The sequence below is a fragment of the Pelodiscus sinensis genome, chromosome 2, assembly GCF_049634645.1.
Source record: "Pelodiscus sinensis isolate JC-2024 chromosome 2, ASM4963464v1, whole genome shotgun sequence".
Taxonomy (NCBI): domain Eukaryota; kingdom Metazoa; phylum Chordata; order Testudines; family Trionychidae; genus Pelodiscus; species Pelodiscus sinensis.
Genome location: NC_134712.1, coordinates 172,917,917 through 173,454,087, shown reverse-complemented (window position 1 = coordinate 173,454,087; position 536,171 = coordinate 172,917,917). Strand labels below are relative to the sequence as shown.

The 536,171-nt window shown below is 41.9% G+C and overlaps 5 protein-coding genes and 2 long non-coding RNA genes across 40 annotated transcripts; 2 read left to right on the top strand and 5 right to left on the bottom strand.

The window, feature by feature from the left end:
* Nucleotides 1-63,755: 63,755 nt before the first annotated feature.
* On the bottom strand, nucleotides 63,756-65,513 carry LOC142826813 (uncharacterized). The gene is made up of 2 exons (XR_012901065.1): nucleotides 65,140-65,513; nucleotides 63,756-64,145 (listed from the first exon to the last, which is right to left on the bottom strand). It is a non-coding gene; the product is annotated as an uncharacterized LOC142826813 (long non-coding RNA).
* A 23,768-nt stretch (nucleotides 65,514-89,281) lies between these two features.
* DCLK3 (doublecortin like kinase 3) lies at nucleotides 89,282-121,873 on the bottom strand. Of its 3 annotated transcripts, none has more exons than XM_075921802.1 (5): nucleotides 121,465-121,873; nucleotides 100,456-102,317; nucleotides 92,067-92,199; nucleotides 90,374-90,541; nucleotides 89,282-89,654 (listed from the first exon to the last, which is right to left on the bottom strand). In XM_075921802.1, exons 1-5 carry the CDS (start codon nucleotides 121,541-121,543, stop codon nucleotides 89,458-89,460), a joined length of 2,439 nt encoding a protein of 812 aa, XP_075777917.1. In that variant the 5' UTR covers nucleotides 121,544-121,873; the 3' UTR covers nucleotides 89,282-89,457. The 3 variants fall into 3 exon arrangements, with proteins under 3 accessions (XP_075777917.1, XP_075777919.1, XP_075777918.1); XM_075921804.1 differs by having other exon boundaries at nucleotides 89,282-89,651; nucleotides 121,465-121,872; XM_075921803.1 differs by having other exon boundaries at nucleotides 90,377-90,541; nucleotides 121,465-121,872.
* A 31,121-nt stretch (nucleotides 121,874-152,994) lies between these two features.
* On the bottom strand, nucleotides 152,995-226,286 carry TRANK1 (tetratricopeptide repeat and ankyrin repeat containing 1). 4 transcript variants are annotated; one of them, XM_075921799.1, is made up of 25 exons: nucleotides 226,084-226,274; nucleotides 221,238-221,356; nucleotides 209,365-209,503; nucleotides 206,823-206,949; nucleotides 204,204-204,354; nucleotides 200,572-200,690; nucleotides 198,928-199,011; nucleotides 193,235-193,373; nucleotides 191,738-191,869; nucleotides 189,620-189,790; nucleotides 187,396-187,554; nucleotides 182,453-182,707; nucleotides 181,088-181,264; nucleotides 176,214-179,144; nucleotides 175,435-175,634; nucleotides 173,916-174,053; nucleotides 171,956-172,099; nucleotides 171,018-171,174; nucleotides 167,629-167,717; nucleotides 165,332-165,435; nucleotides 165,035-165,167; nucleotides 163,782-163,927; nucleotides 159,267-162,337; nucleotides 155,765-155,869; nucleotides 152,995-154,229 (listed from the first exon to the last, which is right to left on the bottom strand). In XM_075921799.1, exons 3-25 carry the CDS (start codon nucleotides 209,496-209,498, stop codon nucleotides 154,120-154,122), a joined length of 8,976 nt encoding a protein of 2,991 aa, XP_075777914.1. In that variant the 5' UTR covers nucleotides 209,499-209,503; nucleotides 221,238-221,356; nucleotides 226,084-226,274; the 3' UTR covers nucleotides 152,995-154,119. The 4 variants fall into 4 exon arrangements, with proteins under 4 accessions (XP_075777914.1, XP_075777913.1, XP_075777915.1 ...); XM_075921798.1 differs by lacking the exon at nucleotides 221,238-221,356 and having other exon boundaries at nucleotides 226,084-226,286; XM_075921800.1 differs by lacking the exons at nucleotides 181,088-181,264; nucleotides 221,238-221,356 and having other exon boundaries at nucleotides 226,084-226,286.
* Nucleotides 226,287-247,923: 21,637 nt separating this feature from the next.
* Nucleotides 247,924-260,895, bottom strand: LOC112545971 (uncharacterized). The gene is made up of 4 exons (XR_003089556.2): nucleotides 260,771-260,895; nucleotides 254,325-254,474; nucleotides 252,156-252,205; nucleotides 247,924-250,499 (listed from the first exon to the last, which is right to left on the bottom strand). It is a non-coding gene; the product is annotated as an uncharacterized LOC112545971 (long non-coding RNA).
* MLH1 (mutL homolog 1) lies at nucleotides 260,865-308,057 on the top strand. Of its 3 annotated transcripts, none has more exons than XM_075921790.1 (19): nucleotides 260,865-261,130; nucleotides 262,040-262,130; nucleotides 262,277-262,375; nucleotides 265,002-265,075; nucleotides 267,318-267,390; nucleotides 270,325-270,416; nucleotides 272,226-272,268; nucleotides 273,946-274,034; nucleotides 275,872-275,984; nucleotides 278,186-278,279; nucleotides 280,120-280,273; nucleotides 289,408-289,769; nucleotides 292,718-292,863; nucleotides 300,095-300,203; nucleotides 301,028-301,091; nucleotides 302,965-303,129; nucleotides 303,731-303,823; nucleotides 304,948-305,061; nucleotides 307,786-308,057. In XM_075921790.1, exons 1-19 carry the CDS (start codon nucleotides 261,015-261,017, stop codon nucleotides 307,951-307,953), a joined length of 2,259 nt encoding a protein of 752 aa, XP_075777905.1. In that variant the 5' UTR covers nucleotides 260,865-261,014; the 3' UTR covers nucleotides 307,954-308,057. The 3 variants fall into 3 exon arrangements, with proteins under 3 accessions (XP_075777905.1, XP_075777906.1, XP_025040919.1); XM_075921791.1 differs by lacking the exon at nucleotides 260,865-261,130 and adding an exon at nucleotides 261,183-261,439; XM_025185134.2 differs by lacking the exons at nucleotides 260,865-261,130; nucleotides 265,002-265,075.
* A 905-nt stretch (nucleotides 308,058-308,962) lies between these two features.
* On the bottom strand, nucleotides 308,963-432,253 carry LRRFIP2 (LRR binding FLII interacting protein 2). Of its 23 annotated transcripts, XM_025185124.2 has the most exons (29): nucleotides 407,716-408,128; nucleotides 405,505-405,555; nucleotides 395,057-395,209; nucleotides 382,638-382,724; nucleotides 380,996-381,046; nucleotides 378,220-378,273; nucleotides 378,080-378,124; nucleotides 376,847-376,915; nucleotides 374,363-374,425; nucleotides 372,877-372,951; nucleotides 367,066-367,113; nucleotides 366,936-366,980; nucleotides 353,173-353,220; nucleotides 353,020-353,073; nucleotides 350,101-350,169; nucleotides 347,689-347,802; nucleotides 345,104-345,154; nucleotides 343,155-343,268; nucleotides 342,589-342,660; nucleotides 339,314-339,484; nucleotides 337,891-337,983; nucleotides 333,659-333,751; nucleotides 329,757-329,858; nucleotides 329,319-329,451; nucleotides 327,393-327,442; nucleotides 325,479-325,599; nucleotides 323,498-323,577; nucleotides 317,889-317,993; nucleotides 308,963-309,673 (listed from the first exon to the last, which is right to left on the bottom strand). In XM_025185124.2, the coding sequence occupies exons 3-29, from the start codon at nucleotides 395,144-395,146 to the stop codon at nucleotides 309,563-309,565; spliced, it is 2,208 nt and encodes a 735-aa protein (XP_025040909.2). In that variant the 5' UTR covers nucleotides 395,147-395,209; nucleotides 405,505-405,555; nucleotides 407,716-408,128; the 3' UTR covers nucleotides 308,963-309,562. The 23 variants fall into 23 exon arrangements, with proteins under 23 accessions (XP_025040909.2, XP_014429540.2, XP_014429539.2 ...); XM_014574054.3 differs by lacking the exons at nucleotides 405,505-405,555; nucleotides 407,716-408,128 and adding an exon at nucleotides 432,104-432,253; XM_014574053.2 differs by lacking the exon at nucleotides 405,505-405,555.
* Nucleotides 431,837-535,664, top strand: GOLGA4 (golgin A4). Of its 5 annotated transcripts, XM_075921789.1 has the most exons (27): nucleotides 432,484-432,793; nucleotides 443,134-443,232; nucleotides 454,770-454,865; nucleotides 460,400-460,465; nucleotides 461,796-462,110; nucleotides 464,739-464,786; nucleotides 466,236-466,292; nucleotides 474,075-474,149; nucleotides 476,335-476,433; nucleotides 476,990-477,128; nucleotides 479,044-479,231; nucleotides 481,493-481,576; nucleotides 482,323-482,470; nucleotides 490,525-490,703; nucleotides 491,916-492,047; nucleotides 493,697-493,852; nucleotides 494,838-499,144; nucleotides 501,146-501,267; nucleotides 503,661-503,791; nucleotides 513,231-513,344; nucleotides 519,243-519,263; nucleotides 519,478-519,546; nucleotides 521,321-521,396; nucleotides 526,331-526,434; nucleotides 530,604-530,690; nucleotides 532,370-532,433; nucleotides 534,929-535,664. In XM_075921789.1, the coding sequence occupies exons 1-26, from the start codon at nucleotides 432,710-432,712 to the stop codon at nucleotides 532,397-532,399; spliced, it is 7,026 nt and encodes a 2,341-aa protein (XP_075777904.1). In that variant the 5' UTR covers nucleotides 432,484-432,709; the 3' UTR covers nucleotides 532,400-532,433; nucleotides 534,929-535,664. The 5 variants fall into 5 exon arrangements, with proteins under 5 accessions (XP_075777903.1, XP_075777904.1, XP_025040908.2 ...); XM_075921788.1 differs by lacking the exons at nucleotides 432,484-432,793; nucleotides 474,075-474,149 and adding an exon at nucleotides 431,837-432,133; XM_025185123.2 differs by lacking the exon at nucleotides 474,075-474,149.
* Nucleotides 535,665-536,171: the final 507 nt, after the last annotated feature.

Sequence of the window (536,171 nt, the reverse complement as noted above, 5' to 3'; positions counted from 1 at the left end):
AGAAACTTGTACATAAGAGCATAAAAACAGCCATACTTGGTCAGACAAAAGGTCCATATAGCCCAGTACCTTGTCTTCCAACAGCTGGCCAATAGCAGGTGCTTCCAGACAGAAAGAACAGAACAGGTAATCATCCAATAATCCCGCTGTGGACCTCTGTAGAATAGGAAGAAGGTAGTATTAGGATTTTTTCCCTAAATGAGCCAGTCCCACTGAGTCAGTGGGTGGAAGATGCAGTTTACTTTCACTAGGCCTTTGCAGGCACTCTCTCCTGCATTGTATTTCTGGATTAGAACCCCAGCTTCTTTGCCTATTATGTCTTTTGTTCCTTAAAGGGGAAAAATCACATGTCAAACTCATACAGTAAGGTTCTAAATAACGATATTTACTAAATATCAACAAAAATGTAAAGCCTGTCCATAGCTATAGTTGTTTTCTGCAAGTATCTAACACAGAAAATGTCAGCTCACAGGGCCATGGCCAAACAGGATTACGGATTCGCTTCACTAGAGTCAGTTAGGGATAGTTGCTTTTATTAATCTCACTATGTGACTATTATTACAGGGTTAATACTGCCAAATGGTTACATAAATATTGCAAAGTGACACATCAATGAGCACAGGCAGAGCAATGCATAAAAAAGTAACAGGTACTTAGACATGCTTATGCCCCTTCAGTCTGGGTATGTCTACACTACAAAGTTAATTCAAACTAACAGATGTTAGTTCGAATTAACTTTGATAGGCGCTACACATGCAAACCGCTAGTTCAAACTTAATTCGAACTAGCGGAGCGCTTAATTCGAACTAGGTAAACCTCATTCTACGAGGACTAATGCCTAGTTCGACTTAAGTAGTTCGAATTAAGGGCTGTGTGGCCACTTGATTCAAACTAGTGGGAGGCTAGCCCTCCCCAGCTTTCCCTGGTGGCCACTCTGGGCACCACCAGGGAAACTCGTATGCCCCCCTCCCAGCCCCGGAGCCTTTAAAGGGGCATGGGCTGGCTACGGTGCCCGTGCCAGGTGCAAGCCTGCCAGCACCCAGCCAGCAGACCCTGCACCTGGCACGGCCCAAGCCAGCCAGCCGCTGCCACCCAGCCCTCTGCCACTTCCCGGGACCAGGCTGGCGGCTCCCAGGAGCCTGCCCAGGGCCACAAGAGGCGGGCACCCGCCTGGTCTAGTGCGGAGATCGTGGACCTCATCCACGACGTCTGCAGTAGGCACAGGAAAGTGGCCATCTAGGTCAGGATAGCTGCCAGCCTGGCCACCCAGGAGCAGGTTGGCATGAAAATCAGGATGGTCCAGTGAGACCCCCGACCCTGAGCCCTGAGCTTAGAACATAAGAACATAAGAATGGCCGTACTGGGTCAGACCAAAGGTCCATCTAGCCCAGTAGCCTGTCTGCCGAGAGCGGCCAACACTAGATATCTGGAGGGGATGGACCAAAGACAATGACCAAGCCATTTGTCTCGTGCCATCCATCTCCAGCCTTCCACAAACAGAGGCCAGGGACACCATTTCTACCCCCTGGCTAATAACACTCCATGGACCCAACCTCCATGACTTTATCTCACTTCTCTTTAAACTCTGTTCTAGTTCTAGCCTTCACAGCCTCCTGCAGAAAGGAGTTCCACAGGTTGACTATTTGCTTTGTGAAGAACAACTTTCTGTTATTAGTTTGAAGCCTGCTACCCATTCATTTCATTTGGTGTCCTTTAGTCCTTCTATTATAGGAACTAATGAAGAACTTTTCTTTATGCACCCTCTCCACAGCACTCATGCTTTTATAGATCTCTATCATATCCCCCCTCAGTCTCCTCTTTTCTAAGCTGAAAAGTCCCAGTCTCTTTAGCTTCTCTTCATATGGGACCTGTTCCAAACCCCTGATCATTTTAGTTGCCCTTTTCTGAACCTTTTCCAAGGCCAAAATATCTTTTCTGGGGTGAGGAGATCACATCTGTACACAGTACTGAAGATATGGCATACCATAGTTTGATACTTCCCCTCCTCCTTCTTCTCCTGGCTTCCCCCTTCCAGCTCCCTCCTCCCAGGTTTCCTCCTCCCCTCTCCTACCCTCTCTCTTCCCCTCTCCTACCTCTTTTCCCAGTCTCCCCGAGTTTTGTTCAATAAAGAGAGTTTCCATTTTTGAACACACGTGTCCTTTATTTTGTATATCAGGAAGGGGGACTAGGAAGGGGTAAGTAGAAAGAGGTGAGGGAGGAATGGGGTACAAGCCCTCAATGGGGAGGACTGGGGTGGCTCTGCGGGCTCCTCGGTGTGGAAGCTCTTCTGCAGCCCCCCGATTGACTCCCCCCCCTCCGGATGGCAGCCTGCGGCAAGTGCAGCCGGGCTGATGGCTGAGTGCTGTGATGTGCCGAGTGTGGGCATTCAGGACACTCCAAACCAGGACTGCTTTGCTGTCCCTCATCAAGTTAGACAAGCGAGCGGGGAACCCCTGAGAACTGTCTGTCCGGGAAGGGGTCGGGTCCCTTTAACCACAGCCCTCGGCTAGCCTGAGACAGCAGGTCCACGCTCTAAGTCCTAATCTGATGCCCTGCCGGCACTGCTTCCGGCCAGCCTTAACCTCGGTTCAGGGTCCACTCAATGTGGACATGCTAGTTCAAATTAGCAAAATGCTAATTCGAACTAGTTTTTAGGTCTAGATGCACTAGTTCGAATTAGCTTAGTTCGAATTAACTAATTCGAATTAAGTTAGTTCGAATTAGTGCTGTAGTGTAGACATACCCTCTGTGAGGAGTTCCATTCCTGTCAGTGGACCACAGTGGATGTGGTTCCAGCAGGGGGAATCCAGAGTACCCTCCGAAGTCTAGGTCCCTGGTGAGACTCACCGGTCACGGGACTCCCTAAACTAGTTATACTAATGTTGTTTACCAGGTATGCACATACTGGCTCAATGCCATTCTTATGAGCTGAGACCGAGGTCAAACTTGTTTACTGCTTAGTAGTTTCTCAGCTCAAGTGCATGGGTTAAAGCTGATGAGGGCCAGTTGCTGTTTGTGCTTGCAGGGTCCCAGGCTATGTACTCCAAGGATGGAAACTTCCATTCCAGCCTGCTAAGCTGCAGGCCCCACATTTTGGTTTTAATGTGACACACCAGAAAAAGACTCATACACTATTTAAAAGGATTCCACACTCTATCAATATACTACCACCTTGTCACACTAAGGTTAGGGGGGACTATGGTACACTTTGGCCTAGACTGTACCTTCTCCTCCTTGGCAGATGCCTCTATATGTCCTTGTTGAGACTACCTAGATTTTACCTAGATTGCAGTCTAATGCAAAGAAGAGAGAGCTCCTGCCCTCTTAATATTCTCCATACGGTGAAGTGGGTAAAATGTGGCTGTTCGGAGCACCTGAATGAGGAGTGTGGGAGAACTAATTGCTTGTACAGCCTAACACTAAGTCAAAACACTTGGGAGCAAGGAGGATGAAGGAGCAAAATTGTGCCTCAGAAAGATGTGTCCTCGAGTCTCAGTACCTCTCAGGGCTACTCTTATACTTTAGATGTGTGGGGTGAGGAAAAGAATCTACACCTGGGTACTAAATCTGCTGCCTCTCTGTGCACAGAACTTCCATTCACTTCACTCAGCATTCAGCACAATGAGCAGCTACAAAACATGGCCTATTAGAAGCTGCAATTTGAAATATATTTTCAGATCTGCAGGTCTTGATTTTAGCCATGAGACTTGCAGATAAATTCCCGGCCCCCCTTCTGCCCCCAACAAAGCACTTTTACACAGTCTAAAGAGTATGCTTGCAAACCTGGAGAGAGAAAATACCGTTCACCTCCCAGTCCTGACAAGTGATCCCTGCTCAATGTGTGTGACACTTTCAGATATGCCTTTTCTTTTTACAATTTCTGTTAAATAAGGCCAATTTCAATACATCTTTTTTGCATTCTAATCATAGTTCAATATTTGAGGCAATAATTTTTTGTATAATTATGCTACTAGGTGTTATCTGGAGCACACATAGCTGGGAAGCATCGTGAGAAGGGTTCATAATAAACTCACTCTCCTATTTGCAATGCAAAATTAAACAACACCATTTCTGCGTGACTTGGTTCAGGCCAAACCCCAGAGCACCGACATCATCTAGAGTTGCTTATCAATTAAGGTACATCTATACTGCACACTTATTTCAAAATAAGCTATTCCGGAATAGTTATATTGAAATAGCTTATTTCAAAATAGAACGTCTACACTGCAGGGAAGCCTCAAAATTAGTCGAGGAAGGCTTCCCTAACGTAGATGTGCTATCTCAGTTTAGAGCCCCAGGAAGCACTGAGGAGGAATAATATCAGAATGGCCCTGATGAGGGGCTTTTTCGAAATAGCAGCAGTGGAATGTCTTCACATGCCTTATTTCAAATTAACGATTTCTGAATGAGGTTAACAGATTTCAGAATAAGCTGTCCATTATTTAAAAATTATTTTGAAATAATGTAATGGCAGTGTAGACTCTAGTTATCTCAAAATAACGGTGCAGTGAAGACGCACCCTTAGTGATTAGTTTGGATGCTGGCTGTCATTTAGTAGGCACTGAACCAATTACAATCCTGCAGGCCTCAGAGAAAATGTATTGCATCATTCAAAATACCCAATCTCCTATAGCGATGTGCGCTTAAAGTACATCTCTGAAGATGGCTACCACATTAAAATAAGGAATGCACTGCTGCAATGGGGCAAAATCAACTTTCAGAAAATGATGTCTTGTTCAGATATGCCACCCTATAATATTACATTCATATGTGATATTTGTACAGCATATGGAATATGACTCGTGATATGTCACATACAAATTACTAGCTAAAGTAATTTGAACTTCAGAGAACTTAAGGTTAAAAAGAAAGAAGACAGTTTTCAGAAATCATTAACATAGTACGCAGACAGACCTGTCCAGATTTAGTAGGTACAGTATTTTCCCTCGCCCATTTTGTTTCTGGGTTGTCAAGACGGGAAGCATTCAGGTTTGCTACCACAATGCACAGATCTGTAGGCATCCAGTCGCCAATGTGGTTCAAACCATTGGGCACATTACACTGGCTTTTTGATACTCTCAGAATGTGGTATAATAAGAACAAAAGAGCCAATATCTGCTGAACAGTACACTTTAGCTAGTTACATTTCAGTATGAAACTGCTAAGGATGACCATGAAAAAGCATGGATTAAAATACCAATAGCACACAAAAAGTCACCCAACCCCACAGCATCTGTACATCAGTTGGACAATGAGTAACTTGCTCTAGCTAGCTCCTAGAAAGACTAAGCTAAAGGCATTCGCCCTCAGCTCATTAAAACAGTTTGCGGCTCTAGTGTCCACCTGGACTCCTTATGGTTTCTATATATACACAGATAGCCACGGACTGTAAGTGTCCTTTTCCATCTGTCACCTGTAAGAAGCAGCCGCTCTTGTCAGAGTCAAATCTAAACACAGGATCCATATGTAAATGGGTTGTTGGCTCCTTATTGATACTTATTATGGGGGTAGGAATTGGCCCTCTCCTAATACCAGGAGAAAGGTGAAGGAATGAAGGGAAGTCAGGCTCCAGGGACTGATAGGTCCCTTGGGCCAATAAGGAGAGGGCTGCACTCCAACTCAGGAAGATTGACAAGGAAAATAGGCCAGAGAGGAAGCCAAGGGCCCAGGGCTAACCCTCCTCTTGCACAGTGGCTGACAGAGCAGAGCTGGGGAGAGTGCGACAACACAAGCAGCATTGCACAGCTAAAGCAGGGGTGGGCAAATACCAGCTCACGTGCTGGATCTGGTCCACCAGGATTATCCCTTGAAGGGCCCCCACCACTATTTTTACCTGCACAAGCGCAGCAATTGCAGCTCCTGTTGGCCACAGGTCACCGATCCTGGCCAATGGGAGCTGCAGGAAGTTGTGTCCCAGTCTGCACTGCTTCCCACCGCTCCCATTGGCCAGAAACAGCGATCCGCAACCAACGGGAGCTGCAATCGCTGGTACCTGCAGCCTTGCAAGTAAATATGGTGGTGGCGGCCACCAGGGGCCAATCCTGGTGGACCACCACCGTGATATTGCCCACTCCTGAACTAGAGCCAGAGAAGCAATCGAGAGATAGTGGTGAGGGGCTGTCCCCCATTCTCACAGCAAGTCTGTGTGCGCTGGTCTAGGGAAAGATGGGCCTCTTGCCCAAAAGACTATCAAGAGGGCATTAAGTGCTGGAGCCAGAGGGGCACGTGGCCTGAGAAGAAGGCCAGAACCAAAGGTGGAGAATGGATTCTGTCACACAGAACCCAGACCTATCCTAGGGCAGTGTCACACCAACAGTTTCACAGCACCACATCCAGGTCCAAGAAGAAGACACCGGATCTGCCAATTTGTTGCAACCGTAATAGTTTATTGCACTTTCAGGCCTCCTGCATTGACCCTGACCCAAGCTATTTCCTCTCATTGCTTATGCTGTGAAGTGTTCTTTGATCTGTAAAGAAACAGTTCTGGAGTAAATAAATTGTAAGTGAATTACAGTGATCACAGGTTAAAAGGGTAACAAATAAGTTAGGTATATCCTGCAGTAGGTATATCACCTTCGTCTCTGCCCAGCATTGGCCTCAGAAAGATAGAAGTAAACACCCAGGAACCCCTGGGCTCAGTCCCCCCATGTGATGCAAGCCCTGTTCACAAAAGGCTGGGAGGGAAAGTCAAGATGGGCAGATACTGGGGTGAAGTGAATCAGGGTGGGGCTCAGATCCTTTAATCATTTATTTCAGCCAGGGTACCATGCACATATAGAAATTCCCCTATTATGATAGGAGAAACTCCCCATTTATATGTATATTCATGAAATCACTGATCCTTTGAAAGCCATGGTTGATTCATGACACAACAGCCTATCTTCTCTGTTAATACAGACCCCTGAAAATACGTTAGTCCAGTGCTCCATTCTCTTCACTAGTCCTCTGTCAAATATGGGATTAAATTCACGATTTTATGCCTAAACTTCAAAGCCCACCGTCAGACTCACCTAAATTATCTGAGGCACTGCCGCACACTTCAGAATTGCAACATCCAATGAAGACCTTGATCCTATTTCTGCCTCTGCCATTGACTCGCTTTGGTCAGTCTCTTTATCCATGCCTCAATTTTCTCATCTCTTATATGAGAACAATGATACCACCTTTGTAAAGTGCTATATAAGAAGTAAAGTGCCACATAAGAACAATATTTCCACACTTTTCTGACTTCATTTTTAACTTATTTTACTTTCTGACCACTTCTGATTTTCAAACATGACTTCTACCATTAATTTTGAATTTCACTTCTTTCAAGTGTTTTCTCTTACAATTATATATAATGCCAAAAGTTGCTGACAGTTAATAGATCTCTATTTATAAAGTTATCTCTGCTTGAAGTGTGTCAATTCTATTGTTTTATACACACACATACATATGCAAATACACAGTGTGTATATATAAATAATGATTTTTTCCAACTACATTGTCTTTCAGTGGTATACAGCGAAAGGTTATTATTTTAAAAGTAGTGGATAGTCTGAATTTAAATTCATAAGAGAAAAGAGTTCGATAATGGACTTTCAGAACACAGAAATCCACCCAATATCCTTTCAGAAGAATAAGGTTTGCTAATCTGATCTTATGTCTCTTTTTATCAAGTACGACATTACTCTTTTTTACACCAAAACACCCATCAGTGAACAAACAAGCCTTCTAACTAATGAACACAATAATGCAACAAAAAATGGATTAATATATACTGCTTTCCCTTCATGTTTTCTTAGTTATGAGGGGGCCATGCAGAGAAGCACTTCTGTTCTGCCATGACAGAGCCTTTTGTTTCCCCAAGGTCAAAGCTGTTATTGAATTGCATCTCAAAAAAGACCTGAAGATTTTATGTGCCTATGAAAGGCACTTTTGTACTGGCACACCTCCACTTCCTCCCACTTGGTATATATATTTCATTAAAGCAGAACCATAGCAAAGCTGAGTATAAAGGCTACTGCTTTATTTATATAGACAAAAACAGAGCCCAGGCATTGATCACCAACATCATCTACGAAACCGAGGGGAACATAACAATATTGGCACTAGTTTATGATTTGCCCAGAATATATTGCAAAATCTCAACTAAATATATATGCATAAAGGAATCAAACTAATATGATTCCATATTTTATTAATTATTTCCCAATCCTGCAATTAGCTGCACATGGAACAGAGTCCCAATGAGATCAGTGGAGCTTTGCTTGAGCAGAGGGGTCCTCCTACAAAGAGCTTACTGCAGGATCAGGGCCTTGTTTTATAAGCCCCAATCAAGCTCTGATTAAAGTCCATTGAAAGATTCACATTGTGAATTGATTCAGGACTACAATACATGCAGTCCATAGAACAGAGTCCAAAAATAATAATTGAGGAAATAATTAGGGGTATGTCTACACTACAGCGCTAATTCGAACTAAATTAGTTCGAATTAGTTAATTCGAACTAAGCTAATTCGAACTAACGCATCCAGACTAAAAAACTAGTTCAAATTAGCGTTTTGCTAATTCGAACTAGCATGTCCACATTAAGTGGACCCTGAACCGGGGTTAAGGATGGCTGGAAGCAGTGCCGGCAGGGCATCAGATGAGGACTTAGAGCATGGAGCTGCTGCCTCAGGCTACCTGAGGGCTGTGCTTAAAGGGACCCGACCCTCACCCCGGAAAGACAGTTCTCAGGGGTGCCCTGCTTGCAAAGCAGACCTGGCTTGGAGTGCCCTGAGTGCCCACACTGGGCACATCACAGCACTCGGCCATCAGACCGGCTGCACTTGCCGCAGGCTGCCATCTGGGGAGAGGGGGCAATTGGGGGGCTGCAGGAGAACTTCCACCCCCAGAAGCCCGCAGAGCCAGCACAGTCCTCCCCATCAGGGCCTCGTACCCCATTCCTCCCTCACCTCCTTCCACTTACCCTTCCCTAGCCCCCCTTCCTGATGTACAAAATAAAGAAAACGTGTGGTCAAAAATAGAATCTCTCTTTACTGAACAAAACTCGGGGAGACTGGGAAAAGGAAGTGGGAGAGGGGAAGAGAGAGTGTGGTAGAGGGGAGGGGAACTACAATGATCAGAGATTTGGAAGAGGTCCCATATGAAGAGAGGCTAAAGAGACTGGGACTTTTCAGTTTAGAAAAGAGGAGAGTGAGGGGGGATATGATAGAGGTCTATAAAAGCATGAGTGGGGTGGAGAGGGTGCATCAAGAAAAATTCTTCATTAGTTCCCATAATAGAAGGACTAGAGGACACCAAAGGAAATGAATGGGTAGCAGGCTTCAAACTAGTAACAGAAAGTTGTTCTTCACAAACCAAAGAGTCAACCTATGGAATTCCTTGCTGCAGGAGGATGTGAAGGCTAGAACTAGAACAGAGTTTAAAGGGAAGTGAGATCAAGTCATGGAAGTTGGGTCCATGGAGTGGTATTAGCCAGGAGGTAGGAGTGGTGTCCCTGCCCAAGGTTTGTGGCAGGCTGGAGAGGGATGGCACGAGACAAATGGCTTGGTCACTGTCTTCGGTCCATCCCCTCCAGGTTTCTTAGGGTTGGCCGCTGTCGGCAGACAGGCTACTGGGCTAGATGGACCTTTGGTCTGACCCAGTACGGCCATTCTAAGCTCAGGGCTCAAGGTCGGGGGTCTCAGTGGACCACCTTGATTTTCATGCACACCTGTTCCTGGGTGGCCAGGCTGGCAGCTCTCCTTCCCTAGACAGCCACTTTCCTGTGCCTAGTGCGGAGGTCGTGGATAAGGTCCACGATGTCCGCACTAGACCAGGCGGGTGCCCACCTCTTGCGGTCCCGGGCAAGCTTCCAGGAGCTGCCAGCCTGGTCCCGGGAAGAAAGGGAGGGCTGGGGAGCATCGGGTGGCTGGTTCGAGCCATGCCAGGTGCATGGTCTGCTAGCTAGGTGCTGGCAGGCTTGCACCTGGCACGGGCACCGTAGCCAGCCAGTGCCCCTTTAAGAGGTCCGGGGCCAGGAGGGGGACATACGAGTTTCCCTGGTGTTAGCCAGAGTGGCCACCAGGGAAAGCTGGGGAGGGCTAGCCTCCCACTAGTTCGAATTAAGGGGCTACACACCCCTTAATTCGAACTAGTAAGTTCAAACTAGGCTTAGTCCTCGTAGAATGAGGTTTACCTAGTTCGAATTAAGCGCTCCACTAGTTCGAATTAAGTTCGAACTAGCGGAGCGCTAGTGTAGCGCCTATCAAAGTTAATTCGAACTAACGTCCGTTAGTTCGAATTAACTTTGTAGTGTAGATATACCCTAAGGAAAGAGAAAAGTAAGATGGATTGGGAAGAAAGAAACGATGTGATAGAAGAAAGAAGAAGAGAGATTGAACTGAATGGAAAAGAATCTGACAACATCTAGAGACTTAGGGGGGAAATTCCTGGACAGATCTTAAAATTTAGTGCCTATAACTGAATAATACAAAAGAAAGAGGGTTCTATCACAGGGACACCAACATGTCTACATTTCTTAACTTCAGTTTTCAGTAGCACTAAGATGTAGATCAGGAGTTGGCAATTCCCGGCATGTGAGCCGATTTCCCGTGGCATGCAGGGGGGGAGCTCAGTGCCTCTCTATCCTTCCTTCTGCCCCCTCCCCCCCAGCGCAGTGGGGAGCTTGTGCTGCGGCTCCAGCCTCAGCCACAGAGCTGGAGGCTGGAACACTCGCTCTGGCTTCCTCCCGGGGGGGAGGGGAGAGGAGATGTGCGTCCCTGGGGTTGCCCCTACTTGCCCCCCCCCCCCCCCCGCAGCTCCTGGGAACTAAGGGGTTAACCACACACACACACACACACACACACCCACCCCTTGGCCGCAGACTCTGCCTCCTGCTTCAAGAGAGAGTAGGTCATGGCCTGCTCTGCAGAGCTAGGACTGAGTGGCTGGCACACATGGCAGGCCAGGGCCCAGGCTGCTCCCCATGGGCTGTGTGTGGGGGTGGGAAGCCCCAGGCTCTGCCTGCCCCAGCCACAGAGCCACAACCTGCAGGCAAAGGGCTGGGCCAGGCAGAGAAGAGACTCTGCCCTCCCCGCCATCTCTCCTCACCCTATCGCTGATGCCCTGCTGGTGAGTGTGCTGGGGGCACAAGGATATGGGGGCAGGAGAAAGGGTGAAGAAGGATGCAGGAGCAGGATAGGAGGCAACAGGGGGTGCACTGAGGGGCATGGGACGATGCAGGGAATCATGCTGGGGGAATCATGGGGCTGAGGGGAACATGGCCGGAGCAAAGGGAAGATGTGAGGGGGGATACGATGTTACTTTCCAGAAGCTGCACTTTCCTTTACTCCCATATTCTTTTTTGTCTCCCTCCCCAACTAGCTATTTGGCTGCATCTCACCTTCTCATCTTTTCTGCATTACTCCCCCAACTCCCTCTCATGCCCCCACCCCACACCCTTTCCTGACGCCAAACTCCCTTCCAGACCCTGCCCTCCTCACTCCATCCTGCATCCCTATCCCACACACTGGCAGCCCTGTCCCATGCATTGAACCCCTCACTTTTGTTCCCACCCCAGAAAAATCCACTAACTCTTGAAACCCAGAAAGTTAATCTGGCCTATAGGAAGCCCAGAACCTCAGTCCTCCCTGTCCTTTCCTTTCACCCCATGGGGCTGGAGTGCCAGAGGAGTGAGGTGTCTCGGTTGGGGGCCACATCTGAGAGGGTTGGGGGTTTTGGAGGAGTTCTTTTGTTTCTCACTTGTGTGGTCCCCAACTGATTTTTCTGTGGGTCAGTAACCCCCAACCCAAAAAAGATTCCTCAATCTGTCATAAATAAAAAAAACATTGAAACCTTGTGTTGGACATAATATTTTACTTTATTTAAAATGAAGTTTGATAAACTAACATGTGAAAGTTAAATTACTTGATCTGTTTAATAAGCTAAATTCAACTGTTCTCCCCTGCTGCAGCACTAGCAAAATGGCTCAGGCATAATTATGTAATTAATAGTGAGTTTCCATTAGCAACTGGTAGTCCACGGAAAGGTTTGCATTGACCCAGGTGGTCCACCGGGCACGTGGTGGAGAGAGCTCCTCCCCTCCTCCTGAGAGAGCGGCATGGCTCAAGGCAAGAGGGTTAAATCTTGGCATGACACTTCAAAAAGGTTGCTGACCCCTGAATTAGATATTTTACTGATAGGAGGAGGAGGATGTTGCAGTACAGTGGTCAACCAGGTATTAATTAAGTGACTTGGAGTATTATGGATTGGAGCCATTCTCCACCAGTTCCTAACTCACTTTTTAGTTAGTGGGAGGAGAGGGGGTCCCCACACTCTGTTTGTTAGGCAGTTGAATAAAGCAGCATGTTCCCAACCTACTCTACTGTAAGATGAGTATGCTCTTGTCAACAGAGCAGTCCCTTTACAAATGGTACATGGCTGGGGAGTGGTGGAGGAGCATCGTATTTGAGAAGTGGGGAGCAGATGAGGTGGAGAATGATGGACACAAAGGGCCTAATCCAAAGATCATTGATGTTAATGGGTGTTGGAGCAGATCTTAACTGCTTGCTTCCTTGCCTTTTGCAGTTTGTGTGATCTAGTAGTATTATATCAAAGTCAAAGACTTTTAAGAGTTTTAAACACACACACAGTTATACACAGATATATACATTTTCTTTCTTCAAAAGTTATTTGAGGCTCTTCCCCCTCTCCATTACTCAAAGAAAAGATCCAAAATGACAAAGGCTTCAAGGCATCTTTCTGAGTACTCCTCTGATATGAAAGTTAAACTGTGGCTGAAAAGCATTGCTATTGACTTGAAAAATAAAAAGGATTAAAAATCTTTGGGAAACTTCTCATTACAAGGCCCTATGTACTAATATTACCAAGCATACAGAGAAACAAAAGGGAGCAATTGTGCTATCCAGGAATAGGGGGTGGAAATGTTTCCTAGCTATTGAAGTGGCATTTATTTTTTTTTAAATTGTCAGAGCCTTTGTTAGTTGCAGTTTTCAATTGTCTAAACAAAATTAATTATAACCTTGAAACCCATTATTAGTCAGCCAGACTATGGCGGCCAGATTCAGATCTCACAGTGATGTAAATCATGAGTCATGCCTCTAAAATCAATGGAATTACCCTTAGACATTAGTTCATCCTGTGCTTCTGATACATTGAGCAGTCCAATTCCCCCACCGTTATGGTCACTCATGTGTTGATATGTGCTGTTCTAACATGTGCTGTTCTGTCAGATCCCTTCCTCTTGCATTTATTATTTCATCTTTCCACGAAATGTGTAGTCTCTGCCTAAGCCAGGTGTGATGTGCAGATCTCATCTGGTCTCATTTTGTTAGCCACAGATAATGGCCAAGTGGAATTACACTAGAGAAAAGAACCCTGTGAAAGCAGAATCAGCCCCCAGGGAATCATATCGGTGTCAAAGTGCTCGTTATAAAAGGAAGCCTCATAGGAAAACATAATCCCATGGAAAATTTGGATAAAAAACGAGAAGGGGGGGATGACTGTGCAACAGTCAGTGCAAGGGATGCTCACAGCAAGGACATGTGAAATCAATAAGAAAGGTGTGGCAGGGGTAACAAATCCTGCCACTGTCTGTGTCCTTGAGCAACCTATGTTTGCATCTTTGCACAAAAGGGAAGAATTGGTGCGATGTGGGCAAAACCCACTATAAACAAGAGCAAACTTCCTGATATCGAATCCTGGGGCCCCAACTCTGGTCCCCAGCCACCGTTTTCATAAAAATTCTACTATGCCTACATCCTGAAAAGGGTAACTGGAACTCTGGACCAGTAAGCAGGGTCTGAACCAATGCTTCCATTACAGCCAGCTGGAATGAAGGAAAAACCCTGAATCTGGTTATGTAAATACAGTTCACTCCATTTGCTTAGGCCTGCTAGATATTCAACTGTTAGAATGGTGTTTTGCCCATTGTAACCAATTTGGCTGATGTGGAGTCACAAACTGTGTTAACCCTAAATGCAGGAATTGCAAGAGATGATCACCAATGCTTGCAGCTATTGAGAATGCAGAAAAGTCAGACTGTGTTTAACTCGGTTCAAAGGAGAGAATCTGTCAGTGTAAAGAATCTTGCATGGACTGAGGCTTGACTTCCATGGTGTGTCTAAACTACATGGCTCCATTGATGGAGCCATGTAGATTAAGCAGATCGACAGAGGGAAATGAAGCCGTGATTTAAATAATCGTGGCTTCATTTAAATTTAAATGGCTGCCGCGCTCTGCCTACCAGCTGATGATCAGCTGTTTGTCAGCAGATCGGGGCAGTCTGGATGCACTGCGGTCGACAAGGAAACCTTTGTCGACCAGCGCAGGTAAACCTAGTTTCACGAGGCATACCTGCGCTGTCGACAAAGGCTTCCTTGTCGACCACGGCGCGTCCAGACTGCTCCAATCTGCCGACAAACAAGCTGATCATCAGCTGGTCAGTAGAGCGCGGCAGCCATTAAATGAAGCCATGATTATTTAAATCGCAGCTTCATTTCCCTCTGTTGATCTGCTTAATCTATATGGCTCCATCGATGGAGCCATGTAGTTTAGACACACCCCCAGAGTCCTATAGATTAAGCTGGGGAGGGAGTTGAGTCAGCAAGCTGCATGCCCTCCAGGTATGAGCTGTAAGTCTGGTTTTACCTGTTTCTCAACATTGTTTCAATAATAGAGTTAAATAAAGGATCCACACAGAGACTCTTTTGTATGTACTGGAATCTCTTGTGGCTGGACTGTGTTTTGGGCTAAGAGCTGAGATCACTAGGTCTGGCCCAGAGTCAAATCCACCACAAGCCAGCGGAAGATATGACAAGCAGCATGAACAGCCAGAAGAGCGGCAATGGAGAAGCATGAGGAGCAGCCAGCAGAGCAGCAACAGCAAGGCATGATGAATTGCCAGCAGGATGGCGCCAGAAAGCAGCGAGCAGGTGGCTGAGAAGCAGAGTGGGTGAGATGCCTCCAACCTCCTCCTACTCAGTATGTGAGGTAAACTCTGCAGATGAACCTCTGAACTCTGGTTTGGCCTGACCAAGGGCAGCAATTGTGAGTGGGGTGGAGAGAAAGATTGGGCATGTGAAGGGGACATTTACATGCTGCACCTGAGAGCCTGAGAGCAAAAGGATATTGCCCGAGCTATTTGAGCTGGGACATTTACTTCTCCCCCTTTGCATTAAAAGTTTATTTTCTACACTCAGACTCTGTGCTTGCTTGTGCTTGCATTGCCTCTCAGAGGCGCTGAGGGAGTTCTGTGAATTTGCCACGTTACTGGGTGGGAGCTGAAGCCAGTTCTGTGTTAGATGGATGGAGAGGAACCCCTAGATATTGAACCCGGCCCTGACTACTGCTAGAGCTACCTGGCAGAAGGGTTACAGACTGAAAGAAACAAGTACCAAACAAGATGCAGAGTAAAGATGAAGTGATCAGCATATGTGCCTTTCCCACTCCCATTCTTTGCTGACTTCAGGGTTGGGCCCTGCATGGATATTCCAGACAGGGGGAATGGCACAATATCATCAATTTATTTCCTTCACAATTTTCTCTCATTGTAAATGAAGGGAATTTATTTTTAAAAATAGTGTATAATTCAAAACAAAGAGCATACAGGGCCACCAGTATTCCTACTAAACACCTTCAATGACTCAGATTTATTTCCCCCATTATTTTTTATTCCTTCTGGGAAACCACAACACTAACCACCTAGCCCAGAAGACTAAGGCTACATCTTCACTTGCTACACTAGAGATCCATTTTCTGGCATTTGATTTAGCAGGTCTAGTTAAAACCCACTAAATCAAAAGCTGAGGGTTACCCTAGTCTGCAGCAGTACTCCTCTCTGACTACGTCTAGACTGCAGGCTTCTTTCAGAAGAAGCTTTTCCTGAAGAGATCTCCTGGAAAACCTTCTTCTGAAAGAGAGCATCCACACTGCCAAAGCGCATTGAAAAAGCAATTTGCTTTTTTGAAAGATAGCATCCACATTGATTGGGCAAATAATTTGTGTGCACTGTCTCTTGTCTCTTGTGCATGCAAAAGACTATTTATGTGCATGTAACTTGTGAGCAAATTGGTTTTGTACAGATACATTCTATTATTTATATTTACCAAAATTAACATATACATCATTTGCAAGTTGGCTAGATTTTGAAAATATGGCCTCAAATATAAAGAACATTTTTGTGTCCTTATTAGGGATGTAAGTGACTAGTCGACTATCAGATAAGCAAATGCTTATCAGTCAACTAGTGACTTGACTAGTCGCTCCCCCTCCCTTGTTGCCTCTATCAGAGAGGCAGTGGGGGGAGGGGAAAAGGAGCCAGTGTTGGGGGAGCTGGCTTAAAAGTAAGTTTCTCCCCGCCCCCCCAGCATCATCTCCACGGGAGGCAGAGGCATGTGGGGACTGCGTGGAAGCTGAGAATCAGCTGATTCCGGGCTCACACCGGGTCCCCCCGCTGTGCTTGTGCCTTTTAAATGTGCCAACAGGCTCTTAATCCATTTAAAAGGCAGAGCCACAGCCCAGTTAGTTCCCAGGGCCAGGAGCTAACCCCACTGCAGCTCCAAGTTTTCTCTGCTCATCGACTAGTCAATTAGTTGATTAAACTCAATGTAACATCCCTAGTCCTTACATGCTGATGATTAGATTTTCAGTTTTAAAAAACATTTGTGCCACCATAACATGGGACAATTTTCCACATACACATAGGACAACAGAGCAAGATCTTCTCTTCTCTCCAGCATTGTGTACTCTCAGTGCCTCATTTCCTACCTCCAGTAAACTCTCCCTTTTGTTCCCCTAAGTCTCATATTCAAACACCTGTCATTGTGATCTGCTGCATAACACTAAAGAAATATAAGCTGAACGTGGCCCTTTTTCATTGTGATAAGCAATTGCATCCCTGGATGCTTAAGTGTCTTGACAGCCTCATATAATAATCATCAGTGCTACAGCCTGTTAAAAACATAAATGAAACCATCCAAGGGGTAAGGTCACATGAAATCCAAGACATTCCTTGATGCAACAACTTAATTTTCATCCATCAATAAACAGCATGCAAGTATGTAGTATGTTTCTGTTCTGAAAAGAGAGTGTATTCGTAACATGACATTTGTATAGTACAGTATGTACTCATACTAGCAATCCAGGCATGACAGAAATCTAACATTTCATATTCAGCTATTGAAAAGCAAGATTATCTTCCCCTTTTCTAATTTTCAACTATTTACAAATAGAATGCTCAATTAGTAGACGTCTTTTGTTCCTTTGTCACTACCCAATCCACCTCATGGAAAACATGAGTCAGGCCTTTTTGTGACCTTTTCTTTAGGCTCTTCTACGCAAAAGAAAGAGAAAGGGATACAGAGGGAAATGAAAAATTAATGCAGCTAAAATGAGATTGCAAATGACCAACTATTCACAAAATGCAAAGCCAACAACTCAGTTTGAACGTGTCCCAAGTGTCTGAGACAGTGGATTCTTTCAGAGAACCGAACTCAGTCTCTTACTATTTAGTACAACAATATTGTCTTTTACAGCTTAGTGGCAGGAGTCACACTGCTAAGTGCATTTTCAGTTGTTTAGAATTATAATGGAGGTTCTTCTGGGCTTAGTCTTGACATACAAATATCAGGAACATGGCCCTCTAAGCATAAGTACTGATGAGAGGGAAGGGATGCTTGACCTCCCTCCATCCATCCCAGGCCTCCCATTCACTTCCACACCACCCCACTCCCTTTTGGAAGCAGCTCCTATCCCTCCCTACACACAGTGCTGGAATGCTGCTGCTTTCCATGATCTGATGTGAACCCAACAGAAATCGGGGGGGGGGGGAGGGACTATTGCTCTGTGTGCCCTCCGTGTTGCCTTGAGAAGATGTGGTACCAGGTACCAGGAGAGGCGGGTCTGGCCTAGGGGCCGAGCCAGGCATGGAGAGTGGAGAGCACGAGGCAGGGAGGTTTGGGTCAGGTTTAGTCAGTCACCCCTCTTTCCGCATGAGAGAGAGGTGTGTGTGTGTGTGTGTGTGTGTGTGTCACCTCTCCCTGTGCAAACCTTAAAGATAAGAAGGTAAATAAAAAGACTCCAGCTATGCAGTATTTCTTTTTAACAGGGGCTCCATCAATTTTATATTAATTTGTATATTTGTGCCTCATAATTCTGATTGATTGCCACTGAACTTGAATATGAGTAATTGTACCAGGTGTGCCATATTCAGCATAGGAAAACATGATCACCCTATCCAGAAAAGTCCTGCACACTTCAAAAGAGCTGTTCACATTTGGAGGAAGGCATTGCTTAGCGGGACCACCAGGAGGCAAGAGACCCTAGAGCAGGGGGGAAGAGAGAGGAGCTTGACTGCCTAAGGCATGGGGTTATAGTTCTTTTGCACAAACATTCCATACTTTTAATTGATTATTTTAAGTCATTCCATAACAGGTTGAACCTCTCTAGTCCAGAACTCTCTGGTCTGGAAGTATCCATGGTCTGGAATAATTTTAGTTAGCTGGTTGTCCACTTTTCATGGGTGTGGCCAAGTTTCCCGCGGTCCCATAAAGTTTATTTATAGCCACCTGGCTCTCAGTGTTCTGTGACGTTATTTAGCTCTCATTTACCCCTAAATATCCTGTAAAAGCCCAGGAAGCAGTGGAAGTGTTGGTAATGCTGCTAGACAATATTGACCTCCCGTTAGGGTTATTGACCTCCCGTGGTCAAAAAAATTCTCTGGTTCGGAACTGGTCAGGTCTCGAGGGTGCCAGACTAGAGAGGTTTAACTTGTACTATAGGTCCTATTCCCATAGACTTTGCTGCAGTTACTTACCTGGTCTCAATTGGTTTCCATTGATCATTTCTGAGACACCATTCTCCCCTACCACAAGACAAAAGTAACTCCTCTTTGCTTTTGGAAAAATTCCTCATAACTTCATCTAGGAAAATATGTTACCTGGCTTCTTTGGAACTTTCTTAGCTCTTGCTCATTTCTGTTGGATTCCAATTAAGGCCCAGTGACCTCATGAACATGCAGAACAAGAGATCCATGTGATATTCGAAATCTAGTAACCAACAGGAATCAAATTAAAAGATTGTACATGATATTTCCAAGCAGCCAGAGAGCCAAGGTCTTAATGAGCACGAAGAGAGAACTCGCACCCTCAAATTCATCTTTCCAAGTCAGTATGGTAGATCAGGAGGGCAAGTTTATATCTCCACACCCCACACTGAACCCCTCCGATGGATACATTAAGAAGCTCATTCTGCAGCATTGTCAAGCTCATAGTTTTCAACAGCAGTATAATTCTTTCAATGGTGTTTAAAATAATAATACCTACAATGGAAAATTTCCCCATTGGTACTCTTCAGAAGCATTTGTACTTTTTATTGGATAAATAATAGGCCAAAATAACCCTGACTGAAATTAATGGAATTACACCAGCTATGAGTTTGGTCCAGTGCAACTTAAAAAACTGAAGACACTGTTGTATAGGGTCCAATTCCAAAGCCCATCACTGTTGGCTCCCAGAGGAACTTGGCTCAAGAAAGGAACTGCAGAACTGTCACTATAACAAGAACACCAAATTCTGTGTCATTAAGGGCCATGCTGGCAACTAGTCAGGGCCCTATTTGCATATATATTTACACATTTTTAGAACTCAAAAGTAAATGCACAAAACTAGATGAGGTGTTTAGTATCAGAGGGGTAGCTGTGTTAGTCTGAATTTGCAAAAGCGACGAGGAGTCCTGCGGCACCTTATAGACTAACAGGTTTATTGGAGCATAAACCTGTTAGTCTCTAAGGTGCCACGGGACTCCTCAACGCTTATGAGGTGTTTGTATTTGTACTATACTTCCCATGGCAGAATAATTTCAATTACTCATAGGCACAGGATAGCTGAGCAGGTGGGAGAAAAGGGCTTCACGACATATTTTAGGACCGCCTAACTTCATGAGACCTTTGACTAATTGTTTTAAGTAGTATCAATTAGATGACTATCCAGCATTCTGCCTTTATCATCTTCTCCAAATTCATCTTGCTTAGTAATATTGAATTTTGTCATAACTAAGGTTCACTACTCTGTACACTAAAACCCAATCCTGAAACACAGTTTATGGATGTAACTGGGCATTGGGAATTGTTCTCTTGGTATACTTTTTCTGTCCTGGCCACTCTACAACTCCTCCTGAAATTTGCACTGTTTTCTAATATATCATTTACTCCTCTTCCTAAATCTATAATTATCTACTTACCCAGCTTACTGGCTCCTCTCAAGACAGCCCAGTACCTGAGTTCCTAACATCTCATCTAACATGGATGATGGTGGTACCTCCTTAGACACGCCCCCTCCCAGCTTCATATACCGCCTGTTGTCATTAGCCTTTGTTGATGGCCAGGTTTTAGTCTATGTGACAGTGTTCACATCCAAAGCAATTTGAATGAATTTTGAGAGTAATGGTCCCCAGACAGAAGAACTGATGCAATTCCGCTTTATAAAGAGAATGCAGAACTGGGGAGTTGGACCCAGTGATGTGTCTGCATAACAACTTGCAAAGAGCAGGGCATAGCACAGGACCACCTGATGTACTAATCCTCTGGTCCTCTCCTACACGGGAAGTGCCATTATGCATTGAGTTTGAGTGTTGCCTGTGCAAGAGAAGACACTTGCAAACACATACACACACTGTGTTCTCACATAGAACCTTTACTTCTATTCTCTCATGTTCTGTTGGCTTCCACTAAAGCAAAGGAAAAGTAATTCAGCCAGAGAGGACATGACTGCTCTTTTTGTCTACAGACATGCTTAATAAATAGAAAGAAGCATTATGGCTCTTCTCTAGACTGGTCACAGAATGTGGTAGCATGGGAGGGAAAATTATAATAGGATCTCTGCTTTTAGCAGTGTTCATAATTTAATAGGATTATTTTTGAAATGTCCCAAGTTAGTTGGAGCTTGCAGTAAACACAAGACTGCAGCTTTGTCAGCTTCTGTGATTTTTAACATTTATGAGCAGAGTCGTAATTCAGGTGCTATCCAAATCCTGCGGTGTCACAGTGTGACAAGTTGTCTCCTTTCCCTCCCATTTTCCCAATTAATGCGCTCTTAAACTGAGGAGCAATGTCATGGAATCAAGTCCATTTATCCTAATGGGTTTGGATTACCATTGAGGCTTTTTGAGCATGCTTGGACCACCTCAGATTCAAAACACCATCCTGGAGCTCCTGCTTCCTCCACAGTCAAACTGATATGGGAGGAGGGGGGGGGGGCGGGGTAGCTCCAACCTTTTGCTTTCTGAGATGATGGCAAGTAATGCACAGCAGAAAATAATCTTTCCCCAGTGCTCTTTCATTTGTGAAAAAAAATGAAATTACTTTTCAGGGACACTCTCTCAGGCATTCTGATCAATTTGACTTCAATGCATTTGCTAACTGCACTTCATGCCTGCCAAGTAAAATACTCCATGGTAACAACAACAAGCAAATTAATAAATGAGAAAACCCTGTTTTCACAGACGGCAACCGTGGCCACAAAGGACCGAAAACCCAACAAAGTCGGACACAGGAGATACGGCTCAAAGGAGAACAGAGCTGTACAGCTCATTTGTGTCTCCAGATAAGAACGCCAGAGGCATGGCGATGCAGTGGGAAGCAAATCTAATGCCTTCACAGCCTTTTTCCCTCCTGCCTCCCAGCAGCAGCAGAAAAAAACAAAACAAAACAAAAACTGAAGCAGACAAAATGCAAAATCAGAGTCACATACAAGAACTCAGAAGTTCCCATGTTTTGATATCAGTATGCTGGCATAATACCTGACCCAAAATCCTGTCTTTGTTCGTTATAGACTCTTTTTTGCAGGAACCTTTGACATAAAATTAAAATGACTACACAGTGAGGTGGATCTCTTGATTATTCAGAATGAAAATTCTATGTTACTCTAACAGGAAAGCGAATGTATATTCCCCATACAGTCTCCATACAAACATGTACTTCTTTTTCCTATGGCCAGCTTCTCACTCAACAGTAACACATGCAAATTTCTCAGAAAGGAGGACTTTTTCCCCCAGCAAAATACAATTACACAGGCCAACAGTCCTTCTAATCAGAACAGAAATTGACCTCCATCCATTGTTCAAGAAGAAACTTTCTCCTTTTATAATATATTTAAAGACCAGATAAATTCAATCCTCATGAGGTTTATACTTTCCTCTGATGCAACCAGAAGCGGTCACTTTCAGAGACAGGAAACTGAATTATCTGGACCACTGGTCTGTTCTGGAATGTAAATTCCTCTCTTCTGCATCTAGTACTTTAGAAATCTTTTTTACAAATCCAGCAAGGGATAAGAGAAATTTTACACTTGATTGAGTTAAAGTTATTTTCTTTTCCTAGTGAGAAATCAAATTGCAGAAAGTTTTCAATTTTGGAAGAGGAGATTATTATACGCAAACTGTGAAAGTCTAAAATATGTACTGAAAGCATACAAATTGACTTCACACAATCTTTTTTGCATCGAAGAATGTGATTACATAGACAAAGTGACAGTTTTGTTTCAGGGCATTTACGAAAAAGTTGAAACTATGAATCTATAGTAACTTTAAGCAGGTCAGAGGAATCAGTGACAAGATGCATACAAGTTATTAATTATTATGATTATTTATTTGTTTTACAATATCACCTGGAAATCCCAATCTTAGACCAGGACTCCTGAGAATCAATATCTTACTCCGTTTGGGGGTTGTTTCTCATTTGGTACACCACTTCTTCATTGACATAACATTGTAACTCCAACAGGCAGAACCAAACCTTCAACCTCTGGAGCTTCCTGCATGAGCCTCTACAGCTGGTTCTCAGCTAAGGCTGTAGAGTAAGCTCTCTCTATTAGTTGTCTAAGTGCCACTACATGGGATAGTGAACTACACCCAGCAGGTGTGTAGGTTACACCATCACAAGTCCTCTGTTGTGCATTCTTGTGTTGTTCCTCTGGTGATCTCCAGCATGCATTTATGAAAGCTTTGATAACTAAGAAGGGTTATTGCACCCATACCAATGTCTAGCCTTTCTCCAGGGCGAAAGTCTAAAGGCTCAGGAGGACACAACTAATCTCATAGGGTATGTCTACACTACCCCGCTAGTTCGAACTAGCGGGGGTAATGTAGTCATCCGCACTTGCAAATGAAGCCCGGGATTTGAATTTCCCGGGCTTCATTTGCATGAAGCCGTCCGGCGCCATTTTTAAATGCCGGCTAGTTCGGACTCCGTGCCATGCAGCTACACGTGGCACGGACTAGCTAGTTCGGATTAGGCTTCCTAATCCGAACTAGCTGTTCCCCTCTCTCTCTCTCACACACACATGGACACTGTCATACACACTCACATGCATGTGTGCACACACCACCACCGCCTTACACAGGTTATGTCTACACTACGTGATTATTTATTTTTAAATAATAACCCCTGAAATAACAATTTTGAAATAGGTGTTATTCCTCATGAGAAGCAGGGGTTATTATTTCAAAATAACAAGCCCATTATTTCAAAATAATTTTAAAATAACAGGCTTGCTATGTGTTATTTTGAAATAACTCCCCAGTGTAGACATACCCACATACTGGCGCTCTCGCTCTCTCTCACACACACACACACATACAAACAAACATGCATGTACACACACATACTTGTTTTGTTACTGTTGTTACTACTGCTTGGTACTTCCTGTCAAAATGCTAGTGATGAGGCAGGAGTGGCTAGGGGCTGCCGGAGGGCTGTGAGCTCTGGCAAGATTTAGTCTCCATGTGACTTTGTGGTGCCAGAAGCCACCACAGCAGCACAGAAGTGTAGCAATGTATTACATACCATGCCACCCTCACTTCTGCATTTCTACTGACAGTAGCCTAGGGATTTGCTAGTTGTAGCAGTTACTCATTGGGGCTGTGTCTAGACTGGCAAGTTTTTCTGCAAAATCATCTGATTTTGTGGAAAAACTTACCAGCTGTCTACACTGGCCGCTTGAATTTCCACAAGAACACTGACATTCTCATGTAAGATCGTCAGTGTTCTTGCAGAAATACTGTGCTGCTCCCGTTCAGGCAAAAGCCCTCTTGCGCAAATCATTTGCGCAAGAGGGCTAGTGTAAACAGCACAGTACTGTTTTGCGCAAAAAAGCCCTGATGGCTAAAATGGCGATCGGGGCTTTTTTGCGCAAAACCGCGTCTACATTGGCCACGGACGCTTTTCCGCAAAAAGTGCTTTTGCGGAAAAGCATCCTGCCAATCTAGATGAGCTTTTCCGAAAATGCTTTTAATGGAAAACTTTTCTGTTAAAAGCATTTCCAGAAAATCATGCCAGTGTAGACGTAGCCTGTGACTTACTTTGATCAAAACATGCCCATATAGATCATTGTTTTAACCACTGTTATATGTTGCAACAAACCTTGTACAATGTGTGGCATGTAAGATATCTATGAAAAGGATTTTGTTTACTGAATAGGATTATGCTATTTGTATGCATGTATCATTTTTGCATTTGAAGTTATGAATACTGACTCTATACCTGTATTTCAAATGTTTGCTCCTGAGGCATAAGGTGGTTAGCCAGCAGATCTTGAAGGGACTAGTCAAATTAAGTAACTCATCAAGGGATACTTATTGCATAATGGACTATGGGAGATGCCCATCTACATAGAATGGACTTTCCTGTGGACCTTTCATATGAAGTATAGGTAATGGCCCAGAGGTGATGGGGATGCCCAGGAACCCACAGGAGCTGGAGTAATGGTGGGAGGGGGCAGAATGATGCCAAAATACAAGTTCACCCAGGTCACCATTTTCAGAGGCCAGCCCTGTCTCTATATTCACGTTTTTTAAAAGACACCATGCACAATGCTGATGCTACAAAAATAATACTTTCCCCTTATCAAGAATTGTTTTGTCTAGTGCTCATTTTTAGGTGGGGTTTCTGAGTGACAGAGAAAATTCATGCTTTAATCTTTGTATCTAAAGCACCAAAAGCACAGGCACTATAGAAATGGGACACATATAGAAATATATGATAAAGTGAACATGTGATCAAGTAAATCCCTATGCATAAAAATAGAAGGGGCGTAGGGGATTCTCTTGTAGAAGGGGCTCACAACGGTACACAGATGAAATCATACCTGACTACTAATCTGCTCAGTGAAAACTTAACTGTCAGGTTTATCCAGCCAAGACTACTAAATCTGACAAAGCAACCAAAGACAGGACAATAAAACAAAATGAACAATAATCCAATTTTATGCATCATCCCATAAAAACAAATGCAAGAACACTCTTGCTCTTCATACTATGGAAAGACTGAAATGTCTGCCTCATAGCTCACAGCAAGAAAACATATTGCAGGTTTTTCCTATCATTTCACTAGCACATATAATTCTATCCGGCATCTGAGTGTCCAGCTGCATGCCAGTCAGAAGAGAGGTAGCTGAGAGCTGTCAGCAGTGACAATATTTCTCTCTTTCCCTCGCTTCACTAGTGACCTTTGCAGAACCTCAGCTAACAAACTGGAAAGTATATCTGCCAGAGAACTGGTGGCACTCACCTCATCAACATAGCAAAACAGTGAGGCTGCTGAGCAGCAGAGAGGGAGCCAGCGTGATGAATGAGAGATGGGGTCAAAGGAACAGCTTAGCAGCTGGCAGCTCTACCTGCTTCTGGAATGGGGAAAGAGGAGAAAACTTAATGCATATAGCAGTATACATAAGGATTTTACAAGGCTGTTGCCTCCATGGGGATAAGCAACAGAATAAAGACAAGACTGATGGACGTGAAGTAGATGCCATCAATCAATGACTGTAAAAAGAAAGAAAGCAGCAAAAGCTCTATTTTAATATTGAAGTAACTGCATGTGACCTTAGGAAGAAGTTGCTTTTTGTAGTTGTTACTTTAATATCATTTGTTAATGAATGTGCTTTGCTTGCAATATTTAGGCCCCAAATAAATAGACACAAATCAGATATCAAGAAAGGTAACATACAAAAACCCATAGGGGAACACTTGAACCTTCCTAGATACTTAGGGTACGTCTAAACTACATGGCTCCGTCGATGGAGCCATGTAGATTTGTTTGTTTGGCAAAGGGAAATGAAGCCGCGATTTAAATAATCGCAGCTTCATTTAAATTTACATGGCTGCCGCGCTGAGCCGACAAACAGCTCAGCTGTTTGTCGTCTCAGCGCGCTAGTCTGGACGCTCCCCTGTAGAAATGAAAGGCTTTTATCGACATCCCCAGTAAACCTCATCCTACGAGGCATAAGGGGGATGTCGATAAAAGGCTTTCAGGTCGGCGTGGAGCGTCCAGACTAGCGTGCTGAGCCGACAAACAGCTGATCAGCTGTTTGTCGGCTCAGCGCGGCAGCCATGTAAATTTAAATGAAGCCACAATTATTTAAATCGCGGCTTCATTTCCCTTTGCCTATCTGTCTAATCTACATGCCTCCATCAACGGAGGCATGTAGTCTAGATACACCTTAGTAACAGGTTTAAAAGTAGTCATACTTAAAACAAAAACAAAAAAACCTTCAAAACCAGACTATGAAGAGAAACTGCAGAGCTGCAATTCATTTGCATATTTAACACAATCAAATTAGGACTGAATAAGGACTTGGAATGGTTCTCTCACTTCAATGGCAAATTTTCCTTTTCTTGGTATTCACACTTTCCCATCAACTGTTCAGAGTAAGCCACATCCACCCTGACTGAATTGGTCTTGTTAACACTAGTCCTACTCTTGATAAGTAACTCCCTTCTTTTGATATGCTTGTACATATATATATTATATTCCTTCTTCTGTGATTTCCACTCCATGCGTCTGACAAAGTGGGTTTTAACCCATAAAAACTTATGCCCAAATAAATCTGTTAGTCTTTAAAGTGTCCTCATTGTTTTTACAGATACAGATGAACACAGCTACCCCTCTGAGAATAATAATGGAAATATTCAACTTTATCATCTACTTAGTTCAACAGGTCTGTTAGTCACAAAACTGTGTGCATTCTTTATCTGTTACGTTCAAAGTGAATTTTGTTTAAAAAGTTAAAAATAAAAGAACCAAAACTGGGTCTGCTCCTGTAAATGTTTCCTTTAGAGTCTTGATGCAGCAAGAGAACTGACACTAAAATATCAGAGATGCTCACCAGCCTACAATGGTATTTCCCAAAAGCCACATTGCCCGTCAACCTGCTGGAGGGTTACCGACCGTTCTTCTTCAGCATTACTTGGGAAGTTCTAGAATGCAGTATCCTCAAGGATGGTATAGTCCTTGGAATGACAATGGTGATGTAACTATGTGAGCCGTATTCAATAAGAGTGAATTCCTTTGCTCTAACAGAGGCCCTGCACACATCAAGAGGTTTGACATGTTGAGTAGCACTCATCAGTTATGCTCTACTTTCAGGGAAATAAAATCTCATCAGCCAGAGGTGTAGTTTTCTCATGTCCAGACTGCAGATTGTTGGCAGATATGATCATGCTTCACGTGCGTGCCTTACAAATAAGGTAGGGATAGTAACTTAATTTAATCCCTAGAGACAAAAAGATTTGGTGTGATTACTGTTACCATAACATAGCTCATTATGAACTATATTCAGTCTGATATCATATTGGAGTTTATTTAGATGAGCAACATCTTTATTGTCAAATGAGCTTGAATTTCATCAATTATCAGGAAGTAAAATCTACAGACATTGTTCAAGGCCATTCTTCATATTGACAAATATCTTCATTGTTCCAGCTAGTCCCTCTGATAGACATGGATCTGTAATATCCAACTAGAGGGATAATCTATTTTAGCAGTTTGCACCTGGTAATTCCAGAGTAGGCATTCTCCTCCATGCGGTTGCTCTGAGGGCTATAGTCTAGAGTTGTTTCACTACAATTGCAGCAGCTCTTACACTTGTTACGTGCATGGTGAAGTAAAGGGGGGGGGGGAGAGAGAAGAGCCGCATATCATTAGTCTGCATGTTAGGAAGCATGATGTGCCTTCCCTCCTCCCTCGCAGCTGACTGGCACAGATGCTACGGCACATCACATATGCTAACTAAGGGTGTATCCTCAAAATTATCTGCAAAGGACAACTCCAACACATTCCATCCTGCATCATTCAATCCTGACCTGCAAGATTCATATAGCAAAGGATGCATCTACCTGCTCCCTCTGGAGAGTGCTAGCTAGCTCAGGATTTGTCCCTAGATCTAGGAAAGTCTCACCACTGAAAAATATGTGGCAATTGTATCACAGTAATATAGCACAACAACTGTAATTGTTGTAGTTGTGGACAATTCTTTGGGCCAGAAAGTAGAGAAGAAATTGCACCCAGTTGAAACTATGGGGAAAATGTAAAAATAGATCAGATGTTATGGAAAAAAACATGCAAATGTTATGCTCTAAGCACACTAACTTATAAGACCTACTGTTATAAAAGAAGGTACAACACAAGTCATTACAAAATACAGTTTGACAGTCTTTAACAGATTTGTGGCAAGACCTATTCATTCTCGAAGCCCCAGAAAGAATCTTAAAAGTAATAAATAATAATATGTGCTCTTTTATATTCCTACCATTTCAGAATAATAGCAACTAATTATAGCAATCACTTAAAGGCAGTAGCTATAGTTAACAGCTATCCTTATTCACAATGAATACCACCTATTCCTCAAGTGGTCCTACTGAAATGCATTAAATATTTCTAGGGAAATTCTGTGCCCATTCATACAAAATGCATGACCTCCACAGGGGTTTTTTCTTTGCAGAAAATGAATTCTGCTGGGCAGGTGCTGCAGTTATGCTTTTCTGCCACCAAGGGCCGCCAGAACAGAGCATAGCAGCCAGCTGCAGATAGGGCAAGAGCGGAGGCAGCTTCTCTTACAGCAACATACCTGTGGGGGCAGCTGAGTAGTGATGGTACTTGAGGGGGGAGGAGATGGACTGAACAGAGTATGGGTATGTCTAACTACAGATGTTTTTTCGGAAAAATAGCGTTTTTTCAAAAAAAAAATCTCACATCCACACTGCAGTCGCATTCTTTTGAAAAAAAAAAAATCAAAAGAACAGAGGGATTTTTCTGACATTGGTAAACCTCTTTTCTATGAGAAAGAAGCTTTTTTCCAAAAGAGCTCTTTCAGAAAAAAGCATGTGTGGATGGGAAAGGGGGAGTTCTGTCAATGGAAGAGGAGCGAAGAAAAAGCACAGGTGCCCTGGTAGCCACTCTACCCATAGTAATCATGGCTTAAATGCGAGATAGCGTCCATTCAGTCTGGACACTATCTGTCAAAAAAGCAGATTGCTTTTTCGATGTGCTTTGGCAATGTGGACGCTCTCTTTTGGAAGAAATTTTTGTGGAAGATCTCCTCTGGAAAAGCTTCTTCCGAAAGAAGCCTGCAGTCTAGACATAGCCTCCATGGGGCTGCTGCAGGGATCACATAGACTGGAGGTCAGAAGAGCTAGTGGAGGGACAGACAGTTTGGAGCTCATTGGGAGTAAAGTTGCAGGGACACTGAGGGGTGCACAGGGTGCAGGGCCACATAAAGATGGAGGGCAGGGATGGCTGAGTCAGAGGTTCAGGGACACAATGATGGGGGATGTTGGGATATCTGTGGATGGAGGTGGCTGAGTGGAGTGCAGGGAAAAATGGAGAGGTGCAGATGCATTTAAGTGAAAGAGAGAATGGGGATCAGCCAGGATCTGTATGGGAGAGGCTCCCCAATTCCCTAATAAATCCCTCCCCCACAAGAAAAAACTCTATTCTATATTTCTCCCACCACCACCCAATCATTCTTTAAGTTCATTACCAGGCTGTTCCCTAGCAATTGTTTCACTTTTCCTCAGCAATGGCCTAATTGGCTATGTGGAGGAATCACAATGTATCTTGAGAAAGGCTTTGCGGAAGGCTGTATTGCCTAGTGGACAGTGCCTAGAACTGGGTCTCAGGAGACATGAGTTCTAGTCCTGGTTGTGTTACCTCAGCCATGTCATTTCAGCTCCATGCCTCTGTTTCCTCATAATATAGAAATGATACTGACCTCACTTATAAAACACTTTGACAGCTATTGCAAAAGAATACTATATAACAACTAGATATCATTTTTTATTATTGTTGTTGTTAAGTAGAGTAGCTATCACCTTACTATAAATCCAACGTTTACTCCATTGAATTGTGATGGGCATTTGTAACACCTCTTCATTATGAAAAAAGGACATGCCTATGACAGAAACAGCAGCATGTTTCCTATAGGACATTGCTAGGAAAGAGAAGCGTCGCCGTGTTACAAACATGAACGTTGTTTTTCACAATGTGAAATGGCTGAGAAATTTTGCAGAATTAATATTCAGGGACTAGTTACTGAGAATAAGAATGTCCACTGCACTTCAAAAACCACAGCATCACTGGACTTACTTCCATCAAAAGAGCTACCATGTATGCAAAGGAGAGAGTTAAAGCTCTAAAGTAGAGACTGATAAAATGAGCAAGTAAGTGTATTTTAGTATGTTACACACCCAGGCCTGTACACAGGAATTTCTGGGGGGGAGGGACACGGGGCTGGTGGCTGTCCCACCCCCAGCCTCACATTTGAGGGAAGCAGGGGGAATGAATCAGCCTAGCTGGCCCGAGGGAGGCTGGGGCAACACATCGTCCCAGCCTCACACTTACTTGGAGGACCATGGGGGGCAGGGTACATTTGCACACTTCACACACACACCCTGCATACGGGCCTGACACTAGTGCAGTAACTAGACCTAGCATATCCCTCTCTTCAGGTAAAGTGAGGAGTAATACGTTCATGAATTATTAGTGACACTACCATTCCAAAGGTTAAAAGAAGAATTTACTTATCTGTAATGATTTATGGAACTGACAAGTTGGTATAGAAATGTGACTAGGAAATGTATAACAGGAGACAGAACAGCTTAGAAGCAAATCGTTTTGTCGGGGCATGGAACAGATAGATCCTTTCTGTAATGTAAAAAAAGTGCTCCAGTTCATAAATCAAGTTTGTCAAGAAAAAATAAAAAGACAAAACCGAGTCAAAGTAGGTATAGGCAGTCCCCGGGTTACGTACAAGATAGGGACTGTAGGTTTGTTCTTAAGTTGAATTTGTATGTAAGTCGGAACTGGTACATATTACAGGGGAAACTCTAGCCAAACATTTCTGCAGAGCTCAGTTTTATTCTCCCACACCTCACTTCCCTCAGTCCTTTATTCTCAAGCTGAGGTGTCTGCTGAGAAAAGCTGCTCCGCGTCGCCTTGGTTTGCTGCAGGGGGGCGCTAGCTTCGCGTCTCCCTGGTCTGCTGGGGGGAAGCAGCTAGTGCAGGGTTGCCTCACCCCGTTTGTAAGTAGGGAGCCGATGTAAGTTGGATCCATGTAACCTGGGGACTGCCTGTACTTTCTTTATCAGGCATTGGGTAGAAGTTCTCCCCCCTCACACACAAAAGGCAAGCAGCTTATGTCTCCAGCTTATGGCTACGCAATGCTTTTTATCCTTGTGAAATAATATGTGCTGTATATCATCAGTATTTCCTGCCTGTGCCTGGATCACTGTTGTCAGTTAAGTGCTGTTTAAAACCCAAGTCACAGAAGAGCAAATGGGCAATGCAAATCAGAAAACTGGACATCGCAGTAAAATTTGTCACTTGGTTTAACTGCCCAGGCCTTTGAGAGGATGTTTGTCAAGGTTGTTGAAGCAATCCATTAATACTTTTTTCCCTAGGTGAGCAATCTGAGGCTTCCTGCAAGTGAGATTGCCATGTTTATTGGGCTAGCAAATCTACCAACATAAATAGGCCCAAGCAATTTCCCAAAGTGTACTAAACAATATAGATCTAGTGATGTGCATTGCAGGGCATATCCATTCTTTTGAACCTAAATAAATATAGCTTTGTTGGGCATGTTTAAATTTCTTGGAAATACTCAGACTTACTACATGCAGTAGGTTATAATGTGGGGTACTCTCAAATCTACATTGGTGGTAACATAATTTGAGCATCTTTTCCTACACCGGCATTAAGCCAATTACATCCCACATAGCACCATTCTCAAATCAGGGCTGGTTCTTCCATTTAGGAAGAAGGAGTTATTACCTACCACCAGGAAAAGGCATAAAGATGTTCAGAAACTATTTACTACAAAAAAGTAACGGTAGGCTTGAGGGGTGAATATATTCTAATTTGCCTATGACAGCATGTGCTCTGGAACCTCTGTTTCAAACAACAAGTTCCCAGGACTACCTTTAAACAACTGCTGAAGCTTTATAATGATTAAATTAGCCCCTGCAGGGACCAGTAGCTCAGACCCACTGTCAGAGCCAATACAGTGAAATTTCTATTGATGTCTATGAACTTTTTCCTTTTATTTCATTTTACAGAGGTTGAAACTTATCTCCTGAGCAGAGCCTGCATGAAGGAAATGCACAACATAACTCCCATTTAAACACTGTGGTAAGGGACTAAGGTAGTGTTATTAATGAGGCTGCCCGGTAGCTTATGCCAACCTCTTAAGATACCAGTAGTGTGCCAGGGATACCAGGGCTTAGAGGCAAGCACTGTTGGTGCTTCAGCACCTAGGCTTGATAAGTCCCCATAATCAGATGCATGGCTCAGAGAAAGGCAGGGAAGAGAAAGGCTACAGCTCTCCTAGGTACAGAGTCTTAAATACTCATTTCTGTGAGAGCCACAGAAGTTCTTGTTTGCATCCCTAGTGCGGTCCAGTCAAGAGACAGGGCTCTTCAGACCTAGTGCTTGGGGTGCCCTTCCCAGTCCAGTCTCTAATCCAGCTAGAAATATGGGCTTGCAGGTTTCCAGGCCAGGATCAGTTGGTGTCCCTCATTAGGGCTCCACTGCACTTTGTCCCACCCAGCCCTCTGAAGTCCCACACAGCCTGGCACCTAGTTGTGATGTCTCCACCTGTTCCACACACGTCTCTGCATATGGCCGCTGGGGAATCTGCTCTGAATTCAGCTTCTCTTCAGCTCCCTGCTTGCCATGCAGCTGCTTCACCTTCCCAACTGCTCCTGGCTTGTCATGCAGCCACTGCTTCTCAAACAGAGACCAACTATGTCATGGTTCTGGATCTTACCCCTTGACTGTACAGGAGGAATGGGATATACTGTAGGGAGGGGGCTGATAGGAATTGTAGTCTGCTGCTTGCCAGATCCATCACATGAGATTTAGGGCTTAATAAAGATTTTCTCCACAGGGGAGTATTTCACCCAAGTAGAGCAGGAGTTGCATGCTGTGTCAAATCATTATCCATAAGCATAAATGGCATTGTGGTGATCTCTTCTCTTGCCATTCTGACTCCAAACAGCACAGTAATGGGTGCTGAGAAATGGTGTCATAATAGGAAAGCATGCCTGATAAAGAAAAAAAAATTACCATCATGCAGAGGCCTTGGTTTGAGAGATACAAAGGATCGTAAGCGGAGATATTAAAAATGTTTTGTATTAGTATCGGAGATGGGACAGTCATCTAGGGAGAGGCAAGGAAAAATGTCACTGAACATGAAAGTCAGTTTCCTGGCAGGAAAACAATTATGTCAAATGAAAACAAGGATGGACAATTCTAAACAGAGAGGCAGACGTATACTTCTGCCAAATCTTACAGCAATAATCCTTACTCTTACTTGTAGCCCCTTGTGTCTTCATGAAACTTCTTCTGAGTAAGGTCTGTTTACACATTTGGATAAAAAAAATGTCAAGATGACTCAAAGAATGACAGGTCTCCATTACACCTACATCTCCCCTGCTTCCCTCACTTCTATACCTCAGCCTATCCTTCCCTATAGCTTTATCTCTTCTACTTTATTACTGTTATCCCCAGCCTAACATGCCATGTCTGTCTAGCTTTGTCTAATTTTGTATTGTCTGGTCTTGCAGCTTTGACAAGTTGCATAACTGCATTATTCTTCTGGAGTATGCATTATTCTTCGCAATAAGTATGCAATATTTGGCAATATCCACAAGCCGTAAAGTCTTTTACCTTTTTGTACTTTTCATTATCTGTTTCTTTATGCTTGTTTTTAAAGATAGGGCTTATTTAGGAGAGGAAAGTGTGCAGGATTGGGCCCAGGATGCATAGGTTCTTACATAAGAAGAAATAGATAAGGTACAGTTGGGACCTGACCAAAGATCACTGAAATCAGTGGAAAAATTATTATCTTCTGAGAGCTTTGGATGAGGTTCATGATTGGAGTCCAGACAATCAGAATAGGCCATAACCTCAGCAATCCATTTTCTGCCTGAGATTCAGCATGGGCTGAGCAAAGGACTGGCTTTGTACAGTGCATGATTTGGAAAACAAGGGGCACATGGTGATTCGAATTCAGCCATAGCAGCTAAAGAGGAATAGCATGAAAGATTGGCATTTTTACAAGTCAGTCATTACCAGACAGAAGAGAATGATTCTCTGCAGGGAGGTGGTAACATCCTTCACCTAGGAAAAGGACAGTGTCCCTAGTTCATCATAAATAAAATGACAAGTCTCTGCGTGCACTTACTTTGCTTCCTTAGATAGGGGTCACTCACAGTTCAGAGACCCTCTTGTGATGTTGACATGGACGATTTACTGAGCTGTTGGCAGCATATCAACACTTGCATTAGAGCGGTCAGTGTAGAAGGAGTCCTAATCTAAGGCCAGATCTACCATCAGCATGCCTGGCACTGAGCCTGTATTAAATGTGTATGAGCAAATGAGGAAAGTAAAGCCCTCATTCCTACCCCTCTATTTCAGAAAAGCCATCAGTCGATATGCAGTTAGCAACATATCTGAACAATGACAAGCACTAATGCTGGGAAAGCTGACAGGCTTTTAGTAGATCATGTGCTGGGACACTTGCATGGAGCCCTGTCACAGAAGTGTCACTTTGGGGTTTTTTTGGATGAGAGCTAATGAGCTGATAACATTTTCAACTATTCTAATAAACTTCCCATTCCTTCTCCCAGATTGACAGACCAGATGTAGAGAGACGTTATGCATCATTCATTTGCTTACCATTGATCACAGTTCTTATTCTGATAGAGGACAGATCCACAGCTAATTTAAATCAGTTATTGGCTCAGCTGGTTTACACCACCTGAGGATCTGCCCCCAGAGGAAATGTTGCTATGACAGCTGTGCATTTACTTTGCATTTCAGTGCACATGCTAAGTTGCTTTGAAAAATAAAGTGTTGTCAACCCCTGAGCTATAATATCAACTATTCGAGTTTGGGGACTCTAGCTTGACAACAGTCCTTTACACAGCTATTGCACCTTCCGTCTGGGCACCTCAAACTGCCTAACAAACATCAATCAATTAACACTCACTCTCCGCTGTGGTATCCAGGAGACAGAGTTGTTTCACCCAAGTGATCGGTTCTGGCTGGTGTTGGGTTACAAATCACTTGAATGCCAAGGAAATGAATGTTGTTACTCTCATCATAGGAGTAAATGGCAACAGAACTGTACTTAGCCTGTGCTGACTGATGACATCCCAGTTAAGAGAGAGGGAGGGGCAAGTGCTTTACTTGATGGGCTGCCTGAGTCGCAAGTACTGTTTAAAGCAGGGATAAGCAATTTGCAGCCCATGGCTTGCCTTGAACCAGCCTCCTCCTGCCCAGACTCTGCACTCTCGTCCCCTTCTGCACTCCTCTCCCATCTAGACACTGCACCCCCACCTTTTTCCTACACCCCCTTCCCACCCAGAGCCTCACCCTACTCCAGCAGCAGGACTGATGGAGTGAACAGTAGCACAACAGTGGCCAAAGAGAGCAGTTAACTGATGGAGAAACAAGCGAAGTGCTTTCCCCCCCACACACACACCTAGGAGGTGAACTCACTTGAAAGCACCTCTGAACTTTAAGTCTACACTGACTGAGGACAACACCGACAAGCAGGGTGCAGCGGAGGAAAAAGTGAGGGGCATGTTAAAGAAACAGGTGTTTGTTGCACTATACTTTAGTGACTTTGCTCCAGAATGCTTGATTTGTGGCTGGGAATGGAAACTTATATAAACATGTTTCCTAGTAGGCCAGGATTTTTAAAATGCATTAGTTGCCAAGGTCATCATCTCACATCATTGCTATCTTGAGAGGTCATTATGTTGGAGAGTTTCTGAACTAAACATGTTATATTAATTATAATAATAAAAATAAGAATGGCCATACTAGGTCAGACCAAAGGTCCATCTAGCCCAGTGTTTCTCAAAGTGGGCCACAGTCCCACCCTGAGAAAGCTGCTAACAGGCCACTCCGGTTTGGTTATTTACTGGCTCCACAGCCACAGACCCTCATGGTTCTCATTGGCTGCAAATGGCCAACTATAGCCAAGGGGAGTCACGGGAAGCAGTGGCCAGAGCAACTTTCCTTTTGTTTTTTTAAGACGTGCTGCTTATTGATTTCATTGGCCCCTATTTCTGTGTTCTGTGAAGGGTTAAATAACATTTCCTTATTCGCTTTCTTCAGACTGATCAAAATGTTATCGATGTCTATCCATACCCCCGTTTAGTTTGGAAATGGAAGAATCCCTGTCATCTTAAGGAAAAGAACACGTTAAAAAAGGGGGGGGTAGAGGGGTTGAACTAAATTTTCAAAAAGGTATTTTGCTCAGAGGCAATGCACATTATTCCCAGAGTTGATTCAAGAGCTCAGTCCTGCAGAACAGAAAGCATGGCCGAACCAGAGCAGAAGGAAGATTAATACAACACGCTAACAGAGGAATGCAAAATTGAACACATTGAAAAATACAGTCACCTTGGACGGCTGCCCTGGACTACGAGAGGAGACAAAAGGAAAATCCATTTTGTCTGAGGATCATGAAAGGAAGTAAAAAGTTATAGTGATGGGCAATCTCCCGCAGTCAGATGAGGGATGTCTGTCCCTCACTCCTTGAGTCTCATTTAGCCAATAGTTCAGAGAAATTATCTAGCTCTGGTACTCAATATTTCCAAAATGAGTGAAATGTTGAGGGCTGATTAAAGCATAGCATCTGGTTATTGTGTATAGATCATTAATTCCCCAAAAATTTCTTCTTAAATTGTATTGCAATGCCAATATAAAAATTAATACCTCTGTCAAGTATTGTTTTCCATCTGCGTCTTGGTATAAAAATAGATATGATAGGGCTCTGGGATCTTGTTAAGTTATTGGTATTAGTGGTAGCAAATCAGGTCACCAACTCCTCCTATCTAGCCAAGAAAGTGCCTTGAACCCTAATCTTTGTTTAAGGACATGTTTGTGATTTTAATCCATTGCCCGCTTAGTCCTAGTCTATACTTGGGCTTTATTTAGAAATAACCCCTCCTAGGTTGAATTAATGAGCAAAACATCCATACTGCCAAGCCCGTTATTTCAAAATAATGGGCCGCTTATTTTGAAATCTGTAATCCTGATTTACTTGAGGAATAACACTAATTTCAAAATAGTTATTTAGAAATAACAGTAGTGTGGCTGCTTCAGTGTGGCTATTTTGAAATAACTACTCCCAAGAGTAATTCTAATTAATTACTCACCAGTGCATTCTGAGGCTCAAAGTTGAGGTAGCTCATCCACATTAACAGAACCTGCCTCAGACTAATTTTGAGGCTTCCCCATAACGAGGAGACATTATCTTAATGTTGTTAAATTGGGAGTTAAGTTGATTTAAGTAACTTTGAAATAGTTTCCTAATGTGGACATGCCTTAGAGAATCAACAGCCACTCTTGGGATTAGAATCTCTCAGCTCTTGTGCACAAGAAGGTGAAGAGGTAGAACTGGTCCCAGCCCCTTCAGTTGCACGAAGTTGGAAGGAAACGATTTTTTTAATCTCTCTTCCCCTTGTGTATCCCCAAAATCCAGGACTTAATATATGGTGCTTCTCATAACACCTGCCACCACAGCTAGCAGTGAGCATCATTTAAGTGCAACAATAACTTATCACTATCTTAGCCACTTACGTCCATTCAGAAAAGAACGGTCTGAATGCCTTATTTAACAGCTAATGCAATAGGTTTCCCTGCCTTCGCTAATTTCTACTGTATAGTATGAAGATTCCACTGGGATTTCATTTAGTGTACTACCACATGACACTTGTATGAACACTGGATCTAGTTTTCCTTGGAAATGTTAATCTCAGCTATGAAATTTTGCAGTGAAAAGGCATCAAAAGTTCTTGAAAACTCTTTTTACATGTTGGGTCTTTATTGATGCTGGTTAACAGGTTAGGTCAGGATTTGGTAGACAGTACTTCACGCCACTGGAATCAATGAAATTACCCATCTCAGATGTAACTTACTACTCAGCATGAATAAGAGTTGCAGCTCATAATACTATCTACATTTTTGTTAGTCTCTAAGGTGCTACAGGATTATTCACTGGGTTTTTTTTCAGTTACAGACTAACACAGCTATCCCTCTGACTTTTGAATGTTGGAACCGTAGCTATTATTGATACATCAAGTGAGGAAACATTTTAAAGTTCCCCAGAGAAGCAATTAAAACCCAGGAGCAACTTCAATGTCATACAGTTTATGAGATGAGGGCCCCACTGTCTATAAAGGTTCTATTTATAAATAGCTTATAAATGATTAGTAAATGATATAAACATGTTACAATGATGAACTAGTTTATTTTAAAGATGATTTTAAGCACATCAACAGAAGGTGTTTTTTATATTTGATGTAAGAAGCGAAAGATACTGCTGCCTGCATGGACAAAGGGAAAGTGGATCCTTAAGATCAAATTGTTAAAATTAAAAAACAACTGCTGAGATAATCTGGCAAAGAGGAAAGAATTTATGGGAAATCCATAGTGGGTTTTTTTTATGCAGGAATATTCTAAAAGAATATTTTCATGGAATAAATCATTTCAGCTGAGGTCAGAAAGATTATCTAATGAGTCCAAAAAATATCAGTGAATCTGAACTGGTGTTAAATAAGTCATGCATTGGAATGCTGGAGGAAACTATATAAATGAATGAGCTGTACAGTGGATTAGAAAAGAGAACTCTCAGTTATGATTTTGAACAGTGATGCTGTCATCTCTTTTTTTCTAAGAAACTAAGATGTTAGTATTTCAATGTCTTTCTAGCTTTTAGTATACATCAGCACCAATTAAAAATGAAGTGGCAGTTAATACTTAATGTTACTTCCAGTGTCCAGTGGCTGTATTTACATGGATTCCTATGGAGAAGCAGAAGCCATCAGACAAAACAAAAAAAGATTATTTTCTGTTGAACTTGGGCAGTCCATCCAGGGCATAAGGCCTGCCCTTAAAGTGACAGTCTCTCACTGCCTAAACCACAACTACGATAATTGCAGTGTTGTTGTAACCATGTTGGTCCCAAGAGGAGATACACACAAGGTGGAGGAGGTGCTCTCTTTTACTGGAACAACTTCCATTGATGGAAAGGACAACATTTTGAGCTTCACAGAGCTCTTCCTCAGGTCTGGGAAAGGCAAGCCAATAACAAATTCTGCCATCTGAACTGGAAACTCCACAACCTGAAGAAAAAGGAAGCCAAACTTAACAGCAACAGCTATTCTAGGCCCACTGATTACCATATTTGAGCTTTGGAAGGAATTTCCCCCCATATCAGACTGGCTCTGGCTGTCTTCCTCCATAGCATAGGGCACTTCCTGGTTTGAATGGTGGATTCTCTGTAATATGAAGTCTTTAAACCAAGATTCAAGCACTTCAGTCGCACAGCCAGAGGTGATGGGCCAAATTACAGGAGTGGCTGGGCAAGGTTCAGTGGCCTGCAATGTGAAGAAGGGCAATTTAGATGATCATGATGGTCCCTTCTGGCCTTAAGATTTATAAATCGGTAAATCTACTTCCTGTGCAAATGCAAGAAACAAAGCATTAGCCCCAAAGGACTCACCATATATAACCCTCTGACTACAACATACAACTCTAAAGATGCCGAACAGCTCTGCAGCAGGTCTTTAGAAAAAACAAGGAACCCCCCACCTGAACCATAACTCTGTAAGACACAAAATCAGGGACTCCACAGAAACATTGTTTTCATGGCTCTTTACCACAATATGTAACCACCTAGCCAGCCCCTTTTGTCCTGTGACTGAAAAGACATTAATTGCCCAATCTGTCACCAGGCCCTCCCCCCCCATTCAGCACAGTTCCCTCAGTCTCCTGAGGTTACCTGGGCTTCAGCCTTGCTGAGACCGGGGACAAGACACCAGCCTTCCTGGAGCCGGGGAAGCTAGGACTAGGTACCACCTGCACTCAGGCCAGTAGGGTCATGGCAACTACACATCCTGTGCTCCCAAGGCTGAAGGCAGCTGGGGTCACACACCTCTCACTGTGAGGGGTGTTGGCCGGCCCCTACACAGGTGGAGGCTTGGCTCTCAGGGGGTCCTGGCTGGCAGGAGCAGGGGTCTCAGGTGGAAAGGACGGAGCTGGAGTCATCGTCGTCTCTACACCCCCCAGGTCTAGGTTCAGCCACCACCCATGAGTGGAAGCCTGAAATGTCTTAACTCCTTATGCTTAATCTGTCCCACCTTGTATTTAACTAAGATTTCATTTTACATCATGTATGTGTAAATGCCTTGCAACTTAAAAGGGTTTTGGAGCCACGTACACTGCATCATAAAAAAGGAGCCATTTTTCTGGTGGAGGCACTTTGCATAGCTGAGACAGAGGCTGAAAGGAATCTTAGGGCAAACTATTACTCTTGTGAAAAGCACCATAGGACTGAAGACTTCAGCTTTTCAAAACCCATACCCAGGCACTGAGGCTAGGTCTACACTACAGAGTTTTGCACAAAATCAGCCGTATTTGCACAAAATCTCAGAGCAACCATACCTCAAGCGCATTTTTACACAAGTAAAATGAAAGAACAAAGGTTTTTTTCCAGTGTAGGTATTCCTCTTTCTATAAGGAATAACTCCTTTATGCGCAAGAACTCTTGTGCAAAAAGGTGTGTGGGGACAGGGAACAGGGGGTTTTGCACAAAAAGAGGCAATCAAAAAAAGCCCAGGTGCCTCGGTGACCATTCTGTAAATAGCAATCAGAGTTTCCTTTCGAGAGAGAGTCCATGCAGTCTGGACACTTTCACAAAAGCGCTTCGCTTTTTTGTTGCGCAAGAAGTTTTTGCAGAAGATCTCTTCTGCAAAAAGCATCTTGAGCAAGAAGCCTGTAGCGTAGACATAGCCTGAGTATAGCTGACTGAAAAGTATGAAGGGCTGGAGCAACTCTGCCAACGTTTGAAATTCTAAATTCAGTTGTAATTCAGTCTTTCCTCTCTTCCCCATCTAGTGCCCAACCCTCCTTCTTCATCTGACTCAGATACCAGGATCTTTAGACTTGAGGGGGAAATCCCAGCATCTGCACTCCTTCACCTATAAGTCCACCCCTGCTTCATCACTCCTACCCACAGGCCTGAAGGGAGGCATTTGCATGAAGATCTTCACACTGATCTCTCAGCCCTTTGATCTGCGTTCTCCCACTCTCCTTGCTTTGAAGCCACCATTGCCAACTTTCAATTTTATTTTTATTTTTATTTTTTATTTTTTTTTTTTTACACAAGTGACATGAATTGGGCCTGGAGCCAGTCTGGTGAGGACACAACAAGCTCCAACTGCAGTGAATTTGAGCCTGCTAATTGGCTGCCTGTCCATTTGCCTGCCTTCTGGGGCAGAATGACTAAGCAGCATTGCTGCAGGCAGAACTCCTTCCCCTCAGCAAGCCAAAGTCATTCCTACAAGGCACAGAGGCGGGGGGGATGGACTCAGAGAAGCTCCATTCGCTCATCCCCTTCTGTGAGCAAAGGGATAGTGCCTTTGCTCTTCCCACCCAACATCGCCACTGCAGTACCCAGCCTGGAAAGGGGCAGAGAAGAGTGAATAGCCCATAATCCTCTTATCAATACATCTGGGAGGAGAATGGGCAACCCTAGTTGTTACACTGATGGTACTGGGCAGAGAGTATTAAAAAAGGTAAACCAGAAAAACCCACAATAATCTTTAAGTGCCGTGTTTGGGGCCAAAATCATGAATTTGGGGAAATGGGTCTTGTGATTTTTTTTATTTCTTGAGCATGGCAATACTGTGACACAGCAGGGAGAAGAGCAAGGCACACACTTCAAAGGAAACCCTGGGATATAAATGCTGATTTTTTTAAAGAGAAGAAACAGCAAGAAACTATCCTAGCCTTCCCACTGTTACGGTTACAGCCCATCGTGCTCCTTACGTATCAGAGCCAGTAGTGGAATTACTTTTTATAGAAAACCAAGAGTTGACTAGCTAGGAAACAACATCTGAAAAACTTGCCTTGGTAACAAAAAATATGCCCTGAGCTTTTAGACAAACATTTTAGAGAGATTTTGTTGCTAAAAGTACAGCTTTAGTGTTTCAAAATATATAATCCCTTGCCAAGTACAATATGTCCATTGTTAGACATAAATTGGGGGCTTTTGCATTTCTGCTTTGGTTTTTTTTTTCCTGTGTTTGTTCAGATAATGAACAAGGTTATAGTCCTTAAAATACCCTCACACAGAAACATTGACGAATCATTCCCCAAATGAAAGAGAATGAGTATTATACACAAAGCCTTCGCAAACTTGCCATCATTCCAATAATTTAGCAGCTGCCTCCTTTATACATAAACACACACAGATCGAGAGCGAGCGTCAGAAAGTAAAACAACAGAGTAATCTTCAAATTATGAAGACCAAAGGTCAGAGAGTCCAGTTTTCAGAAGAGACAAAAGGTTCATCGACACGGCAAGCAGAAACCTGCAGCTGCAAGTCTCATACCCTGGGTCTGCAGGTGCTGAAATTAGCTGTGCAGATGGTCAGGGTCTGGCTGAAACCCAAGCTCTGAAGCCACCCCTATTCTCCAGGCTTCAGACCCTGCACTCAGTGTCCAAACAGCTACACAGCCATTTTTAATGCTGTAGCACAAGCCCGTCTGTAGTCTTGAGTTCTGAAACTTGCTGAAGTGGATTTCTGGTTACTGTGTAGATATACCCTAAATGATTTAGAAGCCTACAGCCCATTTTCAAAAGTCTCCCAAGTCTAAGTTCCACTGACATTCAATGAGACCTAGGAGTCTAAGTCACTTAGGCATTTTTAAATGTTTCCGATAGATGCTAGATCCTGCATAACAACAACTGGTGTCCCATGTTCATTGCTGCTTCAGTGCAGCCGCATCCCTATCTAAGAACCCAACTCCAGGGCACAAGTGTTTGGGTTGGGACCTGAGCAGTGCTCTGTGTTCCTTCGTTCGGGCTCATTTCTCTCAGAGGAAGAAAAGTCCATTCCAGTGGTAATAGTGGATGACAGTGAAAGAGAGGGGACGAGAAAACAGCAAAGAGGAAGGTCTGAGCTGAAAGCAACCCTATTTACTTAATAGGTTCTGTCAGTAATTCTTGTGTCATCCCTATGCCCCTCCAATCTTCTGCCACAGGGAACTTCAACACCTATATTAACACAGGTCATCCAGACAAAGTCCTGTAGTTATGCGTCTGTCCCGTGTCAAGTGCTGGAAATATTCCTGGAATTCTGACGTATTTTGCAGGCAGTAACCTGAGCTTTATAATGCTGTACTGGACTGAATGTCATTCCTAGCCCAGATCTGAACCTTGGTGTGCACAGTTGCTGTATGTACATCCCCACCTAACACACATAATGCAGATATGGGGAAATAGTCTATAATCTCTAAGACTACTCTTTCAACGGTTTGGAGCCATCAGGCTGTGCAGCAGCTAACCTGCAACATGGAATCACTTGAACTCATCATTCCTCCATCTCCTTCACATCTAGTGTTGGTCACACCCATCTTGTTTTAAATCATAGTGCAACCTCTTCAGAGCTGGGACCCTAGTTACTTATTTATTTGTACAGCACCCAACATAGTGGAGGCCTTGATCCTGATCACTTGGGCATTAGAGGGTGTCCCCACTATAAGTTGTCCTGGTATACATCTGTTCCGCACTAAAGTCATTGATGCTTGTAGGAACTGATGCATTCTAAGTCCTTCCATTCCCCACTATTAAGTCGCGCAAAAAAAAACAAAAACAAAAAAAAATTTGCACAATTGGAAGTCAGCCATGGAAAAAAATTCCCCATTTTAAGTTGTTCGGCTATAAGTCCAAGATTTTTGGAACTATCTTGGACTTATAGCAAGGACGGCCCATATCACAATACAAATAATAGACTCTCCTTTAGTATCTCATTTGAAGACAGGTACCGCATTTGTCACCCTTCATATAGTACCTTCAATCTGAGTTACCATTCAAAAGAGGCCTTGGGAATAATGTCAGCGGACATGGAGCAAATTTTTGGGACCTGCCATTGTCCCAGGCACCAGAATGTTAAAGAGCACATGTTCGCACATGTGCACATTATTTTGATGGGGCATGCCCCAGTGATGGGCTGCTCATTTTTTAAACAAGGGGATCGCACTAAAGTTTCTCCCTTCAGCAAGCTGCTCGCATTACCGAGGTGCATGTACTTGCAAAGAGAAGGGGAAGGGCACAGAAGGTCCCTTCACAAAACCTCCACAACCATTGAGGGAGAAAGAAACACCGCTTGGTAAAGAAGCTGACCTCAAGTTGTACTTCTAATAAAAAGGATTTAGGGCCAATCTTGCAAGGGAAGCTGCAAATAGGGGCCTCGTGGGATCTACAACCTGCCCAAGCATGTTCAATGCCTAACTCACCTTGTCTCTTTTGAAAATCCCACTCCCTGCATCTTTAGTGCCTTTGAGCCCAGAGCAAGGTCAATACAATGCAATAGAGATTTCACTGTCCTGTGTCAGGGCAAGGAGGTTCTTTCAAGCAGCCCTCATGGGCCCTCTTGACAAATATGTAGGGCATGGCAATAGGGCAGCACAGTGTTCAGCTGGCATCACTTGAAATGGGAGGCAAGGGGCCTTTGGGCTGGATCCACCATTGCCTTGTACAATGCTGCCATTTTGACCTAAGCACATTTTGCACCCACTCTGCAGCAATTTAGAGGATTACACTAGGTGCAGGGCAGTGGTGAATTACGCCTTTGGTAGGAAGGTCCAATAGTATCTTCCCTCACAAGCATTTTTTTTTTTAAAGTACCTATCAGATGCTATCTGACACTTGCCGCAGGCCTAAACAATTGCTTTCAAATACTTTTATGAGCCCTGAGATAGGATTTAACAAGGAGGATCTCCTTGCCAGAGATAGCCTAACAGTATCCGCGCATGAACCATAAGGGACTCTCTCAAGCTCCTGATTGCCAGAACTGAGTTGTGGTATATGAAGGAGAATTTCAGCTTTCAAATTCTGGCAATCTTCTCTAACTAGCATGGGGGAGTGGGTTTCCTCAAGATGGATGAAGGGGGAAAGCAAACGTTTTCCTGGTACTTATCCTTGCAAAAAAGGCAGCCTTGAAAATGTAAGTCGATCACTAAGCAACAAGGGGCTAGATGGGCTCCAGTTCTACCTCAGAAATCTGGGAGAGGAGCTTAAAAATAAACACAAATGTCTTTAATATAAAATGAGTCAGTTAAGTGTAGGATGTACCTCCCTAATCCTTATGTCTGACTTCAGCACAGCAGTGTAATGATGGTGGTCAGGAATCTATTACATGCAGGGAATTGTTTGACAGACCCTGCCAGTAAAAATTTTAAAAGAACGCATTTGGTCAAAATTTGGGGGTTTCAAAGCAATTATGTTTTAATACCACCTGATCTTTTTTTTACTTTTTTAAATGCCAAAAACATTCTGAAATTTCATTTTCACTTTTAGACAGACAACGGAAGAGTTTTCACAGAAGCTTTGACACCCCCCCCAAAAAAACCCCTCAAGGCAAACCCAACCCAGAAACATCACTTTTTCCAGTTTTCCATAAAAATAAATTAATTTGTATTTTCTGTCCATCTCTAGCTCTACACACATTTATATCTACTGCTGTGAGGAGCACTCACCTCTTGACTCACCCACAAGCTCTCCTATGGGAGACACCACATAAATCCTCCAATTATACACACCTTCCCGCCAATGACTCAAGCAGTTAGTTCATGAGGAGACAAAGCCAAACTGGAACTACACTGAATGAAAGTCCTGCGCCTTCCCAAGTTCACTGCTCACCCCGCTAGTCGCTGTCCAGCACTTGCCTACAGTCTGAAGAACAGATACTGAGAGGAATCCTAAAATCTATGCTAACCTCACCATCAGGAGACCCATTCACCAAACTACCCCCTTCATCCATCTTGAGGAAACCCACTCCCAAATGCTAGTTAGAGAAGATTGCCAGAAATTAGGGAAAACCTTCTCACCTCATGAACCCTACTTACACTGCCTAGCTAGAGACAACAGGCAAATCGGCCTGCTGCTGCTGCTGCTGAGAGAAACAAGTAAAGAATGCAGTGAGATACATTGCAGAGGACAGATGTGTGGTGGCTTGAGAGAGTGTGGTGGCTGGATGTGGAGGCATTGATTAGTTTAGTGTCAAGGGGATGATACTGTAACCGATAGATTTTCTGAGATGGGCAGGAAAAGGGAGCTTTCCCCAGAGAATATCACCAGTGTTCCCTGTAAACTGGGTGCTTGTGCAGCTGCTCAGGAAAGATTGAAAATGCCACCCAGCTGATTAGCAGAGATTGTGTTTCTATTGGTGGTGCCCATTCACATATGCCACAGTGCACATACAAAAATTATTCTGCATATGGGTGTTTGGAAAAGATTAGAGGAAATATTGAATATCACATGGCTCAATCACCGGCTGAGAAAGGAAAGTTGAGAAATCTACTTGTTACCATTTTTTCAGCACAATATGGTAGCATCTGGAAAGGGGCAAAGCCATATCCAAGGCAAAAATGTTATCCCAACCCTCCCGTCCTTCCACTTAGGGCCATAAGTACAAGGCGTCCACTTGTGTCCCTTGTAGCAAAGCACAGGCTCACACTGCAGCAATAGATTCTCTCCGACGCCACCATCTTCAGAATTCAAGTATTTACTTTATCTATACTACAGTAAACTAGACCCCAGCAGGAGGAAATGGCCCAAAGGACGTTACATTTACCTGAGGTAGTCAGTTCTGTGTAGGGAATAGGTACACATTGGCCCCTTAGTCATTGATTCAAAATGGTTATAGAAAAGTGGCACTGCACCAAGATGCACAGCACAAGAGCAGGGAACAACAGTGAAGATAATCCTTGAAGGAAGAAATGGGTCTCACTAGAATAAGAACAAGACTCCTGTCTGTAAGGGTACGTCAACACAGCAGTGTCATTGCGGAATAACTGATGAGCTGGAGGACTTCTTATTCCTACTCCTGTAACCCTCATTTCATGAGAAGTAAAGGAAGTCGGAGGAAGAGTGCTTTAACTTGGACATCCTGCTGTGCAGACAAAAGCCAAGTTAAGCTATTTCGACTTATGCTATGTAATTGATGTAGCTCAAGTTTCACAGCTTATTTCGGCTTTAGCTCTGCTGTGGATACATGCCCTAAGTTTTACAGCTTCTCCAAGCAGAGCAAGAGGGGTTCCTTTGGCAAACTCTTCAGATGCACTGAAGTCAAAGTGTTTCTCCTGCCAGAGGGCTAAACCTGTCCGCATGTACAATCTCTCATCTGCCTCACTAAAACATGCACTTTGCCTTCAGCTGCAGAGACAGATGTCACTAGTAACTCTGGAGATTATTCTCTCTCTCCCCTTCCCCAAGTGGGCTGGTATGTTTTTGAATAAACAGACAAGTCAGACTATGAAACCTCAGATTTTGTTACAACTCAGAGGGAAAAACTTTTATCTGGCACTCCACCCTAACCCACTCCACAAGACAAAACTGAGTTTGACTTCTGGTAACACAAGGCAAAGTGGCAGTTCCCAAGTACCCCAAAGGTGTATTATGAAATAACAATTCTGGCCCAGCAGGACAAAGTATTAGTACAATAGCAAGCAGGATGCTGGGGAAAAGTAAGGAGAATATTCCAAATAACCGAAGGAAGAAAGGTGATGGCTAGTCACCCCCTAAGGTCATCGGGCTGGCATTATGTACCTGCTCACTATGTAGCGAGATCTCAAAGTTAGTCTAGCCCATTGAAAGTAACAAAGGAGGAGTTTTCAAAGTAAAGTAACTATGCCTTCCCTGGACATCTCACGCTCAGTTTAGTCTCTACCTAGAATGAGGCTACCCCATTTCTTGTTTTTCTAAAGGCTGTGCTGAGGAAGGCCAGTTGCCTCACTGCCTACCATTTTAGGAACTACTACATTGTTTACATGAATCATTACACTACAGCAGACCTTTTCCTCCCACCAGACTTAAATAATTGTCATCCATGTTTTCATTGAGTGAATTTCATTTTTCTGACATTCCTAAAGCATGGAATCATAGGCAGCAACAGTGTTTCACTAATTTGACTAGGCTTTGAACTGGATGCCTCACATGAATGATAAAGAGTCATAGAATGACTGAAGATTAGGATTGGAAGAGACCTCAGGAGGTCATCTATTCCAACCTTCTGCTCAAAGTAGGACCAATCCCAACTAAGTCATCCCAGCCAGGGCCCTGTCAAGGCTTAAAAACATCTAAGGATCAAGATTCCACCACCTCCCTAAGTAAGCAATTCCACCCTCCTAGCCAAGTAGTTTTTCCAACTTAGACATCCCCCACTGCAACTTGGGACCATTGCTTCTTGTTATGTCCTCTTCTACCACCAGCCTCTTTGGAACCCCCCTTCAGGTACTTGAAGGCTGTTATTAAATCCCCCCTCATTCTTCTCCTCTGCAGACTAAATGAGCCCATATCCCTCAGCCTCTCCGCATAAGTCATGTGCCTCAATCCCCTAATCATTTTCATTGCCCTCCAGTGGACTCTCTCCAATTTGTCCACATCCCTTCTGCAGTGGGAGTCCCAGAACTGAATACTCCAGATGTAGCCTCACCACTGCCAATTAGAGGGGAATAATCACTTCCTTCAATCTGCTGATAATGCTCCTACTAATGAAACCCAGTGTGCCATTAGCCTTATTGGCAACAAAGGAACGCTGGATATGAATCAACAGTTTCTTTTCCACTATAATCCCCTGGCCGTTTTCTGCAAAACTGCCACTTAGCCAGTCGGTCCACAGCCTGCAGCAGCATATGGTATTCTTCTGTCCTAAGTGCAGGATTGTGTACTTGTCCTTATTCAATCTTCCAATTTATCTAGGTCACTCTGGACCCTATCCCTACCGTCCAGCATATCTACCTCTTCCCCAAGCTTAGTGTCATCTGCAAACTTGCTGAGGGTGCAATTCATCCCTCAGGTTAACTCAAGACTGGTCTCTACTAGAAAAGTTGTATTCTGATAAGACTAAAATGATTTAAAAACTGGTCCAGTTACACTAGTGCCACCTCACCATATAAACACACTTAAACCAGTTTTGCTAATTTGGGAATTAATCTAAGCTGAATTAAGCACCTCTTGAAATAGTTTAAGTGTGTCTGTGTTAAGAACTTGAACTTGTGTAACTAAACATTTAAAATCAATTTAATGCATCCTTTTTAAAATAGACCAGCTTACAGTTTCCATGATCTCTCACTCTGGTGATGGGTTCTGTGTTTGGCTCAATACTGGATTCTCCACTGCCCTGCAACTATACCTGGGTAACGTGAGTATGAAATACTACCACCTGAGACAGGCAATGTCATACATGCAGGTGTAAATATCTACAAAAATACAATGATAAGGATTAAAGCCTAGAAATCTGTCTAAAGTCAAAAGCTTAGTTCAAATGCATGACTGAAGAGCCATCTGATGATGATCACTTTTGATCGCTACAGGACAGGATGGATTTGTACTGGAGACTCAGAGGTGGAAAAACTTCATGGATTATCAGCAATTTCCAAAGTACCCAATCACACCTGTCGGGGAGGTTTGAAGTGATTTCCTCCAGACACTTGTTTCAACACATTATGTAACACTAAAAGGTTTTTTTGCCTTCACAGCCCATTTGTTCATGCTGTTTGAAACTGTATTCAAATAATAAAGCTGGGTTGTGACATCAGAATTATTTCCTGGACAACAGTGGGGCAGTACAAGCAGTTTGTGCTTGACTAAGCAGAAAGATTAAACAATTAACAATAATACAGTAACAATACTGCTCAAGATGCCAGCATGAACACAGACGTAAAAAAGTTCTTATTCCATTTACACACATTTGTAATATCTAAAGAACCCCCACCAAAAATGACCTCTTGCAGTTCTTGTTTTCCCTTGTGGCAATGCAAAAATAGACACACTTTGCAAAATACTTCTACATGTTTCCAAGAGATTGGTGGGGGGTGAGATCCTACAAACACACATTCAAGTAACTTTAGCTAGGATTATTTTCTCTTTGGAATTAATGAGTCTACTCACCTCATGAAGTTACTCGTGTGAGCAAATATTTACCAGTTCTGGCCAAAATGCAGTTGTTTCAGTCCACCAAAAAACGATTTTTGCCCAACTGTTCCTTTACTTTAGCAAACCTTTTCCTCAATCACAAAAGAATTAGTAATCGGAAAATAAATGATAAGTGAATACAAAAAACAAATGCCACTGCTGAACAGTGGCAACAGATTCATCAAAGCTTAAAAGGGGCACATTGCAATTACTTTACAGAGATCACATCACTAAACTTAACCTTATCTGTTATGACTCCTTTCTGTCAGTCTCTGCTAATGAGATTCTCATCTGTGGTTGATGACTAACTCATGAGAGTCTGTGGCTATAAATGCAGCATCTTACTGATGTGTATGGTAATACAGTTTGACTTCTAGCCTAACGACCCCAAATCTGAAGAAATGCCAACTGAAGAACTAAAGCCTAATTTACCTTTCGGCTCTTTTATTTTCCCTCTCCCTTTCACCATTTCACCACCCAAGTGATTTTATTGGTTTAGAATCTGATCTGATGATTCTGCAAATATCTCAACAGATCTAAGTTTTCGTATTTCACCTCTAGTAAGACAGAGCTATTTAAAGCAGTGTATTTTTCTATAACCTACCTTGTGAGGAAGGAACAATTTGACTGGAGAAGTGAAAAATTGCACCAGTGATTCTTCTTGCCAACTAGTGGGAATTTCTGAAATAGCTACAAGGCATCATTTTTAGTTATTTCTTACCCCCTGCCGCACCACACTTTAGTACTATAGATAGCAGCTAACGGCCCAATTCAGGGAATCATCGTTGTTCAGGAAAGCATTTAAGTATGTGCTTTAGCACTCCTCTGAACAGAGATCTAAGCACATTGCAGACAGGAGCAGTGTATTCCACTTCTTCTGTCTCAAAAGCGCTACCAGTTATAGCGATCTCAGGTGGCTAGAATGGCAAATTTCTCTTGCCAAGACAGCAGCTCTGCCTCCAACAACAAGAGGATGATGTAACTCACTGATGGACTGACTGCCAACCACAGCAAGTAGCATTAATGCCTTGCCTAGGATTTAGTCTTTTCACCAGTACGCCACTCATCACTATAAATAAAAGTATGACGTTAGGATAGTCTTCACCCACACGGCAACAGAAAAAAATCACAACAACAGGCCTTACAACTTGTTAGGTAATGAGCCCAGAGGATCTGATTTTCCCCCCAGTGGAGACTACAACTGGGCACAGTTATGCAAACATGTGGCAGCAAAAGCTACATGTGAGCATAAACTGACTTTGATTCACATTAAACTGTTCACTGCCTTCTCCAGAAGAGATTGCTAATGTGTATTTCACTGCAGCCTGTCTCTTCCATCAGAGACAGAGTTATACTTCATCCAGCTGTGCAGGTTACACAGAAGTTAAGACAACAAGCACCCAAAACTGTGGGAGCTGAGTACTGTCAACTCCCATTCACCACAATGGGCACTGAGGGTGCTCAGTATCTCTGAAAACTGGGCTTCTCAGGCCTGACCCAACCCATAGTAGGAGCATTGCCAGCAGATCTAGGGAAGTGATTACTCCCCTCTATTCAGCACTGGTGAGGCCACGTCAGGAATATTACATGCAATTTTGGGGGCCTCGCTACAGAAAGGATGTGGACGCATTGGAGAGGGTTCAGTGGAGGGCAACCGAAATGATGAGGGGGTGGAGCACATGACTTATAAGGAGAGGCTGAGGTATTTGGGCTTATTTAGTCTACAGAAGAGAAGAGTATGGCGGGGGGGGAGGGAGGATTTGATAGCAGCCTTCAACTACCTGAAGGGGGGTTCCAAAGAGGATGGAGTGAGGCTCCTGTCAATTGTGACAGATGGCAGAACAAGGAGCAATTGGCTCATGTTGTAATGGGGGAGGTCTAGGTTGGATATTAGGAAAAACTATTTCACTAGGAAGGTGGTGAAGTACTGGAATGGGTTACCTAGGGAGATGGTGGAATTTCCATCCCTAGAGGTTTTTTAATCCCAGTTTGACAAAGCCTTGGCTGGGATGATTTAGTTAGGATTGGTCTTGCTTTTAGTAAGGAGGTTGGACCCAGTGACCTCTTGAGATTTCTCCCAACCCTGTGATTCTGTGATTCATACCAATATCGCAGAGTGCCTTTCTATTGACTAGCAGGTTTTGAACCATGCCCCAAATGAGTTATCATGGATCCAGTCCTGCAAGGTTCAGTGGTGGCCCCATTAACAACATTCAGGAGGAATTGAAGGCACAAAGAACCTTGCAAGATCATGTCCAGTATGAGCATAGATACTGTGATATGGGGAACCTAGTAATTCTATAACTTTGACAAACTCATTTACCAACTGTAGACAAATAAATGAGACAATAGACAGATTAGTTGGTGAAAGGGACTGAGAGGCCTCCACATCTTTATGTAGCTTCTTGTGAATAATGTTACTAGCATTTACAGAGCCATCATTATTTCCCTGAAATGAGACAAGAGCCTTGAACAATGATTAAGCTGTGATAGGGAAAGTTCTTATTATTAGAAACCCAGTTAAGTGTATTGCATATCTCAGAAAACATCAGCAGGAGAAAAAGCAATTCACATGACAAGATATAGAAAGAGACACAAGATGCAGTTTGGCAGATGACCACTGATTAGAGACATTGCCCTGTCCTTCAAAAGCTGCAGCAACTTCCAAAAAAGAGAAATGATGTTTTCAAATGATTCTCAAACTCCAAAGTATGTAGACGACAATATACAACATGATATTCATATCCAGACCCAAGCAGCCAGGGAGGAAGGTTTTTATCATTGTTTCTGGCTTAAATGATTAGGTAAACAGGCTGGTTATCTCATTTCTGAGATGGGGCTAAATTAAAAACCTTAGTAACTAATCACCTTAATAGGATAAGGACATCAATATAAAACATGCCAAATATCCCGTTATCCACAAAAGGGATTTTATTTTGTGGACTTCAAAGCACTCCCTTCTGTGATTCTGCATGACTGGAATATAATGTACAAAGGGACACATTGTAATGAGTTGCAATTTGTAGCAGTGAGAATTCACCAGTTTAAACAATTGACAAAATAGAGATGTTCCTGATTGTAAAAATGCTTTTACCTACCGGTACAATGCTGCCTTCTTGACAGGCAAGAGTGCTCTCTAAGGCTGTGTCTACACTAAAGAGTTTTGTCGGAAAAACAGCCACTTAAAAAAAATTTTTTTTAAATTGAAAAAACAGAGGGGTTTTCCAAGCGTAGGTACTCTTCATTCTACGAGGAAGAATGCCTTTTTGTGAAAGAGCTCTTTCGCAAAAAGGTGTGTGTGTGGATGGGGAAAAGGGGGGGTTGCGCAAAAAAAAGAGAAAAGAGGAAAAAGCACAGGTGCCTTAGTGGCCATTCTGTGCATACCAATCAGAGCTTACTTTTGAGAGAGTGTCCATGTAGTCTGGATGCTCTTTCATAAAAGCACATCGCTTTTTTGATGCACTTTTGCAGTGTTGATGCTCTCTTGCTCAAGAAGTTTTTGCAGAAGATCTCTTCCAAAAAAAGCTTCTTGTGCAAGAAGCCTGCAGTCTAGATGTAGCCTAAGAACTAGTGGACCTTGGGAGTCAGGAATTCAGCTAGATTTAGCAAACCATTCCAAATGGATGTTTAGCTGATCTAGTTGCCTAAATTCGTCACAGGGAGTTGAGAAGTCCTTGGGAGTCAAGAAGTCCCAGGTTTTTTCCACTTATTTTATTGGTAACTTTATGCAGATCACTTAACCTCTCTGTTCTTTGGTTTCTCCCAGGAAAGAAAAAGCTCAGACAGCACTCACTGACCTACATCATAGGGCTGTTGTGAGGGGTAATTAGCTGAAAAGATCAATTCATCTGCACTGCCAACATGGAAAGGAACGTTGGAAGTCACAAGTTGCACCACTCTGCTCCATTCTGGCCCTTTCACCCTGCAAGAGGGATTCACTCAATTGGAAGACTTACAGCATATCCTTTCTGAGGAGATGAGCTTTAAGCTCCTTCAGAGGCTGCAACAGGGATGTAGTGAATCAGCAAGTCCCCCCAGCCTGCCGTTGATATACCACTTCCCAAGCCACTTTTGCAAACTCCAGGGAACATGCTGTGGAGTGTTCCCTTTGCACAGTCCCAGCCTCCTGCTTCACCTTCCTAATTGACTTTCCTCACCTGTTGGCTCCTCTAGGGCCATCCGCACCAGTGAAAGCTGTTATGTTTCACAGCATGCATACAAGAAGTGAGAATGCTCTTACTAGGATACACAGCACTACTTTATTTCTTAGAATTCAGAATGACAACACACAAGAATCCCAGGAGAGAGACAGAGACAGAGACAGAGACAGAGAAGGCTGGTCTTTAAAACAGAGAGACACAGGAATTAGGGACGTTTCGGAAAAGGCTTTATTTTCCGAAAGACTCCCATCTAGACTGGCACTTTTGTCCAGCAAAGCCCAGAGCCAGAAAAAAGCGGCCGCCATGTTTATACAAATGAAGTGGGGAAAATTTAAATCCCTGCTTCATTTGCAATTGCAGCTTGTCTAATCTGCATCTCTTTTCCAGAAAAGGGGTGCAGTGTAGACACAGCCATTCTGCCTATCACAGTGTAGGAAGGCAACTGTTCAGCCTGGAAATATCACTCAGGTTATGTCTAGACTGCAAGCTTCTTTCAGAAGAAGCTTTTCCAGAAGAGATCTTCCAGAAAAACTTTTCAAAAGAGAGCATCCACACAGCAGAAGTGCATCGAAAAAGCAATCTGCTTCTTCAAAAGGTAGTGTCCACATTGATTGCGTCTCGCATTTAAGTTGTGATTACTATGGACTAAGTGGTCACTAAGGCACCTGTGCTTTTTCCTGGAGGTCTTCTTTTGAAAAAAATCTTCCCCGTCTTCTTTTGAAAAAAAAAAAAAAAAAAAAAAAAACACACACAATCTTCCCCGTCCACACATGCCTTTTTCCAAAAAAGCTTTTTTGGAAAAAGGCTTCTTCCTTGAAGAAAGAGGTTTACTGCTGTCGGAAAACCCCGAGTTCTTACAACTTTCTGTCAAAAGAATGCAATTGTTATGTGGATGTAAGTGTAGTTTCTGGAAAAACGGCTCTTTTTCCAGAAAAACTCTGCAGTGTAAACATACTCTCAGAAGGGAGAGAGATATAGGTCCTTACCCAAGAGAGAGGACAACTGATGAACCAGGAGCCTAAAGTGAGTGCCTTTGCTGCACCACAAAGGACAAATACAGTTGTTGTTGCCCTGAACTGTGACAAATAACCCTTCCCTCCTTGCAGGAGTGTTATGATGAAAAATAAATTCAAGACTATGAGGTGTTCTGATTTCATATGGTCCCATCACTCTAGTATCTTAGATAAATGTGAAAAAGTACTTACAAAGCTAATCTGTAAATTGTCTATTTAACACAAACTAAAACCAGATAATTGTTTTGGAGGGCTTTTTATTTACAAGTTATGGCTCGTTCTATTAATTTTCCATCCTATACTTATTGATTTGCTAACACATTTTCTCCTTAGAAGACATTTCTGCAACAGGATTAGCAGTTATGCAAGAGGAACAGCACCAATCATTGCCTTATATTATACCATATTTCTTCCCTTCGCCTATATTTAATTTTAGCATGAACAACTAACAATTGGGTATGCAAACATCATTTAGCAGTTCAGTATTACTACTGCATTGAGCTTTAATTGTGCAGATCACCAGAGAGCTGAAAACAGAGAAATTATTCCATTTCCAGTGTGTGCCCAGATTTTCCTCCCTGCCTTAATTGTTTTAAGCCACCAACAAGTATAATAAGCACTTGCCCAATTTGTGCTCTTCTTCCTTCACTTCTGGGTCCTATAGCTGGCTCTACCACTGATTCAGTTTGTGGGCTTGGACAAATTACTTAACTCTGTGCTTCAGTTTTCACAGCTGTAAGAGAACAATGCAACTCCCTACTTTTGAAAAGAGCTTTAAGATCTAGAGGTGAGAAGCACTATGTAGATTATAAATATTAAGTTAATACTCTACCAGGGTAGAAAGGCCATGACACAAAATTACCTAAATACTTTCTATGTAACCTTCAGATTTGACCTAGTGAAGACACCTGGACACAGATCCAGCAGTCAGCTGATTGAGCACCAAAAGTTGAATAAAATAAAGCTACCTTTGCCTATGGAAGGATATTGTTACCAATAGGAGGAAGATTGCACACCATAGCATATGCATGCCTACATCCATGAAGGCTCCCGTACTTAGCAATATCACTGGCATCATATCTTAGCCTGCACAACAACAAATCAGTATGAAGAAGGAAAGTAGCACAAGTCACAGGGGAGCACCACAAAACTAAGACAGGTCAACCGGACCTGTGGGCTTTGAGGTTTTTCCATTCACTCCAGGTTCTCTTCAATTGGAAGTTATTTGACTGAGCTTTACCTTTCATAACCATTGAACAGTTATCAAAAGGATAAATATACCTGTGTTACACAGATCTGTGGGGATTGGTGGGGGGGGGAAGAGAATAAGGAAGTACATCATTATGTCATGCACTGAATTTCAATGAAGGATTTGCTCAGATGGACAAAAATCAAAGAGGCTCTATGTAAAACAGTTTAGAAAAACTTGCTTTTAGTTCAGTAATTAACACCTGGATGCATATTTATTGCTGGAGCTCCTGTTCCTGTGAGTACAGGCTGCAATTGGCAAGTTGGATGAGTGCCTGTGTCTAAAGGGTAGGATATTAATAATGTATGTTTAATAGTTATCCCTTTATGAACTTTCTAGACCTGAAACAGACTTCCAGGTGCTCACACAAGGTGATCAGATACACAGGCAATAGTTTTGTATTTCTGGCTGATGTCCTCTGCAATTTGCATTTGAAAGGAAATTGGGTCTTTTACTCTGTTCGGGTTTTTTTTTCATATTCTTCTGAAGTCAAAAACTAAAATGCCTTCCCCATTAAGACCTTTTGCAACTCTTAGAAAAATTCAGGCTTAAATTCACACACGACTGGTTTCCTTAGGTGTTGACTCCTCTTTTAAAGGTACATTAGAAGTGGAAACTTGTATAGGGAGCCACTTTGCTACCTGGCATCTAAATCTGTCTCCCTGGTTCAATAATGCCTATGCAATTAAGGCGTGTGTTTTCATGAGGAAGCTGTCCAACTAGCACAGCCTCAGCTGCATCACAGTCAATGCAGACAAAGGAGCTTCAGGGGGTAGCCAGGTTAGTCTGTTATAGGGGAAAAAAAACAGCAAGCAAATGGTCTGGTAGCACTTTATAGACTAACACAACATGAGCCTTCTCACACACTTCCCACTTCTTCATGCACAGCCCACTTCTTCAGATGACTAGGGGATAAGAAAACTCAAAATAAATAGAAGGGAACGGGGGAGGGCGGGGAAGAGAAGAGAAAGATGCTCTGTCACCCACCCTCCTACCTCTATACATAAAGTATGAGAAAGGGTGCTAAACCTGAGTAGATAAAGATCAAAGTCAGTGGATAGTTTGGTAAGGTGCCCATGAAAGCTCATGATACCATCTACATGTTTTGTTAGTCTATAAAGTGCTACCAGACCATTTGAATCCAAATAAAGTTAGCCTTGTAATTGGGCCAAGGTGGGGAATCCATCCCTTCTGGAAATTTAACCAAGACCCTCATGTCTAAAAGGAGCAGCTCTTCCATTTGAATATCCCTAGTCACTTTTAGTAATATCGATATCTTCTCTCCAACTCCACAGTGAGATTTTATATAGTATATATGCACACACCCTTCTGCTGGATAAGCAGCAGCCAGAGGGGATGGGTTTGGGAGATTTAAACATTAGGTTTCAAATAACTCCATTGGCTAAAGCCAGAGGTTTGTGTCCTGGCTGACTTAATTCCTTCTGAGGCAAATAGAGTTATTTGCATTCACTTGCATGAGGGTCTTTCAGATAAAGGCAAGATTGGTCTACCCACAGTGTATCTTAAAGTTCTCATGACACTTTTCAGTAGCATTTTTGCCCTGGTGTCTTAGGAAAAATGCCTGTATGATGGATTCTTCTCAGCGTACCACCTGGAATCAGAATACCATTGAGCTCTGACCCACCAGAGAGAGGGATTCCCTCTCACATTGTGCTGCTGTGACAAGCTGCAGACATGCACCCAGTCCTACACTTCTACAAGCATTAATCGTCAGGGAGACACACAACTGTAGTTACATCAAGCTCTCTGACCACCCACTGCATGTCAACCAACAATAGAAAGGCTACAGCCAAAATACCTACCAGATTCTCAGCCCAGGATCCCAGAGCAGTATTGTCCCACTCTGGCCTGAACCCCAACCACTTTGAAATTATCCAGTTTGCCTCCCTTTCAATGTGGAGAAGAATATACAACAGCCTTTACCCCTTGAGCTATGATTTCCCATGCATTTCACTCCAACCACTGGTTTAGATCATGCAAAACCAAGTCAGTAAACCACAAAAGATAGATTTTGAGTGATTAGAAAACAGATCAAGCACTTTACCTAGCAAATAAACAAAAATACAAATTAAGCATCCTAGAAAGAGAGAATGTGAATTAGCCAATTCCCCACTGGCTGGGTCCAGCAACTCCTTTAAGTCAGTCTTTGTTCCTCAGGTGTTTCCTTGAATATTCTTGCTTGGGGAGTGCAGCTACTCCCTGCCTTTATATAGCAACATTTGTTTCAAAATGTGGTTCCCAGAACAGTTTTTGGAAAAATACTGACATCCCAAAATAAGAGTCCTGAGTCATGTGGTCTGGTCATAAACCCTTGCAGTATAGTGGCCATTACTTACAGACTAATCAAAATCCCCACAGGAAGGTTAAGCTATTCACAGATCATTGTCTTTGGTGATGGTTCATCAGCCCCACCTGGCTTCTTCGTTGTTTACCTGAAACCTCTGCTGTGGGTGTTTTCAAGCATAAACCTATTTGAAATATGGAGCCCTAGTCAATATTCATAACGTCAGGTACAAAAATAATATATGCTTACAAATAAGATAATTATATTCAACAAATCATAACTTTTCTAATGACACTTCACATGATCCATCTTGTACAAAATGCATCACAATTATGCCATAATTATATCATAATAATATCACTATGAAGAATATGGGGTACAGTGTCAGTCTCCTCAACCCTTCATGTTGCTCAGTGTACTAGTTAGCTGCTCTCCTCAACCCCTTAAGTAGACATATTGCAGGACTATAAGAAGTATTTGGGTAAAATTTTCTAAAACACTCAAGTGACTTAGGTCCCTAAGTCCCATTTCAAAAGTGACAACCATCGTCTTTTACCATGTACCTAATCACAAAGGAGCTTCTGAAATTGTTACTTCAAACTTTGCTTTCCTTTATATCTATATAAATTTGCTCATGAATTATTCAGTTGAAGTCAGTGGAGTTTCTGGTGTAAATGAGAGGAGAATCAAGCACATGGGTCCAAATCCTGAAGCTTGTACTCACCAAAGTGACAGAGCATTAATTCCATTATTTTCAGAGTATTTTAGATTAAAGATGAAAACTATTTCATGTGTGACATTCCTTCTGGCAGAGGATAATCAGAGTTATACACTGCATAACACATTACAACTGTGTCTCATTGAGCAGCCACAAAGAGGTCAAGTCCTTATCCAGCAAGCTATACAGACAGAAGAAAAACAGGTAACAGCTAAAGGATTTTTAAACATTACATTTGACTCTTTAAAACTTTTTTTAAAAAATAGAAAAAGAAATAAAAGAAACTGGGTGAGTTGTTTAGCTTCAGGTGCTTTGTCAAACAGAAGCAAATAACCTCAGAGCTCAGCATTTAAAACCTACATAAACCTCAGGGTTTTTTTACAATTTCAAGCTGAACCAAATTGTCATTTTTTGTTCCATTCAAGGCAAGACAGCTGCAAGCCTGAAACCAAATAGGTAGATAATAAAGATTGCTATAGCCATGCCTTTTCTGAACCAGTGCAATAGGTTGATTTCCTGGTAGCACGGAGATGCCCTACTAACACTTTTGAAGCCAGTTTATAAATATAAATTACGGGCTTAGTCCTGCAGCCCTTACTAAGCACTCCTTATTTCTGTGAGCACAGTCTTCAATGAGACAACATAGATGAGCAGGAGTTTTCAGCACAGCCCCTAATTTTGTATTGTCTTTGATACAAAGTATCCCCCCGAGATATTTTTCTGATATTTTTATTTCATCTTTATAGAGAGAATTCATTACATGTAGGCCAGGAAATAGAGAGACATTTTCAGCTGAAACTTGAAATGAGATGGGAGTCTTCTGTGTAGAAAGCACAAGATGGCCAGAGATGGCTATATGGATGGCCAGAGATGAAGCCAGTGTTAGAGATTAAGGTTTCTCTTGGGCACCCTCCTTTCCTCACACCAGTTGGTTTTCACTTCATAGATGCCTGTGGAGTCTATATGTTAGCATCTAGAGTATATGCCCCAAATATATCCAGTGCTTTCTTCTGATTCTGATGGAAACAAGTAGCTGGCATAGGAAATGCTGTTATCCCCATGTTATTGGTAGGGATCTGAGGCACAGAGAAACTCAAGTGTTGATCCTACTCAACTGAAGTCAATGGCAAATCTCCGTTCAGTTAATGGTGCAGGATGAGGGCCTTAGTGAATTTGAAGAGCAGGAAAATGAGCACAGATCTCCTAAGTGCCAGGCTAACATCTTAATCAGTGGAGACCCCTGGACAATTCCTGAGTCTCTTCAACTACTATGGACTTGAATGCGCTCAACAGTTAGCAACAGGTGACCAGCCCTCCCTACAAAATCAGACCCTCGGAGGAGCAATCAGTGTTTGGTTGTCAGTCCTCAAGTTCTGAGTTTGGACTTGACCACTGCTCACACCAATGCTTTTTAACCTATAGCTTTGGAATTATATATGACTCTTCAGAGGATAAATCAAAAAACAGGACTATGTAGCACTTTAAAGACTTGGTATATATGGTTGTGCCAATTTTCTTCCACTATTTGATCTGAGGAAGTGGGTCTGGCCCACAAAAGCTCATCAACTAATAAACCATCTTGTTAGTCTTTAAAGTGCTACATAGTCCTGTTTTTTTGCTTCAGCTACACCAGACTAACATGGCTACATTTCTATCACTACAGAGGATAAATGTGAGACTCCCCTCATTCCACTTGAGGAGAAAGTGGAAAAATAGATAGGGAAAGCAGATGGAATAAATCTGTCATCTGCTGCCAGGAGAATAGGGTTCCTCATGGACAAGATTCATTCTAAGCAAGAATCCTGCCCTGTAGGTAACACCACAGGGGTCAATGGGACTTTCTGTAGAGTACATACATGAAGAAAAACCCCTACCTTGAATCTAAATCCAATTTAGGCTGGACATTAGGAAAAATCTTCCTAACTGGAAGTTAAACATTGAATAAATTGCCTAGGGAGGCTGTCAAATCACCACACTAGAGATATCTAATAGCAGGTTAGAAAAACATCTATCAGGGATGATCTAGATGGGGCTTGGTCCTGCCGTGAGGGCAGGGGACTGGATTTGATGACCTCTTGAGGTCCCTTCAAGTTCTAGTGTTCTATGATTCTATTATTCTAAAATGAGGGGGGAAAGACAGGATATTGGAGGAGAGAACATCAGGCAAAAGTGTAGGTGCTAAGTGCTAGGAGCCAGGATTACAGCCTTCTTTCAGCATAGTGCCAGTATGTGATACACTTAGGCCCAACTCCTGCTATTCTTACACATAGTTCTGGTAAAGCTTCCATTGACTTCAGAAAACTGTATGATTTAATCCCTAAGGATTAGACAGTGCCTGAAGGGTTGAAAACATGCCAATCCCTAATGGGAAGTTTAAAAAATACCCTATTTTACTTGCAATCATAATAGCATTTCCCCCTCACTTGCTCTCCCTTTGTGCCTTTTTTCCCCTCAAAACACTTGCTTAAGAACAAGATCTTTGTTTGTGAAGAATTCATCTGCTCCTGCAGCTTGTTGCCCACTAGACAGCATAATCCTCTGCCGGTGCTAATCACTTCCACAGCAACCTAATGTGATGCTTGCCAGCATGGTAAAGGGCCAAGCCAACTGATTGTTCAGAGGCAAAGATCCTCTTTTCATGCAAGTGTCCTTAGTAACAAAGAATTAAGGAGACAACTACAGAAAATATTAGGTCTATATGCAAAGTCATTTACAAATAGAATTAGGTGATGTAGAGGGAGTATACCAGCATAGTTACGCTGACATAGCCACCTAGGCATAACCCCATTGTTTAGACACACCCTACTTCAATGCAAGAACTTTTTCCATCCATTTGTAACACCACATCCTCAAACTACAGCATCTATATTGACAGAAGCATTTCTTATTGACATAGCTTCATTTACTTGGAGAAATAGGTCAACATAACTATGTTGACAAGTCTCAGGTGCATCAACACTTCAGGGCTTAATTCGAAATAAGCTATGCATATTGAGCTATGTCAACTGCTTCTTTCAAAATAGCTTTTTCAAAATAGGGAGTGTCTACACTGCACTTATTTCAAAATAGAGCACTCTTCCTCCAACTGCCCTTACTCCTCGTACAATAAGGGTTACAGGAGTCAGAGTAAAAAGTCCTCCACCTTGACAGTATTTCGACATTATTTCGAAGTAACTGCCTGCTGTGTGGATGCAGATTATGTTATTTCAAAATAACGCTAGTAATTTCAGAATAATGTTGCTGTGTAGACATACCCTCAGAAAGGTAGCCGTGTTAGTCTGTAACTTTAAAGATTAAGTGGTCTGGATGTGTCCCATTCATAGCTTTTTTAAAGCCCAGCCCACTTAATTAGCCTCATTAACATGGGTCCTACAATTGACATGCACTACTTCTACTGTTATATTATATAGCTTGGTTTCTGTTATTTCCACTCCAAATCAGCTGATTAACTGGGTTTTACCTACGAAAGCTAGATTTTTGTTAGTCTCTAAGGTACCACAAGACTACTCATTTTTATAGTTATGTTGATTTGAGGTATTTTTTCAGACCCTTGACTGATGTAGCTACGCAGACATCACCTTTAAATGTATACCAGGCATTAGTTTCATTGCTTGGGAGATGCCAGCAACATGCATGCTCTGTTTTCTGTCCCACATAGATTTAAGACAGACTGGAATCCCTAAATTCTTCAGTTGCAAGTGAACGCTTCATACAGTCACTAAAATTAGGAAAGATTGTACAGATCACGTAGCCCATTCCCTGTCAATATAGAATTATTCTTTACTGTACACATTTTAGTACATTACCCAATCTAGTTTTAAACCTAAAGGCAAATATATTTATCCTGAGATTTCCTGGATTAGTGGTAGGCACTGTCATCGTGCATATAATCTGGAGGCATTTTAATTAACTATAAACACAAACTAACAGGTTTCCATCCACCTGGAGTTCAAAGTTGTCTCCCTTTTTTACCAGGAACCCCATAAAGCACACACTGACATCTAGTGGATGAGTAGTTTACTCAGAACAAACAGCAATTACAGCAGCCAGTCTGGAGAGTGCTGAAATGAAGGACTCTTCTCCTTGACTCTTTCCTTCTCTCTCCACCAGACTTTTCTACTTCCTTTAACTCCCCATCCAAGTTGAAAAAGCTCCCTTTTCCTACCACCTCACATTAGCCACTGGTGCAGTGGTGACAAGGAAGCAGCAGGGGTCCCAGAGCTAAGGGACATCCACATGGGACTTCCGCACAGGTGGGTTGTACCATTAGGAGAGCCATCAAGTTTGTGGGGCTGACACACAGGCTTCTTCTATAGAAGGTCCCATCTCGCTCATCTGATAGACAAATCTGAAGCAAGACAAATCTCAGTTTTTCTTGTCTGGTCCCCTCCTGTAACACATTCCATGAGAGGAAACCATCTGAACCAACAACAAATACTTAGAGCCTTTTCCAAAGCCCACTGCAGTCAAGACAAACACACCCAGGCTACATCTACACTGGCATGATTTTGCGCAAATACTTTAATGCAAGAGTTCTTGCATTAAAGTATTTGCATAAGAGAGCGTCTACACTGGCATATGCTTTTGCGCAAGAGATGTGCTTTTGTACAAAAGCATCCGTGCCAGTGTAGGCACTCTCTTGTGCAAGAAAGCTCCGATGGCCATTTTAGCCATCTGGCTTTCTTGCACAAGAAATTAACGTTGCCTGTCTATACTGGCCTCTTGCAGAAGAACAGTTGTGCAAGAGGGCTTATCCCTGAGCAGGAGCATCATAGTTCTTGTGCAAGAAGCACTGATTTCACACATTAGAACATCAGTGTTCTTACGCAAGAACTCCCCGCCAGTGTAGACAGGTAGCATGTTTTTGCACAAAAGCAGTCACTTTTGGTCAAAATCATGCCAATGTAGACACAGCCCCATTGACTTCAATGGGGGTTGGATCAGACCAACATGTACTCACTACATAAGAACGGCCGTACTGGGTCAGACCAAAGGTCCATCTAGCCCAGTATCCTGTCTGCCGACAGTGACCAGCACCAGGTGCCCCAGAAGATTAGAAGACTTAGCCAGCATTGCTCAGGTCCTTCATGGGAGGGTGCTAGAGGCTCAGGGGCACAGGTGTCAGGGCCAGGAGCAATCAGGGGTGGGATGGGCTGTGCAATCTGCAGTGGCATAGCATATGGGCGGGGTGGGGGGAGTTGCCCCCCGGCATTACACTAGAGGGGCACCAATTTAGTTCCCCTCCACTCCCCTGTCAACCCTCAGCTCGCCTGCTCCTCCTCTGCCCACTGCCACTGGCTGAAGCCTCCTTCCCACCCCCAGCCCGACCCTCCTCCATCTCTGCCAGAGGGTTAGTACATGCAGTGTGTGAGGAGGTCACTCACCACCGTAGCGGGGGGTCCGTCGTCTGTCCCCGGAATCAGTCCATTCCGCCCGCACAGGCCTCCGCTCACATGGCGTTTCCCCTCTGGAATCTTCCGGTCACATTGCTCTCTTCGCCACACTGCCCTCCGGCAGTGCCCAAGTCACTCACTCTGAGCCCCCCCTTCCGGGGGTTTGGTGTCTCTCCAGCAGGCCTGTCCGCAGGCCTAGCAGGCTGGCCGAGCGCCCTGGCCCAGCCTAACTCTCTAGCCCTGCCCTAGCTCCAGAGAGCATCCTGCTCCCTCGGCAGCCAAGCTCACAGCCTTGCCGCAGGCCTAGCAGGCTGGCCGAGTGCCCTGGCCCAGCCTGACTCTCTAGCCCTGCCCTAGCTCCCGAGAGCGTCCTGCTCCCTCGGCAGCCAGGCTCACACTGTCTTGGCTGAAGCAGCCCTTCCCCTTTATAGCCCCCAGCTGGGCCTTAATTGGCCAACGCCGCCCAGCTGGGCTGAACTCCCCGGGCCTGCTCCAGGCTGGGGTTTGGCTCTTAAAGGGCCAGTACAGGGCAGCTGCCCTGTTACACAGTGAACAGCCCCAAACTGGAGGGGGTGGGGGAAGACACGGATACAAGGTCCCCAGCGGGTCGGGCTCAGCTGTGAGCCAGGTTCGGGGCCCTGCTGCATGGTGGCGATGGGAGGGGGGGCCTCAAATTTTGCCTTTGCCCCTGGGCACATAACACCCTTGGCTGGCTTCTGGCAGTCTGGCCACAGACTTCTCCCCAGGGCTGATCTGGGTTGGCATGGACCACACTGCCTTCCTGCCAGCTTCTCCCTGGGGCTGGGGGCTGTGCAGCGCACTCACAGGGACCGCGAAGACTTAGTGGAGGAACCATACAGGCTACCCTCCATCTTTTCCTCAGGCCTGGTCTGGGGCAGGAGAGGGTAGCCCAGGCTGCCCACCAGCTTCTTCTTAGGACCAACCCAGGAGCAATGGGAGCTGCACAGTACAGTCAACAGCTGGTCCCCAAGACAGGCCAGGGTGAGGAGGACTATGCTGCTGCAGTGGCCACTCCCTAAAGCAAGGGCACTTGCTCCCTGCTGTTGTCACGCATGAGCATAACACCCCTCCCTTTCTGTTTGATGCGAAACAATCACATTCCATGTACATCCCATTGTCCTGATACAAACAAACCCTGACCTTGCTTTAAGCATGTATTTAACAAAGGAGCTTCTTTGTACACAATGTGAGAGTAAACTAATGCACATTGCTTTGGTGTTTGCACAATCAGGGCTGCAAGCAGGTTATGCTTATGCAGTATACATTCTGGCCTTATTAAAATTTAATTTTATAGACAAGCAATAACTTTTGACCAGCTCTAAAAAAGTCTAACCCCTCTGAGAGATACTCATACAACTGATTCTAGTAAATTGAGTGACACGGTAGAATTAGATGAACTGTCTAAATAATATTACCCAGGCTATTTGATGTGAGTGGAAGAAAAATAAAATACCTCTAGAAGAAGATAGAGAGGAGATATGTTTGACTCTTCTTCACCCATGAAAATGTAGAACCAAGCCATTAATTTTATTTGTTTTTAACTCTTCGCTCTATATGGGTATGTCTAGACAATGGGGCTATTTCGGGATATCGGAGGTATCCCAAAATAGCTACCCCGCATCTTTGAACTGCACCTGTTATTTCAAAATATTTTTCAAAATAACAGTCACACTATTCCAGCATCCCTATAACCCTTGTTCCGTGAGAGTTAAGGGATGTCTCGAAATAGCACGTGATTTTGAAATTTGGCGCTGTGTAGACACATCAAATTTCAAAGTAAGCTATTTTGAGATACAATTGAAAGAAGACACGCAAGCTGCATAGTGCAAATTGCATATCTTATTTTGAGTTTAGAGTGCTGTGTAGATGCACCCTTACTGTTCTAAAAGCAATGAAATGCAGGTTGAACCTCTGTAACCTGGGACTCCTTGGTTCAGCAACTTCCGTTATCCGGCAGGACCATGGAAGTTCCAGAAACAGAGCGTTGTGGTGAAGGGCTGGCGGCTGGGCTCCCCACTGCAGGGCTGATTGGTGCACCACAACTGGGCAGCCAGGCACAACCCAGTGGGGCTGCCTCATGGAGCCAGGAGCTTAGCGCTCTGCAGTGGGGCTGCCCCATGGGGACCAGGAGCCCAGAGCAGGGAGCTGGTCTGCCCAGCATAGCGTGGAAGGAGGTGGGGGGGACCAGCAGGGCAGCGAGGCTGGTGGCAAACGGGAGCCAGACAAGAGGCTGGCGACTGGTCAAAGACTGGGGGAAGCAGGTAGCAGGGGAACCAGATATGATCTCCCCTGGCCCAGCAAAATCTCTCATCCGGGACCGGTCAGGTCCCGAGGGTGCTGGACCAAGGAGGTCCAACCTGTACTAATTTCAATTCTGAGGTCAGCAATAGTTCTATGTAAAGTGGAAACACTTTATATAGAGAAACTAGGGGGCTGTGCCCCCTGCTCACTGTGCTCACCAGCCCCCCCTCTTTCATGGGATAGGCAATCCCAACTTCCCCTCCCCCACAGCCTTCCCTCCCAACCACTGGGGAGGGCCAGGCCACAGCCACAGCCGCCCCAGCCCTTTCTCTCCCCTAACCCTACCTCAGCCCCAAATGCTTTCTCGCCTCCTCCCCAAGCCATTCTCATGTCAGCTCAGGCCATTTCTCTCTCCCACCCTAGCCACGGCCACAATAGGCTACACCCACTCCAGCCCTCCCCCACCCGGCCTAACCTTAACTCTCCCCTCCTGCTGCTCAACTGAGGCCAGGCCAGGCCAAGCTCTGGCCCCAGTGGCCAGGGAAGACAGAGGCCATGGCTTGCCAGCCCCAACCCCAGATCTCCACGGGGCTGCCGGAGAGCACAGGATTGGCAGTGAGTGAGGCTTGGCTCCAGGGACAAAGGGGAGGGGTTGGGCTTTACCTTCCCATGCCTACCCCCCAGCCTGTGAACACTGTGACATGATGACATCACTCATCACCCCACAGGAAAAAAAAATTGTATAGGAAGAGAGGTTTTGTATAACTGGATTATTTTCACAGCAAAGGGACTTATGTGCATTCTGAATAAAAACAACTGTTTGTGGCAGACACCAATTAAAAATTAATGTTGTCCTAGTTAAAACAAAAACTTTAAACAAAATTAATCCAGAAAAAGTATATAATGTAATCAAGATTTTCCTATCATTTTTGTGCCAAGATCACCACCTGGTGGTTATTCCTTGAAAGTGATGTTTTCCAATGCAGTAGAAGGTCAAGGGAGGGAAATATTTTAAGGATAGGACAAGTCAGAAACTTGGGGATCCATGAGAATTAGGTTGACATTAAAAGTTTATTATAAAAGAAGATAGTGATTTCTATGCTTTGCTGGTTTCTGTTTGATCCACTAACTGCTAAGTAAAATGTCATTACAGAGGCTGCTTCAAGCAGCATCACCCAAGAAAAAGGAGTAACAAATACCCTGCCTCCTCTTTAACAACTGATTTCAAATAAGAAAATTATTGGTGTTTCAGCATCTTTAGCTTTTACAGAGTAACACTGACATTTAACAACCTATCACATTTCAGCACTTACCATCTTAAAGATCACACATCAGAAATTGATTGTTTAATCTCACATGATAGTGTTGGGTTCCTTCATAAATCATCAGGTTTCAGGAATTCTCATTGATTTGACTTGTCTTCTAGGCAACTCTCTCTCACCACTAAATCTCAGCTATAGTGCAGCACTGCCTACAGGACCTCTGTTGGGTTAGGTCTTGTACAAACCCATTGGAAGCCATTCAGAGGTATCCCAAAATAGCTACCCATGTCATAACCACCACCCGTTATTTCAAAATAACAGGTGTGGTATTTTGGTATCCCTGCAACCCTCATTCCATGAGGGTTAAAGGATGTCTCAAAATAGAACATTATTTTGAAATCTGGCACTGCGTAGACATGCCAAATTTCAAAATAAGGTATTTTGAAATAGAATCAAAATAAGATGCGCAAATTGCATAGAGTAAATTGTGTATCTTATTTTGACTTGAGTGCTGTGGAGACACACCCTTACAGATTTATTTGGACATAAGCTTTCATGGGTAAAAACTACTTTGTTAGATGTATGGAGAAAGTCTTCATGCATCTGACAAAGTGGGTTTTACCCACAAAAGTTTATGCCCAAATAAATCAGTTAGGCCATGTCTACACAGCAGCATTATTTTGGATTAACAGTCTGCGTCTACACTACAAGCAGTTATTTCACCATGTCAAAATAATGTCAAGCTGGAGGGCTTCTTACTCCAACTCCTGTAACCCTCATTTTACAAGGAGTAAGGGAAGTCAGAGGAAGAGTGCTCTCTCTCAGACACCCTGCTGTGTAGACAGCACCAAAAGCCGAAATAAGCTATTTTGACTTAAGCTACACAACTGACATAGCTCAAGTTGCATGGCTTATTTTGGCTTTAGTCCTGCTGTGTAGATGTACCCCTAGTCTTTAAGGGTAGGTCTACACTTGCTCCCTAGTTCAAGCTAGGGTTGCAAATGTAGCCGACTGAAATTGCTAATGAAGCGGGGATTTAAATATACTGCGCTTCATTAGCATAATCTTGCCTGTGCGTTATTCCGCTTGACAGCTGATTCGAACCAGGAAGTGCGCTCCAGGACATGTTCGTTTAAATCAAACCCCTTGGTTCGAACTAATGTTACTCCTCAAAAAAGATACTCCCATTTTTTGAAGAGTAACATTCGTTTGAACCAAGTCGTTTGATTCGAACTAACGCATCCCGGAGTACACTTCCTGGTTCGAATCAGCTGTTGAGTGGAATAACGCGCAGGCGAGATTATGCTAATGAAGCATGGGATATTTAAATCCCTGCTTCATTAGCAATTTTGGTCGACTACATTTGCATCCCTAGCTCAAACTAGGGAGCAAGTGTAGACGTACCCTAATGTACCACCGGACTCCTCATTGTAATTTAACCTGGGTGTTATTGAACATTAAAGTTTTAAGAACACATTATATTTAGCTCTCTCTGCTCCTTCTTTCTTTCCCTGCTTTAAAATATTTTTCACTTATTTTAACCTTGGGATCCCACATTTTGGCTGTAACATTACTTCCCTCTTTCACTCTTGTCTTCCAGATGCCAGCCCTTCCCATTCCCCACCTGACCAGTGTTAGTGATCACAATCACCAGTCACTTTGCAACAGGGATCATTACATTGATAGCATCAACCTAAGGCATTGCCAGGAGAAGGAACTCCCTAGAGCTATAAATTGAGGGAAGGTGTTCTAGTCTCTGTTCCTACTGACTGTTAGGAAGTGTCTGTACATTCACACTATCCCTGCCTCCGTGTTTAATGTTTACCATCTCAGCGGGCCAGCCAGCTAAAAGGTGGGAAGGAAAACAGAAGCACAGAGAATTGACTTAAATAGGGTCACACAGCACAGATGTAGCACAGCCAGGAATGGAACTGAGGTCTCTTCCTCCTACCATGCTGTGTTGGCCACTAGATCAGCATTTCTCAAATGTTGCCATCACAATTTTTTTTGTGACGGTGGCCTCCTGGACTGTGATGGGCAGGGCAAAGTAGCAGCCCCTACCCATTGCCTCTCCTATCACAGCCTTTTCTCATGGCCACAACCTCCTGGGCTGTGATGGGCGGGGCAAACTAGAAGCCCCTTCCCTATTGTTCCTGGATGCATCAGCTTTGTCCTGGTTGCTGGGATCAGCAGCAAGGATTGGTCCTCTCCCCTTCTGGAGACACCTGGAACATATTGCTGGAGGAGTGGACAGCCTGTGAGGACTTTAACAGGGTTCAAAAAAAGAGCTAGATAGATTCATGGCAGTTAGGTCCATCAATGTCTATTAGACAGGATGGGTAGGATGGTGTCCCTAGCCTCTGTTTCTCTGGAGGTGGTTGACAGGGGAGAGATCACGAGGATTGCCCTAGTGTGTTCCCTCTCTCTGGGGCATCAGGTATTGGCCGCTGTTGGTAGACAGGACACTGGGATGGATGGACCATTGGTCTGACCCAGTATAGCCGTTCTTATATGCTACTTACCTTCTCAAGATGGTTGTGCTCAGCTTTGGGCTCCATCCACAGGCCCCATCCCCCAGCCACATGGCTTCAGGCTCTAGACTACAGGATCTCAGTCTTCAGCTCTTCACTGCCTCCCTTGATCCTCCCATCCAGGCTTGCCAGGGATGAGTAACTCTACTGTGAAAAGTGATGTTTGTCTATGTCACTTTTCACAGCTGACTTACTCGCCAGCAATACCTAAATTACAATAATTTGAGTGTGTATCTGTGCACGCTTATTTGTTTTTCCTAAAGCTCATTAACTATTTTGGGTAAAACAAAATACAGGACTATGTAGCACTTTAAAGACTAACAGGATGGTTTATTAGATGATGAGCTTTCATGGGCATGACCCACTTCCTCAGATCAAATAGTGGAAGAAAATAGTCACAACCATATATACCAAAGAATACAATTTAAAAAAAGTGAACACATATGAAAAGGACAAATCACATTTCAGAACAGAAGAGGGATGCGAGGGAGAGTGAGGGAAGGAAGGTAAATGTCTGTGAGCTAATGGTATTAGAGGTGATAATTGGGGAAGCTATCTTTGTAATGGGTAAGATAGTTAGTGTCTTTGTTGAGACCGACACGTAGAGTGTCGAATTTTAGCATGAATGACAGTTCAGAGGATTCCCTTTCAAGTGCAGATTCAAAAGGCTTCTGGAGCAGGATGCAGGTAATTAAGTCATTGAGACAGTGTCCTTTCTGGTTGAAATGGCAAGAAACTGTTTTTTCTTTGTGATCCTTTCCTTTGTGATCTAATATCTGTTTTGTGGGCATTGATCCTTTGGCGAAGTGTCTGAGACGTTTGTCCAATGTACAAAGCAGATGGACACTTTTGGCACATGATAGCATAAATTATATTTTTGGATGAGCAGTAATATGTGTTCTTGATCTTATAACTCACTTGGTTAGGCCCAATAATGGTATCAGCAGAGTGAATATGTGGACAAAGCTGGCAACGGGGTTTGTTGCAAGGGAAGGTACCAGGGTTGGTATTAGTGTGGCATGTCCTGTGGTTGTTGGTAAGAATCATCTTGAGGTTAGGTGGTTGTCTATAGGAGACTATGGGTCTGTCTCCCAGAGCTTCTTGGAGTTTAGTATCCTGTTCCAGTATAGGCTGTAGTTTATTGATAATGTGTTGGACAGGTTTAAGTTGGGGGCTGTAGGTGATGACACCACTGCTTTGTACATTGGACAAATGTCTCAGACACTTCGCCAAAGGATCAATGCCCACAAAACAGATATTAGACAGGATCACAAAGAAAAAACAGTTTCTTGCCATTTCAACCAGAAAGGACACTGTCTCAACGACTTAATTACCTGCATCCTGCTCCAGAAGCCTTTTAAATCTGCACTTGAAAGGGAATCCTCTGAACTGTCATTCATGCTAAAATTCAACACTCTACGTGGCGATCTCAACAAAGACACTAACTATCTTACCCATTACAAAGATAGCTTCCCCAATTATCACCTCTAATACCATTAGCTCACAGATATTTACCTTCCTTTCGTCCCCCTTCCCCCCCCCCCACACCCCCCCCCGCATTCCCCTTCTGTTCTGAAATGTGATTTGTCCTTTTCATATGTGTTCACTTTTTTTTTTAATTGTATCCTTTGGTATATATGGTTGTGACTATTTTCTTCCACTATTTGATCTGAGGAAGTGGGTCTGGCCCACGAAAGCTCATCACCTAATAAACCATCTTGTTAGTCTTTAAAGTGCTACATAGTCCTGTATTTTGTTTCAGCTACACCAGACTAACACGGCTACATTTCTATCACTATTTTGGGTAAAAGTGTGAGAGCAGCCACCAGCAAGGGGTAGTAGCCACACTCTAAGACTCCCAAAAATTTATCCTGAGAGCCCCTGTAATAAACCACACTATTCCTCTGGTGCCTTCGAATTCCTGCTCACTGTGATCCGGCCCTCACACCTTCCTCTGCACTTGCAATTATTTGTGTGCTGCACTCAAGCTATCGCTGGTGTTTCAGTCATTGCTCTCCCTTGGGTCCAATAAAGAACTTGGTCCTGTAGGATCTCTGTGTGTTCTTGAGCTGCCTGCAGCAGAAATACATTAAACAATTCACAGTGAGCTAGGGGAGACATCTTTGTGGGATATCATTTATCCATATATATGAGTGCTTAATGGAAATCTGAATGGGGAAAAATGTGTATGTCTATTGAGGGGGAAAAAAGAACATGACTTTTTCATAGGAAACTCCCACGGGCTCTGCCGTGTCACAGATGAGCAAAGGCAGAGAAAATGGTGATGTATTAAGTACAAAACTCAACTTTGGGATATTTTCATGGAAATTAAACGAGGCTAAGGGGGAATCCCAATTGTTGTGTTTGTCAATGTCACTTTGCATAACCAATTTACTAGCCAAAAGTCTCCCGGGAATGTGGTCCACCCTGTCCCTTAAACCTTTTTCTATCTTGAGAGCCAGCAAACTCATACATCCAAAAGTCCAGGGCTTCTTTTAACAGGCAAATTACTTCTAATGGGGTAAATCCCTACCACAAACACAACCATTAAAGAGAAAAAAAACTCACAGCAAGATAATTTTGGAGCAATTTACTTACATTTAACTTCCTCAGAGAGCCAAGAAAACCATCATAGCTCACTGGGAACAGCACATGTAGACTGACAATACAATACAAGCCTAGGTGAGCCACATAGGGTCGTATAATGCTTTGGTATATAATGGTGGGTTAACAGATTGGTAGAAACATACCTTTAGAGGTCAAATAGGCTCTTTAGTTCTCCCTCTCTCTCTCATCTCCATTCTCATTTTCTTCACTTAGGGCTTATATCCTCTGCAGATGGGTTAACTGGTAGGATGTAGTCATAAGCATGATACATTATGTCGATGTATGGTAAGCATCAGAGGGGTAGCCGTGTTAGTCTGAATCTGCAAAAGCAGCAAGGAGTCCTGTGGCACTAACAGTTCTGTTAGTCTACAAGGTGCCACAGGACTCCTCGCCCCTATGGTAAGCATGTGTCAAATACCAGTGCAGTTTATTATGTGTCTCTCCAATTAATCACAAAAATATTACATCTTCATACATTGCAAACTTTTAGCAAGAAGCACATGATGGTTGAGAGAATCTTTTTCATTTACAACACTAAGCACTTCCTGAAAGAGCCTTAAATTGAAGAAATGATGTTTACTGGTGATATGAGCTGATCCTTTGAATTATATGAATCTTTGACAGAATAGACATCAAATTTCAGCCACAATTATCAAGTGAGATTGAATCTGGGCATTTTAGCTTCAAAAGCTGCAACTATTTGAGTTAAAGGACAATGTCTTCACCTGTGAATTAAGATGGATGCTAGACAGTTGCTGGGACCAGCCAAGAGAGACACATACACTGTCATAGTGTATATTATTCACATTCATGTCACTATCACAAAGCAATCTCATGTTTTCTTTTCTAAAATTTTTTTCAAAAGCCCCAATTTAGACAAAACACATTCCATTTCAATGGTTACATCATTATTATTCCAACATATTTTTCCCAGCTGTATAATGCCATAAAGCATGTCTTACAAATTTTACCATGGTAAATGTAAAATGGGAGGGACCCTAACCCTATCTAATTTTTAAGTTCTTCTGGGAAGTTGATTTGATTGTTTAAAAATCCTATGTGAATCATCTATATGAAAAAGAAATTAGTGATCTCTAAAGTAAAGTCTGTTTATTCTAAAACATGATAATATTACTTGGCTTTTTGTTGACAAATTATATACTGTCACAATATGAAAAGCAGTATTTTCTTTTATGCAAACAGGGCTTTCCTAACAGCAATCCTTACTAAACAAATTCTTTCATTATGTCATGTTTTCAAGATGTGTTTGGCAATGTGAAACTTGTCAGATAGAGATGGCTGTACATTCAGTTTTTAATGGAATGTTTACAGGTTCTACCATAAAAAAAAGGGTTTACCTGAAGCAACAGAATGAGTATCATATGCTTCTCACTTTCAGTATGAATTTTCAAATCATAAATATGCCCTGCAGTTTTCAGTACCGATGTCTCTGGAGAAGAAATTAGAAGTCTTCCGTTTGTAAGCTATCATTTACTATGTTTGTACAACTCCCAGTCCAATCTGGTTGTCATATAGATGCTATCACAAGACTGACACTGAAAAATGTTTATTTTTTAAAAAAAGACCTGACAACCAATTTCCCTGACTTTTTCCTGCACTACTAAAAGTCAGGAACCAGGATTCAACTCCCCACTTCATCATAGACTTACTCCGGATCTTAGGTAAGTCACTTAATTGCTCTCTGCCTCATTTTCTCAGTCTTTAACATGGGAATCATCATGCTTATTCACCTAAGCACTTTGAGATCCTCAGATGACATTGCCATAGAAGTGCTAATACCACGAAGGTGTATTATTCCTCAATACAGAAGCCACTTTTTAGAAAGCTCTATGCTGCTCCACAGTGTGATGCAGGGTAGGAGTGGCACAAGAGGATCCATTCAGTCAGACAGTAAGTGTCTACCTGGAAAATGAATCTACCTTAACTCTGATGACATAGCAAGAAACATACATTTGTGCCCAAATGTCAATCCCATGCGTGTTTGCCCATGTCAGTCTCAGGATATTATAGAGATAAGGTGAATGAAGTAACCTGTGGTCCAATAAAAGCTATTACCTCTCCCACCTGGACACTTCATTATCATTTGTAATACTCTAGTGTCTTGCTGGGGATGTTACAGTGTAATCCAAAGAGCCAGGCAGTCATAAAACTCCAGTCAGGAGGAAAGGAGATACGTGTGTACAGATCAGCTGACTCTGGACCTCCACCTCTCCCCAAATGGCCACCAAAGCTTGCATATTGTTAAGAACTATGACAAAGCACAACACTACATATTTGGAGTGCTCTCTACTGGCACTTTATCTATTAACTAATAATGTACATCAACAGAAAGCTCTCAACGTCAAGTCAACTGGTAGTACACTTGTATGATGGCCTTCTTCTATGAAGCATAAAAATTTGAACTGTTTTTGTCTTATAATGTAGGGCCAAATGATCAGAACAGAATCTGTGGGCCTTCATTTTAGGACAAGGCACACTCTTACAATCCCCTTCCCTTGGTAATAGCTCTCTCTAGCTTTCCTTGCTACAAGCAAGTGTAAAAGCATAAATAGCCAGGCCAAAAAAGAATGTGAAGACCAATTTGCAAAAGACACAAAAACAGAAAAAAAAACCCAACCCAGAAGTACGAAGTCTGCAAGACAATCAGCGAGGCCAATACATGATCAAGGTATCTGCCTTGAATGCTCCGTTAGTAAGGCCATTGCTGCTCCTGGGAGAATTCTGCACACAAAAAATAAAAATTCTGCACATGCTATTTACAATTCTATTTGTCAAAATAACACAATACAATTGTGCCCATTTCAATTATTTTGGTCATTTATTTCAAAATACCTGTCAACAAGTATGTCTGTAACAATACCGAAAATAAAAAAGATTCAGGCTATATTTTTTGACAGATTTCTTACTAGGCATATTAAGATAGAACTTGAAGTGATAATTCATTTAAACTGCAACACAGAAGAATATTTCCCCTACCCCTCAGAAACAGTGCAAAAGTTTGGGGGAGTCAGGGGTAATGGAGGAGGTGAGGAAGAGGGAAGCAATTGCAAGGAAGAAGCATGGGAGTGAACCTGGTTATTGGGGGGGGGAAGTATGAAATGAGGGTTTTTGGGGGGAGAAAAGATAGTTAGGGAGTTGGGGAGCCTCCCCCATGCAGACCCTTGATGATCCCTAGTCTCTTTCGTTCAGCAGGCACATCTGCAAATATCCTCTTGTAGCCTTTCACCTCCACTCTCCCCATCCTCATATGTCTCTACAAGCTCACTCAGCCAGCATAGCTATCCCTGTCCATGTATCTGTGCACTCTCCTCCCTCCCATCCCCATGTATTCCTGTACCCCCACTCGGCCACCCCATCTTCCCTCCACCCTGTATATCCCTACACCTCCACTCTCCCCCTGTGGCCCAGCACCCCTATTCCACTACTGGTTCAAACCTGTCAACCCACTAGCTCCTGCGCCCCATCCCAATCTGTCCTTCTGAACCCAGTCTGACACCCCTCAGCAGCCATGTCTGGCCCGTTTTGTTCATCTGCCCCCAGCCTATGCCTACTCACCTGCCCTCCAAGTAGGGCATTGTAGGAAAGCAGTATCTCCCTGTCTGTGGCTGGCTGCTCCAGCCGTGTGCTCTCTTCCGACACAACCTGGTGGGTGAAAGATGTAATTACAGCTTCCCTTTGCCTCTCCATGAGAATCAATTATTCTGAGGAGGAAGGAATCTTGTGTAGTGGCACAGAATTCCCACAGAAGTACGTTGTGGAGAAGCTAAGTGAATTCTCTGCATCAGTCTTCACTGCAAAGAAGGTGAGGGAGATTCCCACACCTGAATCATTCTTTTTAGGTGACATATCTGAGGAACTGTTCCAAACTGAGGTTTCAGAACAAATGGATAAAGTAACAAATGGATAGTCTCCAGGACCAAATGGGATTCATCCAAGAATTTTGAAGGAACTCCAATATGAAATTGCAGAACCCCTTAACTTGTTTTAAATATGAAATCGCAAAATGACTTAAGTTGTTTTATATCAGCCTCTACCAGATGATTGCAGGATAGCTAATGTAACACCAATTTTTTAAAAAAGAAAAGCTCCAGAAAAGAGACTGGTGATTACAGACCCATAACCCTGATGTCAATACCAGGCAAAATTAGTTGAAACTATAGTAAACAACAGAATTATCAGACACAGATGGACACAATATGGGAGAAAAGAGGAAAGGTCCTCTCATCAGTAACTAACTGTTTGCATAGGGAACAAAAGGGGAGGAATAAATATCTGTCTTCTCCATGGAAAATGGTAAATAGCAGGCGCCCCAAGGATCTGAACAGGGACCAGTGATGTTCAATATTCATAAATGACCAGAAACTAGAGTAAATACTGAGGTGACCCAGTATGTAACTGAAATTAAAGTATTCAAGATAGTTAAGATTAGAGTATGCTATGAAGATTTACAAAGGGAATTCACAAAACGGAGTGACCGAGCAACAAAATGGCAGATGAAAGTCAATGTTGATAAATGCAAAGTAATACACATTGGGCAACAGAGTCCCAACTACATATTCAAAATGATGGGTTCTAAACTGGTCATTAGTACTCAAGAAAAAGATCTTGAAGGCATCATGGATAGTTCTCTGAAAACATCTGCTCAGCGTGCAGTGGCAGTCAAAAAAAACTAACAGACTGTTATGAACCATAGGAAAGCAACAGATAATAAGAGAAAATATAATAATGCCTCCATATAACTCTATGGTGCGCTCACACCTTGAATACTGCATGCAGTTCCAGTCACCGCAGATCTATAAAGAAACATTAGACCTGGAAAAAATACATAAAAAAGCAACAAAAAGTATAAGGGTCATGGAACAACTTACAATATGAAAGATTTAAAGACCAGGACTGTCTTTTTTTTAATCCAGTTACACTTTTAGCCTTCATAACATCCATGGCAATGAGTGCCACAGGTTGATTGTACATTGCATGAAGTACTTCCTTTTGTTTTAAAACAGTGCTACTTCACTGTTTCCCCTTTTCCCCAAACATTTATGAATATATCGAACAGCACAGATACCAGTATAGATCCTTGGTATTCAAACCTCTAGTTGGCCTAGAAGATGCCATCCTAAATGTTCAAGCTGTGTCATTGCATAAAATTAGGATCAGCTACATAATGGTATGACAGTTTTTAAAAATAGAAGTCTGTGATTTATTCTCCTGCCTTCACTGGTTTTGTCTGTATTGCTTTGTTCAATTTTTCCTCTAATTTCCTGCATCCCTTCTACAGTTATTTATTAGAATAAAAAGAAGAACTAGAGGACACCAAATGAAATTAATGGGTAGCAGGTTTAAAACGAATAAAAGAAAGTTCTTCTTCACACAGCGTGTAGTCAACCTGTGAAACTCCTTGCCAGAGGAGGCTGTGAAAGCTAGGACTATAATAGATTTTAAAAAGAAGCTAGATAATTTCATGGAGGTTAGGTCCATAAAAGGCTATTAGCCAGGGGATAAAATGGTGTCCTTGGCCTCTGTTTGTCAGAGGCTGGAGAGGGATGGCAGGAGACAAATCATTCGATCGTTGTCTTTGGTCCACCCTCTTTGGGGCACCTGGTGCTGGCCACTGTCGGCAGACAGGATACTGGGCTAGATGGACCTTTGGTCTGACCCAGTACAGCCGTTCTTATGTTCTACAGTTCAGCATGGTATCTGGATGCTGGATTCAGCACATTTTTGTTTTACAACCTTCCCACCCCTTTTTCATAAACTCATGTGTTTTGTCTTTCTTGAGGGACTGTTACTACATTTTAGTGCTTTTGGAGTATTGCCTGCAAGAGTTATGAAGACATTTAAAATTTATTTCAATTAAACTCTTACTTGTTTGAATCACTATTCAGACTTATTTACATGGTGGAGAGATTTCAATTTTATTTATTTTTAAGGACTCATTCCCAACCCCCAGTTCTGTTGGTCAGGAATGATGACCCAGATGAGAGGATATTAGGGTACATACTCAAAACCACTTTTCCCCAGACACACATAGAAATAACAGGGGAACAATCACTGGAATGTTACACACAACAAAAACACATGTTTTTATTTTACTCATTAAAGATTTGTTTGACTTATATACAGCATTGATTTACTTCAAGAAAATAAAGACATCTTGGAAAAAGTGAAGCATTTATTTGCATTTTCATCCCTCATGCTCGCCTATTTTCCTGTTCCCCTTTTCTTTTGTTTAGCTGTTACTTCACAAGGGCCACAATTTTAAAACTAGGTACATGGTGCACACCAACAGGATTACTGCAGATGTGGTGAGTTTCTACATGTGCAACATGCATGTATTTGTTTTTGCAGGCATACCACTGCATCTGTGTTTGAAAGTTGGTCCACAACATATCCTACCTTCATCAATATTTACACATTAACATATCATATTAGGTTCTGTCTCCAGTACTGGCCAATATCAGATTACACAGAAGACCATAAACAAAAGTAATATAATTGACCAGTTCAGTGCCTTACATAAAATGGGTGCAAGGCTGGGTTTTATATAATCCCAGCAGGTAATAAACTTATGCTTTGTATTTAATTAAAGTTATCAACATCTCAAACCCTGAATCTACAAATGTTTATCATAGATAAACTATACATTACTTTTAACAATCCCCCCGCAATAGAATTTGCTTGATAATGGGGTGCTGTAATGAATTCCACAGACTGCTGATTCACGCTGTAATTACAAGTCTCTACAGAAAAAAACTGTATTTGTTACTGAAACCTTAAAGAGTTTTTGGAAAATTTTGTGCTGAAATCCTTCTAGAGACATGTCTTCAGAATGGACACCTCTAAGAGACATCACTGCCTCTCGGACCAATAATAATACAACCATTTTCCATTTAAAACATGACACTCCTACAGCAATCAAATCTAGCATCCAATGTACCTTATTCTCAACAGCTATACACAAAAGGCTACAAAGAATTTAGAAAATAGTTTATAATAGATGTTTCTCCCAATCAGTATAGACTGGTTGTATTTTTCCATTGGGCAGATATTCCCACCACTTTGCAGTACTGCAGAAGCATTTTTATTTCTAAATTAAGCTGTACTGATCTAATTTGGTATTTAGAGATAACCTTAATGATCCAGATTTTAGTTTTTTGCTTCCATCCCTATTTATCACAATTTAGAATCAGCCCTGAGTGCAGCACACTATGTACTTATTTTTCCTGTTCTGAACCATTTCCCTTTTAACTGGGGAATTAATTGATGTGCATTAACATCTGCAATTAACTAATGGAAGGATTAACACGTTAATTTTTTAACACGTTAATCGCAAGGATTAATGCTGCACTGCCCCTTTGAAGCCCCATTCCTGAGCTTCAAAGGGGCAGCGCATTAGGAGCCAGGTATCAGCTGGAGTGCTCAGCTGATCCCCGACTCCTAATGCACTGCCCTTTTGAGGCGCAGGACAGCGTTTCCAAGGGGCAGCGAGGCACGGAGCTGGGGTCAGCTGGGGACTCCAGCTGATCCCAGGCTCCCACTATGGTGCCCTTTTGAAATGCTGCTGCTGCATTTCAAAGGGGCAGCTGCACTCAGCCTGGGGTCAGCTGAGGACTCCAACTGATCACAGGCTTCTGTAGTGATGCCCCTCTGATTTTTTAATTGCTTGACAGCCCTACTTTTAATTATTAAAACTGTCTTTCTGCACTATCCAAGCAATTTCTGAAGTGCCAATGCAGCTTTTTTTTGTATCTAAATAACATTTCTGTTTTGTAATTGAAATCTGGTACAGTGACCCAGTAGATGGGATGTTACAAGATGGGATATTACAAGAAATTACCTCTTCCCTTCCCAAAAAATAGAATCTAGTTGTGACAACTTTAAAAGCATATGTCGGTAAAATATTGCCAGACTGTGACTTTACTAGAACACAGAAAACATATTTATATCCAGATGTTAATATCAAAGCATTAAATTACAATCTTAATTAGCCCTCTGTATATACCACGAAAATGCCACGCTGCCGTGATATAAATTAGGGTTATTTCTATAAATAAAAGGTCAGTATTTGCTAACAAATACCACCTGGTAATTTTTTGCTGAATCATAGGAATGCTGTGGTATCATAAGTAGCATGTTATGGAACATGTGGACACATATTGATTTTAAATGGCAACCACTTTATGACAGTCATTCAGTAACTACAGAGAAAGTATTTAACTGCTGTAACTTCTTAGTATGCCATCAATATATTATATGCACTTCTATTTATGCAATTGCAGGTAAAAGAGCACTGAGGTTAAAGATGTACAGGAAAACAGTACCTTTCAATGTCAGAACTGAAATATACCTAACCTCCCTGTGGAAAAAGTTTTGTAATAATTGAGAAGGAGTTTTGTTATAATTGTCAATTTTGCTTATAACTGCTTGTTTTCTCAAGCAAAGCAAATCCGTTATTAAATAGATAAATTAGAATTTCAGGAAATGACATTTCAATGCATCGCCATGTGCATGTGGTTTTAATGGAAACAGCTTCAATCATCCTGCTAGCTTGGAGGAATAAAATGTTCAATGGACATGATTAGTTGTGGCACTCAAATGAGGACAATATTGGAACTAATTTAGGCCTCTATCCTGAAAACACATACACCTCTGCTTTGCCTTACTCCTAAGAGTAGCCTCCATTGAAATCAATGAGGTCACTGTAGTGAGGTTAGGCAGGCGTGTGTATGACCAGGTCAGGGCCCTAGTATGGAGCTCTCCAAGTGAAAATGAAGACACACATTGCACCTGGACAGTGCTAGCATCAGACTTTTTAAACATATGTTCCCAAAATCAAATGTTCCCTCTATTCTTTCCCATCCATTTTTTCCATCCATTTGTGGAATACATTTTTTATGTGCACCAAGGCATGTGCTAATAGAAACACAAAACCTAGCTGTGAGTGATCTGCTAATCAGCTGGGTGGCATTTGAATTTCTCCTGAGTGGCTGCACAAGTGCACAGCTCACAGGGAACACTGCCCAAAACTGATTTTAAAAAATGTTTAAAAAATCCACACACTTACAGTCAATACTCATAATATAGAAAATTAGAAAATATGATATATTCTCATGCTGAAATGAATAACCCAATGTCAGTTGGAATAATAGTACAATTTCATCCTACCTGTAAAATAGTTTTATTATAGGATCAACAAATAGATAACAAACCATTGTGATGGCTCATACTCCTCTGAGAAGGTCATGACAAAACACTATAGAATTCTACTGCTGGACTTGCAGAGGAGAAAAAAAGGACATGTCTAGAAATCTGACATCAAAAGAAGTTTCAGCAGAAATCTCGGAGGCAAGGGAAAGGAAGTCAAGGAGGGCGGAGAGGATGTAGATTGGTGGATTCATGCTTTTGAGAAGATCACATTTCCAGGCAGATTGCATCTACCAATATGAATTCTGGACACTGAGAAAAGGCTTGCAGTAGGCAATTTTCCCTCTCAGTGGAACCACACCAGAGTTTGGAGGGTGATTGCTGCAGTTTAAGCCCATAATGTCTGATGAAGGCTTTGAAGATGTCTGATTATGACTCTGCTCTGAGCTACCCATAAAATAGCTATATATCTAATAACCCTCACATGAGGAAAGATAACCCAATTGTGAGGGCAAAGTCTGGGATTTAGGAGAAGTAGGTTCAAGACCCTGTTATGCTCCATACTTCCCGGAGTGCGTTCTACAAAATCACATTTGTAAAGTTATTTAGGTTCCTAACTCCATTGATTTCAAGGAAGTTAGATGCCTAGGCACTTTCCTGCTAGGTTCCTATCTGCATCTTTAGTCTCTCTGTGCCTCAGCTCCCCATCTGTAAAGTACAGATGACAGCATTTCTTTACTTCATAAGGTATTGTGAAAATAAATACATTAAAGATTGTGAGATAATGAGATAGTACAGTAATGGAGACCATGAAACTATTTAAGATAGATGAGAGGACTAGGACTTCAGTAAGGCAATAGTATGTTTTTGTTAAGGTGGAAGAGAGAATTGCCCTTTGTGGCCAAAGAGAGAAGAAGTTCTGGGGGGAACTTAATTAAGTAAGAATTTAATCAACGAAGAGAATAGTACCAATGAAAGGCTTGTGAGCTCATAAGTCTATGAGTTATGGTAACAGCCACCAAAAGTGAAGTTTTAGCTTTAACATAAGCTTAAAAGGGGAGAAAAGTGTATCAGTCATATCAGCCTAAAGGAAAGAAACATTTTTTCCTATCATGCTCTTGAACTCGGTAAAGTTATCTAGCACACTCCATTACTAGATTATTTTCCCTTTTAGGGAGATATCCTTGCTTTCCACAAAATTTACAATTCAAAATCCTATTCACTTTTAACTTTTCTTTTCAGGATTTTGCCCTTTTAATGTTCAGAATAATAAGTACATTGATAATTAGTTTTAATTTTCGGTCTAGTGGTATAGCCTGGCAGTATGAGAATCCAAAGCCAAGGCAGACCAGGGAGGAAAGAAATATTTCACCCTCCTCAGGACAATTAAGAGAAAAAGTGAGAATGAGCTCTCAATCCAGACTCTCATCTTCTTTTGCTTTTAGCTATTTTCCTGTGTAATGTATAGAGGGTGAGGTTTTTGTTTGTTTTGTATTTTTGCTTTGCTGAGGCAAAGAAACTGGTTCGCAAGAGTCCAAACTTCAGGGGAAGGTGACTCAGGGAAAAGGAATGATGGGAGGAGGTTGCTGAAAGAGGAAAAAAGATCAAACATAAGACAGATGCAAGTGGGGGAAAGCTCCCGCCAATGAACATCTCCAAATAGAGGAAAATGTAGGATCTATATACCGTAAAGACTTGGTCTGGGTACGAAGGTCTTGGAATAGGAAGGGGAGCACCTGGGAAGACATAGTATTGGATGGGGGCGGGGCTCTCACAGATTCCCTTCCTTTGCTAGCTTTCTTTAGCTGAATCCCATTCAACCTTGTTAAATGTCAGCATAGGCAGAGGATTCTTCATGGTACCGGGCAAGCTAAACACTCTGGTCCCCTGCACACTCATTGCTTCAGGCTCTTGAATTGGACTCCGCTAGACTTCTAAATCCCTTAGGGTATGTCTATACTGCCACCCTAGTTCGAACTAGGGTGGCTAATGTAGGCTTTCGAAGTTGCAAATGAAGTCCGGGATTTAAATATCCCAGGCTTCATTTGCATCTTGCCGGGTGCCGCCATTTTTAAATCCCCATTAGTGCGGACTCCGTGCCCACGGCTATACGAGGTGTACCAGTAGTTCGAATTAGAGGGCCTAATTCGAACTACCTACTCCGTGCCGCGTGTAGCCGCGGGCACGGAGTCCGCACTAATGGGGATTTAAAAATGGCGGCACCCGGCAAGATGCAAATGAAGCCTGGGATATTTAAATCCCGGACTTCATTTGCAACTTCGAAAGCCTACATTAGCCACCCTAGTTCGAACTAGGGTGGCAGTGTAGACATACCCTTAGAGTGTCCAGTATACAGCTACAGAGCCTCAGCCCTGGAAGCAAGGAAGAAAAGAAGAGGACAGCAAAAAAGAGAAGAAAAGAAAAAGGTGAAAGCCAAGAGGAAGTGCACTCAGATGTATCCTAAACATCTCAGTTGAGGCAGATGACTGGAGTCCATTGCTGAGTGTTTCTTTCTTTTGTCCTGTGCAAGACCAATGGTAAAATTCTTCAGTGTTGCCTTCACGATGTAGCATATTTAGCAGTCCCTTCCACGGTTGCACAGTCCAAGGCCAGGACTGAAGGAGACGGCACAGTGATTTAGGCAGTACAGACTGGGTTTAGTCAGGCCTCAACCTAGAGAGCCAGAGAGAATGGCAACAAACTGTTCTTGCAGCAGCTGAAATAAAGAAGCTGTTTTATATGAATTACTAATCGGTCCTGTCTCTTCTATACAATAAAGCTCTTACTCACAATTTTTTACAAGTGAGCAGACAACCCAGAAACCTTAAATCCAGACTGGCAGATTCACTGTACCTAAAAATGTGCTTTAGTCACCCATATTCTATTCATACATTAAAATATGAAGTAAATGAAGAGAATTGCAGTATTTAATATTGCAAGTTAGAAGTTCTGTTTTCCAATAGCTTTCTGTCAAAGACAGAATTCATAAATCTACAGAGGTTAAACTATTACTTATTAAGGATGATAAATATCGACTGACTGACTAATGATGGGGACACTGAGCTCCCCATGGCGTTTCAAAGTGGCAGTGCCGCACAGGGGAGTCCCCAGCTGATCCTGGGCTCCATGTGCTGCGTGCAGCCTGGGAACACCCTCGCTGACCCCAGGCTGCACACAGCGTTTCAAAGAGGCAGCGTCATGTGAAGCCCAGGGTGTAGCCCCAGGCTTCAAGCGGCGCTGCTGCTTTGAAGTACCTCCTTCTCTTCCCCCACCCCATGCATCCTCTTTCTGATAGAGGCAGCAAGGGGGGGAGGTGATTAGTTGACTAGTCTGTCGACTATCCGATAAGCATTTGTTTATTGGATAGTTGACTAGTCCTTCACATCCCTATTACTTATACGCAGCTACCACACAAGGCCTCTGGAATACTGGGGCTCTTTATGGCCCTGACTCAGAAAGGTACTTACACACATGCTTACCCTCCATCCTTGACCAGGAAATCACTTGAGGCCATGCTTTACTTCTTTCCTGAAAAGGGATACTCTCCTTAATCAGGGCCAAGACACAAATGGACAGTATATTAAATATAATCACTAGCACAGATTAAAGGTCAGAGCTTAGCATTTGAATTCCACAGCAACCTTTAATTCAATATGTATTAAACATCAACCAATTCAATTTGTACATAAGCACTGAAGGCACAATTCTCCCTTCTGTGCAGCTTAGCAGATCTCAACTGCACAGACCTATGGTGTAACATTTTTCAGTTTTCTGACTGTCCCATCAGTTTAAACTTTCAGTTTGAAAAAAAAATCTGGTCCTTATAAAATTATTAAAAGATCCTTCTGATTTTAAAATGATATTATGTCCTTGTATCTACAGATAAAAGTACTGAAACAAAAGCTCTGAGCATACTCCCCTTCATACCAATGAGCTTTTAACTCAACGCTAATATTAATAACTATTCTAAATGTCAATATTGTGAACTACCACATGTGAGCTGTTGGACATTTTACCAGAAAGAGATAGCAAACATGCTTGTTGATTATGGTTGGATAACAAATAACTCAGAGATACAAAAGAGATAATTAGATTATACCCATTCTTAGGACTGGACTTTTCCCTACAGATTGTTTTCCCCTTTTCCTGTCCAGTTTTAAATAACTCAAGAACTAAAGCTTCTACCACTTCCTTCGAGAAACTTTCCCATAGAACAATAGGAACTATTTTCCTGAGTTTAGTTTTTCTTTAATTTCATCCCATTATTCATATATATCTATATATAGACTAGAGAGTAAGACACCAGGGAAGGGGAGCACAGGCCACCAAGAAAAGGTGGTCAGAGGAAGGCCAGCAACGGACACCAGAAGAGTCAAAAGATGTTTAAGCAGCTACCACACTGACAGCAGGGAAACAGTCAGGGAAGTGGCTAAAGAAAACTTAAAAGAGTTCTACATTTTCCCTTCTTGCAGCACATGAGAATACTGGGATCCAGAATCATTTGTATGGATCTGAGAGGAGAAATCTGATCTTGAAAAAAACTGAATAACTGTTTTTCCATGCCACTCTTCACTAAAAAAGAGAGCCAGAATTCCCACAGAAATTGCTCTCCCTCCCAGATTTTGTTCCCAGAGAAGGAAATAAAGAGACTCCCCAGTAGCATATAGCAAAGTATTACAACAGGTTTGCAAAGCTGCCATGAAAATTTACCAGCCATGACATCCTTCCTCTCAAGAACCAATGCAGAAATATAGGAATTGCATACCATAAAAGACCAATAGCCCACTCTACCGTTCTCTCTCTGAGAATGACCAAGAAGGGATACTTCCTAATACCATAAAATAACTAATTAACTACTTTTGTAAGACTGCAAGAATATTTATTCCCTCATATATACTGATGTGTTCATGAGAAGCTAAATCACAGAGGCTTGAACTGATCTTATAATATAGCACCCCACTGCTGAAAAAGAGGGGCTCAAATTTCTCTCTACCTGGATCAACTCACCACTATTTATACTGAATACAAGTAGCTTGCATCATAGTTAATGTAACCTATAGATAATGGATATATTTGTTTATATTTTGTTTACTTAGCATTTCTGTCACTAGCAGTAATTGGTATGAAGTCTCAATCTGGAGCAGCCGTTTTCAAACTTCAGTACATTGAGTACAGGGAGTTGGGGCCAGGCTGAGGTGTTCAGGGTGTGAGAGGGGACTCTGGGCTGGGCCCAGTGGCTGAGATGCAGGAGGGATATGAAGACTCTGGCTGGGGTGTGTGGGGGGTGTGGTAGAGCTGGGGATGAGAGGTTTGGTGAGCAGGTGAGGGCTCTGGGGCTAGGGCAGAGGGTTGGGGTAGGGAATGTAAGCTCCAGAAGGGAGTTTGGGTATGGGAGGGGACTCTGGGTTTGGGTAGGGGGTGGATTCAGGATCCCAAAGTAACTTACCACGGCTCTTAGGAGTAGCTGCTAGATCCCTGACAGCTCCTAGGTGCATGGGCAGCCCTCATGCCCACAGGCGTTGCCCCGACAGCTCCCATTGGTCATGGTTCCCAGGCAATGGGAGATATGAAGGGATACAGGTGGGAGCAAAACTTAGAGCCTCCTTGGTTGCTCCTGTGGCTACAGGCCACCACAGGGACCTGGCGTTTGCTTCCATGAGGAACCAGGGAATGTAAGGAGCCTGCCACAGGAGGCACTGGGAGAGAATGAGAGGAGTTGATCAGCAGGGCCCACAAAACCCCTGAAGTTCCCTCACAGAACCCCAGGGGTCCTCAGACCCCAGTTTGGGAAATGCTGGTCTAGAGCAGAGATTCTCAAAGTGCAGTCTGTGGACCACCAGTGGTATGCAAGCTCCATTCAGGTGGTTTGTAGATAGATCCCTCTAAGGTGCATACCTGGGTGGTCACACATGAGAGAATGAAGGGCTGCCCACCTAATCAGTGGCTTGCAGGGGTGGCTCCACTAATTAGGCACCTGGACCCTCATATGGAAGTTGAGGTGGTGGCTGTGGAAGGAATAGGGGGTCAGCAATTTTCAAACAGTCCACGAAAAAAACATTTGAGAACAACTGGTCTAGAGGTTAAGTGCAGTGTGTGTATGTATGCATACGTATTACCAAAACAAGGTGCCATAAACACAAAACTTCTGGCAACTACTGTACAAAGTTAGTACAGGAAACACTCCATAATCATCACTGAAGTTGGCTGCAAAAAGAAATACTTTTAATCTATAAAAGAGAAAAAGTTTGTAATATATTGGCCCAGATCAGTGTTTTAAAATAAAAAGACACATGTAGACTTATCCAGTGCACACAAAAGTCAGAGGAAAGATTTAATCACTTCAGTGAGAGCTAGACCAAGACTTAGATTTCCAGCACTTTCCCAGATTCCCAAAATCTAAAAAAGGTGAAGCACAATAACAACACAAGCTATGGGCCGAGTTCATTTAGGAAAGGAAAACATGAAGAGAATAAGAAGGGGTTTCATGTGTTGTCATCTACAAGTCCCTTCCTGCGCTGGCTCCGAAAGTGGCGCTCAATATTTATTGTCACTTCCCTCTGCAGGTTTCTGCTGTTGGTTTTTCCAGCTGTTCTGATCCAGGGATGCTGAAGAACTTGTTGAGCTGTGTAGCGCTTTTGAGGATCTATCACCAACAGCCTGGTTATCAGATCTTTTGCTGCTATTACATGCCAAAAAAGGGGGGAGGGGGAAAAAAGGACAGTGTGATGATTGTGGTGGTCTGATGTTCAGTTACAACAAATAAAACAATCTCCATTTTCAATATGTATGGCTATCACTGAGTCAGTGCAGTGATCAGAATCAGAATTTAATGCCCTGAGGTGACAAATCCCTAATTGTCTTTTGGCATCATCATCCCTATGAGAAGCCAGGAGGACAGAGACAAACAGGCCAATCTCTAAGGCAGGGAATTTAATCTGCAGGGCAGCAGAGGAGCAGAAGCACTTTGGAGAGCATCTGGTGCCAGTCTGGGTACTTGGTGCCAGGCCCGTGGAAGAACAGAATTCTACATACATGCTTAAGACTAAAGGTACCACTAAACAAGGGTTTTCAAAAGAAATACTGCAGACACTAAACTGGACAAGGAACCCCATTGACTTCAATGGGGCCATGGCGTCACCCTTGGGCATTATCCTTGTGTGTCTTTTTACACAGACCTTCACACTCTAACATAATCAAATGCACTGCTTTGAAGCCTTCTTTGTAGACACAAGTTTAGCCAAACTGTAGAAACACCACTTGCTCTTCTTTCAGAAAAGAAATTATACCTAATTTAAAGGTATCAGATCTGATTTTCATATACATAGCTACTGATATTATCTTTTAAAAAATACTGCAACAGTCTGTAAGCTCCTGAGATAGGATATAAGTGATTCTTACCACCTGAAATACTGTCCCAGTATGGTGAAAGGAATTCATAGTGACCCAGCTGTATGATCTGAAACAGTTCTTCCTGATCTCGCTCCTGACTTCGGAAAGGAGGGAAGCCACAAAGCAAAATATAAAGTATCACACCAGTAGCCCACATGTCTACTTCCAGTCCATAACCTAGGGAAAAGAAAGTTAAGTATCATTTTTCAGGTCACAGGTTAAATGCTTCTTTTAGAGATGAAACTCATATTGCAAAGAACTTGTGGTTTCATATTGCATTCTTTAAGAAACACTGTAGGTCTACAGCTTTCCCTGCTGCTCAGAAACTACATTTTCTCATGAAGAGTGGTGAATGAAAGAAGTGGCCAAGGCACCTCTTGATAAACTGTGTACTGCACTGTCATATCATCTTATAATAGCCCATACATAAGCACCTTTCCTCTTCAAAACACTTTACAAACATCAGCAGCTTCACAACACCAGTGTCAGCAGATTCATTGAAAAAAATGCAGCATAAATTTAAAAAATACTGTTGTAAAGCGACTCTATTTAGGTTCTTATTCTCTTCCTCAGACAGTAAGGAAATCCCAAGTTTCCTTTGTAATTCTGTATATCTACAGAAGGGTGAGTCTGCTCTATGAAATGGCACGCTCATGCCCTGAGCCAAACTGAGTCCAAAACCCTTTTCAGGTTTGACTTTATCTTCCTTCTCTCTCTTGATCTTCCAATGTGTCAGATTATTGTCTAGTGTAACCATTCAGATGCATTGCCTTCTCTTGCACTGCTAGGACTTTAAGTTTATAGGGGCTTCAACCACAAGGTAAAAGAAAACAGGAAATCTTTAGTGCATAACACCAAATCAATTCTTCTTTCTTAACTGTTAAACATAATCTATGCTATTCTGATACAGGCAGTCCCCGGGTTACGTACAAGATAGGGACTATAGGTTTGTTCTTAAGTTGAATTTGTATGTAAGTCGGAACTGGCTCCAGATTCAGCTGCTGCCACTGATACTGACCAGGGGCTGACTTCAGGAAGCCGGAGGCAGAGTTGCTCTGCCCCCAGCTTCCTGGAATCAGCCTGATCAATTTCAACAGCTGCTGAATCTGGAGCCTGGGACAGAATAGCTGGGGCGCTGCCCGGCAGGTTCCCACAGGACCAACCCGGCAGCACCCCAGCTGCTCTACCCGAGGCGTCCCGCAACAAAAGCCTGGTCTGCTGGGGGGGGCGCACTAGCTGCGCCCCTCCCCCCCAGCAGACCAGGGACACCCGAGCAAAGCCGCCCAGGCGGCGGGGGTCCCGCTGCCTGGGCGGCTTTGCTCCTGGGCAAACGAGCAAAGCCGCCCAGGTGGCGGCTTTGCTCGGGTGTCCCTGGTCTGCTGGGGGGGTCCAGTGGCTTTGCTGGACCCCCCCCCAGCAGACCAGGGAGACCGGGAGAAGCTTTTCTCGCCCCGGAGGACACAGGTGGGGAACCGCCGCCCTTGAGCTCCGGGGCGAGAAAAGCCCCGTTCGTAAGTGCGGATCCGACGTTAAGTCAGATCCGCGTAAGTCGGGGACTGCCTGTACTTGCCAAATTAGAGTATAAATTTTAGTAATAAAACATTAATAAGAAAATTAGCTGGGGTTTTTAGTGACAAGCAATGAACAGAAGTACATTATGAACAGAAAAATCAGAGTCATTATTTGATTTTTTTATATTCACCCTTCTCGGCAAGTATTTCAGGGGCAACGTATGTTGGTGTTCCACACACAGTGAAGATGGGTTTTGTAACCTTCTTTGCCAGGCCAAAATCTGCTAGTTTCAACGTGGTCGATTTATCTGCATTATGCTGAACCTGTACCAAAACAAACACAAAACAGATCTTTATTCCAATGGTGTTTGAGAGATAGAAGCAAATCAACAGATGAAATTCAGAATTGGGATTATCAGAGAAGATCAATTCTTGAGCCTAACAGTAACAAATTCAAGTTAGCCAAAATTAAGTAAAATCAACATACCAATAAACAATATTCAGACAGCAGTCTATACATTCAGAAATTCAAAAAGACAATGAACATTTTCACACAGAAAGGCTATTAATGAAAAAGAAAACTCACTCTTTTATAAATCATGTTATTCAGCAACTTCCAAGAAAAAAAAATGTAGTGGAAAGGGAATGAATAAAAGAAGAATTTTTTTTCAGATTATTTCTATTAGGGATGTTAAAATGAGTGTAACTGATTAACTGTGTAACTGCTGAAAATTTCAGCAGTTACACACGGGGTAGCAGCCAGCTTCCTAGGAGCTGGTGCGTGCCGGGAGCTGGCTTCTAAACTGGCTCCCGGTGTGCACCCGCTTCCACCTGCCAGCCTGCTCCCAGGGACCTGGCTGCTGCTGTGGGCTGCTGCCTTTGATACAGAGGCAGCAGCACATGGTTGCAGATGGCTTCCAGGAGTCGGTATGTGTGGGGAGCTGGCTTTTAAGCCGATTCCCCGCATATACCAGCTCCTCCCTGCTCTCCCTTTCCCACGCAGCAGCATGGGGCAGCACGCAGCTCCTCGGGAGCCAGACTGAGAGCCATGTGTAACCATTTGGGTAACCAATAAGCTCATCCATATCAGTTTTCCGTTTAAACAGCTACATTCTTACAACCCTAATTTCAATATTAATTTTTATCCACCATCACCACCACCTTTGAAAACCACGTTTCACAAAGAAAGAAGCTGAGAGTTTTATCACTTTAGTAACATTTCTAGTCACACTAGTGTTGTACAAATATTTCAGATTCCTTCTTAGGATCTCTGTAAGGTGCCCTCAACTATATGGAATGATTAACGATTTTTGAAACCCTGAAATTTGTACATGTTTCTGTCCAAATATGTACTCTACATTCTGTTATGGAAATGGATATTGGTGGGGTTGAATAGAGAGATAATATGGAATGGTTAGGAGGGAGGGACCCTGACTCTAAAGCATTCTTCTCAACACTATCCATCATTGGCTGAGAACTTCTCTTGAAAATACTCAAAATGTACCTTCCATTTTAGTTTTATTAGTACAGATTTTAAATATTTTTAAAAAAGCATAATTAAACATTACATTTGAGACAACAAAGTTCTAGAGAGCCCAGAAATGCAAAAATATATACTAAAACTCTTAATATTACTACTCAGCATTTTTCTTAAAAATTTAAAAGAAAACTAAACATAACTTTGCTTTGAAAAGAGAAAGCATTAGCCTCTATCAAATAGGAAACAAAGAAATATGGCTAACTTTTCTACAAGAAATCCAGCAAAGTCCAGTGAAATCTGGATTTGAATGGGATAAGCGAGAATATGAGATGCCAAGCACACCTCAAACTATAATGCCCCACACCAATGTTCCCTCTGATTTTTTCCATCCATGTGCAGAATAAATTTTATGTGCACTAAGGCATGTGAAGATGTGTACCACCACTAGAAACAAATGCTACTTGCTATGGGCATTGAGAGCCATCTGCTGATCAGCGGGGTGGGTTTAAATCTCTCCTGGGTGGCTGCTCAAGTGCTCACCTTACAGAGAACACTGCCCCACACTCTGTAATCACAGCTTAAATTGGCCAAAAATTCAAAATGGTTCTTGTAATAAAAACTTTGAGAGCTCAGATGGGATGAGGTGCACTATCCCATAGGCACTACCCAGTCAAAATACATTTGTATTCACTTCAAACATTATAAACATAGCAATGCTCACCGGATCCATTGAGCAAAACATTTTTAAAAGGCATTTTCAATTCAAAAAAGAAAATAAAACATATTTTCTAATATGTTATATTAACTAATAATATAGTTAATAAAAAATCCATACTACTTGTTAACAATGCACACCCACACATGGTGGAAGGGTTTTGAGAGGGGGTTTTAGAATTACTCAACTTCCCTGATGACATTTTATATTCTGATTTCTCAGCAGCACAGCTAACAAAATGCAAAAAAGTATTATGTTTACAAAGGTAACATCCACAGTGTTCTAAAACACTATCTATACAGAGAGGGAAAGTCAATACAGGTTACCCAATAGAACTCTCACTCTAAAGGTGTGTCTAGACTACAGGGTTTTTTCTAAAAAACTTCACCTGCATCTAGACTGCAGCCACATTCTTTCAAAAGTAAATTGAAAGAACGCGGCAGTTTTTTCAAATGCAGTAAACCTCATTTTATGAGGAATAATGCCTTTTTTCGAAAGTACTCTTTCGAAAAAAGGCACTATTGAATGCAAACTGTGCTTTTTCAAAAGAGAGTGTCTAGACACTCTTTCGAAAAAGCGGCTCGCTTTTTCGAAAAATCTACTTAGACGCTCTCTTTCAAAATAGGATTTTTCTAAGGATTCTTTTGAAAAAGCCTCTTTCGAAAGAGGCTTGTAGTCTAGACGTCCCCTAAGAGTACAAGCAACAACCTGAGAAGGATACAATTGAAATACATGAAGTTTTTATGTACACCGTGTATGCACATGTTGCTTAGATCTAAATATCTGTGTATACCTATGTATCCACAGAACCTTCTGCAAATATTTAATGAACGCATAACAAATAAACCCTGCCACTCAAATCCTGCAAATTAGCTTATTAAGAGATAAATAAAGATGAAATTCTCAAATCCATATTTACAAATGTTAGGACTATGCCCCCAGTCCTGCAATGAGCTCCATGCAGCCAGGTTGCTCCTGTGCAGAACCACATTGAATGGGTATGAGGGTCCACCCATGCTGCATGAGATAATATACAGGTTGAACCTCTCTAGTCCCCCACTCTCCGGTCCAGCAAGATTGTAGTTAGCTGGATGTCCACTTATCATGGACATGATCAAGTTTCCTTCGGTTCCAGAAAGTTTCTTTAGAACCACCAGAGTCCTGGCTCTCAGTGTTCTTTGCTGTTATTTAACTCTAATTTATTTTTAAATGTCTTCTAAGAGCCCAGTAAGCTGCGGAAGTGTTGATGATAATGATAGACAATATTGACCTCCTGTGGTTTGGCAAATTCTCGAGTTCGGCACTGGTCAGGTCCCCAGGATTCCAGACTACAGAGGTTCAACCTGTATCTTTGTTTTTATCAACTGGTGTTCTACTCTAGTCTCTCATTACAACACAAGATGGCGATCGAGCACCATCTGTTATTTCTGAACACCACCAATTTGTTTTCCTTTTACATAGCAGCAAAATAGGTAAGAATAAGAAACATGTTTGAAATATTAGTCTGTATAACAAATGCACCTTTCAAAGAAACTACTGTAAATTGTCAGGATGCCTGGAGGCCCCAATCACATAGTGATCAGCTACCTTATTGTGTCTGGAAACAATTTTAAAGATAGCTCAGATGGGGTAGCTATCATTGCTCCCTACAGTCTTTTTATCCCTGTATTTATAATCTCTTTCTCTTTCCCCCTCCCCTCCATAAAACCTTTCATCAGGCAGCAGAAAAGCAAGCAGCCTTCCCCAACAAAAATGTATATGCACTCGGGAGGAATAAACTGCTTTTTACATCTGCTTTTCCTTCTGAGATCAAAGTACAAAATCTCAGTGATGTGACAGAAATCCACAGCCTATTGAGCTGAAAACTAATTGTCTCTCCCAAGCCTAAAGTGTACGTTCCATGGAACAGAGCGCAATACTGCCAATAAAACAAAGTGGCTAGTGCTGCCAGCACTACAGTTAGGGATTTCTAATGCATCCATTGCTGTACACCCATATGATTTCTATTATCAAGCCACTATCTGACTTCGAAGGAAGAGCAATTGTAGCAGCGGATCCTCTTTTGCCTCTTCCCTACCCTGACCCAAGCTACTTCTACTCCTTTTCTCTGGCCATGTCTGCATCATGGAGCCATGTTTAACAGGTGTCAAATACTGCTCCTCTTCAAGTGGCATTAAACAAGAGTCTTGCCAATTCTCTTCCAGAATTTGATCTGAGGAAGTGGGTCTGGCCCACGAAAGCTCATCACCTAATAAACCATCTTGTTAGTTTTAAAGTGCTGCATAGTCCTCTCTTTTGCTTTTGTAAGACAGAGTCAACCACACACATCTACAATAGCAAAGTTTGCTTGTTCAACATTGAAGTTTAGCTTTGCGAGCTCCATTAGTTGCTGGTAGGGAGACAGAGCAGCTTCATTCACACCCACTGTTGAGTATATTTTGTTTCCTAGTGCAGCCACAGTCCTTTTGGCACCTTGTACTGCTGCACTGAGTGTGAAGGACCTAGCAAACACAACGAGAGCAAATGTCTATAGCTAAAGTTGCCACTCATAGAAAGAGGGCAACACTAGACAGGGGGGAAATTAGTTTCGCTCTCATTCATTCTCCATCTTCTGGGAACTGTCATGAAATCCAGTATGAGGACAGGCACTGACAGAAGAGAAAATGGAAACACTGTAGGGCTCCAATAACAATAGCAGCATCCTTTGTTTAAATTGATGAGAGTCCCCTCCCCCAGGACCCATTCCACACCCCATTGCCTTCCAAATGCACACGACAATGGACACATTAGCTTATGTCTGACTTTTGCCATTAATAGTCTTCAATTAACAGCACGGTGGGAGAAGTTCCACCTAATTCTAGGTTATTTTTTCAGTGTGTCTGAAGACTTGGGGAAAGGATACTATAAAAGGTCAGAAAGTTAAAAACTACTTCTTGAATTTATTGTATTTATCAAGGTGTTCATTGTCCAGCCTTACACAAATCACCATCACTAAGCACAATTGAAACTAAAGATCAATCAGTCACGATCAAAGCATGTGTCCTGATGGCATATCCAAGACCCCAGAGACAAGCTACCCACCAAAGAATAAAAAGACAGTTCCCAGTTAACATGAAGAATGGGGAAAAAAAGGAGTTTAACCACTTAAAAAGAAGAAAAGGAAAACAACAAAATAACAGCTGACATTTGGCAGAACCTTACAGTTTGATAACTAAGTTTAAACTCCTTGGTCAAGCTCAGCAATAGCACAGTTTCCAGGCATTTATGCATGAAAGGACAGTCCCTTATGCTCATTCAGACTTTATCCTCTCTGCCAAGACTGCCACCAAGGGGACTAATTAACACCAGTTGTGGTTGCAGTTTTTGAGATGTGAAGCATAAATCCATTTCCTGCAAACTGACAAGCCCCCATCACTGTAACTATAAAAGATTTAAAACTATATACTTAAAAATAGTCATGACCTTCATTTCAGTTCCTTCCATAACACCCAATGTGTTAATACTTCTTTCAACACTAAGTTTTAAAATACTGTGGCAATTATGGATCTGTTTGATAACTTGTTTAAAAGGAAATTTTCCTCGCATGCCTTTCACAAATATGAGAACTTCAAACAGCTTTTCACAGCAGTATCTACAAATACACAAAATAATATTGGAGGTTCCTAAACTCATTTGTACGAATAGCCCATTCAACCTCTTGAATAGGATATGATTGATATACTTAGTAACAGCCAGTGGAGGTGTTTTTCTATAAACAGTATCTATTGTAGTTATTCAGCCAAGTAACTGTAAGAGGCCTCTGAAACACAAATTTGTAAACAGCTATTTCTCATTAGCTTTAAGTATCCAGGCTCTAATATAGGCAAATATCTGCTGAACTTTGGGCACATTTCTCATCATAAAATTTTCCGTACCCCACAGTACCTTATCTGTATGCAGGCAGGGAGGCTAACACAAGCACATTAATAACTGTAAATAGGGTTGCCAGATGGTTTTGACAAAAATACCGGACATGCTTGATCTCAGATGCGGGGGAGAACTGGCCAGCAGGGAGCAGGGCTGGCCGGGAGGAGGTCAGGGGGAACCGGACGGCAGGGAGCAGGGCTGGCTAAGAGGAGGTCGGGGGGAGTGGGGCTGGCAGGGAAGATCAGGAGGAACCGGCTGGTGGGGAGCAGGGCTTTTCGGGAGGAGATCAGGGGAGCGGTGCTGGCCAGGGGGGGGGGGAAACCGGACAGCAGGGAGCGGGGCTGGCCCAGGCACACACAGATCCCGGGGCGCTGCCCGTCTCGCTCACAGTCCTGGCGGAGCACATGGGCCCCGGGGATTCCATCCCGTCCCAGCCCCGCCCTCCCCTCTACTGCGTAGTTGCGTACTGATACTCATGATAATAATTTTCTAATCAAGTAAGTTTTATTTTCTCAATTTGTTTCCTGAACAGAAAGCTCAAAAACCGGACTGTCCAGTTCAAAACCGGACACCTGGCAACCCTAATTGTAAATCTTTACAGAGATCCAGATTCTCCATTGCTTTGCACATAAGCGACTGGTGCCTGTGGTGGAGGGAAGTGCAGGGAGGGGTAGTCCATCTCCCAAGTGCTACCACAAGTCACCTATGGCTTTGCACCTTGTGAAGTCATTTATACCAGTACAAAGTGGCTCTAACATGACAGGAAATCTTTGAATTGGTATAAGTAACTTTACACAAAGAGAAACGGAGAATCAAGCCTAAGGTACTTCAACTAGGATTGATTTAATTTTGGTAAAAATTTGGAGGAAGAATAAAAACCTGGTCCACAACACGGAACTAGCTTCAGAAAGCGTGCATCTGAAATCTGAATCTTTCATACAAAAAACAACAGGGTTTGCATGCCCAGTTCAAGGGAGAGTGCAGAAATACACTTGTCCGCACACGCGGCTGCTTCAATCCACACCACGTTTTCCATATGATTCTTAGGCAGACCAGATCCCAAGGAATCCTCCTGAGACTGCCCAATACTCACCAGGAACCAGTCCACACGCTGTCAGCAAAAAAGACACATCCATGTTCCAGAGTAAGCCCTCCTTGTCTATCTTTGTTCATTCTCTGTCTGTCCACAGGCTACTTCCTCCTTTTTCAGACTGGACTTATTCTAGCTAGTCCTGAGAAGCATATGTTCCTTTAGGGCTCTGGCTTGCCAGGAATCCAGGTTTTTTTTTTCCTATATCCCTTTGCTAGCAGATGGAATTATAATTGTTCAAGACATGCAAATACAGCTGCTCCCCGAGTTACGAACAAGTTACGGACCAACACTTGGTCCGTAACTTGAAGTGTTCGTAACTCAGATCCCATAGAGTTACATGGCGACCGCGCTGTTCGTAAGTGCGGATCACCGTTCGTAACTCGGATCCGCATAAGTGCGGATGGTTGTAAGTGGAGGTGGTCGTAATTCGGGGAGTGGCTGTACAGCCCTCTGGTCAGAAGTTTAGAATATTGGAGCAGAGTACAAGATGCATGACCAGCAAGGTGGAATAATTCGCTTTTACCACTTTGCACAGGGCACATCCCAAAGCTCTGATGCTGTCAATATTTATATGCATGGTTACATGCTTACGTGTAATGATGAGTCATTCCATCAACTTCAATGGAACTACTCACATGCTTGAGTTTAACAATGTGTGTGTGTGTTTTCAACTTCAGGAGCCAAGTTAGAATTGTGTCCATTGGGGAGGAGCTAAATATTTTAGCTAACTTCACTAACATATTTCTCTGGGACTTCAATATTTTCATTTTAGGAGACTTATCAATAAGCAAGTAAATTCCAGGAGCATAAAGAAAACAAATATGTCATGCACTTATCAGTAACAGACATAATCCTTACCAAGCTAGAATTCACCATGCAATCTCCGCTAGAGGACTGGAGTTGCAGACTGAGTGATACAGCTACAATAGAGAAAGCAACCTTCAAATTAACAGGCTGAATGCAGGTTATATAATAATTTTTGGTTCACATGTGAAATGTTTTAGGATTCAAAGTACATGTTAGGCAAAATGGCTGAGCTTCTGTGCCTGAAAATAGGTCCCTAAATAAGAGGCCTGCTTTTTCAGAAAAACTGAAAGCCAGGGCCTTAACTTAGGTTATAAATGCAGGCATTCATACTACATACGAGGATTTCTGTTTTATGCTGGGGCTAAAGAAATTGTAAGGCTGATTTCTCTTCACCTTTTTGTACATTTAGTTCTCTGAAAATGATAACAGTGCACTGTATATCTTTTGCCTACTAATACTAGTGGATCTTCTCTTTTCTGTACTGGTATAAAAGTAAAAACAAAAAAACCCACAACCCTCCACCAAAATAAACCCCAATAATTTCTGGACAGATGCAACATGCTACACATTACTACTTACCAGAAGATTTTCTGGTTTCAGATCTCTGTGGACAATGTTCTTGCCATGAATATAAACTAGAGCTTCACACAGATCAGTTATCATGAGAGCAGCATCGTGTTCAGTGAACTTCACACTCTCTATGATTGCATCAAACAGGTCCCCTCCTGGGACATACTCTAGGATTAGATAAATCTCAGCCTCAGTTTCATACACATCAATTAAGCTCACTATGTTGGGATGAGAAAGTCTCTTAATAATCAAAATCTCATTTTCCATCATGTCCTCCTTCCCCTTCAGCTTGGACTTATCAACAATTTTCATGGCATAGTTCTGATGAGTGTTGCAGCGTCGGCATTCCTTCACGACAGCAAAGTTCCCGTCCCCAATGGTTCTCCCTATCTCATAATAGCTCTCCACATCAGCTCTAGTACGGACATTTTGCTTCAGCCTCGTTCTTTCAAATTCTTGTGGTTTGTTTTCTTCTTTGTTGACTTTACATTCTCCCATCTTTTTCATCCTTGTTGACTCATTCTCTCCACGCACAACATCCTCTTCCCCTCCAGCACCTTCCTCTTTTGCCTTCCGCACTTCTTGGCCTTCCCCCTTTGTTTTTATAGGTTTCTTTGTATCTCCCTGACAGTCCTTTATTAACCAACAACTTTGATTAATTCTGGAATTGCATCTATTTTCTTTCTTTGGTTCAGGAGTGACCTGCAGAGCATCTACGGTATTTTTCTTTATCTTTACTAACTCTTTGTCAGGATTCTCATGTCTTTCTGGATCAATTTCTTTCTCAAAACTCCTTTTTTCATTTTCCAGCTCTTCATTAACATTCCTTTGTAAGGGTCTCCAGCTCCTTCTACAGCCAGTATCCTTCCATTCAACTTCCTCACCTTCCATAGAGTTTCCTGAAGACTTCCTGCAATTTCTCATTTTTACATTCCTTTCTAAATTATATCTCTGACACATTCCCACATTCAGGTCTCTGCTCTCAAATGAGATATCAGCCTGCCTTTCCCTTTGTAGTTTTTGCCTGAGTTGTCTCTCTCTTTGACACTTCTCACATCTTATCTCATCTGAACTCTTTTCTGTTTCATTCTCAAGACTTTTTTCTTTGTTAAAGTATCTTTCTCCTTCTCTGGCTTTTCTAGAGGGCTTCACATCATGATCTCTGCCCCATTTTTTTTTGGCCTTTACCTTTTCCTCTTGCCTGGTCTTAGGCTGAGTTTTTTCTTCATGCCTGGCTACTAGTTGGGGAGATGCGACATCATTGCAGTTTTTGGCAGTCTCCGTCTCATCAAAACCACTATCCCCAGCTTTGTCACACAGTCTACTTTTAAGTTTTTGTGACTGTTCCAAGTTTTGTTGAATTATACTGAAAGCATAGGTGCTATTGGGATAAAGTTCTTGTATTACCAGTTCAAGATTCTTCAAAGTCAACTGCTCCCTTCCCATAGCAATGAATGCATCACCTTCTCTAAAGAAATCAGAAACACTTCTTATTTCTCTGCCTTTCAGGTTGTAAAGTTTTCTCACACGATCATTTTTCCAGCGTGGAAATCCCAGAGCTTCTGAGATATCAGCCATCAGCTGTTCAAAAGTCTGGACAGAGCGCCTGTTCAGAAGCAATGTGATCTTCCTGAGCGTGTGTCCAGTTGGTTTTACCACTGTAACAATCCTTGGCTTTACAGGGCTATTCTCTGAATGGATAGTGTGAAAACCATTCTGTGGGTTTAAAAATGGGGAACTGTAACTGTTTGCACCCAAGAAAGGTTTTCCAAAATTTCCACGACCGATGGGTGGACAAGTCCCTTGTAGTCTCCTTTGTGTTATCCTTGAGCTAATGCTGTTTAAAGTGTGGTCAAATAGGCCTCTGTGTCCTGCAACAAATAAACAAAAAGCAGATTATTCATTTTCCATCAGAAGGCATTTTCAATTAACAATTTTCTACACATCAGTATATATAACTTTTGGAAGTAAAGTTAAATACATGAAATATTGTTGAAGAGTTTTGAGGTCCTTTGATAAAACATAATATAAACTTGTATCTTCAACAATATTGCCATTATTGTGGTAAAGGTTTTCCCATACTCACACATTCATCATTCCAACGCAGGGGTGGGCAGTAAGCCAAAGGCGATTCACCAGGGTTAGCCACTGGCAAGCTGCTGGCATTTTATTTACCTGCACATTTGCAGGTATGGCCCCTTTCAGCCTCCCCTTGACCACGTATCACCCCTCCCAGCCAATGGGAGCAGTGGGAAGCAGTCATGCGGATAAATAAAACACCAGCAGTCCCACCGGGGCTAACCCTAGCATCTGGTCCACGGACTGTTTATTACCCACCCTTGTTATAACAAGAATGGCAAACTGGAATTTCCTTTTGTAATGTATTGAAACTAACTGGAATTTTCATTCTGCTCTTCTATAAACAGTCTTTTGTACTAATTGTTTGTTAAACTACGGTAATATAACATTATTTTGTCGTTCTAAATAACATCAATGCTAATAAAAATAATTACATTTTATCATCTGAATTCACCATATCATAACATATAACAATCATGTAACATTTATACTCTATCATATCTCTGAGAAATACATCAAAAATTCATAAAAATAAGAACCCAGAATAATCACAACCTTGTTCTTCTTGCACTTACAACAATTATCTTCTTAAATGTTTGCCTATGTTTCATATTCATCTGCCTCAACTGAAATGTAAACATTTCAGAGCAAAGATCTTATTTTTATATGGTTATATATATGGTTTTATATGGTTATAAAGTTGCTATGTACAGTCATTCATAAAGACATAATTACAATAATGAAGACCCTATAAATACCAACATAGACTCAATGTAGAGGACTCCATTAAAAAATAAAATCATTAGTAATAATTTTTACTTTTTTTTTTTTAAGACAAGCAACCATAACTCACTATGTCCTTGATTTCTAATATCAGTCTGGTTGGATTTTTTTTTTTTTACTTTAAAATTCATGAAAGACACCTTATTTACTGAAAACCATGATTACCAAACTTGAAAGTTTTCCATGTAGGATTTCAGCATACTGTGAGTATACCCCCATCTGGAAGAGGCCTTCAGAACCATGCTAGAGGCCAATCAACCAAGGAAACATTCCACTCGTGTTAGGAAATTTGTGGTATCTTTTCATATGATTTCCTAAAGACAGGAATGAATGAATGAACACCATGTTTATATGTGGTGATGACTAATCCATGTTACAGCAGGATTTATTCTTACATGTGTAGATAGCAAAATAATACAACCCTCTTAGAGAACCATGTTTTAGTCTTTATATCCATCAGGATTCAAATACATTTCCCTTACGTGATTATAATGCAGTTCTTTCTATCCACACAGACAAGAATCATTTTAATGTGGTTATATGTTACAAGATCTGTTTAAATATGTCTAGTTTTAAAAGTATACTTGTAGTCTGTGATGAGATATATAAACCCCACATTGGCCTCAAAGAAGCTAAAAAGCAATATTGAGCCCAAGTAGCCTCGTCCCTCTGGGGCTACATCTAGACTGCAGGCTTCTTTCGGAAGAAGCTTTTCCAGAAGAGATCTTCCAAAAAAAACTTCCGAAAGAGAGTGTCAACACTGCCAAAGCACATTGAAAAAGCAATCTGCTTTTTCGAAAGATAGTGTCCACACTGAATGTACACTGTCTTTCATGTAAGCTGTGATTACTATGGACGGAGTGGCCACTGGGGCACTTGTGTTTTTTCCTCTTTCCTCTTCTTTTGAAAGAGCTCCCTCTTCCCTGTCCCCACATGCTTGAAAGAGCTCTTTCAGAAAAAGGCTTCTTCCTCGTAGAAAGAGGTTTACCAATGTTGGAAAAAACCTCAGTTCTTTCGATTTTTTTCGAAAGAACACGATTGCAGTGTGGACGTAAGTGACTTTTTTTGGAAAAACAGTCTTTTTTTTTTTAAAAAACCCTCTTTAGTATAGACATAGCCTGGGCCTGCCATGCATGCTCCAACTGGAAAAGCAGGTAAATAGGAATCCAGGAGGCTAGGCAAAGCATGGTGGACCAGCTGCAGTAGAGAGGAACCATTCTTTAAAAAGCCAGACAGAAAGCTGAGCCTGAGAAGGGACCAAAGAGCAGGTAAGGCCCTGGCAGTTCCTTCTCCCACCACCATCTCCTTTGAGAGCCTGCAGAACCTGTTCCTTTGGACAGTTTTTTTTTTAATGATTTATAGGACCACATTTCTAATTAAACAGAAGTAACCCAGAGTACTAGATTTAGATTCTCTGCAAGGAGAACCCAGCTGGTGTTGCTTCCGACAGGGTCCTGGGGTGGGGCCCAGTGGAGAAGGAAGGCCTGGATCCTTCTACCAAGCACTTTTAAGGGCTGAGACCCAAATGCAGGTGGAGAACAAAAGATTCCCAGCTTAGGTCAGGAACAGGCATCTCTACCACTCTGACAGAGAAGCCAGAAGTGCACACTACCGAGCCTTCTGAGCACCCAATCATATGGCCAAATGGTCATATTTGCAGACAAGAGGATCAGACATGAAATGGTAGCTAATGAGCTAGAACAATTACTGGACAGTGATAATGAAAAATCCTGTATTCAATTTTTTTCAAAAACAACAAGAAGTCCTGTGGCACCTGTCATGAACAGGAGGAGTGCTGACCAGTACTCAGTGACTAAGGAGTTAACTCAGGTAACTAGCAAAAGTGTCTTCCAGGGGCCTGGGAGAACCAATTGAGATAGAGGGTTGAAATCTGAATTGGATATAGGTTCCCTGCCTGCTTTCTTTGTGTGGGAGAGATAAACCAGGAGCGGAGACACACAGAATGCTTTCAACCCAGGCAGGACTACCAGGCCTCCCCATGGAATTCAGGGCATGGGAGTAGACTGAACAAAGAGAACATTCGAAGTGAATACCAGGGAAATGTGAATCCAATCATGTTGAGGGTAATTTTTATTTATTTTGTGGTTTGTTTTGAACTGCTGGGTGTGAATCTATGCCTCCCCTTCACATTTACTACCATCTAAGCCAGGGTTTCCCAACCTATGGGTCAGGACCCAAATATGGATCACCATTACATTTCAAAAGGGTCACCAAGTGTCTCCCCAGGGCTCTGCCCTCCCTCCTCCCCCTGTTTTTTAATTGCCTTGGGTCACCAAGCCTTCCTGAATTGTCAAAATGGGTCCCATCTGGAAAAAGTTGGGAACAGCTGATGAGCATTGTACCAGACTTTTTTTTCTCTGTTTTGTTTTCCTTAGTTGCTCTGTAACATCTAGCAACCAAGTATGCTTTATCAAGTATATCTTTTGTTTTGTAATAAAAATCACTTCTTGTAAGGTGATGATTTGATTATTGTGTCCTGGAAAGTCTGCCTGTGTGTATCTGCATGCCTCTGACTGAGGGGTCAGCTACCAGAGACAGCAGCTTGTTTTTCTCTTTTATTTTTTGCAAGCTCTTTTGCGGCAAAATAGCTTGGGGTACCCCTGGGTGTGATTTAAGTGTTCACCCCTGGTTTTAGGAAAAAAGCACTTGATGGTGACAGCAGTTCCCCAAAATCTGGACATTGGGATTCTACAGGGAAATTTTTGAGCGGTGAGCAGGACAGTTCAGGGCACACGCAGATCCTAAATAAAAATGTAAAAGCAGTGCCTTTTAAATATCCCCACTGCTGACAGTGAGGTTTAAAGGCACTACAATGTGTCAGAATGGAGAGAACCTGGTGCATTCACCAGCCGGAATGAGAATATGGATAAAAAATTCCAAAGATGGTGTCAGCTTTCTGAAAATAAATGAGCCCCTTTTCAATACATGATGTGGTGGTGCAGAGTTTTATTGGATTACAGTCCATTTTTCCAATCCATATTCCCTTAACTTGCTGGTAAGAATATTGTGGGTGACCGTATCAAAAGCTTTGCTAAAGCTGCCTCTGGGGGCTTTGGGAGGACCAAAACCACCGTATTTGCATATTTGTAATTTGCTTAATGAATATGCAAATAAATGTTACCGGTCCTCTGAAAGCTCGCAAATGGATTTACTGGTCCTTGAGTCAAAAAGTTTGGGAACCCCTGGTCTAGATGATGCTTGGTCCTGCCATGAGGGCAGGGGACTGGACTTGACGACTTCTCAAGGTCCCTTCCAGTTCAAGTGTTCTATGAGTTCATGATTTTGGCATGAGCTTTCATGGGAAAAGACCTACTTCGCCCAATGCATATCTTTAGTCACAATACTTCAAACATTTTTCTCTACAACCTCAATTTTCTTATGAAGTATTCATTCTTTCTTATGAAGCATTCTGACCCCATCCAACAAAGCACTTCAACCTGTGTCTCAGTGCAGAGGAGTAGCCCCATTAACTTCAACAGGTTAACATGAGAGTGCTTAGAACCATGCAGATTTCAAGGCTATCGTGTTTTGCTTTTCATCTCCATGAACAACTTTAGCATATGAAACTACATATCTTTGCTTATTCCTTTCATTACCTCTGAGTAAGTGAAGAAGAACATGTCGTCTCCTTTCCTAAACCTTGGATAAAAGAGAAAGCCATTCTTACATGCATAGTATTTCAGCATCTTTCCTTTTCCCTAAAACAGCCCATCTGAGGGGGGGCAATGTGATGAGAAAGACAGAAAGAAGCTCCTCAGCTATAATCGTGGAGCAGCAGCAGATTGTTTTGTGTATCCTTCAGCAAGTCACTTAATGTTCTGTCTCACTTTCTCCATCTGTAAAATGAGAGAGGCTACTTCTGCGCAGCAGGAGTGTTGTGAAAAAGTACTAATATCTCTTCAAGCTGCCTAAAGTGTTATGTAAGTGCTACGCATTACTCATCCCCAATGATATACGGGAGAGAGTTATTTTTGTCTTTATTTTATACGCATGATGATGTCCTGGTTATTGAAAGGTCAATTCTTCAGCCACATGTATTTATATTTTACCCAGAATGGAAGCCTATTGTGAATGGATGTAATTCAGATAATATTTTAGTTCTCGGACAACGTTCACAAAGAGAACTGAAGTTCTCCAATAAATGAAGTCCAAACAGGGGCGGCCCATGCCAAAAGGCAAACTAGGCAGCCGCCTCGGGCACCAAGTTGCATGGGGCGTCTGGAGCATGGCTACCCTGCGGCCAGGAGGGGGGGTAAGTCCTGGGAGAGGCAGCGCACGGGGGGGGTTTCCCCTGTGCGTGGGGGGGGGAGTCGGCCCCAGGGGAGGAGGAACGTGGGGGGGTTACCCAGCGGGGGGGAGGGTTGGCCCCAGGAGAGAAGGAACGCAGGGGGTTTCCCCTACCCTGCAGGGGGGAGGTTGCCTCGGGGGAGGAGGAGCAAGGGAGGGTTGCCCTGGGGGGGGAGGGTTGGCCCCGGGGGAGAAGGAATGCAGGGGGGGTTCCCCCGCCCTGCGGGAGGGGGGAGGGTCATCCCCGAGGGAGAAGGAACACGGGGGGATTGCCCCCGGGGGAGGAGGAATGCGGGGGGGTTCCCCTGCACTGCGGGGGGGGGTTGGCCCCGAGGGAGGAGGAGAAATGCGGGGGGGGTTCCCCTGCTCCGCGGGGGGATAGTCGCCCCGGGAGAGGCGCATGCCGGCTTCTCTCTGGGGGGGGTGGGATCTTGGGAGGAGGCGGGTACAGGGGAATCTCTCCCCCGACTGGCACCCTGTTCCCTCTCCCCGGCCCCCAGCCCCCGAACTCCATTCCCAGCCCCCCTCTCCCCAGCACAGAACCAAAACCCTCAGTCGATATCTGCCCTTGGGTTTGGCGGGGGGGGGGGCGATTGCATGGTTCGCCTAGGGCGCCAGTTGCTGGCAGCTAGTCTAGGGCCGCCCCTGAGTCCATACCATGCCAATTTCTATGAACTGATAAAGTTTTGAATTTCATGCACATCTATGTATGTCCACACTTCCTGTACCTACAGGCATCCACCACTGCCAAAAATGCCACTTCACTGTATGGAAACAATGCAAGACAAAGGTGATAAAGCACATTATTCTCTTGCAACTATGAACACAATGCTTCTCTATAGATCATTTTGGCTTCCTACCAGTGCTACTGCAAGAATCTGAAAAAAAACCCTATTTATTTAAAAACTCCTGGTTATGTTGATGAATAGGTGGTATTTTAACAGAGACATTCCATTATCAACGCCCACCAAGATGAAGAGAGTCATTTTTAGGGGATAATTTATAGATACAATATTTTTAAATGGAAGTTTCCAAGTTTATGCCACACATTTGCTAACATTTATTACATTAAATATCACATATCAACATCACGACAACTTCATAGGGCCTCTTGCTCCCTCTCTGTTGGCAAATATCCTGTTGGCAACTTTGGCACTGGTTTTTATTCCTTTCCTCCTCTTCAACTAATATTATTCCTAATGCCTACTGTTTTTTTCTCTTCGCAACATCGATCCGTTCCTTATGGCAAAACTCTCCTCCAGATCTGGTTCCTGCTCTTTGCCTACTGTAAACTCCCCTTTTTAGGATCTCCTTGACTCTTTTCTTACTCCTTCACATTCCAACCAGAATGCAGCTGGGAAACCTTTCTGACATTCCCTTCACTGGGATGATGCCCAGCCCCCTTCAGATACTTTCACTAGCTTCTGCTCACATTTTATATTCAACTCAGTTCCTTATTCTCACTTTCAAGGCCCCACACAAATCAGCTCTCTTCACACACTACCTCCTGCCCCACCCTTCATTCCTTCCCAGCAGCTTCCCACACCACAATCTGGAGATGTTAAATTTCAATTAATCAGCTAATTGAGTAGTAGATGGAATTTCCATTGACTACTCCATTAGTCAATGGGGGAGTGTGCTCGCTATCCTGGCTATCCCAGCTGTGCCTCTGCCTTTTAAATGTAGTAAGAGCCACCTAAAGTGCAGAGTCGGAACCTGGGACAAACGGAGACTCAAGCAGATACCACTCACATCATGTCCCAACCGAGGTGTAGCAGTCAGAACCCAGAGCGAGCGGGGACTGCTTGAGTCCACTCTCGCCCTGGGTTCCCCACTGCGCCTCTACCTTTTAAAGGTCAGAGGCGCAGCAGTCGAGACTCCATGCACGTCTGCAGAGATGGTGCTGAGGGTAACCAACTTTTAAGCTGGCTCCTTCCAGCACCGGCTCCTGCTCCCCCAGAGGCAGCAAGGGTGGGGGGGGGAGGAAGTGACTAGTCGAGTAGTGATCTGGCTACCCAATAAGCCTAGGTTTATCAGTAGCTGACTAGTCACTTACATCCCTACCACAATCTCCTTTTTCTTTTCCCACTCTCTAGGCCAGTGGTGGGTAACCTGTGGCCCAGGGCCACATGACACCCATTGGTGTACTATACGTGGCCCATGAGACATTTTGTTTACTGTTGGGTGACACACAATGTTGCCAGACTCTGCTGCTTTTTGTCTGTATAGTTTTTTTCCTACCAGTATTACAAAAGTGACATGCATTTAGAGTATGAGTACATGAGGTACGAGAAGTGAGGTGCATGCTGACTGCACACACCATTGTGAGAGTTTTGCGTTCCCTCTGCCTCCAATTAAAGAGCTGTTATGGTTCCATCAGCACACCCCTAGGAACGTAAGCTCAGTTAGCAAAACTACCTGAACCCAGGTGACAGTCTTGTTTAGGACAATCTTGTGGTCCACTGAGATGAAGGAGGGCCTCTCATGTGGCCCACTCACTAGCTTAGGTTACCCTTCACTGCTCTAGACCTTCTTTAAGGCAATAACCCATGTCCATAATCCTCTTTTTGACTCTCTAATATGGTTCCACCTTCTCCTCCATCCATCATGTCTCTTTTTCAAGCATGCTTCTTGGAAGCTGCTTACATTGTCCATTTTACCCAGTTACACACTTCTTTTTTTGAGGGGGGCGAGGGGCGAGAAGGGGGTTCATCACAAACTGGAATAGCATATGTAGATTCCTAAGCTTTTGATAAGTTTGACAGAGTTCCCAGCCTAGTGCCAAAAATGTGCATAGGATTCTACAGACAAAAGTTCAATGTCTTTGTCTTGAGGATCTTGCAAGAATACATAGAGGGATAAGAGAACATGCCTTATGGGTGCTTTAGGTTAGTGATGGGTTTTGAAGGTTTTATTGTTATTATTTTAAGTCTACTGATTTTGAGGGAAGATTAGCATGGAAGTTCCTGAAGCTGGTACCACTAAAATAAATGTTTTGAGCAATGTCACAGCACAACATGTATGCACTCTAGTGTGAGTATGCAGAAGAGAACAAAGAGCTGAACAATATGTGAAGTGTTAAAATCATTAAATCCAGAATTTAAACTCATTCTTGTCTGTATATCTGTGCAAGATGTAAAGAAAAAAGTTTGGAGTAAGCATCCAAACCACTTTTGTGGGAGATATGTTGAAGTCATGGAGAGCCAATGAAGCATTTCTTCTTTCAATATTCTTCTTGTGACCTACTGTGGCAGGGGCAGAGACCTGGTCCTGGTACATGCTAACATGAATCTATCTTTTTATATGTAATACCATGGGTATAAAACAAATGTCAATACAGATTGGACCTCCCTGATCAGGCACCCTCGGGACATGATTAGTCCCGGATAAGGGATTGTGCCAGATCAGGGGAGGTCATTTCTGTCCCCCCTGCCATGGGCTTTCCCCACCCTGGCTCAGCCCATTGGCCTCCTGGCCAGCTCCCTACCTGCTGCCAGCCCCACTGCCCTGCCAACTCTGCCAGGCAGTCATGTGCCAGAGCTCTGGGCCACCACTAGGCAGCTGTGCTGCCACATGCTGGAGGCCCTGGTGGCAGCTCGCTGCAGGCAGCCCACTGACTTGCCAGTCCCACGGGGCTGCCTGCTGTTGGCTCTCCACCAAGACTCTCTGGTCTTTCAACGTCCATGCTGGACCACAGATGTTGCCAGACCAGAGAATCCTGATTTAGAGAGTTTTAACCTGTTCTTATCCACATGTCAAAGCTGAATGTGTCAGGGATTTTGAGGACTTGGTAGGTGACAGGAAGATGTTGAATGAGGTTGTTGGCAAACATAAGAAGGAAGCAAAGCTAGGGAGAGTCAGTATTGGGGTAAGCCAAGCTGAGTACAGGGGGCCATGAAGTTATGCAAAGAGACATTTAAAGAGTATCCATTTCTATTGGGGAGGGAGCAGACCTGGGGGATAGCAGAGCCCTATGGAAGCAGGGTAGGGAGGATATGTAGAAATACATAGGAAGAAAAATACATAAGAACAGTAGTGACTATCCAAATAACTAACTAACAACATGAATAACTATCAATAAGGATATAACCGGGGAAGACTGATTAAAATCCAAGTGATTTACTTCACCAATTTTAATTGTGATTTAAATTGGCAAACAGGAAATACTTTAAATTTTGGTTTCCATTTGTACTTTTTAGTTAATCTCAAATAAACATTTTTTTCTTATAGGTTGGTAATCATTAACCAATTTTGATGTGCAACTAAATATGGGCTTTATGCTATCTATATTCAGTACTACTTTTTCTTAATCTGGAGAACATTGTATCAGTTCACATGTATTTAAGTAATTCCGTAGCTTAACATAATTTTAATTTTTCTGTTACAAAATGGTGAATGATGAATTTTTCTTGTCTAAAAGATTATTACTTTTTTTTTAACCAAGGAAAACACAAGTAGTCCTGTAGCACCTTAGTGACTAACAAATATATATACATATACAGGGCTCGACAATTAATGTAATCTACTCGCCCGTGGAGAGTAGATTTTAGCCAGGCACAGCCACGCAGCGCATGTGCAGCACAGTCTGTGCATGCACAGCACAGTCTGCACATGCGCAGGGTGCGGTTCCGCGCGGCTGGCTAGCAGGGCTCGCCGCTGCTTGGCAAGCCCTGTACATATACATACATATATATATATTATATATATATATATTATATATATATAGTATCATGAGCTTTCGTGGGCAAAACCCACTTCCTCAGACTAACACGACTAATCCTCTGAGACTTTTTTACTTAAGATTTGTGCTGAATTCTATTTGGATGGATGGAAATTGACATTCAACTGAAAAAGCACAAAAATATTGTTTCAGTATCTGCCCTCAACTAACACACACACACACACACACACACACACACACACAGTTTTCCTCACCAGCTCCTAGTACCAGTCACCACCTTGTTTCTCAGTCTTCAAGGCCAACTAGTTCTAGCCTCTCACCTTGTCCCCTAACTGCCGTGTCAGTATCCCCAGCAAACCCACTTCCAGCATCCCCTCTCTTCCAGTCCCAACCTGTAATCAATATCTGGCTTTTAAGAGTAATCTTTGCAACTGAAATGCTATATATTTGAACAAAAACTATTCCAAACCCAGACTAACAGGCTAGTGTTTCCAGCTGTAGTGACTGTGTAAACAATACCTATGTAAAATTTACTTACTGTAAAAGGATGCCTGTGATCACGTTTTATTTCCATCTAATTTAATACGTTCAGGAGACTTGTTATATTGTGTCCTTCCCCCTCTGCTCCCCTTTCCTACTCTCTCTTGTACACATACAGAGTATACTAGCATTGCAAGAGTTAATAATTTACAGTAAGGAACAGGAGATCAGGGCAGAATAATTCTGCAAGATTCTGATTACATCCTACAGATAACAGCTGATGCACATTGGTAACCTGTGTGAATTACTTAAAGAAACCAGGACATGTAAAGGACTGTTCTGAATTGAGTGCAGATCAAGTATGCATACTTAAGAGATGATCTCTGCCATCAGTTGTTTTCAGATAACCATATCTGCAGTGACCTGTTTCACCCATGGAACTATGTAGTCCTTCAAATACTTTAGTCTAGTACTATTGAAACCACTGTTCTATCATCTTCTGAAATAAAAGAGCTGAAGTCCTTTACTTTTAGGGTATGTCTAAACTACACCCCTCTTTCAAAAGAGGGATGTAAATTAGAAAGATCGAAATTGCAAATGAAGCCGGGATTTGAATTTCCTACGCTTCATTTGCAAAATGGCGGCCACATAGTCTTTCGAAAAAGGGCTTTTCAAAAGTAAAATCGCTGCCTAGATGGGGTTCTTTTGAAAAAAAAAATCCTTTTTCAAAAGATCCCATACTCTTTCAAAAGTACAGCATAACATACAAATAAAGAATAGAAAAAACAGTACAAATAAAATGAGAACAATAACCCCTCCTACAGCTATACCCTCCAAAGATACTTTAGAACAATTTGTGGAGTTATCAGTTATACCTATATAATACTCACATCAAGATGGATAGAAACATTGTTTAGATTCAGAGAGATATTCTTTTCTTTATGTCTTTCCTTTTGGATTTTTCATTGCAACTTATGACCGGTGTTCCCCTTTCGGAGCTTAACGAGCGGCAGCAAGATTCAGCACTGGGGAGGGAACCCTGGTTGATTAGACCAAGAGCGAACGGGTCGCGAATCCGAAAAAGTCAGGTCTGATCAACCAGAGCTCCCTTCCCGGCGCTGAATCTTGCAGCCACTCGTAAGCTCCTCTGCAGAGCCTGAGGAATAAATGAGTTCCTCCCACTCCTGGTGCAGAATATGAACATGAGATGTCATGATAGTTTGTGCACAAAGTGTGGAGAAACCCACAAAGTAAACAAAGTGCAAAAGGGAAAATATTTTTCTCTCTAATCTCTTCAAGCTTTCTAATTTTAAGTACCTGAGGATGGGCTACGGGATGTCTATAGTGCATGGCCCATGAACTCATGCTCCCGATAGGTCAGGCTAAGCCCAAGATTGTCAAATCTACTGGGAACAGTGTAGGTGTAGCATGACCCCAGTCTCTTAAGTGTAGCATTTACAAGTGGGTTAACACAAGCTGGTGTAGGCCCCAAAATGATAACACAGATGAGAGCTCAAACAAAATAACAGCTAATTATTGCTGGAAGGGATTACAGAGAAAGCTCCCCTCCTGCTGCTGACCGAAAAACATGTTTAGCTTCTACTGCCTGAAACATGGGTCCTTCTTATCTGGGAGGAGCCTCAACCTCAAGGGGCTGTCTGTGATGTGCCACACACACTGGAGACCCCGCAAGCATAGTAACTGTTATGGTATCAAAACCCCATTTATTGATTCAGGCTTTTGTCCCAGTGGTATGACAAAATTGGGCAAAGGGAGTCTATCTACAGAGTTTGGTTTCCTGTTTTGGTTTTTGAACTCGATGTTTTGATTGAGTTTAGGTAGGTAGAGATTTATGCAAACTAGGGATGTTTACTAACTTGTAATTGTGTAAACGCTGGATTTTTTTTAGTGGTTACATGTATGCACGTGGGAGGAGAAATGGGAGCCAGCTCCCCATGAGCACCAGCTCCTGACTCCCTTGCTTCTGATAAAGAGGCAGCAGCGTGGGGGGCAGGAAGCTGTGTGGGCCAATACATACAGGGAGCAGCTTGAAAGCTTCTTCGCATGTCTACCAGATCCTGCCTGTCCCATCCCCTGTGCTGCTGCCTCTCTATAAAGGCACCAGTGCAAAGGGAGCACTGGCTCCTGCCTCTATGGAAGTCAGCAGCATAGAGGGGGGGCAGGCAGTTCGGTGGGAGCTGATATGCATGGGGAGCCGGCCTGAAAGCCAGGTTCCTGCATGTACCATCTCCTACCTTTCCCCCTCCCCCAATCCTCCACGCTGCTTCCTCTCTATCAAAGGAGGGGCAGGCAGTTCTGCGGGAGCAGGCTTCCCACAGGCACCAGCTCCTACCTCTCCTCCCTTTTGCTGCCTCTGATACAGAGGCAGCAAGGGAGGAGTGGGGGTGTAGTCATTAGAATTAACCTGTAATCCCACGCTTATCAGTTAATCGTGCAAATGATTAAACGTTAACATCCCTAATGCAAACAATCCATAGTCCATCAGGCAATTTCTCTTCCCAGTTATTTAAAAAAACAATGAACAGTGCCAGACCATAGATGCACATAGAGCTTGTGAGGCAAGTGCATTATTTGAGTAAAATATGAGCTACCATTTAAAATAAAAACACAAAAATAAGTGAGCAGTTGCAGAATGTTCTTTTTAATATTTTATGCAAAGTCAGAACTTAATAGCTTTGAACTTCACTTGTCTCCAAATGACTGTTATTTATTTTGCGGTGCATCACATCTATGCAAAATATAAGCCAGTTAAATTTTTAAAGAGGTTTTCTAATGCTTCTTTTTTAGACTACAACACCTCAAAATGTCAAAAATAAATTAAAATAAAGCACTACACTAAAGCAAGGTTTTAAAATGGCACTTCTGAATCATCGGATCTGCTCTCCAGATGTTCATAAATGTTACGCTCCTGGTAGCCAACACAGCTATGGGAGAAGGAGCTCGATTCTACTTCTTCTTTATTGAATTCCTAAATTCCACCTAGAGAATGATTCAGTTACTCTTGAGCAAATTCAATTTAAAAAAGAGTACCCACAGGTGTCAACTGAAGGCATAATTAGGCCTGCAGAACCTTTATTACTTGTGGTGATGTTGCTTAAGGAAATAAAGGCCCAGCTTGACTATCAGATCCCATCTTTAGTTTGCAGAATTGGCAATTAGATAAATGATTATTTTATTTGTAAACTAAGCAAACCTGATAGTCACTCAGAGCTAATGTATACTACACAGGATTCGCTTATACAACTATTCAATATACCAGCATTGAATACAACTATTCAATATACCTAATGTAGACTTAGCATATGCCAACAAACAGAGATTTTTTTTGCCAACATTAGCTCAGTCAATAAAAATCACTCTTTGACAGCACAGTTGCACAAACACGATTAGCCATCTCGGTGAAGCTAGGTGGGCTTTTTTCAAACCACAACTGAAATAGCTCTGCCAAAAAAGTTCTGTAGTGGATAAGTAGCCTCAAGACACAAAACATGGGCTGCCCTCAAACTTAGTATTATACCATTTCTTTTTACGAATAGAACCACATAAAGAATGGCATGACCATTTAAAAAAACTGCTTTGGAACAACTGTGCAAGAACAAATGTGAACCAGTGCTAATTATATTTAAAAGTATAATGACGGAGTTAAAAAAAAAAATCAAGATTTTTCAAGCCATTAATTTCTAAATATTTTTATTAACTTCATTGTTTAGGATGGCATGAAAATGACAAATTTCAATTTTTTTTCAAGCAGGCAAATACTAATTGAGTAGGAGATCGTGTTTTCAAAATGATTACTGAAAGCTTCTTGGACTACTTAACACAGTTAATTGCTTTGCATTCTTGCAATAATTAAACTGAGTAAATTACATTAGAAACAGAGAGAAGCTTGAAAATGTACCTGATTTTTATTTGCAATGAAGGCAAATTACTTCTAGGTAAGTTAACAACTGCCAAGTATCATGGACATCTCAAGTGCATACTGGAATCAATCACATAAGTAATTTCCCTTTTTCATTTTTTCTTAAGCGGGTAGAAGATATTTTCCCTTAGGATAGCCCACCTATCCAAGAGCAGCAGTGGCAGGCTTGTCCTCACTAAAGCTTTAGTTCAGGAGTGGGGAACCTCTTTGGGGCGGGGCCGCTGACACACAGAAAAATGAATTGTGGGACCACACACAAGTGAGAAGGAAAATATTAATAAATACAAAATAAACCCTCAGTGACGTGGCCCCTGATTGAGGAGAAATTCCCCTTGCACACCAGAGCCTAGGGGGCCCAGGCTGGTAGATTATGTGTGCTACAGCCCTGTGATGAGGAAGCGAGGGGGGTGGGGGGGAGGCTGGAGCACCAGCATGGGTTCCCCAATGCTGGGGGGGGGGAGAAATCCCTGAGCCTGGAGGGCCCGATCCAGGCCAGCTGGGAGCTGGGCCTGAGGTTCCTCACCCCTGCTTCAGTTCTTTAATAGGCTGATCCAAGGAGCACAATAATAATACTCTAAATTAAATTTCACAGTACTGCCCAGATGCTAAATACATTTTTGAGAGTACATAGACAGACTTCGAATGTTTTCAAGTATTTCAGTGACAATCGAGACAAAGCACAGGGGGTAACAACAGTAGCAGCATCCCAACCAATCAGACCTAAAACTGTTGAAAGATAAGGAAAGACACCCACTGAAGTATGATTATTCACTTTTTCCACACATGTTTGTCCCTGTGGAAAGCCAAACAGCTAATGCTTACAATGTTAGACTAAATGGAATGAGGACAGAACAAGGGAAATTGATTTATCTCTAGCAATGTGGATATTCCCTTGGATTCCTTGGAGCTGGTGAAGCAGCAATGTTGGAACACAGCTCACGGAAGCAATGCTAAAGAAAAGGCGCACTCCACTGATGACACAAGGAGACTAACCCAAGCATATCCTAACCTGATCTAACCCTCCCCCCCTCCAATCAGGAAATCCCTGTCTCTTACCCATCAACAGATCCAAATACCACCACACCCAGTCTACATCAGTCAGGAATTTGTCAGTTTCCTGACAAGAAAAGGAAAAGACAGCATCAACTGAATGGGTTAAGAGGGGAAATATAGAACAGCTGTTGAACAGATGACAGCTGCATTTTACAATTTAGTCCAGGAAGCCTTTTTGAGCATTTTATATCACTCGAAGGCTGTTTTTTATATTCTCATAAGTGTATTGCTCCCAATATGTCTAGGAATTAAACTTCATTCCAAGTGGGAGAGAAGGGAAAAAAAACCTGAAAAACAGAAAGGATGGGAAAGGATAGCTAGAAAAAAAGTAAGGGAGATGGGGGAAGGACATTGTGCTTTGATGCCCATGTCATTGACTTCAGAAAGGGAATATTACCCCAATATTTTTAATTTATTCTAGGACATTCACTTTCATGTTTACATTTTTCCAACTAAGCCTTCTTCTCCCCTACCTCCCGCCCCATCCTTTGCTGCCAGGAAGTATTTCCTTGGAAACCATCAGCGCATAGGAATTTTTTTTTATTTGCAAATACTTCTCCATGGTTCCCACTTATCTAGCTCCAGAAACAGAGAAAAACTTAAAATAACTTACCTGTGTCTCAATTACTTTGTTTTTACTTATTTTATGAATAATTTAATTCCTTTGATTTTTTTTCAGACTAATCTCCATGGAAAAAGAATGCATGAAACATACAATCAAAAATCACAGAAGGGCAGACAGAAAAGAATGTCAGAGCAGAAGCTGCAGTACAGCAAAACAATCATGAATTGGACAAGCGTCTCAGTAGGTGGCAAAAATACTCCAAACAAACAATTCTTGGTTCTAAGCCATACTGCAAATTCTGAAATAATCCACAATATAGTTGGCACTTCTGAAATTGAGTGATTTTTCCTAAGATAGGGTTTTATCATTTTGTTTTGTTTTTTTTAAGGAACCTTTTAGCATATTTGGACAAAATATCATTACTAGGGAGTTTTTCATGTGTTGTGATCAGAGAAGCAGAAAATTGCCCTACCACTTCAGACCAATGATCCATCCATCTATTCCGGTGTTCTCTCTCTCACAGGATATTGCACATTTTCTTGAGGAAACTTCAAGAAACCCCATAACACAAAAATGAAAGAACCACGTCCATATATAACTATTCATTTTTATAGTGTACAAATTTAACTCTGTTTTCGTAAGCTGAAATAACTAGGGGAATCAGAGGGGTTCAGTGCTAGAGTAAAGCCTTAAACTCTGTCCACATGTTTATTCATGTATCTCCACACCCTATGTCCAAGAATCTGCTTTTGACATGCATGGCATGTGACAGTGTTTCCACCTTTTGAATATGAGGGTTGCCCTGCTAGTTACTTCCAAGACAACTAAAAACTGAAGGCTAGTACACAATTCTTAAATATGTTATTGCACAATTGTATGTTCAACCTAAATCTCTGTACAGCAAGGCAATTAATTTTACAAAGCTTGTTTGCTCTTTATCGGTCCACTGGATTACATTCTTTTAATGCATATACTGCAAAGAGATTATACTACAAGAGGTTGAATGTTTCCAGACACAAGTAATTTCTACTCTTGGGCTCTTATTGTAACATAAAGGAACCCTGCTGATACCTGTCTGAACAATACAACATGAATTTTACCCTGTGAATTTAAAACTATCATATATCATTTATGACTTTTTAAATGGCCTTAGAGCCCGGGAAAAGGTAAATTTTCTGCAAGACACAGCAAAAAAAAAAAAATCAAGTGGTCTTTTTCACCATTTCCTGTGGACCCTGCAGTTAAATACCGTCACTGGCTTTTATTGTTTATCACATCACTTCTTTCTCTCTCTCTTTTTTTTTGGGGGGGGGGGTGGAGAAAAGATCCTTTAGTAATGAACATAGTATTAATTCTTCTTAGATGGACAGAGATAGCAGCTTCAGACAATTATTTTAAAAAGGCAAAATATTTATCATAGTTTGATTAGCTGGACACTCCTAAGTTTATGCCAATGTTTACCCCAATCTTTTATATAATATTCTATTATACGGTTTGAGCTGTTTAACCCACCATACATGGTGCAACTACTACTTTAATTATATATAACAAAATTTCATGAACAACAATGCTGGCTTTATAGCTATACGGAGATATCATCCAATTATAAATCAGAGAAGCAGGGATTTATCACAATACTCACAACCAGAAGAGAGATTCATAGATAAAATACTGTAGTATTTAGAAGCTTCAGAGAGTAGGGAATCATCTATAAAAAAAATTCTTCAAGTCTTGGGGAGAGGGAAGCAGCTGCGGAAGTAACTAGGAGAATAGTTCTGGTAGGGTGAGGAGGGAAGAACTAAAGAATGGCCATACTGATTCAGACCAACAATCCATCTAGCCCAGTATCTGCCTTCTGACAGTGTCCAGTACCAGACGCTTTAGAGCCATGGTGTCCAACATACTACCCAATAGCCACATGTGACTATTTGGCCAGTTGAATGTGGCTAGTTGGCTTGAACAATGTGGCTACTTGGCTAGTTGAGTGTGGCTAGTTCTCTATGATGTTCAAAACTGGCAGGACATCATGGCTTTAAAGGAAATTAACAGAACAGGGTGATTATCGAGTGATTCATCCCCTGTAGCCCAGTTCCAGTTTTTGACAGTCAGAGGCTTTAGAGACACCAAGAACCTGCAGTTGTGTCCCTGGCCAAATTAAATACAAGCACATCCTCTCCATGGCAGATACTCCCTTAAACTGCCCTAAAGGCTTGGCTTCACTGCAGTAGGGCAGCCATCAAGCACAACATGGATTTTCACAGAGTAACATAGCAGCTGCCATAAAAACAGATCCATGACTGATCCAGTTCTGTATCCTATTCTGAGGGTGGACTGTCCCACCTGCCTCAGAAGAGAGAACTGTGATAGGAAGTGATGGCTAAAGAAAGTTTCTTCTTAAATCAATGGTAATCAGGGATTGGCTTCTGTCCCAAAGTTTGGAAAAACAGGGAGAGGGTGTTTACATTCCTTCCAAAGCTCTTATTTAACTATAATGCCTTAAAGACTACCATATGATTTATTTGGTTTTGAGTAAACAATGCATGAGATGAACTGGGTTTTAAAAAGGAAGTGTATGCCCAAATAAATGTGCTAGTCTTTAAGGTGCCTCAGGACTCGTTTTTTGCAGATACGGATTAACATGACTATGCCTTTGAGACTTAATTGTAATATTTCCTCTTATATGGTTAATACGAATATCCCGTTCGCAATATCCGATCTCTTTTGAAACTTAATTAAGCCCTGGGCCACCACCACCCACCATCTTCTCCCCATCAAGGGTGCCCAACATGAGCTTTTTTTTTATTCCACTATTTGATCTGAGGAAGTGGCTCTGGCCCACGAAAGCTCATCACCTAATAAACCATCTTGTTAGTCTTTCAAGTGCTACGTGAGCTGGACAGCGTAGTGCTGATCCAAGACCCAGTTCCCCTGCCCCGCTGCGCGATGGGGACACGGTTCTTGACCTTTTGCTCCCCTTTGCAAAACAGAAGCATACAGCTCCCCGGGGACCGGCTAATGCACCAGAGAGGGGGCAGGACCCAGCGCAGGCAGGGGGTCCCTTGCCCTGAGGCGGGGGGCGGTCCTTGCCCAGGGGGCTGGATGGGCGATGGCGCTGCCGGGGTCACTTACCCGGGTGGTGGGCGTAGGGGCAGCACGAGCCCGCGGGCCCCACCGGAGGGTGCAGCGGGGGAGGCGCCGCGGCGGGCATGGTCCCGGGGCTCGCTCCGGCAGCTGCTGCGCTCGCTGCTGCTCTCGCCGCCTGGGCTCCCGGCAGCAGCGGCGGGCGGCGCCTCCTGCGTGGGGCGGGGCTGGCCCCGGGGAGGCGGCGCGAAAGACCCAGCCCGGACGGGAGGGGCGCGGCCCGGGCAGCCCTGGTGCCTCTCCCCGCCGCCAGACCCGCCCTGTCTCCCGCCTGCAGCCTCGCCTCCCCCCCGGCTCCTCTCCAGCGCAGGAACCTGCCGGGTCTCAGCAAATCCTCTTGCTCCCCAACTTCCTCCCCCCCCCCCCGGTCCCGGGTACCCCGAGAAGTGGGTGGGGGACACTTTGTCACTTGCTGCCTTCACATCAAGGCAGCACCGCCTGCTTTGCCTTTGCCCCAACCGGCCCTCGACTCGCCCTGCCCCACTGATTCCATCCCACCCCCCCTCACTCCCGTCCCTAGCGCTCCCCCCACACTCACTCGTCTTCACGGCGCTGGAGAGGGGTGGGGCTCAGATGAGGGGTTCAGGGAGGGTGCCTAAGCTGGGGGGTGGGAGGCGTGAGGGAGTTCTGAGCTGGGGGAGAGGCTAGGGCACAAGAGGGGGGTGTACTCAGGCTCTAGGATGGAGTTGGGTACAAGAGGGAGCTCAGGGTTGGGTCAAGAGGTTGGGGTGCAGGTTCTGGGAGGGGGATTGGGTGCAACCTCTGGGGCAGGAGGAGGGTGGAGTGCTAGACAGGGTTTGGGATGCAGGATCTGGCCAGGTGGCACTTGGCTCAGGCAGCTCCCAGGAAACAGTGACATGTACCTGAGTTGGAGGGGCCAGGAGCGCCATGCTTTTCCCTCTCATAGGCACTGCGCCCCACCTCTCCCCCTTCTATTGGCCATGGTTCCCAGCCACCAGGAGCTGCAGAGCCGGTGCTCATGGTGAGGCTAGTGTGCAGAAACCCATGGCTGTATCTCCTTAGGAACATGTTGCCATGTCTGGGGAAGCTGCATGGAGCCTGCCTTAGCCCTGCTGCCACTGACTAGACCTGGAACTGCCAGGGTCTCTTTTCAATCAGAACCGGACACCTGGCAACCCTACTTGTATGGAGAATGTTATTTAGCCATACCCAAACAAAAGTATACAAGGGTAACAGGATAATATATAGTGGCATGTGATATACATAAGGTCAAAGTAGGTGATGTAATGGTCCTTTCTTCTGTTAAAAGGTCTTTAAACCTTTGGATCAAACCACAGTGTTAAAATGTGCCAAGTTAATGCTCCACTAGCCTGATGTTGCTAATATAAAAAAAACCCTTTCACTTATATAAATTGTGTTCTTCAAACGCTTTCTCACCCACCTATAATTAACATAGGTGTTAAAAATGGGGGAGGGGAGAGGAATTTAGAAAAAAATTATTAGATTGTCTGAGCCCTCAATTTAAAACACCATTTATCATAAACTCACCTCAAATGTTCTAACCTTGCTTTCCCTCACTCTTCAAACCTTTAATGTCCACTCTCCAAAATATCATCTTCTTCTCTCTTTGTTCTACAATACCTCTCACACCTAATGGCTACGTCTACACTGGCCCCTTTTCCGGAAGGGGCATGTAAATTTCACTAGTCGTCGTAGGGAAATCCGCGGGGGATTTAAATATCCCCCGCGGCATTTAAATAAAAATGTCCGCCGCTTTTTTCCGGCTTTTAAAAAAGCCGGAAAAGAGCGTCTAGACTGGCCCCGATCCTCCGGAAAAAGCGCCCTTTGAAGTAGGAATAAGAGCCTCCGGAAAAGGGCACTTTTTCCGGAGGATCGGGGCCAGTCTAGACGCTCTTTTCCGGCTTTTTTAAAAGCCGGAAAAAAGCGGCGGACATTTTTATTTAAATGCCGCGGGGGATATTTAAATCCCCCGCGGATTTCCCTACGACGACTAGTGAAATTTACATGCCCCTTCCGGAAAAGGGGCCAGTGTAGACGTAGCCAATCTGTTTCACAGGAGCTGGCATTATGTACCACATAGTCATTTGAATTTCAGGACTCACTGGTTCATCTTGTAAAGCATTCTATTTAGATCTGATTGTGTTTGATAGCGCATTTCCTTAATTTCTCGGTTCACATTATTATTGCTTAGGGTCATCAGCATGAAAATAAAATCTACATTTTGAATTTTAACCATTCCTGCTCTACTCCTGATGTTATCATGTTTTGTTTGTGACAGTACAATTGATTGCTGGGAAAATTGTGTCAGATCAGTTATATTACTGTAGTCCAGAAATAAGTAGCAGGAGCAGATGAACTCATAAATCAAATATATTTACTCTGTTTGTCTTTATGTACTTTGCTTAAAATATACAACTGTCCCTGGATACAAAATGCTGCTTTAAAGTTAATCTGTTTATTTCTGCATCTGCTGGTAATTGCCATCTGCCTTCCTGATGCCCAGAAGTCTGACCCATAGAACTGTACAAATAAAGATAGGAATGAGGGTTTCATAACTTGACAGTAAACTCATGGGTGGTAGGTGAACCTCCAGCTGGGAAAGGCAAGCCTCTAGGCCTGCCCCTTCAGTGAACCTTTCCCCCCTCTTTGGAGCTAAGTCTGTCCACCACGTAAGCAGCCAACCCCTGGCCCAGGCTAGTGGCCCCAGCCCAGAGCAATCCCAGGTGCCCTAGCCTCATCCCAATGGATAGCGTGGCCCCAGCCCTTCCAGCCAGCCAAAGAGCTGGTCAGCCCTAGCCTTCCTGGCTCTGGAGCACCATGCAGCCCCAACCCTCCTAGATGGCTGGAGCACCAGTTGGCCCCAGCCTTCCCAGCCCTGGAGTGCTGGGGGAGAGGGAGCTGGGAAGCTATGTGACAGCAGTTTTCCCAGACCTGGAACACTGGGGAGCTGTGAAACACAGACCACACTGCCAGATCTGACCTCCAGGTACCTCCCCGTACCCTCCAGCCATCAGGCCAAGAGCAGAGTGCTGCTTACAGGATGGAGGAGGCCTGGGGCAGAGCATGAATGGCGCCACCCCTGTCTTTTTGGGAAGGCAATGCTTTCCTTTGCCTTCATTGCTTGCTGCTCATGAGTAAACTCATCTGAGAAAGTATTGATTTCTTGATTTGTGTACATGTAGTAGTAGTATTCATGCAAGACTATTTCACAACTTGCTACTCGCCGTTGTTGTGCCATATTAGGTTTCACATTTTAATACTAGCACTATACAGGCAGTCCCCGACTTACGCGGATCCGACTTAAGTCGGATCCGCACTTACGAACGGGGCTTTCTCGCCCCGGAGGTCGAGGTGGCGGATTTCTACCTGCGAGCGCCGGGGCGAGAAAGCCCCGTTTGTAAGCTGCTCCGGTGCCCCTGGTCTGCTGGAGACCGTCTCCAGCAGACCAGGGGCACCGGGCGGGTTCCCGCACTTCTGAGGCTTTGCCAGAGCAAAGCCTCAGAAGCGCGGGGAACCGCCGCTGCTGCCGCTTCAGTCCCGGTGCCTGTGGTCTGCTGGGGACGGTCCCCAGCAGACCACAGGCACCGGGACTGAAGCGGCAGCCACGGGGGGGTCCCGCGCCTCTGAGGCTTTGCCAGAGCAAAGCCTCAGAGGCGCGGCACCCCGCTGCCGCTGCAGCTCTGCTCCCCGTGTCCCTGGTCTGCTGGGGGGGGGGGGGGGGGCAGCTAGTGTGCCCCCCCCCCCCCAGCAGACCAGGCTTTTGTTTTGGACCCTGGGGCAGAGCAGATGGGGTGCTGCTGGGTTGGTCCAGCAGCACCCCAGCTGCTCTGCCCCAGGCATCCCCAAGTCAGCTTCTGCTGAAACTGACCAGCGCCGACTACAGGAAGCCCGAGGCAGAGTTACTCTGCCCCGGGCTTCCTGGAATCAGCTGCAGATCAGTTTCAGCAGCAGCTGACTTGGGGACGCCTGGGGTTCTTAAGTTGATTCTGTATGTAAGTCAGAACTGGCGGTCAGTTTCAGCAGCGGCTGAATCTGGACGCCAGTTCCAACTTACATACAGATTCAACTTAAGAACAAACCTGCAGTCCCTATCTTGTACGTAACCCGGGGACTGCCTGTAATACAGACTAAGGCCCTCTGCAAACATTTGCCAATATTTTTGTTACCGTTAGTTCAATATCACCAATAGTGGGAATCCTAATGCAAATAATTAACTAGTTGCCAGACATTTTAAGAATCGTGTCATGTAAGTGTATTCAGAACAGATATGATCAACATGATTCTTAAAACATAGGCATCTATCTATATTAGGTAACTAATATTGCTATCACTAGATCTTCGGTGGCAACATTTCCCACAGTTGCTAAACTATCCTTATTGTAGATGTACAATTGCAATTAATCTAAATGGCTCAAAAGATGTATTTCAAACCACTTCCCATAAAATAACCAAGAAACAGAAAATTAATCTTTATTGAAGAATAAAAAGACTAAAATTACAAGTCTTAACTGAATCCCCCAAATCCATATATTTAAAGTTCAGTGAAAGTAAACTCTACAGCTTGATTGCATAACATGCAATTGCTATAAAGCCAAAGAAATATAATCTGAATAAAATGGTTTAGAACTCAGAGACAAAATCTTAAAACCTGTTCAGTAAGATACCAAGTAGTCTGTGTTAAAATCTACAAGATGACACAAGTTGCTTAAATCTGACTTGTAAAGGAAGGTATATTAATATATTGAGTAGATTACATTACATTTGAATCTTCTGAATAGATTTTTAACACAAATAATGAAAGGAGGATAATTTAATCTCAGAGAGCCAAATACACACACCTTCCATCAGATTTAGTTTAACATTAGAAAATTATTTGTTATCCCTTTATTTATTCCAGGGGATTTTCGTTGAAAATCAGAAGTGCTGAGTCAAAGACAAAACAGATGTGGTTATCTTATATGGGCCAGGGGAAACACAAATTGAAACACACACACACACAAAACCATATGGGTGTAATGTAGATTGTTAAAATCAAGGTACCAACACATTCAGATTATAAATGCTAGATAAAATGAATGGAACAATTCCAAAGGGACCAAAACGGGCATGCTGAGTTTAATCGAATCTGAACTGAGCAAGAGTTGTATTGTCCCAGAATAACCTTAATACAATACTATAGGTAACATAATTGAGTAAATTAAAAAGATCAAGGAAAAATGAGTATAGGAAACTGCCATGATCATAGTCAGCAATATAACTTAAATTAAGAGGCAAGGACTTTGAAAAATCATTACCATCCAGGGAGTAATAATGATAATGATATCATTCTGTACTTCTTGCCAACACTAACTTGTATTTTAAGACTGTGTTGCAGGGGAAGCTATACATCATATCCTTTTCTTTTTAAATAGATTTTTAAAATGTTAAATTTTTTACACCAAGATAATAAGGGTTTATATTATTACAGATGGGCCAAGGTAGCAATGTTCAGCTCTGGATTGGGATACCTGCAGTTGTAGAATTGGGTTGGAGTTCTGTTTTATTCTGAACCAGAACTATAGCTTCTGCATTAACAATGCCAAAAGCTCATTGGCTCAGTCTTCTCAGATTTCAGCGCCCACTGACAAAAATTTTGAGAGGTCATCTGTTCTGCATCCTCACCTCAAATTCCAGCTGCTGGAAGGATGGGAGTTGTTTAAATTTATCCTTCTTAGAGCCAGAGTAGCCTCCATGAAACTTGTGGATTCTTAGGAAATCAGAAAATAAAAGCCAAAAAAGTCTTAATGTAGGCAGGGCTGCAGCAGCTTCCTGAATCATTAATGTTATATTTATAAACTTACTAGGGCTCCTACTGACACTAACATCAGTTAAGCTGAACAAGTGGGAAATTTTCATAATATTCCTCAGTGAAGACAATGCGGACAGGTGCCACCCCTAGGATCTTGCAATGCTGCATGAGGCTCCAGAATCAGAGATTGAGTTTCAGTTTAGATTATTAACTCTAAACTATTATGATAAAATGGGAAAAAACGTATATGGCTTCCCACATTCAGCAATCGTGTGTAGATATGCTGTAAAATTGCTGAATCCACAACAGCAAGTCTGGCTGCATCCATTTTTATTTTGGAATGGCAAGTCATTGCATAAACGATGTCATTCATGTGGGATTTTTACTTATGGGGAGGAAATACAAAGCACTGTAGCGTGGACAAATTAGGTAGTGTTAGCTTCAAGTATCATCCTCTTAACAAATTGCCTTGTTTCAGTTTCTCAGTCACTGAGATAATTAATTAATGTCAAATCAGGATAATTAGAAGTTAAAATGTATTGGGGCTCTTCTCACAGAAATATTATAAATGGCAACGTTTTGAAGAGGCAGGAGAATTCTCTCTAATTAAGCTTTTAGAAATGTCTGTTACATTATTTTAGCAGATCCTCCTCAGAATAAAATGAACAGAAATTGTGATCACTTGACATTCTCTTCTTTTCCAGATTGTGTGCCTCGCATCACATGGCTTGTGTGTTGTAGTGCAACATACTGGTTTAGGACTGCTGTCTCCCTGGGAAACTCACAAAATGAGACATCTCCCTCAGGACAGATATCTCAGATAGGAAAAATATATAATAAAATAATAATACTTTGCATACAGTAGTACCTTTCATTCAAGAATGTCAGTGCTCATTATAAACATTTATTATTTAAGCTCACTATAAACATTTTTTATTACACAACAACTCTGAGGCGCTCAGATACTCAATGATGAGTGACCTTCAAAAATACCTCAAAATATATATTATCCCAGTTACAAACAAGTAAACTGAAGCATGAAGCGATTAAGTAACTCAAAGATACACAGCTAGTCACTGGCAGAATTGGGAATAGCACTCAGTAATTCTGACTTTCAATGTCTTTTAACGGCGAAGCTTCACTTTATTCCGAAGAAAAAGGTGTAATCCAATAAGCCATGCACAGACAGTCAGGAAGCCTTGTGTTCTAATTCTAGCTCTTAAGAGTGGCTTCCAATATGATTTGGAACAAGTAGTTTAATTGCCCTGTCTCTGTTTCCCCATCTGTCAGAGGATGATGATACTTACCAGTACAGTGCTGTTGGGAGTCTTCCTAGCATATGCACAACATCCCTCAGATATCACATGACCAAGATTCATCACTGAAATTGGTCTGCTATTTGGATCGTCAAATTCCCTGGCTTGTTCTGGGGATAGACAGGGCATGTGATATAAATGCTTGTATATGGCCCCCCGTTGGGAGACTTAATCTTGGCTATGTTGAGACTGCAGGCTTCTTTCGGAAGAAGCTTTTCTGGAAGAGATTTTCCTAAAAAGCTTCTTTTGAAAGAGAGCATCCACACAGCAAAAGCGCATCAAAAAAGCTTTTTGCTTTTTTGACAGATAGCATAAATATTCATTGGACGCTATCTCGCATTTAAGTTGTGATTACTGTGGACGGAGTGGCCACCAGGACACCTGTGCTATTTCCTGGAGGCCTCTTCTTTCGGAAGAAAACCCTCTTTCCCATCCACACACGCCTTTTTCTGAAAGAGGTCTTTCAAAAAAAGGCTTCTTCCTCGTAGAAAGAGGTTTACCACTATCGGAAAAACCCCTGCGTACTTTCGACTTTTTGTCAAAAGAATGCAATTGCAGTATGGATGTAAGTGTAGTTTTTCCAGAAAAACAGCAATTTTTACGGAAAAATTCTGAAATGTAGACATACCCCTTGTCAAAGCATTTGAAAATGAAAACTACTCTATGAGTACTTTTATTATATAAATAAAGCATTTATTGCCTTATTTATAAGGTGGCAGTGCATAGGTTCAGGACTCTGGGCAACCATATATGAAAACAGTCAGTGGTCCCATGAAATTTACAACACAACAATGATTTTGGATATTGGAGAAAGTGATGCTGGATAACATTAAAAGCATTGGGTTAGATTTTTAAAGGGATGTGAAAATTTTTACTTTCTGTAAAAGAGCGTTGTTTACTTCATGTTCTGATGTGACGAGGGAGCCTTAGGGGATGTCCTTAGGGGAAATAATATTTTCCATTGATACTAATGGCCACAGCAATAGAGAATTTACTTGCAAGAAGCACAAAAGTAATGTGATAACTGTTTTAAAAACGACAGTTTGTAGCGTGTACAGGAAGTCAGCCATGTAGGTTTCTTGTTATGGAGCCAGAGTATGATTTTTGTTTTAAATGAGAGAGCGAGAGAGACAGAAAAAGAGCTAGAGAGCCTTTCATCTCTACACCATTTAATCTATTGCAGGTCTATACAGATGAAGGGTTCTGACTCCTGTCAGCTGCCTCTGGTGCCTGATGAGGGAGGAAGGTTCCAGCAACAGGGGAGAGGGGAGGAAAATACGTTCCTTGTTTCCTGAGCATCTCTTCAGCAGCCGCAGCTTCTTTGTATTGCCTCAGTTCTGCCTTGTAGCTGTTGTTCTTTCTGGCTCCATTACATAATGTGTTCTCCCTCACCACATGCACAGAAGTCAGACATTGTGGGAAATCCAATTCTGTCTTCCCCAAAATAGGTTCCTTAAGAGAAGAAGCTGGAGCAGGAAGTGCATTTCTATTTACACAGGAAAGTGGGCTATGATCCTACTTGCCAACCCTCTGATGTTGCTCTGATTACTTCTGCCACATATTGTTATCAGAATAATGCCTCCCAACTCATCTCCAACCTGGCAGTAGAGCAAGGGCTACAAGGTGGCAGATTTGATCCAAGAAACATTCCAACTATCACTTTTAATTATAACACATATGCCCTGATTGGGAATTTTCTGTACCTTCCCTATCATTAGAATTGTGTGTTTTGGGCAAGATCTACTCTTGTTAATAGTGCTTAGGTTATAAATAGTGCCTTTTATCTTTAGATCTCAAAGCACTTTATAAATACTATCCCCCTTTTACTCCCATCTCTTAATTGATCCCCCAGTCTGTGTGTTATAGCCTTTCCCCCTACCCTTTGTCTTGTTTGCTTAGATGACATGCTGTTCAGGGTAGAGACTGTCTACCGTATTACCTAAGTTTGTACAGTGCCTAGCACAAATGAAGTCCCATTTTTGTTGGCCCCATAGGTACTAACATAATAAACATGACTAAGCATACTAATACTTTTACACATGGGGAAACTGAGGACTACAGAGATAATGGGTCTAATTGCCCCTTCCATGGGAAAAGACAAATGGGGCTGAATTTTCCTGGATGCTAATCTTGCAGAATTTTCTCTCAGTCACTCCAGGTGGGGTTTGCCAACATTCAGCACCGACTATGGAACTGCCCATTTAACAAGCTCTGCGAGTAGCCAGAACAATTCACACAGAAGCCTTAAGTCCCTGCACCAACACTTGGCCTTTACATCTCATCCACCTAACAAGAGAGCTCCATCATATTCAGTAGATTACAAGCTTTCCAATGTCTCACATGAGGTATTTTGCATAAAGCATATCCCAGTTGTGTCATATTCATCAGCAAATTTTTATATCATGTGGAATGCCCCATCACAACATTATTTCAGGGTCACAAGCGAGGGTCCCCTATTATGGCAGGCACTATGAAAACACATAATAAAAGATAGGTGCTATGCAAAGAGCAAGATTTAGACCCATAATCATTTAGAATGTGTCTTGATTAGAAAAAAAAAAGATGTTGAAATTAGGCTATGAATTAGCTAACCTGGACTTTTACCTTAATTAGATCCAGATTACATCTTAGATTCCATATGAACAGGCTAAACCAAGATAACTTGCATCCATACTACAGAAGCTATCCCCAGCCTAACAGCTCTTTTCCTAATTTAGACAAACTCTTAGGAAACCTTTTGATAAATGTACATTTTTTTTCCTCTGGATTATCCACAAAAAATATACTACAGTATAAGCTTTTGTCTTTGTCTCAGCCTCGGGCATGTGAACTGGAAATATGTGGACTGTTTCTGTTTGAATCCATTACAATATGGAACATTAGGTTTCATTTCACTGTGGTCTAGAGGAGAAAAAGTTGTTTTTAAAATCAAATTGTCTCTAACAAATTACAATTAGCACAAAAGTAATTTATTTTTTATTGTGTCCTTGACAGCATCATTCCATATCCAAAGTAACATGTATTCAGCTGTACACTTAGGAAGGAATTTGGAGTGGAGGAAACAAATATTAATCTGCAATTTATATATCATATGATAAAAAGACAAGTCCTCCAGAAAAGAAATTTACATTGTGGTGAAGAATGTGACAGAACCAAAGATATTTACACTACTCTAGCTGGGGCCAAAAACCCAGAATTAACATATCTTAAATGTTATAACATTTTTTAAAAAAGATACCAGAGCCTTTTCCACCTTCCTCCCCATTCACTGATGCATGTAGCTACATACCTCACTATGGACACAGCCTGCTTTTCACTTTGGCATCTCTCTACACGTACCCTATACCCCTCTACAAGTGTAGACAAGGCCCAAGTCAGGATTGCAGAGTGTGTTCTGTTCCTGTCCCAGGCACCCATTTGTTATGTGACCATGCAAAAGTCTCTTCTCTGTTCTGTCTCCACAACTCTTTCCACACTTTGTCTTATTCAACAGTAAGATTTGCCATGCATATCTACAAAGCCTACCACAATGGTTCCCTGCTCCATCTCTAATAGTTCTATTATGTTGCAAAGCCCCCCGCCCAAGTGATATAGAAAGGATGAAGCCTCACACCCACCAGCTGTTGTTTTTCTACAGGATTCAGATGGTGCTTCCATTACACGCGTGTTAAAGGACACTTACAGTGAATTATTACGGTTCACTATTTATACAATGCCATGAAGAATATTGTCATGGATTGGGTAAAACCCCTCTCATACTATGGGTTATGACACCAACCTTTAATTCTGATAGCTTTAGGAGACAGCTAAGCAATCCCCCATCTAAAACAAAGGCATATGTTAGTCCATCTAAAGCAGGCAAAGTGCTTTTGCTGGCCATTTTTTAGGTAGCAGAGTATGCATGACAGAAAAGCAAGTGACAGAGAAGCAGCCAGAAGCTAAGCAGAGAGTAACAGAAGGATTGGTAACACAATCTGGATAAAAAGTTTAGGGAATAAGCTCTGTTTGGCACTGAGGGCTAACTGGAAAGCCATGTTGGGAATAGCAAGCAAAGATGTTGTTTCCTACTGTTTGATTCCTATTGTGTTCAGAGAAACAGGACTTTAAATATAATCTTTGTAAATAAACAAGAAAATGCCTGACTGCACCATTAGTTTCTCCTCTTAACTGGAACGATCCACAACTTCTTAACTGGAACAATCCACAACACCCTCAAGTTGGCTAAAAGCCCATGTCCAAATGCTTAATAAAGAGCAAGCCATACAGTCTGTGTGGAATTTTCAAAATAAGAGGTCCCAATTTTGCCAACTCTCATGTATCTATCATTAATTTTTTGATATTTGATGCTTTTCTTGAGGTGTCAGCTCCAGAGTCCTGTGAATACCTGAGAATTTTAGTTTTCATTGAAAAAATAAAGTTTTTAGCCTCCCTGGTTATGGAGAAATACTAGGAAATATAGGAACCCCCCAGGACTCAAAAATAAAAATAATCCAACATTCATAATTTTTTTAATCTCATGATTTTTCTGGTAATGTCACAGCATTTGGGGGTCTGACTGAAGTGTTCTGAAAGCTTGCGGCAGGCAGTACGAGATCTATATACACTGTGAAAGGTATACAGGATGTTACAGTTGACATTAATTTTGATCCTTCAGAAAAATATGTTGCTACATCCTTTTTCTTGACAGTACTAGCACCTTCCTTCTTGTCCTGATTCAGTGTGGGGGTTTTTCCTGATGTTTTGTGCATTAACCTCACTACTCATCAGTCTTTTCACTCTTAATCTTGCATAGCATGAGTACTGAGTGATGCACACAACAGCAATGTGAAAACTGGTGAGGAAATAGGGCCTGATGCAAAGCCTATTTTGAAATCATGGCGAGTATTTCCATTGACTCCAGTGAATTTGGATGAGGTCCAGAGAGCACAGTAATGAAAGCACTGATGTATGGTTGCCAAGATACTCACATCTAGCTGAAGGAGAAAGGCCAAGGAGGACAGCCTGTAGCTAAATGCTTTCTTGGTTTGATGGAGGTTGTGCTCCTCAAATATGCCTATTTATCTGTTCATGCTAGGTCCCATTTCCCTAGTGTGGTTGCAAGTCAAAGAACCGGTGAACTTAGGACTGGGAGGAAAAGACAGGGTGGGGTCTGTAATAAATATGATTGTTCAGTGAGAAGAAGACTGTAACTATGCTTGTGCCTACTAGTGTCCTCCATAAACGTCATGCTGGCACATGCAGGGTCAAGAGCTTATTATTTTGTTAATCTCTTCTCCACCTGCTCCTCTATCTCATCAGTGCAGGTCTGTTCTTCACAGTATATTCTTCAAAGCTTTGGCTAGTCTAATTTTAAAGGGCCTAAATTTTCATGTTTAGACTCAAATTTGCATCCCTATTTTATGTGTACAGTCCCAGAGGTGAATTAGCCAGTCTTCTGCAGTGAATATGCAATTTCCCTGCACATGGTCTTTATTCCTTCTTATTTTACTGCACTGTCAGCCTTTTAATCTGCTTTTGGGCATTCCTGAGGTGCATAGGCACTCCACACAGGATTTGACCAAGAACTGTACCCTCTGTGAAATGGGGATAAGAATAATTACCTTTTTCCTATGTTCCAATATTTGTCCCATTTTCCTTTGCACCTCTGTTTCCTCCATCAATAGAACCAGACAACCAGGGAAGACTGGACTTGACACTTCTACAATTAGAAAAATAAAACAAAAAAACAACCAGACAATCTTTGTTCACTTATAGAAGTTTAGACCTTCTCTTTGAATCATAGAGGAGCAATAAAAGGGCACAAAACCAAGGGTTTCTTTTAAATGGCGGGTCACCTTAAAAACATTCCACTGGCCTCTATATTATATAAAGGACCAGATCTTCAGCTAGACTTGACTGGCCTTGCACCACCGATATTCAGTGATGCCAGAACTATTTTTGCGATGAGGGTGCTGAGCTGCACACATACCCCCCCCCTTTAGACCCGCACCACCCCAAGCTGGGACCATAGCTGTGGGTAGCTGCAGAGCCCTGGGCCGGTGGCGGGATCCTAGGGTGGGTGGGGCCAGTGGGCTATGGAACCCATGGCAGGGCCAGTAGACCCCGAGGTGCGGGTGGGACTCTAGGAGGGCCAGCAAAGCCTGTGGCAGCAGGATCCTGGGGAGCTGGCAAAGCACGTGGGGCCAGTAGGACCTTGCAGGGGCTGCCCATAGGCCAGGACTTAGGGCTGGAGGAGCCAAAAGTGGGGCCAGCCCTAGGATATTGGAAAGCTGAATGCAAAACCTGGGGGTACTGCAGCACACCTCTGCACTCCTGCTTCCTGCACTTATTCTGATATTTGCTTTCAAAATGTACTCTCTTTCCATGCCAACTCTCAGGAAAGTTTCAGATCTCTTCATATTTTTTCCTGTGTGGCAAAGCAATGGTTTCCACTCCCTCTTGAATCAGAGAGCCAAACTGATCAAGCAAACAGCTTTTAATCCCTCTTCACTTGTTAGGAATAGGCCCACCGTGGAGTATTTGCTTTTAGACTGGGCGCCTGGGGACTATGTTTTGCTACCCAGGCAACTCATCTGCATCATCTGTAAAGAAGTGAGGATGGCCCGGGAGACCTACTCTGAATGAAAAATACAGAGTCAGTTCCTTCAAGTCATGTCATGAGTTATTTGTCGTCTAATAACAGAATGTGAATACATTCTGTATCTGACATTTTAAAAGGGGGGGGGGAGGTTTAAAATGAAAGAACACTGACTGAACACAGTACGCCTGTAACTAACTATAGAAATCACAGTTGGAAAAAAATATGATTAGATCACTCAATGTAGGGTTGTCTCCTACAGAATAGTCTGGAAAATCCCAGGCAAACAGGGTCCCACAATTTTTCTTGGAAACTTTAAAGAGAGCTGCTTTGCCTGTTTCACTCTCCACAGTAATCTCACCATGGGGCAATTTTACTTGAAAATCATGTTTGGAGCTAAAATTGGCTTTCATGAGAGCAGCACCTTGGGAAGAAGAGCTCACACACCTATATTTCCAGTCTGCTGTTTGAAGAGTCAACAAAAACAAACGGTTTTAGTTATGAATTTTTTTAAAAACTCTTGAAGAAGTCAAATTTCTCTGAAGCAACAGTCATGACACCCTGGCTGAAAGGGCTTTCCTCAATATTAAAAAGAGAAGCTTACTGCCTCAGCAGTTCCATTATACTATATGTCTTGAGTCTGTGTACACTACATTATGCATAAGGCTTTGAAATGATTAGTACTTGGAGTTCTTTTCTGTTTTCAGTAAGTGCTTTGATGGAGCATAATTTAGGAGATTTTGCTGCTGCAAACTACTAAAAGCTTCTGATAAGAAAAGAGCTTTATGCTGATTGGATTGCCATCTGAGCTTGGGCATTCCTGTCCCTGATTGCAGGGCAAGAATATCATAATGGCCTATTTGACAGAAAGTGAGTGGCTGCATATATAGCAAGTCATGGTTAAAGACAAGACTTCACGTATGCTGTGGATGATTGTACTCCAATTGCAATCCCCTTTAAACTACCCTCTACAAACTTTCAAAGTAACACTTTATAAAATCAAAAGGAAATAAGTAGCATAAACAATCTGACAAAATAATGACACAGCCCTTTCAGCTCTCAGCTCCATCGAAACAGCTTAATCCCAACTAAGTGTCTGCTTTGAACGGAAAATTAGAAAAACCAGCTTAGAGCTACAAGGAGTCACTTATTCACTATTATTAGACTGATGTCAGGAAACCAAGACAGGCAGCTAAATTCAGCAATACTGAAATCAGACCATGCACACAGAAGAGTAGGTGATCCCAAGTAAAGAGGAAGCTATAGCAAACGAGCAATTTAGCAAGACAAAGCAATCCTACCACAATGGTATCTGTATCTAGGTCATTATTTGTAACCCTGCCTTACAGGAAATATTAAGCAAAAAAAGTGGTCCAGGCTACCTCTGGCCTGATAAATATTTGTTTATTTTCTTCCTCTGAGATTCTGGACCATAGGGGCATCTAAACAGCATGAAACTTAAACCGGTAATTTATTTAAAATCCACTCCTTCACTCTTCAGTAAAATTGGCCAGACTCTTAACACTTTTCTGCAGAACACACATCTTTCTGCCCTATAAAAGAGCTGGAGATCCTTCTGTCTTTGCTTTAAAAACTGTTTTTGCTCAAGGCTCTTCCTGTCAATCAGTTAAGACCCAACTGTGGAATAGAAAGTAGGACAGAGATCCCCAAAGAGGAGGGGGGGGAGACATCAGAAGCCTAAGAGATTATAGGCATAAAGTCTTTTGGCATAAGAACATTGTTTTAGGAGGACATAAATATTTACAATAAAAAGCGAGAAAATAATGCCCCACACTCTATAGAACGTTATTTAATTACAACTACCTCTTATCACAGTGAATAGAAATGGGCATAGGGAGGCAAAGTGATTTGCCCTTGGTTACAAAACCAATCAATCAATGATAGAACAGGAAATAGAATCCAAGTTTCCTGACTCCTGATCAAGGTCCTACCCAGTGGATCTCATTACTCTTCCGTAGCATCCTGTTTGTGTAGGAGAGGTACATGTGGGTCTAAACTAAATAATGCTCTCCATAAAGAAAGATAGTTAAGGAGTATATAATTCCAGTAACACTTACCACTAAGAAAGACCCCTACCCCATCTCACTTTTTCCACCTAAAGAAAGAAGCACTTCTTAGAATTTCATAAAAGAAGAAACTGGCCTGTTGGCCCAAATTATTCAACAGCATAAGCATGCACATTTTCACCTAATTTTACAGTGCTGTGGTTTGCATTATTCAGGAAACCACTTTCAGATTCTTGACCAAGATTTTGGTACAACCAAAGAAAAGACTGTTTCTAGTATGTACTGAGTCAGGAACTGAGCACCCAATTCTGATCTTGTTTGCCCCACTTTTATGCTATGTAATTACATTGAGTTCTGTGGATTTCCTTTTGCTTTTACACTAATGTGATCTCAGAACCTAGCCTAGAAAGAGAGAGTCTGTGGCTGTTCATGATTAACACAGCTTACAGCATTTGAATCCCAGGGCCAGTGTTTTAATGTAATGATTTCCCAAAAGCCTGGAACATGAAAAACTGTATTTTGTCAGTAGTGAATTTGGCCCCAAGTCTTTACAACGGCAGCTCTTTGTGAAGGAACTGTGGAAAATTATTTAATCTACACTGCAATACATTATCAGAGACATTTTTTCTCCCTGAAGGCAAATGCCGAGGGGGAGAATAATCTTTTTGTACATGCACCCACTCAGTGTCATTTGGGATTGAAAAGGTAAATCATAGCCTGATCTGAATTGTGCTTTGTGCAGATGTCTATTTTCCATCTCTTGGTGAGCCTCTCACTGAAAACTATGCCCCAGTCTCCCCTTATCCTGAAGGAATTTCTCTAGTTTCATCTTCAGGATTAAAGTCTTCATTTCTAATAAAAGGGCCAAGTGATCTGCTCACAAATGGGAAATTTTAGAGATGGGTCCTTCCAGAGAAGACGGGAGCATAAAGATAAATCGATGTTAAAAGCAGGGAGCCAATTTGAATGTGAGCAATCTCACATGTGGAGTGTGGCCCCGTAGTTAGAGCACTTATAATAGGGCTTTGGATTCTATTCCTGGATTTGCCATTGAATAGCCCTATGTGATCTTAAACCCTATCACAATCTTTCTATTCCTGAGTTTCTCCATCTGCAAATTGGGGGCAATCAACACCCTCCCACTGGGATGACGCAATACTTAGTTCACTAATGTTTGCAAGGCATATTGAGAACCACGGATGAAAGCCTTTACGTATGTGTGGCGTGCTACATTTCATGATTGGATTTTAAAATTCACTCTTATTGACTAATATATATCATAAGCCCTCACTTGCAGCAGAAGCCATGAACAAAGAGAAGTTATAAGTTATACATTCCACCCACCCCCCCACCTCTCTTCCATCTGTTGCAGACAGAGGTTTTATTTCCTGTAAAAATGCTGTCTGGCTAAAAATGAGAGTGCTCTTTACAGGAGGATCCCACTCCCTCCTCCATACAAGTGCCTAATTTTAATCACGTCACCACATTTGTTTCTTGCTTAATACTCGCGTAAGAAAAAGGGGCCTACAGTGGATTCTATTAGAGGACAAACAAGGTCTGCTGGAAAATCTAGATGGCATTTATTAGCATCATCCTCCTTCCTTGGAGAGATAAAGAAGAGCAGGAGACAGCTTATAGCTAAGAATTCTTCCCTCGCCATTTCCCCACCTCTTACAAATAGTCCAGAATAGACAGAAGCTCAGTCTTGCTAAATTTCAAGGTTTAATCACAAGTGTGTGGTTTTTTATAGTCTCAGCTCATGGACGCAGGTAATTACTTGAGAATTTCCGTTTTGTTTAATTTTTCCCTCACAACCTTCATGACTGTGAAGAAAATTTTAGGAAAAATGTGACCTGAATGTAACTCTAACGACTCAAACACTTTAAAAAAATCTCCTGATTTTTAAGTCAGGATCTTACTTTCTCATGATTTTTGAATCCTTAGGTTGGTATTATTAGATCTGGGGAAACATGTGGCCATCGGGGTAGTTTACCCAACACAAATGATTAAAACTGAACTACAAGAGTCTGAATGCAAACAGCATTCAGATCTGAAGCTTGTGTTTCAGGATCATCTTTAAAGGAAAAGCAAAAGCACAAGCTAGAATAAAAGGAAAGACAAGATGAAGGACAACTACTGCTGAAAAAACTTAATTTGTCCCTACTCCTCTGAACACTGAGGCTACGTCTAGACTGCAAGCCTCTTTCAAAAGAGGCTTTTGGAAAAGAGCATCTAGACTATAAGCAGTACTTTTGAAAAAGCAAGCTACTTTTTCGAAAGAGAGCACCCAGGCAGTCTGGATGCTCTCTTTTGAAAAAGTCCTGTTTGCATTCAATAACCCCTTTTTTCGAAAGAGCACTTTCGAAAAAAAAGCATTCTTCCTCATAAAATGAAGTTTACCGCGGTCAAAAAACCCGCCGTGTTCTTTCGATTTAAGTTTAAAAGAACGCAGTGGCAGTCTAGATGCAGGTGAAATTTTTTTTGAAAAAAGGCCACTTTTTACGAAAAAAAAACCCCTGTAGTCTAGACACACACTGAGTGGAGAGACCTTAATGAACAAAGGAAGTTTTATTAAATTTGGAGTCTATCAGTCTGACCAGTCTTCTCTCACACTGATTGGCTCTTATCTCTGCAGTGGCTGTATTTTTAATGCAGCAAAGACTCATGTGAAAATAAACATTAATTAATAACAACCCTATATCTAGGCAATTGCATTTTATCTGTGGACTAAGTAGAAAGAAAAAAGTAGGAAACAAAACTATAGCTCTGATCCATGGGCAAGGGAAGTGGGGGGTTTTCTCCCACCCAGGAAAACTGTTGTTTGTTATTGTTAACTTGTATTTAATTCAAATGCATAAAAAACCGGGAGAATGTACTCCGGGGACTAACCTCTCATCAACCTAGAGTAAATGGGCTCTGCTCATCTCTGTGCTGTTCCTTGTCCTCCGTCAGAAGTATACATTTAAAGTTCTAGAAAAGACTGAATTCTTAGTAGTAGTAACCCATATTTTGTAATCATAAACTTGAGCTTTAACTGGAATTATGAGACTACGCCTAGCAGGGCCGGCCCACAACATTTTGGTACCTAAGGCGGGGAGCTCAAATGATGCCCCCATGCCTCCTTGCTTGGGCCAAAACTTTGAAAGGTCTCAATTCTGCCTTCTTCCTGTTCTACTCCTCTCATGGTACTGTTCTGCTACCTACATATGCACCAGCAGCAGACACAATTTTCTACACTCTGGGTCCTAGGGTACATCTACACTACATGGCTCCATCGACGGAGCCATGTAGATTTGTTTATTGGGCAAAGGGAAATGAAGCCGCGATTTAAATAATCACCGCTTCATTTAAATTTACATGGCTGCCGCGCTGAGCCGACAAACAACTGATCAGCTGTTTGTCAGCTCAGCGCGCTAGTCTGGACGCTCCCCTGCCACCATCAAAGCCCTTTGTCGGCAGCCCCGGTAAACCTCATCCCACGAGGAATAACGGGGCTGCCGACAAAGGGCTTTGATGTCGGCAGGGGAGCGTCCAGACTAGCGTGCTGAGCGGACAAACAGCTGATCAGCTGTTTGTCGGCTCAGCGCGGCAACCATGTAAATTTAAATGAAGCGGCGATTATTTAAATCGCCGCTTCATTTCCCTTTGCCTACAACCCTCATCTACATGGCTCCGTCGATGGAGCCATGTAGTCTAGACACAGCCCTAGTGGCGCTCTCCAGTCCCCCTCCGCCAGTCTGGCACCTGAGGCGGCCGCCTCAGTTCACCTCATGGTAGGGCTAGCCCTGATGCTTAGAGTCCATTTCCAGGGTGTGGAAAACTGAGAAAGGGTCAGGACTAAGCAGAAAATCTGTCACATATCAAGTTTCCTAGTCTGCGGTGGCAGATGTTCCATCAGCCCACTCTACATGCGTCCACTAAGGATTCCTGTAAATAAACTCTGATCCTAGAAATATGTACACCATTTGTAACAATTAAAGGTACATCTTATGTATATAAGGGCACATCTACTACTAGGACTATCGTACGTTCTATACCTTGGAAGTGTTTTCTGGTGGGCGAGTAAAAAAAAAAAAGAGTATGGCTAAGCCAAGATCAACTCTGACCTGTGTCTGATATTTGTACAGAGGCACAATCCAATTAGTCTGTATGATGGGTAAACATCAGAATGCAGAAAAGCCCTTTTGGGTTAAAAAGTAAATTCCCACCCTTTCGATCTGAGGGCTACGAGATCCCAACCCATGTCTCTGGGTTCTCTAATGGAGCTCGCCTGCAAAACAGGCAAGAGTTAATATTTCTAATCTAATAGCAGCCCCGCCCCCTTCACCTCCCACTGGGTATGTCTACACTGCAGAGTTTTTGTAGAAAAACCATCAGTTTCGAAAGAACACAGGGGTTTTTCTGACAGCGGTAAACCGCTTTCTATGAGGAAGAAGCCTTTTTCTGAAAAAGCTCTTTTGGAAAAAGGCATGTGTGGATTGGGAAGAGGGGTGGGGTTTTTTTTCCCCCCAAAAGAAGAGGCCCCCAGGAAAAAGCACAGGTGCCCTGGTGGCCTTTTCATCCACAGCAATACGAACTTACATGCGAGATAGCGTCCAATTAATGTGGATGCCATCTTTCGAAAAAGCACATCACTTTTTGTTGTGCTTTTGCTATATAGATGTTCTCTTTTGAAAGAAGTTTTTCCAAAAGATCTCTTCCAGAAAAGCTTCTTCCGAAAGAAGCCTGCAGTCTAGACATAGCCAAAAAGAAGAACTGACAAAAAATAGGCAACTTTTAACAAAAGCAGCAAAAAGGGGGGCACAACCCCCCCCATGTTTTTTAGCCCCTTTATATCACCTTCAAGAACATTTAACTGTTTTTAGTTCACAAAGCTAAGAATATCTCACATAAAGAACATACATCATCTTCTTTCCCATTACAGCAAGATTCCTACAGAACACAACTTATGAATTGCTGCTACTAATTCTTTGAGTTTGTGGGAAGGATGCTGATTATGTAACTTTGTCACCACACCACATTTTATTCTGGTTTTTAAATGAAAAACATCTCCTTTATGCAAGCTAGCAACAAAGTGCTGGCAATCTGGGACCCCAGCCTATTGGGAAATTCCTTCCTATTATCCCATATATAATCTTGTGGCTATCATCTTGAACAGCAGAGACAGATCCAGAGTGACAATGTCAAAATAAACCAATAAGATTTGCCCAGGGAAGTTATTTATAGAAACAGGCTGAGTGGCTGAAAGGTTAAGCCTTTTTCTTTACTTATGAATTTGCTTCTGCTTTATTCCCTCAGTTCTTTTTGCAGGCTTCCTTCCAAGGGATTCTGATAGGTACTTAGACTGGATCTTTCTGAAATATCACTGTGCTTTATCCTGGAACCATGGAAAAGAAATTCCACTCTGAATCACTAAGGCTGTGTCTACACCGCACCCCTTTTCCGGAAAAGGGATGCAGATGAGACAAGTCGGAATTGCAAATGAAGCGGGGATTTACATTTTCCCCGCTTCATTTGTATAAACATGGCTGCCGCTTTTTCCGGCTCGGGGCTTTGCCGGAAAGACGCGCCAGTCTAGACGGGGATCTTTCGGAAAATAAAGCCTTTTCCAAAAGGTCCCTTATAAATAAATAAGGCTTTTCCGGAAAAGGGGTGCAGTGTAGACACAGTCTAAGGGTATGTCTAAACAGCAAAGTTATTTTGAAATAACAGCCCTTATTTTGAAATAACTGTACAAGCGTCTACACAGGCCAACCGCTATTTTGAAATTAATTCGAAATAGCAGAGGGTTTATTTCAAAATTGGTAAACCTCATTCCACGAGGAATAGTGCCTATTTCGAAGTTGCCATTTCGAAATAAGCGCTGTATAGAGGCTTATTTCGAAATAGTAGGCCTCCAGCCCTTCCCAGGGTGCCCTGGTGGCCACTTAGGGCACAAACAGGAAAATTCCTCGCCTTCCTCCCCCTCCTGGAACCCTTAAAGGGGTAGAGACTGGCTACAGTCTTTTGTGGCTAGCACCAGGCCTGCCAGCCCAGAGCAACTCTGCTGCTGCCCCTGAGCCAGTCCGCAGCATGAGCCAAAAAGCCACTGGCAGCCAGCCCTCAACCGCTCCCCAGGACAAGTCTGGCAGCTCCCAGGAGCCTGCCAGGGGCCGGAAAAGGCAGGCACCTGTCTGGTCCAGTGTGGAGATCAGGGACCTCATTGAGGTTTGGGGGGAAGCCTGCAACATTCATGGTCTCCGCACTACATGGAGGAACGCGGCTGTCTACAGCCAGATGGCTGCTAGCCTGGCCACCAAAGGCCACATCCGAACCCAGGAGCAGGTTTGGATGAAAACCAAGGAGCTGCAGCAGGCGTATACCAAAGCCACGGGAGGCAGCTCCCAGGCAGGGGCAGACCTAGAGACCTGCCCCTATTTTGATGCCCTGGACTGCATCCTGGGGGGCGGGACAATCCATGCCCTCCAGCTGGTCATCGACCCTGGGGCAGAGGGCCCTGATCAGGGCACAAAAGAGGAGGGCCAGGAGCCTGGAGAGAGCATGTCGCGCAGCCAGGGCCTCCGAGCCGTCCCAGCGGACCTGTCGCTAGTGTTGTCCGAGGCCTGGGAGGCAACAACATGTGAGTGTCATCACTGTCACCTTATGCAGGGGCAGAAGGGGAGGGAGACCAGTTGGCCTTGGCTCACGCAGCAACCTGTGCATGTGCCGTGCCACCCCTGGGCATGTGGCCCCAGCTGGCTGCCACACAGGAGCCTTGGCCTGTTACCCACACACATGTATGTATGAAGGCAAATCACATGCTCCTGACCCCGGGGTGGGACACAGCAGGACGCCCTCCCTCCACAAGCCCCCTCTACACAAAGGCAGGGGACATCTCTCCCTCCCCACAGACCCACACCACATACGGCACAGGGGTATGGGCGCAATCCCGAGCCAGCTCACACTCCTGGGGATAGTAGGACATCCCGAACATGGCCTTTGTGCTAGCACATCGGCTCGGATGGCACCTGGGCACTCAGCAGGCTGCCACATAACCAGGAGTACCACCAGCAGCAGCACCTGGGGATACTGCGAGGCCTGCACCACACCCTGGACTACTGGGTACACGAAGACCTGCAGCTCTGGTGGGAGAGTGTGCGGGAGCTGTTTGCCCAGGGTCATGCCATCTGCAACCACCTAAAGACCCTGGTGCAGAGAGTGTTGCCTCCTGCCGCTCCAGCCCCTGCTGCCTCCCCAGCTATCGCTCCCCCTCCCACTTCTTCCTCTCATTCCTTCCCCCCCACCCTCCCGGTCCCTGCAGGGATGCCGAGGCCCCTACACCCACAGTGCTGGGAGACAGGTGGGCCAACAAGACCCCTAACCCTGAGCTTCTCCTCCCCCTTCCAGCTCCCTCCTCCCAGGTTTACCCCTCCCACCCTCTTGCCTCCCTTCTCCTGACTTCATTTCCCCCACACACCCCAGTTTTGTTCAATAAAGACAGTTTGTTTTCTTCAACACGTGTGTCTTTATTGTACATCAGGAAGCAGGGTTAGAGAGGGGTAAGTGGAAGGACATGAGGGTGGAATGAGGCACAAGCCCCCAGTGGGGCACACCAGGGACACTTTAGTCCTCCTCCAGGTGGAAGCTCTCCCGCAGGGCCTCCCAGATATGGACAGCCCGCCGATGGACCTCCCGGCTGGCAGCCATGTGGGGCTGCATGTACAGGCCAGCCAAGTGCTCGGCCTCTGCCATCCAGACTGGCAGGAAAGCCTCCGCCAAATTGTGCAGCACACAGCACGCCGCCACCACGTGTGGAATATTACACTCGGAGAGGTCCAGGAAGGTGAGTAGGCATCTAAAACAGGCCTTCAGGCGGCCTTAGGCACCCTCCACCACAATGTGGGCCCTGCTCAACCTGGCATTAAATGCCTGTCAGGGAGGGTTGAGGTGTCTCATGTAGGGCTTTATGAGCCAGGGTTGTCGGGGATAGGCCGCATCCGCCACCAGGCACACAGGCATGTCCACGTCCCCAATCCTGATATGGTGGTTGGGGAAGAAAGTCTCGGCGAGCAGCCTCTAGCAAATGGAGGAGTTGCAGTAAACCCGCACGTCATGTGCTTTGCCGGACCAGCCCACATTGATGTCCACAAAGTGGCTCCGGTGGTCAGACACAGCCTGCAGGATGATGGCAAAGTATCCCTTGCTGTTGATATATAGGGAGGCCTGGTGTTCCGGGGCACAGATGGGGATGTGTATCCCATCAATAGCTGCAGTTAGGGAAGCCCAGGGCGCCAAACCCCTCGATCACCGTGTCCACATCGGCAAAGCAGAGGACTCTGCGGAGCAGCACTCTATTGATTGCCTTGACCACCTGCAGAGGCACACACAAAACCGAGAGTCACTGAGGTGCCAGGGTGTCTGAGAGCGCTCCTTCCCTGCCACTGCCCCATGCCCCCACTCCTAAAGGAGCTACCCGCCTATGCAATCCTGGCCACCACAGGCAGTCCTTAGTGTGGGCGGGACAGAACAAACCCTCCTGTGGAGGGGACTTGAACCACCTCCCCCCCTTTTCCCTAGGGCAGTCCATCCCCTCCTTTTACCCTCCCTCCTGGCACAATGGCTGGAGACTGCCATGCCTGCACGAGCACTGCTCCGACGGTGGATCTCCCTACACCAAACTGGTTCCCTGCGGATCGGTAGCTATCCAGCGTGGAGAGCTTCCAGAGGGCGATGGCCACATACTTCTGGAGGGGAATGGCAAGCGTGTCCCTTCATTGCAGAGCAGGGGCGAGCAGAGCTCCATGAAGGCATCTTTCTTCATCCTAAATTTCTGTGTCCGTTGTTGGTCTCCCCAGTGCTCCAGGATGATGTGGTCCCACCAGTCGGTGCTGGTGTTCAGACACCAGATGTGGTGGGGCACGCTGGCATCCAGGAGCTGCAACTGTTTCTCCACAAACTCCAGGAGGGTCCAGATGATAGCCTGGGGATGGGCTGCAGCAGATGCTGCGAGGCAGCCTCCAGAAAGTGCTGCCAGGCTTGCAGCAACACATCCAAAAGAGGCACCAGAGTGCCAAGAGGAAGCTCCGGCTCCATGGTGCAGAGTGCTGTGGTGTCCCAAGTAAAGGCAACCAGAGCACGCAGAAAAAGAAAAATGCTTTGCTGTCCCTAAGTGAGGTAGGCAAGCAAGCAGGGAAACCTGAGAACCGACTCTTCTGGGGGGGGGGGGGGGGTCCCTTTAAGCTCAGGCCTCAAAGTAACTCCTGACCTGATGCCCTGCTGGAACTGGTTTAGCTGGCCTTAAATGCGATTCAGCGTCCAATCAGTGTGGACGTGCTATTTCGAAATGCATTTTGTGTGTAGATGCGTTTTTTTGAAATATCTTATTTTGAAATAACTATTTCGAAATTAGATATTTTGAAATAATGCTGTAGTGTAGACATACCCTAACAGAAGCAGTTAAATGTTTTGTCTTTGCATGGTAAACATAATACAAGTCAATATAACTCTGCAGCTAACATACCATATTGATTTAAGCATAAATTCGTTACTTTTCATTTGTTTGGTACCAATCATCCTGAAATTTCAACATTTTCATAAAAATTGAGTTATACCCAGAGCTTGACAATCTATTGAATCTACTCACCCGGGGTGAGTAGATTTCAGCCCGGCGCCCCGTTACCAGTGGCACACGCATGTGCAATGCAGCTCTTGCACATGCACAGTGTGGGGCTGGCGAGTGGCTATTGCAGAATTGCTATTTTAGGATGCAGGCAGTCCCCGGGTTACGTACAAGATAGGGACTGTAGGTTTGTTCTTAAGTTGAATCTGTATGTAAGTCGGAACTGGCGTCCAGATTCAGCCGCTGCTGAAACTGACCACCAGTTCTGACTTACATACAGATTCAACTTAAGAACCCCAAGCTTCCCCAAGTCAGCTGCTGCTGAAACTGATCAGCGCTGATTCCAGGAAGCCTGGGGCAGAGCAACTCTGCCTCGGGCTTCCTGTAGTCAGCGCTGGTCAGTTTCAGCAGCGGCTGACTTGGGGACGCCTGGAGCAGAGCAGCTGGGGAACTGCTGGGTTACTCCAGTAGCACTGCTCCTCGGCGCTACTGGACCAACCCAGCAGCACCCCAGCTGCTCTGCCCCAGGCGTCCTGATTCAGCCACTGCTGAAACTCACCAGCAGCGGCTGAATCAGGACCTGGGGCAGAGCAGCTGAGGTGCTGCCGGGTTGGTCCAATAGTGCCCAGAGCGGCACTGCAGGACCAATCGGCAGCGCCCCAGCTGCTCTGCTCCAGGGTCCAAAACAAAAGCCTGGTCTGCTGGGGGGGACACACTAGCTGCTGCCGCTCCAGTCCCGGTGCCTATGGTCTGCTGGGGACCGTCCCCAGCAGACCACAGGCACCGGGACTGAAGTGGCAGCCGCGGCGGGTTCCCGCACTTCTGAGGCTTTGCTCTGGCAAAGCCTCAGAAGCGCGGGAACCCGCCCGGTGCCCCTGGTCTGCTGGAGACGGTCTCCAGCAGACCGGGGGCACCAGAGCCCCGTTCGTAAGCTGCTTTCTCGCCCCGGAGCTCGCAGGTAGCAATCCGCTACCTCGACCTCCGGGGCGAGAAAGCCCCGTTCGTAAGTGCGGATCCAACATAAGTCGGATCCGCGTAAGTCGGGGACTGCCTGTACTTCTGGTATCCCGAAATAGCCCTGCTGTCTAGATGTAGCCGGAATTAGTAGACATGGATTTTATTCCTGGCTTCACCGTAACTAGTGGGAGAGTAGATTCTCCTCTCCCTATCTGAGGTTATGTCTACACTGCAGAGCTTTTCCGGGATTACAGAGTGACTGAAAGGTTACATCTTTTTCTTTACTTATGAATTCGCTTCTGCTTTATTCCCTCAGTTCTTTTTGCAGGCTTCCTTCCAAGGGATTCTGACAGGTATTTAGACTGGATCTTTCTGAAATATCACCCAGGAATGCATCCACTTTTTCGGAACAGTTTTCAAAAAAGCAGACGTGTTCCTTCGGCATCCCTGTATTCCTCTCAGTCAGAGGAATAAGGGATGTTCTGAAAGAGGAGTTTTTTCTGAAATTTAATTGCAGTTTGCAATTTGCATATCTTTTCCCCCACAGTGTAGACATAGCCTGATACACTGGCTTTCTTGTATGTTTAGTGTCTAAATTCTTTAGGACAGTACGTGGTTGGATGGGTACCTGACACTTACTGGGCCTTCTAGGCACTATTATATTTATATTTATGTTAAATGATTACTAAAACTGACAATGAATCAGGAACAAAACTCCCCCTCTGAAATCCTGTTGCCTAGACCTCAGCTTTAACCACATGACCACTATCACACCCACATAAAAGCACAGAAATGTGTTGTCTAATAACATTTAGAAGGCAATTTCAGAGACCTCTTCATGTTTTTTTCCCCCAGTATCACACACTATTCAAAGTAAAAAAAAAAAAAAAATTTTGATTTATGACCTTTATATTGCCTGCAGCATAGAACAGAATCTTGCAGAAGTGTTACCCAGCGGTCAAAACAGTCACCTCTATCTGATGTGTGTGCATTTCAGATAGAGGGTTTTTCTTCTCAGATCTCTCCCTCTCTATTTTCAGGAAAGCAGCCAAAGTTTAAATGGCTTGATACTTTGTGTGAACAACCACATGCCATCTCGATCTGACTTGGACGTTGAAAAATATATCTAGCATTGACTTTCAGAAAAATATCCCTCCTAGGACAAGAGAAGGTTATAATGACCAATTTGTGAAAAAGAAATGCTGAGCTGAGTATCCATGTCACACCTTCAGGAGAAATGCATTTATCAATGTTAAAAAGAATATATTAATTTACTTTTTGAAGGTTTAATAGAAAGCTGGTCATTGACACTAATGAAACCTTTTCTTGTGTAACAGTCTTGGGGCTAATCCAGTTCCTTCTAATCTTAGTTCCTTTTATAGTTTGTACACTAATTTACCAGAACTGGTTTAGAGGCAGATCTAAGCCTGATCTCAGCTATGTCGCTCAACCATGTGGAAAATCCACTCTCCTGAATGATAAAGTAAAGCAGACCTATCCTTTCAGCGTAGACAAGAGAATGATGGAAGAATTTACCACTTCTTGGGGAAATGGATTACTGACACCAACAGATGAACCTCTTGGCATAAGCAGTGTCTTCACAGCCATATGGCAGTGGTGTAGCTTTAGTGTTCAAGACAGGCAAGGCCTTAATTAACTCAGTGCAACTGTGTGTGTGGATATTCTTAAATCAATTTAAGGGGATCTAAACATGGTTTAGCTTACAGTGATCACAAACCAAACTAAGAGGGATGATGAATCACTTCTAGCACATCTCCATATGTACTCAGCTGGAACTTGTCTGGAGAAAGAATCGAACTAGCAGATCAAATTTGAGGATTATCACAAATCTCGACCAACTGGTCAAATAGGTTCCAGAGGATGATTTTCTAGTTACAGGTCCAGCTCTTATGGTCCTCTAGCTAAATGTTGAGGGGTTGTCTGCCACCAAGCAGGAACTTATTAGCTTGTGTGTGTGATATGAGGTGCAGAAGATCTACTAGTGTCAGACAGTAATTTATTTTGCAAAATCCAAGTGCAGATATGTAGATCCTTACAGTAAGACTAAAGCGGCAGATTACAACATCAGGTTTCAGCTACAGAGTGTCTCTTCCTGAAAGCTTTGTAGTGAAGAAAACTGTGCTTCAATATTGCTTTTGAACAAGTAACATCAAAGATTTACTAGCAGGGGTGAAGATTTACTTTATTGTTGTTTCCTCCTACCGACATTTTCAGTGAAGGTAAGCTGTATAAAAACAAAACAAAAAACCCCACCACACACCCTTCTTTTCACCCTGCTGATAATGCAATCAATATTACGATATAGGCTTTTGTTGGATACAATCTGCTTTCCTGAGTGTGGCTAACTGAAGCAGTCATCTTTTATATGGAGAATTAGATATTTGAAAGAGAAATCTTAAGAGGTCCATTACCACCTCTCCCTGTGACTGAACAAGCCATTTAACTTCTTGGGGCCTCAGTTTCCCCATCATAATATGGACACGATACTTGATAAAAATGAAAAAGCACGGAATAGAATTACTCAGACTTAAAATTAAGCACATGCTTTAACATTAAGCTAGCTTGGGGTCTATAAAAGCAAATTAGTAATATTTTTTAACAGAATCTGGGCTTGTCCACATGGAGACTTCATGTGCAGCAAGCCAAGGTAAGAACACAGAGCACTTTAGGAGTCTGTGTACATCCCGCTACCATGCAATGGAAGTTTCATAGTGTGCTTTGATACCCTGCTGTTTGAAACTGCAGTAGCAGGGTCCACATGGAAACATTGTCTGGAAGATTTACACTCCAGCTTGCTTGCATGAAGCAACTATACAATTTTTACTTGTGGGAGTGAAGAATGAGGAGTGTGTTAGAAGATAGTGTGAAGGCCATCACTGGTCCAGATGTTCTAGGCAGAAGCCAAAGGCAGACATAAAGGTGCCAGGAGATTACTGTATTCCTCTGTTGAGATGTGGATCAAGGGCAGATTGGCAACTCTAAAAGTTAAGACAAGCACATATCAATTGGGACACGATAGCTGTGACAGAACTTAAAAAAAAAAAGAACTCGCCAACAGCAATTGATTACAAAATGACGGTGTGAAACTTACTGATCCCAAGGAAGGAAAATGACTGTAAAAAAGGGGAGGCTGCTTTGCCATGGGGGATTTGATAGAGTACCAGTCCTCTCTTGCACTCACCCTAACTAGCCATGAAGGTGATGCAGGCAACAGACTGGTGACTATAACATCAACAATATAGGTGTGTGCATGATGTGTTACTTCATATTCTCAATAAACATAGGTTATTGCCTTTTCCCCTAAAAAGATTTCATGTGCTTCTAATAAGCCTAACAGTTGCACAGCTGTGAGCACTGATTCTCAGTCACCAAAGAGGATAGCCCAGACCCTGAGATGCAGACACATTACACCAAACCAAATAAACGCAAGAGATTTGAATGTATTGTAACTTCATTGCATTGATCAAACATTTGATAGTGTTAATGAGCAGAGGGATTTTTATTCAAAGAGGATATTAAGGGGGTAAGGGGAATTGATGCACACCAAAAATAGAGGCTCAAGCCGAGCATTGGGATTTGATTTACTTGTCTCGATTTGAGTAGAGCTGAACCAGATGAATTTGGACAGACACAGTGTGTGTATGTACACGAGAAGAGGGTGTTGAATTTTGATGTGAAGTCCAGAGACTTTAGGGAGGTGTTTCAATTCCGCTCACTGTTGAGAATGGATCCGAGTTCCTGGACAGAACCTAATCTGGAGCCTGACTTTTGGTTTCTATGAATTTGATTGCATTTATCTGCAGTTTTATGTGCAGTGATGTATCCACATAAGGAAGGAGAAGTCTCTGCACAAAGAAGTGTACCATGGATGAAGGCCTAGATTTGGCTTTGAAGTCTGTTTATTGCTAGAGTTGTTCAATTTTTTGATCTGTTATCGTAATTTCATGTTTTTAATACTTTCAATGGGAAGACACACCTGAATGGCTGACTTTTTCATTGACATGAAGACCACTACATATGTAATAAAACTATTGAAGTAAAGGGCTTTTCAAATGCAAAATGTAATTAAAATACAAAACCTGTCTGGCTAACAAAGTCAAGAATTTAAACAGTTGGAGTGAGCTTGGAGTAGGGTCAGCATGACCCTCCAGTATATTAATAGTTTACAATTAACAACAAAAAACTAATTCTTAAAATAGATAGTAAAAAAAAAAACTGTCTGAAATTTCAACATGCAAGGAAGTGGAAAATAGCCAAGAAAGTTACTGATAATCTTACTTTTCTTATTGACTCAAATTAAACACAGCATTTAAACACAGCACTGTATTATAGAAACACTGCAAATCCTATGTAAACATTCCTATCTGTTTGGCAGGGACAGGAGAACTAAGAAAACAAAAACATTTTTAAGGGCACTAGCTGTGCATTTGCACTAACCAGATTTACAGCCCTGAAAGCTAAAGAAAGAGTACAGAGTATGGGCTATGACAAACAGGTTTTTTTTCCCCAATTCTATTGCTGAGGTCTCCTCACCCCAGTGAATAGAACAGTTTTCATGACCATTCCCAAAATGCCAACTGTGAGGTGGACACCATCTTGGGGAAAGCCCCCCCAAATAAGACTAATCCTCTCATTTCATAGACCACATTTACAATGCCATTGGAGAATAATTTTTTCTTCCTGTAATGGATGGGACAGTTGATATTTGATGAATGGCTATTATTGCTGCCCATATTGCACAGGTCCACCTTGATGTTTTGCTTTTATCAGTGCAATGCATCCAAATTCCAAGGCAATGAGCCTAGGAGACCAGCAGAAAATTTCTTTGGTAAATACTAGGACAGACAATGGAGAAAGAGAAGGACAATTGGGCCCCGGAGAACAGCAGCTACACCCCTCCCAAAAAAAGCAAATATCTATGTAAACAAAGTGAAATGAGTGGGCTTTTGTGAACATGAAGTCTCAGGACCCCAAATTTCTCGATAAGTCTGGTAACTATTAAAACAATTTGATATGTGAAAACAAAATAGCAATCTTTTAAAAACGTAGCATCTCAGCCACTTAGTAAAACACTCATTAAAAATTAAAAAAAAAAGTCCTAAGAATATATAATGGAGATCTGAACATTCAAAGTGCTGTGGTTGTGAGTACATATTCAGTACTTGGGACCAAATCTCACAGCTCTTTTGCATGTGAGCACCCCTAAACAGCCCTTGCACAGTAATCTAAAAAAATGAGACCACACCGGGCTATAATATTAACCTTGTTGGCTTTATAAAATGTTAATCTACACAGCAAGATTTTTTTGGCAAGTTGAACCTACAAAACAAATAAAAAGTATAAACAGTCTGTCTAACTTTAAGGAAATATATTCTTTGATATGTACAGAGCATAATCACACCGAGAACAATTAGAAAAAGAGACTTCTTGTCTAGATCTACTTGAGATGTACACAGTGGTAATAATACACAAACATTAATGCATTTATAAAGCTTTGTATTCACCATTCCTGTCACTGGAATTAATAGAGGAGATACTGTGAGTACCCCCAAGGAGATTTAAGTTGCTCCAAACATAGGATTGCTCAGTAGCTGGCTAGTTCGTACTGGCTATTTGAAACCATGCCCCCCAGGGACAAGCTGTATTGACAGTCCAAAAAGTATTAAAATCCTCCAGAAGAAGAAAAAATAAAATCTTTCTCCCCATGAGTGTTCCAGCTCAGCAGGATGGTAGAGATGAAAATTAAAAGCAGGAAAAGGAATGTGTTGGGAAACACCCCTGAGTGGAGGCAGAAAAGTGCTAGTCTTTCCACTGGGCTCAGTTCAAATTAGTAAAGCCAAGTCTACGCTAGCACTTTTCTCGGTAGAACTTATGTTGCTCAGGAATATGGAATATATACCCCCTCAGAGCAGTGCAAGTTATGCTGACAGAAAAGTGTGGACAGCGGTATGTTGGTGGGAGATGCCTCCAACCAACATAGCTACTGCCGCTCATTGGAGGCGGTTTAGTTATGCTGACAGGACAGCTCTCTCCAGTTGGTATAGAGCCGCTGTAAGCTCACTAGTGTAGACATGGCCTAACTGACATGCTGGTGTTTGTCACATCTGAGTTCCCCACTTGGTTCTGCGTCAAGTTTGTCCTGTCACAATTTTTAAAATACATATATTTATAAAATAATTACAAGCAGGTAGATAATTGTTCCCCTACAATAAATGATTAAAAACAATTAATAGTAAAAATCTTTGCTGGTATTGTTTCCATATCCTCCCCATTGCTGACCCTATCCCATTATGTTTTTTTCTTTTGAAACTTAACAATTTTATTCCTAAATTACTGTGGCACAGGGTAGGGTAGCCATCTGCATATTTTCCAAATTATTATTTTCTGCGTTTTCCTTTTTTTCTTGAAGACTTTTTAGGGATTAACTCTTCAAAAGCTGCCAATTCATCCTCTCCTTCATTTTCAAAGTCTTTATCATCGGCAAAACCTATGTAAAGAACAACAAGTTACAGAAAAAGGGTATAAGATTGATATTTTCTTTTCCTAAAGGCATAACTCTTCCCCCCCCCAAAAAAGACTTATACCCCACACGCCTTTTCCTATTTGGGCCCCAGTTCAAAAATGTACTCAAGCAGAGTGTGGTACCAAACTTGAACAATGTGCTTAAGACCAACTGACTTCAATAATGCTGAAGTGCTTTGCAGAATAAGGACGAATTGATGATGAACTAGATGCAACCAAATAAACAAAAATCAAGTTTAATGAAATACCACTACTAAAGCAAAATATGGAGGGGAAGAAGGAAGTCAAAGTGTCTCTGAAATCAATAGTTTCTCAGGATGTTCCTCTTGAATATTTACATTTTTATAGCAAATTAAGAATAAAAACACCTTAACTGGAGTGTTAAAATAATTACTTTTCTTAAGTAGACCCGTTAGCTTTAACCAATGAACCTGTCACAAGTAATTTCTTTGTACTAACATTTCAGTCTCTCTGTGACTTGAAAGTACCTCTTGCATTGAAGACTTAAAATTAACAAGTTTTCAGCAAAAGTTATTATTCATTATTTCTTTTTAATAAAGTGATTTTCTTTTATTACATTTTGATCCGAACAAAAGAGCAAGCCTTAATGGCTAAATGTGCATGGTCAAAGTTTTTATTTCTCTCTTGGATTGCTCCTGCAAAATGTTTGACAGACACTCAGGACCCAATTTTACAACTGTTGGGCATCCGTAAGCATTTCGCCAGTGACTTTAATGCTGTTTGTAGAGCTAAAAGCTCGCTCACACACTATGTTTTTAACTATCTTTCTTTGTACTGAGAGAGGATAATGTGGTACATTATTGTGATCAAAATCACTTGTCTTTAAAACCACAGTTTTAGATTAGAAAAAACACAACATGCAATAAGCTTTTTTATTGGATATTGTGTCCTCTCTCAATATAATTATTATGGTCCTAATCAAACACTTAAATGCATGCTTCATGTTAAGCACCAAATACACCCAAGGAAGTTACTAGAAACACTTCCACACTTAACGTTAATCTTATGCTTAAATATTGTGATGGGTTAAGATACACACACAACATTTTAGAGAAAAAATATTTTACATGTAGGGATCTTTTTGTTTTCCTTTGACTTATCTTTCTTTTGCCTGTATCCAGATGAAAAGAGAATATGTTAAAAAAATTAAAAAGGTCACTTCTATTAAAAACCACTGGTCTAAAAACTTTGGGATACCAGACAAAAATGAACTGATGCTGTAAAGTTCTGAGAAATCAGTTCCTTAGTTTTTGGTGGAAAAGGTTTTATTTCCCTTCCCTTTTCCAAGTTATTTGCCTATTCTGTACAACACACTTGACTCTCAGCTATCTGCATATACAGCCGCCTCGGTCCTCTTTGGCTTTGCAATAATGGTAGACCTCAAAGAAACCCTATATGTTGCATATCTCACCATACAAATTAAAATATTACCATATAATTTCTGTGGATTAGAAAGACTTGCACAATTTGATGACATACCTTCTTCCTCCTTTACCATATGTGACTCAGTGTTCTTCAGCCACTTACGAGCATTATCAAGATTATCAGATAAACTATTTACAGGCTTGGCCATTATTTCTTCAGCTGAAAGAGATAATAACTGTTAAACATACTAAGATAATAAGCATAATCGGAGGACTGGAGAGGGACTTAGCAAGACAGCCACACTAAAGAAAAGGTGTCACAGAGCAAAGCTGCACTGAAAACTCTAGGAAGGATTTTGCCTGCATCAACAAGAATTTCTGGGGGCTTCCAGATGTACATGCTGCATGAGAGATACCATCATGTCAGAGGATATAGCATGCACTCTTCTCTGAATCAAACAACTCTGCTGGACAGAGGCAGATGGGGGAGGGGTGGGTCACAGACACCAGATCCCTTTCAAAAATGCCATGCACAGAGCTTGAACTCCCCACCAACATAATGGCTAGTTCTGTGCAGGGCACAAGAGAAGATTTCTTGAATACACTCCTCAATCACCTAAAACTCTAGGCTCAGTATAGTGCAGATGTATTGTTGTATTTTTTGAATGAACTGTAACATTGCAGACTTGACTTAAAAACATTTTAAAAGAAGACAAAAAACAACACAAAACAAAAGCTTCAGAAGCAAATTATAAACTTGTAAGTACAGTTTCTTCCAGGATGGAAAAACAAAGACAGCAAGCACGGAGATACTGAAGCTAAATCTACCATTAACAATTAAGTATGCAAATAATTAGCAGCATCATAATAATCTGAATGTTTAGGAACAAAAGTACTTTAGTTGGCAGATAACTTTAGACAAATAAAGGATAGGTTTGGCATATGTTCCCAAAAGCTGTGTTGATTTCAGTGGAGGTGACTTACACTAGCTGATGATGTGGCCTTCTGACTATTTAATTATGTTAAAACAGAAGTCATAATATGTTGGGGTCCACTAACCAACCAAGACTTTTGTACTTGAAATAAAGGACTCCCAAATTAAAGTGAAATCTTCAGCTTCCCTCTGGTTCTGTCTAATGCTTTCCTGCAAGGGAAAAATTCTTTGACATCTGTCAGCCAAAATCCGCAGCAGTGAGAGATGTTTGTATTTCCAATGCATAAGCAATTCATCTTTGCGCTATTGGGAAGACTGTGTATATTACGTTTAATATTTAGTAAATATAAAAAATACCCTTGAAACAGTGAACAATTTGTTCTAAATTAAAAGTCGGCAACTTGAGGCAAGCTGACGTGTATAATAAATTGACTTTATACACTTTACATCTTTGTCTGTATATAGAAATAAGGGATATAAAAAAAACCTAGTAAATCAGATAACTGGTTAAACATTAGGTTAATCTAAACCGACTGAGTGGGATCTAGAGATGTGAAGGACTAGTTGAATATCTGATAAGCAAATGCTTATTGGATAGCCTGTCGACTAATCGCTCCTCCCCTCTTGCTGCTTCTATCAGAAAGAGGCAGGGGGAGAGTGGAGGAGAAAAGGGTACTTCAAAGCAGCAGCACCTCCTGGAGCTTGAGGCCAGATCCTGGGCTCCATGTGGCGCTGCCACTTTGAAATGCTGTGTGCAGCCCGGGGCCAGCTGGGGTGTCCTTAGGCTGCATGCAGTGTTTCAAATGGCAGCACCACACGGAGCCCGGGATCCGCTGGGGTCTCCCCTGCTGACCCTATGTTCCATGCAGCACTACCACTTTGAAGCACTGCGTGCAGCCTGACGCCACTGCATTTCAAAGTGGCAGTGCTGCGTAGAGCCCAGGGTCAGTGGGGAAGTCCCCAGCTGACCCTGGGCTCCACACAGCTCTTTCACCTTTGAAGTGCAGTAACAGCCCTAGGACTATGGCTACATTTCAAAGGTGAAGGCGCCTTATCGACTAATCAAATAGTCAATGCAAATTGTAGAACATTTCCCTAGGAGGGGTAACATAATACTTATATAAAACACTGATGAACAAAGGCTTATGACACAGCCTTGCCAAATTCTATTCACCATAGCAAATAGGGAGGGTTTTTTTGGATGGGTGAGTGTAATTATCAATCACCTTAGGTAAGTGGATATTATAAAATGGTAGATGAACTGTCATGACACTTTTAAAGGGTAGTCTAAAGTTAATGGCAGCATTTGGTGTAGGTGCTAGCTTTTCCTAGGAGTAGTTAGCTCATTGTATTCTGTTCCTAGATCATCCACTCACTTTTTACAAATTTTTTTTTTCCTTGCCAGGTCGAAACACCAAATACATATGAAACAAAAAAGGAACAACTGTTGATACAAATGTTAAGATACGTAAATTAATTCAACTCCTGTTTGGCCACGGTTAGCATTATTTTTTTTTGCCTTGTCCACACAGAGGATCTTTAGTAATGCTCCTACCACTGGGTCCAGCACCAGTTTAGCGGCATCAATGCTAGCCATGTTGAGGGTGCAAGCGTAGACTAAGGCCAGGATTTTACTAAATCCAGAAAGTTGCCTTAAGGTACGCAACTCCAGCTATGTAAATAACATAGCTGGAATTGATGGATGCTACACTGAGCTTGGCACCACCTCCACAGCGGGAGGTCCATGGGAGCAAATGTGCTCATCTACTTCCCTTACTCCTCACAAATTGAAGAGTACTGGTGCTGGCGGGCGGTGCCCTCAGCATTCGATTTAGTGGGTCTTTACTAGACGCACTAAATCGAATGCTAGAAGAGTGAACGCCAACGTGGTAACTATAGATATGGTCTAACTGGCAGATGTTCTTACCCAATGCACAGTATAATCTGAACATTACCCTTACATCAGTGCTCCCATCTTGCTAGCACTAGGGGAGCTGAAGAATTCCTAAAACTTCTCAACAAGAAGTCCTGTAGCACCTTTTAGACTAACAGATTTATTAGAGCATAAGCATTCATGGGCAAAGACCCACTTCATCAGATGCATAGCAAAAGCTTATGCTCCAATAAATCTGTTTGTCTATAAGATGCCACAGGACTTCTCGCTGCTTATGCAGATTCAGACTAGCATGGCTACCTCTCTGATACTTAAAACTTCTCAGTGTAGACATAACATCTGAGAGGTGTTTCCAGGAGTACACTTCAGGCTAGTTAGAAAACGACACAGAAGTATGACAGTAGCACCTGACGCTCTATCTAAAATAGAAAAAAAAGACTAATAAAAGAGCTGAACGTGAGACCCTATTAGGCTGCTCATTTTTAAATATTTTTCTGTGTGTGTTCAATACAAAATTGAAACAAATAAAATATGATCATTAACAGCATCCTTAATTTTAATGCATTTTTGTGTGTCAAAAGCGGAGGCACAGAAATCAAGGCTTACATTATTACAGCTGCACAAAAGTACTCACAGACACTCCCACATTTATCCTTCATTGTTGAAGAACACATTTTCCTCAGTGACATGTCACATTATGCAAGTGATGGAGGAACCTAAAATACAAGACTATACAACCTACAAGCAACGATGAGATGGCATCACATGCAACATAACAAAAAGTCTTACCATCAGCCCAAGCCTTTCTCTTATAGACATCCTCTACTATATCAGAAATCTTCTTAATGTTCTCTTGAATTTTTTTTTGTACCACATTGGAATGTTCTTTAAATATCAAGTGACTTTTGATCCAAGCATTTTGTTCAATTGTGTCCACTATATCTAACCCTTCATGTATTTTTGGATCCACAACTTTTTTAAAAAATTCAAAATAATTCTGGTAGGCAGTGTATTTATTTCTATGCTCATCCAGGTTTTTGTGCTTTACATAAGTCTCATTCGCCACCACGGTTTCTCTCCTTTCCATACTCTCCTTTTCTCCCTGATCAGTCTCTGTTGGGGTCATGGCTTCAGAAGCTTCTCTCTCAAAGTCTTCTGTGTGGATAAAGTAGTTTTCAGGACCCTGAATAAATTTGACTCCACAGAGGTCACATTGTGTTTGGTCAATATCAGCTTTTTTAAAGATTCCGGATACCAATTCTTTCATTTCCATCCCAATGGGATCTCTTCGAGAACATGAGTTCCTCTTCCATATTATGCAACAATAGGCTAAAAGAAACAAACGCCGCAATTTCTGCTTAGCATGAGCTTTCTGCTGCTGTTTCTGCTGCTTCATGGATGCTATGGCTGTTAGAGGATCCTCTCTCTCTTCCACGTAGAAATCCATTTCACGTTCCATTTCTGGCTCCTCAAAATATTCCAAAGGTTCCAAATAGGACTCAAATCGGTCTAGGTTTACTTGCTCATAAAAGATGCCCCGTATACTTGCTCCTTTGGTATACATCGTTTCCCACTTCCAATGGCAGTCAACTAAGTACTCCTCATCCCGTTCAATCAGTAGCTCCTGCAGGCCTTCTGCTATTTTTCTTACATTTACAGCCTCGTTCACTCGTTCCACAATCTTAACCAGTCTCTCAGGCACTTTAGATGGACACTCTTTTTTCATATTTATCAACTTTGCCTTGATTTCAGGGAAGTGTTCATGCAGAAGGGATTTACATCTAGGTCGAAGCACCTGGTCAGCATTCACTATCATTACTAAGCACAGCACCACTGCACGCTCTGCTTCCCCTGAAGTAATGAAATCAGGGTCCTCAAAAGTATCAAGAAGAACATTGAAATTTCTGTTTTTAGCGCCGCACAAGACTTCTGCAACATAAAGGAGATGAAATTTGAACACCTTTATAGCCTCATTTGTGTCCTTCGATTTATACTCTTGTATAATGGAAAACGTATCTCTAACCTCTTTGTTCTGGCTTTTCCTGAACAAAAACTCCCAGTAATGAAAAAGAGCGATGTAACTTTTTGGAAGACACAGAGTAATGTTCTTGCAGAGGCGCATCAGGACAGCACAACAGAGAATATACTGGAATTCCAGCAACATCACTGTATTACCTATGCTAGGAATCAGAGGTTCAATGCATTTCTTCACAAGCACATTCATAAAACGGAAAAACATCCTTTTACAGTCTTCTGGGTTTCTGTAAACATAAAGGCAGTCTAGTGAATTTTCAAGAAGTCGAATGAAACACAAATGTGTGTTTTCGGCATTTTCAGAATTCTTGTGAGGTATCAACATGCCATATCTGCCATCTAGGCCTTTGTGTCTTCCTCCTCTGCCTCTTTCACTCTTTTCATACTTTTTAGTTTCTGATAACTTTAGTTCTTTGTTATAATCGTCTTCCTCCTTAGCAAGAAGCTTCTCAAATTCTTCAGGGTAACTGGAAGACAAGATGAAAACTTGCATTGCCCTGAGCCACAAGTCGGTTGATTCTCTTCTGTTGATGGCATTTTCACTTTTAAACTGAAATATGATGTACTCCTTCAACACCGTCCTGCAGGGCTTAGAAAACCGATAAATAAGTCCCAAGATATCTTTGCATGCCTTTGGGTTTTCGGACATCACTCTCAGATGGAAATGTTTAGGGAATACGAAATCTAGTAGGGATTTGCATAATGTGTACTTATCTGCAGTCAAAATTTCATCAATGTCCTTAAATTCATACAACAGCTCTTTAGGGAATACTCTTTTGGCCTCTAACAACAGTCCATTAATTGCAGCCAGATGCACTTTAGACTGAAGTATAGATTTTGCCTCATGACGTAACAAAGGTCTATGGAAGTCTTTACAAGCCTGATCCTCACACTTCAAGCCTACAATGAATTTCATACATATGTTAGGGTAACTTTGCTCAAGTATACTGCATGTAATTGAACACAGCCTGCTTAGGAAGTGCTTATTCAGTGCAGACTTCACCTCTTCCATGCCTACAGAGAAGTGATCTTTAGTTTTCTTCTCTTTCAGACTAGGATTATCTGGCAAGAATTGAAGAATACGTCCAGCTTCATTTTGGGACACCTGGCAAACACTGCTACCGTCTGTTCGCAAAATCCCAAAATATTCAAAACATGACCTGACCATTTCTTTCTCAGCATTGGTGGTTGCTTTTTGGAGAGCTCTGACCAGCTTCAGAAGGGCCTCTATGCCGCAAGGTGCCAGAAAAAAAATGTCCTGGCATTGTGGCTCACAGCGGGTTGATTCAAAGAGAGCTTCCACCACACCAGCAAAATGATTCAAAGGTGAGAACTTATAGAAGGCCTCTTCAAGCTTTTTAAAGTCTTTATTCAGAACTCCCTGTAGAAAAATTGCCTCAGCAATGCTGGATTTTTGATTTGTTTGCTTACAAAGCTCTAAGGCTTCTTCCAGGATGGTGTCCCTGTCTTCCAATTCTGAATAGCCAGATAAGCTAAAACGGACTGCAGCAAGCAGACATGATGCTCGAAATTCCTTTTTGGCAGTGAGCTTGGCTGCCTCCAACACAAACCCATGCTGTTTCATCAGCTTAGCAGCCTCTTCTTCTCGGCCCTCCCTCTTCAACAGGTCTGCTGCTTGGGCCAAGCATTTACGTGATTTTAAGAACACAAGCTGGTCCTCGGTGTCAAGATTGGAGAGGGCCGCCATCATTTCCTTGGTTTTGTTTTCACGCAAGTACTTTGCAGCTGCCTCCAAATAAAACTGATTGGCAGAGTATGAGAGTTTGGAAACTGGTTGCCTTTTCATCCTTAGTATCTTTTCATATCTGGAATAAAAATACATCAGCGTCATCTTATTATCCTATATAAAATAAAACAGATACAATAGAGCTTTTTTTTTTAAAGATTACACAATGTTGAATACTGTCTATGCCAGTCAGGTCCTCTCAAAACACACTTTAAATGTTGTACATAATGATGGAGAAGTCTCTGAGATATGGAAAAAAAAAATCACAACACTTTAAAAGATCCACAAAATGTTTCATCATCATTTAAAACTGCCTGAAATACAATGACTAAAATTTTAATTGAGAGTCAGATTAGAAACTCAGAACATCAGTGGGTCTTCCTAAATATTGCTTTAAAAATGATGAAATTAGATTAAAGTCATTCAAAACACGAGTGTATGAACTCTTAAGATACATAGGATAATTTTGAATCTGTTACATGAACAGTCAGAATTGTGGGACTAAGGGTGTGTCTAGACTACCTAGTTTTGTCGACAAAAGTGGACTTTTGTCGACAAAACTATACCAGCATCTACACTACTGCTGAGTTCTGTCGACATAACGTCGACAGAACTCAGCAGTTTTGTCGATGCTGGTATACCTCATTTTACGAGGCATAACACCTTCTGTCGACAGAACTCAGCAGTTTTGTCGATGCTGGTATACCTCATTTTACGAGGCATAACACCTTCTGTCGACAGAACTCTGTCGACAGAAGGTGTTATTGCCTGTAACACTGCGTCCAGACTACGGAGTTCTGTCGACAAAGCAGCTTGCTTTGTCGACAGAACTCAATGTGTCTGGACACTATCTGTCGACAAAACTTCCGTCGACAAAACGCGGTAGTCTAGACGTACCCTAAGACCCAGACCATATCAAATATTTTTCAGAATTCAAACTTGGTAACTATAGACAAAAGCTTACACTGATCATTTTATGATTAACAGAATAAAGATGTGTCATAGTATGGTAGATAAATCCCTCTCCTATTTGTTGCTTCTAAGTGGCAGATTAAGGTACCTTTTTTAACATTAGCTCTGACATTCAACTAATGGCTAATTACAGTTATATAATGTCAGTAATTAGTAAACTTGTTCCACAGCAAAACTTCAACCTCGCAAAAGTCTTCTCGCCCACTCACCTAGGGCAAAGTAATGTTTTTTGACAGGTAAGTAAATCATCATTGTCTTTTCATTATCTTTTTTTTGCATGGTAAGAGTGAAGGAACTGATTTTGTGCCTGGAACAGTAAAACCGCGTGGATGATTTCGCAAGGCTCATTTAAAACAAAGCAAAAATAATATTAATACTTCCAGTTTTGAACCAAAACTATTTCTAGATGTTTGGTAAATGCTATTCTTAAAAAAATCCCGTTCCCAAGTACAAGTGTTATTTCCAAAGTACATAACATAAGATTTCATGTTATGTCATGCAGAATATGAAAATAGACATTTTCCTCTGCAGAATCCCCTTTACGAACATACCTTTTCACTAAAATAGCTGCTTCCTCATACAGCTCCTCATGGCAACACATTTTAAGTGCAAGATCAAATTCCTGGATTTGTTCGTAACACCTGGATGCATCTCGGTAGCACTGGCTTCTTTTATAGAAAGTCGCAGCATCTTTTATCTACACCACAATAACTCTTATTAATAATGCAGTCATCTCAATATTTGAATACCAACAGAAATACATAGTATGTTTATCCATACTAGGGAAGAGAAACTGATGCAGCCCATTATCTATGACCTTCTATTCATAACTATTCCTATCCACATACTGTTAAATTAGATTTAGGGTTATAATTATAAATTGTATTAAAATAATTAACATTAGAATTATTAGGGCACCATAATCTTTTCAATGCTTAGGGCCTCTAAAGGACTTAATCCAGTCCTGCGTGCAGATGAGCACCACCAATAGAAACACATGTCAGGTTTGTTCACTGTGGGTGCCCTGCTAATCAACCGGGTAGCATTTGGATCTCTCCTGGGTGGCTGCCCAAGCGCTCAGCTTACAGGGAACACTGGCCACAATGCAGTTTTTTTAAAAATTACTGAGCTATCAGAATTGCAATCTGGTTTTCCTTTGGGTGTGCATTATTCCATCACACAATTTGAGTTGTTTCTGCACTTCTTCAGCAAATGGATGAGGCCAAATTTCAGAGTTTAAACTGTAAATGATAATCACTTGTATAAGTCTACATTATGAATACACTGTTATTGTTTAATCAGTTCAGGCAGAAAATGTCCACTTGGCACAATAATTGCTGAAGCCCACATCACCTGAATGACAGTGTCAAGTAATAATTTCAGTCTTAGTCAATTATTGAACAACACTAAATTCTTCTTCCTTCACTCACTTGACCATATGAAGCTAAAGGTTTCCAATTTAAAAACACCAATAAAAGCAAAGCAAGAATTACTGTTTGGCATTGGAGGAATGTTAGAGAAACCTAATCTGTTAATGCAGAGTCTGAGCCATCGCATCTTTCCTCCTCTTATTTCTGTAATGTATGTTCTTTAACAATCTACTTGAAAGAACCGTACATTACTGATGAGTATACCAGTGGTCCACTCAGCTTACCAATACTAAAATGATGCAACAAATACATGTTAAAACACTCTCTCTGGGATTATGTTTAAAATCCCCCCCCCCCACACACACCTAAAACCCCCATAAAAAGACAAACATCATTAAATGCTGAGTGTAGCAGTAGAAAGAGGATTTTAGTACCTTTCCTAATTTTTCACATAGTTCTGCACAAAGCTGAAATTCTTTTGCATAAATTAGACATTTCAGGGACAGTTTTGGCTCTCCACATTCCAAATAGGTCTTAGCCAGGTACATATAGTCCATCTGTTTTTCCCTATTTAAAACAAAAATCCAACAGGATCACATATGCACAATTAATCCAATTTTACAGTATTTCTCACAAGTCTGGAATACCAGCAGTTCCATCAACAAAACACTTTGTTCCCCATATTTTCCACGAAACACTACTAATAAATTCAGTTACATTTCATCACTCACTTGGGGCTACTTTTCTTTGATTGTACATTAAGTACTGCATCATGCGCCAAGGCTAATTTTTCCTTCTCAATTGCTCCTCCTTTTTGGTAACATTTGGCTGCCACCTGAAATTAGATAGCAAATTACATACACACATATGCATGCTTGCGTCCCTTAGAGCTTATCACACATTCATACAATTTATTTGGGGAAACAACTTGCTTGCTTAAAAAAAGTATTCTATTTCATTGTACGGTGACTTCAAAGGAAACATTACCATCAGCAAAGTAACTGGAGGAAGGGGAGGGATGGCATATGAGTACTTTAATTACTTCTAACTCTAAACGGTTAACTCGTATGTTACAAGGAACTAGCCCCATTAGTGAAGTCAGTAAATGTTTCCTTGCATATTTCCCTGCACCGTCATGGGTCAAAGTCAGAAGAATATTTTTAACAATAGGGATGTAAAAACTGAACATCACATGAAACAATGGGTTTTTCAAAACATATATGGGCAATATGTTCTGTTGGAGACTCGAAGCTGGTTCACCATCATTTAAAGTATGCACAAAGCAATTCAAACAAAGCTTTAGAAGGTATTGCCTAAAAACCCCCACTTATTTAATTATATCACTCTAGGATGAAAAAAAAAAAAAATCACAGAATGTGGACTGTTTGTCTCCATATACAGTTTCTATACCAATGATGTCCTAGGACAACAATGGGAAAATCTGAGAGGGAGATCCTTTGCTGAAGAATCAAGCTTAATTCTTGGCATGGATGGGCAAGCTTGTTAGTCTGTCTGGGTTTTCTTTCAGTTTGCTTAAAGTTTACAATGTGGTATGTCAAAGACTGTGTGGGAGTGTGTGCCAAAGGCCTCCTTAGCTGAGCGCTCACTTTGATCATCCTTGTGGTCACCATTCCTCTGCTTGTTAATGAAGGGGGAAGGCTGCCCTATGAGAGAAAGGCTTAAAAGCCAGATGCTAAGTGACTAAGGCGAGCTGCACAACCAGTGGGGGCAAACAAGAGAGAGATTTGTAGGCGGGAGAAAGTCACTGGCTCCCACCTCCCTCCTCCACTTGCTGCCTCAAACAGGATTATTGGTTAATCATTTAACTACACACTGACATCCATAATGCTTGTAGTATTTTGTTATAGATTTCAAAACTACATATTACTGCTCTAAACAGTTCTAAAATATGCAACTATATTAGAACACATACTTTGTTTCCACTTGTTTATTGTAGATTAAAACAACAATTTGTTGCCCAAAGATGCATGAAAAAGACATGCTTATAGAGTGGGGCCAAAAATATGAAGGTGTAGTATGGTTTATTCAAAACCAAAATTTGTTTTGTGTTACCTGGGCTTGTCGGTTAATCCTAAGGACTACATGCACCTCCCCTTGCTGCCTCTGTACCAGAGGCAGCAAAGAGGAGGGGGAAGAGAGGGAGTGCATACATGTGGATAGCCAGCTTTTAAGCTGACTCTCCATGCATGCTGGCTCCACAGAATTGCCTGACCCCCTTGCTGCCTCCTACAGAGGCAGCAGCATCAAGGGGGGTGGGTGGGGCATGAGTTCCGGCTTTCAAGCAGCCCCTTGCACAAGCTTGAGCATGCCCTGGGACACAGGGGGGGACTGTTTCTGACTACATAGGATTATATTCTTAACAGTTCTAAGTTACATGACCTAATTTATTATTATTATTGCCCCTTTAGAATATAATGTATCTAAACATTTAATTAGTAGTAGAAGTAGTAGTAGAAGTAGTAGAAGAAGAATTAATAATAAATCTAAACACTTTAATAAGTTGTGGGGAACAAATTATGGGGAGTCACTTCCATTTGGGGGAATCATTTTCAATACATTAATATGTTATCCCTACACCCGCACTCCCCATGCTGTTGCTTCAAGTACACAGTTACACTTTCACATCCCTAGTTCTGAGTGGAGGGGAGGGGGAGCTCAATCCTGGGGCTGAGGCCAAGGGTTGGGGCGTGAGGGCTCCAACTGGGCTGCAAGTGATAAGGTGGGGCTGGACTGAGGGATTTGGGGTGAAGAAAAGGCATCTTTCCCCATCATGCAGTTCTGGGCCAAGTGTGGCAAGACAGGCACCCCTCCCCCATCCTTGCAGGTCTGAGTCGGGGCTGGGGCCAAAATAGAATTTTAAATGGTTCATAGTCACAACTTCCAACTGACTAACTTTTGTCACTGTAAAACAACCAAGCGATTCTAAAGTGAGTGTTATGGGTACAAAGAGAACAGGGTCTCAGAACGGACACAACATAACCTCTCTCATACAAACATATGACTTTACCTTCCAACACTGATGTTTAGCATAGTATTCTCCTTGTGCAATCCATTCTTCTGAGGTTGAAGTTTTAACAAACATGCTATCATCCAGATCTGGATGGTGGTGAAGAGGGAAGAGAGTTATTTTAGGTTAGTAGTGTGATATAAGATACTTAATCCTTAGTTTTGAGATACTGTCAAAGGGTGATAATGTATCCAAAATCCCATGATTTATGATCAACTGATAACACAAAATTAGATTTTTTCTTTACATTAAAATTAGCAATTCAAGTTTTATTTTAAATGGCCTCTAAAAAATTTTATTACTACACAGGCAACAAAGATTGGAGTCACCTTATAAATAGATACCTTCATGTGCTAACAAGATTGATTTAATTGAGAAAGTTTTTCATAATCCACATTCATGGTGTTTATGGGTTAGTTCCACAGCTTCACACTCAAGGAAAATAATGTCTGAAACACTGCAGATATTTTAGAGATGAACTGAAACAAGCAAAACTCTCACTGAAGTCAAATGGAATGTGGAAGGACCAAGTAAAAACTCTTTTATTCTTAAAAGCACAACACTAAAGATAGGCAACCCCCCCATTCTTTATATTATTTTAATATTATAATTTAAAATCTAGAAATATTTGCTAAGGATATGGGGATATTAATACGTTTAAAAACAAACATAAGAACGGCCATACTGGGTCAGAGCAAAGGTCCATCTAGCCCAGTATCCTGTCTACTGGCAGTGGCCAATACCAGATGCCCCAGAGGGAAGAAGCACAACAGATAATCCTCACATGATTTCCCCCCCATCATCCACCTCCAGAGAAACAGAGGCTAGGGATACCATTCTGTAGAAGCTGTAGAAGCTATTTTATGTTTAGCTAGAAGCCATCTTGTATAACAGAAACCATTTCAGCTTTTTGTCTTTGCACGTAAGCCAGAGTGAACTTTCTATCACCCCATGCGCCAGGCCAAGACAGATGTGCTATTGGAATGTGTTAATTGGGCTGGTTCAGAGAGGAGAGGTACCCTTGTACTTGTCCGCCATCTTGTTGATAAGGCTTTTTTTCTCCTAGTTTAATTGATTATTTCTGTAATTGGATGCCCTGACGTCAGACTGTTTGGTTAAGGGTATAAAGATACTAGGATTGATTGTATTAAGCAGCTTTACTGGGCCCAACTTTGCTGGGACCACGTTTGGCTCACTTTGCTTTACTGATCAATAAAGCAATCAGTTGTTAGCCGCCTAAACAGAGAGGAATGTGTTTTTCCTGAGTATATTTGAAGCTTCTTAATTGAGATTCCTTTTGCCTTTTAAAAGTTTCTTCATACCATGGTAGATAGGCAGACCATTGCAGATCGGGAGTTTTCGCTCCACGACCCTCAAGAGTCTCCCTTAAATGTAAAATTTTAGTTACATCAAAAGTCCCTTTCAATGGGAATTGCAATTTAGAGTCAATTTGAGTATACAAATTCCACTTATTTAAAAACTTGCAAGTATTTTTCCCATAGCGGGTATACATAAAGAAAGCCGGACTGTCCTTAGAAGGCACTGGAATTCCTGTAGACTGGCCTACCCCCATTTTCTGCGCGCGCTTAAACAGATTCTGTAAGGCACCGAACTAAAAGTCCGCCTGCTTACACCTTCTGCGAGTCACCGAATTAAGAGAAATCCACCTGCTCGCACTGGTCCACCCCCCCTTTTGTTGCGGGGCACTGGACTCAAGGTCCACCTGCCTCGCAGGGGTTTCCGGCACCCGTCCCAGCCCGGCAGAACACCACGTCCTGGCGCCTGGAGACAGCCTGGCGGAATGGGGTACTATGGCCTGGGGTTAGCCTCAGAGGTCAGTACTACGCCCACAAATAACAGAGAGAGACAACAAAGCTTCCCCACAGTTCCGTGTGCCGAGAGAGTGTAATGGCACCACACCAGCTTTTAGCATCCGAACACAGAGGGTCCAGCGCATGGCTGCCTCACTAGAGAGACCGGTGTGCCCTTTTGGAACTGTGACACATAAGACAGGCCTAATAGACAAAGACAGACACAGACAAACAAAATGTTAGCCGCTCCACAAAATTGAATTCCGTAGCCCCCCTTACCCCAATGGCCGGCCGTCACTCCAAATCCCAAGCCCTTACCAGGAGATTTCGTAACAGGTTTCCCCTTTACCTTCTATTGAGCGCTCTGAGAGGTTTGGAAGCGGAGTGCCGGTACATCCATACAGGCAAGCGGCGCATTAGGAATCTCTGTGGAACCTCCAAATTGTCGAAGCAAAAACACGCTCCTCTCTGTTTAGGCGGCCAACAACTGATTGCTTTATTGATCAGTAAAGCAAAGTGAGCCAAACGTGGTCCCAGCAAAGTTGGGCCCAGTAAAGCTGCTTAATACAATCAATCCTAGTATCTTTATACCCTTAACCAAACAGTCTGACGTCAGGGCATCCAATTACAGAAATAATCAATTAAACTAGGAAAAACAAAGCCTTATCAACAAGATGGCGGACAGGTACAAGGGAGTACCTCTCCTCTCTGAACCAGCCCAATTAACACATTCCAATAGCACATCTGTCTTGGCCTGGCGCATGGGGTGATAGAAAGTTCACTCTGGCCTACGTGCAAAGACAAAAAGCTGAAATGGTTTCTGTTATACAAGATGGCTTCTAGCTAAACATAAAATAGCTTCTACAGCTTCTACAACTCCCCCCTTTTAGCCTTTTAAAGGCTAACCATGAAACCATTTTACATCTCCATTTCCATTAAAGTATTGATATACATTTCTTGTTCCTTTCTCTGCTCATCATATTTTAACATCATTACTTCCACATTCTCTTTAGTAAGGGTCTGGAGATCACCAGGTCCATCTAGCCCAGTGTCCTGTCTACCGGCAGCGGCCAGTACCAGATGCCCCAGAAGGAAGAAGCACAACAGATAATCCTCACATGATTTCCCCCCCATCATCCACCTCCAGAGAAACAGAGGCTAGGGATACCATTCCTACCCATCTTGGCTAATAGCCATTGATGGACCTAACCTCCATGAATGTATCTAGCTCTTTTTTAAACCCTGTTACAGTTCTAGCCTTCACCACATCCGCTGGCAAGGAATTCCACGGGTTGACTGTGCGCTGAATGACGAAAAACTTCCTTTTGTTTGTTTTAAACCTACTGCCTATTCATTTCATTTGGTGACCCCAAGTTCTTTTATTGTGGTAATAAGTAAATCACTTTTCCTTATTCACTTTTTCCATACCAGTCATGATTTTATAGACCTGTATCATATCCCCCTTTGGTCTCCTCTTTTCTAAGCTGAAAAGTCCTTTTAATCTCTCTTCAACCAACAAACATTAGTAGATTGTCTTGTTCTCAGACATTTCTCAAAAAGTTTTGATGTGGCTTTTACCTTTGTTTTCGTCTATTTTGACAACCTGAACAAACTCCCTTTTGATAAAATATTTAAAAGCTGGAGCCCGCTTGTCACTGTTTTCATCAAAGATCCAAAGATTGACTCTGGCTCTTGTAATGGCAGTATAAAGTTGCTTCAGCTCTCCGTTGAGCATCTAAATAAAGTGATTAATAACACAAATAACATGATATGTGCTGGAAATACGAGTATATTGGTAAAAGGACTGTTATAAATACATATATACTTAATTATTTAAACTAAAATATTTTAAAGAAAGCCATTGTAAACAATTATGCCAGCAAAAATCATGTGCAATTTTGCATTTAACTTGTGTGCATTTCCATATATGAAGTTTCACATACAAAGAGTCAGTTTCATGTCTAAAAAACATTTATAAATGAAGTCACTATTTTTTTTAAACTATCTATGTATGGATATTTCAAGTCAAATTAAACAGGCAATTTCTCTCACAATTTTGAAAAATATGGTATTTAAGGTTTTGGTTTACTACTGTACCCCTCATTTATGTTCTGGTCTGATACTAAAAGCAGTGAATTAGAGGTCAATTGGTCCCTAACTCTTAATTCATTTTTTAAGCCATAAGAACTCTTATTCTACAAATAAGAGTTAAATATTTAAGATCTTTACCCTCCCAACTGCAATATGTTCAAAAACATACTATCTTCTAAATCCTCTTAAGAACAAAGCAAATCAAAATTATATGTTCAGTAAGAGTCAGAAATTAAAAAAAGAAAAAATACTGATGGATCCATTGGGTAATGTTATTATACTGACTGGAAGGACAGTTACACATCATAATGCTAAATCAAAGTTTACTAGGAAGTCTCGAACTTTGAGATTTTGCTTATATAGTTTAATGTGTGTTTTCGATCTCCAAGCAATGTGTTACAAAAATAAAAAACAAAACATATCACCTTGTACATTTCTGGATTAAGCACAGGAGATCTACTTTGAATAGAAATATTTTTCTCTAAAGGTGTTTCAATCATCATCTTGTTCTCCTCTAGTGAATCAGAGGGCGGGGTAAAAGAAGAAATGATCTTCCACTCTTTGTAAGCCTATAATTTAAGAAACAAAGATTTCAGATTAGCTGAATCTACTGCATACCAGTGTCTACACACATACATATAGGGTACATCTATACAGCAGGGCTTAACTCAAAATAGCTATGCAAACTGAGCTACATCAATTGCGTAGCTTATTTCAAAATAGCTTATTTCGAAATTGGGAGCTTCTACACAGCACTTATTTTGAAATAGAGCACCCTTCCCTCTGAGTTCCCTTACTCCTCCTACAATGAGGATTACAGGAATTGAAGTAAGAAGTCCTCCAGCTTAACAGTATTTAAATATTTCAAAATAACTGCTTGTAATGTAGACACGGACTAAGCTATTTCGAAATAACACTAATTGTTTCAAAATAATGTTGCTGGACAGATGTACCAACATATATTTTAAAAAACACAAACACACAGCAATTTGAGTACATCAATCTACATTGTAAAAGTTGTGGATTGGCGTGTTAATTTGTACAAATATCATATATAATTCTCAACTAAAATCTTTAGTGAATTCCATCTTTTCCGTTACTTTTAAATTGTTGCATCCCTCATTAAATTAAAAATTGTTTTAATACTGTCAAAATTTGTGGCACAAAACTGAAAAAGTCAAGCAAACCGAGTTGAAAGAGATATACAGTCAACGAACTCATGTTTCCGTTGCAGTCACAGCTTTGAATAACCAAATTTACAAACCTTTAAGGGGGGGAAGGCGGGAGGAAGAGGTATTACTGAATTTCTTGCCAACTATAATTTTCAAATCAATCATTTTGTTCCCTGAGTGCAAAAAAGCCTCCTGGACAATTACTTTTTTTCCCCCCCATGATCATAACTCAAAACTGGAGACCTACTTGGAAAAGTCAGTTAATGAAACAGTGTTTCCCTGTGAACATCTGTATCCAAATTCTGCGTTGTTGAATAGGATGCATCCTAAACTTTGACTAGACTTTTGTGGTCAGAGCAAAGCGACCACATAGACAGTTGTCTGGTGTTTTTCTTAAAGAGAGAGAGTTGACTTATGGCTGCTAAAGATCCAGGGGCTGATTCTCCTCTCACTTATACTGTTTTAACTGTTGTAGTCAACAGCATTCCTCTTGATTCACAACAGTGGAAAAATGACAGCAAGATAACTCATCAAGACGGATGGATATTAGCAGAGCTATGTTAAAAAGCTCAAGCAGTGCACGGTATACCTAGCTTTAGCCCAGTGGTTCTCAACTTTTTTATACCCCAAATTACACTTTACTTAATGCCTTGCTTACAAAATCAAACATAAGCATGCTATTACTGAAAAATGGCTTACCTTCTCATTTTTACCATATAATTATAAAATAATCAATTGGAACAAATATCGTGCTTACATTTCAGTGCATAGTCTATAGAACAGTATAAACAAGTCATCGTCTGTATGAACTGTTCATTTGTTCTGACTCTGCTAGTGCTTTTTATGTAGCCTGTTAAAAATCTAGACAAATCTCCAAATAAGGTGACGCATCCCCTGGAAAACCTCAGTGTACCCCTGATTTAGAACCACTGCTCAGCTTATACTACTGACCACCATCACTTTCCTGAACCCAGCTCATATCATAAGAAAAATATTAAAATGAGTATAAACACATACCAGAAATAAGCCACAATAAAAGAAGATGCAAGCAACCCTTGTAGGGATGGAAGAGCAGCAGCTCAATCTGCTTACCCATGAGCCCTGAGTACTACTCTGCAGTGGAGCTGACTATCTCTACAGAAAACTGTGTATTCTACAACAGTTAGACCAACAGCGAAGAAGAAAAACCAGAAAACAAAATGCTATTAAATACCTCAGAATCTGTGAAAAAGTTGTAAAGGAGGACATCATCAAATTCCAAGCCCTTTGCTTCATAAATTGTTAGCACAAGTGCTAAACTAAGTTCCTCTGGAATCTTATCCTTCACCATTTCATTTGCTACTAATATCACCTGCCAGAACATTAATGCATTAGTGACACAGAAATAAAAAAGACAGAACATAATTCATTTAGAGTATGGAATATGAGCATTTAGTTATTGCAATGCAAAGTTCTCTCAGAGGTAAACTACAGTAGGTATCAATGCAGGACAGGTTGAATCTCCCTTGTCTGGCACACTTGGGACCTGAATGATCCTGAACCACAGAGTTTGCTGGACAAGGGGAGGTCAAGGCTTCCTAACCAGGCGCAGGGGCTCTGCTCCTGGCCCTGGCTACACTCCCTACTGCCTGCCGCTGCCTCCAGCCTCCTTCCCTCCCCTCCCCCGCCCCGCCAGCTCTGGCCAGGACTGCTTCCCCCACCACACCAGCCCGGACGGCAGGCCTAGCTGCCAGCCCTTCTGCCTCTAGCCCGAGTTGAGGCTGCGCCCCTTGTCACCAGTCCTGGCCATGGCTGTGCTCCCCACTGTGCCAGCTCTGGCTGCACTTCTGAAACTGGGCAGCTGGGGCTCTCTGGTCTAGCAGTATCCATGATCCTACCGGACCACAGATGTTGCCAGACCAGAGAGTCACAGATTTTAGAGGTTCAACCGGTATTAAGACTGTGCTAATTTCAGCACATTCCAGAAAAAAGGTTGCTGAACTGCTTTCTGGCTGCCAGAACAGTGACATGCTACCTATTGTTAGAAGACATATGGAGACTTGGCAGAGAAAAATCAGAATGAAAAGCGGGGCAGAACTGAACAGAAGTTTCAAGGAGAGAGTCAAATATACTATCTTTAAAACAGGTTCTGAGGCAGAAATGGGAAAGATAAACATACAGGCTGTGTCTACACTGACATGAATTTCCGGAACTGCTTAAAATGGAATACTATTCCGTTTTCAGTTTTTCCGGAAAAGGAGCGTCTACATTGGCAGGCTGCTTTTCCGGAAAAGCCCTTTTTCCGGAAAAGTGTCTGTGGCCAATGTAGACGCGCTTTTCCGGAAAAGACTACATGGCTGTCTACACTGGCCCTTTTCCCGAACAGTGTTCCGGAATAAGGAGTTATGCCCGAGCGGGAGCAGAATAGTTTTTCCGGAATAGCAGCTGATTTTGTACAGTAGAGCATCGTTGCTTTTCCAGAAATTCAAGGGCCAGTATAGACAGCTCGCAGCTTATTCCAGAAAAGCAGCTGTTTTTCCGGAATAAGTGGCCCAGTGTAGACACAGCCACAATGTATACATTCAGGAATTACCAGGGAGCAATATGAATACCAAAATAATATTGCAGGCAGCCAAGAAAAGTAGATTGTGCCATTACATTCAGCTACACAACAAAAAAATATCCACCCACCCCCAAAAAAGGAAATAAACACCCCTCTATACAAAATGCATACAGAAAAAAGAAAAACAAACCTGATGTGCTCCAAATTCAATTGGCTGCGTTTTTCTTTTGTTGCCTCTCAGTAAAATTGCCAGGTCACTAACACTACAAGACTCTAAGACAGTAGGTTTAGGTCCATCAAAGAGACCAGAATCCCTAGGAAGACGATCAAAAGATTCTGGGAAATAATATTGAAGTAAATCAACCACTCCAGAAGCCAGATGTAGAATTCCTATGATGATAAAAAATAAATACATTTGAAATGTACCTCACACAAACATTACTATAATAAAATGAATGTTGTTCAGATTGCACAGAATCTAAATAAGATAGATTAGGAGGAGACAGCAGCTTATGCGGAGTATCTTTGATTTGCAGGGCCACCACAAAAATCAAAACAGTCTCATAGCCTGAGAAAAGACTTTATGTAAAAAGCAGAAATTAAGCGCAGAAGTAGACCACTTGTCCTCAAAATTGTGAATTTGAAGCAGCAATTTAAGTCAAAAGTCTTATTTAAAATATCATCCTAAATATGTCAAATACAAACAAAACATGAAGGGAAAGATTTTCAAGAGCAACAAGATGCTTTATTTTTTAGGATACCTCTAAGAGAGATCAGATTTTCAGAAAGTGCTGAGCATCTGACATCTGAAAAATCGTTTCCCTTTAAAAGTATCTCATGCTAAGCCCTCACCTACTGCGACACCTACAATCCAGTAGGATGAGGGACCAGAGTGCCCAGGTGACCCCTGGGGCAGTGGAGCAACCTGTACCACCTTTATGTCCCCAAAACATATGGCAATTTCTCTACCTGAATGAGATCTGTAGTTCTGATAGAGCTGGTATATCCTTTTAGGTTTTCTAACAACATATTGCTTCTTGTCAACCGAGTTCTTGTTGGCATAGTGGAATAGTGACCTCAGATCACTAAAACGAAAAGCAACTCCCTTCATTATGCTTTGTGCAGTGTCACCAGTAAGGAACATTGCATTAGGGTCATTGATGCATTTCATTAGCAGCGCTAGCTCAGCTTGAGTGAAGTCTTGAATCTCATCACCATAAAGCTCATGGATGGACCATGGTAGTTCTTCAAGCTTAGAAAGTCTTTGAGATAAATTGTATAGGACATCTTCTTCATCAAAGTAGCCTCTCTGTGATCTTATTTGCTGGTAAAGACAAAAGAGACGATAGATTTCACTTCGGTCTTCCTTGAAGTTTGGTGATCTCTTCCGTCCTAGTTTTTTGTACTCTTCTTCTGTAAGCTTACCCTGGGGGCAACTTAGTGCTTCAAAAGACCCTTTCAAAAAGGATTTTATTTCTTTCCAAACCAATGCTGGGTTATAGATGTTTTTGCCTTTTGTCATTTTTGGCCACATTTCATTAGCAAACACATCATAAGTCACAAAAACTCGAGGATCATTTTCTCTTGAATGAGCTTCTCCAGGCTTTTCATCCTCACCATATTCTCCTTCAGTATTACAGTCTTCATCCTCCTCTTGCCAATTTGGTATTAGCAAATCCTCTTGAGTGGACCAGCCAATGATGGTTCTTTTAAGACTGCCATCTTCATTCCTAACAAAAAATGGATCAGGCATAGATGCATCGAGTAATAGTAACAACTGTTTTGAGGTGACATACAATGGGTAGTTTTCATCTTTAATATCTTGTAGCTTGTAAACATTTGACTCAAGTGGCTGGAAATGACTTGTTGACTTGGAAGATTTACTGAGCTCAATAAAATTCCTCTGGACCTCTTGGCACAGAACATGATTTTTAGTAACAAATATCTGATGCAAGTGTTCCAATCTGTCTGATTCTTCTGTGCTATGCTCTTCCTCTTCACAGTCACCTAATAAATTCAATTCAGTGTTAGCTGCACTTGAATTCTGTTCACTATCATCTTGTTCTTGTTCATCATCTAAGCTTTCCAACTCAATTGACTCATTGGAATCATTATTGCCTTGCTTTTCATCTTCCTCCTCCTCCTCTTCATCCTCTCTGCTTTCTTTTTCAGATGCAATTTCAAACTTTCTCCTCTGCCACATATGTCTAACCAGCAAAGGGGCTCCTGCCAACTGTGCTTTCTCCCAGTAAGAATGGAATTTCTTCCACAATCTATATAAGCAACAAGTAGTCTTTCCTGTTCCACTCCGTCCAATTAAGATTATTGGCTCCATGGGCTTGGGGTTGAGGTCAATCACTGCATACTCTAACTCACCAACTCTGAAGGGGTATTCAACAGCAGAATTCATATCACTTATGATGTTAAATGCCATGTTGGTACTGAAGCTGTGAAATTTCATTATATTATATTCTGTTTCCACTGCACTGGCTGGAGGGAAGTATTCAGGTATAATGTGTTCTTTTGTTTTTTCTGCCTCTATGTCTTCAACATAACAACGAGGAATGCGCTTTTGCAATTTTAAATTAGAAGACGGCTTGATTTTACTTATACCCTTGAGTTTTTTCCTCAAGATGCAGGACAAGCCACGGTTGTATGCTGTACATATGGTGCTGATAGCACGGTCAAGTTTGCAATGATCAAAAACAATGTCCCATATTCTAATGATTTCAGTGTAAACCCTTCCAGATTTTTCTAGAGGATGTACAGACTGTTCTGTCTCTATAATCTTTTCTGCAGCCTCACTGCAACGGGGAGAAAAGTCTATTGCAAGCTCCCATAACATCCTTGCTCCTTTGTCCAGTTTAGCTTCATATAGCTGAATATCAGCTTTCAAATGTTTTAGCCGCTTTTGGAGGCCCTGAGTCCATTCTCCATTTCCTAGCTGCTGAACTGCCAGTATAATTTTCTTTTTCATATAATGAGGTACTGCTTTGCTGCCTAGCTTCTTCAGCATATCAGAAGTGCATTCTATTTCCCAGGTCATGTTATCAAAGTCCTGAATATATGCCTCAATGTCTTGGATCTCCCCATTAATTTCCATTGTTTCTTCATCTACAGTATTAGGCATGAACACGTCAGACTTATCATGCTCCTCCTCAGTATCCTCCACTTTCTCAGAGTCAGCGCCATCTGTTTTACTGAGAGCCAAACTCTCATATCCACAGATTTGCTGGGGCTCATTCTTTTTACCTTCAATGCTGGTTAGTGCCAAAGGTGGGTTTGGAACCTGGGAATTTTCCTCTCTCAGGTTCTCACCCAATTGAAGACGCTGGATTAAATCTGTGATTGCTTTTACTAGGCTCTCTCGCGGAGTTAAGGACATAATTATTTCTCCAGGCTGTTGCTTTGTCAACTGGGCATCTTCTGCTTCTTCCCAGCGATCAGGAACCTGAGCTGTATTTTCAGTATTAGCAGGTACTGAGTTGCCAGGTGGTGCTCTCCAGACAGGTGCAGATGATGAATGCGCTGTGCTTTTTGGCTGTGATGCATTACAGACTGGCATGGATTTAGGCAGCCTTACTAGCTGTCCTACTGTATCTTGCCGGTGCTTCCTCTTCTCTGACACAGCTGTATTCCAGGTGACTAGCCGAGGATCACTTTTTTTTATTCTGTGCTTCACATCTTTTCCTAGTTTATTTTTCAAGTTGAAGTTAATGTCAAACTTTGCTAACAAATCCATTATTTTCTTAACTTGCTTTGACGGTGCTTTCTGAAATATAATATGCATCACTGTATTTCCATTCTTATCTTGGCTGTTTGGATTAAGGTGTGGGAAAGTGGATGGGTTTGAACCATAGAGATCCAGTAAATAGTTCAGGAAGCTCAAACCAATGTCATCTGAAAAAAATACAAGAACAAATCACTAACAATATACTTTCTCCAACAGAACCAGAAAATCCATAGTGCTGCTATTAACAGAAAGTAAGTGTCCTTTAAAATAAAGTGAATTTAGTATTTCTAAAAAATCTCATTGAGACCCTAAAACCTGAGGTTTTCTATTTATTCAGAAAAAAAACAGGCACAACAGCAATAAAGGGAACAGATAATTTGCCACATTCCCTACACTACTGTGCTGCTCTTCTCTTTTAACTTCTTGGGTCAGAGACTTTTTTAGTTTGTCTGCTCAATTAACAGCTTGTCTCCATGCAACTGCAAACAAAAGTGACAGCTCTTTTGATTTTTGCGACCTTGGACATTTGCCAGCTTGGTAATCAACTGAGATTACTATGCTCATTTCAATGTGTGACCCAACCCTGTCTGATCTTGGTAGCATTTGGTCATTATAAACTGGGTCCAACATTAAATCATCTTCCCAAAGCTGAAGTTTCCTGAGTCCCATCTATATGTTCTCCAAAAGATTAGATATTCTATAGCTTTTTTTTTTATTCTTAGTCATGTGGCAATTTGAGTATACAAGATTATGTTTCTAAATTGTAAACCCTGGATACACCTTGACAGAAATTTTTAATAATTCTTGCTATCTTAAAAATGTACACAGGTAGTAATAAAATCTTCAATAAAGACATTGCTTTAATTATTTTGATCTGCAAAACCATTTTTATACAAAACTTGAATTTTGAACCAGTTGATCTGAACATAAGGGGGGTTACGCTGCGTCAGACCAATGGTCTATCTAGCTAAGCGTCTTGTCATCCAACAATGACCAATGCCAGATGCGTTAGAGGAAATAAACAGAACAGGGTAATTGATTGATTGATCTACTCCTGGTTATCCAGTCCCAGCTTCTGACAGTCAAAGGTTTAGGGGTGACCAGAGTATGGTGTTGGTCATCCATGAACATATTGTAGCTGTTTCTAGTTTGTTTTTAAACCCAGAGATAGTATTCACCGTCACAACATTGTCTGGCAATGAGTTCGACAGAGACAAAGTGTGTGTGTGTGGGGGGGAGGGGGGGGGGTAGTATTTCCTTTTGTTCATTTTAAACCTGTTGCCTATTAATTTCAGTGGATGACCCCTGGTTTTTGTATTACATGAAAGAGTAAACACTCACTTTCTTCACACCAATCACAATTTTATAAACCTCTCTCATATTCCCTCTTTTTTATCTCTATTCCAAGCTGAAAAAGTCCCAGTCTTTTTAATTTCTCCTCATTTGGAAGCTGTTCCATTACCCTTAATCATTTTTGTTGCCATTCTCTGTACCTTTTCTAGTTCTAAGATATCTTTACAGAGATGGAATGACCAGAACCACAAACAATATTTAAGCTGTGAGTGCATGTACTTACATAGTGGCATGATAAGGTTTTCAGTTTTGTTATCGACCCTTTTTCTTAACACACTGCTATTTTTTTTTACTGCTGCTACACACTGATCAGATGTTTTCAGAGAACTATCCACAATGACTCCAAAAGCTCTTTCTTGAGTGGTAGCTTTTAATTTAGAAGCCATCACTTGGAATATACAGGTAGGATGTTTTCTATGTGAATTACTTAGCATTTATCAACACAGATTTTCATCGGCTATTTTTCTGCCCAGTTTTATGAAATCCCTTTGCAACTCTTCACAGTCTGCTTTGGACTTAACTATCTTAAGTAATTTTGCTTGTCTGCAATTTTGTCACGCCACAGTTTACCCCTTTTTTCAGATCATTTATGATTATGTTCAACAGCCCTACTCTCAGTACAGATCCATGGGGCACACCATTATTTACCTCTCTCCATTTGACTGTACAGGTGCAGAAGTAGAAATAATAAGTCTTCCTTCCAAAAATAACCTCAATAAATTAACAGTTAGACCTGAGCACCCAAACAAAGACTTACTTCTTTTATCTAAGCAGATGGAGACTGCAGCATGCAAAGGAGTATCGCCTTCGACAATAGAAACACTCCGAGGATCTGCACCACTGCTCAGCAGCAAATAAGCCAATTCAAAATCATTATTTTTAAAGCATATCTGCAGGGGGTTTTCAGGGATGGCTCCAGTCCCATCAGGTGAAGCTAGTGAAATAGATTGGACTATTTAAGATTAAATTTGATACACTAGATCTGTACACTAGATCTGTATACTCAAAAAGGACATAAAATTTTAAGACATAAGCTTCAACTATGAGAGTAGATGCTAAAAAAATATAGGCACTGGGTAACCAGATGATCATACATAAACAGAATATTAAAGAAATTGAAATATTATGCCAACCTCTTACGAATGCCCCCAAAACTAAGTCACGCTAAAAACAAACTTGTTTTTTCTTTTAGCTTCAGACATACACAAAGCAATATGGCTGCCTGTATACACCAACACTATTTTCCTCCCCTTTCAAAAATATTACATTTATCCCAACTGTATATCAGTATAGGAAAAATATAAAAGTCAAAGTAATCTTGATTTCCAGACTTATCAGGAACAAAGGACTAAAAGAGAACAGAGCCCAGAGTGTCACAACTAGTAACTGTCACAAGTTCTCTTCTCCAAAAGCTCTCGTATATGGTGACCCCACAATGGCTATTTCATCTTTTTTCTTTGTATCGGTCTCTTTTTTGAAAGCTTCAGAGTGTTCAGTTTAAGTAGCTAGAGAATGGAAGTTGTCATCCTTCCTGTAAAGCACCTCAAATACTATACAGGAAGGTTTGTATGTACAAAAACAATACATTTTGCCATGAATAACCTTAAGGAAAATAAAATGGGGATCCTTGGTGAAATTAACAATGCCTATTTACAGTTCTACTCACCCAAAGTGAGAAAAGCTAGAATTTCCTATTGAGATTTAAAGAGGAAACTTCAAAATGGGTAAGTGATAAAGTAAACATAACATACCAAGGCAATTATGTCAATTCTGCTCTTTTAACCAGGAAGAAACTGAGGAAGGGGAATGAATGAGAAAAAAATAAAAATAAATAAAAAACAAGCAAAGCTTAGGGCAAAAAATAATGCTTGATCATTTCCCTCCAAACACAAACCTATATCCATATCAGATCAGAGTCTGCCACGCTTACTCAAGCTGAGCAGTAGCTTACTCCACAATCAATATAAGAAACAGAATCAAGCCTTTAATAAAACAGTTATTGCATTTACACTGGGTCTGAGGAGTCAGGTTGTGATATTTCTAAAACACATATTTGATATTACAGTGAGCAAACAGAAGTTTCAAATCTTCTAGGACATTTTAAATATCTCTGAGTTTTCACCTCCTTTTTCTAGCAAGCATCTTACGAGATGCAGCCGGCGCTTATCCAGTTTGTCAACCTGTTTGATAACATTTCCAATGTTGAGGTCTGAAAGACTGCAGTGTCTGATCAGTCCCCCACATGATGGCATTTCCCCATTGGCTTTCCGTGTTAGCAATAGCAAAACTTCATGCCACATTTGCTTCTCCAACAAAAACTTGATGAAGACGCTAGCACAGGTGTCATCGATGTCACAAACCATTTCTTCAGGAATTTCTGCAAGGAAGCAAAGCAAAAGATAATTAAATAGAAGTAGGATAGCAATAAAATAATGACAAATGCAAACTGATTCCAGAATCACTGGCTGAGAAAATTACAAATCCCTATTAAAATACAGTATGTAACTGGCAGTCTTGCATTATTACTCTATATCTAGCACGGGTAGGATGGGGAGATTAAAAAAAAAATCAATGCCATGACACGCAAGCAAAAAGGTTCTGTTCTCAGATCAGCGTAAGAGGCGTAAAAAAATTCCTAGTAACCTTAATTTAAATAATGGAGCGTCTTAGATTCCTATATTTTTTAGACCAGAAAGGACTATGAACATCTGGTTTGAGGGCCTGAAAAAGGCCACCTTTAGAAGGCCATCAACTAAATGATAAAGCTGCCTTTTGACCACATTTTTTTCAAAGCAGATGATTTAAGACTCCATAAAGGACTTCACAAAATAGCAGTAAATGAGTTGCTGCTTTAGTACCTCAAGATAACAACAAGAAATCACTGGATAACCCAAAGCTATCAGTCAGACAAGGCCCATTCCTGGAAAACAGAAAAGCAGTAACTGAATTCTTATTCCCTGAATGGAAGCGAGCTTTAAGCCATAGAGACTTTCATTCTTTGGGAAAAGGCTTTGAGATATCTGGAGAGGACTCACAGGTCATGGTACAGACAAAGAATGAAAAAATCAGAGAGTCACTGTGTCCATTTGCCACATTAGTGCAAGATCCTGACGTCTGAAGAAAAAAACCCACAACTTTCAGGACACCATGAGTAGTTCTGAAATGGAAAAAGAGTCTTCATCAAGCACCAAATACACTACAGTGGAATCTTGACTGTTAAAAGATTAATTAATGTAGGAGCCTTTGGAGGAGGATAAAGGGTGCAGAGCAAAGAACTATTAAGCAGTCTCAATCTACATACAATGGTAATGAATATAGAGGGGGACTCCTCATATTGAGATCAGAAAGTAGGTAAAGACAGACAGAATTAGACTGGATTTAAATAACTCATCAACAAAGACTGGAACATTGACCAATAGAAGAATCAACAAAAAGAAACACAAGCAAAAAGCCAAAGACAGACACAGACTCTTCTGTTTCCAGATCAGAAGAGATGACCGATTATTGCTTTACAGAAAGAATGCTCTTGTGCTTAAAAATATGTACCATCACCAGCTGTTTGGTTCCCAAAGAGAAGTGACTGGGGGGTAGCCAAGTTAGTCTGTTACAGGAAAAACAACAACAAATAATGCTTTGGTAGCACCTTATAGACTAACAAAACATGTAGATGGTATCATGAGCTTTCGTGGGAAGTGGGCTGTGCCCATAAAAGCTCACGATACCATCTAAATGTTTTGTTAGTCTACAAGGTGTTACCAGACCATTTGTTGGGTGTGTTTTAAAAAAAAAAAGAGAAGTGAGTTGGTCTCCACCCACTTCCTAAAGGACAGGGTTACAGGCATCAGAACATACACCACCACAATTGTCACTAACTCACAACCAACAGAGGCTAAGGATTCAAAGGCATTCAGCTCTTAAGATGATGGTCTCCTGAAAAGGATGAGGCAAAGAGAAATCTGCAGTGCTGCTGCCTTTGCTACACCTCCATCTCTGGGGTTCTCTGTCTGGCAACCGTATCAAAAGGACTACATTCCTGGGAATAAAAGAGCTCTATTCTTCTGCTCTCGCTCCTTAATTTCCTGAAACTGCTGCACTCTTCTGGACCCTTCACTCCCTCCTGTCCTCAGGATATCAGTTCTCTTGCTGGCTTCTATGCTTCTCCCACTAGAAAGTGTGACTGTGCTAAAGACCACCAACTTTTCTTAGGGCAGGCTCATCACAGCTATGGTCAGAGGGACTGCCTTTATCTCTGAGATCAATTTACGTAGGGCAAACACCAGCCTCCAGCAGTGGAACTAGTGTGGTTCTGCTGAACAGAGGGTATGACCGACAAGGGGTATGCACTTGTAGCAGCAGCCTCACACCACTCAAACTCCCTGTGTAGCAGTGAGCAAGAAAAGGGTTCAAGTGAGTCAGAAAGTAAGGCCACTGCAGCAAACATATTCCTGACCTCTTCATTCCCATTGGCGCCAGGGAAAGTACTTCTATCATCCATACATCCGCTCAGCCTAGGACCCAGGTCTTGGATTTGGATCTTAATAGTTCTATCTTGAGGTATGACAGTAAACAACATAGCAGCATGGGATTCTCTATTTACCATCTATCAATTACCTCCAGATCAAAATTGGTGGGTTTATACAAATAAATATGTATTTCTCACTTCCAGCTCAGAAAGATCCAAATAAAAGTCTGCAAACTAAATTCTACTCTCAGTTTCAACTGTGCAACTCCATTGTCTTCAAGTTCTTTAATTGGATTTCTCTGGTGTAACAGGGGAGATTTTGTTTATACAATAGGAACGTAATTAATACATAGTTCTGCTATTGTGGGCAAGCCAGAACAAAACAGAACGAAACCCAGGGTTTTTTGTGCTCTGTTGGCTTTACAGTTCTAACAAAGGTAACATTTATTTTTGTTACTCGAGTCAGCACACACAACTCTGACACAGGGTGCAATTCTGCTGAATAAGAAAATGTCATCACCATTTTTATGCTCTTTACAAAGGAAAAAAAATCACTTGAATGTGTTCATAAATCTTGAAAGCCTTGCATTCTTTATGGAATTTATAAAAGGCTTTAGAAAGAACCTACTCAGCAGGAGACTAGGCACAATGGAAAGATTCTATTCTGTGTCTATAAAAACGAAAGGGTGAGTATCCTGTCTGTTTGTATGGGAGAAGATGTCTAGAGTAGAGACGCAGTGGCACAGTCTAGAGTGAAGCATGAAAGGTTCAACAGAGAGTAGACCAAGGATTACTCACCTATTCCTGATTACAACTGTTCAAGATGCCAGCTCCCTTACAGACATTCATGTTTATCACAATGCATTTCAAAACAGGTTTGGGGTTACAGTTGGAGATTAGCAGAGACTATGTACTGTTCATGTCACCCAATTCCCTTTCTGATCAGACTGACTACTTTCCAAGCAGTGCTCCCCCTCTCACATATCCAGCACACAACCATAGTCCACAGTACACATGCAGCTTTCTAAGCTCAAGACAGAAAATTATTTGATCAGTTTCTAGTTTTTGTAAAAATCTTTATATTGAAAAAACAATGATCCGACACCCACATGGTATCCCAGCATACCACCTGCTTGGTACAGAGTTCCAGTGTTTGGGAAATGCTGGAGAAAGGGCAAAAATTAAAATGTTTTTTATCTTTTAGAAAACAGCTCTTAGCCAAGTACCATGTTTCAGTGGGAAACACAATAGTACTTACAGGACTTACAAATCCATTTTTTTCTCTGCTCCTTAAGGAGGATTCTGAGACAGATGGCAAGAAGTTACTGGCAGCATCAGAAATAAGTTTGATACATTCCATCTCCAGACTCGGCTGGAATGCACCTCCAAGCCGGACATAAAAACTATCCCTTTGCAGAGGCACAGGTAAATATAGCAGCGGCCCACCAAGGACTAACTCTAGGGAACTGAATCCAGCACATGGTATTTGCCCATCACTGAGCTAACCTGTGTTAAAGCAGATTTAAAATAAACAAAAGGAAGTTTTTCTTCATGCAGTGTACAGTGAACCTGTGGAACTCCTTGACAGAGGATCTTGTGAAGACCAGGACTTTAACAGGGTTCAAAAAAAAAAAAACTAGATAAATTCATGGAAGTTAGCTATTGATAGACCTATTAGCCAAGATGGGTAGAAATGGTGTCCCTAGCCTCTGTTTATCAGAGACTGGAAATGGATGACAGGACAGGGGTCACATGAGGCTTGCCTGTTCTGTTCACTCCCTCGGAGGCATCTGGTATTGGCCACTGTTGGAAGACAGGATGCTGGGTTGGAGAGATCTTTGGTCTGACCCATTATGGTCATTCTTATGTTCTTATTCTGTCCTACCTATGTAATTTTTTCTTGCCAGAAACTACCATAAAAACCAGAATATAGGCAAAAGTCTTTCTACAGTTCTCAATACAAAGAATTACCCCTCTCCAAAGTTTGTATGTTGGAATTAGCAGAATAAAATTAAATCTTCCATCAAACCATGGAACAGGTACTAATGGGTCATTAACAGCAGTGTTTAGTAGGCAGAAAATGAACCGTTTTTTTTTAACTGAATAAAGTCAAAAAATTGAAAAAAATTGTCAAATGCAGCTTTGACTGAGGCAATTTAAACTGACGACAGAAGTAGTGGAAAATATACTAATATTTGTTGTCAGATACTTTAACACAGTTATGATGTAGCATAGTGCGAACATAATACAACACCTTTTATAGAATATATTTGAAAACCGTATACACAGGGTCATGCAATGGTCCTTTCTTCATGTCAAAATTAACAAAAAAGATTAACATGAGAATTAAAAAAATTAAAACAGCATTGCCATGGCATTATTACTGTATAAATTTAAATATATTTTAACTATACTGAAATTGTATGTGTTTCTATGTTCATCAATTAAAAAAAATGAAAACCCTCCAACAAGAATAGGAAGTATTTTTTCCTGCAGCTATTTTTGTTACAGATACTTGTGGAAAACACTTTGTATGTTAATATCAAATGCATTTTCACATCTATGAAGAAGTGTGAAGGAGAAAAAATGGGAATTCACTTTACCTTTTACATCAGGCAAAAGCTTCAGAAACCCCTGAACCCTCTCATGCTTCAAACTGTCATGGTGTGCGAAGTTTTCAGCATTGCAAAACATCAAGAACTGCTTAAAAGCATCCAGAAGAGAGCTAGTTTCATCAAATGAGTCTTTGCTTTTGCTCTTTCCTGAAAAAGAATCACAAATCTGTAACCCTGTTTGGTTTTTGGGGGGGGGGGGGTGTTAAAAATAAAAATATATAACATTAATTAGAAATTAATGGAATGCCAACATGGACAAAACATTCTTCTTTAAAATAAAAATCTAGTAATTTAATACAGTACCTGCTAATTAATCCCATACCCAGGATCACATACAATGATTGTGTGTTTTATATTATTTAACAAATGCCCTAAAAACAAAAGGCTAGGCTGAGCATGAGTTATTTAGCAGCTCTGAGAAATGTAACTGTCCAAGTAACAGCCCACATAAGAGAAACAGCTGGAGACAGCCTGAGGAAGCTAATCTTCCATGAGATCCCGAAGGAGTTCTGGCAGTTAGCCACCAAGCATCAACCAAATCTCTGCTCCCTACTCCTGCACTAAGCCCAGAAAACCTTGCACTTCAGAACCATGCCCTTTTGAAAGGGATGGAGATGTCAAAGAGCCAAAGCAAATGGAAGAGAAATGTTAGAGTGGAATAACCTGGGATCAAACAGTGGATCAGACAGGACCACACCACAGGAAATGTATGCCCACTCTCACTACAACCTAAGTTGGAGGAACTAAGCTGATCAACTTACAGCCAGGAAAAGGTAAAAACAGTACTGCAGCAAGAAAAAAAAAGTTAGGGACCACTTTCACATGCTTCTCCTCTATCTCTGGTTCATGGAAAAGTAAAACCCAGGGCATTATCTCTCTCCCTGTACATAAAAACCGTTTTCTGTGGGACAACAGAGCGATACCATCACACCACTTCCTCTGCCCTTAGCTGCTCTGTCTCCTGCCTCCCTCTCTGGTGCCACGAGCTGGGAGCCACATACCCTCCCCCCTCGCTGGGGTCCTGAACCCATGCAGCCTCCATCTTCGGGGGAGGGACGGACGGGACCCATGCAGCTTCCCCCCTTCTCAGCCAAGACCCCTGCACATCCAGCCCCCTCACTCCCAACCCTGCAGAAATCCTATATCCTTAACCCCCAGTCATAACCTTCCACCAAAACGCTTCATGCCCAGCCTTCTCCTGCACTCTCCCCACGGTACAGACAGCTGCCCCCAGCCCACTCCCTCTCTCCTGGCTAGACACCTTGCCCCCCAGTCTACTCCTGCCCCTCCCCAGACCAGACACCTACCCCCGGGGGGGGGGGGGGGGGTCAGTGAGCGTAGCGAGCAGGGGGTGCAGCCCTCTAGTTATCTCTGTATTAGTACTTAGTCTCTAGTCTTAGCTTCATCTTCCCAAAACCCATCATTTAACAACTGGCACAAAATTAAAAGCCATTGCATCTCATTCCTTTGCAATTTCCAGTCTATTAGAAATTGAAAGTTGTTATTATAGCCCTCAAATGTATGCTGGGCACTTATTATAAATACAAAGACATAATCCAAAAGAATGTTTACAATTTATGTGCATGTGTAACTAAGCAGATGAGCAATCCCACTGATGCTTGAAGTGAAGCCCACAAGTAAGCCTTTACAGGAATGGAATCTATTTTTTCACAGTAGGCAATGAGAGGAACTGACTAATGTTAAGGAGAAGGAACCCGAAAGGACAATTGTAGCAATAATTCCTTTTGGATGTGGACATCATGGTGGCAGATATTTTTTTTTTAAATAAGAATAATAATGGTTGGATTAATCACAAAGCAGCAAGACTGAAGAAGGAATCTGAATGAGGCTCCGGCAGTACTTCTGCAGATCAAGGATAAGAGGGCATACTGGGTAAGGGCAGTTTGAAAAAGCCACAGAGGTGTCTGTGGGGGATGCAGATAACACAGCATCAAAAAAGCATCACTGATAGAGCTGAGACTTTGGGAAGTTAGAAATATCAGCAGGGTGATTTTACAGGCCTTTGGAGACAAAGACAAGATGTTAAACTTGATGCAGATGACAAGAGGAAGCAGGGGAGCAACCATAGCAGCACACTGACATCTTTTCTGGTGGAAGTAACTCTATATAAGCCTTAACCTTACAAGCTATGAGACGTGTAACATTTCTGTAAATGAAAAATGTCATTTAACACAAGGAAAGCAATCAATACCTGCTGAGTCCTTAGAGGAAGAAGCATGTCTTGCTATGTGATTGTTGATTATATCTACTGCTTTGAAGTTTTTGCTTTTTTTCAAGATATCTGTGGCACTCCTTGCTTGTGCATCTGGAACTGTGGGATCCACACCAGCATTTAGGAGCATCTGCACATTTTCTGTCTGTCCTGAAACACAAAAAGAACACAGTAGGAAGGTAGCACAATCCTCTTATTCAAAATGAAAGGAAAATTACTGCCACGGCTTAAAAAAAAAAAAAAATCGATAAAACAAAACAGCTCAATTTTACAGAAGTAGTTATACTTGAAGTTAGTCATTACAGAAAACAAGGCATTTTGCCAATCTATATTTTGAGGAACTTGGGTGGGTGTGTTTTTTTTATGTTGGGTTTTTTGTTTTGGTTGGTGAAAGAGAAAAGCATGTTCAAAAATATCTAAGATACTTTATGTGAAACCATAGCTATCCACTAATTTTTGTCCATGTCAGGAGTGGCATAAAAATATGATTACCTAGTAACAAGCTGTGCAGAATACGTTATCTCCATTTTGATGAATGAGAGAACTACTATTCTCTTCAATTGAAACTAGTAGACAAACATAATTGCCTCTAAAACACTGCAAAATGAACACTATAGGCCAAACCCTAAAATATAAATTCTGATCTGAAGCTTGACATAGTATCTTTACTATATCTGTGTACTCCTGTCTCACTGTATCATATTACATTATGATGGGCATTGTGATACCCTGAGAAAAATGTACTAACTTTGCCTCAAACAGCTGAATGTGCTATAAATCAGATCAAAGGAACTGTAAGGAGAAGCATTACAGAGTGAAAGCATCAGCCAGGCAATAGAAAGGAGCATAAAAGATTGCTAGGTAAGATGCACAAGATTATTTCCATGTTCCTCAGACACAACTGCAAGGCTGACAACTTCAATCACTGTATGCATTAGGAATGCAAAATTCCATTTAATTAGTTAACCGGTTAAGCATTAAGTTTAACTACATAATTGATTAAATGGGAGCAAGCGGGGAATCTAGACTGGAGTGTCTGCAGATGGGGGCTACTCTGGCTGGGCTGGAGTCTTCTGCCTATGAAGCACCCAAGGCCAGGTTGGGCCTGCTGCAGATGAGGTCTGCTCTAGCCTCCACTGGTTAACTGTAACTGGTAAGCCATTAACATCCCTAGTATGTATCCCACTTACTAGCGTACCACGTAAAATTTGGAGAAAAGGTTGAGAAGAGAAACACTTCTGCCCATTCAACACTGTTCACTTACTTTTGTACATTTATGCCTTGCCATTTGTGTTATTTTAACGGAGTTTTGTCTCAGAAATATGGCTCTGAAATTTCTTCTGCTATCTGTTTTGCAAGAACTGTACTTATTGGGCAATTAATGGGTCAGCTAAGAGAAGAAATGTGAGTCTTCCACAGCAAACTAAAATAGACAGTATGAATAAGACTCACAAGGAAGGCACCAGAATGCAACTGTGTTTAATGAATCAAAAGCTATGGTAACTTAAGGACTGCTGCTTACTTCCTGTTGCCACCTAGTGGATTAATTAAGAAATGCAAATAAAAAACAAGCCAAGTTTTTATAGTTATAAGATAAAAGCATCCACAGAGAGGCATGGCTTTTTGACCCCCACAAGAAGACTAAAAGAAAGCAGCTCTCAAAGTTTACATGTCTAAGCCAAGATACAAAGCTACTGACATCAAGGGAAATTTTGAGACAGGCCTCAAAACTTGCCTGCAGTTTTGTTCCTTGCTTGTAGGGGAGAACTGACTTTTTTTTTTAATTTCTGAAAGTACCAATACATCAGTGGACCGAAATAAATAAATTACAGTGATTTGTGGCTAAATCTTAATCAACCAAAATGAAAAAACCAAACATAAAATAACTATGCAAAATGACAAAAATTGGCCACCAAAACCTATACTTTTTAAAGTTCTGATATATTTGCTACAGTTATAAAGGTACACAGAGCCTGTAAACTTTTTGTCACTCTCCTTTTGGCATGAAACAAATATTAATGTTTGAAGTCCCCCCCCCCCTTTGCCATAACACACAAAAATCTATACTCATGAAAAATTCAATATTTAAAGACATACGTTTCATAGGATATCCACTGGAATGAGAGGCCACAACATGCAGGACTGTGCAACCATCCTGGTCTTGCTGGTTGATACTCCCCTTTAAGTCAGGCATCTCATCTAGTAGCCGTGTGAAAAGACGGTTCCCTTCTGAAATGATTATAAATTAAAAGCACGTTATTAAACAGCACACTTGTCCTGTTAGGACAGGTTAGAAGTTTGTCTCATATGTAGTTTGTGGTCCATTCGGACATCTAGATCCCTTTCCAGTTACCTTCTTCTTAAGCCCTTGTACTCTGAGAAGAGCATAGGTCATCTACAAATCTCCTCCACTTCACTTTGTCATGAGACAAAACATCTAACTGACTCCAGGAGTACCCCAGTTGTTGTCCTTCAATCTCAGTAGATCTTCTCCACGTTGCCCGAGGTCCTCCTCTTCTGCGTTTTCCCTATGGGTTCCATGTAAGAGTTTCATGGACTATATTGGATGATGGTTTTCCGAAAATGTGGTCTAGCCATCCCCACTTTCTTCTCTTGATTTGAATATCAAGTGGTTCTTGTCCTGCTCTGTTCCAAAGCTCCTCATTTGTGACTAAGTCTTGCCATTTGATCTGAAGGATGTATCTCAGGCATCTGTTTATGAATGTCTGTAGCTTGTGATTTGAAGACTTTTTAGCGTGCCATGACTTTTTAGCATCCATACAAGAGCACACTCTTCACATTTGTGTTGAAGATTTGCAGTTTCATCTTTGCAGATATTATTTGTGAACTCCATATGGGACGAAGTGTCTTGAATGCAGCTGTTGCTTTCCCTATCCTAGCACTGATACCCTTGTCTGTTCGTCCGTCTCTGCCCATGATACTCCCCAAGTAGATGAACTGCTCCACATCTTCCCCTCCCAGTGTGCCTTTCCACAGTTCTCCTTCCTAAATAATCATTTCACATTTTGTATATGTGAAACTGATTGTTCCTTCCTAAGTGGAGGACTCTGCATTTGTCCTTAATGAATTTCACCCTGTTTACCTCAGACCATTTCTCCAATTTGTCCAGATCATTTGAATTATAATCCTAACCTTCAACGTACTTGCAACCGCTCCCAGCTTGGTATCATGTGCAAACTTTGTAAGTACACTCACCAGGGGCAGCCAAAGACTAGCTGCCAGCAACTGGCCTCTACCTCCAAACCCCTCAATGATATTGTGCCACCATTTGGCGCTCCATTTAACTTGGCACCCTAGGCGACTGCCTAGTTCACCTATATGGACGGGCCGCCCCAGCACTCACTATGCATTAAGATGAAAATATTGAACAGAATGGTTCCAAAACGGATCCCTGCGGAACCCCACTCATTACACCCTTTAAAAAACATAAAGCTAAGGAATTACTAGAGCTATGAAAGATTGTGTATTTTGGATTTGAGCTTACTTTGGATTGTTACATAGGAGTTGTATCTTTAAATTCTGTGGTTTGACTAGGGTTGCTTTTGTTTTATATTGACATGGGATGTCACTCACTTGCTTTGATACAAAGGTTGATTATTGCATGAAGTGGGTATGCGCCAATGCTCTCAACATTTACTCCAATGGTGATCAGCCACTCCACCAATTCTGGTACCCTTTCCATTCTCTCATAATGGCCAAACAGGACATATTTCTGATAACAAAGAAACCAAGAGATATATTATTGTACATATATGAAAGAAAAATCATCTTTTTAGACCAGGTGCCTTTTTGTTCCTGGAAAAGATTTTGACTTTAATAATCCAGTGTTACAAAGACAAAGTGAATGAATGAATATTGACCACTTGTCTCATTCAATATTAAATGTAATTACATACATTATTTATATTATAGTAGCGCTGAGAGCCACAGATCAGAGTCAGGGATCAGTTTCACTCCCTCTCTGCCCTCAAAGAGCTCTCAATCCAGAAGGTGTTTTTAATTTTTATATACAATACATATACAGTATACTTTGTGTGTATATTATGTTACGGAACGGGCCTGGGCACCGCTGAGGGCATCCACTCAGGGCAAATTGCTCAAAACCAGGGCTACTTATAGCCCTTGACTGGAGACCTTTCCCAAATAGGCCACAAATCAGTCACACAGAGCACTTCAGCTGCCAATCCAGCCGCCAATCCAGCCAGCAGGAAGCCTCACAAGCATAACCCCTCAGACATCCCAGCTCTCCCTGTGCCACAGTCAGCCCTGGACCTACACATAGGTGAGAGGTTACGGAACCCAATCTCACCTACCCCGAACAGATCCTCCCAGTCCCAAAGATTCCTGGTCAATTTATACTTTAGCTCTTACCCACAAGATCACTCTGGGCCAATCCTTTAGAATCTAAAATCTAAAGGTTTATTAACTAAAGAAAGAAAAGGTTGAGTGTAAGATTGTTAAGGAGAACACATTACAGACATCAATCACCAAGTTCTTGATGCAGGCTCTTAGAGATGTTACAAACTGCTAGCTTAAAAGTCCTCTGGTGTATATCCCTTGTCAGGATGGGTCAGTAGTCCTTCCCAGCTCTCTGTCCCTAGCAAGGCTGCATCCTGAAGGAGCAAGACTGAAGACAAGATGGAGATCCATTCCTGGTGTCTCCCAAGCTGGAGCTAGTCACAGGGTCAATTGACTTGTCTGTGTTTCACATGCCAGCAGTCATTATGCCCTGGCTGGTTTGCAGGTTTCTAGACACATTCCTCAGGTGTGTATTGGCCACCCTGAGAGCCACTGTTCCTGGAGCCGTGCTAATTAGCATAGTCATTCACTGGATATTCTTTCCTCATGACAGGCAGTCTAGGCCCATTGCTTGATCTAAAGCAGAGAACATTCGCAGTACCAGCACAGAGTCCACATTCATAACTCCACATACAGACATCACACAAGTACATGAGTAGCATACCTTTCGAAAGAGGCTTGCAGTCTAGACATAGCCTTAGAGACTAACAAAAATATATATAAATCCACTCAGACTAAAACTCACAATACACACACACACACACACACACACACACACACACACACACACACACACACTTTTCTTACCCTCTAAGGTGCCACAGGACAAGTCATTGTTTGCAATGTGGTTGAATAGCTTTACATTTTGTTTTTGTCTTCCCTTCTCTCTCAGGACTTCCCTTCCCTGCACTAGGGATGTTAAATATTGGTTAATTGAATAGTTGACTAACCCCATTAACTCGTATCAGTTAGTCAACTATTCTATAGCTGCCGGGGGCAGGGCTGGCAGCCTGCGTGCTCCAGCCCCACTCCCAAGGAACCTTCTGCCACCCCACACTGCTGCCTTTGCCTCAGAGTGCCAGGTGGAAGCTGGTCTGTGAGGGGAGCCAGTTTAAAAAACAGCTTGCGGACCGGCTGCCTGTCGCCCTGTGCTGCTGCCTCTAATAAAGAGGCAGCAGCGTGCAGGAGCAGCAGCCCCTGTCTGGGGGGTGGGGTCTGAGATCCTGGACTCAGTGTGAGCCAGAACTGAGCTAGCTGGCTGCCTGCCACCCAGCTCCTAATACACTTTAAATGCAGAGGTGCAGCAGGGGTAGGTCCCAGACCCATCACAAGCCAGGAGTGAGCCAGGCTGCTGGCCAGCCTGCTAAAAAATTTACTGGTGGGAGTGGGAATGTGTGTAGTCTATAGCATTAACCTATAAGCTTTTGCTTATCGGTTAATCGACTACACTATTACATACTATCCATGGAACAATTTTCTACAAATATGAGTACGAAACAGTCCCAGTTTCAAACATACATAGTAAAAAAAATACTAATTGTGCTGGAATTACAGGATGTGTTTCAATTAGGGATATAAATTGTTAACCAGTAAGCCTCACCCTTAATGGGTGAGACTTACTGGTTCTGGTTAACCTGCAGGGTCCAGCCACAAGCTCTGCAGTGTGCATAGAGCCGTAGTCACCAACCCGTCGATCGCGATCGACTGGTCAATCAGGAGGGCTTGACCAGTCAGTTACGAGGCATTCGGGGCCCCCCCCATTTCCTCTACTCCCATGAAGCCCCACCAACGCTACCTCCAGTGGAGGTAGCACTGGCTTCCTGTGGGGTGGATGGAACTCCCGCAGCTGCGTGCAACTTCCGGGATTTCAGGAAGTGTTCTGGCTGTTCCTCCTCCCCCAAACAGCCAGCACGGTACCTGAAAAGGCCAGGTCTGTGGCATGCCAGGGACTTTCTGCCCCCTTCCCCAGCACCCACTAGCACCCTTCCCCAGTATCATGTCCCCTGCCCCCACCAGCACAGTTGGGGCCACATTAGTGAGGCTTGGGGGTTTTTGGAGGCTTTTTTTTTTTTTTTTTTGCATCTCACTTGTGTGGCCCCAACTAACTCTTCTGTGGGTCAGTGACTCCTGACTCAAATCAGGTTCCCCGCCCCTCTCATAAATAAAGATAATGCTGAAACTCTGCGTGTTTGACAATTTTTTTTAAATGAAGTCTGGCCGCCAACCGCCATCTGGCAACAGCATTATAACATTCCTGTACTGCCCCAGACCCCAAATCTGAGCCTATTATATATTGGAATCTCATCTTGAGCCTCCCATATCCCCAGTCTTCTGCCACAACACTTCTGCACCATCCACACACCATTAATCTGTGTCCTGAGCCCATAATAATCCCAACCTCCCTTTCCTAAGCCCCTCACACAACCCAACACAAACTCCTGCACCCCCACATCCACAAGCCTGTGGATACCAGAGGTATCCCAGAAAAAGTCTTCCATGTCCAGAGATGCATTTGTTTTCCCGCCTTTTTAGCAGAAGAGCGAACATGCTCTCTTGGCAACTCCTGTATTCCTCGTTTCACGAGGAAAAAGGGGGCTTCCAAAAGAAGAGGCTTTTCCAACATTTGGTCCAGTGTAGACAGGCCAAATGTTGGAAAAACCTCTTCTTACAGAAAAATCAAGAAAAAAAAAGCAGCAGTGTAGCCGTACCTTGACAGTATATAAGGGCTGGGGATAGCAAGTGATGGAGAGGAGGAGAACAGAGAGGGCGGGGCTTCAAGGAAGGGGTGGAGTCTTGGAGGAAGAATGGGGTAGATCTTGGCTTGTTCTGACATTTTAAAAGTGATCTTGCGTGTAAAAAGGTTGGAGACCACTGGCATAGAGGCTCCAGTGAAGGGATGTTGGCTGCACTCCCAGGGAGGTTTCGCTGTGGGTTCTGCAGTATAAAGCTTATTTAGGCTTTATACTGCAGAGCCCGCAGCATGGGTAACAGCTAAGATTTTTGGCACTTACACAGTTACACTTTAAAAATGACTTTTTACATCCTTCATGGCAATCCCCATCACATTTCATCATATACAGAAGGTTTTAATCCTCTCTTAACAGCATATTTCACAATTTGCACACAACAGCTGTACGAGACATAAGTGATTGGATTTAGGTTAAAAACAAACAAAAAACCTATGGATGGCTAGTTTCATAGTTCAAAACAGCTTCTGTAGCCCCTACTTTGCCTTTGCAAGTCTAACTCATTGATTAGCATCTGTCATAAAAAAGGGGATGTTAAATTATGAGCGTGGCTTCATTGAAACCGAGTACTTATAGACAGGGCCAGTTGAAGACAATATGAAAGCTGTCACTAAAGTCAACAAAAGCAGGATCAGGACTGCAGTTTTATATAGGCAGAAATCCTGTTGAGTTAAAAGTTTTGAAAGGTACTAAATGCAGCAAAATATGTAGGATTTCACAAGGAAGGGAAGAACAAGTCTATGAAGATATTACATGAGGGTGAGGTCTCCAAACCCACTTTCTGGCACAGAGCAGTCATCTCTGGCTGAAGGATCATGGCCAGTGGATCTACGAATAGCCAATCTAGCTTGCCAAATCCCCTACACACAGAGTCAACAACTAAAGCTGCACCTTATTAGCGATGGCAATAGCTATACAGGCATTCAGCATCTTACCACTAGATGGGGAAAAGGAAGGGAGTAATTCCATTCTGATAGCCTGCATATATTTAAGTAAGGTTCTTTACTTGGATTTAGTAAAGGGGGCCAGGAATTGGCCCAGTGTGTATATAAAAAAGTACTGTCTAAACAAGGCAGAATTAGATTTTCATTCGTTTATAATTTTCCCACATAATATCAATGTTTATTTTAGGCATATTATTCATTTTTATTGATTTAAATGTTCACAGCTGTGAGCAAGGTTAGACGATTACTGTAGATTTCGCTATTCAAAAAGCTGAAGTATTAAAACAAAGACTGTCAACATTACATGCTGAAATATGCAAATAAAACATCTCTAAATAAAGCTCCAAGAAGTTCTCAAACTTTTTTTCCCTCTGTGTATCTGTAAAGTTTGATTATCTATAGCAATATTTTTTCCACTGGTTTGTGTGTGTACAGTGAAATCAACATTTATTGGTAAAACTCTAAGCCTTCCAAACTTGTATCCAATGCTACAGTAGACTTCCGATAATCCGGCACCTTTGAGACCTAGGTGGTGCCGGATTATCGGATATGCCGGAGTACCGGGAGGTACTATAAGGGGGCATACTCCCAACCCAATCCCCCTTCCCTCCCGTCCCCTCTCAAAGCCAAACACCTCCCCCTCCTTGCGCTAACCCAGTCCCCCTCCTCCCCTAACTGTATGTCCGGGTCCCAAGGCAGCTGCCTGTGCTCAGCGGCCAGCTGCCAGCAAGTGCAGGCTGGACGCTGTGTGCACTGGGGACCGTGAGCAGAACAGTGCGGGCTGGGAGCGCGCATGCGGCTCACAGCGGCCCGGCCGTGAGAGCGGCTGACCGGAGCACTTCCGGGTTTCAGTTGCTGCTGGACTATTGGGAGTGCCAGACAACTGGATCCTGGACATTTGGAGTTTTACTGTAATTATAAATAACATTAGTCAGTCATGAAATAGTGTCAATTTAACCTGGCTGCCACACTCTCAACAGATCTATCAATTTGATTTTATAATGAAGGTTTCCAGAGCCGCTACTAACAAGCCTCCTAATTATGTTATATTATGTATTATAGAGCTCACTGTAAATGTGAACATTTTTGAACCAAAAGGGGATAAATTTCAGAGAAAATGTTTTGACCGGTATTAATTACACTTATTTTCAAACTGATGTTTAATCTGTGCTCTCGCTAATTCACAGAATATTAAGTTGTTTAGTTGAAAAAAAATTAATAAAAGAAGAGATAGGCAGTTATATTGTGAAACAGAATACTCATGACAGCACTGTACCTCAAACAGATCCTTCAAGGATACATGAGTGACTCTCAGATGTCTCGGCAAATTGTGTCTCTCAGCTGCCAGCAACATCAAGGACTAGGAAAAAGAAATATTTATGAGCCTGCAAGGATTTAGATATTAAAGTTTAAATGTATCAACAAACATTAAAGGAAAAATGTGAGTAGTGCTCTCTATGGGATATAAATTTGTTCTACAGGCTGAAGCTCCGTGGTCTGGAACTCTGGTCTGGCAACATCCATGGTTTGGAAGGACTATGAAGGTTGTGGGACTATGGAGTCCCAGCAGAAGAGGTTGCCAGTGGCTTGGACCAGAGCCAGCCAGTGGGGCCAGCAGAGCACAGGGGGCAACACAACCCGCAGCCAGTGGGGGCAGGGAATCCAAGGATGGACTGGAGCTCTTGGGACAGTTGCGTTCGGAGCTGGCAGAGATGTCAGGAACTACAGCAGGGTGACAGGGCTGCTGCAACTCGCAGGGCCAGGAGCTCTGGCAGGGGTGCTATACCTTGGACCCCAGTGGGGAGGCTGGCACCCCCTTCCCAGACCTTGCCTGGTTTGGAAAACTCCCTTGTCCAGAACCAATCAGGTCCCGAGGGTGCCGGACTAGGGAGGTTGGACATGTACTGCCCATTATTTGTGATAACCGATCAGATTCTCAGAACACTAAAACTTCCTTTTTCTTCTCACACATAAATCTTTTACTTTGGCAAACACTTTTTCCCGACCTGAGCTTCTCATCAGGCACAAGTCACTATGGGGCTACAGCATTTGCCATTATGTTTATACTCCTGCATCATCAGTGACAGGCAGCATGTGTGTGTTTGGGATTCAGCTGGTGCTCTGAAGAAGGACCACTATAAACTAAGGCCGCTATAAACTAAGCAGATTAGTAACCAACATTATACAAGAGCACCACAGTAGAAAAACTTCATTTATTTATTTATTATGGTATATCCATAGTAAAGCACTATAATGGGGGAAATAGTTTATACATATTATTCTCACAGCAAAATGACTGACCAAGTATTATTTTATCAACTATAACTGGTTAACAATTTAGTAAAAGCATCCCAACTGGTTAATAATTAAATCACAGTGTTTATCATGTGATCCACTTACATAGATTGTGGCTCACAAGCTGCATTAGATGATTTGTCTAGTTATGAGTGGGGAGCTTCAGGCCTAGGGCCAAAATGTGGCCCCTGGCTTGCCTGGATCCGGCCCCAGAGGCTCAGGGCTCCCTCAGCATTGGGGAGCCAGTGCTGGTGCTTCAGCCCCTCCCCTGCTGCCCACTTCATGGGGCTGGAGCACGCAAAATCTACTAGGCTGGCCCCCCTATGTTCTGGTGTGTGTGTGTGTGGGGGGGGGAAAATGTGGGGAGTGTCTTTCTCCTTCTCAGTTGGGAGCAGAACAAACAAAAAGAAACACAAATGGGATTTTAAACTTGACTGTTCCTTTCAAAAGGGAAAGAGAATTTTACAAACTATTTTTTTCCTTAGTTTCTATTTTTTCTAATGCTAATATTCAATATGGGTGAACAATTTCAGATTTAAAAACAATTTAAGAAAATAAAGGCTTATTATTGAATTTAAAAAAACAGATTTATTAATTAATATTCTCGGCATAGCGAAAAACTTACTTGCCACATTCCTTTCTTGGCCAATTTTTCTATTACCACCTGCCAAACTAATGCATCAAATTTTTCATTCAAAATGTTCTTAAAGATGGAAATAAAATAGGGTGCTATATATTTTTCACCTAAGAAAGTAAGAAAAGAAGTTTCAGAAGAGTGTTAAGCATGTGCAACTTTTTCATGTTGTGCTCTCAAAGTACATCAATTCATTACATAGAGTCAATTCTTCACTAGTGATTACATTGAAACATTTCAAATTAGCTCAAATAATTCACATAACTAATACTAGTAAGAGGTCTGCTCAATAATTAATAAGGGTGCACTATTTTTAGATGCCACAGATTTCATGAACAAAGGGAAGTTAACCATTTGTTTTGGAAAAGACTCTGAAGCCCATGAAAATCTAAAACCTTCCACCAGTTTTTCTACTTATCATGAACGGACAGAGAAGTGGATGAAGTGACCAAACTCAATAAAACAGGAATGAGAGTGCAGAAAGCAAATGAGAGAGGCATTGCCAGAAGCCAGATGGAATGGTCTTGGGCTCTCTCAGGCAAAGCTGGTAAACCAGACCATTAAGCAATAGCAAGACATAGGAAGGAACACAGGATCTTGAGGGGATCTGACTGCTACAGAAAAAAGTGGTTAGGAATAGGAAAAGCCAAGTATCCTCTCTCATCTGTTCTTTTCCCTCTTCCCGCTGTTACTCTCTCAGGCCTTTCTATAATTTGATCTGGGAGAGTATTTCACAACTTAATAAAACTAACTGCAAGTTTTTCCTGATGTTAAGCCTAAATTTTTCCTCTTTCTTCACTACTCCTAGCTATTCCCTGATCTGCCTCACTGACAAGGAAAGCCATGTGGATTGGAAGAAACCAGTATAGGCACTAGGCTTCAATAGATCCCAAGTTCCAGGGGTGGTTGTCCCCTGACTTTTGGTCGTCTTAGGCAAGTCACTTCATGTTTCTGTTTCACCTTCCTCAACTGTAAAATGAGGGAGTTAGGCACAGATAGGGATATTATGTAAATTATTTAGTTAATGTATGGTGCATTGAAAATACCATACAATTCTAAGTATTATTAAATTATTACTCTGCTTCATTGGTGCTTCTCCATTTAGATGTGGAGAACTTATTTCTCCACAAGTCCTGCTTGACGAAGATATACATGCTCACTTCTTTTTATTACTCTCCTATACCTCCAGCTTACCTCCACTCCATAATGTATATTATTCATTTCTAAATTCTCTCCAGTCTGTCACACTTTGTATGTGTCCAGAAAAAAATGCAATATTCTGTATGTGGTCACAATAGCATTATAGGAGACTATCCTCCATCTCTGTGACATGACTTGAAGAAGGCAGCCCAAAACTGTATTGGTGCTTCTGCAAATTCAAATTGGCTGCTCACTGCCACTGCAGGTCTCTTTCAGCATTAACGTTTCCCAGGCTTCTCCCTGCCACTGAGTGAGCATGTCAGGTTTTTTTTCCCTTTCTGGGGTGTGCTGACTTACGTGTACTCTAGATGAATCTCTTTCTGAGATTTTCTGCTCGTATTTCTTTTACTCTCCAGCTCCACTTTCTCTGTCCTAACTGGTGTTTGCAACTTAGCCTGTTACTGTGTCAATTGTTATTCCCTTCCTCAGTCACTAATAAAGATGTCTGCTAAAGCTATATCACACCACAATCCCCATTTAAACTGTTGTGCAGTACAGGCAGTCCCCGACTTACGCGGATCCGACTTATGTCGGATCCGCACTTACGAACGGAGCTTTCTCGCCCCGGAAGTTGGGGCGAGAAAGCCCCGTTCGTAAGCTGCTCCGATGCCCCTGGTCTGCTGGAGACTGTCTCCAGCAGACCAGGGGCACCAGGCGGGTTCCCGCGCTTCTGAGGCTTTGCCAGAGCAAAGCCTCAGAAGCGCGGGAACCGCTGCTGCTGCCCCTTGAGATCCGGTGCCTGTGGTCTGCTGGGGACGGTCCCCAGCAGACCACAGGCACCCGGACTGAAGCCGCAGCCGCGGGGGGGTCCCGCGCCTCTGAGGCTTTGCCAGAGCAAAGCCTCAGAGGCACGGCACCCCGCTGCCGCTGCGGCTCTGCTCCCCGTGTCCCTGGTCTGCTGGGGGGGGGGGGGGCGCGCAGCTAGTGTGCTCCCCCCCCCCAGCAGACCAGGCTTTTGTTTTGGACTCTGGGGCAGAGCAGCTGGGGCGCTGCTGATTTGTCCTGCAGCGCCCGTGGGCACTACTGGACCAACCCGGCAGCACCCCAGCTGCTCTGCCCCAGGTCCTGATTCAGCCGCTGCTGGTCAGTTTCAGCAGCGGCTGAATCAGGACGTCTGGGGCAGAGCAGATGGGGTGCTGCTGGGTTGGTCCAGTAGCACCCCAGCTGCTCTGCCCAAGGCGTCCCCAAGTCAGCTTCTGCTGAAACTGACCAGCGCTGACTACAGGAAGCCCCAGGCAGAGTTGCTCTGCCCCGGGCTTCCTGGAATCAGCTGCTGATCAGTTTCAGCAGCAGCTGACTTGGGGACGCCTGGGGCTCTTAAGTTGATTCTGTATGTAAGTCAGAACTGGCGGTCAGTTTCAGCAGTGTCTGAATCTGGACGCCAGTTCCGACTTACATACAGATTCAACTTAAGAACAAACCTACAGTCCCTATCTTGTACGTAACCCGGGGACTGCCTGTACTGACTTTTAGGCCCTAAATCTCCAGTTAAATTCACTGCCATATATTGGTGAAACCTAAGGCCCGTTAAAGCAATGGAAAGATTCCTTTTTAACAGGCTTTGGATCTAGATCTTGTGGTCAGTTTTTAATACACGACAGTATTCCTTTCTAAACCAGGCTGGTAACAAGGTCAAGGCAAGTGAGGCACTTGCCTTGGACGCATAGCTGAGGAGGCGCAGAAAAGACAGCTACTACATTGTCTTTGCTCGTATCTCACTCCATGTCAGCATCTCCGCCCATGCTGAGGATGGTCTTGCCTCAGGCACCAAATTAGTTAGTTACAACTCTGTTCTAAACCATTCTGAATTAAACTTACTGCATTCTTTATATACACTAATTTTACAGTTCTGTCCAAAAAAGCAAGTTTGCCTGAGAAGACTGATGCTGCTTATTACTCTTGGTTCCGTTTCCCTTTTAAACATCTTGTGATTGTTTCCCTTGATATCGGTTCTATTGTTTTACTAGGTATAGCAGTTCAAGTTAAAGTTCAACTTTTGCCAGGACCATTCTTTTTTCTTTTATTGCAAAATCAGTACTACATTTGCTTTTTCTCCAGCCTTGTTTGCCTCCCAGGTTGTCCATGTTGCCAAAAGGCCAACCAGACCATATTATAATTAGAGATCTCTCTTCTTTTCCTTTGACCTCCCATGAAAATAATAGGAATTTCAAGGCATTTGAAGACATTTTCCCTCCATTAGTGTTCTAAATGGACTAATTTAAAAAAACCTGCAAAGTTATTTTCAGCAATTGCTTTTAAATTAACTTTTTTTCCTCCTAAAGAAAGTGTTTATATTTTGAATAAATCCCTCAAATATGACCCTGGTCAATGGTGACCAAATTAATTATTCTACACCAACCCCTAACCTGTCCTGTCCCTACTAAGAGAGTCTAAATAAAATGCAAGTTTCCATTCCAATTTACCATTAACGCATGTGAAGATTCCAATTAAAAAATCAGCAATTTGAGATTGGTCCATCGAACCACGCAGATGATTCAAACCACGAGAAAACATAACAACTGCATCATGAGTTCTCGACAACTGTAGCAGCGAATAGCCAGATCTATAGTAACCCTAAGAAGGGGAAGGGGGAAAAAATTACACACACACACACACAAAGAAAAGAATCCATTGTCATCAAATTGCATTACTACTTAATTTCAGAAATTAAGAGCCCATCTCTGAAAGCTCTACGTAAAACTGTCAATTTTACAATAGGATTTTTTCCTGAATAAGATTTCCAGGATCTGGTGTAACTACATACAAATACTGTTATCAACATTTTAAATGGTTGAGAAAATTACTCACATACCAACATCATAAAGTTGTAAAATATTGTGGGCCTCTTAATATGATGATCTTTCAGTGTCCAGAAGACCCAATATCTTTGGAAAATTAAATATTTTTGCAAACAAAAATATTCAGAGATCCTCATTAAGCTAAACAATGTTCGTGTGTCAAATTACTAATTATTCCCCAAGATGCACATTAGAACATAAGAACATAAGAACGGCCGTACTGGGTCAGACCAAAGGTCCTTCTAGCCCAGTATCCTGTCTGCCGACAGTGGCCAGCACCAGGTGCCCCAGAGAGGGTCGACCAAAGACACGATCAAGCGATTTGTCTTCTGCCATCCCTCTCCAGCCTCTGACAAACAGAGGCCAAGGACACCATTTTATCCCCTGGCTAATAGCCTGTTATGGACCTAACCTCCATGAAATTATCTAGCTTCTCTTTAAACTCTATTATAGTCCTAGCCTTCACAGCCTCCTCTGGCAAGGAGTTCCACAGGTTGACTACAGGCTGTGTGAAGAAGAACTTTCTTTTATTAGTTTTAAACCTGCTCCCCATTAATTTCAATTGGTGTCCTCTACTTCTTCTATTTAGGGAACTAATAAATAACTTTTCTTTATCGGCCCTCTCCACACCACTCATGATTTTATAGACCTCTATCATATCCCCCCTCAGTTTTCTCTTCTCTAAACTGAAAAGTCCCAGTCGCTTTAACCTCTCCTCATATGGGATCCGTTCCAAACCCCTAATCATTTTAGTTGCCCTTTTCTGAAGCCTTTCTAAGGCCAAAATATCTTTTTTGAGGTGATTCACAAAATTTATGGTTTGTAATAATACTCTCTCAGCTCATTACACTCAGAATTCTATAAGAACAAACAACTGCTGGTACTCATTGGCAGGGCCCTGAGAAAAGTCACATTTTTTAAATAAAATTCACAACAGTGTCACGGGCAAAATAGTGAATTTCACAAAATAAACATAGAATGCAGTCAGCAAAAGTTCATTGCTGCATTCCTTTGCATAAAAATTGGCAGCCCAAATTATCCCAAGCTGCTGAGATTTTTTCCAACAGCAGAGAGGCAGAGGTGGACCATCCATGCATGTTGGTCTTGTGCCCAATGCGATTCGCAGTATATGTTCTAAGTTGCAATAGCATGATCTATTGTGCCTTGCATAAAATCAGCCAAAAGCCATACCAAACATGAGATTGTTGCACGCAGATATCTGCTACTTGCTCCTCCTATCCACTAAGCCTGCAGTAGGTTGGGTTAAAAGCTGGCTACCTTGCCTTGAATAAAGCTGGGTGCCAACTGCCCCCAGACACATATACCTTAACTGTGGCACTGACATGATGTTGCAATGGAGAAGCCACACGTCCCGTCCCCCCCTCCCCCCCCCCGCAACACTAGATTGTTGCGGAGGTGGATAAAAAACTGTTTTATGTTAATTTCACAATTTCTAGCCTGTCTATAAAAAAAAATCTCAATTTTCTCAAGCCTGACTCATTAGAAATGCTCACCCCTGTATTCCATACATTATAAATTTCATTAAGTGTCTAGAAAGAAAGTAGAGAACCCTCAATCAAGACTGAAAATAACCAAGGAACAAACTATCAAATATATTTCAATCCTTTTACAGTGCAGCAACATTCAATGTGTGCTCATGTGAAAAAAAATCAAGCACCACTTTTCAGCATCTGTTTCAAGTATGTATATGGCTTACACAATAAGGGTGCGTCTACACAGCACCGTAGGTCAAAATAAGATACACAATTTGAGCTACGCAAATTGCGTATCTTATTTCTAGGTTATTTCGAAATAGCTTATTTTGAAATTTGGCACTGTCTACACAGCATTTATTTCTAAATAAATCGCTACTCCAAAACATCCCTCATGGAGCACTGCCTTAGGTTTTAAGCATAGCGTACATTTCACTGCTTCACTGACTCAGGGTCATAGTGAAATTTCTTTTCACAAGAGAGTTTGCTGTACTGGAATTTTCATAGTGCCATGAAACAACATGGGAATTTCATTGTAAGCTAGTTCCATGTCATTCAAATAAAATAATTGTAATGGCAATTTTTTTTAAATGTCAAAACATATTCAGCTACTGACTAGGGATTCTAAGGGTATTCACTTATTCTTACATCATGTATTTGTGTAATAATTTTTTAAAAACTAATTCTGAATCTTGTTTAAAATAATAAGACCGAAAAGCATTGCTGATCTGTTGGATTATATGTGCAGTACCTTAACGTATGACATATCCCATTGGAGGCTCTCATTGGCAAATTGAAATGCTTCTTCCCATTTACCAAGGCTGTAAAAGGCATTTGATTTGTTGCATAACAACACAGCCATGTCTCTCTGAGAAACCCTGAGAAAATTAATATTAATGTTTAATCAATTTTAAAGCAATAAATGGTACTTCATACTGAAAAATTTGACAAAAATCTTAAAATGTATTCCACCGAACAGAATTATGGTACAATAAGATAGCCCCTAAAAATAAAGAGCCTGCCAATTCAGTTAACACAATTCTATCAAATCTTATAGCAATATTCCATAGGGAAAAAACTTCTTCTTTAATACAACATTAATGTTACAAGGTAAAGTCAAGAAATAAAATTATAATTGTGATTGCCACCTTAACTCCACCTCTCCCTTTTCAGGATATGGGTTAAATACAGTCTATTTTATGACTGCATAGTAGGGATGTTAAATATCAGATAACTGAATAGTTGATTAACCTCATACATTTTTATCAGTTACTCAACTGTTCTATAGTCCCTGGGGGTGGGGCCAGCAGCCAGTGCACACTGGCCCCACTCCTGAGGAGCTCCCTGCCACTCCACACCGCTGCATGGGGTGCCAGGTTAGAGCTGGTCTGTCAGTTGAGCCAGTTTAAAAGCCAGCTCCCCTCGTGGCCTGTCACCCCATGCTGCTGCTTCTGATACAAAGGCAGCAGTACAGGGTGACAACAGCCCCTGTCTGTCAGGGGGTGGATGGGGGAGGGTCTGAGCTCCCAGACCTGGAACTGAGAGCTGGGCTGCCCACCTGGCTCCTAATACACTTTATAAGCAGAACCCCAGTAGGGGTAGGTTCTAGATCCAGTGCAAGCCGGGACTGAGCCAGGCTGCTAGCCAGCTCACTAAAAAATGTACTGGTGAGGGGAAGAGGGATTTAAATGTGTGTAATCTATATTATTAACCTATAAGCTTTTGCTTTATTGGTTAATCAGTAAATTGACTATACTAGTACATCCCTACTGCATACTATTTCCTTCATTTCATCTCTGAAGGAAAATATAGAAAGTGCACTGGGTTCAGTTAAGTAAATTTGGATTGGCTCATGACTAGGCCCAACACCATAACACTGGAGTTGTGACCTGCAGATGGTAAGGAGAACAAGTGTGCTTCAGCAACCAAAGGATTAACTAAAAAAATACAGGGCTAAATCCTTGGCTGATGTGAACTGGTATAACTCCATGGAAGTCAAATTTCTACCAGCTGAGGATCTGGAAGAACATTAATTTAGTTCTTAAATATTGATCATTTGAGTGCTAGGTATGTGCCCCAATAACAACAGACTCAAGATAGTGTACCCACAAAAAAATAATACTAAAGATCTTGAACACAGATACTAAGGCATTGGACTGGGACCAAGGAGGAGCGGAGATATAATCCTGGCATTGTCACCAAATCTCCATACCTCCCTTCTTTACCTCAGAGGGAAAGTGCAATTATCAGGGCTCAACAAATCACTGAATCCACTCGCCCGTGGCAAGTAGATTTCAGCCGGTAGCCCCGTTCACTGGCAGCGCACGCATGCGCAATGCGGGTCTTGCACATGCACAGTGCAGGGCTGGCGAGTAGGTTTCACCGCCGTTTGTGAAGCCCTGGCGATGATAAATTCATTAGTTTGTGTGAGGGGCTGGAATGAGCATAAGTACATCAGATAAACTCATAGACTTTGAGACAGGAAAGGGCCATCATGATCATCTAGTTCCGTGGTGTCCAACCAGTTCTGAAACAGTAGCCATTATAGTGGTTACTGCTCTAGCACACTAGCCACACTCAACCAGCCAAATAGCCACGTTATTCAAGTGAACTAGCCACACTCAACTGAATAAACAGCCTCGCGTAGCTAGTGTGTTGAACTCCTCCATACTGCAAGCCACAGCATCTCACCCACCCAACTCCTACAGCAGGCTTGTAACTTCTGTCTGAGCTTCAAAGCAGGGAGTTCTCCAACTGCAACTGGGGACCCAAAGGGAGTGGGGAACCCATTTTAACTGGGTCATCAGAATGGGGGTTAGACTTTTGGGGGCCCTACGGAGGAAGCAAGAAGGCTTCAGCCTTGGGTGAGCTGGGCTTAGGCTACAGTAACCCCTCCTGGGATAGTGTAGTAATTGTCAACAAAAAGGGGGTCACAGTGTAATGAAGTTTGAGAAGCACTGGTCTAGCCCAATCCCAGTAGAAAGAGTCAGAGAAAAAGAAAAAAATAAAAAGTCAATAAATATTATTACTCAAGCTTGAATTAAGCTTATTTAAATGTATAATTCTTACTTACTTAGGGCTGTTCAGGTAATATGAGCATCATGCCCATTTTACAGATAGAGAAATGATGAATCGGGGATATTAAGTGACTTGCCAAAAAACAAAGAAGAGTCACTATCAGAGCTCGAAAAGAGCTAAAAAATTCCTGATTCCTATTATCCTCAGATAGCCAGACCACTTATCTTTAAAATGTTATCATCGTTTACTCTGTCATACATTAGCTGAATACTTACATCCTCCACTGAAATAACTGAAAGAGCACAGCTATGGCTTCATCGTAGTTTCTGATGGCCAAGAAATAATTTCCATTTCTGAAGTTGTCATTTCCAGTTTTTTTCATAAATTCTGCATAACTCATGGGATCCATGATAGCTGACAGGAGAAAACACAAAAACAAATGTAAACTCTACTTTTTGCTAGGGTGCAGCTCCTCTCCTCATTCCCCCCCCCCCCCAAAAAAGCGTCCCCACAAAGATTAAGCCGGTTTCTTTTATTAAGGACCTAATCCTGAGAGGTAATAAACAGCTTCTAAGGACTTCAGTGAAAATTATGAGATCAGACCCAGTTGCAACAATAATTCATTTTAGTTCTGGAACCAACATTTTAGTTCATGTAATCCAAATTAATCTCACATTTTACATGGCAATGTCTAAGCAGAACAAAAAAAAAAACATCTTCTCTATCCCAACAGCTGAAGATGGTGAGGTGAAATTGGACCACAGAATTCACTTCGCATTTTCCCTCTTACTATTTTTCTCTCAACCTCTGGCTAGCGGATTTCATCCTTTGTCTGGTAGGTGGTTGTTGGACTCTTATTTTAAAAAAATGGAAGGTAATCTAATTTATTTAAATGGACACTGTGACAGGCTGCTGACTAAGACAGATGTCTACCACTATAGCCTGGTTGAAAAAGGCAACTGAAGCCAGCTGAGAAAGTCCATGCCTGAGGGGCTAATGGGAAACAGCTGTGAGCCTCATTAGCCAGATGGCCAGATAAAGCAGCCAGAGAGGCAGCAAAGAGGAAGTGGAAAGGGAGAAGTAGCCAGAGAGTGGCTGAGTGTGCTCCCCAGCCAACTGGAGAGGGTAGCGGAGTTTCCAGAACTTTGTTCCAGACGCAAATAGAAGGTGGTGGAAAATTGGCACAGAAAATAAAGACACATGGGTTATTGCACAAGAGAGGGTCTCCAGTAGGGATGCAATAGTCTAGTCAATTAATCAGCTTATAGGTTAATGCTATAGACTACACGCATTCCACCCCGAAGTAATCTGTTTAGGAGGCTGGCCAGCAGCACAAGCTGGTAATAAACCATGCTAAGTCTAGGACCTACCCCTGCTGCAGCTATGCATTTCAAGTGTTTTAGGAGCCAGGTGGGCAGGCAGCCCAGCTCAGTTCTGACTCCCACTGGGTGCAGGAGCTCAGACCTCCCTCCCCTCCTCCTTCCCCCCAACAAGAGCTGCTGCAGTGTGGCGTGGCAGGTAGCCAATCCGCAAGGGAAGCTGGTTTTTAAAACTGGCTCACCTCGTGGATCAGCTCCCACCTGAAACCTTGTGCTGCTGCCTCTGGTAGAGAAGCAGCAGCACAGGGTATCAGGGGGCTCTCCGAGAGTGGGGTTGGAGCACACTAGATGTCGGTCCCACCCCTGGGGACTACAGAATAGTCGACTAACCGATAAGAATTCATGAGGTTAATCGACTATTCAATTAACCGATATTTAACATCCCTAGTCTCCAGTTGATTGTGTGACTGAAGAAGGGGTTCCAGGGGCCTGAGCGAGGACCTTGCTACAACACATACATATACCGGAAGAAACCATAAGTGAACCAAATTAGATTTAAAAAAAAAAAAAAAGTATTTTTGAAAAAAACAAAACAAAAAAAACACACAAAAACAAAAACCCAAACCTGTTATTTCTCCTGTGGTTTGATCAGCTTTTCTGGTTAGACAACTTCACAGCAAAACTGCATTACAATCTGATTAAGGCCTAAAAATGTTGTATAAACAAAACAAATATACCCAGCCCAGAGGAGCTCAAAACCCAGCCTAGAAAAAGCTCAAAATCTAGTTTAAGGTAAGACAGACAAGAAAGGGGTGTAACAAACACTCCAGCAGAATATGAAGGGGACAATGACAGAAACCAGAAATATTTTTGCAATTTACATTGCAAAACAAAATTTCTTCATGAAGTAATTAAAGTAGTCACAACATCCAACATGTCTCGGAGAAAGGATTAAAATTCATTAAAATACAGCAATTACTTTGAGAAATGTTTCTGCCAAAAAAACTGCAAAAGTGAAAGAGAAAAAACAAGTTTCAATACTTCACATAAAATTATTTCACATAAACTCCCAACAAACAAATGCATAGCAAAGCATTCCCATCAATTTGGAAATCTTGCACCAAACTCAAAAATCAGAATTTCTGACAGAGAAAGACGTAGATCTGGCCTATACTGGAAGCTAGGAGAACACAGCTATGACACTTTAGAATATGGAAAATCTACACCCCAAATGGTGTTACTATGTCAATCTAAGCCTGAGCACAGATACAAAATGGAAAAATGCTTCATTGATCTAGCAACCATCATGCAAAGAGGTGCATTCCTACTGCGATGGAAAGCCTCCTTCCATTGGTGTAGATTAGATCTATACTACAGGATTATACTCTGTACTTGTCTTCTCTATGGACGTTACAACGGCACAGTTTTATACAGCCATAGCATCCCTGCACGATGCTGCTTATGGTGTCAGAAGGCATTTTGCCGTCATTGTAGGTAATCCTACTCCGTGAGGAGCATTAGCTAAGTTAACAGATGCTTCCTTCCATCAGCCTTGCCACATATATATGCAGCCACAGCTATGGCATGCAGGGATGTAAATTGTAAGTCCTGCTCTACATTTCAAACTTAGGTCAAAGTAGCTACATCACTCAGTGCCATCACCCTGGCCTATGATAGAAGTGGACTTATTGCAGCTGTACCACTGTAGCTGTTATGGGACAGGCTGCACCTCTAAAATCCAGAATTCTCTGGTCCGGCAACATCCATGCTCCAGCATGGCCATAGATGTTCCAGGATCAGAGAGTCCCAGCGCACTACAATGAGGTAGGGACCAGGAGCCATTGTATGGCTCAGTCAGGCTGCAAGGGGAGGCTGGAAGTCAGCGTGCGGCTCATTTGGGCTGCAGGGGGCAGGGAGCTGGGCTGCAGGAGCCGGCTTGTGGCTCAGCTGAGCTTGGGGAGAAGGCAGTAGGAGCTGCCATGGGGCTCAGCTGGGCTGCAAGAGGAGGGGCAGGGAGCCAGCACACAGACTCAGCTAGGCTGGGGAGGGAACCAGAAAGCCTGTGGGGAAGTGGTAGAGGGGGCGGCAGCAGGAGACCTCAAATGACCTCCCCTCATCTGGAAAAATCCCTCATCCAGGACCAGGCAGGTCCAACCTGTATGGACCAGGCCTCAGGCTGGGTAGGACCTTGCTGCAGGAGAAAGACCACTGATTTCAATAGGAGTACTTGAGAAACAAGCTACTAATCAACCTGAGTCAAGATGAAAGAAACTGTCTACCATATTAACAAATGATGAAGACTAGTTTGCACCATTCTGTCTGTGTACAGGGAAGAAATGATGTAGGACAATCCTACATGGAAGGGAGCTCACAGAAACAGTTATATTTTATTTGTTTAAATAAACATTCTACCACCCTGTTTACAACCTAAATTTTACATCATCCTGCTAGTGCCCGAGAATCCAAAAGGAGAACTGATCTGAAATAATCTATAAACAAAATATTAACTTCTACCTACACTAGAAAGCTTTAGGAGATGCAGTAAAGAAACTTTAAATGTGGTCACCCCAAAACAGTTAAAGCAAAGTTTAATTTTTTAGTCTGGATAGGACCTAAGTTTTAGAATTATGCTAAAGCCTTAGACAGGTCACACACAGATGATTCATAATGAAGATGGAACTTTTGTTTCATTCCCCTAAGCTGAATAAAATAAAAATAAAATAAAACTGTGTAAATAATCAAATTAATATTTAATAATATTTTAAAAGCAAATTTTTACCCATGTTGCCTTAAACAGAACTTTTGATACGTTCCCTCCCCCCAAGTCTTTCAGTTTTAATCTATTTATTTTAACTCTACATGCATCTCCTTAATAGCAGCCGCAGGTAAAAATCATGATTACAGGAAGAAAAACAATACTGTGAAATAGTTTCAGCTACTGAAATGTTTTCTTAATATATATTGTGCATGTGTTTGGTTTTGTGTAGACCAGAATATACAACAACTCTAAATATAGCTCAGCTTATCAAGGGTGGACTTTGATTGTTGTTTTTTCAAGAATCAAGGTAGATAATGTACAAGGTGAAGTCTCTGGCTTTTGCCCAAAATTAAAATGTGTTTACTGTAATATTTATTTTAGGGCCATTTAAAGTAAAAAAATTCAACACGACAAAGAAGTTTGACAGACAAGTTATGAAACAATAATAGTGAAAGATCCTTGGTTACAACATTTGTTTGCTTTTTGTTACTGATTTTCTAATAAATTCACATAGAAAGGGGGAAGGGAAGATCGGGAGAGGAAAAAAAAAAAAAAAAAAAAATCAACCAAACATGTGTATAGTGGTTACAGCATTTATCACAAGAAAGATCGAAGCAGCAAGACAGACTCCCTGCAGCCAGCCTGGAAGGGTTCCTGGCCCCTGCACGGCTCCTGCCTCTGGCCTTCCATCAGGTCTCTCTGATCCAGCAATCTCCACAGTCTTGCTGGACCATGGATGTTGCCGAACCATGGAGTCCCAGTTGAGAGATATTCAACCTGTATAAATTACTCTGGATTTACTCCAGTGTAAATTAAATCCGATAAAAGCTCATGTCTTTCCTCAGAAAGAAAAAAGGTAATTGTAAGGAATGGGAGACTGGACAGTTAAAGTGAAGAAGCCACAACTATCTTTCCTGTGCTAAAAGCAAAAGGAGAACTTCTCCACAATTCTTCCCTCTCCTGCTGGGCTGTGGAGAGTTAGGAGAATTCTCCCCTGGTTTCAGTCTATTCTGGGTAGAAAATGACCCAAAACCTATTCCGCAATATAACCAAACCTTGTCTGGAATTTGGCCAGTTTTCAATTTTTGCGATCTCCTGCATTTTTTTTATTCATTCCAGAAGCATTTGTGATGAAATACAGCAAAAAAGTCTCTTCATCCTGTACTGCAGCACAACTAGAAACAGAACTCGAAATCTTGTGACAAAGCATATTCTTTTGCGCTTGCCAGCCAAGGATCTAAAACAGATAGCAACAAAAGAAGTAGGATGATAGCAGTTGACTTCAGTGGAAACAAGACTGGAACAAAAGCCAAGAAATTTAAAAACATCGAAATTTAACAGCTGAGTGCTTATTTAAACAGAAACACTGAACTGCCAATTGCTACATAAAACATGTTGCTCTATGTTCTTCCTGCAGCTTAATTCTCTCTCTCTCTCAAAAAACAGCCAAACATTTGTCTATTCATAGGAGTTCACAACAAAGATTCCATCTATTATTCTGGATTGAATGAGCATAATTATTTATTTCGTGCAACATAAATGAGCAAAATCAGAACCATAAGAAACCAAAGAACATGAATTTCCTGATGGGGAAAAATACTAAATCCGTCACCATGTGTAAATCTTCCTTAAAAAATAAAAATCACAGAAATACTTAAATATAGAAGCCAGGGGGAAAGGGAAGCCATAAAGACCCTTCTCTTCTTTATTAACTAAGTCAATGTAATAGCAAGACCCTGGATCCTGAAAATAATTAAGAATGTGCTTACTGTGAATAGTACCACTGGACTACTCAGAAAATTAAGCACATGTATAAGTGTCTGCAGGATAGCAACCTAAGCATAAAAATCACTAAAACCTGATCTTATTCCTAGTTCATCAAAAGACAAAACTACTGTTGATTTCAGTGGGAGTAAAATTCAGTGTTGCCAAGTCTTTGGATTCTGTTGAGACTCATGATTTGAGGTTTCACTCGTTCCTATAGACTAGGGATCTTAAATTTAGATTAAATCGGCTAAACGAATAGCAGGGGAGTCCCCAGCTGACCTCACACGGCACTGCTGTTTTGAAGCACCCCCGCCTCTTTCCCCACCCCCGCCTCTGACAGAGGCAGGATGGGGAGAAGGGAGTGACTAGTCAAGTAGTGTTTCAACTATCCAATAAGCATTTGCTTATTGGATAGTCGTTCACATCCCTACTATAGACATGTCATTACATCAAAGTCCTAATTTTCTTTCTCTCTCTTTTTTTGGGGGAGAACGGGTAGAGAGGTTGTAGTTGTGGAGAAAAAGCTTAAAGCTGTGATCAGAATCCTAAAGGCTCAAGTGATTTTTTTAAAAATATGATTTTAAGCCAATCTTGATAGTTTGGGAGACCCAATTAATGATTTTTAAACATCTGGTGTTAGCAATACCATAATCAGGAAGTGTGAAAGTTAAAGCCCAAGTCTGTTTATTCAGCCTGCAGGTTCTGGAGTTATACATTTTGTAAGATAAATAATATGTTAAGCTACTTACTTAAAGAGAAAACATAGACTAGTAAGCTATATTGAGTAATATTAACTTTATGTTGCTGTTGCAAGTTCATTGAGAAGTCTCATCTTATGGCAACAGTTACCAGGTAGAAAAGCCCTTTTTTCCCCAAGGCATGTAACTGCCTCCAAAATCCAGAGCTACAAATATTTTTTGTAATAAAAGATGGGGGGGGGGGAATGTTATTGCGACACTGGGAAACAGGAAGTCTCTCCATGCTTGAGGAAATTCATCCTCCAGGAAGTCTTTGTAATCACCCTTCCTGTCATGCAAAATGAATGCAACTTCTTATCCCTGCCCTCAATGACAGACATTACTACATCAGCAGAAAACACCCACCAAACTGCAAAAAGAGTAACTGCCAAACACCTTCAACAGAATTCAGAGATGAAAAAAAGACAAACCACTCCAACAGAAAACGTGAACACTTGCTCAAAAAGCAGCCTCTCTTCCTTCCTTCCTTCCTTCCGGAGAGGGGGGAAAAACCCCAAACAACTGTCAGGCAGAAAGATAGTCTCCCAGCCTCTATCACCACAAACAGATGGAATGTAGTAACATCAGGCCCATTGAATATTATTGTTGCACTGAAAGGTCCCAAAAGGCACCCAAGGGAAACTGCAGCACTTTACACTTTGTTCCTTATATACTGCACAAAAGTTTTCAGCCTGCATTGAAATAGTTGTTGTATGCAAAGATTAGAAAAACAAAATAGATTAGGAAAACAAAATAGAACTTTTGAAAAAATTGGATTTGTCTCTGCATTCAATAGTAAAGATGCCCCCAAAAAAATCTTAAAATGGCAAGATAGGCTGTTATTTGGCAATAGTGATGTTCCTACATTCTAACTCAGTCCGGGTCTACACTTAAAAATTAGACCACCCTAATTAGGTCACTCAGGATTGTGTAAAATTCCATGCACTGAGTGCCATGGGGTGGTTGCCCCTTACTCTCAGGATAGACACAGCAAGATCAACAGAACTCTTCAGTTGACTCAGCAACTGTGTCTGAGGCTTTGTCTATGCTAAGCAACTTTTAGGGAGACAACTGGGTGGCAAAAAAGTCAGGCAACATAGCCACCGTTGACTCTTTTGTTGACAAAATACTTCCACCCCCAGTGAGCTGCACTCCCTTTGCCAACAGGAGAGCTATCCAGCTGACAAAGGGCTGTTCAGATGGCTATTTGCTGTTGGCAAAACTTTTGTCTTTTGCTGGGGTGTCATTTTAACACCTCTGAATAACATAAGTTATCATTCAGTTCTAGTGTAAACACAACCTCAGAGAGATGCATTAACCACGTCAATATAAGAAATGTCTATATTGCAATGGCATAGCTGCAGCACTATGGCTATGTCGTTGTAGTGCCTACAGTGTTTAAATGAGAGTCATAATATCTAGTTGTGACCCAAACAAATGAAAATTTTAAGCACAGGAAAAATATACTTGTCAAATTTGTACAGGGCGTTCCCCAAGGCCTGTTTAGGCTAAGGGAAAAGGTGTTTTGTTTTGCTTTTTGTTAGGGAGCATATTTTAATTACTATCTACAACTGTGTTAGCACCTACCTAAGACATGTTTTAAATACCTTTAAAAATGTGTTTGCTACTGTTTACATTTACAAGGTCTACATTTTGTGCGATTCTGTGCAAAGGGCAGCAGGTGGCTCCTGTCACTCCATGACTAATTCTCTGACTGGCTTTCGCACACCCTCTCACATCACACAATACAGTGAAACCTCAGAGTTACGAATACCAGAGGAAAGAACTAACCTGTCAGCCACACACCTCATTTGGAACCAGAAGCATGCAATCAGGTAGCAGCAGACACAAAATAAATAAAGCAAATACAGTACAGTACTGTGTTAAATGTAAACTACTAAAAAAATAAAAGGGGAAGATTTCAAAAGGTGAAGAAACGGTCTCTGTGCTTGTTTTATTTAAATTAACATGGTTAAAAGCAGCATTTTTCAGTCAATGTCCACTTGTAAACTTTTGAAAAAAATCACAATGTTTTGTCCAGAGGTACGAGCCACCTCCATTCCCAGTAACTGAGGGAATACTGTAATTAAAAACTCAGCCTGGATACACAAGCTAAAAAGTAAAGAAATATCAAGACATGGGGATAGTAGGAAAGTATGTGCCTGTTTGTGTTAGCCCACATGTGTTTTCAGTTATTCACCTGAAAAAAATTTGGGCCATGGGCAGTCCCTGATCCTGTGCCTGACAGCAAGTGGGGCTTTGTGCGTGGACAAAAGTCCACATTCACACTATCAACTGCAGTATCAGACAGTACTTTATTGCTCATTTTCAAGGGGATGTACGGACATTGCAATTTATGATCTGTCTAGAACGACCATGTCAAGGATCCTGCATTAATAACTAAGCTAACTTTTTCCCTCCTGAAAAGGAAGCAACAGTTCTAGTTTCCCAGCTAAATGAATTATCCACATCCAACTCAGCATTGTGTTGGATCTTCATGGTGACTTGTGGCCTTAAAAATTAGGCTTATACTCTTTTGTTTTATCATCTATGTAAGTGTATGGCCCAAAAGTTTCTGGTGTCTCTAACTTTAGATATACCCCTCCTGCCAGCCAAAATAATAAGCATCCAGAAGTTAATTTCTGCTTGTTTATTACCTTAGAAATATCAAGATTATCTAGTCTGATTTTCTCTGGTATTGTGGGAAGAACTGTTGTATGGCTCAAAGCATGTATTTCACTAATTCATACTTTAATTGGAAGCTAAGGATACTGAAACAAATCAGAAAATGTTCAGAGAACACAACAAAAGCTGGCCTTCTTTCCATGACACAGAGCCAGAAAAATAATAACAGAGCCTTATTTATTGCCCCTCAGCTTTAAACAAGGATGCATCTGGAAAAAGATATATCATTTGGACATTTCTCACACCACAATACAACCTATTAATTGCCCTTACTTTATGGCTCTGAACCCGTCATAAACTTTGTATGCAGAGACCTTTGTTTTGTACCCACCCAGGTTCAGGGCCTAAGCTGCTTTTTAAGGGAATGATTATACTCAACCCAGGAGCGTGCCTCCCACGAGTATGAGGTAGACAGACTCATACTAGCTTTGCTCAAGCGAACATGCTAAGAATGGCAGTGCAAACGTTGCAGAACAAACAGCAGCTTGGGCTAGCCACCTAAGCTCAGACCTGGGAATCATGCAGGCTTGAACTCTCCCAGCTGCAATGTTGACGTACTGAAAGTGGGCCTACAATACTTTAAGAGTCTTCATACTGATCAGGCTCTTTTGCCCATGTCCTGAAATGCACACAAAGTTATATCCCAACTAAGGATGCCAGTTCCTTTAATTCCTGGCACTCTCAGAATTATTCTTAGATCCTTGAGCAGATACAAAATATGTATCCACATCCAGATCTGCAAAAACAAGCCGTGGATATAAAGCAGATATCTGTGGATTTGCAGGGCACTAACTACCAGGTGGGCTGACAATCCTAATTCTAAACCATGATAGCTGTACCACAAAACGAAAAAGTTGGTTATTAGCACTTTTAAATAATCCTCACAATTATCACCCACTGACATTTGTAAATATGTTGAAAGATTTTTTTAAAATGTTACAAGATTGAATACATTATGATAAATTATAGATAAAAATTTAGATATGGTCTCTTCGGGACTTGAAGAGAGAGAGTGTAAAACATATAGACCTGAATTTATGGACGAGGGGTTCTGACTCGCTGCTGGGTGCATCTGATCAGAAGCAATTTAGGTTATTATCCCAATTCAGGTTACAGAGAGAGCGAGAACACTGAAAGGTCTATCTCAGAAAAGTAATTTTGTGGCATGTGGTAAGGGCACTCAAACGGAGGACAATACCAATTCATTAAAATATTTATTAAAACAAATGAAAGAACAACATATATTAGGGAAGCATGAGGTTACATGAACATAATACAATTCTTGGACTCCCTTTAGTAACATCTTTAAGATAAAGAAAAGATAAAGAAATACTTAAGCTAGTACTTAGGATACTTACATAATAACACCCCTTCCTGAAGGCCTGATGTTAAGAGACATAGGACCAGTCTTGCCTCTGGTATGCCCAATGAAGTTGAAGGTCGAAGCATGTAGAGTGCTGAGTGGCTAAGCCACAGTTTCTAAACATGGTTAGCAAAACCACTCTGAGAAACCTGCTAACTGGCTGCTGCGGTGTGTTTATTTACGGCTCCACGGCCACAGAGCCTTGCGGCTCCACTGGCTCCAGTATGCCATTTGCTTCCCATGGCTCCCCAGAGTCAATGGAAGCCACGAGGCTTCGTGGCCGTGGAGCCAGTAAACAAACACACCAGAGCGGCCAGTGAGTAGGTTGGTTTGGCAGACCACGTTGAGAAACACTGGGCTAAGCTAATTGCCATTGGCAGAGAAGCTCAGAGTGCTCTTTCAAGCTCAAAAAGCTGCAATGACTACAACTCCTTTTGCATTTTAGCTTCAATATTTTTATAGGGGCCTTGACGCTGTTTGATTCTGGCCCAATCTACCATGCCCAAATTATTATTTCCTCATCCTAAGAAATCTTCAGGTACACTTACTATAGGTTAGTAGATTATGATGCTTATCACTATATATTAATGAGGATTAGCTCACTCCTGAAACCATTACCTTTGGCCTGTCTTACAACTTCTCTGACCTGTAATCTGTCCTGTGGTTACCAAGCTGTTCTGGGCACTGGATGAACTGACTCAGTGTAGGTTCAGTTTTCCTATTTAATTCCCCAAAGTCAAGGAACAGCCAAACAGGCATTTTATCTAGGCCAAAGGTCACTTATGCTAACTTACTCTATTAATTTGCTTTAGCTGTTTAAACAGGATACAGGCTTGTAGGTTTCTTGAACTACAGCTTAATACTATGGATAACCACGAATACCTGGATGAATACCTATAGCGAACACTATAGGCAGGGCTCGACAAATCCGCTTATCTACTCGCCTGTGGCAAGTAGATTTCAGCCGGTTGCCCCGTTCACCGGCAGTTTGCGCATGCGCACTGCGGGGCTGGTGAGTGGTTTTCGCCGCAGTTTGTTGAGCCACGACTATAGGTATATATACTGTATAAACTGGATAACACAACAATAAAGTATAAATTAACTCAAGAAATGCATGTTATCTGGTATGGCAGGCAAGCAACTTAACCTTATGGGCTACAGGAAGTATAACAGCCTGACATGCACAGCTCCGAGAGGTGTAGCTAGGAAAAGGAGGAAGGAGATTTCTGACACTCTCAGCAGTTGGTGTTTGTAAATGTTTGCCACTCCCTGGTAAAGATACTAATGCTAGATGTATCTAGGAAATTAACAATGTGAGGATGCTTGGGATCACAGAAATCAAAGCGATAGTAAAGGATCTTGAGATTAAAACTGGCCTGGAAGTTAAGGGACTGGGACTCAAGAACATTTGGGCTCAATGACCAGCTTTGACACAGCCATCCTGTGTGACCTTGAGCAAATCACTTAGTCTCTCTTTTCCATTTGTACAACTGGGATAATAATTCTTCCTTTCCCCCACCTTTTATCTGTTGTGTCTATTTAGGCTGTCAGCTCTTCAAGGCAGGTCACGTCTCTTACTCTGTATTTATAGTGCTTAGTGCAATAGGACTTCAATCTCTGCTGTGGTTCCACGCACAACTAAAATGCAAAAGATAAACATCATATTTAGTTGATTTTCAGGAAGGGTCGACAATGAGTGAGAGGCAAGCAAAGCTACAAAAAAATATGCAAGCAAAAGCAATTAGTAGAAGGATTACTTCAGATCTCCCATTAAACCACAAATAATCTTTGTTGCTATTTCTAAAAGGAGGGGAAGGATGTTTTAGTGATAAGGGCTATAGAATAGAATTTGGGAGACCCAGATTAAATTCCCTCTTCTGCCACTAACTGGGAGAGATCTTGGGCAAATCATTTAACCTCTCCGTATCGGATAGTCAACTAGTCCCTTGACTGGTCACTTCCCCCACACAGCAAGGGGGGGGAAGCAGGTTGCTGGTGGGGAGCCAGCTTAAATGCCGGTTCCCTCAGCACCATATCTCCGCAAGGGGCAGGGGAGTAGCAGGTACCAGGTGCGAGCTGGGAATCAGCTGATTCCTGGCTCATGCCCAGTCCCAGATGCTACGACTCTGCTTTTTAAATGTATTAAAAATCGTAAGCACAGCGGGGGGGACCCAGCGCGAGCCGGCTGCATCTCCCCTGCTGATCAATCCATCGACTGGTCGATGGAAAATCCATTGACTGGCCGATTAGTTAATTAACCTATATTTAATCCCCCCTAATCTGTAATATGGGGATAATAGCATTTTCCATTCTTGACTGATTTGGAGCGTCTCTGTGATAATTTAGGACTACTCTGTGCTGACCTGCTTCTTGGGATGTTTACTGCATAAAAAATGATTTAGTTTAATAGGGTACATTAAGGAAAACAACCAGGAAGGAAATCAAAATGGTTGAAGATAAACCACTTATCAGTTGTTAAAAGGCAATGCCAGAACTTTGACAATTCAACCTCCTGACTACAGCCCATGTACAAAACTGGGTTGATGAGTAGGGCCAATGCCCAAGAACCTAAAGATCAAGAAGTGCTAGAATAGCTGAAAAATGGATTCCCTCAAGAGGAAGACAGCTATTCAGGATCTGCGGGGGTATCTGCAGAAGTTAGGTAAGATACCACAGGAAATGATTTAGTTAAGATAGACAGGGATATAGACTGTTTTAAAACCCTTTAAATGCTTTGTTCCTGCTGTTAGACAACAATTTGGTTTTAAGAGTGCTGTCTGGCCACTATACACGGGCCCCCCTCCCCCGAACGCAAGAACTGTAGGTGCTGGGTCGGTCAGATCTGGTGTGTGAGCATCATCAGTACACAGGTATGGTAGCTCAGAGCCCAGTGTACGAATGGAAGGAATGTGGAATTCCACCCCATGACAGAGAGATAAAGGCACCAGGGTTGCACTCAGAGAAACAGCAAAAGGAACAGAGGTGCAGGTAGCATTCTAAGTAAAAGAAGACCTTACACCATGAGAAAGAATCTGGGAGGGGCAGGGATTTTTTTTTTTTAAATTAAATTCACAGGCAGTAGCACAAATATCAACTGTCACCGAATATGCATGACCTCAAGTGCTATGATTTTTCCAACAAGCTGAGGAATGGAAGTGCAAGTCCATGCACACTGTTCTTATGCTGGGTGCAGACTGTAGCACACAGCCATTTCAGTTGGAGTAGCAGTTTGGGGCGGAAGAGAGAAGAATTAGCAGCTGGTTTTACATGAGGCACAGTAGCCACCCTGCAGCCAGTTGGAACACAAGCGCCAAGCTAGAGACCAGTGAGCCTGGATGCCTGCTTCCACCTCCCACAATTTTTACAACACCAAGTCTCAGGTGAAGTTCACAGTTTCAACTTAGTATGTGAGACTGTGATTTTTACAGGGCTCTAGCCACGAAATCAAGGAAGCTAGTCACAGAGCAAGATACTATTTCAGTAGGAGTGAAGATATCACATCTGTCCCTTTGAGATCAGTGGATGAATAGGGCTATAGGTGTGGAAAGCATGACTCTTTGCTCCTACCCAGTCTTAATTATATAAACTGTATTCATCCCACTTAGATTCTGAACTCTAGGATAAGTCTAGCGAGGCCCCATGAAAACATATAGTAAAATGCACAGAATTTCATTTTATTGCCCTCTGACTTAAATACAAGAATTAAATGTGAATCTGATTAATTTAATGGTGTAGTTCTTTGTCACAGAACTAGCCAAAAGCCACTGTGGTTTTATTTAAAAAAAAAGATATAATTAGGCATGATATTCTTGCTCACCTTCCCCTCCTCAAGCCAAAACTTAGCACTACACGTTAACTTCTGTTTAACTGATAGTTGTCTATCCCAGTGTTTCTCAAACCTTTTTTTTTTTTTTTAATATAAAGTATCCCTTTCTCAAAAAAAAAAAAAAAAAAAAAAAAGTATCTCCCAGTACCTACAGTTTTCAGACACACAATTTTTTTTCTACCATTGCAACACATTTGTTTAAACAATTTAATCATAGAAGGGTGGGTGATAAAATTTTTTGGTATAAAAAAGTAAAAAAAAGAATAAAGTGCTGGGAAACTTAAAACAAAAATTCAGTTCTCCAAATTTTAGTTGTGTTGAAGTACCTCCCAGATTTTTCTTGAGTATCCCTAAGGGTACTCGTACCACCAGTTGAAAAAAACTGGTGTATCCAACATTGTATAAAGCAAGGGAGGAGGAATAGCTCAGTGGTTTGAGCATTGGCCTGCTAAACCCAGAGTTGTGAGGGGGCCATTTAAGGATCTGGGGCAAATCTGTCAGGGATGGTACTTGGTCCTGCTGTGAGGGCAGGGGACTGGACTCAGTGACCTCTCAAGGTCCCTTCCAGCTCTATGAGATGGTATATCTCCATATAAGTTTCCAAAACAGAACTGTGGTCTGAATTTGGTCCTTTTATCCAAAGTAGTGTTATCCTATCATTGTAACAGGATAGGATTTTTTTCTCTTTTAGTTTATGTTATCACCTCTTCCTCTCTAACGATGATAATACCAGGTCTTCTCTCCAGGAGGAATAGATGTGTAAACCAGGAGTTACTCTCTATGGGTGTGTCTACACTGCAGGGCTTAACTCAAAATAAACTATGCAAATTGAGCTGTCAATTGCATATCTTATTTTGAAATAGCTTATTTCAAGATAGGGAGCATCTACACAGCACTTATTTCGAAAAGGAGCACTCTTCCTTCAGTTTCCCTTATTCTTTCTACAATGAGGGTTACAGGAGTCCGAGTAAGAAATCCTCCAACTTGACAGGATTTTGACACTATTTTGAAATAACTGCCTGCTGCGTAGACACGAACTAAGTTATTTTGAAATAGTACTAGTTATTTCAAAATAGTGTTGTGGTGTAGACTTACCCTAAGAAGCAACTTTGGAATTCCTATATAAATACAATCTCTGTGAAGGAAATATTGCAAATTGTTAACTCTGCCTTACATCCATAAGGGGTGGTAGGAGGAAAGCAACTTTGAAAAACCTAGTTTACATCAGCCTCCAGTTTCCATCACACTTTAAACACTACAAGATGTGATCCAACCCAGAAAAGACCAAGTCAATGGGGTACCTGAAACTTGTTTTACACAAAGCTGGACAGACAACTATTAGAGATGATCTAGAGCATACTTGATACTGCTGGGAGGGCAGGGGACTGGACTTGATCTCTCAAGGTCCCTTCCAGTTCTAGTATTCTATGAGTCTAGGATTCTAAGGTTTCCTAGCACTGCTGATGGAGCTGAATCAGATCAGCAATGGTGAAAAATCTCTGCAAGATTTCCCTGGTATAGGCAAAGCCATTTGAGAACTGGGAATACAATTCTACAAATCCTGACTCCCTCATCTGTGGTAAAACTGTCTATATTCAACCCCGAAGAGTTAAATGCATCAATTTTCACAGCTGCATGGGGAAATTACTGGACTCCTAAGATTTTCCAGGAGATCTGGAATCCTTTTACCGCTTGGAATAAATCACAATTATCTATTTTTGTAATATTGCACAACTGCTGGTTTGTTTTTGAACAAACCACCAAGAAAAAGATTAAAAGAAAAACAAGCATTACAGGGATGAAAAGTGCAGAAACCATTCACTTTACTTTTTAAACAAAAAAAAAAACTTTTCAGTTTGCAGAGAGATTTTAAAAAAAACCAAACAGCAACAGAATAATCCCAGTGGGAAAAGTGAGTCCAACTCCATTAGAATACGTGCTCGTTTCCAGACTGCACTAAAGAAGTCCCGCCACATTCTTAAAGGCAGATTCACACACACAATCAGTCCCACTTTTTGGAGTGCTCTATAAACACGTCATCAAAACACAAACAAACCACACACGATGCACCCTGCGGGTGAAAGAACAAAGATGGCCTCATAATTCACCTCACATCCAGGCAAGCCTCTAAAATTATCTACACCCGTTATTTTGCATATGTAGAATATGTCTCATCCCTTCCTTTTTAAGGAACATGGACCCTCTCCTACGTTCTTGGAACACCCTCACTAACTTCAGTGGAAGTTTAGGGTGCCCACGGAAGGTGGAATTAGGCACCCCGCCCCCTAAAGAAATACATCTTTCCATGCACTGCAGTCCTGCCGAAGGAGGGAATTGAGTAGAGCTGGTTAAGGGAGGATGGTCTCTGGACCCTCTCTCTATATTTCAGTCTGCTGCGGAAATGAGGGAAGGGGGGGGGTCCATGTACTGCACTAAGTGCAACCAGCCCAAAGCAGAGGTGCATGCTGCTTTCTCCTGCAGGCAGTTCCCTGGCTTGCTGCACCGCCTATGGATGCAATGGCGACGTCCACCCTCCTACCTGGTAAATCTCGAAGGGGCTGCAAGACACCAGTACGCGAAGGCATTTGCCGCTGCAGCTTCTGTTTGCACCTCCATGCCTCGCAGCTGTGCGGAGCGGCCTGGCGCTGCCCAGCTGCTGCCCGTAAACAAAACCCATCCTCTCACGGGCGCGCTCGCTCCACACCCAGGCCTGGGTGGGCCACGTTCTAACCCCGCCCTCTCAGCTACGTCATTTCGGGGAAATGGGCGGCGAGGTGCCGGTGATGGAATTTTGAGCAGCTGAGACTTCGAAAATCGAAACCTGGATGTTTGCGCCTTCTGAGCCAGCCACCCCTGACCCGACGCACACACGAGCTCAAGAGGCTGCGGGGTGGGGGTAGGGAGAACAGGACGTGACCCCTGGCCTTTTGCACGTTGGGTGGCATCCCCTCTACCTTTCTTTATGGAGTCAGCTCCCAGTGTTAACCTACCTGTAAGATATTTAAGCTCTTATTAATGGAGATGGTAGAAAGGACAACATTAATAAAGAGCCTTACATCTTGATTACCAATCTAATTACCCCCTCCACCTCTACTTTGGAATCCATATTTTAGTGATTGCTTATTCACCATTAAGATGTGTACGTGCTGCTGCAAAGTTTAAATGGTGATTTCAAATTTCTCCAAACTTTGCGTCCTGTGGGTTTTGTCATCCTCGCTCTGAAAACATTAGGGTGCAAAAGGGATTTTGCTGTGTTTCCTGGAGACATTTTAATGTTGTTATTATTTTAAAGTGCACGAGTCAAAATTATGCTTCTGAATAATACATTATTATTACTAAATATTGGGAGACAGCTTTTGGGTTACAAATAGAGCAAAAGAGCAGAAATCTATCATTGCAGAGCCATTAGCTTGCTCTGTGACCTTGTGCAAGTCTCTTAAGGCCTAGTGTTCAGTGAGAAGTGTAAATGGTCATAGTGTATGGAAATCATGCTTTTAGTTTTCCTGTCTATAAAATAAGGATATTATGTACTCATCTTCAATAAGTACTATAAGATTCTTGAATAATATGTTCTTAAAATTGCAGAGTACTACTACTACTAATATATCCTATGTATTGCTAACTGGAGGATTTAAAAAAGTTTAAATGGCTCAATGACTTACTCAATATGTAAGTATGCAGAGATTTCACTCATTAATGGACTTATAAGTAGCCATTCTTCTACAAAATAATTTAGCAAGCCAACTACGGACAGAGAGAGTGGAATTGACCTTTATATGTAAATTTGACACTTGTCTCCCTTGGCCTGAAAAAAGACTTGAACTGATTAACATATTATAAAACCAGTTTTCCATATATTCAGCACCCCATTGACATCAAATGTTAAGTATGGGACACTTTCAGCACACTCAATTAGCCTTATTAGCACCTGGACAACTGCTATTATTTTCTCCCTTTTTATTCTGAGAGTCCCCCTTTTTAACTCTGCGCAAGGTCATCTCATCTGAAGAAGTGGGTTTTGCACATGAAAGCTCATGATACTATATATTTATATATATATATATACATACACACACACATACACACACACACACACAGTTACAACCATTTTTGTAAGTGCAGAAGGGGCCAAAAAACCCCGACTTACGTTCTCAGCCTGCATTTACGACGGCGCACAACGCCCCTGACTTGGATTGTGTTAGTCTTTAAGGTGCCACAGGATTGCTCATTGTTTTTAGAGGATTCATGTATATTAAGTTTCAATAGCACCTTTCGTCAGAAAGCACTGTACAATACTGATGCCTCGACACCTCATTGAAGTAGGAAATTATTTCTGTATTAATTTTAGAATGAGACAATCTGGTGTGTATAAGAAAATGGAAGCTGCACATTTTTAAGCAGTTTTGAAACTTTCAAATTCCAGTTTTTGAGATCTATTTTAATTAAAATAAATTGATAGCCTACAGCAAAGATGAATAATTTGCTAATGTATTTTTCGATAATTGTTTTTGTTACACACCAAGCTTTTAAAATGAAGCATTTCAATAATGAGAGCTGTTACAATCAATTGATCTCTTAATATACACAAAGTAATAGAGACTAACAAGTCTATTTTCTACAAAGAGCATTTTCAGAACTTCTGTTGTAGCATCACATATAGGGTACTCGTAACTATAGTGACATTGGAGATTTTTACTACATCATTTAACTCTGATCAGAGAACATCTAGACAACATGTTGGCAAAAACACACCTTGTGCATCTACACTAGTGCTCCCACCATTGCTAGGATCGGTGCAGATGTATAGGTGCTAGAACAGAGAGAGAAGAACATTAGAAATTACTCTGCATCATTTTATATATGAATATAAAATTGTATATATGAATGAGCAGAAGAAGAGAGTCCCTGGGTGAGATGCAGCAGTTTTTACTCAGGCAAAACTTGCACTCACTGACAAAATGTGTATAAACCTGTTGCCAGGGCTGAAGCCTGGCTCTTAGAGGTGACAACCAGATGCAAACTTGAAACTAAACATGCTTTCTGCGTCATCACACTTAAATGCACGCATGCAGTTTCACTTTAGCCATCCAACATTCATTCTGATAAAAACTTCTTGCACAATTCTGCTACAGAATTCAGTAGAAACTATGGCCTAACACACCCTGACAACAAACATGCATGACGTACCACCAAGAGAGCAATCATACTTTAAAAATGAGTCACATGACAGGAAAATGAAACTTTGTATTTCTTCTGCACACTGCTTTAAAAATGAAACTTGGCAGTACTAGAACCATAACTTGTGAGTCTTCCCCTCCCACTGAAAGTGAAAGGGATAATTCCAAATCCTGCAGCCCTGCTCAATATAGGGTTGCCAGATGGTTTCACCAAAAATACTGGACCCTCCCCTCCACCTCCCCAAAAAAAGCACCAGAAACATTTTTTGAGGGGGGAAAAAAGAAAAGCTAGGCCACCAAAATGCAGTCGCGGTATTTTTCTCGATTTCTTTACCAGACAAAAGGCAACCCTACCTCCATACATGCATGCCAGGTTTCTGTGAACTGCTAAGTTTCATCTGTAAAGCTGAGTGTGCTCAGAACAGAAACTGAATGGAAATGGACCGTTTTATGGAGGCAGTACTGAGGCCTGCTTTACACTGGGAGTTTAGATCAAAATTAGCCACATTAGATCAGTTTTCTAAACAATGAGTCCACACCACCAAGCCTGTTCCATCAACTTTAAGGGTCACTAAAGTTCATTTTGGTACACCGCTTTTCATGAGGAGTAACAATAAATTCAACTTTGCATGGTTGACTTTAGGGTAGTGCAGACACAGCGCTGTGAAAGTCGACGTTCTTAGTTTCCGGAGGGAGTCCTATACTGCCCTGCTGTGACCGCTCTGGCCAGGACTTTCAACTCTGCTGCTCTCCAGATACTCAGGAAAAGCCTTGGGAAAAATTGAATTCCATTTCCTCTGTGATCAGCATTGTGAGCAGACCTCGGTGCAGGTAGCACATCTCAGCAGCACATCTGACCAAGAATGCCCAGGGTCACAAACAAGCTCTAGCAGGGAACATGTAGGAGATCCTGGACCTCACTATTGTGTGGAGAGAGCAATCTGTTCTCAACGAATTACAAACAAGCAAAAGCAATGCAAAGGGCATTGGGAAGAAAGGATACACCAGAGACACCCAGCAATGCTGTGTGAAAGTAAATGAGCTGAGTTGAGTGTTCCAAAAGACAAAGAAGGCAAACGGATGGTCTGGATCATCACCACTTCAGTGAGCAGCTGCATGTGATCCTATAGAGGACCTGACCAGCTTCTTTAGCTAGTCCATGGATTCCACCCAAGAGTCCAAGACACATCTCTGGCAGCCTCAGGCAGCAGCATGGAGGACAGTGTGGAGGAGGAGGAGGAGAATGGTCAGCAGCCTAGTGGGGCAACAAATTTCACTGACAGCCAGGACCTTTTTTATAACTTTGGAGACAATCCCTTCCTCCCAGGACATTTTGCAGATGGGGCCTGATGGCAGGAAAGGCACTACTGATGAATTCACATTTTTTAATCATGCTATAAGTGAGGTAAGACAATTGGGTGTGATCTGTGGCAGCCAGTCTGCCTACCCAATGAGGGCTCCCCATAACAGCTTGATAAGGTGTCTGGAGATGGAGAAGGAATCCTCTCTGCACATCTCCATAAAGCTCTCATAGAATAACTCTTTAATCTTTTTCACAGAGTTTCTGGGGACACTTGCCTTATTCCATCCTCCGTGGTGGGACAAGCCAGCAGCAGTAAGTGGTCTTGTGTCATTGCAGCATAAAGCATTGCTGCATAAGGTCCAGGTTTCTGGCCACATTCAGTCAGTATCTGCTCTCTATTATGCTGTGTGATTCGGAGAAGACTGATATCTTGCATGGTAGCCTGGATGAAGCAGGGGAAGCTATCAACTGATGTTGCTGCAGTAAACCTTCATTTGCTCATCCCCAATTAAACATGTCTTGAGCCCCTGCCCTGCCACCATGCCCAGACCCCTCCCCTCTCCCTCTCACATGCTCCTGTGGGAAGGGGAAGTTGTACTCTTGGGCAAATGCGGGGTATCCGGTGAGGCCCTGCCTTGCTTTGTTGCCCTGCCTGGACCCTCTCTCACCCACAAGTTTGAGCTCCAGCCTATCCCTTATCATGTCTGCCACCAAAACAAGTCCAGCTTCTCCCCTAAGATCTCTGTGGTGTACCTGTTACTTAGTGGGTGCTTAAAAGCATAACAATGGCCTTGTACATAACACGTTCCTATTGGCTTTAGACAGACTTTCCTTTTGTGCTAAGGGATTAAGTTTTACACTCAATATTGTATCTCCTGTCAAGTCTGTCCTTCACTTTTGTTACAGGGGGTGCAGCAGCAAGCATGCTGCACATGTCCCTAGCTCCACCAGCTGTCTGGCTAGCACAAATCCACAGGTGAAAACATACTAGGGATGGTATGTTCAAGGAAAAAATGCCATCCTCCCATTTGGATAGGGAGTGATTAAGTGGAGGAAAACGCTGCTGCAAGAGATGCAAGCAGAGCATGAGGACAGGAGAGCATGCAGGGAACTGGAAGTAAAAAACCAGGAGAAAGTCTTGACAGTCATGGTGGATATGATGAATCACATGGCGACCTTCCAGGACAGCCACATGCACATGCACCACCTCCAGTCTTGTGGACCAACATTCCCTCCTCACTGGGTTCCATAGCCTCCTCTCCCAAAGGCACTAGAATGCGGGGGGGGAGGAAGGGTATCAAGGGCAGCCTCACACTCAACCCCCAGGGACGCATCCCAGAGCAAAAGGCCGTCCTTCTCACACTAGTGATCACCCTCCCCCAAAACTTCCATCCTGAACTCTGTTTCTGTCCCTGTGCTGTGTCCCCTAAATAAAAATGTATGATTTCTGAACAACAGTTTCTTTATTGCTTGTGTTAAAGTGGGGAGGGGTTTAACAGTGTTTAAGGCAAGCACACTTAATGCAGAGGCACCTGGTTAACAGCAACATGCATGACACTGTCTCACATCACTGTCTGCATGGGTGTCAGGTATGTAAGGTGGGGGAAACTCTGCCTTCCCAAAACCACCAGGCATAGGCCCGCCCACACTCCATTCCTTGCAATAGGCTTTCTGGGGTGGAGTGTTGATGCCCCAAGGCCCACCCTCTGCACGCTCTGGGGCTAGAGAGGCTGGGACCATGCTGCACCCCCCGACCTCCTCTGGGGCTGGGGAGGTTGGGGCCATACCACACGCCCTCTTCCCTCCCTGGAGCTGGGAAGAATGGAGCGAGCACACACCTGCCTGCTCCCCTCCCCGCTCCATGGTTGGGAGGGGGACTGTGCACACAGCATGCTGCCCCGCCTCCCTGTGGGGGCGGGGAAGGGGCAGAGCCTCAGAAGAAGAGGTGGGGCTGGCAGTGGGGCTGTGAGCTTGCCTCCCCAGCCATGCCTTTACCAACCACCCATGACTGTTGGGCCATTCATAAAGCTGTTTTTTCAGAGTCTCTCTGATTTGCAGTGCTCTTCTCCATGCTCTCCTTATTGCCCTGATGTCTGGCTGCTCATAATTACTGGCTAGGTGGTGTGCCTCAACCCCTCTACCCTGCCATATAACTTTCCCCCTCATTCTCACAGATATTATGGAGCACACAGCAGGCTGCCAATACAATGGGAATGTTCCTTTCGCTGAGGTCTAACCTAGTCAGTAGAATGCAAAGCCCGATTCTTTCAATCATCCCTTATATGGAACTGCTTCCAGGTTGGTGTCATCCACAAACTTCAGAAGTGTACTCTCTATGCCATTATTTAAATAATTGAAGAAGATATTGAACAGATATTGCAGAACCCCCCTCATTATGACCTTGCAGCATGACTGAACCACTGATGATGACTCTCTGGAAATTGTTATCCAATCAGTTATGTACCCACTTAACAGTTGCTCCACCTAGGTTATATTACCTTAGTTTGTTAATGAGAAGGTCATGCAAAACTGTATCAGAAGCTTAACTGTATTCTAGGTATACCACATCTACCATTTCCCCTTTATTCACAAGGCTTGTTACCCTGTCAAAAATGTTATCAGGTTGGTTCGATAAGATTTGTTCTTGACAAACTCATGGTTACTATTAATTATCACCTTATTATCTTCCAGATGTTTGCAAATTAATTCCTTAATTATTTGCTTCATGATCTTTCCTGGTACAGAAATGAAGCTGACGACTCTGTAATTCTTTGGATGTCCTTATATCCCTTTTTATAGATGGGCACATAGTACTCTTTTCCAGTCTTCTGGAATCTCTCCTGTATCTCAGGACTTTTTTAAAATAATAGCTAATGGCTCAGATATCTCCTTAGTAAGCTCCTTGAATAGTCTAGGATCCATTTAATAAGGCCCTGGTGACTTGAATATATCTAACTTTTCTATGTTATTTTTAACTTGTTCTTTCCCTGTTTTAGCTTCTGAACCTACCCCATTTTCACTGGCATTCTCTTTGTTAGGCCTCCAATCATCACCAGCTTTCATGGTTCAAAACCAAAACAAATAAGTCATTAAGTACCTCTGCCATTTCCACATTTTCTTTTATTGTTTCTCCTTCTTCATTGAGTAATGGTCCTACTCTGTCATTGGTCTTCCTCTTGCTTCTAAATCATTTGTAGAATGTTTTCTTGCTACCCTTTATGTCACTGGCTAGACTGAGCTTGTTTTGTGCCTTTGGCCTTTCTAATTTTACCCCTACATACTTATGCTGTTTGTTTATATTCATCCTTTGTAATTTGACTTAGTTTTTGCTTTTGTAGGACTCCTTTTTTATTTTTAGATAATTCAAGGTCTGGTTAAGCCATGGTGGTCTCTTGCCACACTTCCTATCTTTTCTATGCAGTGGAATAAATTGCTCTTGTGCCCTTAATAAAGTCTTTTAAGAAAACTGCCAAATATCTTCAATTTTTTTCCAGTTAGATTTGCCTCTCGGGGATCTTACATACCAACTCCCTGGGTTTGCTAAAGTCTGCCCTCTTGAAAAAAATCTTTATTTTGTTGTTTTCCCTCCAACCATTTCTTAGCATCATTAATTCTGTCATTTCATGATCACTTTCACTCAAGCTGCCTTCCATTTTCCAATTTTCAAAAGTTCTTCCATCATTGTAGCAAGACATTTTCCAAGGTCAGTAATTAGAGTGACGGAAGAATTTTTCCTAGTGATATCTACACTGTGATTTAGCTCGACTTAACTACATAACAGGGTATGAAATTTTTCACAGCATACATTTGTATCAAAGACCAGCCTTAAGTGTCCACAAAGGGCTTTGCACATAATTAACTAAATAGATTTAAAAACTAATGTGCAATTTCTCAGGCAGAAGAGGCCTAAACTGTCTAGAAATAAGAACTTACCTACACAGGGAAATGACTCGGGCGTAATTATGCAATTAACGGTGAGTTTCCATTAGCAACTGATGGGCTGCAGAAAAGTTTACATTAAACCAGATGGGCCATGGCCCAAAATGTTTGAGAACCACTGGTCTATACTATACTCACGAATTTGAATGCCAGAACATCCACCTCCAGAGTAAGGATGTTAAGGACTAGTCTACTAGTTGATTTCCCCTCCCCACAGAGGCCTCTAGCAGATGGGCTACATCTAGACTGCATCCCTCTGTCTACAGAGGGATATAAATCAAGCACATTGAAATTGCTAATGAAGCAAGGATTTAAATATCCCGCACTTCATTAACATAAACATGGCCGCCGCTTTTTTCTGAAGAGGAGCTTTTTCGAAAAAAACAGCAGTCTACATGCGGATCTGTCAAAAATAAACCCTTTTTTTACAGATCTTGTATTCCTCAAAAAATAAGGTTTACAAGATCTGTTGAAAAAGGGTTTATTTTCAACAGATCTGTGTCTAGACTGATTTTTTTTCCCCCCGAAAAAGCTCCATCAGCTGGGACTCCCAGGCTGTTCCCGGGTTTCGTGGAAATGCCACGCAGAGTCTGGGATCAGCTAGGGAGTCCCCAGCTGACCCCGGGCTCTGCGTGGCATTTCAAAGCAGCAGCACAGCATAGAGCCCGGGGTCAGCAGGGGACTCTGAGTCCCCCACTGATCCCAGGCTCTATGTGGGGGCTTCTGATTTAAAATGCACAAGAGCCCCTCCACTGGGGACTCTTGTACATTTCAAAGCTGGCCCAGAATCAGCGGGACTTCCCACTGGCCCCTGGCTGCACGCTGGAGTTCCTAGCGGGGGCTCTTGTACATTTCAAAGGAGGAATGCAGAAGTACCTATCCACTAGTTGACTAGGCGATGGAAATTCCGTTGACTACTCGACTACTAAATTACTCGATATTTAACATCCTTATTCCGGAGCATTGATCTTCTGGTAAGTACAGACATGCCCTTGCTGAGCACTAAGAGTACCGTCAGGTGGTTTTACTTAATATACCACCAAGGTGAGTGTGTAGTGCATCCACTTGAGGAGTTTGTACAGAACTAATGCACACCACCTACTGTGGGCATTTTCCCTTGCAAAGAAAAGCTCTGAATTTCTATTTGGATATAATCCTGTTCAAAATTAATATAAAGTAGTTTTTGTGTGTGTGGCACCTTCATTTTCTTCACTGTCTGTGTGAGTGACTTGTCCTGGGTACACGTAGCTTTCTGTAACTGGTGTTGATAGGTAATAGGCATTGGAGCGGAACAAGAATGATTCTGCATACTAAGTAAAATTGGAAGAGCTAAAAGCAGATTTGTCCAAACCCTGTAACAAAGCTGATAACAAGAGATGAGTTATTGACAATCTTGAGCAGGCAATAGGAGTGAGGAGCAATAGTAAATGCCCAAATGGAATGGAATAATGAAGTCAGTGATGTGTTATTCTATAACTTTCAACCCTTTAGAGACTGGCCAGGGTTACCTCAAGGAGAGACCCAAAAAAACCTGGATGCTCCAAGAAACACAGGGGAAATTACCAGCATAATTATACAGGTATAAGTTTACCACTATAATTATACTGGTATTACTTCTTGTTTGATAACTCTTATTCCAGAACATGAGTTTTTTTCCAATTTACTTTATACCGTTTTGGTATTTCTTGGCTTTTGTATAGTTTTGGACTCTCCCACATCTAACCAGTAATGTCTTGAGATAGTTAGAATTTTCCTGAATGCTTTGTAGTCATGCTAAGCTTTATTGTGGAATCTTACTAGTAGTTAAATTGTTGTATCCTTTGTTTTTTGTATTTGCCAGATACATGTTCTATTGAGAACTGTCAAATATGAACTGTGTGCAGATAAGTTAGGGCATGTGTCTTTATGCTCTAGTGAAATATGGAATGTTATCAAGGTTTGTCAAATATGAATTGTGTACTATGTACAGTTAGCATAGATGTTTCTATGCTACCAGCTGGAATGTTATAGATAAGAACATTGGTGGACTCTTCTACCTGTCATAAACAAGAGGAATATAAATATAAGCATAATCTGAAACAGAGTGAATATGTAACCACTGAAAGACGTCCTCCAATTTTGTAATGTGTGGACCTTTTTTTTACCATGCTGACTTTATTTTCAGTATATTGAGCCTGATTATTTGACATCTTAATTCACTTACTATGGAACCCATATAGCTGACAACTCAGATTTTATATTTATTTTGATTTCTCTCTAACATATGTTAGATAGTTCCAGTATTGCCAAGCCCGGTGGTTCAAAAGTCAGGAGCTAGGCCTCTCAAAAATCACAAGATTGGCCTATATATCATATGATTTAAATAAATAATATATGTGGGTATGTTGTTATTTATTTACTTTCTGATTTCTGATATTTTAGGTGCATTTGTTTTACATTTTCAAGCTCTCTCTGCAATCATAAGGGCTAAGATTTTACATTAAAAAATTTAAACAGAGGTTTTCACATAACCAACTTTTCCCAGGAAGTGTGGCTTTAAATATAACATTAAATATAATGAAACTCCCAATAAAATTATCAGGGGAAAAGAAAATGAACTTTTGATCTTTTGTGCGAAGTAGAATAAGGGAACTGGATGTTAAAAGGTAAGTAGCCTACAGCAGTCTCTCAAACGCAAGGTGGTATCCTTTCCAAAAGGCCATTGAGTGATGACTGTAATTATTTGAAATACTAGAAAAAAATACAGTGACAAAGAGTGGTAGGCACATGTGAGAATAACGAGGCCAAACCAAGTCAGAGTTTCACCTGATCAAAGTCCTCAGAATTTGGCCAGATGAGAACAGGATGGACAGTTCTTGACAACCTGTACCCAAGTTCAAAAATCAAACTAACCAATTCAAACATGGGCACAGTCTATAGTTTTTAACTTAATCTGTAACAACTTAGTGATATGATTGGTTCTAAGTGTGGTTTGCGCCCACTTAGGCCTTGTTTGCATTAGCAACAAATAGCACTTCTATTTGAGCAACAGTCAGCAACTGTGCAGCTGCATTAGTGAGAGCAAAATGTAAAAGTGCTAGCACAGATATGGCGCACACAATTTTTTAGCACCATGAAAACTGGCTTTGAGCAGGCACAATTCATCGTGTGTCCAGCAGCACAAAGCAAAATGGATAGTCATCCTTCTTCCAGAGATGTTAGTCACTGCTCCTAGTCATTGGGGCATTCCAAGCAGAGCTCTTAAGTAGGCTGTCATGCCATGGTGCTAAAGCAAAACAAAACAAAAAACCTGCACAAAACACTTGAGCCCAAGCTATCCTGGCACTGGCAATGTGGCTTCAATTAAGTGTTGCTGCACCATTCCTGGAATAAGAGTATTACATTTTAATGTAAGCAATGCCACAGGAGGAGGGGAGGGAACTGGCTTGGGTACTGTTTGTTGAATCTTTAACAAATATAGCTTAGCTGTCAACTGTTTATAAGGCATTGGAGTTAAATCAAGAACAAAATCATATATGCTTTTTCTATAAACTAGTGTTTGCAAACAAAATGAGCCCAAAATAGCCCCAAACTCTGCTGAAGAAGATGGGGCAACTGGACTATCTACATGGTATTCTTCCTCTTCTAAGCCCAACTCAGCAGGTGGGATTCTCTAGGATTTATGTTTAATTTTTCTTCTCTAGGCACAATCAATATAGCAAATAGGTAGCTGGTCAGTAAAACCCATATTTGTCAGTAAATAAGCTACGAGTCAAGGTTTAGCCCAGTTGAACACTTCTTATCAATATCCTTCTACTTGTCACAGCTCGGCCAATTATAGAACTTGCAAATAATCTGTGGCTCATGAGGCTTTTGCATGTATAGTTTATAGCCTTTTCGGTCTCCTGGTTACACACTTTTCAAATATGCAATAAGATCACACCAGGAAAACTTCTGCAGGTCTGTCCCTGTGACAGGGCACCTGGGAACTTAACTATTCAGATCCTGTATCAGTAGTAGGAACAGCCAGATAAAGACACAAAATATAAAATCACTTCTGGGGTGGGTATTTGCAGGTGAAACATACTTCTCAGTTCCCAACTTCCCATCATCTGTAACTCTTTCTTTGAAGACCACCAAAATTCTAAGACCTAACTCATTGGTCATATGCACTTGCAAGCTATTCTGTCTGGGTGAGCAGTGAATAAGACTGATGAAACAGTTGTATAATGTAGTACTGGGGTCCCATAGGACTTTGTCCATATCCCACAATGACAAATTTGCCAATGTTAGGCAAACATTGATGCCGTTTGTGCTGGTGTACAAGATACAAGATATCTCCGGTTGCAGTTCAAGCCATTTCCTTCCTTTACTGATCTGTCATGAAATTACAAGCACATCTGTCCTAGCACCACAAAAAAGACTGTCCCCCGAGAAGAAGTCAATCATATACCCTGTTCCTCAGGGAATTCTACACATAGCGCTTTGAATGGAAAGATTAAATATACTAGAGGTTCTCAAACTTTTTGGATTCAGGATCCATTTGTAAATGTGTTCAGCCTGTCGCAACCTAGTAAATAGTCTGAGGGTGGAGGCCCTGGGTGATTTGGGGCAGATCCTACTTTGGGGAAGTAGGGTTGGATTGGGTCCTGCTTGGCTCTCACTCCACAGAGGTGACTTCTGCAGCTCCTATGCTGTGGGGCTGGCAGGGCTTGGCTCTCCACTCCAGGCATTACAATCTCTGAAGTTGCAGGGCTGCTCGGATTTGGCCCTGCCCTCCCTGACTAGAGCAAATGTGTGAGTGGAGTTATGACCTGACTCATAGAGTTGCAATACCATTCGCTCAAATTTGGCCTCACAGGACTCCCATCATTATAACTACTAGTACTGGACTAACGCTGAGTAGATCTGCAGTACCTGGAGCAGGAAGGTTAGCCCATCAAGTCCTGTGGGTCAGAGCAAAAGGATCAGCCATTTGACACTCTAACTCATTCTGGTAACCTAGTTTTGTATCTCAGTCAATGGGTTCAGTAACGTCGATATTTACAGATGTCCAGAAGAGCTCTGCATAAGCTCAAAATCTTATATCTTTCTCCACCAGAAGCTGATCTAACTAAAGATATTACTTCATCTAGCTTGCCTCAACTGTGTGCAGCCCCTGACTGATTTTTCCATGGGTCAGCAGCCCCTGACCCAAAAAAGTTTCCCTTCCTTTGTCCTAAAGGATATATACAACAGTGAAAGAATGAAGTATATGTTTCATATGTGACAACATTCTAATTCATCAAAATACTTCTGAGAATGATTGTCATATAAGCTGCAGTATATTGTCATATAAGCTGCAGTATATATATACTTTCCTGAGGCAAGATGGGTAAAGTAATATCTTTAGTACTTGGAGACCATTAATGAGCGTCCAGAAAGATTAAAATATTCTCCAACAAGTTTTTGTGTGTTGCCTTTTCAGATATCTGATTTGTGTCCATTAATTCTTTCCCATAGAGACTGTCCAGTTTGACCAATGTATATTGCAATGGGGCATTGCTGGCATTTGATGGCATATATTGTGTTTCCTATAATACTGACTCTGAAACGGAGGTTCAGAGAAATTAAGAGATTAGCCCAAGTTCACATGACAAATCTGTTGCAAAGGTGGGGACAGAACCCTGTATTTCCATCTCTCACTCTCATACCCAGTGAACCATGTGGCTTCCAGTTAAAGATAGCTGTGACTTAAAAACCTTCAGGAATGAAGATTCCACCACCTCTCTAGGTAATCCATTCCAGTGCTTTACCACCCTTTTAGTGAAATAGGTTTTTTTAAAATCCAACCTAGACCTCCCCTACTGCAACTTGAGACTCATAGACTTTAAGGTCAGAAGGGACCATTATGATCATCTAGTCTGACCCCCTGCACAGTGCAGGCCACAAAATCTCACCCACCCCTCCTAGAATAATCCTTTCACCTATATCTCAGATATTGAAGCCTTCAAATACTTTGAAGACTCCAAGATGCAGAGAATCCTCTAGCTGTGATCTGTACCCCATGCTACAGAGGAAGGCAAAAAACCTCCAGGGCCTCTGCCAATCTACCCTGGAGGAAAATTCCTTCCCGACCCCAAATATGGCGATCAGCTAAACCCTGAGCATGTGGGCAAGACTCATCAGCCAGACACCCAGAAAGTTCTCTATAGTAACTCCTATCATCCCTCCATTGACCTATTTCCCACTGATAATGGTCAATTAGTTACCAAGATCATGTTATCTCATCAAACCATCCCCTTCATAAACCCATCTAGTTTAATCTTGAAAACAGATAGATCTTTTTCCCCCCACTACTTCCCTTGGAAGGCCGTTCCAGAACCTCACTCCTCTAATGGTTAGAAACCTTCGTCTAATCTCAAGTCTAAACTTCCTACTAGCCAGCTTATATCCATTGTTCTTGTGTCCACATTGGTATTAAACTTAAATAATTCCTCTCCCTCCCTGGTATTTATCCCTCTAATATATTTTAAAAGTGCAATCATGTCCCCCCTCAGCCTTCTTTTGGTTAAAGTAAACAAGCCAAGCTCCTTGAGTCTCCTTTCATAAGACAGGTTTTCCATTCCTCGGATCATCCTAGTGGCCCTTCTTTGTACCTGTTCCAGTTTGAATTCATCCTTCTTAAACATGGGAGACCAGAACTGCACACAGTATTCCAAATGGGGTCTCACCAATGCCTTGTATAATGGCACTAGCACCTCCTTATCCCTACTGGAAATACCTCGCCTAATACATCCCAAGATCGTATTAGCCTTTTTCACGGCCATGTCACAATGGTGGCTCATAGTCATTCTATAATCAACCAGGACTCCGAGGTCCTTCTCCTCCTCCGTTACTTCCAAATGATGTGTCCCCAGCTTATAACTAAAATTCTTGTTATTAATCCCTAAATGCATAACCTTACACTTCTCACTATTAAATTTCATCCTATTGATATCACTCCAATTTACAAGATCATCCAGGTCTTCCTGTATGATATCCCAATCCTTTTCTGAATTGGCAATAGCTTCCAACTTTGTGTAATCCGCAAATTTTATTACGATACTTCCACTTTTGATGCCAAGATCAGCAATAAAAAGATTAAATAAAATTGGCCCCAAAACTGATCCCTGAGGAACTCCGCTAGTAACCTTCCTCCAACCCGACAGTTCACCTTTCAATATGACCCGCTGTAGTCTCCCCTTTAACCAGTTGCTTATCCACCTCTCAACTTTCATATTAATCCCTATCTTTTCCAATTTAACCAATAATTCCCCATGTGGTACTGTATCAAATGCCTTACTAAAGTCGAGGTAGATTAGATCCACTGCATTTCCTTTATCTAAAAAATCTGTTACTTTCTCAAAAAAGGAGATCAGGTTGGTTTGGCACGATCTACCTTTTGTAAAACCATGTTGTAATTTGTCCCAATTGCCATTAGCCTCAATGTCTCTAACTACTTTCTCCTTCAAAATTTGTTCCTGGATCTTACATACTACAGATGTCAAACTAACAGGCCTATAGTTACCAGGGTCGCTTTTTTTCCCTTTCTTAAAAATCGGAACTATATTAGCAATTCTCCAGTCAAATGGTACAACCCCTGAGTTTAGAGATTTATTAAAAAATTTTGCTAATGGACTTGCAACTTCATGTGCCAGTTCCTTTAATATTCTTGGATGAAGATTATCTGGGCCCCCCGATTTACTCTCATTAAGCTGTTCAAGTTTGGCTTTTACCTCGGATATGGTAATATCTACCTCCTTATCTTTAGTCCCATTTGTTAACTTACCATTATCCCTAAGCTCTTCATTAGCCTCATTAAAGACTGAAGCAAAGTATTTGTTCAAATATTGGGCCATTCCTAGATTATCCTTAACCTCCACTCCATCCTTAGTAATTAGCGGTCCTACTTCTTCTTTTTTTGTTTTTTTCCTATTTATATGGCTATACAACCTTTTACTATTGGTTTTAATTCCCTTTGCAAGGTCCAACTCTACCTGACTTTTAGCCTTTCTCACTTTATCCCTACATGCTCTAACCTCAATAAGGTAGCTTTCTTTACTGATCCCTCCCATTTTCCACTCCTTATATGCTTTCTGCTTTTTCTTAATCACCTCTCTGAGATGCTTGCTCATCCAGCTTGGTCTAACACACCTGCCTATAAATTTTTTCCCTTTTCTAGGGATACAGGCTTCTGACAGCTTCTGCAACTTTAACTTAAAATAATTCCAAGCCTCCTCCACTTTAAGATCCAAAATTTCTTTAGTCCAATCAACTTCCCTAACTAATTTCCTTAATTTACTAAAGTTAGCCCTTTTGAAATCAAAAACCCTAGTCTCAGATTTATTTTTGTTTATCCTTCCATTTAATTTAAACTGAATTAGTTCATGATCACTCGAGCCAAGGTTGTCTCCTACAACCATTTAATCTATGAGGTCCTCGCCACTCACCAAAACCAAATCTAAAATAGCATCCCCCTTGTTGGTTCAGCAACTACTTGATGAAGGAATTCATCAGCTATCACATCTAGGAAAATCTGAGCCCTATTATTATTACTTGTTAGCACTTGTTCTCCAGTCTATATCTTGAAAGTTGAAATCTCCCATGATTACACAGTTTCCATGAGTATTTACTTCATTAAAAACATTAAAGAGGTCTCTATCCATATCCAAATTCGATCCTGGTGGTCTATAACACACCCCAAGCACTATCCCAGGGGAGGATCTGATAGTTTTCTTCCCCAATGTGATTTTTGCCCAAACGGACTCTGTCTTCTCCATTCCATCACTTTTTATTTCTTTACAATCTACCTCATCTTTAATATACAATGCGACTCCACCACCTTTACCCTTATTTCTGTCTTTCCTAAACAGCACATACCCTTCAATACCTGTACTCCAGTCATGCCTAGTATTCCACCATGTTTCTGTTATTCCTATAATATCTGGTTTCACTTCCTGGACCAATAGCTCTAGTTCCTCCTTTTTGTTACCTAGGCTCCTTGCATTGGTGTACAAACATCTTAATTTTTGCTGTTTGGCCTCATTCACATTCTTTACCCAATTTGGCACAGACGTTATACCTCCAATATGACCTATTAGACTAGTATCCACCCCACCCTTCCTCATGTTCATTCTCCTACCCCCAGCTATATTCTTTCTTACTTTGTTTTCCTCCCCCTCAGTGTTAAAATCTGGCGTAGAGATTACCTGGGCATCTCCCAACCGTCTCCCCCAAATTCCTAGTTTAAAGCTCTCTTAATAAGTTGAGCCAGCCTCCATCCTAGAAGTCTATTTCCCTCCCTACTTAGGTGAAGTCCATCTCTAGAGAACAGTCCTCTGTCCATAAATGCCTCCCAGTGACCATACATCCCAAAGCCCTCCTTATAGCACCACTGCCTAAGCCATCTATTGATCATCATAATCCTGTCACATCTTAGTTGCCCTTCTCTAGGAACAGGCAGAATCCCACTAAAGATCACCTGAGCCTAAATTTCCTTGAGCAGCCTCCCCAGCCTAGCATAGTCTCCCTTAATTTGTTCCAGCGAGAATCTAGCCATATCATTTGTTCCTACATGAAGGATAATCAATGGATTCCTTCCTGCTCCCTTAATAATTCTCTTCAACCTCAGTTCCACATCTCGTATCTTAGCACCTGGCAGACAGCTCACCCTTCTATTCTCTGGATCAGCTCTGGTTACAGGCCTATCTATTCTTCTCAATAAGGAGTCCCCAATCACATAGACCTGCCTTTTCCTAGTGACGGTGAAATTCTCTGGTCTATCTCTAGCTTCCTCAGGCTGCAAGTCCTTGCCATTCCTATTTTCCCTTGTAATCCTAATGCTCATTATTGGTGTTGTCTCCATTAAGTCTTCCCCTTTATCTATGAGACTAGCCACTCTTCTCTTCTTCCTTACCCTTCCATCTTCATTATCTACCTGCTGTACCCCTTCTTCATTTTCCAGCTCCACATACCTGTTCTTGAGCTCTATTTTTCCTTCACTGACCCATCTTTTCCTCTGCCTGGTCCTCTGAGTCACATGCTTCCACTGTCCATTTTCGTCGCCCAGCAGTCCCCCCTCTGAGGCCCTTGATCCTGCTTCCATCTGCATATCTAAGCTTTCCCCTTCAGCCACGTCATGCCTTTGCCCCATCATCTGCTCAAACCCCCTTCTAAACTCGACCAGAGTTTCCACCTGCATCTCCAGTTCTCGGATCTTCTCTTCCATCAGCTCTATTAGGCGGCACTTCATGCAAACAAAACTCCTTTCAGGTACCCCCTCCAGAATCATGTACATACCGCAGCTACCACATCCAATCATCCTCCTTGTGTTCTCTACTTCTTGGGCCATGACCACTAATGCCTCTGGCTACGTCTACACTGGCCCCTTTTCCGGAAGGGGCATGTAAATTTCACCAGTCGTCGTAGGGAAATCCGCGGGGGATTTAAATATCCCCCGCGGCATTTAAATAAAAATGTCCGCCGCTTTTTTCCGGCTTTTAAAAAAGCCGGAAAAGAGCGTCTACACTGGCCCCGATCCTCCGGAAAAGGGCACTTTTTCCGGAGGATCGGGGCCAGTGTAGACGCTCTTTTCCGGCTTTTTTAAAAGCCGGAAAAAAGCGGCGGACATTTTTATTTAAATGCCGCGGGGGATATTTAAATCCCCCGCGGATTTCCCTACGACGACTGGTGAAATTTACATGCCCCTTCCGGAAAAGGGGCCAGTGTAGACGTAGCCCCTGTGTTTTATCTACTTTCTCACCAAAATCCTATTAGTCCGGTGAACACAAAAACAAACCAAAACACCCTCTCCACAGCAAAAACAAACTCCAAACAAGTTCCAATATCCAAACTCCCTTTACAAACTCCCCTGTTTACAGCTCTGTTTGCTTGGCTCCTGTGCCACTGCAGCTATCTGTGACCATTGTTCCTTGTTCTGTCATCTGTCACAAACTGAGAACAGCTTCTCTCCATCTTCTTTGGAACCTCCCTTCAGATAATTAAAGGCTGATATCAAATCTCCCCTCACTCTTCTCTTCTGTAGACTAAATATGCCCAAATCCCTCAGCCTCTCCTCATAATTCATGTGCTCTAGCCCCCTAATAATTTTTGTTGCTCTCTGCTGGACTTTCTCCAATGCATCCACATCCTTTCTGTAATAGGGGGCCCAGAATTGGATATAATCCTCCAGATGTGTTCTCACTCATGCCAAATAGAGGGGAATAAACACTTCTCTAGATCTGCTGGCAATGCTCCTGCTAATGCACCTTAATATGCTGTTAGCCTTCTTGACAATAAGGGCACACTGTTGATTCAATCCACTGTAATTCCCAGGTCCTTTTCTACTGAACTGCTGCTTAGCTAGTTGGTCCCCAGCCTGTAGCAGTCCCTGAGATTCTTCTGTGCCAAGTGTGGGACTCTGCACTTATCCTTGTCGAACCTCATCAGATTTATTTTTGGCCCAATCCTCCAATTTGTCTAGGTCACTCTGGATTCTATCCCTGCCCTCCAGCATATCTACCTCTCCCCCTGTGGCTGTAGTAGAGAGAGAGAGCTTGAAGCACTGGGCCTGGTGCAAGATGTGAGGCCTGAACCACAGTCTGCAAAGCCAGGTCATACTATGGAGCAAAAGTAGACCTGTCATAAGGCAGATGCTTGCTTACAAGTTCACTGTCTGATATATGAACTTGACAAAGGTAAGGACGCCTTGCTAAAACATGGGCATTCCAAAGTACTAGGTACTGGATATTTATGTAACCTCATTCCTGAGAGACTGTACACCAACCCTGAGTTAAACAGGATGGGAGGACAGAATAATGAATGAATAATGAATGTTTTGTTAGAACCAGCAGGAAAAAGCTCTAGGGTTAGTAACTAACCACATCAGGAGTGTAATACATAATTTGTTCACATCCATGTATCAATGAGAAATCATAGGGGAGGCACCTTTATCCAGCGTGGGAGGGCAGCAGAAATTCCCACAGCTGGCTGAGCTGGTCCATTGTCATGGGCATGCCTGAGTTAATATAATTGTAACCAGGGAGCCAGGGCACAAGGATCACGTTTTGTCAACGATAAACCTGGCCAAGTGCCCTCAGCACTGAATAAAGTCTGTGATCTGTCTGGGTTATGCTGTAAATGTCTGCTGAACCAATTACCTGCTCTGGACTTGGACTCCATACCGAAAGAACGCACATGCTCCCAACAGACAATGCTCCCGACTGCTGATTTGGTAAGTGGTATACTGTTTGCTGCAGGGATTGTTGCAAACTAACATGACAGAAAACTTCAAGCTAGGAAACCCCCTAATTCCCTCCCTAGGTATCCTAGTTGATTAACCGATTGATCGATAAGCAAAAGCTTATAGGTAAATGCTACAGACTACATGCATTTTCCTCCCCGTCCCTCCCAGTAAATTTTTTAGCAGCCTGGCCAGCATCCCAGCTCAGTTGTAGCTTGCATTGAGTCTGAGACCTACCCCTGCTGCGGCTCTGCATTGAAAGTGTATTAGGAGCCAGGCAGGCAGACAGCCCTCTCAGTTCTATTTTGTGCTAGGTCCGAAAGCACAGATGCCCTCCTGGACAGAGGCTGCTGCCACCCTGCACTGCTGCCTCTGTATCAGAGACAGCAGCACAGGACAACAGGCAGCCGGTCCAAGAGGGAAGCTGTTTTTTAAACTGGCTCCCCTCGTGGACAGGATCCTGCCTGGAACCCCATGCTGCTGCCTCTGATACAGAGGCACCAGTGCAGAGTGGCAGGGGGTTCCTCGGGAGTGATGCTGGGGCACACTGGCTGCTGGCCCCACCCTCAGGGACTATAGAATAGTCGACTAACTGATAAGAAATCACGATTTTACTCGACTATTCAATTAACCAACTTTTAACTTCCCTAGTATCCTCTATTAAACCCTAAATTAATAAGGTTTGGACACACTGGGTAGAAATATAACAATAAAAGTGGTCCATATGAGTTTAAAAAACAAAGTGGGAAAGAAACGTAATGGAATCTGCAAGGCTAAAACAGAGACTGTATCCCTGAAAAATAATAAGAGTAAGAAAGGTATCATGTTGCAAACTATAACCATGGCAGTTAAATGGTTAAGCCAATACAACACAAAACTGACCGCAAATAACAGAAACAAAGAAAAGGTTAGAGGAAACAACGGAAGCAACAAAACACTGGGAAGCACAGGAAAAGAACAGAACTTTGGAAACAGTTGTAGAGAATCTGCAGAAGAGAATTGCCAACCCCCATTATAAATATTGTTGGGGCAAGAAAAGATTTTGGGTATGTACGTAGCGGACAAAGAATGAGTACAGTAATGAAAAAAGATGGCCCTAGTAAAATTAAAATATGAAATTTGGGGTGATTGGAATAGGTTTTGCAATGGAATGACCCAGATTGGCCACCACTGGAGGATAAGAGCCTAGTTCTAATAAATCCTAAACAGAGGCTTAGGCTGGTTCCTGTTACAACAGGAGAAGTAAGTGCCCAAGAGAGAGAAACAGCAAACAGTACTCTGAATTCATAAATCAAATGAAATAAAAAATGGAACAGTTCATAGACCACACAATGAGACAGGAGTCACAACATGATTGCAAGGAAGTAGATAAAAAAGAATTGTAAAGTGAAAAATCAAGATTGAGCAGATTAACACCTAGAATTGATGAAGTAACACATAAATTGTCCAGAAACAGTTAACTGTAGCAGGCAAGGGCACTCCTGCAATCCATTTGGTTTGCAGACAAAAACAACAGACACCAGGGAAATAAATCCAGGTTTTGCAAGAGCAGATAATGACCCCCCCACACACACTCTTTTCTCAAAGCCAGGATAAAAACCAGGGGTTATGGGTTTCCAATTGCTTTTACTCCTCGCTCAGAGCTAAAATTCTCAAATATTTGTACACACTAGTTATTTTTGCTTTATATCTTCTCTGTGCTTTAAAATAACTTGATAGATTTAATTAATCTCTCTTGGTTCAGGTCTTCCTCCCATTCTAGGTTGCTCTCCTCCCACTTCCATACACCACTCCTTACTTCTGCCTTTTGTTTTAAAAGTTAAACGGTACACTATCACAGAAACCTCTGTTGCTAAAAAAGAATGAAGCAACTGAAAACAAAATATAACAAAGATAAAACATATTAAAACCTTTACTTTAAAGAAGTTCAGCAAATGAGTTAGTTTAAGCCTTCAGGAATGCAACAGCTGGAAATACTCCTAACTTTCTTGAAGATATGGTTGCCAAGCAATAAAAATTCAGACTCTGCTTCTGATCCTAACTGTGGATTAATATTTAAAACACAAATTGTCCTTGTTTTCACATAACAGAGTTTTTAATATATATTAATATAAAGTAATGGAAAATACCATCTGCTACTAAATTAATACATCAAAGTGTGCAAATAACTTATTTTTAGTAATTCCTATTAGAAGTTTAAATAAAAATGTTATAACTTGCTTATTTAAATGTCTCTTTTATTTACCTGTTTTCTAAAATACATTGCCTTAATAATGTTGAGCTCTTAATGCCTTAAGTTGTATACAGGAAACCTTGGCCATTTGCAGTGGATACATTACTGGTACCACTGTGTATGGTGAAATTTGTGAATACTGAGAGCCTTGGCTCCTGGCCCCAGCACAGAGCTCCTCATAGCTCCCAAACTCATCTCGGGGCTAGGAGTTGTGGGGAACTAACAGTGTGGCCCAGGAACTGCGGGGAATTCACCAAGGCTCCCAGCAGCTGCACTGAGTTCCCTGCAGTTACAGGCCTCTGCCATCCACTCCCAGTAGAGTTGCCAGATGGTTTAACCAAAAATACTGAACACCCTCCTCCCCAAACAAACGGGAAGAAAATTCTGTTGAAAAAAAAGGGGGTACCAGTATCAGTGGTGAGATGTATTTGGAGGAGGGTGCACTGGATCTGTAAGAACTAATTCTTGGATTGACCATCAGGAGGAACTGTGGCAGTGAGTTAACCTACTTCAGTATTAAATTTGGGTTACAAGAGAAATGTAAAACAAACAAGCAAAAAACATTTAGGCTGTGTCTACATTGGCATCCCTTTCCGGAAAAGGGATGCTAATGAGACACATTGCAATTGCAAATCCGCGGGGGATTTAAATATCCCCCGCGGCATTTGCATTTACATGGCTGCCGCTTTTTTCCGGCTTGGGGATAAGCCGGAGAAAAGCGCCAGTCTAGACGTGATTCTCCGGAATAAGCCCTTTTCCGGAGGATCTCTTTTTTCGAAAGAGAGCATCTACACAGCAAAAGGGCATTGAAAAAGCGATCTGCTTTTTCGAAAGATAGAGTCCACATGGATTGGAAGCTATCTCATATATAAGGCCACCCGGAACCAGTTCAGGCAGGGCATTAGGTCAGCAGTTGCTTCCGAGTGCTGTTTCTGAAGGCTAGCTGAGAGACGTGCTTAAAGGGACTCCACCCTGGATAGCCATTTCTCTGCTTCTGCTGAGTGCTTGCCTACCTCTCCAAGGGACAGCAAAGCTTTAGCTGTGTGTGCTCTGGTTGCCCAGTATTTGTACACCTCAGCATTATTCTTCCTGCCATGGAGCCGGAGCTGCCCCTGGACATGCGATGGCCCCACATGGCCAAGTTGCAGTTTGTGCAGCAGTTTGTGCAGGCTGCCTTCACGGCCCGGCACGAACTCGACACCGAGCTCATCCTTGAGACCCTTTCTCTGTATGTGGGAGCAAAACCCTGGCAACAGCACCCCACAGTGAAGAGACCGTTTTGGAGGCTGGACACCAGTTCCGACTTGTGAGAGGCTGGTCATGGAGCGGTGGGACAACCAGCAGTGGCTCCAAAATTTCCGCATATGGAAGGCCACCTTTTTGGAGCTGTGTGCCTGGCTTTCCCCTGCCCTCCAACAACACGATACCCACCTGTGGCCTGCCAGCCCCCTGGAGAAGCAGGTCACCATTGCCATCTAGAAGCTCACCACCCCAGACAGCTACTAGTTGGTGGGCAACCAGTTCAGTGTGGGGAAGTCCACCATCGGGGTCCTCCTTATGGAGGTAAGGCACTCTTGGGCTGTAGTCTCTCTGGAGGGGGGGAGAGAGGAGGGAGTCCTGGAAACGGGACCCTAGGGAAAGTGGAGTAGAGTGGTGTAGGGGTGGCAGAGGGAGGGGGCATAGGCATAGCAGAGGGAGGGAGCAGAGGCATCACTTGGGGAGGGGGAATGGGCATCGATTGGGGGGCAGGGAGAGGGGGAATGGGTATAGCAGGGAGGGGCAGGAGGGTGGGAAGTAGGATCAGGGACAGCAGCCGGGTGTGCCATCATTTCCCGCATGATGGCACACATGTTGCTGCCCTGCCACACAAGCTGGTCCCACATACGACTCCACCACTCAGCGTCCTCCCGGACCTTCTGCACCAGGGTCTGCTGCATGTCATGCAGGACGCCCACATGCTGCCTCAAGAGGTCTTCATGGACCCTCGTGCGCTTTCAGCTCCCCCAGAGTTGGGAGGCTGCCTTGGCTAGTGTGGATCACCCCTCAGAAATGGCTGGTCCAGCTGTGGAGAATAAAGAGGGAGAGGCGGTCAGTCATCCATGCACACACTGTCCCTGAGGCTATGCCCTCTTTTGAGCAGCGACCAACAGTCCTCCGCCCAGAGGATGGAGATGTCCCGGGAGCAAGGCCATATGTGGCCTGCACAGCAGGCTCAGCCTCACAGGGGCCCCGAGGTGCCCAGAGGACCATGCTGCCCCTCTTCCAGACAAGCAGGCAAGGCAAGTGTCCAGCCATAGTGAAATCCCATGGGCGGGAGAGGGGTCTAGAGCAACATGGCCCTCCATGGGGCCTGCACACACCTGCGCCTGGCAGCACTGTCCGCATTAGCGGGTGGTGCCTCGTGCGGGCAGGCATGTCTGTGTGCTCTGTGCGGCACTCTTCGGTCTGCATGGGGTCGTGTGTGCCCTTGTGACGAGCCTGCTTCCATGGTGGCTGGTGGTGGGAGGGCGTCCCCCTCCAGGGGTCAGACCTTTGTGTGTGGCCTCCCCTCAGCCTGTGAGCAGGATCCTAAGGGTGCTCTGGGGCTGCCTCCTGAGGTTGCGTGGCGCAGACTGGCACTGCACATGCTTCCACATGCACCGACTGCAGCATGATGTCCAGGCTGAGAAGGTTGAACAATGATCGCACCCCATCCCCTCTGTGCCTGCCTCCCCCGCTCTGTGTGTGTGGAATACTGAGAGCACTCATCTGATGATCCCTCCCCACCATCTGACGATACCTGTGACACGTCCAGGGCCTGGGATACTGGCTCGAGAGTGAGGGTGACTGTACTGGCCGTGTCCTCCTCCTTCTGCCCTGCTGTCTCTTATCCTCCTCCTCCTCCTCCTGGGCAGGCGACGACGGGCATCTCAAGCCCCGAGTCCACCACCACGGGTGGAGAAAGGGTTTCCCCACCTCCCCCTGCCTCCCCCCTGGATCTGGTGGAACTCCTGGTAGTAGGGGCTGGAGTGGGGTCCTGTCCCGGAGTGAGAGCTGCGCTCCCTTGCCCTGGTGTAGTCCTGGCATAGCTCTTTAACTTTACTCTGGACCTGTTCTAAGGTAGGGGGGAAGGGGTGTCCCCTCTTCGCCAGGGCCTTGGCCATGTGCCCATAGATGTCTGCATTTTGGCACCAGAAGCAGAGATCCTGCAGGGTCTCCTCCTCCCCCCACAGCTCGAGAAGGGACAGGATCTCCACTCTGGACCAGGAGGGTCCAGAGCCAAGGGGATCTCAGGGGGCTTGTGGCTTGCGGCTGGGCCATGAGTGGCAATGCCTGCAGCAGGGAGAGCCGTGTGGTCAAGTGCTGCTCCCAGGGCCGGCTTCCTGCCACAAGACTTGTCCAGGGTGCCTGCAGCTTTAAGAGCTGGCAGGAGACAGGAACTATAGAGTTTGGATTAGTTTGGAAAGAGTGTCCACCAGGGCATCTGTGTTATTTCCTGGAGGCCTCTTCTTTCGGGGAAAAAAAAAAAAGCCTCTTCCATGTCCACACGTGCCTTTTTCTGAAAGAGTTCTTTTAGAAAAAGGCTTCTTCCTCATAGAAAGAGGTTTACCACTGTCGGAAAAAAACCCTCTGTTCTTTCGACTTTCTGTCAAAAGAACGCAATAGTAGTGTAAACGTAAGTGTAGTTTTTCCAGAAAAACGGCTGTTTTTCCAAAAAAATACTGCAGTGTAGACATACCTATTGACATAGATCCGTTCATTTCCTGTAGATGCTGTCTTTCAGGTAACCTAAGGAATGGACAGTAACGAGTCAGAAGTACTGTCAGAAGTCAATAATGGTAACCAGACACTGAACAAGATTGTTTTGAACAACATGTGTGTCAGGGTGCAGTGTCAACATGGGCACAGTGTGAACATAGGGCTGGGGGAAGGTAAGCCCCCAGCCCTACCCCTGTGGGAGTCAAGACCCCACGCTGCAGGGGAAGGTACCCAGCTTTAGAGCCCAGGCGGCCCCCAGTCTGGGTGGGGCTGAAGCCTGGGCATTCTCAGGAGACTGGAGGGATCTGTGTTGAAGAGGCAGCAGCACTGGAATCACTGACCACAAATTATGATGGATAACTAACATGAAATTTGGCTACACAATTTATTACTCTGTAACTTCCATATGCAGTCCAAATAATGTCTTTACTAATTTGTTTTTCCTTGTTTTTATATGGTTTGCTGTGATTAGTTTCTTGCTTTTTATTTTCCCCACTTGTTTTTGGCTAAACAGTTTAGCAATGCCATGCACATTACAGTAATTCCTCATTTAATGCTGTCCCAGTTAACATTATTTTGTTGTTACATGGCTTATCTGCTAAAGCACATGCTCATTTCAAGTTGGGCTATTCTCTCTTATAAACTCATTTGGCTGCACGTTTTGTCTACTACTTGCAGGATTTTATGGAAACGCAGCCTGCCTTTCTGGGGTTAGGAACCAGCGTGGGCTGGCAGCCTCCCATCAGCTCCTCTAAGTTCCCTGTAAGGTATACTGCTGTGCTGCTCTTGCCCTCCGCCTCGGAGATGCTCTCGGGAGTATCCTGCTTGCTGGAAGTGGGAAAGGGGTACTGATGTCAGGATGTCCCCCCAACTCCTCCCAATCGAGTCCCACATTCCGTACCCCATCTCCACAAAGCAGGAAATCACAGCTACAGATTCTTGAGGGTGGACTTCCTGGTCTGCTTATAAAGGCAGTGTACTTAAAGGGGTAATGCACATCTCTGCCTCATACACACACACTCCTCAGCACTGCGCAGCTGTATGTGCACCGTCCAAAAGAGAAAGTGGTGCGTTCCAGCAGACTAGCATGGGTTCATCATCATGTTCAGTTTCTGCATAGAAGTGTTTGTAGCCCCTGCCCTGTGTCTATTGTGTTTCCTCCCTCCTGCTTCAGTGTGCTTCTAGAGCAGTGTTTCTCAAAGTGGTCTGCAAAATGACTTTGAGAAACCCATTAACTGGCCATGATGGTTTGTTTATTTACTGGCACTGCGCCCACAAAGCCTCGCGGCTTCCATTGGCTCCATTTCACCATTTGCAGCCAATGGGAGCCATGGGAAGTAGTGTGGGCCGTGTCACCGCTTCCCGTGGCCCCCCTTGGCTACAAACAGTCAAACAGAACCAATGGGAGCCGCAAGACTCCGACACAATGGTTCCCGTAAATAAACCAGCATGGCCAGTTAATGTGTTTCTCAAAGTGGTCTCACAGACCACATAGGCCTCATTTAGTAGTACGACATTCCCTGGGAAATATTCCACCCCCTGACTCCAACACCTCAACCAAGCTTCACAATCATCATTGCGGTGTACAGTATTGTTTAAAATGTATACTGTATATACTGCCCTTTTGTCTGCTGAAGAAAATATCCCTGGAACCTAACCCCTCCCATTTACATTAATTCTTATGGGGAAATTGGATTTGCTTAACATAGTTTTGCTTAAAGTATCATTTTTCAGGAACATAATTACAGTGTTAAGCAAGGAGTTACTGTATAGTCTGCAACTAACAAGATCCCAGCTCTCTTCCCACTCTATGGGGCTGTTGGTCAAAATGGAAAAGCCTACACTCCATAGGATACATGCTGGAGTTCACAACCTCCAGGGTTGGATAGGTTTGTCACTATATCCAACACCATCTCCACATGACGTCCAGGCCCGCAACACAGCAGAGACCTGCCTGCAGCTTCTGGGTCATATGACAGCCTTTACACAGTGACATTAAATTCCAGACTACATTACCAATGCCCTCAACCCTAGCTCAGAACCTAATATCTACCAAGTGTGCAGAACACCAAGCAGACTCACTGACAGGAATTTTTGCCAGGATGATGAATAGGAGCTAAGTGATTCTAGCACATGAAAAATTTCTCACCTGGGACTTCCTGGGCACAGGCCTCTTTACAACACCATTTTGTTAAATCTCGGTAGTTCTGTTCGAGAACATGATGCAGCTTCTTAGAAGTCATCTTCCTTACTCCATGGTCCTGAATCTTGTTATATGTTTATCCCCCCACCTCAAATTCTGAACAAAGTAAACCAAAAGAAATCAATAATCATCCTTATAGCACCAGATAGCTGAGGCAGTCAGGATTCCTGGACCTGATTTGCCTATCTCTGCAGCCACTTCTTTGCCTACCCAGTAGCAGACCTACTAAATCAAGATTTGGGGACAGTAACTAATCCCTGCTTCTCCACAGTACATCTCAAGGCCTCAGGGGTGCTGGACCAATTTTATAGTAAGGGTGCTGAGAGCCAGTGAGCCAAACTCTAAACCCTGTGTCTAATGGACACCAAATCAGAGGGTTCTACAGCATCCCCCGTTCCCTTAGTTCCCGTACATACACTAGTTACTGTACATGTAAGTAACTTCCCCTTTTCTACGCATTGGCGCACAATGCAAAGATTAACTCATTAATATGTGTAGGGCACAAATATTATGGTGATGTGACATATATGTAACCAAACAGATTTTAAACACTATTTAGCTCATGGCCTCATTGATATCTTGTGGTCAATATAGAGCTCCCTTCATTGCCCTCAAAACTTAGAGATTCATACTTTAAAACACTGAAACAATGCCCTGCAAGCCAAAAAGAAAAAAAAAGAGGACTTACAAGAAATTATTCACTGGCAAAAACTGATCCTTCAAAATGTAAATGCCCCACGGCTATAAATAAAACAAACTGGCATATAGAGTTTTGAATAGTGTTTCCAGTCTTTGGGCTTGTCCATAGATGGAATTTAACGGGCACGGGTATAGCAGAATAAGCTATGCCAGAATAAATCCTCCTTCGGACACTATTCTGCCATAGTTTATTCTGTTATAGCTATGCCAGTCAGTGTCCCCATGTGGACAAACCTTCACAAAAATTGCTTTCAAGTAAAGATAGATAGTTTTCATAATATTTTTCCTGTCTTTTGATGGTGTTGCTCTACCATTAAAATATATAGCATTCCTTTGATAACACAGTTTCCATAACAGAAACTGAAATGTTACGCTGTCTTGTATCTGTCCTGTATAACATCCTTTTTAGTAGATATATGTGAAGTTTATGGCAATCGTAGTACCAATTGGCTTGGTCACAGAGGACAAAGAGTTAAAATGGGAACTATTAAGACATTTCAGATGTTTATCAAGCTGACAAAAAGAAATATAGAAGTCTACTGAGAGGTCTGTGAACCAAGGACATTCAGCCTCTGTTTGCATTCTTTCAGTTATCTCCTTTTAGCTAATTGGACAAAGAGTAAGGAAGCGCCTCATATTTTTCATGCCCTCTGACAGTAAAACCTGTAGGACAGAGGTGAAATGTACTGAGTTTCTGATTAATGTTCAATTCAAGATTATTTTGAGGCTATTGAGAAGGTAGGAGCTGCAGCCCCCCAAGTTGGCTGAAATTAGCAATTTTCAGAGATTGGGGGTGCCAACCTCAAAGAAGGCAATTGACACTGGAATATTTAATTACTTCACTGCAAAGCTACCCAGCCTTCAAAACAATATAATATTAAACTTTGTGCCAAAGCTCTGAAATATCTTCATGCTGTAACTTGATCCTATATATAGTTATCTGCCTGACTTATAGTCATAGAGAAACCGTTTTATTCCTTTAACTATTTATCCACACTTCCAGCTCAGTTCTGTAGAAACCTCCAAAAGATTTTTACAATGGGTACAATGCCACTTTTCCTGGCAGAGGAAACTCTGCTGCTCATACCTCACTATTGGTCTGATTTCTTGTGATCACAAGAAGGAAATAATTGGTGTCCCATATTTGGGGTGACTTCATTCATATGCTTCTGCAGCAATTTCAGTTTACTCTCAAAGGCCTAGATGCAATTGAAAGCAGAAGAGGCAAAAGCTTGCTTGCCCTGCAACTGTGGACAAAAATCATTGAGCTGTTTTGTAACATCCACCAGAAAACTGAAGTCTCACAGCCTTTCTACACTAGTTAGCTATGGAACAGGTTTCCTTACTATGTGCATAAACTCTTCGGGTTTTTTCTCTCTAGGGCAAAAAGTGCTTTAGACTGAGGATAGTTGTACCGGGCTTCACTTGCAGACCAATAGGCATAAGCAGTGTTTCTTAAACTTTTTAAGACCCAGGAACACAAAACAATTTTTTTATGAGGAACACCAAGGATTTTTTGTTAAGCACAAAGAAAAAAACAAACAAAAAACAACAACAACAAAAGGTCAGGGGAAAAAAGGGTCCAGGGGAAAGTTATTGAGGGAAAAAAAAGGGCAGCCATTTTTAAGGGCAGGCATTTTGAATTCTGTTGTTCGCCGCGGCACACCTCCGACTGCTTCAGTTTAAGAAACACTGGGCATAAGGGTCTGGCCAGGGCTTAGCCATCTCCTCCTTCCCCCAACGCTCCTGGTATGGCTTTGTTGGACAATATGAGAGACCCTGGTGACCAAGATTCAAGTCACCATCCCCCAAGTTCTCCCACTAACATGAAGAAGTCCTTCCTTTCCATTAGGTCGCAACACAGGGGCCCAGGAGGAAAGAGTGAGGAGTCCCCAGGGGAATAAAGTGAGGAATCCCCTCAGTCCACTCTAGCAAATGCACCAGACCATCCTTTCCTAGGTCACTTACTGCTTTATTTGTCATAATCCCAACCAGACATGCCATTGCAACTCTTGCATATTCTACTCCTGGGGGAATATTGCACATGCAGAATTAAAGTCCATCACATTTTTCTTTGCTTCCCCAAAGAAAAAATGACTTTCTGACAGGGAAGCAAAGGGAAGTTGCAAGAGTTGTCACATGCCTCTCCGCACCAGTGCTTGCGCATCACTTCAGGCAGCCTGTGGACTGGTAAATCACTGTAGGAATGAGATGAAGACGCTTAAACCGGTGGCTCCTAACCTAGGTCAGGCCCAGCTGCTAGTCTTGGATGGCTTGTGGTAGGGGGTGGATGGAACTTGTTCTTCTCCTGGAAAGAGTGGCTGGATCTAGATCAGACCTACTCCCAGAAACTTCCTCAAGATGCGGGAATCTCCATTCCCTCCTTCCTGCCCCCATTGCGTCTCAAACAGAGAGGGGGAGAGGCAAGGGTGATATGTGGGGGGCATGTGCCCCCAATGCCATGATGGGAGGGAGAAGGGGCTAATAGCCAGCAGGCAGCACTGTTCTGTGCCCTGAATTTTGGGTAGTCCAGTGGTACCCAAGGCAGCTTGGGTGACTAGCAGGGAGCCTGGCACCAGAAGTATGGGTTGCCCCCTCCACATACTCTACTGGCAGGAAGCAAAGTGACCCAGGCCCAGCTGCTCCACTCCATCATCTCCCAGCCTCATCACTCTGCTTCCCACTGCTGGAGAGTGTGGGGGTTGGTTCCCCTCCCCCAGGTGACACAGTGATTAGCGGAGGGAGGGAGGGTGGTGCCTGGCACCAGCAGCAAAGATCTGGACCGACCCCACATTCACCGCTGGTGGTGGGTGGAGGAAGAGGAATTGCCCAGCCTCAGTCTGTTCTGCTCCCAGCCATGTTGCTCAGGGAAAAGGGCTTGGGAGAAGAGGTGGAACTGCCCCCACACTCAGCGGCAACAGGGGAGCCAGGAGCCAGGGGAGCTGAGTGGGCTGGGTCACTGTTTCTGACCCCAGCCAGTGACTGTGGGGGCCCACAAACCCTGCTGCTGGCCCTGGGCTCCTTGCTAATCATTTGGGCTGTATTGCTTAGGGGAGTGGAGTTGGGGGAGGTAGGGGCAGGAAGAGGTGGGGCACTCCCCTGGGATAGGGGTGGCCCAGAGAGGACTCACATGGTGGGATGGTCACGTGGCCAGTGCATCCCCTGTGTCCCTCCCCAGCAGTCACTGCTGGGGGGAGGGGTCACCATTTAGGGAGCTGCTCCCATATCCACCTAACCCCAGTGCATCCAGTCCCTCACTCTTGAATCCAGATCATACCCTGCTGAGACCTACACTGAACCTGCCACCCTGATGCGCCCTATGCCCCTGCACCCAGGTCAGTCTGACAAACCTCCCTGCACCTGGCTCCCCCCCCCCCCATTGAGCCCCAACCAGCTGCACCTGGACTCTCACCAAGCCCCACTCCTCCAGCATCCAGACTCCCCACTGAGCCTTCCCTTCTCCCCCTGAGGCCCATCCTGTTGAACCCCAACTACCTTCATCTGGACCTTCTTGCAGATTTCCGTTTCCCCTGCATCTGGAATGCCACCCTCCAACAAGCCCCTGTGCATCTGGATGTTTTTTACACCCAGATCCCCACTGAGACCCCACAGACTGATTGCCCCATGCCGAGTATTTTCACCCCACACCCAGATTCCCCTTGCCTCCACGAAGCCACTCCACACTTAGATTCTGTTGGACTCAGCCTTCCTGCCCACACCTGGTGCACCTGGTATTGAGGGGCATGAGCCAGAAGTGTTTCTGGGACACGGCTGGCCTTTGTGCTGTATCACCATCCCATGCAGCCTCACTGCCAGCTCTGTGTAGGAATGGTGGAGGAGGGCTGCAAGGTGATTTCCCACTTCCATGCAACCAGTGGCCTGTGCTCCTTACTTTCATGCTAGAGTCCCCACATTTATTGACAGGTAAAATTTGTGTACGTTTTAAATACTGTGTGCAGAATTTTTAATATTTTTAGTGCAGAATTCCCTCTGACATAATATTCATTGGGTCTGAAACTGTTTCCAATATATAATTTGTCTCGCTGTGCTCTTTTAAAACTAATGACCTAACATAATTTCCTTGTCTAATTTAAGGTTTTCACAGGCACCACAGATAAAGATCAATGATGGCTACATACATTACATCAGTGGTCTCCAATCTTTTTAACCACAAGATCACTTTTTCAATTTAAGTGCAATGTAAGATCTACCTCAAACCCAAATACCCTTGGCCCACTTCCTTCCTGCCCTACCCCCTCTTCGAGGCTTCCCCCTGCTCACTCACTTTCACCCTCCCCCATCCTCACTCACTTTCACCAAGCTGAGGAAGAGGGTTCGGTGCAGGCTCTTGTCTTAGGCCAAGGAGTTTAGAGTGTGGGAGGAGCTCCCGACTTAGCCCAGGGTGCGGAATTAGGGTCCAGGAAGGGTACAAGCTCTGGAAAGGAGTATGGGTGCAGGTGAACTCACGTCTGGGGCAGAAGGTTGAGTGTAGGAGGAGGTTCAGGGCTGGAACAGGTGTTCAGGAAACAGGCTCTGGCTGGGCACCATTTAAACTGAGACGGCTTCTGTGTGGGGGAGCTTTGGAGTTAAGACAGGCTTACTCCTGCCTTGGCCCTGCACCACTCCTGCAGCTGGCATGTACAGCAGTGGCTCCCTGGCGCTATGTGCTGCCCCTCATCTGTAGGCACTGAGCCCACAGCTTCTTTTGGCCATGGCTCCCTTATATTGATCAATGGAGTGGTGTCTGCAGGCAAAGAGAGCATGTGGAGATGCCCTGCTCTGCCTTTCTCAGGGGCTGCAGGGACATGCAGCCACTTCCAGGAGCAGCAATTACCACAGGAATAATGACTCCTGCCACCACAAATCAGGCATTTTAAAACTCGCTACTCAAAGAATTACATTTAAGCACAAGAGAGAAATGAAAAGTATGAAATGCACAGACCAGTCCAAAACCAAAAATAACCCACTTTACAAGCAGTAAAAAAAAGTAACAACAACCCCCCACTTATGTGTTGGGTCGGGAGATGAGAGTGAAGGTCAGTGTGTCTGTGAGAATGACAAGAGGCACACTGCTTCACAAATGTTCCTTTGGCAAATGGTTTGCAGTGCTTTACCACGTCATATGCCACACAGAAGATGAAAAGCACAGCAGTGCCATTCATCACAAGTGGTTGCGGGTTTGATCTGCCTTCCCCACTCTACCCTTTTTGCAATGGGAGTAGTTGGCTTGTTTGGTGACATAGTGGGAGTAGGTAACAGCTTGCTTTCCAGACACCACTGGCAGATCGGACACTCCAGCTGGTCATTCCCCTCCAGCAGACTACTTCCCTCTGATCTGTTCCTGGAAGATGCATGATTCCCCCTGCAATCTTCAGTTCCACACACAGCAGCACCGACCTGCTTGGGGTCAGGGTCTGAGTAGTACGCCAAGCTGAAGTTGCACAGCAGACTACTTATGGGAGTCACCAAGGGCCATGCCATGCCCACGGCCAGGCCTCCCATGGTGCCAGAGCAGCGACAGGGTGGAGCAGCCAGTCCCGCGCTGTTCGGCCCCCTGGCAGGGTCTACAACTACATTCCCCACAACCCTCTGCGCTAGGCAGAACCGCTCAGACCACCCTGCCAGCCAATAAGAAAAAGGCCACATGCGCACACCTGTATCCGCAGCCCCCGCCCGATTATGCCCCACACCACCTCATAGCGCAGAGAACCATGGGAGTTGCAGTTCCGCGTCGCGTCACTCAAGGGTCCGCCGTACAGTCGCCAACCTAGGGACCACGCCGATTGACACCCACGCCGTCCAATCAGCAGCTGCCAAGGCTCGGCTCGCAACTGTTTGGCGCGAGTCTGCGGTGTCCGCGACCCCACTTTTACGGGGCGCCCGCTACGCCCCCAGGCCTCCCGCTAGCTCCCTCCCCCCCCCCCCCACGCCAGCGTGATGGCGCTGATGGCGGGCGTGATCCGGCGGCTGGACGAGGTCGTCGTGAACCGCATCGCGGCCGGCGAGGTCATCCAGCGCCCGGCCAACGCCATCAAAGAAATGCTGGAGAACAGGTACCGCGCCCGGGGCGGCCCGTGACCCCCGCCCCCCACCGCCGGGGGCTGTTGCGCGTGGCGGGAGCGCGCAGCCGGACCGTTGTGAGCGGCGCCCAACGGCCGCTCTGAGGGGGACCCCCGCCCCGGTGCTGCCCTGGGCTCGGGCAGGCCTTGCAGCGCGGCGCGTGTGGCGCGGGGAGGGGAGAAGGAACCGGCGGGCGGTGTCTTTGCCCGCCTGTGGCCTGGCTGCAGAGGGGCGCGGGGGGAGCCATGGCGGAGGCGGATGCCGCGGCCCCCCAAGCGCCCTCAGCGCCGCCGGGCTGAAAGGTGAGTCGCGCAGCGCGTCGGAGTTTCTCCGGTTAACTGGCAAGTGTCATCCTCCCTGCTCCCGGCACGTGCTGCTCCGCGGGCGCCCACTGGCCGTGTGGGGCAGCCCTCCTGCATCGTCTTCTCCTCCCGGCTCGCACCCGGGCATCTCCAGGTTAACTGTGTGCTAGGGATACGGCGGAGCACGTGTGTAAACGGCTAACTGCCGAGTCTGGGCTCATTGCTGAACCTTCACTGCAGAGTCTGTGTAGGCGGGCGGGCTGGCTTTTAAGCAGGTTCCCTGTTGGGAGATCCAGCTCCCAGTCTGCCCTCAGCTGTTCTGCTTCCTCTGATATAGAGGTCAGATGGCTCCCTGCATGTATTGGCTCTCATGATTACCCATTTACAAAAAAAAAAAAAAAAAGCCCTTGATTTTTAACACCCCTCCTGTGTAACTACTAGTTTTTTACATGGTTACTGTTGTTAGGGCCTTCTTTCATCCCTAGTAGTGATTGTTACGAGGAAGGGGGGCAAAACACATATTGCAGTAAAATTGTAGACTGGATTTCTTTGAAGGCAAATGGCATTTGACCCAGCACTGAGATGCTTTGCTTTTTGCAGTTTGGATGCTAAATCTACCAGCATTCAGGTGACCATTAAGGAGGGAGGTCTAAAACTTATTCAGATCCAGGATAATGGATGTGGAATCAGGGTAAGTAAACCTATTGGACAGGTACAAGGTGGTGTAGCACTTATTCATGGACTTTATTGTGATATATTAATGATGATTTTTCCCTGCCCTAAAAAACTTTGGAACTACAAATGAATTTCTAATCTTTGTCTGCCTTTTTCATATAGAAAGAAGATTTAGATATCGTATGTGAGAGATTCACTACAAGCAAATTGCAAAAATTTGAAGACCTGGCTAGTATTTCTACATATGGGTTTAGGGGAGAGGTAAGTTTCTGGTTAATAGCTTGTTCATTGCCACTATGCTTTTATAAGCATGTGGTTAATTTCTGATTCCTGTAGTCATTTTTATAAGATGGAATTTCTTATGAGCAGGGCTTGACAAATAATACGGTCTACTCACCCGTGGCGAGTAGATTGTAACCCAGAAGAGATGGGTTTGGGCGATCTGCGCATGCGCAGATCGCCGGACAGTGCGGCTGGCAAGTGGGACTTGCCGTGGTTCGGCGAGCCTTGCTTATGAGATTACATCTTCGCACTGAGTATGGGTGATGTGAAGCTGGGAAGTGTGTGTTAACTAAGGGGGGTGTCCGTTGGAGTAATCTGGTGAAGGTTAGTTTTTGGGGTCACTCTGGTCCTCTTCTTTCATTGATATTTAAGCACAAGGGAGCATACTTCTGTGCAAAGGAAGAAATAATAATTAAAATTTACACACTGTAATCTCTGAGATCTTAGAGTTCTGACTGCTGTAGAAATTGAAAGGGAGTGAGACAGAAAAAGCCAAGTTTGTGGCTATCTGTTGATCACTGTCCACTATAAACTGTGTGCTTGGGCAGGCACTCAGGAAAGATTCAGATGCTGCCCCGATGATTATGGGAGCACCCACAGCTGACAGCACGTGTTTCTACTGGTGGCGCACATACAATTTATTCTGCACATGGATGGAAAAATATTAGAGGGAATATTTCCTTTGAGCCACGTTATGTACTTGCAAGCAAGTTAAGCTTATCCTGAAAGCTTAAAACTGGTTCTCTTTGGTATCCACTTTCTCCTATAGTATGTGTTTAAATGGATTCATAGATAGATCTTCCTCTTTGCCAACTGGCTGCAAAATTTAGTAGTTTCTTTAAGAAAATTGAAAGCTATTCTTGACTTTAATTAGCTTTTTCTAATCCCAGTTTTTTGGAAGAGCTATTGTTTAGCCTTCTCTTTCAATCTCACACAAAATAATACAATAAAATTAGAAGTTTTGAAATCAGCAAAAGAAAAAAGACCTCCTGTTGTAGTGGCAAATATATAAAAATGTGTGTCATGTTTTCAAAACACATTTCTTGGTAATTTTCAAGGTGACCTGAAAAGGTGGAGAGGTAGGTATGAATGTATGCCCTTTTTGCTATACAGTGTGTTAACATGACTTGAAACAACATTTTACATTTTAAATAATGTTTTGAAATTTAAGGTTTGTTTTTTTTCTGTTTGGTGTTGATCGTAACTTATGGACTAGAGATCATGACTCCCCACTGGCTGCATATGACCAGAAGATATTTAGATTCTTATCCCAATTCAGGCTACAGAGTGCACTAACTCAGAACAAGACTCTTGGGATGCACAGCAAGGACGCTTAAACTGAGGACAGTAACAGTTTGTTAAAACTTTTATTAAAGTAAATGAAATAATAACAAATGATATGAAACCTAGGGTTACAAGGCAATAATTCAACGACTCCTTGTGGTACTTTTCTATGGCAATGAACTACTAAGTTTAGCATACTCAAACCCATCCATTCTAGACCTGGTCGTAAGAGACGGAGGATTAGCTTCATCTCCGGCATGCTGCATGAATCTGATGGCTCACACAGGTAGAGTGTTGAGTGTCTTAAGTTATACTGCAAAGTTGAATTAATAGCTTGATTGAAAAAGCTGACAAGTGAACAAATGACCCTATGCGATTCTTAGCATGGTAATTTTATAGGGCCATGGCGCTGCATAATTCTGGCCCAGTCTACAATGTCCAATCTTATTTCTTCATCCTAATAAATCTTCACGTACATTTACTCTATAGGTTAATATATTATGACAGTTATTCCTATTTATTAATAAGGATTATTTCTCTCAAAGTTTACTGATGGCCTTACTTATAACTTCATTCTGTGTTGTACCCTGCGGTTACCGACCAGAGACACCATATAAACAGGATTGGTTCCCCCATTCAGGCCCTCAAAGTCAAGAGGCAACCAGTAGGCCTTTCTTATCTGTGTCATAGGTAATAAGTACCTATACTGATTTGCCTTAGCTAATCATAAAGGAAACCAGCCTGCAGGTTTATACAGCTAAATACAATGGATAACTATGAATGATTGTGATGAATAAAACACAGCCTCTGAACATATTTAATGACAGCAGGCTATAACAAATTAGTATAACTCAATCCAGGAAAGAAGCATTTTATATTTTTTATCAGGTTAGCAACTTAACCTTATGGGCTACATTGGCAGAGATCTCTTGTCAGAAACCTAGACAATACAGGATAGGAACTCTTCAGCCCTTAATTTTTTTTTATAAGTGTTTCAGTTTTCATTTAAAAAAGAAAATTAAAGGTAAACAGCTACTTCTGAGTACAGTCCTTGAAAGGAAAATTGTATTCACAATTGTCATGCCTTTAATTGTATCGGTGTTAGTGATTCTGTGTTAATACTTAGTCTATCCTGCATTTGCTATTAAAATGTTGACATGCCGTATGTCACTTGGAAGAAACAAACAGTGAATATCACAGTAACATGATTTACTTACAAATAGTAAATATCTGTTTTAATTGCTACCATTGTAGATGTATTAATTTCAAAATTAATATTTCCTTCCATGAGGTTTATAAAAGTTCATTTTTCCCCCTATAGGCATTGGCTAGCATAAGCCATGTTGCCCATGTTACTGTCACAACTAAAACTGCTGATGCAAAGTGTGCATACAGGTATGCCGTGTATTCAATCTCTAAAAACTGTGTGTGTAATAAACAGTTATTTTCTTTGCAGAGTTAATAATATGTATGATATCTTGGTTACAAATAAACTCATAGAAAGGGTGATTTTAAAAAGAGCATGGTCATTCAAGACAGAGGGAAAGAGAAGGAGAGTTTCAGGCTTATTGGTGGCTACCAAAATACAAAGGTTAAATGGAAGAAGAATAAAATCGAGCACTGCGGAGGAAGTTGTAATAAGACTAAAGCAGGGTTGTGCAATTTTTTTGGCCTGATGGCCATAGTGGGTATGGAAATTTGTATGGAGGGCCAGATAAGAAGGCACTAGAGGAGGCTATGCCTCCCAAAACAGCTTGGCATGTGCCCCTCCCTCACTCACTCGTCCTCTGCCTCTGAGCCAACATTCCTTGCCCCTCATTTCTGACCTTCCTGCCCTGGGACCCCTGGGATCGCCTGCCTCCTGGACCCATGCCCCTATCCAATGTTCCATCTAATTTTTTTCCATCCATGTGCAGAATAAATGTCATGTGCACAACCTGGTTTTAAGCTATTTAGGATACCTTAAATGCCACCCTAAGGCTTATTGGAATCCAGGGTACATCACAAAGCACTGGTCCGAAATATCCAAGATTAATACCAATTAAGAGTACTGCAATATTGTGTAATGGCCTCAGCCTCCAAGGTGTTGCCCTGGGGAGAGCACATTTCTGTAAAATCATCTCAAGGTAACACAGGCATTTTTATATACAAAGTTTTTTTGGATTAAGTAGTTTTTTAATTTAATAGAGTGATAATAGTTATATAAATTCTGTGCCTGGAAATAGGGATGTTACTATTAGATTAATCAAATAGTTGATGAATATTCCATCGACAAATCAATTAGTTGATAAGGGCGCTTCCACTTTGAAATGTAGCAAGAGCCCGTCTTGGCTCTTGTGTATTTCAAAGATTGAAAGGAGCATGGGGCCAGTGGGAGACTCTGAGTTGACTAATCACTAGTCAACTAGTGTGTTGATTATCCGATAAGCAAAAGCAGAAGTCGATTAGTCGCTTACATCTCTACCTGGAAAGAGATGTATATTGGCTGTCTATTTTTAAGAATAATATTTGGCCACTAGAGGGCAAGCATGTTGTTTCATTACTGTAAAAAAGTAAATAAAGTGTATGAGTTTTTCATCTTTTTGTTTTTGCAAACAGTGTTATGAATATAACAATAAAATATTAAAAAGGGATAGTTAAGGAAAATCTTAGAGCCGTGGTGTCCAGCCAGTTCTGAAGTAGTAGTCTCTATAGTGGCTACTGCTACAGAGAACTAGCCACACTCAACCAGCCTAACAGCCAATGGCTAGCGTGTTGGACACCATGGTCTTAGAATTCTTGTATTTCCTCTTAACAAGAAATAACTTTGTCTTATACAATACATAGGGATTAGAAACAGACACTACGTAAATGGATTAATCTGTATCACTCACTAATTGAAAGAAATTGCATCTTTCAAAGATCCTGACCATAATACTCCAGTAGTGCAACTAATAAAAATAATGAAAAGAGCATGGTTAGTGAAACTAAGTTGCTAGAGTGCATGTGTGGGTTTGTAAGATACCTTATTTACGAGGCAGGTGTGCTTATCTTTTGCTGACAGTTCTGGCCTGTGGTCCTTGAATGGGTGCTAGCTGAACCTCAAACAGAGAAGAATAAGTTACGGTATTATTCTCTGTAGGATGGGTTTGGAAGATTGTGTGTGTTATCTAAGGAAAGAGGAATGACTGCATATGGGTAAGAGAACAGAATATGATTGTAGCTTTTAATTGGTAATAAAAAAGGAAAGAATGACAACTAGTATAAAGAAAAATAATGTAACCATGCACAAACATGATTAATCATGCAAATTAGTAATTCTTTTCACATTAAGTATTCTAAAAACTTGAAGAAATAAAATGGACAAAGTTTGTTCAAATGCTGATATGGGCACCTAATATTCCTGGTATTAAAAAAAAAAAATCTGAAATATGAATAGAAAACAAATGTCAGACACAGAAGTTTAAAAAAAAAAAAACTTTTATCAACCTGAAAAAACAAAGGAAACTTCAATACTGTTTGGAGTGACTTATTTCGGAAACTGCTCCCCCATCTCCTCCTGGATTTTTCACAACAGTCATGTCTTATTATTCTGCCATCTTACTCCTGACCCCACTATGCTGGTATCTGACAACTATTTATTTTGTTTCTCGATTAGGGCAAGCTATTGTGATGGAAAACCGAAAGCACCTCCCAAACCTTGTGCTGGAAACCAGGGGACTCAGATCACAGTAAGTGGTGGTGGTGATTTGTTACTTTTATTACCATAGTCCTAGCCAAGCTAAGGTCATAGACCAGGAACATGATGTGCTAGGTATACACCAAAAAGATGATCCCTGCCCCCAAAAGATTTAGTTTGATTCTGTCTTTCTGGACTGCACATTTATAGTCTCATTGACTAAAAAAAAGTATTTTATAATTATCTTCTAGTTTTTGTGATTTCATGGAGTATTTTACATATTTCACAACATATGCTTCAAAGAATCTGTTCCAAGACTATAAGACAAATTGCACGGATTATGAATCCACTTGTGTTGATCCAGCCTGCAGAGGTCCTGCCGCTCCCCCAGACCTCAGGCCAATCACGGCCTAGGGATGGAGGAGCATGCAGCACTTAGTGTCAACTCTGGTGGTTTACTTTAAGCGCTGTGTGCCAGAGGGCAGAGAGTGAGAGACTTGGGGGCAGGGGAGCACACAAAGTCTGCCCCTGCCCTGCAAGTGGCTCAGCACTTAGTCAGCCGCCAGCTGCTGTTCAGCTGGTAGGTGACACTAAGCCTGGTGTTCCCTTGCAGGGGGGCAGACTTCATGTGCCCCCACCCTTAGGCCCTGATTGACCGGGGGAGGGAGAGGGAGCGCATGAAGTCTCCTCCCACTGCAAGGGGCATGGGCGCCTAGAGGGAACTGCCAGCTGTTCAGAACATCTGGAGGTTCTCTCTGGGGTGGGGGAGCAGGGGCAAAGACTTCATATGCTCCCCCAGACCAATCTGGGTCTGTGGGCAGGGAAGCACAAAAGTGTCCTGGACCTGCCCCTTCTGCCTGAGACCTCACCCTTTCTGGGGCCACTTAAAAAATTTCTGAAGAGGCTCCCCCGTCAAAAATTATTGCCCACCCCGGTATAGTGACATGGGAGAAATATTTAATTTTGTTATGTCTGGACTTTGAATGTTAACATCGGAGAGATGCATCATATTTAAAACCATGCAATATTAAATTGCATCATAAACTTAATAGGACACTAGCTTCCAAATCCAGTGTTGTGCCTCCTGTGTTATTTAGATAATTAGGTCAAATAAAGAATCAGTACATGAAACATAGATTGATATTGTACAGTAGATGCAGCAGTATGGGAAGAGTAGAGTTTGTGTTGTTTCCCATGCTGCTCACTCTTGGGAGGAACTTCCCATGAACATATGTAAATCTACCTTATTATCCTCCTTCAGAATCCTCTTTGGAACTTTTTTCTTTTATGCCAAGAAAACACTTAACAACAATTAAACTTCTAGGCTGTGTCTACACTGGGCCACTTATTCCGGAAAATCAGCCACTTTTCCGGAATAAGCTGCGAGCTGTCTACACTGGCCCTTGAATTTCCGGAAAAGCAACGATGCTCTACTGTACAAAATCAGCCGCTATTCCGGAAAAACTATTCTGCTCCCGCTTGGGCATAAGTCCTTATTCCGGAACACTGTTCCGGAAAAGGACCAGTGTAGACAGCCCAGTAGTCTTTTCCGGGAAAAAAGCCCCGATCGCGAAAATGGCAATCGGGGATCTTTTCCGGAAAAGCGCGTCTACATTGGCCACAGACGCTTTTCCGGAAAAAGGGCTTTTCCGGAAAAGCAGCCTGCCAATGTAGACGCGCCTTTTCCGGAAAAACTGAAAACGGAATAGTATTCCATTTTAAGCATTTCACTGGCATGAATTTCCGGTAGACACAGCCCTCGTGTACTAAGACCACTACCTATCATGCTGACTAATTGTCTCATTGTTTCCTTGTACTTGGCCTACTGTATCCCTCATTTGTCTCATGCTTTACACTTAGACTTTAAATTCTTTAAGACAGGGAGTATGCTCTGTGATTGTACAATGGCTTATGCCATGGAGTCTGGTCCATGACGAGGGCTCCTAAGTGCCATGTTAATACAAATAATAAGAATAATAGTGGTAGTAACTCCTATAACAGGAAACCGAACTTCCTCCTAACGTTTGTTTCTCTAGGAGTCCAATAGTACATATAATATCAATTGGCTAATTTAATGACAATTTCAGATGTTCATTATTCTAGTTGGCCCAATTTACACAAGGGACTTGAGCAATGGATCTCATTACTCAATTTATATGGCACTAAAATACAATGTGGGAGTACCATATCAGTAATTGTCAACTGCAGTGTAAGGATTTTTACTTCATAACCCTTCTTTGGTGGTTGTTTGATCTGCTGACCAAACATTGGTGAAATTTGTGCCTTCTTGTTAGAGATGTAAAATCCTGTTTAATTGGCTAAATGATTAAACATGTTATTTAACTGGTTGACCAATTTGGGAGTAAGGGGGGGGGGCATCCATCCAGTACTCTACCCCCTTCTCCTCTCTGGCTGCAGGCAGGGGCTGCTCCAACCTGGCCAGGGAAGCTCCTGCTGGGTTGGCACAGCCCATGCTTGCCGAGTGCCTGGGCCTGCCGCAGACAGAGGCTGCACTGACCGGGATGTCAGAGTAGCCCCTGTCTGCTGTGGGCCTGGGCATTTCCGCACAAGCAGGGACTGCTCTGGCATTCCGGTTGGAGCAGCTCCTGCCTGCAGGACACCCAGGTCCTGCCACAGACAGGCGGCACTGGCTAGGTTGCTGGAGCAGCCCCTGTCCATGGTGGTTCCTCCATCCTTGATTAACCTTAACTTGTAGGTCCTTATCAGTTAACCTTCACATCTCTACTTCTTGAGAAACACAGTTGTCAACAGGTTGTGGGTTTTTTTTTTTTATACTTTACTATCTTTCTCTGGAATGACATTTTGTTCGCTGATGTTAAGCAGCTAGAGTAGAGCTAGAACATATAATTTGTGTTTTATAAGTTAAGACACTGAGACCATTTAGGTGATTTTCTGTTAAGAAGATTGGTTAAAATTAAATTATTTTTGTAAATCTTGTTTGTTTTTTTACACTTTTTAAATGCAGGTTGAGGATCTATTTTACAATGTAACCACAAGGAGGAAAGCCTTAAGAAATCCAAGTGAAGAATATGCGAAAATATTAGAAGTCGTTAGCAGGTAAAGTACTAAAGAACTCTACCTTGTTTTATCTTTTGGATTGGTTTTTCTGTGTTGGTTAATGCTGGACAATCCCAGTTTATATTCACATATCTATTTGATAAATTAGAAACCCCAAATAACAAGAGAAAGTGTGAACATTGCTTTCATGGTGATGTCAGGCTGTCGTCATGTTGACAAAATCTGGAATGAATCGAATTGTGAAATCCTTACACGAGTGAACTCGCATTAAAGCCAAGTCAGAGTGAAAAGTAAGGAGGGACCTCATGGTTTGGCCAATTGTGAAATGCAGTGGGATTCTTACCTTGCCAGGGATAACTGAACAAGTCAGCCAATTTTCTTCTTCCTCTCCCAGATACAGAGTTTAGTCCTTTGTACTGAAAAAACCACAAAGGGTATAATGGAACTTTTGCTGTTCTTCTTTATGCCATACCAGGCTGTCTGACATATGAAAGTTTTAGACTTCGCCTAGAAATGATACACTGATTTAACTTCTAAAAAGATCATGATTTCCTCTACATAGTGTGGGTCAGGTAATAGCAAACTGTTGCCATCTCATATAACGGCTGATTTGAATTGAATTTCTTTTAAACTAAAAAAGCAACAAGGAGTCCTGTGGCACCTTATAGACTAACAGATGTATTGGAGCATAAGCTTTCGTGGGCAAAGACCCACTTTGTCAGATGCATGTAGTGGAAATTTCCAGAGGCAGGTATAAATATGCAGGACAGAATAAGGCTAGAGATAATGAGATTAATTCAGTCAGGGAAGGTGAGATCCACTTCTAGCAACTGATCTGGAGGTGTGAACAGCAAGAGAGGAGAAACTGCTTTTGTAGTTGGCTAGCCATTCACAGGCTTTGTTTAATCCTAAACTGATGGTGTCAAATTTGCAGATGAACTGTAGCTCAGCAGTTGTTCTTTGAAGTCTGGTCTTGAAGTTTTTTTTGCTGCAGGATGGCTACTGTGTGTCCAGGGAGACTGAAGTGTTCTCCTACAGGTTTTTGTATATTGCCATTACTAATATCTGATTTGTGTCCATTTATTCTTTTATGTATGGACTGTCCAGTTAGGCCGATGTGTATATAGCAGCAGGGCATTGCTGGCACATGATGGTGTATATTACATTGGTATATGTGCAGGTGAATGAACCAGTGATGGTGTGGCTGATCTGGTTAGGTCCTGTGATGGTGTCGCTGGTGTAGATATGTGGGCAGAGTTGTCACCAAGGTTTGTTGCATGGATTGGTTCCTGAGTTAGAGTTACTGTGGTGCGATGTTTAGTTGTTGGTGAGAATTTGCTTCAGGTTGGCGGGTTGTCAGTGGGCAAGGACTGGCCTGCCTCCCAAGGCCTGTGAAAGTTAGGGATCATTGTCCAGGATGGGTTGTAGATCACTGATTGTGCGTTGGAGAGGTGTTAGCTGAAGACTGTAGATGATGGCCAGTGGTGTTCTGTTGGTGTCTGTCTTGGGCTTGTCCTGTAGTAGGAGGCTTCTGGGTACATGTCTGGCTCTGTTAATCTGTTGCCTCACTTCCTCTTGTGGGTATCGTAGTTTCAAGAATGCTTGGTGAAGATCTTGTAGATGTTGGTCTTTGTCTGAGGGGTTGGAGCAAAAGCAGTTGTACCTTAGTGCTTGGCTGTAGACAATGGATCGTGTGATATTTTAAACTAAAGAATCTATCTGTTGCCGTATCACAAATATAATTATTTGTTCACGTAGACTTGCTTGTTAACTGCTTTAGTAGGGTGAGGGACAAATTGTCACTTACTCTTTTATGTACTGAAGTTTTGTTCTGTACTTGTTTTTCAGGTATGCCATCCACAACTCAGGCATTAGTTTTTCAGTTAAAAAGGTATGTAGAACTTTGTAACTTCACACATTTATATCACAAATAAGGGGGCTGACCGTATGTCATAGGTTTTGTAATGAGAATAGTCTGTGAGGTGTTTTTCTTTATCTGGAAACTAGATAAAACTACTGTTGGAAGACTTATCCCTTCATCTTCTCACTTCCTTGGTCATTCTCATGTGAACAGAGAACAGCAATACCAGAAATCTAGAGATGCAAACAATTCAATGTTTATTGGGGTTAGTTTCCAGTAAGCATAAATCCCAGTTTCCTTTCCTTTTTCCCCCCCTGTCAGGGGGTTCGCCCCTTATGTGGGGTGCGTCCCCCTTCTCAGGTCCTGGGTTTCGGTCTCAGCCCCCTCTCTCAGGGCATATACCGTACTAGAGGCCTATCTCCGGGGAAAAGCCTCTCCTTGTCGGGGTGAGTTTCCCGTGTGCGGAAAGGGATGGTAAGAGGGACTCTACCAGGGTGTAAACCAATCTCTGTAAAGCGTTACAATGAAACACTTTCATTGGCAGTGAAGTGAGAGGGGAAAATAGGGGATGGGGAGAGATTATTACACACCTGCTTATGAGCCAGCTTCTGGAGCTACCCCCTCTGCAGAGCAGTCCTATCGACTAATAGTATAGTTGTATCAACTATCTGATTAGCTAGGTAGCTGTAATTTAACATCCTTAATAAGAGCAAAACTCAACTTGGTTAGCCTGCCAGCTAGCCAATCAATAACAAAAAAGCTTCTTTCCAGATTTGTGGTGTTTTGGAAACATTCATTTGCCTTTCTGTAAAAATCCTGTCAAATCCTTCTATCGCATGCCTAGAAGGTCATCAAGTTCAGGCTATTTTGGACCAAAGACTTATGTTTCTCTCTGTATCATTTGCAAACAAAATAGAAGGTAACCAAAAAACCCGTAAGTGACACAGGAGCCCTAAACCTCTTTTTAAAAGTCACATAGGCACATAGTAGCCTAACTCTCCTTCACTTGTAATAAGGCGTGGGTTACAGTGAGATTTAAACTTTTAAGGGCCTACCTCATTTTAGAAAAGAGAACTTGGGGTAATATGTTCAAAAGTACCTCAGTAATTTAAGAACCAAAGATTTTACTGCTGTTAATGTATTGTTTGACAAATGAATAAACTACATTTTGTATATTCAGTAGAAATTTTCTCATGAAAAGATTGTTACTCTTCAAACTTGTACTGGAGCAATTACATAGTATTCTCATATCTTGCCACCATACATTCAGGCACTTACATGTTGTTGTTATAATTATACCTGCAATTCCCTCCCTAGTGTAGATGCAATTTATACTGATAAAAGTGCTTTTGTATTGGTTAGGCAAGTGAAGTAAGCTATGCTCACAGGGCACTTTCTTGCTGGTGTATCTGTATGTACCCTTGGGGTTTTGCTAACATATCCCTATCTGATGGTGCTAAGCCAGCAAAAGTGCCCATTGTATATCTGACTTCATTTTCTCTTTGCATAAATATCCACAGACTCTTTTTAAAAAGCAACCGCCCCCCCTGGAAAACCCAAACTTCAGGCAAAACAAAAAATGAGTTTGTCTTCTGTTCGGTTAGTAAACTCAGTAGAAAATGTCTTGAGGTCGTATTTGAAGTTTTAGAAATCTATTAAATAATTATTTGTAAACTTAGTGACACTAATTTATTTTCTCAATTTTAGCAAGGTGATACGATGGCAGATGTTAGAACTCTATCGAATGCTTCAACAGTGGACAATATTAGGTCCATTTTTGGAAATGCTGTTAGCAGGTGTGTTGACCATAACATTTTTTTTTAAATGAAATCTTATTTTGTATTTCAGTTTAAAATAAATAATTAAACCTCTGTGATTATGAGATTATTTCATAGTAATAGGGTGCGAATGAATATAGTTCTTGAGACCGCATACTGTGCAATTTAAGATACGATAAAATAACAAGGTATTGCTTCACGGGAAAGAAAAAGTTTCAGCTGGCTTGTGTCAACCAACTCATTCATGGGGTTGTTCTGGGGCTGTTTGAATTTCAGCCCAAGCCTGGAAACACAGAACTCTCCCTCCTCACCCACCCAAAAAACCTGCAGCTCAAGCCCTGTGAGTCTAAGTTAGGCAGCAGCAGGTATTTGCCGTGTAGTCATACTCTTCGTATCCACTGACCTGCCCAAGAAGAGTTTCACAGTGAAGCGGCCTTAAACTGCATTAATCTTTCAGCAAATTCCCTTCAGGTTTAGTGAAAATGGAGAAAGAATTATGCATATTGCACGGTTCTCCCAACCTCACAGAAGCATCTTTTTATATATCCAAGAACCAGGGACAGAGGGAACTAGAAATATTGCCACACAAGTGTCTGATCTTCCTCCCAATGTGCAGAAAGGGAACAGTCTGTAGCTGGAGATAATCTTCTAAATGCTGATATAGGGGATAATCTGTCCCAGTTACCATCTAGAAGTTCCTGGCCACCTCCTACTGTGGTGAATTTCCTCCTGTTACATGTTAGAAGTAGTAATTCCTTCAGATGTGCTTTTCTGAACTCTTAAATCTATTTTATAGAGTGATTCATAAATTTGAATTAGAGCTATTATTGAAGAAATCACAAAAGGTTATAAAAATTCTTATGCCAGAAAGTCTCTCAGTAGTTGTAGGAAGACTCTCTTCCCATAAAATGCTTAATTTAATGCATTTCATAGAACAGTGTTGCAGAATGCTTTGTTGCCAACTCTTGAATTTTTGCCAACACTGATGGAAAAGTCAGTTGGATTCTTTTACTAAAATCAGAAGTTATGGCTAAGGAATCGAACTGACTGCGTGACTAAAAATCACATGAACTCCTTTCAAGGCAGCTATAATAATAATATAACCAAGGCTTAGTAGGTGTACAGAGGAGTTAACTGTCCTATGAGAATTTTACAACTGTGATGTAGACTAATATATTTTAAGACCTAAGGAGATGTTTAAGCACTCCACTCTTTACCAACTTCCCACCCTTAATTTAGATCAGATAAATGTGGAGACTGAAAAGGTATATGGGTCATAGTTTCAGGAAGAGCAGTTATGGATCCAGTGATAATTTTAAATTCTCTGTTGGTCTCTCAGTGCCAGTAACATGAGCCTTAAACTGTGAGAACTGAATTTCATGGTTGCCATTGATAATGTAACAGCTGTTCCTTGGCTGGGGGAGACCTTGATATCTGGCCCATCAGGACAGGGTAGTGAGAAGCCCCAGAGAGCAAGGAAGCAAATGCCAGTGGTTTTATCAGCACATTGAGAAGCAACTCCAAGGGGTCTTCTGTGACTGCACCCATCACAGTGTATTTGGGGTGCACATCTGATTACATTTATTAAACAATCTTCTCTGCCTTATATTTAGCTTTGACACTGAGTATATTTCCAAGATCAGAAGAGCACTGTATAAGCTTGAAAGTTCTCTTACCTATAGAAATTGGTTCAATAAAAGATACTACCTCACTCACCTTGTCTCTCTCTATAACCAAATTCATATTGGTGTATTTCTTCTTGTAAGTAATATAACTGTCTTAAACTCATGCCAATACAATCTTTGCACAACATGTATTTTCCTGTATTCTTTTTCAAAATAAAAATTGTGGACAGAGAATTGATAGAAGTGGGCTGTGAAGATGGAAAGCTGGCCTTTAAAATGAAAGGCTACGTAACGAATGCAAACTACTCAGTGAAGAAGTGCATATTTTTACTCTTCATAAATCGTAAGTGCAAAAAATATATAGTTTGTAAAGATTTTTTCTTTTTGCATAACTTTGAGCAGAGTGTACATCCATTTCTTTCTAAAGAACAGCAGGATCAAGGCTCTGAACATGCACTTTTTTGAAACTTACATTAAAAGCTAAATTCTGCCATTGGTGAAATCTTGTATTAAGCAGGGAAGCAGAAATCAAACCAGTGTTTACCAGCCTGCAGTGTTTTGTGATCTGAAGTGTCATAGAGAGGCTGGAGCCTGGGCCAGACTAAAGAAATCTGTACAAACCACTGCCCGAATTCTCTGTTCCTCTGCCTTACCCCCACTTGCCATAGCCTCCTCCACCCAGACAGGTAGAGCAGGGACCTTTTTTAAGGAGCAATAATAGCTTTTTCTCACTCTTCTCCTCCCCGCCCTCCCGGCTGCAGGGAAGCTTCCTCAGTGCTTATTCCTGAACTGGCGTTTATCTGCTGGGGTGTGTGGGCAGACTAGGTCTGCTGCACTTTTTTCCTCCTGTCATACACAGAATCCTCTTCTGGGATAGTGTTGGCAGGGCCATCCACCACAGTGGAATTATGGAGTTAACGCTGCATTAGGATGTATGGGGGCAGTTTTGAGTTATTATTTTCTATCACTACATCGGTTGTTTACTTAAAAAAAGTGGGGGTGGAATTCTGACACCAGGAACTGGTACCTAAAATAAAGGCCTACAGTGCCTACATCTTAGTGTAGCCCTGGGGAGAGAAGGGGGAATAGGTGTGTATTTTTGTTTTTACTGCAGACTTCGTGACATGGAAAGTTGGCCAAACGTCAGCTTATCTGTGCTTCAGTGTTCCTAGCTGTAAAAAAATGTAATTGTAACACAACTAAAGTATTGAGGCTTAATCATTATAAAATGCTTTGAGTTTCTTTGAAAATGCTGTAGAAGTGCTTTGTAATAATGTTTAGCTGTGATAGCTTCCAGATCTCCACTTTTAGCAAATTTTCATTTCAGTCAGTAACTGATTCAGTGTCTTGCACAAGCATTTAAATCAGTGGTGGGCAGCTTATGGCCCAGGGGCTACATGTGGCCCTTTGGGGTTCTATGTGTTGCCCACAAGATATTTCATTTACCATTGCCCACACACAAGGTTGCCAGATATGCTGATTTTTGTCTGCATAGGTTTTTTTCCTACTGTTGTTACAAAATGGCATGGACTTAAAGCAAGAGCATGTGAAGTGAGGTCTGTGCTGATTGCACACAACATTGACAGAAAGCCCTGCACTCCCTTTGCATCAAAAGCACTGCTATGGTTTAGTCGGCACACCCAGCAAATTCTAGATACACGAGTACAACTACCCTATCCTGGAGACTGTCTCTTGGCTATGGCAATCTTGTGGCCCACTGAGTTGGCCTATGTTATCCCTCACTGATTTAAACTATCTTCCCTAATGACCAGAACAAGCAACAGCCTTATCTCCTTTCACAGGCTAACTGGCAATTGCTTTAAAGGAGTTACCATTGTTTGTGCTTCAGGCTTGTGCTGCAGGCTATAGACACAACTCAAAAGATAGTTGCACAAAAGATCAGGTTTGAGTGTTCTCCAAAAAGTTTACATTGCAAAAAAGTCAGAATACTTTCAGCTCTTGCATTGATCCTCTCATAAAGTCATGTGTATGGTCACCAAGAGGATTGCTTTTAGAAGAAAATGTTAGGGAACTGATATATCTTGATATCCTGCTGCATGAAGGTTACTAAAGTGAAGAGCTTGTCCTGTGTTTCCCTTTAACTTGTGCAGTCCCACTTGTGCTCTCCCAGTGCACAGATGAATACGCTACTGCATGAGAATTGGAAAGCGACAACATTAGATGAAAAGTCTAATTATTGAAACTGAAATACACATTGAAATTTCACTATTTGTAACAGATTAAAAAATTATATGGGGCGGGGGGAAGCAGGGGGAACTGATCATATCCTATGAGGACTAGGGAAGAGCAAGGATGGAAGAGTAAGTGACCAAAATTACCTTATGGAGCAATTTTTAACTTTGATGGATTTCTATCAGTGCTTAGACTCTATGCGAATAGATGCTACAGGAAAATATTTCAGACTCTTGTGTAGCATGAAGTTTGGGCTACAAGTGGATCCTTATGCAGCATACAGTGTGTTCAAATACGCTGTTTGAATAAGCACATTTCTTATGGTTTCCCCTCTTATATTCTTCATTCCAGATCGACTGGTGGAGTCAACTGCTCTGAGGAAAGCTATAGAGACTGTGTATGCTGCTTATTTGCCAAAAAGTACACATCCATTCCTGTACTTAAGGTAAAGTAATAAAAAGCCTTAGGACTTGTCTTCGCTGCTACACTACCTTGGTAAAGCTGCATTGATGCAGTTGTGCTGATGTAGCACATTGGTTGAAGATGTATGTCATGTCAACAGGGTAGAGCATCCCATTGAGAACACTGTGTAGATAGTACTTTCAGTCGATGTAACTAACATCACTCATGGGTGGTATTTTTTTCACACCCGTCAGCGACATAAATTACTCTAACTCCTCACTTAACGTCGTCCTGTTAAGCCGTGTAAAAACTAAACAACTTTATCAGAGCACACACTCATTTAAAGTTGTGTAATGCTCCCTTATAACATCATTTGGCATTGTGCTTTGTCCGCTGTTTTCAGGATTTTCTGGAAAAACAATCTGTCCTTTTGGGGGTTTGTAACCAGGGTGGGCTGGCAGTCCCCCATTAGCTCCCCCCAAGTCCTCTGAAAAGTATGTGGCTGGGTAGCTGCAGTTTAGCTGCTCCTTACCCCACTGCTGTGCTGCTCCTGCTCTCTGCCTTAAAGCTGCTCCTGGGAGCCTCCTGCTTGCTGTGCTGTAGGGGGTGGGGGATGCTGATGTCAGGATGTCCCTCCTCCCCCACTCCATACTCTGTCTCCAAAAAGCAGGATTTAACAGCTATAGATTCTTTAGTCCTGAACTTCCTGATCTACAGAACTGTTTTTAAAAGGGCAATGTACTTGAAGTGTATTTAAAGAGGCAATGCACATCTCTGCCTCTTTCTATGTCACCCACACACAAACACTATGTGTGCATCTGTGTGTGAGATCCCCTCCTCCGCCCCCTGGCACTGTGCAACAATATATGTGCCATCCAGAGGGGGGAATGGTGCGCTCCAGTGGGATAATGTGGGGTTCATAATGTTCAGTTTCTGCAGGGAAGTGTTTGCAACTACTGCCATGCATTTGTGTTTCCTCCCTCCTGCCTGAGTCTATGCTGCCTCTAGATTGTGAGGGTACGTTAACCCTTGACAAACTAGCATTCCACTGAGTCTTCATTTAGTAACATGACTTTCCTGGGAAATATTCTACCCTCTGACTTTTCCACTTCAATCAAGCTTCACAGTCATCATTGCTGTGTACCATATTACATTGTTTCATACTTATGCTGCATATGTAAATAATGTCTTTTGTCTGCTGAAAACATATCCCTGGAACCCAACCTCCTAGTTACATTAATTCTTATAGGGAAATTGAATTAACTTAATATAGTTTTGCTTAAAGTAGCATTTTTCAGGAACAGAACTACAACATTAAGTGAGGAGTTTACTGTACCTTGACTTATGCAGTAGCGTAGGAAAGTCCTTAACTTTTAATGCCTGTCTTGTAGGGCTAGTCAGAGTCATCAACAGCTGGATAAAGGGGATTAGGACAGGTAAGGTGGTCTTTAAGCAACAGAATGGGACATTTTTAAACTGGTAATACATGCAAATGTATTCCTTTCATCCTTTATAGATTAGCAAGGCCAAAACACCAAAGGAAAGGCTTGTTTCTTCAGAAGTGTTGTGCACCACAACTCCAGCTGCAGTGTATTGGATTTGTGGGTTTTCAGCTCTAAAAATCAGGCTCCGTGACTCTCTTTTTTCTGCAGCAAGAGCAATAGGGAACACTCATTTGTTCTATCCAAAACGCCATCTATCATTCTTTCTTCTTGCTAAGAGATAGCAGAGAGCAAAAAGGCTCTTGCAGGCCTCCGAGTGAGCATGTGAGGAAAACTCTTCAGGAAGGAAGTCTTGGCAGAGATCTCGTGCTGAGTGCATTCACATACAGCCCTCAGTCAGTGGGATATTTTAGGTTACATTTCCTTTAAAATGTTTTGCAGCCTGGAAATAGCCCCTCAGAATGTAGATGTGAATGTGCATCCTACAAAGCATGAAGTCCATTTTCTTCATGAAGACAGTATTCTAGAGTGTGTTCAGCAACATATAGAGAGCAAATTACTGGGGTCTAACTCTTCAAGGATGTATTTTACCCAGGTGAGAATATAACTGTTTAGAGACAAGTCTTCTGCTGTGTTCATAACTGCTACCACAGACTAAGTTTAAAATTAGAATCTAGTTTGGGCCAGATACTCCTATGGTACTGTGGATCTTCTGTTGAGAACTGTGCTGTCCATTTATGCAGTGTATTTGCCAACATTTATATTTTAAAATGACTCTGTCAATTTCAAATCTTATCAGTCTGGGAGAGAGGATGTTAAAAGTAATTTTAGATACATTGACTTTAAGGTCACAACTGCATTACAAAATTTTGATTTTTTTTTTTTAAATTAATATCAACATGGAAAAATTGACATCAGCAAAGTTGCCAAATCATGTTCATACTTGCCTCCTCTGCTAACAGATTGCGCCCACATTGCGATCTCCCTCATAAACGGCATGAGAAATGTACCATGGATATATATCTCATAGTGCCTGGTGGCACCGTCTGTTGCTAGATGTTGTGGGAATGAGTTACAGAGCATGGTCATTTTGGGACCATGCAGAACATTTCATCCTAGCTAGTGTCCTAGCCCTCCAGTGGTTTCCAGCTTTTTTTCCCACCATTTTTTCCAACTACCATTCTTTGCTGTACACGCCAGCATCTGCAGTAAGAGAGGATGGATCCCACACTTCTCTCCTGTTCTCTAAGGGTACATCTACATAGCAATGCTATTTCAGAATAACTGACTTTGTTCCAAAATAACATAGTCTGCATGTGTACTACAAAGAGTTACGTCAAAATAATGTTGAGCAGGAGGACTTCTTACTCTGATTCCTGTAACCCCTCTGCCTTGGACTTCCTACTTTGTAGACAGTGCCAAAAGCCAAAATAAGCTATTTCAACTTGTGCAGTATTTCATAGCTTATTTTGGCTTTAGCCCTGTTGTGTAGATGTGCCATGAGGACAACATGCATGGCAACACAGTTAATCTTGAAGTTACTGGCAGAGGAAGACTCTCAGACATGTTACAGTCTGCGTGATATGGACAGCAGCAACTTGGCATTGCTTTTGGCATTTGCAGTAGCAGCTGCATAGAATAATCCATCAGGGTTTTTTGGGGGAGTGCGGGGGGCTAGGGAAACAAGCATTGATTGGTGGGATTGCATTATCATTCAGGTGTGGGATGAAGAGCAGTGGCTACAGAAATTTAAGATGTGTAACAATTTTCCTCGAGCTGTGTGCTGGGCTGGCATCCAGTGTGCAGCACAAGGACACCAGGATGAGGTCTGACCTTGATAGAGAGGCTTGTGACAATTGCTCTTTGGAAGATGACTCCTCCTGATTGCTACTGGTCAGTTGCAAATCAATTTGAAGTGAGCAATTCTACTGTTGGGGCTGTACCTACTACACGTGTGCAGGGCAATATATCACATTCTGCTATGAAGGACTGTGATGCTGGGAAACGTACATGAAATAATGGATGACTTTGCAGAGCGGGGCTTTTCTAACTAGGGGGAAGCAATAGATGGTACACACATTCCAGTTTTAGCACCAGACCATTTTGCCACAGCATACAGCAACAGGAAGTGATGCTTCTCCATGTTGTTATAGGCGCTCGTGGATCACCATTGGTGTTTCACGGACTTCAACACAGGATGGGCTGAAAAGGTGCATGATGCACTTATTTTCAGGTACTCTTGGCTCGTCTCATTCTGCAGCTTGATTAAAGATTTGAGCATCTCGGTTTGTTGCTCTGTGACCTTCATCATCCCGTCAGTGGCGTCTCTAGCAAATGCTTGATTCTCCTTTCTGTCCTGTCTTTCTGCCTCCCAGCACTCCTCTTGTCTCTTTGTCTCTGCAGAGGTGCGGTGTACTACCATTCTAACCGTATCCTCTCTGGTGCATCTTAGCCTCTTTTTTTAATCTGCATGTTTTGAACCTATTTACTGTAAAGCACAATGCACAAAAGAGGGATTGTTAAATTACAGCTCAACATTAAAATATTTCATTTACAAGCACTTTTTGCAACATACCAATCACTTTCTCGCAGACTCTTGAAAGGCAGATATCTCTGTAAGCTCCCAAAGCATGGAGAGTGTTGAGAGTGGAGGGTATGCATATGGAAAAAAGAAAATAGTTTTTGCAGGCTTTCAGTGCAATTTTGCAGGGAACTCATTCTGAAATGATCCCACATTTCTCCACAGGTGGGGATCATTCTAGCAAACTTCTCACTGCTGAGAGTAAAGAGGAAAACCAGGGCTCAATTACTAGATGCTTGCAGCTAGGGTCATGCTCCATATACAGCCCACTTATGTGTCTCTTTTGTCCCTGCACAAATGATTGCAGAATGGCATGGGACAGTGTTCGATGGCAGAGGATTGCCAAGTACCTCCGGAAAACTTTCCAGAGCATCTCTGTGGAGGATTCTATTGAGATTATCTTCGTGGCCTTACTGATTTAGCTATGTAGGACATCATCCAAATCACAGGAACACAGTTGCTTTCCACTTCTCTATACCCTATGCTCACCTCTGCACTCCAAGCCACAGCCACCGCTTACCCTGTGTCTCGTCTCCTGCTCTCTGGAGAGCAGCTGCTGTGATTGGCTATGTACCTCAGGAGTGGAGAACAGTTCCTGGCTGCTGGCTCCCCTGGGCAACCCTTGCTGGGAGCCTCACATCCTTGCCTGGCTCACACCTCTCCATTTGTTATTTCATCGTCTGGGTTAGGTCCTCTCTTCTGTTGCTTCCATGCCCTCTGAAGTATCCACGGAACTTGTGGAGGTGGGGTTACCACTAATGTTCTCTGTAAGCTGGGCACTTGTGCTGCAGATTCCAACGTTGCCCAGTTGATTGGCAGAGCACCCACAGCTAGGTTTTTGTTTCTACTGGCAATGTCTACTGCACATGTCTCGGTGTACATAGAAAAAAGGATTTTATACATGGATGTAAAAAATCTGTATATAAATGGAAAAGATTAGAGGGAACATTGGTTACCACTGAGGAGAGCATCCAGCTCCTTATAAAAACAGCAGGTCTTTTGTACAGGAGTGGAGCAACAGTTTGCCTCCTTCAGCTTACGGAATGTCTGCCTCATTCCTTTATCTTTGCTCTGCACTTCATCATGTCTCACTCATAACTCTTTTCACACAAGTCTTGAGAAATTTGCTCATACATGTTCCAATTCCTATGGGTTGTTCATGGCTGGAACTGAACAGACTCCTCTCCCCATATACTGATCAGATCCAACAGCTCTGCGGTGGTCCAAGTGGGAGAGCCACTGGTGATAGCCAGCAAAAGTCACCTGTGAAGACGCCTTGAGACCTCTCCACACTGATCAAGCAAGTAGAAAATGGAATTTTAAATTCCTAGGGCTTGTAAGCAGAGTGGGTGGATAGCTGTTTACCTGGCTGCAGGGCAGCAGAGTTCAAACTGGTGACCAAAGCAGCAGCATGGGCATTGTGGGACGCTTCCTGTAGGGCAGGAAAAGCAAAAAAGTGCCTTGTGGTGTTGACACTGCATGTTTGTCAATAATAAAGCAAGGGGAAAAGAAAATAAAGTTTCTTGTAGGGGTGGAAACAAAGGTTACTCACTTTGTGCAGTAACTGGAGTTCTTCGAGATGGTGTCCTCGTGGATGCTCCACGTTCGGACTTGAAGCCATCCTGACACCTGGATCGGAGATTTTGAAGCAGTCCCTGCAGGGACTGTGCCAGGAGAATATGGTGGATATGGTGAGTGATGCAGAAGTTCCACAGTTTCAAGGCCTCAGTGCACAGGGATGGAGACCTGGCTCCCCTTGTCTGTTGATATAGAAGATGCAGGCAATGTTGGGTGTGAAAACATGGACATGTTTGTTGGCAGTGGAAGGCAGGAAGTGCCTGCAAGCATTGTGTATGGCATGCAATTCCAAGAGGTTTATATGTAGGGGCATCTCTTGAGTTGAACAACGGCACTGGACAGTCTGGTCTAAGAGGTGAAGTCCCCACCTGATGAGCAAAGCGTCTGTTGTAATTGTGCGAGAACATTGCAGGAATGGGACCCCGGTGCAGAGATTGGATTTTTTGGTCCACCAGAGGAGAGACGTCTTGACCTCTGTGGTACGGTGAGCAGGAGTGACATGGGATTCCTGCCGAACCAGAGCTGTAAGCAGTGCATGTGGAGTCAAGCATGTGACACCACAAAGGTCATATAAGCCATGTGGCCAAGAAGTTGTAGGCAGTCCTTGGCTGTGGTATATGTCGAGAAATAAATCGCTGTGGCCAGTGTCTGAATGGTGAATTTGTTGTGAGGTAGGTAGGTTCGTGTCGCCTGGGAATCCAGGTGGGCTGCAATGAACTGCATAGTCTGGGAAGGGTCTTTTCCCAGTTTATGCAAAGGCCCAACTTTTGGAAGCACTCTATGGTTATTGCTGTTCTGTGAGCAGACTCTGTCTGAGATGTAGCCTTGAGGAGGCAGTTATCTAGATAAGGGACTATAGTAATTCCCATGGAGTGAAGATGCACAGTGAGCACCTTGGAGAAAACTCGAAGGGCTATGGATAGCCCGAAAGGTAGGATGTGATATTGGTAGTGTTCCAGGCCTACCATGAATCTTAAGAAACTCCTGTGAGCAGGATGTATTAAAACATGAATGTAAGTGTCCTGGAGGTCAGGTGCTGAAAACCAGTTCTCTTGTTGCAATGCTGGAATAATTGTTGATAAGGTAACCATTTTGAGTCTTGATGAACTTGTTCAAGTCTAGAATTGGCTTCTAGCCTCCTGACTTCTTTTGAGTTAGAAAGTAATGGGAATAGAAGCCTGTCCCCTTGTGCTGTTGCGGGACCAGCTCTATGGCCCCTAGATTTAACTGGTGCAGCACGTCTTGTTGAAGCAGGGACTTGTGAGAGGGGTCCCTGAAGAGGGATAGGGTAAGAGTGTGGGTGGGGGGCTTGGAGAGGAACGGGATGATGTAACCTGTCAGAATGATGTCAAGCACCTATCTGTCTGAAGTGATGGAGAAATATTGGTGGTAAAATGGGTAGAGGTGGTTTAGGAAGATTCTCATAGTCATTTGCATTGAAACTTTTAAGGGGTTTTCGGAGCCCTCGATCAAGGCTTCAAATTTGTTTGTTGGCCGGTGGCAGTTGAGGGCCAAGCCTGACAGCCGTCTGAGGCTGGGTTCTATTCCTGCTGGCATTGTTGTCCTGACATTGGTTGAGAGAGGCAGGATAGCCTGATCGCTGATAAGGCTAGTAACAGTACTGCCTGCGTCAGTTAGTGGATGTATGTATGCCCAGAGTATGGAGAGTTGCGCAAGAGACCCTCATGGTATTGAGGACTTCATTGGTCTTGGCCGCAAGCAGTTTCATGTGGTCAAAGGGCAAGTCCTTGACTGTGGATTGTATCTCTCAAGGGAAGGTGGCTGGGGAGAACCAGGAAGCTCTCTGCATTACAAGGGCAGTGGTTGTGGTTCTAGCCGCAGTATCCAGTGCTGTTTGGCGGGTGGCTCGAGAAACAACCTGTCCCTCAGAAATAATAGCCACAAATTGGGGCCTCTTTGCCTCCAGAATGTCATCCACAAAATCCGTAAGTTTGGAGTAGTTGCAGAAATCATTCTTAGCCAGCAGGGCTGAGTAGTTCAAGATCCTGAACTGTAAAGTTGTGGAAGTGTAAACCTTGCAGTGAAAGAGGTCGAGTCTCTTGCTATCCTTATCCAAATGAGTGGCAAAAGAATGTTTTGCCTAGTGGTGAGCGGCTTCCACCACTAGGGAGTTTGGGGTGGGGTGTGTAAAGAGAAACTCCGAGGTGTTAGTGGGTACATAGTATTTCTTATCCGCTCCCTTGCACGCTGGTGGAATGGACGCAGGAGTTTGCCAAATTGTGTCGGTAGGGTCCAAAATAGTGAGTTTGATAGGGAAGGCAATCTTGGATGATGGTGAAGGTTGTAAAATGTCAGTGAGCTCATGTTGAGGCTGTACAATTTCCTCTGTGGCAGTCTTGAGTTCAGTTGCCACTCTCTTAAAGAGCTCGTTGAAGTGGGCAAAGTCATTAACGGCCAGAGTTGGAGTTGTGGCCTTGTCAGGTGAGGGTGAGGAATTATTTGGAGGTGATGAGTCAGGAGGGACTCCTCAGTTGCCTGAGGTGGTTCAGTATCAGGCTGCTGCACGGATGGTGTCGTGCGTGGTGTATAAAAACTAGCCTGTTTGTAAGGACTAGGCTGCACTGTGTGGTGTCTCCTGTGTGAACCACAGGGGCTCCAGTAAGACCATTGTGGAGGATACAGTACCAGAAAAGGTATCCAATGATGACCATACCATGGAGAAGGGGCATGAGGACAGTATTATAGTAGAGGACTACAATGTGGAGAGAAGGAGACCTGTATGCCCTCTTCATTGCTGGAAAATTGTGATGGCACTGGAGACAGCATATGAGATGTTGGTACTGGCGATGCATCAATACCGAAAAGCAGAGATTGAGGAGCTGACATCACTGCGAGATCAGCATTTCGCATATATGGCAACAGGGCCACCAGGATTGGTGCTGGAGTGTATATTCCCAGCCTATATGGTGCCAACGGTGTGGTCGGAACTGATGGTAACGACCTCTGGTACGTTGACGGCACAGAATATATGATCAGTTCCACTAATCTCATTGGTGCCAACATTGCTGGCGAGTGGGTAAGGACTATCGGTGCAGCTGTAATAGACGACGCTGTCAGTACCACTGGGCGTGCAGGAGGAGCTGATGGTGGTGGCACTGCAATTGTCGGTACTATTGTCATTACTGGTACCAAGGATGTAAGCGGTGGTACTGATGCCATCATTGGCACCAAAGCAAGTGCCGGCATGGCTTTAGGACCCTTTATGGTCACCTTCGGTGGCAGTTGACGGTGCTGCAATTCCTGAGGTACCGGGAGCGTTGTAAGTTCCGGCACGAGACCTCTGTGTGGAAATTCTGGACAGAGACCTTTTCTAGAGGTGGGCTCATGGTGGAGCACTGAGGAACATCTCCTCTTTTTTTGTCCTGAGGGAGACCTGGGGTGATTGTACCTCCCTAGGTGGCACACTGGGATCTGAAGCCAGGTGTCTCCTCTTCTCCGTGAGGATCAACTTTAAATGGAGGTCTCTGTCCCTGTGAGTCCTGGCTTTGAGTTTGGCACAATGCAGACAGTCCTGAGATTAGTGTTTTTCTTCCAAACACCTGATGCATTCGGAATGCCCGCCAGAAATATGGATTGCCTCCCTGCAGGAGGCATAGTGTCTAAAGCCTGGTGAACCAGGCATGGCCAAAAAAGTTTTTTTTTTTTTTTAATTTAACAACAATTATCTAACTAAAACTGACTAATAACTAGTAAATGCTTTAAAAACTACAAGATACACTTCAAGTAAACCAGAGAACTACAGAGCTCCATCTCAGGCCAAAGATGGTTGAGAAGGAACAAGAGGGTTGGGGCTGTGCGTGTGCGGTATCTTTAGGCGCCAGCTGGCACCACACCTGCAGGGACTTGCTTCCAAGGCATTGGGACGACTTCAAGACCAAACATGGAGCATCCACGGCGACACCCTGTAATGGATAGGAGGAGTGCTGGCCAGCACCCGATGACTAAGGGGTTAAACTAGGAAGGGTGTTGGCGGGGGGCCGGCAGAAGAACCAATTGAGAGAGTGTTGAAATTTGAATTGGAAATAGATACCTTGTGTGCTTTCTTTGTGTAGGAGAATAAAACCAGGAATTGAGACACACAAAATCATTTAAAGCCAGGCAGGACTAACAAGTAATTAGGGGCATAGAAGTGGACTGAAAAAGCTTATCTAGTTGCTGTGGGTATTTTCTTTATTTTTGTGGTTAGGATTGAACTGCTTTTTGTGAATCTATGCCTCCCCTCCTTATTTACTATCGAAGAATTGTTCGCAGAGATTTTCTCTGTGTTTTAATTTGTTTTCCTTAGTTGCTATGCAACATCTAGCAACCAAGTATGCTCTATCAAGTGTATCTTTTGTTTTGTAATAAAAATCACTTTTTTTTAAGGTGGTGATTTGATTGTGTTCTGGAGAGTAATGGTTCTGTGTGTATGGATGTGCCTGCCTGAAACTGGGTGGTCAGCTACCAAGAACTGTACCTTGTTTTCTCTCTCTGTCTCTGTCTCTCTCTTTTTTTTTAAATCTCTTTTGCAGCAAAAGAGCTTGGGGTACCCTTGGGGGAGAATTCAAGTGTTCACCCCTGGTTTTAGGGATAAAATCACTTGATAATGGCAGCTACTCTCCTCCCCTCCCCCAAAAGTCAGTGAATCTGTGACTCTGGGGGAGTTTTGTAACTGCATCCTGTGGAGGCAAGGTACATTTAAAGTCTTTGTGGGCCCCCACCTTCTGCACTTGGAGTGCCGGAGTGGTGAATAGCCCTGGTACATCCTCTCGAAGTAGTAGTTTTTTGTCACTGAAACTTGGGCATTTTTCATGACAAAAGTCTCATTCCACCGTTTTGTTGGCAAATGCACAATGTAAACAGACTGGGGGAGACAGTAGGGGAGGGAGAACCCATTTTTCTTTCTTTCAGTTAGTCATTAGGACTATGTCTAAACTACACCCCTCTGTCAGCAGAGGGATGTAAATTAGATGTTTTGAAAGCACAAATGAAGTGGGGATTTAAATATCCCGCACTTCATTTGCATAATTGCGTCATGGCGCTGTTTCGAACAAGTGCCATTTCGAAACTGAATCTGCAGTTTAGACACGTTTTTTCGACAACGGGGCACTTGTTCGAAAGATCCCCATTCCAGCACCATGATGCGACTATGCAAATGAAGCGTGGGATATTTGCACTTTTGAAACATCTAATTTACATCCCTCTGCTGACAGAGGGGTATAGTTTAGACACAGCCCTTGGGTTTACAGATGATGAGAAAATATTTTTAGACTGAAGGGAGACCTTTTAAATGAACTCATTGTTTACTTTTTACAAAATATTAAATTAATGGATGTTCCATTTAATGTTTAAAGACAACATTAAGTAGAATTATGCATTTATGTAACACTACCATTTGTGTTCTTATAACATTTTGAAACAGTTATGTATGTTAGATATATGCAAAATAACTATATGCATGTGTTGCTAAAAGCTGTGTAATGTAGACAAAGCCTTAAAATAAATACATGGGCATGTACAGTCTCCTGAAGATGTTGAATTTCTCTTCTTTTCCCATTTTTGCAATGAAGACTTTGATCCCAGGAGTTGAATGCTCTTCCACTGAGGTTGTTAAATCAGTAGCGACCTCCTCTTTCACAACTAAAGGAACAAGTGATAAAGTCTATGCCCACCAAATGGTCCGTACTGATTCCCGAGACCAAAAGCTGGATGCTTTCCTTCAGCCTGTGAAGAAAGTCTCGAGTACTGGGCATACAACAGTGATCCAAGATGGTAGAACAGACCTTTCTGATGGCAGAGCCAGGCAGCAGGATACTGAAATGGAAGATCTCAATGACTTTGATACAATGGCTGTTGCACAGGAAGCTTCAGTGATGACACCAGAACTGCAGAAGGAAAGTGGAAGGCTGAGTCCTGAAACAGGTCTTACTAGGTAAAGATGACCTATGCTGATAACAGGGCTCGACAAATAATACAATCTACTCGCCCGGGGCGAGTAGACTGTAACCTGGAAGAGCCAGGTTTGGGCGATCTGCACATGCGCAGATCGCTGGACAGCGTGACTGGCGAGCGGGGCTCACTGCGGATTGGCGAGTCCTGCTGATAGATGATTAGTTTTTATCAAAGTGGATAAACATATTTTTTTAATTTTATAGAAAAGTTTAACTTAAATCCGATTTAAAAAAACATATTGTTTAAGAAATAAACCTATTGAAAATGTCAATTTAAAAACTGTATATTAAGGCCTTCATTTTAAGTTAAATTTTTAAATTAAATAAATTAGCAGTGTCTGCTTGCTATCAAGTTCTTAGAGAAAGACCACTTAAATGGTGCTAGTGGTTAAACATCTGGAATCAAAGTTTGTTGAAGTACTAAATCAGCTTTTGACAACAGTTAACTTTTCTGCAGGTGTAAACAATATTTTCTCAATTTCAATTTATTCAACTAATTCAGTTCAATGACTAGTTCATTCAAAGCTAAGAAACAAAAGTTGTATTTGAAAAAGCAGGAAAACTTTTTTCCTTCTTCCACTCTACGAATAAAAATTAGGAGTGAGAGGATGAGCCCTAATAGTTCTAAAATCTTGATGAGAAGCAGTCACTTCAATTCACTGAATGTAGTTGATATTTTCTTTTAGTAAATCCTTCAGTTTTAAATGCAAAATGTTTTTTAAAAACTTTTTTTATCCAGAAATTTAAGAAAAACTAAATGCTGTTTTTGTGCATTTTATAATTGAATTTAGAATTTGAATAAACACAAGTTAAGTTCTGTAGTAGCTTAAATAAACGTAATAGGCATAGTTTATCCTCTTGGTGCAAAAAGCACCACATTTAGTGTAATTAGTTGCAAATCGACATGTTTTCGTAGTTACTGACTCATAAGAATCAGCTTTTCTTTGTGAAAATAACTAAAATGAACAAATGCAAAAAATTCCAAAATATTGATTATTCAAATTAAGGGTCTCTGGTTGTTGATTTGAATCATGTTTTTTTTTTTTGTAAGTGATATCACTTTATTTAAATCAGTGAGCACCTTAGAGACTAACAAATTTATTAGATCATGAGCTTTTGTGAGTAAAACCCCTACAGAAAGGCCCCTTCTCTCCCCCCAACATGAAGCAAATACTTATCAGTAGTCACATACCCCTGCATAGATGCACTTACCCAGGAACTTACCTCTGCAGCAAACCCCGTTGCCAACTGTATCTACATATTTGCAGACCTAATCACGTAAGCCACAACATCAGGGCTCACACATTTAATGTAATATATGCCGTTAAGTGCCAGCAATGCCCTCTGCCATGTACTGCGAAAGTGGGCAGTTTCTGCGCCAAAGGATAAATGGACACAAATCAGACATCAGCAATGGCAATATACATAAACCTGAGGGAATATTTTAACCTTCCTGGACATTCAATCATGGATTTAAAAGTAGCCATTCTTCTACAAGAGCATTTTATCACTAGATTACAGAGGGAGACCGCTGAACTAGAGTTCATTTACAAGTTCATCACTATCAAATCAGGCTCGAATAAAGAGTTTGATTGGTTCATGCACTACAAAGGCAATTTCTTCTGCCTTTTGATATTTGCGTTTCTACATCATATGCTATGAATGAGAGACATCCAGCCTGATTTAATAAGCTTCATTAACACTGATCATACAGTTGACAGGTAACTTCTTTTATCATCATATACACCCTGGTTTCTGTATTTCCACTCAACTCATCTGATGAAGTGAGTTTTACCAATGAAAGCTCAGACTTAATAAATATGTTGGTCTCTAAGCATGTGTCTACACTGTAGAGTTATTTCAAAATACCTTCCTTTATTTCAAAATAACAAGGCAAACGTCCACACTACCAAGGCTGTTTTGAAATAACGAGCTTGTTGTTTTGAAATAACTCCTGCTTGTGAAAAGGAATAAGCTTATTTTGAAATAGTAATTTCAGGAGTTATTATTTCAGAATAATTTATTTCTAAATAATCTGGTAGTGTGACCTAGCCCAAGGTGCCACAGGACTGCTTGTTTTTAAAGTTACAGACTAACATGGCTGCCCTTTAGACTTGATTTAAGTCCATTCATCCTGCTGTTTATGAAAGGTGTGCAGTTAAGTTTGGGTGCTTTTTTAGGAAAATCAGGAAAAGGGCTTTAGGAAAGCTAAAAACCAAATGTGAACAAATATCTTGAGCTTTCACAGAGGAATTAAAATCTTTATAAACCATAACACAGAAGTCTTGTGCTGCTGCTGGAGAATTAGAAAGTGAAAATGACCATTCTCCAAATTGAGAGATGAATGTGAAGGAAATGAACAGCATAAATAGTGAAAAGTAAATAGGGTTTGTTTTATTTAGGATGATTATGTATGAATCACAATCTCTTATGCTCACCTCATAGAGGACTGAGTTTCCCCTTATAGTTAATGAGCAGGGAGGATACCCAGTGTTCCTTTTCTAATCTTGCAGATAATTCCTGGAAAAAAATAATCTGATTTGTGACTTTTAACTATTTACAAATAGTCAGGAGAAAACTAATTTTTCATTATATTGAAGAAAATCAAATCTAATCAAGGTACATGCTGGATCTTCTGTGATTATCTCCTTTAGGGCCAAGTCTAACTCCTTTTGAAGAGGTCTTTTTAAACAGTTGATTTGGCCAAAGTGATTAGTCATAAGAATCCCTAAATAGCTTTAACAGTTGGCCTGTTTTGTTAAACAGTGCCTTGGAAATGAAATGAAGTCTTTCCTTTTTTGAAACTTTTGAGCTAGCTGGTTTCCTGATTGCTGTTTCATGTGAGGTTACTGCACTTCAGGTTGAGTATACACTTGAATATCATTCTAATGAGAACAGAAAATATTTTCTTTTTGTCTCTGCATTGCAGAAAGAGACAGCGGTCAGACTCTGATGTAGAAATGGAGGAAGATACTAGAAAGGGAATGACTGCTGCCTGCACCCCTAAGAGAAGAATTATTAACCTAACCAGTGTGTTGGCTCTGCAACAGGAAATTAGTGGTCAAGCACATGCAAGTATGCAAGACTCTTGTTTCTCAAGATGATTATTTTTCTGACTGTTAAACATATGATTCCTTGGACTACTTAAGATACTTTTATAAAATTGGCACAACAATAAGCCTATTCCTGTTGCAAAAGAAAGTTTGCTGGGGCTCTGTGTAGCTTGCAGATTGACCTGCTAACCCAGAACTGTATTGAGTTAACACAAATTTTGCTCAGACAGTTGGATTAAGTTTTTTAAACCATAAGAACCAGCACATCCTTTCCCCACTTAGCTAGGACAGGTATTCACTTCATATGTAAGGGCCGGTTTAGCTTTTAGTGAGTCTGCATATTAAACTGCATTACTAAACAAAAGACACTAATTACTGTAAGGCTTTTTTCCATTCCAAGTACAGATGTTAACTCACCCTATGGAAAAATAGCCTGCAAAATTGCAGCCTAAATATCACGGTTCGTTCTTTGTTTGCTCTGGATACAAGGACAAAGTGAGGTTTCTTAAACAATGGAACTTTTATAATACAAAAATATTTTTTTCTTTTTTCCCCCCTATTTTCCATCTTGAGATTTTTCAAGGGTAAGCCATGTTCATGGTCATTTTTTTTTTTTTTTATTGCCTAGTATTGCTAGTCTCTGAAAAAGGATTGATAATGGGAATATGATGGAACCAGATTAATTAAATTGCTGTAGCTTGTGCACACCATTTTTATATGAATGAGGAAAGGGGAACCATGTTCGCTGTGTCACATACCTGCCTCCTGTGAAATCCTTATATAGTTAAACTCCATTTGTCCGGCATTCAGTGGTCCGGCACTCTCCCGATATTCCAGCACCAACTGGAACCTGGAAGTGCTCTGGCCATCTGGACAATTGGAGCTGCTGGCAGGGAACGGCGCGGCGAGGGGTGAACCCTCCGCCATTTTGCAGGAAGACGGGGGAAGCCCCGCGCCACTGCTGAGAGCAGGCTCCCCACACCCCAGAGTGCAGTAGTTATCGCTGAGCGGGGGGGGGGGAGGTGAGGGGCGGCGCTGCGGGACCCATCTGGCAGCACCCCAGCTGCTCTGCTTCACCCCGCCACTTCCCCAAGTCTGCCGTTACTGCTGCTGAAACTCATGAGCGGCGGACAAACGGCAGAGCAGAGCAGCTGGGGTGCTGCTGGGCACAGAGCAGGGGGGTGAGGGGCACCACTGCAGGACCAACCCGGCAGCACCCTAGCTGCTCTACTCCGCCGCTTCCCCAAGTCCTCTGCTGCCGCTGCTGAAACTGACAAGCGGCGGACAAGCTGTGCAGCAGAGCAGCTGGGGTGCTGCCGGGTTGGTCCCTCAGCGCCGCCCCTCACCCACCTGCTCCGCGATAACTACTGCAGTCTGGGGGGTGGGGAGCCCGCTCCCCTCCTGGAAGCGGCGCGGGGCTTCCCCCGCCTTCCTGCAAAACAGCGGAGGGTTCGCCCTTTGCCAAGCTGTACCCCGCCCAACCCCCGGACGCAGTGCGGCTCCCAGCAGATCCGTCACAGCTCCCCGCTGGAGTACCTTCTGATACTTCGGCATATTTGATAATCCGGCACCACGTAGGTCCCAAAGGTGCCAGATTATCGGAAGTCTACTGTACAAGGTAAAGATAGTTCACAGCTTGCAGATTCTTCTTAGGGCAGTTTCCTCTCTGGTGGTGATTTACTTCATGTCCTCTGCCCAGCACAATCCTTGTTAGTTAGTGAAATTGAAGCACAGTAGGAATGGCATCCATTCAGACTTTCCAGCCCTATTAATTTGGTCTAGGTATTGGAACTCATACGGCCTAACAGTTTTTGTCTAGTTAATTTAATTGACTAGTAATAAGATTCAGGGAAATTCCACAGCTAAGGAAGGCCAGCATCTACAGATATCTATATTGTCTGCTAAGGCTAAGAAATCTTGACACCAAGCAATCACAGTTTTTCATGAGGTCTTTCAGGAAAAGATCAGTGCTGGCTACTAGTACTGAATGCAAAATGCCTTATTCTGGTTTATCTAGTCCACCCACTAAATAATTAAATAGAAAGGCATTGCAGTTATTCTATCATCTTCCCAGAATGATAGCAAAGAGAATTAGAGCAACTGTCCCATTTTGTATTGCCCCCATAATGTCTCTGTAATACTTACTGGAAAGCCATATTTGTATCCATTTATCCTTTGTCACAGAGACCGTCTGGTTTAGAAGAGCATTGCTGGCACATCACATTAGAGAATGTGCAAAGAGGATGAGCCCCTGATGTTGTGACTTATGGGGTTAGCTTCTGTGTTGGTGTCACTAGTATAGATGTGTGGACAGAGTTGGCATCTGGTTTTGTTGCAGGGGTAGGTTCCTGGGTGAGTGTATCTGAGCCTGTAGTATTTGCTTCAGGTTGGGGGTAGGGATGTTTTAATATCCGTTAATTGAAAAGTCAATTAACCGCATGAATTGTTATTGGTTAGTCAACTATTCTGTAGTCCCCGGGGGTAGGGCTGGTAACCAATGTGCTCCGGCCCCACTCCTGAGGAGCCCCCTGCCACTCCGTGCTACTGCCTCTATATTAGAGGCAGCAGCATGGGGTGCCAGGCAGGAGATGGTCTGCAAGGGGAGCCAGTTTAAAAACTAGCTCTCCTTGTGGACAGGCTACCTGTTGTCCTGTGCAGCTGCTTCTGATATAGCTCTGTTCAGGGTGGGGTCCCGGCCCATACTCAGCGCAAGTCTGAACAGAGCTGCCTGCCCACCTGGTTCCTAATACAGTAGAGCCGTGGTCCCCAACACGGTGCTTCAATGCGCCCGCCAGGTGCTCGGGGCTGGCCTGGCCCTGGGCACATGGCGCACGGGCGCTTGGCGGGGGAAGTGCCGGGCGCGCGGCACTCGGGGGGGGGTGGGGGGGAGCGCCGGCCCCGGGCGCGCAGCACTCGGCAGGAGGGGGGGAGCGCCGGCCTCGGGCGCGCAACACCCCGCGGGGGGGGGGGGGCCCGCCCCCGGGCGCGCTGCCCTTGGAGGGGGCCCCGCCCCCGGGCGTGCGGCTATGGGGGGGCCCCGCCCCCGGGCACGTGGCTAGGTGGGGCCGCCCCCGGGCGCACAAGTGTCCCCGCCCCCTGGCGCCCGGCGGGCAAACGGCCACGCCCCCTGGTGCACGACAACCTCAAAAGGTTGGGGACCACTGCAGTAGAGTCCCTATCATCCAACCTAAACGGGACCGACACGTGGTCGGATTCCTGAATATGTCGGATGATACAGACTCTACTGTAGGGAGCAACGGAACAGCTGATGCTGCTCCTGCTGGGGACAAAGTTCCTGCAGAGCAGCATCAACTGTTCCGTTGCTCTCTAGGAGCCGCTCCTGCCAGGACACTTCCAGGCAGGAGCGGCATCAGCTGTTCCCTTGCTCTCTAGGAGAAGCTGCTGCTGCTGCCGGGACGCTTCCAGGCAGGAGCGGCAGCAGCAGCAGCTTTTCCTAGAAAGCAAGGGAACAGCTGATGCTGTTCTTGCTCTCTAGAAGAAGCTGCTGCTGCCGCCGCTCCTGCCTGGAAGCATCCCGACAGCAGCAGCTTCTCCTAGAGAGTGACGGGGCAGCAAGCGGGGTGTTGGTTAATCCGGACTCCGCTGTACACTTTAAAAGCAGAGCCGCAGCAGGGGTCAGTCCTGGACCTGGTGCAAGCTGGGACTAAGCTGGGCTGCTAGCCAGCCGGCTAAAAAAATTACTGGCAGGCAGTGGTTAAATGCATGTAGTCTATAGCATTAGCCTATAAGCTTTTGCTTATCGGTTAATCAGTTAATCAACTATACTGTAACAGCCTTCATTGGGGGGTTATCTGCAGGCAAGGATTGGCCTGTCTTCCAAAGTTGGTGAGAGTGAGGGTATGTCTACACTACAAAGTTAGTTCGAACTAACGGACGTTAGTTCGAACTAACTTTAATAGGTGCTACACTAGCGCTCCGCTAGTTCGAATTTGAATCGAACTAGGGGAGCGCTTAGTTCGAACTAGGTAAACCTCATTTTACGAGGACTAACGCCTAGTTCGAACTAGCTAGTTCGAACTAAGGGCTGTGTAGCCCTTTAGTTCGAACTAGTGGGAGGCTAGCCCTTCCCAGGTTCCCCCTGGTGGCCTCTCTGGGCACAACCAGGAAAACTCTTCTCCTCTCCCCCAGCCCCGGGCCCTTAAAGGGGTAGACTCTGGCCAGACGGCACTTGAGACAGCCAGCCCTGCCAGGAGTCTCTGCCCCGAAGCAGTGGCCCCACCATGAGCCAGGCAGCCAGTGGGAGTGACATGTCCCCTGCCCAGTCCCCCAGCACCCAGGGGCCAGCCAGGGGCCGTAGACGGCGCGCGGCCTCCTGGACTAGTGCGGAGGTCATGGACCTCATTGAGGTTTGGGGGCAGGCCCCCAACGTCCATGATCTCCGCACTAGGAGGAGGAATGCGGCCGTCTATGGCCGCATAGCAGCCGCCATGGCCACCAGGGGACACAGGCGCACCCAGGAGCAGGTGCGCATTAAAATTAAAAAGCTGCGCCAGGCGTACGCCAGGGCCACCAGGGGTGGCGCCACAGCAGGGGCTGCCACCTGCCCCTACTTCTCTGCCCTCAACCGACTCTTGGGGGGCAGGGCGGTCCGTGCCAGCCTGGGGGACAGCGAGCCGGGACTGGAGGGCCCTGACCCGGGCACACCGGAGGGGCCACCGCAGGATGTCCCAGCACCGGAGTCGGCAGGGTCGTCCAGGGAGACCGTACCGGGTAAGTAGTTTGAATTAAGTAGTTCGGGGGGGGAGGTGGCAGGGAGACCAGGGACCGCGCGCGTGGGCCATGCCTTCCACGGATCACGCAGACACCTGTACACGTGCGAGCACGTGCCATGCCACCCTTGGGCAGGTGGCTCCAGCTGCGTGACACCCAGGGGCCATTGCCCAATAGGCACATGCTTGTGCAAAGAGACGTGACATGCTCCCGACCCCGGGGCAGGACCCAGCAGGATGATTTCCCTTCACATGTCCCCTCTACACGGAGGCAGGGGACATCTCCCCTTTCCCCCCACCGCCCCGGCCACACTATACATGGCACAGGGACATGGGTGCGGTCTTGGGGCAGCTTCCAGTCCCGGGGAGAGCCAGACATCCTGACCATGGCCTCTGTACAAGCACAGCGGCTGTGACGGTGCAGGACATGGTCACCCTCACGTTGCGGAGTTGGGGAGGGGGCTGGGCATCATCCTCTGCGTCCCCAGGGAGAACTGACCCCTTCTCTTCTTTCTCTACAGCTGCACCAGCTGCTCGTGCAGGGCGCACCACCCCGCCTGGGACATGCTCCCGCACCCGCGGCCTGCTCCGGACTGCCAGCACGGAGCAGGAATACTGGGACCAGCACCTTGGGGCCCTGCAAGCCGTGCACCGCACACTGCGGTCCTGGATGCAGGAAGACCTGCAGGTCCGCCACGAGCTGCTGTCTGAGGTCCGAGGGCTGAGCACCAACCTGCAGCTCCTGCTGCAGAGCATGGTGCCCCGTGCTGATCCTGCACCAGCTGTCCCCCCAACTGCTGTCCCTCCTCCCACTCCTGCTCCCCCTCCCACCTCTCCCTCCTCAACCCCCACAACCTCTTCCTCAATGTCCACACCCCCCACCTCAACCTCCGCACCCTCCACCCCATCGCCCCGGGGACGCCGAGGCCCCCTCCCTCGCTGTACTGGGAGGCGGTCGGCCCGGCGAGACCCCCACCCCTGATCCTTCAGTTTCCCCACCCCCTCCTTTCCCTTGCTTCCCCCTTTCAGCTCCCTCCTCCCAGTTTTCCCCCTCCCCTCTCCCAGCCTCTCTCTTCCCCTCTCCCACCTCCTTTTCCCAGTTTCCCCGAGTTTTGTTAAATAAACAGAGTTTCTATTTTTGAACACATGTGTCCTTTATTTTGTACATCAATAAGAAGGGGGGCTAGGGAAGGGTAAGTGGAAGAAGGTGAGGGAGGAATGGGGCACGAGCCCCCGATGGGGAGGACTGGGCTGGCTCTGCGGGCTTCTGGGGGTGGAAGCTCTCCTGCAGCCCCCCGATTGTCCCCTCTCCCCAGATGGCAGCCTGCGGCAAGTGCAGCCGGTCTGATGGCCGAGTGGTGTGATGTGCCCAGTGTGGGTACTTCGGGCACTCCAAGCCAGGACTGGTTTGTAAGCGGGGCACCCCTGAGAACTGTCTGTCCGGGGTGGGGGTCGGGTCCCTTTAAGCACAGCCCTCGGCTAGCCTGAGACAGCATCTCCACGCTCTAAGTCCTCCTCTGATGCCCTGCCAGCACTGCTTCCGGCCATCCTTAAGCCCTGTTCAGAGTCCACTCAATGTGGACTTGCTAGTTCGAATTAGCAAAACGCTAGTTCGAACTAGTTTTTAGTTCTAGATGCGTTAGTTCGAACTAGCTTAGTTCGAATTAACTAATTCGAACTAAGTTAGTTCGAACTAGCGCTGTAGTGTAGACGTACCCTGAGGGATTTATTTCCAGGATAGGCTGTAGATTGTCAATGATGCATTGAAGTGTTTTAAGCTGGGGGCTGTAGAAAGGCTTGACTCATTGAAATACACGTCTGACACTTTTATATCTCATAGCACATGCTAATGAAAATCAGGTAGCACAATGCTTTAATAATACTATGTTTGCAGTGCCAAACTCTTCTGAAGAAATTAGATGAATTAACAATAGGTCTTTTTAATAGATTGGGTGGAACGGTGCTTCATTTCAAGAGCCTTACTTTTTATTATAAGCGCCATCTTCTAAACAACGAGGACAGACATTTCATCTGGGAAAGCAAATGTCAAGCTAAGAATACTGATCTACATATTTATTTGGTGCTAGTGGGGAATATAACCCTAATAAGAGCAGTATGGTCAATTCTTAAATCTAATTTAACCCTGCAGTGATTTTTTGCATTACAAACTTTCTTTTAGGCATGTTTGATGTTTATTAATCTCTTCCAACCAGGAACTTATCCAGTAAAACATGATAAAATTCAAGTAAAATACCAAGATTTTTACAAATTGTTTTCATGTTTTGAATTTAATATAACCTTTCTCATTCATATATTGTCTATTTTATGATAACTCTTGGGATGTTCAGAATTTCCTTGGTACTTTTTAATACTTGGTTATTTTGGACTGTTTGCACTGAAGTGCATAGTAGTGATTTAAGCAGTAGTTTGAGATTTTTCACAACTTGAATAATCAAGATTCTTTTCAGACTATAGCAGATCTGGGTTGGGAGCAATTTATATGACCTCATGTTGTTATTCCAGGTCTTCAGGAGATGTTACATGATCACTCATTTGTTGGTTGTGTTAGTCCTCAGTGGGCCCTGGCACAATACCAGACAAAGCTGTATCTTCTCAATACTACAGAACTCAGGTAAACACTGATTTTATTCTGTTTGGTGTGTCGTTAGGAATTGAAATTGTAGGTGAACATGACTGAGTGGTTAAAAGTATGAAATAATAGAAATGAAGTACAATGGCAAAGTGAAAGGTACATTTCAAAAGCAGCAGAATTGGTGATTTGATGAGCACTCAAATGGGAAAGACCTCAAACTTTTGATCTAAAACTTTCGTATTTATCCTACAAAATTTATAGGCTGCTGCTTTGTAATTAAAATGTATTTTACTATGTTGTGTCCAACTGGCTAAAAACCCAGAGGATGAAAGGAATTCGATTCTACATCATTCCTACTCATACAATCCATTTCAATAGCTAAGTTTAAAATTAAAGTGCTGCCATGGCAGGAGCGCTTGGGAGAGGGTTCTCCCAATGCTCTATTAAACCATCTCCATGACGGGAGTAACTGTCAGCACTGGGAGCACAGCTTAATTCACACTGGTGCTTTCTAGCACTGTAACTTGTGCTTGGTGGGGGGGGGGGAGAGTTGAGGGTCTGGGATGAGGCATACCTGGGAGGTCGACAAATGCCTTTGTTGTCGACCACGGAGTGTCCAGACTACCGCCCTGAGCCGACAAACAGCTGATCGGCTCAGCGTGGCAGCCATGTAAATTTAAATGAAGCGGCGATTATTTAAATCGCTGCTTCATTTTCCTATGCCGGGTAGTCTAATCTACATGCCTCTGTCGACAGAGGCATGTAGTCTAGACGTACCCTAAGTGTACTGCTTTTTACCAGAATATGTATATGAAAAAATTAGACAAATGGTCATTTCAATTAAATCTCTTCCTCCCAATCAGCCAAGAACTCTTCTATCAGATTCTTATTTATGACTTTGCAAATTTTGGCATTCTGAGGTTGTCGGTAAGTATAACTTCTCTTCAAATCTTTTATATAGGTTTTGGAGAGAATAAAGAGATATAAAAGTTTTAACCTCACATACAGGGTAGGGATGTAATAGTGTAGTCGATTACATGCTATAGACTATATGCATTTCTCTCTCCCTGCCAGTAAATTTTTTAGCAGTCTGGTCAGCAGCGTGACTCAGTCCCGGCTTGCAACAAGTCCAGGACTTACCCCTGCTGCAGTTCTGCATTTAAAGTGCATTAGGAGCCGGGCAGGCAGGCAGCCTGGCTCAGTTCTGGCTTTCCCTGGGTTTTGGAACTTAGACCCCGCCTAGACAAGGACTGCTTCCACCCCAGACTGCTGCATCTTTCTCAGAAGCAGAAGGTCAAGGTCCCTGAGGGGAGCTGTTTTTTAAATTGGCTCCCTTTGCAGACTAGCTCCCGCCTGGCACTCCGTACTGCTGCTTCTGATACAGTGGCAGCTGGCTCTGCCCTGGGGGATACTAGAATGGTCGACAAACCGATAACATTTCATAAGGTTACTCGACTATTCAATTAACCAATATTTAACATTCATAATACAGGGAACTGGCAGCACATTGTAAATTATGACCACCTTTTAAAAGCTGGTTTAAGTGACTTGCCTAGCATTACGTAAGAACTCTTGGACAGAGATGGAACTGGAATTTTTCTGGCCAGCATTCAGTTGTCCTTAACCATCCTTTCTCTTCCTGCAACCATCTACTTTAGTCACTACAGACCTTTCAGCTTCTGCAATAATTGAGGCTGAAGTACTACAAATAAATACGTCTCCTTCACCCCTGATTCTGTCTGTTCTCACAGACTGCCCTAAGGCATATGCACTAGGGGGCTAAATTAAGGGTACACAATCTTAATTTTAGTATGAAACAAAAAACAGGACAATGTAGCACTTTAAAGACTAACAAGATGGTTTATTAGGTGATGAGCTTTCGTGGGCCAGGCCCAAATGGTATATATGGTTGTGACAATTTTCTTCCACTATTTGATCTGAGGAAGTTGGTCTGGCCCATGAAAGCTCATCACCTAATAAACCATCTTGTTAGTCTTTCAAGTGCTACATAGTCTGGTGTACCTGAAACAAAAAAACAGGACTAACACGGCTACATTTCTATCACTTAATTTTAATAAAAACTTTTAGTCCTTGATTTTGCAACTTTTTAATTTAACTTTTTTGGTAATTAAATATATTTCATATAGAACATAGTGTTGACTAGGTCAAACTTCAGAGATGAAGGTGGATCTCTGTTCAATGACAGCCAGTATATAAAGGCTTCAGAAGGGTAGCCGAGTTAGTCTTTAAAGTGCTACCAGACTATTTGTTGTTTAAGTTTTTCCTGTTACAGCCTAACAAAATATGTAGATGCTTTTGTGGACACAGCCCACTTCTTCATCTGTGCTCACGAAAGCTCATACCACCACCTGCATATTTAGCCAGTATATAGTTTTTTTTAAAATGCATTCCCTCTGATTCATTTACTTTGCACTTACATGAAGTAGGAGATTGTTAATGATTCCAAAGCTGTTGCAAGTTCAGATAGTAGTTACTTTATTATTAGTAATAATAATTTGGTTCCTTAAAGAGATTACTTACGAATGCACTAGATTTCATGTTAAAACATACCTCCTGTTTTGCTCTTTGTCAGAAATGTATGGGGAAGTGCTAAAATTTAGCATTTAAATATGCCACTGTATTTTGCAACCCCATGAGCTGTAGAGATGGGATTATTGTAAAGAGTCTTCTGTATTCAGACAAAAGTAAAATTGTGTGACTGCTGAATGAGGAACATCTGGATTTTCAAGGTAGGGGTATATGAGGGGTAGTGATAATTATACCTCATGGTTGCTTACAGGAGCCAGCTCCACTGTATGATCTAGCTATGCTAGCCTTGGAGAACACTGAAAGTGGATGGACAGAAGAAGATGGTCCAAAGGAAGGACTTGCTGAATATATTGTTGAGTTTCTAAAAAAGAAGACTGAAATGCTGAAAGACTATTTCTCTCTTGATATTGATGAGGTGACTACTGCTTTTTGCTTTGGTGTCAAAAGGTTATTTGTATAATCCTTAAATATTGGTAATGTACAGTAAAACTCCGATAGTCCGGCATCCAGCTTTTTGGCACTCCCAATACTCCAGCATCCAAAATGCCAAGCGCTCCTGACCAGCTGATTAAAAAGCCTGCCACTCAGCACACGTGCTGGCTGTAACCAGACGGAGCATAAGGTGGGGGGGAGTGGGATTGGGATCGTGTTACAGTATGGAGAAGAGCATTTCGCTTCAGCAAAGGGGAAAGGAGAGGGGAGAGGCAGGAGGATCAGGTTACAGCACAGAGGAGACGGGGAGGGGAGAGGAAGGGAGATTGTGTACTGGCCAGCTGTTAAGCCATGCAGCTGTACCCAACCTCCCGATTCTCCGGCACCACCTAGGTCCAAAAGGTGCCGGATTATCGGAAGTCTACTGTACAAGGGAAAGCCATAATATTTGCTATAAGATTAGCACCAACCTAATAAATGCTATCACTTACTAAATAGAAAACAGCAGTGTGTTGGTATGTCTAGTAAATATATTTTTAAGACCATAGATATTTCAATATGTAAAGAAAATGTTATGCTTACAGGATGGAAACCTTACTGGATTACCACTCCTTATAGACAACTATGTTCCACCATTGGAGGGACTACCTATGTTTATCCTTCGCTTAGCCACTGAGGTATGGTCAAAACTAACTGTTCAGCAGTTAGTTAATGGGAAAGTTAATTTAGCCTACAAATATTATCTTTTCTTTGTTATTTATTAGGAAATGTGATTTTTTTTTAAAGATATGCTCTAAAATCTAGTAAGTGGCAGGAATACAATAATTCAGCCACTGAGAAATTCACCAGAAGAGTTTATATATGTTTTTAGACCCTGTCCTGACAGAAACAATTGGTGCAAAAGTTTAGCTGGCCATATTCTTGCCTCAAATGACCATACACAGTATTTTAAAATGGTCAATGTAGTAATTAAGGGTAAATTGTTGACATGTGCCTTGCTGTAAGTTTCTCTTCTAAAAGAAAAAGTGCACTCATTGCTTAAGAACATTCACAGATATTAACTATATAAGAATACATTACAACGAATGTTTAGAAAATTTTAACAGGTCTTATTTTTAAAGACAGGCAGACTTGTACTCTATTCCTTGCTTCTTTGTATCCTAACGTTGTACCAACAAATAGTCAAGACAGTAGCCTATTTTTACTTCTAATTAACTGGGCTTCAATTTGACTGACTAGTAATTAGCAATAATGTTCTTTCAAAACTACTGTTTCAAGTACGGCATGGACATCCCTGATCTGGCACCGTGTGGACTTTACCAGTCATGAAGCAGAAAGTTTGCTAGACGAAAGGAGGTCAAGGTCGGGCTCTCTGCTGCTAGACTCTAGGCCAGTGGTTCCCAAACTTTTCGGCATCATGCCCCATTTTTGAGAAACCATAACGCCACCCCTCCTCCCCCAATAGCAGCAAAACTTGTCAATTAAAAAAAAAAACACACACCTGACCAGGACTGAAAAACAAAAATAGCACCAAAACTTAGGGGGAGGAATTGACATGGGGGGGCTGGGTTGCCTCGTGCCCCCCCTCCCCCGCCCCGAATTTTAGCATGGTTCAGTTTGGGAACCCATGCTCTCTGACCTGGCAACATCTGTGATCCTGCTGTACTTGTTTTCCCTGTGAGTGCTCCAACCCTGGAACACCCACAGGGTCCCCTACCATGCCAGACCAGAGTGTCCTGAACTAGAGATGTTCAATCTGTACTGAAACAAATGTCTGCTCTTAACAAGTTTGTTTTTACAGGTAAACTGGGATGAAGAAAAGGAATGTTTTGAAAGCCTCAGTAAAGAATGTGCCATGTTTTATTCCATTAGAAAGCAGTATATAGTGGAAGAATCTGACTTGACTAACCAACAGGTATAGTAACTGGATATGCTGCTGCAGTCACCTGGGTAAATCCTTGTGTTGAATACTAAAAACCTTTTAAAGATGACGTCATGACAACTCTCCCATTCTATGGAATCGGGTGAACTGTGCAGCAGGTTCTGTAAGAATACACAGGCTTATCCTCCAAAGAAAGCTGCTCTTACAAGGCCAAAGGAATTTGCATACTTAGAAAAATCATTAAATAGATCTCCTGCATGTTTAGAAATAAAACTTCCTGCAAATGTCTAAAAACATTGCCCCATAGGTTTTCTACGGAATTTTATTTCCTGAAGACTACCTGGTATGTGGACCTTTAAAAAGTGCATGTTCTGATGAATTGTTAAATGCCTAAATATTTTTTTTAAGTGTCGAATCTGTATCATTACAGTATCGACTCAGGACTTTCCAAAAGTTGACTAATCACATTGTGCAGAGTTTGTTTCCTCTGAATAATGCCAAAGCGATATTAATACCACCTTAATATTAATCTTGCCTTAGTTCTCTGGTTTGTGAGACTGCATCTCTAGCTGTTAAAGACATTCTGATGAGAGATACAGGAATTCTAATCCACTTTGGGCCAAGAATGTGTGTGCATGAGTTCTTCCATTTTTGTCCCTCTCCTCTCCCCCAGGTGTATATAAGACATGTCAAAATATACACAGAAGGATGGAGGGGGTGGGTAAAGTGGATAACACTGAGACTAAGGCTGTTGAGACACATGTCATTTTAGAGTATATTACACTAAGAGTTCTATATAAAACAGGAAATAATTGTTCTGCTCTACTTTAAAGGAAAGAGCCATCAGCTGGAATATTGTATCTGGTTTTGGCACCACACTTAAGTATGTGGTCTAACTAGAGCATCCACAGGAGAATTACATAAAAAGGCTTAGAAAACATGACCTGTAAAGAACGGTTAAACTGGCTTTGTTTAAATGAGAAGGCTGAGAGAGATTTATAAATCCTGAGAATTTTAAGGGTTGTTATAAGGATGGTGGGGAGTTATCCATGTCTAGGGAGGGTAGAACAAGTAGTAATGGGCTTAGGTTTGATATTAGGAAGAACATTCCAAGGAAAGGTAAAGCAATGAAAGGTTTCCTGAAGCTACCATGCAGTCCCCTCACTAGAGATTTTTAAGAACAGAGCAGGCAAACTCGGGATGTTAAATTTGCAGTTATCCAATTAATTGTGTAGATACAATTTGTATCTACTACATGATTACTTGCTAAGGACTGCTCTGAAGAACAGCAATGGGGACTGAGTAGTACTAGGAGCTGGGACTCAGTAGTACTTTTATTTTAGTACTTCAGAGCTTACAAAATCTATTTAGTCCTATTTCTTGTTGAGCTAGTCACACACACATTTGTTTACATTTGCAGGAGAAAATACTGCCATCTTTTTTGGAATGGAAAAATCCCCCAGAATAGTTAACTAACTAGTTAACCATTGGTGGTTGTCCCAGCCCTACCATGGCCTTAGCAAAGGGGGGGCTGACTTGTGAACCTTTCACATCCCTGCTTTTTTTTTTTTTATAAACAATAGTATCTGAAAGGTATTGGCATGACACTGTTGAAGCCAGCATCACAAGATATTTAAATGTCAGCTATGCGCAAGAGTCCAATGCCCGCTGGTGGTTTCAAACACCGTTCCAGAGCGTATGTCCATGTTGACAATAGGTTCTGCTTGATAAAATTCTAATGCAGTGCAGACTGATTCATATTCACGGAGTCAGATGCCACTGAAGTTTCTGTATCAGCATGTTGCCCTTTTAAGACTTCTGAAACCATACTCCACACCTTGTCCTTCTCAGATTCTTAAACCTTGGATTGAATGGCATTAGAAATTTCAAATTGGTACCTTTGCATTTGTCAGATCTGCAGTGAAAGTTTCTTCAAATGAGCAACATGACTCATCCAAGACTACTATAGCATGAAATATGACAGAATGCATATGAAAGAGCAAGAGACAATCTTCCCCTAAAGAGATCAGTCACAAATGTAATGAGTTTTTTAACTAGCATCATCAGCATCGAAGTATGTCCTCTAGAATGCTTGCCAACCAAAGCATGATCTGGCATGTAAATACTTTGTAGCCAGCACTGCAAAGTATCATGCAACTGCCTACTCTCACTTTCCAGTGACACTGAAAATAAGTGGATAGCCTTCGATTCAGTAAACAAACTTGTTTGGCTTAGCAGTTGGGCAGAATGAGAAATAAAACTAAATAGGTGCTAAAGTTTTACAGTGTTTTGTAAGTTATACTTTCACAAGAGATTTTACTACAATAGTTGTATGAGGTGACTTGAAAAAATACTATTGTCAATTTTAGTGCAAAGATTTGTAAAAAAATATAAAGTAAGCACTACATTGTTTTAACTGAAATCAATATTTGAAAATGTAGGGAAACATCCAAAATATTAAATAGTGCAATTAGAAATGAATTTTAGAATGATAAATCATGACTAAAGTTAATTGCAATTAACTGACAACCCTGATACTTAACTATGCATAATTAACCCCTTTTAAAAAACTCTTTACTGTAAAGTACTTCTGGTACTAGGTTAAGCATCTCTGTTGCAGAAGGAACCCATGTTCTCCTTTCAGAGTAAGCACTTAATATAGGGGAATAGGCTAGTTTTTATTTTTCCACACCATGCACTGGAAATCACTGAAAAGTATTTGAACTCTCTAAAATTCCTTCATTTTTTTTCTTTCAGGCTTTAGAGGTTGGATCTGGTTCAACATCATGGAAATGGACAGTGGAACACATTATTTACAAAGCTTTTAGGACCCACCTTTTGCCTCCTAAACACTTCACAGAAGATGGCAACATTTTGCAGCTTGCTAATCTGCCAGACCTGTACAAAGTTTTTGAGAGGTGTTAAATACCAGCAGACCAGAGCTAGATGAGTAATGGAAGAAAGGAGATTGTTATACTGCCTTTTAGCAAAGAGTTCTCGTTTCAGAAATAAAACTGGCCTGTATTCAATTACTGTAGCTATTTAATGTAACTTAGTGCAACACTGCACCAACCATGTTGAAAGCTTCCCTCCCACTCAGAATGGAGCTGAGGTGCCTCAACAGGGAGATTCCTTATTTCCAAAAGGTTAACTTATTATAGAGAAATGTATAAAGCTGTCCTCCTGTTGCTGAAAGAAGTGGACTGATCCTGCAGTAATCAAAGCAGCTTCAGGAATTAAATGAAATTGCTCTGGTCCTAGTCACTATTCCTGTAGAGTAATATATATATATATTCTTCTTCAAGGTAAAGTAAACCGTTTAAGAACAGTGGTACATGACAGCAAGGTTCATACTACTTAGATTCTGCTACAGTCAAATATCAAAGTTTAGGGGAGAAAAATAGCTATGACAATCCTGTACAATTAGAGATGACAGAAAAATAAATATTTTTACAGTATCATTTACTTGAGGTCACAGCTCAAAGTTTTAAAGTATTAAAAAAACTCAAAGTTTTAAAGTAATAAATGTAAGTACATTGAATGCCCTTTAAGATCAGTGATAGAAACGTGGCCCTTTAAGATCAGGAATGTTTACTGGAGTATATTGCAGAATGTCAAGGGTACCTGTGATCAGGTTGGTTTAAATGCCTCCATAGATTATAGATCCTGAAACAGCTTTAAGATAATATATAAAAAAGCCACTCATTTCTGGACAGTACCATGTCCATTTAATGAACTCAGACATTGCCTCACCCTTCCTTTCATTCTAAAGTTCCATTCCAGAATTTAGCAGCTGCTATACAATTTACAAAGTATAATAAAACATCTTCCATGACTAAATCCTTATTTTTGATATTAAGCGTAGCAGAGCTAGTACTTTCTTGGCAAAACAATCCAGAACTCAGATATGCTATCACCCATGCAAAAAAGCATGTTTTATAATAGTCCCTATTTTTATTTGTACGTAAATTTAAATATTTTACAAAATGCAGCTTTCCATCAAAATTTATAAACTTTAATGAACAGATCTCCAAATTGTATCTTAAAATAAATGTTATCTGATTTCAAAGGTTAGATCTAACATATTTGAAATCTAAATTGAACCATATAGAAGGCACTTGTGCTGTGTGATGTCTTGAGCAAGTACACTTTGTAAATTTCCAATAGACAGTGTCCTCTTGAATTCATGCAGTCATCTTCAAGCATTAAAGCAGCTGAAAAAAGTTAAGTAAACTTGATTCCACAGTTGTGAAAACAAATGTTTTCTAGTAATAAGTCAATCATACAGCATTGTGCTCCAGCTCTGACTCTACAATTAAACTGCTAAATAAAAATCACCATCATTCGCATAGGAATTCAAATTTTTCATTCTCTCATAAGTTACAAAAAGTATGCCATTTAATTCTGCAACTACATTATTGAACAGCTCAGTGTTCAAATAGTTTGTGCCAATGAACGTCTGTATTAAAACAAGTTAAGGGCTAGTTATTTCAGGGAGCAGTGCACAACTGGTTCCATTTTCCAAACATTTCTTCTACTGTTGAGATAGAAGTGCAGTCCTGTTTGCCTTCATCTTCTCCAGTCTTTTTACCAAGTGACTATTGGTCATCTCCATCTCTTCTATCTTATCAAGTGCTGTTCTTAACTAAAATGAAAACAAAAAAATACATTCAGTTTCAAAGTAACTGCAGCTGGCTTTACTTTAATGTCCTGTATTGATGTGATTAGCATATATTAAGAGGTATTTTGTTTAGGATCACAACTAGTCATCTATAACTGATCTAGTTGATGGGCAGACATCTGAGATGACAGGGGTATGACAGTTATGCCTTGTACAATAGCTCCCATTCCATCCCATTGTTTGCATAATTTAATGAAATGCCATATTTGGCTCCTCGGAGAAGGGACTTTGGGTAGTTTATCTTGAACACTAAAGGTGGTTCTAGCATGCCCATGACAACACAGATTGATCCTTTGATTCCTGCAGAGCATGGCTCTGCTCACCCAAATGGTCCAGGTTAGGAGAACACCTTTATGTAAAGGTGAAGTTACTTCAAAAGGTGTCTGGGATATATGCACTGCAGACAGCAGAATAAAAGCAATACTCCCAAAATTGTCTTTGCTGTCTTCCTCTTGCTATCTCCCTCTTACAATGTTGAGAACTATCCTGTGTTTTATCTGTCTCCTCATTGATTGACAGTGGGTAGCTGTCAGGTTGAGAGCATGTAGCCACTTTCCTCTGAAAGAGGCACGATTCCCAAAGACACCATTCTTAACTCTTAAAACACAAATTGAGAAATTTGACATTAACAGGAGTACTCAAACCCATGCATTTTAAATGACAAAATACCTGAATGCTGTTCTTTTCCTCTTATCACTTTCGTAGCCAAGAAAAGGCTTAAGTGAAAAACACATTTGTATCACATCTTGAAGACTCAAGGGCTGTGTCTACATTGGCACCCTTTTCCGGAAAAGGGATGTTAATGAGACCAGTCGGAATTGCAAATGCCGCAGGGGATGTTTAAATATCCCCCGCGGTATTTGCATGAACATGGCTGCCACTTTTTTCCGGCTCGGGTCTTTGCCGGAGAAAAGTGCCAGTCTAGACGGGATCTTTCGGAAAATAAAGCGTTTTATTTAAGAAGGAATTTAAGAGGAATAAGGGATCTTCCAGAAAAGGCTTTATTTTCCAAAAGATCCCATCTAGACTGGCACTTTTCTCCGGCAAAGCCCCGAGCCGGAAAAAAGCGGCAGCCATGTTCATGCAAATACCGCGGAGGATATTTAAAGCCTCCGCGGCATTTGCAATTCCGACTGGTCTCATTAGCATCCCTTTTCCGGAAAAGGGTGCCAATGTAGACACAGCCAAGGAGAAAAGTGAGGAATTTTAAACATATCTTTTGTGAGGATTTGAACAAAGTCTGCAGATACAGGTTTCCTTGATGTTGGCAACATCTTCACAGGTGAAATAATAACCAAGAGCAGCTGAATCTGGCATTGATATTCATAGATATGCATGGCTCTGATCATCAAGCCTTCAAACAAAAATCCATCAAACTGAGGATTTTCTGGAACATTTCTTCCTGGCAATAATTAGATTCCTGGGCTTTTGAGTTGCAGTACTATAGAAATATATTTTCTGTCCTTGTGAGGAACCACATCTGAGGGAACCAAGGGTTCTGTTAGCAGTAAAAGAATCTTAAGTCATTCTCCCACTGGAACATCCTTTAGGACGAGACTTGCAGGGTTAGCACCTTGTCCCAAACCTGGAGGTTTTCATTGCTCATGGTAAGGGCTTCTGAGCTGAGACACATGGGCATCAGACTACAAAATGTGCACACTTAAATGTGCTATATAACACATTGGCTTCTTAGATGTTCTCATCTGTTGCACCTTCTATAGATGGTAGATGAGGTTAAAGATTAAGCCAAAGACCCGAGAAAACTAGATGGTTTTAGTTTCTTCAGAATTAATGAAATTTGCCTCCACTTCCAGCTTCTCACTTCAATGCAGACAGTGAGTTGTGGAATACACATCTGCATCACATCTTGACGAATCAGTTACAGTAACCAGCCTTTCCTTAGAATAGGTGTAATTGTGTATTTCACTTAAGTGATTCATAAGCAGAATCTCTTCCAGGAAGCAGGGCTTGGAGTTTACCTAGGCAAGAATTGCAGAACCATTCTTCTGAAGCTTGCATCTACCTTAGAAGAGGAAGTAATGGCATAATGGTTCATAAATGGACATATGCAGGGCTGTTCATCCATATATACACAATATGGAAATGTCGCTGAAGAATATTTGATATGGTTTATGCTCTCAAAGGAGCTCACTGATACAGGATTTTAGTTGAGAGGTGATTGTGAAGATATCAACTGATTCTTCATATGATGAAATAGGGCACAGTAGAGCACAGGATGGCTTTATCCTATACATATAGAAGACCTGACATTGTGTGACATCTAATGTGTACAGGTGCTGCTGCTGTGGAGACTAATGTGGCTTAGGAAAGAACACAGAAAAGGATACTGCCCAGTTCAAATGAAACTGAGAAACCACTTTGACCACACCCAAAAATTTTGTCTACAGTCACCTTACTAATGTGTAAAGAGGCTTGCCATCAGATCCTGCCACTCACACCACTCTTGATGGATGTTATCACTACCAGGAACAACATTTTCTGACATAAGAAAGGGACCAGATGCTAGCAGCTCAAAGACAGGAACCACTAGGAGAATGTTACGGTCCCACAGAAGAACTTGCTTTCAGACCATAGGATGTACCTAAAGAAACCCTTTTGCAGAACTTCCTTCATCACCAACAGAAAGGAAACCTATTCAAGGAACAGTATCTCAAGAATGGTGTCAAAGACAAAGAGGAGAGGTAGAAAAGAACTGGATGGCATAGCCCAATCTGATGGTGCTTAGGACCCAGTTGGCAGTGATGATGAAGTCCCAAGCACCGTGAAAGAAGACCAGCTTATCCCCAAATAGAGGGGAAGAGAAGGACAACTGGAATTTTGCCTTGGATCAAGGAATCAAACTGGGTGCTTTTGGAAAGGACGTGGACAGTTTGAACCCCAAACATGACTGCTTCTGATGGATCTAGACCAGTGGTCCCCAACCTGTGGAAGTTGCCGGGTGCCAGGGGGCGTGGCCGTTCGCCCGCCGGGCGCCCCCCGCCCCTCCTCCAAGTGCCTGGGGCTGGCGCCCCCCCCCCAAGCGCCGCACGCCCGGGGTCGGCGCCCCCCCCTCCAAGCGCACGGGGCCAGGGCCGGCGCCCCGTCCCCCTCCAAGCGCTGCGCGCCCGGGGCCGGCGCCCCCCGGGGCTGGCGCTCCCCATGCACCTGGAGCCGGCTCCGGCACTGTGCATGCGCCACGTGCCCAGGGCCAGGCCAGCCCCGAGCACGTGGCGGGCGCACACGAATGCCCCCGCGGGCGCCATGGTGCCCGTGGGCACTGTGTTGGGGACCACGGATCTAGACCCTTTCTGGGGTAGTCACAGTGTCTTGGAGGAGAGAAAAGCTACTCAAACGAGTGCTGTATACAATACCCTGATTGTTGCTAAATGCTGCCATAGAATCTCTGCACCACCAGTGTATACACTGCCTCATGGTGGCTTTAGAATCCTCAAAGGAGTGCAGAATTTTGTTGTTTTAATCTGAGAATAGTCCCTGACCACTGATGGGCAAATTTGCAATGGTGTATGGCCCCTGGGGCACAATGCATGAATTCAGCAACCGATTTGACCTCTTCCTGATCACAACAGAGACCATCACTTTGGCTGAAGCATCTGATACCCAGCACAGACTGCGAAACCACCTTAGCAACTACCAGCCTTCAGTGACAAATGACCAAAATTATTCCCTCAGCCTTGGACAGCTTGTCTTGCACAAAGGTGTACTTGTACAAAAACACTTGCTGATTAGTTATTTGAATATGCAAGAGAAATAGGATGTAAATCTTCTTGCCACTCAGGTCTCATAGAATCATAGGACTGAAAGGGACCTCAAGAGGTCATCGAGTCCAGCCCCCCGCCCTCAAGGCAGGACCAAGCTCCGTCTACACCATCCCTGACAGATGTCTATCTAACCTGTTCTTAAATATCTCCAGAGAGGGAGATTCCACCACTTCCCTTGGCAATTTATTCCAATATTTGACCACCCTGACAGTTAGAAATTTTTTCCTAATGTCCAATCTAAACCTCCCCTTCTGCACTTTAAGCCCATTACTCCTTGTCCTGTCCTCAGTAACCAAGAGGAACAAATTTTCTCCTTCCTCCTTGTGACACCCTTTTAGATATTTGAAAACCACTATCATGTCCCCCCTTAATCTTCTTTTTTCCAAACTAAACAAGCCCAGTTCATGAAGCCTGGCTTCATAGGTCATGTTCTCTAAACCTTTAATCATTCTTGTCGCTCTTCTCTGTACCCTTTCCAATTTCTCCACATCTTTCTTGAAATGTGGCACCCAGAACTGGACACAGTACTCCAGCTGAGGCCTAACTAGTGCAGAGTAGAGCGGCAGAATGACTTCACGAGTTTTGCTTACAACACACCTGTTGATACAACCTAGAATCATATTTGCTTTTTTTGCAACAGCATCACACTGTTGACTCATATTCAACTTGTGGTCCACTATGACCCCTAGATCCCTTTCCGCCATGCTCCTTCCTAGACAGTCGCTTCCCATCTTGTATGTATGGAACTGATTGTTCCTTCCTAAGTGGAGCACTTTGCATTTCTCTTTATTAAACCTCATCCTGTTTACCTCTGACCATTTCTCTAACTTGCTAAGGGCATTTTGAATTATGTCCCTATCCTCCAAAGAAGTTGCAACCCCACCCAGTTTGGTATCATCTGCAAACTTAATAAGCGTACTCTCTATCCCAATATCTACATCATTGATGAAGATATTGATTAGTACGGGTCCCAAAACAGACCCTTGAGGAACTCCACTTGTTATCCCTTTCCAGCAGGATTTAGCACCGTTAACAACAACTCTCTGACTACGGTTATCCAGTCAATTATGCACCCACCTTATCGTGGCCCTATCTAAGTTATATTTGCCTAGTTTATCAATAAGAATATCATGCGAGACCGTATCAAATGCCTTACTAAAGTGTAGGTATATGACATCCACCGCTTCTCCCTTATCCACGAGGCTCGTTATCTTATCGAAGAAAGCTATCAGATTAGTTTGGCATGACTTGTTCTTCACAAACCCATGCTGGCTATTCCCTATCACTTTATTACCTTCCAAGTGTTTGCATATGATTTCCTTAATTACCTGCTCCATTATCTTCCCTGGGACAGACGTTAAACTGACCGGTCTGTAGTTTCCTGGGTTGTTCTTATTCCCCTTTTTATAGATGGGCACAATATTTGCCTTTTTCCAGTCTTCTGGAATCTCCCGTCTGCCATGATTTTTCAAAAATCATAGCTAAAGGCTCAGATACCTCCTCTATCAGCTCCTTGAGTATCCTGGGATGCATTTCATCAGGACCTGGTGACTTAGAGTCCTTCTCCTTACAAGTGGACTTAAACCTACCATTGGGCTCTATCATTCATCACTGTTATCACCAAGGAGCTTGGAACTGGATGTGAATAAAACCCCTCAAATTCCAACCAGAAACCAAGCAACACTTTTCCATATGCTTAGCTGAAGGTGTTTCTGAAGCCAGCATGCTCCAGCGAACCTTTGTAAGCTCACAGGACACAATGTTAATAGGGTGATTAACTCTCCCAGGAGTAGAGAGCTGCAGGATATCCACTAACTTGTGAGTGTTCTCTACAGAAACTCCACGTGCATATCCAGGAAGGCAGGTGCCACAACATGTCCTAATGTGTCTTGCAATCCCCCAGTGCTGCATGGAGGAAGAACATGGCACTGCAGAATCAGTATCATCTGGAGATGAGGATAAGGAAGTTAAGTGTGCCCATGCCAGAGCCCGTTCCAAGGTTGAACTACTTGGGCAGAACAATTTGGGAGGCTTTGAGGGGAAGCCTCACCAGTGCTTGGATCTGTGACTGATCGATGATCACCACTACAGACCTGGCTGGGGCTTTCTACCTCAAGACAGGCTGAGGCGTAGGACTTTTGTGACTGAGGAGTGTCCCACACCTTCCATGGAGGAGGAAGAGCTGTGACAGCGGATCAAAGGTTTGATGCATTCAGAATAAACGTTGAAGTTTAGCTTGGAGACACTCTGGTCTTTGCTCTGGAATCAAGCTTTTAAGACTTCAATCACATCTTCCATGAACATGCTGATGACTTCCAGAAAGTTTATCAAGCACTAGATCCCAAAAAGTATGTCTACACCAGTGGTCCCCAACACGGTGCCCGCGGGTGCCATGGCGCCCACGGGCGCATTTGTGTGCACCTGCCAACAACCTGGGCTGCCCCCCCTCCGGCGCGCAGCGCACTGGAGGCGCCGGCCCCAGGCACACACCACACACCAGCGCCTGGTGTGTGGTGCTCGGGCGGCCCCAGCCCCGGGGCACATGAGGGCGCCAGCCCCAGGCGCGCGGTTCAGGCAGCAGCGCTGGCACAAGGCACTCGGGCGGCCCTGGTCCCGGCCCTGGGGCACATGCCAGCGCCAGGTGCAAGGGCATCCCCGCCCCTGGCATGCCCCAGGATGCGTGGTCCCGCACCTGGGCGCCCGGCGCATGAGTGGCCCCGCCCCCGGGAGCCTCTAAAGGTTGGGGACCACTGGTCTACACTATAGTTGGGAATGAGACTGCTGCAACTTCTAAGTAGTGTGTTAGAAATAGCACTGTGGATGTGGCAGTTTGAGAGGCTAGCGAGTAGTCGAATAGTCAACTACCTGATAAGCATAAGTTGTATTGACTACTTGCTCTTCCCCCACTTGCTACCTCAGAGCCTGTTCTCTCACCCTCCCTCTCCTCCCAGCATCATCTCTGCAGTGCTGCTTCCCTCTCCCACTCCCCCCACCTCTATCAGAGGCAGCAGAGGAGGGGAAAAATAGGGACAGAATAGGCCACAGTGGGCTGAGGCTCGCCATAAGCAGAGGCTGCTCCAGCAGCAGGTCCTGTCTTGGGGGGTCCCAGCTGGGCTGCCCACCTGTAGATGGGGCTGCTGCTCTAAAGAAGCCCCTGTCCGTGGACAGTCCAGGCTGATTTGAACAGGGGCTGCTAGACTCAGCACAAGCCGGGACCGAACTGTCTTGGCTTGCGCTGGTCTGGGATGCTGCACCCTGGCAGCTCTAACTACATTTAAAATGCAGAGGTACAGTGCAAGTGGTTCCCAGAGCTGGCAGGAGCTGGGACTGCTTAGTCCTGGCTCCAGTCAACTGGAGCTACCCCACTGCAGTTCTGTACAGCGGTCCTTATCAACTTATTGTGCAGTCGATTCAAATAGTATCGACTACACGATTAGTTAGAAAATTGCAATTTAACATCCCTAGTTGCTAACCCAACTCCTTGGTTCCAAGCTTGGGTGACATGATGCATGCTCTCAAGTACAGTATAGACATATCCTGAGACCTAATAATCAAAACATCTCTCACCCTGGTCATTGTCAGACAATGCAATAACGTCTACTGCTGAGTAACAGGGTTCAAATTAGTCCAGAAGCTTTTGAAAGGTATTAAGGAAGCCTTCTTTCTACCATTCCCTAAAAGTAGTAACAGAAGAAAAACAAAAAAAAGCCATAGTTTGGAGCTGTATCTCAAAGAGTCATGGACTTCTTAGCTAAAAGAAAGTACTTAGGTAAAATGCTCCAGACTGGGAACAAAGCTCAAACAAAAATGGAATAAGTCAAGGTCTCAATGAAGACAAGAGCTTCAGAAAGTTAGGTGGGGGCAGGTATCTTGTTACTTCAACTGAAGAAAAAACAAAATCAAAAACAGTTTGTCAATGCATGGAAAGGAAACCTTTTACCCAATGCTCCTAAGTTAGCTCAAATTTGACAGTAAAGATTAAAAGGTGGCAATAATGGAAGTGGACATAACTCATTCAAGGAACTAATTGCACTGATGATGAATTAATATGACGAAGATGTTATTACGAGGATATCGAAGAGGTTAAAGAAAAGATATCAGAGGAGAAACTGCTACAGAATAGGAGAGCATTGACATAAGCTTAAAACAATTGCCAAGGAAATGCTTGCAGATCTGACAGTAATAGTCAGAAATATGATCTAGAAATACAGTAGGCCAACCTCAGGTGCATGAGACTTCATAGCGAAGAAAAAGTTCTTTATGACCATTTGTAGTTCTAACTCTGACTGTTCACAGAATTACTCCCATAACACTAAAAATATGAAATATTCATAGGCATTTGGTTTTACCCAATGAAAAGTCTATCACATTTACTTTGAAAAGAAAATTAAGTTGATTACCTCTCGCTGAAGTCTCCTCTTTTCTGCTTTGAGTTCGTCTTCTATTTTTTCTGCATTCTCTGCTGCAGTTTTATATCTTATTACTTGTCCTTCAAGTCTTCCAATCTACAAACCAAGAAACCACCAAGAAAAATGACTGCTGACTTCTTTATAATGGGACAGGCTACCCACATGTCTGTCCTCCCCTCTCCTATGTGGCACTCCACAGCACTGCTCCCTGCATTATCTGTAGCACCCTCAGCATGAGAGGTGGTGGTGTCAGCATGTAGAAGTAGCTGTGATTGCAAAGAAAGGGAAACGTCAGGGTTTAAAGAAAAAGGGGACAGCAAAACAAGAGTCCCGTTGAAGAAGAAACACCAGAGAAGACCCCACTGTCTCTTTCTTCATGGTGAGACAGCAGGGAGTGGATCAAGAAGGGAAGAGTACTGGTGACAAAGTGTGACAACTGGAAAGGGAAAGAGAAGGGAGAGTGAACTGGAAAAATAGAGTAGAGCAGCACAGAAATGGAGACAAGATTGTAGGAAGAAAACAAAGGAAAATGAAAATCAGACAAAATACACTAGAGTCCCTATCCGACCTAAAGGGGACCAACACATGGTTAGATTACCGAATATGTCAGATGATACAAACTCCACTGTAGAGAGCAACGGAACAGCTGATGCCGCTCCTGCCGGGGACGAAGTCCCCACAGAGCAGCACCAGCTGTTCCCTTGCTCTCTAGGAGAAGCTGCTGCTGGGATGCTTCCATGCAGCAGCAGCAGCTTCTCCTAGAGAGCAAGGGAACAACTGATGCCGTTCTTGCTGGGGACATCCCCCGCAGGAGCGGCATCAGTTGTTTCCTTGCTCTCTAGGAGAACCTGCTGCTGCTGCCGCCGCTTCTGCCTGGAAGTATCCCAGCAGCGGCGGCAGCAGCAGCAGCAGCTTCTAGACAGCGATGGGGCAGCAAGCGGGGCCGTTCTCTCGGCCTGCGCTCTATCTGACCCTGCAGCTCCCAGAGACAAAGTCCCCGGGAGCTGCAGGGTCAGATAAAGCGGAGTGTCAGATTACCCGGTGTTGGTTAATCCGGACTCCACTGTACATGTAAACAAGAGAGAGGAAACATAATGGGCCAGGGGTTGTAGTGTGTCCCCTGGGCTGGGCCCACCACAGACAGTGGCTTCTCTGACCAGCTGGAGCAGCCCTTGCTTGCGGTGGGGGGGGAGCTGCTCCAGCCCCTACCAGAATTGGTACGCCTCACCCATTAAAGGTGAGGTTTATTGGTTAACCATTCGCATTCCTTCTTTAAAACAGATTCATACTCTCTAGTTTGTATGCAAGAGTTACTCTGATAGGAGATTTTTGCCTCAGTTGCCTAAAATGCCTTATTAGGCTCTAAATCAGGAGTGGGCAACTTTTTGGCTTGAAGGCCACAACTTAGTATGGCAATTGTACAAAGGGCATACTGTTCACAAAATTGAGGGTTGGGGAAAGGGTAAGAGTGCTGGCTGTGGATGCAGGCCCTGGGGTAGGGCAGAAATGAAGCCTTCAGGGGGTGGCCTCTGAGCTGGGCTTGAGGTATGTGGAGGGCCAAAGGGAGCTCTTGGCTGGGCTTGAGGGGTTTGGGATGCAGGGAGGTGTGTCAGACTGGCATTGAAGGGTTTGGAGTGTGGAAGGGGGGATCAGCTCTGGGACAGTGGGGTCAAAGATGCAGGTTCCGGGTGACATTTGCCTGTAATGGCCCCTGGAAGCAGTGGTCTACCTGCCTCCAGCTCCAGGCACTTCTCCCCCAGTTCTCATTCACCTCCTGGATGCTCCTGCTTCTAGAAGCTGCACAGACACCGCGCACATCTCTGAACCCCGCTCCCTGACCAAACTGAAATGTCTGATGGACTGAATAGTTCGCCCATCCCTGCTCTAAAGTGATACTATTTGGAGGAAAATGTCAGAAGCAGTTGAAATTTGCCAAAATTATTAAAAAATGTTAACTGTACAAGAACAAATCTAAATAGTTTAAATTAGGAAACAGAGTAATGGCAGCTAAAGGATTACATGATATATTGGAAAATTCCACAGCAACGCATGTGAGCCCATAGAAATGAATAGGGATTGCATCACTTTCTGTGGGGAATACACTAACGCAGTGATACTCAGACCTCAGTGGTTCATTACCCAAAAGAGCCAGGAGTTTCAATTCATTATTTTATTTATTCTAATACTATTCATATTTAAATATAACCCACCATACTTTTTAGTTTTTAATTTATATTTATGCACACACATACCCAGGAAGTTAGTTATTAACTTAATGCAAATTGGTAACTTCATAGTAAAATGGTTAATAACTTAAATTGTTTAAAAATAAAATCACATTGTCATGGCTGTCTCTAGGGAGGTTTGGGCCACAAAACTATCCTCTCAGTGCTCCAGGCCCACCTGTTTCTGCCACCATCCAACCCCCAAGACCCACCTCTGTTCCACCTCCATTGCACTTCTTTCCCCAAGCCTCCTCTCTCAAGAGAGGTGACCTGGGAGCTTACTGGGGGGACTTGGTGCGGGCAACAGGGGTTGCGCCCCTGCCCACAGTAATGGAAAGCAGAGCGACCAAGCCCAGCTCCTGTCTGCATCACTTGGGGAAGCAAAGTGGGCCGGGGCACTCAGGTTCCTGCTGCTACACTGAAGCGGAGCAACCCATCCGAGAGATGGAGAAGCGGAGCAGACCCATCTAGATTGCTGTGGCTCCCTCTGCTGCTGATGGGAGTCAGGTATGCACGCCTGAGACTCCCCAAACTGTGGGATCCAGTACAATGGACAGGAAAGCTCTACACCTGGTTTTTTATGTGCTGCAAAAAACCTTGAGATGCATCAGAGAGCCACTTGTGACTCAGTCTGAATATCACTGTTGTAGCCTATAAAAACAAATGTGATTTCTAGACATGAAATAGCTAGGATTCCTCTAAAGATCAGGTGAAAAATTCCAGAGGAATGCATTGAGTCCATAGAAATGAATTGGGCTTCAAATCACATGTAAGGTACACATGATACAGATAATAAGTGAAAACGTCATAATTCATCTACAAGCTGACTGTAATAAATTATATAATGAGCTCACATTGTATATAAGGGCAGCAGCTGATAGGCTACAACTCTGTAGGGAATAGGAACCAGCAGAAGAGTAGAATGCTGCTGAACACCTGAAAGGAAGACAATACCTGTGGAACAGTGGCAGCAGCTCCAGCAAATGAAGAGCTGCTTGAAAACCAACTACTGTAACAGCAGCAGCACCATCGTCAGTCCATCCCTACCTTAAGCTTGCCTTAGCACTGGCTACTCCTGGCACCTGGCCAGTAGGAGGCCAACAGAGCAGCCTAGTAGTAGCAACTGTTGCAAGAGGAGGGCAACATTTAGTAGCTTTTACCTCAGAAGCAAGCATCCATCATCAGATTTCAAGACCATGTTCTCTAAACACCACACCCAACCTTTTAACATAACAGAAGGACTGGCTATGATGATTTAGAGGGAATTTTAAGACTACCTATAGAAGTTACAATCTTTTTCTGTTTATCATCCTAGAGTGTATGGGTTTCAATTGTAAATAAAGCTGAATACCTGAGTTCTGAATGCGATCTTCCCTTATCCATGTAATGATTATCTGATCAGCTCTTATGGAATGTTTTAATGTTAAGTATAGTGAAAGCTTTATTATCCGGCACTCATGAAGACTGGGGGTTGACAGTTAATTGAATGTTCCAGATAACAAAGCTTATTGCTCTGCCCCATAGTGGCAGATCCAGCTCCTGGCAGCTGGAGGCACTTGCTAATGACATCAGCCAGCAATGCCAATAGTCAGAAGCCCTACAACAGGCTGGCTGGACAGATGGGAGTCAGGTATGCACGCCTGAAGACATGGTGGTACTGTGGCTGGGGGCACTGGTGGTTAACAAAGTACCAGATAACAAAGCATTCACTGTTTGAGTATTGAAAGATTTAAAGTTGAACATTTAACTGACATATTGCTATATGTTTGTATACTGTAGTAAGTTAGTATAATCTTTTCCTTAATATTCTGTTAGACTATTATATGTTAAAGTGAAATTTTTACTGCAGCGTTATGTTTTTATTTTATGGCACTGCTTCCTTTAAACTGTAACTGGAACATCTACTCTTTTATTGTAATCTCACTCCTAAATACATGTTTTTGTTTTCAAAGAATTTTTTACTTATCTATTCTTGCCTGAAACGCTGCATTTATGTCCTTCAATGGGGAAGTTATCTGGATTTAATTAGCAACTTTTTCCTGTAAAATATGTAGGATGGACCACAACCTTGAATACCTGAATAAATAAATTTAAGAATAGAATGTTTTGAAATTGAAAAGCATTGTTTTAGGCAAACTCATTGGTTCAGTGTAATTGGGTTCAAATCTTCTGGTAACACTATGACCTGTTAATATTCTACTACAATTCATGAGTAATGAAATCAAATACATAGAGTGATAAAAAGCAGTTACAGAATTGCACTGTGTAACTGAATTATTTGCCAAGTTGCTGAAGTAATACCCTTTTATTGAAACATTCTAATTCACTCTCAAAGCATTCCATTATTTTGCTCTTGATAAACTATGGGAACATAGAAGCATTCCTAAAATAAATTACTGCTTTGTTTACTACACAAGAATATTTTATTATCGGTACTTTTGACTTAGGGAGATACATTTTTCCCAGGCAGTATTTTAAGAAGGCAATTCAGTTTACACAGTAAAAAAACTAATTTCAGTTTTTTTTTTATTTTCTGCAATATGGTGGTGGTCTTAGTAAATTAATCTCACACTATGAATGTGTGCATTTTCTTTTATGGTGAGGTTATGAAGAAATACTGATTTGTAAGGAAATTGCAACATGTGTTTGAACTTAGTGCTGCTGGTAAAGTCATTATGGTGAATCACAGAACAGATAAGTACCACCAATTATGAAACTTACAACATCTGAGAAAAATGATCTTGTAATTAGAGTGCATAAAAATACCATGCATAAAAATCACTAACTTAAATCTATTATATATTTTGAAAAGCTTGTGGATTTGTTTGTGTAAAATAAAGTCATACTTTGCAATTACCTACAGATACCAAATTTTGCATAAACAATCCTGTCACTTAAATTAACTAAATGCACTACTGTTTACACCGGAATACACTGGGTGAAAGGTTTAAATAATTTTGTTTCTCATCAGAAAAAAGTCATGACTAATATGATTAGAATTCATACAAATATTTGCTAACAACATTAAAATTGAGTCACCTATTCAACTGTCATTTTAGTGCAAAGAAAATTTTTACTATTACTAATCATTCAAATTAATCACGAAAAGAGTAATGGAAGCTTTACAAATCCTATTCAAATTTACTATGTATGGTAATTATTCAATAAAATGAATAATGTTTGAAGTTGAAATCCTACAAATTTAAAACTGTTCTTTTACTTTTTCAAGCACATTAATAAAAAATTCTATTACATATATTTAATTTCTTGAATTTTCCTATAAGTGTAATCTATGCAAAATGACTCTGCCCCGTGAACAGTGGGCCTTACCTGCTAGTTTACTATATAAACAATTTAAAAGAAAGATACACTTACATTTTGTTCCATGGTAGTTATATCCTGTTCAGCTTTTGAAAGCTTAAATTTGTATTCACTTATTTGTCTGTTGGCATCTCCTAAATAAAATCAGATATTAATTAATTTCTTCAAGTGTCATTAATAGACAAGTCTATTTTAATTCAAATGAACTTGAAATATAACTCCACTGAGAAACAGAGGTTATTTATCTAGAACTGGAAGTTGAGTATGTAGACACATCAGTATTCCATACATGAACACACATGTACACCATATAACCGAGTCTGGAATATTTTTATTGAGCCATGTCAACTGTTTCACACACGTGCTATAGCTCTCCTCTGCTCCAAACCCAGATAATCCGTGAGAGGCAACAGAAAGAGAGACCACACATCTCAAAGAACCTCCAGTTATAGGTAAGTAACTTCCATTTCTTCTTCCAGTGATGGCCACTACCTGTACTCCACATGGGAGATTACCAAGCAGTGTTCAAATAAAAGGTATTTACAAGGACACAGATGTGATAGCTGACTCTTGTCCCTATAGTTGTATATACAACAGAAGACTGAACCAAGTATAACATCTTGTGAAGGTATGCGAGGAGCTCCAGGTAGGAACCCTATATGTCTCTACCTCTCTGAAGTAATGTCTCTGTATAGAGCTGAGTGTGAGCGAGTGATATCTGCTGCAACTGAACATTAAGCTCAAGCCCAAACTGGTAGGCTTCCCACATAAAACTTGACAAGACAAATCTAAGAAGGAAGAGTAAGAATGTTCTGCTGGTTTGCAAATCATTTCTGGTGGTACTGCTCAGAAACTGTCAACTGACATAGTATTCCATACATGAACACTCAGCTTAAAATAGTTTTGGCACATCTCTCAAACGACTGTCCTGTTAATGACTAGGAGCTCCACATACATGCTGACAGCTAGGGAGAAACAAACAGTTCGCTTGCTTGGACTTAAGCTAGTGTGGTCAGTTTGTATGAAGTGAAACTGAACATTAGGGCCGATTTTAATAATTTTGTTTGCTCCAGATAGTGGCAGAGCACTTTTCAGATTGAGCTAATGGATCACAGCTTCAACATAATAAGCAAGAAACCAGAGGAAAATACTAGTAAAATAATTCAGGTGAAATTCTATAACCTAATGAAATTTGGCAAATAATATCAAAGATAGGTGAAGTGTCAACTAAGAAAAAAATAACTTGACATAAGTTTTATTAAGCTTCAAAGAAATCGGGGACCTTTTATTAACTATTGTATACTGAGGAATGCACTGAGAGGAAATCTTCCAGTAAAAATAATTTTAAAATCCTGTACTCTGTTGATAATGCTTTTTTAATCATTAAGATGACATGGGAATGAAAATAGTTATCAGAAAGCCCCAATGAAAAACACAAGATACATTTTCAATAGGTAAGTGATTCTCACAACCAAAGAAGGGCACCCATCCTTCAAATATCCAGAAAATAAACACAAATTGGTTTATTTTCTCTATGAATATCTGTATATAGTTAACATATACTTAAGGGATATGAAGGTTTAACTGGTAAGCCTCATCCTTAACGGGAGAGTCTTACTGGTTAAGGTTAACTGGTGGAACTCAAGCAGCTCCCTGCCTGCTGAGAGCAGGGGGCTGCTCCAGACCTGTAGTGGGTAAGGGGACCTGCCGAAGACAGGGGGTGCTCCAGCATAGTTGTTGCCTGCAGTGGGCCCAGGCACGCAACAGGCAGGGGCTGTTCTGACCAGCAGGAAAAAGGAGCATAGGAGGCCAAAGCCGGGGCTTCTCTAGCCAGGCTGGAGCAGCCCCAGCCTGCAGCAGGGGATGGGGGAGAGGTAGCATTCCAACTCAGCAGTGCAGTGGGGAGGGCCACTCCAGCCACACTGGAGCAGTCCCCCAATACCTGCTCGCCCTCCTTTACATCAATTAACAGGTTAAACAATACATTTAACCAGTTAGCCAATTAAACAGGATTTTACATCCCTAGTATACTTACTCTGCATTTCAATTAACTGCAAATCAGAACCATTCTCTAATCCTGTTATATCTCGATTTGTGCCATCATTTTTAGAATGTTTCTGTCGTTCCTCTTCTAGTTGCAGCTTCAGTTTTCTAATCTGAAATAAAAAAGTCATATTATGAAGAGTAAGTTACTGGAAATTTTACTGTGACCACAAAACATTTTCCCCATCATGATTCCCTGCATGAGGTGCCAACTGAGGTCTGTGCATGGAATTTTTCATGTATATATTTTACATTTCTAAAAGTTTACAAAATGTATGGCTCAGATCCTAGCATATGCAAAGGAATACCAGGGCAAAGCCATTGTTATGAGGTACTTCTTCCCTCTTTCCCAGAGATGTTGGTCAAACTGGTCCAGTGTGCAGCACTAGACTAGTCTCAACTTTCCATTACATGTCACCAGTTCTTACAGATTCTTTCAGCAGTCAGAGGTTCATCAATATGTAAGAAATCCCCAGACACAATCCCTTTAATGGGTGCTGATGAAGATAACAGCTCTTATCTTTATTCTACACCACTAGACAATTCCTCCAAAGTTCAGTGTAGTGGTGTAGGGGGGGTATGAATTCCACAAACAGTGTACATAAACCACTTTAAAACAGAATGACTTTTACAGCTATTGTGCTCTAATAACTGTATCTTTAATGGTCTAGCCAATATTTGGCTTCTTTTTTGGCTTGAGCCCAAAGCAGCTAGTTATTTATTTGATATTCATCTATATATTAAAAAGATATTTGGCTCACATGCAATGAAAACAAAGACTGCCAAGAATGGCTAGATCTCTGTTCTGTGCATTTAAACTCTGTACCTTTCCCTAGACCACAAGTTCACAAATTGTGGTCTTTGGATTAGTCGTCAGTGGAACCCCTGCTGGTAGTGCAGTAGTCACTTTCTGGTTACCAACCACCTACTTTTCTCTAGCTGCTAAACTGCATTAAAAGCTTCTGCTGTCTCTCAAGTCAGTCAGGCTATGTCTGCACTACAGAGTTTTTTCGGGGAAAAAATCCTTGACTTATGTCCACACTGCAATCGCGTTATTTGAAAAAAATCAAAAGAACTGAGGGGTTTTTCTGACATTAGTAAACCCCTTTCTACGAGGAAGAAGCCTTTTTCCAAAAGAGTTCTTTCAGAAAACGGCGTGTGGACGGGGAAGAGGGAATTCTTTCAAAAGAAAAGGAAAGAGGAAAAAAGCATAGGTGCCCTGGTGGCCACTCCATCCATAGTAATCACGGCTTAAATGCGAGATGGACTTTCGAAAAAGCAGATCGCTTTTCCGATGCACTTTGGCAGTGTGGATGCTCTCTTTCGGAAGAAGTTTTTTCAAAGAAGCCTGCAGCTTAGACGTAGCCCCAGAGTGGTACTGTGCAAAAATGACTCCCAACCTTATGCTAGATTTTAGTAACTTCTGATTTTTTTTCCCTTTATAAAAGGAAATGAGAGACTGAATAAATAGCTACTTCATTTGATATACCATCACTGTTCAATGATGATCTGTACTGATAAGATGCAAATGAGTTACACAACACAATGTTAACAAAAAGGATAGTTAGGAAGTATCTTACAAAGATTCATATTTACTTAGATCTAGGACCACTTAAAATAACCATAAGGGAGACAGCTTGAAGAATCCACCACTCTAGCTATTGCGTAAGACCAAGTTCATTATCTTCAAGGCAACACAGAGAGGAGTATAGTAGTTTTTGGCTCATCACCTACAATGCTGGAAAGTTTTATTAAAGCTAATACTTTGATTTAGTTTGTTGTACAAAAAGGATTAGTAGCTTTTTATTTATTATTAATGTACTAACCTTTTTTCAGGGACATTTTATTAAATGTAAACTATCCCTTTACAGAGTATTTATGGGGTAAAAAACCACATCTTTACTACCTGTGACAGTAATTCCTCTTTTTCCCCAGCCAGTTTCCGTAGCCGAACATCTAAAAGAACCAAAGAGGATCTCAGTTAAAAACTAGATGGATTTAAAACCAAAAACATATTTTATTAATTTTCATTAAGCTAAAAAAATAAGAACTTGAATTTAATGACATGCTAAAAATGGCAATCTGAGTTGTTATGGTTTATTGTGTTTTTTATTGTCTAAAGAGTGGCAAACATCAATACTTCTAATACATCACTATATTCTCAACATGCAGTTCAAATATATCTTTGTAACAGATGAAAAGGTAATAACTTTTTAATATATAAAAATGTTAAGAAAATAATCAGGAATAAAGATATCCGAGACAAGCAATTCCTGGTACTTAATGAATGGTTGAGGGACAACTGAAGATGATTTATACATTTAATAAAACAAAACCCTCTTCCATTTCTTAAAAATACTCAAGATATGGCCAGTTACTGTTTTAACTACTTTACCTGTAAATGTACTCCTTGTCACAGCCCTTTATTTCCCTCTCATCTTTCAGAATGTAAGCTCTTAAAAGTAAGGACTGTGCCTCTCTATGTTTGTAGAATACTTTTGTTGTGTTACCAGAATACAAATGAACAGCTACTGGGATAAGTGTCTAAACTGAAGCTAAAATGAAAGTTAACTCATCTAGAATATCATTAACTATGAGACTGTACCTTCCAAACTCAGTCAGTACTAAAATCAGAATAAGACTGGCAAATTTTCAGTTTCTTACAGAATTATTTTAAAAATAATGTAAAGCAAAGCAATAATGCATCAGAAATACCAATTAACAACAATTCTGACTTTCAAGTTCAACGTGACTGGGAAGTATTATGTATTAAATACATGGTTTAAAACAAAAAAATTAGTCTTCTATTTAAAATACATATACCAACACATAAGGATATTCCTTGTGTATTAAGTACAGGCAGTCCCCGGGTTACGTACAAGATAGGGACTGTAGGTTTGTTCTTAAGTTGAATTTGTATGTAAGTCGGAACTGGTACATATTGTAGGGGAAACTCTAGCCAAACATTTCTCCAGAGCTCAGTTTTATTCTCCCACACCTCACTTCCCTCAGTCTTTTATTCTCAAGCTGAGGTGTCTGCTGAGAAAAGCCACTCCGCGTCTCCCTGGTCTGCTGGGGGGGGGGAGGGGGAGCGCTAGCTTCGCATCTCCCTGGTCTGCTGGGAGGAAGCAGCTAGTGCAGTGTTGCCTCACCCCGTTTGTAAGTAGGGATCCGATGTAAGTCGGATCCATGTAACCTGGGGACTGCCTTTAATGAATATTTAATTTGTGCAGTTTAGCTAGGAACAAATTAACCAGGAGCCTGGGATCAAAATCTTAACTTTGTCCACATAGCTGTTTGACTATGCTAACTGGAACTGGGGCAAACCTTTCTATTCTAAGCAATTAAGAGATGTGATCAATTTTCATGAATACAGCATAAAATATTTCAAAAGAAAGGACAATATTTTTCTTGAACCAATTTCTTAAATATGATTTCTTTCACAAATGGGCTCTTTAAATAGTTGATGCTTTTAAAAACACTTATTTCATAAGAAAATGTGTACTTATTAAAACACTTTGCTAATTTTGCATTTTTATCCAAATAGTTTTTATCTAACTAGATTTTTTAGACTGCTCTGAAATTCTCAAAAACAATAAAATGGACCATTAAAATTAACTAAATGCAAGTGTCATTACACCTGCAGTTTTTTACAGTAAACAAATATGCTGTTAAATTAGTTACATAAAGATAAGAACATTCATCTTAGCAATGGCACATATTTCATAAATAACAAAAATATCTTTGTGTAGCTCCAAAGTCACAATTTTGGATGCGAACAAAAATCCCGTAGAAGCTTTAAAAGACCACATGTATTTAGTATTTTTTTTACCTAATGGTCCTTCTCCTGCAGATTCCAAGACTTGAGCAGCTTCCTGTGATACAACTGCTATTGTACCAATCATTGGTTCATGGTTTATATCACCATTTGGTGTACCATCTGGGATTATAACTAACCCGTGCTTCTGAAAAAAAATAAAAGGACTTTCACTCATACAAAGGAAACTTTTTCCTATCTCAATACATTTTCAGAAGCATTTTCAACTTGACTGAAATAGTTACACCAAATGGAAATGTTTCATTTAACATATGTGAGGATTGGAGTTTTGGTCAATATTTGGACCAAGCAGTGTTACTTACATCATTACCAGAGCCAAACCTTTATTGGGATGTACTGGAGCAGTAACATACTGCTTTCTGTTTTGTGTTGACTGTGTTTGATCCCCCATTTCTGTATTTGTTCTACTGTATAACACTGCTACTGACATACCTCTCCTGTCTTCATTGTTTCCTTCAGGTCGGCCAACTCATCTCTGAGCTCATCGCGCTCATTCTTAATGGAGTCAAAGTACTCTTTCTGTCTTTCTAGGGCCTGCGTACAGGCAGATAGCAAGAAAAAGAATGGCACAGAGAGAAAGCAATGTGATAGGCAGTAGAGAGATATTATACTAATAAGGCAAGCAGATGAATAAACGTAAAGAAAGGAGAAGGGGAATATAAAATACGCACAATTCAATAGCTACCTTGTACAGACATATCTTTACCTCAGCGCTACATGCTTGTTGTGAAGCTATCTATCTATATTAGTATTGGCAGAATATACAATCCAACCATTCGATTAATTAAATTGTATACCAAAATAAATATAGTTCTTCCCAATGTGTCCATTTTAAGGCAATCTCTGCAATGACTATTTCTGCATAATTGTCTAACTGAATTATCCTAGAAAACATTCATAGCGGGAACAACTTAGTCATAAGGTATCTTGACAAACACATGCTTGGGTTAAGTTTCACAAATACCTGCCTATAACTTTAAGAAAAATTTCTATATCAGTCAAATTATACATTTTCTTTGCTAATAATTGCATATTGCCACTCAACAGGTTACGACACAGCTACTGAACAGTCAAGACTCCAGTCTTCTGATTACCAATTAAATCCCCAAGGATTTTGGCCTGAGACAAGAGAATACCACATCTGTTACACTAAGTACTCTGACTTCTACAGGTGCATAGAGTAGAAATCTTACAATTTAAGGCTATATATTTTGGTACCTTTTATCAATTTATAAATATCTACTTCTGTTACTTGAATAAATATTTTACCCAACTGGTTACTAACAGACTAAAACATTTTTAGAACCACAAAACTAAGAAAAATGTGTCACTAACAATACTACATTAACACAAAAGGGGTCACATACACAAAACACAACAATCTCATACAGCTATGTTATCCAGAGAGGCATTCTCAACCAATTAGGCAGCACTCTAATATTCTATTTAAGTTAATTACTACATGCACTATAAATAATCCTGAATATGCAACAACAGCATTATAAATAATGCCAAATAAGATAAACACACATTTGCCCAGAACTCATCTAACAAACATTATGTCATGCATGGATATTTAGAAATAGACTGATATAAAGGAAGAAATGAAGGTAAAGAGCTTCACATAATATTTTCTCCATTTCTTAAATTTACTATAATAGGACTTCAGAGTTACAAGCATCTGAGGAGTCAAGGTTGTTCATAACTCTGAACAAAACGCTGCTGATTTTCTTTCAAAAGTTGACAACTGAATATTGACTTAATACTGTTTGAAACTTTGGGCTCATCTAGACTACACTAGAGTGTCGAAAGAGGATATGCAAATTCCACAGGTATTAGTGAAATCCTGTGGAATTTGCATACCCTCTTTCAACACTAACGTAGTCTAGATGAGCCCCTTACTATGAAGAAAAATGCTGCCTTCCCTTTATTTTTAATAGTTTATTATTAATACAGTGTTGTAATGTATTTTATATTTTTTATTTTTGTTTTTGCACTCTCTGATTGTGTACTTCCAGTTCCAAATGAGATATGTGGTAGACTGGTCAACTCTGGTGTTTGTAAGTCTGATGTTCTACTGGATATTGATTGTATTTTAATTCTTATAGTTTCTAGGGAAAGGACAACATTTTATAATGCACTATTATGGTCATTTATTTATTTCAAAAGGAATAAGTGGTACATGCAGTTGAACTGTACTTCATAGACAGAAAATGTGACAATTTTAAGCACTGCATACTAAAAGAATATTGGAATGGTCTAAGCAGCCAGTCTCTAATAAATACAAGATATTTTTAAAAAAATTACGTATCTGTTTCCCCAGGCACACTAGTTTTCTAGGACTAAAATTATAAATGTAAAGTCAAGACCCTTATTTTTTAAAATCTACAAATGTTTTAATTGGGGCTTGAAAAGTTTACCTAATGCCTACTAGCCAGTGCACCAAGTGCCAAAGCATGCACTCAAAACTATATTCCTTGCAATTTAAAGGAATAAACAATGTTTATTGCGTATGTTAAAGTGTAAAATTATCAGCTTTCTGTTTAACATATATTTTAATATACATTGTTATATATCTCAATTTAGTTATTCATGTGCAAAAGAGTCCTTAAAATATGGAGCTAGGTTGTATGCACTCAGCACTTCCTAGGACTCCTTGTGACTTTATAGAACATAAGAGTTTAATTCCCCAAATCCAAATCATTGACAAAACAGGAAATGCAGAGTTAAGCTTTCCCCACATACATGAGGTAAGAAGGTTAGCATTGAAAGAAAACACCAATGCTGAAATATTCTGTTACAGTTCTCAACAGCAGAGGCACACAACCATAACTCTGCCTCCACACCACCTTACAGGTTTAGCAATAAAAATTGGGAACATTCAACTACCAAAACCTTTAGTAAAAGAGGTAGGGGTGGTTCTCTCACTCATGCTTCCCACAAGAATGTAAAACCAAATCTGTACAACTACTTCTTCCACAGTCCATCTTAGGGTACGTCTAGACTGCAAACTTCTTTCAAAAGAGAGCATCCACACCTCAAAACCAGATCGAAAAAGCGATCTGCTTTTTCCAAAGAGCGTCCAGACTGCATGGATGCTCTCTCGAAAGAAAGCCCTGATTGCTATTCACAGAATGGCCACTAGTGCACCTGTGTTTTGATTGCCTCTTCTTTCAAAAAATGTCCCTATTCTGCATCCACACACGCTTTTGAAAGAGCTCTTTCAAAAAAGGTGTTCTTCCTCGTAATTTACAGTTTACCAATGTCGAAAAAACCCCTGCGTTCTTTCGATTTAATTTCCCTGCATCTGCAGTGTGGATGCAGATGAAATTTTTTTTCGAAAAAAGGGCAGTTTTTTCAAAAAAACAAAGTAGTCTAGACATACCCTTAACTGTCCTGAAAAATATTGACAACTGAGCTCTGCAAGTGCATTGTAGAGCAATTTATTAATTAAAATCAGGTCACTTGGAAGAAGGAAGCTTTGCCTCAGAATTCCCTTGAACAAACATCCCAAAATTTTCTCCCCAAAGTCTACCTGAGATCATGAAGTGGCAAAGCTATTTTCAAGGTAATCTATGTATGAAGGTGCATTTTGGACAGCTTTCAAAAGTAAAAGCAATTGGGCAGAGAAGGCTATACCTTAGGAGAACCCACCCACCCACAGTAAATTCAACATCCTAAAATTTTTATTTTCAAAATGGATAGGTGGTTATATATTTTTCATTTTTTTCGTGATGTATCAGGCACTGGCTCCTGCTAGGCATATGACAACTCACTAGATGGATCCTAGGGATGCAAAAATCTCATGTAAAAGGTTTAACTGGTTAACCACCGGCTGCACTGTGGGTGGGTAGGGGGAACTGGAGCTGTTCCCTGCACATGGCTATGCACGGTGGACACAGCCAGAATCCGTCACACTGTACTGTGGATGGGAGGCTGCTACAGCCCAGCAGGGCAGCAGTTAACCGGTTACCCTGCTAAGCATGCCAGTAAGGCAATGTTTACCAGTTAATCAGTTAAATTTTTAAATTCCTTATGGTTCCTATGGTTTTATTTTAGTATGGCTAATCTCACATTCACAATCTATTTCTAAAAAAGATAAAATGTTATCTGTTTCACCCACAGTACATGTAAGTGAAATTAAGTAACATGAAGTAGAGCTTCTTTTGTTCCAGTGGAGAAGTCTACATCATAAATATCAGATTGCAACTGTGTTTAAGAGACTAAAATATACATGGCCTTCATTTGTTTGGACTGTCCAGAATCCTCTAACAATACCAGTCTATTTCTAAATCAATGATTCTCCTTCCCACCTTGGCCCCCATATTTCATACCCCAATTTTTTTATCTTTCCAATTAATTGTCTCCCTGAGGTCAAACACCTCTCTGGTTATGGAGTCTATTTTCTGCTGCATACGTTGATTCTCCTGTAGTAAATGGGAGGAAGGAAAGAATAAAAGAGAAAAAAGACAAGTAAAGGAAACAAAAACAGAAAAAGGAAACTAAACAGTAAAAAAAAAAAAAGTCAACCAAAGAGTCTGTAAGATGAGATTTTAAAATCATAGATGGAATCTCAGGCTAATACAATACCTTCCTCCTTCAATCACACAAGGATAATGTAACTAACTTTATTTATACACTATCATATGCAGTATGTCATATTATATATCTGTACAAAGCTGTATCTGTGCTTTTCCATAATAGCAATTTGCACATCATTTGTACGTAATACCTTTCTAGAGAAAAAAAACACATTCATGCAAGCTTTTCTGCAGAGATAGTCTAAGTACCACATGGATGTGATCTCTTTTAATAGGTATTTTTACTACCAACTGAAAAGTTATTCATTTACTAAAGACAAGCCTGGAACCACATGACTAGGCATCAATTAATTTTTGTAACCCTTTTTAATATTAATTATTGTAAGTTATGACAAATGCAATACATTCAAAGTTCAATGCCACAAATCTAATTACATTTAATTAAAATACTTTATTGATTCAAGATATTAGAAATAAGGTTAAAACACTGACTTTTATGTTTTATAGACACTGACCCTTGCAGCCTCATTTACCATAACAGTAAAAGGTATTAACAAACAATCTTCTAATATAAAAATGTTTATAATACATTGGACGCTAGTTATGGAAAGTTGATAACATCTGAGACAGTAAAAATGTGTGCATTGATTGTAACGTGTTTGAGAAAATGTAATACATCCAAACCAGAGCTACTCAGTGGTCAGGTACAAGGCAAACAGAACACAAATAGGATAATTAGGACGAAAAAGCATATTCGTTTGAAATGGTGTATGGATTTATGTATTCTGCTTTCAAAATATGAAATCTCTAGAACATAGTATCCCAAACTATGGATAAATGTTCTGTATCTTTTTAGAACGGACATATAGCCATTTAGGGCAGGGGTGGGGAACCTCTGGCCCCCTGTTCTATTTGATCTCACCCTCTCCGTGTTGTAGGCCAGAAGCCCCGAGTCTCGCCACTCCTGCATGGGGCTGGAGTGTGAGCACCGGCTCCAGGGTGCCATTCCCACGATAGGCAGAGCTGGATTAAGAAAGGGGCTTTAAGGGCTTGCAACCTAGGGTCCCAGGTTAAAGGGGGCCCTGCAAAAAAATTTGTGGGTGTGTTACCCAGCCCTGCCTGTCCAAGGTGGGGCTGGGGGAAAGGGAGGCATCTGAGTGAGCTGATGCCCCTCTGCGTTGGGCTGGAATTGTGTCCCCTCAGGAAACTCTGTCCCTGTGCTGCTCTTGCCTGCAGGCTCTGACCAGCACCTCCCAGATTCCCAGCCAATGGGGCCGTGGGGGGGCATTGCCTGCAAGCGAGCGCAGTGCAGTAAAGCCTGCGCTGAAACAGCTGCTTGCCCCACCATCAAAGGAGAGCCACCCCCGGTAAGGGCCCCAAATTCAATAAGCAACAGGCTTACGTTACAGCAAGAGATGTTTAGGTTGGCCATTAGGGAAGACTTCCCATCAGGGTGGTTAAACACTGGAATAAATTGCCTAGGGAGGTTGTGGAATCTCCATCACCGGAGATTTTTAAGAATAGGTTGGATAGACATCTGTCAGGGATGATGCAGATCAGAGGTGGGAAATAATTTCTGACCAGAGGCCACTTCAAAACTTTTTGAAATGGCCTCAGAAGGGGCTGGGTCAGGACACTTCTGTGCTTCCCCACCAACAACCTTAATTGGTCTGGACATGGGGGAGCTGCAAAGCCTTTGGCCCCCCACCAGAGAGAACCGCCAGCTGTTCTGAACAGCTGGCGAGGGTAGCGGCAGGGCCACCACAGGCTGGATCAACTCACCACTACGTTAGAAAATATGTAGTGACCCAGTAAGCTTATTTTACATTAATGCCCAATAAAACAAAACCACAATTTCTAAAGTGAGTTGTAAGAAATATTGCCAAAAGTAATTTTACACTTGTGTGTTGACAAATTATTAGGTTTATTACCTCACATATTATAAAAAGGAAAACTGTTTTGAAAGAGAGAGAACCGAATGTTTAGACAAGGTAAAACATCAAGAAATTACATGCATGTAAACCAATTCTAGGTCATGTACTACTGTGGTCAGAGGTGGTCTTAGCATTTTTGTAGGGCCTCAAAATTTGGTTTTCCTCAAAAATATAACTGATTCTGGTCTGTTATAATTATATCACTATATATAGAGATAGCCTAAGGATTCCGCAGATGATCAGAGAGCATTCTCATATCCCAAGAAATCAACTCATTTTGTATCTGAGTTAAGGAGGTATCTGTGCCAAAAACAAGCTCTTTCTGATCAAGGGAACCCTATTGGTTGTGCTGGGCTATGTGCATAATGCCAACACTTGGAAAAGTATTGCAATGAATAACTGCCTAAATAACCTGCAAGTATTGGTGCCCCCTGGCTCCCATTTTGTAAAGTATCCATATGCATCTGGTGAACACTGGTTGAACTTCTCTAGTCCGGTATTCTCTGGTCTGGCTATATCTGTGGTCTGACATGGTTTTAGTTAGCCGGATTTCCACTAATCCTGGGAATGGCCAGGTTTCCCGCAGTCCCATAATTTATGTTTTTATTTTTTTACAGCCACCAGTCTTGGCTCTCAGTGTTCTCTACTGTTTAGCTCTAATTTACCCCAAATGCTTCTAAGAGTCCACTAAGCATGGGAATTTTTGATAATGCTGCTAGACAATACTAACCTCCCAGAGTTTGGCAAATTCTCTGGTTTGGCACCAGTCAGGTCCCAAGTGTGTTGGACTAGAGAGGTTCAATCTATATTAGCATTTGTATGCTGCTGTACTTTACAAAAGATAATAACCCTGTGAAGCATTTAAATATTGCAAAAAAGATAAAAAGATAGACAGGTTCAGTGACTTAAGGCAAGAGTAAGTGTCAGAACAATGATTAGAACATGCAAGACATCCTTGCTCTCAGTGCTTAGTTCACTACATGCTGAGAACTGCCCCTTCTCCTGGCCAGTCTTAGCACTAGAAGTTGCATCTCCATTAGTACCATATCCTCCCACTATCCAACACCGGCCAACACTGACCAGCGTTTCCCCAAAAGTCACAGGAACCAAAAGACTGACACATAGGGTAGACACGGAACTTGAGAGGGGGGGGGAGGAGGGGTGGGAAATGAACAATTTTCAAATGTTACACCACTTTCAGAGATATAGCTAATAAAACTAAAGCTGAGATTAGCTCTGACATTTCTTGGACCCACAATTTAATACAGGGATGGCAGACAAAAAGATGCCACTGGACTTTAAGAGCCAGTACCATGCCAATTGAAAACCATGCATTCATGTACAACTGCACAAATATTAGTCACAGTGCAAACCTAATTAGCTGATATCAATATGGAAATATTTTATCCTTCCTTTTAAAAAAAAAAAACTCAACACTTTTTTTTTCGAAGGCAAAGGAAGTTAAATTCATTTGAGGCTGGTTTCGGATTGGGATGACTTCCTAATATGTGGGTGTGATACAACAGGAGTTCAAGCTAAAGAAGCTTGCCAATACATGTTTTGCACATACCGGCATTAGACTTGTATTCATGCAGAAATTAAAAAAAATATTGGTTTGTAATTAGATTTTTTAAAAGTCTTACAATATCCAATATAATTTTTGAAAATTTCACAGTAACATTTCTAACTTTTAAATAAATTCATAAAAATGATGATAGACTGGTAAATCATAAAATACTGATTGGATAACTATGTTCCTGTTACTACAACTAGACTTTTTTATGCTCAAGAAATATAAGCTGGTATTTCTGTCTAGTCTGTCTAGGGGAAATATGTACATATCCAAACTTGATATAGTCTATCAAGCAGAACAAAAGCCCTCATATATTTCCATAAGCAGGGCTCAACCAACTATACAATCTACTCGCCTATGGCAAGTATATTTCAGCCATGCACCCTGATCATTTGCGGCGCGTGCATGCGCAATGCGGTTCTTGTGCATGCATAGTATGGGGCTGGCGAGCGGTTTTTGCCGCCGGTGGTCAAACCCTGTCCTTAAGTACAGCCGTATGATATTAAATGTGTACAAACCTCTATTAGTTCATCTCTCTGACGAAGGCCCTCTTTAAGTTCATCCATCTTATGCTGTAGAACACTGCACGTATGTTTCTGCCTTTCCAATTCCTATATTCAGCAAATATCAGTTAAGCAGATCACGCTTTATTGACAGTTTGACACACACATTTTCAATATAAAATTAAAACAAACATATTGTGATCATCCGTAAACAGAAGTCTTAGTAATGATTTCCTGCTGCAGTTCAGATGCCTTACCAGTAGGAATTTACATGTTCAGGGTTTGAATAGTTTTCCAGACACTAAGTAGGTAGATGACTAAACCTACTAGTTGAGACAGTAGGCAACAAGGGGCTGGATTAATTCATCTGGGATCCTAGGGCCATTAGATTTTATGGGGCCCCTTAAGCTTTGAGGTGATGCTGAGTGCTGGAGGTAATACGGCTTGAGCCAGAGGGTGAGGGCTCTGACTGGGGGGGGGGGGGGGGGGCACAGTCTTTGGGTTGGAGCATGTGAGATGCAGGACTGGGCTCCAGATTGGAACCAAGGGGCTTTGAGTGCTGAAGGGGCTCAGGGCAGAAAGCTGGAGTGAGGGTGTAGTATCTGGACAGGAATGAGGCTAGAAGGTGGGGGTCAGGGAAGGATCTCAGGGTCTGAGCAGAAGGTAGGATGCAGGATGGAGCTCAAGACTAGTGTAGTGGGTTTGGGTGCAGAGCTCCTCTATGGTGGTATAAGTGTTGGGAGGTAGCTCTGTAAAGGGCAGCACTGAGCTTGCCTGCAGGGACCATCCTACAGGCCGTGATTCCTGGCCAAAAGGAGATATGGGGATGGAGCCTGCAAGCGAAGGAAGCTCATGGATGGAAGAACTCACAGCTCTAGCCTGGGTGCAGTGGTGTGGGGAGGGAGAATGGCAGTGCATGAAGTAGTGACCCTTCCGCCACCAGAGACCAGAACACAGGAGTTTTAGTGGCTAAAGCCCCAGATCATGGGCTAAGGGTGCCCCACAAAAAGATCTACTTTGGTGGGCCAGTAATCTTTTTGCAGGGCCATCCGTAGTCTAGGAGTCTCAACTGTAGCTCCTAAAGCCCCTTTTTTAATATGACCTTGTAGACAACCTACCAAAAAAGTAGGTGAGAAGCCAAATAGATTACTGAATTTGGACAATGCTTTTTTGTATTAAACTTTCTAGCTACTTTTGAAAAATTTGGAGGCTGGACCTTTGTGGAAAGGAGAACTCTAAGTGAATGTCAAAATAATGGATTCCCTCCCTCAATATACACACACTTCAACATAATATTCCATATCTTAATATTTTTCTTCTCTGCCATATCTGCTTAAAGATGATCTCAATATTCAAGGTAGCTACTGACCATAAGGCTCTATTCTCACTAAAAACATCTGGGTTTTATAATATAGCTTAATACATAAAATATCAATACCTTTGAATTTTCTTCATTTTCCCTGTAGTACTCTGCCATCTGTTCTTCCCTTTCCTCAATAATATCCTTTAGCGTATCCACTTGATAAATCAAATTGTTTTTCTCATTATCCAGCTGAGCATTGGAAAACATAGCTTTTTTATACTTCTCTTCAACTTCAGCTAGTGAATCCTGTACAGATGATAGAAACAGTATTAATCTTACTGTCTTCTGCATTGTGTAAATGCTACATGTGCACGTAATACTAAAGAGCCTGTATTTGCTTTGAACTAAAAACATACCAACATTTACTAAGTACTGTTTGTGGCCTTTCTTTAGGGATATAAATTAAATTTTAAGAAGTTTATATTAGCTAGTTTATAGTGTTAGTTGCAGTGCAAAACCATTACAAATTTATGCAACAAATTACAGAGTAACTTTTTCACCAGTGCCACTTCTGGAACTAGGCCTAACTCTGGAAAATGTAGAAACTATTTCCTCCCTAAATATGCATTTTTTTTGGTGTCAGTTTATGTAACAGCCACAACATTTGTTCAGTGTTTGCATGTGTAGATTTTCTTAGGAATTCAGTAAAATTACAAAACTGATAAGATCTGACATGATTAACTAAATTAATCACCTAAAAGCATGAAATGAAAGAGAATTTTTGTGTGAATAAATGAGCCAGTGGGGAAGGGGGTGTGGTGCTTCATGTGCCGCCTGTTATTCAAACAGGAAGCTCCTATTAGACAGTTTCTGGCCAAACGCTGGCCAATGGGATTGTGCTGGGGCGAGAGTTACACCTGAAGCTTACCTCCTCGCCTCCAGGCTCACAGTTTTTAAAGAGAAACAGTCCCACAGCCGCTTTTCTGAGCAGTGTGCAGGGCAAGCATGGGAGCCTGCCTGGGGCTCCCTGCTGCATCTACAGGCCAGATCCAGTGGCTTAGTGGATTGGATCTGGCCCAAGGGCTGTATTTTGCATTGGGCTGATGTAAAGCAAGGGTGTGTAAAGTTAGGTGCGTGGTGGTTGCATGCAATATTGGAGCCATGCACTCCCTCTGCACCCAATCAAAGAGCTGCTACAGTTCTATTGGCACATCCCACAAATTCTAGGTACACAAGCACAGTTAGCAAAATTATCCTGTCCTCGGAGACTGTCTCGGTTATGACCATTTTGCAGGCCATGGAGATGGGGTACATCTAGACTGCAAGCTTCTTTCGAAAGAGAGCATCCATACCTCAAAACGGGATAAAAAAAGTTATTTGCTTTTTCGAAAGAGAGCGTCCAGACTGCATGGATGCTCTCTCAAAAGAAGGCCCTGATTGCTATTCACAGAATGGGCACCCGTGCTTTTTTCGATTTCCTCGTCTTTCGAAAAATGTCCCTGTTCTGCATCCACACACGTCTTTTTTCAAAAGAGCTCTTTTGAAAAAGGCATTCTTCCTCATAATTTGAGGTTTACCAATGTAAAAAAAACCCCTGCGTTCTTTCGATTTAATTTCAAAAGAACACAATTGCAATGTGGACGCAGGTGAAGTTCTCTAGAAAAAAGGGCAGTTCCCCCCTCCCCCCGCAAAAAAACCCAATGTAGTCTAGACACACCTATGGAGAGCCACTCATGTGGCCCACTCACTTGCCTAAGTTGCTTATCACTGCTCCATACCCTGGGAAATAGCAATCAGTTAACCACATATTAAAGTCAGGGTGGGACAAACAAAAAACAATTAGAATATAAAGAAAAGCTGTATACAACTATATATAAAGGAACTTCATGTTTATTAGTGTTAAACCCATGTTGAAAATACTCTATCAGGCACAATGCACAGTTAACAAAAAAGGTATTTCTTTCAAGTTGTTAAATGATAAAGGCTTATGGATAATATCACGAAAACAGGACTTTTTTAAATGGTTGTTTTGACAGTTAAATAAGAATTCCATATTTACATTTTAACCTGCAGATATAGTAATTATAGAACTTTTGATCTGCATCTAAGTAATACGAGTTCTTAGATATCTGCCAGCTCTGACCCTATTAAGGAAAGTCATAATTGCATCAAAGATTCAGAAGGCTACAGGAAAAAAAAAAAGTATTCTGATCATTTTTTTATGAGGCCCATGAATACACTGATATCAAGGAGGTACAAATTATGTACTTCATCATAACCTCAAACCAGCTGTTTTGGATAGTTTATTCACTTTCTCCGAACGAGAGATGGACTAGCACAGACTAATGAAATGCTGATTTTAAAACCTATGACTTCCCATTTATCAGAATATATTATATATTCTCTATAAATCCCTCCTCAGGAAGGCTACTAAACAAAACAAAATCACTGTCAGATGTGATTTACGTGAGGTTAGAATTCCACTTTATCATTAAGAGCATCTTCAATGGGTGCAAATGTGTGCAGCATAGAAATAATTAAAATTAAGAGCTCTTCATATTTAAATATAACTATTTAAATACAGGCATCTGAATAAGAACATGCTGAAAAGGGCAGATTAGATTCTCCTTTGCATCGTTTCTTTTGAGCACAGTCGAGAAAGGAAGGGGGACTTGAGAATGTAAGTTAATTATAAGTTAATTTTAAATGAATTAGTTGGACAGAAAACCAAGATAAGAATACCAATAAGTAAACCAAATAAGAAAGTAAGTGAACTTTAAATATAAAGCAAAATATTGTTAACTATGACAACAGTTAACAGTGTATATGCAGAAAAAGATGGCCAGAGTACAAACAATAAATATTAAAAAAAAATCTCCCCTCTCATTTGATATTAGTCTATCAATAGGCCATAAAAGCTACATCTATTCCCATATCTAATACACATGACAATTTATTTTTTAAATATTTTTGGATTTTTTAAACTACATTTTCAGAAATTTATAAATTTAATTCCTATTCTGTTGGTGAAATTATTTTGTTTGTCAGAATTATATCCCATTTCTTGTCTTTTAAATACATTGCACGAACACTTAATGTGTATTTACAGAGTATTAAAATATTAAACCATATATTAGTTTTCAATTTGCACTTGATATGAACACTGTGAATGCCTAATGCTATTTTAATGCGAGACAAATAACTTTCAATCTGGGAAAGAATATATTTTAGTGATTCACATACAAAAAATTCTGATCTATCCTATGTATTGCAGTCTAAGCACATGCTTCAAAGCTAAATATAAAAAAATCTAGTTAGTAAAGCTATGTGCAGTTAGTGGAACTGATAAAATCTCCATTACCAACATATGTCCATACAGAATGCATGCTTGGAATGGTGAGCCCTTATACCTTTAGTTCTTTAAGTCCCTGCATGTATCTCCCCTCTACATCTTGTATCTGGTCCTTAAGATCATAGATATCCTGCAGGACATAGGAATGAACCATTTCATAAAAGAGGGGAAATAGTTTACAACTGAAAAATTTGTGAATAAAACAGGACTTCATGTTTGTATATCTTTCACTCAAATGTCAAAAAGTGTGAAATAAAATATACAAAACATATTTGACACACAAATTAAAAACAACCACCAAAAATTGAAAAAAAACCTATTTTGTTTTGGAATCATTATCTGAAAACCACTAGTATTAAAAACTACTCAGTCCCATTTCTTAAATCAAATCAATGATTTCTAATGTTATTAAAATAAATTTGATTTCAGTACTCAACTTTCAGTGCCACATTTACACATAGAAGCAGTACCATTGATATAACATGCATCTATTTTCCACACCATCATTACAATTGTAATTTACTTTTTATTTTACTAAAGCAAATAGGTAGAAATTCCATCTCTCTCTCTCTCTCTACTGCCCCATCAATCCTCCTGCATTTTCAAATCAGTATAACAGTTTACCCGTAAATCACTTAATGAAACGTCAGGATCCACCAAACTGCTCGTATCCCCACTTCCTCGTCTGGATGAATTCCCACTCAGAGGAGTTGTACTTGCTGAATTGCGCGATAACGGCTTTAAAAAAAAGAATCAACAGTATTAAGATTCATACTGAGATCTCTTCTGAGGTAGTAGCCTCCCACTTTGCAATATAGCTCATATTTTTCATAATCAATTACTTGAAAATTAAAAACAGCACTGATAACATACAGTTAAAAACTCCTTTGCTTTTCACTTGACTTCAAGTTCAGGTTTCTTCATCATTATACTTTTGACCAAGGTTAATTTCCAGAATCTAGTTCAAGGGTGGGCAATAAGTGGCCCGCACCTATCCCAGTTTGTGATCCACAGCCAAGGGCAGCTGCAAGCGATTCTACCTCTGACTGTGCAGGTAAACATAGCACCGGCAGCCCACCAGAGGCTAACCTTGGCAAACCATGGCCAGCTATTGCCCATCCTGATCCAGTTTATACCTGGTCTGCTGGCTCCATATTCATGCTATGATGAAGGATCACTTTTGCTGATGAAAAATTTACAACACGCTTTGGTTGAGGTGATGTGATAGGGAGGTTAAAAAAAAAAAACACACACTCAAGTAAGCGGCTTCTATCTCTCTATATAAAAAGTTTTTCCTGCTGCGTGACAGAATGATGTCATCAGGCTCTCTGGCCACGAAAGCGAAAGTGGCTAGAGAATGGGTGGGTTGGTGAATGTAGTGAGCAGTGGGTACAGCCCTCTAGTCAATTATAATTTTATTTATAGCCTATAGAAATCTGAAGTTCTATGCTTAGGTACATCTTGCTAGTAGACTTGTACTCCTGGAGCAATCTCAAAGTTTCCACTAGGGATATTAGATGTTGTGTAATTGTATAGTCATGTAACCGCATGAAATCTTAGTGATTACATGACTATTTGATAGTCCCCAGGGGCGGGGCCAGCAACCAGTGCACTCTGACTCCACATCACAGGGAGGCCCCTGCTACCCCATGCTACTGCTTCTCTATCAGACGTAGCAGCATGGGGTGGCAGGCAGGAGCTGGTTCACCAGGGAAGCCATCTTAAAAACTAGCCCCTCCTCCAGATTGGCTGCCTGCCGCCCTGTGTTCCTGCCTCTGATACAGAGTAGCAGCGCAAAATGGCAGCAACCCCTGTCTGGGGGGCTCCGAGCTCCCCGCAGACAGAGGCTGCTACCATGGAGCAGCTCCATGGGATGCGGAGCAGCCTCTGTCCACAAGGAGCTCAGTCCTGACATGGACAGAGACTACTTCACTGCAGCCTCTCTACCATCCCTCAGCACCAGTAAGTGTTTCCCCAACCCTTCCTGCCTCTGTAGGAGGCAGCAGGGAGGAAGGGGAGGAGCTGGCAGGTCCATGGAGCCAGCTTGCGAGGGGGCCTGCTTGAAAGCCAGTTCCCTGTGCGTATCTGCTCCAGCCTACCCCCTTACCAGCCGCACTTCTGGCTCTCTATCAGGCTGATCTGATGCTCGTGGGGAGCTGGCTTTTAAGCCTGTATCAGAGGCAGTGGGGGAGAGGGGGAATGCGTGTAGTCGACAGGATCAACCAATGAGCCTAAATTGAGTTTTTCCAGTCACGTTCCCTTAAAATTCAATCTCCGTTGAACATTGCCTAATATATGGAAGTGAACTGTATAAAAACAGACATTCCCTTTAAAAGATATTCCCTCTTCCTATGGGAAATAAAGGAACAGGAAGAGGAATGTTAGCTTGACTTTGCACAGAACGTTACAAATATTATTTTGCAGTTTAACAGTGTGAAGTATTAGGATACAAACACTACTAAAACAAGTGGCATATAAACTTTTGGGGCTATTTCCATATTGACTATAATTAAAGAAGAAAATTGACTTTAAATCATAAACCAAATATTGACTTTAATATAAACCAAACTTACCCTTGTGTAAATTTCAGAATACTGTTTTTCAGACTTATTTTCTTTTTCCAGCTGGAAGAGAAGTGATTATAATTATTCATTTTTTGACTCAGAACAGCTGTAACATCTTTGTGTTCACTAACCAAAATAAAGTGAACATAATCCACGGGATTACAAAAAATGGTTAGCAACTCTTTTAGAAGTCTGGTTTAGATCGCAAGTGAAATTAGTTTGAGTGTCTTAATGTAGTCACCATAAAAACATATGTCCACATCACAATACACCACTATTTGGCAAAAACAACAACAGTCACATCACGACATTAAAAACCGAGGTTTAAGAAGGCACAAAAAGAGGCTTAACTATTTCCAATAGCTTACTACTCATTTCAGACAATATTTTAACTTATGAAACTTGACCAGAAATATACAGTCTAGATTTACTGACCTTTTGTATGCATATGTTAATTTTATTATTCAGAAACTTATATCAACATTTTTTCAGTCAAAAATCCAAATTAAGTGTAAGCCTAAGACATTACAAATCTAAGCATTTTTAATAAGGATAAAATGCTTAGGATAAGAAGCTTCCCCAAAGTACTTTATCCATTGTCTTCAAGACAAATATCTAACTCTTTTTGCCCTAAACTAATGGAGAAGCCGTTAGAATTTGGTATCACAGCAAAAGCAATGTGCGTACATTATTGAAGACATCAGTTCTCCATATCTCACTCCCCCCCCCATTTTTAGATCTGCCACTGCAGCATTTTACTACGTAAAGCAGACAACTATTGTTAAGAAACTCTACTGTTAACTCTCAGAGTTGCAACTTTCAACTTTCTTTTCCTAAGATCAACTGTGGACCTGCATTACGCTGTTTGAACCCAATCTTCCCAAAAGAGTTATCAATAAGAAAATTTTAATTACATAAATCTTGGTTTTATGGTTGCAATAAAAATTAAGATTCCATTCATACAACACCAATTCTAATAAACGACAAAATAATGCTATTAACCATTCTCACCACATTGTCACTTCCTCATAGCAGAGATGCTGGAAAAATTACTAGCTTAAATTTCAATTTAAAACAGAATACACACTGCTGCGGACAACTATTCATGTTCTGAACATAGTGTTACAGTGAATAACATACATGGTGGTGACTATAATAATATTGCGCTATTGTTTTTTGTCCGAATAGAAAAAAAATATCATTAGCTTTAAATACAGTTTTATTCTTACAAGCTATTGTAAAACTGGTATTGGGGGCCTAGATTTTTATTGTGTCTGAATGATTTGGCCAGTTTACCAGAAAAGGGAGAGATTTTTAGTAAGGATGTGATAATGTAAACGATTGTCTGCTAACCTTCATGGCTGCAAGCAGCCCTACCCCTACTCCTCTGCTATCAGAGGCAGCAGCACGGAGGAGGGGGGGTAAAGGCAGGAGCCAGTGTGCGTGTGGAGCCAGCTTACACCCACACCAGCTCCAGGGAGCTCCCCCCGGGTGTAAACATGTAACCACTGAAATTTTCAGCAGTTACACACCTACCGGACTAAATGCATTTTAACATCACTAATTTTTAACATCAGTAAAATATTTTTTACTCAAGTCTTCATTCACTTAAAGAGGAGTAACTGATGGTAGAATGAAGCTTCAGGGGGTAGCTGAGTTAGTCTGTTACAGAAAAAAACAGCAAGCAAATGGTCTGGTAGCACTTTATAGACTAACACAACATGTAGATGGTATCATGAGCTTTTGTGGGTCATGTAAAGAAGTGCTACCAGATCATTTGCTTGCTGTTTTTGATGGTAGAATGTTTATCTGTCAATGCATGAAAAAGAATAGAATTCAGCTGATACTCCCATAGCTGTGCAACCATGGCATGGCTACCAGAATCCCAAAATTTCTGTTTTTCTTTGTGATTACTAATGCAACAGACACTACAATACTCAAGGAATAGGATTTATGGAGCAAGAGAATACCAGTTTTGCACAGTCACTTTTTATTTCAGACTAAAATCAGAGTTCGCTCTCAAAAGTTGTTTAGCTTTATTTTATAAAGGACACCCAGACATTGTAATTTCTCATGTATTTATAGCATGCAGGGTTGCTGTTGCCATGCTGGTCCCAGAATATGGGAAACACAAGGTCATTAGGGTAATGACTTTTACTGAACCAACTTCTGTGGATAAAAGAAACGAGATTTCAAGTTTACAAAGAGCTCTTCTTAGAGTATGCACAGCATTCAGACAAATCCATGCAGAAAGTGTTACAAATTAGTACATGATTATGCATTATACATAACACAATTAGATTATTATAAATGAATGTGTATCTCAGGCAATACCAAAATAATTTTTGAATGGTATTAAAGTAGCAGCATTCCAAGAGACAAAAGATATGTCTTTTGTTCGGTAAGCATTCTGTTATTTTCTAAGAAAACTTGGCAGTTGAAAAACCAGCAACAAAACTCATTCACTATTGTGTAGATTCCATTGTTCTGAGGTTTTTTGTTTTTTCAGGAATTTACTCTCACTCAAGGAAGAGAACTCATCACCAGTAAGCTCATTGTATTCACTACAATATCATAACATGCATTACACTCACACTATTTACATCTGGGATACTGACATCATCCACATCAGAAACAATGCTCCCCCTGCGATTGGAACGACTAAAATAATCAGCTGCAGTTTCACTTTGATCAGAAAAATCAGTTGACTTAGAAGCCAGATTAAAGAAAAAAAAGAAAAGAAAAGAAAAGAAAAGATGAATGAAGAGTAGAATTGAAGACATTTTAATGTAAGTTAAATATATCAACTAACACAATTTGTTCTTGGCATTTCTAAAATTTAATGATACAATTCCTCCTCTATTTTAAAATTACATACATATTATAATTTAAAGACATACACATGTTTATTGGTTACAAGTATACAATACCAATAACATTTTTGTCAAGAATCCATCTCAGATTTACTATTTCTTTCCCGGTGACTTTTCATCAGTTTCATTGTATTGTGAAATTATGATTTGCAACATTTCTAAGGGTACTTCTATATTCCACAATTAGTATTTATGACTTTCCCATTTGGATTAATGTAAACTGGGTTTTGGCACCAACATTGTGCCAGATGCAATGGGTAACGAATGACTGTAGCAATTTAACAATATGAGAGATCATTTTCTCTATTACACTCAAAAAATAGTTTCATAACAGTAAAGAGCAAGCTCTCTAATCACAAGTACAGTTCAGAAAATTGATCATTAAAGTAGAAAACTACCTGGAAAAATAAAAGCTACTGTTACAGAGCAATCTATGTAATAAAAAAAAGTTAATAGTTATCCATATTACAATGTTGTGGCTAGACCCTTACATGGATGCGGAGATTATATATACAGATGCAAATACTTTGTAGATATATATCCATATCTGTGGAGCTGCAGGGCTCTACTGGGAACTGCAGTGGCAAAAAGCAGCAGTTGGGCCAAGGTTCCCAGAAGCCAGCATTCCACACTGGCAGCTCTTCTAGCAAAACTACCACCTGCTGCCCTGCCAAATGGGATGGACACCAGGCTCACCAGCAGCTGTCCCTGGGAGGCCCATGCTCCCTGCAGCACTTCTGTTTTTGAAATGTACAAGAGCCCCAGAGGGCTCAATAGCAGAAGCACCCTTAGTGGGAACTGGCACGAGCGGGGACTGAAGTAGTGCCTGCTCATGCCATTTCCCCACTGTGCCTCTGACTTCCTTGCCCTCCCGTGGAGATATTGCTGGGTAACTGGCTTAAAGCTGGTTCCCCGCAGCACTGGCTCCTATTTTACCCCCCTCCCCGCCTCTCTCTGACAGAGGCAGCAGGGGGGTGGGAAAGCAACTAGTTGAGTCGCTACCTGACTATCTGATAAGCATTTGCTTATTGGATAGTCAACTAGTCACTTACATCTCTATTTCAAAAATCACCCCAATACTTGCACGCTTGCAGTTTATAGACTCTTAAACTTGTCCTGTCCCACACTGAGGTTCACTACCACAATGTATTCTCTCTCCCCTGATATGGCTCACATTCATGTCCTCTCACCATATTCAAGTTGATTCACTTTGTCCGTCATGCTGCATGAGTTTAGAAGCTTTATCGCTGAAAGAGGAGAGAGGCTCTCTCTTCCTACATCACAGCAGATCACAACAGCCATGGGCAACAGAGATAGACAAAATCCTGCTCATTCCCTGAAGACCTGGACTATAGTATGCTTAGTACACATAGATTCCTCTGAGAATTTAGCTGCTTAATTTTAACAAGTCTCTACTGAGCATGCATGAACAGAGATTTTTCCACAGGATTATCATTTGGCCAAATTTTGATGGTGTTGCTGTTATAAAAGCCATCCCCTGACAAATCAAATCCCATCTCCAAAACATGGAGGTTCTAGAGATTCTCAATAAACTTGTATTTTTGTAAGCTGGCAAAATGATATTTTTTCTTTAACTTCATTCTGTGAAACAGCTGAACCAGGTTGGCTCAAATTTTCCAAAAGATATTCAGCCAGAGGCAGGTCATTTGGCATGGAAAAATTCAGCCTAATAAGTTACAATTTGGCAAAGTTATAAGCAACAGAAAGAGAGTCTTATAATGGGAAGTAATGTTTGGCAACTTCAAGTGTAAGTAACTATCATTAAATTTCTTTAAAAAATTTGTTTACAATTACATTTTTTTAAATTGAAGATTTTAGCTCAAAATAAAGTAATTCAAAAACAGAGTAAAAGTAAGGCCAGCTTTCTTATTTGAGCTGCATTATAAAACATATAGAAATGCTATACAACTCTGCTTAAGTAATAATGAATTCCATGAAAATGCAACTCAGGCCAATGGGCACACAAAAGTTCTAAGTTCTTCTTCCCTCACAAGCAGCACTTTGTATCAGTTGAACAGAACATACTATAGTAAAAAAAAAAAAGCAATTAGGGTCTTTAAAAAGTTAAGATATCAACAATAACATCAGACAATTGCATACAACCCTGCTCACCATGCTATCACTCCTCCCTCGGATGGCACGATTAGAGGATGTGGTACTCCCTGTTTCACTGTCTGTAAACTACAAAGATTGATATGCATATATTTACAGCTGGTTGACTGCAGTCCAATCTTCATTTTGAAATTAGTAATTCATGGAATGTCAGTTAATGAGGTGCACGCGCGCGCACACACACACACACACACACACACACACACACACACAACATAAAACACAAATGTAAAGAAATTATGTTTGCAACCATTAAAAGACAGCAAAATCTGAAAATAAGACAAAATGAAAGTTAAACTATGGACTGAGAAGTGAAAGACTTGTAGTCAGGCAGATAAAACTGCTAAACAAGACAAATTTTTGAAAAAAGGCAAAAGGTTGGACTATTACATATGTACTCTACATTCAGCTAACAAATAATTCTCAAAAAGAACAAAATCAATGGATGCAAAAAAATACTAGTAAGTATTTAATAAATATATTGTCCTCTCAATATTAAACATAATGGGCTACATGAAGCAGACAATGAGAGCTAAAATGGATGTCTCAATCTTAATGATGATCTGAAGAAAATAATTCAGCTTAATGCCTTTTTGCTTTCCTGTGATATATAACCAGGGACACATTTTTTTCCCTTTTATTCATTTGAAAAATAGAAAGGTAGATCTTGTTGACCATGGAATAATCTACGATGGCTGGTAAGAGCATCATCACAATAAACACATGTTGGAAACAACAGCAAGTCTAGGGTGACCAATGTCCTGATTTTAGAGGGACAATCCCAATATTTGGGGCTTTGTACTATGAAGGCTCTTATTACATTTAAACTCCTGTCCCAATTTTTCACATTTGCTGTCTGGTCACCCTACCAAGTCCTTCACCAAAGTGAAATTTGATTCTTCTAACTTAAAAAGCAAACAGAAAAAAATAACTTCTTAAAAATCCAAACCAAACCTCTACCTTCATATATTGTAAAAAACACAAGGATATAAATTCTTTCCCCCTTACACAGTCCTTTACAGGTCACTTTTGACTTGCACCATTGGGACTGCTTTGCCAGGAACTGGAAGTTTTGCTAGCCAGAGACACACTTGGGAGAAGGGTCCGTTACTGCTGTTTTAAATGGACAATTGGGAGGGGCGGGAGGCATGTTCAAATAAAAGAGAACGCAATTAACATTTAGAAAAACACTCAAAGAAAACCAAATCAATAAGCCTGAGTCTGTATGCCATAAACCAGAGGCGGTGGGGTTAAAGAGACCTTTTTTCTATCGGGGTCACTAAACCAAAGGGGGGGGGAATAAACTGTGGGCCAATATGCAGCCCCGCACCAGGGGAGGGGAGAGGCTTAGGGCTTCTTACCATGGGGGGGAGGGAGGAGATGAGTCAGTGCTCATTGCTCCAGCTCTGGGGGAAGGAGGAGAAGGGCAGAGGCTCTGGGAGAGATGACAACTGAAGGGTTCGGGTTGCAAGAAGAGGCTCCAGGCTGGGACGCAGGAGAGGGTGAGGGCTCCAGATGGGGGCATGGTCTCTGATGTGGGAACAAGGGATTTGAGCTGTAGAAGGAGGCTCTGAGCTGGGGCCAAGGGGCTTGGGATGTGGAAGTAGGCTCACAAATGGGGCAGAGGGTTGGGGTGCAGATGTGGAATCTGAAAGGGAGTTCCATTCTGGGGCATGGATTTAGAGTGAGGGTACAAACTCTGGGAGGAAGTTGGGATATGGGAGGGAGTTCCAACCAAAAGCAGAAGTTTTCATGTGTGGGCTCTGGCCTGGCTATGCTTGGAGACCATTCCTGGTCAGCAGTGCACTATGTCTAAGGCAGGCTCCCAGTGTTGGGAGGCAGAGGCAACACAAAGAGTTTCTTTGATCTCTGTTGCACATTAAGGCCTCCGGGACGTGAGATTAGCCATAAGCCAGATAAAATTTAAGCAATGGGCCAGATCCAGCCCACAGGACAGAGGTTCCCCACATATGTCAAACCATTACCTGAACTCTGCTTTTGGTTTTACTCTTGAAAGTTTACTGATCATAATTTTGCATAAGAATTTAACATGCCATTGGTTAACTTATTTTTATACAGCCGGTTCCTGACTTATGAACAAGTTACATTCCAAGCACTTGGTTGTAACTCATTGTGTTCATAAGTCGGATTACATTCACTGACATACAGCCGCGCTGTTCGTAAGTGCGGATTTCGTTCATAACTCAGGTTCTGGCTGTAAAGGAGGTTGATTGTAAATACAAATGGTCATAAATTGATGAGTTCATAACTCAAGGACCGGCTGTATAAGTTGAATCACAATGTAGAATGCAGATACCAATTCACCTGCAACTGTCAGACTTCATTAGCCTATTTCCTTTCCGATGTCTAAGAACTCTCTCTCAAACTCAAATGGGTTATTCAGAGAAATGGGATACCTATTTCGGTCACTATGCAGGCATGAATCCACATCACAGCTCTCTTGCTTAGGAAATGTCCCTTTCAGTACAAATGTAATGATTCGGTCACTCCCCAGCTCCAGCGATGATGCTAATGTTTATCTTTGGTACAAGGGTTTTCTTTCTAGCTGAACTTTTTTGAAGTCATACTTAACAACAGTAATGAAGTCCTGTCTCTCTCTCTCTCTCTCTCTGTGTGTGTGTGTGTTTTCTTTTTCAAGATTTAAAAAAAATTTAACTCATTTTCAACTTTAAACCTTTTTTAAAAGTAAAACTTCATACAGCAACTCCTATACTTGAACTGTTTGATCAAATATTCCCATTTTTTATAAAAATGTAGCTCATTTAAATTAATTTCTAAAATAAAAATCTATAGGTTATGTATTTGTCATTCGACTCATTTACAGTGCAAATGCACACACTGATTATTGTGAACTAGTTAAAGAAAAAAATCACCACAAAGTCATGCAAGAGGGCTCACCACAGGACTACTTCGAGCTGAACTTGCTCTTGAAGAATAAGTATATTCAGATGGCTAGAGACAGAAGTTATGAGGGAGAAGAAAGCTTTTACAATTTTCAATAATCTTTAGATTAGTAACTGTTTTCAGAAAAGAAGCTAATTAGAGACTTACAGTGTAAGAGTTATACCAGCTATTTAATCCATCACCACACACGGATGCCTACAAAACAAAGAATGGATCACTGTTTATATCTACAGCGCCAAATGTGACTACCTCAAGTCATGCAAGGTAATTCTGTGAAATCCAACTTCACCCCTATGATCAGTTTCCATACATTTTCCACCAAAGGCTGTATTATTTTTGGAAGGGGCAGAGGGGTGAACTTGTATTTCCTTTTTGTCACTATTCCCTCCCACTATGCAGAGAAATCTCTCTTTAGAATGTAAGATGACTATTCTATTAAAAAGGCATGGTCAGATCAAAAAAACCTACTCCTTCTGTTAAACCATAGTTAAAACTGAACTTTTAAAATGTAATATTTATGCTGTTTATCTTTTTGAATTTCACTCAGTTTGAATAATGAAACTAGATTAGCATTTAAATTAAGATACTGCCTATGCCTAGAGGAGAACTTCTCAATAGACCACCTCCACAAGTGGCAGTAGCAATATTGATGAAAGAATCCCTCCCTGCTATACCACCAACTTAGAGAGATAAAAAATCACTATTCCCCCCCCAAAATCATGACTGACCCATAAATGAATATTTGTTTTTAAATATTATATTGTGTTTCTTAGCTCAGCCTCTTGATTTTTGAATTTCTGCTGCCCATAGCCAAGATGTGTGGGGTTGACAATTAGTGTTCCCACTACATGTTCTGGATAAGGTAATTTTGGTCCTTTGATGCAGAAACTCTCACGCTCACATCTGACCATCTTCTATCCAGCAATAAATCCTGTCTTCCAGTCACCCATCAGTTCTGTCTCCATTCTACCCCCTCTCAATTCAGCACACCCTCAGTATCACCATCCCATTAATTCATCCCCAGACCTCATCAATCCACACAACCAACAGGTCACCCTCCCAGCACACACCCCATCTGCTCAAAATCCACCATCACGATAGCCACTATACCCGCCTCACTTGGGTCCCTGTGCCATACGTCTAGCCACCACAACAAATGAGAACTAAAATTAATCTTGACTGATGATCTGGTGATAGAACTCTCAAATGTCAGGATTTTTTTTTCTTAGAAATCACAACTTCATGATTAATATGGCATGGTCTGCATGAGGGGTTAGATTGATATAACTACCTTGTTCAGACTAATGGCTTGTCTAGACTCAAACGTTTTGCCACCAAAAAACAGGTTCACAACAAAAACCTCTTCGCATTCATATTACAATGCAACAAACAGCCATTTTTGGCAACAAAACACTTCCAGCCCCATGAGGGACTTTGTCGACTACAGAGAGACAAATCAAGCCGTGCGTACTAGATAGGTTTATTCTTGAGTTTATTGGACTCCAGCATATATCTCACTATATATGGCCCATTTAGCCACTGAGGACATCACCTTGAACTCAAATGCTTTTCAGCCATGTAATGTTTTCAGGTAAGCAGATGCTCCCCTCCCACCTGGAAACCCTGGGAACTTTAAATATATTTCCTGTGTCTGTGGCACACTGTATGGCGGTCCTCATTGTATCTTCTCAAGGAAATAAGAGTGGTAGCTACCAATCCAAATGCTCTCCTGCTTGGAGGAATGCAGAGCTTTTCGATCTAATAAGTGAGAGTGGTGAAGAATCAGTGGAATCAAAGCCACGAGTGACCTGCGGGAACTGGGACACATATAGTTGCATTTCTCGAGCCCTGTGTGGGAAGAGGTCTGAGTGAGACACCCTGCAATACAGAGCCAAGATCAAGGAGGCAAACAGCACCAGAAGGCAAAGGAGGCAAACAGCTTGTCTAGTGCTGCACCCAAAACATGCTGGTTTTATGAAGAACTACACAGAATCCTAGGTGGGGATCCCATGGCCAAACCCAGGGACACTAGATAGTTCTCAGATAGAAGACACAGAAGGGAGGGTTACTCACCTTCATCAGTAACTGGAGTTCTTCAAGGAGTGTCCCTGGTGATGCTCCACCTTAGGTGCGCCAGTGCCGCTGTGCTCATGGTCGGCAGATTTCTAACAGCAGTGCCCCTCCAGTTGGCTGTGCATGCGGAGCACTGGTGCAGGACAGTTGGAATAGTCATCCCATGCACGCAGCCAACTGCTTCCTCAGTTCCTTCTCTGGCCTGGATGTAACTGGATCCGAAGCCAAGGGGAGGAAGGTGGGTGGTGAAGCACTCATAGGGACAACTATCTCGAAGAACTCCAGTTACTGCTGAAGGTGAGTAACCTTCCCTTCTTCAAGGAGTGTCCCCTTGGGTGCTCCACCTTAGGTGACTACAAAGCAGTGTCCGTGGTTGGTGGTGGGTGCTTGAGTAGTGCTAGTTTGGTAGCCACGAGGACAGTTCACCCAAAATGCGCGTCCATATCTGCAAACACCTGAATTGCATAATGCTGCATGAATGTATGGACTGAGTCCCATGTGACAGCTTTGCAGATGTCCTCCATTGGTACCCCTTTGATGAAGGCAGTTGTAGCTGTCATTGCTCTCGTAGAGTGAGCCCTTATGCTGGCAGGTGGTATCCTGTGAAATATGTCGTAAGCTAATTGATAGCTTTTGCTTGGATATGAGCAACACTCTTGATCTTCCCGCATCTGACACAAAGAGTTGTGGGGATTTGTGAAAGGCCTCAGTGTATTGTAAGTAGAAGGCTATAGCTCTGTGGATATCTTGAGTATGCAGTGCCCTTTCCCAGTTGTCCTTGTGGGGCTTGGGGAAGAAGGCAGGTAACTATATTAGTTCATTGCAATGAAACGAGGTAAGTACTTTTGGTAAGAATTTAGGGTGCGTTCAAAGGACCACCCTGTCTTTCTGGAATACCGTGTAGGGGGGTTGCATCATGAGTGCCCCTATTTCCCCTACCCTTCTTGCAGTGGTAATTGCCACAAGAAAAGCAACCTTTAATGGACAAGTGTAGAAGGGAACAAGTGGCCAGTGGCTCAAAGGGTTTGCCCATGAGAGCCCTTAGGACCAAATTAAGGTCTCATGAGAGGATTGGGTCCTGTTGTGGTCAAAACATATTCTGCAGGCCTCAAAGGAATCTTTTGGTAGAAAGATGAGTGAAGGCCAAGTAGCCCTCTATTGGCGGGTGTAATGCTGCTATGGCAGCAAGATGTACTCTGATTGAGCTCAATGATAGTCCTGTTTTGTGCAGGTGTAGTACTTAGGCCAGAACATTTGAGACCCCAGTTTCTGTTGGGGTGAGGTTGTGTTCTAAGCATCATAGTGTGAAGCAATGTCATTTCTGACTATGTTTTTCTTGTTGCAGGCCTGAGGCAGTTGATGAGGATTAGTTGTACTTCCTCAGGATAGTTGGCCTCTACCGGCATCAGCCAATCACCAACAATGCATGGTGGTGTCTCTGTCCGTTCTGCTGTGTCAACAAGGATTGGAGGGGTGGGAAACCATTGGGTGGTCGGGCACTCATCTGCAGTAGGCAGGGGTACAAAGTCTGTCTGGGACACCTCGGAGCTACCAATATAACCTTTGCTTTGTACGATCTTATTTTTAGGATTGTGCATTGAATCATCAGGATCACTGGAAAAGCATATAGTAGTGGTGCTTGCCACCTTATACTGAATGGGTCCCCCAATGACTGTGGGCCTATGCCCGCTCAGGAGCAATAATATGGGCACTTCTTGTTTTTGTTGGTGGCAAATAGATCTATCATGGGAGATCCCCATTTCCGAAATATATGATGGAGAATTGTGGGGTTGATCTCCCACCCGTGGTTGTGAGAGAAATCTCTCCTGAGACTGTCTGCCAGGACGTTGTCCTTGCCTGGAAGGTAGGTGGCTATCAGTGTTATGTTTCTTGGTATGCACCATTCCCAGAATTTCATTGCTTCCAGACATAACTGGTAAGATCATGCTCCCCCTTATCGATTGATGTAGTACATCATTGTGGTGTTGTCCATTACTATTAGGACCATTTTGTTCTGAATTACAGGCTGAAAGTGGGTGCAAGCCTTGCAGCCTGACCTGAGCTCGGAGGAGGTTTATGTGTTTGTCCACCTCATACATGCACCAATGGGCTTGTATCACTCATTTGCCCAGGTGAGCTCCCCATCCTATCAGGGAGGCATCTGTGGCGATTGTTAGTGTTGCGGGTGATTGCTGAAAGGGTATCCTGCTGCACACATTGTGGTGTAGTGTCCACCATGTAAGTGTGACCTTTATTTTGTTTGGTATGGAGAGCTGCTTGTTCAGGTGGTGTGTGTGCGGGGTCTGTATACTGTTCTGAGACATGCTTGTAATGGTCCCATATGTAGTCGGGCATGTGGTACCCGAATGTGGCTGCTGCCTTGTGACCCAGTAGCTGTAGACACTGCCATGCCATTATAGATGGGCTGGCCTGCACTAAAGTCACAAGGTCCCTGATATCTGAAAATCTGTGTTCTGGTAACGATGCTAGGACTTTGCTGCAATCCAGGTACGCCGCTATGAATTCTATACTCTGTGTTGAGGTGAGGATGCACTTCTTCTGGTTTATCTGTAGACCCAGGGGTTCAAACACTTTTCTGGTGGTCTCTATTGCCTTCTGTGTGTCACCCACTACGGGGCCTCTTAGTAGGCAATCATCTAGATACAGGAATATGGTTATGTCCCCCCTTCCTGAGATGGGCTGCTACCACGGCAAGAACATTTGAAAAGACTCTTGGAGCTGTTGAGAGTCCTAAGGGCAGCACTTTGTATTGGAAGTGTCCATCTTTTATGGTGAATGTTAGAAAACGTCTGCGGGATGGATGGATGGCTATATGAAAGTATGAATCCTGGAGGTCAAGGGTGGACAGCCAGTCTCCCTTCTCTAAGGCAGGAATGATGGTGGCTAGGGTTACCATCTTGAATCACTGTTAACGTACAAAGCAGTTGAGTTTTCAAAGATCCAGAATCAGCCTCCAACCTCCTGACTTCTTGGTGGTAAAGAAGTAGTGGGAGTAGAATCCCCTCCCTCTGAGCTCTGCTGGGACCTCTTCTATTGCTCCTAGTTGTAAGAGGTGTTGAGCCTCTTGTATGAGCACATGCTCATGAGAGGGGTCCCTGAAGAGGGACGGGAAAGGGGGTTCGTGGTGAAGGGAATATAGTAGCAGTTTGGATGATGTCCAACACCCAGTTATCTGTGGTGATGTTCTGACTAAAATGCTGCTAGCTTGCTCCCAAATAACGTACAAGACGTAGATTGCTGCCTTGGAGATGTTGGTGCTGACCAACCCTTTACGTGACCTTCAAAATTCTTGGCAGTTGTTGCACAGTTGCTTGGTCAGGTGTCTACCTGCACCTGTTCTATCTTGGTTGGCGCCTGCTGTCGTATTGTCTCGGTTGCTGGTTGAATGGTGTAGCTATATGTCTATGTGCAAAAGATCTTCCTTGTCTCTTTCTATTCATTGGTATGTTTATATCTAGGGTCTTCAGTGTGGCTCTTTAATCTTTTAGCGTGTGCAGCCAGAGTTGGTTGATTTGGTGAAAAGTTTCAACCCTTCGAATGGGAGATCCTCCACTGTGGACTGGACCTCTTTTGGGAAGTCAGACTGCTGGAGCCACGAAGCATGCCTCTTTACAATGGCTGATGCTATGAGGCCGTGTCTGCTGAGTCAAGCATTGTTTGTAGGGCTGTTCTAGAGATCAGTGCCCCTTCTTTCATGTTGGCCTTATACTGCTCCTTTTTATTGTCTGGAAGATCTCCAATAAAGTTTGGCAATTGGTTGAAAACATGATGTGTGTACTTTGCCATGAGGGCAGCATAGTTGGCGACCCCGAGTTGGAAGCCAGCAGATGAATAAGCTCTTCTGACCATCAGGTCCAAATGCTTCCAGTCCTCCTCAGAGGGTAATGTGTATGTGGCATGCTGTATGTACTTCTGACAGAATTCGGAGCAGGGTGGGAGAATAGAAATTCTGCCCCCGTTGAGCTACATAATACTTGCAATTGTCCCACTTCCTGGTAAGTGGGATTGTTGCAGGTGTCAGATTTTTTGCCGGGTCAATGAGTGTTTCATTCATTGGTATTGCCAGCCTGGTCTGTGGTGAAGGATGTTTGTTAGTTTGTGTTTCATCTCAGGTGCATCTGAGAGTGATATGTCCAACGTATATATCTCTTTTCTAAAGAGTTCTTGGAAGGCTTTGAAGTCATCCCCTTCACTGGGTGATGGGGGCATGATTGCGCCTTGAGTGATAGTGATGTGTGTTGTTCAGTAGGTGGGGAATCAATTGTTCTGTCCCCCCCAGTAACATTCACATCTTCCTCCGAGAAGATAGAGAGGTCAGGTGACCATAGTAACCTAAAGAATAACAATCTAAGACTAATAGGTATGAGGGAAGAGAGAGTGACAGACAGAGAAGAACTGAGGCAGCAGTTGGCTGTGCGCACAGAATGACTGTTTCAATCGTCATGTGCCAGCACTCCGCATGCACAGTCAACCGGAGAGGCACAGCTATGGGGGACCCCGCCCCTGGGTGAGCAAGTGTCTCCACCCTCTGGCGCCCAGCAGGCAAACGGCCACGCCCCCTGGCGCCTGGCAGCCTCAAATGGTTGGGGACCACTGCTCTATGCAGTTGGGGGGCGCGCAGTATGGGAGGACAAGATGCTGTATTTCTGTGAGTTGGCTAGCACTCCCTGGGTCTTTATTATGGCCAAACACAGCATCGATGCACACATGGACAGCAATATAATCTTCCTGGGAAATTGTGTTGAAGAGTCTACTGATGTACTCACTAATTTTGTCATGGAGATTCCACTGCAGAGCTGCAGTTGTCCCACCACTATGATATAACACTTTCCCAAACCAGTCCTCAATCTGTACTGCAAGAACCAAGGCAGTACACAGTTAAGATGCATAAGCCTTCCATTAGCCTCCAAAAGCTCAGCCTGGATTTGCTTGTAAACCTTCAGAAGGGATATGTAAACAAGAGTAAATGCAACCTGTGGTCAAGTGTAGGATTATAAAAAAACTGTTTCCTTATATAACAGCTGCACAATCACGGACTGTACTTTGCTGCAGTCTCATAACTAACCCTTCTTTCCCTGGACTTTTAAAACTCACCATGATCACAGTGTCGGCAGTGATCTGTGTTTGCCTCCAGGCTATTCCAAAAAATTAGGAAGTTTTTCTTCAGGAACATACATATTAGTAAAATGCAACAATCTTTATCATTCAAAGTACAGTCACTCTATTGTTAATAGTTACTTTGGTAGATCAGGACTTCAGAAGTCAGACATCAATGTCCAGCAGCAGACAGACTATGTCAACTGAGATAAAAGCAGCAAAGGACACGCAAAGATCTAGTGAAGGGTTTTCTGGGTCACTCAACAAATCATTCAGAGACAAAAGAGCAACAAAGAAAGCTGGGACATCAGAGACTAGCTATGAATAGGGAGTAAAGAGAGCAGAGATGAGCTAGGGCCAATGAACACAGAAATGAGATGACTGAACGCATGTTACAGCTTATGCAGGACAAAAATGACATCCTGAGGAGTAACGAGTATAATCCTGATGAATAACAGACTAGACCCAAAGGCCTCCCCTGCAGAACTCTTTTCCCAGCAATCATCCCTCTAGCACCCTCCGCCCACCCCGCACACACATCACCATTTAAGGCTGCAAAGGTGCATTTCTTTATCCAGCAACCATTCCTCTACACCCATACACTCATCACAATCCAGTAATGGTTTCTTCCACTGTTAGGAAAGCCCTTTTCAGCAAAGCCAGACACTATGTTATCCATAGTTTCCAGAGACACAGTCCTGTCTACCAAAATATTATATATTTCCATGCACACTTGCAGAAGTGCTGTCCTGATGGCAGACTTCCCCACTCCAAACAGATTTGGAACTGAATGGTAGCAATCTGGAATGGCCAGCTTTCACAAAGCAATGGCCACATGCTTCTCTACCAAGAAAGCAGCTCTCATTCAGGTGTCCATGCGCTGCATTTCAGGGGTCAATTCAGCATGTAGTTCCAGGAAGGATGCTTGATGCATCCAAAAGTTCTGTAGCCATTCTGTTCATTCCACACATGCATGCAATGTAATCCCACCCATCAGTGCTCTAGCTCAAAAGTGACGATCCACTGTGTATACCAGATCTGTCAAAGACCAATGATATAACAATTTATCATCCTCATTGTCCTCTGAATCTGACACGTCATCATTATCCGCTAGTAAGTCCATAAGTAGGTATGCTGCATTGTGTGATGTCTTCTGCACACTGCTCATGACAAGGGCCAGAAGTCTGGGATCCATGTTTTTTCACCACAGATGCTCAAGTTGGTGCAAAAATAAGCCAGAAGCCCAGGACATCTGGGAAGAAAAGAGGTTTCATGTTCCCAACATGCCTAGCACTATGCGGCACATTCTCACAGGGCTTAGTGAGTGAAAATGATGTAAGGCACTGTGGGATGCATACCTACAATGCTTTCTGTTGAAACAACTGCAGATATGGCCATGAGTTATTGACAGCAGATACCAGAAAAACTGGTTTGGGAAAGTTTTCAGTTTTGGCGACTTTTGCATGTGACAGCATATTTGTTGCCAAAACATGCAAGTGTAGACACAACCATAGATATCTTTACCCAATCTCCCATGTAGACACTACTATGTTAATGGGAGGGCTTCTCCCATCAGTACAGCTGCCTCTCATGGTGGTGAAATACCTGTGGATTTTTCACACCTCTTAAAAAATGTAGTTATACAGATGTAAATGTACAGGGTAGACTTGGCTTACGTGCCCATGTAGACAGAACTATGTTGCTGAAAGAATTCTTCCATTGACCTAGCTCAGGGGTAGGCAATAATTTTTGATGGGGGGAGGGGGAGAGCACTCCAAGATTGCGTAAGTGGAAAAAGACTGCACTTTTCTATGGAGTGGGTACATGGTCTAGGATGCAGGTTGGGTGCAGAAGGGAATTCTGGGGAGGGGACTAGGGTATAGGAGAAGGTATAGGGTTTAAGATGGAGTTTAGATGAAGGAGGGGGTTGTCATCTGAGACAGGGTATTGGGGTGCAATGTCTGGGAGGGTGTATGGGTGCAGAAAAGGATTCTGGCCTGTAGGAGGACTGTAGGAGGGGTCCAGGGTCTTGGAGGGAGTTGTAACCTGGAAGACGTGGGGTATCTGGAGAAGGAGGCATGGTTTGAGTGATTACCTGGGACAGGCAGTTCAGAGGAGGGGCTGGTGTACCCAGAAGGTGGCTTTGGCTAGGAGGCGCTTACCTAGGCAGCTCCCAGCCAGCAGCTCTGCAGGACCACAGGGCAGGCTCTCTGCCGGCTGCAGTCCTAGGCTGCTCAAAATGCTGGCTGTTTCCTGTGGAGCTCTGCTCCCAGTGCTGGCACAGTAGGGAAGGAGGGGTTCAGTATGCAGGCTGTCCTGGGAGAGACTACCCCAGCCTTCTTTCTCTGCAGGCTTGGGGCCAGATGAGAAGCACCTCTCCATGGCTGATGCAACTCCAGCAGGCACAGCTGGGGGAATGGTGCATGTCTTCCAGCTGTGACAGGTCCAGCTTTATCTGCCCCCCTGCACTTCCCAGAGTGAGGAATGTAGCAAGCTGTGCAATTACCCCTCGCTCCCTGATGAAGGGGGACAGATAGCTCCCCCCACCCTCCCTAAATGGCACCTGTGGGGTGGGAGGCTCGGGGTGTGAGTCACAAATGGGGTGAGGGAGGAATGCTTCCACCCAACCTCTTTCACCTGCCTGGTGATTCTGTCCTTTTTCTGTATGGTCTTCTGAGAAGGAATCCCATTCCAGGCACTCCATTTTCCTGTCACAACCAAATCCTCACTTTGCTTTAAAGTTATGATAAGAGGATCTATATACCGAATTTAGTGGTCCTTGCTCTTACCATTTAGAATAATAGAATCATAGAGTCCTAGAACTGGAAGAGACCTCGAGAGATCATCAAGTCCAGTCCCCAGCCCTCATGGCAGGACCAAGAACCATCTAGATCATCCCAGATAGATACCTATCCAACCTGCCCATAAACATCTCCAGTGATATTCCACAACTTCCCTAGGCAATTTATTCCAGTGTTTAACCACCCTGACAGTTAGGAAGTTTTTCCTAATGTCCAACCTAAATCTCCCTTGCTGCAATTTAAGCCTATTGCTTCTTGGCCTGTCATCAGAGGCCAAGAAAAACAATTTTTCTCCTTCCTCCCTGGGATACCCTTTTAGATACTTGAAAACTGCTATCATATCTCCTCTCACTCTTCTCTTTTCTCAACTAAACAAGCTCAATTCTTTCAGTCTTTCCTCATAGCTCATGTTATCTAGGCAACAATGATTTTTGTTGCTCTTCTCTGGAACTTCTCCAATTTCTCTACATCATTCTTGAAATGCGGTGTACAGAACTGGGCACAATACTCCAACTGAGGCCTAATCAATGCAGAGTAGAGTGGAAGAATGACTTGTGTCTTGCTCACAACACTCCTGTTAATGTATCCGAAAATCATGTTTGCTTTTTTTTGCAACAGTGTCACACTGTTGACTCATATTTGGATTATGCTCCACTATGACCCCTAAATCGCTTTCTGCAGTACTCCTTCCTAGACAATCACCATTCCATTCTGTATGTGTGAAATTGATTGTTCCTTCCTAAGTAGAGTACTTTGCATTTGTCCTTGTTAAACTTCATCATATTTACATCAGACCATTTCTCTAGTTTGTCCAGATCATGTTAAATTTGACCCTATTTTCCAAAGCACTTGAAACCCCTCCCAGTTTCGTATCATTGGCAAACTTAATATTCATACTCTCTATGCCATCATCTAAATCGTTGATGAAGGTATTGAACAGAACCGGTCCCAAAACAGACCCCTGCAGAACCACACTTGTTATGCCCTTCCAACATGATTGTGAATTGTTAATAACTATACTCTGAGAACAGTTATCCAGACAGTTATGTACTCATCTTATAGTATCCCAGCATTTCTCAAACTATGAGTCGCGACTCAACTTACAGGGAGGTCGCAGCTGGATCCTTTTTTTTTTTTGTCTGAACAATAGACTTTGCTATGAAACTGCTAAGGTGGCTCTGTGCTAGTTATTTACCAGCCTCAACCCTCTGAAACTGAGCCAACTGCTCTGCAGCCTGGCAGTGAGATGCAGCCACCTCTGGGGCAGGGCAGCAGGGAACAGCCGCACAGGGGGATGGCTCACCCAGTGCTTAGAGACACCGCTCTGGTGTCCCCATCGGCATCTGGTCCTTTCAGGGGTGATGCCCCACAGGATGCGGGTGCTTCCGGACTGTAACGGGGGCTTCCTACAATTCCACGAGCACGTTCTCCCTCAGCGCGCATCCTGCCCAGGTTCGAGGAAGGCTGTTCCCCAGTCTGGGAGTTCGTGGGGCAGAGCCAGGACTCCAGGGTGCTACTGTGGCTCTGGAGGGAGAGTGAGGTCTTGGGGGTTAGGGTGGGGGCAGGGTGGGAGTCAGGACTCCTGGGATCTAGTCACAGATTGCAAAGCCAAAAAGGGACCACTGTGACCAGCCAACCTGGCTGCCTTGTATTGTGGGCCCCGGACCTGGACCCAGGATTCCAGCCACGGTCAACCCGGGGCCAAATCTAGAGTAAAGTAACCTCTGCATTCCTGGAGAGCCCTGTCTTGTGGCCACTGTGACCCCCAAATCATTCACAGGGTCATCGCTTTCCAGGAGCAAGCGAGCTCCCCTCGAAGTCTGGCCTTGGCATTCTTGTTCCTTGATGGACCCATTTATGGCTAGCTGTACGAAAACCCGCACTGTTTGCTTGTGCCCAGCTGACCGAGCGAGCCTTAGCTGCCTCTCCCCCAATGTGCATGGCATTGGCAGACTTTCCCAGTGGAGATTTTACATTGTCTTCCAGGTCACTGAGACCAGGGTTAAATAGCATGCGGCCAAGAGCCATGCCCTGCGGGACCCCTCTAGAAACGCACCCGCTTGGTCATAGTATATCATTCTAGCCTGCAATCAAAGTGTCCTGCAGCGCCAAGTCAAGCACCTTGCAGAAATCTGTTACCTCTGCTCCATTTCTTTTATCACCCAACGAATACTTGTCTCCTCAAAAACAGTTACCAAGTTAGTTTGTTGGGATGTGTTTTGCATAACCCCATGGCAATGGGTATTAGTTATAGGACCCTCCTTGAGTTTATGAATGAAGTCCTGTATCAGCTGCTCCATTGTTTTGCCCAGGATCAATGTCAGGGAGACGGGGCTATAAATCCCTTAAAAAAAAAAAATCTCTGGGCAGTCCAGGCTCTGTCTGGTCAATTTTCCCTTGCCGTATCTGGTGGGGGAGTGAGGAGTGCCACAGAATCTAGTGGGGGGGGGAAGAAGAGCAGAAGGGTGAAGTTGTCGGGCGCCACACTGGGGAGTTGTTGGGCTGGGTAGGAGTAGAGCATATACTGCTCTGGCCCACCTGACCAGCAGAGACCGGCAGCTGGCCACGTCATGCTTCCCCTGCAAGCTGCCAGCTGAGGCAGCAGAGCCGGCTGCAGAAGCAGACACTTTAAAAGTAAGATTCTTCTTCTGTGCCTGACTCTGCAGGGAGGGAGGGGGGAGATTTGATCGGAGCGGGGCTCCAGACGCTGAGGATGCCTGCCCGGGAGAGGTGGGGGGAGAGTGCACTGGGATGGAGGGGGCAACCGGGTGCCTGACTCAGGGGGAGGGGTAGGTGCAGTCCCAAACTGGACAAAGTGGTGCAACTTTTGCTTAACAACTTTGGCTCCCTCCCCCACCTCCCCTTTTTTTTTTCTTAGCAACTGTGGTGAGGGTGGGGTGGGGGGGTCGTCACACAAATTCAATTAGCATTTTAGGGGGTCATGGTATCACAAAGTTTGAGAACCCCTGGTCTATATTATCAAATATTAATATTTTGGGGAAGCAGGAATGGAGAGAAAGACTAAGGTGACATTTAATAGTGACTCTTTTTGTTCTGAACTGAATACTATAATCTGATTAAATGAAGATCAACCATACAAAAGTCAAGTCACCATGTTAGTATTTTTTGCAAGATAAAAGTTTGAAGAGGTCATGTGTCTCAAAAATTAGGAGATCTCATGAATCATATGTAGAACAAATAGCTTAGAAAACAAAATTAAAGGCTTTTAGTTCTTATTGTCCCAAATTTTCAAAGATGCTCATAGCCCCCTTGTCCTAGGTGTTGCATAAATGACTGACATGTCAAGGAAAAAATTCACCACAAGATAGAGCAGCTTGATGTTGTGTCATAAATTTGACATTACTTTGGTTTTGTCTACACAGTCACCTGAGCAACAAAATATTCGTCGTTCATAGGTGCTTCACCCTCACCCCTTCTCCTGCTGTCTGAATGATAAACATTTTGCCCCATGAAGTGGAAAAGTAAATGGCTTGTTGCCCCACAGAAGCATGCCCCTGTTGACAATGCAAACTCGCTGATGGGGAAGAAGTATTCTGTCACCAGAAGTGCCAACAAATAGTATTTACACTGCCTTTCAGCGACATGGCTGTATCACTAAAAAACTGTGTGGTTAGACAAAGCCTTAGACACATTTTTTGTATATATTATTTAAAGGTGGCCAGCAAATGAAACAAAATTGGAGGTCTGAGATTTTCTTAAAGAAAAATGCCTCTCCTTCCCCATGACAGCAGTTTTGTATCTGAAATTCTTTATATAGGCTATAAAATTATATGTTATCTGAGTCATGCAAGCTTTAGCTTTATTTTAAAATACAGCAGGAAGGGATATGCAATACTCTCAGACCACATTCATTTGAATTCAGGTTTAAAGCAACCATGCAAATAGACTCATACAAACCCAACTAGCACTTCTTATCAACCCTATGTTTACAGTAGGAGACACCTATAAAGAAAAGCATAATTTTTATTTAGAAAAAAACTTTAAAACATCAAAGTTAGCCAAAAAGCTTTTTTCACACTGTACTAACCCTATACGTCTTTGTAGTTGCCAAAGGATCACTGTAGAGAGAGGAAGACTGCGATGGAAAAAAAAAATACAATTTTGTCTGCAGTACACAAAAAAATGTTTAAATCCATTGTATTATATTTGCGATGAAGCTCCAGGAACTTAATTAAACAGGTAAAACTGAGATCTACTGAAAACTTTTGAAAAACAGTATGGTAACATTTTAAAGAAACCATACCATACATCTTGAAGAACAGAAGTCAATAATATGCTTATTAAAAAGTTACTATTTTTGTGGTAAAAAGTGGCATGAAAAGGTATGAAATAGGACTGGATGGCTTGATCATGCAATTTCTCCCCTTGATTACTAACTAACATAAATCTAACCGAAGTCGTCAATAAACAACAAGTGTTACTTCTGATGTTAGACCAGATGTTTTTTATTATTTGCATTATGATAGCACTTACAGACCTTCATCATTGACCTGGGTCCCTATCATATTATGCTCTGTACAGTGCATGTGTTAAGAGTTACTAGTTTCAGAGTTCTGCTCCTAAAGAAAAAAACCATATATCTGTACAGTGGCTGTATGAGATGTGGATGCAGACAGACACTTGTATTCCATTCAGGTGCATGAATGCCCACTGCATTAAACCTGAAGAACTTTGCCTAACAGTACTCATAGGGGCAATGCTCACGGCCTCTAGTCACTCAGGCCCTTTCCAGATTATTTAAGGGCAGTGTCATCTGATCCCCTGAAGTTCCTTTGCACTGAACATCAAGAGATTAACCTCTGATGGAGAAGGCACCAAAGGGGGGTTGTGGAACACACATCTGCATCCACAATGCAAACAAGAAATATTTTCATCCAGCTAGGTAACATCTTTGCTATCACCTTTGATTGGTTGTAGTCATGTATTCCAGTCAGGTGATTCACAAGCAGTATTAATAGCAAGTGGGCTTCGAGTTTACTTAAAGAACAACTGCAAAACTGCTTTCCCAGAGTTTGAATCTGATGTAGTGGCAACAATAATAGCTTAAGCATTTGGTAAAAGTACATGCACAGGAAACCAGATGCAAATGCCCAATATTAAAACATTGCTTAATGTGATTGATGTTGCTTGAGCCCTAGTTGAATGAATCAATGGTTTTTGTGAAGGTGTTGCCTGGGTTACTCCATATGCTGTCATAATACAGGAAGTCATCTGCAAATAGTCTGTGAGAAGACCACATGATCCATTGCCCTATCCACAGAGGAGACAAAGAAGTTGAACAACAAAATGGTTTAGTTCTCTCCAAATAAAAAGCCACACCTTTCACATACAATACATGAAGGCACTGTTCTTCTTGCATTTAAATATGGCTTAAGAAAGAATATTGGGAAGTATATTTGGTTATAGTGACACCACTTTATACAAAAAATTAAGATGTGGCCCTCATGCCCTGTAGTCTTTGAAAAACTAAGTAAAAGAGTGGCTCTGCCATTAAAGCCTGCAGATCACTTACTCTTCCTGTAGATGCGACAACATCATGACAAGCACAGGAGAAGTCGAGAAAAAATTACCAAGAGCTCTGTAAGGGCAGCTAGCACAATATTAAAGTCTCACAGAGTAACTCCTTCTTTCACAAGTGGGTGGAAAAGCAAATAATTCCTTAGACACTTTACTATTATGGAGTTTGAGAAAATGAACATCCTTTGGCTCAAAGTATAAAACATTGAGGGTACGTCTAGACTACATGCCTCTGTCGCCAGAGGCATGTAGATTAGGCTACCAGACATAGTAAAATGAAGCGGCAATTTAAATAATCGCCGCTTCATTTAAATTTACATGGCTGATCAGCTGTTTGTCGGCTCAGCGCGGCAGCCATGTAAATTTAAATGAAGCGGCGATTATTTAAATTGCCACTTCATTTTACTATGTCTGGTAGCCTAATCTACATGCCTCTGGCGACAGAGGCATGTAGTCTAGATGTACCCTGAGACTGTAAATTGGTAGTGGATGTTGTTCATTATGAACTTGAGATATTTTCTGTGCAGATGATAAACGGAGACATGAACACAGATATCCTTAAAATCGAGGACAGCATACTACTTGGCCAGATCAAGGGACGGGATTATAGAGGCCAAGGAAAACATACAAAACTTCATCTTTTACATGAATTTGTTGAGTTCTTGCAAAGGATCCAGCAATTCAAAGTAATGCAGGACCAAGTATAGAAAAAGGCAGTCAGGACAAGAAGCTAAGTCTAGATGCTTGATTAGTATGTTGCCCTTGATAGCACCTTCAAAAGGCCTGCTTATGGATGATGAAGATTTGTGCTGACCAGATGAAAGTCTGTGTTGACCAGAACTCTATCCAGTCTGGTGAGGGCCTGTCACTCCTGTTTCTCCCTGCTTTGGCCTTCTTGATGATTTTGTAGCTGATACGGATGCAGTGGAGGGTGTAAAATTGTTGTGTAGTAGGAGTGTGTCCTGTCAAGGACTTGAGAGTTGCTCTCGAGTCTTAAGGCTGTGAAGCCTTCTATCCGTCCTCTCAGAAAGAATGATGGTTCTTCAAAAGGGAGGTCTTGGATCATTTGTTGGACCTTGTATGGCAGGCTCAACATCTGAAGCCATGATCCCCTTCTCATGGCCATGACTTGGGTGGCCATATGGCTGTATCCAGGGCTTCTTTTAGAGATGTTCTGGAAATAAGCTTGCCCTCCCTCTACCATCTCTACTGAGAATTTGGCCCTGGACTCATTAGATAGCAGTCCCATAAATTTTGTCACTGAAGATATATTTTAGGAATATCTACTTTCAAACCAGCAAGCCATTGTAATACAGAGCTGCAAGCCCCCTACAGAATACACTTTTTGACCATAAAGATTGAGGCATTTTGCCTCTCTATTTTTCAGAAAAGGACCATGTAAGCCCTGACATTCACTCTGATTTGCTGCATCCATAGCCAGCGAGTTGGGAGGAGGGTGACTATAGATGCTTGTAACTGTTAGAGGGCACGAAATATTGCCTCTCATTTTTCTTGGCCCTGGGGGGTCATAGGTGTTCTATATAAGAGAAAGGGCCACACATGTAGGTCCCAAAGGACCTACACTAGATTGACATCCTCAGTCACTTCTTCAGCCTGAATGCCCAGGCCTTGAGCAACTCTCCTAAGGAGCTATTGGGAAACCCTCTGTTGTCTTCCAAGGTGGGGCTGCGGCTGTGCCAGCTATCACCTCCTCTGGGGAAGACGATGTTCCCATAAGTGGCAGTTCTCTTCCCTCCAATCCTGAAGAGTCTAGGGGCAGTATTCCTGAGGAGGCACTCGAGGGCACTGGTAAGTGTTCTGTCTATGCCTGTGGAAACATGGATGGAGCCAACTCCCTATGGTCCTCCTGGATTTTCAGTGTCAATTAAATCATTGGGGGTGAAGCTGCTTCAGCAATGGTGCTGGAATTATCGATCTAGTGTCCACTGGTGTGCAGTTGAGAAACGAAGGCACCAGTGCCAGTGAAACAAAGGAGGCTGACACTACTGATATCACCCTGGAATGAGATCATAGAGCCTGGCCCTCGCAAAGGGCTAGGGTATCCAGAAGGACAACTGCAGTGTGGGCTACCAATGCACTGGGTGAGAACAGAAGGTGCGCTTTGACGAAGACCTCCCATTCTGGCTGGAACTGTAGGAGTCAGACTGTGACTTCAAGAACGCCAATGCTGAGGGCCACGGAGAGGCCATACTCCTGGTGGGCTGACAGGACCTGGCTACAGCTCCTCATTTTGAATTGAGAGATGGCTGGTGCAGTATTGTCTTGGTGCTGGGGAATAAGCCATCATGGCCAGATTTCCTCAGGAAGGTGGGCAGGTAGCCAAACACTACAGCAACTTCTTGCATCATGTCGGAGAGAAGTGTGCTGTAGTGTGCATGGAGCTCCTGTGTGGCCTGGAATGCTTCTAGTGTTGAGGGAAGCTACAGGTCCCTAAGTGGAGGCTCCTAAATGGAGAAGGAGGTGGTTTCAGACTTGACCACCTGGTGTCTGCAAGTCAATGCGCAGTCCTGCATCGGTAGTATTGCACTAGGGCAGGTCTGACCGTGTCTAACAAACATTGGCTCCTTGTGCCTAGAGGTGGGAGACTTACCCTATCATGCCTCTTCTTTTTCTAAGGCACTGGTGACTAGGACCAGTGCCTGAATGTCAGTTAGGAGCCCTGCACCACAGCTGTACAGTACTAGAACATATTGTCCTTGCTCATCGCTGTGCTGATCCCAGCACTGGGGCACTCTGCACCAAAGATAAAGTGCTTGGCACCAGGTCTGAAACCTGTTCTGACTGGGGATTGAAGTGCTGCGTTCATGAGAATGACCTTCAGATGCTGAGCTCTCTCTTTTAAAGTCCTAGGTCTGAAAGTCTTACAAATTGAGCAGTGATCCCTTTGATGACTCTTGCCCAGACACTTAAAACACAAAGCGTGGAGGTTGCTTTTGTGCATGCACCTACCACAGGCTGCACAGGCTTTGAAGCCTAATGACCTAAGCATGCCCCGGTATAAGGGACTCAAAGCAGGTGGGAGGGAGGGGGAGGGAGAGGAAGGAAGAAACCCTCTTAAGAGCTAAACAAACAATTGACTAACTACACTATGAAAATTATCTATGCCTAATAATTATTAACTACGTATAATGAAGAAACTAGTAGATAACTGCTAGCACACTTGCAAAGACAAGCACCAGGACATTTCAGCTAACGATCACTGATGGTAAGAAGGATATGGAGAGAGGGTTAGTTGGCAGAGCTCAATATTCGATGCCAGCGAACAGCTAAGGGAAAAATCTTCCAGCTATCATGCATATGCGCATGCATACACCTCACTGGAATGGACATGAATTATCACTCAAAAAACTGTAAAAAGATGAACTTTTGGCCTTGCTTATTATTCTGAATGATCTCCTTAGTTTGCCTGGGCAGTTCAGTTAAACTTGGCTTTGAAAAGCATCTAAGTAAACAGAAAACTCAATTTAAAAAAAATCAAATACATGGTAATAATTCATAACTTAAGCCACTTAAAATGTATCAAAACATGCAGGAAACACAACTGCCTCATCAAGCACAAGACAATTCCTTATAAATTGGGCCCTCCCAAATTCACAGCCATGAAAAATCCATCATGGACAGTGAAAACTGTTCTTTTGAGTGCTTTTAACCTAAATTATACAGTTTTCATGTGGGAGACAAGTGTTTCTCAAATTGGGGATTGTAACCCAAAAGGTAGTTAAATTATTTTAAGGAGCTCATGATATTGACACTTTCTTTTGCATTTCCCTTTAGAGCTGGGCAGCTGAAGAGCAGTCCCTAGATTTGAAGGCAGTCCCTTGCCAGCAGCAGCACAGATGGGTGGTAACACCATACAATGCCATTCGTCTTTCTGTGATGCTGCTGGCAGTAGTCCCTGGCCAGCACCCGTCACACTGTGGCTGCCCAGCTCAAAATGCAGTGCTGCTGCTAGCAGCAGATCAGAAGTAATGGCAGCAGTATCACAACCACCTTAGAATACACTGCAACCCCCTGCACACAGCTCCTTGTTGGGTCAGGACCCTGACAATTACAGTACTGTGAAATTCCAGATTTAAGTCTGAAATCGTGAAATTTGCTATTTTTAAAATCCTGAGACTGTGAAATTGACCAAACTGGACCGTGAATTTGATAGGGCCCACCTCATAAATTAATGTGAACGACAATTTTAAAAACTAAGCAAACATTTGCAATTATGCTAATGTTAGGTTTAATACTTCAGAATCTTAAGAGGAAAATAACACACATAATAATTAAGCAGAAACCAAAAGTACAGACAGACCCGTGTTTGGTAAGTAGAAACTGGTTTGCTATGTCTAAGGCTGCTATAATTTCTTTGGTCATGATAAAATCCACTCTGTAAAAAAAATTGTATATACAGTTATTGTGAACAAAAATATCACAATTATGTCCAGACATCCCGAAGCTTGTAAACAGACATTAAAAACAATTTCCTCATTTCTTTAAGCCATGATTCAAAATTGGTTAACTTTCTGAAGAAAAAAAAGGCGCACACAGTATTTTAAAGGAGTATTCTTTAGAAAATTATGGAAAATGCTGACATTTAAAAATGCTTCATTCAGCCAAAAGAAGAAAATATGGGTGTGGTTTTTGCCTCCCAAAAATATTTAACAAACCAGACACCAATCCAACTTTACAACTGTGAACAGTCCCCCTGACACTCACTAGAGGAGCTAAACATGTGCTAAGTGTGTGCAGAATTGACTCCTATCTTATACCACTATTTTCAAAAAATATTTAAAGCTTATTGATTACATTTCTGATTTTTTACATTGTGGAACTTAGTGCCCTACTTTCTCAACAATACAAGTTTTTCTCTTCCCCTCTGCATACATGAAGGAAGCCTGATCCCACAAAGGGATCAAAAAGCACTGATCCATATTTCTATTGGAATCAATCCAATTCAAATGGGGAGTACAAGAGCACCTGTGTTGGGACATAACAAATTGTGGATCTTTTGGGAGTGTAGCATTTTGAAAAATGTGGTACAAACTTACATGCTGTGAAACTAAGACAAAAATACTTCAGCAGTCAGAGAGAAGTATAGATTCCAAGTGGCATTTTCCAAGGTGACCCAACTGTGCTCATTTAATAAATGAGTCACTTAAAATGGCTGAGACCTTTAGAAAATACCGTCCTAAAATATATATTTTTTTAATTTAAGATTTCCTGTCACTATATTATTTGTTTAAATTGTATATTGAACATTCTACAACCATTTTTTTGGAAATCACGATAATCCCAAAATCTTTTTCAACAAATTCCCTAATATGATATTTATGGCAAACCTAATGTGCTTTATTGAACAATAGAATTTAAGACACTCACTACTGATGGGGGGGGGGGGGAGGAAGGACAGGAGAGGCAGATATGAAGTAGTTTCCTCTGTCCCCAGAGAACAAATTAAATAAAAGAAAAAAAATGAATTTTCATCCACAGAAGTGGCACTATTGTAAATATTTTCAAAAACTTAGCAAAACCCATTTTGTATATGGATTTAAATTCTGTTCTAAGCAGCACACAATTCTGCTGACATGACTGAAATTGCAATCAAACTCAGATTTGGTCTGCACCAAATTCAGAGCAGAATTTGACCTAAGCCATCACATAGGTAACCCAGATTTCTTACACAGTAAAAATAAATAAATAAATGCATACCCAGTACACCTACACAGACATTACTTATGAAGGACCCACTCCATTATTATTTGGTATATTCATAACAAATATTGCATGAGAACACTAACCAACAAATCTTTATGGGAACCAGAAGACGTCTTCATACCATGAGAGTCACTGTAAGTATGATTCTATGAGTAAAAGTTTAGAAAGTCAACACTAAACAGTAAACATCATCTTCAACACCGGAGCATAATAAAAGCAAGCACATGGAATTCTTAACAAAATGCCTACCGTTCTACATGAGCATGACGACCACAGAGCATGACCTATCTAGTAAGAGGTATTGAAATTGGGCCAGAATTGCAGGTTGCTCATATCACTAACCCAAAAGAAGGGCCAGATGAGTGTGACTGCAACTTTGGGCTATCCAGTAAAGACAACCAGTATTCAATATTCACAATAGTTCTCAAAAGAATAAAGCATGCAACTTTGAAAAAATAAGCTTAAAAGATAGAAGTATATTTGAAGTGTTTATTACTTTCACTTACTTGAGCTAATACATGGTTTATTCAAAGTTCATCAGTGTTAATCATCACTAACTAAGAATAATTGATTTCTGGTTTGTTTATAGGTTCATGTAGGAGACAGAAGTGTTTGATTCCCGTGTCTGCTTAAAAGGAAGCTTCAGAAACCAAGCAGGAATGGCAAATGTGAATCATTTTAAATTAAGGGACCAGAGCCCCATATCCCGGTTTGAGAATTTAAGCTTTGTTGTTGTTTCTTAAATTAAAATCTGATGTGGCCTCTATATTGCTCATGCTAGTACAGCTGTTGGGTAGGTGGCAAGCCATTTGGATTGCATGTAGCAAAAGATCAAATAGTCTTGGCCACAAATCCTTGATGCACAATGGCAAGCCATAACAGGCTCGGCTTTCTGATAGGAACCCCCTCTGCACAGGTTCCTCACATTTCTCCATCCCTGTACACCACTGCTGGCCCTCACTGGTGCAGGTACAAGAGGTCATCCTCCATCAGTGTAGCAGAAGGAACAGTACTATTTGCCAGAATAGATGTATCAAGTATCTTCCAATCAACAGAACATCTCCTTCTGTATATATTTGAAGCACTTTTTTCCCCTGACTTCCTCCTATTCCAAATACTACTTCTGTTCTACTGCCAGCTCACCCCACTATTTTAAGACTATGGCAGCAGCCACTTATTGCCCTGCTAAAAATGTCCACATTTCTGAACAGTGAGATGATTTGTCACAGCAGTAAGCTAGCACTATATGACCAATTTTCATACTGCCTGAATAACAGAACTTTAAATATTTACATAAGTTCTGTTACAACAATATAAGAATGTGGAAACAGTCCAGAAAATGACTCTGTAAAACAGCACTGTAAGTTGTAGGTTTCCATGCTTACTGTCGCTTAATAACTGACATCAAATTTATTCCATTTATAGATAAGAAAATATGTGTCAAGACTTAATTCTGGGATACGAGTGTAAATGTGTTCCTTTTGGGTGACACATTTTCCAAGATTCCAAGATTCTTTAATTGTATCTTAGTTAACCAATCTGAATAAGCCACAATAGCATCCAGAATCCCTCTTCTATTCATGTTGGCTTTGTAATGCTGTCAGAAATAAAATTTTATTCTTCCTGGTGAAGCAAGCAGACTTTTAGTACTCCTAGGAAGCTGAACTGTTGAGAATGGTGGCGTTACAAGTGTCACTTTTCTGACTGTAACAGGAATTCAAAGCAGAATGGAAACTGGTTACAGAACCTTTCTATACACTGTTAATAGTCCAACTAATGCCAAAACTGGTGGTGGTGGGGGTTTCACGGAAGACATTTATACTGCTAAGAGGAGACTGACAAGGATAATCTCTTTACTGTTAAACTGATTACTCTGAATATTTGTCTTCCCACCTTGATTCAGGCCTGGTTTTGTTTTTAAGCGGCATCATTTTAACTAAAAAAAAAGTGTGATTTTAAACACAACATATGAAGACAGATCAGACTGCAGAATGCTGTTGCCAGCAAAGCCCCATATACGGGATCATAATTCATTAACAATTTCAGAAAACATTAAAACTTGCCTATATACATTATAGATAAAATTGTCTAAGCTGAAATAAAAGTTACCCTTAATTTTCTTATTTCAGCCCAGATCATGGGGACCAGTACCAACCCCAAAAAGATATGGCTTGAAAAAGCTACAAATTGAAGCTTTAAGCAGTCTCCTGACAAAAGTTGCAGCAGAAGATCTACATTTAATTTAAAGCAGTGCTTTTCAACCTGCCATATCAACACGTTTCTGTTATTTGAGGAACTAGGAAACTACCTCTTCCCACAACAATGCTCCCAACTGTGGTTTGCTGAGCCAAAACAAAACTTAAGCCACAGTTTTCTTCAAATACAGTTTTGAAGAAAGCTGCATTATACAAGTAATAAACACACTCAAGTAACTATTATTTTCCATTAAAATGTGTTCTAGCTGAAATAAGTACTCAATATTTTATTACTACTTCTGATCAACAGGCACACACAAAATTTTATATTACATGAATAAGTCAAAACATGCTCTTTTCCAGGTTACAGACCACAAGATCTCTCCTCCTGGAGGTGCTTGTTCTGCTTGAATGAGACCGATTGACATCCAAAGATGAACTCTTAGGAATGAAATTGTAGAAGATTATGTATTGCAAATATATAAATAATAAATATTCAAAATAAATAGTCTTCAACTTAGAAATATATAGAAATATGCACTAAAGGCATGGTGAGCAGGTACTAAAGATAATTTTATGTGCTAGGAATGATAGTATAGTGAATTGTGTGGTCACCACTAACAACTGCTATAGATAACTATCTCCTGTGCTATTTTTATCCATACTCATTTGTGCTTTCTTTGTTTTTTATTTCTGGAAAAATAAGAAATAACATGACTGCTTTATTATTTTGTCTATTGGAATAGATGGAGAGGCTAACGTTTATCTACCAAATTAGTTTCTCTAATATGTAGTGTGGATATGAACATTTACTCATGGTTTTTCTAATGGAATGCAGTCATATACATTTTTCAAAAAGACAGCACAATAAGAAGGCGTGTTAACTTTAGATTTATCTAAAAATATAGTACTTTTCCTAATTATAACCATTTTTTGCCTCACTTACCTATAAATAAAATTTTGGAGCAATTATATATAAAAAGTTCCAGTCACATTTTATACCAAATGGTAAGTTACTCCACCATTTACTATTTACTTCAGATATGATCAGAAATATAAAGGTGATCAAAATTCTCAATTGTATTAAATGTAGAATATGCCATTATTAGTTTTATTTAGGGAATAATTTAGCAAAACACCTAAATTGTCTGGTAGCACTAGCCCCATGAGATTAAGTCTCAGAGCCTGGATCTACAGATTCGCCTTCCTCTATAGCATGGGGCACAGATCACAGCTGGAGGCTTTTTGGGGTCTTTAAACTATTTGAAGGCTTCAATATCTGAGATATTGGTGAGAGGATTATTCCAGAAGTGGGTGGGTGAGATTCTGTGGCCTGCATTATGCAAGGGGTCAGACTAGATGATCATAATGGTCCCTTCTGACCTTAAAGTCTATGAGTTGTTTGCTACGTAGACTACTTAGAAAAAGAAATGGGCACTGTCATAATAACAATAATAAATGTGACTTATTCTTACTTTCTGACATTTGACAGTCATCTTTTAGCTTCTAATGAAAATAATAAGATTTAATTTTGCACTTCAGAAAGAAGGGTCAGAGATTAAAACAGACAGCTTGTTTTATACTACATGCAACTTATGTACTAACCCTATGACTGCCAATACTTTGAGCAGAAAATACGTCATCTGCTCCCTGATAACAAAAACAAAAGCAAAAGCAAAGTGAAATGTTTGTTTGTTAAAGTAAGGCGTAACAGGGAGAAGGAAATTTTATAGGGTAGGACAAACCAGATACGAATGATGACTAGACCGGAGAGAATACCTGGCCCTCTCTGAATCTTCCTAAGAAAGAAGAAATGTAAAGCTATTTAAGAAAAAAATTAAAATAAAATTAGGCAAACTAAACAGCATGCAACACCTATTTTTCCACATAGATCAATGTCTGGGGGGAAAAAAAAAATCAGCGGAATTAAGTGAATCCATTCAAGTCAGATGAACATTGCTTACATTTCATTTTGACTTTAAGCCAAGTGTCTACAATACTATGGTGTTAAGAAAGTGCAGATGAAGTGATGTATTTAATTGAAAGTAAAACATGGACAGTCTTTTGCTGCTTGAGCAGAAAAATATATCTAGAAAAAATGTAGAAGAATCTCAAGCATCAAACAAAAGAGATCGAAGAATTATACTATCGGGAAGCTATCAAAACAAGATTGTGAAACTGGATTTCAAAGTCACTTTAGCTCAGATAAAGATATCCCTGTCTCGCTGTCACCAAGATTAACTTCCTGCTAAGGGCAGCAACTGAAATTAAAATATGATTATATCCTGTAGCTATACCTTTTTCATTTGGGGAATCTTGACCCTTTAATTACCCTGACTTTGCTTGACTTTTAGATAATGAATATGTAACTATGTAAATAAAATGTTGCTTTTTGCCTAGTCCCAATCCAGCCCCTTGCTTCCCAGTTCCTAACACCCTTTGACTCTCAATCCTATGCCCCTTGCCCTTTGACCCTTTAACATCTGACCCCTACAGTCTATGCCAACACCTTCTTGCCCTGTGACCCCTTCCCACCACACCCCCTGCACTTCCCAGAGCAAGACTTCCCCTTCTCTAGGGAGCATGGCCATTACTGCTGTGTGAGCAGGGAGAGCGGGCCTCCTTCTTGATGCCCCTTCTCTCCCCAAGCACATCTTGCACACTCACAGGTGGACAGAGCCCCAGATGCCCGCCATTATGGTGGGAGGAGGGAGGAAGGCACCTCAGCCCCAGCACTGCCACTGGCAAAAGCGGACACACAGGGCGGGGGGGAGGGGGCGGGGGAGGGGAAGCTCTGGGGAGGCACCTCCTGCTCTGCCTCAACCCCAGTGCCGACGGCAAAAGCTGCCGGCTCAGGAGCTGCTGGGCTTGGCAACTCTTGTTAATAGCAGCTTCACACTTGATATAAGGGATTTGTGTGTATGTAGATGGTGGGGTTGCACTCGAATTATACCTAAAGTTACCTCTCCTCCAGTGAAGATAAACCTAATAAGTTAAACAATGGGAATAATAAGCACTTGGATCCCATGATAAGTGCTTTTAAAATACATAATTTGTGTGGGATTGACAAGATATATGTACAATTAGAGAGACTGATTCAGTTGCATTTTCAGCAGGATATGAAGTCAGTGTAATGTTTAATTGGTAAGTCAACTTTGAAACTACATAAAAGCCAAATTATATGATACAATAAGACAGAAGTCAAATAAGATAAATCCCTAATCTGCAAAATTGTATAACATTCAGAAATGGATCAAATTTTCAAAAAATATTTCTTCTGACTTGACAAGTGTGACTTCCTTTTCCCTCTACAAAATCCATCCCTTGCATTATCTATTAAGCATCAAACTATAAACTGAAAAAAAATCAGCATGGCGTTTGCAGAAATAAGTTTTGAACACTAACAGCATAACAATTTTTATTAATGGGTTATATAATCAATCCAAAAATAAAAAACAATGTTCATGCTCTTAGACCTTTACTTTTTGTAGGTTTTTTCTCGTTCTAGAGAAATATATTAAAAAATTAAATGCCTGAACGTGTTTTAGTTTTCCTTGTTAAATGGATTAAATGCAATTTGGAGTGCAAAGAAAAAAAATCCCAAACCAAATACATTCCTTATAGCTATAGAGGGTTAATTTTTAAGGGTTAAAATTAAATATGTTAAGATGTAACCTTCTGAAAACTCAGACTTCTCTACAGACTTGCTGACAATAGCTGATTATGAAGCCATTTTTCATACTTTCAATTTATAATTTAGCAGAACATATTTGACTCTGGCTTACTTTGTTTTTCTTGATACAGATATTGATAAAGTTCCTATATATTAACAACTTTTCATAAAATAAATCATCACATCTGAATTTTGCTTATAAAGAAGAAAGGAGATTTCTACAAATTTGAAGACAGCTGTTTAACCATAGGGCTGAATAAAAGTAGATAGAGGACCAGTCCCTTTTAGAGTAGCCAACGTTGCATTCTTTTTCATCCTAAAGTCTCGCTGCAATCAACTGGAAGTTTGGAGTCTAGAATGAAAAAGTAAGCTTCCTCTATCCAACCCTCTTTATTTTTAAAGAGGCTGCCATATATTAATTTTAAAATGACTTTTAAAAAGTATCAGCTACTGAAATACAGCCTGGATCGTTTACAGAAAACAACCTGCTAATCCAATTAAAGAAGAAATAATATAGAATAAGGCAGGTCTACAAAAAAGAGATAAAGAAAGATGTGGAAGTAAATTAATGTAGAAACATATACAATTTTAACATAAGCCTTTGCCAACAATAAAATTACTTTAATTGCATTCTGAATGCATGTGTATAAACTTTAAACTCACTGTGAAAGAGAAAATGGCACACTTCCAATGTTTTTGTGTCTGCCCAGAATCCCATGACCTTACATAATGCCTCTTCCACACCCCCCTCCACCATCAGTTATAAAATGTGTTACAGTGGCAAACTTTGCAAACGATTAGTACTATAGTAGTGTAAACAACATGCACAACAGGCAGTCCCAGCCTACCATCCACTTTTGGATACGTCCCCATTTTCTATCATATGAGCGATGAGAAAGCTAAAAAATGTTTTAAAACATTATGACGCAGAACAAACATTACAGAGATTACATTATCTTGTACAATTTAAAATTCAGTCATATATAATTGTCTATAGGATATGAGAGCTGTAAATTTATTGTAGGTAACAATTAGAATAATTAAAGGCAAATACAAAAAAGAGAACAAAAATTGCAAGGCCAACAGTCTGCTTCCAAAAGAAAGTGGTTAGGTCAATCTAAATCTTTGAGCAGTTTTACTTTTAAGTAACTGATTTACTGAATTTGTTAAAGTTATATTATACAAAATTACTATTTATTACAAAAATATTCTATCAACTGAAGACACATGCCAAGTTGGAAAATAAATTTTAAAAAGGTATTTTTGGAGTCACAGGATAAGCAAAAGGAATAGCTGGTCCCCTTTTACTTCAGTATCTTTATTACCCATGAAGTTTAAAATAAATATTTTAATATACCCGAGTACATGCCATGCTAGCCACGCAAATGCCGAACAGGAATGAAATAAGTTACTCATTTGAATTTCAGCTCTAGACTGGAAAAAGCTATAGTAATGGCTGTCCTATGCAGGAAATGCTGACATATGGCTATACTATACTAGGGATGTTAGATATCAGGTAACTGAACAGTCGAGTAACTGGTAAGAATTCATGTAGTTACTCGACTATTTTAGTCCCCGGGAGCAGGGCCAGCAGCCAGTGTGTTCCGGCCCTACTCCTGGGAAGCCTCTTTCGACTGCACGCTGCTGCCTCTGTATCAGAGGCAGCAGCGCGGGGTGCCAGGCGGGAACCAGTCCACAAGAAGAGCCAGTTTTGAAACCAGCTCCCCGTTCAGACTGGCTGCCTACTATCCTGTGCTGCTGCCTCTGATAGAGGCAGCAGCACGGGGTGGCAGCAGCCCCTGTCCGCAGGAGGTCTGAGCTCTGTCTGCAGAGAGCCTGGGCTGCTGCTGGGAATGAGCCTGACTGTGGGAGGTGGAACAGCCTCTGTCCACTGGGAGCTCGGGCCTGCTGTGGACAGAGGCTGCCAAGTCAGGTTTACTGTCAAACAAAGTACATTAATAGCTGTTGGTAGACAGATGGCCTCCGAGCCACTACATATTTGAACCCAAGACAATGGACATGGCTCAGTTGATAATATGGATTTCACTACTGGCCCTTAGATCAGCCAAAGAATTAAGTCGAGGTACATCAATATTTATAGACAGAAATGAACTATCTATGATACACACTGTACATATCATCTTATGCATTAATGACATGTTTGGTATCTCCCCTTGTACTTTCCCCCAAAGCATTCACTACTCATTGTTATGCTTTCACTTTTATTGTTTCCAACTATTTTATTACATACCTAGCTGGGTGTCCCTGTACTGTCCTGAAAGAATGTATTTACATACTTCATGTGCTTTTATTAGTGCTAACAGTTCTAGTACCGTGAGATACTGACTTGCAGGCAAACACCTGCTTTTGACAAGGCTTGTATATTACTCACAGTATAACTCTTGGTTACTTTGGTTCAAGCACCAGGCCCATGCTTCCCGCTCTTTCTTTCTCCTTCAGTATGAAATAATATAGAAAAATCTACATTACCTCTTTCTGTTGTCGCTCCAATTCTCTCATACGTATCTCTCTTGCTTCTGCTCGAGCAGCCCGTTTGGCTGCAAGCCTTGCTTCTGCCTATAAGTTGATCGAAAGTAATAAAGGTTAAGCATTTTTTTAACCACTTTGCTTTGTGAAATTTGTAAGAATATTTGATTTAATCGTTTCTCCACAAAAACAGACCTTGATTTTCATTAACTGTTCATATGAAAAAAATCAGTTTGATAGAAAGTAGTAGTTGTAAAGAACAAACAAAAAAAATCACAAAAATGAGTATATATTAGAATTGTTAAAAATATCACTGCCAGACAACAAGAATTGCAATGGAAAGCAAGTGTTAATCAAGTCTAAGCCTACAAATACTAATACATTTTAATTTTACATACAAACAGTTCCATTGACTTCGCTAAGACTGTTCAGGTGTGTAACTTTAAGCACAAATAAGTTTGCAGTACCAGAGGCCCAAGATAGAAAATTTTTAAGTTAAAACATAAGCAATAACCAACACAATTAAAAGACCATGCAACAAATGCATACCGTAGACCAATGTCTAAATCTTATCTGGAAGGATTTATAAACACGTTTAATATTTAGGAGGGAAATTACTAAAACCCAACACTTATTGGAAAATGCAAAAATTCTTGGAGGAAAAATGCACAAGATGAGCATTCCTGCTGGAACCCAAAATTAAATCTCAAATTTTCTTTATTTTATTCTGTACCCACAACATGGTTTAATATATAGCTCATTACTTATTAGGAGTTACAAAATAGGTAATTAATTACATTGGACCACTAATGATATAGCTGGATGTTCTAGTAACGAAAAATTAAGTTCCTTTATATCACAAGATTTAGCATTTAACAAATAACTGATGGCTGAACAACAAAAGCTATCATTCATTCATTCAAGGAATGGAATTAGGTAAATACAAAATTATTCAAATGAAATTAAAATGTGGTTAACATTTCATTCCAACTCCAATTTTACTATGTCTCCAAATTCTCACCGCTCCTACACCACTTACCATTAAGCTTGATGTTTTATACATACATTTTAGTCAAGAGTAAATGTATAATTAACAATTTATACAAGTTAGGGGTTCAAAATATAACTTTTGAGAATACTGATGTGAGAAAAATGGTGCATTCTAAACACATTAAAATTATTTATAAAGGAAACACAAAGAGAGAATGTTGCTGAGTGCTGCTATCTGAGTAGGGTGGGGTTAGTTTTACGAAATGGAAGTTTAAGTGACCTTTACTCCACATGGGTTTAGATGTACAAAGTTCTTTGTTCTCAGTGGTATTCATCAAATTACCCATCAACTTTCCCCATGCCCTCAAATTCAAATTCTCTTTTAGGTTGGCGACTGAAATTTACCACAAATCAAGCGATAATACTACAACCCAACACATCTATTACTGAAGCAAGTAGTTTGAAAGTTATAAACACCAGATAAACTATCCGTGCAACTTATTTTCAGAGACTCTTAATTCTGAAAATCTGTTTTGCAAGTTCGTAACTGGTTCTTCAAAACAACTGCCTATATGGAAACCAATTTTTAATAGACATTAAATTCCTCTATTGGCTGTACTCTGATCCAAAATCTCAGGCATGAACATAAAGTTTGCAGAAAGCCAGGAAGTAACTCTAAGGCGGGGTAGACAAACAGGGTTACCAGGTAGACCCCCTCCAAAATACCGGACACACTTGGAAGGGGCGGGGCCGGCCGGGAGATAGGGGGGCGGAAGAGTCAGGGGCCGTGGCGCAGGGCTGGCCGGGAGGAAAGGGGGTGGGTGGGAAGCAGAGCTGGGGAGGATCAGGAGTCAGGGGGGCAGGACAAGAGGAGGGGGGACTGGAGGAAGGGGGATGGGAAGCAGAGCTGGGGGGGACTAGCCACTGACCACAGCTGGAGTCCAACAGGCCGCACTCCAGGCAGGCACTCCCTCTAGTTGCTAGTAGAAGCCAGGCAGGGGCAGTGGATGGAAGCCCGGCTTCTGCACGGAACCAGAGGCTCCCAGCTGGGAGGCAGGACCGCGACTGGCGCTGGGAGCCTCTGGTTGCATGCAGAAGCCGGGCGGAGGAGCGGCTGTGAGTCCCAGCCACTGCCCCCACCCCGCCCAGCTTTTGCACGCGACCACAGGGCTCCCAGCACCAATCCCGGCCCACGTCCCAGTCGTTCCCCTGCCCCTGCCAGGCTTTTGTCCGGCGCCCAGCCGGAAATTCAGAAAATACCGAACATTGCACATGTCCGGTATTTTCAGACTTTTTCTACCAGAGGGCGCAAATACCGGACTGTCCGATAGAAAATTGGACACCTGGCAACCCAAAGGCACAGATTCGGCCCACCAAGTGGGTTGATCAAACCAGCAGAGGCCCTACCGCTCTCCCGCCCCCAGGCCAATCAGAGTCTGGGGATGGGGAGTGCACAAAGCTTCCTCCCCCTCTGCCAAGAGCACACAGCACTTTGAAGTTCCATGCGCTCCTCGCAGGGTGGGAGGAGACATCTTGCGCTCCCGCATGCCCAAGCCCTGATTGGCCTGGGGGCGGGAGCGGCACATGAAGTTTCCTTCGCCATCCTCCCACCCTGCGAGAAGTTCACAGCACTTCAAAGGGCCGTATGCTCGTGCAGGGTTGGGGCAGGGTGAAGGAAGTTTCCCGTGGCTCCCCATCCCCAGGCCCTGATTGACCTGGGAGCACACAAAGCCTCTTCCTCCCTGCCAGGGGCATAGGTGCCTAATGCGAAGGAGGGACGGGGCAAAGAGGCTTCCCCACCCACAGACTAAACTTGGTATGTGGGTGGGGAAGCCCAGAAGCACCCTGGCCCCACCCCTTCCGGTTTAGGCCCTGCCCTTTCCAGGGGAGCCCGGGGCCACTTTAAAAATGTTTTAAGTGGCCCCCAGCCAAAAATTATTGCCCATCCCTGCTCTAAGGCTTTGTCTATACTTTAAAGTTTAAAATGCAGCCATGGCAGTGCTTTAACATGACAGGAGTAGCTATGGCAAGAGTGCCAGGAGAGCTCACCCAGTGCTAGTGTTGCCTCTAAAGTGCATGCCCACATAGGCACACATCAAGAATCTGAGGCTCACCCACCTCCTCAGCAGAGTCCCACAATGACTGCTCAGCTGCTCTAGGGCGGCTGCCCTGACCCAGGATCAACAGGGCATCCTAGCCCTAGCTTCAATCCTTCCCCAGGACTGGAGCTGCAGGCCACGTCACAGGCAGCCCCGGCTGGCACCAGAGCTAGAGCTGCATCGCAGGCAGACGGCGTTGCTGCTCCTCCAGCGGCCCCGGCCAGGGCCAGAGCTGGAGCCACATCACAGTGGCACGGGCGGGGGAGCAGGCAACTCTGTAGGAGCTAGTATGTAAGTTGGATGCCCACACATGCTGCCTGCTCCCTGAACTGCTACCTATGTAGATTTACAGTCCAGGTTATTGCAAACATAAGATTCATGTAGTCAAGGCCTAGGCTTTTCTTAAAAAAACCAAAAACCCACACAGACCTCTACTCTAACCCTTATAGTTATAAAATGGAAGTCTAACTTAAGTATAAATCATTCCTATCGTAAAAGTGTGACTATTTGAAGCCAAATTATAATCCCAATTTTGGAAACTATTTAAACTGCTGAGAAGAGGAAGGACTGGAGCAATCCTATTATGATCAGCATAATTTCAGACTTAATTTCATCATCATAAAAACACATTTTAAAAATTACCATCATCTCCTGTTTATACACAGCTTTTACCAGGTGGTAAAAAACCAGAAATTAAAAGCAATAAAAACACAATGCACTTTTGTTCTATTATAATACACACACACACACACACACACACACACACACACACACACACCACAACACAAGCCAAGCTGTTATGCAACACAGAAACAGATGGCCAACTGTGCAGAATGCTTTTCAAAATAAAATAAATAAAAATTACTCCAGAGCAACTTTTTTTCAATGTCTAATTTCTCTACACCAGTTTTCTAAAAGTTTAAACTAACACATTTACTCTTCATATACTAGTCAGGCTCACACTGTTAATGAGGGTGCCCCCAATGTGGACAGGATCTATCACCAAAGGGAGCTAGTATGAACAATATATTTTGATTTTCATTATGTGCACTTTTGGGCATTGACTTATGTTTGGTTGACAGAACTCAATAATGTAGACAAAGCCGAAGTCCTGCAATTCAGAGTCAGTAGATAGCCCTGCAGTGCTTAATTTGTATGCAAAGAGGTACCAGGGGTCAGCCTGATAAATAAAGCACTGGCTATTCAGCCAAAGGGCACCCTCATACATCCCTGCACTGCACCATGCCTCCTTCACCTGTAAACTCTGCATCCCACTCCTGCACCCATGTGCACCTGGAACCAAGCTGAGAAATGCCAACCCTCAGTCCTGGTAAAAATTAACTACTGTCATTCTGCAACTGCATTACCCTTACATGCTTCCACACAGAGACAGACTTTCTGTCCCTTGCACCATTAGGTCTATTTAGATGAGTGACTTTCAACCTTTCCAGACCACTATACCCCTTTCAGAAGGCGGATTTGTCTTGCGTACCCCTAAATTTCACCTCACTTACTTACAATATTCGCTTGTAAATTATTTGCTTACACAGAAGTACAAATCTGTCACCGCACTGAAAAATCACTTATTTTCTTCTTACCTCCATATAATTGTATGTCAGTTGGAATATAAGTACTGTGTTTATTTTAGTGTATAGTACAAAAGACACTGTATGAAATTTTAGCTTGTACTTATTTCATTAGTGCTTTTCATGTAATCTATTGTAAAACTAAGCTAATATTTAGATGAGGAGTTTTATCTCACGGGAGGCCTGTGTTTATTGAGCCTCCCTCCCCGCCCAACAGTACACATACCCCTACTTGAAAAATCAGTGATTTAGAGTACTACCAGCTTCAGTTACCTCTTTATCAGTAATTCACACTGGACAAGGCAGATTCTATCCTAATCTAGTCTGGGGGACTCTGATCAATTTAACAACCCAAGCAGCTTGCCAGAGGAACTAATACTCATATGACTTTTTGGAGGGAGGGGGAGGAGGTGTCAGCATCACTGATAATACATGGCACTATATGCAGAAAACACCTTTCTTGATAGACATCAGGGAGACATTAAATTAATGCAATACTGCAGAGCCAGCAAGAAGTGTGAGTAGGAAGCATAGAAATAGACTCAAAAAGGATGTGAAGGCTCCCTTCTCAGACCCGGACATACCAGCTATTGGGAGAAGACTGAAAACCCTGAGTGATAAAGTCAGGAATCTGGATGGAAACAAACAGCTAATTTCCTGAACACATGAATAAGTACAGGAGGAAAACCACCCTAAACTAAAGAGCTGATAGCCGGTGCAAAGAAACTGGGATTGTTGAACTCTAAGTGGGATGATTTTAACTCTCAGCCTAAATAGCTAGTTGACCTTAGTGGAAGAATTAAAGTATCTAGGGATCTTGTTCATAAGTGACGACTAAAGGGCATGAAAGATCAGCTGATGGATTGCTGCAGCGGCAGTAGTTATGCAGGCTCTGTACCAATAAGAACATAAGAATGGCCATACTGGGTCAGACCAATGGTCCATCTGACTGTTCATCCTGTCTTCTGACAGCGGTCAGTATCAGGTACCTCAAAGAATATTAACAGAACAGATAATCAAGTTGATCCATTCACTTTCCCTCATTTCCCAGCTTCTGGCAAACAGAAGGTAGGGACACCATCCCTTCCCATCCTAGCTAATAGCAACTGAAGGGCCTATCCTCCATGAATTTATCTAGTTCTTTTTTTAATCCTATTATAATCTTGGCCTTTGCAACATCATCTGGCAAAGAGTTCCACAGATTGACTGTGTGTTGTGTGAAGAAATACTTCCTTTTGTTTGGTTTAAACCTCTGCTGCCTCAATTTTAATCAGTGACCCTCAGTTCTTGTGTTATGAGAAAGAATAAATAGCACTCCCTTATAGGCATGGAAATGGGTAAGTGGTTAACCGAGTACACAATAAGTATCACCCTTACCAGTAACGGGTTAAAGCATAGGTCCTCTACTTAGCCCTAGTTATTAGCACTTCTTCTGTGCTATCAAGTGATTAAAAACTACTCATGATTAAAGTGGTAATTGCAGTGTTAAAACAGAATACCATTTCTTTAAATATTTAGGTTATTCTCAAATATAGGTTGAATTTTGCACCTCCCCTCCTACCTAGCTGGGGCTTTAGGCTTCACACCTGCACCTCCCCGCCCCCAAATTGAAGCTTCAGGCTTCTCTCACACATGTGACCTCATTCAGCTGCAGGCTGAGATTTCAGGGCCCACTTTCTCCGCTGATGCTGCCTCCCTCAAAGTGTTAACTTTGATTGACAGCTCTATAAATAACTGACAACTAAGGCACAATTTTGTTACAAAATCTGTGATTTCTAGAGAGCTCTGTGACTTCAGTCTCTGTAAGCTGCAGGATTCCCTCCCGCAACAGTTTCCCAGATGCAGTGAGCAGCAGGGACCTTTAGAGCTTCAAGCTGCTGGTGGCAAGGGACCTTGGAACTCTGAGCTCCCATGGGCAGTAGGGGGCCCCCAGAAGCTCTGAACTGAGGTCCTCATAGCTGTCCAGCCACTAGGTGAAAAGCAATTTAGATAACATTAATAAGTTGAATGCTTAATTAGTTAAAAGACCATGTACGTGTTGGGTCAGGAGATGAGAGGGAAGGACAGTGTGTGTTTGTGAGAATGATAGACACACACACAGTGTGAAAGAATGACAGAGATTTGCATTGCCGAGCTCCCTCCATCCCCTTCTCTCTGTGTGGAGATGGGATACAGGATTGGGGGGACGAGGGACACCCTGACAACACACACACACACACACACACACACACACACACACACACACACACACACACACACACACACACACACACACACACCTTCTCCCTTCCACACCCTGCACAGCAAGCAGGAGGCTTCCAAGGGGCTCCAAGGCAAGGAGACAGGAACAACAGTAATTCTCACATTGAGAAGGTGTATGCAATGGGGTCCCACAAGGGTTAGTTCTGGGTCTGGTACTATTCAATATTTTCACTGATAACTTAGACAATACAGTGGAGTGTGCTCTTAGATTTGCTGATGACACCAAGCTAAGAGGAATTGAAAAAAAAAACCCACTCACACCCACACCACGCCCGCATAACTCCTGGGCATAGACAACTACTTTGAGAAAAGATAACTACTGAGAGACCTGACAACAGTCTTTAAACGTACTGTTATTAAGATGATGGGGATCAATTGTTCTCCATGCCCACTGAAGACAGAACAAGAAGTAATGAGCTTAACCTGCAACAAGGCTTATTTAGGTTAGATATTAATTAGGAAAAGTTTTCCAAAGGTAGTTAAGCTCTAGTGAAATCACTTGTCAGCCATGTCTACGGATGTTAGTGTGTAATCGATTATAAATAAGTTTATGCTTATTGGGTAGCAGAGTGGAGTAATGCCTACTCACTCCCCCCAGCACTGTCTCTGCAGTGCCGTCTGCCACCTCCTCCCTCCCCTCCCCGGCTGCCTCTATCAGAGATAGTGGGGGGAAAGGGGAGGCTGCTGCAAAGCAGCCTCTGCCCATGGTGGGCCAAGGTTCGCTGCGGGGAGAAGCTGCTCTGGCAGCAGCCCCTGTCCAAGGACCAAGTACTGTCTAGATCAGTGTTTCTCAACCGGTGGTACGAGTACCCATAGAGGTACTCGAGAGAAGTCTGGGGGGGTATGTCAACACAACTGAAATTTGGGAAAAAACCTGAATTTTTAAGTGTTACAGCACTTTATTATTTTTGTACTTTTTACAGACAAAAATTTCATCTCCCGACTGGCTACAATTAAGTTGTTTAAACAAATGTGTTGCAATGGTAGAAAAAAAATTGTGTATCTGAAAACTGTAGGTACTGGGGGTACTTTTTTTTCGAAAAAAGGGGTACTTTATAAAAAAAAAGTTGAGAAACACTGGTCTAGATCACCCCTTACAGGTGTCTCTAACTTGCTCTTAAATATCTCCAGTAATAGAGATTCTACAATCCCCCTACACAATTTATTCCAGTCTTTAAACCACCCTGATGGGCAGGAAGTTTTCTTGATGTCCAACCTAAATCTCCATTGTAGCAATTTAAGCCCATTGCTTTTTGCCCTATCCTCAGAGGCCAAGGAGAACAATTTTTCTCCCTCCTCCCTGTGATACCCTTTTAGATACTTGAAAACCACTATAATGTCCCCTCTCACTCTTCTCTTTTCTAAACTAAACAAGCCCAGTTTTTTCCACTCTTCCCTCTAGACCTTTAATCATTTTTGTTGCTTTTCTCTGGACTTCTCCAATTTCTCCATATCTTCCTTGAAATCAGTGCAGAGTAGAGTGAAAGAATGACTTCTCGTGTCTTGCTCACAACACTCCGATAAATGTATCCTAGAACCATGTTTGCTTTTTTTGCAAACTGTTGACTCATGTTTAACTTGTCGTTCATTATGACCCTTAAATCCCTTTCAGCAGTACTCCTTCCTAGGCAACCACTTCCTACTCTGTATGTGAGAGAATTATTGTTCCTTCCTAAGTGGAGTTCTTTGTGTTTGTCCTTATTAAACTTCATCCTGTTAACCACAGACCATTTCTCTAGTTTGTCCAGATCATTTTGATTTTGACCCTATCCTCCAAAGCACTTGCAACCTCTCCCACCTTAGTATCATCAGCAAACTTAATAAAAAAATTATTTTGAATACTCATTCTTCTCAATTTTTCTCATTCTATTATTCAATTAATCATTTACATTTTTTTCAGCAAGGATGCAGATCTGATTCCAAGCGTCCACAAAAGCCAAGACTGGCTGTGCTTAGAGCACACTTAATTTTGGAATAACCCTCAATGAGTTCACTGACACTTCTGTTTTTTGAGAAAACACATATAGAATGGGGTTCACTTGGAAAAGATGATGGATTTCCATTCCAAACGGCTATGAAAAAACTTGCACAGATCCAGACAGACATCATCTTGGAAAAGATGAGTTATACTGAGGCAAAATAGGGAATAGATTTATGGCACTGCCATTATCTCTTGTGGCCATGATAAGAGGCATGTATTATGTGATATAAAATAAGAAAATTACTCTCAGTGGCAACTGGCAACCCTAGATGTCTCTTACTGCAGCTTTCTGTACTGTACTTAGATTCTAAATGAAATTATCACCTAACTAATTAAACAAGCCATAAAGATATCTTAAGCTAAACTTTCTATTCTAGCAATATCCACCATAGCAAATATCTTGGGAATTTAATTGTTAAACCACAGTTATGTTAAAAGGCATATTGTCTTCAAGAATGATGTAATGCAAAATGAATTAAGCTACTAACTACAGGCAGTCCCCGGGTTACGTACAACATAGGGACTGTAGGTTTGTTCTTAAGTTGAATCTGTATGTAAGTCGGAACTGGCATCCAGATTCAGCCGCTGAATCTGGACACCAGTTCTGACTTACATACAGATTCAACTTAAGAATCCCAGGCGTCCCCAAGTCAGCTGCTGCTGAAACTGATCAGCAGCTGATTCCAGGAAGCCAGGAGCAGAGCAACTCTGCCTCGGGCTTCCTGTAGTCAGCCGCTGGTCAGTTTCAGTAGCGGCTAACTTGGGGACGCCTGGGGCAGAGCAGCTCGGGTGCTGCTGGGTTGGTCCAGTAGCGCAGCCGCTCCTCGGCGCTACTGGACCAACCCAGCAGCACCCCAGCTGCTCTGCCCCAGGCGTCCTGATTCAGCCACTGCTGAAACTGATCAGCAGCGGCTGAATCAGGACTCCTGGGGCAGAGTAGCTGGGGTGCTGCCGGGTTGGTCCAGTAGCGCCAAGGAGCGGTGCTGCGGGACCAACCGGCAGCACCCCACCTGCTCTACCACAGGCCCCGGGCTTTGCTCCACATCTCCCTGGTCTGCTGAGGGGGGCACTAGCTGCGTCCCCCCCAGCAGACCAGAGAGACGTGGAGCAAAGCAGCGGAGGACCCAGGCCGGACCCGCGGCGCTTCCAGATCAGCTGGAAGCGCCGCGGGTCTGGCCCGGGTCCTCCGCCGCTTTGCTCAGCGTCTCCCTGGTCTGCAGACCAGAGAGACGCGGAGCAAAGCGGCGCAGGACCCGGGGCCGGACCTGCGGCGCTTCCAGATCAGCTGGAAGCGCCGCGGGTCCGGCCGGGTCCTGCGCGGCTTTGCTCAGCATCTCCCTGGTCTGCAGACCAGAGAGACGTGGAGCAAAACGGCGCAGGACCCGGGGCCGGACCCGTGGCGCTTTCAGCTGATCTGGAAGCGGCCGCGGGTCCGGCCCCGGGTCCTGCGCCGCTTTGCTCCCCGTCTCCCTGGTCTGCTGGCTCCTGCAGCAGACCAGGGAGACTGGGAGCAGCTTTTCTCGTCCCGGAGGAGGCAGGCGGCGGGACCAGGCGTCCCGCCGCTCCAGTCCTCCGGGGCGAGAAAATCCCCGTTCGTGTCTGCGGATCCAACATAAGTCGGATCCGCGTAATTCGGGGACTGCCTGTAGTTTATCCACTTTGTTCTTCAGCCATATCCACATAATTTTCTTGCTATGACTAGTTTTCCTTACGTTGTTTCATTCTTGCAACTAGGCTCTGCCTTGTCTTCTTGCACGTCTTACGCCTGACACTTTCTTTTTTACCCAGGGAACAAATTTCTTCAAAATATTCCAAGAGAAGGTCTCTCTCATGCCCAGAAGCCCCGACAGTTTTTCTGTAGCAAAAGTGTCGTGGAATATTTTTCTTTCCAGTCCACTCCACTGCTCCTTTCTATGCTCTCTCCATCATTCCCTATATATTGACTCTCCATCTTTAAGACAATGTCTTAACTGACTTCTGTGCCATGCTTAGCCCAAGTCCACTACATAAGCATAGAACAAAAGTAATCCTACGCAGCCTCTATCTTTCTTTGCATGTTACTTTAAACTGCTGAGAAACAGAAATTGAAAGCCCAGAATTTTCAAGAAGTAAGAGCTGATAGACTAGAGCCATTAACTCATTTTTAATCAGACTGTAAGTGTAAGTGCAGCATATTTTAGGGATGTAAATGACTAGTGAACTACCTGATACACAAAGGCTTATCAGATAGTCGAGTAGTGACTCCACTAGTCACTTCTCCCCCTGGCTACCTCTATCAAAGAGAAGCAGCAAAGGGGGTAGGGGCAAGCTTAAAAGCCAGTTCCCCCAGCATTGTCTCTGCAGGGAGAGCAGGGGAGGCAGAGGCATAGTGGGGAGTTTGGGCACAAACTGGGAATCAGTTGATTCCTGACTCACATCTGGTCTGCTTACTACGCTTCTGCCTTTTAAATGTATTAAGTAGAGCTTAATACGTTTAAAGGGCAGAAGCATAGCAGGATTAGCTTCTGGGGCTCCTTATAAAGGAGGGTTAGCTCCCCCTTATCAACTAATCCATCGACTACTTGAAATTCCATCGACTATTCAATTAGCTGATGAAATGCATTTCAACTTCCCAAGCATATTTGTGATGAGATTTAATAGTAAATTATTTTTAAAAGAAAAAATTAACATTTTATTGATATTTTAAAAAAGAAAAATCTGGTGTATTTTTTTTAAATCGTTTATTTTTATCCACCCAGATTCCTAACTCTGTTTCTTGCTGCTTTGATGGTAATACAGATGGTATTTGATGGTATTTTAGAATTCTCATGTTCAATTATTTTGCATGCTCACAACAGAAGTGACAGAGAGGAAATAGCAATTTTAAAAAGTCTCTCACCAGAATCTGTGGAACTCCCTGCCAAAGGACACTGAAGACCAGGGCATTATCTAGTTCTTTTTTTAACCTTGTTAAATTCATGGAGGATAGCCATTAGCCAGGATGGTAGAAATGGTGTCCCTAGCCTCTGTTTGTCAGAAGCTGGGATTACTCATTCTGTTCATTTATGCTGGAGCACCTGGCATTTGCCTCTATCTGAAGATAGTATACTGGGCTAGACTGATCTTTGGTCCGACCCTGTTTGGCCGTTCTTATCTTTTAATTCAACATAAATAACCCCATGCTTTAGGTCAAGTCACAGTAAAGAAATATAGATTTTCAAAACATTTTTGGATTAAAAGCCATTTATTTGGAAAATATATAACCAATTACTAGAGAGTAAAACAACAATATCTACAATACACTTTAAAATTAAACTAAACTGAAATATATTACTGTAATGTTTTAGGTTATTATGTATTTCAATACTTCAATTTTAATAACAATTATCCAAAACCTGCAACTAGTAATTGTTGAATGTATAGTTCCTAAAGTGACAACAGTTTTAATTTGAATGTATGTATCCATTCTGGGTTAAGCAATTTTCATTTGCCCTTTATATGTTAGATAATGTAATAATGACAGACCTCTCTGGCAATGTGACTCAAGGCTTCATCTTCTGCAGAGAATCTATCTTTTATTGGAGTTCTTTTCCTACCCGATCCAGGAGTCCCCATTTTTTTCGATAGTCGACAGATTTCTTTTGCAAGAATGCACAAGTCAGAACTCAAATTTCAGATCTGAAATAAAAAACAAATATAAATCAGGATTATTTATTTATAATACCATGGCAAGCAGATTGTACTGCTTAGTGCAAGATATCTCTGGCATTCTTTCCTGAGAGAGGAACAAGGGAATTTCACCTACAGAATTTCAGCTTCATTTTAGAATGATGCCTTGGTCAGAGACTACATAATATCTGCACCCAAGTCTGCTGATCCACATAGTTCTGCCAAGAAGCAGCTTGTCATTGTCAGTATCTTGTTGCTTATTTACTACCACCATTCAGAACCCCATAAGCACTATTCAGCCTCTCACAAACAATTTCATTCTACTGCTGCTAGGAAGAGCCATAAGCAATAGCTGATCCAAATATCGAAGTTATTTGCTGAAGTGGGACTCCTCCCAAAATGGAGGTGAAAAGGATCAGGGACTAAAGTAGAAAAAACAGCCCCCTTCACAACAATCTAGTAGGCTAGTAGGCACCCTGCCCCCTCCTTTCAATGTAGCCAGAGAGATGGAAGAGAATGTTACGGGTTCAATCACAGAGGCCCCCTTGGGATTGTCACCCACTATGATGGTCATGCTGCTAAGCCTACCATCCTGCCCTCTGGGATGCCCCACCACACTGTCTTGCTAGGCCAGAAGCTCTCATCTCCCACAACCCAGGTACAGTTGAGGTAACAGGCCCCCAGCACAGTAACACAGACATAGAACCAGCATACCTCTTGAGAGCTCAGCTAAAAGGCCACTGACAGCACCCAGGAACACAGCCCACAAAAGAGGACCAAAATCCCAAATAAAACCATCTAACTCTGTACAAAAAAAAGTTTTATGCAGGGAAAACTTAGAAGTTTGTCGTCTTCATCAATGAAAGAGATATGCACCATGATTGCACTTCCCCTCCCCCCAGGTAACAATTATTTAACAATTATTTACACTGGGCTTGATAATAAAAATGTTTTATTAAGTATAAAAAGTAGGATTTAAGAGGTTGCAAGTGAAAACAGATCAAATAAATTCCTAAACCAAAACAAACAAAACACACCAGCTAATCCTAAAACAGTGAAGACATTTGTTAAATGAAATTCTTACCCTAAGCATTGTTTTAAGTATCTTTTTCACAAGCTAGGCAGCTTCCTAGCTTGGGCTCAATCTTTCCTCTGTTCAGTTTTAGATGTTTCCAGTGGAATGTAATAGGAAAACCATTTACATGGTTAACTGGTAAGCCTGGGCTTATCGGTTACCATGACTGGTTACACCCAGGCTGCTGCTCCACTCCCAGGGAACTAGCTGACACCCCATGCTGCTGCAGTGTGGGATGGCAGCTGATTTCCCAAGAGCAGGACTGGCAGGCAGGAGATGGTACGTGCTGGCTCCCATGGAGCTGGCTGCCACCCCACTGCAGGTGCGTGTAACCACTGTAGTTGTCAGCTGTTACATCCTTACCCAGTTACCTGCATTTTAACATCCCTAACATCCCTAGTTTCCAGCAGGCATCTTGAGTGGTAAAGTAGAGGTTCTCCTGGCATCATGTCACTCCCCCATTGTTTGTTTCCTCCTTTTATATTCCTTTGCTCCAGCTGGGATTTCTTTGTGTTAAGATCAAATTTTTCCTCACCTTGAATGGAAAGGTACCAGATCCTAAATGGCTTCCAGCATCAGGTGGCATGGTCACATGTTTTTGTAGGATTAACCACAATTTGGATTTACAGGAAAAACAAAACCATTCACAAGTTGTTGACTTGATCACCCAGCCATCAAATTCCTAAAGTATCACTAAATGGCTTTTGCTAGAATACCTAGACTAATAAAACAGGTTCCCACTTAATATTTCTAACGTTATATACAAGAAGAATGAAAGCACACAAATAGGATTCAGTGGACTACAACATTTAAAATGGCATGTCACACAGTGTACTTTGCATAAAGCATCTTTGAGTTATTCATACACCAATTCTCATGAAAGCAATGGGGGACAGAAAAGACATCACCATAGCAGCAATCAGGCCTAAGAGAATTCTGCTTTTTCGAGCAGTCAGAGATGGGGTAGATGTTAGGGAGGGATTTATTAAAGAGAGGAACGCTAGGATACCTACTAATTAGCATATATTTAAGTTTAAGATTTTTTGGTCAAAAGTTTGCCCTGGAGCAAGAATAATTTTATATGCCAAGTAATGGCTCACAAAAAGTTTCGCTGTAAGTTCCCTTTAGTAAACTGTTTTTATTGGAACTGCTGAGATATCTTTAACATTTAGCTTAAGGTTATCATAAAATTATTATAAGAGAAATATAAAAGGACATGAACCTTGTAACGTTCCACCCTCTTGAACATTTCTTAGCCACTTTTCTTCTATGAGTTGCAGGATTAGAGAAGAAGCTTACTGTTTATTATATGGTACTGTACACAACATAAATAGTATCCTATAGTATATAACACAATTTTAGAACTTGCACAGAATATGAATCTTGTTTTAAGGATTCCTGTTACTCGGATTTACCAAAACTATATGAAAGATACAGTGAAGTTTTCTTTTAACTCTGATGCATTTAGAATTAAGAACACCTGAGTCATCATTATTTTATATATACTGCCTTTGTAATAGGCAATATTATACAAACTGGCAAAGCTGCATTCCATCTTCAAACCTCATATATTCAGGGTAACCTGGGAGGGGTCAACCTGTCAAAATGAAGATTGCATGTGCCAGTAAAATAAATACAGCAAGCTGCTCCTCTCAGCCAAAAGAATCCTTATCTGTGATGGCCCAACATGCTTCACTTTCCTGCCTCATTTATTCCTATCCCTGAATTCCTCCTGCAGTTTTAACATCAAAAGAGAAATAAAAATCTGTTTATTTAATGTTAATACTCTCCCACACAAATATTTTACTTCCTCAATGTTTTCATAAAACAGAGTGTATGTGGGTAAACTCCACAGTATAACAAAACTTTTGGTGCGACAATAGCAACATTCACACTCAAGGTTTCTTAAAACAGCCAATCAATCAAATAGATACTAGTAGCACAGTGACTGTATAAAACAACGAGGAATCCTGTGGCCAATCCTCCATTCATCAGATTAACTGGAGTGGAAATTACTGAGGCTGGGTTATATATAACAACAACTAAAAAAGAAATTATTTTTATGAGAGGCTGCAGTTCTGAGAGCTCATTCTTCATCTTCTCCTGTTTGCTGTATAAGGATGTTGATTAGGTTGCTCCTCAGTTTCTTTGAGAGTGTATATGGCACAATCTCTCACTATAGTTTGTGTAATATGTTGACTGTAAAGTATTTTTCCCTTTCAGCTATTGAATGGTTCTGCCTCTAAACACACAAAGCCTTTAATATTACAAAATTATTTACTGAGAAAAGTATTTGCCAAGACACCATGGCATTTTCCTATTCCAGTAACAGTAAGTCTTTATCATCAAGTGCTCCCTCAAAGATAACTAGCTTGGTATGTAAAAGGGTAACATAAACAACATAAAATAGCTGTGAGGCCAGGTTGATATTACTTTGTTCAATTATTTTTCATTTACTTTCTTTCCTGATATATCTACATACATATACTTAACTTAAAAATCTTCCACCCTACATCCTTGAGGAAGAACCCTATTCTCAAGTCCCACATATTAAGATTTTCTGATTCCAGACTATACTGTAGAAGCTCTCTTCATGGTGTTCCCACAGATCATAAACATTACATTTTAGACCACACCACAAATCACCTCCAACTTCTCTCCCTGTATTTTCACTGTGCTCAAGTACCCTTTCTTTTGGCTCAACTAAACAGATTGACCTTCTTTACTCTATTACTGCAGCACATTTTTTCTAGAACTCAAATTGCTCTTGTAGGTCTTTTCTGAATTCTCTGATTGTCAACATAAATTTTCAAGTGTTGACTCGAGAAATAGATACAATATTTCAACAGCGATCTCAACAATGCCATAATTAGTAGCAAGAGCATCTCCTACTTCTGTGATCTTGACTTCATTTATAAATACAAGGATGACTTTGCTCCCCTAGCCACCATACCACACAGGAAGCTCCTGTTCACTTGATTATCCATCATGACCCACGAAGTTTCTTTCTGGATGACTACTTTCAAATATATAGTTCTCTGATCTTGTAAGTGTGACCTATATTCTTTGCTTTTGGGTGTATGACCTCACAGTTAATTGCATTACACATAAAAGAAAAAACATAACCTCATAAGAAGATGCCTAAATTCCGATATGAATACGAGTAAGAATCCTCTAATAATATCTTTAGATAGGCAGAATTACAAGGCAAGTAATTTTTCTCTACAGATAACCTATGTACCAGCTTTCCACAGTTGCAGAATAACGTGAGTATGGGATGTTCCAAACTGCATGTCAACAAAGCAATACATTAAGGAAGACAGGGTAGATTGATTGGCAATTTAAATCACCAAGTAGAAAATTGATTTCAAACAATATTAATCAACTCTTCCATTTGTACTTTAGAAAATAATTGAAGAAAGATGCATTCTCACTGGTTGATACAATCACTAAAACGTGTTGATTGCTAGATTTGGAAAATAATTTTGCTACCTACAATATACATTATAAAAATATATGTTTATCTTAGCAGCTATATAACTAAATATTTTCAAATTCTTATTAATTGTATTATTTTAGTATGTTAGAAAATGGTGAATGATACATTGCCTAAATACTAGAAAACTGACTTTTTGGTCATTGGTGTCAAGTTGCATTAAGATTTAACTGGAATTAAAATTGATTTCAGATCAGCCTTTGGAACATTTTCAAATATGCTTGAGTAAAAGTGACTGGAATCTAAATTTGTACTAGGGATATAAAAAGTTATATGGATAATCTTACTGGATAGGTAACCAGTTAACCAGGTCAGACCCACAGCAGCCCTGCCAGCAGCCCCAGCAAACCCTGGCCCAGTCACACAGAAGTCGCGGCCCTGCAAATGAGTGGGGGTAGGACAACGCCAGGCCTCGCAGAGTAGCAGCTTGGACCCCAGCTAGACCAGCCATCCCAGTCCTGGAGCCTGGGTAGTGGGTCCCCAACCCAGCCCCATGGAGCAGCTGCTCCAGCCCCAGGGCCCAAGTGGGGGCAGGCAGGATCTGGGCCAGGCAGCCGCCACCAGAAGGTTCACGGTTAACCGGTTAAACATTTTAGTTCAACTAGTTAACTGTTTAAACTCTATTTTACATCCCTAGGTTCTACTTGAAATTGTGACCTTCTTAAATTACTTAAGGCTGACCTGTTGTGCTATACTTATAAAGCCTGACCTCAAAAGTAATAATTGGAAAAATTCTTTCTTTATATAGAAAAACAACCTTTAGCTCTAATAATATGAATTAGTTCAAAATTTTTGATAGAGGTTTGTGATTTCAGCATATTTATTTTTATTTAAATGTTTTAGAGATAATGAATTTAATCCACAAGAAATTTCGTATTAAATTCAGATTTCATTTTAAGCAGTTTTTAAAAAGAAAAAAAGTAAAGCAATCAAAATCTGATTTTTTAAAATGTTATTTTCCCTTTTAAACAAACAAAACAAAACAAAACAAAACAACCAACCAAAGAAACCAGCCAGTTTTTATCCACCTTGTTGAACACAGGGTAAGCCAGTTGTGGGCAACATATGGCCCAAGAGCTGCATGCAGTTCACCTTGTTCTGTGTGTGGCCTAGAAGACATTTTGTTTACCGTTGTCCATATGCAGGGTCGCTGGTTTGTTTCTGCATAGTTTTTTCCCCACTGATATTACTAAAACAACACATATAAAGCAACAACAGGTGAAGTGAGATGCATGCTGAATGCATACAATATTGACTGTGAAAGCTATGTGTTCCCTCTGTATCCAAAAAGCTGCAACAGTTTAATTGGCACACTGCAAATGCTAGGTACACGGGTGCAGTTAGCAAAACTCTACTATCCTGGGAAACAGTCTGTTATGACAATCTTACAGCCTACTGAGATGAAGGAGTGTCACTCGTGCATCCCACTCACTAGCTAAGTAGCCCATCACTGGTTTAAGCACAGATGTGGGAGCCAGGATTTATAGAGTCCTGTTCCCAACTCTGACACTGACTCTGGCCTTATCTACAAGAAGATTCTTCATCTCTTCTCATACTAGGGCAGCTCCACGAATGACAAAAATGTTGGGAAATCTTGTGTAGGCAGCTACCAGCATTTCAAGTACCCTATTGATTAAACCTTCTTCAGACTGGATTAAATCATCCAGTGCTTAAAATATCATGTCAACTGGTAGTTTATCTACAGTAGGATTCTCAAAATTGCTAATCCCAACAGAGATAAAAGAAAGTTAATTTGTAGTATTTCCCCAATGGAGATGGGAAATGCTGTATACATTCTAATAAGCAACTCTATATGTAACTCTGGTTTATATACACAGCCATTCTCCTGGAGGTAAGACATGCTACTGCCATTGTTACAGGGAAGAAGAGGGGATAATTTGGAAACAAAGGCAAAATCCTATTCTGATGTTATGACAATTAATAGGGCCAAATTCACTAATGGTGTAAATGGTGTAATTGACTTTAGTGTGGTCCAGGCCACATATGCTCACAGTGAGTTTCACACGAAAAAAGAATGTTACGCACAGAGATACCTTTCTAAATAATCTCACAATGGTTCTTGGCTAGTTCTGTAAAGACCACCAATAATCAGATTGTCATTTAATTCTTGTATTTAGGTGGTGGAGATGCAATATTGTGCATTAAACTAATATTATATTTTACTTGTAGAATGCTATACGTTTTCATGGGCCCCCACAAGGCCCACAGGTGATGCTTACTGTTTTCCGTTAACCAGTGGGGGCTGGAGCAGCTCCCCGTCTGCTGCAGGCAAGAGGCTGCTCCAGCCCCATAGGGCACACCATGGACAGCGGCTGCTCTGGCCAGACTGAAGCAGTCCCTGCCTACTGTGGAGAGGGAGGGTGACTACAGTTCACCCCCTCCTTTTTAATTTGTTTAATTTAATCGGTTAAACACTACATTTAAGCAGTTAAACAATTAAATGGGATTTTACATCTCTACTTGAGATCACTTGTCCTAAATCATGTTCCCTACCAGAAACCTCTGTGCTCAGTTCTATGTACCAGTGCTTCCTGTGCCATGCCAGTCTCTGAGAAACAAGGCTCACTTTTGGACAGCTCATCATGAACCCCACAATACTTGTCATTTGTTGCATTATCCAGCACATACAAGATGCAACATGCTCAGTGGTAGATTTGTTGTCATAATAAAACCCGACGCACACTGATTAAACCTTGCCAAGTGTCTGATGTCTAAATAAGTATGGGAGTCACAATGTCTCAATAATACTGGTAAGTCAGTGTTGAGACTACACAGGTGTTTAATACAGAGAATAATGTGGCATCTGTCATCAGTGACTTAAAAAGCCTCAACCTGGAAAACTGGATTTAAAATATTCACAGCCCACACATGAAACTAAAGCTCCCATTGGTGCTGTCGGCTGGATTCTAAGTTGCAGTTACTGACTGCTATTACTCTAATATCACTCTCAGCTGAAAGCACCAACTGCCTTAGCAAACCTGATGTACCAGTTATCTTACTGGTACAGGGACAGGGACATGAATATGCTGCATGGCTACAACAGCAGTGATGTATTCTTGTGTTGAGAGGTGCACTATAATTGATATCTGGCATGATAGTGGCCATGCAGGTGTCAATACTTTAAGACAAGGTGTAGAAGCTCACTTCACACAGTGAAATCCTTTCTAGAGTAATATGTGATTATAGAACACAAACAAATAATTTGAGACACATACGCTGAACTACACTTTATGGGCACTGATGCTCCAGAAGGCGCTAACATAGCAGATCACAGTTTATATTTCACTTCGGGCTCCTAAATGTATTCCTGGAGCTCTGAAGCTGTTCATGCTACTCAAGCCAAAACATACTATGGAACTATTTGAGACATCTGTGGTTTGAAGGAAGATGCAAGAGAAGAAAATGGCTGGGCTTTCAAGAGCCTACCCAAATGCTCTAGAACCGTAAACTCAACACAAGACTTACTAAACTATGAAGACGTTCTAGAGCTTGGGAGAAGCATCAGGAAAACTGAAACAAACACAAAACCAAACCAGAAATAAAATTATTCTACTGAATTTTCAACAGTGAGATTTAATATGAGATCAGATTTTAATTTCATAACTAAGTCAACAGCATTATAACAACATCTTTTTACATGCACATTAAAATAATTATCTTCTCACCAGATGACAAAGGAAAGATTAATTTACTAAAGATACATATTGCTACTACAGGTCTATTTTCTAACTAATTAAAAAAACAAAAATAAAAACTCATGGTCAACAGGCCACATTCTGAATCAGTGTCTACACAATAGTATGTACTAGAAACAAACACTAAGAGCCTCAACATTTTATTACTGAAATATTTAAGCTACCAAATTCATAAAGTAGTTTATGATGTAAAAGTTACACTTACTAAAATCCAAGATCCAATACTCTGTGTTAAAAGAAAGCTAACAAATTAAAGTTATACAGATTGAACTACTCTTAACCAGGACTTTCTGGTCCAGCCAGACCACGGATGTTCCTGGACCAGAGTTCCAGTGGATGGTCAGTAGCTGGAGCTCTGCAGGAGCTGGGAGCCCAGCCAGGCTGTATGCAAGGGTGCTGGCATCCAAAAACCCTGCTGCAACAGTCCAGCTGGGCTCGTGGCGGGGCCAAAGGGCCAGGGGCAGGAGGCAGAACCAGCAGAGAGGTTAGCAGCAGGGGAGTTGGCAGCTCTGCTATGGCCACAAGCCCAGCTGGGCTGGTGTTGTGGGGGAGCCAGCCAGGAGGCTGGTGGCCAGGCCAGAAGTAGAGCTGGATTGGGAGCCTGGTGGCAGGGGGGCCAGAAATGACCTCCTCTAGTCCAACAAAAACTCCTTGTTCGGGACCAGTCAGGTTCTGAGGGTGTTGGATAAGGGGAGGTCCGGTCTGTACAGTATATGCCAAATACACAAGAGCAAAAACTAAGCTATTGCAAATATGACTATCACTGTATTACATAGGCACTAGTACTAATATGAAAATTTTATAACACTGAATGCACTATTACCTGTATTTTAAAAGACTTATAAAAAGACTAACTACCTAGTACATACATTTACAGTAACCTATTATCTAATTCCATTATACTTAATGAAATGTGCATAAAATATCTTGAAAGTATGAATTCTTTCTTTAGGATACATTAATATGTAATTATGTAACCACTAAAAATAAAATTCTTTAAATTAATCAATTAGGTTACTTTCCTTGAAAATGCATTTTCTCATTTCCTGCATTTGGCAACAGAAACCAAAGCTCAAACTGTGATACTCTACTATTAACTCGCTGCACCACATCATAAACATTTATTGTCAGTATCAGCCACCATAACAAAATAGGGATATTAAATATTGGTTAATTGAATAGTCGAGTAATCTCATGAATTCTTATCAGTTAGTTGACTATTCTATAGTCCCTGGTGGTGAGGCCAGCAGCCAGTGCACACCAGCCTCACTCCCGAGAAGACCCCTGCCACTCTGCGCTGCTGCCTCTGTATCAGAGGCAGCAGCGCAGGGTGCCAGATAGGAGCTGGTCTGCAAGGGAAGCCGGTTTATAAACCAGCTCCCATCACGGACCAGCTGCCTGTCACTCTGTGGTGCTGCTTCTGATAAAAAGGTGGCAACAGTCCCTGTCTGGGACAGGTGGGGGGGCCTGAGCTCCCAGACCCACTGCAAGCCAGGACTGAGCTGGGCTGCTGGCCAGCCTGCTAAAAAATTTACTGGCAGGGGAAGAGAGAGGAAAATCCGTGTAGTCAATAGCATTAGCCTATAAGCTTTGGTTTATCAGTTAATTGACTACACTAAACGCTCCTATAACAAACCACCTTTTTCTCCTCATCCATAGGCTCTACTTATGATAAATACCTGTTCAACAACATGTCCTACCAAAGTACATGTTTCTCGACAAGCTGTCTGCTTTTCCTGTTTATTTTTAAGACCTTTGTCATGTACAAATCTCAGTGATGTGAATTCCTATCTGAATCACATTAAAATTCACAAATAATAAAAAAAACAGTAGGTCATTTTCTACATATTAACTAAAAAGAGAATCATGATGAAAATGAATTATTTGCTTTGAAACAATTCCACAGATTGCTCTAGAATAGACAAGAGCATTATTTTGCCTGATGCACTTTTCACAGAATTTGCCTCAATCCTTATACTTATCTACTCCCAGATCTATCTCAAGAATATTGCCATACCTGGCACTTTCAGTGAGCTTCTCTCAGTCCTGTTAATTCTGCATTCTCTTTCTGAAATGAAGAGAAAATTATCTAAGCCCTAAGTAATGCCTTGTATTTCTATGACACCATGCAACTAGCCTGTGAAGCACTAAGACGACAATATTGTTTTTGAACCCTGCAAATCTGCAGATCCGTGGATATGTACAGATATCCACAGCTCATTTTGGTGGTTATAGACATAAATTTTGTATTTAGAATCCTCCAAATTTGCAGATATCCACGTTATGTCCACAGGTATCCTCATATGCAGATATTAATGTGGATATCTGGCTCATATTTGCAAGTGCATATGCGGACACAAATTTTGTATCTGAAAAGGATTCTAAACATTGTTACCGCTGCTTTTTAACTGTCAGCTGAAAAGATATTTTAACGTCTGTATTTGCAGACATAGCAGAAATAATAAAAAAGGCATTTAAGAAGTGATTTAATTTACCTCCTCACAGGAAAGTTAGAGATTTAAGGCGGTCTTCCCTAATGCTGGAAACTAAGCACTGCTCCTTGAGGAAAATCAAGTTAATCATACCCCTTGCTTACCCAAAATAATTGCTCAGATTAGTGTGTGTAAATCTTTTGAAAGCTTCATCTCCTCTCAAACTATGATGATCAGTAAAATACTTGAAATGCCAACACTTGAATTTACCATCACTTAAATAATGACCCATCATTCCAGGCTCTAAGCAAATATAAGCAAATACTACTGAATCAGTTACACTAGGGGCAGGCAAGATCTGGCCCACTGGGCAGATCCAGCCCAACAAGCCTTTTAATCTGGCCCACGGCCCACCCTACTGGGACCCTTGGACATGGAGTAGCTCCATGCCATTTAGGGATGTGAATGGTTAACCAGTAAACATCAGCCTTACTGGATACTGCTAACCAGTTACAGTAAACCAGCAGGTTCTGTAGCAGCCACCAGCCTGCAGTAGGGGAGGGGGCTGCTTCAGCCCACCCCCATTTAATCAGTTAAGAGGTTAATCATAACACTTAGCCGGTTAACTGATTAAAAGGGAGTTTACATCCCTACTGCCACCCAAAGCAGCTGGCTGATCCGTGTGGCTCTCTGTGCCACACAGGGGTCAAAGGGAAGGCTTCAGATGTTGCTCCCACTAGAGATGTTAAATATTAGTTAACTGAATAGTTGAGTAAACTCATGAATTCTTATCAGTTATTCAACTATTCTATAGTTGGAAGCGGGGTCAGCAGCCAGTGCAATCTGTCCTCATTCACAAGGAGCCTTCTGCCACACCACACTGCTACCTCTTCATCAGAGGCAGCAGCATTGGGTGCCAGGTAGAAGCTGGTCTGTGAAGGGAGGCAGTTTAAATACCAGCTCCCCTTGTGGACCAGCTGCCTGTCACCTGTGCTGGTGCCTCAGATACAGAGGTGGCAGCAGCTCCTCTCCAGGGAGTGGAGGGTGGAGTGAGCTCCTGAACCCAGCACAGCTGGAATTGAGCTGGGCTGCTTGCCCACATACCTCCTAATGACACTTTATACAGAGCCACAGCAAAGGTAGGGCCTGGACCCGTCGTAAGCCAGGACTGAGACAGGCTGCTGGCCAGCCTGCTAAAAAATTTACTGGCGGGGGAGGAGAAGAAATGCATGTAGTCTATAGCATTAACCTATACACTTTTGCTTATCGGTTAATAGGGTAATTGACTACAGTATTACATCCCTAAGTCCCACCTCCAGCATAACCTCTCAGCTTCAGAAAGCTGCCAACATACCCTGATTCATGGTGCCCCAAAGTGCACAGAAATGCAAAATTTAAACATTAGCGGTAATTTAATTGCAGCAGCTCAACACAGAGATCTTTATCTCATCAATAGGGCATTACCACCTCCCAATGCACCTGCAGAGCCATCAGTGGGGACAGGAAGGTGTCATCTGACTAGCACTTGGGGGTCCCACATAACAAATATACAGAAGTACATGAGATACATAGAGACACACACACACCCCTCCACACGTAAATGCACGCACCAAATACAAATTTCGTACATAAATATTCAAATTCACTGCCGGCTGCAGTGAGAGGATTTGAATATTTATTTTCTTTTCCCTCTCAGGTCTGCAATTACCACCCCTAATTCACCGCAGGATCGGGAACCTTTCCCCCACCCATCGCTTCACCTTCCCTCACGAAGTCAGGAGCTCCGGGTCCCTTACCTTGGACAAGTCACTGCAGGTTCCCAGCGCCCAGGCTATTACCCGCAGGAGTCCAGGGGAAGCAGGAGGTTCCGGAGGAGCCGCCCCGGGTGACCGCGGTGCTGCCGGGCGGGGCACCCCAGGCCCCTGGCAAGGAGCGGCTCTTTCCGTGCGGGAGACAAGGGCGAGCGACTATGCCCAGGCCAACGCACCGGCGGTTACAACCCCATTACCAGACCGCAGGAAACAGCCGTTATTTTCAAATCGGTCTCAGGATTCCATGGGCAGGGGGAGCGCGAGACGGCGGTTACTGGGTTCAAAGAACACCGGGGCTGCCGCAACCGACAAGGCTCAGGGCGTCCCCGCCGCGCGCACATGCGCGCCGCTCTCGACTCACGGCTACCCACGGGCGGGGGGGGGGGAGCTGCACCGCTGCCAGGCGAAGGCGAAGGCGCATGCGCAGACAGAGAGAGAGAGAGAGAGAGACGCTGGACAGGACCGGGTGTGGTGTTTCAGGCGCAGCTGCGCACTAGGCAGGGTTGGGCTGCGGGGTGGGGCGAGCCTTATTGCTTGCCTTTGCGTTTAGAAGAAGGTGCAGCCCGGGCTCTGCGCCTCTTGGTTGCTGAGTTTGGAAGCAGCCAGCGACGGTGCTGCTCCTGCGCTGGGGAGGAGGCTACTGGCCGCGTGAAGCACTGTGGCCCCTGTAGCACAGACAGCCGGTCATCTGCAGTTATGCAAAGCGCTATGGGGCGTGGGGTTCTCTCTGTTTTCATTTGCCAGGCTGGCACTAGGAGAGCGGGGGGCTATGCGGGGACCGGCGTTTATGGGCGTAGGGGCCCGCGCAGCTTGGGGCAACCTTTGCGCGCTTTCCCTGCGCTGCGCCTGTCCCCGGGCGATGAAAGCGAGTGGTACGAACAGCAGCAGCAGCCTGTCAAAATGTTCCCGTCCCCGCCCAGCTGAGATGTCGCAAGGACCCTGCAAGAGAAGCTGCGGACGCTGGATTGCTCTTTTCCCTTCCAGCTGAGCCAGGCGATCCCGGGACAGGCCGCGCCCCCCCCCCCCCCCCCCGCGATTAGTCATTGGTCTCAGCGCGTGGCTGTGAGTCTAAACTGTAGCAGGCAGAGGTAGGATTGTCAGTTTCTGCCTTTGGACTTAATGCGAGGTTGAATAAAGCGATTATCAAAGCATTTTCTCCAGGAAACAATGTACTCTGAGCCGTGGGCTTTATCCCTTGACCTCCCCTTGCCAAACTGATTCGGCCCTGGTAGTGCAGGACCAACTTCAGGGCCCAAACCTTGAACTCTTTATTTTTCTACATAGCTCCCCTTCACCAGAGCATTGAAAGTTTTGGAGGTACTCGGACATTTCTTGGGACACCCACTGTGAGTCACCTTATTACTACCTGCTCCCAGCATGAGGGATTCCTGATTGTCCTAGCTAAGTGTTAGTTCCTTATCACAACCAGAGTGTCAGCCCCTGAAGCCCTCTAATAGCCCATGCCCAGTTTTTGCCTTGAAGGTTGACAAAAAATGCTCTCTTACTCCAAGTGCCCTCAGTGTAGTTCCCCTAAAGTATATAGCTCTGGTCACTGGATACCTGCAAAAATCCCAGAACCTGTTTTCACAGAAAGAGCATAACACTGTTTACCCCTCCCTCCCTCCTGTATTAGGCTCAGCACTTGACTCTTTTCCTTTCTAAAATATATAGTAAATGTCTGACTGGCTGAGAGTCTGTTCAAGAACTCCTCCTAAACAGAAAGAAATATGACCACCAAATTTGGTATGCAGCTTCCTCTTATAATAACTTAAAGCAGGGGTGGAGAACGTTTTTTGGGTTGGGGACTGCTGACCCATGGACAAATCAGTTGGGGGTGTTGAACTGCAGAGAGGCGCTGTGTGTGTGTGTGTGTGGGGTGGGGGGGAGTTAAGTGCCAGTGCAGGCTCCCCAACGCTGGGGGAGGCCCTAAGCCTCAGGGGCCAGATCCAGGCAACCCAGAGGCCACATCCGGCCCTCTGGCCTTAGGTTCCCCACCCCGACTTAAAACAAGATCAGGATTTGGTTGTACCAGGATAATGGGATGTGCTTGTAATTCAATTGTTTCTCGTAAAATGGAAAGGGAGAGATCTGGTAGGAGGGACGGTTATACTGCAGAATGACCAGAGTGGGCAGCAAGAGGTCAGAGATGAGGACCAAGACAGCTATAACCCCATCTCCCTATAAAACAAATATTTTTGAAAGCATGAGATGGGAACAAATTGTTACATTTAAAACATCATATTTTCTAAAAAGAAAACTTAGGTTATCCTTAGGGATGTAAGAGTATCAGCATATCAGTTTCTGTTACAGTGACACTGATCCAACATTCATTGAAGTTAATGCAAATCTTTCCATACATTTTAATGAGCTTTGGATGAGATCCATACACACTTTAGGGATGTAATAGTAAGAACATAAGAATGGCCATACTGTGTCAGACCAAAGGTTCATCCAGCCCAATACCCTGTCTGCTGACAGTGGCCAATGCCAGGTGTCCCAGAGAGAGTGAATCGAAGAGGTAATGACCAAACAATCTCTCTCGTGCCATCTATCTCCACCCTCTGACAAACAAAGGCTAGGGACACCATTCCATACCCATACAGGCTAATAGCCATTAATGGATTTAACCTCCATGAATTTATCTTGTTCTCTTTTAAACCCTGTTATAGTCCTAGCCTTCACAACCTCCTCAGGCAAGGAGTTCCACAGATTGACTATGTGCTGTGTGAAGAACTTGCTTTTATTTGTTTTAAACCTATTGCCCATTAGTTTCATTTGGTGCCTCTAGTTCTTATATTATGGGAACAAGTAAATAGCTTTTCCTTATTCACTTTCTCCACATCACTCATGATTTTATATACCTCTATCACATCCCCCCCTTAGTCTCCTCTTTTCCAAGCTGAAAAGTCCTAGTCTCTTTAATCTCTCCTCATATGGGACCCGTTCCAAACCCCTAATCATTTTAGTTTCCCTTCTCTGAACCTTTTCTAATGCCAGTATATCTTTGAGACGAGGAGACCACATCTGTACGCAGTATTCAGGTTGTGGGTGTACCATGGATTTATATAAGGGCAATAAGATATTCTCCATCTTATTCTCTATCCCTTTTTTAATAATTCCTAACATCCTGTTTGCTTTTTTGACTGCCGCTGCACTCTACATGGACATCTTCAGAGAACTATCCACGATGACTCCAAGATCTCTTTCCTGATTAATTGTAGCTAAATTAGCCCCCTATATATTATATGTATAGATGGGATTATTTTTTCCAATGTGTGTTACTTTACATTTATCCAAATTAAAGTTCATTTGCCATTTTGGTGCCCAATCACTTAGTTTGGTGAGATCTTTTTGAAGTCTGCTTTGGTCTTAACTACCTTGAGCAGTTTAGTATCGTCTGCAAACTTTGCCTCCACCACCAGGCTACGTCTACATTGGCCCCTTTTCCGGAAGGGGCATGTTAATTTCACAAGTCGTAATAGGGAAATCCGCGGGGGATTTAAATATCCCCCGCGGCATTTAAATAAAAATGTCCGCCGCTTTTTTCCGGCTTTTAGAAAAGCCGGAAAAGAGCGTCTACACTGGCCCCGATCCTCCGGAAAAAAAGCCCTTTTCCGGAGGATCTTATTCCTACTTCGAAGTAGGAATAAGATCCTCCGGAAAAGGGCTTTTTTTCCGGAGGATCGGGGCCAGTGTAGACGCTCTTTTCCGGCTTTTCTAAAAGCCGGAAAAAAGCGGCGGACATTTTTATTTAAATGCCGCGGGGGATATTTAAATCCCCCGCGGATTTCCCTATTACGACTTGTGAAATTAACATGCCCCTTCCGGAAAAGGGGCCAATGTAGACGTAGCCCCACTGTTTACCCGTTTCTCCAGATCATTTATGAATAAGTTGAGTAGGATTGGTCCTAGGACTGACCCTTGGGGAACACCACTTGTTACCCCTGTCCATTCTGAAAATTTACCATTTATTCCTACCCTTTGTTTCCTGTCTTTTAACCAGTTCTCAGTCCATGAAAGGATCTTCCCTCTTATCCCATGACAACTTAATTTATGTAAGAGCCTTTAGTGAGCGACCTTGTCAAAGGCCTTCTGGAAATCTAAGTACAGTATACTATATCTACTAGATCTTCCTTGTCCACATTTTTGTTAACCCCTTTGAAGAACTCTAATAGATTAGTAAGACATGATTTCCCTTTACAGAAACCATGTTGACTTTTGCCCAACAAATTATGTTCTTCTATGTGTCTGACAATTTTATTCTTTACTATCGTTTCAACTAATTTGCCCGGTACCGACGTTAGACTTATCTATCTGTAATTGCCAGCATCGCCTCTACAGTCCTTTTTAAATATTGGCGTTACATTAGCTATCTTCCAGTCTTTGGGTACAGAAGCTGATGTAAAGGATAGGTTACAAACTATAGTCAATAGTGCTGCAATTTCACATTTGAGTTCTTTCAGAACTCTTGGGTGAATGCCATTTAGTCCTGGTGACTTGTTGCTGTTAAGTTTATCAATTAATTCCAAAATCTCCTCTAATGACACTTCAATCTGTGAAAAGTCCTCAGATTTGTCACCTACAAAGGACGGGTCAGGTTTGAGAATCTCCCTAACATCTTCAGCAATGAAGACTGAAGCAAAGGATTCATTTAGTTTCTCCGCAATGACTATCATCTTTTAAGTGCTCCTTTTGTATCTCCATCGTCCAGGGGCCCCACTGGTTGTTTAACAGGCTTCCTGCTTCTGATGTACTTAAAAAAACATTTTGTTATTACCTTTTGGTTATGTCTACACTGCAGGCTTTTTGCACAAGAACGTCTGTTCTTGCACAAAAAGTTGAGGAGCGTTTACACTGCACGCATGTTTTTGTGCAAGTAAATTTACAGTAGAGAGGGCTTCTTGCGCAAGAGTTATTCCTCTCCCCACAAGGAATAAGCCCCTTGCACAAGAGCTCTTGTGCAAGAAGGCAGTGTGGACAGGCAACAGGGGTTTCTTGCGCAAAAAACCCCTATGGCTAAAATGGCCATCAGAGCTTTCTTGCGCAAGACAGCGTTCACACTGCCATGGACACACTTGCACAAAAGCACATTCTTGCGCAAAAGCACGTGGCAGTGTGGACACACTCTTGAGCAAGAACTCTTGCGCAAAACAGTTCTTGCACAAGAAGCCTGCAGTGTAGATGTAGCCTTTGAGTTTTTGGCTAGCTGTTCTTCAAACTCCTTTTTGGCTTTTCTTACTACATTTTTTACACTTAATTTGGCAGTGTCTATGCTCCTTTCTATTTACCTAACTAGGATTTAACTTCCACTTTTTAAAAGATGTCTTTTTATCTCTCACTGCTTCTTTTACATGGTTGTTAAGCCACGGTGGCTCTTTTTTAGTTCTTCTACTATGTTTTTTAATTTGGGGTATACATTTAAATTGGGCCTCTATTATGGTGTCTTTGAAAAGTGTCCATGAAGCTTGCAGGGATTTTAATTTAGTCACTGTGCCTTTTAATTTCTGTTTAACTAACCTTCTCATTTTTGCATAGTTCTCCTTTTTTAAATAAATACCACAGTGTTGAGCTGCTGAAGTGTTCTTCCCACCTTAGGAATGTTGTTATATTATAGTCACTATTTCCAAGCGGTCCTGTTATAGTTACCTCTTAGACCAAATCCTACGTGCCACTCAGGACTAAATTGAAAATTGCCTCTCCCCTTTTGGGTTCCTGTACCAGATGCTCCAAGAAGTCATTTAAGGTATCAAGAAATTTTGTCTCTGCATGTTGTCCTGAGGTGACATGTACCCAGTCAATATGGGGATAGTTGAAATCCCCCACTGTTATTGAGTTCTTTATTTTGATAGCCTCTCTAATCTCCCTGAGCATTTCATAGTCGCTATTACTGTCCAGGTCAGGTGGTCAATAATAGATCCCTACTGATATATTCTTATTAGCGCAGGGAATTACTATCCATAGCAATTCGATGGAACATGTTGATTCATTTAAGATTTTTACTTCATTTGATTCTAAATTTTCTTTCACATATAGTGCCACTTCCCCACCCGCACGACCTGTTCTGTCCTTCCAATATATTTTGTACCCCAGAATGATTGTGTCCCATTGATTGTCCTCACTCCACCAGGTTTCTGTGATGCCTATTATATCAGTATCCTCCTTTAACTTGAGGCACTCTAGTTCACCCATCTTATTTTTTAGACTTCTAGCATTTGTGTACAAGCACTTTAAAAACTTGTCACTGTTTATTTGTCTGCCCTTTTCTGATGTCAGATTCTTTTTTATGTGAATGTTTTTCGTCTGATCTGGCCCATACTTTATACTCTTCCATCCTCTCCTCCTGACTAAAACCTAGAGAATCTCTATCAATAGACTCTCCTCTAAGAGACATCTTTGTCCGAGCCATGTGCTCCTGTGCACCAATCGGCTTTCCCCATCTCTTAGTTTAAAAACTGCCCTGTGACCTTTTTAATGTTAAGTGCCAGCAGTTTGGATATGCTTTGGTTTAGGTGGAGCCCATCCTATCCCAAAAGTTTCCCCAGTTCCTTATAAAGCTAAACCCCTCCTTCCTACATCATCATCTCATCCACACATTGAGATTCTGAAGCTCTGCCTGCCTACCTGGCCCTGTGCATGGAACTAGAAGCATTTCTGAAAATGCCACCATAGAGGGCCTGGATTTCAGTCTCTTTCCTAGCAACCTAAATTTGGCCTCCAGGACATCTCTTCTACCCTTCCCTATGTCATTGGGAATATGTACCACGACTACTGGCTCCTTCCAAGCACTACACATAAGTCTATCTAGATGCCTTGAGAGATCCGCAACCTTTGCCCCAGGCAGGCAAGTCATCATATGTTTCTCCCGGTCATCGCAAACCCAGCTATCTACATTTCTAATGATCAAATCTCCCATTACTAACACCTGCCTTTTCCTACTGACTGGAGTTCCCTTCTCCGGAGAGGTACTCTCAGTGCGAGAGGATACCCCAACATGCTCCCGTTGACTGCTCTCCTTCCCTGAGCCTTTCATCCTCCTTAACAGCACAGGGGCTGTCTGACCAGATGTGGGACAATTCTACGGTGTCCCAGAAATCCTTTTCTACGTACCTCTCTGCTTTCCTCAGCTCCTCCAGTTCAGCCACCCTGGCCTCCAAAGCCCGTACACAATCTCTGAGGGCCCGTACACAATCTCTGAGGGCCTTGCACCGAATGCACACATACGCCACCCACCCATAGGTCAGGTAATCATACATGCTACGCAGAGTGCAATAAACTGGTTAGCCCCCACTCTGCTGCTGTAGTCAATTAACCCATTAACAGATAAGCAAAAGCTTATAGGTTAATGCTATAAACTACATGCATTCCGCCCCCCTTGCCAGTAAAGTTTTTAGCAGGCTGGCCAACATCCCAGCTCAGTCTGGCTCATGGCGGGCCCAGGACCTACCCCCACTGCAGCTCTGCATTTAAAGTGTATTTGGAGCCAGGCAGCCAGCCAGCTCAGTTCTGGCTCATGCCAGTTCAGGGAGCTCAGCCCCCCTCCTCTGACAGGTTCATAAGGAGATCTGGATTTTAAACTGGCTCCCCTTGCAGACCAGCTCCTGTCTCGCACCCTGCGCGGAATGGCAGGGGGCTCCTCAGGAGTGGGGCTGGAGCATACTGCCTACTGGCCCTACCCCCAGGACTATAGAATCGTTGACTGATAAGAATTCATGAAGTTATCAACTATTCAATTAACCAATATTTAACATCCCTAACACGCTTGCAAGCTGTTTTCACTATTGTAAATATGTGATGTGTCTGCTGTCCTAATCTGCCCTTCAGCTTATCATTAACTAGCCAATTTCTCATAGGCAGCAGACAGAGGTGAAGAGAGATCTGGAGAAAGGATAGTGGTCTCCAAAAGATCAATTAGGCAAGAACATCCCATGTGTAAAGGCCAAATTTAAAAAAAAAAAAAAAAAGGCTTTGGTAAAAAAAAGTGAGGTGAGTAAGTGGCAGTCCTAATGATAAGGCCTCAGTTACAAATACTCCAAAGCCTCCAGTAGAAACATAATCCTATACCACTGAAAAAAGTAGAATGAGGAAGGGACTGGGGTGAAGGAACTTTGGCAGTGACAAAGTCAATATATGCCAGCCTTTAAATCTGCCTTCAGTGGCAATGATCTTAATTGAGAAAGTGAGACTTTGTTATGAAGGAGCATTTTACACGCATACTTAAAGAAGTTTCACTAATGTTTTCATACTCTTTCTTTGATAATGAAAGATATTCAGGGTTAAGGAAAAATGGGCCTGATCCTGCCCTACCTTCTTTCCTCACTTCATCATGTAGTGCAATCAGAAAGTTATTTGTAATGGATGTGATCTCTCTGCAAGATGGAGCCCAAAGCTGATGCATGGGAGTAGAGGCCCTTTCAAACACAAAGAGTAAAAGTGAGAAAAAAAGTGACGGGTCTTAAAAATGGTAAGTAGTCTCTTGTCTTAAGGTGATTCCTATAAAAAAAAAATCACCCACTGACTATGTCGACTTTGATTGTTTAGTGGGTGTCTTCATAAAAATATTAGGAATATTTTAGTTTGGTTTAGCTGGTGATAACCATGTAACTTCTGTAATATACTCTTTAATAGACGTGCTTCTAGGTCTTTTTGGTTTGCTGAAATGTAAAATCTAGGTCTGTGGGATGGCTTCTCTGGTGATGTACTGCTAGACGTAGGAAAAAAGTTTTCATTTGTGTTTGTACATTTTTTTACAATGAAGTACTGGGATTTGCGCAATTTTGTTCTCTTCATATCATAGGCAGCACATTTTTCTTTAATGATGCAGTTAAAGTGTGTCCACTTGAGAGCAGACATGCATTTTTGTGGTTTAAAAGGGGCAATTGTTTACTTTTTCTTAGAAGCAAAACACAATATCATATGTGACCATTCTGCAGCAGCATGACATGCAACAATATCAATTCATAATATATCATTGATAGGTTATCGAATAGCCACTTTTCTAACAAACACTTAATTAGAAACATCCAATTTAAAGATCATGTTTGAATCTCTGCTTTGAAAAGGCTGAATTGACTGAATGGCATTTGAATCTGTAAAGCTTTTCACAAAGCAGTTTCAGTTTTATTGAACTAAGATGCTCATACCTAATTATATGTTGTGTTTAATCTTACCTGTAATTTCTTGCAGTAATTCGAAACGTGGATCTCTAGAGAAGGGGCCAACAAGCTGTGACCCCAGATTCCAAACAAGAGAAATCTGATTTAGCAAAATTCTAAATACTTTCTAAAATATGTTGACTTTTTCACAGAAAGAATTCCAGACACCTGACAATTTCTTTTGTATGAGTATGCCATACTCTACATTTATTTTGTCATCTCATTTAGCAAAAATTCAAGAAGAAAAGAAGACTGGAAATACACCTACATGTCAAACAGTATATCAACCTGCCACCTCTTTTTAAATGTGAACACATGCAACTAAGGCCTTGTCTACACTAAACAATTTTCTTGAAATTTTCTGCTGTGTATATGATTGATTCATCTCTACTGGAGAGAATTTGTATGTAGATTAACTACTGCCAGCTTTTGCTGGTGTTTTGACTCATTCTGTAATCTACACCTATTCTGAACTGCACCGCAGTTGTGGTTCATCTACACTAGTACTATCCTTTTGCTATTGCCAGTGGATAAATTTTACGTTAAAGAAAGCTACTGTAGAGAAAGCTAAAAATACATTTGGAACAAGAACACCCATATGCACTTCTACCACTACATATATGTGAAAGGCCTAGCTGTGACCCCTGGGACCTGCTTGTGGGAGGAAGCTATGCTGCACTGCTTTGTTCTGTTTAAGCATTTAAAGGGTGAAATCTGCATTCTTCTTAAACAGAAGGTCACATTGGGAAACATATCCTGTAGGAATCTGGTAATTTGATTAGTGGGAACAGTTTCAACTATGGCTTGGTGTCTGCCTGCAGAAGTGGTTTAATCTCAAGTATACATTTTAAAAAGATTTTCACACTGAAACAATCTTGAATAGAGAAAGCATACAAAGAAATAAATTTGTCTAAAGTTTGTTATTAATCAAAATGCTTCGAATGAGAGTTCTCTGTCCCCTTCACTTTAGCTTTTCTCTTCTTGAAATGAAGCTTTAGCTCTGAGCTTTTATTATAATTTATTGTTGAGAAAGTTGAGATGCCACACAATGACTATTATTGTTTAACTTAATCTCTGATGTAACACCATTTATATCCTCCTTTTGTGTCCTCCCACTGTTGTATCTGTCGTTTTGTTCTCCTATGAATGAAACAAACTTACAATTCAGTCTGTCCTGTCTCCTTTTCTGTCACTTTTAACTCTTCTAAGCACTTCTTCCATCATACCCACAAACAGTAAGCTGTATCAAATGCTTTCTGAAATGACATTACATGAGCAAAACAAGTGAAGCAGTGAGGGAAGGTGGACTAGGAAAAAAAGTTTGCTTTCTCCCCTGGGTCTACCAGCACATCTTATCTATATCATGTTTTACACTGGAAATTCCTCAAGTTTGAGTTTATTTTTAGTAAAAATATGCTCTGTTATAGCAGCATAGTTACACTATCATGGAGGAGGTGTGTTGAAAATCTTTTATCATAATGCCTTGCAGTCCTAGTCAGAGACAAAAATCCCGTTGTGCTACATGCTATACAAACACAGAGAAAAAGACAGAAATCTTCTGAATACATCATTGAAAACTGTTGGAAGCAATTACACACAAGGTGAAAAGTTATGATCAGGCTATCATAGTTTTAAAATAAAATTATGGACCACATTTTGGAACAAGCGTGCAGCCTGAAAATCTAGGCTGTGCGCCATCACTCCAAAGCTACTAAGGCAAGTCTACACTAAAGGGGAAGGTCAAATTAAGGTACACAACTCCAGCTATGTTAATTATATAGCTGGAGTTAATGTATCTTGATTCGAGTTTCCCCATTATCCCCACAGTGGGAGGCCTATGAAATCAAAAGCAACCATCCCCTTCCCTTACTCCTCACAGGAGCAGGAGTACTAGCTACCAACGAGAGCACCCTTTGAGTTCAATTTAGCAGATCTTTATTAGACCCACAAAATCAAATTCCGAAAGATCAATCCTGGCAGTGTTGATCTTCCCTGGAGTGATGGCATGGCCTAATACGCCTTCTGGCCTTCAGCAGCAGCCCAGAGAATGCCTGGTGGAGCAGAGAGCTGGGGAGCTACAGGCTATATGCCGCTCCCTATATTTTTTTCTACTTTGGTATACCTCAGAGATTCAAGGTACAAAGACAGGTGAAAGTAACTTAAATTTCTTACAGATACTGTCCAATCTCAATTCCCACCTCCCTCCCCCCAGGTGGGAACTCAGGTGAGGAGTTTGAGGGGGTTGCAACACGACAGTACCTGTAAGAAATTTAAGCATGGGGTGGCGTGCAGAGAGCTCATGGCAGGGGTTGGTGAATATGTGGTAGTGAGATGGGGCTCAGGGCAGTGGTTTGGGGATTGTGTGTGTGTATGTATGTGGAGGGCTCAGGGAAAGAGTGGAGAATGTGGGAGGTGCAGGAGTTAGGGGCAGAGGATATGAGGAGCTCAGGGCAGGGAGCTGGGGTTGTGGCAGGTTGCAGGAATCAGGGTTGAGGGTGAGGAGGAGCTCAACAGGGTGTTGGTGTGTGGTGTGGAGGGATGCAAGAGTTGGCAGGAGGCTGGGGGCATGTTTGTTTAGGAAGGAGTGAGGGGAATGCTGCAGCCTTTCTGAGCGCACAGCCCTGTGTGCCAGGATCCCAGCTAAGGATGTTAAGGACTAGTTGACTATCCGACAAGTACATGCTTATTGGATAGTCAAGTCTAATAATCGCTTCCCACCCCCCCCCCCCCCCCCACCGCTGCCTCCCTCAGAGGCAGCAAAGGGGGGTACTTCAAAGCAGCAGCACTGCATGGAGCCCGGAGTATGGGCTCCATGCAGCACAGCCATTTTCAAACTCCATAGCAGCGTTTAAAAGGGACAGCACTGCACAGCTGACCCCAGGCTCTGTGCGGTGCTGCCCCTTTGAAACGAGCTGTCCCTTTGAAACACCATGGTACTGAGTCCCCCGCTGACCCTAGGCTCCATGCGGGTGCCTCCTCTTTGAAATGCACAAGAGCCCCTATAGGGGACTCTTGTACATTTCGAAGCTGGCACATCGCATGCAGCCCAGAGTCAGTGGGACTTCCCGCTGGCCTGGGCTACATGTGGAGTTCCAACTTTGAAATGCACAAGAGCCCCCGTTGGGGCTTTTGTACATTTCAAAGGAGGAATGCAGAAGTGCCTATCAACTAGTCGATGTAAATTCCATTGACTACTTGATTAGTAAATTAATTAATATTTAACATCGTTAGTCTCAGCTGCCTTCCCTGTTCATCACACCTCTTCCTGCAGTAGAGCACACCAGTATGCGCCTGCTCCTTTTCATGAAAGCGGTGTACAGGGCACATTACCTTACTTTCATGTCTGGGTATAAGCTTCCTGCATAGTGCATCCAAATCCTTTCCACCCTTTTCATCAATGAAGCTTCACAGGATCAGGACTGTCCCCTCAGCAAGGGAGCAGGATATGACTCTGGGTCATCAAAAACTCTGAGTAAGACTTGGTTGAAAATATTTGGCTATAAATAATTTTAAAAGTTGATTGTTGGCCAAAATGTCCAGTTTTTGGCTGCCCTGAGGCCTTGAGAAAAAAAAAGTGAAGTGTTAGAAAATGGTGTCCTCTGAAGATATTCTGCTTAGCTTGAGTTTCTATGATTTGTATCATATTTTTTTTGATTCAAGAAAGCTTCAGAGAGATATTAAAACTTGAATTACATCCAAGAATCATCTTGTAAAACACAGGAATAAGAGAAGTATTATGAATGTTTTGACCAAGTTTCAGTGTTTACAGATTACTAATACTCTAATGTTGTTTAGACTGACTAAATATAGTGGGGGACTATATTTAGCTTTCATTAGGCAAAGTACAGTAATAATCTGAAAAATGAATGTAAATATGGCAAATGCACTTTACTCAGAGGCTTCATATCCAACTTACTCAGTTTATTCATGAAAAGTTTCCTCCCCTCCTCCTTGAAAATTCAATCTGTTCTCTGAAATTCAAGAGCCATTCTTTCTAGCTTGTGTGTCACCAGTAAGATATTTTGTAATGGTTACTCAGTTAACAATTTTATTGATTACACATGAGCCAAAACAAAATCCAGCGATTTGTTCCATAACAAATGTCTTTAAGAAATAAGTCTCAAATGAGTCTGCAGGATCAGCAGGAGTGAAAAGCAGCAACATCTTATTTTTGTTTCAGAATGAAATAGACTTGACTAAATAAAGAAATCTTTTTAATATGTACATGATTTTTATTTCACAGTTGCTTTTCAGACAGTAATGAAGTTTGTTACAATACAGTTTACTTGGCTTCTCAGTACAGGTGGGTTTTAGACTCTTATTATTAAAGATATGCTAGTCTCATAAATGAATATAAGTTCATTGTAATATAATGACTATATATTAGTCTTGTACATAATACTAGAAGATTTATCCAGAGTTGCTTGGGTCCTAAACTCAAATAAGTTTTGTTTTTCTTCATTTAAATCATTGCTCTGGGATGGGGATGAGGGATTCAGTATGCAGACTGCCCAGGGACAGAGAACAACCCAGCCCCTTCTCGCCTTAGCATCTTTGGACTACGTGAGAACCGTCTATCCATGGCAGCTGCAGCAATCGCAGCCAGGGTAGGGGTGCATGCCCTCCACCTGGGGGGATAGACAGCCACACAAACTTTCTGAAAAAAATAATAGTTGTCCCCTTCTCCATCCCTGCCCTCTGCTGGCCCAATTGGATTATAGCTGACTCCTACTTTTCCATTTTATGAAAAACAATCAAATTCCATGCACATCCTATTATCCTGGCACAACCAAACTCTGACCTTTAACTTATGATAAGAAGCAACTGCTTTCCAGATTTGGTGGTCCTAGTTCTTACCGTATAGGAGGAGTTTTTGAGCAAACATTCACAGATGGACAGACAGATACACATTTCTAAAAAGATTACATAAACCCAGATAATATAAATGACTGCCACCAATGATGGTGCACCCACAGAATAAACTAGTAATCAGCACATTGGTAAGATATCTACTGTTTTTTAATCCCTCCTTTTTGAATCTTACAAATAGATTTCTGCTCTATAGTTCTCCTCAAGAAATGCACACGCTGTTTGCTTAACAAAATATTCTCAACCAAATTAATTTACTGGCCTTTTCCTTCATTGGTTCTTCCTTCACATAGTCCAGCAGTGAATCTGCTTGTCTAATGTATTTCATTTTTAAAACAAAATAAATTGAATCATAAAACTCATTTTAGCTGATAGGTTTCCTATTAAATATACTGTCCAGGATACTCAGCCTGAATGCTACAAGTTGTTTCATGCCACTCATCTGTGCTTTGTCTCCTCACATTGCAAACGTCTGACATTAATTTACATTAGATTCCCTGGAGGTAAGGTGGATACTTCATTTATATATTTGGAGTTAAATTATAGGAGCAAGGCTACAGTAAAATATTTTAATTTTAAATTTGTCAGGGATTGAACTACATTTCCCTTGTGAGAAATATTAAAAGCTGAAAACTCCCAGAGGCCAAACCAGTTGCATCTTTCTAACATTCTTGACCATTCTTCATTCTACAACCATTGGCACCAGTGAAAATATTTATGGGTCTGATTTTCACATTATCAGTAAAGTCAGCAAACCGAGAAACTCAGCACATTGGAAAAATCAGGTCATTATCATTTAGTGTCCCATTTTTACTAAGAGATATGTAGGAGTTTAAGCATGTGAGTAATTCTGTTGATTTTAACATATTTGATTTTAAGCATGTATGAAAGTCCTTACTGGAAAGGGGCTTTGGAAGGTAAATTTGAGATAGATATATTAGAGTGCATCTGCCTGTATGTCTTTCTGTCTGTGAGTCAGTTTGTCCAAGAACTCCTCCTAAAAAGAGCTAGGGCCTCCAAATTTGGTTTGCAACTTCCTCTTCACCTAACTTAAAAGTCAGGATTTGGTTGTGCCAGGATAACCAGAAACCCCAGGCAAAAGGATTGTTTTCCATCACATGGGAAGAGAGGGACTGTTATTCAGATGGATGCGATATGAGACTGGCCACTGAGGGCAGTGAACCCACAGGGGAGAGCTATCCTGGAGATTGTCTACCGGGGGGCAGCTGTATCACCCAGGGGTGGCCAGCCGGGCTCCACCATCTTGCTTGCCAGCACACTGAGTAAATAGCTGTTTGTCCCAAATCTTTCCTCGCCCCCCAGCTCATGGCCGCAGTGCCAGAGAGGGCAAAAGGCCCCTAGTGGCCAGGGAGTAACACCAAGGCAGGGAGGGAAGGCCACTGGTGGTTGGGGAACTGGTGAAAGAAAAAAGGCCCCCTGGCAGCTGGGAGGGAGAAACAAGGGGGAGAAAAAAGGTTTCTGGTGGCCAGGGAGGAGACTGAAGGCTCATCTAGGCTACACTCAAGTGTCAAAAAAGGATATGCAAATTCCGCTGGAATTTGCATATCTTCTTCCAATCTCAGTTTCGAAAGCATAGCTTTGAAAAGGGGGGGTGCCAAAAACCCCCACATCTTGACTATTTTCACTTCGAAAGGTCCGCTATCGGAAGGTCCGCTATCCTCTTTCGACACTTCAACATAGTCTAGAGTGGCCCTGAGGGAAGAAAAAAGGCCCCTTGTGGTCAGGGAGGGGACTGAGGGAAGAAAAAAGCCCCTGGTGGATGAAAAGTCCCACCCTGAGCCCCTTCTTACCCTATAGCCTTCACTCTCCCTCTTTTCCTGCCCCTAGCCTGCTACATCCCTCCCACACACATCCCCAAGGTAGTGCCCTGGCCTAAGTCCACCACCATATAAGCATACAACAAAAACAATCTTAACCAGCTTGTGTCTTTCTTTGCACATGTTACTTTTTAGTCTGCTGAGAAACAAAAATTGAAAGCCAAGAATTTTCAAAAAGCAATAGCTGGTAGTTAAGTTGACAGACTAAAGCCATTAATTCATTTTTATGAGACTATAAGGGCACGTCTACACTGCAGAGCAAAAGTGGAATTAATAAACACAACTTCAGCTACGTCAATTGCATAGCTTAAGTCGAAATAGTTTAATTCGTTTTTTGGCATAATCTACACACCAGGAAGTTTAAGAACACTCTTCCTTCAACTTCCCTTACTCCTCATGAAATGAGGGTTACAGGAGTTGGAGTATGAACTCTTCCTTCTTGACATTATTTTGATGGCTTGCTGTGTAGACATGCACTTTGTTATTTTGAAATAATGCTGCTGTGTAGATGTCCCCTAAATATAGGTGTAACCTGTTTGTGATGACATTTAATTGTAACTGTTATTTTAAAATAGAAATGTAGTATTTTATTAATTATTTTAAAAAATCTGATTTAATGAAGAAAATCCAATTTAAATAAAAAACCCCAATTTGTTAATTTTTAAAAAAAATCATAGATTTTTATCCACTCTGGTTCATGGATTGCTGTGGCACTCAAGTGAGACATAAGCATTCAACTGGCTACAAGGAAGCAACAATGCACATGTCCAGAGGCAGAAACTTAGGTACCTGGGAAACTTGTACATTATACCCTGAAAACTTAGGCACTGAAAGAGTTTAGGTGCATATCAGTTTCAGCAGGAGTTTTGTAGATTGCAGTGGAGCCAAAAATGGAATTTGGACACCTGAGTACCTTGATTGAAATATAAGCTAAGTGTCAGCAGTCTGTCTTATTTGGTCAATCTTTTTTTTTTTTTTTTTTTCTTTTTTAAAGGACAGTCCAGTTTCTAGTTTTGTTTTCTTGGACTGTCATTTTCACCTTTTCTGGAGTAACTGTTTCAATTTTTTAATGTTATCCAGGAGGAGAAGTAGAGATACTTTGTAGGCAATTATGTTATTTTGACAGTACTCAGAATAAGAGATATGAAAATTTAATTATTGATGGCAAATCTTCTCCCATAACATAAACATCATAAGAAATATTGCATATGTTGTATTGTTTTCTCTTATGTTATTTCATATTTGCAAAGGAAGATTGGTTTGAACGATTTAGCCTCTAGCAAACTCATACATTTTTTACAAAGTAATTGGAGTGGTGAGTTTAGAAAGCTATATTAATAATATATATCAGTCTCCCAATGTGTGTGTTTTTGTTTTTGTAACTTCCAGAAAATTGTTATAAAGTCTAAGATAGTGTTTTTAAAATCCAATTAGACTGGCAGGAAGCCACATCTGTGAATACTTTGTCTACATTAGTTGCTAAGGTAGCAAGTGAAATATTAATTCTTTCAGTATTCAGCTATAGAAAGACTCAAGCTACAGGTTTGCAAAATGCTTAAGCACATGCCTAACTGGAAGCACAGGAGTATCCCAAAATAAGGTTACTGTGTTTAAATTAGGCACATAAGTACATACACTACTAAACAAGGACTATAGTTTCGAACAGTAGCTCAAAATAAGGGAGTGACTAATATATTAGTGGTCTGGTTCTGCTTCCCCTGAAACTGTGACTGTTTTAAATGCTAACAGAATTGTGCCCTTAATTAGCTGACTGCAGTATTGCTTGCAGAGATTTTTCAATTTATCCTTTATAAGTGAAACAACAAATGTTTGTTATATTTGCCTTTATTAGAGTTATTTTAAATGCTGAAGTAATGGCCTCAGTTAATTGTGTTAAATACTGTAGATGAGAGAGATACAAACCTTGCATATATTAAATAGTGTTTCACACCACAAGTAGCCCCATTAATTTCAGTGGAGCTATTTATGCAGTGAGGTAAGGGACTCAAAATCTAACTCCTAAAAAACATGAAAATTCTGAGTTTGGCCTGAACCAACTCCCTGTTCACTTCAATGGGAGTTGGATCAAGTCCTCTGGCAGTGCACAGTGCAGTTTCCTTTAACTAAGCCAGGAACTGCAGAATGTAGAGCTCTTTACATGAAAAGCTGTTGACATGACAATATGTACCATTTTTCCATAAATGTAGAATACTTTCAGATATTTTATAAATGATTGCTTAATATGAGATTACTTTATATTGCTCAAGTAATGCACTAGACATGTTGCTGTGTATAATAAAGACATTTTGTACTAACTTCAGAGAACAGTAATTATAACATTGTTAGCATTTATGTAGCATCTTTCATCCAAGGGAGTGCACAAGAATTACAACTTTACTCAAACATAACTTCTCTGTCATGGAACATGGCAGCTCTTCAGCTGTGTATAAGAACATTCCAACTAATGACAGAAATGATGGCTACCCTATCTGATAGAAAGGGTAGGAAATAATTATCCAAACTGGAATATGGCCAGATAATATACCTACTCTTGTGAAAAGTACTATAGAGTATATTTTAATAACCACTGTATCACAATACTGGAACACTAGTACAACACTGATTCAAACAGTTTAAATCAATCACAATGCTGACTTTTGCAACAAGTTTCTCAATACAGGAAATAACTTCTTAATCCTCATTTGCTCTTAGTTTCTCCTTCTTGCTCACTGTTCTTTAACCTTCAAAACCTACTAAATGCATTCTCTCCCTTAAAAATCCCCCAAATCCTCTAGGTATTTCGGACGTCTTATATAGGTGAGAGAGCAAGTAACTCATGATTCTACCATTAGCGTTAGGAATATTCATCATGCTGCTTTAAAGACTCAGTTAGCTTTTGTTGTCCGTGTGACAGATTTCTACATAGCAGTACAAGAAATGCCAGTCTAAAGGAGTTGGCCCCATGGCATTGAATAAAAATGAAGAGCATTACCTATACATGGGGAGATCGGAAGCACTGTTTTACTCCAGAGCCTGTAGCTCCAACACACACAAGCACATGCAAACAAACTACAGAGCCCCACGCTGGCCTGTTCCAGACTAACCACGTTAAAATATAAGTTGCAACATAAACTATACTGTATATAGGCTACACTTAATATAAACTACAGTATAATTTACACCTAAACTATGTAGGCTGCAATATCCACACTCAACGGCACAGTTTAAAGGTCAACTAATATCTTTTACTGTGAATTTCTTAAATTTGTAAGTACAGGTCACATCCTTAATGTGTTAAAAGTGTTCAGAGGTCTCATCTCTCTCTCCTAAGCAAAAAAAAGAGACCTCTTTGATCTTCCCAGTGCGTCCTTTCCTAACTTGTATGTGGCTGCCTCCCTGCTCATCTCACCCTGCTGCTGGCTCCATCCTGAATTCTGAACACAAGATACAGACTTCCAAGGCAAAAGTAAGTAACCCATGGGGTGAAGATGGGCTGCAGTGGGAACAAAAGCCAGGGAAGGGAGATTATTCTAGAAACAGGAAGATAAGTCAAGTCAGAATGCATTCCATTGAAATATCACTTTTCATCCTGGCTTTAGGAAGCCTTCCTGCTACCTTATATCCACAAATATGGAAATTAACTTGTTCCTTGGGAATTAACCAGTATCCTGAAGTTCAAGGGTAATATTTTGAGAAATGCATCTGTGATTTAGGTGCCTAACTCCTATTGATTTAAATCTAAATTCCTTCTAGCATATGGGCCGCAGTGACTTTTGAAAATGTAATATGGTCCCCTAAATCAGTGGTTCTCAACCTTTTTATACCACACACCAGCAAACTCATTCAAGAATGTTTGGCAGACCGGCACAAAAACATTTGCATATACATTATGGTAATGAATTTATTTGCATCTTCATCATGGTTATTTATTTTAAGCGGTCGTGTGTTATTTTGCATTGCATCTGTAAGCACACAAACCCACCACTGCTTCTCTAAGTTTGCCCACTTTATGAGGGCTATCATCCTTTGCCTCCCTCAGACCTCATTCCTTTCATCTCAGGAACCGCTCCCCCAGTGCCTGAACACTGGCCCCCAAGCTGCCCACACCCTCACCTTTAGCCCCTGAGTGCTGTCCCATGAGCCCAACCCCCACCTCGCTCTTCCACAGCGATTGGCACAGAACCCTCATGCCTGCAGACCCCATCCCACAGCGGCAGGCCCACCCGGTGTGCAACCAGGCCTAGCGAATGAAGCCCCACCCCCGTCTTGTGCGCCTGGCCAGTGGCCCTGCCCTGTCCAGTTTGGGCAGCTGGTAACTCCAGGCCCTGCTGGAAGGGGAAGCAGAAGAGCAGCTTGTTGCCATGGCTGCTCAAGCTCACCAGGATCACGCTGTTGGGGCTCGTACTCTCGCCCATCTGCCTGCCACTCCCTGGGGCAAACAGAGACAAAGCCACCACTGCTGCTCTCCCTTGCTCGCAGCTCCCTGTGCAAGCAGCAGCTGTGGGTATCGAAATGCCTCAGCTTATTGGCCTAAAAGGGCCCCATAGAAACAAAGACTGGCGGACTTCCAGTTCATGCATGTGCTCTATGGCTGGATATTGTTGCTGCTCTGGATCTCGTGGAGCAGTCTGCGCCATGGTTGGGCAAGGCTGGGCATACTCTTGGGAGACATAAGACACCCCCCAGGCTACTCAGGCCTATGGATGTTAAATATCGACTAATTAACTAATTGTATTTTGCATCGACTATTTGATTAGTCAATAGGGCGCCTTCTGCCTTTGAAGTGTAGCAACAGCTCTAAGGCTGTTGCTACATTTCAAAGGCGAAAGCGCCTCATGGAGCCCTTGGCGAGCTGGGGACTTCCCCACTGATCCCGGGCTCCATGTGGCACTGCCTCTTTGAAATGCTGCAGGGAGCCTGACACTGGGTTTCCTGTGGCATTTCAAAGAGGCAGTGCCGTGTGGAGCCCGGGGTCTGGCCCTAAGCGTCAAGCAGCGCTGCCACTTCAAAATACTCCCTCCTCTCTTCCCCCCCATTTGCTGCCTCTCTCTGATAGAGGCACCAAGAGTGGGGAAGCAACTAGTCAACTAGTCCCTCACATCCCTTCTCAGGCTCGCACGTACACTCAGACCCCACACAGACCTCCAAGGCATCTGCCTATCGTGCCACTCACCATGCTGCTGCGTGGGGAAGTGGGCAGGCCGAGAATTTTTTGTGCGCAGGTGCACCCTTTTCTAGTGGGCGGGGCTTATTAGTAGCCTGGAGCGCAGCCTGGCAAGCAGCAGTTCACGACCCACCACCAATCTGCGGACCGGCAGATGGGAACTGCTGCCCTAAATCAATTAGGCAATTGAAAAATTTACCCTAAGATTCCAAACCAGTAACAGTATTTATTTAGACTTAATTCCAAATTTGTTTCCATTTTCTTTGTAAAAATTGATTACCTCTCAACCTTGTACAAATGAAAAGAATGCTTGGTTGTGAGTTTATCAGCAGTCAGCACCATCTCTGGCATATGGTGAATAGGGTCAACTGGTCTGGGCCCCACACTTTGGGAGGACTCTGTAGGCCAGTGCATTTTGTTAGCACTACCTGGCTCCTGGCCGTTAGCTCCACCTGCCCAGGGCTGTGGATCTTTTTCAGAGTGAGGCCCCCAAGCTGGCAGGGATAGCAGTGTCAGGAGTAGTAGGATAATTATTAAATCTGGAACTCAGATCTTATAAGCAAATAAAAATAAATAAAAATATACAGATATCCGTTTAAAATGTAATTATCAATCTGCACATCTAGGTCCCAATCCTACAAACACACATCCTTATAATCATGTCCACGAATATTAGACTAAGTGTGTTACGTAATGTCCTTCTCACCAACATAAATTGGTCCAATAAGAGACAAACTTTAAAGGTATTGGAAAAATAATCAGCATGTCACAGTTAAATAAGCTAGAAAAGGTAAATATTTCACACGTTTCAAGGGACCATTCAAGGTGAAGTGGCTGATTAACGTGGCTGTGATATTTGTTTCCCAGACCTAAAGAAGAGATCTGTGTAGCTCAAAAGCTTGTCTCTCTCAATTTCAGAAGTTGGTCCAATAAAAGATACTAAGGGACTGTGCCACCTACTTGCTATGCTTGCCACCCTCCTCCATTTGGCCGCTATACTCATCCTGTCATGGGGATTCTGGGGCAGCTGCAGGGGCCACAGGTTGAATGCAGGGCCCTCAGGCAATGTGACCAGGATGGGCGCAGGGCCTTCAGGCCACTGGCTGGGGCAGGCAGCGGCCACTGGGTGCTCAGTGAGCTCTGCTGGCTCCTCCATCCCTACCTCTTCCCATCCAGCTGCCTCCAGCTCTGCTTCTGCTTTTGGCTACTGGGCCCCATGGCTCCATAACCCAGCAGGGAACCGCCACCACCTGTCTTAGGCCACGCCGCTGTCCCAGGACAGGTGGCAGTGGTGGTTTCCCACTGGGTCACAGAACGGCAGGGCCCGAGAGCCGGAAGCAGAAGTGGGGCTGGAAGCAGCAGGATGGGAAGTATGGGCATGGAGGAGCAACAGAGCTTACTCAGTGCCCTCTGTGGCCGTCCCCCACCAAGGCACAGCTGCCCACTGGTAGGGCCCGGTAACCAGAGCAGGAGGATGTGGGATCTGGAGCCTGGCAGCAGGTGGCGGAGCAGAGAGCTGTAGCTGCTTCCCATGGGGCCCCCGGGGAGCCCAGACAGGAGCCACCACCACCCCCTGATCCTCCTGCAGGGGAGCTCGGGGCCAGCAGGCCGCACAGGGCACCCCCCAAGGAGGAGCTGGCAGAACAACCAGGCTGGGCCAGGAACAATCCCCCCTCCTGCCAGAGCCCCCAGGGTCCTGCCTCCCCGCTGTGCCCATGTCTAGCCCCAGGCTTGCTCCTGAAGGATGAGACAGTTAAGGAAGGTGTGTCTAGCCTCTGTTTGCCAGAAACTGGGAATGGGTGACAGGGGACGGATCACTTGATGATTGATTACCTGTTCCATTCATTCCCTCTGAAGCACCTGGCATTGGCTGTTGCTGAAAACAGACTATTGGGCTAGATGACCTGACCTAGCATGGCCAGTCTTCTATACTTCTAACAATAAATGTACCTGTTTCTTGATTTAAAGTGATAATGCCAACTTGAATGGCTACGTCTAGACTGGCATGAATTTCCGAAAATGATTTAATGGAAAAGTTTTCCGTTAAAAGCATTTTCGGAAAAGCGCGTCTAGATTGGCAGGATGCTTTTCCGCAAAAGCACTTTTTGCAGAAAAGCGTCCGTGGCCAATCTAGACGCGGTTTTCCGCAAAAAAGCCCTGATCGCCTTTTTCACGATCGGGGCTTTTTTGCGGAAAACAGCACTATGCTGGCTACACTGGCCCTTTTGCTCAAAAGTCTTTCGGAAAAAGACTTTTGCCCGAACGGGAGCAGCATAGTTTTTCCGGAAAAGCACTGATTATTTTACATGAGATTGTCAGTGCTTTTCCAGAAATTCAAGTGGCCAGTGTAGACAGCTGGCAAGTTTTTCCGCAAAAGCTGCTGATTTTCCGGAAAAACTTGCCAGTCTAGACACAGCCAATATGTTTAAATTGACTGATTTTGAAAAGTCCAGTTTCTCATACAGCACACATCCTGGAATTTCTTTTTTAAAAATAAGAAGTCTTTTTTTCTGTCTCCTAAAAGTGTTTATAGGAGTCAATGAGAGAGAAATTGATAGACTATGTGGGGAAACAGTGGAACTAACCGAACACAAAATGCTATCAAATAGGTAAAATAAACTGTAAAGAAAAGGGGTGGGAGTTTTGCTAAGTTATTTTATTTTAATTATAGATGTCACTTGTAACTTTAGTAGATACAAAATATTTCATGGACATTTGTCCTGAGTAGTGCTTAAGGAATAAGGCCCTCATCCCATTATGCATTTGAGCAGAAATTTTACTCACATAAGTAGTTGCACTAATGTACATGGGACACCTCACAGTTTTAGCTTTAATCATGTGCATAAATTTCAGTGGTTAACTATTTTGATTTGAGGCCCCACCACCCAGCTCTCTGGCTCATCTGAACCTGGGGCTGTTATGGCCCAGTATGGTTGGCCATCGCTTGAGTTCACCTGCAAGGACAGGTTAACAGTTAAGCACACCAGTACGTATGCTTACTGGTTAACCAATTATCATCCCTAGGAATCATCACCTGATTATTGCTGACTGACAGGAAACAAAATGTTTCTTGTATCAATTAGGCACAGAGCACGAGACATTTAGGCATCATATACTGGAAAGAGAGTAACTGGGGGAATGTCCTTCTCTCACTCTACACACGTGTGGCCAAAATTTGTGCGCTAAAGATGAGCCACACTCTGAACTGGCAACAGAGGAATGTTCAAGTGCCGCGGACCCGATTCCCCTCTTATAACTATTTCTAGAGCATCAGTTTCCTTTGCCTATTTCTCATTTTCAACAAAAAACTGACGGACCCCTATGTTCTTGCGGTACAAACAGGAACCTACTGGGCGGAGTGGTGGTCGCCTGTCGAGAAGGTGAGTGGTGCGGCGGCGGGTGGAGGCGTCCGCGGGGCGAGCTGCCCATTGTCCTAGAAGCTGGAGACGGAAAAGGCGGATTAAGTCTCACGTGGTGAAGAGTCTCCTAGGGGATCAGGTAAACCCGTTCTCTAAAAAGGCACGTGCAGGGCGTTGCTCCAGGCAGAGGGGACTGAGCTGCTCAGCGGCTCCCTCTGCCTTTCGCCCATTGCCGGGCACGGCCCGGCCCAGCCGCCAGTCTCTTCTGGGAATCGCACTCGCAGGGCTGGCGGCGGTTTGAGCCTCGCTACTCGCCATAGCGTCCTCTCGTCTCAGTTCCACGTTGGCCGCGCAGGCGCAGTGGCTCTTTGTTCACCTGCCGGGGTGGGGGATCCCGGAAACCGCTGCGGCGCTGGCTGATTCCGGGAGCGTTTCCCGGCTCCCAACCCCCCGTGAGCCCCGGGCCGCCGGGAGAGTGGAGAGGGAAAGGGACGCCCCGCCCCGGAGCCACAGGGGGGGGATCGGCAGTGGGGGCGACTCCCCGTGTCCCCCTCGGCTCCCCCCTCCTCCCCGGGACCCTCGGGGGCTGCCGTCGCCATGTTCAAGAAACTGAAGCAGAAAATCGTGGAGGAGCAAACGCAGCCGCGGAGCCCCGGGGGGCGAGCGCCCCCGCACCCGCAGGTACCTCGCGCGGGCCCCTGCGCATCTATAGCTGCTCTCGGGGGCAACCATGGGACAGAGCCTTAGGGCTCGGCCCCCACTCGCTGCGCTGTGATAATGCTACTGCTGTCCGGGGCTGTCACTCGTCACCTGCCTCCGGCAGAACGGCGGGGTCCTCAGTCAGAGCTTCTCTCTGTGGCCTCGAGCAGCCCCGGCTTCGTGCTGTGAGTCTGCCAGAGCTGCGTGCTCACTGCTTACTCCTTTTACTCCTCTTCCCCTCGCAGCTTCATCAGTAGTTCCATTCCCTGGCTGGAAGCTCACAGTTATTCAAATATACGTGTTACAACTTTCTGCAGCGCTACAAGGAGACGGAACTCTTTCTGGGACTTTTCTTTGCTCTCTCTGTCTCGGCTTTAATGTAGGATACACAATACCTAGATCTCTACTTCTTGGTACGATCTTGTATGTTAGATTAAAAGAGAAATCATATAAAGTGAAAAGTGGCTGTCAGAAACAGAGACTAGTAGTTCTTATTCAGGCAGGACTCCCATGGAAGTCCTGAGAGATTATATGGGGTTGTATAGCATATTAACAACTCTAGATAATCTCTGTTTTCCTCTTGCAAAGTGAGCAAATTACCCCCAGGCACATCAGTTATTTCACAGAAAAGATGTGCAGTGTGCTTTAAAAATAAACCCCAATGAATTTAGTGCTATTGAAAGTGAAACACCAAATCTTTACTTGGACACAGTGAAAAATCCCCCCCATCATTCTCCATCGTTCCCAACATACAACATCTACATTGTTATAGCCTTAAATAGGGCATGCCAGTCATGCTGAATTGTGTGATGCTCTTCAAGTCTTTTAGAGAATGCTCAGCAATGATTTTCATGTTAACTCAGTTTTCAGAAGTAGACTTCTTGTCCTGCCTTCTTGTCCTGCATTCTAAAGAGATCTTGTATGTTGTCAGGTTAGCTAGAATAATGTGGGTGATGAAGCTATTGAATTTTTAGCATTTAAATAATTTAATATATTTTAGTTTACATCAAAGCTTACATTTCAGCATTTTAATTGGTTTTCCTTGTCACGCTATCCTATATAGCATGGGTCTCAAACTCTCAGCCTAGAGGCCATTTGCAGCCTGGGTTCTTTCTTAATCTAGCCTGTGAAATACTTTGAAAAAAGTTATTTAATCAGACCTGTGTGGCTGCTGGGTGGGGAGAGGTGGGCATCACACAGGAGCTCACCCTTGCACATGGCTCCCACCAGCATTCGGGCCCCCCGCACACACATAGTCCTGGCCTTCACTGTGATGCAAATTGTACTGGCCACGCTGACTCACTTCTGCAGCCATCAGGGTGGGGCTGGTGGATTTTGCTTATGGTTACCCTGGGTGGGGATGGGGATGGGGATCCCAGTGCAAGGATGTGGATATTAGCAGTAGGGAGGCAGCTGGGATTCCTAGTGTGAGGGTACAGATGTTAGCAGAAGGACATGGAGCAGAGATGTCAGAGTGAAGACTCATTTTTATGTCTTTTGTAGGATCCTAGTTTCTGTCAGTGTCTCCCCTTGTGCCCAGGAGCCCAATCACCTTGCATGTACTGTTTTGCTAAATTCAAGAGTTCAAAATTCATGAATAGGCCCCTGCAGACAACCAAAAAGAGAATTAATTCTTGAAATCACAGATAAAAATACACTTGGGGATCTTTGTATTTGGCATCTGGTGTTTGAGGTCTTTGGCTGAACTTGGGACAAATTTTGTAGCTTTTCTCCACAAACCATAAGACTTAAAAGTCTTTCTTAAACAAAAAGAAAAGAAAAAGAAAGAAAGCTGGGATTGTTTTTTAATACCATGTATTAATAAACAAGCATAATCTACTAAATCAGAGCGATCATAGTTGATAGCGGTGCATGAGGCATCAGTTAGTGAAGTTCCCAGATATAGCTTCATTTTCATAATGTGCTTTCCAGGGTGGGGAAAAAAAAGCCCCAATCATCAGCAGGCTTGAGATAAAATCAGGAGAGTTGACATCACTGATATCTAGTCAGTTTATCAAAATGAGTTAATAGTTTCACATCTTACACCTATGGATGGGACAGCTCTGTACAAACCTCCCCTGGGCCACTGGGACAGCATGGAGCTAGTAGCAGGAAGACACTCTAGCCCCATGTCACTGTCGGTAATGGCAGGGGGCATCAGCAGGTTTTAAATCATCTGGGGCAGCAGGTGGGGCTGGGAGATGCACGGGGGAAGGGGAGAGGGGGGAAAAGGAGGGAGTGGAGACACTCCTCCCGACCCTTGGAGCCCTGCCAGAAGTGGGTAACCACTCGCCTGCAAGGAGAATATGAGGACTGATACTGGTCCTAAGGTAAATTGAGTTTGTGACTACTGCTATATAGTATAGTCTGCTAATAGCTGTCTTTAGAGGTGATTAAACTTCAACATAAGCTGTTAATGGCATCTGCATTGTAGAGAAAATTATTTTTGTATGACTGCATCTAAGGGTACGTCTAGACTACAGGCTTTTGTCTACAGAAGTTTTGTCGACAAAGCTTTTGTCGACAAAGAGCGTCTAGACTACATTCAGTTCTGTCGACAAAGCAAGCTGCTTTGTCGACAAAACCATGTAGTCTAGACACAACCCTAGATGCAATAACACCTTCTGTCGACAGAACTCTGTCGACAAAAGGCGTTATGCCTCGTAAAATGAGGTTTACCAGCATCGACAAAACTGCTGAGTTCTGTCGACATTATGTCGACAGAACTCAGCGGTAGTGTAGACGCAGGTATAGTTTTGTCAACAAAACTCTGTAGTCTAGACACACCCTTAATGTTGAACAGTATTTGATAAATGAAGGAATCATTAACTATTTAAAAATCAGTCTCATCACGCTTTACCAAATCTTGAACTTCAGTTTTGTGGGTCTAGTTATTTTTCTGTCTTCGTGTATTTTTTCCCCGCTGGAAATCTGTCTTCTCCCATGGTGCTTTTAACTTTAAAGAAATTAAGAACACACAAAAGCACCTGTACTTCAGATTTGGTTACTTAATCTTAGGAACTTGTACTTCTTGATTATTTAAGTTTCTGTTAATATTACTAACATTTTAAAATATTCATAGACTACTTTAATTTCTATATATAGACTGCTTGGAATCTGTGGACATTTATTGTATTTCTGTTGCAGATTATAAAACATGGATAACAGGGACTGCTCCAGCCCAACTGGGTCCACCATACTATGTTGTGACTCGGGGCTGCTCTGGTCCAGACAGAGCAGGCATCAGCCTATGGTTTGATGGGTTTTGCCTGGTTTGGCTGAAGCAGCCCATGGTGTGGCGGGCCCAGCCTGGCTGGAGCAGCATCCCCACAGCCCAGCCCACAGGATAATGGTTTAACCAGTTAAACATTTTATTTAACCACTTAACCACTATTTTACATTCCTAATCATACTAAAAATTGTATCCTGTTTAGTTTGTGACAGTCAGTGTGTGTTGAGGAAAAAGGATTTAGTATGAATCAATGTCATGGTTAAATTTGTGCCTGACTGTGGTAGTGGTGTTTTCACTAGCATAGTGTATAGTATAGCTTTATTTGACTCCTGAAATATCATTTGGAAAACTTTGTGAAACTGAATCAAACAGTTTATGTTAAATAACTCTTTTATTTATTCCACCATACTGTTAGTTATATGATCTGTCAGAAATCTTATGAAATGATTTAAACCTCTCCAATTCCACAATGAAAACAGGTATGTTTAGTTTTAAACATTCTCCTGAAGTACCAACAACTCCAAAATTGCACTACTGTGTGAAAATGAGAGTGAAATTTGACTGGACAAGAGTGGAGTCGACTAATCTGCTAACTTTTTACGTATCGTACAGTTTGGGCAATGAAAGCAAATGACTTATATGAAAAGGTATAGTATCGCCCCTGAAATAACTTAGACAAGCTCTCCTAGTCTGGGTGAAAAATATCTTTTCTTCCCCCCTCTTTTAACTTAAAGGAATAAAATAACTGCAAGTAGTTTATTGGATTAATGCCAATATTTAAAAAGGTCTCTAGAGGCGACCATGGCAATTACAGACTGGTAAGTCTAACGTCAGTACCGGAAAATTAGTTGAAACAATAGTAAAGAATAAAATTGTCAGACACGTAGAAGAACATAATTTGTTGGGCAAAAGTCAACATGGTTTCTGTAAAGGGAAATCATGTTTTACTAATCTATTAGAGTTCTAACAAACATGTGGACAAGGGGGATCCAGTAGATATAGTATACTTAGATTTCCAGAAAGCCTTTGACAAGGTCCCTCACCAAAGGCTCTTGTGTAAATTAGGCTCTCTTGAGATAAGAGAGAAGATCTTTTCATGGATTGAGAACTGGTTAAAAGAATAAATGGTAAATTTTCAGAATGGAGAGGGGTAACTAGTGGTGTTCCCCAAGGGTCGGTCTGAGGACCAATCCTATTCAAATTATTCATAAACGATCTGGAGAAAAGGGTAAGCAGTGAGGTGGCAAAGTTTGCAGACGATACTAAACTGTTTAAGATAGTCAAGACCAAAGCAGACTGTGAAGAACTTCAGAAAGATCTCACCAAACTGAGTGATTGGCAGCAAAATGGCAAATGAAATTTAATGTGGATAAGTGTAAAGTAATGCACACTGGAAAAAATAATCCCAACTATACATACAATATGATGGAGGCTAATTTAGTTACAACTAATCAGGAAAAATCTTGGAGTTATCGTGGATTATTCTCTGAAAACGTCCACGCAGTGTGCATTGGCAGTCAAAAAAAGTAATAGGATGCTAGGAATTATTAAAAAAGGGATAGAAAATAAGATGGAGAATATCTTACTGTCCCTATATAAAACTATAGCACGCCCACATCTTGAATACTGCATACAGATGTGGTCGCCTCACCTCAAAAAAGATATTTTGGCATTAGAAAAGGTTCAGAGAAGGGCAACTAAAATGATTAGGGGTTTGGAACAGGTCCCATATGAGGAGAGGCTAAAGAGACTGGGACTTTTCAGTTTAGAAAAGAGGAGACTTAGGGAGGATATGATAGAGGTATATAAAATCATGAGTGGTGTGGAGAGGGTGAATAAGGAAAAGTTATGTATTTGTTCCCATAATATAAGAACTAGAAGACATCAAATGAAATTAATGGGTAGCAGGTTTAAAACTAATAAAAGAAAGTTCTTCTTCACACAGCGCACAGTCACCCTGTGGAACTCCTTGACAGAGGAGGCTATGAAGGCTAGGACTATAACTGAGTTTTAAAAAGAGTTAGATAAATTCATGGAGGTTAGATCCATAAAAGGCTATTAGCCAGGGGTTAGGAATGGTGCTCCTGGCCTCTGTTTGTCAAAGGCTGGAAATGGATGACAGGAGACAAATTGCTTGATCATTGTCTTCGGTCCATCCCCTCTGGGACACCTGGCACTGTCCACTGTCGGCAGGTTACTGGGCTAGATGGACCTTTGGTCTGACACAGTATGGCCATTCTTATGTTCTTATGCTCTTATTACATGTCAATCAGTTTCCTATTCATGAGAGTTTAAAAAAAGAAACTTACAACATCTGTTGTTTTAATTAGCAGGGCTCGACAAACCACTGAATCTACTCGCCCAGGGCGAGTAGATTTCAGCTGGTCGCTCCGAGCACCCCATTCACCGGTGCTTTGCGCATGCGCAGTGCCGGTCTAACACATGCGCAGTGCGGGGCTGGCGAGTGGCTGTCTCCGGGGTTTGTCAAACCCTGTTAATTAGACTTTCTTTCCCTTCGTGGGTTCACTCACTTTCACTGTTTTCTTATACTTATATCCTCTCATGGTGTCTTCATTCCTTTTTTTGGTTTATTATCTTTACCTATTGCATTATGTAGTGTTTCTCCAGTCTGTGTCCACTCCATTTAATCTCCCACTGTGCAAACATCTTCTCACCTTGCAGATAAGGTGATTTTACTAGTCACTAGAAGGTAGAGGACAAACTGTTCTGGCCCAAGATTGATAGATAGATTGGTGCCACTTACTTATGTACAGTGATTAAGAACCTATTACTGTTTCTGGGGCCTTCTGCCATTAGGCTCCCAGGAGTTTTGGTCGTGACCAAAGAGTGCCAGTTTTCAGAGATACAGCCTGTATTTAGGAATAGCAAAATAGATGTTATTGGTGGGGAAATGGCATTACATGTGGAAGAATACATAGTCATATCTGATAAAAATCTTAAATGACTCCAGCTTTATGACAAAATTTCTATGGATAGAAATTTTATGCTTGAGTAATAAGCAGTGTTCCCTGTAAGCTGTGCATTTGTGCGGCTGTTGAGAGATTCAGATGCTACCCAGCTAATTAGTAGAGTGCGCACAGCTAGGTTTTTTGTTTCTACTAGTGGTGAACATTCTTATGTGCCTTGGTGCACATAAACATTTATTCCTCACATGGATGGAAAAATCTGCACATGCATGGAAAAGTCTAGAGGGAACATGGATAATGAATTGGGTACAGGAGGGAGCTTGGACAGGAAAGGATTATGATCTGACCCGGGGGGGGAAGAACGAGGAGGGGTGCAGGGTCTGAGAGTTGTGGCCAGCATGCAGAGGGCCTGGGCTGTGACCTGGGGCAGGGAGTTGGGATGCCAGGTTCAGGCTCTGTCCAGGAGGAGCTTACCAGAGGTTGCTCCTGGTCAGTAGCCCAGCAGGACCCTGGGCTCCCTGCCTGCTGTTCCCCCACAAGCTGATCAGAGAAACTGCTTGTGGGGGCCATGTGTATCACTCTGCAGCCCATCACTTTTAGGAGGGGGACAGCAGATCTCTGCATGCTGCATGTGCCCATAAGCATTGCCTTTCCAGCTTCCTTTCCAGCTGAGGTCTGGCCAATGGGAGGTTGTGATGATGGTAGTGGAGATGGGGGCAGGGCATGAATACCCTCCACGGGGCAGACATCATGCAGAGATGGAAACCATACACCCAGCAGCTGGTCACTTTGAGCTGCTTATGGGGTCGTGGCAGGCAGGCAGGGATCCAAATATTTGGCAGGCGGGTCTTGCCCTTTCCAATGCTGAGAGTGATTGTGTAATTTTGTGGAAGAGTAGATAGGCTTTAAGAATAGAAAACCCAATAATAATGGGGGATTTCCGCTATCCCCATTTTGACTGGATATGTGTCATCTCAGGACAGGTTCTGACAGAAAATTTCTAGATACCATTAATGACTTCTTCATGGAAGAGCTAGTCTCAAATCCATAAATGGTGAGGGAGGATAATTTTTTTATTTAATCCTAATTCACTTCTGGTCCAAGAAGTGAATATAGCTGAACTGCTTGATAATTGTCCTTTATATAATTCAATTGAACATGCTTTTGGGAGGGAACATATAAAAGAAGCTTATCACAGTAGCATTTAACTTAAGGGGGCTACTAAACAATTACGATACTTTTTAAACAGAAACTAAAAAGTACTGTCACAAGAATGAAATGTCTACAGAGCAGGGGTGGGCAAAAGGGCTTCCGTGGGCCAAATTTGGCCCGCCAAGTGGGTTGATCCATCCTGCAGATATCCTGCTGGCCTGGGGGCAGAGGAGCAATCAGGGCCATGGGACAGGGAGCGCTCGGCGCTTAGAGTCAACCCTGGTGGTTGACTCTAAGTGCTGCATGCCAGAGGGCAGAGAGCGAGTTCCTTGCAAGGAGGAAGGAGACTTTGCACATTCCCCTCACCCCCAAGCTCTGATTGGCCTGGGGGTGGCGGGAGCAGGCGAAGTCTCCTCCTGCCCTGCAAGGGGCTCGGCACTGAGTCAACCGCCAGCTGTTCAGAACAGCTGTTGGTTCTCTCTGGGGAGGAACGGGGGGCAAAGACTTCACGCACTCTCCCACCCACAGACCAGTCGGGTCTGTGGTCAGGGAAGTATGGAAGGCCCCTTTCAGGATGACCTGGGACTACTTCAGAAATTTCTGAAGTGGCCCCCAGTCAAAAATTAATGCCCACCCATGCTACAGAGTGTGTGTGTGTGTGTGTATATATACATATATATATATATATATATATATTTTAAAAACACCACCATAGAGGCTCAAATTAAATATATACCCCAGATTTTTAAAAAATAGGAAGAGGACCAAAAATGTTCCACCATGATTTAACAGAGTAAGAGAAGTGGTTACAGGCAAAATGGCATCCTTTAAAAACTGGAAGTCTCATCCTACTGAGGAAAATGGGAATATAAGTTCTGGCCAGTCAAATGTTAAAGCATAATTAAGCAGGCCAAAAAAAAAATTGAAGAGCAGCTAGCTAAAGACTCAAAACTAGGTGCAATTTTTAAGTAATTCAGAAGCAGGAAACCATCAAACAATCAGTGGTGACGGAGAGGCTAAAGGAACACTCAAGAAAGATCTGATGGTTGCAGAGAGGCTAAATTAATTCTTTGCATTGGTCTTCACTGTAGAGGGTGTGAGAGAGATACTCAGACCCGAGTTACTCTTTTTAGGTGATAGTCTGAGGAACTGTCGCATACTGAAGTGTGAATAGAGGAGGTTTTGGAACAAATTCAGTACTAACTCACCAGGGCCAGAGGTATTCACCCAAGGATTCTGAAGGAACTCAATATGAAATTGCAGAACTAATAACCCTAACCCATGTAACATATCACTTAAATCAGCTTCTGTATTAGATGTCTGGAGCATAATTAATATGATGGCATTTTTAAAAAAAGGTTTCAGAAGTGATCCTGGCATTTACAGGCCAGTAAGCCTAACTTCAGTACCAGGCAAATTTGCTGAAACTGTATTGAAGAAGAGAATGATCAGACTCAAAGATGAATGTGATTTGTTGGGGAAGAGTCAACGTAGCTTTTTGAAAAGGGAAAGCATACCTTACCAATCTACTAGAATCCTTTGAGGGAATCAGAAAACCTGGACAAAGGTGATCAAATGAATATAGTGTACTTGGACTTTCATGAAGCCTTTCACAAGATTCCTCACTAAAAACAATTAAGCAAAGTAAGCAGTCATGGGATAAGAGCGATAGTTGTCTAATGGATCAGTAACTGATTAAAAGACAGGAAACAAAGGGTAAGAATATGTGGTCAGCTTTCAGGCTGGAGAAAGGTAAATAGTGATTTCCCTTAAGGATCTGTACTGGGACCAGGGCTAATCAAAATATTCATAAAGATATATTAGAATTGGAAAAAGAATAGAGAAGGGCAACAAAAAATGAGTAAAGGTATGTATGAAAGCTTTCACATGAGGAAAACTTAAAAGGATGACTGTGCAACTTGGAAAAGAGAGAACTCAGAGGAGAGTATTATAGAGGTCTATAAAATGTGAATGGTGTGAAGAAGGCAAAAAAGAAAGTGTTATTTACCCCTTCACGTGACATTAGAAACAAGGTGATGCAATGAAATTAATAGGCAACATGTTTAAAACAAACAGAAGGAAGTGTTACTTCACATAGTACACAGTCAACCTGTGGAACTTGTTACCAGGGCATGATGTAAAGGCCAAAACTATAATTAGGTTAAAAAAAATTAAGCAAATTCACAGTGAGTAGGTTCATCAATGGCTGTTAACCCAAGATGCTTCCTGTGCTCTGGGTGTCCTAAGCATCTACCTGCTGGAAGCTGAGCTGGGATGGCTAGAGGTGGAATCTCTTGATAATTGGCCTGTTTTTTTCATTTCCTCTAAAGTAGTGACTTTTCATTCAAGACAGTATTCTGAGCTAGATGGACCTTTGGTCTTACCATGTGTGCCTGTTCTTGTAATTTATGGCCTTTTCTGATAAAAGCTTTGAGTAGAGATGAGATTAGGGAGATTAAAAGTTAACTCCTTAATGGGTGATGTTTACCAGTTCCAGTTAACCAGTGGGGCTGAAGCAGTTCCCGGCTGGCAGGAGCAGGGGGCTGCTCCATCCTCATGTGGCCCACTGCAGAAAGGGGTTGCTCTGAGCATCTGGAGCAGCCTCCGACCACAGCAGGCCCAGGTGTGTCACAGGCTTAGAGCAGCCCTTGTCCATGGCGAGCCTGGGTAGGGGGAAGGGAGCAGAGATTGCAGGTAGGGGCTGCTGTAGCTGGGTTATGGTGATGGGCTACTCCAGACCAGCTGCAGCATGGGGGGTGGGATGGAGGGAGTGTGCTCTATCCCAGCTGTTAACCAGTTATGCAGGATTTTACATGCGTAGATAAGATCTGTCATGTAGGTGCTTGGGATAACTTTTTTTTCTTCCTTTTAGGAAAATCTTATGGAGTGCTTTAACAAAGTTCTATTGACCACTGCAGTTAATAGTTGGCATTTGAAATATTACAACACTAGAGAATTGTGTGTAAAACTAGGTCAAGCTACTTACTGATTTGTACTCTTTCTTCTTGCAGACCCACTCCAAATCTTCACCATCACCACCAGGCAGCAGGAGCAGAACATCGTCACTTACAGAGCAACCTGATGAAGGCACTTTAACACCAGACAGAGAGGTCAGTTCAGAGCTCTGTTTCTTTGTTTGTAAACTTTTCCTCTGTAGCATATTACAAAATATTGAAGTGTATAATCATATTTATCACTTTATGCAGAACCTTTACACCTCAGAACTCTTTACTAGTGTTCTCAATGCCTCATCTGTATGTACAAATTGCACTCAGCATTTTTAATGGGAAGGCAGGGCTTCGTACACTTCTAGGCTGAGAAATGTTCTATGACCTTTTCCAAAGTTTGTTATAAGCAGGTGAAGTTTTGTAACTATAACTGAAATTTCCAAAAATTAACTGTAATTGTAAAGAATATCTATATATCTGAATCTATAATAAAATACACATACATTCTTATCCATCACATTAATTGATCCCATCTTGCTGATGAGGTTAAACTAAGTAAATAATCTGTCAATTTTAATCAGACAATTGCAATACTTCATTTTTATCACGATCACCAAATAGAAACCTGGTTGAACGGGACAGGGCTGAACAGGCAGTGCTGCTGAGCCATTAGGTTCTTGGGTTGGAAGGGTTGTTACCACTTTATTTGCATCATTAAATAATCAAGAAAATAGTCCCAAGAAAATAGCTAGATCTGAAGTTTTCCTGATAGATGTTGATTTACAAGTTCCTGATGGTTCTGTATGGCTCCTTGGTTTCCTCAAAGAAGCCTGAAACAAGAGGAAAACAAGTTTCCTTTATGCTTTCAAAGATTAATTTACCTTATTGAATATATAGAGTAGGGATGTAAACGTGTAACTGTTTAAAACAGTTAACCAGTGAGCATCAGATTATCAATTTCCGTTAAGGTTACACACCGGCTACCCAGGAGTGGGGCCAGCAGGGGATGCCAGCCCCACTCCCAGGGTGGATTCACTGCAGGCTCTGCAATATATTATCCTGAAGAGCCCGCAGCAAAGCCGACTTCCCAGCTCCACTCCTTGGGGAGCTGGCTGTCCGCCCACACTGCAGGCTCTGCTGTATAAAAGTTATGCTGCAGAGCCCGCAGCATGTGTAACCATGTAACCACTAGGTTTTTTAGTAGTTACATGTTGACACTTTTATAGGGTTTTTTTTTTACATCCCTAGCAGAATAATCCGCTGCTGCCCCTAAAGAGAATTTCAGTTCATATGTGCTCCAAAATATCATCAGCAAGTGCCATCCAAGCTAAATAATTACAAAATTTGCCTTAATATTTTTAATAACTGAGGAAAAAACTGTACTTCTACCTTGACTGTAAAGCATTGAGGTAGCACATTACCTCCCAAGAGCCACCTCATTTTTATGTGAAAGAGAAATTGTTGGTAGCTGGAATCCATGTCATCAATGATGAGTGCAAAAAGTAGAGAATACATTGGCTGACTTTTTAAAAATTAATTTAATTACTTCAAAAGATTTGAATGACTAACAGCTTTTCAGATGTTTTTAATAGGAGCTTGATAGTATATATGTGAAACAGTGAAAGCATCAGGCATTAGATGTGATGATATTTATCTGTGTGATCAGCCTACTCATTTTCCAGTTTTTGACAATTTTATATGATTCTTGTAACGTCTCTGAGTTTCTTGTTTAGCTTTGGAACAGCTTTATAAACAAGTAACTCTCTTCAGTAGAACTAGTAGAAACCTATTAAGGATGGGGCAGCAAAAGTGGGGATGTTAGGCATCCAGAGAGAAAGATAATCCATAGGATGTATTGTGTATTCTAAATTTAAAATAAATAGTTTCAAGGAGCATCTTGTGCTCTATAATTTTCCCACACTTTTGAAATGACTTCCCTGATAATATTTGTCTCCTCCTATAGCACAGCCATAATTCTTGTTCCTTTTTCTCCTAATATCTCAGTACAGTGAAGAGAAGAATGTGGATGAAAGTTGAATAACCTTCCTAAGAGATAAAAATCAACATTTGAAAATATTCAAATTTAATCCCTTAACTGGCTTGAAGCCTTTTCCTATCTCGAATTTGTGCTCTTCATCCCTCATTCTTTAGGCTCTGCACAACTGTCTCTGTCTCCATCTGTACCCATCTCCTACATGACCATTTCTACTAAAACAAAAGACAGGAGTATGCAGCACTTTAAAGACTAACAAGATGGTTTATTAGGGGATGAGCTTTCGAGGGCCAGACCCACTTCCTCAGATCAAATTGTGGAAGAAAATTGGCACAACCATATATACCAAAGGGATACAATATATACAAAAAAAAGTGAACACACACAAAATTGACAAATCAGATTTTAGAATGGGGGGGCGAGGAGGGGAGGTTAGTGTCTATGAGATAATGATATTAGGGGTGATAATTGGGGAAGCTATCTTTGTAATGGGTAAGATAATTAGCATCTTTGTTAAGGCCCATTCATAAAGTGTCAAATTTAAGCATGAATGACATGGTTTGTCATTCAGAGAAGCTTATATCTACACTGCAGTTAAACACCCACAGCTGGCTCATGTTGGTAGACTTGGGATCACAGGGTTATAAAAGTGTGGTGTAAACATTTTGGGACCTGATGAGGAAGAAGAAATGTCCCAGAGTTTGTGATCCAGCCCCAACCCTAAAGTCTACACTGCAGTTTTACTGCCCCAAATCCTGTGAGCCCAAGTTGTCTGATACAGGCCAGCCACAGGTATTTAATTGCAGTATACATATACCTTCAGTTAACTGCTAACTTATCTTTTTTGCCCACTTCTGACTTCATGCCTTCTGTTATGCTGCTCTTTGTGCTTGGAAGAGCCTCCGATTAATTTTCACTAGCTCTCCTACCTTCCTTTCAGAAAATTCATTTCCTCCTTGAATCAGTCTAGCTTATAAAAACCTGCAGCCCACCTGTTTTGTATTCTATGTTACAGATCTATATCTTTTTAAAAAAAAAGAATAATGCTCTCAAGCTGGGGATCACTTTTCACACATTCTGCACATTGTACAATAAAATGCAATGGTAATTTTAAAAATAGAGGGGCCTAAACCAAAACTTAGAGCTGATGTTCAGGTATACGTTCACATTTTGCATCTTAAGACCCTCTCGCAAAAATAATTAAAAATGAAAGCCTTTTTATAGAAAAGTTATTAAAAAAATTCATATACTGTGTGGATTGTAGTATGTTCCCTTATTCATTTCAGTGCTAGTTGTGGCATTGAGATTGTTCTTAGTGCTTTTCATTGCTGTAGAGTCCATTTTGCTGTGCTTCATTTAATCCATGTTGCCTTTGATCTTTGTTTTTCTCGAGTCTGTACACTAACACACCCCCTCCACAGTCAAATAAGAGAATCAAAGACAGCCCTACAAGATGTGCCAAGTTGCATTGAAAGAACATTACCCATGCTCTAAATACAGTAGTTAAAGATGGGAAGAAGCACAAAAGCAAGTTATCAAGTGAATTATGTTGGTTTTGTGTGCTTCTTTAGGCAATGAGAGAAAGATAGGGAACTAGGACAAAGAAACTAGAAACATAAGGGGGCACAGGTATACAATTATCTCTTGGCCCAGAAATTCTCATAGCAATTCTCTTGAGAAGCATATTCTGTAATAGGAATGCAGAAAGTAGTACAGTTGCAAAATGTTAATAAATCTCCCAGATTTATTTAGAACCATTCTTAATATTACATGAAAATTATTTTTTCTATATTAATGTACATTAAAGTTGTTTCAATCAAGACATTAAAATTCCTCTGTCAAAATATTCTTCATATGGGTTAAGCATGATGATTAACAAAACAAGTTTGTATATTGGTTTTCATTTTAATTGGATGCTTCTCTTAGAAAAGAACTGTCAGTTGAGTGTTAGTGTAGCAAAGTAAAACAGGTCAAAATACATATAATAGTATTTGGGGATTACTGTAAGGAACATTGTGAGCTAAACATTTCTTTGAAATACATTGATCTTAAGATATATTGCTAATATCTTAGCTGACTGGGAACTGTCTACATTTTAATATATTTTCACTATTCATGGTCATTCTTTGTTTTGCATTTCTCTGATTTGAAAATGAAATTCAATGATTTGTCCATGTTATTTTACCCTCCTTATCCTTTTGCTGTCCTGGAACTAGCACAGCTACAACACTGCAAACAATTTTATTTCTAGTCAATTTAACTTATTTGTTCTGTGCGCTATAGTAGTGTCCACACTTTTGGAATCATGGAAATACTTGCACTGTTCATAAGTTTTTGTGAGTTTGTTTTGAAGAAAAATCTTAAATAGTGAGAGAAATTTAAATTGTTCATTTGTAACAAATGATAATATAGGTAAAGCATTCTTCAATATTTTAATCTTATATTCCTTTATTTTGAAAGGATTTTAAGACTGAGATAATGCATTCAAATTTGGAAAGACTTGCAGATTTGACCAGCTACAACTACTTCTGCTCCCCACCCTCCCCATGCTTGGGGCTGCCACTGCCGACTCCCCCATGCTTAGGGCTGCTGGCTGCAGGCCCCCGGCATGGGGGGAAGCTAGCAGCTGGAAGAGGCAGCCCCAAGTGCAGAGCGGATAGCACCTGCTTCTGGCCCCCGCCCCTCTTTGCGTGCGGGGTGGCTGGCTCCTGCTCCCCCTTTCTCCCTCATGGGTGGGCAGCCTGCTCCTGGCCCTCCTGCATGGGCGTGGGGGCTGGCTCCTGTTAAGGATAAAAGGTTACCTGTTCACACTCCTATTGGGATCACTGAGGTGTGCAAACTGACTGTGATTTCCCCCCCCCCAAAAAAAAGATTGAAAATGATTGGGTTAGAGCAGTGGCTCCTAACCTCTTAGAGCATGCAGACCTATTTTCTATCTCTTACACTTTTACGGGACATCCCCCCCAAACAATATAGCTGTGCCTGCAGCCTGCATGTCCCTCAGTCCATGCTGCTTCCCGAGATGCATCCCTCCTCCCACTCAGAAAGCAGCACAGGCTGAGGGACTTGCTGTCTGCTGGTGGCACGGAGCAGCTCAGCTCAGAATGGCTGGGAGCTGAAAAGCTCCAGTCTGGAAGCCAATACATCCTTCAGCCCGTGCTGCTTCCCAAGCCACGGGAAGCAACGTGGGTTGAAGGTCATGCTTGCTATGAGAGGCTCTGTATATTTATATTAATTTCTTATTTTAAAGTTTCCGCAGATCTCTTGCAGTACCGGCGTGGTCCACCAGGGATCCGCAGACCACAGGTTGGGAATCACTGGGTTAGAGGGAAGATTTGGCTTGCTATGGACACAGTCATAATTGAAGAGCAATTTATGATGCTGCTTTCCCCCCACAAGAATAGACTTCTCTACCTCTTTGCTTCCCCCCCAGTTTTTTCCAGGTTTTAATTGTGCTTGTATCATTGCTGTTGACCCACATCATAGTTCTAAAGAGCAATGGATCTGTGAAGCTATGCATTTTTATACAAGTTTAGTTTTTTTTCTCTTTTTAAGAGTTACATCACACACACACACATACACACACACACACACATCCTGCCCATTTGCAGAAGGCAATTAAATGTAACTTTGGACCGTCATCTGAGAGCCAGCTGGTTTGCTATGGAGCTGTTATTCATGCTTGTCAAAGGGTCTTAGCCTGGCTCTCAGGATATGTTTTGGAAGTAAGACTATGATGTCCCTTTTTCTCTCAGCCAAGAAATCTTGTAAGCTTCTTGTAGATTGTAGAATTAAGCTTAAGTCACCACACTATGCTTATGAATTGTACTTTAGACTTGCAAAATGTTTGTGTTGATATATACTTTTTTATATTGTAATAGGTTTTAGATTAACTGCAGTGTTTCCCAGTATGGTCCAATAACAAAGTTAGCCAAATGAAGATGGCCTTTCCAATCTAACAAAGATTCATCATCTTGATACCATTGTTAATGCTGCTACTTCAATTCATTTGTGCCCTGCTTCCTCTGAAGTGTTTCTAATCAACATTGTAATATATGATTAGTAGTTACTCATACGTAACTGTTTTTCCTGTCTAATTAACTAGTAAATAGTCAACATTTTCAGATATAAGGTTACAGATTCTTCATTTAAAACCTAGCTTGTACACTTTCTAAAATAGAATTCTTAACAAATATACATCCTTCTATTTTATTGCAAGAGAAACCGTTGATGTCAGACAAGTCAATATCTATACAACTTGCTATTTATATATCCAACTTGCTCAAAAACTCTGTCTGTCTTTGTTAGGTGGAGGGCATAGGGCTTGGTCAGCAAATTTGTGTGATGGGAAGCAGTTCTTACTGCTTGTAATTTGTTCTCCCTTTTGTGGCTTGCCTTTAAAAGGTTCTATCTGTAATATTGCTTCTTTTGAAGGTTTGCCAAATTGATACCCACCTTTAGAGGTAGGCCATAAATATGACAAACCAAGAAACTTGATGTGCAATTGCTAATATTAGCTCTATATATTTAAGCAGTTGCTAATATTCCAAAATGTTACTCTAGATATTCATTGTTAGGGGTTAATTTATCACTCTTACAATCTACTCTTTAGTCATTTTAACTTTTAAATCTGCACTCCGAGGTTTTTCTTCAGAAAGTGGTTTTATTAGGGGTTGTTTTTTTTTAAATAAATTGCGTAGTCCCTACATATAATTGGACATTTTTCCTTTGGGTTATATTTCATACATAATTTTTACGTGACTTGTATAGAAAGCAAACAGAAATATTTGCCATCAACAGTGGTTTTCAAAAGCATCTATCACAACAGTAATGCCTAATTGTTTTCTTAAAAATCAGTGCTGAAGAAAAAAACGTACTACAGTATTTTAAATACTAAACTGCAGTGAATTTCCAATTTAAGGCTTAATGATATGATTGTAACTAATGTGAAGAAAGGGGGTTGTATTAACTCGGTAGTAGATTAATGTTCTTAATTCAGTCTTTGGGTGTAAGGTTGCTAAGTCAAGCACCAGAAAGGTAGAAGATGCTGGAATTAAGGCTGCCCATCCAAACTTAATTTGGCTTCCATGTGTATGTGTCCTTTGTGATGGTTTATCTGCATAACATCCGGTGATAGGATAGCTAGGCTCTGTTTCTAGCTCTGAGTCCTAGTCCAGTGCCTTAAACATAAGTAGGCATTTTTATAACTTTGGTTGAGCTCCATCTAGTGGTCATTAATCAAGTTGTTTTATGTGAAGACATCTGCTGTATCTCACAAGCTCTTGAGTTTTCTATGTACAGTTTAGACCGGGGTGGGCAATAATTTTTGATGGGAGGCCACTTCAAGATTTGGAAAGTGGTCGAGGGCTGCATTCTTCCATGATATTAATAGAGGAGGTATGGAGTCTGGAATGGAGGTTGGGTGCAGAAGGGAGCTTGGGGTAAGGGAGGGAGTCTGGGTGAAGGAGGTGGTTTTGACCTGGGGCACTGGACTGGGATGAAGGGGTTGGATTGTGATGTAGGGCAGGGAATTTGAGTACGGGGGGTACAGGGGTTTGAGTTATGAGCAAGGGCAGGAGAGGACTGTGATATGGGGCAGAGGATTGAGGTGCCAGATCTGGGAGGTGGTAATGGTACAGGAGGGGGGCAGAGGATTTGAGTGGCAGTGGCAGAGAGGGGGCAAGAGGCAGGCAGCTGCTTCAACGAGTTGTTAGTCAATTATACTACCAATCAGAGTCTACTGGTAAAAGCAGCAGGGACAGGGAGGGGAGAAGATCTCTTGTCAGTTTCAGCAGCAGCCTGTCACCTCCGGATCCACCTGTTCCCACTGACCCTCCTCCTCTCCCCTCCCCCCCCACCCGGCCAGCAGTAGAGGCAGTAGAAGAAAGATAAATTGCGAGCCTGTAATTGACTAACAACTTCTTGAAGCAGCTGCCTGCCTCTTGCCCCCTCTCTGCCACCACCGCTTGTAGACTTTGCCTCCCTGCGAAATGGCGGAGGGTTCGGCCCTCGCTGCGCTGTTCCCCAGCGACCCCCACCGACACCCCCCCACCCCTACCCCTGCCCACGCCCCTGCCAGAGGCAATAGAGGAAAGATAAATTGCAAGCCTGTTACCTGCGGATCCACCCAGTGATAGTGTAATTGACTAACAACTTCTTGAAGCAGCTACCGGAGCACTTCCAGGTTCCAGTTGGTGCTGGACTATCGGGAGTGCCAGACGACTGGATGCCAGACAATTGGAGTTTTACTGTATTTAATTTCTTGAATTTTCCTTTAAATGTAATCTACACCAAATGACTTTGTCTGGTCAATGGCAGGCCTCGCCTGCTTATGTGTGTGTATGTGTATATATCTATATCTATTATCTATATCTATATATATGTATCTATAAATAAATAAAATATTAAGGAAGAAAGAATATTAAAAAGATAATTAACAAGAAACACGACTTTAAATGTTCATTTAATATTAAATCAAATAAGAAAATTAATACTGCAAAAGTTTCAGTAGCCATTTGGTATCTGAAATGTTTCTTTTCCTTTGAGACATAAGCATGTACAGGAGGCCCCGACTTGCGATGCGATTGGTTCCGGAGGAAGCGTCACAAGTCGGGGACGTCGTAACTTGAACTGTGTGCTTTCGTAAATTCAGACCGAGGATGTCAGTCAGGGGTTTACGGCCCCTTCCGCACTTACAAAAATGATTGTAAGTGCGGGGGGTCAGAACTTGGGCAGTCGCATCTCGGAGGCCTTCTGTACCCAGATGGAAGATAAGGTAGACTAAGGCAGACTTCCAGCTCAGACAAGTTTAGAAGTAGCAAAAATCAGGTTTTAAATTAATCACATTTTGTATATATGTGTGTGCTCCTGCCTGCCTTCCCACACTGCTGCCTCTTTTAAGCCAGATCCCCATGCCTACTGGCTCCTGCCTGCCCTACACCTTCCTCCCGCAGCCTCACAGAGGCAGCAGCACAGAGGCGGGGACAGATGGCTCATGGAAGCCTGGTTCCTGCCTGCCACCCTGAGCTGCTGCTTCTGTGGGAGACATTCATGTCTGGCTTGGGAGACATTCATGTCTGGTTTAAAAGCTTTTAAGACATCTTAAAAGCTGACTCCTCGTACGTACTGGCTCCCATCTACACACATCCCTAACCCCCCGCTGCTGCCTCTGTATCAGAGGCAGGAATGCAGGGGGGCAGATGGCTCTACGAGGGAGCCAGCTTTTTTCAGGAAAAACTTGCTAACTGCAAGAACAGTAGGACAACTGAACAACCTGCCTAGGGAAGTCATGGAAGCTCCTTCAACAGAAATTTTCAAAAAGGCTCCATAGCTATCTGTCTAAGATGGTTTTAAACTCAACAAATCCTGCATTTTAGCAGGGAGTTAGATTTGATTATCCTTGCGATCCTTTCTAACTCTGTGGTTCTAGGATTCTGTAGAAGCAGAATATTTAAATAATGCCATGGTTGAAATTTTCTATTTAGTATTATGAGAAACACTAATGTAACACAGCTGTGCAGTCATTATTCAAAACTGTCTGCCAATTGAAAAATTCTTGACAATGTAAAATCAAACAAGGCACATTTTAAAATATATTGAATCAATCAATACTACCATCTAATCAACTACAGATAATATACATTACATTTTGGAAAACCTTCATCTTTAATTATTGGCAGCTGTTGCATTCTAGTTATGAGTTTTGCAATTTGCATTTCATTGTTCTAGCTAATCTTGTATACACACACTAGGGTACTACTATAAAGCCACTTTTCTCTTTGGTCGTTTTATTTCTGATTATTATTTATATACATAAATTTAAAAATGGTTTAGTGAAACATTTATGGTTAAGATTTTGCACACCCCAGAGTAGGAAAACTCAAAGTTATTGTTCTCTCAGCTATTGTAGATTGGCTATTTGTGCATATATTGTTTCCCATTGCTCTCTTTGCACAGCATATATATATTCAGAAGACAGCATTGACTGTAAGAGCTGAGCCCTGTCTCTGTATCCAATCAAAGCGCTGCTGTGGTTCAGTCACCACATCCCTGAAATTCTAAGTATGTAAGTTCAGTTAGCAAAACTACCCTATTCTGGGAGACCCTCTTGGTAAGGACAATCTTGAGGACCACTCATGCAGCGCACACACTAGCCTAGATTGCCCCTGACTGCTCAAGAGCATGAAGATGACTTCTTCAGAAAAATTTAGGTATTAGTTCTGGAGTTGTAGAGTGGCGTCACCTCAATTTCTGGAGGAAATCCTCAGCAAATAGTCTGGCTGCTGATTTTATAATAAAATAGGTGTGTGTTTACTCAGATATACACATTCTTTAGTCTGTTGAGGTTCTCATTTATATTTCTGTTGCAAAGGTTGCCTTAACAGAACCAAGAGATAGTTCTCCTTACGTCCAAAGTCAGGAGTGTTGAACTGATTTTCATTCATGTCCTCTTAAAATTATTTTCCTAGCCCTGACTCATGTTGTAATATCCGGAGACCACTAGATGTACTTATTAAGACAATACTGAGCACATTGTACATTTCCTCTAAGTACTGCAATAAATACTAATTATAAATCCTTGTTTATGTATGAGTTGATCTGTTTTCCTATAAATCAAATTGTATCCTAATCTCAATTATAAATACAGTAACAGAAAGCATTGTGTCAATTTAAAATAGATCAGAAACCTAATCATTTTGCAATGGTGTCTCTAACTAGAGATAATACCTAAGAACTCGAAATCAAGAAATGGTATCCTTCTGAACCAGTCAAAAATGAAAAGCCCTTAAGTGATTCACTCAGCAGATTACTCAAGTCTAAAATTTCTGAATTGATCAACATGTTAGGCAATAAGATAGCCTGGCCTTTCGTTTCTGAGTGTCAGCAAAAGTTTGAAATAATACATAATAATATATTAATATAATATATATGTGTTGATACATGTTATACCATTTTAATAATGTTAAAACACATTTGAATACATAACTAATTTCAATTCTCATTACACAATCTCTCTTCATTGATGCTTTTAATTTCTATGAGTTTACAAACTTGTTCCCTAAGATGATACTAATACATTAAACATAAACACGGCTAGTTGAGTTAGCAATTTCTTGTATCATTCCATAACTCCTAAAGATTGTAGTCATTGTGTTTGGAGTAGATAGTTGAAGTATAGTTTTGAGCACATCCTACATATTGTTAATGTTCCAGGATTTAAGTACTTTTTACAATATAATTAATGAATCTTGGCGGAAAGACAAATATCCAGAAGTACATAATTTATCTTAAGAATTGTATTAGAATAGATAAAAGTACTGATGTTACTTTTCAGTATAAATGTGTTAATTTGTTTGACATAAAATATCAAGACCAGACACCTCTTCTGTAGATGTTTGTAAATGAAACTATAGTGTAATGCAAAACCATACTCATGCAAGGCTAAATTAGGGCACACTTTTGCTACCACTCTTTCCTTACTAAGTAATCAATATAATAGATCTTGACTGTTATGACAATGATTTAATGTATTTCTGTTCTTATTCCTTAGTGGATTATATGTATCACATTGTATCTTTGTGTAGACTTTTTAGCACTATACATAAATTGAGATGGTGAGATTAAAGTTTTGCAACAGTCTTTGGTTTTTTTTTTTTTCTCATTACTTGTGTTTTTCATCTCCTTGCTTTTGCATTGAATGACACAGCTGCTAGCCGGGATGATAGCAGAGCCTGCTTTTCTCTCTGAGTATACTATCTTTGCTTTGGATCACAAACGACCTAAACCACAAAGTGACAGTGTGGTGAGTCCTCCTGCCCTTTTCAGATGGCTTTAGCAGGGGGAAGAGAATACTGTAATTCTAGAATGCAAAACTAGTGCTGCTTACGGCTTCTAGTCTGACAAAGGCATCTTGTCTACCCTCTTGCTAACCCTGCACTAAAATTCAGGCGGTAATATGTGTTCGCTAATGGCTGATGTGCTGTCTGTTGTGAACTTATTTTAACACAGAAAATTAATATTATTCTTTTACATGGAAGATTGCAGTCTTTCCTTACTTTCAACAAGCAGTTGCCACATAGGTTTGTAGATTCCTTGCCTGCAATCCATAAACACTGCTGTAAATGATTCCACTAGTTTTTAATATCTGTCTTTGGATAGTTGAAGGAAAATGGATATGATAAACATGGATAATGGTGCTTTTACTAAAAAAAGAACTTTAAAAATATGCTGTTTGCAACACATTATAATATATAATGGTAGCAGAAAACTGCTTTATTACATACATACTGAAATTCAGCCATGCCTAGCTGGTTGCATGTTAGTGCAATAGTATGTATTTGTCACTCAGGCAAATACACTCAATTCATACTGTTTCAGATGTATATGCCCTTGTTTTGTGCATTATGAAAGCAATGTTTCCAGTCTTGGACTCGGAGGAGAGCAAGAACAAGCAGAGTAGAGGAGGAAGAACAAACACATCAAGGAATGATATATCTACCGTAACTTGAACCAAGATTTCCTTTCACACAGCCCTCTTCTTTTGAATGCTTTATTTCTAGTCCCTCAAAATCAGAACAATGGCTGTTTTTTCTGCTCCAATGCTATGACATTTCTGGGTATGTAAGAACTAGAAAATATGACATTTTCAATGGGCTCTCATATCCTCATGCTTCAGTATTTACGCTTTCATTGGCACCAACAGAAGTGACTGCTTTTTGCTCCCCACACAGAGGGGAAAAGAAATATGTAATAGAAAGTGGTACGGTGGAATAGATAGGAAAATAATTGAGATGTGACCTGCTGCCATACCACTTTGTGCTTTTGATCCTATCTTGCAAGTTAAGCAGATGGTCTTTGGATGGTCCTTAGATGCTTCACAGATATTTGAGTGCTATGTTGATTTAGTGTGTGGAATAGTTCCCGTAGTGTTAGTACTGAATCAGTCCTTTATTATGGTGCTAAGAGGACAGGTGCTGGAGGGGTGCCCTGTTTCTGCTCAGATATAAACCAGAGCAGCTAACCAACTAATGTTAGACATCTCATGGAACTTGATCAGTACCTCTCTCTCTGGGCCATGTTCCAGTTTAGATATTTTCTGCATAGCTGAACTCTCCCTGTGGTTATAATTAGGTTCTATGTTAGTCTGTGCTTCCAGACATAGATTGTTGTGCACTGGAAAACAGAACACTATGTAGCATCTCAGTTGGAGCTGCATTTTGGAGCATATATTTCTGTGTATGCTGAGTGATGACTGTAAATGCCCTCCCTGGGACCTCATCCTCTTAAAAAAAATTACGTGAGGTTTAGCATTAATGGGTATTGCTAGTGTTTTTAATAATGTTTCATCTGTGACTGCCATTTTTCACGTAATCATTTTCTAAAACTCTCTGCCTGGGAGGGAGCAAAAATGAGAGGGAGAGGAGGTGATCACAAGAACAGTTTTTCTCAACTCTCCTTAATATAGGGAATGATAGGGACAAAATAAACAGGTTCAAATAAGATACGTTTCTTTGTGTGAGTACAGGACACTGGAAGCTTAAATATTAAATTAGAGCTCTACTTTCTAGGATAAATTAAACAAAAGAATACTGTTATTTAGAATTTCTAAGGCTATATAAGGGGTTAATATGAACCCTTGAAGACTGAAGCATAGTAGGGAAGTTGTGAAAGTTTGGCAACTCTAAATTAGAGAGAATGTCTTTTATTTCTTGTATTCTCTTGAGTCTGAGAAGGCTTTTCACAGTAAAATGCTATTCTCAGGTAGAATTCTTATGTGTATAGTAAGTCAGATTGTAGGGAAAAAAGGGACACTAACCACTTCCTACTGTACTCCCTCAATTTCAAAATTTACGCACAATCTGAAAATAGCTAGAATTTTCTAACAAAAAACAAACAAAAAGATTGCTAATAAAATAGTCACTTAAACTACCTAAACTTTCAGATTTATTACAGAGATGTATGGATCAGTTCAGACGTCTCAGAACTATATTTTCAGGCTATGGACTCGGGCAGGCTGCAGTGCATCAGTTCACATTCAGGACATTATCTTTGTAAACGTAAAACAAACTGAAAATTTGTGTTTTTTCTGGGGGGGGGTGTGGATGGGTGAACCTAATTAATACAGTGGAACCTAACTAATTTTCACTAATAAAGATACTCTCATTTGTAGATTAATGAGGTCTGCACACTGAGCTGATTTTGGAGATGTCATGCTTGCTCTGGATCAGTGGGAGAGAGCCCTGACCTATTAAGTGCTGAGATAGGCTACTTACGTTATTACTGCTGCTTACAAGTTCCTCATATTCTCTCCCACTGGTGTGCTTTGGCAGAAGATATCTGGGTGATGGTTTCTTTACTTCTGCATGATTATGTTTGAGTCAGCATAGGAGTGAAGAGGGACCCATCAGAATAATGTAAAAAGAGCTGAAATTATTTGCTGTCAGAGCCAGAAGCAGCAGTAATCAGAGTAATTTTTTAAAGGAAATTATTTCTTCACATAATGCACAGTCAACTTGTGGAACTCTTTGCCAGAGGATGTAGTGAAGTCCAAGACTATAAGGGTTCAAAAAAGATCTAGATAAATTCATGGAGGATAGGTCAATTAATGACTATTATCTAGGATGGGCAGGAATGGTGTCCCTAGTCTTTGTTTCAGAAGCAACAGAGACATTTACTGATTACCTGTTCTGTTCATTTCCTCTGGCACACCTGGCATTGGCCATTGTTAGAAAAGAAAATACCGGGCTAGATGAATCTTTTGTCTGTCCCAGTATTGCTGATCTTATGTTCTTGGCTCATAACTTCAGTCAGTGCTAGAAGTCCAGGGAGTGATGTGTGGCCCACTCAGATGAAGGAAGGCCACTCATGCAGTCCACTTTATCAGCCGTGATTGTCCATCACTGCCCTAAAATTAAACAATTTCCATTGACTACTTCAAAACAATATTTTGTTGTATTTTCTTTGCGGGGGGGGGGGGGGGGGGTGGTGCATGTGTGTACTTTAGGACAACCTACAAAAAGATTAACTTAAGATAAACTTGTTAATATTTTATGGTGATGGTGAATAGTTGTTTTTTTCATTATTGGGGTTCACCTCTCTCGGGGAGGGGGAAGAGGAAGGGAAGGAGGCAAGTTCTATGCTCCATAGCACTGGATCAGCCTTGGCATCAACAGCCTGCTTACAGCACAGTGACCTTATCCTGGCTTCTGCCACCCTGGTTGCTCTTTGAGAGGTGACGCGAACAGCCTTTGGTAGTTCTAAGTCTTCCCAAACTGATATCCTTTGCAGTGTTGCACTCTTTCCATTGTAACACTCAAAAAACCTTATCAAATTTACTTCTCCTTAAAGGGACAGTAAACAACACCAACCTCTTGGTTTGCCTGTGTATTTTAGTCTTAACCATTCACATCCCTAGTTTGAAATGTACTGAAGCTGGCTGTAATAAAATAAGGTTGAGTTCAATAACAAAGAACAGATAATTAAGTGAATTGGGATAGAAATGGATTCATACAAAAATAAAAATAGGCATTTAACACCAAAACTTAATTTAGCAAACTGGAGTCTTTTGGGTTTTTGCAACATTCATTCTTCCAGCATGGTGGACTAGTCCTTAGACAGGCTTCCAACATAGCGACCAAAGCACGTGATTTCTTCTTTGTCTCTTCAGGTGAAATAAAGAGTTTCTCATTTTATATTTTAAAAATATCTTTGGTTTCAATCAGTCAGAAAGACCTCCTGGAGAGGGCAGCTTGCTGCCCACCAGGATGCTGATTCCATGTTCAATTTTGTAATCTACCCATTGTGATAGTTAAGTATCTATCTCTCCACCTTGCTAGTTTGATGGCTTTGTTCACCTATTATGTACAGGTACTTGCGTTGTCTCTCCTTGCTCAGTTTACATCCAAGACACATTCAAGTAGACAGAACCACATTTCTTTGTTTAGGTCAGTGGTCCCCGACCAGTAGATTGCAATTGACTGGTCATTCCTGGAGAATCTGACAGTCAGTTGGGATCTCCAGCCACTAAAAATCCAGTGGCACAGTGGCGCTATGGAAAGCTCCCTCCCTGCCTGCCCGTGCCACTCCCAGAAGTGTACAGCACATCCCTGGGGGGGAGAGAGGGGCGGATGGCTGGGCAGGGGGTCTTCATGCTTTTTTCCTGCCTGTGGGAACTGTCCCTGCAATTCCCATTGGCCTCAAATGGGAACCTGCAACTGATGGGAGCTGTGGGAACAGTGCCTGCTGGGAGAGGCAGCATGAGGAGCCAGGTGCAGCAGGAACATGGTGGCCAGTTCTGGGACCAGTGTGGGGTTGGCACAGGCAGAGAGTCTGCCTTAGCTCCATTGCAGCAGCCTGCACTCCAACCTCCTGCCCCAACCCTGAATCAGCAGTCCATACCCCCTTTTGCACCTTAACACTCAGCCCCAGTCTAGAGCTCCCTCCTGTACCAAAAATCCCTCCCAAAGGCTAATGTCCTGCACCCCGACCTCTTGGCCCACAGCCCCCTCCCCCTCTCCAAACCTCTGGTCCCCAGCCCAGAGAGAGGAGAGGAGAGTGAGCAATAGAGGGATGGGGAATTCAGTGAGTAGGATGGAACCTCAGGGAAGGGACAGAATAGAACCTGGGTTGCACTTAAATTCAGAAGTCTTGTGTGAATAAAGGTTTAGTTAGATAATACCAATGGAGTATGACAGTTTATGCAGGTCAAGAAGCAGCTGAACTCACGTAAACAGATGGGGAAGAAAAGGAAATAATCTCTAAATTCTTTAATAAAAATTAAAAAACAAGTGTTCTGTTGACTTTTCATTTGGGAGTGGAGGAGGAAAGTTTATTTTAAAAACTTTTGCATACCATAATTTTCTGAAAGTGTTATGTCTTTCTCTGTACTTAGTCATAAATTTCTGAATGTATTGATATGAGCGACAGTAATACAGGTAATTGCTTACAACCCATGTAGTAATACTGAAACTATAATACTTGTCACTAGTCAATCATTTCCATTTATTTTTGGTATCTTTCTTAGTGCATATATATTATAAATGTAAGCCCTGTGAGTTATTTAAGAAGAAATATTGCCATTTGAAATCAATGTGCACATAATTGCTTTGTAGTTTTATGTATTGCAGCAGTTTGTTTTGCCAAAACTTAACATACTAGTTATAATTTGCACGAAGGCATTTTAATAAAGAATTAAACAGAAGTACTAATTATGTTTACTAAAAACATTGACAAGGCCACAGAACTGGGTGCTGTTTTAAGATGCTGTTTGAAACAAGTGGGTTTTTTGGTGCTTTTATATTGCGCTCTTTGTAATATTTTTGTTTTCTTCCACCATAGAATGTATCTAAACAGATAGCCCCCAAATCCACAGACAGCAATGGAAGTGAACCACCTTCCCCTCAGGTACCCTTTTCTGTAGCATTTTCATTTTATTATAAATGCTGTTGGCTAATTCAGCCTAAATCATATGTTTGTGTGACTCAGTGCTAGAGCAGAAGTGGCCAAATATTTTCATGTGTAAGTTGCATAGATCAGTGATTACCATTTAGGACTAGGCATCTTAATTGATTAGAATGCTATTAATTAATGATTGTTATGTGGGAAAAGGTGATTTAGATTTGTGAAGCTGCATAAGCCTCTTCTTTCCAGTGGGCCATTTTAATAAAATTTGGTGGCATGTAAGTAGGCACTTAGTCTTAAGATAGCATGGCTAGTTCAGTGTAGCTAGTTATTACTTTCAAGCTTTTGTGAAACAGATTATGTTGCATGGATACAAAGTGAGTTTCTACTGGAAGAAAAAGTTTTGATAGGATTAAAAAGAATTGTGGTAGATTACTGTGTGTGCAGGATATGTTTAATACATATACATTTTAGAAAATAGTAAGCATTAAAAAGCTTCATTTGTATAATTGCTTAGAAAGTTTGTATATTAGATATCTAATATTTAATTCTAAATATTAGAATTAAGTATTTGAAGAATGTATTAAAGAAATAAGACTATTGGAGAGTGAACACTACACTTATTTACCGTGTAAGTGTTCGTATAATAAACTTACTGTATGGATCATAGAAAACATACTTCAATATCTTTGAGATGTTTAATGCCTTAAACCTGTTGTAAAACATCTCAAAAGGGTAATCGTGTTAGTCTGTAACTTTAAAAACAACTAGTCCTGTGATGACTTAGAGAGTAACAAAAATATATAGATTGCATCATGAGCTTTCATGGGAAAAATCCACTTCTTCACATCTGAAGTACTCTAGATCATCTCATCTGAAGAAGTGGGTTTTGCCCACGAAAGCTCTTGATACTATCTATATATTTTTGTTACTCTCTAAGGTGTCATGGGAGTACTCACTGTTTTTAAACATGTTGCAAAACACTTGCTGCTGTTTAACTGTATCTATTTGACTTCTTTTGTAATTTAGGAGCAAACATGATATTTATGCAACTACTATGGTTTTGTTGTACCCTGCTTTAAAAAAAAAAAATCAATGAGCATTTGAAAACCTATCTAAATTATTGGTAGGAAGCTATTAATGTAAATTCTTTACCATAGAATTCAGTACAGAAACTTAATTCAAAGTGTGTTTAACTAGATAAGTAGTCTTGATTCAGAGAAAAAGAAAAATCACTGTGAGGATAGGATTTTAGTTTGTCTACGTACTTATATTTTGAATTGATTTGATTCATTGAAGTGACAAAGTAATAAATTCTCTTATATTTTTGCAGTTAAGTGACACTCAAACTTTTGCACAGAGACTCCAACTCCGGGTTCCTTCAATGGAATCTTTGTTTCGAAGTCCAGTAAAAGAATCCCTATTCCGCTCTTCTTCTAAAGAGTCTCTGGTACGAAGTTCTTCAAGGGATTCATTAAATCGACTGGACTTTGACACACCTGGTCCCACATTTGATCCACCATCTGATGTTGAAAGTGAGGCAGAAGAGTCACTGGGAAACATGGACAGCCTCAGCAAAGAACAGTTGTTACAGCGATTGCGTAGAATGGAACGTAGTTTAGGCAACTACAGAGGAAAATATTCAGAGGTAGGAAAATGTTGATTGACTTTCCTAAATGTGGGAAGGAGGAAAAGAGGATAATGAGGGGGCAGGACTGACAGCCTGAAAAGAGGAAGAAATATATCAGTTCACTATTCAATAGCTATGTATTTGGGACAAGGGTATTAATTAGTGACTACTAACTTGAAACTTAAATTTCTCTTACATTTCTAGATGATTTTGTGTTTCTAGCAGAATTATTTTTTAGAGGGGTAACCTATAGAACACTGAAATACTTTACTTCTCTTCTTTATAAACAAAGTCACATTGCCAACTGAGTTATACTAGTTGGGAGACTCGAGTCATATGAAGAATATTCTTTTGAAAGGTTTCTTGAGCTACAGATATTGCCATGTTGAATATAATGGAAATACTGCTCAAATCTGTAATTGTAGTAGTGTTTCACAGAGAGTTTATCATGAAATGTGATTGTGTGACAATAGAATGTACTTTTCAAGGATAGAATTTGGAGGCAAAATACAAAAATGCATATTTACATGTTTTGATTTTATTCCATGTACAACATACAACATATTTTTCTGTTTTGCCTCTATTGGTCTTTCATTTTAAGTCCCACCCCACATATTTCTAAATAAAAGCAAACAAAATTTCCCTTTTTTATGTTCAAGGGAGTGTAGATTTCATGGTTTTCAGTGAAAATTTGGAGTAGTGCTCTGTTTTGGCATAGCTAAATCAATGCTTAAGGCTTGAAAACTAGAACAAAAAATGTTATTGCTAACCACATTGTCTATAGTCCTTTTTTTGTAAAAAAAAACTTATAATTTGCTATGTTTTATAGAGGAAAAAAAATAACATGATAGAATTCTCTTTTAAAATTTTTTACAAAAAAAAAATGACATGGAAAATTTAACAGTACCTTTTTTAAAAGAAATCCGAAATAAAAATTAACGTAATAAAAATAACATTGTATTTTTTTAAAAATACAATCATTTAAATAAAGCATGTACATTTTTCTTTTCTTTAAAAAAACAAACAAACCTTAATTGAATTAAGGACCTGAGCAATGCCAAGTAAACTTGCTACTAGCATGTAATAAACTAAACCTTTCCTGTGTAAACCCGGTGATCTTTGTATAACTTTAGAGGAAGTGTTATTAAATAAGTTTTCCTTCACTGTTCTGATTTTGAGAGTGCTCTATGAATTAGTTATTAATTCTTTCTAAAAATGTGTTGGTTTATTCTCTAGAATAGATTTCTATTGCTTTCTGAAACTTTTGTTATTCAGGAATGTACATTGGGATTTCCATGCACCTACAATAATTATTTTTGTGCTTCTAATAATAGATAATTTAAAAGGAGAGTTGGCCTCATGAGTTATATATTCCCACAAAATCCTTCAATGGATATTGTCAATGATTAAATTTTCTTTTCAAATATTATCAGTTATTCTCTTCTTTCCCAGTAAGTTTTTTTTTTTCTTCCTAGAAGGACCACAACATGTGCTTAAATTTGTTAATTACTCCACATTTTCTCCAGCACAATATATTGGGATTTTATGTAGCACTTCAGATCTCTGAGTGCACATAAAGTTTTGACTGAACAGAGTTCTGTTTAAACAATTTCAAAAGTTTATGCTATAGCACCTGAGTGCCATTATGATATTGTAGGCCTGCCAGCTTTGCAAATGGTAAAAGAACATCCCCAAAGTTTAATTAAACTGAGTTGTGCTGTTATTCATTACGTCCTTGTTAATCTACAGTGAGAAACTTTGTCCATTACTGTCTGTCTTTGTCCACCAAGTCTGCTGGATATATATGATGCAAATGTGAAGAAGTTCCATGCTTCAGGAGCCTCTCTTTACAAGGATCATATACTTCTGTCTTGTATATCCTCATATTCTAAAATGAAGTGTAGCCTATCTGGGATTTATAGGGGTACAAAGAAGCACAGGGTTATTTTTAGGTATGTAGCTTTTCAGCCATACTCCTTACTCTCTTGATGCCTGCATGAAACTTATTTTATTACCTGTGTTTAAAGGCTTTTCTATGAGGGAGGAAAATGGTACATGGAAGGTTACTCAGCATACCTGTTTTATTTTTGCCATTCAGACTTTGGCTAAGTCTACACTGGCACTTTACAGTGCTGTAATTTTCTGCCTTGGGGATGTGAATAACGCCGCCCCTCCCCCCCCAAAGCATGGCAAATTACAATGCTGTAAAGCTCTAGTGTAAACCAAGCTATAGTGCTAGGAGTCACGCTTCCAGCACCGTTAGTTACTATCCTTGTGGATGGAAGTGGTTTATATAGAACGTTGGGAGATTGCTCTCAACGCTCATGCTGTGACCACACTTTTAGTTTAAAGTGCTGCTCTGGCTGCGCTTGAAAATTTGAAGTGTAGACGAACCCTTTGAAACCTAAACACATTTGGTATTAGGAAAATATTTTATTAGAAAACATTCCCCTACCGAGCTTTGGTATGTACTATCCAAAGGAAGAATGCTCATGGAAAAAAGTATCTGTACGGGCCTGCCTGGTCAAGTGAGGAGTTTGAAAATTTAGTTAACTTGCTTAAGATACAAAGTTTTAGCTTCAGATTAGATAATTCTGGATGGAGCTAGACTTAATTAACCATTATTCTTATTTTGTATATTTTTAGCTGGTCACTGCATATCAGGCTGTCCAGAGAGAGAAGAAAAAGCTACAGGTAAGAAGTACAATTCTTTCTGTATTGCCGAAGCATATTTCTGAATTTTTAAATATTCCTCTCTTGTGTAGTAAAATATGTAAGAACTGCACTAGTAATTAAAGAAAAAGAATCCAAGCAGATGAATCTCTTTATTTTAAAGGTAACTTTTATTTTTCTTTCTGCATCTTAAAAATAAATTATGCTAGCAGTAAAATATTTTTGCCACTAAGGTTTCAGATTAGGGTTTTTTTGTGGCTCAGTCTTTTCTTCTGTAACAGTTTGAAATATATTCTCTTATTTTAAAAAAGGCAGAAAACAACTCATGCTAAATAAATTGAATATCCTATAATAAATTCTTTGTACATAAGGTGGTATTCATGTGTATTTTATATGCAGTATGGATTCCAGCTTAGTTTTCTAGTTTTGATTTCACTACCATTTGTACCACCACAACTTTTTTTTTAAGTCTTGTAGGCAGAGTGCTTGTGTATTATGTGCTACATTAGATCTAAAGTCTCTCATAAGCTCCTGATTTCTTCAGTGTCCCTTTGCTAAATTCTATACTAGTGTTAACACATTGCAAAATCTTTCCAGAATATTTTCAGTGAAATACAAAAATTTGCTATGCAGTTCATTATTCTAATTCTTACTTCCTTACATTTCTGTGTGAATGGCACAATAGTTATTTCACACACTTCTTTGTATTTGCTGTAGCAGAGAAATACCAGGTATATCAGCTCAAAAAGTTCCCTTTTGTTTGCTTGGGTATGAAGTAGCATTCATAGCCTTTTAAAACCCATATAGCAAGTACGAGAAGATCAGGAGGAAATGAAGAGCCATGGTGTACTACCAGTAAAAATATTCTTATGAAGATGTAGGGGAGCTAAGTGTATGGAATAGTAATTTGAAAAAAAAAATTGGCAAAAAGTAAATCTTAAAGACATTCCTTGGGGAAAGACTTATAGGATGTAAAAAAAGGGTAAGAAATTATACAGACAATGGAAAAACGACAGGCTAGTGTTCCTCTAGGAAAAACAAGTAAGTGAACATGCAGAAAACCTAGGGAATCAAATGAGAAATATATCATAATACAAGATTAAAAGTTAAATTCACAGTTGGGGAGGAAAAAGAGGCTAGTTTTCACAGTGATCCTTCAGCAGGGGAATACTTGTTACACTTCTGTGTGGTGGTTTTTTTTTTTTTTTTTTTTAGGTTGGGGAGGGAAAGTTAGCAGCAGTAGCCGCCAAGAAAATCAGGGTATAGGAATTTTAACGCTTTGTCCTATAATTTGCAAGTAACCCCTTATGTATTAATATTTTGACAAGGCAAGGTAATCAGGCAGCTTGATTTGGAACATAGATGCCGAACATATATAATCTACACTAAAGTATCTGTAGCTTTAATGTGAATACTTTAAAGTAAAAATTTGAATTTACTTAAATATTCTGCTTATTCTTTTTTATTAAGGGTATATTGAGCCAGAGTCAGGATAAAGCACTTCGTAGAATTGGAGAACTAAGAGAGGTAACTTTAATTGATGGTTGAATATTTTTACTTTCATACAAAATATAGTGATGGTTTATCTTCTGATGTATAGATTTTTTTAGTTTGTAGTAATTAATGGTTCTTCTTTTATTGATTGCTCATGTGAATGCCAACCAGTGTGTATGTATGCTCCATGCACACAATTGCTGAAAACCTTTATCCAAGCAGCATCTGTTGGGCAGCTATGGAGCCCACTGGAGTGGTACCTCTATGACATTACATATAAGACATTGCTGAACCTCTGTTCTCTCAGTTCCTTTTTACCACCCACAACAGTCGTTGGAATAGCTCTGGTTTTTTGCTTCACAAGTGTTGTGGTACTCTACTGTATATGTAGTTGTATATAGTTTCCAGTTATAGTTACAGTCATAGTATACTTACAGGTAGGACTAGTTGTTGTAGTTAGTGTTATTGGGTCCCCCCCCCATTTTGATTCCCTTCATTGGGGCAGGCTATGCTTCTGTTGCCAGCAGCACATGTGCCTCTACCACTTGACCTGAAAGTCAGCTGGCTATCAGCTAAGGCTGCAGAGTAAGCTCATTCTCTCCTTCTGTAAGAAGTCTAAGTACCACTACACTAAATGAATCACACCCAATAGGTGGTGTGGGTTATATGCTCATAAGGCTTTAAAGTTTGCAAGAGCTATATGCCCTGGGGCTACCCTCATGCCGATTGCCTGAAATGCCTTGGTGAGGGACATCAAATGGACAAGTGCCCATTTGTTGGAGCTTCCAACCGCATACTAAGGAGTGAGACCACTGCCTCAAGCTCCTATTAATGGAAGCAACACTCCAACTCCAACCAGCACCAGAGCTGGCCTCGGCACCGGAATGCTCTGACATCAGTACATAATATCTCAGAGCCAAAGAAACACTAAGGTCTCAAGCACTGTTCCCAGTCCTGGTGCCAGCCAAGAAGAAAAAGCCAAAGAGGGGCAAATCTCCTTCTAAGGCATAAGGAATTAGTGGGGTGCGCCCGGTGTAGGGCTACCCGCACATAGCACCATCACTCCTGACACTGCCAGTGCCAGCTCAGTTTTTGAGCCTGGTCATTATCGTATCTCTGGGCAGAGAGTAGTTCAAGGAAGACATTGACCTTTTGTCTACACCTGAAGTTTTTGAAGCCGCAAAGGATCTGATAACCATGATGGCACAGTCCCTGACATGGCCGGACACTGTTGCAGAGCAGGGGCTGTTATATGCTCCTCTGCCTTCTGGCACTCACACAGGGTCGATGCCCATGTCAGCACTGCATGCCATGCTGACAGTGGCACAGAGGCCAATCCTGATTATGACAGTACTGATGACAGTACCATTGTCAGTGATGCCAGCACTGATGACATCGGTGTCGATGATGGTGACAAGCCAACACAGGAGAAAGCCAACAAAGTTATGTTGAGACTCGGAATCAACTTAGTACCATTCCCCTGCACCAGCAGGGTTAGCACACCCATGGTTTGGCAGGAAGTACTTATCTGACTTGGGATGAATCTTCAGCCTCAGCCCGAAGCCAGTACCATTCTTGTTCCCAGCCCTGCTCCCTGCACAATAAACCGCAGGAAGCACCTACAACTCATGTCTCCTGGCCTCTCAATGGCCCTGTCTCCAGATCTCCTTTGGTGGTCCAGAGTCCCTTCAGCTACTGTGGTCCCCACACCCGCAACAGCTGGGGAGTAGGATCAGCAGCAACATGGGCTTGTGGAGCCAACCCTGTCTGCCACCCATACTGCACCCAGTCCTCAGGCAAGCATCTTAACGCAGTTCTCTTTGAGAGTGGTAACATCATCTCAGACACTACACATAGAGGTGAAAGGAGAGATCTCTGTTCCAGGGACGACTTCCTCCTCCTCCTCCCCAGATGAAGCCATGGTAGAAACGTCCATGCTACATTGCCAGCCATGGATATGAAAGCTCATCATGACTTTCTCAGAAGGGTAGCGCAAAATCTGCACCAACAAGCAGAAGAGATACTAGAGGAATTGGAGCTGATGATGGACTTCCTCACCCCCCAAAGGGCAAGCACATTCTCATGTGCTTCTCATAAAAGAAATTCAAGCTAATTGCAAGGTGCTGTGGCAGACACCAGCCTCCATACTACCCACCGCAAAGGGTGTTGAGAGATGGTACTTCATCCAACAAAAAGGTTATGAACACCTTTTTATGTCACCCACAGCTAGGCACATTAGTGGACGACACTGTGACCAGCCCCCTCCAAGCAGCCGCAGGGCTCTAAGCTCAACTTTTGAGGGTGTGCCCAAGGACTTTGTGCAGGCCCCATTCCAGATCCATTCTCCACCCTTGGGAATTGTCTGTTCCACTTTCACTATGCTTAGTCATAGATTACATCAGACCAGTGGATCCTAAGCATGAGGGAAGTGGGATAGTCTATCCCGGTGTTTCTCAAATTGTGCTCCGCGGAGCCCCAGGGCTCCACGAGACCTCTCCAGGGGCTCCGTGAGGTTGACAAACTGGAAACATCGATAGATACAACACATACAATCAATGGACCGCTGGGGCTCCGCATACATTTTTATGCATGTAAAGGGCTCCAGAGTCCAAAAAGTTTGAGAACCGCTGGTCTATCCAGTTCTGTTGCCTCCAACCTACACGCCCACCCTCTCCCCATTTTTCTTCATGGACTCCTCTCATAAGCAACTCCTCATGAAGGTGATTCAATCGCTTTGAGGGTGTAATGTAACAGGGGCCTGGTGATACTGCTGAGAGGGTCAAATCAGTGTGAATTGCTTAGAACCAGGGCTACTTAGAGCCCAAGACTGGGGGTTGTCCTCTGTAAGGCACCAAACCAGTCAGAGCACTTCAGCTGCCACTTTGGCCATCAAGAAGTCACACAAGCAATCCCCTCAGACACTCCAGCTTTACCTTTGCCACAACCAGCACTGCTCCTTACACAGATGAAAGGTATAAAAAAGCCAATCTCACCAAATTCAAACAGGATCTGCTGATCCCAAAGGACCAGCCACGTTCCTGGGTCAATATATACCCCAGATCTTATCCAAAAGAGCACTCTGTGCTAATCTTTTAGAATTTAAAATCTAATGGTTTATTAATAAAAAGAAAGAAAATGTTGAGAGTAGAATTGTTAAAGAAATCACATTACATATATCTATCTCAAAGTTCTTGACGCAGTCTCAGCAGAGATGTAACAGACTGCCATCTTAAAAGTCTCTGGAGTACATCCTATGTTAGGATGGGTCAATATTCCTTCCTGGCCCTCTATTCGTAACAAAGCTGCTTCTGAAGTCAAGAGCAGTAGTTCAAACAAATGGAGGAACTCTTGGGGCATCTTTTATAATATTGCCCCTGTGGAAGGAAATCCATTGTTCTCCTGTGTGAAGGCATCTTCCAAAATGGAGTCAGTCACGTGAACAAGTCTATGTCCAAATCCCTGCCCTTTTTAGGCAAGGTGCCATGGAATACCAGTTGGTCTGCCCAATTGCAGCAGAATTCCTCTGATGTTTATTGGCAACACTGAAGGACTATTGTCCATACAACATAGCTTTTCATTGAATAGCCACCCCTAACAATAGGTGGGCAATACCTGCTTCTGTCTCCCAGACACAAGCATTTAAAATACAAGTACATAACCACTCTTCATGATGTCACATACAGAAATCATACATGTATATGAGTACCATAAACAGAATCAGCAAAGCATACGCTTTCATTAGACATCTCACTTGGCCTACTTTGCATGGAATTTAGGGCTGACACACAACAGTGGGTGCAACACTGATCTGCATGTTCCTACTAAAATCCATTAATGTCACAGAGGCCAATAGAGGAGGCCCCTCAGGAGGGCAGGGACAGGGGAGTCTATTCCAGATACTTTCTAATACCTCAGGGGAAAGTGGGATTCAGACCCATATTGAACTTGAGGAATCTCTACACATTTGTCATATTGCATGAATGCTCACAGAGCCACTGTATCTCTCAGACTATGCCAAATCTCTCAGACGAGCCAAATCCCCTTCCCTTCCAGCTCCCAATACTATACCTCAGGAATATACCATCTAATATATTAATTGTTAGTTCACTACTTCATCAGTGGAAAGTGGACATACACCACCTTTTGTAAACCTGAGCAGATTTGCCGCATACGTCATTCAAACTCACAGATAAAAATAAAGAGTAAAAGAAGTTTGATTACAAAAACAGAATTTAAGTGACCATAAGTAGTAGGAAAAAGTCAGCATAGTTACCAAAAGAAAATATAAACATACAGTCCAATCTCTCAGCCATAGTAGACTGGGCAACAACTAGATCAAACAGTCTTTCAGCCCACTAGATATTGCAGTCCATAGTATACAGACAGGTTGTCCCTTAACCTGGGCCAGTCCCCTCTGTTAGAGTCTTGAGAGTGTCTATGTTGCTTGCAGCATGGTGGATGAAGGAGAGAGGTCCAGCATGTTGCCCCTGTGTTTGGTTTTTATAGCCTCTGTGTATGTGTTTGGGAAGTGCAAGTCCAGGGATGTCTGGAGGGATTGCTGAGTCCCTAGGCCAGGCTGAGCAATTCCCTTAGTGTGGCCTCATGCAGGTGAGTCATTGCATTGTAGCTCCCTTGCTGGACAGTTGCTGTTGATAACTATTTGACACTCTGCCTAGGTGTTGGTTACTCTTCTTGTTCTTATTTCTGGTAAGCTAATATCTAGCTGATTCACTCATTCATAGCCACTGATACTCACTCACTTAATGACAGCCATAGCCACAATCTCATAACGTCATATGCGCTAAAAATACACATATACTGATAGAGAAATGACTTTAAGCAGATCATATCCTTTTGCCTCATACCTTACAAGACATGCTTTATATATAAAAAATGAGGAATATGAGGGTTACAGGGTGCTGCAGTAAGGGTATAGAGTGTCACAGCATTATCTTGCTTTAATTTCCACCATATATAACTCTTTAAATCAGTGCCAGGATTTTGAGTTATTCCTTGTTTTTAAAAATATTGTTCTAATGTAACATCTACGATATATTTGAGAGAGACTGTTCAAGAACTCCCCCTAAACAGTAAGAATTAGGACCACCACATTCGGCGTATAGTTTCCTTTTGTCATATCTTAAACAAGGTAAGTGTTTTGGTTGTACCAGGAAATTGGGATGTGCTGGAATGGGATTACTTCTCATAAAACCATACAGAAAAAAGACCGAATCACCAGGCAGGTGAAAAGGGCTGGCTGGGGGAGGGGTTCATCCACCCCCTAGACACACTTTAGGAGGGTACAGAGTGGGCTGTAGCTCTCCCACTTCCCCCGATTTGTACAGGAACATTGATGTCTGTTCCCCTTTGCTGGGAGCGTGGGGAAAGTGCACAGTTTGCTGCATTTCTCACTGTGGCATGGAAGTGCAGGAGGCAGACGAAGCTGGACCTGCTCCAGCTGAGGGACATGCACCCTTTCCCTGGCTGGGCCCATTGCAGCAGTCATGAAGAGGTGCTTCTCACCTGTCCCTAAGCTGCTGTGTTGAGAGAGGGCTAGGGAAGTCTCCTCTTCTTGAGGCAGTCTGCATATTGAACCTTTCATCCCCATCCCCATCCCCGAGCAATGATTCAAATGAAGCATATAAATTTTCATTTTATTTTCTAAAAAACAAAACGTAATTGAGTTAAGGACCCGAGCAGTGCCAAGTAAATCTTCTAGTACAATATAATTAAAATCAGGATAAGTGGACATCAGTTTTAAAAATTGATAACACTGAAGCAGTCTCCATTTGAAATAATGAACATACTCTATATATTTAAGTAGCACATTAAGTAAATTCATTGGCAAATATGTATTAATGAAATGTAAAGGAATCATGTAATAAGTTTAACAAATATCTACAAACTATTTTAACAAGCAAGTTGTACTGACCATTTTACAAACCAAGTTAAAGGTACTTAATGAAATGCAATCAGAAATTGAAGCTACTTACCACACAGGTATTGGGCACCAGAGTGAGATGTCAACTCTGCTTTCACATTGGAGTGATTAGTCTTCAAGTCACACATGTTCCTAACTCTTCACAACAACGTCCCCAGAAATCTAATCCCTCCATTCAAAACCAAACACCTTCCTCTTAACTGCCACTCTGATGTCACTGAGTTCCACACACTGCTTTTCTCATGTTCTCACTTGTTGCTACTGCTTCCAACACTGTAGCTAATGATATTGCATCAATCATGCTGATTTAGGAGATTTTTAGGGGCTTAAACTCCTATATTTTTGCCAAACCAATGATCTAAAACATTATTTAATAAAGTTTACAAGAATTTCTTAGACATAATCACACTATAATAGAGTGATTGTATGTAATATTCATCAGCAAGAAGGGGCTCACAGGTTTCCTTGTGTGCCAGCCTTCTTTAAACTATCTCTTTTTGTAATCACAAAGTGTTGTTACTCATCAATGTGGGGTCTAATTCAAGTGAGCGGAGTTTGTAGAATTTTAATTGTAGCTCTCAGTAGTTTTGACTTGAACTCACATTTTATGTTCTCTAGTAAATCTATAATATTTTTAGAAAAGATAAAAGGAGATAGCTGCTCTGTCATCTCCTTTACTAATTAAAAATTAAGTAAAATTTCCAAGGCAAGTCATCTTTTAACTATCTAAAAAGAAACATCCTCATTTGAACATGACCCTTTCCCCAAGGAAGTAACAAAACTTTCTGTGAAATGGTTCAGGAGTTGGGGCTCAACTGAGAAATTTAGATATATCTTTCCTTAAAAGATACTTTTGTTCCTATAGTGCTTTTTGTAAAGATAATTTCCTTTAAAATCTGAGTCCGTGTTCACTGAAAACCATAGTCCGTATATATAGCTTGAGACTCATGATAACCCTATAGAACGGTTACTAATTCCGGTGTGGTTGGAGTCCCTCCTTTGATCTCCTGCCGCGTCGGGTGTCCTCCTCTACCTCCTCACCGGGTTGCCGCCTGTGGGGGTCGAGAGCACAGCCAGATCCTGCTCTCCCCCCCCTTGTCTCCTCCCCACCTCCTCCCTTTTGGGTGTCCCAGCCGAGCGCGCCAGCTGCCCTCCCCTGGATCCTAGGGTCCACCACTTATGGTCCGGACCCTCCGGCGCCTGTGCTGTCGGTGCGCCGCTTTCCTGGCGCTGCCGGCGCCCGCCAGATCGCGGGTGCCAGTGCAGGGTTCAGTAACCCCGTCACACACCTCTAGGGATGGAGACTCCACTACTTCCTTAGGTAACCCATTCCAGTGCTTCACTACCCTCCTAGTGAAATAGTTTTTCCTAATATCCAACCTGGACCTCTCCCACCACAACTTGAGACCATTGCTCCTTGTTCTGCCATCCGTCACTACTGAGAACAGTCTTTCTCCATCCTCTTTGGAACCTCCCTTCAGGAAGTTGAAGGCTGCTATCAAATCCTCACTCTTCGCTTCTGCAGACTAAACAGACCCAACTCCCTCAGCCTCTCCTCATAGGTCATATGCTCCAGCCCCCAAATCATTTTGGTTGCCCTCTGCTGGACCCTCTCCAATGCGTCCACATCCTTTTTGTAGTGGGGGGCCCAGAACTGGACACAATACTCCACAATACACAAAAGCTCTCAAATGCAGGAAACAGGTTAATCAATAGATAGTAAGAACTGTAAAGCAACGCAAAACTAAAAAATGAACTAGGTTTAATGGGAAGAGAAAGGAGCAGTCTGTGTCTTGGAACTCTTCTCGTAAACACAGTCCTCCTGTCTCTGCATAGCTTATATAGTAAGCTCACAAAGATGCTGTTCTTTATAGGCAGTTGCTGTTCTCAAAGCTGACAACATGAGGGAGGGAGGGTACAGTTATGACCACTGGAATTCATCAATGAAGGTAAGGGGTAAGCAGTAAGACTTAGCACCTAAATGTGAGGTTAACTGTATAGAATGGGAATAAAGAGGGGAGTGAGCAGTCAGTATCCCAAGTCTTGCCCCTGCTGTCTTGCTTTGTTTCCTTTTATCTTTGCAAAGCTTGCACAAACAGAGGCTTGCAGGTTCAGTTCTCTTATAGCCCTGGTGTCCAACATGCTAGCCACTAGCTATGTGTGGCTATTTGGCTGGTTAAGTGTGGCTAGTTCGCTATAGCAGTAGCCACACTCAACTATAGTGGCTACTGCTTCAGAAGTGATTGGGCACCATGGTCTTATAGGTAAATGCTTTTCTCAGAATAGGCACTTGTAAAATGGTAGTAATTAAACTTGGTCCACTAGTTCTAGCTGGTAAACTTTCTTCAAAAATGTCTGTGAAATATATCATTGGAGGCATATGTGTGATAAAAATGATGCTTAAAAAACTAAAACCCTAGGAAATGATTTACAGTGAATGTCTGTTTAAATGCATTCATTTCTTACAGTCAGCAGAAAACCTGTTAGGTCTAACTCCAGTAGAACTAATTGTTTAGCATTTGACTATTTCAAGAGTTTATATATGTACCCTTCCCCACTTAGATAACTGTTGTGCTGTACTTGTTGCTCTGTACTATAGATCTCATTGTAGCATTTAGGAATATTTACTACTTTCAGACTATAAGAAAAAGAAACAGAGAGACATAGTAGCTCAGCGAACTGGTAATGATGTACAGTACATAATTCTGGTGCAAGATCACTGATTAATACCTTTAGTCTATGTTAGTAGTCCATTATCTGATGTCGATTCAGGAAAGTGAATAGAAGTACCAATACAGTTTTTAGTGGCCAAATGTTGGCAAAGGTACTGTCATAGTTAAAATTAGTAGGTACTTGGCTAGCCTTCTCATTAGGGATATATTAGGCTGTGTCCAGATTCAGGGGTTTTTTCGGGAAAAGTAGCCTTTTTCCGAAAAAACTTCCCCTGCGTCCAGACTCAAGCCGCGTTCTTTCGAAATTAAATCGAAAGAACGCGGCTTTTCTTTCCATGGCGGTAAACCTCATTTCACGAGGAAGAACGCCTTCTTTCGAAAGTTCCTCTTTCGAAAGAAGGCGTTCTTCAATGTAAATAGGGCTTCTTCAAAAGAGAGCATCCAGACTCACTGGATGCTTTCTTTTGAAAAAGCAAGCCGCTTTTTCGAAAGTTCAACGTGCAGTCTAGACGCTCTCTTTCGAAAGAGGCTTACAGTCTAGACATAGCCTTAGAGTGGAGATTGAGCAGTTTGAGCTTTGAGGGAAACTTGATTTACTCTGTGGATAAATTAAGTCTCATGAGTCTTTATCTTGTGAGGGTCCATGTGTTCTCATCTCCAAAGGAACTGACTCTGTGGGAGCTTTCAGGAGTGGATCTGAAGTGATCCCATCACAAGCAATAGCTCACTTAACTTTAGAAGAGAGGGGGAAACCCCTGCATTTACATCAGATCTTGTCTCTTTTTGCTAATCTTAAAGAGTCGTACTGTAATTGCAGTCAAATATGCTGAATGTTTTACATACATGTTGTAATGTCATAACTATGTTAACTTTGTTTCAGATTCTGGATACCCAAAATTGCAGTCAAATTTAAATCAACAAAATATTATTAGTACTGGGAATGTAATAGTGTACTTGATTAACTGATGAGCAAAAGCAGGCTGGCCAGCAGTCTAACTCAGTCCCGGCTTTTGCCGGCTCCAGGATTTACCCCTGCTGCAGCTCTGCATTTAAAGTGTATTAGGAGCCAGGCAGGCAGGCAGCCTGGCTCCGTTCTGGTTCATGTCTGGTCCTGGAGCTCAAACCCCCCACCCCACCCCGGACAGCAGAGTGGGGCAACAGGCAGCCAGTCCACGAGGGGAGCTGGTTTTTAAACTGGTTCCCCTCGTGAACCAGCCTCTGATACAGAGGCAGTAGCACAGCATGTCAGGAGGCTCCTCGGGCGTAGGACTGGAGCATGCCCGGGGACTATATAGTAATTAACTGATAAAAATTCACGAGGTTAATTTACTATTCAGTATTCAACTTCCCTAATTAGTATATCTTTAAACACTGGATTGAGATTATTTTATTACAACAGTTTAATTTAACCTTTGAACTAACTTTTTATTTTTCACTGAAAACTTTTCTTTGTATTCCTTAGGAGCTCCAAATGGATCAACAAGCTAAGAAACATCTCCAGGAAGAATTTGATGCATCCTTAGAAGAAAAGGATCAGCTTATTAGTGTCCTGCAGACTCAGGTAACATCACTGATCTAAGAAAGAGGCTCTCGAATCAGCTGAGGGAACAAAAGAAAAATTATTGCTCTCTTCCTGAATATTGTAATATATAAGGTTTTCTAAAGACATGGCATGATTTCATTTTTGTAATGGTACCATTTAGCTCCACATGTCCGTGTCTTTATACCAATTGATGTTTGCTATGTTTGTGGTCTACAAAGCTTCTTATGCCCATGTGGTGTTGAAGAAATAATACTTAAGTATATTACAGGTGATAAAGAGCAGCTTTGTAAAATCATTCATTGAAAAAATCATATTCATCATTATGTGTCTGGTCTGAGCAGATATTCATGCTGGTAAGTTTTCTCAACACTCATTGAAAGGTGATACTGGAAGAATGTTCCATTTTTTGCTTCAGCATCTACAAAAATGATAATGTTATTATCATTGAAAGAAAAACAATGATTGCTATGAAATCTTATAAAAGGGAAATTGCCTTTCTATGGTATTGGGATATCAATTTCATTAAAATGCCACTAAATTTCATCATTTTCAACAAAATGGATATTTTATTTAGGTATCTTTGCTGAAACAACGGTTACAGAATGGGCAACTAAGCACTGAACTGCCTGAGACAAATACAGAAACTGAATCACAAGTTCAAAGTCCAGCAAAAGAAATCAGTGCAGAAAATTTTTTGGAGCCCGGAAGTACTGGTAGGTTTTTTTTCAGATACATTTTGGAGATATTGGGGTCAAAAGAATGTGCAGTTATGACAGAGTATCAGCAGGTGCAACCTAGGCTAATGTGATTTAAAAAATATTTTACAGAGTGATGGTCAGCCTCAAAATATGGCAATTAAGATGATTAAGGGTACATCTACACTTGCTCCCTAATTCGAACTAGGAATGCAAATGTAGATGACTGAAATTGCTAATGAAGTGGAGATTTAAATATCCCACGCTTCATTAGCATGATCTCACCGGCGCGTTACTCCGCTCAACAGCTGTTTCAAAAGTGAAAGTATGCGCCGGGACATGTTAGTTCAAACCAAACCCCTTGGTTCGAACTAACGTTACTCCTCATTTTTTGTCAGTCATAGAAACTTTGAGAAACTGAAGTTATGTGTAGTCAGGTTAATCCAAACTGCTTCACATTCTAGCAGTTCATCCATTTATTTTCATTTTTTATGGTATTTTTCTTGGATAAGTTTGACCTTAGCCTTTTCTTTCTTAGCTTTTTAGCTTCAGCAAGACTACTTCCCCTGGATTGTATTTGATGTGTTTTCTAGGAGTGTGTCAATGATTGTAAAGGTTCCTTAAATTTCTGATACATCTTTGCTTCTTAAAACATTATTGACAGGCCGTCGTTAGCAAGGGGAGAGTGCTGCTCCTCCTTAGTGTGTTAAAGTCTTCTTTTTGGAATCTCACAAGGAACCCTTCCTGGCATTCTACAGTGCTTGCCAATTACTGCCCCATGTCATTTCTCTTCATCCTCAGGAAGATGAAAAATGAGACTAATTTACCTTGCTACTAGCTTCATGAATGATCTGCTGATTTGGCTTCACTATTCTTCTCAACTGTTTTTTAAAATAATTGCCCCAATCTTGTAACTTTTGTGACCAAAAGACTTTACTGTGGTGGGTTTTTTTTTTTTTTTTTTTTGTTAAATTCCCTTAAACTATACTCCAAACTAGATACTTTTAAACTGCATCATACTCCTTTCTGGAAAAGCAGGAGTCTGGTTGCTTGGCGCTAGAGATAAGTCCTCCATGTGAAGTGGTTTGCTTCTCATTTATGTCTCTGTTTGTTGAGTATATTCTACTTGAGTCAACAGGCCAGTTTAAGAATTTTGGTGTCATTCAGCCACTCCATTTGCAAGGAAGATCTAGATAGATGTGGCACAAATATTTTTTGAGTTGTGTAAGGTTTGCACCCTTCAAAATCTTGTAGTTTTAAGAGCATTGTATGTAGTTCCTTTTCCCACGATTTTTGATGAATTATACCTCTGAAATTAATTAGTTGTTTTTAAAACATCTTGTTAAAAGTTATTTATTTTGTAGTGTTTTTAAAATATTTTTATATTTGTGGTCTCAGGAACTTTTGTGGAGGGCTGCTTTAAAAATAAATGTGATTTTATTATGAATGAGGTGCAATGATGGCTCACTGTGTGGTTACTGCAGCCAATGAAAGCATCTTCACATTTATTTGATCCAGAATTAGTACTCATAGTCAAGTGGAAAACTGGAAAAGAGCTTTGAGGAGAAGACTCTTATTTTGTGTACATATGCACATTTATAGTTGGATCTTGAAAGCATTCATGTTTTGTAGATGGCTAAAAGTAACTCTAATTTAATTATAATGTTGCTGATTTTTTTTAAATATACTCTCCTCTGACACTCCAAGAGGTGTGAACAGTTTAATTTATATTTATAGTTATAAATCACTGATGCCACTTTTAAATGCTGCTTCAGTTGCTTTCCCTGTTTGTATCCAAAATGTCTCACTAAGTAGTCTGTCATTTTAATGTAATGATGATATGATATCATTACATATCAGACATGAGGGTATGATAAAAGATTAATATTTTGAAAAAATAGTGTTTGTAGTAATAGTGCTGTGTTATCTGTAGAGGATGATGGAGATTCTGCAAAAACACTAGAAAGACTGATTAAGAGAGTGAAACGTCAAGAGAACTTGCTTCAGCGATGTAAAGAGATGATTCGATCACATAAGGAACGCTCTGCACAGCTAGCAAATGAGAAAGAAGCACTGCAGGAACAACTAGAAGAGAGACTGCAGGAATTAGAGAAAATGAAGGTATGGCAGAATCCCTAACTTTTGATAGATATCAGCAAATGTAGTGCAAGAGTTCTGGTATCATTTAATTAGTTCACACAGCTGTTCTGATGGCATGGGTCATTAAATTGAGCAATAGAAAATACCACGTATCAGTTGTGCCCAGCTGCCATAGGAAACAAAGATGTAACTGTACAATAGTGCTTACAACACTATCATTGTAGTATATGCCAATGATATTTCTATAGCATTTTTAATCTGATGTCAAACACTTTACAAAATAAATAGTCTTACAGGATTCCTTTAAATACTAGCTGCAGACCGATTTTCCTTAACGGCTCCCATGCCTGCAGCCTAGCCTCCTTTTGTTCCCTACCTGTGCTGCTTCTGGCATCAACCCCTGCACTGCTGCCACCACTCCATAGAGTATTCATCTCCCACCTTTGTGAGTGTTGCTCAACCAACCATGCCTTCAGTCACCATCTGCTTCCATCTTTAGATGTGCATGAGGAGGCAGGACGCCATAGAGGGTGATTATCTCAGCAAGAGAATTCTTGGGGGACATGGAGTTTCCTTTATAGCTATGTCAGAAGCCTTTGTGTGTGGTGAGTAGTAGGAGACAAAGTCAGGAGGTCATTGCAGATGCAGGGGTGGAAAAGGGATCCTAGAATTTGAAGGATTTGTCATTGGCTGTTCAGGCTCTCTGCACCAGCAGTTAAGCAACGAGCAGTTCTTACTGACTGTCATCAGTTCTACTCTTTGCCAAAGGCATCTATTGGGATTCAGAACTTCTCTCTTGAGTTCCTGCTTGTAGTTGCCAGCATTTTCACATGCACACCTGGTGAAAGGGAAGCTCATATGCAACCCCTGTCACAAGTACCCTGTTTCTAAATTTATCCCATCCTCTCTACTCACACCAGCATATCACAATCACCAGAATGTACTGTATTGTGTGCTACATGTATTGTGTTTTCCCTTACAGTCAGATGTAAAAAATAAATACAGTATCTAATACTTAGACCACTATTCCCTACAATTGGGTTTGTGACAGAATATTGATTAAGAGATTAGGCTGCTTGCAGAGCCTTTGCTTCAAATTTTCTAACCATCAGAGGTTAGATATCTTAAAACTACAAAGTTTTTGAGTTTTTCAGTTGGTGTTTACACTATTAACTCTACCTTAAATAATTTTTTTTCAAAGTTTCATTTTAGAGTTTTGTCATAATTGTTACATTGCCCATTCTTGGAAATTTTCCTTGTAAGTCAAAAGTTTAATCCCGTGTAATATTTTTTTCTTAACATTTCCCTATGTTAATTAGTTTGAACTGTCTTTATAAGGGTCACTGGAAAAGCTGGGCAGCTTTATGGTAGCTGAAATAGAATACTGCACAAAAATGAAAAAAATAAAAACCTACTTGTACATGTCTGAAAGAACATATAAAATAAGTTTGGTAGTTATTCATTAACAGCAAGAACATAGCGATGTATTAAGAAATATTTTGGGGCTTAGTATAATGAAAGTAACTTCTCACATAAAGGAAAATTGTATGAAGAAAGAAATGGAGAGATATAAATTTCCTTCATTCAAATAAACAAAATACAATATGGGGAAATGTTAAGATTTCTTAATAAGTACAGAATGTATTTTTGATAGTTTGCCTATTTTGTTTCAGGGAAATTAACATTTGAATCTTGTTTCAGTTTCTTATCTTCCCCCTGGCTTATACCAAGTAGAAGGGACAGAGCAATATAAATGGGCTTTTGTGCACAGGGAAAGCAGCTGTAATGTTGTCATCTTCAGACCCACTTTGTGAGCCTTGGGATGGGGTGGTGGAGTAGGTTTGCATCATGTGACTCAGCAGATATTTTGGGCAACACTGCCACCCACAGGATACCCTGGGGAGACTGCTATAATTTAGACCTGCGGTATCCTGCCAGTTCTGAAGCTGTAGCCACTATAGTGGCTACTGCTATAGCGAACTAGCCACACACAACCAGCCAAATAGCCACATGTAGCTAGTGGCTAGCATGTTGGATAACCACAGATTTAGATCATCCTTCAGAGATGTGCAAACTACAACAAAGATTGTCAAATACCTTTCGCTGTCATGTGATTTGTGTGATGGGCTGTTGAGAAATACAACACAAGATCTAGTTCCTTATCTGTCTCACATTTAGGGAATTTTGCTTGTTATGTCCAGACTTGAAGGCTGTCAGAATAGGAAACATTTTCCTATTGATGAGTGTGCTTAAGATCCTTTCCCTCTTTTGTGTTTTTTCAGGACCTTCACATGGCTGAGAAAACGAAATTGATTACTCAGTTGCGCGATGCAAAAGACTTAATTGAGCAGCTAGAACAAGATAAGGTAAATAAGGCAGTGTTTTTCTTTAAACTGTCAGTATAGCTAGCACATGATCATTTTGGGATAAAATCTGTACAAGCTCAAAGTGTCTGACTTCTATTTCTAATTCTGTTACATCTGCTCTCAGTAGTCATTTGGTTTTATTTTACATTCCAGATTCATATAGTTGTTTGCTGGTTAAAAGTTGAAATGGCGTTAGAAGGCTGTATTTTCTAAATGTGTTTGTATGGTGGACTAGTAGTCCAGATTTGATGTTGAAGGAATATTTAGTGTTGATTGGGACATGTTTTAAAAGACTAGTGATGAGTAGTCTAGGAGGATTTCTGACTAAGTGTTAGTTATGAGAAAATTAATATAAAATGTAATTTGGCAATGTACATATGTGATAAAAAGTGATCAAAATACCCATCATGTGTTTAACATAGGAAGAGTTTTATTGGCATCTATTTTATGTAGGTTCTTATATCTCACTCACTATCTGAGTGCCTTTCAGTAGTATAGTAAGCATTGTGACTTATTTTCTGTCACATGTTTGTTTTCTCATCCTTTCCCTAGAAGAAAAAGTATGTAGTGGATTGCTTTGGGTTTTTATTTTTGTATATAAAAATACACACATGCGCATACACACACATGTTCAGCTATAACACAAGGTCTAAGAATGGTGAAATTTGTGATGATTCATATGGATTGTGTCGTGGTGTGCACATGACATTTATGTATTAGCCTCACCTTCAGCTTTTCTTGCCTAGGGCATGGTAATAGCAGAGACAAAACGACAAATGCATGAAACAATGGAAATGAAGGAAGAAGAAATTGCTCAGCTGCGTGCTCGTATCAAACAGATAACTACCCAAGGCGAGGAGTTACGAGAACAGAAAGAAAAATCTGAAAAAACTGGTAAGAAATTCTGGAAGTTATTGGCTTTTATGTTTGAATGAGAAAAAGCTTCAGCATGGTCTGTCTGCATTCTCTCATCTGTTATCTCATCTTGCTGTTAAAACAATTCCCTGTCCTGCTAGTGTTCCTCTGTCCCTTCCTACTAACATCACTGCTATGTAGGGGAAATGAGTTCAGTTTGGTCTCTGCCTTCCTGGGTAACTAAAGGTTGAAAACATTTTTATGTTGTTTTCTTTAACATCCACATTCTCTAATCCAATGATGAAATATTGCTGGAAGACACCTACACCTATCCCTTTTTGCGTGAGAAAAGATTGCTGTATTTTAGTGGATTTGTATAACTTTCTGTAGAGAAAATTGAAGGGGAAGATTATTAGTGTATTTTTATCAAAAGTGTAACCTCAACCAAAGGAGAGACTGTACGTATGGGAGTGGAATGAGAGGATGAAACAAGTTATGCTTTTACATGTTAGAGGAAAATCTATGGCTGTCCCTCAAAGTATTAGTATCAGAAACATCCACTAATTGATTTCTAGCTGAACATAAACACAAAGTGTAATTTTTCCCCCAGGCTTTAAACTGTTTTGTTTTATAAATATATATATCAGTTTGTTTTACAAGAAAATGGGTAACATACTAAATATGTGTACTAATGCAGGACTAATTTAATGAGCTAAAATATATGCCTTTGGGAACAAAATGAGATTGTGTACAGCATAGTTTACAGAAGGTTTAGTTGATGAAACCTTGATGAAATGGACCATTATTTCATTTGATACAAATTACCGTACTTAAACTGATGACTATTCACTATTATGTCTGGCTACGTAGCAACATGAGATAAGCTTATTTTGTAAATAAGTAAATCATGTGTGTTCTGAAGGGTGCAAAGAAACTGAACATCTAAAACCAGAAAAGATAAACAAAAAATAAGTATAGTTCCATAGATAGTCTATTAGCAATCCTTTGGAAAACACCAAACATCTGGCTTAGAAAACTCACTTTTCCTGTTAGGGTTTTTTGTGTTTTGATTTTTTAAATTTTTAGTTTATAAAAAACTGATTTCAAAATTTAGCCAATATTAGCTTCAGGGTTGACCTCTGATAATTAACCTCTGATAATGTTTTTCAGAGACTATAATATTTAATTTGTAATTTGCTTTGAACAGTGCTTCCTTAAAAGTAAGCGTGTACAGGTTAGTTAGTATTTTAGCTTCTCTTAGTAGGAAAAATGTGCTTTAATTAGTACACCTAAAGATATGAAGTACTTTACAGTAGCTATCTGAAATAGAACATTGAAGCAACTGAAACTCTGTAAATAACTTTGTCTTTTGGCTTAATTAAAGCTTCAAGACAGTATAGATATGATTCCCTTGGTACTTTGCAAAATAAATTATTGTTGTGGTGCACACTGGTTGACTTATGCTGAGCGCCTCTTTTGGGGGAAGTGAGTTTTCTACCCCAATCTATTTTTAACCACCTCCCCCCAAAAAACCCCACTCAAGCACCCCTCTTCCACAAAAAAAAAAGCAGACCAACACAATACCTGCAAACCCATTTTGATGCATCAGTCCTGTCAGCATCTAAGCATAGGCATCCACTATAGTGACCTTTCTGTGGGTTTTAAAGCAAAGTGTTCTACATGCTGCTGAACATACTATTAAAATAAGAATGTTTTTGGCATTTAGACCATTTGTTGTTTCATACTGGATCCTAGTATTAATTGATGGAAAACAAATAATCAAATTTGAGTACAGAAAAACTCTGTTAATAATAGCTCTGAGAAGTGTTTCTGTGTTTTTTCCCTTTATTCAGTTTTCCTTGCTATGCTTGCTTTGCTTTGTGAAGTCTAGAAAATTTAGGATGAAGACTAAAATCAGTCATGTCAAGGTATAGCTTCAGTTTAAGATGAAACTATCACACACTATTTAAAATATGATTTGATCAGCAACATTACATTATTGTAACTGTCAATTGTAAAACTATTTTATTACTAATTGTGATAGAGCAATTAACATGGCTTTTAGGCCCTAGCCTTGTGATATGACTATAATATTACTGTAACATTGATTTATTCCTGGCCTGTACATTTTGTTTAGCTGAGCCCATGAAGGTTTATAACCTACTCTTTTTCACCATGTTACCAATTTTGGTGAATGTCCATGTTCCTAGCCTTGCTTATGTTCACGAAATATTGTTACTTAATCAAAAAGAAATGTGAAAGTGAATACGTAAAGAAATTTTTGCTTTCTTTTAAGTAAGTTATGGCTAAGATATGCGCAAGTTTACTTTTGTTACACAGGTATAGATACTGTTTTATTCGAAGTAATGTTTTTATTTGTTTAAATAGAGCATGTTATAAGGTGTCATGCTATATTTTTAACTTGCCTAGAATCATATATTTATTCACTTTCTTTCCTTTATAAATCTTCCTTTATCGTGAAATCATCATTTTAATTAGGTGACCCTGGCGAAATGGGCCATTATTTCATTTGATACAAATTACTTAAACGGGTGACTAGTCACTATTATGTATGGTTATGTAGCAACATGATATAAGCTTATTTTGTAAATAAATATTATCTAAAATCACAAGTATGTAAATCTCCCTATTTGATGATCATTACAGTTCAACTTTTTATAGACAGGGTGCATTATATTGAAATCTCACAAAGCATCTTATTTTTGTGCATCCACACATGCCAATAAGTGAATCATGGTGCCTTTCCCAAGCCTTGTATGAACAGGACTGGGGTAAGGGCTCTCTTTTTCTTACATCACACAATGGGTGCTTGAATAGGCTCTACAAAGTAAATTCTGTGCTTCTCAGGCAATATCAAATTTCAGTCCTTTATCTAAATGATTTGTAACTAACTTTCTAAATCCTTACAATATCTGGCTTTCAATTTACAATTTATCAAAAGTAGTTAGGGTGTTGGTAAATTTGCCCTTAAAAACCTCGTTTCTTTATTTATTACTAAATAGCTGGCATCAGTCTTCACTATTCAACTTTTTGAACAGGATAGATTTCGCTTATGTTAAAGATGGAAATCTGTTTTAGGTAAAACTGGTTTTTATTTTGACACTTTAAATTATTATCCTTTAATATACATTTCATGGTTTACGGAAAGCAAAAGCATGATTAATAACAATTCTAAGAAATTCATTCTTTATTAGATTAAATGCACAAAAAAACCATTACAGATGTATGGAGCTTAACTGTTATATTGCTTATTTGAATTGCCTTTTCTCTGTAGTTGCATTTTGTGAGTTGGTTGAAAGAGATGAAATTTATATTTCCCCAGTCTGTTTTGTTTCTATGCTCAATGCTGTATTTTTTAGTTTTTACCAGTTGGTGGCATTCTAGTTGAAGATTACCCCATCAGAACTAGTGAGATATTAGCTATCAGGAACCCTTCCTAATACAGAGTAACATTAAATGAAATTTTAGAAAAATTGCCAAGAACTTGTCAGTGTGTGTGTAGAGGGAGAAGGGGGTGGTAAAATAATAAAATACCCTATTTTTATTCTAACACAAACTTTTTTAAAATAAGTGAAAGCTTAGATTCTGCAGCATTGATGGCTTTAGTCATACTGGGCAGAAAAGATTCCTACTTGACCAGGGTGAGTGGGATTTTGCAAGACTAGTCTCTAGTATCGTTTACTATATTTCTTGGATTTTTGTTTTGCCAGGTTATGTTAGAGAGGATTAACTTTAATGTTATTCAGAATGCTTGTATTTTAACATGTCTGTTTTAGCAGTCGTGCTAGGAGAAAGACAAAGATAACTTTGCTTTCTGAATTTAGTCTAGAAATGTTTTAATGAACAAAAAAGCCTTATATTACAGCTTTATAACCTCAGTAGAAACATAGAAGTCCTGATAGGTGCAAAATTAATCAGTTTTGTTTAATGAGAAGGATGCTACTTTAACCTTACTGCTGGTTTGAAATGTTCATGTGAGTGTCCTATTGCACTAGAATTAATTACCCTGAATAAAAATATTATGTTCTTGCTTTAAATGCCAAAAGTGCCTGAGATGCATATAATTTCACTTTTAGAGAATAGACTGTCTTTCTGTGAAGTGTTGCTTCTTTGTGCTATCATGTCTTCTTGACCTTTTGTCCACCAGCTTATCTAGCTTTTCCCTCAGCATTGTGCTTGTGTTTATGGTGATGGAGCTGGCCTACTGCATGTTGCTAAACCGGTGGCAAATGCACTCCTCCCTAAAAAATAAACAAATTGCAGCATATGTTATTCAGCCCAAGTGTTGAAAGTGTGACACACACTTATGAATAAAAAGTTAAATACATTTGAAATTTTCAACTGCAGTTTTTATTTCTGAATCTACTTCTGATGAAAGTTATGTTTTAAAAAATGCAATTTGTGATTTTGGCAGTGTGGATACTCTGTGTAAAAGATGTATAAAACTATAGCCAGATATACAGTACATAGGTTTTCAGGATAAAGCGAGGGAGATAATTCTGCGCCTCCCAAATACACCAGTGCAAATTATATTCATACCTTATTTGTGTGCACTTTGGAATGTGTAGTAGGGATATGGAGCATGGCTGACTCTGGAAGGTACATGCTTGGGTGTGCTGCAGGGTTATGCATTAGCAAAGCTATTTATATTAGGGCACTGCCTTACCTCTTTTTAGCAGTGCTGACTGAGCAGAGGGTACGTTTCTATCCTGTTTCATATTGGTGTAGTATATATAAAAAAACCTCCAGTATTTAACATTTATAATGTATTTAAATACTGAAGTTCTTCTAATCATTAAAGCAGGATGGAGGTTTAAAAAAATATCTGAGTCTGTGTTTTGCTGTTGTCACAAAAAGTCACTTTCTCACTTCCTCAAAAAATTAACGCTAAAAGATCATAATTTGATCATAATTTGAACATAATTGTTTCAAGAATATAAGTCTCCTAAAAATGCAGGCGTAGACTCAGAAATGTTGATGATGATTAAAAGCTTTTTTAAAAGATGCATTTATGGCCTTGGAATTACAAAGTGTTTTTCACCTTTCAAACTCATGGGCGAGTTAAACTGAAAAATATATAACTGTAAGTGCGTAAGAATTTTCCTGCATAAGAATTGTAACTACTTAACAATATGTAACAGTTTGTGTTCTCACAGAATAATAGGCATTGTTATGGTCAGTCTGAACCACAATAGATTGATGAATGCTCCAAAGAAATCCAGAGAGCTCCTGCCCTGTTGGAAAAAAAATACTATTAAGAGGAAGACAAGTTATAATACTGAAGTTTTTGAAAATCATTATCTCTTTGATTCAAAAACAGTACCAAGTATTTAGCCAAGCTTGTTATTGAGCTGTAGGCTTTAAGCTGTTTTGAATTAGAAATTTCTGTGATTCACTCCTTGGAGTTGAGGTTTACAAATGTGCTACAAAGAAGGTTCTACTAATTTGTACCAACAATTAGCTATATAAGAACCTATTTTTAATATATGGGTTTTCCTTTTCATATGCTTTTCCAGCAAAGAGAGCCCATACTCATTATCACAGTTAGAAACAAGGGTACCCCAAGAAGGGGAAAATCCTTGTCCCAGGGCATTGGTTTAATGTATAGGCAGCCCCCGACTTACGCGGATCCGACTTATGTCAGATCCGCACTTACGAACGGGGCTTTCTCGCCCCGGAGCTCACAGGCAGCGGTCAGCCACCTCGAACTCTGGGGCGAGAAAAGCTGCTCCCGGTGCCCCTGGTCTGCTGGGGACCGTCTCCAGCAGACCAGGGGCATCGGGAGCAAAGCCGCAGCAGCGGCGGGTTCCCGCGCTTCTGAGGCTTTGCCGGAGCAAAGTGTGCCCCCCCCAGCAGACCAGGCTTTTATTGTGGACCCTGGGGCAGAACCGCTCTGGGCACTACTGGACCAACCTGGCAGCACCCCAGCTGCTCTGCCCCAGGCGTCCTAATTCAGCCGCTGCTGGTCAGTTTCAGCAGCGGCTGAATCAGGACTCCTGGGGCAGAGCAGCTGGGGTGCTGCTGGGTTGGTCCAGTAGCGCTGAGGAGCGGTGCTACTGGAGCAACCCAGCAGGACCCCAGCTGCTCTGCCCCAGACGTCCCCAAGTCAGCCGTTGCTGAAACTGACCAGCGCTGACTACAGGAAGCCCGAGGCACAGTTGCTCTGCCCCGGGCTTCCTGGAATCAGCTGCTGATCAGTTTCAGCAACAGCTGACTTTGGGTTCTTAAGTTGAATCTGTATGTAAGTCAGAACTGGCGGTCAGTTTCAGCAGCGGCTGAATCTGGACGCCAGTTCCGACTTACATACAGATTCAACTTAAGAACAAACCTACAGTCCCTATCTTGTACGTAACCCGGGGACTGCCTGTAATTGATTTTAAAGGACCCATTTGTCCAGAACTATTATAGCACATAATATACAAATATATGTTCTTAGTATGTTAAATTATTATATATGAAGGAAATAACTGATCTCTCTGATACTATTGCTCCTTAACAGTTGGCAAATGTTTATTTTTAAATGGTGACCACTCTCTGTATTTGGATTAAGGATGCTAAATTGCAGTTACTTTACTAGTCGAGTAGTCGATAGAATTTCCATCAACTAGTCGAAAGGCACTTCTGCATTCCTCCTTTGAAATGTACAAGTGCCCGGGACCAGCGGGAAGTGGCGTGCCAGCCGGCTGGGTGTGCCAGCTTTGAAATGTACAAGAGTTCCCAGTGGAGGTTCTTGTGCACTTCAAAGTGGAAGCGCACTCATGGAGCCCAGGGTCAGCAGGGAACTCAGTCCTCCGCTGACCCCAGGCTTAATGTTGCACTGCCAATTTGAAATGCCACACAGAGCCCGGGGTCAGCTGGGGACTCCCCAGCTGATCTCAGGCTCTCCGCGGCATTTCCCTAGAACCCGGGGTCAGGTGGTGACTCCCCCGCTGATCCTGGGTTCTGCGGAAATGCTGCGCTGAGGCCGGGATCAGCTGGGGAGTCCCCAGCTGACCCCTGACTCCAGGCAGCATTGCCCTTTGAAGTATCTGAGAGAGGCAGCAAAATGGGGAATCAACTAGTCCAGTGTTTCTCAACCTTTTTTTTGCTCATGGCCTCCTTCTGAGCATCATTTACCTCTGTGGCCCCCCTCATAGCCGCTGTTAGTTGGAAAAAAAGTACATAATTTACCTAATGTTCCATTTTTTCCATGTGGCCCCCTAGAGTAGGGCGTGGCCCCTGGGGAGCCATGTGGCCCATGGTTGAGAACCACTGAACTAGTTGACTATCTGATAAGCATTTGCTTATCGGATAGTCAACTAGTCTACTAGCCTTTAACATCCTTAATTTGGACTATATAACAGATTCACAATTTTTCTGAGAACAAATTAACATGTACACAACATGTAAATAACTATTATATTTTAATATTATGTGCTGGGTGTCCATTGTGGGCATATTTTTAGTACAATCTGAGTTTTTGGAGATAAAACATCAGTTAAAACATTGTTTTATTTTAATATTTAATTTGCAGAATTAAAAAAATATTTCAGTCTTAACACAGATATCTGTTGATAAACTGACAAAAACTCTGCTAAATGTACCAGGGTTGTTCTTCCTTGTTCTAAAAGGACAGAACTCTTTCTATGGTGAAATACAAGTGGATTTAAATTCCAGGTTTTCCTCGTATTCTATTTATTCTACTGATAATTTTAGGGAGTATTTCTTTAAAATAAGCTGGTGATAAGTTACCTTTTCTTCCTGGAGTATTCTTCGGTCTTTTTCAGTTAGTCAGGAATATGAAGCTAGAGGAATAGTTATATTTTTTTATGTTTATAGTTGACGCACTTCATTCTGATTCTGAGTGAGCAGAATATATAGTAACCTAAATGCAATATTGGCCTAGGAAGCAGCAACTACTGGTCTGTCTTTTTCTTCTTCCTGATTAATGAGCCCATGTGAGCATAAGGTCGATTTTTAGGATCAGATTATTCCATCTGGTGGGTAACTTATTGTCAGTGGGAGCACTGCCTACATGTTAAGGAAAATAATTATTTTTGGAATATCAAATATCTTTGTTTTCTTTTGTGCAGCATTTGAAGAGCTTGAGAAAGCTCTGGGTACAGCCCAAAAGGCAGAGGAAGCACGGAAAAAACTGCAAGCAGAGATGGATGAAAAAATCAAAGCAATAGAAAAAACAAGTGAAGAAGAACGTGTAAACCTTCAGCAAGAGTTAACGAGGGTGAAGCAGGAGGTGGTTGAAATTATGAAGGTAAAAGTTAAGGCTGAGTATATCTCATTTGTTTTAAAATTAAATCTTTAAATTAAGAAAGGTTTGCTTGTGAAATGTGTTAATGTAAGTGGTCTACTTTTCAAATTTGTCATTATTTAATAGAACAAAATTAATTGTAAGGAAAATATTTTCAGTACTTCAGTAGTTTAAACCTTCCCAAATTCATCTGTCCCTTTCTCTGGCAGCCTATGGAAGCTTCAAACGAGTATGTTAAAAGAAATGCACACATTGTTCATGGCTGCAAATTGACCTCATGGCTGCATATTGTTTAATCAGAGTCTCTGGCAGAGCACTAGAAATAGATATGATAGAAACTGCTTTTCTGCTGTCGTCTTAAAATATCCCAGTGCTACATGGCATAAAAGAAAACTGAGTACAATCAGCATATCAATTCTCCTTGTAATTATTATTGTAGTTATTGTTATTGCTATAATTGTTATTATCACTAAGTACTATTATTGAGCATTTTTAATCTTTCAAGTCTTCTACAGTGTGTGCTTTTTGTAAAATATGCTATCATTCCATCCTCTGTAATCAGATAGAATCTGTGTTCTTCGGTCTCATTTTTCTAATTTCAATTTGCACAGCAAATTCTTGAATTTGTTACTTTATTAGGTTTGCTGTTGTAGTAGATTGCCATTCTGTAGTTTTAATATAGCATTTTAGGTGGTAGTTGAGGAAGGTTTTGTAAACTTGTTTACATAAATAATGTACCTACCTGTGTAGGCCTTCAGATTGGGCTAAATAATATTTATGGCTATGATTTCACCCTTTGAGTTTTGTCCTAATTGTTGGGTCATGAAACTGACTTATTAAACATTTGGAGGGAACTACAGACAAAGCTTATATCCAAAAGCTGTAAGAAATTTTGCTCCAATTTAAAACAAAATTAAAACTGTAAATGGATATGGGAGCGTTATTGGGAGAGACATCAGAGTTAAGTAATTCTGTGATTAGCATCATGTATCAAGTAAGAAAGCATGGAGAAGCATTTTAGAAACTTTGAAATAACTTCTTAGTTGTGAATATATAATTTTTACTTATGCAAATTGAGTAACATGCTGCCTGTTAAAGGGAAACAATTGATAATTCCCTTTATTACTTACCATTGCATTGTTCTTCCCCTGTCTGAGAACTAATGCAAAGCATGTTTGCTTGTTGAAAATAACTTTCTTTGACTTTGATCTACAGAAGTCTTCAGAAGAGCGTGTTGCTGAGCTAGAGAAATTGCACAAAAAAGAACTGGCTACCAAAGAGCACGAGTTAAATGAGAGATTAGAGGCTCAAGAAAAGCAGTTTCAGGAGCAGATGAGGGCAGCACTTGTAAGCATCCCTAAAATCTACAAGGTTACTTCTGGCAGAGCTGGGTGGGAATAGAAGTCTCTCTAGTGTAGCAAACCCATGTTTCATCCACTAAACCTCACCATATTTCAGTGATCTCTATTAGCCCAAGGTAAGGGTATTCCAGACAATCAGGAGTCCAAGACATTCAGTATGGATACTGCTTTGTATGCCTGCTTTTTAAATAGGATAATGAGTCACTTGCACTGACCAGCAGCTGCAATTGTATTAACACTCAAAAACAAGGTGGGCAGGTAATATCTTTTATTGGACACAACTTCTGTTGATGAGAGAGACAAGCTTTTGAGCCACACAGAGCCTTTCTTCAGGTTAAAGAGTGGTCCAACAAAAATTATTACCTCAACCACCATATCTTTCTAATATTCTGGGACCATTACAGATACAGTTATACTGCATTAACGCTCAGTTGATATTTTAAAGATTGTTTTCTCAATCATAAAGCTTAATTTTTATTTTAAAATATAGGGTCTGTAGAAGCTGATCCTATTCTACGTACTGTATCTACTTACCTAGAAAAAAAGTTTTATTGACTACTAGTGTGGGAATTGTAATGGGGTGGGACTCACCATCACAGAACTTCCTACAGGTTGTTCTGTGAATTAGCTCTCCATCAATGCACTTTCCTGTAGTGGTGTCATCACCAATAGTTCTGCTATCTTTGTCTGGTATCTCCATGATTATGGGACCTCATGGCGCATTCTCCAACTCCTTTGCTACCTTTTTTCCCCTAGACCACTTCTCTCCTAGCCCTAGTTAGGGATGTTATAAATGCGGGTAAATGTGTAACCACTGAAAAATTCAGCAGTTACATGCACCCACAGCCAGCTCTCCAGGAGTGGCTGCTGCCCTCACCCTGCTGCCTTTGTTTCAGGACTCCCTGCCATCCCTGCCATCTTCCCACATGTACCAACTCCCTATTGCCTGATAAAGAAGCAGCAATGGGGGGTAGCAGGCGACTCCCCAGGAGCAGGGCAGGAGGCTGTGTGTAACAGTTAATGGTAAGCCCAGGCTTATCTGTTAACTGTTTACATGGTTATACAGTCACATCCTTAGCCCCATTCATTGTTTTTTTTAAGTTTATCCCTAGCCCTAGTACATTATATGCCCTTTATCCAGGGCCTCAGTCTGGCACTGTGAACCAGAAGCTGCTTCTGCTCTGCTACCCTGCCAAGTACTGTTCTTACCATGATGCTCATAGGCAGTTAACCCTTCTTGTCAGCAGGCAAGGGAGAGACTGCCCTCTGCTCTATCGAGCAACCCTTTATATATGGCCCCTGCTGTAACTGATTGATTGTTATAACAAGTCCTCTCGCCCAGTAAGCCCTTTTCTAACTGAAGTATTCTGCACAGGCTCCCTCTAGCTGCTTTAACTCCTCCTCTTCCCATTGCTGGGCAATCATTCCACTATAGGGATTTTGCAAAAGATTTTTAACAAAATTTTATGTTTATGTTGGCATGAAAAATATAGTTAATTGTGGGTAGAAAATGTAGTTATAGAATCTTTTGAAATGTGTGTTAATTGTTTTGGAGAACCATCTCAAGGAGTAAAAATATTACTTATTAGAGGTGACTTTTGTACAATATAGTTTTATTCATAATTTTTGACATAGGAAAAAAGTCAAAGTGAGTGTTTACAGACCGTAAAAGAAAAAGAGCAACAGGAATCCTTGGCACTAGAAGAATTAGAACTGCAGAAAAAAGCAATACAATCAGAATGTGAGAAGAAACTTCGGGATATGCAGCAAGAAATACAGACATTTAGAACTGTGAGTAAAATAGGAAATTGTAACTAAACACTTTTCTGAATATTCTATAGCTTTATGCTACAAGATATTGTGGACTTGTATCTAAGATGAAAGACTGTCACACTTAAAACATATATTTTTATATATCAGAAGTTATATTGTTGCCATGATGTGTTGCAGTTTATAATTTTGTGGAGCATTAAATGGCAGGACATGGAAATATATTTGTTTCATATTCAGGCCCAGGGCATGAACTTGTATTCTCATGCAGAATTTTTCCATACATTGCCTAACATAAACAGGTGTTACTCTTTTTTTGGTCTCTTGATGATGCCATGGTATAAATGTTACATATACGTACACATGTACATACATAAATTGAATAGGACTTTGCTTGGGTTAAAGTTTGACGGATCTGACCCTAAGACGCTTGTATCTACTTGTCACCTATTGGATTTTTTATACATTACTAAACCACCACGTATTCTTTCTAAAGTGGCGGTTTCTGCTCAAAACAGGTCTAGGATTGCAATATCAACAGTGCAAAGGCCAGGAATATGGTACATTAGTAGATGTGTGCAAAGTCTACAGCATACCTGCTGACACTCGGACTGTTGGAACCCAAGCCATCAGCTTCTGAAACTCTCCATTTACACAAAATGGATGCATTTTTAAAAACTACTGTGTGATAAAATCAGTTCTGATTAATTACCTCATATATTTCTTAGATTATTTTAAAACCTTTCAAAGAAATTACCACATATAAATTTTTTAATATAAATGAAATTGAAGGTCTTCTTATTACCATATAATTTATTGGAAATAAAATTCATAACATGACAATTCAGTAAGTGGCTTACATAAAACAAATTGATTCTGTTTTGTTTTAATGTATGGTCGATGATTATTTTAAGTGGCCTGTAATTGGGAAATAATTAAGTAGGCATTATAATTCTTTGTTAAAATTTGTTTATTCATATCCCTTTTAAAAATTTTCTTTCAACAGAGAATTCTTGAATTGGAAAGTTCTCTTTCAAATTATTCGCAAGATGACAAAAGACAGTTGGAGGAACTAACTACTTTGATAGAGTCTGAAAAAAACAGGCATAATAAAGAAATTACTGTCATGGTTGAAAAACACAGGGAAGAGCTAGAAAACATGAAGCAGCAGCAGGAGACACTTTGGACAGAAAAACTTCAGCTCTTAAAGCAACATCAGCAGTCCACAATAGAGGCATTGAGAGAGAAACATGAGCAAGAAATGGATGTAATATTGAAAGAAAAAGAGACAGTTTTCCATGCACATATAGAAGAGATGAATGCAAAAATGTTAGAAAAGCTTGATGTGAAACAAACAGAGCTAGAAGCATTATCTTTCGAGTTATCGGAAGCACTAAAAATACGTCATGACTTAGAACAAGAGCACCTTGTATTGAAAGAGAATGTAGATAAAATAAAGCAGGAGTATGAGGCAAAACTGGAACAACAGAGAATCCAGTACCAGGAAAAAATTGACAAGATGGATAAAGAGCATGATATGTCTGTCCAAGGAATTGAGAATGTACACACAGAAGCAACTAAGCAACTTAAGGTACAGTTGGAGGAAAAAGAAAAACATCTGCAGGAATTAAAATCACAAGAACATAAACTAAAGGAATCACTTGAAATATCTGAATCTGAACTTGTGCGAGTGTCTGCTAAACTAGAAGACTTCTGCCAGTCACACCAAAATAATTTCAGTGAACAAACAAGGGTTTATGAAGGACAGTTAGCAGAGCTGCAACAAAAGTTGACGAATATGGAAGCTGAAAAAACACAGTTTAAAGAACAGATTGTAAGAACTGAATCACAGCTGAATCAAGTTAGTACTGAATTAGACTCTTATATATCTCAGGTACATGACTTAAAGCAGCAGCTGGAAGAGCAGAACTGTGAACACATGCAGAAAATAACATCTTTAATACAACAGAATGAATCTCAATTGAAAGATCTCAGTACAGAGACTGATCAGGCAAAGAGAGATTTGGTTGAGAAGGAAAATCAAATTGAACAATTGAAAAAGCAGCAGAATCAGCAAGTGGAAGAGCTAAAACTGAAATTATCAGCCAAAGAAGAGAGAATTAATGCTTTACAAGTTGAATATGAAAACAGATTAAAAAATCAAGGACTCAAGATGGAAAAAATTAAACAAAAAGCAAAAGAGATGCAAGAAATGTTCAAGAAAAAACTCTCAGAACAAGAAGCTAAACTGAAAAAAGAATTTGAAAATAAGCAGTTGGAGTTCAGTCAGAAAGAGAAACATTTCAATGCAAAAATGTTAGAAATGGCACATGCCAGCTCAGCTGGAATAAATGATGCTGTGTCAAAACTGGAAATGAATCAGAAGGAGCAACTGGAAAGTCTTTCAGAAGCTCATAGATATGAACTAGAAGAAGTTGTCCAAACATGGGAAAAGAAACTCAATCAGCAGGTTGAAGAGCTCAAGGAAAAACATGAAATAGAACTGCATGAAAAAGAGCAGGAGGTAGTAGATCTGAAGCAGAAGCTTGCTGCCTTTAGTGCTGAGAAAGAGGGGACTAGCATAGAGATAACACGTCTGAAGGAAGAACAAGAGAAGAGAGACGAATCTTTGAATGAATTTCAAGAACAACTAAAGCAGCTATTGTCACAAGTGAACACTTTGTCACAAAGTGAAACTGATCTCAAAGCACAACTTGAGAAGCTAGAAAATGACCTCAGCCACTCTCTGAAGGACAGGGCAATACTACAGGAACAGCTCCGGGAGCAAAAAACAGTGGAAGAAGAACACAAGATCAAAGTTACTAAATTGACAGATATGCTGAAAACATCTGATGAAACACTCCAAACTCTTGAATCCTCACGCTGTAAAGAGCTTGAGGATTATGAGAAAAAACTAAAGGATAAACATTTGGCGAGTCAGCAAAAACAAATTGAATTTGAGAGGCTGTCAAGCGAACTAGCAGCACAGCTAGATATTTACTGTAAGGAAGCTGGCACTTTATTGCAAACTAAAACCAATGAAATCATTGAAAAATGCAATGAAAAAATTAATTTAGTAATCTCTAGAATTGCACTTTGTCAACATCAAACGACAGAAATAAAAAAAGCAATATTAATTAAAAACTGTAAAATTCCTGAACTAACAGCGCAACTTAGACAAATAACAGAACATCACTCTACAGTAAGTAGCGCTTTTCAGGAGTCAACACAACAGTTACAAGATAAGGAAAATGTAATTATGCTTATGAAATCTGACATTGAAAGACTTGTAACAGAAAAGGAGTGGTTGCAAAAGGAAGAAGGGCATCAGCAACAGGCTGCGTCAGAGAAGGAAACTTGTATCACACAGTTAAGGAAAGAGTTGTCTGAAAATATTAATGTTGTCACTTCAATGAGAGAGGACCTGAAGGAAAAAGAATCTGAGATTTGTGCTCTTAACAAGCTTGTGAATGAATTAAATGTCAAACTTGAAAACAGCATATGTTTAACAGAAAAAGAAGCAGCCATATCTTTGTTAAGCAAGCAACACCAAGAGGATCAGCTGCAGTTATTAAAGCAAGTGCAGGAATTGTCTTCCAAGGTTGAGTCACTGAGTCAAGAAAAAGCATCTGCTTTGGAGCAGGTGGACCATTGGATGAACAAACTATCAGAATGGAAGAAAAAGGCTCAGGTAAGGTTTACCCAGAATCACAATACTATTAAAGAATTACAAAACAAGCTTGAATTAAATAATATCCAAGCTGGTCGAAAGGATGAAGAGATAAATCTATTGAAGGAAGAGCTGGATAAGCAAAGCAGGAATGTAGATAGTTTGAAAGATATAATGGAAGAAAAGCAGAGGAATAAGGAAAAGCAAGAAGGAGAATTAACTGCAGAGTTAAAAATCCAAACAGGAAGAATTGCTGAGTTAGAGGAACACATTGCTCAGAAGACAGCAGAAAATATTTCTTTGATGGAAGAACTTACCAGGCAAAACGAGCAAAGAGACAGGGAACAAAAAGAGCTTGTTCAGCAGCTTCAGCGGGCTGAGGTTGTAGTTGTTGAAAAGGACAACATGTTCAAAGAGGCTGAAGAAAAAGTGCTAAGTCTTGAAAAGCAAATAGATTCAATGAAAGCTGAACTTGATACAAAGCAGAGGGAGTTTGAACAAATGAAAATCACAATGATGAAAAGCAAAGAAGAAGAGTTGAAGGTGCTGGAAGATAAGATAAATGCAGAAAACACTACTAAATTAGCAGACTTGAAAAAAAAGGCGGAACAAAAAATTGCTTCTGTTAAGAAGCAGTTGACATCTCAAATGGAAGAGAAGGAACAATATTTTAAACATGCTATGGAAAATCAGTTAAAAGACTTAGAACAAAAAATGCAGGAAAGAGAGGCAAAAATTTTGGACTTAGAAGAAAAAAACAGATTAATAAGAGATTCTGCAGAATTAGAAAGAGAAATGACGCAAAAAGTAGAAAATATAAAAGTTTCTATAGAGCAAGAGAAAACCATTATGCTAGAGAATGTACAAAAGATGTATGAAGAGAAAATAAGTGTATTGCAAAATGACTTAACAGAGAAGGGTGCATTATTGCAGAAGTATGAGAACGAGCAACAAGAAAGTAATAACTTGAAGCTAAAAATGAAAAGCCAACAGGAGGAACTCTTTAAAAAATTGGAATTTACTGAGAAAAAGCTACAAGAAGAACAAGCTGTGAACGAAAGGCTTCAGGAAGAAATAGAGGAAAACAATAAGAGAGATTCTTTGTTGCTGCATCAGCACACACAAGATGGTAATGATCTAGCAAGCATCAGAGAAGAATTAAAAGCCAAAGAACAAAAACATCATGATATGGAAAATGTGATTGGAGAATTCCAGAAGAAGCTTCAAGAAAAGGATAAACTGAATGAGACTTTGGAGCAGAAAATAAATGAGATGAGGGATGATATCATAAAGAACAAAGATGCATGGAAGGCTGAGATAGAAGAGGTGACTTTGAAATATGAAAAAAAAATAGAAAGTCTCCAGCGTCAGTTGGATGAAAGAAATAGCCAGCTGAAAGTTTTTGAAGAAAATGCAGAAGAAAAGACTAAATCTGATTTGGAGCTGCAGAAATTACTTAGTGATATGCAGACTCAGCATAAGGACTTGCAAGCTAAACTGGAGGAGGCTGAGAGAGAGAAGCAAAAACTGCGCAAGGAAATAAGCAAGGTGCAGAAGGATTTGCGTACTTTGCGGAAAGAGCATCAGCAAGAACTAGATATAATAAAGAAAGAATCTTTAGAAGAAATGGAACAGAAGATCAGGTACCTTCTATACTCTTTAGTCCATTAAATTCTCTTTTTTGGATGATCTTCAGTGACTTAAGCCTAAAGATAAATACAGGCAGTCCCCGGGTTACATGGATCCGACTTACATCGGATCCCTACTTACAAACGGGGTGAGGCAACCCCACACTAGCTGCTTCCCCCCAGCAGACCAGGGAGACGCAAAGCTAGCGCCCCCCCCCAGCAGACACTTCAGCTTGAGAATAAAGGACTGAGGGAAGTGAGGTGTGGGAGAATAAAACTGAGCTCTGGAGAAATGTTTGGCTAGAGTTTCCCCTACAACACAGGCAGTCCCCGGGTTACGTAAAAGATAGGGACTATAGGTTTGTTCTTAAGTTGAATTTGTATGTAAGTCGGAACTGGCTCCAGATTCAGCTGCTGCCACTGAAACTGACCAGGGGCTGACTACAGGAAGCCGGAGGCAGAGTTGCTCTGCCCCCAGCTTCCTGGAATCAGCCTGATCAGTTTCAACAGCTGCTGAATCTGGAGCCTGGGACAGAACAGCTGGGGTGCTGCCTGGTAGGTTCCCACAGGACCAACCCGGCAGCACCCCAGCTGCTCTACCCCAGGCGTCCCGCAACAAAAGCCTGGTCTGCTGGGAGGGGGGGCGCACTAGCTGCGCCCCCTCCCCCGCCAGCAGACCAGGGAGACCCGAGCAAAGCCGCACAGGCGGAGGGACCCCGCTGCCCATGCAGCTTTGCTCCTGTCTCCCTGGGATGCTGGGGGGGGTCCAGCAAAGCCGCTGGACCCCCCCAGCAGACCAGGGACACCCGAGCAAAGCCGCCGCCTGGGTGGCTTTGCTTGTTTGCCCGGGAGCAAAGCCGCCCAGGCGGCGGCTTTGCTCGGGTGTCCCTGGTCTGCTGGGGGGTCCAGCAGTTTTGCTGGACCCCCCCCAGCAGACCAGGGAGACCGGGAGAAGCTTTTCTCACCCTGGAGGACACGGGCGGCGACCCGCCGCCCGTGAGCTCCGGGGCGAGAAAAGCCCCGTTCGTAAGTGCGGATCCGACATAAGTCGGATCCGCGTAAGTCAGGGACTGCCTGTATGTACCAGTTCCGACTTACATACAAATTCAACTTAAGAACAAACCTACAGTCCCTATCTTGTACGTAACCCGGGGAATGCCTGTGTATATAATTTTAAGCTTATGCTGATAAAATAGAAACTAATATTTTACTAAGGATTTATTTAAAAAATAAAGCACTTTAAAGTAATATCTCACAGGCAAGTTAAATGTAAACTTTAGTTTGCAAATAAAAGAAAAGTCCAGTCTTTTTCCAAACAATGTATATCACTCTTTCTTTGGGCTCAGTGATGATTTTTGCAGCTTCCCTGTACAAGTGCCTCTCAATATAGATCTTTAAAGTATACACACAGTTTTAATTTAATCAAAATGGAGAATGGGGAAAGATATTCAGAAAACATGACTCTTAAAATGTAGACAGACTACAATTTGACCGTAACTGAGGATGCTTTACCTACCTTCTTGAAAGGTCACCCACCTTTAAGGTGCCTTAGGTTGTACCGAAATGGCAGTTGAAAATTCAAACAGTAGACTTCAAAGAAAAAGTACAAGGTGATTTAAAAACAAAAATTCTCTGTGTGTATGTACACTTGTGTGTCATAAAAACATAGCCTACTGTTGAGAGTGTTATCAGTTTCTGAACCCAGGTTTTGTCTAATGACTCTTATCTACATGCAGAAGATTCATGTCTTGATCATCCCTGAGCAAAAGTCCCATGACTCATTTTATTTATTCCATTTTGGTAGAACATCTGGGCCTTCCAGGTGCATCCTATAGGAAAGTAGCAAATAGCCTCAATGAGCCCCAGAGAATTAATCCCCGTATCAGCCTTTCCCTCAAAGCAGAGCCATGTTTAAGTTGAAGTCTTGGAAAAACTACTACGCTACTTTTGGTCTGTCTTTCAAATACTCCAGATCGGAATTTCCTGACTCTTTTTTGTTGTTGTTCTGTTGTACAGAATTGAACAGGAAGATACTGAGCTAAAGCACAACTCTACCTTAAAGCAGTTGATGAGGGAGTTTAATACTCAGCTGGCTGAAAAGGAGAAGGAATTGGAAACAGCTGTACAAGAAACTATCAGTAAGTTAAATGCTGTAATCTGTACACATTTGTTGTTTTGTTGTCAGTTACATATACAAAGTTGCCAACATTTTAGTAAATTTTGTGGGGTCAGTTTCATATCAGGGTATCATAGAAGAGTCACAGATATGAGTAGTAGCCATTGTTGGGTGAAGGTAGAGAGAGCTGAAACCAGGCTGGAGGGAGGAGGGAAGCCTACTTCTGAAGCGGGGAATATTCTTGCCTAGGGAGCAAATTGTAAAGCTTGTGAGATGGTCACTGGAAAATTTGTGCTTTTGCATCTGTTCTTATACTCAGAAATTGGGTTCCCTAGTTGTTGCTGTGGACTTCTGCACCTACCAGTGTAGAAGACATATGACTTGTGATAGTTAACTAGCTTTTTAGGGATTTCTAGAGGGAAATTGTAGGTATGAAAGATGATTTGTATCCTGTTAGATAAGATGAAAGTCAAAATAAAGTAATTGTACATGGTTCATGAGTTTGCAGCACAACAGACTTATAAGAAGCATTAGATGATAAATCTTTGATAGCAATTAAGAAAATGTATATTTGATTATGAATTGGAAATACATTTCCTGAGCTGCATCCTGCAGCTTTCAGCCTTAAGAGTCACTATAACTAACTGGTATAACTGGAAATGGTCCCTAAAGATTAGTATCTAGAGCACAACATGCTTATTTATCTATGACTTGCCTGCCCCGTGTCTAAGACTGGGAAGGTGATAGGAGCTGATTAGGTGCTTGTGAGAAATGCCCCGTACCAGGAGAGTTTCAGAAAGGACATTTCAGGTGGTTCTACTCGCCTATACTGGCATAATAGGGCATCTCTATTCAGGCCAGGACATGGAACTGAAACTGCTACAGTGGCACTCAGGATCAATCTTTGGTCAGTGGATAGAGAACAGACATCTAGCATTTAGCACTATGGATGGTGAAATACTGCTGCCCTACCTAAAAGATGTGGTGGGATCCAGGGTAATATGCTAAAATGGTTGGGTGTACCCTAAAAGGATACACCCCAATGACTAATGATGGGAAACCCCACTTCCGTCACTAAAACATTCACTTGTTGAGTCTCACAAGAATCAGTTGTCTCTCTAATCTCTTTCCGCCACAAATGAAACTGGTTAGTAAAGTGGACTCAAATGCCAGCACTAGGTAAGTAAGTCGTACTGCTCCACCACATATAGCCATACTACTACCATAGAGATGACCCAGTTTTTGGACAATATTGCTCATAAATGTAGAACTGGCTAAAGCTGAACCCAAGCAAGACATCAGTGAGGTTGGTGGTCAGAGGAAAGTATGTTGAAGAGTTTGCAGCCTCGGTGCAGTCTTGTGTGGGTGAAGGTAAACACTCAAAATTCATCAACCGAGTCTTCAGATTAGGAGTGGTTCTTTGCTGATAAGGTTTTTTTTATACCAGTATCCCTGGGTAAAACTTTTAGCTCTCTCCAGTTGGCTAGGAAAATCTGTTCCATCCAGGTAGATAAAGACTTGGCCTCAATAATTCTTGCCTTCACCATCTCTTGGCTGGACTATAAGAATTGTAGATACGTAGGTATGAAGACCGAGTGCTTAGGAATATCCAACTAGTACAGTAAACTGCACTTCTCAGCAATACAGGCTATTGTGAACACCACAAACCAGTCATCTGCTCTCTACATTGACTTCCCACAGTATATCAAGTTCAAGGTCTCAGTCCTTATCTTCAAAGCTCTCGATGGCCTGGGTCCCGAATAGCTTTAAAACCACCTAAAGCCACGAGATGAAGTGCATGTCAGCAACTTCATTCCCTGGAACAGAGGAACTTTTAAATAAAGGTAAAATTTGTCCGTGTGTGACACAGGACTCTTTTGGGGCCAGTCCTGGACTGTGAAGTGAACTCGCTGAGGACCATCACACACCTCACTTCCTTTTCATTCAAATGCAAAGCACACTTCTTTGACTTTGCCTTCTCTAACAAAAATACAGGTATATATATTTTAAAATCCTCTATCAAAACAAAGACACTCCAGGAAGAAGATGAGAGAACAGACATGCAGCGGAAATTAGTCACATTGCTTGCGCAACTGGAAAGTGATCAGTTACTATTATTGTGTGCAATAGTAGTATTGTAGAATTGAATCTGCTGCTAAGTATTCTGACTTTTCAGCTTCTTGAAATCTGTTTGGCCCCCTGACTGAAAAAAGGACGTTACTACTTTTAGGCAGTGTATACCATGAATAATTTGACTTTATTGATTTTTGCCTCTTGAATTTTGTTCCTCATACGCCTTTCCAGAGGTGTCTTCAGATACTTTTTAATCCTGTTCATAGGGTGATGTTGGTTTTAGTTGGTTAAAATATAACTATCTACTCATTTGTTATATTTCTTGACTTTTTAAAAAAACAGGTAAAGCCCAGGATGTAGAAGCTGAATTGATAGAAACCCATCATGCAGAGACAACACAGTTGCATAGAAGAATTGCAGAAAAAGATGATGATCTAAAAAGAACTGTAAAAAAATATGAAGAAATCCTTGAGGTATCTTTCTTGAGAGTGATGTGATTCAGTATATTTTGATATACTTCTATTTTTTAAACTTCCTGCTGGGGACTTTCAGACAATAATGTTAATTTCCGTAGGAGATTTTAAAAAAATCACTAAGGGGCTATGCTCCCTGCTCACTAGGCTCACCAACCCCCCCCCTCTTTCTGGGTGTAGGCAGCCCTGGCTCTCCCCACAGCAGCTGGAGAGAGCCAGGCCAAGGCGTTGCCCCCCCTCCCGCTGTGTCCAGCGGGCAGGCCCAGCTTTCCCTCCTGCCCGCTGGGCACAGCCAAGGCTGAGCCATCCCCGACTCTAGCCCCTCTTTCCTGGCTGCACCAGCTCTGACTCTCCTCCACTCCTCACCAGCTGACAAGGAGGGCCAAGATCGTGCCAGCCCTGGCTCTAACCCCCCCACCCCTTGGCCTCAGCAGCCTCGGCTGCCATGGGGTGGGGGAGATGGGCTGAGGCTTCACTGGACCCAGCTCTACCCTGTCACCCACTTCACCCCCCAGCCTCGCTAGCCCTGGCTCTTTTCCCCCAGCTGCTAGTGAAGGGACAGGGTTGGGCCAGGCTGAAACCACAGTGCAGCAGGCCCAGCTGCCTCCCTTCCCCCTTGGAACATCAGGGAGCGAAGGGAAGCCATGGTGCTTCTGCCCTTCGCGTACCGGGGAGAGAGGAGGAGGGAGAGGCAGGGAGGAGGCAGATGGGATGCCTCTCTGTTGTCCTGCAGGAAAAGGTGGGTGGGTGGGTGGAGCGAGAGAGAGAGAGAGAGACAGACAGAGACAGATTATTGTATAAATATTTATGAGTTTTAATAATCAGATTCAGTTTAAATGAAGGATCTCATTTAAACTGTGTATTCCAGGGATAGGAAACCTATGGAATATGACCCGCAGTTTCCTTGATCTTGCCTGTGAGGCTCCCCTGTAGCAGGGAACCTGTGTTGGCACTCCAGCCTTGCTGGGGGGTAGCCCCAAGCCTTGCAGTCCTGATCAAGGCAAGTACCCATGGGCTTTTTCTGGCAGGGGAGAACGAAGCACTCCCAGCTGGCACTGCCCCCACCCCCCAGCCAACACACTCCTAGTGGCCAGGAATAGCAGCCAATGAGAGTGGTGGGAAGGCGGGCCTGCAGGGAGTGCTTCCCTGAAGCATACAGAGGCACATGGAGCCACTTAACACGGCTACCCCTCTTTTAGTCTAAATCTGTAAAAGCGACAAGAAGTCCTGTGGCACCTTATAGACGAAAAGCTTATAGAATCATAGAATAATAGGACTGGAAGGGACCTCGAGAGGTCATCGAGTCCAGCCCCCCGCCCTCAAGGCAGGACCAAGCTCCGTCTACACCATCCCTGACAGATGTCTATCTAACCTGTTCTTAAATATCTCCAGAGAGGGAGATTCTACCACCTCCCTTGGCAATTTATTCCAATATTTGACCACCCTGACAGTTAGGAATTTTTTCCTAATGTCCAATCTAAACCTCCCCTGCTGCACTTTAAGCCCATTACTCCTTGTCCTGTCCTCAGAAACCAAGAGGAACAAATTTTCTCCTTCCTCCTTGTGACACTCTTTTAGATATTTGAAAACCGCTATCATGTCCCCCCTTAATCTTCTTTTTTCCAAACTAAACAAGCCCAGTTCATGAAGCCTGGCTTCATAGGTCATGTTCTCTAAACCTTTAATCATTCTTGTTGCTCTTCTCTGTACCCTTTCCAATTTCTCCACATCTTTCTTGAAATGTGGCGCCCAGAACTGGACACAGTACTCCAGCTGAGGCCTAACTAGTGCAGAGTAGAGCGGCAGAATGACTTCACGAGTTTTGCTTACAACACACGTGTTGATACAACCTAGAATCATATTTGCTTTTTTTGCAACAGCATCACACTGTTGACTCATATTCAACTTGTGGTCCACTATGACCCCTAGATCCCTTTCCGCCATGCTCCTTCCTAGACAGTCGCTTCCCATCTTGTATGTATGGAACTGATTGTTCCTTCCTAAGTGGAGCACTTTGCATTTCTCTTTATTAAACCTCATCCTGTTTACCTCTGACCATTTCTCTAACTTGCTAAGGTCATTTTGAATTATGTCCCTATCCTCCAAAGAAGTTGCAACCCCACCCAGTTTGGTATCATCTGCAAACTTAATAAGCGTACTCTCTATCCCAATATCTACATCATTGATGAAGATATTGAACAGTACGGGTCCCAAAACAGACCCTTGAGGAACTCCACTTGTTATCCCTTTCCAGCAGGATTTAGAACCGTTAACAACAACTCTCTGACTATGGTTATCCAGCCAATTATGCACCCACCTTATCGTGGCCCTATCTAAGTTATATTTGCCTAGTTTATCAATAAGAATATCATGCGAGACCGTATCAAATGCCTTACTAAAGTCTAGGTATATGACATCCACCGCTTCTCCCTTATCCACAAGGCTCGTTATCTTATCAAAGAAAGCTATCAGATTAGTTTGGCATGACTTGTTCTTCACAAACCCATGCTGGCTATTCCCTATCACTTTATTACCTTCCAAGTGTTTGCATATGATTTCCTTAATTACCTGCTCCATTATCTTCCCTGGGACAGACGTTAAACTGACCGGTCTGTAGTTTCCTGGGTTGTTCTTATTCCCCTTTTTATAGATGGGCACAATATTTGCCCTTTTCCAGTCTTCTGGAATCTCCCCTGTCTGCCATGATTTTTCAAAGATCATAGCTAAAGGCTCATATACCTCCTCTATCAGCTCCTTGAGTATCCTGGGATGCATTTCATCAGGACCTGGTGACTTGCTGACATCTAACTTTCCTAAGTGATTTTTAACTTGTTCTTTGTGTATCCTATCTTCTAAACTTACCCTCTCTCTGCTTGTATTCACTACGTTAGGCACACCTCCAGACTTCTCGGTGAAGACCGAAACAAAGAAGTCATTGAGCATCTCCGCCATTTCCAAGTTCCCTGTTACTGCTTCTCCCTCCTCACTAAGCAGTGGGCCTACCCTGTCCTTGGTCTTCCTCTTGCTTTTAATGTATTTATAAAAGGTCTTCTTGTTTCCCTTTATGCCTGTAGCTAGTTTGATCTCATTTTGTGCCTTTGCCTTTCTAATCTTGCCTCTGCATTCCCGTGTTGCTTGCCTATATTCATCCTTTGTTAGTTGTCCTAGTTTCCATTTTTTATAGGACTCCTTTTTTATTTTGAGATCATGCAAGATCTCCTTGTTAAGCCAAGCTGGTCTTTTGCCATATTTTCTATCTTTCCTACACAGCGGAATTGTTTGCTTTTGGGCCCTTAACAACGTCCCTTTGAAATACTTCCAACTCTCCTCAGTTGTTTTTCCCTTCAGTCTTGCTTCCCATGGGACCTTACCTACAAGTTCTCTGAGCTTATCAAAATCTGCCTTCCTGAAATCCATTACCTCAATTGTGCTGGTCTCCCTTCTACCTTTCCTTAAGATCATGAACTCTATTATTTCGTGATCACTGTCCCCTATACGGTCTTCCACTTTCAAGTTCTCAACTAGTTCCTCCCTATTTGTTAAAACCAAATCCAGAACAGCTTCTCCTCTGGTAGCTTTTTCAACCTTCTGAAACAGAAAGTTGTCTCCAATGCAGTCCAGAAACGTATTGGATAGCCTGTGCCTCGCTGTGTTAGTTTCCCAACATATGTCTGGATAGTTGAAGTCCCCCATCACCACCAAATCTTGGGCTTTGGATAGTTTTGTTAATTGTTTAAAAAAGGCCTCATCCACCTCTTCCTTCTGGCTAGGTGGCCTGTAGTAGACTCCTAGCATGATATCACCCTCATTTTTTACCCCTTTTAGCTTAACCCAGAGACTCTCTACACAGCTATCTCCTACGTTCATCTCCACTTCAGTCCAAGTGTGTACATTTTTAATGTACAAGGCAACCCCTCCTCCCTTTTTTCCCTGTCTGTCCTTCCTGAGCAAGCTGTACCCTTCCATACCAACATTCCAATCATGCGTCCCATCCCACCAGGTTTCTGTAATACCGATGATATCATAGTTGTATTTATTGGTTAGCAAGTCCAGTTCTTCCTGCTTATTACCCATACTTCTCGCATTTGTATATAGGCATCTAAGATACTGATTTGATCTTGCCTCCCTGTTGTGCCCTGACCCTCCTTTCTCCTTCCTATTATAGGCCGTAGTCCCCCCCATTTCCAACCCATCTCCCAGTCCCGCACATTCAGCACTTACCTGTGGGCTTTGCTCACCTGCCCCCGTCGAACCTAGTTTAAAGCCCTCCTCACAAGGTTAGCCAGTCTGTGTCCAAACAAGGCCTTCCCGCTCCAATAAATCTGTTAGTCTATAAGATGCTACAGGACTCCTCGTCGCTTATGGAGCCACTTGTGTCCCTCTAGGAGCTGCCCCTGTTAGGCATCCCAATGCCCTGCCCTCTCCCTTCCAAACCCCGCATACCCACTTCCAGCCCACTCCTGCACTGTTTCTTCTTCCCAGACTCCCCATTTCACCCCCTGCTACTCCACCCTGCACACTGAACTCCTCATTTTGGCCCCACCCCAGAGCCCTGTGGGGTTTCATAAAATCTATTAGCCCTGTGGCCCCAGAAGAATTAATCTGGCCCTGGCAAGCCCTAAGCCTCAGTGGCTCCCCCACCTCCCAGCTTGAGTGGAGTAAAGTGAGTGTCTTTGTTTTTCCTGCTTCTCAGTTGGGGGCCGCAATAGTGATGGGTTTTCTCCTCGCCCTTGGGAGCCAGGTTAGAGAAGAGGTTTTCTTCTTCTCACATGGTCCCTTAACTAATTTTTCTGTGGGTCACTGGTCTCTGACCCAAAAAAGGTTCCTTGCTCCTGTTGTAATCTTTCATTTGTCATGATACCGCCTCTATGCATGCAGTACAGGCTTTGTGGCTTAGGTTTGGGAAATTAGAATTTTATTGATGTCTCCATCTTTCATCATTATGAAATCAGAATAGAATTTGTTTAATATATTGTCAAAACATAGCAGACGCTTTACAGAACAGTGAGACTGCAGTGTAGGCTGTATGTGCATTAAAATCCTTCTTGGTAGCACTAAATGGGCCCAAAGGCTTGGAACACCGATGTTTGAAAGCCAATAGCCACTGGAGATGCCAGAAAGCAGAGCAGAATTAATGCCAGCTTCCTGCTGCTTTCCCTGCAGCAGATTTGGTCAGGATTTTCTCACTTAGCCATTGGCAACCCAGAACTGACAGGGAGGCACAACATTAGAGATTTAAGTAGAATTTTGTGAAGTAGGTTTTCTGAAAAGCTGTGTCATAAAATACACCTTAAACCAGGGCTAGTCAACTTTGGAAGCCCTGGGAGGCACAATGATACTCTCAGCACATGCCGAGAGCCGCAACTAAAGTGTGGTGGTATATATATGCAAATAGCTTCTTTCACACTGACGGGCATGAATATAAAGACTAACCCTTAAGCTATGGCGCCGGATCCAAATGTGGCCAGTCAGTGGATGTTATATACCTTGACTTTAGCAAGGCTTTTGATACGGTCTCCCACAATATTCTTGCCAACAAGTTAAGGGATTGTGGATTGGATAAATGGACGGTAAGATGGATAGAAAGATGGCTAGAAGGCCGGGCCCAGCGGGTAGTGATCAATGGCTCGATGTCAGGATGGCGGTCGGTTTCTAGCGGAGTGCCCCAAGGTTCGGTTCTAGGACCAGTTTTGTTCAATATCTTTATTAATGATCTGGATGAGGGGATGGATTGCACCCTCAGCAAGTTTGCGGATGACACTAAGCTGGGGGGAGAGGTAGATACGCTTAAGGGCAGAGATAGGGTACAGAATGACTTAGACAAATTGGAGGATTGGGCCACAAGAAATCTGATGAGGTTCAGCAAGGACAAGTGTAAAGTCCTGCACTTGGGACGGAAGAATCCCGAGCATAGTTACAAGCTGGGGACCAACCGGTTAAGTAGTAGTTCTGCAGAAAAGGACCTGAGGGTTACAGTGGATGAGAAGTTAGATATGAGTCAACAGTGTGCCCTTGTAGCCAAGAAGGCTAATGGCATATTAGGTTGCATTAAGAGGAGCATTGCCAGCAGATCCAGAGATGTCATCATTCCCCTTTATTCGGCTTTGGTGAGGCCGCATCTGGAGTATTGTGTCCAGTTCTGGGCCCCCCACTACAAAAAGGATGTGGACGCATTGGAGAGGGTCCAGCGGAGGGCAACCAAAATGATTAGGGGGCTGGAGCATATGACTTATGAGGAGAGGCTGAGGGACTTGGGTCTGTTTAGTCTGCAGAAGCGAAGAGTGAGGGGGGATTTGATAGCAGCCTTCAACTTCCTGAAGGGAGGTTCCAAAGAAGATGGAGAGAGGCTGTTCTCAGTAGTGACAGATGGCAGAACAAGGAGCAATGGTCTCAAGTTGTGGTGGGAGAGGTCCAGGTTGGATATTAGGAAAAACTATTTCACTAGGAGAGTGGTGAAACACTGGAATGGGTTACCTAGGGAAGTAGTGGAGTCTCCATCCCTAGAGGTGTTTAAGTCTCAGCTTGACAAATCCCTGGCCGGGTTGATTTAGTTGGAATTGGTCCTGCCTAGAGAAGGGGGGCTGGACTTGATGACCTTCTGAGGTCTCTTCCAGTTCTATGATTCTATGATTCTATGAGTGTAAGCCAGTCAGCACCTCTCACGCTCTGTCCACAAGGCTAAGCAACCTGCACTTCCCACAATGCACCGGTGCTCCTGGTACCTTCTCCGTAGGGGCTAGAAATGCCAACACTCTGTATCTAGCTAGCCTGTCCACTTGAATATTTCAGTGCTCACCCCACTTAAAAATGCCTCGACCGTTGTAGAGCATGTTCCCAGTGGAGGCCATGTTTAAAGGGTCTCACCTGTGAGCCACATTTTGAGTCCCACATAAACCCAAACTGTACCATGGGCCGCAAACAAACAGGCCTCATGTGGCCTGTGAGCCACATGTTGAGGAGCCCTGCCCTAAACAATATTACACAGGGAAAATTCCATTGATTAACTGAATAGGGGAAAATAATGCTCTTTTAATGTTTTTCATGTGATATCTAACATGGGTCTGAGGCCCAGATCCCTGCTCTATCTTTCCATTTTCTTGAGTTATCAAGTCTCAGCGGGGATAGCAGTGTTATCCTGCAACTTGAAAAAAATGAGTAGTCTAAACCACTTCTTCAGATGAGTTTGAGTAGAGGAAAAAAAAGAGGGATCCTCACAATTTATAACAAAAAAAAAAAAAAAAAAAAAAAAAGAAGGGGGGGGGGGGAAAGTACCTGTCAGTTGTAGTGCCAGTGCTAATGAGGCTAATTGAGTGGGCTGGAAGTGTCCCATACTTAACTTTATGCAACTTCCCATTGCCAACTCTGTCCACACAGCTATACAAACAACGCAATCACAGGACCTAGCCACATAAACCACAACATCAGAGACTCATGCAGCTGTATAACCTCTAATGTGATCTATGCCATCAAGTGCCAGCAGTGCCCTCTGCCATGTGTATTGGCCAAACTGGACAGTCTCTACAGCAAAGGTTCTTCTTTGAGAGGCATCCCTGGGGGTGCTCCACATTAGGTGCTGAGCATCCCAGCATCTCTGGGCGAATTTTTGTACAGCAGTGCATTAGGGGGCCACGCATGTGCAGCGCACCGTGCACGTGGGCTTCCCCCGGTGCCATCGCGCATGCGTGGCCCCGCCCCTTCCTTCAGTTCCTTTCTACCGTCCCCAGCTTCGGACGGAACTTTGCAGTGCTTTCGCTAAAACTTGTTCGAGACGGGAGCCTTCTTCTCTTCTCTCTCTCTCTTTTTTTTTTTTTTTAAAAACTAACACTAACATTAATAATAACTAACAGTAAACTACTAATAAACCTAATACTATCTAATTATGAAGAATTAAAATGCGAGGAGACAAGTTTTAGCGAGAGTACTGCGAAGTTTTTTCGGAAGCCAGGGACGGAAGAAAGGAACTGAAGCGGGGGAGGGAGAAGGGGGATGCATATGTGCGATGGCACCGGGAGAAGCCCACACACACGCCGTGCATGTGCAGCCCCCTAATGCACTGCTATACAAACATCTATCCAGAGGCACTGTGATGCTCAGCTTCTAATGTGGAGCACCCCCAGGGACATTCATTTCAAAGAACGTCAGTTACAGGAAGGTGAGTAACCTCCTTATCTGATTTGTGTTCATTAGTATTAGAAATAGTTACACAAAGAAGCCTGTAGGGGAACATTTTAACCTGCCTGGGCACTCATTAATGGATTTAAAAGTATCTGTTCTTCTACGAAAGAATTTCACAAGTCAGCTACAGAGTGGATTTACAGAATTGACCTTCATATGCAAATTTCCCAGGGCTTGAACTAAGACTTGAACTGGATGGCCCATTATAAAACCTGCTTTCATCAATGCAGTGAAGACAAGCCCTTACAAGTAAAGTGCATTTAAGCTATTAGGAGCCTAAATCGTATTGAAAGTCAATGGGGCTTTTTAAAATTTTTACCCCATGTCTCTTTTTTGTAAAGAACCAAACATATTGGTTAGAGCTGGGTGGGAATTTTCCACCAAAATGGCTTCCTGAAGGAAAATGCCCCTTTTTTGGAAAATCAAAATTTTCTGCACTTTTGCTCACAAAATACTTCCTTCCCCTGTGAGCAGGGTTCACTTTATCAACAGGAGAGTTCCCCTGCTGACAAAGAGGCATGTACACTGCCATTTACCATGACAAATCTTTTGGAGGAAGGGGACAAGAGTAGGGATTTAAGCATCTGTGAACAACAAAAGTTTTGTCATTCAATTGGCAATGCAAACAAAGCCTAAGAAATATGCAACATTATCTCCAGTTAATGTAAATAAACTTGTTTCATAGTTAATGGCTGAACAAGAAGTAAGTGCTAACGTTTTACGTTGTTTTGATTTTGAGTGCAGTTATGTAACACAAAAAAATCTAATTTGTAAGTTGCACTTTCAGGATAAAGAGATTGCACTACAATTCTTGTATAAAGTGAATTGAAAAATGCTTTTTTATTATCATTTTTACAGTGCAAATACTTATAATCAAAAATAGTATAAACACGATGTACTTTGTAGTCTGTGTTATAGTTGAAATCAATATATTTGAAAATGTAGATAAACATCCAATTTCAACTGGTATTCTGTTGTTTAACAGTGAGATTTGATCATGATTAAAATGGATCATGATTCAATTTTTTTAATTAATTGCGTGAGTTAACTGCAATTAATTGACTGCCCTAATGGTAATACAAGTAGTCCTAATATTGAGTAGTCCTAAATTTGTGGGAGCCTTAGTATTTCCAATTGAATGTTTTCCTCTCTCTGTGAGCTGATCTGTATATCCAGTGCTTTTTGTCTAATCCAGGTAGAATGCTTCAGTTTTAGACACTAACTGTGTAGTATGTAGATTAATGCACTTATTTTAATTCTGAAGGCTCGTGAAGAAGAAATGACAGCAAAAGTAAATGAGCTGCAAACACAGCTGGAGGAATTGCAGAAGGAATACAAACAAAAGCTGGCAGAGGACGAAAACAAGCACAAGGAAGCAGTGAGCTGACATTAATATTTATACTTGTAACTTCAGGCATTAGTTTCACAGTTTTCATGAATCCCTGTAGTTGCTGTCATTTGACCTGGGTTCAACTTGTATATTAGGTCTTGGCTTTCTTGTGTAATTCTGAATTCTTTGTCTAGTTTTGCTCAAGTTATGTTACATTTAATTTGATCCTTTTTTAATAGTTTATTGGCTGTTTTTTCCCTTTGCTTCTTAGTTTTTAAACATTGACTTTACAATGGGAAGCACTTGTAACTTATGCAAGAGGATGCAAAATAACCTATTTTGAGTTTATGAAAGTTTATGATTATATGAAATTAGGAACTGGAATTCAAAAGGACATGAAAAAAATTTTCTATCTCAAATAGGCTAAGTAAGGGCTGATTGATATTAAGCAATTCTTTATTCATGGAATGATGGATGTACATTTCTTACAGGCAGACTAACAGGACCAAAATATAGTTGAATTCTAGACTACACAAATATTAAAACTAATATTACTCTTAATAGGGAAAAATACAAATTATTGGGGGGATGACAATTTTACGTTTCTTCATTTTATAAAAAAAATGCTCATTTTGCCTGTGAGAGGCCTTAGAAGTATTTTATGCTTCAGACAGTATCATAAATTACATCATTGATGTTATTAAAAATGTCTTTGTCTGATTTGGAAGAGTATACTTCCTTAAGTATAATGGTCATATTAAATACTATGTAATATTAAGGATTTGTCTTGAATATAGGAAAAGCAGAAGACCTTAAAGTAAACGCTTATACACCAGCCCTACAACACCTACTTATAGTTATATGCAAGATGCTGTGATTTTTTTTTTATAATGCAGTCTTTAGACCGCTCTAAAGTATTGAGAGACAACAGAAACATTTCTCTCTAGGTCTCATGGGTTTATTAATTTAATCCTATATATCGTGTTACTTTATTCATTTACAGATTATGCAGATTACATCAAGTCGATGTGCCAACAATTGCATTTTTTACTTACATTTATACATTTAGCTTTCCACAGAAGTTCAGTGATGGCACAGAAATGTAAACGATTTTTTGTTGCATATTATATCTACATAAAGATATACCCATACAGAGTTTAAAAAGAGCAATATGTCAAATCACTAATTTTCTGTGGCTTAGGAATCTCCTCCACAGTTACTCATTGGAGTTTCCATGTCAAGTCGCAGTGAAGCTCATAGGAGTTGTCCTATCTGTGGAGAAAATAAACCAATTGGGGAAAATCCAGTTGTTGGTAAACAGCCTTGTTGTTTAGCCAGTAAATAGTAATGTATCCATAGGAGCAATAATGGGGATCTGTTTCAAAGTGCATATGTAATGCATATGTAATAATAGGGATCTGTTTCAAAGTGCATCTTTCATCATAAATATGTAAAGACAATTATTGTATCCAAGTTATAAATACTTCCAGAATAAGGGTAAGATTTTTAAAGGAGCCTGAGATGGTCAAGTGCCCTATTGCCATTGAATTTCAGTGGAATATGGGCACCTCACTCCCCTAGGCTATATTGAAAATCCCAGCTGAATTCTTTTCTGACAAAATGTATACAAACTTCACTTCCATCTCTCCAATCTAAAGACATAGGAACTTATTTACATATATTTATTTTTAAGACACACTTTCACACTCCCAAGAATGGTGTGGGTGTGGGGTTTATGTGCAGAGTGATTCTCTCCCCCCCCCCCCCCCCCGTTAGTTTAAAAGTTGTTTTGCCATTGTCTTTCTTCTTTTCCCCTGCCCTTTTCACTTAGGAGTTGCTTTTCTAGGAAACAGCTTTACTGTTTACCTAATGTAGTGGTACATTTGCAACACTGAGTGGATGCATAAACAAATTGTGGCACAGTGGGTCACATATATTTACATGAATGTGCATACTTTTGCATAAATTTAAGTGGATTTTTTTTGTCAGTTTTATACTCCTCATGATGAATTTAGAATAAATGGAACCAATATAAGAAACATATTTTACAACCCTTAACTACCCTTCATTTTCTCTTGCTTTCTTTCTTTATCAATATTATTAATTCCATTTTTCCTCTTTGCAATTTTTTTTTGCTAAGTTAGTACAACTGTTCAGTTTTCAGGTTCAAGTAAGTTAACCTACACTTTATTAGGAATTAATATTTGTTAGCTGTTGTGTCTTCACATACCTCTAATTTAGAAATGGCTTTCTTGTAACACACTACACTAGATAAATGTAGATCTAATCCAAAGCTTGCACTTAATATAATTAGTTTTAAAGTAAATATAATCTTTCTGTCATAATATTTTTTTTCATTACATGACAAGACAGATGAAATAATTGTTCACCAAATGCCAGCATCTAAAATTTTCCTCTGGAGTGTCTGAAAATTTTAGAGCAATGAACCCTAGCAAAAAAGAGAAGGTGCCTGTTCATGAAGGTTCCTGCTTCTGTTGACTTTAAGCTCCACACGGAATGCACGTTCTCTAGAAACACATTTTTTATGGAATGAAGAATGGGAAATTCTCACCTGTAATCAGAATGTTAAGGAATCTAGTCTTGTTGTTCTGAGGGGCCCAAGAAAGCAGTTGTTTCCCTTCTGCACTCCATCATGAGGCACCACAGAAAACCTTATGTACTTAATATATAAGATTCATCTAGTGCCCTTTGTCTATTCCCACTCTTGGGGTATGTGCTGATAAGTGCAAGTGAGACATCGAAACCTTCTGGTTGAAGTGCCTTTCAGACCACTCCTGCGCCCCTTCCACACTTACTCTCAGCATTTGCTGACTGTGTCTAGATTACATCCCTCTTTTAATAGAGGGATGTAAATTAGGCACTTTGAAAGTGCACATGAAGCGGGGATTTAAATATCCTGCACTTCGTTTGCATAATCGCATCATGGAGCTCTTTTGAACAAGTGCCATTTTGAAAGTAAAACCGTGGTCTAGACGCGGTTCTTTCGAAAACGGCAGGTTTACAGGATCTTTTGAAAAAGCCTGCTGTTTTCGAAAGAACTGCATCTAGACCGCGGTTTTACTTTCAAAATGGCGCATGTTCGAAAGAGCGCCATGATGCAATTATGCAAGTGAAGCATGGGATATTTAAATCCCCGCTTCATTTGCATTTTCGAAGTGCCTAATTTACATCCCTCTATTGAAATAGGGATGAAATCTAGACAGACTGAGAGCATGGCTATAAAAAAAATATGTGGTGCTTATTGCTGTCTTAGTTCCTTTTACTTGCAGTAGTGAAAGGACACGAATCTCTCCAGATTTATGGTGAAATAACGGCCTTTTTTGATTAATTATTGTTAAAAAATGTATATTTAGTTTTAGGATAGTTTAGATTAGTGTGTTATCTTAGAGGAGGAATACTTACTAGTTCTCTTTGGTGGATCCCAGTGTGAAGCAGGATGAGTTTAAGAGGTGTGTGCCACACTATGCTGTCTTTCATCTTTCATCTGCTATGCATGTTTAGAGGCTGAAATGACAAGGTGAGAAATATTCCTTGGCATGCTCTGCTGTCTGCAGCACATTTATTCTTTAGGCCAAAAGGAATGACAGAGTTGACTTCATGTCCTTATGTTACAAGAGGTTTTGTTGGTCAGACTACTGGGATCCAATGAAAGGGAGGATAGGGAGCTGAAAAAATTAAAATTTTAAGTGGAAAAGATTTGTTATGTGGATTATATGGATATTTGATTTAAAATATGGACCAGTGTTTGGCCCCCATGCAACTTATTTTAGAATATTTACTACACTTGAAAGGGATGAGTTTGTCTCCTCCCTTAATATCCACTTAGCAGCAATAGCAGTGTTTCACACTCCAATTAATGGAAAACCTGTATTTTCACTTATGTTGTTGGAAAAACTTTAAAAAGTTTATTGAATTTGTCTCTGCCATTATGGAGCTCTGACCTTCCATGAAGTTTGAACTTTGAATTTTAATTTTTTCAAATTGAATGTTGAATTTTATGTTTCTTCTGTTTGACTCTAATGAGCTGCTTTTTGTTGCTTTTTCTCTAAAGACAGTTTTATAATAGGAATCACTCATGCTAGAACGGTTAGTGATCTACATACTTCAATGGCAGACCCACATTATATTGCTTTTTATAAGGACATGATGATTCTTAGACTGCACCCCAGATTTCTTCTTAAAGTGATTTTGCAGTTTCATGTAAATCATGAAACCAGTATACATTTACCAGTATTCTTTGCAAAGCCTCATATGCATGTGGATTACATTCCTTAGATGCAGAGAGAGCATCTTTTATATCATCTAGATAGAATGAAAAACTTCACTTATGTATCTCATATATGGGTACCTCTAAAAAGGTCAAACCATTTCAGCAAAGACTTTGTCTGAATGGATTAGACCATATCCTGAAGACTTCTAGAGAGACTTTGCTCTTCTTCATCTTAGAGTGTGGTCTATTAAAGTGATTGCTGTATCAGCAGTATGTGCTAAACATATTTCCCTTACTGGAATATACAAAGCTATGTGGAATTTAGTTCATAGTTTGAAACATTACACATTGGATTTGGCAGCCAGATCTGGCACACTGTTTGGCAGAATGGTGCTCCCATCATTCTATAATTAGGAGTGATTCTCCCTGCATCCATTTTATGTGCTGCTTGCCAAACTCACCTAGGAGTGGGAATATGCAGAGGACCCTTGAAGAATAAAGGTTACTTATTAGCATGAGTATTCACATTCTCTGCCTGCCTTCCCTACTCTTCATAGTCCTAATTTTGATATTATTTAGAATTCCACTCCAGCAGAAGGAACTGAGGTAGCAGCGGGTGTCATGTCCCTTTTTAGAGTTATGCCCTCAGAATGTGCTCAAGCATTGGTGGTGGGTGGGTCAGTGGGGCACTCTGACAGACACTGCTGTGAGAACGTGTCATCCTGTCAGCTGCACAGATTGGCACATCTTCCAAAAGTGCGAATACGCATGTTGAAGAACTCCAGTTACGAGTAACCAACCTTTATTTTTCTATATTGCTGTAATTTACACTTTCAGGATTTATATTTTTTTAAAATACAAAAACTCATAGAAATAGGTTGGTACCCAGTTAAGGTTGCTGAAATTTAATATAACCAATAAGCAAAATGTATAACTAATTCATCATTATCAATTTTTTAAAATCCTCAGCATTTAAAAAAATTGAAAGTAACTAGCTCAAGTAATTACATATTTACATAAATGTATGACTTTCAGAGGTAATCATATTTTGGATAAGGAATATTTCTTGGATATTCTTGGATATTTCTTGACACATGAAAATTTACCTTGAATGTTTCCAGTAACATTGGGAGTTAACCTGAGCCAGAAGGCATAATTTAATTTACATAGTTGGATATAAACATATCAATACAATGTGTGCATAAAGTATATAGTATTCACAGTAAGGTTAACAACAATCAGAATTTTTTTGAACTGTATCCTATGAGCATTCAGTTAACCTTAATACATTGTCCAGTCTCTACAAAACAGACACTTACTACCTTCTTCACCTTTATGTTAAAATTGAGTTCATTCAGCCATAGCTGAATGAGCTGGTTGTACTCCTTCAAGGTTTTACAAATTTATGTTACTTACTCTAGGTACAAATCACTGTGATGTAGTACATTCACACAATTTCATTTTTTAATTTGAGGATATACGTAATTTTGATCCTTAGTACTGTCATTAGTTACAAACACAAAGAATCCTTATTAGGTGACTGATTAATCCTTAATCTTCTGCTACTATCTCTTAAAATCTTTTATTCTTGTCCTGCGTAACTCTCTATGTTGGTATTAATTCTTGTTGAAAGGTATTTTGTGATACGTTTATATTCTATACCTAAGGATGCAACTGCAAAATATTGTGTTTTAATTGTGTCTGTCTTGTTCTAGGTAACAATAACAGAGCTTCAGGTAAGGCTTGAATTTCATTAGTTTTATGTTATCTAGATGTTTATATTGTGCTCCTCTAGAGTCTTGTGATAAGAAGTGCTGTTTTTACAATTGCATATATTAACTCATGAAAGGGGGGAAAGGTTAACAAGAAAAAATGTACTTACAATGCAAAAATGTGCAGTATGTGTACAACACTTGATTGATGCATCCCATATGTGACTTTTCTTTTCAGACACAGTTAGCTCAGAAGACAACTCTTGTCAATGATTCCAAGTTGAAAGAGCAGGAGTTCGTAGAGCAGGTAGGGATCTTGTTTGAATAAGAGGAAATAGTGTCCATAAATTCATAGAGTTTAAACCCAGGAGGAACCATTAGATTATCCAGCCTGAGCTTCTGTATATGACGGGCACCCAGGCAAACCCCCTCGTACACACTCTCTCTCTCTCTCTCCCCTACCCCCCACTTCCTCTCTGCCTCCCTCCACAGGCAGACAGTAGTGGAGACTACGGTTCACCCCTGAAAAGTTACTAGCAATCTGACCAGGGGAACATTCTTTCCTGACCCCATGTGTAGTGATCAATTTATCATTTTTGTTTACAGTGTTACATGAAAGTGAGAACAGGCATTTACATGGCATCATTGTAGTCAGTGTCACAATATATTTATATGCCAGATGCTATGAAGATTCATACATGATTTCATCCTTCAGCCACCATTCCAGAGGACATGCATCTATGATGATGGGTTCTGCTTGATAATGCTCTAAATCAGTTTAGACAGACACATGTTCATTTCCATCATCTGAGTCAGTTTCCCAACTGAGGATTGTTAATCTTTTTTGGTGGTTCAGGTTCTGTAGTTTCTTCATAGAAGTGTTACTCTTTTAAGACTTCTGAAAGCATGCTCCACATCCTATCACACAGATTTTGGAAGGCACCTCGGATTCTTAAACCTTGGGTTGAGTGTTGTAACTATATTTAGAAATCTCACGTTGGTACCTTCTTTGCATTTGTGAAATCTACAAGGAAAGTGCTCTTAAAACAAACAACATGTGCTGGGTCATCTGAGACTGCTATAACAAAATATATGGCAGAATGCATGTAAAACAGAGCAGAAGAAATTTAATTTTCCCCCAAAGAGTTCAGACACAAATTTAATTAACACCTTTGTTTAATGAGCCTTATCAGCATGGAAGCATGTCCTTTAGAATGGTGATGAAAATTTGATGGGGCAAACAAATGTTTAGCATAGTTGGCACATAAATACCTTGTAGTGCTGGCTACAAAAGTGTTATGTGGATGTCTGTTCTTGTTTTCAGGTGACATTGTAAATAAAAAGTGGGCCACTTTATCTCCTGTAAATGCAAACAAAAATGTTCGTCTTCGCGATTAGCTGAACAAAATGTAGGACTGAGTAGACTTACAGGTGCTAAAGTTTTACATTGTTTTGTTTTTGAGTGCAGTAATGCAACAAGAAAAAGTATAGTTGTAAACTGTACTTTCACAATAAAGAAATTGCACTACAATAATTGTATGAAGTGAATTGAAAAATACTATTTCTTTTGTCCTCTTTACAGTGCAAATATTTGTAATAAAAATAATGTAAAGTAAGCATTGAACACTTTGCATACTGTGTTGTAATTGAAATCGGTATATTTGAAAATGTTGAAAAATATCCAAAATACATAATTAATTTTTCATTGGCATTGTTTAATAGTGTGATTAAAATTGTGATTAATCATGGTGAATTTTTAATCCTAATTTTTTTAAAGTTACCAGCCCTAAATTAGAAGATTGACAAATAATTTGATCTGTTATTTTTTTCCTTTCCACAGGAGAGCTAAATGTTGCTTAACATCTAGCCTTAAAATGTAATTTTCAGAATTTTGTAGTCTTTAACCCCTGTATAGTATAGTGTGGAAACAGAGTTTTTAGTGTTTTCTTTCCATACAGATAAAAAAAGCATCCCACTTACATGGATGGTTGAGATGTTCATGTTGTATATCTGAAAGTCATTTAAATTATGTTTAATTTTCATTGTTTATATTAATCAATTGTCCTTTTGTGACTGTTTAGATTAATACGCTAGAAGACCGATTGAAAAATTATGAGAAAAATATGTATGTCGCAGCAGTTGGATCACCATATAGAGGTAAGGAAAACTTATTTCACCACACAGTAAATAAAATAATCCTTTAGAGGAAATGGTCACACCTCACATAGCTTGAAAATGTTATTAAAATCTTTTTGCTTAATGTGACATTCAATAATTGCATAATGTCTGCTCCTTTGAAGTACTCCCTCTCCACTCCCCCTTTGCTGCTTCTGTCTGATAGAGGGGAATCAAGCAAATGCTTATCAGAAAGTCAGTTGACTAGTTATCGGATAGTCAACTAGTCCTTAACATCCTTAGTAAATGCACAACTGTGTGTGGGTTTCCTGAGAGCCGTTCATTAAACTTGCATATAAAATTAAACAAGGATGATAATTTTTGAAGAACGTAGTTTTCCCCCTTTGTCCTAGATACAGAGATCAGTGTTTTCTGGTTGGTACACTTTGTGGAGGTTGCTCCTTTTCTTGTGGATCTATTAAGCTATTTTTTCTGAAATGTCCATTCTGTCAAACATTTGGGAAAGTGCTGACAAAAGTTAAAGCAAGCTAAATATGATTGGAATTTCCAAAGACCACCTCTAGAATTAGGACTAATAGAAGAACATATTTGTTGTTATGATATCAGATTAGAAACTGATATAGTTAAAGCTGTAAAAAAAATCCAAACTTTTATGTGCAAGTATTTACTAGTGTAAAAGTATTTATATTGACATGTCTTAGTTAGATTAGTCCCCATTCTACAATACATTATATTTTTATTTTTGTCTTCTATCTTTCTTGATATAGATTTTTGTTGCATTCTTTCCCTTATATCTTTTAATAGCTAATTATATCTTTTTGAAATATATCTAAAGATAAAGTTTTAAAGATTTACTGATTAGTAGGTAAAGTGTGTACCATAATAAGTGTACCAGATTTAATGGTGGTTATTACGGCATATGCTGTGATAAACACATAACTAATAATTGTGTTACTGTAATTGAATTGATTTTGCTGTTGTGCATTTTGGATTTGCTCCAAATGAAGGAATGATTAGAAAATGCTGAGTCAGGTTAATACAGATGATGGTGCTTGAAATGGATCACAAGAGGCACCATCCAGACAATCTGGCACATATCTGTCATGCTCTGAAATGGCTTAAAGCCAGGAAATTATTTTATTGGAGAAGAAAAGTACTCGAAGTAGAAAGCAAATTTTCAGTAGAGAAGGAATATGAAAATACTGCCAATGCATGTATCAACACTGAAAGAGAGAACTTCTATGACATACATAAACTGAAACTTGATTTGGGAAACTCTGAAAGCAAAGTGATTTATAGGTCTAGACAGGAATATTTTACAACTATAATGAGAAGATGAAGAGGCTGCCAACATATAAGGTCTGCAGTTGATTCTAAATACAGGCCTATAGGATGTGGGTATAGTAATCTCTCTGAGGCTCCAGTAAAAACCAAAGCCTATAGGTCTGGTGACACTTAAATAGTAGTTGAGCAGTTGATCACTATACTATTTCTAATCAAGGGAGAAATGTTAATCTCTTGGATAGAGAATTTTGACAGATCTACAGTGAAGGGAAACCACTTAACAGCTGTTTTATATAAAACATTTTTTAATTCTGATCAGTATTTGGAGTTGCTAAAATGTTTTCCTTATTCTCTATGGATGGTGAACATATGGAAAAGGAAAGTACTATAGTAGTCTTATGAGGAATTCATAGGTGACCATGTGCACTCAATGTTCTTAGTCCAAATTCATTAATAATTTATTAATTAATTAAATCTGACACTCTCCCATGTCTTTTGCTGTATCTCTCTTCTGCATAATAATATAAGCCATATATTCCCATCTTCTTGGCTGCATTTTCTCCTTCCTGGTTTATCCTCGCCCCTTTACAGTTCCAGCTTGATCCACCTGTTCCTTTTTCCCTCTCCACCCAATATTCCCCCCTTCTTCCATCAGCACAAAGGTAGGTCCCACATCTGTTTGTTCCTTCTTACCTCTGGTTACATGTACTTCAGCCCTCTTCCATCCCCACCACCTGAGGCGGCCTGTGGATGTAGGCAACCTTGGCAGTTACCTAGGGCGCCGCGTTAAACGTGGTGCCCAATGATGACGTCACACCATTGAGGGCTATGGAGGCAGGGGCACCGATCGCGCATTCTGCCTAGGGCGCCAGTTGCCAGCAGTTCTCCTTGAACCGCTCCTGCCCACCACATTTGTTCCCTTTCACCACCATCCTAATCTCACACCCATCTTCTTTGCCCCCATCCCCAGCTTTCCCTTTCTGTTGGTGTCCCTGGAATACCTACTCCATATCTAAAAAGATCTGGCATCTGTGATCCTCTTCATGTTTCACTGCCTCTAGCTCAGGGGTTCCCAACCTGGGGTATGCGTACCCCCAGGGGGTACGAGAATCTTGTCAAGGAGGTACGGGGAATATTTGGTAAATACCTAGATTATCCTAATTGAAATATTCCAAAATTAGTAGTGTTAGTGAAAAAAATTGTGGATTCTAGAGTTGAGAATTTATTTCTTTTCATATTGAATAGAGGGAGTATGAGAAGGTTTACTAAAAGCCAAGGGGGTACGGGGACCGAAAAAGGTTGGGAACCCCTGCTCTAGCTCCTGGCTGTCACCAAGGCCTGGATCTCCTCATCTGACAATGCTTTGCTAGTGGTCCTGTCTAAGAGGTACTGCTCTGGATCAGACATGAATGGGATTATTGGGCTTCTCTTCCATTCTTGCTGTTTTGACCTTCACCCTTTTTTCCCTTCCCACTCTTTCAAACAGCAGTGCATCAGACCCTTCCCGCCTTTCCACCTCCATGTTGCTTTCATCTATTGTCCTTCCAACTTATCCCCATCAGCCTTCCTCTGATTTCAACTTTCAAGTTCTCTTCCTCTATTCACAGTCCAGTGTTCATCCTCTCCAACCTTATCTTTCAGATTGAACACCCCTCTGAATCCTTAGCTGCACATTTGCTCAGTTTACCTGTAACCTGGTTCAATTCTTATCATTCATATTAAGGGCTGTTCAAGAATCTTGGTCTTTACTATGCATTGCGCTCTCCCTCCCTCCATCCCTCCCTCCAGCCCAAACCTAGTCCCTTTCAGCATCGCTCATCAGCCCCCTTCCTCACACCCTGTCTCTTGGCCTTTCTGATGTCTCCTTGCCTGCTCTTAGCCCTCTTCTCCCTTACTGCTGTTGATATGGTTGTTAATGCTCTCCATTCTTCATTTTCCCCCACCATTGAGTCATTTCCCCTACCCCTCTAATCACAAAGTTCACCCTTTCCTGCTCTCCAGCTACACCCCCAACAGCAGCTTTCTTTGTTCCTCTGGTCATACTATGGAACATCTTTGGTGGATATTCTGTAATTCTACAGATTCGTTCTCTCCTTCTTCAGTTCTGCCATCTTCCTAGCTAAACAGTCTACTTCTCCAACTTAATTGAACCTCATGTCCTCAATTACAGCTGCCTTTTTGCTGCATTTAACTTGCTCCTCAAACCCTTATTTCATCCTCCCTTTACTTATTTCTCTGCACAAGATTTTGATTCTTTTTTAAGGAGGAATTTGTCAAAATATTACATGATTTTTACCTCCCCCCTTCAATAATGTTCGTGTCATCTCTCAGATGCAGAAGTTTCTCAGCTGCTCTCAGGCCCGTGGCATCCTCTTCATCTTGAGTGTCTGACTAGGTCCTTGAATTCATTCTATGTCTTAATCTTTCTTATAACATCTCTAAGAGATGGCATTTCCAGTCCATCCACATAGCTAAAACTATTATCCAGGCCCTCATTCTCACATCTCAATTACTATGACATTCTTTTCTCTGGCCTTGATGAATCCCTTCTTGCCCCCACTCATATCCATTCAGAATGCTGCTGCAAAGTTTGTATCTTTGCATCTGTCTTCTGGCTCCTCATTCTCTATTGCATCAAACATAAGGTACTTGTCTTCATTTTCAAGACCCTGCTCATTCACTGTTGAGATGTCGACTCCCACCTCCATCAGTTAATAAAACCAGCCTCCATCACACATGTATTAAATTTTTAAATGAGCACCTTCATGCTCTTTTGCATGTTTCCCCTTGTGCTGGGGAGCAGCTCCCCATAAACATGCACAAAGCAATTTCATTATCTTCCTTTAAATCCCTCCTTATGACTCTCTTTTGCCATGATGCCTACAAAAAACTTGACAATGGTGAGGCTACTGGCTTCTAGAGACCCCTGTCTTAAACACGGACCAATATTATCTCCTTGTTTCCTTGTACGCCCCTATTGGTTAATGTGGATCCATCTGTTGTTTTATACTTACGTCGTACAGCACCTAGTATAATGGGGGTCCAGGATTCAAGCTTGTAGGTATTCTGATCATATAAATAATATCACACTGTCAGGGAGGGAAATGCAATTGGAAAGAATATTAAAAACTGGAGATTTATTCTGTCTACCTCTCAACTATCCCATCACTTTCAGCACCTCAACCTGTTTGCTTATCTTTTTAAATTAGACGATTTTACTCTATCAGCTATATGAAATAAAACCTTTGCATATAGAGGTTTGATCTTGAGGAAGGTACTGACTAACCCAGCTTTCAATAAGCTCAGAACTACAGAGGCTTACTTAAGGATCTTACAGTTTAGAATACTAATTAGACCAATTTATCCTGTGTATTTATTCAGATTTTAAAATAAGGAACTAAATTGGTTTCATTTTTTTTATTTACATGAGCTGACATGCTTCTGAATGAAATTGTAATGGAGGAAGTTTGCAGCAGCACTCAAGCAAATTCTGTTTTAAATGTATCTATTACTGTGTATTGGTGTAGAAAAAAGGCATTTGACACAATTGTTCAAATTAATACGTTTCACTATTTTATTATATTTTGTTCCAGTCATTTTGTAAGTGAGAGTAATTTTGCATTATAAGAGTGACTGTCAGTATAAATATAGTCTTACTTTTGTTTACACAGATGGGAATCTCTGCCATGCTGATGTCTCTCTCTTTGGAGAGCCTACTGAGTTTGAATACTTGCGGAAGGTGCTGTTTGAATATATGATGGGCCGTGAGACAAAGGTATGGAATGCTCTACGCTGTGATGTGACATATGGTTTGGATTAGAATTGAATTTTTCTCACTCTTGCTGCATAGGTTTTGAGCACTGTATATTTGCTATTGATGGAATGCTATGATGGTAGTAGACAGTGTGTCAAGAACACGATTTCAGTCTTGTTCAGAGTTTGAATGCTAGATCGTTATTTTTGAGCCTTCTGATGTTGTTTTGACACCAAACGTCAGCAATAACAGTTGTACTGAACTATATCTTGTAAACAGTTTTGAAGGTTCAGAAACATCTTCCCCCCAAAAAAATCCCTCTCCCAAGGTCATGTATCTTTTCTGGGTGGTGTTTTTTTTTTGGGGGGGGGGGGGTAGAGACTCCACTCCCGGGACATCCATTGGGCATTAGCTTTTTATATTGACAGAACAAAGCTATTCCAAAAGACATTACAGCTGTTTGGAGCAGTGGCAGACAAGATGAAAGGCCAGCCAGACCTATCTCAGCATATCTTATCATGGGGTGGTCTCCTATATCCACAAATGCTATGGCCTTGAGAGTGTGCCTCTACTTCCTCTCTCCACGCATTCCATGAGAGCAGAAGCCTCTTCTACAGTGTTCCTGTCTCAGATCCCTACCCAGGAAATTTGCAGAGTGGCGACCTGGTCTTCCAGCCATACCTTTGCTGCTCACTGCACCATTACTCATCAGGCTACAACCAATGCACCATTCACGCAAGTAGTGCTCTAGTCAGTACAAGACTGTGACCCTGCCGCGTGATCTCAGGCTTGTGTGTCACCCGATTGGAATTCACATAAACGAGAACTGTTGTTCTTCAAGATGTATTATTCATGTCCATTCCAGAACCCCCCTTTCCTTCTATGGGAGTGACAGCAAGAAGGAGCCAAGGAGTGGGCGGGTCAGCAGGGTCCTATATTGAGCACATAGAAGTGCCAAACCAGGGAGCACCCAGACCAGCCCTACAGAAGCTGGTAGGGAGAAATCTTTTGCTACCATGCACGTGTGCACACACCTGATTGGAATGGACATGAACAACACATCTCACAAAACAAAAGTTACGGGAGGTAAATAACTGCTTTTTCTGCTTATGACTCTTTTCGTAAGAGGATGTCAGAACACTTTGCTGTATCAATGCAGCATACTGCACACCTGCCAAGAATGTTTCCACAAATGAAGTTCTGCTGTTATATCTGGAACCTGCTTGTGCAGTAGCTTATTTTCGTTTTACAAGGAATCAAGCTGATATAAACACAGTTGAGTTGTACTAGGGATGTTAAGATGTGATTAATTGGCTAATCGAGTAGACGATAGAATTTTTATCAACTACTTTGGGGCAACCTCCTCTGACCCCCCACCTACCCTCCACACTGCAGCTTGTGTTAGAGGCAGGAGCATTGCGGGTAGGCAGGCGGCACAGAGGCAGCAAGGGGAGGAATGCGACTAGTGGACTACTGGCTTATATCCCTAAGTTGTACAACATTATTTTATGTGATTTAAAAATGTATCTTGTAAGTGCCACAGAGATTAAGATTGGCCATTGGAAGAGATCTCCTTGGCTGAATCTTTTGCAACAATATCTGCAGTGTTGTTTTATGAAAGGGCTTGAGCTTTGTGTTGACTACAGAACTTACATTGTATGGTGGCAGCAGTTTTCGCTAATACAGGGGTGGGCAATAGTTTTTGATAGGAGGCCACTCCAAGAATTTGGAAAGTGGTCAAGGGCCGCATGATATTATTGGCGGCAGTGCGGGGTCTGAGATGGAGGTTGGGTGCAGAATGGAGCTTAGGGTAAGGGATTGGGGTGCAGGCAGGAGAATGGAGTCTAGGAGGGTGTTTGGGTGAAGGAGGCAGTTGTGACCTAGGGCAGAGGACTAGGGTGCAGGGTTTTGGGATGTGAGCTAGGGTAGGAGGGGATTGTGATTTCAGGCAGGAGATTGGGATGCCAGATCTAGGAAGGGGTATGGGTACAAGAGGGGGGCAGAAGGTTTGGATTTGTGGAGTAGCGGGGCAGGAGTGGGGGAGGGATGGCAGACATTTGGGGAAGGGAAGGGCTGGGGTGCCAGAGGCAGGCTCTGACCAGGAGACTTACCAGCCAGCAGCCAAACCTGCCTGCCTGCAGAGCTAAAGGCTTCCAGAACTTAAAATGTTTCTGCCTGCTCAGCCATACGCTTGAGTCAGTAACTGAGCAGGAGGGAAAGGGGGTTGTGCTTCGTGACTGCCTGTTGTTCAAACAGGCAGCTCCCATTGGCCAGTTTCTGTCCAGAAACTGGCCAATGGGATTGTGCTGGGAGCAGGAGCAGCATCTAAATCTTCTCCTCTCCCCTCTGGTTTTTCAAGAGAAATGCCCCACAGCTGTATTTCTGAGTGGTATGTTGGGCAAGCAGGGGAGCCTGCCTGGGGCTCTCAACAGTCTCTGCAGGCCTGACCTGGTGGCTTGGTGGGCCAGATCCAGCCTACGGGCCGTATTTTGCCCAGGCCTGTGCTAATACAAACTGAAGAATCTTTGTTTTCATAAAATCCATATAGCAACAAATGAGATGTAAAACTACACTGTAAGAACATAAGAACAGCCGTACTGGGTCAGACCAAAGGTCCATCTAGCCCAGTATCCTGTCTACCGACAGTGCCAGTACTAGGTGCCCCAGAAAGGGTGGACCGAAGACAATGATCAAGCGATTTGTCTCCTGCCATCCCTCTCCAGCCTCTGACAGACAGAGGCCAAGGACACCATTTTATCCCCTGGCTAATAGCCTTTTATGGACCTAACCTCCATGAAATTATCTAGCTTCTCTTTAAACTCTATTATAGTCCTAGCCTTCACAGTCTCCTCTGGGAAGGAGTTCCACAGGTTGTCTACACGCTGTGTGAAGAAGAACTTTCTTTTATTACTTTTAAACCTGTTCCCCATTAATTTCATTTGGTGTCCTCTAGTTCTTCTATTTAGGGAACTAATAAATAACTTTTCTTTATCCGCCCTCTCTACACCACTCATGATTTTATATACCTCTGTCATATCTCCCCTCAGTCTCCTCTTTTCTAAACTGAAAAGTCCCAGTCGCTTTAACCTCTCCTCATATGGGACCCGTTCCAAACCCCTAATCATTTTAGTTGCCCTTTTCTGAACCCTTTCCAAGACCAAAATATCTTTTTTGAGGTGAGGAGACCACATCTGTACACAGTATTCAAGATGTGGGCGTACCATAGTTTTATACAGGGTCAGTAAGATATTCTGGGTCTTATTTTCTATCCCTTTCCTAATAATTCCTAGCATCCTATTTGCCTTTTTGACCGCCGCTGCACAGTGTGTGGAAGTTTTCAGAGAACTGTCCACGATAACTCCAAGATCTCTTTCCTGATTTGTCGTAGCCAAATTAGCCCCCATCATACTGTACGAATAGTTGGGGTTATTTTTCCCAATGTGCATTACTTTACACTTATCCACATTAAATTTCATTTGCCATTTTGTTGCCCAATCACTCAGTTTGGTGAGATCTTCTTGGAGTCCCTCACAGTCTGCTTCTGTCTTGACTATCCTAAACAGTTTGGTATCATCTGCAAACTTTACTACCTCACTGCTTACCCCTTTCTCCAGATCATTTATGAATAATTTGAAAAGGATTGGTCCCAGGACTGACCCTTGGGGTACACCACTAGTTACCCCTCTCCAATCTGAAAATTTACCATTTATTCCTACCCTTTGTTTCCTGTCTTTTAACCAGTTCTCAATCCAAGAAAGGACCTTCCCTCTTATCCCATGGCCATGTAATTTACACAAGAGCCTTTGGTGAGAGACCTTGTCAAAATTTTATGAAAATCCAAGTATACTATATCTACTGGATCCCCCTTGTCCGCATGTTTAACCCCTTCAAAGAACTCTAACAGATTAGTAAGACAGGATTTCCTTTTACAGAAGCCATGTTGACTTTTGTCCAACAAATTATGTTTTTCTGCATGCTTCACAATTTTATTCTTTACTATTGTTTCGACTAATTTGCCCGGTACTGAAGTTAGACTTACTGTACATCTTACTCTTTGCAGTGGCTTCCACTGATGTTATTAAAACATACAGAACTTCGTTAAAGAAATAATTTTAGCTGTTAAAAAGCAATTTAATCTTTCCGTATGCATGATTAATTGCTTACAAACCATTAACTTTTTTTTTCTTCAGACAATGGCAAAGGTTATAACCACTGTGCTGAAGTTTCCAGCCGACCAAGCTCAGAAGATCTTAGAACGAGAAGATGCTCGACCATTGGTAAGCCTTACTCATAGACTGAATATATGAACATTGGCTGGTAGGCATAGGTGAGGGAACCAACACCTTTTCTTTCCTCAGATGAGTTTCCCATTGTAGAAGTAGGCTTGCATTTATGACAAAAGAAAAAAGGGCCTTGTGTCTACTGATCTGTTCCATTGTTGGTCTAGTACTAGATGGTTGTGACAATGGTGACTGTGTAGCCAATGTACAGACATTTTTGTTGTGCCATTTATCATTATTAAAAGCAGAAATGGTAACTTCTTAGTACAATAGTACTTCTATTAGTAGAGCCTTCCCTAGACCAACTGAAGAGGGAAAGTGCTGAATATAGCCAACATAGATGAATCCTTAAAATGCCTTTTTAAAAATGGACAACAAACAATGAAAGCCTGTTCAGCTCTCCCAGTATGGGATACGTCATTTGAGCATAGAGAAGTCTAGGTTTTGGAAGGGCCAGAATGGAGCTCATCCTGTACTAGTGTCTCTCCTTCCCCCTTACTGGTCTTGACTCCCTCTGTTCATTTTAGAGACAGATAAGATTATTATTTTAGGTAGTTGTATGCAAGAAATCAAACACATTGATCTATTTGAAACAAACTAAAATGTCTTCAATTTATCTGCTGAGTTACTTAGTTACTGTTCACATAACAGGTTAAACACAAGAAGCAAAATTAGAAATTTTTGTTGGTTTGTTAGCAGAGGTGTTGGAGGTGTGGTCTTCTGTTTGAAAGAAACGATACTGTAATAGCAACAAAGGTATCAATACATAGTCTGTTTCAGCCCAGACTCGGCCAATTCATCCCAAACTCCAAATATTTTATTTAAAGTACTGTAGTAAAATAAAAAGAGTATAACTTCCCCTCTCAGCTAAGCAGTCCTTGTACAGAAAATAGCTTCACTGTATTGTCTAGACTGATGAACACCATGCTTGTATTAAAATAATTTAATCAAATATTGAGAGAAATAACTGTTACCTTTTTAACCACCTCATAGACCTTCAAAATTAAACTTTTTTAACCAGTTTGTTGTTGTTTTTATTAGTTTATTAATCTGCCTGGACTAGCACCTATTTAGATGTTTACTAAACTTTTTGATGTGCTTGTGTGTAAGAAACAGAATTAGGCTGCTAGGATTAGACTAACCAATCCAAGCATATTAATTAATAATCAGTTGATATAGCGCTTCTCTCTATTTTGTAATAGAGTGATGATTGTTTTTGGAGAACAAGTACTGAACATTTAAATTTCCTTTTTAGTGGAATAAATGGTCTATATTAGAGCATAAAGATACATTTTTTAAAGAAGCATGGAATGCTTTCATTATTCTGATAAGGAATCTTATTCCTATTAACTTTTGTCTTAAAGATTATAAAGTGTAAATTGTCAATTTGTTTTGCTACTGAAAAAAAACACAACACTACAGTAAGTTAAGGATATTTTTTAGTGTCTGATTTTTCCTCTATAATGGGGTATATCTAAGAGTTTCTCTTGAAAGTTTAAAAACAAATCACAGATGAATTGACCTAGGATATCGTCCTTGATACATTTAGTATTTACTTCAGGGTTGTTTCTGTCTAATCCTCTCAGCCTCATATGTAAGCACAAGATGTTCACTGCCATCATATTTGTGCTATTAATAAAGTATTCCAATAAGCTGTTTTCTTCCTGGCTTTGTAGTTTACCTCACCTCGCAGTGGTATCTTCTGAATATTCCATCAGTCTGTGCTTAGTTAGCATGTGGGTGAGTGAAGCTTAATATGTGTATTGTGATTTATTTGAAGGTCAAATCTATAGCATGCAATTAATTACCCTTCTGCTAGATTTTTCTTTCTCTCCTCCCAGGTTTTGTTAATAATTACTCAGTGCTCTTTGTACAGCAAGCTTGCAATATACCCCTAAACTGTGTACAGGCAGTCCCCAGGTTACGTACAAGATAGGGACTGTAGGTTTGTTCTTAAGTTGAATCTGTATGCAAGTCGGAACTGGCGTCCAGATTCAGCTGCTGCTGAAACTGACCAGCGGCTGACTACAGGAAGCCCGAGGCAAAGTTGCTCTGCCCCGGGCTTCCTGGAATCAGCCGCTGATAAGTTTCAACAGGCTTAATCTGGATGCCAGTTCTGACTTACATACATATTCAACTTAACCCCAGGCGTCCCCAAGTCAGCTACTGCTGAAACTGATCAGCGGCTGATTCCAGGAAGCCCGGGGCAGAGCAACTCTGCCTCGGGCTTCCTGTAGTCAGCCGCTGGTCAGTTTCAGCAGTGGCTGACATGGGGACGCCTGGGGCAGAGCAGCTGGGGTGCTGCTGGGCTGCTCCAGTAGCACCGCTCCTCGGCGCTACTGGACCAACCCAGCAGCACCCAAGCTGCTCTGCCCCATGCGTCCTGATTCAGCCGCTGCTGAAACTGACTAGCAGTGGCTGAATCAGGATGCCTGGGGCAGAGCAGCTGGGGTGCTGCCGGGTTGGTCCAGTAGCGCCCAGAGCGGCGCTGCGGGACCAACCGGCAGCGCCCCAGCTGCTCTACCACAGGTGTCTGGAGAAAAGCCTGGTCTGCTGGGGGGGGGGGGGGGGGGGAGGGGCGCACTAGCTGCGACCCCTCCCCCCCAGCAGACCAGAGAGACGCGGAGCAAAGCCGTGGAGCACGCGGGCAGCGGGACAGCCCAGACGCGCCGCGGCTGTCCCGCTGCTGGCGTCCTCCGCGGCTTTGCTCCCCATCTCCCTGGTCTGCAGGGGGGGACTACCCCCCAGCAGACCAGGGAGACGCGGAGCAGCTTTTCTCGCCCCGTAGGAGGCATCCTAGGCGTCCCGCCGCTCCTGTCCTCCGGGGCGAGTAAAGCCCCGTTCGTAACTGAGGATCCGACATAAGTTGGATCCGCGTAACTCGAGGACTGCCTGTATCATATTTCGGTTTACAAAGCTAAGTTTGCAGCAAGTAAGCCTCAGTTTCAAGATTAATATATTTTTCTGATCTGAGGCTAGTTCTCATTTTTTCAAATACTGATTCAGAGCTGTACAAACATCAGGTATATCAAAAGGGAGTAGAAAAAGATTCTTAATCAAACAGATTCTAATACAAAGTATGTTGAACTTGGCTTTATTCTGTTTGTGCTTTTATCATTTTCTGGGCTACTTATTTGAATAAGCAAATTGGTAAGTCAAATTACTGTAATATGTTTGCTTACTTTGGGGCTTAAAATGGATCCTTATGACATATAACATTCAAAAGAGACCCTAATTTTATACGTAAATGAACTATTGCATATGTGGGCCGTGGTCCAGTAAGACACTTAAGCATGTGCTTAAGTTCAAGTTGGCTTCATATTAGACTTTACTGTTCCTGAAAATTGTTGAAGTGTCAGTAATGACAGGGGAAAAAATACTTTTTGATACCATGACAGAAAACAGATTGAGATGCAGTTTCTATTACTTTTTCTGTGGCCTTGTTGAAAAAAAGGTTTTGTCCTTTCTAGCTGTAAAACAATTTTCTTCCTCATTCAGAAGGAGCAAAGAAGTGGCTTGATGCTGACATGTCAGCAAACACGTTATTTTACTAATGTAAATAAGACCAGGGCATGTAACTCTAATGTAATCTAGCAGAATCTCATTACAAGAATAAATAGTGCTATTCTAGTTTTTCCAAAGCTTTATTGGATTATGACAGTTTATTGCCCTCCAAATATGACATTCTTGCCTCCAAGTAACTTATGATCAAAGGGATGGTGTCTGCATTGCAAATGTGGGGTGTACACTCCTTGATTAAGTACGAGAGATTTATGTCCACGATTGGCCAAGGCAGGAATTGTTTTGAGTTGTGGCATTGTTACTTTCCTGTCATCTTAACTAAATAGCTTGACAGGAAAGAAGGGGGAATAAATAACATTTTTTCTCATTCTGAAAGTCAGTTTTGTATTTTATTTAACTAGGCATTATATTCAAATGCAATATGTCGTTTCCAGGTGGGTCTGAAGTCTTTTACACAACTTCTCAGTTGTTTTGACTGAAATACATTGAAATTAAATTGCTTGCCCATGGTCTGAGAACAAGTCAAGTCATTTTTCCTGATCTCAAATTCAAGTTATTTTTGTCTCCTACTCCTTCTGTGTAGAAAGCAGCATCCAGATTCAGTTGTTTTCCTGATTGATTTATTTTAATACTAAAAGTGCTTGTAATTTTTTCTTTACAGTGTAACATTCATTTATTTGCCTTTATTTTCTTCTCTCCCCCTCCCCCCCCAGTCGTGGCTACGACCATCTTGAAGAAATTGTGATAGCAAGGTCTTTTGACAGTGCTGCTTAGAAATACATTCATATCACTGTTCTCCATTGAGAATGGGCAAGAGGAAAAACTATTATTCACGGTCCCAGATGGAGCAGCAAGACAGGAAAAAATCAACACACACTTTGGACCATGAATATAGTTAAAATGCCTTGAGAAGAGATGCTAATCAGTGGTAATCTGGTGGCGAGTCTTTTTTCTCCTCATACATATTGAATACTGTCTTCTATTTTGTGTTAAAGGTTATTTTTTTAAAGGGGAGAAAAAAGACTGTAACCCTGAAAGACTTTGTCCCACTCTTGTATCTCACTGGGTGTTTTAGGAGTTGAACACAATGGTTTATCTCTTCTATTTATTTTGAATTTCTTGATGGAATGAATTGTGCAATATATTTTTGGGTGGATAGCAATTAGTGGGTGATTCCTGTTGGATTAGGCCATTTTTGTTTGAATATTTTCTTCCAATTTGATCTTTTGATTGTTTGCTAAAGGCCATTTCTTTAAGCTTTTGCTTACAATAAATCCAAATTTTATTACCTCATTTGTCTACTCTTAGCTTTTGTACTTACATTTTCTGGAGAAGAAATACACTACTGTAAATTGTAAATAGTTAATACATAACTGTATCATATGCTATCTGTGACTGGCAATGAGAATCTGGCAGGATCTGAGATGAAATAAAATTTTATTTACTATACAGTTTTGGAATAGTGTGGTCATTGCACATATAACTTCCTGCTAGAAGCCCTCTCTCTTTCCATGTTATGGAAAACAATCGCATTCCAGGCACATCCCATTGTCCTGGCATAACCAAACCCTGACCTTGTTTTATGTTATGATAAAAGGAAGCTGCATACCGAATTTGGTGATCCTAGCTATTACTGTTTAAGAGGAGTTCTTGAACAAACAGACAGTCAGGCAGACTTGCTTGCTCACAGACTACAGTTACGCTGCCATTTTTTTTGTGGAAGAGGATATGCAAATCGTGCTCTCATTTGCATATCATCTTCCAATTCATTTTGTGGAAGAGGTTTTGCTGATAAAAAGCCCCATGTAGATGGGGCCATTTGTCAGAAAAAAAACCTCTTTTGCAAGATCCTGTAAACCTCTGTTGACTCAATGACAGACACAGAAAATATGATGAACTGGAAAGTGAGGGAGTCAGTATATTTTGTTATACCCTTATGGTTATTGGAATACAAAA

Coding starts and splice junctions, on each gene's coding strand:
- GOLGA4 (XM_075921789.1), top strand. CDS start 432,710: ATGTTCAAGAAACTGAAGCAGAAAATCGTGGAGGAGCAAACGCAGCCG. Junction 466,293..474,074: donor GAATTGGAGAACTAAGAGAG/GTAACTTTAATT, acceptor TGTTCTTTATAG/GCAGTTGCTGTTCTCAAAGC. Junction 521,397..526,330: donor AGTTGGATCACCATATAGAG/GTAAGGAAAACT, acceptor TTGTTTACACAG/ATGGGAATCTCTGCCATGCT.
- DCLK3 (XM_075921802.1), bottom strand. CDS start 121,543: ATGCCCGCCGCGGCGCCTCCCCCGCTGCACCCTCCGGTGGGGCCCGCG. Junction 92,200..100,455: donor TGAAACCAGAAAATCTTCTG/GTAAGTAGTAAT, acceptor GTTTTGGTACAG/GTTCAGCATAATGCAGATAA. Junction 89,655..90,373: donor CTGGGACAGTATTTCAGGTG/GTAAGAATCACT, acceptor GGCATGTAATAG/CAGCAAAAGATCTGATAACC.
- MLH1 (XM_075921790.1), top strand. CDS start 261,015: ATGGCGCTGATGGCGGGCGTGATCCGGCGGCTGGACGAGGTCGTCGTG. Junction 261,131..262,039: donor AAAGAAATGCTGGAGAACAG/GTACCGCGCCCG, acceptor TGCTTTTTGCAG/TTTGGATGCTAAATCTACCA. Junction 270,417..272,225: donor ATATTAGAAGTCGTTAGCAG/GTAAAGTACTAA, acceptor CTTGTTTTTCAG/GTATGCCATCCACAACTCAG.
- LRRFIP2 (XM_014574054.3), bottom strand. CDS start 395,146: ATGGGGACTCCTGGATCGGGTAGGAAAAGAACTCCAATAAAAGATAGA. Junction 350,170..353,019: donor CAGCTCGAAGTAGTCCTGTG/GTGAGCCCTCTT, acceptor CAATCTTTGTAG/TTTACAGACAGTGAAACAGG. Junction 327,443..329,318: donor TGCAGGAGAAGGACCATTAG/GTAAAAAAAATA, acceptor TGGTTCTTTTAG/ATGTTCGGCTACGGAAACTG.
- TRANK1 (XM_075921798.1), bottom strand. CDS start 226,129: ATGCCTTCGCGTACTGGTGTCTTGCAGCCCCTTCGAGATTTACCAG. Junction 162,338..163,781: donor GCAGCTATTTTAGTGAAAAG/GTATGTTCGTAA, acceptor TTTTTATTCCAG/ATATGAAAAGATACTAAGGA. Junction 154,230..155,764: donor TATGGTAAAGGAGGAAGAAG/GTATGTCATCAA, acceptor TTCTTTACATAG/GTTTTGCCGATGATAAAGAC.